The sequence below is a fragment of the Equus caballus genome, chromosome 8, assembly GCF_041296265.1.
Source record: "Equus caballus isolate H_3958 breed thoroughbred chromosome 8, TB-T2T, whole genome shotgun sequence".
Lineage (NCBI taxonomy): Eukaryota > Metazoa > Chordata > Mammalia > Perissodactyla > Equidae > Equus > Equus caballus.
In genome coordinates, this window is record NC_091691.1 from 39,389,211 (window position 1) to 39,965,926 (window position 576,716).

Below are 576,716 nucleotides of genomic sequence, written 5' to 3' on the forward strand. Positions count from 1 at the left end.
CTTTCCGCACCCAGCTGATGTTTTCCTCATTCTCAAGATTCTGGTGCAGGGTCCATATCCCAACTCTCTCGTGATACTTCCTTACATTGTGTTGAGATTACTGATTGTGTGCCTGTGTCAACAACAATGTGACTGCAAGGTGCTGTGGTCTGGAATCGTATCTTGTTCCTGGTTTAACCCCTTCTACCCAGCACACTGCCTACTTGACTCATGAGAGGCAGTTAAAAATACGTCTTGAACTGATCCAGAAAGGAATTAGGTATTTTACCAAGAGGACAGCAGCTTCAGCCAAAGCTGTTTACTCCCAGGTGAAAAATCACTTCTTTTAAGTTATGTCTATACAAAATGCAGTGATAAGGCAATTATCACATAAGACAAGAAATGGCCAAGGTCCTACACTGAGACATGGTAGCCTTTTGGCCATTGAAAAATATACAAATTAATGTGCAACGATGCATTTGCTGAAAGAATATTTTCTAAGGAATAAAAGTTACTGTAATATTTCACATTAAGACACTTGTCTAAATACAAATGATCTACAAATAAGAGTAACCCCGGCTCATTTGTGAAACCAAAGGCTTTCCTAGCAACTCTAGCCCAAGTGTATCTTTTTTCTCCTTCTGCGGGATTCTGTCTCTTCCCCCTCTGGGTCTGCCTCGTTTTCCTCCCTCGTGATTGACAGTCCACCTTCCTGCCCTTGGCGGGACTCAGACACAGCGCGGGGTCAGAGCACAGGTAAAGCAGCACAGTTACTGAAACAGGCACAGGCTTGACGTTACTCCAGGTGAATGTGCTTAAGCGTCTTTAGTCTTTTGACTGCAGCATCATGAGCAGGAAAAAAAAATGTGATCTCAGAAACTAATCAGCCAAACGTCCTGTTTGTCATGCAAGCCTAAATCATAGGCTACAGCTATTAATGGGGTGAGGGTTGGGAGCCAGTTTAAAGTTGAATAAATATATTTTCAGATCGTAGAAACCCTAAAGGGACCCTGGCTCAGGGGTGAAGCCTTAATTCCCGGCATGGCAGGCATTTCTAACTCCTACTGAGATTCACGCCCATAGACCCAACAGCCCAGTGCTTTTCTGACATTATAGAGAAATAGATGGCACACACATAACGAGTTGCTCATCAGGTCTTTAGAGAGTGGCGGGTAGCCGTTTGACTAAAGTTGTTAATGCAAAAGGACTCCTCAACTTGTGGTGACAATATAAAACATAGATAATTTTCACATCCATTTAAAGAAATGCATTTCTTTTTGAAGAAAAAATCCTCAAAGATGATTTTCCTAGAAAGAACAAAAAAGGTCTTAGAACGCTTTTCAGAGTTAGTCATTCAAAAACTTAGCCTAAATATTCACTCAATGATTTTTAGCCAATAAATAAATAAATAAATTGAGTCTATAGAAAACAAGCTCCAAAAATATCAATCCTATTCTTTATTTGGCTGTAAAATGTATTTTTATATCTTGGCAAAAACATTATTCTGATCAAAACGCAAAGTCATATACCTAGTTTGTTCTAATTTTACGTTGTTGGAGGATTATTTTTAAGTTCTCTTACAAAAAATTTTTCAAAACTGCCTATTTAAAAAGAACTGGAAATGGCTAAAGGGAAACTAGTATAGAAAAAACTTTTGTCAAGACAATTTAAATAAATCAACACTCCTCCTCACTAGAGCTCTTCACCGAGCCTCCCTTCCAGCCTGCTCCACTGCCAGAGAGGGGCTGAGCCCACAGGGCTGGCTTGGCCTTTCCGGTGTGACCAGCCTCCAGAAATGGAAATGGAGTCATCATGGCCAAACACAGGCACGTCAGCCAGTGTGAGTGTTCACACCTTGTTGTGAAATGTCATGACGGGGCCACAAGGAGCACAGGTCTTGCTCTCATTGGCTCTCTGCTCTATCGGGGCATTGAAGTGGCCTGAGCCCTCATTTTTTAAGGTCTACTTTTTCTTTCTAATATACCTAAATTATAAAGAATTTTCAATACAGTAAGGTTATGGTTGCCCTTAACAAGTGAATAGTAAATTTAGCCTAGCAATTACTTTTCTGTATTTTTGCCTTAATAATAGTAGTTAACATTTACTGAAGGTTTATTTGTGCCAGGAGTTGTTCTCAGTTCTTTAAGTATATTAGTTTATTTAGTTTAAATAACGAATTCCATGAGTCAGATGCTATTTATTATCTCTATTTAACAGACGTGGAAACACAGGTACACTGTTACGTAACCCCTCCAAGTCACACTCTGAGCCACTATGCTATGCTGCTTTATACTTTAAATTTTTAAACCTAACATTATGCTGCTAATAAAAAGGAAAACCATATGAAATGATTCTGTTTAGTAGTTGATTCTTTTAAATAAAACTAAAAAACCTTTTATAACACACTCTACGTGCCAGGCCTGTTGTAACCACCATACACATGTATTAATTCATTTAATCTTGGCTCCAGTCCTGTGAGGTAGGTACCATTATTTATTACCATTGTCGTTGTTGTTAGTGCCCTCGAGTCAATTCTTTTCTTTTTTTCGCTTTTTCTCCCCAAATCCCCCCAGTACATAGTTGTATATTTTAGTTGTAGGTCTTTCTAGTTGTGGCATGTGGGACACCACCTCAGCATGGCCTGATGAGCGGTGCCACGTCCGCACCCAGGATTTGAACCCGCGAAACCCTGGGCCACTGAAGGGGAGCACACGGACTTAACCACTCAGCCATGGGGCCGGCCCCTCAAGTCATCTCTGACTCCTAGTGACCCTGTGTCCAGCAGAGCAGAACCCTGCCCGGTATTTCTGTGCCATTCTCTCACCTTCTGGCGCCGAATCAGACAAAGCTCCGCTGCTGTTCACAGGGATTTCATGGCCAGTATTTTCAGAAGTGGGTGGCCAGCAACTTCTCCCTAGACTGTCCAGCTCCAATGAAACCTGTCCGCCATATGTGACCCTCCTGGTATTTGACATACCGGTGGCGTAGCTTCCAATATCACAGTAACACCCAGCTGCCAGGGTTGACAACCGAAAGACGGGTGGTACAGTTCCTTGAGGAGGAAAGGAACCAGGGCCTCGGCAGCAAGATCAAATCTTAACCACTAGACTACTAGGGCTGGCTACTCCCATTTTATGGGAAAGGAAATTGAGATGCAGAGAGGTTGAGTAGCTTGCCCATGGTCAGCCAGCTAGGATAGAAATTCCGGGCTGGTGAGCAATGTATATGCCAATTATTGTAATTATTTTAACACTCTAGTCCTGCCACTGCTGTCTGCCTTCAAACAAATAGTCCATCTTTCTAATTCTTAGCAACCTCATTTATAAATAAAGGGGGAGATTCTATGATCTCTAAGGCTGCTTTAAGTAGTCCTATTGATTTTGTATAGCAAACCCTGCAAAGTCACATAGAAAAAAAACCTCATTTATGCCAATCTGAAGACTAAAAGGCTGCTTTTAAACTGGCCACACATCTTAACACTTCTCTGCTGATCTCCAAGAATGGTTTCCAGAAAAGGATCTAGCAGGAAGCTAAAAATGTAGAAAATATTTCGATGGTCGCCAGAAATGCCAGTTTCAGCTCAGCATCTGCCAACAGGTCCAGATAATCCTTAACACTGTGTAAATCCTGGCTCCACCATTTATCGGCTGTGTAACCTGGGCAAGTACTCCACCATTCTGACCTCAGTGTCTTTCTCTGTAAAATGGGGATGATCATCCTCCTACTTTAGCAGAGTTGCTGGAGGAGGAATTGAGAGAATATGCATAAAGCATGTGGAACAGAACTCGGCCCACAGTAAGTAGTGAGAAAAATGCAGCATTATTATTGCAGAAGATCTCTGCTCCTAGGAAAGGGAAGACTGAATCACCATGGTCATAACTGCAGGGGATTCTTTCTGAGGTCTCATCCCAGCTCCTCCCATGATTTGGAAAATTGGGCTCATTCTTTTTTATCTTCAGGGGAAAATATCTGGTTAAATTCTTGATGGTTAAGACAGCCACAACTTGATACTGAGCTAAATGAGTTTGCTGAAGTTACTTAATTTCAGCGGGCCTGTGTCCACAAGATCAATATGAGCTAGAAGATTTTATTTAATCTGATTAATTACGAGGCAATCAGTATTGTTAAGCTTAGCCAATTGGTTGGACTGAACTTTCCACAGTTTGTAAGGGATAAATATGATTCTGCGCACCCCTCTTTAGTTAAATCAAGAGGCAGTGGCTTCATTATTTGCTAAATGTCTTTCAGTGCATTTTCTGAGGACTGGAAACAGCACTTTAGAGCACTAGAACCTATTTTTCTTTTTAAACAACTGCTCAAACTCTCAGTATATAAATTGCCAATATTTAAGATAATGCAGAAGAAAAACCAGGGAAATCTGAAGTTTTTCTGTAAGTGTGACAAAACAATCGAGACTGTTGAAATTCAACACTACCTGGAGTATGATTACAACTGCTCGTCACTCTTACTAGTGGAAACTCACGTTTGCTATACAGAAGAGCCAAATAAATTAGTCCACAGCTTCCAAGTGAGTTATTAGCTTATTGCAAGTTCAATCTGGGAATAAATTAGGTCCCTTTAAAAACTGATTACAGAATGTTACCCTAACTTGTAGTTTATGAAGTATATTCACTTTTCAAATTTGTATGTATAAATATGATATGACTATATCTGGGACAAAACAAACATCCTGAATTTAAGTGCAGCTTTCAGAGCTTAAGTCAACCAGAGAGAGTAGATCATCCACCAGAGGCCCAGACAGAGTCCGGGATCTGCCTCAGGCCACGCAGGCAGTAAGTGGCTATTCTAGCCTTCAGCCTAGGCTTTCCTGTGCTCAGGCAGAGTGCAGGCCAGTCTTCTGCAGCGCATGTTCAGACAACATATTAGAATGATAATAATTACAATAAGTACTGTTTACTGAGTACAACTCTGAGCCAAGTACTCTGCTTGGCTCTGTCAATATAAGCCCTCGTCTCACCCACTCATAGCTCTGCGAGGTCTGTCTGGTTACCCTCATTTTATAGATCTGATAACTGAGACTCCCTCAAGGCTACACAGCTGGCAAATGCTGAAAGCTTGGGTCCAGGCACACTTTCTGGGGGACACTGTTTCACCCATGGGGACCAATATGACCACATCTTTGACTAGATTTTCCTTTAAAATCGGTATTTTAACCTCCTGCAATGATAGCCTTGGCTGTGTGTAAATGGAGAGCTTGTACCCGAATGGTGGAAAGAAAGTAATAGCATTCCCAAGAGTGTCAGCTCACACTCAAAGGACGAGGGCATCAGAACGTTACATTAATTAGCTGTCTACTGTTCTTGAAAACTAACTAATTGACTCCTAATAAAATCAAGTGTAATCCATGCAGTAAATTGTTAAAACATTACCTTTTAGCCTATGTAGGACATAGATTCAAGATCATGAACTTAAAGTCAAAATTCAAATAGTCAGCTCCAAGAGGGCGATAACGGAATATTAAATCTGGAGCTCTGCAAGTTAAAACTGTGAGGTAAACTGGAAGTATTATAGAAAATAACTATTTAGTCAATGTTTCATTCTATGTGAAAGAGCAACTCTCAAGTGTTCAATACTACCCTGTATTTAAAAGTTAAAAATATACTGGAAATTGATTGAGGCCGATGCTGAGAGTTTGGGGGAAGAGAATTACAATCACAGCAGCAGTGTCATAGCAAAAATATTTTCAATTTACCAGCTGAACTGTTCAATGTTTTGAGTGTGTTAGCATTACTTCCAAGGCAAAATGAGGCAATATTATGTTTATCTGTTTGTTTGGAAAGTTCTTTTATTAAAAAAGATTTTTAATATTAATGCTATTTTCAATACAGGTGTGATAATACTCCATAAAGTGTCGTGTAGTTGGTATGGTGAATTTAGGAAGGAAATAGTCCATCTCGATGTTGGCCCCTCTTCTCCATTAGATGCCCTAGTAGCAAAATGTTAATACCCTTTTAAGAAATAAAGAGGCCTTTGGACAGCCGGACAGCGGAGTGGGGTGGGCGAGGGAAGTGCTCTCTCCTGACATACTCAGGCTTTTGGCTTTGACTTCACTTAGTAATAGCAGGTCTGAGAGAACTGAGACAAACCCTTCTATGTCCTGCAAAATCATAGGAGGAAAAAAGCTGGTCATTTACAAGCAGCTATGGACAAAACCAGCCGCAGAGTACAGGAGTTAGGGAAATTAGGGATCCAAGAAAAAAAAAGAAATTAGAGTAAACTGCACATTTACTGTCAAAAATATATTATTTTTGATCCTAAGAAAATTAAGATTTTATCTAATGAACTACATTGCTGACCTTTTAATACATTTGGTTTTCATGGAACATACAATCACCATCGGACATAAAAGACTAGTTTGCTCTTTAAAAAAAGTTGCCTGGAGTTATCTACAGGAATCTTGCGAACGCCGTTCAAGGATAACATTCTGCAGCTCTTTGGGTATGGGATGGTTTCCTCCACTGAGTCCGCGAGGAAAGAGGAAACTGCTAAATTCACTGATTCAAGAGGGCGTTTCTCCTATTTTCTCACTCCTTTCGCCTCTCGCTGCCTCTTTCCCTAAATGCCTGTACTTTCCAGTTCTCCGTCCTCTACCCCAAAGGCGTGAGACCGGGAAATCATGAAGAGCTTCTCCTTGTTTGTAAACTGCCTCTGCACCGGCTGGGGTGGCTCGGCCGTGGGCGGCTCTTGGCTGGGATGATCCTCCGGGAGTCCCCTCTCCGCACCCGGGGCGCTGGCGGCCTCACAGTCTTGACTTTCATTGGCTACTGCGTCTACAGCCTCCTCCAAGGTGGTGCCGGCCTCCGGCAGGGGCGTGTAGCCCTTATTGGGGCAGGATGGGTCGTCCGACTGGGAGCTCGGCGAGCGCAGCCTGGCGGGGGCCGAGTCCTCTAGCCGCAGCGGGGGCGAGGGGGAAGCAGCTTTGTCCAGAAGGCTCGAGTCCAGGTCCGCGCTGCCCGGAGACGGCGGGGGCTCGGGGGACGGAGGCGCCCGGTGGTCCGGGAGCCTGCTGGTGCTGCGGCGCCGCGGGGCCGCGCGCCTGCCGGTCCTGGGCAGGCGGCCGCCCTGGCCCCTGGCGGGGCTCGCCGCCGCCGCGCCCTCGGGCTCCTCCTGCTCGAGGGGCGCCCAGCGCGCGCCGTCCCGGGCGCCGCCGAGGTCGGACAAGGTCAGGTCGACCTCGCCCCCCGGGATCTCCCGGGAGCCGCGTTCCCCAAGCGGCCTCTGCCAACTGCAGCTCGCACCCTCCGCGTCCCCGTCGCGGTCCCCTTGCAAGGGCAGCAGCGCGAAGGCGCTCAGCGAGGAGCCCACGAGGGAGCTGGCGGTGCTCTGGCGCCCCCAGCTCTCGGGTGGGCTGCAGGGCGCCGGGCTGCTGCTGCTGCTGGCGGCCGCGGTGGCGGCGGCCACCGCGACGGCCCGGCGACGGCCGGCCACGCCCGAGCGCTCGCGGTAGATGCTGTACACGGCCTCCGCCATGCTCGGGGGGTCCCGCGGGCAGCGCGGGGACGAGGCCAGGTCAGGCGGGGACGCAGCGCCCCTGGCCGGGCCGCCGCCCACGCCCGCGCCCCGCGCCGTGGCTTGGGGCCACGAGCCCCTGGCCAGCATCGCCGCCGCCCCGAAGGCGTCCCCGGCGCCACAGACCCCGGGCTTCAGCTCCAGGCCCCGGGACTGCACGTAGCTGAGGAAGCCATTGAGCGGCGCCGCCCCGCGGGGCGCCGAGGCGGGGGCCGAGGTCGAAGCTGCGGCGGCGGCGGCGGCTGCAGCCGCGGCGGCAGCCAAGTCCTTGGCGCGGAGGCTGTGCACGTCGATGACGGTGGAGTACAGGTCCCGCAGGTTGATGATCTTGGTCTTCTTGTCTCGGTTCTCGTGGAGTACCGCGTTGGCGCAGATGAAGAGAAAGATGCCGATGCCCATGATGAGGGGCCCGAAGACTTTGAGCTTGTCAGAGTGCAGGTAGCCGGAGAAGATGCGAAAGAAGAAACCCACGGACGTGGAGGAGGACGAAGAAGGGGCAGGGGACCGTGCTGGAGGCGTGCTCCTGGGCGCGCCCATGAAGCTCGAGTTCACATCCCCCGGAGTCCCCGGGTGGCTCCTGGACCGGTTTTTGCTGCCATTGCTGCTGCTGTTGGCCGTGGTCGGGCCGCGGTGGCCGCTGCCCGCGGGGAGCAGCTGCTTACCCCCCTCCCTATTGGCCCCGTTGGCCTTGGGCCAGTAACCCACCACCGCCATGGCTATGCCCACCAGCAGCACCAGGATCCCGCAAAGAGCGATGAGCCCGGAGACGGAGCACAGTTTGAGCTTGCCTTTCACCACCACCACGTCGTTCTTGCGCCTCTTCTTGGCTTTCCGCTTGCGCTTGGGGACCTGGCTCGGGGGTCGGAGAGGATCCTGCTTTCTGGCAGAAATCCTCAGCAGGCCGCCTGTGGCGATCATGGCGAACCGGTGGAGTGCGGGGCTAGCCCCTGGGGCGGAGGCTTGTGCAGGGGGGCGCCAGCTGCCCACTAGCTGCTCCGCCACCTCCTCCGGCTGCAAAGCAGAGGAAGACAGTCAGAGGGTATACGCTTGGCTGCAGCAACATCTCACGCGCTGCAATGGTCCAGCTCCCAGATCCCACCACATGTGTGCCTCCCACCCCAGGACCTTGACCCACTAACCAGAGTGCCGAACATAGAGACCAGGGGATGGGGTAGATGGATTAGGGAAGGGAAGCGCTGTTGCAGTAACTGATAGGTGATAAAACAATTTGGGAGAACGCCGCCTTCTCCTGCTGCACCCCCCGCGCAATCCCATACACACTCTGTGGGTAACATTCCAACGTTGTTCATTTTAAACCCTCCTGGCTGGAAGCCAACGGAGTTCTGACCCCTAGAAACTAAATGTGGGGACTCAAAGTAATAGCTGAGGGCTTTCCTGGCAAGAGCTTTTCCCTTTGTCCTACCGGAATGAGAAGATTTCGCAAGGGAGCTGCCACAGGAGTTTCAAGTCTCTTAAGCCTAGGAATTTGTCTCTGTGGGGCCCAAAGTCACTAAAACAGTCATAAAAGTTCCTAGTCTATCATGACAAAATGAACTCATTTCACTGCATGAAAATTAAAAGTCATATACTGGTAGGCAGACTGGCTTATGGACCTCAGAAAATTAATAGAGTTCACTGCTGGGAGCACAGAGAGACGTCAATACTCTGACAATAAATCCCTTCAGAGTTGTCCCCCACCCACTACTGTTCCCACGGCTCAAGGCAAGCAGATCCGGCTCACAACAGCCTCTTCCTCATCTCTTTTCTGCAACATCTGGACAGCTTCTTGGGGTGGAATATTTAGTTTTAGGTAACTGGTTATGTAACTGAGCTCTTCCTTCTGGCCTCCTCTCCTCCCTCAGAGGAACTTCTGAGGTATCATGTGCTGGATCTCATCAGGGAATTTGAGAAGTCCCCTAGAATCTCCAAGAGAAAGATCTTTTTCTCCTATGGGAAAATTACAATCTTAAAAAATAAAACCTCATTCTGCTATAATAGCTTTCTGACCCCTTATTAATGTGCCAACAGCACTCTTCAGAATGCCAATATTCAAATGAGTAGGCAATTAACTAGGGACAGCAGTCTACATAATAATGATGATTTGTGGAATGACATTTCCCCAAGTGAGAGCTGTTTTCTCCGTCTTTTTCTCATGAGGTCATTTTCAGGAAGGGAGGGTGGCAGCAATCAGTGGACTCTAATATAGGAAGTTTAATTGTTCATAATACACCCTGAGGAGGTAAACGCACAGATGCGTCTTTGTGGATATGTTAGCGTCTAAAGATTTTAATCCTGCTGTATCCCCAGAGTAAAACATTTTCTGTTCCCTTGGTTGTGTTCCCTCCTATAATAGAGATGCTAAAATTAAGGGCATTGAATGAATTTGAAAGGCTTAGATATCACTTGCAAGCCTTTTGGTATTTTATCCTTTATAAAATAATTCAGGTTTTAGGATAATTACCCTTTGAAAATGTGGGATTACTTAGGTGGAATTTTGCTTTTAATTGGTGCCTGGGTAAAGGGCTGTGGCCCCTGACTCCCTCCATTCTATCAATAGAGGCAGGATCTTTTCTCCCCTGGTTGAAAAGCCAATGGTAATCAGCCCTTTACAATGTTTGCAAATCAATATCTCCTTGGAATTTAGTTGGTTTTCAGTAAGGAGAAGCATTAGGCAGGTTAGAGAGCGGTCAGTAGAGAGAATGCATCTACAAACCTTTTGTTTTAAGAAGGAGCTGCACCAGCAAGTACAAACAGATTGTCAAAACAAAACAGGAGCTTCACCATCCATCCGTCACCCCCAAAAGAAGCACATTTACTGTGTAGTTGTAACATAGAGACTGCTGCTTTAAGAGATCCGAGACTCCAGTGTCTTTAATGTAACAATCTGGAGATCTGTGGGGTTTTTTAAGAAGGATTTGGAGCCAGACGTTTTAGGGACAAACCTACTCAGCTGGAGGGTAGCTCTCCCAGAGGAGAGAAGGGCTAATGTTTTGTGGTGCGTGGACAAGGTGCGCCAGGCTGCTGGGCAGCTTGGGGGAGGGAGGTACCCACATGCATTTCTCCTCAGAAAGAAGCTTTGGCTCTGGGTAGAATGTAAGGAAGGTTGGAATGGATTTCAACAACTGTTTACAGAAGATCTTTAAAATTAGTTTAACAGCTAGCAATTAACTCCCTCGTTTATTATTCCTTCAGCTCTGTTGAAGGCTGAACTCCTTTCTAACGTATTACCATCTGAAGTGAAATACTGACAAAAGTCAGATGTCATGGAAGACCCACCTTTGAGGCTTTTCTTTATACAGAATGAAGGAAAACAAACTTAGCAGTCCAGGTTGGCTGCCCTCGCAATTTACTGCCTGGAGCTGGTCTTTCCGTGGCTAAGGAATGGAGGATGGGGGAAGCAAACGAGGGATGTCTAAAAATACAACTGCTTCCAAGAGAAACATTCAAGTTCTCGGCTCATGATCGATTAAGCCCCATTTGGTGACTGAGGCTCGCAGCCCACAGGCGGGGAGCGCCCTGCCTGCCTGGGACTCAACCCAGGTCCTCGACCCACCGCTCCCTCATTGGCAGGGCAGCGAACCCCTCGCCCTTCTTTTTGGTCTGATTATTTATTTTGGAGTCACATGAGTGCAGCAGCTGGGAGCCCGCCTCTGGAAAGAAGACAGGCAGGAGCGAAGTGAGGGCAATCCTGAACTCGCTTTTTCCGGGCAGCGCATCCCGTGTAGCCCGCCCAGGAAAATGACTCTCCCGAACACGAGCCCTGGGGACCGGGGCTCAGGGCAGGAGGGGCGGGGAGGGGCAGCTCGGGGCCTGAGGACTGACAGAATTGCTCAAAATGGCAGCACTGTGAGCAAACAATATCGTTCACTTACCCAGGAAGACTGGGGCAGCTCGGGGCCGGCGAACGGGCGCTCGGGCGACACAAAGGAACCATGGAGAAACTTTTTCAGCCCGAGCCGACGGCGGAGCGCAGGGACAGCGCCTCGCGGCCCTCCGTCCGAGCGCGGCTCAGCAGCCCCGCGGGGGCGAGCGCCCGCCCCGGGTTCGCAGCCCCCTCTGGTGCTGTGGCGGGAGCCATTTCCGAGAGTTTCCAAGAAGTGTCAGGTCTTCCGCATCCTGCATCCCCTTCGGAGCCTCCTCCCCGCCGCCGCTCCTCCGGCGCCCGCGGCGAGCCCCCGCGGCGCGCCCCGCCGGCCGCAGCGCCGCCTTTGTGTGGCTGCGGCGCGCCGGGCTCCGCCGGGTGGAGTGGAGCCCGCGGCGGCGGCGGCTCGCGCGCTCGGGGCGGCCGGACTCGCGGCCGTTGCTAAGAGACCGGAGCCATGACACAGGGAAATTGCCGCAGGATGGCAGTCGGTACCCAGCCGCCGCCGCCGCCGCCGCCCGGGCGCCCCCGCCCCGCCCCGCCCGCCGCTCCCCCCGCTGCCTCCGCCGCCGGCCGCGCGTCCCTTCGGAAGAGCCGCTGCCCCGAGGCCGCGGAGGCGCGAGGGCGGCGGAGGGGGCGCCCCGGGACCGCCGCCCGCCCTCGCAGGGCGCTTTGTTCTTTCTCTCCAACTACCTGTCTGAGCGGCGGGCCGGAGGGGGCCCGGAGGCAGGGCCGCCCCCGGAGGGGCTCCGCGTCCGCCTCGTGGGGGCGCTCTCGGCGCGAGGGCGAGGGCCCGTCCCCCTCCCCTCCTTCTCCTCTCTCCTCTTTTGTTGCTTCTACTCTTGGACTACGCGCCGCCCTTGCTGTTCCCCCTCCCGCTTGGGAGTGTGCAGGGTGGACGCACAGCGAGCACCGTGAGCTGGCCCCCGGCGACCCCGGGCCCCGCCGAGGGCGCCCCGCGGACCCGGGGGCCGTGCTCCCAGGTCCCCGCGCTTCGGCCTGCGCGGGACCGCGGCGCCTCCCGGACGCGCGGCTGGGACTCAGCGGAGATGGGAATCGGCGCCGGGCTTCTCCTTGGGCAGCCCCTCGTGCTCCTACGCTGTGCGGTAATCAGCAAGCATTAAAAGGAAAAGTATCATTCGCCTGGAATCGGGGCTAGAATCAACGAGGGGAGGTGGGGGTAGGGAGGATGTCCAACTCCCTACGTCATTTTTAAAAAGCGAGAGGGAGAGAGAGAGATGTGTTCCCTAGCTCGTCCCTGGGCTCTCAACTGTAAAGTAAAAATGACAGGGAAAAGAGAATCTCAAAGTGGAATTTCCCCAGGGAGCACTGAGAAAGTAAGAAAGATTTCAATTATCTATTAAAATGAGGCAGCCAGGATTCAGGAGGAAAGCAGCAGAAGAGCAGATGAAGCGTGTGCTGTCAGAACTTTGGGCTCCAGACAGAAATATTTTGTCGGGGGGTGGGGGAGCTGTTGTATACTCTGTTTTGCTGTTAAGGGTCCAAGATCCCGCACAGGAGGCCTTTGCTGCGCACGGTTCCAGTTACCAGACTGTTCCTCAAGGCACACAGCATTCACTTGTGTTTAAAGCTAGAGCATACACTTTTCAGAAAGAACAATAAAGACACAAACATTTACTGGTTCAAAGAGAGAAATGTGAGCAATGATAAATGAGGTGGGGATGGAGATGGTGGGCAGGCAGGAGGGGATGGAGGAGAAATGTTTCCTAAAAGGAAACCCTGCACCTGCCTGTTTGAAAGGTGGCCTCTGTCACCCTTTCCAAGCAAATAATAAATCTGGATTATGACCAGGGCGTTCAGAATCCACCTCCTGGCACCTCTCTATTCCTGCTCAGATGCAGAACTTTAGAAAACAAACCATAAGAAAGGGAGAGTTTTAAATCCCCCATTGGATTGTTTCCTTTTAGAGAAATCACTGCAAAGGTGAAATAACCAGGTCTAGTTGTCATTTTGAAAGGTTTTTCAGCTCCGAGCGTCCAGATTTCTTGACTGTCAATAATAATCGGTGTTTTGTACAAAGGTTGGCTCTGAGATCTCATTTCATTACACAACTGGCTGCCAGGGGCCATGGGTGGCAACTCGTATCCTTTGTGGGCCTATTTGCTGAGCTGTATTAATGGGAATAATATTACAGAACTTCATTAGGATTTTAGGTGGATTAAGCCGTTAATAGTTTCAAATTTCTGCACAAATTGTAGCCCTCATTTGCACATTTAAAACTCATCTGAGGGATTTGGAGAAGAAAAGAATCCTTTTCTACACAAACAGGCCATGGGACATAACTAGTTTTTTTCTTATGTTGACGACTGCAGTAAGATTTGATTTGTAATTCAAAGGCTTCCTTCCAAACGGAGCTCTTGGGAACTTTGAACTGTTCTACTTAACCTGAGTGTTATCACTTTCGGTCATTTTCTTTGTTTTCAGCTCACAGTATCAGAGGAAATCAGACAGATCCCAGCTGTTTCCAGTCGAGTCCTTTATCCCTCTGCAATAATATAGTATCAACACATTCCCAGGGGTTCCCAGAGTTATTTTTAAAGGAACAGTAATGCTCTCAGCCCTTCTGGAGTTATTTTCCTTCTCATTTCACTGGCCGTTTCGGTTTGGGTGATTTCGGGGATTGTAGGGCACCCCTTTCACCTGCTAAGGACTGAAGGGCCAAGGCTACCTCATCATCATCATTCACTGGCATCTGGAGACCGCGGGGCTCAGCACAGCGTTCGGAGCCTTTCCTAGCAGAAGAGGAATGAAGGCCTGGGGGAAAAGAAGAGGAGACAGATTAGCTCAGGTCAGTTGGATTAAACTCTGACCTGAAACCTTTCATTTGCTCACTCTTAAAAACAATCCTTATGTAATTTATTCTGTTTCATAATTTATTCACAACCCATTTGCTTCCCCTGATGTTTCATCACCTGGCCTGGCTCGCCCTGCCCTTCAGAGCTCCCAGGGCTGCTCCGGGGGAGACAGCGGCCTGCCGTGGGCTATCATGCTCCCCCCACCCCCACCCCCCCCCGCCAGTCTCCCCGAGTGCGCAGTGGGAAAGGGGGTGCTGTGTCAACAGCTCAGCAGCTGCACCTTCTCCATAGGCTGAGTTCTCACAGAGTGTTCAGGCTGCGGAAACAGGAGTAGGTTAGTGTAGTGGATTCTGGGACCGGTGTCTATCCTCCACTAACTACTTAATTTAATTAAGTAAGTAAATGACTGAATCTTGCCTGCCTCAGTGTTCCCATCTGTAATGGGGACAATGAGACTAATACCTCCCTCATAGCACTGTTGTCCTGATTAAACGAGTTTAGTTCGTGTAAACTGATGTTGAGCACATAGTAAGCGGTCACCAAATTTAGCTTTCATCATTACTAGTCCTAATGTCTTCTCCCAGCTTGTTACCCCCACTCTCCAGGTCTGTTCATGTTCACCAGGATTTGCATGGGACCGTATCTGCACTTAATCTTTCTGAAACAGGATTACAGGCTCAGTTGGGGTTGAACTATGCCTCTCCACATGCATAGCCTCACTGCTGCTCGGTATCGCTAGCCTGTCTCTGGGAGGGGGAAAGCACTTTCTCCATTGCTGCTTTGCTCATTTTCCAATAGCCAGGGCCCTTTCGGTTCAGTTTGCTCCAGAACCTAGATTTCAAACTCATGTCACTCTACGGTCAAATTAGAAGTTTGTAAAAACAAGAGGCCGTTCTTCACACTGGAAGTCTGAGGGTTTCACAGAAAGGACTCTCAAGCCATTTTAATTAATTCATTCATTGATTTTATTTATTTATTTTGCTGAGGAAGATTTGCTCTGAGTTAACGTCTGCTGCCAATCTTCCTTTTTTTTTTGCTTGAGGAAGGTTAGCCCTGAGACAACACCTGTGCCAGTCTTCTTCTATTTTTGTATGGGGGTCACCACCACAACATGGCTTGACGAGTGATGTAGGTCTGTGCCTGGGATCCAGACCTGCAAACCTGGGCTGCCAAAGTGGAGTGTGCCGGACTTAACCACTGTGCCATGGGGGCCGGCCCCTCAAGCCTTTTTATAGCATCTCTACAAAAGAATAAAGAAACCATTATCCCAAGGTCGAACACAGGACACAAAGATCTCACTCCTCTTTCCCGGTTCCTTCCTTCTTCATCCCTCTGCCAATAAAAAACACCACAACAAACAAAAGCATGACAAAAGAAAGCAATAAACTAAGCACTAGATTTAGCAAACAAAAATACTATGTGGTACGTACCCTAAAAACTATTTGTTGTCTATCTGACCTTCAGATTAACTGGACATCCTGTGGTTTATCTCCCTCCCGACTGCAGCAAACCTTGGTAGCCTCACAATTTCTTCGTGGCACACGTAAAGGATAAAAGAGCCTGACAGAACAGAAAATAGGAAATGCAATAGTGGATCGAAGCCTCATTGGATTTCTTTTGGAACAGAATAGGTAGGAAAAGAAAACGCTGAGCGGAGCCTGAACAGAGCAATAGAACTTAGAAAAGCCTAAGAATGGCATTTCCACAGCTGGGCCTCGCATGGCTTGGGGTTTCTCACACTTAGTGGCTCCACGGTTTGTGTTGGTGGCCCTTCCCCCCGAACGCTGTGGTGCCGGAGGGACAGGTGCTTGCCTCCGCGTGCACTCCCCAGAGTCCCGCACATGAACCCTGAGAGAGAACTGAGCACCACTTTCAGGAACTTCAGTTTGGAAACTAAGGGTAAACTCATGCTAGTGCCAAGTTCACGATCCAGCCCGATTCCTGTGTTTCTGAAAGGTGGGAAGAGTTCGGGCCCAACTGCTTCCTCTACAGAGGAAAGAAAAGATGAAAGGCCTGAAGGGCCTCTCTTAGACCACGTCAGACAGGGGCTTCTCCCTCCATTCTGGATCCCGGTGTGCGGCAGAGGCGGCCTTTGCTTCCCCAGCCCCGTTCTGTCCTGATGTTCCAAATCACCAGGCTCTCGATCACACACCTCCCAGGGGTTGTTTTCTCTAATAAGTAGGTTCATTTTTGTACATTGAATTTTCCCCTGTAGCCTGCATTTTCTACCATTTTCCGTGTACACCATCGAAGCTGGATTGTGAGCCTTATGAAATAATTGAGGTCTGAGATGAGAAATTAGGCCTGAAAGCAGATCAGGCTGAGTCTGGAAAGGACTTTGCAGGGAGGGCTTCATCAATGGAACAGCCAAGAAGAGACCCACAGCTCAGTTTGCCTCTGTTCCCAACACACCTCCTAGATGTCCACGCTAACGTCATTTCTGCTGTTTCTTACAATCCACAGGCACTACGGATAGGTGACTTGTCCTACTGAGAACTGGTAGGAACTCATATGTCTGATCTCCTTTGAAAATTAATTGTGATGCGAGCTCCTGTGAGCACCTGGCAGGGAAGAAAAAACGGAGACAAGGAACTAGTTTTCCAAAGTAAAGAAACATAAGATTCCAAGATTAGCGTTTGGTGACTGATCTCTGATTCATTCAAGAAGTCTTTTCATAAGCACCTCTTGTGTACCCAGCTCTTTGATTCTTGCATTTATGCACTCAAAAAAAATTTGTTTGGCTCCTACTAAGTTACAGTGAGACACTGGGGGGATAGAGTGGCGAACAGTGGAAACAAAGTCCCTCTCTCTGGGGTGGGGGGTGAAGGAGGCAGATAATAAACAGGGAAACAAACAAGTGAGAAAATTTCAAAACTTAATGAGTGTTACAAAGAAATTAAAAGAAGTTGCAGTGACTGGGCAGAGGGGCAGCAGGAGAGAACAGTTGGGCATTCAGGAAAGGCCTTACCAAGGAATGACATGTACACTGCGAGCTGAAGGCTGAAAAGGAGCTGACCATTTGAAAATGTTCCTGGGGAAAGAAAAGAATTAAGGCATGTGGCCTTATTAGCCTATAGTTTTGTTAGATTCATCAAAAAATAATTAGTTGCCAATGCAAGGGAAGAGAGTCAATCTCTAAGTGCTATGGGACTTTAGAAGAAAATGATCACTGATGAGAAAAAACTAGTTAAGGAATACGTCATGGATATGGATCTTGCCCTTGACCTGGAATATATTTGGATGAGTGGAGTGAAGGCATGGAATTGGGCATGTGAGCAGTAAGGATGTGGACATCACCTCTCTGTTAGATGTAAGGGGCCCAAGGAAGAAGGGCCAAGAATGCCACTGACAGAGGTGGGAAGATGCTTAGAATGGGAAGGGGCCTTCAGGTCAAGTAGCCCCTTGTTCCTCAACATATGGTCTCTGAACCAGTAACATCAGCATCACCTGGGAGCGTCTTAGAAACGCAGCATCTTGGGCTCCATCCCAGACCTGCTGAGTCAGAATGTGCGTTTCAGCAAGATGCCTGATCTGGGTGCACCTTCAACTTGGAGAACCACTGTTCCAGTCCAGTCCTCTCATTTTAGAGATGAGGGAACAGGATTGATCTGATCCCATCTTTGTGTGCCTGCATGTGTGACAGAGACAGAGAATTTTGCTTTCAACTTTTTGTTTCAAATAAAGAACCCAGAGGTAACATCTGTGGCCAAATATGTTTCTTATGTAGGGCAGAAGCATGGTTTTCAGCTCAAATAGAAGAGGAAAGTTAAAACTTGATGGCTTTTGCTGGTTTGTGCATCTGTCTAGGAAACAGTTTTGGTAGATTTGAGGCCTGAATCCAGCTTTCTAAAAGATCAGATTTACTCTACTGGATTACCCTTTGGATTCAGACCATTTATACTCAAGTAACTTGGCCCCTTCTAGCCATATGATGTTGAGCAAGTCACTTAAGTGTCTGAATGTCATTGTATTGTCTATAAAGAGTGATTTATATAACTCGTCTCTTTCAAGTTAATTATGAGGAAGGAATGAGATGGTCAGTGGCAACTTGGAGGAATATTATGGGGAAGAGACTCTCTGGTCCCCCGTTGTCTCCACCCCCCCAGAAAGTACCCTGAAATTAATATATGGAACTAAACACTTAGTACTTGCTATGTAAATGTTCCCCATCCCACCATATCACCCTCCCTAAACCTATTCTCTATAGAAATTTTGGAGCCGCCGCTGTAGGTATTGCTTGGGGTACAAGCGTGGAGACCTGTAGAGCCTTAGTCAGGTGTTAGTGGTGGTTGTGATGATGGTGGTGAGTATTTATAGACTGCTCCTGTGTCCAGCACTGCGCTGGGAGCTGGCGATGCAGCGGAGGGTAACAGCTGCCTGTGAAGTTTGGGTCAGATCCAAAAGACGAGGAAGGTACCTCAAGTTGCTGGTAGTTCCACAAGAGGCCCTGCCAGCAGCAGTGGCTTCCTGGTCCCTCTCTCACCCGCTCGTCTGCTGACCTTTGACACTCCCTGAGTAACTGTGTTTGAAGTAGGCTTAGTTTCCCTCAGTTTCCCCCCATGCTGCTAGGACCGCCACGTGAGCCCTACGATTGGCTCCACTGTTTAGGAATTCGGGTGGCAGGCCTCTCACAACCTTACAGTGTTTTGGAATCCGCTCTGCTGAATTACTGAACGATAACTATAGGATATTAATGTTTAAGGCTCAGGGTTCTTAGGGGCTAAAGGGCCCCAATGAGGGATAAAATTTCATATTTGAAGGGGTTACCACCCAATTATTTTTTTATTACACACACCTTTTTGATGACCCTGTAGTAACGTCTGTAATACATTTATATTCTTTGAGGGTATAAATAGAGTCATAGCAAAAGAGAAAACCTCCTCCCCTAAACTGCCATCAGAGAGCATTTATATATATATGTCTTACGGAAAACCAATCAATCAGCACAATAGCCCTTTCTTTTTAATACCTTTTGGGAAGGACAGTTGGCCCTGAGCTAACATCTGTTGCCAATCTTCCTCTTTTTTTGTGCTCCTCCCCAAAGCCCCAGTACGTAGTTGTATCTCCTAGTTGCAAGTCCTAGTTCCTCTCTGTGGGACGCCGCCACAGCATGGCTTGATGGGCGGTGTGTAGGTCCACACCCAGCATCTGAACCAGGGAACCCCATGCTGCAGAAGCAGAGTGCAAGAACTTAACCACACCAACCTGGGGCTGGCCCCTGATAGCATATTTTCACCCAAAGAAACTTTTCTGATCTTATCAGAACCACAAAAGATATGTTAAATGATTAAAATGGGCTCAAAGTAATACTAATATAATTTTTTTTTCTGAAGGGAAAAGCACACAAAATTTTTCACACTAAATTTAGTTTTGAATTTCTATGAAATCTTACTGACAACAATCTGAGCTGGCTTCTTTATACTGAGGAAGACTGAGGTATCATTACATCAGAAAAGCATCACAAATATTTCCTTTCTAGCAAGAAATATGCCAGCATCATTTCTTGACAGGCGAGCAAACTGACTCCACAGCTTCTGTGGGGAGGTCAGATACCGTATGGTGTACTGAAGAATGATACGCAGAAAGCAGAGGTAATATTTTAAAATATTTCTGGTTTTTATTATTCCCCAAAGCCACTTCCTTCAAGGATCAGGGATTAGCTGCAGAAAGGTCTGTGGAGCTCTGCGTATTTACAGCAAATTGTGGAAGAGCTTAATATATTCACCTCCCCAAAGTGAAGCTGTGTCACAGATTTCCTTCAGATTCCTCCTAGTCACTCATAACTTCTGGCTTTTGAGGACATTAATGACATGTTAGAAAAATACTTTCTGGAAACTTGATACCAATCAATGTTACAACTCCACTTTTTTTTTTTTTTTGCCAAGGAAATGATGTTTTTCCCATTTACAGAAAAAAATATGTTATGATCAAGACTGAGAATCCACAACCCCAGAGAGGAAAATTAGAAAAGGCGGTAATTTGCAGTGGTCACTTTAAGAGCTTACACATCGGGACCTGGATTTGACGGCTTACTTCAGAAGGGCTAGAACTCAGAGACTATCTGCAGTTTCCCGTTGTAGGCTTCAAAGGGATTTCTCCAGGAGTCTGCTAAAGCTGAGGGCACAGACGAGGGGTGATGGTCAGGGCGGGGCAAGGAGTCAGGCTTCTCAACTGGGAGGAAGTTATGCAGCCCCAGGACGCCGTCAATGGAACTAACTCTCCGATTATCTGTGCCTCTCGCTACTGGCGTGTAGAGAGGCATCAAAAAGTCAGCTAGTCTCTCCGTCTCTGAGTGAGATGGGTTCTAAACCACGTAGAAATGATAACATTGGTACTCTCTTCCTGGATGATCCTTCACCTCACAAGATGAAGTGGAGACCTGGAAATGTCTTATTTATTTAAAGGATGCAGAAAGTCAAACTAGATCATTTGACTCCCTCTTTGCGTTTGCAGCCATAAAATCTCAACGGCATACTGCATAACCTCTTGGACACAATTCATATTAACACACTATTTAAATGATGCTTAATGTTGAATAGTTGGTATTGAATGGTGTGATTTGAAGACAGTGAGTACTATGTGGCTTTCAAAGATTCCTTCCTGTCTGCTGAGCCTTCACATTCTCACTTAAAGCTGTGGAAACGGGACAGGTCTTTTATGTAATGTTCATTAGGCCACAATGTTTTCTACTTCTCTTGTGGAACACAACATTGGTTTATACAAAACACAGTAAAATTACAATGTCCCCAAACAGAGAAGCTCTTGGGTTTGTCTTCATACTGCTCTGGACTTGGCCCTCACTGGGGTTAGTGATTCTGAAACTTCTTCAGAAGGTGGGATGTTTGAAAATTTCGGAGTGCTTCTTGGAACATTTGGAGATACCCACTTAAAATAAATTCATATATGATTTTGGATTGAATCACAAACGATCTAACGTTAGATTCTTACATAGAAATATAGTAAGCATCAAATTTAGGGAATATTTATGGAAGAAAACCTGAAAAGTATAAACCTTTGTCTGATACATTTTTTCCCTAAAAATTGGAAAAGAACACAATCATCTATTTGAGCCATGGGACACTGCGACCTAGTTATGGAACACCAGTATTATTCAAGAACATAATTTTTAAAACATGATCTTAGCTATTATGATGGTTAGATAACTAAGAATCTCTGTCATCGGCCATTATTTTTGGCTTTGGCACTTAACATACTGACCTTCAGGATCACACTGCCAACACCCACCTGCTTTATTCTCTGCCCCTTCTGGCCTCTTCCAGCAACGCTGCTTTTCAGGCTTCTCTAGCTCGTTATTGTCTCTGGACAATACCCCAGAGGTATTAGCTGGCACTTTCCCCCAGCTGAATCTCATTTTTTTAGCTAGTGCAAAAATTTCTTTATCCAAGTAAATCCTTTGCAACATTTCTCTACCCTTCTGGGTGTCTATGACACCTCTTTCATTTTGTGTCGCCATTAGTTAGGATACTGTTTACTCCCTTCTGATCATTAGTGAACTCGCAGAAGGTTCCGGATCACCAGGGGAATTTCTCTTCTGCTTATTTGTAATCAAGACCTCACTATTCTCAGAGGGACAAGTACCTAGGGGCTTGTATTCTTTTAAGACAGAGAAAGGGACCGGCCTCGTGGCCTCGTGGTTAAGTTCACATGCTCCACTGCAGTGGCCCAGGGTTTCACTGGTTCGGATTCTGGGCGCGGACATGGCACCACTCATCAGGCCATGCTGAGGTGGCATCCCACATAGCACAACCAGAGGCACTCACAACTAGAATATACAACTATGTACTGGGGGGGCTTTGGTGAGAAGAAGAAAAGGAGAAAAAGATTGGCAACAGATGTTAGAGCAGGTGCCAATCTTTAAAAAAAAAAAAGAGAGAGAAAGAGTTGAGTCCATTTTTGAAAAAATATTTCTCTGCATAAATCAGGTGATAAGCTCATGCCTCCATGTATATCTATCTTTGGCATTGTATTCGGAGTTTTCTTTCCATAGATGATCTAACACTGTTTCGTCACAGTATCTCAGTTTGAGACTGATAACGATGGACTAGTTGTTTGCAGGATTCTCTGAGTCTTCCAAGCTTCTTCCAAGCAGCTTCTCAGGTAGAAGGATCATCAGCCCTGCGCCTCTGGAGGGAAGCTCTCCTGCTGCCTCTGCCAGAGGCCCTTCCTCATCGATACAGCTTCTCTGGACTTTCATTTTCACAGTCTCAGCAGGCCCCAGGAATGCCACCTGCCTTCTCCTCTTAGCCACCACTACCATCCACTCTCCTCCTTGGGATTTTTCTCCCTCCAGACTGATTCTCAGAGTGAGAGGTTTCTTCCTGGCTACCACCTTTCTCACACTCTCCAAACAAATGCACCAACATTTTTTAGAGTTTTGCTGTCAATCACATGGGCCAATAGCCCGCACGATATAAATAATATGCCTGCAGAATTTACAGGGATTACAGGCTTTGACAAGCTGATGAGGTTGTAAATGGAAGCCTCATTGGCTTTATCGCAGGTGATTACATTTCTGAGAGTGAGTCACCCATCCTCCCCTCCTGTCCTACAGTTATGAAAGACTGCACAGACCCGTTCACTGTCATCGTCCCTCTTCCCAGCGCTGTGGGCCTGAGGAATTGGGACAGAACCTTAGATGCATGCTAGTCTAAAAAGTGGGGGTCTTTTTCATCTCTGAGAACTTCTGGATTGGAAAGATGGCCCCGGCCCTACTAGGAACGCTAATTCGTCCATTTCTCATTCTCACTCACTCACTACTGTCACTGCTCTGCCACGCTATCAGCTGTTTTAAGCTTTCAGGCAGATTGTCCCTTCATTCAACCATAAAGTAGGCCCAAAGAGAGCAGCTACTCGGTCTTGTTTACTGCTGCATCTTTATAACCAAAGCAGGCGACTGGCAAGTATCTATCATATACCTTCTATGTACAAGACAGTGAACAGATTTGCGGGCAAAAAGGAAGTATATAGAAATGAATTGGAAATATTAGACAGCATCTCATTAACTGAGGAGCCTATGTAAGTAGAAGAGTTGGAAGGAGGTTCTAACCTTTGAATAAATGCAGGAATACACTATTTTTCTGGATGTGAAGACGTAATATTGTAAATATGCCAATGATTCCCTTAGCTTAATGCAATTCCAATAAAAATCTGACTGGGTTTTTCTTTATAATGTATCAACGTTATTCTAGGGATCCACTCAAGAGACATGAAAACATATTTCCACATAAAACTTGTACTTGAATGTTCATAGCAGCATTATTCATAATAGCTAAAAAGTGGAAAAAACTCAAAGGCCCATCAACTTGTGAATGGATAACCAAAATGTGGTGCATCCCTCCAGTGAAATAGCATTCAGTAATAAAAAGGAATGAAGGACTTACATGCCGCAACAGGATGATTTCAAAAACGTTACGCTCAGTAAAAGAAACCAGATGCAAAAGATCACACGTTGGAAGACATCACTTCATTTATATGAAAAATCTAGAAAAGACAAATCTATAGAGACAGAAAGTAGACTTGTGTCACCTAGGGCTGCGGTGGGATTGAGGACTGACTGCAAATGAGCACAAGGTTTCTTTCGGGGGTGATAGAAATGTTCTGAAATGAGACTGTGGTGATGGTTGCGCAGCTCTGCAAATATAATAAAATTCATTAAATTGTATACCTAAGATGGATGAATTTTATGCTGTGTAAATTATATCTCCATAAAGCAAAATAGAATATTCTAAAGTTTTTATGTAAGAATAGGGAGGGGTGAGGAGTGAAGGCATTTTTGAAAAAAATAGTAGCAACAAGACATTATTTCCTTTGGGAAAAGTCTTAGAAGGAGAATTTCTGGATGAAAGGGTATACATAAAATGAGTAATAACAGAAGTTGAATAAAATAAGAACCCATGAGTCCATATTGATAACTAACAAACAAACAAACAAACAAACAAACTTGGATCAAAATTTCATACCTTAAATAAGATGTAAAGTAAAGTATATTAGATTTTAACGTAAAATGTAAAATTATAAAATGTTTAGAAGAAAACATAGGAAAAAAATCTGTGGGACAGATTTGGGCTTGGTGAAGAGTTCTTAATATGCACAATGTATATAAGAAAAAGATCGATAAATTGGACATCATCAAAATTAAAATCTTTTGCTCAGTGAAAAGATAAGCTACAGGCTGGGAGAAAATATTTGTAAACCTCGTATCTGACAAAGGATTCACATCTATAATATAGAAAGAACTCTTATTATTCAACAGTTGAGAAAACCAAACAATCCAATTAGAAAATGGGTAACAGACACGAGCAGACATTTCAACAGGGAAGATGTATGGATAAAAATAAGCCACGACAAGATGTTCAACATCACTAGCCATTAGGAAGATGCAAGTTAAGACCATGATGAGCTATCACTGCATTTCTTCTAGAACAGCTGAAATTAAAAAAAAAGAAATGACAGTACTAAATGCTGGTGATGAGGAGAAACAGGGTGTCTTATACATTGCTGCTGGGAATGCAGAATGGTGTAGTCACTCTTAAAATAATTTAGGGGCTTTTAAAAAATTAGCATACTTTTACCATATAATCCAACATGTACACATCTGGGCATTTATCCCAGAGAAATAAAAACTTATATCAACACAAAATCCTGTACACAGTTGTTTATGGCAACTTTATAGGTAATAGCCAAAAATTGGAAACAACCAAAATGTCCCTCAATAGGTGAATGGTTACACCAATTGTGGTACATTCGTATCATGGAATATTACTCAATATTAAAAAGGAACAAACTATTGATAGGGCATTATGCCAAGTGAAAAAAGCCAATCTCAAAAGGTTCATATTGTATAATTCCATTTCTATAACACTCTATAAAGGCCAAAAATATAGAGATAGAGAGCAGATAAGTGGTTGTTAGGGGTTACAGACGGTGGTCAGAGGTGGGGTAGTGGGGACGGAGGGAGCTGGGTGTAGCTGCAAAGTGGTAGAACAAGGGAGATCTTTGTGCTGATGGAATAGTTTTGCAACTTGATTGCAGGGGCAGTTACAGAAATCTACATGTGAGAAAATAACAGAATTCTACAGACACATTGTACAAACTTCAGTTTCCTGGTTTTGATATTGTGTTATAGTTATGTAAGATGTAGCCACTGGGAAATACTCTGTGAAAGGTACATGGGACCTCTCTGTACTGTCTTTGCAACTTCCTGTGAATGTATAATTATTTAAAGGTAAAAAGTTTAGAAAACTGGTTAAGAAAAAAAAGATATGCAGATACAAATGTCTCATATAATTATAATAATTAGAGCAAATCATTCAAGTTCTAATAATTAAAAGAGTATAGATAATCAAAAAATATATAGATGGGTAAATCAATAAAAGAGACTTTAACATGTCAAAGGTGATACTTTTTCTCAGCAGGTCAAGATTTTTTAATAAATCTTGCTAGGTTAGCTATTCAGTTAAAAAAAATTAGTTCTCTCCTTTTCACTATACTCCAGAATGAATTCCAGATGGATTAAACATTTAAAAGTTTAAAAATTAGACCATTAAAAACTTAAAGAAAATGCAAGTGAATATATATTGGCTCATAGGATAGTGAGACTCTTTTCAACCAGGAATCAAAGACCAAAGTCATAAAGGAAAAAAATTGATAGTTTGCACTACATAAAATTTTTAGCTCTTTAGTTTGAAAAAGACAATTCAAAAACAAAGGGAGTCCAGCCCGGTGGCACAGCGGTTAAGTTCGCACGTTCCACTTCAGCAGCCCAGGGTTCGCCAGTTCAGATCCTGGGTGCAGACTTATGCATTGCTTGTCAAGCCATGCTGTGGCAGATGTCCCACATAAAATAGAGGAAGGTGGGCACGGATGTTAGCTCAGGGCCATTCTTCCTCAGCAAAACAAGGAGGATTGGCGACAGATGGGAGCTAAGGGCTAATCTTCCTCAAATAAATAAATAAATAAATAAATAGAATAAAAAACAAAGGGAAAAATTTTCAATATAGGCACCAGAGCTGATATCCTTAATATATAAAAATGTTTCCAACACCTGAGAAATGATCTTAACTAGAAATAATGGATAGAAGGGAAAAAACAGGCAATTCATAAAGTAAGAAACTCAAATATTAAGTAGACAATAAAATGATTGATTTCATTAATAATGAAAGAATAGGAAATTGGAGAACAATAATTCTATTTCAATACAGTGATTCACCTATCAAAATGGCAAAAAGCCCCACTTTTTTCTAAAAGATAATATTCACCATTGCTCAGAAATAAGCAAAACATATTTGCATACAATGTAATGTAATGTTTTGAAATCTGCATACTCTTTGAATAATTCCATTTTTAGAGATTTAACTTACTCCTCATGATAATAATGACCAAAAAACCTCAGTAACAACAGCCACACTTATAGCTAATACAAGTAGCACTTACTATGTGCCAGACCTTTTTCTAAGCACCATGCGTGTATTACCTCATATACTCCTCTTAACAGTTCTGAAGTAGGTTTTTAACTACCAAACTATACTCCTTCTCTTCCTGTGAAAATAGAGATACATGCAAAACATTATGTACATGGATACTCATCAATGTTTTTTTTTTACTGGTGAAAACTAGAACAATTTCAGTATTGAAAAGTAAAGAACTGGTTAGATAATTTAGGGGCTGTCTATTCACTGTATTGAAAATCATCATCCTTTAAACAGCATCCTTTAGAAAGCCCTGTGGACGTAGGGCTGGCAAACCTTTCCTGTCAAGGGCCAAATAGTAACTACTTTCGGCCTCGCCAGCCACGTGCTCTCTGTAGGGTGCTCAAGTCTGCCCTCGCAGCACGAAAGCAGCCATAGACAGTGTGTGCATGAATGCGTGTGGCCATGCGTCACTGAGATTTTCTTTGCAAAAACAGGCAGTGGGATGGCTATACCTTGCAGGTCATAGTTTGCTGACCCCTGCTGCAGAGTAACTTCATAACATTTTTAAATGAAATGTTCATCACACAGTGAGTAAAAAAAGCAGGTTAGAATTAAAAAAATACGTGTAAATATGTATTTAAAGTTCAAATATCAATGATTTTGGAAAGTGATAGAAGTGTGCGACAGATACTGCTGTTTGGCTCTCTAAAAGTTGCTGCTAAACCTCTCTCTTGCTATTTTCTCTGGGAGATGCTGGGAAACCAGCTGTTCATCTTGTCTGCTTTGCAACAGGGAGTGGCTATGTGACCGGGATGGTTTCTGAGGAAGCTTTTACGTTTTGGAAGAAAGGGTACCTGTAAGACTGGGGATGGTGTTCGACTTGCTCAGGATATTAGAGCACAGAAAAGAGCCTGCATCCCTGGGGTGTCCCTGGACCAGTGCCTGGTCCTGCCCTGCCGATTGCTTGTATGTGAGAAACAAAACCCCCAAGAGGATTAAGCCTTTATTAGTTGGATTTGGTAACATGCATCCAAAAGCATTCCTTAACTCATAGGAAATTCTACGTCCACAATTTTGCCTCAACAAGCCCTGATTTCTCAGAACTTCAGTTTTCTATTTGATGGATCCTAGAGTCAAGGAGACTGTACAGAAACAGATAAAAATTGCATGGCACTTATCTCTTCAGTGATGGGACTTCATAGGTAATGTTTTCTTCCTTTCTTTTCTTTGCGTATTTTTCTTTTTTACCCAACATTTCCAAAGTGGCCATAGATACTTTTTGTAATTACTATAGTGAAAAAAAACATTGCTGAGAACAACTCTTGTGAAGGAATTCTTGAACTAACTATGAAATGTGAAATGCCAGACCCATTTACAAATGGAGATTTGGACATAATTATGGAAATGGAGAACAGATTAGTGGTTTCCAGGGGTTAGAGGTGGTGGGGCTTGGGGACGGATGGCCATAAAGGAGGAGCATAGAGGAACCTTCTGGTGATGGTAGCGTCAAGTATCTTGATTGTGGTAGTGGATGCATGAAGCTACATGTGTAATAAAATGGCAACAGAAGAACTACACACACTCACAAGTAAGTACATAGACAGCTGGTGAGCTTGGAGTAAGCTCTGTGGATGGTATCAATCTTAGTTTCCTGGTTTTAATATCATAATACAGTGATGCAAGATGTTAACATTGGGGGGAAACTGGGTGAAGGATTCACAGGGTCTCTCTATATATTTCTTTGCAACTTCCTGTGATTTCTACTTATTTCAAAATAAAAAGGCTTTTAAAAATGTAAAAGAAAAAGGAAGAAATGGAAGCACATAAAACTTTGTAGTTTAGCTAAAGTCATTTAGGATTCTGAAGCTGGGAAAGAAGCAAAGCTCCCTTATCCTGTGCCCAGAACTTACTTTTGGAAAGGAAGTAAGTTTAGCAAAAGCATTTTTCTAGAAGTTCTAACCAGTGCTTCTAGCACCACTTGAAAGCAAGTGAAGAAGCAAATTAGGACAAAAGCATCGCTTACCTCTGGCTGGTCAGTGCTCAGGGCTGGGCAGCTCTCAGGACCGTTTAGCACCTGAGAGCGTGACCTCAACAAGCTACATCTAAAAGCCACCTGGATTCTTTCTGGGGATAGACTGAGGTACTTTTCCTTCTAAGATTCTTGGTTTCATAACAAAAGAAGATAAGAAAAATATATTCACTATCCAAACGACCTAAGTACCAAGCACAGCGTGAAGTAGGGATCATAAATAACAACCAACAGTGTCATCTATCAAGGTAAAAGTTTCTGAGACAGTTATGGATTCACCCCTATGTATATTTTATTTTCATTTTTTTAAAAGTATTTGATATAGCCCTCTTGACTCTATGGAGTTCCTTATAAAGTTTGCTTTCTTCCAACCACTAACGACTTTCCTGTTACTTCCTCCTGTGTTTCAGCGCTAGTTAAGTTGTCCTCTTGTGACACTGGTTTTTAAAGCAGATGCAGAGCTGAATATTTGCCTCGGGATACATTTCCAAACTCTCCCCCACCTCATCTGCTTCTGTCTCCTTTTAAAAGTGCCTTCAGTCAATCCAGCAGCGTTGCATGCTGCTGGGGTGTAGGTCTCACCTTTGTCCCCAGCGCACTGAAGCTTAAGCTCAAAGAGGATTCCTGATAAGGAACAGGATTCTGAGCTCCCTCAGAGGGCAAAACCCATTGAGGACTTTGCTTGCCTTAGGCAAAAATTTAAAAGTAGGAGAATACAGAGTTCCCTTCTAACATCTACAGCCTTCTTAGCTTTACAACTGATGAGGCTCAGGGCAGACCGTCCCAAAATATGCCATTTTGGCATATTGATTATTTTGAATTAAAGTTATGTAAAAAACAGCCAATGCAAGAAAAACACTGTGAGCCTCCTTCATGTCCCTGACCACAGGAGATAAATCTGCCATGCGACAGGTCCCCTGCCTGCACCAGGAGGCAGGGAGACATCGTATCTCCAGATGTAGGGAGTTCAGGGCCCAGAAGGCTATGCAAACAAACTCCGCTTAGTTCCTTCATTAATTAGTGCCCAAGCCTAAGTTTTTCTGTCTTGTCAGTTCTTCACAAATTTATTGTTTCTTTATCTAAAAGGTATATAAACAGCCTGCTTTGGTCACTTCTTGGTTCCCATATCTATGGGACCTCTGTAGGTATGAAATTAACTTTGAGTTTTTTTCTCCTGTTAATCTGTCTGTGTCAGTTTAATTATTAGAGCAGCCAAGAGAATGAAGAGTGGCAGGGGAAGTTTTCCCCTTTCGTGCATCCCCATAATTCTAAAACCGGGAGGTTAGAATCTCACTGCTTGTCCACGTGCGTCTGGCTCTTTATGACTTCCTAGGCTGGTAGAGAACCTACTTTAAATGTTTGCAGAGGCATCTTGACCAATGGCGCTAAAGAACTATTTGCAATTTTAGCAAAAAATTCAGTATACCTAAAGGGTGCCAGATGGACAATGAAGCAGTCATTTAGCCACAGGAGAGAGATTGCAGGAATAACAGGTTCTCTGTGCTCTTTTTGTCAGCATAAACATGATCTTGTCAGTTTGTTAGGACAATAATATCCAATAATAATTCTCAGCATTTGTCAACTGCAGAGACCTTCATAAACTAAGTTTATTTTTAAGACAACCCTGTCAGTGGGGTTTGATTATTTCCATTGTACACATGGAGAAATTGAGGCAGCATTTTAGAAAGAAAAAGAGTCAGAGTGAGAATTAACCCCAGGTGACAGTCTCTATATGTCTTCCCTCTGAGTTTGCTATAAAAATATTATTTACGAATTGTGTGAAATGATTATAGCGCCAAGACCACCAATTCAATCAAGAAACAGCACATATGCTGTAGCTGCACTTATTTTCCACTGGCCAGAGGCAGCTCTGAGGTCGCAGTTGAAGAGATCAGAACTCCCATTACCGATCTCCAGGGCTACCTGCTGAAAACAGAGTGTCTGGGAGTTTCTCCTTCCGGCATTGTCAAAAGTGCTTTCTGCTCACAGCCTCTGAGCCTCTTCCCAGAGGAGATCCTGCTTGTGTGCTTAGAAATCTCGGAGTAGACATGGGTGGGCCATATTTCTTAAATGAGATGCCTAAGACCCAAAAGCTTATTTTAAAACAAAAATATACACCCAAACATTAACATAATGGCAATGGGAAGGTAGGCTGAAGGATAGGATTGAAAAATGGCTGTTGGCATGGAGGTAACAGGGTGGATGGGGCTAATTCTGGTCCTTTAACAGTTACTTCAAAACAGTGGTTCTCAAATGTTAGGAGGCATCAGAATCTCCTGTAAGGCTTGTTAAAACACAGGTAGCTGGCCCCACCCCCAGAATTTCTGATTCAGTGGGCCTGGAGTGGAGCCTTCTCATTTGCATTACTGACAAGTCCCCAGGTCTAGCCTAGGGCCAGGTCTGTGTTGCCACCAGTTTTTGCCAGGCCTGCAGGCTAATGATGGTCTTGCTGAAGGGCCTTTGTAATCGAGTCCATGACATGAAACACTAACTGTGAACCCCAATTAAGTGAAATTTTGTCCCCTGCAAAAAGAATTGCATTCTTATCATTAGTAGATCTGTATTACAAAAAATTAAACTCGATATTATAGATTGAATTTCATCGATAAAATTGTAGAATTTGAATTTCCTCCCTTGTTATAGAAGTAGCTACCTAATACACTCAATTTTGCCTCTTGGCTCACAAAACTTAAAATATTTCCTCTCTGGCCTTTTACAGAAAACGTTTGCAGACCCTGGTCTGGTGCATGCAGCTGAGCTCAGATTGATTTTAAGACCCACTGCTTCAAACTGGTTTTGCTAAATACCCCTTCTGCTCCTTGGCACATGCGGTCCTGGCCTATCACACAATGTTGAGAGACACACTTCTCAACATGTATCATTCCACTCCAGGCAGGGAATCTGTGGCAGCCAACAGAAGGTGGCAAATGCCTTAGAATTTGTTTAGAAGTGTAGACAAAAAAGATTCAGAAACAAATGGTGATTAGCCTTCAGCAAAACTTTAAAGGAGGTGAAGTTTGTTTTGGATGTCGTCCGCCTCTCTTTGTAAGCTTTGTCTCCCTGACATGCCAAGGGCTTGGTACTCTGGGTTTCTCTGCCTGTTCAACGTCCCAACTTCTGCTCTCCACACAGACTTTGCCCAACTTGCTCGCAGCTGTCCCGTCACCTCCCAGGCTCAGGGGTAGGTAAGTAATCCGAAGAGTAAATCTTCCGAAGTTATGTCTGTGACCCATTTCAAATATTTGTGGTGCATATGCTTGCTTCCTTTTGTCAATTAACATAGAATTATATGTTGCAGTATTATTTGGAAATTATTGCATTGAAAAATATCACTTTTTAAAAAATCTTGACTTTTTTGCCCCACTCTCCAATTGCGCTGTCAATAGCAGATTCTCCAGATTAAGGTCTGATGTGGCTGAGGTTTGCTACTGCAGCTTGTCTTCAACAGTCCCACCTGACTGTTGCCTCCGAAGGAAAATGAGAGTCCTCTCCAAGGAAAGCTCTGTCATTTGACTCTTCTAAACAACAAATGAGTCAGCTAAGGTCTGCTTCCTGCTTCTTTCTGGGCTCAGACCGTATGAAAACCCCGAGGAAAATAGAGTGATCTCCCAACAAGATAAAGATGGTGTTTGCTGTTGAGTTTAGCATGTCCCATGGCAGAAAATTACTCCTCACTGTTTTTTTCCTTTTAAAATTTGGACCCACAATTTGCAGGCTCCCGGCTATTGTGAAAGTTGGGAGAGGGAGCAGTAGAGCGCAGTAGTTAAGAGGTCCAGAGTCAGCTGACTGAAACTTGCTTCCTGCAAACAGTGTGAGCTTACGCACGATGCGGGGCCTCTCCTTTGCCGTTCCTCACATGTGCGATGGAAATGATGCGGGGTCGGTGAGCCAAGGAGTCGAAAGAAAGACTTCTTGGACTCTCAAGATCTGGCAGTAGTGCTCTTTTTATTTAGAGAATAGTGTGGAATAGCATGGGGACAGGACCCATGGGCAGTCAGAGCTTCTGCTGCATGGGGACAGGACCCATGGGCAGTCAGAGCTCCTGCTGCTGCTGCATGGGGACAGGACCCATGGGCAGTCAGAGCTCCTGCTGCTGCATGGGGACAGGACCCGTGGGCAGTCAGAGCTCCTGCTGCTGCATGGGGACAGGACCCATGGGCAGTCAGAGCTCCTGCTGCTGCCCTGAGTTGAGGGTTAGGGCTAATTTTATAAGGCATGGGTACGTGACTTATTTTTACTGGAAAAAGAAAAGATGATGTAAAAAGTCATTAAATGATTTCAGTGCAGATGGGGTTAGGTTATTGTACGGTCATATAACTTTAGATATGAATCTGGCCATATAGATCAGCATGTAGGTGAGGATGCCCTGGGCTTCTCTCCCTGGGGCAGCCCTAATTCATACCATAAAAAAAATCCACTGGGTCATATAGTTTGGCATGTAGGCCAGGTCACCTTGGGCTTCTCTAGCTGAGGCAGCCTTAATCCACATCAATATGAGAAACACAGCTACTCAGAGGTGACTGCGAAGATTAATAGAGATAATGTGCAGAGTTTGTAGGACTGTGCCTGACACACGGCTAGTGAGGGCTCTGTAAATTGTAGCTTTGGTGTATAATTTTATATAAAGTACTCTCTTAACCAGAAGTTAATCATTTACGTATCTGTGCTCCCCACTGAAGTCGTCCGTCCATCCTTCAGTTAAGTAGCATTTTTTGAAAACCTGTTATAAACCAAGCACTCTCTCGGATTCAAGGATACAGCGTGAGCAAGCCAGATGATGCCCCAGTCCTCTCAGAGTTCCACTTGAATGGACTATGAGCTCTTAACAAGGGAGATTCTGTCCTTTATCTCTCTCTAAAGCCAAGCACAGCAGTTTACCCAGAATAGATGCTTAAAAAGTGTTTTTTAAAGAATGACTGACTGGGTAATTGACACTTCTGAAAAATGAAAAGAAAAGTCAGCTGTGGTTACACTTCCTCTTGGCTGCCACTGGGACCGAGCTGCCAGCTGGGGCGGCGTCTCTGAGCCTCGCTGCAGGACAGAGATCAGAGCTGGCCATCCTCGGAGTTCTGGAGCCGCCCTGCTCTGGCGGCCGTGACAGGAGCTTTGTTCCCAGAGAGCACAGAGGGGAAGTGCTGGCCCCTGGGAGACGGCGGTCATTCAGACAATGGTCTTCAGATTAATTGCAGTACGTAATTCAGTACTGAATACCAAATGGCAACCACACATAGGTTGTTTTCCTACATAACTAAGTGCTCTTTGCATTGTCGTGGTACACCTAACACCCTGTTCAGCTGGAAGTGAGTTCTGGGGAAGGAGGTAAAATATTACGCAGCCACTCAAACTGAGAGGTCAAGAAGCTTTCAGATTATGGAGCAATTAATTAAAGAGCAATCATGAAAATGATCCTAGTGCGGCCGGCCCCGTGGCACAGCAGTTAAGCTCGCACATTCCGCTTCAAAGCCTAGGGTTCACCAGTTCGGATCCTGGGTGCGGACATGGTACTGATGTGGGGTCGGTGAGCCGAGGAGTCGAAAAAGATTTCTTGGACTCTCAAGATCTGGCAGTAGTGCTCTTTTATTTAGAAAATAGTGTGGAATAGCATGGGAACAGGACCCACGGGCAAAGCTGCTGCTGCTGCCATGGGGACAGGACCCATGGGCAGGCAGAGCTGCTGCGTGAGGACAGCACCCACGGGCAGTCAGAGATGCTGCTGGCATGGGGAGCTGCTGCTGCCACCACTGGCATGGGGACAGGACCCATGGGCAGGCAGAGCTGCTGCCGGTATGTTGCGGCTGCCGCTTCTGCTGCAAACATGGGTGGAGAGTAAGCCTAAATTTAAGGCATAGGTATGTGAGTTATCTCTTTACAAGACAAAAAAAGTTAAAATGGTACCAGTGCCAGTAGGGTCCGGTCACTGGGCGGTCCCACAACTTTTAGATAAGAATCAAACAGGATTGAGTAAATGGCAGAAGTCACCGCTTAAATATTATCTTCAGCTAAAGACAAAGGAGGATTTTTGGGGGGGGGGGGGGCGGTCAGTTACATGAGGTTGCCAGACAGTAAACAACTTAAGTTCTTGCCTTCCCCATTAAGAATTTCCATAGATAAGGTCATCCCCCCTTCCTCCTGGGGCAGAGAGGGAGGCATGGAGATTTCCTTCACAAATGCAACTGTCTCTCATCAAAGGGCGAGCAAATTCCACTCCTCGGAGCCTGCTTCTCATCTGCAGTTTTAAAATTAACCAGCCTAAAATCCTCATCAGTACCATTTGGTCAGCCATGCTGTAGTAGGCGTCCCACATATAAGGAGAGGAAGATGGGCACGGATGTTAGCTCAGGGCCAGTCTTCCTCAGCAAAGAGAGGAGGATTGGCAGCGGATGTTAGCTCAGGGCTAATCTTCCTCAAATAAATAAATAAATAAAAATTTAAAAAAATGAAAATAATCCTGATAATTCGCTTCAAGCAGCTACTCACTGCTATGTTATTATTTCAGATAATGCTCATGATTACTGGTTAGTTTGTTTTTAATATGGATGTACAGTTTTATGTAATCCTTTCATAATTAAGAAGCAATTAAAGGTCCAGGTGCTCTGCAATACGTCTTTATTCAATTATCCAACTTTTCGAAGAACACTATTATGCAGTTAACCCAGATTATTAACAGAGATGTACACGTTGTCTCTTTAGTGCACTTAAATATAACTACAAATCTATCTAATTTCAATTTTAAGCTTCACGACAAAAGTCATATTGCCATCTCTGTGTAAGTCTGACTAATGCTAATGGGTTCGTTGTCCCTGGTAGGGAAATTCATTAGTCAGTCAACAAATATTTCTTGGGCACTTACCTTGTACAAGGTATAGAAATGGAGTTGGGGGCTAGTTATACAATAAAAAATTGTAGGGGCTGGCCCCGTGGCATACCGGTTAAGTTCGGCATGTTCCACTTCGGTGGCCTGGGTTTGCAGGTTCGGATCACAGGTGCAAACCTATACCACTCGTCAGCCGTGCTGTGGCAGGCGTCTCACATATAAAGGGGAGGAAGATTGGCACGAATGTTAGCTCAGGGCCAATCCTCCTCAACAAAAACAAAAATTGTAGACCTTTGTCCTTGATCTCCAGGCACATTTAGTTTTGTTTGAAAAATAAGACAGAATAGAATAGAATGATAACTAATAATATAAGCCAATAAATATCGAATGTCAAATGATAAAATAAAAAGTAAAAATTGCTGTAGAAGTCCCCTGGAGACAGCCATCTCTCCGGTCACGCTTGGCTGTAGAAGCCCTGCCCACTTAACCCTGTCTGTTCCATGAAAGGTTGCCTGATTAGACAGGAGGGCAGTAGGATGAGTATGCTACCCTACTACTTGAAGTGTCATCTGAGAGCCAGTGGCTTCGGAACAACTGGGAGCTTGTCAGACAGGCAGCGTCTCAAGCCCTGCTCCAGGTGACAGAATGACAATGTGTATTTTAACGAGGTCCCTAGTGACTTACAGAACACCAAAGTCTGAGAAGCGCCGGGTTAGCCTGCAGACCCACAAATAAGTTGTTTTTTCGTGAGGGAAAATTAGACTCACACTTGCTAATCCTATTCTCACCCCAATAAAAAATAAAGAAAGGAAAGGGAACCGTTCCTTCATGAAGCCCCACGCACTTCTGTGTGCTCGGCACTGGGTAGTCTGCCCTGGTTGCACTCTAAGCCTACACAAGCACTGAGGGGGCAGGATATGCCACCACATGATGTGCCACTTTGGCATATTGATTATTTTGAAGTAAAGTCACTTAAGAAACAGTCCTGGTGCCAGAAGGACACTCTGACCCTCCTTTGTGCCCCTGAAAGCAAGAATTGAATTCCCATGGGAAGGCACCCTCGCTGTACCTGGAGGGTAAAAACCCATCCTTATGGACAGACGTAGAGAAGTCAAGGCTGGGAAGGCTGTATAACCTTTATTATTTCTTCATTAATTTGCTACCTCAAGCGCAAACTCTTTTGTTTTGTCAAATCTTCACGAATAATTGTTTCTTTGTCTAAAAGGTATGAAAGCTGCCAGCATTGATCTCTTTTTGTCTCCTCTTTCTGTGAGCTCCCATATGTGTGAAATTAAGTTTGTTTTTCTCCTGTTAATCTGCCTTATGTCAGCCTCATTAGACCAGCCAAAGAACCTGCAAGGGAAAATGGAAAGCTTCCCTCCCCTAAAGTACCCAGTGACAGATTCGGGGATTCATTAATGCTGGTGACTGCTGCACATTCTGAGGTCTAAAATTCAGATAGATTCTTATCACTCAGGGATATTCCCTCATTAAGTAGCAAACCTGGGTCACCCAGAAGTGGGATAAGTTCATTAGCAACTCCCGTGGGCCGAGTGATGGCTGGGAAGGAGGCACTGACACAGGGGACCACACTGTGGCAGGTACAATTTATGTTTGGTTTCCTCCTGTGCTGAAGACTCCATGTCCAACACTCTCCTTGACATTTCAACTTGTGTGGCTAACAGGCTTCTTAATAATAAACATCCAAAAGAGAATATTAATTTTCTCTCACAAACCTGTTTTCCCTCTGATCTTCCTCTTCTTGGTAAATGGCACTAAGATCCATCCAGTTAATAAGCCAAAAAGGAGAAATCACCCTAAACTCTTCAGTTTCCCTACCCACCACATGAATCTTGGAGCACTTCCTGTCAATTCACCCTCAGAACACGACCTCGGCTGTGTGCCCTCAGTTCCTCTCTATGGGCACCACCGGCCACCTTATCTGGGGGGCTGTGCCAATTCTCTGAGTGGTCTTCCTGCTCCCACTCTTGCTCTTATCCAATCTAATCTCCACACGGGAGCCAGCATGATCTTAGAAAAACATCGGTCTCTCCCTACCGCTCACCTGCCTGAAGCTTTAGCGATACCCTGTGTGCCTTCCAATATGACTGAAACCCGCAGGCCCTGTTTGACCTGCGTCCCATTGCAGCTTTCCCTTTCCCCATCACCCGCTGTGCTCCAGCCAAACTGACCCTTTCTTGCAATGTGCTCAGCTCTTTTCTACCTCAGGATCTTTGCATTTGTTCCCTCTGTCTAGAACAGTCAGATCTTTCAGGGCTCAGAGGAACTGTCCTGCCTTAGAGAGGATCTCCCTGAAGTTCGACTAGTCAGCATGCCCAGCCCTGTCTTAGTCCCTGGTCCTAATGACGATCTCCAATCACATTTTTAACTTTTTTGTTTTGCTTATTTGAGTCTGCCTCTCCAAATGAGAATATATACCCAGGAAGGGCAGAGACTTCAGCTCTCTTGTTTATCTCTATTTCCCAACACACAAATGTGTGAATGAATGAAAGTGTAGCTCTAAATTTGTGTGACTGAATCATTGTCCCCTTTCAGAGTAAACTGAAATACTTCTTTATTTAATTAGCCAACTTTTAGAAGAATCTCATTATTCAATTAACACAGATTATTAACACAGGCATACGCATTCTCTCTCTGTACTGCATGTAGGAATGACAAGGAGCTAGATACATTTTGAACGTAGGAGACAGGTGCATCCAGCCAGCCCATCATCTGGGAGAAGGAGCCCGTGCCCAGCACCCAGTTCTCTCTGCGGTGACGTCAAGGGTGTGCCTCTGGGATCCATGCCAAGCAGCGCTGCGGCCACATGTGTGGACCTGCGCCTCCCTGATGGACCTGCAAGGCTGTGAGAGAGCTTTCTGAGCACCTACGCCTGACAGGAAGTGTAGGTAAATCCTAACCTCCTGACTTAAACACAAAGGAAATAAAGCCTTACGGTCTCCTTAAGTGGTTTAAATTGTCAGGTCCTTTTGAGCTTTAAGGAATTTGATAATTTAAGAAAAATTATAAACAGCTAACTGTTTCCATGTCCAACACAATACTAAAGAGACTCACGTTTGGCAAGTGTGGTGGGCAAAATAATGCACCCCCTGCAAAGAAGTCCACGTCCCAACCCCCTCCAGAACCTGTGATTATGTCACCTTACAAGGCGGATTTGACTAAGTTAAGGACATTGAGATGGGGAGACTATCCTGGATTATCTAAATAGGTCCAATGTCATCATAAGGCTCCTTAAAAGCATCAGAAAAGGAGAGTAGATGATGAAAGCAGAGTGTGAGAGTCAGAGAGAGATTTGCAGATGCTTCACCGCTAAATTAGAAGATGGAAGGAAGCTATGAGTCAAGGAAAGTGACATGTTCTAGAAGCTGGAAGAGGTCTGGCAACACATTCTTCCCTGGAGCCTCCAGAAGGAACAGCTCTGCTGACACCTTGACCTTAGTCAGTGAGAGCCGGACGAAGTTCTGGTCTCTGGAACTGTAGGCTGGTGAACTTGTGTTGTTCCAAGCCAATACGTTTATGGCAACTTGTTGCAGCAGCAACAGGAAACTAATACAGTGAGAGTGGGTTGTAAAGATAAACGCCTTCTTCATTTCCTTTTTCCATTATAAAGTGATGCTAGTGTTCCAAATTCTTCCACATGATCTTCGTAGAGATCATACAAGTCAAAGCACTTTAACTCAAAACAGAGCTGTCCCATCTCTCTTAGAACCCCCTCACTACTTCACACAGAATTCTCACAACTTTAGCTCTCCAGAGTACATCAGATTAAAAACAACAAATGGGGAATCATTGGAGCAAAGATAATGACAGTTACAATACGTGACAACGGATGGCTTGACTGTTGAAGAAAAGATAGAAAACCCAGAAGAAGGCTAGAGGAGACAGAGCGTTTAGTGGTAATCCATGCTCAGGGATGCCATCGCTCCGGGAGGCATCACTCATTTACGTCACAACGTATTACAGTCACGTGCTGCACAATGATTAACAATGGACCCCGTATGTGACAGTGGTCCCATAAGATTAGTACCATACAGCCTAGGTGTGTAGTAGGCTCTACAATCTGGGTTTGTGTAAGAGCTGTGGGGGAGGGAGAAATTCTCCTCTACCCTCTGGGCTCTTCTGGCTGGTCTAACAATTAAATTGACATGAGACAGATTAACAGAAGAAAAACAAACAAAAGTTTAATAACGTGAATACATGAGAGAAATCCAGGAAAACTGAGTAACTTGCCAAAATGGCTGAAGCCCTCCCGTTAACTACCATCCTCAGCTAAAGACAAAAGAAGATGTTGGGGGTTGGGGGAGTCAGGGCTTCAAAGGGAAGGAAGGCAACTCACAGGTAGGTGAAAAGGGGAAAATGTTCGGAAAACAAGTGTTTGTTTGGTCTCACAGAAACAGAAGAACACAGGGGCAGCCAGCAGACAGGCTTCTCTAGGTTCCTCCCTGTCTACCACCCAGTTCACGGGATGCAAAGGTGACAGCTCACTTCTGGAGGAGACAGGATTTTTTAATCCAGATTTTTTTAGGCGGTTAGGGGAAGAGGTAACAAAAAAACCTTCCTGAGTCTTTTGTTTCTTAAAAATAATCAGCCTAAAAGAATCCTCATGTTAAAGAGACACATTTTGGGGTGGCAAATTTTGTTCCCCTTCAGTACATTCTATGATGTTCGCACAAGGATGAAATTACGTAACAATGCATTTCTCAGGGCATATGCCTGTCGTTAAGTGACACATAACTGTACTCCTTCGAATCGTGACCCTGAATGTGGAAAAAAGGTTAAGTCATACCAGTATACCTCTCTATATGTAGGGAAATATGCCCTACATTTAAGAGACATATCCATCAAAGCTAGTTAAAATTATAGTGATTTGATGCTTCAAGGTAGATAGTTATGTAGAAGGGTTTATTCTCTAATGAAATCAAACAGTGTGGTATTACTGTGGGCATCCATTCTTCTCGTAAAAATGACCATCTTTTGTGGTTTTCTAAGAAGATAAGCAAAGACTTCTCTACGGGGACTTGATTCCAATCCTTTCTGGAAAATGATGTGCAGTGAGTGACAGATGGACTGTGATTGCAGTTAGAAGATGCCTCTCCTGCCTTCTTACCGTCCCTTGAGAATAGCTATTGGATGAAAGAGGAATGCTCAGCAAGCTTCGGAGCTAAGTGCTTACAGTACAATTAGACAGAGTCATCGTTGGCATTTTCACCACCCTGTAAGCATGAACTAATTAGGCCTCATCAGGCACTGATGTGAAGGAATTACCTCCAATATCCTGCAGACGAAAACAGTTCATGTGATGCTTCTAAAAGTTCACCTAACGATGTAAAGAGGAAGCGTGTCTCCTGCCACGCCGTCAGCATTTGAAAGCAGCGGCTCTCACGAGGCACCTGGTGTTACTGAAAGGAGCCTGTTTCCATCCATACAACCAAACATGTCAAATGGATCCTGCTTGTTGCCGTGCATGTGGTATGGGGACGGGGCACGCTTGGCGCCTGTGCGATGCGGCAGACACACGCATGGTCCATGTGCCCAGTCTGCCCTCCTCTCGCCTAGCTGCTCCTCCTCCAGGCCAAACCCCGTGGCACGTGGGCGAAGGCTCCTGAAAGCTGGCTTGCTTGCCCCCACAACCTTTCTCCTCAGAGCAGTCAGGGTGACCTAGTAACACTGAGGCCACATGCCTGCCGCTCCCCTACTCACACCTCTCCCTGAGTTCCTAATGTGCTTGTGATCAAGGCCAGTCTTCTTACCTTGACTTCCAAGTCCTGCGGCATCTGCCAGCCTCTGGAACAGACCTTTGCTCATCACAGCCAGCCACACTGGACTCCGACTCTCCTTGGAACATTGCAGGCCCTGTCTCACCTCAGGACCTTTACACCTGCTGCTCCTCTGACCTTCCCACAGTAGCTTCTTCAATCTCGGCTCAGATGCCGCCTTCCACCTTCTGTTCTCCAACAATCCAGCCTGCTGAGAAGGGCAGCTAACACAAGGAGCCCTTTGTGATTAGTAAAATGCACACTAATATGAAAATGTCACAAAAAGCATAATAGTTTTGGTCATTTGGGGTGTTTTCTCCCCATTAACAGTGGCCCATGAAAGTGTTTGACATTAAAATTTGGTCCTGGTACTTGAAAAGCTGCAAAAAGGATGAATTCCAGGATGAAAGAAAAAATAACCATTAAATGAGGGCACTAAATTTTTTTTAAAAAGCTACTTGATACTAAAAATGGTGCCACCAGTGTATACCGAGATAAGTTATTAAACATGTACATTTTGAATAATTCTCAAAACTACACTGACTTTAACGTTGTAATGAGTAAATATCTAGTACGGAGTCCGTCATTGATAGCAGTTCCTTGCCCCTCAAATATGGGAGAATCAGTGTGTCTAAGTTCTCACAGCCCCACGACACTGCATTTATTCATCAGGTCTTAAGAAAGCCTTATGGCAAGACAACCAGGGCCTATAAAGAAGGGAAAATCACTACCAGTCTCCCCGTAGGCAATTTAATTGTCAGTCGAATCGTGAAAGGCAGAATGTATCCTATAAAATTTCCATTTGAGAAGCAAATAAGTTTGTTATGTCAACAAAATGGGAGACTGAAACTTCATAAGCTGCAAAAATATTTGATGGTCTCTGACAAAAAGTGAAAAAGATGTAGAATGTTTCAAAAAAAGATTTTAAAAATCCCAAACTTAGGAAAAATGCATATCGTTTGATGGGAAAATGATGTGTCTTTCTAATGGAGCGGTTGCTGTAACGTGCTGTTGTCCGTGGAGCACGTCTGGGCATTTGAGAGCAGGGCCTGGACAAGGCGGGACCGCTCTGCGGGCCGCAGGAAGAGCTGGCCAGGGATTCAGAGGGCGGGCCAGGAACTGTAGGGGTGGGAATGAGGCCGAGAGGCTGGCTGAGGACGGTCAGCGTGACCCTCCTTGAGGGAGAGGGTGACAGGGCTGGCCTGGAGGAGGTCTGAGGACAGGACTGTGTCCTGTGGGATGCTGTATCATTTGAAATAAGTTGAACATGTGACCTTTTCTCGTGATCCTCCAACCTTCAATAAAGCCGGCTTTGTGTAATAGGGCATGTGTGTGTGTTTGCACACGTATGTGTTGGGGAAGAGGCTGGACTTCACTTCTGTTTAGCAAGAGGAGTGAAAAAGTGGACTTGAGAACATAAGCCTTTCAGGAATTCGCAGGTTTCCTGGCTTCACGCTTCCGCGGGGAGTGCACCTAATCTGAGGTCCAGGAAAGCCACGCCGACGCCTGGGCTGTGACTCTTTGGAAGTTCCCAGGGATTGTGGGTGGGAAAAAGGAGTGAAGGGCTTGCTTTCCGGCACTCTAATAGTGAAAGTTGTGCGTAGCTGAGGGTCATATTTAACTGAAAAGCCATAGCTTTTTTCTTATTGTCACACACATCTTTTTTTGGAGGACAGACTTTTCAATGCTGCACACCAATCCTGGAACACTTTTCATTACAGTTTTACAAAATTTCTACCTGTGCACATGGTTGGGAATAATAAAAACATAAATTTCGTTTCACTGAAGAAAGCCCGTAAGGTATGACGGGACAATGGTTTCACATCGCTGGAGAAGTAACAGCAAGTGCTGCGCAGAGCCGTTTGGGCTTTCAAGAAGCTATGGGAATTTTCGGTATTACGCCAAACTCAAAGTGGTATATAAGGGCAGCTACATCAGATGTGAAGTCATCAAATTTTAAGTTTGATGCTATTTATTCCACACAGCATGTTTTTATTTAAGTGGGACATCGTTTTGAAGTAGTCTGGTTGAAGCATCTTGGGGGGGGTGGGTGGCGCAGAAGCGAGGGGGCACGGGCCGCCGGAGTGACTGGTACGCCTGGGATCGTGGTTCTTTATTAAGCCGGTGTGTTAGCTCGAAGCTTGTAATACCTCCAGTTCTCAATGACTTTATTTCATACACATTTCATATATTTTGAATGTGCCCTTTGAACACATTATTCTGAAATGTTATAAGAGAACGTCAATCTCCTGATAAAAAGAAAAGAAGATTTCAGTTTTGAATCTGGGGAGATAGGACTCAGTGACTTGCAGAGAAATCTATGCAAATAAAATATAGTTATGACAGAACAGGCTGCAATTATATCTCCTTTTCTCTAGGAAGAAATTGTTCTGCTTCCTATAGTATTCAATGACAATAACATGAATCTGGCAACTTTCTGGAAATATGCGGTTAACAAGTTATCTTTAAAGGGAGCCACTGCCTATGTAGAAAATGAAGCTTGCCTGTGTGCTGGAGTTTGGCATCAGTCATCATTATCTATCGTCATTGAACCTGACAGTGCAACTTTCTGAAAAGATGCAGTTAGCAAGGTAGCACAGATGTGGTGGGGACGCAAACTTCTTTACGAGGAAGGTAAATGGAGACAGCCCTGACACCCCCTGATCACCCCTCCACGTTGCCCTCCCTCCCACATCTTGCCCTTCCTCTTAGTTACTTTCATTATCCCTGATTAATTGGGCACGCACACACACACGTAATTACACTTACTCAGCCTAGGAAACTTCAGGTCAGAGAGTTCCTAAAAGTTCTGTTCAGGTTGAAACTCTGTCCAGCACCCATGGAGCCATAGGTTATGCAACCTGATCGCAAATGAATGCAAAACTTGTTCCAAATGAATGCTGCTCTCAAATGCAGCAGGTCAGTGACTTCTCAGGGATATGTTTGCATTTCGCTGGACAGCACGTTGCAGCCACCAATGAGTCATGCAAAGAGCTTGTCTGTGGTTTGTAAAGGACAGCACTGAGGCCCCAGGGCTTGGAGCGGACGCTTCTGCAGGCTTCACCACACTCGCCTCCATTACTAGGAATCCTGCACATCTTTCCTTTCAGGCACTTCCGAGTCACTCTAGAAGGGGCCACTGCTGTGTGGAGAACGAAGCCTCCATGCTGGTTGGAGTTTGCAGTGACTCTTTATCTATCGACACGTAACAGTAAGGTATGCTGCTGCTTTTTTTTTTTTTTTTTTAAGATTTTATTTTATTTTTTCTCCCCAAAGCCCCCCAGTACACAGTTTTACATTCTTCGTTGTGGGTCCTTGCAGTTGTGGCATGTGGGATGCTGCCTCAGCGTGGCCTGACGAGCAGTGCCATGTCCGCGCCCAGGATTCGAACTGACGAAACACTGGGCCGCCTGCAGCGGAGTGCGCGAACTTAACCACTCGGCCACGGGGCCAGCCCCGGTATGCTGCTGCTTTATTGAACCTGACAGTGCAATAAAAACAAAAAAGAAGCAAGTTATTTGCATCGCTGGAGTGTGGTTAACGTAGTCAACATGTGCTTTTTTACAAGTTTGCTGCAAATAAATGCTTTCAGGCTTCAGAGACTGATAGGGATAATTTATGTTGATTGAAAACCTACTATGGTCAGTTATGCTACTTGGCATTTGGTACCCTTGGTCTCATAGAATCATTGCCTCCTTCCTTCAGGATTGGTATGTTACCTTCACTTTACGGATGAGAAAACTGGAGTTCAAGGATGCTAAATAACGGGACCTGGGTGGGCCACTAGCAGATGCCCAAGCAGGTGGATTTGCTTCTTATTCTGGTCTTCCCATTATAGGACGGCTCCCCCTTGAGAAGAGAAGGAATGACTAGGACTATGATAAGAGAAGGAATGCTGATGAAAAACGGTGGAACCGTCAACACAGTCGCCATCAGTCAGGGAGAGAAGCGGGGGTGGTATTTGCTTTGCTGTGGATAAAGAATTAGCTTAATAGGAAATAAAAGGTGGAAGAAAATAGTTGCTTCTCAAGATGGAAAAATGTTACGAGTTTATTTAATAGTTCTGTAAGTGATTTGGATCAGAGAGTACACAGTGAGCTCTCCAAAATTAAAGATGGAAGTGAAATGTCAAACTGACAAGGATAAACCTTACTAAGATCTCATGAGCTTTCATGAGTGGGTAGAGAAATAGCAAATAAGCTCGAGCGTGGGCAAGTGAAAGCAATATATTCAGGGAAAATGATATAAACTTTGCTTACAACACCTCTTGGTTTCAATACAAGAAAAGAAGCTTGAAATAAATATAAAATATTATAAAATACATATTTCTTTTTCTTTCTTTCTCTCTTTTTTTTGGTGAGGAAGCTTGGCCCTGAGATAACTTCTGTGCCAATCTGCCTCTATTTTGTATGGGGGATGCTGCCACAGCATGGCTTGATGAGCCATGTGTAGGTCCACACCCGGGATCCTAACCCACCAACCTGGCCCTACCAAAGCCAAGTGAGCCAGACTTAGCCACTGTGCCACGGGGCTGGCCCCCATATTGCATTTTTTAAAAAGACTTTTTTTTTTAAAGATTTTATGTTTTTCCCTTTTCTCCCCAAAGACCCCTGGTACATAGTTGTATATTCTTCGTTGTGGGTCCTTCTAGTTGTGGCATGTGGGACGCTGCCTCAGCCTGGTTTGATGAGCAGTGCCTTGTCCGCGCCCAGGATTCGAACCAACGAAACACTGGGTCACCTGCAGCGGAGCGAGCAAACTTAACCACTCGGCCACGGGGCCAGCCCCTAAAAAGACATTTTTGATCTGTTATTTTTTGACCTTCATGAGGAAAGAAGGAGAAAAATCAATCGTTAATAACCCCATTTTATAGAGAAAATAAAGAGGTAGGCTGCTTCAGTGACTTCCCAAAGTCACTCTGGTAATTAGTAAGAGAATTCTCACTAGAAACCAGGACCGCAGAACCCCAGGCCACGCCATTCCTCTTGCTGTGGGTTCTTCTCTGGGCTCGTAAAGCCAGTGATGTCAGATCATCACCAGGGGATATTTTTCATCCTTACCATATCACGTCGAGCGCTGCGGCTTTGGACTGAGACGTACCCGGACTCAAATCTCACTTTGCCACTCACAGAGTATGAGTCACAGGAGAGATTGTTTGCCTTTAGAGACTGTTGATTTCTTTTTGTGTAAAATGGACCTACAGAATAGCACCCGCCTCATAGAGGTATTTGAAGAATTAAATGAGGTAAGATATGAAAATACTTAGCACAATGCCTGGCACATAAGTATTTAATGAATGTTCATTTTTTTTTTTTTTGGTAAATGGACAGGAAGGTGCAATACATTCTTACTTTGAAGTAATAATGTGTTCCAAGCCTTTAGTGATGACTGATTTAAAAAAAAGAAAAAAGTGGATAACCACAGCTGGCTTAATATTCAATACAAACCTCCCCCTAGACTAGAAATGGAACAACATTGCAAAACTGAAATGTGGACCTCCCGCTCCCCGGGACTGGAGGCAGGCGGCAGCGGGGCGGTTCGGCTCCTGCAGGAGAAAGGAGACGGAAGCCTTGCACCTGAGGAGGGCCAGCAGCAGGTCCAGCACTTGCAGCCTGGGGCTGGGGCGGCACTAAGCCATCCCTTAAGAGAGGAAGCTGTGGAAAACTGCTGCCAACAGAAGCAGCTGTCCATCAAGGGAGAGCACAGACACAGTGCAGCAGGGAGGGGCCTCGTGAGCCCATCCACTGGCCGAGTGAGGCTGAGATCACCCACTGAACGGGAGGTCTGAACAATAACGTAAGCCCTAACCCTGGGCAGTGGGTGCAGGCAGGTGGGCGAGGCAGCCTCCGACTTATGGACAGGGAGTCTGGAGCACAGAGGAAGGGGGAAATAAAAACAGAACAAGCAACCAAATCAGACACCTCAAAATGATTCTGCAAATCTGTTGGCTTCAAAAAGCTTTTGGTTTATAAAACACGCAAAGACATTTGATGCTAAGAAAAAAATATTGATAATGTGAATTAAGTCCAGGAATTAAAATGGGGTATCTATCTGAGAGACACATTAACATAGGTATGTTTACAATGCTCAGAGATAAATACAGGAATCCATTCATAACAAAAACAAAAATTGTGAAACAAAACCAAGCAGAAATAAAACAAGGTAATATAGTTATGACTAAGAAGAATAAATTCAATACTTTGGAAATAAAAGATGTTGTTATTGAAATTAAAAACTTTAACAATTTAAACCGTAAACTGGACACAAAGAGAGAATCAATGGTCTGAAGCATAGTGCTGAAGAATCACCCTAGAATGTAGCATGGAGAGATGAGAGTGAAAGTATGAAAGAGAAGTTCAGATACGTGAGGGATAAACTGATAGATCTAAAGGCTAAAAGCTTTCCAGAATTGAAGAAAGATGTGTGTGCCTCAGATTCAAAGTACCTACCAAATGCCAATAAAGGTACACCAAACTAAATCTGTGACTTGAGAGCAGAGTGAAAATTGTGACGATCGCCAGGGAGAAAGGACAGATTATTGGCAAAGCCCTGGAAACGAGAGAGACTGCTCATCAGCAAGAGATGCCAGAAAACGGCGGACTTCCAGCACTGATGGAATCACTGTCAGTCTTGAACCTTATACCTGTCTAGACTGCTGTTCAAGGTTGGATGCAAAATACAGACATCTTCAGGCATACAAGACACAGAACTTCATCCTTCACAGACCTTGGTTGTTAAAGGTTATATCTCCTCAAGAAGAAAGGAAACCTGAAGGAAAGACAAGAGCTAGAAAAAAAACCAATGCTGAATACAGGAATTAATAAGATATGTTAGTAAATGTAATTAACAATAGATTATAAGATACAATAACTAAGTAGGGGGTACAATTTTAGTAAAGCAAAAGAATAAAAGAACCCTCTTAGTTAAATATGCTTAGTTTATAGTTTGCTGTGCATGTTATGTATTTAAAGGCAATTACAAAAATAATATAAATATAATCTTTAGTTTCCAAACTTTCCATGGAAGACAAAAATTGGCAATATAAAAAATTCTATCAGTTCAACAGAAGATAGAAAGAAGGAAACGAAGAAGTAGGTAAAAAGGAGGATAAAAGAAAACACAATGTGAGATGTACGTACTAGTTCAAACATGAGAATAGTAAGAATTGTGATCACATCTACCAATTAGCTGAAGATAGAGGTTAGTGGAATGAATAAAAGACAAAAGTCGACAATAGTCTGCTTTAAAGAGACACATATGAAATAAAATTATACAGATATGTATAGAACAAAGATAAGAAAAAAGATACAACAGGTAAATGCTTACTAACTAAATTTAAAAGGATAGATAGTATACTATAGTTACTATACTATGATAGCTAGTATAATATTAATATGAGACCAAATAGAATGTAATGGAAAAAGCATTAACAAAAACAAACTAGCAGCAAAATATATGATCAGAAAAGAAGTGATAACAATTGTGAACTTTTTGATATAGAGATTAGGGAAGAAAGAAAGACATGATTAGCATTTATAAAACTATGTCCCTGGACTTTATTTTTATTCACTTCAATAAATATTAGTAAATCCTAGCAGAATACTCCCTTGAAGTTTTAAAGGCTAGATTTACAAGGAAATTCCGTTTTTTATGGTGAGTGTTTAAATCTGGCTGAGATGGTCCATTTTGGCTGAAAAAAATATATATAGGCAAAAAAGTTTACTTAGACAAATGAAATACAGAGCCAAATTGGTTACTTATGAATTTTTGTGTCTGTGCATCCTTAACCCAAAATGTTAGAATTAAAGAAGGCAATGAAGCTCTTCTGTAAAAATATCTATTTGTTCCAGTGTCGGAGGCAGAAGGTTGCTCTGGATCACTTTTCTGACACAAGATTAACATTCCTTATGTCATTCAATAGGGTGTACAATGGAAGCATGTAAACTGTAGAAGTTCATTCAGTGCGACCCCTTGGTATTGTTATTAATGCTCATCAATAACTCATTCAGAGCTCCACAATCCTGGCTCCCTCTTCTGAGAGGCCAAATTCTGAAAATCCAACAAGTTCTGGGTCAAGGATGGACATTTTGGGGCAGAGGTAAGAGAGATCACTGGAAATGTGAGTTAGAACGAGCATGTGCAGTATGGTACTCTCCCCTCAGCCAGCTTAGTCCATGACCTCTTTGGCCTGAAAGGAAAGTAGTATTATGCACCTTGCCGAGTTTACACACTCAAACCTGGAAGCTTTTTTTGTAGCATTTATAGAAATTATTGTGCAGGAGTCCTAGCCATGAGGTCATTATGACCTTTGAGAGTAGGAACGTTAATGAATGAATGAATGAATTAGAAAAGGGTCAGTTGATCAGAATGGGTAAGAACCTTTAGCCAGCCCCCAGCCCTCTCTCTTCTCCCTGTGGTAGGCACAGGGATCAGGCTGGGAGTTGAGGGGCAACAGCCGGGGATGGATGACAGAGAGCAGGTGTGCAGGTGCGTGCCTGCTCACACACTTATATCGCTTGCAATACACATACCAGAAAGAGATTGCTTTCAAAGACAAACTAAATTGACTTGCGACAAGCTCTCAGTTGTTTTAAGCTTGTTCCCAGTTTTGTGGGTCACCAGACCCAGACATGTTGGCACATCTTAGTTAGGCCCTGGGGGAAACAAGGCACAGAAGGGCATTCTAATGGAGTGCCAGCTGTAAAAAGATTTGGGCTAAGCAGAGGAGAAATCTGGCATAGGACTGGTTCTGTGCTTATCAGAATAAAACCCCATGCATCGAGGGAGCTTGTTGAATGAACTCGAAGGTCTTAACAGTGTGTAATTGTGATGTTCTGGCTCTTCTGGTATACTCACATTAGCCTGGGAGGGTGATGAAATTTGAGAAGTCTTTGAAAATAAAATACTGTAAGAGTGTATATTTGATTAGCTGGTTGACTGGCCTTACATTTATATTCCATTTTTTTCCTTTCTGTACTGCTTTAAAAATAATTCTTGGTGCCTCATGTAACTTTTCTGAGGCTCATTTTTGTGAAAGAAAAAACCTACCAGACCCTGCCTTCCTCTGAAGTTTGCGGACTTGCTCCTTGCATGTCCAGAAGGAGACAGCTGCAGAGGCAGTGGTGTGCTGGAGCCGAATGGCACTGGCTGGCAAGCACTGATTGTGCATATCTCTTTCCAATCCCACATTCAATGATGCCATGTTGGTAGCTGAAATCAGCCATGATGAGAGTATTTACACCATGGAAATTGGCACACACTACAGACCGGGGCTTTTTTCCATGAAGCCAGTCATAAAGATTTATCAGCCTCCCACGACTCAGAATCCTTAGTCCACAGTTCATTTCCCTGAAAACAACCTTCCAAAGGCTAAGGCAGGGGCCTCTTGGAGACTGCTCTGCTTGGAAACTTGACTGGAAAGTAATGACACCAAATGCACACAGTGGCTTATAAGCATTTGTGTTTCTCTCAGCATAAGACTGAGTACTAAGCCTTTCCTTTCAGGGTTACCATGAACACAGCTACGCTGGCAGTAGAGTACTCTTAAAAGAAAATCTCAACAAAATTGTGTCATTTTGCTGAAGCTCTTGATTCTCTCATATTGTAAAATATTGGCTCCTCACAGTACCAAATTATAATAATTCTGCCTAAATATGCTTTTCCTGTCAATCAAGGAATAAGGTATTTAATAAATATTTATCATATGTAAGATACAGTGATAGGCAATATGCTAGATACAGATGAAAATTGTATATCCTCAAATTATCTTTAAGAAGTGTGTAATTTAGACAGAGAGGCAAGACACGCACACGTGAAAAGTTCTATAGGAGAATTTCTATAACACTGTATAATTTGAACATATCCAGACTTAAGGTCAGACTCAGTAACTGTTACATGAAAATCTATACACATACACACACACACACACGGAGGACACCATTAGAGATTCTTATTACAGGCTTCTGCAGGGCGGGCACCAGAAGACAAAGACAGCATTATGTCATAAGGCAAAACTTTCTAAAAATCCTCTTTGAATACCTTTTTCTTTTTCCAAATGATGACTCCCACAGCATCCACCTGTGTCTCTCCTTCTCCCTCTGCTTCTCTGCCTCTCTTTACCCTCCTCCCTGAGGCCACGTGCTGGTGGTCCCTGCCCATCTCTGCAGAGAGTCTTGAGAGTTTGGCAAAACAAGTACCTTTTGGGAGGCCCAACCTCCTTAGAAAGGAAAGGAGGGAAGGCTGTCGATTCATTGATTTGAAGCACTTCTGCCACAAACGAAAGACAGCAATTCAACAAGTGTCCTAAGGAATATTTGAAATCAGAGGCTAACAGTTGGGAGTTTTAAATTCAGAGGGAGATGAAAAGATCATTTTGGAGGAGGAAAAGCTTTAAGGAGAGAGTAGTCAGTGAGTAGAAGGTCTCAAAATAAAAAAGGCAAGTGGGTGCCCAGTGTAGCCCTGCTCTCCTCCATGTTGTCCCCTGGTGCCTCACTGAGGCAGGCGCGCCGTCTCCCAGTGGAGAGTAGAGGCTGCGTTTCAGGTGGATGCCGATCCCCCTCTCTTGCTTTTCGTCTATTGGGTACTTCCCCCCTCCAAAACGACCCTTAGTCCCTGACCCTTTTTCCCTCTCCCCAAAGAGGCGCAGTCATCTATATTCATGGACTGAGTAGAGGACAGACAGATTTTAAGGACATCTGCAGGTGAGGGTTGAAGTAGGGTCATCTCTCAGGCATTTGGATCCTAACCAGGGCTCTAACTGCTGGTGCATTTAGTGGGAGAGTTTTTCCAAATAAGTTTGGGATGACAATGCATTTGAAGAAGAGATAAGTGTGCTTGCACAGTTTTACACGCGGACCTCAGTAACCAATGACAGAGTGGCTCTGCCATGCTGTTCAGGTCACAAAACGTCGGCTACCACAGTCACTGGCATGTTTTTGTATTTTTGTTCCAGTCAACTAGAGAAATTTTTAGAACAGTTTTTCTTCTTCTTGTCAATGCAGATTCAAATGACTTTAGTGTAAAGAGGCAATTGGGCAGAAAAGCTTATGGTCAGCCACCTTGCAAAGTCCCTAACTTGAGAATTTTCAGCCTCATCCTCCAGCCTGGTTGATAAATTCAGAAATCTCACTCCACCATTATCAATTATTATCATAGATCCAACGTTACTCAGTGATTCTCACACCTGCCCATGTCTTTGTGATGATAGAGCTATCAGCACGCGACATGGGGAGGCCAAGTTATTACAGAATCGCTGTATGAAGCCATTAAATTAACAACAACCTGATTCGCTTCATGTTCAGGTCTGAACATCTATAATAATCTAAATGGCTTCTTTCATGCTAACAATCAACGAGTGAGTACTCCCACTCTGACAGTATCAAAGGCACTTGAGTCATTCAGCTGAATCTCGTCAGGGATTCCAGGATATCCAGCTCAGCTGGATTCTGGATGATTTTCCATCAGCGGCAGCAGCTCCTTCTGGCCGTGTGACCTTGAGTGAGTTCATCATCTCCGAATCTAGCTAAGGTTAGCCATGCTGTTCTAAACATCCAGATTAGCTATTAGGTAAGAAATCACTTGAAAGCTGGAAAGCTCTTATACAATACATTAATGACTTAGATCCTCTTGGCTGATGTGAAGGCAAGACCACAGTGAACCACGTGCTGGCCCTGAGAGCTGGCCCTGAAGGTCGCTTCTCAAATACACTCTGTAGCATTTTTAGGATGGTTAACATGAAAACCTGTGAGAGGTTTTCTTAAGAAGATTATTTATTTTATCCTTGTTTGTAATATGTTGCCCTGAAATAAAGTAATATTGTGGACATGGCATATTAATAATATGATATACTTTCTTTGACCTAGATAAATTTTGGGGGAAAAAACAGAGATAAACCATTCCCCATATTCACTAGTATTTTTCATAAAAATAACATGCAGACAGTGAAGCCGTTATCCACATGATCCACACATGATCCCATACAAGAGAGATTACCTGAAAAGAAACACAGCATGAGAAGAACAAATTTTAAAATAGCTCAAGTTGCCTGCAGCAACTCTTCCTAAATTCCTCTTTTTCTCAACTATCAGTAAGTTCTTCCTAGTTCCAACCTCATCTCTTTCGCCCCCTTTCTCCTTATTCTGCATCACACAAGGTTAAGGACAGAGCTGGCGACAGCAGAAATCACCCTAGAGGATGGGTTGGAGAGGTGAGCCTGGGTGGGAAGGCCAGAACCCTCGGTAAGGGGAAGGGGGAAGCCGGGTACACTCAGGAGTTTTGACTCATCACAGGCATAATGATGCAGCAAGAATTCTGCCTTGAGTTGCTTCAGGCTTCAGACATGTCTGGGACTGGCGTCCTGGAGCAGAGTAGAACTGCTGAGGCTCTCTGTATGAGGCACCGAGGAAACCCTGACAAAGAGGGCAGGCAGAGAGAGAGAGAGTAACTTGTGCAGGACACAGGCAGGCTTTGGAGAGGGGGATGATTCTGAATAGGGCAGGATAGCAGCCTCTGCACTGTCCCCCGTCCAGGTCCTGTGGACTCCTGCCGGAATCCTGAGGAGAGCAGACTGCAGTAAAAGAACAGATGAAAATGAAAGGACTGGGACATTGGAAGAGGAAGGCATCATGGGAGCTGGGGCCAGCAGCTGCTGCCGAGACAGGAGACCTACCTTCAGCATGGGAGACACGCTTTCCACAACAGACATCAGTGCACTCTGGGCAGACCTTGCAGGGTACCAGCTGGGGTCAGCATCCTGCACCTTTGGCAAGCATGCACTGAAAGCATAATTGATGGTTGTAGAGTCAGAGGTGATGGACGCTGGAGTTGGAGAGGAGGGAAAGGTCTGATTCCCCCAGAGCAGCCAACAGAACTCCCTGGGAATGTCCGGGGCACCTCTACAGGGAGAGGTTGAGAGCCCCAAGAAACTCACTGTGTCTTGTTTTCAGCCTTCCCATTCACATCTTTTTACGCGTATCTCTGAAGAGTGTAACATAAGTGTGAGCGCCCCCACATGCTCCATTTTTCTCTCAGGCTCACCCTGGGTTAATGACAGGTTAAAGTTTGCGATCTTAAAAGAATTAGATAATTTTTTAAAAGAAACATATGTTAGAGACCATTTTAAGCCATCACATAACATGTTGGCAGGTACAACCTGCAGATATATGATCTGGTTTAAGCTTTACTGTTTCTTGTTGTGTGTGGCCTTAGTTTCCCATTTGCAAAATAGGGGATTGACATGGATGATAGGAGATAGCTTTCAGCTCAGAGCCTACCTTCCCTCAGTCAGTCACCCAGCTATCTGCTTGTTAGGCTCAGACAGAAGCAATCCAAGAACTTGGGGAGACGTTGGCTTGGACGTTGGGTGAGGCTGACTGGTAAGAGGGAGAAAGGTTCCGTGATGAGGGCCCAAGGGCCCAAGTGTTCAGGTCCAGAGGGTAGATTAAGGTATTGATAGGGGCCTTGGAGCTTAATAAGGAAGACAGAGGAAGCACTTGCTAGAATTTTGGTGCGATGGGCACGTCCTATTGGAGCATCACAGCTTGTCCCTGGCAGAGTCAGTCCCAAAGTGGGACCCAAACTCTTATCCGCTGAGCTGGATCTTCAGACACTGGAGAGCCCAGGGGTGCATGCCTGCATGTGCCCAGGAGAGTGTACCTGTGTGGATTTCCAACCAGAAAAGTGTTGTTAGTTAACATTCAGTGAAGAAAATTTGGAAAATATAGAAAAGTACATAGAAAAAAGTGTCATTGACCTACAATCCCATTACTTATAGGCTAAAGTTATTAACATTTTGCTGAATTCCTTTCTTGTCTTTTCCTATACAGAGCTGAAGTATTACTAAATTGCAATACACAATTTTGTATCGTACTTTCTTCCCCTTAGTATTATATGACAGGAAATATAATATGGCTACTTAGTGTTTTTTTTATATATATTCATCATAATCTACTTGAGTATCCCAGATTTGAAGAGGAAATGCAAGTGGAAGCAAAGTGAGCTCTTCTATCTCGGGCTGGAGGCTCTGCAGGTGGAAGACAAGATTCGGGAGTGGTTGATCTGGGCTGAGATGGAGCGAAGCAATACTTAGGGAATATTTTGTTTGAAGGGGAGCCAGATGATCAGCCTTCCTGCAGCATGTGCCTCAGACACAGCCTGCCATCTGGGTTGACGAGATGCCCCGTGAGATTCCAGAGGGCCAGAGTGGTGGGGAGGCCAGCAGACAAGAGTAAGAGAAGCCCACAGGGGAAATACGTGCAAGGGAGGAGTGGCCAGACGAAGCAGAGCATGAAGGTTTAGAAGTGAGCGTTGGTTATCAGTGCACAACGCAGCTGGCAAGTCAGCCAAGATGATGGCGGGAGAGCTGTGCTGGGTCTAACCACCAGGAGCTTGCTGGCTATCTTTGTAGCACGGCTTCTGTGAAGTGTGCGGGGGACGCCATATTGCTGGGTGTCAACATGAGTCGTGGGGGCAGGGAAGAGAGACAAGCGGTTCAACAAATCCTTGGAGAGGTTTGGCCTTCTATGGGGGAGAGAACGGAGTGTGAACGTGCTCATTGCGCCCTCCACTGACCTCACGGCTGTGCACCATTTTACAAACATTTCTGGGTCAAAATATGGCGCTGCCTTATATGAGCTTTTGACATTTATCTGATTACTAGTAATATGGAATCTCTTCTCTCATGGTTATTTGTAATTTTACTTGTGTTATTTATGTCTTTTGCCCGATATTCTATGTTATATTAGTCATCATCTTATTCATTTTGAAGGTATATTTATATATCATAACCTCTTTGCAGTTATATTTGAAGCAAATACATTTTCCCGGGTTAATCTTAGAAACAGCCTTTAACAAGTAAAGTTGTTTTTTATTTTTATGTTATAAAATGTCTCAGTGGATTGTTGAGTTTTAACAGAAAGGTGAACAGCAGTGGTTTGAGCTACATGGTAAGGTGAGGATGGCTTGGGGCCAGTGTGAACGATGCTTGCATACTGCGTTTACAAGAACACCATTGGAAGGCGCCTATCCGGCTCAGAAAGCCAGCCTCCCCTGCAGGAAGAAATCCTTGCTGAGACCCCGTGGCTGAAAACCACCACAGGCTTTGGCTTTCAGACTGCCCGGGGCTGATGGACGTGGCCGAGAAGGGGAAGGAGCACGCCCTGTTGAAAAGGCAGGGGAGCCTCATAGATGAAGCACAGATGTGGCAGCCTTAGGGCTGCAGATGCAGCATAATTTCTAAAGTCGCAGGGCATGCATCTGTTGCTCTGGCGCACAGTGGACGGTGTGTTCAGCCCTTCAAAATGGACTTGGGTGCCTTTGGCTTCCTGTCTTTAATGTGGCAACAGGGGTGGCAGCCTGCAGACGAGAAGCTCTGCACGGCAGTTCTCAAAGCCAGGAGTTGGAGGCTCAGCCATAATAGCTTATTGCGGGAGGGAAACGGATGGTGTTGGACGCCAGTGCAGTTGCTCCCCAGACATCTTGGGACACCACTGTTTGTGATGGATGCATCTGAGACACTTCTGTTCACTTAGGCATTCAGTCATTTAGCAATTGTTATTTGAGCACCAACCCTGTACAATTCACTGTCACTGTTGCTGAGCTTGACATGGTTTAATCTGGGAAGGGGATTGGAAGAGACTGTGCCAGGAAGAACGTCAGTGGGGAGGCCCGTGGAGTAAATCCACGCAGGTGTGCAGGGCACTGAACCAAGGCCCACCACCGGCACCCAGTCACCAGAAAACAGACATCGTCACCCACAAAAGCCCAGCACCCTACCTGGGACATCCTGGCACTCAACCGATGTTGTGGCACCAAGGACTAGACCTGATGTCTTTTCTGAAACCAAACACTCAACTATTGATCTGCGTGCACTTCGTGATTCTCTAACAGCTGAAGGTTTCGACCACACCTGCCACACTCTGTGCCGCCTCAGGGACCTTGCTGGGTGAGCTGGGACTGCAGTGTGACGGAGGCGTCCTTATGAAGTCGCTCTGTGCAAGGCTGACTGGCCCCCGTGGCATTTGTTAGCAATTAGCTGGGCCAGATCATTCGAAAAATTTGAAATGCAGGATCGGGAGGTGTATGTGGCAAACTTGGCTATTTTTCTCGGGGTTTTTGTCCAGCACCACTTTGTTGCATGCTGTAAACATAGTGGTTAGCAGTGTGGCCTGTACGCCCAGAAAACCTGGGTTTAAATCCCACTTGCTATCTGTGTGACCTTGAGCAGCTGAAGTAAGCCTCTGGCAGGCATTGCTTTCCCCATCTGTTAGATGAGGATAGTGAAAGTACCTACCGTGCAGAATTGCTGTGAGAAGCAGGGAAGCTGATGAGAGAAAGCGCTGCTATATGATTATTACCATTGTGGTTGTTATTCTAGGCAGCAGTGGCAGCTTATGCTCTGCCAGCGCTCCTTCCTAGGAGAGCTCCGAGAGCAGGCAGGCGATCCTGCAAGGCTCTAGGACGTCACAGCTCTGATTTCCGGCTCTGTCCCTCAACAGAGCCAGGCCCCTCCCCACACTCCCTCTCCCGGCCCCAGGCCCAGGCAGACGGTGGCTCTGTTCCATGCATGGGCTTTGGAACAGAAGACTTTGCTATTTTTGTTTTCCTGAAGGGACAGCAGCTGCTGGGTTGCCCTCACTGCTGTGCAGCGATGACACTTGGGCTCCGGCTCCAAGAAGGAAGAACTGGCAGCTGAGCAAAGAAGTTGAGCCTTAGAGGAGGAGCTTTGCCAGCCCTCTGTTTGCATGAGAAGGGAACTGAGAGGAGAGTGGAGGGAAGGGCTGGGCTCCACTTCCACCGTCCACCTTCGCGGAGCTGGCTGCCGACCTGCGCGTGGTCTGGCCCAGCTGCATTTCAGCAATGCTCTGCTGTGGGTGGGCACTTGTTCCACGTAACTCTAAATGAGTATTTGCAAGAGAGAAGGCGACTTTGTCCTTTTTTCACCTCTTCTTCCCCTCCCATCCTAGAAGCTGGGAGGTGGGCTGGATGCAGAGAAAAGAGCATTGTTCTTAAATCTTCTCCATAGCTCAAGGACTGAGAAGGAAAAACTGGAAAGGCAAACTAGAATGATTGCCTCATTTATTTTCTCTTTAAAAACATAAAAGGTACCCTGAAACTATGGTTCAGGCAACACCATGTGATTTCTTCCTTTCCACATGGAAATATTTTGAGTAAGAGATCTGTTTTCTATGTTGACATCTGCAGGTTTTCCATCTCCAGTGGCAGTGAACTGTTGTCATTCCTGGAAATAAGAAGCACAGGGCCCTGGGGCTGGTCTGCCTGGTGTTGCGCTCCTAAGAGCGACTGTGTAAAGTTGCTGGCTCTATGTCCAAGGTGATCGCTTAGAGCAGTGGTGCCCCACAGAACTTTCTGCAGCAGTGGAGTACGTGCTGGACACAGCAGACGCTAGCCACGTGTGCTGTTGAGCACTGAAAGTGTGGCTCCTGTGACTGAGGAACTGACTTAGTTTACTTTAAATTTAACTAATTAAATTTAAACTAGTTTTTAAATTTTAACTAGCTAAGTTTGAATTGCCACTGTGCTGGAGGGTGCTGGAGAGCAATAACAAAACCAACTGCAGGTGGCACCCACAAATGTTGACTGAATATCCCTACCCACGGAAGAGGGAAAAAGGAAGAAGTGAAAGGTCTCCAATTCCTGAGCAGCAAGTTTCTCCTTCCACAGCAGCCATTCACGTGGAACCTGTGCGTTTTGGATATTTGGGATGATCATTTTTCGCTCCATCTTTCTGCTGTGGGAGTAGGGATCTATTTGCTTAAAGAGGAATGAAGTCAAGACTGCATTAAAACACAAAAGGATGTTATCTCCTAGGGTAGATAATATTCCCATCTAGAAGCTCTTCCTTCCTCTCAAATGACAGGGTACGGTCAAGAGCTTCTTCGAGGGTGCTAAAGTGACAACCCCGGGGCCCCTTCGCATCTCAGATGAGTAAGCGAGCGTGCCCTGGAGCTTCAAGAGGCGGAGCGTTGGAACGAACACTGGAGTGGCCATGAGGCGATGGTCAGTGCTCAGTGTCATCTGGAAGGTGACAACACGAGGCTGCCGCCTGGGGCTGTGTGGCAGGCTCCTGGTGGGGTCCCGTGGAGGAATGAGAGGCTCAGTAGCTGCCCTGAATCCAAAGACCACAGAAAAGGGGAAGCCTTGAGGAGAGAAGGAGGACAGCAGACCAATAGGAGCCCGAGGGAAACCAGGGTCTGAAGAGACATGAGTAGACGGCCAAGAGCAGGGCAGCGACTGCAGCGATGACATCTCTAACATTAAGGTGGCAGGTCTTATGACGTGACGATGGAGCATCAAGTAAATGCAGAGCCTGGACAGAGCACCCCTGAGACCAATAAGCAAGAACAGGTGAAGACAAGTGCCCAGGACTTGGGCTGGGACTTGGGCACCAGAAGAGCTCCTCCCCACTGGGAAGGGACCGGCTGTTAATAATCGAACTGCACACCTGCAGTGTGTTGGAGATTTCCCATGCGTTATTAAGACTACAGGCAGATCCTATTATCCACATTTTATGGATGAATATGCTGAGCCTGGGAGTGACTGGGAGTGAACATCCTCCCGGCTCTTGTCTGACTCCGCTGGCCTCCCCTTCTCAGGCTGCCTTTGGAATTAATTCTTCTCTTCCAGGTGTGGAAATGTTGCATTTCCTTAGGGATTGTTCCCGAGTGCCCTTTTCCTCTCATCCTCTACGCAGCGCAGTGTTAACTACTCTCTGGCAACCCCACAATTTCCTCTCCAGCCTGAATCTCTCCTAGTCGAGGAACAGCAAAATTGACCTAACGAATGGATGAGGAAGGATCCTTAGACATTAACACAAACATTCGTAATTTATTAATTAGAAATGCAGAAGGACAAATAATTCCAAGAGCTGCTTTTAATTTAACCAATAAAATAAACTACTAACTGGCCCAGTAAAGAAAATAAGAGAAAACATAAAATTAGAAATGAGGAAATATTTCAAGAGACCACTTTGCTTAATGCCATGCTGACCCTTTTGAAAATCTAAATGAAAAACAAAATTTTCTAGGAAAATATGTATTACCAACGTTCACATCACAAGAGCATCTGCAACTAGGGTTACCACATTTAGCAAATGGAAAACCAGGGCCTCCCCTGTTCAACCTGAATTTGAGACAAATAAGGATTTTTGTTTTTTTTTTTTGCATGGCCCATGCAATATTTGGGCTATACTTATACTAAAAAAAGTACTGATTGTTTTCCTGAAATTTATGCTTAACTGGATGTCCTGCATTTTACCTGGCAGCCCTACTAACACAGGTAAATTACCGTGGAGAAATATGAGGAGCTTGTCGCAGGCTAAAAGAGCATCAAGATACCATGTTTCAGATGAATTACAGGAGTCAATTCAAGGGATACTTCCAGCTCTACTTAAATGATTCCAAAGCATGAAAAGAAGAACAGCTCCCCAGTTATGTTTACAAAGTTGCAGCACACTGAAACCAGACCTGACAATTACGATAAAGAAAGCTGTGGGCAAATCTGTTATGAATGTCCGTGATGAAATCTTAACTGTGATATTAACAAATATGGGAGAATGATATTTTCCCTTAAAATTGACAGACTTTAAAGAAGAAAGTAACTTAAGAAAATTATTGAAAGTGATTTTACCAGGTTTTTTGTAAATATCTGTATCTATCTATATGATATACATAATTCTTAGCTATAATTCACTTATATAATAGATGTTATTTTCTAGAATCATCTCAAATTAAACTCATTGCTTTGACAGTACTAGTCAATGCCATCAGATAAAAGGAAAAGATAAGGCATTAATACTTCAACTGAGGAGACAAATTGTGACTATTTTTAGACAATGTGATTGTTTACATAAAATGCAAAAGAGTTGATTGAGGGAAATTCTATTAGCAATAGAAGATAATTCAGTTAGGTGGACAGGTTTCAAAATTAATATCACATTCGGTAGCATTTCAATAAACAAATAGTATTTACCTATAAAATATAATGTGGCAAACTATCTCATTTATAATAGCATAAAAAAAGAACACCTAGGTAGAAACTGAATAAGAAATGTGTAAGACCTATATATTAAAGAAAACTGTAATGCTTTCCTGAAGGACATAAAAAAATAAATTGAATGAATGAAAGACCTTATCCTATTCTTGAACAGGAGGATTCAATACGGTAAACATCAGTTTACCCTAAATTAATACATAAATCTAATGTAATTCTCATCAAAATACCACCAGTAACTTTTATAACTTGGCATCATATTTCTAAAGTTATCTGGAAACAAACTTGCAGAAAATATATAGATTCCTGTGTATACCCAACAATTTTGGAGAGGATACATAAGAAGCTGTTTATAATGTTTACCTCCAGATGGCTAAAATGAGGGGTACAGAGTTGAGCCAGAGACTTATTTTTTATTTTATGAGTATCTATACTATTTGATTTTTTCATGTTACTTATGTGATGAAAACAGTAGTTTTTATTTCAAAAGAGCCTTTCCCGTTATGTCGAGTAGTGATTGCTAACTCACTGTTCGGTAGAATCACAAAAGGGTGCAGGCATCAGGGTCTTTTCAAAGCTCCCAGTGATTCTCGGGGGCAGCTGAGCGTCATCGCTATGGAGTAGTTGCGGGAGTGCTTTTCAAACTTGTGGGCACAATCCATTCGTCATGAAATCGGCTTAATGGGTTGGGACCAGCATCAAAAAAATCCAGCTGAGGAGAAACTTGTGTGTGAGTGTGAACTGGGTTGTGATCTAAGATGTGTCTTTTTCCGTGGGATGCAATCTAAACGATCAGAAAACCACTGCGTTATGTGACTGAAACTTTGCAGGCCTTGTGAAACGCTTTATCAGAATTTGTGTGAACTATTAAAGGCTTTTCACAGTTTAAAAATTATATTGTAATTCTGTCTTTTGTTCATTTATTTAGGCATTCATTCATTCATTACTATTCAAAGATCAAAAATGCCATATGTAATTACTGGTGCTTACATGATGAGGACAGTGCTTGACTTAAGTCAATGCTCAATAAATGCATAATGAATGAAAGAATGAATGAGTGATTAAATTAATTATCAGGTAACACTTTGCCTAGTTTTCTCCAGAGTTCTTCTTATAAAGCAGGTTTTCTTCTCCCTTCCCACTCCCAAGCTTCTAATTAAATAATTACTCTGGGTAGACTAAACCAAGAATACTTGGATGGACATCCCAAATTCAACCTAACAACCAAGACAGGACTTCTGCCTTTGCTGACATACTCATCACAGTGAGTACTGTGCTCTGGGTTAGGCCATACTGATTCTGGTCACATCCACGTTATTGTAGATCGCATTGGTCTGGTCCTTTCCATGACATAAGATACTCATGAAAGATAGAACCGGAAAGAATTTGGCTGATGTGGGTGAGCTTTATTCAAAGAAACTTATGTCATTGATGGTTCTCAGGTTGAAAGTAAGGTCTTCAGGAAAACGTTTCAATTCTCTATACAACCAACTTTGTGTAACTGAGCAGTTTATTGAACTACCATGTTCTCAGCCCTGGGCAAGGTGCTGCAGGAAATATAAGAAAGTATCAGAGTTACTTAAACCATGTGGTACTAATTATAAGTGAGAAAGACATTCAGACTGGGCAGAAACAAAATGAAATGGGCCAAATGGAAAAGTCTTCAAATCAAAAAGCTAGAAACATGAGACATCAAACACAGGAAGTACAATAAAAGTACTCAGGTAACATCCTCAAGCCTGAAAACTGGATTCGTATTTGCCTAACGCTTCTTCATTAGGTCCTTGTTTTGCATAGCACTTGGCAAACCGTGAACAGAATGGTCCCTGGGAATTCTCTCCAAGGACCGCAGGCCTAGCATGTTCATTCTGGCGAGTCATCTCATTGCTGCATGACTCATTGGCTTTCTGGGCTCTTTCCTCCTCGTGTCCCCCAGATCACACTTTCTCCAGAGTTGAAACGGACAGAGAGAGAAAGAATATGTCTAAGGCTTTATTAAATTATAGCATAAACAAGCCAGAGGTCAGAGTGACAACAGTTGGCTTCTAAGGGCTTTCTTGTGAAGCAGACAGCTGTCACGAAGATTAGAAAAAAAGGAAACCTAACAGTAGAGGCAAAACTTGAAAATTTCAGAGTTAAAAAACCTATAGAAACAGACGAAAAGAAGAGAGATTTAGTCTAGAAAAGAGAAGATTAAGGGATGGATTTCATTAGGGTCAAAATGTATGAAGGAAGATTTCACAGGAACGGGAGACACCGTTCTTTTACATCTTGAGCTGAAGTTTGAATGATTGACGCTAGATCTGAAAAAGTACACGTTTATTTCTTCTTTATTTATTCAATAAATATTTATTGAGTGACTCTTATACACCATCCAGTTGTTAAATATTAAATTCTCTTTACCCCGCGGGTGTATGGCACTGACGGGGTGGGAAATTTTACGAGACATGATCTTTCTCTTCAAGCGCTTCTGTTGAATGAGGCCCTGAAGGAGACTGCATAACTGCTTCCACCAGGGGTGTTTTGGAAATGAGATAATGAGGCTGAGCATAATCACATGACCCAACTAGTCAAGCCATGAGAACACAGCTTCAATGTATCTATTACTTTCTTTTCTGAGGCTCAGCAAGGTCAAGAGAGCTGTGCAGTTGCTTCTGAGAATGGGTGTGTGCAATGATTTATTGTCTACTGAGAAACGGAAAATGAGGGCAGAATGGTTTTGTGGGAACAAATACCTTTTACCAGTTTAAGACTAGCAAAAAGTCGAGTACTTAACTTTGAGATTAAGTTTTTAAATGAGCAAGTGCTTTCCTTATTGTTTCCTCCTGAAGGCAGATATTCCCATTGTCTGCAGAGTATAGATGGAATTGTGAAATAGGATTCTGTTAGCTCACGTCTGCTAAGAGTGGTCACGGTTCCAGAGGACTCTCACCTTACCAACAGCTGCTCGGACACGCAGAAATGGTCTCTTCCCCCGGAGGGCATGAACAGCAGCCCCCTCCAAACTCAGGTCTTGACAAACCGGTACAGACTTTTCAGTTTATGAGAACTTGCCTAGAGCTAAATAAATAAATACTGCTTTTTCTACAACTGTGGATCCTCTAAGGCTAATCAATTTTCAAATTAACATGCTCCAAAATGACTAATTTGGAAACTTGGCCCTATGGGGGTGCAGGACATGCTCTAGGTACTTAGTGACTCATACGAAAGGCCAAATCTTTCCACCTTTTTATCAGACACATTTCATCAAGATGTTACCCTTTGTAGTTCAATATGGCACTCACAATCACATTATTACCCTTTAGCTACCCTACTGGAGGGCTGCAAGAATTATTACTTGGATAATTTTTTGGGGTGGCAGGATTACCAAGCATAGCCATGTGAAAATAAATTCATATTTAAAATTCTTATGTATGCATAATAATTATCCGAACACCACTGAGCTAAAATTAATGACTCTGTATTTAAAGCATGGAAGTATTTAAAATTACCTGCCTGATGACAATTTTACTTAATCACATTAGAAGTATCTCTGATTACTTCTTGTTAATTGCTACTTAGAATCTGGGAGGGAAAAATGTCTAGAAATTTCCAGGTAACAGGTTACTTAATTGCCAGCATCAAACTAGTACTCAAAATAATATTCACACCCTTGAGCCAGCCACTTAGCAATATGTACTGAGAGGTGTCTCTGGTACATGGTGTGGAGGATTGTTCTGGGTGGGGAGATTTGAGAACATCTCCACAGTCTAAAACAGCAGAGCAAGAATAAAGGCCTAGAAAGAATTGCAGCAACACCTGGGTCTGGGTAGGTATGTGTCGTGTGAATCACATACCTAAGTGCCGGGGCATCCACCCAATGCTACCACCTGACCGTGTTGTCTGTGAGATCTGGGGACCAGCAGGGTCATATTTCCATTACATGAGACCCTGGGCTTTTCTCCCTTTATCCCCTCCTATTCATCTTCAGGTTTTTATGCTTGTGTTTTGTCTGTCTCTACTCACTTGAATTTAAGCTCCATGAAAGGAGAGATTTTTCTTTATTTGTCCACGGATACGTTCCAAATGCCCATCGTACCTGGCACATAGTGCGATCTCAATAAATATTTGTTGAATGGATGAAATTAATAATTTCTACAATGGACAAAGACAAGGACATCTGTTCAGGCGAATTTACAGATTCTTTTGAAGAAAATTTCTGAATCAATATGGATGTGTGTCTGTGATATTTTTCCTTCTGCTCTTAGACTCAACTTTCCAAGCCTAAAAGGCACTGGGGTAAATCTCTTTGTAGGCACAAGAAGGACAATCTCAGGTTTCAAACTGATAGTAACAAGGGCTTGTGAAAAACAAATCTACCTTTAAAAATAAATAAAAAGGAATAAGACAAGTAAGCTGGCTGTTCTGGAGGATAACTTTGCAAATTGGTTGAAAAGTGAAAGAAAAAAAATGGAATCCCCAACACCAAGTAACCTGTCTGAGTGAGTTTTTCTTTAATAAACTAATTTTTGACTGGCTTGACTCTCTTCGTTGGAGAGGCCAGGCCAAATGAAATTCGAATTGCTTCTTCTTGGAAAAAGCAAAACAAAATCTTGGCTGCCTTCTGATGCAAACTGTCAGAGCAGATCCTAACTTCAAATCATGGAGCAATTTATAGAGAAACAACCGCCTCCCTGGAAGCACGTGCCACACGCACCTAGTCACACAACGAGCTGATGAAGCCACTCATGCATCTTTGGGAACAGACCTTGTAAACACATTTTTTCTTTCTTTCTTTTTTGTAAAGAAATTGAGCCAATATTAGCAGTAACTCTGCTAATATTGCTATTTTTTTTCCTACTGAAAGACCTTTGAGGCCTCTATTTCATAGTCGAGTACAGGTTCTCGTATTTCCAAACAGTCCCCATTCGTATTTAATACAATTGCTATCAGTTGCAGTGCAACGACTGAGAAAGATCCATTGTGTGAACATTCTAGGTTTAACGTGGGATTTCTCGGCACTTTCTATTCTTCGTGCATCAATCTGCCTTGACGCATAGATTCCTCAGTCAAAAGGAACACAATCTAATTTCAAAATGACATAAATGGGAAATTGATGGGTGTTGCCTTGCAGGCAAAACCTCACCCAACAACTAGTCTGATCCCATGAAATGGAACCATTTGCAGAAAAATTCTCAGAATTTTAAACTCAAAGTCTCATTTCTCCCATCTTTAGCTTTTCATTCCCTTTTTAACAGTGGGTCTTGCTTTTTTTACCCGACAACACTTTTCCCTGACTTTTCTCCATCTCTGCAGCATTCCTATGGCCACCGCCAGCAAATGGTGACTGGGACGCTGCAGCTTTGCCCTTAATGCTCTGAGGTCTCCAAGGGAGGGACAACACATGCTGTCAGCGTGTGTGTAGTCCTCCGCTCTCTTCACTCAAGAACTGAGTCTTCATGGCTGCCTTTAAGGCCCTCTGGACTTCCCTGTGCATCCCAGCCGGGCATTTGGGCATTGGGCATTCGACGGGGGCAGCTGCGCTGTGTTTTCTTGATCACTGGATTCAAAATCCATCATCTGCCTGAAAGGCAATGGTGTGGCAACTCGGAAGCAGGTGATCTCACTGAGGAAGCAGGTAGCAGCCAGCAATTCACCCAATGGCTCGGTCAGTGAGTTTCCTGGTTTAATTCTTGAGTTTTAGTTAATTAGCTTTCATTTTCTCTTCACAGCAGCGTTTTAAGGAGTTCGGCTGTCCCAGCTCCCTGCTGCAGCTGCAAACTGAAAGGCAGAGAGAGATGAGAGAGAAAGTGGAACAAGAATGTATTTTGAAGAAAGATTTCCTGTGAATATATTATTCACTAATATATTTAGTCATAGGAAGAATATATTTATAAGAATTCTGAATGTTTAAGCCTCTTAACAAATAGATTCTTCATGAATATATTTATAAGGAGAATAAGTTTTTAAAAAGAATTTATATGAAAAAAATATGAAGAATATATTCTCAAATATTAAGGACATATTCAAAGGAACACTTCATCTTCAAGAATATATTTGTCAGGCCTGGGAGTTGCAGAGATAAACTGAATATTCTTTAAAATGATATGAAGCAAAATGTAATGCAATCAAAACTCAGTGTTTCAAAAGAAATGAGTAAACGTGGCAAGTTGGTCATTTGCTAGGTTGTTCAGAGATGCTTCTGGATCAGGCACCTGGGTAGGCACCGGAGGAGGGTTCAGGCTAGGCCTCGCTGCAGACCCCAAGCTCTTCTCCCTTCCTCCCTGCCTCCAGCCCACTCCACAGAAGGAGACTCCACAGACAAAGCTAAGTCGACCAAGGACCAGGACGTCCAGGGGACGTTTGCAAGTCAGCCTTCAGCAAGGAAAGACGTCGCAGCTCAGAGCCCTAACCTGTTAATGAGTCAGTCTCCAGTGCTGTCGCTCTTGGAACCTGTTTAGGACGTGGGTTATACAAGGCCAGGATCTAATCCCAGACAGAGGGAGGAACAGGCCTTCAGAGCTGATTAAGGAGAGATTTTTCTTGGAATGTCTGTGGGTTGTTGGAAGTGACGGAAATTTATTTTTGCAAAAATTATCTGAAATTGTAGGCATTCAAAGACTAGGGTCTCAGAAGACCTCAGTTCCCTGAGGATTCTTGCTAAAGATCTAATTTCCAGCATCATCATGTACACTTAAGATGTGTTGTACAAATGCTCATTTGAGGAACTCTTTCTAAAACCCTAGAAGTTTGTATTTCTTAAAGGCCTATGGCAATTTTTTGCTTTGTCCCTCATTATTGCAAGTGGGAATCAGGAGCAGAGGAGAGGGAGGGGCTCAGGACGGTAGCCAGGGGCAGCCAAGGCCTTGATACCGTCTGGGGCATTTCTGGGGCTGCCTGACTCCTGAGGGTAGTGCAGTCGTCTTGGCAGAGTGAAAAGTTTCAACTCCTCCTGTTTCCAGCCTGCCTGGGCGCATGGGGCGAGGGGCAGAACCTGGCTGGAGTGACAGCTGGGGCGGGAGAGCTGAGCCCAGGCAACCAGGGCCCCTCCAGGGCGTCCCAGGGTCTGCCCCACATGCGCCTGGCCCCTAACATGTAGCCACATTAGGAACAGCGGCTCCTGGTGGGTCAGGCTTGATACAAACTTAAGGAGTTTGTATGTGGGAGATTCCTGGAAGAATGTTCAAGAAATAGATCGCTGTTGCTGTTATCTTCCTGAGACCTACTTAACGGCTACTATTAGGTGTCAGGCACCCTATGTGTTTTATGTAGGTTACATTCACATACATGCACACATCCTCAAAATCAAATTTAAAAACCCCTCGGGGCAGGTATTATTTTCTCATTTTATGCAGAAGTTAGACCTATTCAGGAAGCGACAGAGCTGGCATCTGGATTTGAGTCTGATGGGCTTGCCTCATTCATTGATGCAACGAGAACTCACTATGCGCCAAGTACGTGCCAGATGACATGCCAAGTGCTAGGACTAAGTGATGCAATAACCCTGGGTCTTTGTCCCTACAGACCCTCTAGACCGTGCGGGGAGACAAGAAAGAGTCAGGAGCAAGGTGATGGGCAGGTATGGCTGTTGTGGGAACCTAATGGATGGTGTCAAGAAAGACTACCGAGCACAGGAAGGGGCAGTGGGGGGAAATGCCTCGGGCAGAAGGATCAGCACGTGCAAAGACAGGAGTCTCAAGAGTTCAGTGTAGGTCCAGCACAGAATGTGAAGAGAGCTCTGCCTGAGAAGGTGAGGCAGGGGCGCCGTGTGAATGCCCATAGCCCAAGGGGGCCAGCCGGCTGACAGCGCACTGTGCACCTCTCCTCTCTCCATGCTCAGTGATGTCCCCTGGGTAGAATGCACACCACAGAAACTGACAACAAGGGAGACAATTTTAGTTTCCTGCCTTGGGCAACCGCTCTAATGATGGGACCGGTCACTCAGGTAAGGAACACTAGGGTGGGGCCATCTGAGCTCCCTTTTCAAGCTTGAGGTACTTGGGTGGCAAAATGGGGATGTCCAGCAGGTGGCTAGATACCTAGCTCAAGCTATTTCTATCTGATCACACTGTCTTCTAGGAACACAACAGTTCAACCCTAAAGTGGCTTGGTATTAGCTGTCCTGTTCGGGATCCTTCTGTTGAACTGACATGCATTACATATACGAACCACAAATCTCATGTGTTACGGAGCCTACACCATGAACAATTTTGAAGTCCTTCTTAATTAGAAAATCCTCCAATTTAATCTCTAATTATCAACACCTAAATTGACTGCCCTAAGGAAGCACGCCGCAAGTCCTCCCATTTGGTGGCCTTGGCCGGCTAACGCCTGCAGACCTGCCTTCATTCTTCCAGGCCGAGAAAACCCCCCGGGGCTGCGGCCCGGCACAGTTATTACAACAGGAGGGGCTGAGGCGGGGTTTTATTTTATCCGTTTATTATCATTTAAAATATGTTAAAATTTTAACATAGTGGAAGCAGGAAATTTAATCATGCACGGCAGTCTGCAAAAAAACCCAAAAAACAAACAGCAAATAAAACTCCACAGAAACAAAAATTGACATCAATAATATAATATATTAAAATTCCATTTAGGCAAGGATCTAAAGAAATGTAACATATGCACACCTCTTAGAGAAGAACTTTTCCTCTTCAGTGCCCTAAGGTTTGAGAAACTCTCCAAGCAGAATCCGCTTTCTTAAACCATAGATGCTTAACGGAACAAATGGGTACAGCCAGGTCTGAATCTCTTTCTTCTGTTCCTTTTCTCTCCCTCCAAAAAAAGATGGCACTCCGCTTCCATGGGGGCATTTGTGGCTCTTTCTGTGGGTGGAAGAGAAGAGGTGCTTGTGTTTCCAAACTGTGGGACTGACTCCACAGAAGCCGAGTCTCAGATCCGGTCACTTACACAAGACAATAAGGTCTGGCGACAAATCAGAATTGTTCAGACAAATGCTGGACACCAAGCTCCCTGTTCTAAGACCTTCCCTTTCAGTGGTGTGTCTCTGTCTGCAAGGATGGGCCCAAGGCCTGGTGTGACAGAGCTCCTGTCACATGTGCCCACAGCCCTGGGCAGGCCAGGGCGCCTGCAGGCTCTGCAGGTGGGCTCCTGGGAGCGTCTGCTCGCGGCGGCCAGTGCCCAGCTGACTGGTCTCACCCTGCTCCTGGGCACATCCCGGGAGAGCTGGAGCACTCCCGAGAAATGGTCAACAGAACAAAAAGAAGAATTAATGAGTGATGAAAAAATGTGCTTATTATTATTAGTTTTTAAAGATTCACGCTTTCCTGAGTAAAGTACACAAAAGTCTCACATGAAGTCTTCTTAAAGCACCAGGCCTCTATCGCTTAGACTCTCTGCTCCGAGGGCAAATCTGAGCCGAGCGAAAGGTGAGGCGAAAACAGGGACAATGTATTTATGACCACTTCTTCCCGAGATTCTATCACTCGAGAGTTTTATGCTTGCAGAATGAGAAGTGGCTTCTTTTAGGATGAGGGAGAAGAAGAAAGGGGTATGTGCGGGATTCTTCGGTCTGTTGGTTGCAAAGCTTCAGAGCTGAAAAGACCCCAGGGAAGATAACGATGTTCACAAACCGAACCCGCGCCTGGGCCTCCCAGTCGGCATCCCCGGATCAGTCCTCAAAATCCTTTAAACACGTAAAGCACAGACACTTTGAAAGGTCCAGATTAAATACAGATAAGACCATGGGGAGACTGAAAGTAAACCAACGCAGGCCAACTCCATTGCTGGGAGAAAGCGGTCCTGGTGCCACGGCAGCTCAGGAGGCACCCTGACCCGACTTCTTGGCCTGAGACAGCATCTTCCTCAGTGAGGCCCTGGGAGCTCCTGAACGTGAGGAGGAGGTATCAGTCCTCAGGGGGGGGCCCAGCTGGACCGTCATCACCTTGACGATGTCTGTCTGTGTCAGAAGCAGCAAGGCTTTGCCATCAGTCTGCTGCACGTAAATAAATGAACACAAACGAAAACATCCTGCCCCAAAAGCCTGTCTACTCGAGCAGCTCCCGGGCGCGGAGCCGAGGGGCACGCCCTGTGGGAGCTCCCGGGCGCAGAGCCGAGGGGCACGCCCTGGGCACCGTCCCAGGGCGGGGTGGCCTCCCTGCAGAGCTCAGGAACGACAAAGAATGACGGGCCAGCACAACTCCACTTCCCCCAGGACTCTGAAGCTCAGTTAAATTTAAAAAATGTTCACTCTGTTAAATATGAACTCAGTATACACTAACTATTCCCAGGCTAGATTTCTATTATTACATTTTAAAAATCTTGGTCTGAATTTGTATCAAGAGCCTTAAAAATAAGCTACTTTCATCCACTAAGTAAATCTCCAGGAATTTTTCCCAAGAGAACAATGTGCAACGAGTACACTCTAGTGTTATTTATAATAGTGAAATACTGAAAACAACCTATCATTTCAAAAACAGCAGAAGTCAATAATTTATATTATCACCTAGGATGGCTTATCAGGCCATCACCAACATTCACGACTCAGTGAAACACTTCACGATTTGGAAAATGTTTCATGAATCATTAAGCAACAAAACATGACACGATGATACAGAAAGATCTGTTTTGATTTGTGAAATTAGATGGATGTGACCACATGTATACATATACATAGTTAAAATATTTGATGCCTTTACACCAAATGTGAAGGGAAGTTATCTTTGGCTGGTGGAATAGCGGCTTGGTTTTTATTTTCTTTTAACTTTCCTGTACTTAAATTTTTTTCTATGATAAATACAAACTATTACAAACAAAAACGCATATGAAATAAATATTTATTTGTTAACTTTTAAAACACAATGTGGTCTGAAATGTAATGGCTTACCCAAGAGTCACGGGATGGCGAGTGGCCACCACGCAGGTCGCGTTTCCACAGTTTCTGGGGGCCCCAGCGTGATGCCCGGGGACTGTGGGCATGTCCTACCCACGTCACCTATCCACACAGACAAGATCAGAATGAGTCCTGGTTTCAGAACCAAGAAGACAGAATGAAGGGTTTTCTGTGGCAACGCCTTTCCACGAACCTAACACTGTGGTTCTGATCCTTTTAAATTAATGATACAAATCCCTTAGTGTCAATGTCCCACTGAGGAAGGAAGGATCAATGGGGATCCCAGGAGGGGGCTAAAGTTTTAAGAGTTTCAAAAAGCTTCCTGTGCATTTACGATAGATCGTCTGATGAAAAATTGTCTATTTAGAGAACAGAATATCTTCCCCATGGGGTAAAATGCATATTTCCCACAGCAGAGGAGACACTCTGCCTGCTCCCACACCCTAACCTGGGTTCAGCTCCAGCGTTTTCACGCAAAATTTGCTGGCCAAATAGCCAGTTGTCCTAAGAATAAGGTAACAATGGTGGCTCTGGTGACGATGACAACAGTTCACGTTTGTGGAGTTAGACTAACCTCTTCTATGTGTTTGATCTGCCAACGACCCTGTGAGGCGAGGAGGAACCTACAACTGTAAACCTAACGACTTCTGAGGCGACGCTGGGGCTGCCAGCAGGCCTTGCTGGCCTCCAGAGGAGACCCTCGGTCTGGATTCCCGCCATTTATTAAGCCCCTCCTTTGGGACAAGAACAGGGCTGGGCACTGTTAACACACTAATCCTGATCCTTAAAGGTCCCCTCACCTAAGTCTGTGTTTACGGAGGCGGGATAAGACAGGTTAGGCGATCTGCCCATGATGACACTCCTGGGCCTAAGTGCCAAGCTGGAGCAACTTGACCTAAAAGGGACTGTGGATAAGGGAGGTCATGGGGGTTCTAAATGCAGAGTGGCCTTATGTGTGAGGCTAGGCCGACTATGCCCAAGCTGTGCTGGGCTGAGGCGGAAGCAGGCTAACCTCACGTTTTCTTTGGCAGCTACCCAGACTGATGCCATAATGACCCTGATGCTGAGTTCCCTGGAGATACAGGGCTTGCCGGGCGCTGAGCGGTCCAGGGCCCCAAACTCAAAGAACACATCCCTGAACCATGCAGGCCCTGAACTCCCGAGAGGAAGAGTGTGTGCTGCATCCTGGAGTCTCTAGGGGTATAGTTTTCTTGGAGAGTTCTAGAGCAATGAGGGAGGCTCTGGAATCAGATGGATATGGGCCGGACTCTGACTGCCCTTTCCTTGCTATCCCCTAGTTTCTTCACGGTGAACTATCCCATAGAGTTGTTGCAAGGACTCAAGGACAACAATCGTGAAGTGCTTAGCACAGGGCCTGGCCCATGGAAAGGCCACGATAAACAAGAACCATCACTGATATCTGCACTATTATTCTGCAGCTGGTCTGGTCTCTTGTGGGCCCACTCTCCGTGGATGTTCCAGGGCAAATGTTGAGCATTTCGAGGGAGGTTGGAAGCAGAGGCTGCATGGAAGGGTTTGGTGGCTTCTCTGCTTTCCTCCTTTAGCAGGTAACGAGCAGGGAGAGTCAGGGTGGTCCAGCTTTCACTGTGGAGTAGACAACAACCCTCTCCTCCCTGGGCGCAGGCCCAGGGTGGGATTCCTCCCTGCCCCCAGTGGAGCCTGAAGTCACAGTGCCGAGGCTTCCTGACACCCATGGGTATTAATTAGCCCATGTGTCCCAGTAGTGCATTTCTTGAGCATGCTGTATGCACCAAGCCCCACAGCGTTCTGGGCCAAAGCACAGCTAAATACAAACAAGCTAAGCCAGAGGCCGGCCCTGCTGCACCCCAGCTGCACTGCGGGGCCCTTCTTGCCCGGACCCCTTTCTCTGGCCTCCACCAACCACTCGTATTTACACTTCAGTAAATGGAAACAAAGCACTTCTGGGTGTAAAAGTGTATGTAATTTCTACATTTCCTACCTCTTTGTTGAAGCTCCCGGCATGCTCTTCGCAGCCCAGAGAGACTGTACAACCTCAGCCACCCACACTAGAGACGAAAAGCCTGATTTAAAGCATGCACCTGAAATGATGTCTTGGTTTATAGTAATTCAACATTTGAGTAAAATATACTTCAAATCCCTCACACACTTGAGATTTACATAGTAACTATCAACTTACATTAGTATTTGCCAGCTCAGAAATTAGACCAGCCCCCAGTAACTTTTCTGGTCTCTTATTTCCAGGATGACCTATACAGGGTTACAGCCATCATGATGACAATGACGGTCTCTATCTGTGTGAAGCTCCGGTACTCTGGAACCTTCTCTCCTCTGATCCTCCTGTCCATCCTGTGGGGTCAGAGAGGGCTTGTGCAAAGCAGATATCACCATGATTGTCAGAGACGAGGACATGTCCACCTGGCCATGTGGCAGACCCTGGGGCCACACCGTGTCTTCCTCAGCAGCGTCTCCCGTACCTTGCCCGGTGCCTGGCCAGCAGCAGGCACTCGAGGAATCCATGCCAAGGGAATTCCCAGGGAAACAACGATGGAGCTGAAGTTCGAAGAGCTTTAATAACTCACCCAAGGTCATGCAGGGCCAGCAAGTGCCGGGGATGGTTTTGGAGATCAGGTTTTCTGACTCCAAACCCAGAGTTCCAGAAAATCAGTCTCTTCAACTCCATTTCTCATCTTTCCCTTTTCCCCCCTCTCCATCCGCGCTTGCCCCAAATTCCTTTTAATAAGAGAAATCAGACAAAGCCTTGGCTATAAGCACAGGAAGTGGCTGAGTGTTCCCCAGTGATACCTTTGGGGAGCTGACTGAACAAATGTGATGAAGGGTAGACTCCCAACGACCAAAATGACAACGGGGCTCTGACCACTCTGGCAAGGGCTGGCGCTGCTGAAACACGGGATGAAGGCAAGGTAAGAAGCAATTATAAGCGAATCCTGGAGGTGATGTTTATAGGAGGAACTGTCTTGTTGGTTTTTTGTGTTTTCTTTATGGCTTTCTGCTTCCTGTGTTGAGTGAATCCTGTGCGTTTGCCCTTCTCCTATCCCCTATCTCTCAGGAGAAGGCCAGGGAGCTCAGGGCCTTGCACCAAATGTTCTGCAACCCAGGAGCTCTGGGAGCAGCGGCTGCCTGCAGGCCCTCCAGGAGACGTGAGCAGACCTGTCCCTCCCTATGCTCTGCAGAAGAGAACATCACAGTGCTGGCTGATTTCCACCTTACAGAGAAGCCGGGGGCAGTACCCATAAGGTGCACCCTAGGGCCTGACTCTTGGGTGTCAGGACACTTGTGGGGACCCTGAGCTCTGTCCTCACATCCTCTGTCGTCTCACAGCTGCATTGCATGTGTCTAACATGAACATTTCAGAGTGTCTTTTCAAGGGCAATCAGGGTGTGGGCGTCAAGCGCCCCTCTGATGCTGCAAGTGTATTTTATCACGAGTCATTTACAATCATCCTTCCAGAGTGTGGGATGAGGAGAATTTTAAAAATCCTCCTAAACCAGTCATCACGCTGCCATGCAATGGCAGCTGCCAGCCTAGGGGCTGGGAGGCGTTAAGGCCAGCCGGCCTGAGCGCTCAGTTCCGAGCCGCTTCACCTGAGAGCAGGTGCTCTGGCGGTCCACGCGCCCAGGAAGCCGAGTCTGTTTGCTGAGTTAACACGATTTTCTCCTTCCGAGGTGGAGGGGAGAGTGGAGCAGGAGTTCGGCATCTGCAGGCAGCCGAGGGAAGCTTTGTAATACTGATGGTCGAGTTATGGGAACTGGGGCAGGTGCTGGCAAGGGCTTACGGCATGTTTCTGGGTCTTGGGACACTGTGAGGCTTGTGTGGCCCCATCATCGCCCAGGCTATACTTCTGGCCAAGTATGTCCCAACCATGACTACGTGCAAGGCCTCTGCTGGGCACCGGGAAGGCTGAACCTGTGAGCAGGTAGAGCCTGAATTTTCAATGAGTGGTGGGAGAATAGAGGGAAAATGGTGAGGAAAGGACAGCTTTTTAATCACCATCATACACGGTCCAGTGCGCTGAAATCCAGAGGAGAGGGATAACAGCTGGGACTTCCAGAAAGCACAGACGGTAACTCAGGTGGGAACTCAAGAAAGGCACCGCAATGGAGGTGGGCGCTGAGTTGGCACTGCTGGCTGTGTGGGATTTCTGCTGGGGTGATTCTGGGCTGGTGAATAGAGAAGACCTCGGCCCAGGGCCTCCCAGGAGCAAGGCCACAAGCAGGATGCACAGTGTGCGTGTGGATGTCATCCACAGCGAAGAGTCCAGCTTGGACAGAACTGTGGAGCAGAAGGCCAGAGGTGGAAAGGGCAGGAGAGGAGGGCTGTGGCCTACAGGTGTGGGTTTGCAGAATTCAGCAGGCCCCAGAGAGCGCTGGAGTGGTGGTTCTCCCATTAGAACCACTTGGAGAGGTTTAAAAACGACTTAAGGCCAGGCTCACACCACAGAGATTCCAGACTTATCCAGCCAGATGGGGCCCAAGTGTTGGCATACATTTTTAAGCTCCCTAGTTGATTTTAATGTGCAGTTAGGGCTGAGGCCACCCGCGTGCAAGAAAGCTGGAGAGAGGCTGGGCGGCGCGTGGATCTGCAGGTCTGCGTCCGTCACTGTGTGGGGAGCACGGTGGGCCTGGCCGCTCTGCACAGGGCAGAGCCAAGAGCTGGAGGCCGAGGGGCTGCAAGATAAAACCCTGGGCATCTGCCCACAGGCTGGGCGTGGGGCAAAAGGAATCCAAGCTGAGTCCAGGAGAGACGCCTGACAGCAGGCTTCTCAGCCGGGCACCACAGACACGCCGGCCTGCCCACTCCCTGGGGGCTGTGCTGTGTGCGCAGAGCAGTTTGCAGCATCCCCGGCCTCTGCCTGCTGGGCGCCCAGAGCACGCCCCACGCCCAGCTGTGGCAACCAACATGTGTCCAGATGTTGCCCAAATCGCCGTGGTTAAGAGGCCCCGCGCTAAAGGAAGGTTCTTCTGGGATGACTCTTTCACGGGAAAAGGGCGGAATATCATAGTAGGAAAAATAAAAATAGAAAAGCGGGGCAAGGCAGTAGCTGGAAGACACACGTTTTGCTGTGCGTGACCCGGAGCTGCAGAGGCGCAGCCGTACCCGCGCCGGCCCGGGCTCCCCGGAGACGCGCTCCCACACGCATGCGCTCTAGGCGCTTCGCTCCCAGCGCGAGGGTTGTGCGATGCTTTGACGGCCGGCATAGGCTAAAGGGTCCTTTTCTGAGCAAACAAGTGAAAACAGGATCACCGTCCCCCTTCCTAGTATTGTTAGCCAAGAAATCGCTGTCCGTGTCAAAAGGAGATTGGATTTTTTAAATGGGAATAAATGTGTTAAACCGAAGAGCGAAGAGACCAGGGCTGCCCGGCACGGGCCGGCCGGCGCCCCTCTCACAGCGGGTCTGCTCTTCCACGTGCCTGCAAGTCTCTGTCTTTTTGGAAAGAGATTCTGACGCTATTTGATCCTTCTTTTTCCAAAGCAAAAAACACGTTCCACGCAATCTATTGAGGCAGACTTTGCTGGCCAGAAGTAAAAATATCCAAAGGCCTTGATGATTATTTAGTATCACTCTTCAGTATCCTTAGTATTTCTTCTCCCTAAGAATAAATTCTATTTTGAACTTTAATGGAAAGCCCATTTGGCTCCCCGTTTTGTGAATGTGAAGTGGCAGCTTTAAAGTGCCATAAAGCAGTGTCAGAAAGTTCACGGCTCACTCTCCCCGTAAGAACTTCTCTTCTTCAGGTTTGTGGTACACGTGGCGAACTAGGAAACTGCCATCCCTTGGCCTCCCCCAGGGACAGCTGTGTGGACGCGGCTGCCTTCCTGAGGCGACGGCGGCCCTGGTGGCGGGGCCCGTGGACCTGGGCCTTGGCGTGGGGAAGCTCACCTGCTGCGGAGGCTGTGCGGGGGTTGGGGGGGGGGGTGGGGGGTGGTTCTGAGTTCTCTGCGCGCAGTGATCCCCCGCTAAAGCCCGGCTCTGTCTTGGAAGGACACTGAGTACCTTAATTTTAGGATGACACAGCAGCGTGGAAAGACTGAGAATGCTGACGTTGCGCGGCCTCTTAGAGCAGCCCGTTGCTTTGCCCGCCTGCCTCCCTGCGACCTGCTCCTCCGGGCATCCTTGCTTGCTTCCCTGAGGCTGTTGCTCCCTAGAATCTTTCCAGGTGGCGGTGTTCTTGATCTTGCTGAGCCCGTGGCTGTGTGCCTGACTGTGCCGGCTCCAAGTCCACTGGGGAGCATGTTTCCAGCCTGAGTCTCATTTTTTAACAGCGGCGTTTATTATTTGCCCTTCGTTTTAAGGGCTGCTATGCTTAGCTAGCAGTATCCTGAAGTTTTCAAAATACTCCCTCCTGTGTAAAGATTGCTTTTAAAGTGATTGCCATCTTTTAAAGTGAATGGACATTTAGGGACATTTGGTTGAGGCCAGGGTGACTTATATGTGCTGCTTTAAAGAGTAGTTTTGAATGTAAGAACTCCAAGTACCCATAAGAGCACCAAGCGCGCCTGAGTCACACCTGCGGCTGTATTGTGCCTGCCACATGTCATGTCCAGCCCTCAAGAGCCCACGGACACCGGGCAGGAGGGAACTGCACACAATTCACTTCCCCATTTAACTCACTCGTTCGCGAGACACACACTCTGCGCAAGATACTTTGCTATAAAGATGTAAAAAGATATAAAAATATTTCAGTCCCTATTCTTAAACACTTAGACTCTTCTATTTCAGAATATTTCATGACCCAGAGAAAAAAATACACTTCACACTGACCATAACTTCAGTGTGTGCCCACACCTACGCGTTTCTAACAAAGGTTTCACAGAACGATCACCTTTACTGCAGTGCAGCGCTTTCATCCAGTCTCGTCTCGTTCAAGAACCGCTAAACTGACCTTTGTAGCTGACCTGTGCTTTGAAAAACGCTTCTCGAGTAGAAACAGCCACAGGGACAAAGGAGTTAAAAGCCGGTTCCCACGCTCTGGGAAATGTCTCACAGGCCCCGTGCTGCTTCCCTTCACAGCATCCGGAGCAGAGCGGGGCCTCCCTCCCAGGCCAGGACGGCAGGCAAAGGGAACGTCTTTGCGCTTCATCTTCGGCTATAGACAGATGCCCACCTTACGTCTCGCTGAACCGCACTTAACACGGGGACGTACAAGTCCATTTTCAACACGGCCTGCCCTGTCCACTGAGATTCCCCTTCGATAAGCCCAGTGGGAACAAAGCACAAAAGAACAGCCACCCACCCCCTCCTGCTCACCCTGAACTGCCTTTTTAAATCCTCGCTGCTCTGCTCGCCATTCTTCCCGCGGCATCTGGAACAGTTGGAAACTCTGCTGTTGGTGCTCACTGGGAAGCCTCAACGGACCCCTTCTGAGAGCTGCCTTATTTTCAAAGATACAAACAGAACCATCACAAAGCCCACACTGTCAGCCCATCAGAGAGTCTTCGGGCGAACCTATTTTGGGGCTGGGAAATGTGCTACAGAGTGCGGGGACACTGAAAGAAATTTACAATACAGTCCTCGTCCTCAACAGCATCTAGTTAGGAAGACATCAGGACTAAGAGACATTAAACATCAGGGGATAACCAGAGCTGTTTTCTTTGGAGCGCACACTGGTTCTGGAAGCCTCGTGAAGCATCGTGAGCAGGGGCACTTGATGGAGACAGCCTCTCTGATGGTGCTTTTTGTAATCTAGAAAATTTCTAAGTCCTCTTCCAGCAACAGAAGGCTGAGACTTCATGTGCACCCATTACAGAGCTCAGGAACTGTGGCCTCACTTTCCTGATGCTCCCTGATGGCATCTTCAGTCTCCCTGTGGGCGGCTCTTCCTCAGGGGACCTGCCCCCTCCTCACGAGACTTGCGTGTGCACCAGCTACTTCCGCTGAATCACCCCCCAATCGCTCACTTTCGTCCAGTGCCAAACTTGACAATTGTCACATTGGAGCCCCCCCAGATTTCACATTCACTGATTAATGTTCCTACAATAGTGGTTCCTGTTCTTTCTGGATGACGGTCCCCCTTGAGAAGTTAATAAAAGCTCTGGCCCTCCTCTCAAGGAAAATGCAGACACATATTGTACACAATTTTTCCAAATCTCCTGAAGCCCAATTCCACAGCTGAGCCAGGAACCCTGCCCTCAGTCTGGCATCCGCCCTATTGCACAGAACTGTCACAGCTCGCCTCCTCTTGACACTTCTCTTTCAAGGAGCCCGGGCTTCTCCGCAGAGCGCCTCTTCCCAGTCCCTCCACCTGCACTGTCTCACTTGGTCCCCGTGCTCCATGGTCAGTGACTCTCTCTGGGCCATCACGTCCTTGGGAAGCGTTCATTCAGCACCCCCCACCCTACCCATTACTGGCACTCCCATCTCGTATTTCTGCCCTTGGGAAGAGTGCGTTCATCTTCGTGTAATCCACAGGGACCTGTCCCATAACAAATTCATCACCTTATCACTCGGCCCCACGATGGCTCCTTTCCCCAAAGTGTCGTCTCTTGTGATAGCACCACTATTTTCCGCTCTTTCAGGGGAACTCTTCATGCCTTGCAGCTCGTTATTATCATCCTAATCTAGTACTGAAGTGTGTTGTGATGAGACCATAAACAGAATCACACTGGCTCGTTCCGCTTCTCCCTCTCTGTACCCAATCTGTTTCTCTTGTGCTTTTGACTCGAAACACGCACTGAACTGGAGGGGTTCCCGCCGCCACGCCCAGTCCGGGCCCTGATTTCTCCACACAGGAGGGTGTGGGGACTTCTGGTCATCTCCCTCTCCTCACTCTTCCTCTTTTTGCAGACCTTGTTGCAGATCATTCTCGTCTTCCTGGAGCACCATCTTCAGCCAGTGACTTTCTCGTAAGAACCTAAGTTGGCTCGTGCTGCCGGCCACCTAACATGCAGGTCAGCCCTGGCCTCAGCCTGCCCAGCCTCCCATCCAGGCTGCCCCCCTGGCGCCCCAGGTCAGTGTGTGCTTGCTGAGTAAGAGATCAGCTCAGGACCTGGCTCTGACTGTGTGGCCTTCCTTGGTCTCTGGGTACCTAAATTTTCCTATCTGTAAAATTGGCAAAATAAGAGTACTTGCCTTACTATCATTATATTAGTATTGTTCACTGTCTTTATCAGTGTTAATAAAGGACACATCTTGGCTTATGTCCTACTCACTTCCACGAATCTCCTGTTTTTCCCTTCACCTAGAATGGCTTCCCTTCTTTTCTCTGCTTAGATATAGTCCACTTTTGTTTCAAAATCCAGCTCTTGATGCCCTGATCATTCAACATTCCTTCAACAAACGTTTACTGGGTTATCTCCTGAGTGCCAGGTATAGTGAGGGGTTCTCAGGGTACACACCGAGTGAGTGAAATAGGGCTCTCCTCATCTGGAGAGGGCCACACCACAAGTGCAGGCCTGGCGACAGCAGACTCAGATGAAGTGGGAACACAGAGAGGACATCTTGCCCAACCAGGAAGCTCCTGCAGGAGGCGAGCACTGGGCTGATGGTGGGGGGCTGGCGGCAGGCACAGTGGGAGGGTGTTTGAGGCAGCGGTAGCAACTGTGCAAGTATGACAAGAGCATGCAGGCCTGGGCAGCCACACTGGAAAGGCAGGTGAGGACAGCCCCGGCAGGTCTCTGCGGCGTCCGCCAGCGGAGGATGTCGTTTGGGAGAGCCAGGGATGGTTTACATCCGGCGGAAACACCCAGAGCACTTCCTTATCTATCACCTTCACTGGTTTTCAGGACGCAGTTGCTCTGCACACAGATGCAGGTGGCTGCCTTGCTTGAGACGTCTTTCTGAGCAGGACAGTGAAAATGTGAGGGGCCAGGAGCGCAGTGACAAGTGAGGGAAGAGGGGCCGCTCTGAGTCTTATTTTACAAAAGGTGGAACTTCAGATGGATGGCTTCAAAGTCAGGAGAGGAATTCTCAGTCGAGCTCTCCATCACACACAGTGAGTGTGGCTTCAAGGGCAAAACCACACATGGCAATGATAGAAAAACGGGTTTTAATTCTTTCGGCTCCTCATGAAGCAGATGCACGCTTCGAAAGCTGATAAAGATTCCTTAGCGGGAGGTGGGGCAGACTCTGCACATTCTTTAAGAAGCAGGATCACATTTAGTCATTCCCCAAACCCCCAGGACCTTGGGAAGAGTGGACGGCAAGGTGGGCGGGCAGGCTCTGCGGGGAGAGACGCCGGCCCCTCTGCTCAGAGCGGAGGAAGGCTGGGCAGGCGGAATCCACCAGGGAGATTCTGTGAGGTGCCTGGGAGGAGGCGGAGGGAGCAGGGTCGCTCAAACCTCCACCCTTGGAGGGGCTGCTGCTCCCTGTTCCTGGTCTGAGGCTGGAAAGGACGGCTTAGACCAACACCAAGTCCGGTTGTGCAGTCAGTGCTCCGTGAACATGTTGTGACTACTTTATCTGCTGGGTTGTTTTTGAGGAAGACTGGCCCTGAGCTGACATCCGTGCCCATCTTCCTCTACTTCATACGTGGGACGCCTACCACAGCATGGCGTGCCAAGCGGTGCCATGTCCGCACCCGGGATCCGAACCAGCGAACCCCGGGCCGCCGAGAAGCGGAACGTGTGCACTTAACCGCTGCGCCACCGGGCTGGCCCCCATGTTGTGACTAATTTAATAATTTAATGCAGCTCTAATCTTGTCCTGAGAGGGCCCAGGATCTCCCTTCCTTTAAAAAAGCACTAATTAAGGCCTGACTAGTGAAAACACAACCTTTATGAAAAAGATCGTCAGTCAAAAAGTGTATTCCTTAAAAGAAAATTGTTGTAAACGTGAAATGTTTCTACAGCAATACAGTAAGCAACGAGGCTTACCTGAGCCTTATTAAAAACCAATATTGTAAGGCATGCTTATATTAGCTTCGGATCCATTTTTCCCTCTGTACAGAATCTTGTGCAATGCTGTGATCTAATTTACTTTAAAATTAAACGTAAGATTGCCCAGATTATCTGTGACTTCGGATGGACGAGGGGCAGCAGACCTGCTCCTAGTGAGGTCACGTGATCCTCCTCCGCCCCTGTGGGCCACAGTGAAGGAAGCCCTGGGTGCACAGACTCTCCTGCGGGTGGGAACTCTCCCAGGGAAAATGCAGCTTAGCACAGGGGCTGCCAGGACCCAAAGCCTAGGCTAAATCTGTGGTGTGGGACCAGAGGCGTGGCACTCTGCCCAGGTGGCCCAGGGCCCATGCAGTGGAGCACAGAGATGGAGCTGGGATAAGGTTGGGAGAGGAGGACAAAACCAACCGGGCTTGCCTAATTTCCTCAAAATCATGCCTGCCTTCTCCCTCAGGTGTGGGTCTTAAATCTGATACAGTGGATTCATTGCCTAAGAGAAATTCTCAGCAGCAGGACACATTCTATCCCAGGACCTCACCTCATCCACTGTCCATCAGGCCATCTTGCCTGCCTGGATGCCAGCCACGCCTGGAAGCAGCTTGCAGGGCTGCTCCCTGCCCAGGGGAAGGTCCCGGAAAGGCTGAACTGACTGGACGACAGGAAGCCTGACTGGTGCAGTGCCTGCGGTGTGTGCTCTGCAGAGTATTCTGAGAGAGAGGCAGGGTGAGCGAAGCAGGGACCGTGTGAGTTAGTGAGCATCATCTCGGTCAGCCCCTCACTGGTCCAGAGTCAGGTTAGGAAAAGTGCAGACGCAGCGCAAACCCTGGTCTTCTGGTCACGCAGCATCGCAGCCAGGCACAGCTGATACCAGCGCTCGTTTTCAAAAAAATGGTCACAAAAAAGTTATATAAGGCCCTGAAGACTGTGGCTATTTGCTAAGCAAATAATCTCTATGGGCCTCTGTTTGATGCCAATGAAGAGCTAGCTTGGCACTACCACTGGCTTCTCTCTCCCTAAATCAGAAGTTGGAGAAAGCACAGAGCCTTGCAGAATGGCTATTAAGTGGATTGGCACACTGAGCCATCTGGGATGTGCACATACGCCATGAACGATTTCTTCCAGGCAGCTGCTTTGTATATCTCCAAAGACGCGAGGAGCCCAGGTCCACATCCAGTTTCATAGGTCCCTTGGGGGGCGCTGAACATGGGATGCAGCCCAGGGCCCCGTGAGAACCTCATGGCAGCTGCTGCTGTAGCACCCAGCAAGACACAACGACCTGGCCGGGACTTGCCAAAGCAGCCGCTGCTGTGATGGGATTGCCCTGGCGCATGCGCTCTGAAACAGGCGCTGTCTTTTGAGAGCAAAAGCTCTGACCCGGCTGGCTGTGGTTCTATGACGTGAGGGGCAGTGGTTGCTGGCTTGCCCAAGAGTGGCTGCTCTCCCCCAGGAGTGACCTCGCTTCTGCCTCCCGCTTCTCCTCAGCCTTTCTGAACTAGTTCCCACCTGCGGGGGTAGCTTCACTCTTGCATCTCATCCTGGCGTTTGGAGGGAGCCGTGGATCTAAACTCCATCATTATTTTCCTTTGAATGTACAAATGCATAAGGAGCAAAAACATTATAGAGGTTTCAGAAACAATTGATGCCTTTAAAATGACATTTAAGATTCTTTCTGTACAAGTTAGCAAAATAAAGCTGTTGATATTTCAAGAGACTTTGATAAGAAAGGCCATAAAAGGGAATGTTGGAAGCCTAAAGCAAATGGCAGGTTAAGTAAGCAGTGTCCACGTAATTTAAAGTTTATGATGATGATTTGTGTTTTACTAACAGAGTCTGAAAAGCTATTGTGCAAATATTTCCACCTCAAATTAATTACAGTTTTTGGTACAAGAGGCTGACCTGCACGTCGCACGGTCACATACCCGTCAGGAATCACATTCTAAACAATGAAGGAGTCCATGTGTCACTGCCCTGACTGCTGGGCACAGACACCTGCACATTTAACAATGCTTGCTGTCTACACAGATAGAGACAGCAAAATTGTGGCCTTCTCCCAAATTCTTATGCTCTAGTTGCAAGCAGCAGCAAATTTATCTCTAAATGCTCCCTGTCCAACACGGACCTTCTTAGTATGTAAATAGGTTCTCTCTCTCCATATAGTTCAGCCAACAGTATGTGTGCTCGTTCCGAAGCGTAACTTCACATCTCCTTTGAAAAGCAAGTATGTTTACAAATGCGAACGTTCTTTAATGAAGTTGTCAGGTTGGACCAGGAGCATGAAGAAAACAAGCCCTAGAAACCCAGGGTGGAAGCAACACAGGGCATGTGTGCAGACACAACCCTGCGGAAGCACCGAAGGTGTTCCTGGAAGCCAAGGGTTAAAGCTGTGTACTCTTAGGGATTAAGACCTGAGCCGAAGCTGGGCTTTATTCTGGAAAATAATCACTGCATGCATTCATCGGTTGTTTTGCTGATATAGCATGAACTTAAAAAAAAAATCCCATATGTATCTCAAACCCATGCCTTGGGTAAATCAATTATGTATAATTTGCAAAATGTATACGACTCTGAAGAAAAACAATTAATGAGTCTTATGTTTTGGAAGTACAAAGATGTCAAGTAATGGTCCTTGGATTCCTATGATTCACAAATAAAAGCTGAAGGCATTAAAAATAGGAATAAAACCCAACAACATTGTGCTCTCAAGCAAGAAAGTTTTCTGCACTGTAATTGTGGAAGCAAATTGCTGTGGGTGCTGAGGCATCCACTCTGGAAATGCACCTACGGGGGGCTTGCCAGCACTGGGGTTCCTCAGTCTACTGCTTGTCATGGTTCTGGGCTCTGGAAGACAGGGGACTTCAGTCAGTGCCAGCAGCAAGATGGCCTTAGGTTACAGCAAGAGGCGGGGAGCTCTAGCTTTGTGCTGCACCCTTGAAGCCTGGTGGGCTAATGCTGTCTATGGCTTCCGAGCACAGTTAACTGTGCCCCTGTTAAATCAAACTGCTTGTCTGAGGGAGGGGGAAGCTAGAGTTCCCGAAGGTTGGACAGGACTTGATGGGGAACAGGCTCTTCATGCCATGGGCAGTGGGGAAGGGTCTGAACCTCGCTGGGTCGCAGATCCCTCCCCCGGAGTCAAGTTCATGGGAGTATGGGGCTTGTGTCTGTCTACCAGCAATCTCAGGTTTTGGGGTGATGCTTGCCAGCACCAGTTACATGCTGAACACGAATCACATTTTTTCCTTTAAAGATTGGCACTTGAGCTGACAACTGTTGCCAATCTTCTTTTTTACTTCTTCTTCTTTTTCTCCCCAAATCCCCCCAATACATAGTTGCATATTTTAGCTGTGGGCCTTCTAGTTGAGCATGTGGGATGCCGCCTCAGCATGACAGGACGAGCGGTGCCATGTCCACACCCAGGATCCGAACCAGCAAAACCCCAAGCCGCCGGAGTGGAGCATGCGAACTTAACCACTCGGCCATGGGGCCGGCCCAACATTTTTACTGTTATCAACTTTGCATCATGAGATACAAAGCTTGAAAGTGGAGCTTTTCTGCTCAAAAAGACATGAGTTAGGTTAGGGAGGATGTTCCTGAGTAGGGAGTTTGGACAACTAGTCTGCCATCTCTAAGATGTGACTGGCGTTGACAGTACTCTCCACGGAGAGCGGGTGGGAGGGGTTGGGAGAAGCGTAAGGGCTTGGCGCCATCCCCAGCACATGCAGACTGTTCATCAAACGGGAGGTGCTACTCTACAGCGGGGTGTAAGCTGCTGGAGGTCAGGACTGACGTCCTGTCAAGGGAAGCTGCGTTATTCAAAGTTCACAAGATGCAAGACAAAGTTTCCAATAGCAACAAAAGAAAGTGTTTCCTGGTGGTGGTTTTGCCTTCTTTGTACCATTTACCAAGTCTGATTTCTTCCCAAGCTGATGCTTTGGCACTGGGATCTTCAGGTCCAGTAGAGAGGAGGCCAGGACGGGTTTGCCTCCGAGGACGGGGGCGTCGGGGAAACGCAGGGTCCGCACCAGTTGCCTGGTTGTAATCCTGGTCCCACATAGTTGCTGAATGTCCTCACAGGAGATCCTTAATTCCTGTGTATCAAGGTTTTTCATCTTTCAAATGGGGTAATCAAAGTGCTTATACCTCACTGAGCTGCTGGGATGAGAACAGCTCTGAGTACACAGGAAGTGCTCAGCACGTGTTAGACATTACATTACAGTTAGAAGACATAAAGATTTTAAGTTCTAACCCTAGTGAACATTGGGACATAGAAAATTTCCAAAGGCAGTGTGGCTAGATGTACCTAAAACCTACAAAAGATGAAATTCAAACTGAAACTCAGGATCTTCAGGAACATGTTAGAATTCCACTTCCACGCGGTCTTGGAATGTCAGGGCAGCGGTCACCAAAATCGTGTGCAGGGTCCTAGAGGAAGGAAAGGAGAGTTGGAATCCACTGGACGCTGCCAACACCGTATGGGGCATCTGTCGCCCAGGCAAACTGGTGCCGATGTGCGGCAATCACATAACACTGTGGAAACATGCTCGGCCTGCCAGCTTTGAAATTATTTGGCTCCTGACAGACTTTTAAAATGCGGGGTGATTTGCATTATTTTATATTCTGTTCATTAAATTAGACTTTTGAAAATATCCACGTAGAAATTTGCATCCATTTTTATCAAATGCGAACACACTGATTTTAACTTTTTACTAAGCCCAGCACAGCTCATGTCAATTAGATACTCACTAAATAGTTGTTGATAAATTAAAGATCACGAGCCTGTGATGAAAGTGTAGGCTGCCCTGAGAAACCATTCTCATTAAATCAAAGGATCAGATTATTCTATCTTGGAGCACTTTGAATAAACAGAGTCTTCTAGATTAGAAATGGATGTCTACCATTAGCAGAAGTCAGAAAGGCTCTTCTTAAATGGGTAACTGACATGCTTCATCCACTGGGCCCAGCACCGGTTCCCGCATCCACCTAACACAGCGGAGGGACGTGGCATGCTTCCCGCTTACGCTCCTCCCTGCAGCCATGCTTTCTGCCCAGCTCCCCTGAAAGTCAGCCAAGGACATTCAGTCTGCAAAAGAAGCCCTCCTACTGGAGGTCTTAACATTTTAATGCATCAAGATGCCTTTTTGCACCAGAAAATGAAATGCACTCCTGCCTTTGTCTCCAACGCCAATGTGTGAGTGACAACAACAGAAGCCAGCCCTACGCTTAAGATATCTTTACCTTTCCAGGAAACAGACAATACACGTATACTTGTCACCTCAGTGAGCTCCCATTTGTAGAATAGTTTGCTTGGAACAATTGGTTTGCTACTATTTTTCTCTTGTTGGCTATTTCTTTTTGGTTTTATGTCTTTTAAAAAAATAATGAAGTGTTTAATGATTTCGGTCACATGCTCCAAGATGTGGGGTGCTCTCCAGTTTCTGAGGCCAGCATGTTGAGCTGTGTCCAGCTCCAGGATCCCAGGAGGCCCTGGACTACAGGGCTGCGAGTCCATTCAGCAGCGCTCAGAGAGGAGGAAATAATTAGTTCCACCTCCAAAAACGTTGTCGTTACCTTTGTCGCAGAGGCAATACCTTGCTGGGATCCACCTGACTCCTGAAGAAGTCTAAGTCTAATGGTAAGTGCTATCTGCTCTTGAACGTGGGAAAACCCCAGCTGGGTACAGGCCGTCTTCCCCAAGTCCAGGGCCACGGCCAGACGGGGCCAGCTGTGGAGGGTGTGTGACAGGGGCTGCCTTTCAGGTGAAATGACCAAACAGACACGTGATGTGGTGTACGGCACCATCTGCTTCCAGGTTCCACAGACCTTAAAAAGGTATTCAGAGACTAAAGGATGCTATTCACCTGAAGGTAACCTGACAGGAGGTCCCTGATGTCTTCGCCACCCCTCTCACTCACTCCTTTCCACTCCTGCTCCACCCCGACAAGAGAAAAAAATCCTTTATGGAAATGTTCTTCAAAAATATGGCTGTTTCTTTACCAAAGCTCACACAACAAAACTGAAGTAAGTGAGTCATAACTGGTAACCAGAGGCTGCATGGCTGGGCCTACACTGAAAATGGAGACCCATTTCACAAGTAACTTTCTCTTCAATGAAAGGGGTAGCAGTTCTACTGTGTTCTCTCCTCCAAAAAGGAGGAAGGAAAAAAATAAAATGGCAATTGGTCCCAGTATCCCGTGATGTGATTTTTCTCGCCTGCTGTGTCCTCTGTGTCACTGATTGACCGTCGTCGGTTGAGCCGGCACTTGCTGAGAAGTCGGCCTGCGAGGCGCTGTGTTCCAGTGGTGAATTCTGCAGGAGAAGCAAGGAGATGCTCAGAACAGACTCTGCGAGTGGTAACGTCGTCTTCCTCCCACCGCCTTCCAGGTCTTGAACTTAACACGATCGGATCGCCATTTGTACGCTGTATCGCCCTCTCTTGGTTTTGATGAGGTTGGACTTACTCAGTCGCTCTTCATTTCCATTTCTTTACCTCCTACATTCCTCAAAACAAAAGTGAAAAACAAAACAAGAGGAACACAAGCAAGCTTGGGAGGCAACTTTCTATATTTGTGTGGCACACAGTTGATGCTCCGTAAACGTGTGATGAGTTGAATAAGTGACTAACTGAATGAATGCACGTTCAGGAAAGTAGGAACTGTCTGTTTACTGCAAAAGCCAGAATGACTTTCAAAATTACGTTAGGAACTATTCAGATTTATGGTCGCTTTCTCTAAGTGTCACTGCACACCCGCAAATCACTAAATCCTAAAGGAGTTGGTGGCAACCCAGCTGCTTCTGTTTCCTCAGCAGGGCTTGGGCACCACGAGAGCAGGAATTCAGGAACAAGAGCCCTCAAGTGTCTAGATGCCTAGTGCCATTTTCCAAGTAGCCCTCTTCAGTTATCATGGCAAAGCCCCCTCCTTTGAGCTCCCACCTTCTGGGCTTTACAATTCATTGCCTCTTTTCTGGTATGGGCCTGCCCCCTTCAGCCACGCTCCCTCACTCAGTGAGGTCCCTGTCCACTCCAGGCCCGCCTTCCCTCTGGACGACGTGTACACCCCTCCCCGCCTCCCCCTGGATGCCCCTCCTGCATGGCCCAAGGTCGCCTCTTTGAGGGCAGGGAGTATCCGGCAGCCGCAGCCCGCAGCTGGTCTTCCCTGGGGCTGAGCACCTCCTCACAGTTTTTACTCAGCGCGCCCCAAGGTGTATCCAACGCCCCGTCAGACCCGAGTCCTCCTTTTCTCCCCCTGCGCTTCTGTGTCTTCCCCGGCCCACCCCAGGAACGCAAGCCCGCCTCTCCCTCCGCCCCCCGCCCACTGGCCCCGGGGATGCAGCTTCCCGGCTTCTCTTCCCTCCTGCCTCCACAGAAGTGGGTTCTAAGGGGTTTACTGTCAAATGCAGCTGGATCCTGACGGAACAAGTCCTTTAACAAGCAGGGAAGTGGCAAATAGTACACACTCCCTGGAGTGGGACTCAGCCCCTACACCTGAAGGGGCTAGCCTCTAGCTTTCACTCCTGAGGACGGGGTTTTAGTTCCTTCTTTTGATCCTATTTCAGCAAACACCCTTTTGAAGGGGTCTCCAATCCCAGGAATCCATCCCTCAGAGTCCCAGGCCCAGAGGCTCAGGGATCCCAGACACAGAGGCCCTTAGGCCCCGTCACTGTCCACAGCCCTCTTCCAGCCCACGAGGCGGTGAGTCCTGTCTCCTCAGGGCGGCTCCCAGAGGACCTCCCCCATTTGCCACCCTACATGGAAACTGTCTGTTTACTTCTCAGTCTCTGTTAGTGGAGTATCAATTCAAGGCAGTCATTTCCAAGTCATCCTCTCATCCCATGGGGTGGCGCAGGCCTGACACACGGCACCGCTCAGTACAGGTGCCTAACACCTGACGTGGCGGAGAGTGCAGGGGCAGACGCTCCGCAGCCTGGGCCAGGGGGACAGTGAGCTTCCAACCCGTGGGTGCTCGTTTGCCAATATACTAATTACTGCAAGGCTGGGAATTGTTTGCGATGTGGAATCTAACTAATGCCTCAATTTGGTACTCGAGAAGCAGATGTCCCCTGGTTTTATTTTAACAAAAATGCAGAAAAATCCATATTAACGTTTGATATGTTAGTCATCCAATAAGAGACTTCGGTGCAGCATATTTTTTGATGGCTAAAAGGAGACCTTTAGTTTAATATCTGCTTCACACAGCTTGAGACATCTTTAATTAACTTCTTTTGGTTGAATACTACAACCCAATCACCAGCATGTCTTTCTTTACCCTCTGCAAGACTATTTTCCTTCACTTATAAAAGTAAGATCATGAATGAACACCAGCACCAACCTGACCAAGAACCAGAGTCGCTCTGCTCACAGTGGGCGCCCCCACCAGGTAACATGCTACCTGGCCTCTGCACCTGCACTTGGAGGAAGAGCCAGCCATGTCTGGGTTGGCATGCCCAGATTGAAAGGCCCTACCATCTTTATACGCATGTGAGTATGAAGCAAAAGAAAACTACCGTGCATGAAGAAATGGTTTAATTGTATTTGAATTCCAGAAGTGGATGGTGGTACTGGATGCAAAGGAGCAATACATTCTCGAGGCAAATGGATTTGGAAGCAAAATCCTTTGAGTTGAGGACAGCGTGTGGGCACCCACTCCTGGGGGACAGCACAGTGCAGCCAGTGCAAAACCCCAGCAGGTCCACGCCAGCCTCTCAACTGGTTGGGCCAGTTCTCAGCTCCAATAATGCAGAAGTTGAGAGGAACAGTGCACCAATACAAGTTATAAACCTTAAAATCTTACACAACCAGCTTCCATGAGGGTAGACACCATATGTCACACCCCTACTCCCACCTGGCGTAGCACCTGGTACACAGGAGGTGCTCAATAGCTGTTTGTTGGCAAGTAACAGGGCAGGTCTAAATCACGGGAAGGGGGCAGAAGAACATATATGCCTCCTGAAGGGTGGAAAGCCTGAAACTCCTCACTGTATGTGCACAGGTGAGCACCTCCCTTTCCTCTGTCCTGTCCCACTCCCACACAGGACAGACTGTGTGAGCAAGGAGTCTGTGTGCTCAGCCTATCAGAGAAACGCCAGGGTCCCGCGCACGCCAGGGTTTCCCAGGCTCGCTGTGAGAAAGGGCCAGCGCAGGGCCGGGCACTGTGCCCGCCAGGCAGGATCGCTCAGTCACAATGACAAGAACGGCGTCCAATGGAATGAACACAGGGCTGCAGCACCCCCGTGGGCTTCAGAGTTTCTGTCAGCACCAGGCTGGACTCGGAGCTAGCTGGGAACCGAGGGGACACATATGTGCCAAGTGTCTCCTACTGTTGATTTTATTACTCCAATGACTTCTCGAGGGCTGCTGCTAGCCCTGCTTCACAGAGAATGCAGTGCTCCGAGAGACAGGAACAGCCCGGCACCGGTGACTCAGCAGGCAAAGGCGCGGCCGGGGTGCTGAGCCCAGAGCCTTGGGGGCGTTCCTTTCCTCCAGTCCTTCAAGAGTGGGTTCTTTCCATTACCGCCTTTACATTTCTGTCTAAAGGGTTAGAGCCAGAAGTGACCCTCGTAGGGGGTGGGGGGGTGGGGTGCGTGGCCTGATCTTGCGCAGAAAAAAAGTTGCCTATTCTTTGATAAGGAAAGCCTCTAGGCTCCAATACTAAGACTGATCTGTCTCCAGACAGATCTTCGGAAGTATTGTCAGATTTATCTCAAAATAAACATGCTTCCAGGGATTCTATCCGGGACCCACGTAGGTCTGATCAAAGAGGCACTTGGAGCTATGGTAAGGGCAAGGATCCGGGGCTGAGCCTTGCAGGAGGTAAAAGGCAGCAGTCCCCAGGGAGCCAGTGAGGGGCCCCGCCCAGGGGACGCAGCGCTGTGGCTGGTCCCTTCTCGTCGCTGGCATGCCAAGCTGCCGCCTTCCTTGGCAAGGAGCTTGGCACAGACACTCGCTCCGAGGCAGGGCCCGGGCTCCCCTCATGGAGGTGCTGATGTCTCAGAGACAGAGTCAGGGAAATGAGCCTGTGGCCTGGGGCACTCTGCGGGCTGGGTGGCTGGCCTAGATGTCGGAGGAGCCAGGCTGCCTGCACAGCCCTGCGGACGAGCCGGCCCCATCTGCAAGTGGCCCAGAGGAAACTCTTCCAGCACTGACAGCCCTGAAGTCCATGTGGGTCCCGCTCTGGGAAAGGGGGGACCTAAGGAAGCCTGGCTGCCCCTCAGGAATGAAAACCCAGCACCCTCTCTTAGGTGTTTATCACATATTTTACTTGTGACCTTTTGTTGAAAACAGATAAATACATTAGTTGTGGACTTCTTTTAGCATATCACTTTTGGGCAAATTCAGTGAGAAAACATCTTACAGGATACTTTCTTTTAGTAGGAGTTATACATATTTGTAATGTTTTCCCTGCTCTCAGAGAAGCAAGACGCAGTGGTGCACCCAGGAGAGGCTGCTGCTGGCGCGGCCCTTGACCTCATTACCTCGCACACACCCAGAAAGACAGGGCCCAGAGGCAGAAGTCCCCCACAGCTACTGTTTGGTGGAGCCCGTCCCGGGGCCGGGCCCATGCCACGTTTCCCAACCAGTTGATTTTCTGGGGAGCCCCTCCCACCGGCATGCTGGGTTTCCCCCATCCACACAGACCAGACCTGTGCTCTCCTGAACTGGAGCACGGGCACACCTGCCCTCGGTGTCCTTGGGCTCCCGGGCCCGGCCCTCACAGACAGCACAGCGGGCTGTGAAGACTGGAAGAAATACAGGCAAAACAGAAAATAATGTTGTTTCTTGTTATAAGAAAAAAATGAGTAATTTTAGTATTCTGTAGACTTCAGCTTTTTCTCTAACAATTATTAGAATTATAAAAAGGAACACTCAATTATACCAACATTTAAGAAAATTGACTTGTTCTAGAGGTAGATAAAACATGCAATCACTCCACAATCCACCTCACAAGATTCAAGCTTTGTCCGAAACTCGGTCCTAAGCTATACAAAATCTATTCTAAGTCATCTATTTTCTCTCCCAAAACAAATATCACTTGATGCCAACAGGCACAGATAACATATAGGAGCTTTTCCAACTTGTTAACATTCCAGAAAACGAAAGCTTTTACTATTCTCAGGTTGTGTGTGTGTGTGTGTGTGTGTGTGTGTGTTTGTTTTGGAACAAAGGGAAAGGAAAAAATTCCAAATGTTTCAATGGCTGGAACAAGTACCTGGCACAAGGTAAAATTAAATTACGAAACAAAGAGGCAGTGAAGGAGTCGGATCAGCTGCTAGCCTCTGCACTTCAAGCTTCCTTTGAAAATCAAGAGCCCAGGCGATGGAGACGTCAACTCCCACCTGAGCGGCCCTCTTCCCACGCAGGCTGCCCGCTCTCCCACCACGTGGGCCTGCTCCCGCCACCCTGCCCTTTGCACACTTTTCCGACATGCCCCTTGATGGCCTGCCCTGAGCAATTTATTCTCCTCATTTAGCCGGGTGGGCTCTCCGCACTGCGCAGAACTGATTTCCTGGGTCTGCCAAGCTGCAGACATGGTCAGAGGTCGCTTCTTGCCGGCCTGTTAGCACAGAAGCCAAGAACACTTAACTGGTCTGAAGCAGGGTCTCCGTCACCGGAAATTCACATCCTTCCGTTAGAATTCCTTGTGGAAGCATGGAACCAGAGGGCCGCAACAGAACCATCCAGAAGCCTGCGCGGCAGCATCTAGCACACGTCATGGGAAACGCCCAGCACACAGCCCATCTGCATGCTTGTAGAAAATACAGATGGGAAAACACCTCTCTGCAGTTTTAAAAACCAACCAGGAAAAATGCAAGCTCAGGAATTACTTTATGATCCTATCGTACTCAGGGTGTACTCTTGATTCAGGTGCTGATTTTACACATTCACAATACTTTGCAAAAACGACAGGCTCATTCTCACTTTTCAAAAGTGCAACAGATTGGGTCAAAGCTGTGACATTTACCTCATGCATGCCTACGGGGTAGGAGTGTGGTGGGATAAGGGATGGTATGAGTTGTCCTGGAATTAATTAATTGATTATTGTTTCCTATTTACACGAATATATCAAAAGATGTAAAATCTGAAAATTATATTTTTATGAGTAATAGTAAATGTAACTACTAACTATTTCTAGGTAATTTCTAAGTCACTACTTCAAGGTCATCATATCAGAAATTCTAGGAACAACCAAGGGACTCAACTTGAGGAAACGGGCTGAAGGCTGACGTCTCAGCAGAAAGATGGCAATTTCCTTGGGTCCTGTGCTTCTGTCCACGTGTGGTAATAGGAACAGCTGGTGGGACTTTGCTCTGGGGCCTCCAGTTGTTCATACCGTCATGAACTGACGCCTTCATTCCAACAGAAGCGGGTGCCTTCCTTCTAACGGTGCAGGGAGGCTCTTTCTCAACCAGTGGCGCGCGTGGACAAAGCACGGCTCCGCCTCTGCGGAAAATAACTGCATTCGGAACGTAATTTCCTCTAAAAGGCTGCTTTCTACTTGAAGATATTGTGGGAGTGGTGGCACTGAAATGAGGTTATGTTTTAAGGATTGGATGCTTAAGGCTTGTTCAGTCACAAGATCAAGGATCACTGTTGAGGAAGCAGAGAAGTCAGGCGGGATCACCGACACTTGAAACTGTTCCGGATTGTCAACCGCAACAGGCAAGCTGCTAATATTCAGGTGTTGGTGTGGGTGGGTGAGGATTTAAAAACACAGCTTTGGAAAAGAAGAGACTTGTAATAAAGCCGGTGTTTGAAGAAGGCTGCCTCAGGTGAGCTGTCACCACACTCTTGAATTCCTGTTTGTTGTCATGGGCAATATTTAGAAACATTCTGCAGAGCGTCTAATAAACCATTTGAAAGAGAAAACGCTGAGGACAAGATTGAACGGTGCGGAATACAATGGCAGTGATGGAAAAGGTGCCTGAAGTAAATGAGAAGCAGCAAGTTTCTGAGGCCAGAGGACCCCTCGTGCTTCCCAAAACCTGCCCCTCATTTCCAGTCCTCTTGAGAGCTGACATCCTCGCACTGGATGTCCCTCAGTTACACGGCGAGGCTGCCCTGTGTCAAACTGTCTTCTAACCTGGGAATAGCAGACCATCTGAAACTCTTTTTGAAGGCCATGTGAATTCATTAGGACACACCAGTGTAATTCTTGGGGGGTGCAAGGTTAATAATCGTGGCTGCATTTCTGAAGTAGGACGGCACTGGTGAATCCTATGATTGAGCTGCTCCTTACTTTCGAATATTCCCTGCCTCAACTATTTACGACTTTTACAACAACAAAGTCACAACTTTCATATGCCACCTAAAAATGGTTTCTCCTCAGTCATTTTCATGGCTTCCTCTTTTCAGAGGTTTCTACTGTTATTCAAAATTGAAGAAGATGATGGATGAATATAACTCCAAAGAAAATGTGACACACAATCATGCAACTGGAACTATGCGGGAAACCCTTAATATAACTAAATATTTGGGAAAAAAGCCTTTCAAAACATTTCAGTGGCAATTCCATTTCAGATTTTGAACAGAAAGGGAGACTTCTGCTAGTCCCCTCCCCCTCATCTTAATTTATATTATTCTGTCAAAGGGAGCTACTGCTGGTTATGTTTCTATTTCTTTCTTGATGAGAAAATTAGTTGATATGCTGAAATAATTTGCATTCAGATTGAATCAGCTTTTTTTCTGAGTTATTTTTGGACTTTGGCTTTGCTGAATTACGGATAATGATTTAGGTGTCTTTAGGAAAATTTTTCTCAGGGGGAAAAAAAGGTATAGGTGTAAATTATTGGTCAAAATTGTGTTGGTGGATTCTAGGTAAGGAAGAGGAACACTGCTGCCTGGACCTCAAACTGTGCTCCTTGATGACCAGGACACATGGTTGTCAACTCCTCCTCTCTGGGAGCTCCAGATAACAGCACTACCGAAGGAGGAACAACGTAATGACAGCTGTTCCTCGCTGGCTGAAACTACGCAGCCTATTTATAAACTGGTCTGAAATGTAAGTAGAAAGCTCTTACCTACTCAAAGTTCAAATGAGAGAGCTAGGCCAATGAGTGAAGACACAAAGGAGAAACAAGCGGGAAAGGAAGGACCTAAGGGATCGAACCAAAGGCAATGATGTCAGAGATCATATCAGAGGAATCAGTGGGAAGCCAGAGGCCAGATCTTAGTGAAGGCTGACCTGTAGCAGCCCTGGAGGGAAGATAACATCGTAGGCAAAGAACACACTATTAAATAGTGAGTGAAATGCTCTGCTCCTTCTTGTCCCAGTTATTACAACCCAGTCCTCTTCCCTTTGCCTCCCCAAGCTGATCCCACCCTACGGGCCCACATTCATGCAGGACTTACGACGTGCCCGGCACTGTTTAAAGCATTTTTAAGTGAGGAAAATGAGGCACAGAGACGGAATGAAATTTGCCTAAGAAATCTTCTGGAAAGTGGCAGAGTTAGGATTCACAATTAGGCTGTCTGGCTTCCTGGTCTGTGCTCTTGACCACTACATTATGCAGCCTTTGTTAAGGAACTGATGGGTATTTAAGTTATAAACAATGTTGCCATCACACAGGCAAAAAGTGGTCTGGAGAGGTGGGTTTAGGAAAGCAACATGCTGAAGGAGTTATTTGCCTATCCAGGAGGTAGGAGTTAGATGTTGAAGTGTGACATCTATGGGGTAGAGCTTAAAGCACACGAGACTCAGGTAGAGGACACAGAATAGAGAGTGTGGATTATGGAGTAAATGGGTGGGCACTACGGTCGTACACAAGGAGACAGGCTGCTCCAACGGACAGATTTGTGGTTGGAGTCCAGGGGATGGGTGCTGCCGAGGGCCAGAGAGGGACATCGTGTAGGAGTGACTCTGAAATCTGTGTTTCTAGGACGAGCCAGCAACCAACGAGTGCCCTAATGTAGTCTTGGTTTAGGTCTGCAACTAAGAGTAACTGGGCAAAGAGAGCAACCAATTCACAAAAATTGCACTGGTGGAACAGCTGGTTCACCAGAGAATAAAATAAGAGGGTGATGAGAGAGGCCGAGAGAGAGATGCGTGCCTGTGATCTGCTCCACTCAGATTATGGACCAGCGACTACACAGGAACGCGAAGCCCTTCCACCTGCAAGGTCTTTCATAGGCTTAGAAGTGCAGCTCATGTACGACGGCATTTGAGCCCCACACGGTCTTGTGAGGTACCATGGTTCCTGATACGCAGGCTGCCTAGTAATTTGTCAGCAGTCAGCAAGCTAGCAAATGGCAGAGGTGGGGCCCAAACCCAGCACCTGACTTTCACCTCCCTGCTCTTTCTGTGAACTGAATGCCGTTTTCTTACTTCTACGAGGTTTACGTGTCAGCGTTCCACGCAGCATCATAAGATGAGGCCGCCTTTAATGAACGCTCCCTGGGAGCTCCAGAGGAAGGTTCATTTCCTTTCCTGGCCTCTGATGGCTGCTAAGTCTTTTTTTTCCTCTCCTAAATTTTAAAATGTACCCTTAAGCAAGGATTCCAAAATAGGCACTGTTAAATTCTGCTAAGCAAAACCAACAGTTCTGTGCCAGGGCGAGCCCGCCCCTCCCGGGAGCCGCCTCAGTGTGTGTCTGGCTGTCATGGCTTGCACTGGTGCAGTGGAGAGTACCACAGACGTGGGCAACAGATCTGGTCCAAATTTGGACTCTCTTGTGCATGCACATGCAAACTTCTTCTAGATATCTGACTTCCCAGAGCTTCGTTTTTTCAAGTTAGTGTCCCACGATTGTTAAGGGAATTAAATCACTTGTATGGGATCCCACGATGTAAGGGTTAAGAATTACCCTTTTTGTGTGTGTTTCCTACTTTTCCTTCTGGGCCAGGGAGTAGGTCACTCCCCGATGAAAGAGCAAGCCGGTGTCTCTGCCCAGCCGTGGGAAAGCTGGAAGTGCCTGGTTACAAGGCCTTTGCTGAGGCCAACAAGCCCAATGTCAGGCTCCAGGTGACCCCGCGGCAAGAGGGCCCTAGCTGAGTGGCTGTGTCAGTGCTTTTAAGGCTCAGGATGGGGAAGGGTCTGAGAGGCCCCACATTGCTCCCTTCCTTCAATCTTTCTTGACCTCCCTGAGGGAGAGAAGAGGTGGTATGAAGTAAGAATGAAGCAAGAAGAGGAATGAAAGGGGCAGAGAGAGTGGGCGGGCACTCTAAAACGGGCTTACTTACCAAAAGTAGAATACAATTTTGTGCTCTTAATGAATTTACATTCATCTTAACACTTCTCCACTGCCCTCCCTCACTCGAGCCCCCACGGACTGCCAGCAAACCCCAGGAGTGTGGACACGCAATCAGAAACGCGCATTTCCGCTTAGCTGCAAGTGGACATGCTAAACAGGAGTGAGCTCTATTTTATTTCCGGCTGTTTATGTCTGTCTTTAGCATCAACCCACAGTGGGCACCACAGATAAACGAAATCCCCACCCCTCATCCCAGGCGCTAGGTCCAGCTCCCTCTCCACCTTTAACAGGGGTCGTAATAAACAATGTGACCGGATGTGCGTCTCCCGAGTCTCCCTCACTCAGACTGCCTTTCGGTAAAAGCTCATCAGACAAAACAGAAATTACTAAAGTAGGTTAGTGCAAAGGTGAGAAACAGAACTTCTGAAATAATTCTAAAACAGTGTATGATTTTGGGATTAGGCAAGCAAACTGATAAACTAGGCCATTCACATACATTACACCAATATTTCCTCTGGGAAGACACTGCTTGTTGGATTTACATTCAGTTTCACTTTAGGACTTAATTCCTTGTTTTAAAAAAAACTGGAGGAAAATTTTCCATTAGCTATATTTTACTTAGACCCAGATCCAAAGCCTGGCCAGTGCATATTACAGTATATAATTAAGCATAATTACATTAGAATATTAAACCACTGTGAGCTATTAGAAATAATGAAATTTCTTGCATAGAGTCATTGCATACATGTCAGCCCCCTAATTGAGAGAATCTACCCGAAACGCGGAGATCTCCGTCGCCAGAGCCCTGAGCCCGTGGACTCTGCGCCCTCGGGAGGGAATGGCTCCCGTTAAAGCCACAGCATCAGAGGAAGCCGTCCTCTGATGACATCCTTGGATGAACACTTCTGTGGCATAAACAGCTGAATTCCAACCGTAATGGACATCGTTCGAAAGTAATTAAAGTTTGAACAGAATTTTAGCCTACATGACAACGACAATGCAGTAAAAGCCATTCTGCCACTGTCAGGGGAGGGAGGGCTCTGTGTGCTATATTCACAGCGCTTGCTGGTATCTTCCAAGTTTTCGTTTTTGTGATAAGGAATATAAATTATATTTAGCTCAAGTCAGTGTTTGAATTTAAATACTTAAAAAAAATCTAGTTTTTATAAAGCATTTTAAAGCAATCTAGCTTATGGTGCTCATTTGCTTAGCCAACCCTTTCTCTATAGATAAGGTAAGCGCTAGGCCACCAGACAAAACTTTCAGACTTCTTGACTCACCAGTGTCCGCAGCAATAAGGCCCCAGCGCCAGTTCTGCCAGGTTATGGATGGATGCACATACGGGAAGTATTTTTTCTTACTTTGGCATGTTTCATCTTTTTTTGCAAGTAATATAGATGGGCTACACCTGAGGTTCTCAAGTCAGATTAGAATCATCTGTGATTTTAAAATCTGGTGATGCCCAAACCAATCAAGTCAGAATTTCTGGGGGTGCAGATGGGGAGTGGGCACTGGCACTTTCACAAGTTCCTGTCACCAGTGTTGCCAATCACTAGCCTAGGGTCGTGTCTCTGTCCTCATGGCCGGTTCCTTCTCTTCTCTCCTCCATGCGGGGCTGCTTCTGTACAAAGACCCTCAGGTAAATGGAAAGGGAAAAACTCCACGAGGCAGGACCACCTCAATTTTCCATTCCTGCTTCTTCCGAATTCCCAAATCTTCTAAAACGGCAACTGCTTTATAACTCTGCTTTGCATAAATGCCTAGTTATAGATTCCTGAGAATCTCTTACCCAAAGAAATCTGTGTCTCCTTACAAGGAATAAACCTGAAGAGAACACTAGCCCAAGGAGCTGGCAATGTTGGGTTACCGTCACTTCACACGGGGACTGCAGGTGCTCGGCGCCCACCTGATGGGAAAGAACTCATCTTATCTTATCTTAAGTGAGACTGAACGACTCCACCTCCACACTGATGGAGCGGGGTCACAAACCCAGAACTATCTGCTTCCCTGTGAAACAGGGCTGCTATTAAGAAAATGAACGTGTTCTAGCCCCTAGATGCCATCAGTATTAATTTTGCTTATGTGCATGGATAGTAATCTACCCCATTTATTACATAAAAATGAACTAAAGTAGAGCTGTGAACAACACAAGCAGCTTCTGATACTTCAGGCTTTATTTTCAAATGCTTTCCGCCCCGCAGTTTAATGATGGGCAAACCTGGACAAGCTCTTTAAGAGCACATGGATGTTTGTTTGTTTGTCGGTTTTCCATTTTCTTGGGATTAGGCATAATCAGAGTTGTTAATTTACACCAAATGAACCTCACCATTTGTAGCTGACCAAAGAAAATAATTCCACAGAGAGATCCTTCAAAGAAAAATTTTATAAAATTATGCCTTATAGTAATAACTATAGAATTCCTTAGATTATTTCAACCTATGTAGTAAAAATAATTAACAAGTGGAACTGTGATCAAAGCCATTATTTTCTACAAGGATACAACACGCATAAGTACTGTTTTTAATCCCAATAGTTTTATTCAGATAGCACAAGAACAAAATCTGCAATAATTCAAAACGCTTACATGTGCTTCTAACTGAATAAGGTTCTTATCGAGTAATTAAAAAGTACATCTTTCCGCACTAAGAACTGCTGGCTTTTTACCTGTTAGTAAAGGGAAGGGAATGAACGGACGACTTAGCCAGCGGCCGTGAACACCCAGGACCTAAGTGAACCCAGCGGGCCCTCCAGGAGCGCGCAGAGCCGCGGAGAGAGGAGGGGACGCCCGGGGCCCCGCGCAGGCCTCTCTCTCGTCCGGGAGCGTTTCCCAGCCCCGCCCGTCCACAGCGGCCCTTCTCCCGGGTCCCAGGTCTCCCTGGGGCCCCTGCCCGGCTCCTCTGCCATAGAGGATGGAGGCCCCTCCCAGCCCCAGGCTGGCCCGTCTGCCCATCTTTCTCCAGCGCGAGCTGTGAGCTGCGAGGAGGCTGAGCCTGGGTCCCTCCGGTTCACTGCTTAGCACATGGGAGGTGCCCCAAAAATATCTTTGGCGTCTCTCAGACACCTTAGGAAACATTTTCCTTACATTTAACAGTAACATGGCACTTCCTATGTGCCTATTACTAATAGTTTTAAGTTAAAAAATTTTCCAATTATCAGCTCTTCAAAATTATCAATCCAATTACACGGGAGGAAAGTGAGGCCGAGAGGGGTAAAGTAAGCTGCCCAAGGTTACAGAAGAAAGACTCCCTGAGGTCCCCTGATGCCCGCGGAGCGCCGGCCGCGCCTCCAGCAGCAGCGCCCCAACGCCCGGCATGCCGCAGTCTCACCCGGGATTTTCTCGGCCTCCAGCAAAAGCGCCTCCGTGTGCTCATGGATCCATTCGCCCTCATTCTGCTGTCTGAAATTGCCTTGAAATAGTCCATTTTCTCTTCCCCATGTCAAATCATGATCTTCTTCAACATTTAGATGTCACACCTTTATCTGCCTTTACAAACAGTCTACAATTCAGGTTTTCCCCCCTAAACTGAGATAACCCTCCCTTTCATCGTTTTGATTTAGTGAGACTTTGTTATTGTTAGAAGAGGGTACATCCAGAAACGGGGTTTTTCAAAAATATATTTAAGGCTACTTTTCAAAATGATTGAGAAATAGTGACGTTCAGAACGTCAGCTAGAGGAAATGGTCGCATCTAGGAGTGCCCTGGGCTCGATGCGTGATTCTGCCGGCACCATCTGCGCTTCCTACAGGGCGACCACGCCGCGCAGAGAGACTGCCGTGGAGGCGCAGTCAAGGACTTAGAAAACAGAGCAGCGGCAGGCTCACGGGATGCGACTAAATCTCGACTCCTTGCCATCGTTTGCCCCACCGGGTTCCGGCATTGCTGTCCTGGAGAGTGAGTGCCGGAGGCCAAACCTGAAACTTGTTGTAGGTAAACAAGGGGGCCTCCTTGGGTCCTCTCTAAGTCTTGTGGTGAAGGGTGGTTCTTTGCAGTGGCTGTTTCCCAGAACACAAAGGAGGGTGGGTAGTTCTTAACCTTCTCTGTATTCCAGGACCACAGGGCTCAGGTGGAATTACCAGTCCCCGACATGGTCAGTCCCTGTCCCCCTTTCTGTCCTCACCGCCAGTGTCCTATGCAGCCGCTTCTTGCAGTGGCCTGTGATGACCTCTGCCTTTGGGCTCTTTGATTTCTAAATCTCCTCCAACCACTTTCAGAATTTTTCTCTGGCATAAATCTAACCATGTCACTCTCCCCAAAGCCAAGACAAAATAAAACAACAAACAAATAGACAATGCGCTGAATTAAAACAATTCCCAAACTCTCTCCCATTAAATCCAGGATGAAGTAGACACCCCTTAGCGTGGTGTTCAAGACCCTTGACTCCCGTGGCCTCACCATGGCTTTCTTTCTTCCTCCACTGTGTCCTGTACTTTAGTGCAGCCAGATTCCTGCCATATTGTGAAAATGCTTGCACTGTTCTACTGCTGTGTTTTTACTGATCGATTTTGCCCCCCAGGAATCTCTTTTCTCATATTTATATTTGTTGAAATTTTACCCACTATATTTAGGGCCCAGTTCAAATGCTATCTGTTTCTGAAAATCTCTTTGATTCCCACAGAGAATGAATTTTTTGGATCTTTTAGACTTTTTGGGTTGAACCTGTAAAGTAGCACTTATCCCATGTTACCTTGTATCTCTAATAGTTGTTTCCATCTCTAAGCACCTATTAAAGAAGGAAAACTTCTCCTCCTGTGTACTCCCTATGGGCCTAACAGAAGGTGCTGTACTTAATAAAGACGTTGAATGCAATGAAAGAAAAGAAAATGTGGTTTTACTATAGTCATTTAAAACATACTAATGAGTAAGGAACAGGGTTGTGAGCATTTTCTCTTATCCTCCTGGAATCATACAAAAACAACAAAGAAAACAAACACACACCATAAATTCCATTTTCAGTGAAACTAGGAGGTAAACACATTCCCCAGATTACAATATATCTGCAAGAGAGACCAGAAGCAACTGTGCCAAGGGAGGAAAGGAAGGGCCCAGATGTGGTAGATATTTGTAAGTGCCCAATTCCAGAATGCAAAGGCATGTCCCTTGCTTCCAAAAGGGGGTGCAGGCCCTGCGGTTAGCAGGGCTGGTGAAAGAAGCCTTCCTGGACTCAGTTTGGTTCTGAGAGAGATAAGTCAGGGCTACACAAAGGATAATTCAGATATGCCGTATCAGTAGGAAGCATCTTGTCTCAGTGTCAGGCAAGAGGGAGAAAACCTTTAGTATGAAGCCTGGACCTGATTCCTGACACTCTGGAGGTGTGTTCAAATAGATAGCCCATAAAAATTCAACCCATTCAATAATGAGTGATATAAAAAAAGAAAGAAAAAGAAAGAAAGAAAGAAAAATAATTGGCATGTTGTTGTGCAAAGATGCCAAGAGAAAAATATGGAAGAGACCCACAGAACTTATTATAGATTAAAAATGTACCCAGGAAAGATTTCACCAAGGAGATGAAAAGAGTGATCAGACTGTTGACATGCAGTTAGAAACACAAAGTGAAGCTTAGTGAAGCAATTATCTCTATGAATGAAGGACACAAAGTAGAATTGTAATTCAAAGAGGAGATGGAAGTCAACAGGAGGAGAGCCAGAACTCAAGAAAGAAGCAAAAGGAAAAAACAAAACCATCACAGGGATGAAGATGAAACTGGAAGGAGCAGAAAGGGAGAATAGACTTTGCATAATACAGAGCAAGGAACATAAAAGATAAAAAATGAGAAATGCAGAGAGTGATGTCAGCATCATGGCAGAGTGAGCTCTCCCTGTAAACTCTCCCCTCTAAGATACAGTGAAAAGGACATTCATATTTCAACAAGGACATCCACACAACAGAAAGGACATCTGAGAGACCCATGCAACCATACGTCAGAAGGTGGAGGTGCTGGAGCCCCCCTGCCCACTGAGGAAGAGGAATGAAGTGAGAGAAATCTTCTCCTCCTCCCTGAAGGGCAGCAACCCAGGGATTGTGTGTGGTTCTGAGAGGAAATGGGGGAGAGGGACAGCCACCTGCAGGAACACCAGCGCTCTCTGAGGTCACTCACAACCCAGGGGAAAGCCCCACACAGAGGGTACTAGCTATTGTGGAGGTGTCTTCGTCAAGCTAATACCCTAGAAAGAGCAGATAGTGAGGGCAGAGCGAGAAGCCCCAGAGATCACGCAGGAGAAAGAAAGCGCCGCTTCGGCCCACCTGGCGCCCCACTTCACTACCTGGGAGCTGTGCTGTAGATTGCAGCAGGCTAAGAATCCACAGCCCTTGATCTCCACCCAGTGGCAACAGGTGGAAGTGGTGATCAAATACTGCCACTATGCAGAAGCACAAATACACGCCGTCTAGCAGTATGTAAAAATATATTAAATCTCCTTACCAGAAGGAAAATGACAAGTACCCAGAATCCAATCTTGAAGGCAGGGAAGTCTACAGTCTAAATGACAGGGAATTCAAAATAGCTATCATAAAAAAACTCAATGAGTTACAAGAAAATGCAGATGGACTGTTCAATGAATTCAGGAGCTTCTTCACAGAAGAGATTGAAACTATAAATAAGAAGCAATCAGAAATATTGGAGATGAAAAACACGATGAGATAAAGAAGAATATGGATTCCCTGAACAATACAGCTGATATTATGGAGGAAAGAATCAGCAAAATTAAGAACAGAAATACAGAAATGTTTCAGATGGAGGAAGAGAGAGAAGCAAGAATAAAAAGAAATGAAGAAATTCTCCAAGAAATATCTGACTCATTAGGAAATTCAGCATAAGGATTATAAGGATTCAAGATGGAGAAGAGAAGGAGAATAGAGCAGAAAGCTTGTTCAAAAAATAATAGCAGAGAACTTCCCAAACCTGGGGAAAGAGATGGAAATCCACATGAAAGAAGCCCTCAGATCTCCTAACTATATCAATGTAAAAAGACCTACTGTAAGGCATATAGTAGTGAAACTGGCAAAAGTCAATGGCAGAGAAAAAATACTAAGGGCAGCAAGGCAGAAGAAAATAACTTACAAAGGAACCCCTATCAGGCTTTCAGTGGGTTTCTCAGTAGAAACCTTACAGGATAGGAGAGAGTGGAATGATATATTCAAATCTTTGAAACACAAAAACTTTCAGCCTAGAATACTCTATCCAGCAAAAATATCCTTCAGATATGATGGAGAAATAAAAACTTTCTCAGATAAACAAAAGCTAGGAGAGTTCATCACTACAAGATCCCCCCTACAAGAAATCCTCAAGAAGGTGCTGAAAAAAAAGGAGAGAGAAGAAAGGGGTTAAAAATCCCTGAGTAAGGAGATAAATAGGTAGGTAAAACCAGAAAATTTCAGCTTTCCATCAGAACAGGTTAGCCAACACTCAAATACAACATTAAAGATAAAGGGAAGGAAAACACCAAAAACAAAAATAATCTTGTCATTTTAACCACAAACTCACAACACAAGATGGAATAGGATGTGACAAAAACAACCTAGGAGGAGAAGGGGAAAGGGATTGAATTGGCTTAGTCTAAGGAAATAAGAGGTTATCAGAAAATGGACTATCTCATTTGAGAGATTTCTCATACAGATCTCATGGTAACCACTAAACAAATAAGTAGAACAGAGACACAAATAATAAATAAGAAAACCAGCATAGAAAACTACCTAACCAAATGGGTAGTCCAGAATACACAGGATGAGAAATGAAGGACATGCAGGAGAACCAGAAAATGAGTGATAAAATGGCAGCATTAAGCCCTCATATATCAATAATCACTCTAAATGTAAATAGATTGAATTCTCCAATAAAAAGACACAGAGTGGCAAGATGGATTAAAAAACAAAACCCAACAATATGCTGCCTCTCCAGGAAACACATCTCTGCTCTAACGACAAACACAGGCTCAGAGTGAAGGGATGGAAGATGATACTACAAGCTAATGGCAAACAAAAGAAAGCAGGTGTTGCCATACTTATTTCAGACAAAGTAGGCTTCAAGATAAAAACAGGTAAAGAGAGGCAAAGAGGTGCAGTATATAATGATAAAAGGGGAAACTCCACCAAGAAGGTGTAGCAGGGATAAATATCTGTGCATCCAACACAGGAGCACCAAACTACATGAAGCAACTATTAACAAACCTAAAAGGAGATGTTAACAACAACACAGTAATAGTAGGGGACCTCCACACTCCACTCGCATCAATGGATAGATCATCCAGACAGAAAATCAACAAGGAAACAGTGGAATTAAATGAAAAACTAGGCCAGATGGACTTAATAGATACATATAGAACACTCCATCCAAAAACAGCAGAATACAGATTCTTCTCAAGTGCACATGGAACATTCTCAAGGATAGACCATATGTTGAGAAACAAGGTAAGCCTCAATAAATTTAAGAAGATTAAAATAATAGCAAGCATCTTTTCTGATCACAATGCTAAGAAGCTAGAAATTAATTACAAGAAAAAAGCTAAGAAAGAGACAAAGACGTGGAGACTAAACAAGAGGCTGTTGAACAACCAATGGATCATTGAAGAAATTAAAGGAGAAATAAAAAATATCTAGAGACAAATGAAAATGAAAACATACCATACCAACTCATATGGGAGGCAGCAAAAGTGGCCCTACGAGGGAGATTCATCACAATACAGACTCACCTTAACAAACAAGAAAAATCCCAAATAGGAAACCTCAATCTACACCTAACAGAATTAGAAAAAGAAGAACAAAGCCCAAAGTCAGCAGAAGGAGGGAAATAATAAAAACTAGAGCAGAAATAAATGAAATTGAAACAAAAAAGGCAATAGAAAGGATCAATGAAGCAAAGAGCTGGTTCTTTGAGAAGATAAACAAAATTGACAAACCCTTAGCCAGACTCACAAAGGAAAAAAGAGAGAAAGCTCAAAGTAATAAAATTAGAAATGAAAAAGGAGAGATTACCTTGGATACCACAGATATACAAAAGATTATCAGAGAATACTATGAAAAACTATATGCCAACAAATTGGACAATCTAGAAAAAATGGATAAATTCTTAGACTCTTACAACCTCACAAAACTGAATCAAGAAGAAATAGAGAATCTGAATAGACCAATCACAAGTAAAGGGATTGAAACAGTAATAAAATATCTCCCCTAAAAAAAGTTGAGGACCAAATGTCTCCCCTGGAGAATTCTACCAAACATTCAAAGAAGATTTTTTTTGGAGGAAGATTAGCCCTGAGCTAACATCCACTGCCAATCCTCCTCTTTTTGCTGAGGAAGGCTGGCCCTGAGCTAACATCCATGCCTATTTTCCTCTACTTTATATGTGGGACACCTACCACAGCATGGCTTGCCAAGCAATGCCATGTCTGCACCCGGGATCCAAACTGGCAAATCCCGGGCCACCAAAGCGGAGTGTGCGCACTTAACCACTGTGCCACTGGGCCAGCCCCTCAAAGAAGATTTAATACCTATTATCCTCAAATTATTCCAAAAAATTAAGGAAGATGGAACTCTTCCTAACACATTCTACAAGGCCAACATCACTCTGATACCAAAGCCTGACAAGGACAACACAAAAAAGGAAAACTACAGGCCAATGTCACTGATGAACATAGATGCAAAAATCCTCAACAAAATATTGGCAACCCAAGTACAGCAATACATCAAAAAGATCATACATCAAGTATCAAGTGGGGTTTATAGCAGGAACACAGGGATGGTTCAATGTCCACAAATCAGTCAATGTGATACAGCACATCAACAAAATGAGGAATAAAAACCACACGATCATCTCAATAGGTTCAGAGAAAGCATTTGACAAGATGCAACAGCCATTTATGATAAAAACTACTAACAAAATGGAGATAGAAGGAAAGTACCTCAACATAGTAAAGACCATGTATGACAAACCCACAGCCAACATCATACTCAATGGGGAAAAACTGAATGCCATCCCAGAGAACAGGAACAAGACAAGGATGCCCACTCTCAGCACTCTTATTCACTATAGTACTGGAGGTTTTGGCCAGAGCAATTAGGCAAGAGAAAGGAATAAAAGGAACAGAAAATGAAGAAGTGAAATTATCACTGTTTGCAGACTACATGATTTTAACATAGAAAACCCTAAAGAGTCCCTCTTAGAAATAATTAATAACTAGAGTAAAGTTGCAGGGTACAAAATAACCTTACAAAAATCAGTTGCGTTTCTATAATAATGAACTAAAAGGAAGAGAACTCAAGAATACAATCCAATTTACAAGTGCAACAAAAAGAATAAAATATATAGGAATAAATTTAACTGAGGAGTTGAAAGACTTATACAATGAAAACTATAAGACGTTACTGAAAGAAATTGATGACGACATAAAGAAATGAAAAGCTATTTCATGCACATGGATTGGAAGAATAAGCATAGTTAAAATGTCTGTTCTACCCAACACAATCTACAGATTCAATGCAATCCCAATCAGAATCCCAATGACATTCTTCACAGAAACAGAACAAAGAGTCCTAAAATTCATGTGGGGCAACAAAAGACCCCAAACAGCTGAAGCAATCCTCAAAAAGAGGAACAAAGCTGGAAGCATCACAATCCCTGACTTCAAAATGTACTACAAAGCCATAGCGATCAAAACAGCATGGTACTGGTACAGAAACAAACACACAGATCAATGGAACAAAATTGAAAGCCCAGAAATAAAACCACACATCTATGGACAGCTAATCTTCAACAAAGGAGCTGAGAACATACAATGGATAAAGGAAAGTGTCTTCAATAAATGGTGATGGGAAAACTGGACAGCCACATGCAAAAGAAAGAAGTAGACCATTATCTCATGCCATACACAAAAATAAACTCAAAATGGATCAAAGACTTGAAGGTAAGAAGAAAATATAGGTAGTACACTCTTTGACATTGGTCTTAAGAGGAACTTTTCAAATATCATGTCTGTTTGGACAAGGGAAACAAAAGAAAAAATAAACAAGTGGGACTTCATCAGAATAAAGAGCTTCTGTAAGGCAAAGGAAACCAGAATCAAAACAAAAAGACAACTCACCAATTGGGAGAAAATATTTGCAAATCATATATCTGACAAGGGGTTAATCTCCATAATATATAAGGAACTCACACAACTGAACAATTAAAAAACCAAACAACCCGATCAAAAAATGGGCAGAGGAGATGAACAGACATTTCTCCAAAGAAGATATACAGATGACCAATAGGCACATGAAAAGATGTTCAACATCACTAATAATCAGGGAAAAGTAAATCAAAACTACAATGAGATATCACCTTACACCCGTTAAAATGGCTATAATCACCAAGACAAAAAATAACAAATGTTGGGTAGGATATGGAGAGAAGGGAACCCTCATACACTGCTAATGGGAATGCAAAGTAGTGCAGCCACTTTGGAAAACGGTATGGAGAGTCCTCAAAAAACTGAAAATAGAAATACCATGTGACCCAGCTATCCCACTACTGGATATTCACCCAAAGAACTTTAAATAGAAAATTCAAAGAGATTTATGCACCCCTACGTTCACTGCAGCGTTATTCACAATAGCCAAGACATGGAAGCAATCTAGGTGCCAAACAACTGATGACTGGGTAAAGAAGATGTGTTATATATATATATATATATACACACACACACACACACACACACACAATGGAATACTACTCAGCCATAAAAAAGACAAAACTGTCCCATTCACAAGAACATGGATGGACCTTGACGGTATTATGTTAAGTGGCATAAATCAGAGAAAGACAAACGCAAATGATTTCACTCATATGTGGAAGATAAACTAACACACAGACAAAGAGAACGGTTCAGTGGTTACCAGGAGGAAGGGGACTGGGGAGTGGACACAAAGGGTAAAGGAGAACACATATATGGTGATGGATAAGTAATACTGTACAACTGAAATTTCACAATGTTGTAAACTATTATGACCTGAAAAGAAAAAACCTAAAAAGTTAGAAAGTCTGGCTTGCAATATATTCCTATTTAAAAAAAAAACAGAAATGCAAGCAAAATGAAATTGAAATAAAAAAGGAATTTAGAAAAAAGAGTCGAAAAGGAGATCCAGCAAATGCATAACTAGCGTCCCTCAGAAAAAATCAAAACAATAAAACAGAACAAACATCTAAATATTAAAACAACCCTTTCCTGAACATTTTGAATCTATATGCTTGAATATATCTGACTCTCTACAGTGAAAGGGCACACCATGTACCATATTGAGTGAATTCAATAACAAGTCGTATCTTAGTAAAGTTAGTAGATTTTTAAAGATAAACACTCATTTGGGCAGCCAGGTCAGTCTCAGATATCTCCTCAAAACCTTCAAAAATAGAGCATGGGCATGACGTTAGGGACGAGGTTGGGTAGGAAGTGCCAGGAATCAATTTCCCCATCTAGAGAGCAATCGTACTGGCAGAATCTGTCTGATGTAACTATTTTGGAACCTGAGTCTATTTGAAGGCTTGCAGCTTCCAGGGGAAGGCTTGGAAAATTAAATCAAATCAAATTAAATCACAATTAATTTTGGCTAGTTTTGACTCTTACCACAGCTGTGGCTGTCCATTTCCTACCTTTTAGCCCCATGGCAGTCAGCTGTGCCCACATTCCAGGAGTGGCTTGCATGTGACTCACAGGACCCAATGGTAGAGAATAAGGACCTCGTCCTCCAAATATCAGGGAATCTTGATCTGATCACTGATTGCTGCTTCCGACTGTAGAGGTGCAGGCACAGATGCACCTCTGTTGTTGCAACCCTCACTGGCTGAAGTGGCTTTCAGGGTATTTAATGAGACTGCCTTTAACATTTTTTTCCCTTCATTTCCACCCCCCCCCCCCCCCGCCCTTTTCCCCTTTTGTGAGCCACGTATTTAAGGATTAGGACATTCAAAAGCAACTGCATAACAGGGAAAATTTAGAAAGTCCTTGCCCAGGGAAAGATGCAGGCTCAGAAAAGACCTGAGAAGACCTTAAGTTTAAGACCTTAAGACCTTAAGATCAGTACAGAAACCCCCTGCAACAATGAAAAACAAAAATGAAAACAAAGCAGAAAAATCTGGATAAGGGGAAAATCTGATTACTAGAGATAACATTTTATGAGATTCAATGTCCAATTTTCAACCAAAAAAACATCACAAGGGATACAAAGAAATAGTAAAGTATGACCCATTCAATGGAAAAAAACAGAAACTGTCCCTAAGAAAGTCCAGATGGCAGACTTACTAGAGAAAGTCTTTAAAAAAACTGTCTGAAAGATGCTCAAAGAGCTAAAGGAACATGTGGACAAAGTCAAGAAAATGATGTATGAGCACAATGAAAATGTCAAAAAAAAAAAAAGATAGAAATCATACAAAGGGACTCAAAAGAAATTCTAGACCTAAAAAGTGAAATGGAAAATTAGCTAGAGGGATTCAAAATTTGAGCAGGCAAAAGAAATAGTTAACTTGAAGATAGGACATTTGAAATTATCAAGTCTCAGGAAAAGAAAGGAAAAAGATTGACGTGAACAGAATCTAAAGGACCCATGGGGCAACATCAAGTGGACCAACATATGGATTGCGGGGATCCCAGAAGGAAGAGGAACACAGAGAGAGAGAAGGGCAGAAATATTATTTGGAGAAATAATGGCTGAAAGCCTCTCAAATTTTAGGAAAGATATGGATCTACAAATCCAAGAAGCTCAATGAACTCCAAGTGGGATAAACTCTAGAAACCACACTGAGATATATTATAACCAAACTGTTGAAAGCTAAAGACAAAGAGAGAATCTTGAAAGCACCAAGAGAAAAGTAACTTGTTATGCACAAGGGATCCTGAAGAAGATTCTCAGAGGTTTTCTCAGCAGAATCCTTGCAGGCCAGAAGGAAGTGGGATGATATTTTTAAAGTGCTGAAAGAAAAAAACTCAACTGAGAATTCTACATCCAGTGAAACCGTCTTTTAAAAATCAGTGAGAAATTAAGACATTCCCGGACAAACAAAAGCTGAGTGGATACATTGCCACTAGACCAGCCCTACAAGAGATGTAAAAGGGAGTCCTTCAAGTTGAAATGAAAAGACACTAGACAGTAACTCAAAGGCATGCAAACATATAAAGTTCTCTGGTAAAGATAAATACATAGACAAACATAAAAACAAGTATTATTGTAAATTTGGTTTGTAACTCGACTTATGTTCTCCATGACTTAGAAGACTAATGCATAACAATTATTGGTCCGTGTTTTTGGCCACAGAATACAGAAAGATGTAATTTGTGATATCAGTAACTGAAAGGTGGTGAGGATGGAGCCATATAGGAGCAGAGTTTTCGTATGCTATTGAAATCAAGCTTTTATGAATTCAAAGCACAGTGTTATAATATCAGAATGCTAAATGTAATCCCCATGGTAACTAACAAGAAAAGAGCTACAGAGTAATGAAAAGTGCATTTAAATGTTTCACTACAAAAAATCAACTAAACGCAAAAGAAGACAATAATGCAGGAAATGAGGGACAAAAATCCTATACGTTATATAGAAAACAAATGGCAAATGGCAAAAGTAAGTCCCTCATTATCAGTAATTACATTAAATGTAAGTGGACTAAAGTCTCTAATCTAAAGACAGAGATTGGCAGAATGGGTAAAAACGCATAATTCAACTAAATGCTGTCTACAAGAGACTCATTTTAGATCCAAAGACACAAATAGGTTGAAAGTGAAAAGACGGAAAAATATATTCCACACAAACAGTAACAAAAAGAGAATGGGATAGCTATACTATTACTCAGACAAAAGATTTTAAATCAACAAAGTTTACAGGAGAAAAAGAAGGACATTATATATTAATAAAAGGTTCACACAGCATGAAAATATAACAATAATAAATATTTATGCACCTAATAACAGACTCTCAAAATATATGAAGCAAAAATTGGCAGAATTGAAGGGATAAATAGACAGTTCTAACATAACAGTTGGAGACTTCAACACCAAACTTTCAATGATTGATAGAGCAACCAGACAAGAAGATAAGTAAGGAAACAGAGGACTTGAACAACACGATAAACCAAGTGGATCTAGCAGACACATGCAGAGCACTCTACCCAATGACAGAATACACGTTCTTCTGAAATGCACGTGTGAGACATTCTCCAAGATAGACCATATGTTAGGCCACAAATCAAGTTTCAATATACTTAAAAAGATAGATATCACACAAATTGTCTTTGCTGACTACAACAGGATGAAATTAGAATCAATAACAGCAGGAAAACTGGAAAATTAACAAACTTGTGGAAACTATAAAACACATTCTTAAACAATCAATGAATCCAAGAGGAAATCACAAACCAAATTAGAAAATACTTAGAACAAATTTAAATGAAAACATGACATACCAAAACTTATGGGATGCAGTGAAAGTAGTTCTAAGAGGAAAACTTACAGCTGTAAATGCTTACACTAAAAAAAGAAAGACCTCAAATCAACAATCTGACTTTACAACTTAAGGCATTAGGAAAAGAAGAACAAACTAAACTCAAAGCTAGCAGAAGGAAGGAAATAATAAAGATTACAGTGAAGATAAATAAAATAGATAAGAGAAAAACAATAGAGAAAATCAGTAAAACCAAAAGTTGGCTTTTCAAAAAGATTAGCAAAATTGACAAACCTTTAGATAGATTGACTAACAGAGACAAGACTCAAATTACTAAAATCAGAAATGAAAGTTGGGGGACCAGCCCTGTGGCCTAGTAGTTAAGTTCGGTGCACTCTGCTTTGGCAGCCCAGGTTTGCAGGTTCAGATCCTGGGCGCAGAGCTACACCACTCGTCAGACATGCTGTGGCAGCAACCCATATATGAAGTAGAGGAAGATTGGCATAGATGTTAGCCCAGGGCTAATCTTCCTCAAGAAAAAAAAGAGGAAGATTGGCAACAGATGTTAGCTCAGGGTGAATCTTCCTCAGCAAAAAAAAGCCTCCAAAACAGAAATGAAAGTGGTGACATTACTACTAACTGTAGAGGAATAAAAAGGATTATAAGAGAGAACTATGAATAATTGTATGCCCACAAATTGGATAAGACAGATGAAATGTAAAAATTCTTAGAAACACAAGAACTACCAAGACTGAATAATGAAGAAATAGGAAATATGAATAGATCTACATCTAGTAAGGAGACTGAATCGGTGATCAAAAACCCCTCAACAGAGGAAAACCCTAGGCCTGAGGGCTTCACTGGCGAATTCTACCAAACATTGAGAGGACTTACATCAATTCTCCTCAAACTTTTCCAAAACTCTGAAGAGGAGGTAACAATTTCTAACTTGTAGGAAGGTGTTTAAATTGGAAAGAAAGAAATTAAATTATCTCTGTTTGCAGACGACATGAATTTATATGTAGAAAATCCTAAAGAAATTCTAAAGTGTCCAATGATGGATGGATGGGTGAACAAAGTGTGATATATACATACAGTGGAGCATTATCTAGCCTTAAAAAGGAATGAAATTCTGATACGTACTATAACATGGATGAATCTTAAAGACATTATGCTAAGTGAAATAAGCCAGACAAAAAAGTTTAAATACTGTATGATTCCGTTTATATGAGATATCTGGAGCAGTCAGACACACAGAGACGAAGAGAGGACAGTGGCCCCTGGAGCCTGGGCAAGGGGCCATGAAATTGGCGTTTAGTGAGTGCCGAGTTTCAGTTTGGGATCCTGAAAATTCCTGGAGACAGAGGGTGGTGATGGTTGCACAGCAATGTGAATGTATTTAATGCCACTTAACTGTGTGCCTAAAAATGGTTAAAGTGGTAAATTCTGTTATGTATATTTTATCATAAGAAAAAAATTTGAAACTAGAAGACGGTAGAGTTATATCTGTAACATACTAAGGAAGGAAAGTGTGAAAAGGATTTTATGTCTGACTAAATAGTCCTTCAAAAAGACAGGCTATAGACAATTTTGAACATGAAAGGACTCAGGGACTATGATTCCCATTTGTCCTTCTTAAAGATGTCACCAGAGAGGCCAAGAACAATGAAAAGACTGGGGTGAGACGTGCGTATGTTGAACTTTAGATCTAAAACATCAAGAGGATGAGGGTGACGGAATGGCTTAGCGACACGTGCTACGACAGTGGAGGACACTGGAAAAGGCAGAGGGGAGTAAGGTAAGAGGTACAATATGTTCTTTGACTGCTGATACATAAGAGCTGTGAGTCAGGAGATATCACTTACAGCCAACAAATCGAGTAATAGAAGGACACGCATATTTAACAGTACAAATGTAAACATCAGTTAAGAGAATATTATTGACTAAAATCTGGTGTGAAGAGGAGAAGAAAATGTTAATTTTTTCATTGCTTGTGGTAGGAAGTAAGTAGATAATGTCCTTTCAAGAGAAGAAAGCTGTAAGTTTTATATAAATTTACAATTACAATGGCGACCATTTTAACAAAAGCAAACCTTGTTCAATTTCAGAAGAATCACACATGAAAATATTAGATCAAATATGAAAGACTTACAGTTCTTATTTTTGGTGTTCGCCTTCTCTATCCTCACATGCTTTCCGTGACTCTTAAAATTCTGGTTATGACTAGTTACTCAACAAAGTTTTTTTTGAAGATGGTAAATTGAAAGTGATATATGTCTGCTTAAGAAGCCTCTACTTTCTATTGCTTTATAAGACATGTATTAAAATTTAAAAGCCAGAACATGGACTAAGAAGTGCTAATGAAAATGTCACCAAGTGAGAGTTTAGATGTTGAACTGTTGCTGATCTAATCAGAAACACAGGATGAACTTGAAGTCGAGCAGCTCTGACAGGATCTGCTGTATGCCTTTGAAACATCCTCCAGATTTCACATAAGAAATTGTTCGTGATTCATTTTGATCAGTGATGGCTCAAATCGTTAAAAAATAAATCAAATCTGAACAAGTCCAGTTGGAAAGCACGGTCTCTGCAGCCAGTGTAGATGGGTTCTCGAGTCACAGTCACTTGCGCTTGGAGTCTTCACGCTGTGTTATTTCTCTTGTGAGACAGATCTGGTTTCAATCTGTGTTTCTTCAATTTTTATCAGTCTTGGCCTAGATTTCCAAAGCTGAGCTAAAATGGAAATATTCTTTTCCCCCTTTAACCCATCTGTCTCCTTTTATTTACATAACATAGTATTTTTTCCCTGAATAATTCTAAGTTTTTTTAAAAAGACAAAATGGAAGTAAACTAAATGGAAAATTTTCATCACAAAGGGAAACTTAGGATCTTCTCTTTGGGTTTGTACCTAGCCGGGCCTCACGACCGTCCAAATTCGAGGAAAATCCGTACGGGTGAGGCTGTGCAGCAGCAAGGCCCTTTCTCTAAGGCTCCACCAGTTCAGAACCTCATTTGTCAAGTGACTAGTGACTCCTCCCAAAAGACACAATGGAAAAATATTTCTGAAACCTGCTAGCGTTGGCCTCCTTGTTCTGAAGCGAGGAAATCAGGCTGGATAATTACCTTGCTAACTACCAGCCCAGGAAGGGTTTACAATTCTGCAGGCTCTGCTGTTGTTACTGCTGCCAACGGCATAATTTATCAAGTTATGGTGTCTCACTGCCAGTAAGAAACGATTTCTAAAGAAGACCTAATTACTACTATGTGTGTTTTTAATGTTGGCTGCAAATATTCAAGAAGACGACTAAAGCGGCGTGTGACAAGTCCTCATTTAGTCTGTCAGCCATCACAGCATATTTGGGAAGACAGAAAAAATAAAAAAGAGATCAAGAGGTAGAAGTAGATTGACTTGTCATCTCAAAATAATTGCAGTGTTTGCTGGCGAGGGCGCAGTTCCTGCAGACGGATACCTGACAAAGAGAGTTCCACAGAGTTCCAATAAAATCAGGAGAGGAGACAAGCGACACCTCAGTGTGTAAAGATGTTGATCTGGTTGTACTCTGACGGATCCACATCTGAATTGTTTTTTTAACCCTTTCCCATATTTCTGGTCACCAAGGCTTTTTCACTTCCTACCCAATCTATTCGAAACGAACCAGCACAGCATTCATTCACCATCATGAGATCGGCCACACACCCCTCCCCTTTGGGTGTCCCAGCCACACCCCCGTCTTCAGGGAGTTCTTAGGGTGTCGTGGGAGTGGCCAGCAGGTAAACAGGCAGCTTTATGATGCTGTGCTGAGTGACCTGCTGTCACTAGCTATCGGTAGACCAGCCCAATGTAAACACAGCGGGTTCTAGGAACGCAACTGATCTCTTAGACACAGAGGACAGAGGCCAAACTATTTCCCTATGTCCATAATTTCTTATGATAACGTGAATACATAGAACAAAAAGCAGAATTATTGACTTAAGGAGAATTGTTAAAGGGATATTTTTAAGTCAAGGGAAAACCATCACTCCCTGTTTAAACAATGGCCTGGGCTGCTTTTCCACTTCTCGGTAGTAGCAACTTTGCTTCTGGATAGAAGCCTTTTATTTTGTCCTTTGGCCTGAAGCACGTTAAAATCAAGTTTTCCTTAAAAACAATTTTCAGTCACTACCCAAATGTGCAGGCTGGCCCTGTCAGGTGCTAGCTCAGGTGCCTGCACTGCAGTGTGGCATAACTAACATCTATAAACTCAATACAGACTAGAGAGAAAGCGGAAACACGATGTCAAGATCACAAAAGAATGAAGATGAAGAGTGGAGGCACAGCCACCCTGAAGAGCTGTCTGGAAGGGACACAGCAAGTGTGCTGGGGAATTTAAAGTAATATCTATTTGCCTGTCAGTGAAATAAAGATCAGGGAGGAGAAAAAAAGCCCTCATGAAACAAGGCACATTGTCACAAAGGTAATAAAGAAGAACTGCAGGTTTCAAGCCTCTGGCATAGAAAATAAGTTTTGAAAATATACGCAAGGATCTGATTTTTGACGTCAATTTTGCAACAAATCAAGATTAGCTATTTTTATTTTTTGATAGTGCCAAGAACTTGAAAATATATATACATATTTTTTTTGCTGAAGAAGATTGGCCCTAGGCTAACATCTGTGCCAATCTTCCTCTATTTTATATGTGGGACGCCACCTCAGCACGGCTGGAGGAGTGGTATATAGGTCTGCACCTGGATTCCAACCTGCAAACCCCGGGTCACCAGAGCAGAGCGTGTGAACTTAACCACTGTGCCACGGGGCCAGCCCCACTATGAAAATGTTTTGCAAATGGGCAAACACTAACAACCATGGCATTTTCCCCTTGAACTCTCTGTAAAGATCTGTGAGAACAGCGCAGTTTCTGGCAGATCTGTGCGCTTTTACAGACACGCAGCACGTTTGCTCTCCCTGCAAGCATGACCTTCCGGTCCCATCTCTAGCCCACTCCCCCAGCTCTGCTCTCCTCTCTTCTCTCCTCCCCTCTTCCCGTTCCACGGGGCGGCCATAGATCCTCATTGCTGCACAGTTCCTCAAGTCTGATGGATCAGAGGGACCAAGCGGATCAGCCAAACGCATGTCCCCTCTTCCAAGGGGATCCAGATCGCCAAACCTTCCACAGTCAGCACCTGCGGGGCCCCTGCGGGTTCAATCCTTATGCCAGGAGGAATGTCCTAGTTCAGACGGATGCTCAGTGAGTACCTAGAGGCAGGCACCGGCAGGCAAACACCTACCCATCGGGAATGAGAGGCAGCTTCTTAAAGGCCGAACAGAACAGTGAAGGGAAAACTCACTTGCTCCTTTTCTGTGCCAGCCTTCTCTCCTCCCAGCTTCTGGCATTGTCTTGTTCTTCCCCTAACTCTCGGCTATAATTGGCTGGAACTCCAGTCTTGTGCTAATTCAGAATGGAATGTATAAAAATCTTCAAGGTAAATACTTTGTCTCCTTCACTATTCCGTGATGATGAAGATCTGTGCTCTTCTTCTGATCCCTAACTTGCCGAGGATCTTAACCCACTTGAGGTCTTGCACCATCTTTTCCCTCAGCTCGTGCCTCTCCCAGCCCCAGCCCCACCCTGGCCCCAGTAAACACCTGTTGTTTCTTGGTACATCCTAAAACCTCCCTGAGCTGGGTAAATGTCCCTGTCATTGCTCTTGAAATACCACATATGCGTGCCCTTCATGGCTCTGCTCACAATTGTAACTGCACATTATTTTCCATGTTTTTGATGAGACCGCCTCTTCCACTTGAAGTACACACAGCAGACACAGCCTGCATTTTTGCCATCACTCGATTCCTAGGACCTGGCGCCTGTTAGACACACGGCAGACACTCAACAAGATTTGCTGAATGACTGAACGAATGAAAAGCATTGATCTGACATTTGTTCTTTCCTCTTGAAGTGTTTTCTCAACCACTTTCTCTTTTTCCAAGACTTTCCTGGTAGAAAAAAGCAGCCAGCCTGAGGGCCGGCGGTCTGGGCAGGCAGGTGGCTGGTGTGACGAGGCTTCCTGGTGGTCACAGGCTGTAAATCCAGGGCGACCCAAAGCCACAGACTTCATTATTCTGGGCCTCGATATTCCCTTTTTAAATGAAGCTTAGTATTTTCTGCTCCTTCTGCCTTACATGGGGCTATTGACTCATATGGGGCTGCTGTGAGGGTGACAAAACTGATATTTAAAGGCACTGTATAAAGGTATGGTTACACAAATATAACACATTTTAAAAATAAAATACTTTGTGGCACTTCTCCTATTATCTCTTACAATTTCACGTGTCATTAATGAATTCCCTTGAATGTGCTCCTTCATCTTTAAAGAAGATTTATTTCCACAGAAGCTTCCTTTTCAGTAAACAGATCATCCATCCTCCGGGCAAATTATTAGTGAGCACAAAATGACACAAGCAATTACAGTGCAGCGCGATGAGACCCACGAGAGGAGAAGCAGAGGTTGCTACGGCAGCAGGAAAGTGCGCCCCAGCCAGACCATGAGGTCGGAGCAGGCTGCCAGGAAAGTGGAGTTGAAGCCCAGATCTAAATCTACATTGGTGGGAGTTCACAGATGAAGGGTGTGCATGCATGTGACAGCAGAGAGGGTGGTGAGTGGGGGCAGGCATCAGAGAAGGCCTAGAGGAGAGAGGAACTGAGAGAAATCTAACAGCAGAGGGGCCGCTGTGGCTGGAGTGTGCAGCAGGGGAAGGAGAGCCAAGGAGACGGCAAGAGGGGAGAAGGAGAGACTAGAAGGATGGATAATGAAGGGTTTTGTCGGGAAAACTTGACTTTCTCCTAACAGCAATGGCGAAACTTTGAAGAGCTTTGAGCAGAAACATTACATGGTGACATTTAACTTTCAAAAACATGACTTTAGCTTGCAGTGTGAAGAATGGCTTAGAGGGGGCAATGGCAGAAACAGGACAAGCAATAGGTGGCCCTTGCAGTAATCAGGTGAGAAATCACGGTGGCTTGGATTCAGGAAGTCACAGCAGGAAAGGACAGAAGTGGACGGATATGAAAATCAACGGGTAGAATCAACAGGATTCAAAAACAATGGGATGATGTTGATAAAGAAGCAAAAGTCATCACTATTACTCTGGTTTCTGGCTTCATTTGGTGGAAAGGGAGTGCCATCCACTGACACAGAGACCAGAAGAAGAGGGGCTTTGTGGGGAGAAAAGATGATGTGGAAGTGCTTGGAACCACACAAATGGAGTGTCCAGCAAGCAGCTGAATTTCTGGGTCTGGAGCTCAGGAGACAGATTTGGGTTGGAGATTTAGGTGGATTTCAAAGTCTTCAGCACATAGACTGCTGAGTGAAGTTATGGAGTAGATGCTATCCCCTAGAGAGAATGTGTAAAGAGAGGAGAGGTGAGGTCCTTTGAAAGGAGAGGCCCCTGAGTAACTCAGACTTTAATGGAGGACAGAAGAAGAAGAATCTGTAAGGAAGTCCAGAAGGAGGGGCCGGTGACGTGGGAGGGGAGCCAGGAAAACATGATGCTGGTGAAGCTCCTGGAAAACAGGGCTATCAGCACTTGCATTTAGCACTGTCAGAGGTAAAACCTAAAGCAAAATGTGCCAAAATGCAGAACTTGGATTTCCACCTCCCAGGAGCGCTGGGGGCAGGGCCACCGTCAGTGCTTTCCTTTACATGTGTCCTTTGGGAGTCTTGGTTGGCCTCTCCAGGAAGAAGTGATCACCATCTCCAAATATTTATTGAGATGCTACTGTCTGCACTGGGCACTGGGAAGTAGAAGACACATAAAGCATGGTCCTTGAGGAGAGAGAGTATTTACATAAAAATAAGTCACAGCTATGCAAAATGTAGGCTACACTGAGTATCCTATGAACGCTGCAGAAGATAAGAGCTCCTCCGGGGCAGTCAGCGCAGGCCCCACTGAGCAGAGGGCCTGACGCTGGGTCTTGAAGTTCATGGCTTAGAGGATCAGAGTAAGGCGAATGTTCTCAGTAGGGTTGTCACTAGATGCAAAGGTGTGGAAGTAGGATTAAGCATCGTTTATCTGGAGAACAAGGAACTGACCGTTCGGCTAGAGGACTCTCGTAGTGCAGCAGCAGGGGACACTGCTGGAGCATTTGGAAGGGGCCAGGTGGAGGCGGGTCTTGAATGACAGCTTGGATTTTGGGCTTCATCCTGCAGATAATGGGAAGCCGACTAGCAAGGTTACTCCTTGGACACCATTCAGGTCTTATCTGTGTGGTTAGGACCCTAATTTCTTTGAAAGCAAATTGCAGGTAGGGGCTATGTCTTTTTAATCTTAGACTATAGAGCAGGGACCAATTCAGTGCCTCTAACTCAAGGACATTTCGTATGGAAGAAATTGCAAAGATGACTTGGTGGCCTGTGAAGACCAGGAGTGGAAACACCCAGCTCAGCTGGAACCAGGAGCTGACGCCCATGTCCCCCTGGCAAAGAGCTGCAGCCTTTGGTTTTCCCCGGGTGATGGTGGCTGAGGGCTCTCCCCGTCTCGGGATTAGTCACCCTGGTTTACATGACTACTTTTAAATTGGGCTTCTTATAACCCATCAGCATCCAACAAATATTGATTGAACAGGATGAGGTAACAGGAAAAATGGTGGCTATGACACAGTTTCTGTCTGCAAGTTGCTGTGAGGGTATAGTGGGAGTCACCAGCAAGAGGACAGGCAGTTTCATGATGACGCACTAAGTCTCTAACACCTGTGGGAAGTGTGACAGGAGCCATCGGAGGCCCCAACTCAGTTGTGGGCAGATCAAGGCAGTTTTCCCGGTGAGGATGATAGCCAAGCTGAGAGGGAGGGCAGGCCACCGCAGGCTGCAGGAGCCCCAGTTGAGAGCCACGGGCCAAGCTGTGATCTGCCGGCCCCCATGTCCCCTGGGCAGAGCGAGGCCCAGGGTAGAGGCAGGCAAGTGGCCTCGCTGAGCTGGCCCATGGAGGGTGAAGCCCACCGGCTCCCTGACCTGGGTATCAGGGGCCCACACTCTCAGCAGGATCCTGGTCCTGCCGTTCTGAAACCTGGGCAAAAAGAAAGAAGACATCAACTGCCAGCGCTTGGCGTCCTCAACAGAAGACTGCGTTTTTTCCCTGGAAGAAATGTTTCAAAAGCTGATGTTGAGGGGCTGGCCCCGTGGCCGAGTGGTTAAGTTCGCGCGCTCCGCTGCAGGCGGCCCAGTGTTTCGTTGGTTCGAATCCTGGGCGTGGACATGACACTGCTCATCAAACCACGCTGAGGCAGCGTCCCACATGCCACAACTAGAAGGACCCACAACAAAGAATATACAACTATGTACCAGGGGGCTTTGGGGAGAAAAAGGAAAAAATAAAATCTTTAAAAAAAAAAAAATAGCTGATGTTGAAAGAAACATGTGAAATGGATTTAAACACAGTTCAAATTAATATGGACAGTTCTGGGCCTGCTGGTGATCAGAACACTTCTCCAGCGGTGACAATATGAGAGGCGCTGGCACCGTAGCAGCCCGAGGAAGAGGGGAGCCATCTACTCCTGATTCTGACACTGTCACGGAGTAGCAGCTGTGGAGCTTGATTGACTGTCTCTAGATTTTACACTAATTTAAAATGAAAATGCATGGCATGTCAAGAAACACTACTGTCTATTCAACACTCCTCCTCTGGACTGTGCTAGGCACTGAATTAACGGTAGGGCCGCGAAAGTGAAGACAGTCTGGTCCCCTCCTGATGTAGACCCTTGCACAGCAGCCCCTAATATTGTGCAGAGGGCACACGAGTGGGATGAGCAAAGCACTGTGGGACTGCAGGAGCAATCAGCGCTGGGTGCTGGGGCTGGGCTGTGCAGAGAGAGCTTAAAGCAGTGGTTTTCAGAGGGTCAGCTCGTTTGCCTCGGGGTTGACTGGAGAGCTTATAAAAAGCGCCTTCGCTTGGACTCCAGCCCAGCCCTACCGATGTGAATGTCTGGGATGGGGAATGTCGAGAGTAGGACTTTTTCAGATGTTCTAGGGTTTTTCTTATGCACACTTAGGTTTAAAAGGCATTATTTTAAGAGATGAGTAGGATTTCAGTAGATTGGGTAGAGGCGACACCATGAAGGTGGAGACATGGGAGGGACTGATATGATCGGAGTCCTGGACGCACAGAAGGAGAGGAAACTGGAAAGTTGGACTGAAGGCTGGCTGCGAACACCCTTGACTGCCATGCACAGGACGGTGAGTCCCAACGTGAGTTGATTTCCACATTGCTTGTGGTAGTGGAAAATATACAAATGCCTGGCTCTCTTTCTAGAATTTCCAAATTATAATCTCTTAGGCGGGGCTTGAAAATGTGCTTTAAAAAAAAGGTTGCACAGGTGATTCTGACATGTAGCAGGGTGAGGATCTCTGCATAGGCTCTGTGGAACAACGGGAGGTTCTGAAGTCAAGAATCACGCCCACAGCCTTCTGTTCCCAGGGACAGCCAAAGTGAAGTCTCGATGCAGAATTCTGGTAGACTCTAGAGTGGCAATTACCACTGACTATTTACTGAAGACTTCAGAAGCATCTAGTACATCTGAAAGTGAGACGTAGCTCATGTTGTAAGCACACAATGCGATTCTTAGAAAGTGCTCAAACAGGAAAAAGCTCCACCATTTCCTCCTCATCCTGAACTCGGAGGGCAAATTGGAATCTGTTCTTCTTGTAAACAAACCACTTCTAAGCATCTAACGAGGAACATTATTTCTTAGACAACTAGACAATTTAGGAAACTTCAAACCAATGGCATGGCCGTGCTTGAAAGAGTTAAGGTTTGGAAAAAATCTGAGGGCAAATATTCTGATTAGCAATGCTAAAGAGAGACAGCTGTGAGGACTCCAGCAAAGTTGCCTAAAGCTACACGAGTTAATTAATGATTTAATGTTATCTCAGGGACCCCGAACTAACTGAGATCAATTTGTTGGCATTCTGAAAGTGATGTGGAAGTGAGTGATAGAAATTTCATGATATTATCTCTTAGGATTAAAGTACTCAGATATTTTAGACCACCAACAACATGAAGAATACACTCATCGGACACAGCTCTTTTCACAAAGAAATAAAATGATACACGGATATTACCTATAGCTTTTGATCAGAATTATATTTCATAGTATTTCAAATGCTTTTCTGCTGTTGCATAAACAGGCGCAGATTACTTTTAAAGCATCCCTAAGCATACCGGCGAGGCTGAGGTCCAGGGAAGAGGAGTTTATTATATAATATTCTGCAGCATCAAAATCGTCGATGAATAAAGATGACCCGGTGCTAGCAAATTACTGAATTCACAAAGGCAACAGTGCAAATAACTCCCTTGGGTTGTATTAAAAGGAGTTTTCTAGGATAAAGGCTGCCAAAGATTGGTTCTTAATAGTTTTTTACTGTTTAATGGAGGCAAGTGACAAATTGTATATTAGGCTGTAGTTCAGAAACTTTCCTCATGCAGACCCAGGCTGAAGTTGTAATTTTAGTCACTTTCAAGAAAGAGATGCTTTTTCCCTCGTTTGTCTTCCAGTGCATTTATTCAAGAAGTATTAAATAAATACATTTTAAATTCATTCTAATGATAAAACGGCTCCTGTCTACTGAGCTCCTACTGGGTGCCATGCTTTGTATGCATCATTTAAATCTCTCCATTTAGTCTTCCCTACAGTTCTGTAATGTAAGGTATTATTATTTCCACTGTTCTAGAGAAGGAAATTAAGGTTCAGAGAAGATAGGTAATTCACCCAAGATAAAAAGGCTAATTAGTGGCAGAGCTAAATCCAAAGCGGGAGCACCTTGCGTTGTCTCCTTCCACTGTTTCAAGACCCACTCAAGCATGTCAGACAAAGTGAGCCATTCTCTTTTCTGTGCTAATTTGGCTGGTGTGTGTGTTTCTATTACTGGACCTATTATGTGATAATTATTTATAAGCTTTTCTTCTTTACAAGGTTATGAGTTCCTTGAAGGTAGGATGCATATCTTTTTGTCCATCTCTGCAATTTCAGGGAGCATTTATTCTCCGAAAGTTTCTTGAATGCCTACTGTGTGCTAAACACCAAGTTAGGACTGCAGATATAGGAACGGACAAGGTGGACATGGTCTCTGGCCCCATGGAGCTCACATTCTAGGGGAGAAACGGGCAGTTACACAAGCGATTAAAATAGGCTATAATCAATGCGGTGATGGGAGAGGTTCAGGGATTACAGGGTGTATGAGATTAAAGAGCAGGGCTCTCCGTCCCACTGCAGGGAAGGAGGGAGGAAAGGGAGCTAGCCGTCATAGGGACTGAAGAGGGCAGACGTCAGGCTGAGGTGAGAGGGCTGATTGTGACGTGACCAGGTACTGGGTGAAGGTGAGAAGGAGGAGGAGACAGTTCTGGGAAGAGGAAACAATGTGTGCAAAGTCAGGAGGTGAGAGGAAAATAAGAAGGAGGGCCGTGGAGAGAGCAGCCGGAGACATAAGCAAGGGCCAGACCATGAATGTCCTTGAAAGTTTACTATTCTGAGGTTAATTGGAGAGGCCACTATAGGGATTTAAGCACTGAGTGATAGGATTAGACTTAAAAGTCACTTTAACTACAAAGGGGAGAATGAAATACAGAGGCGTAAGCAGAGAGGCGGGAAGACCAGACAAGAAGACACTCTTGAAGTCAAGGTGAGAGACTCTGGTGGCTGGAACAGGGTAGTGGCGGCATAGATAGAGAGAAGACTTTAGATGCAGAATCAATAGGTTTCTAATTGGATATAGGTGATTAGTGAAAGAGGAGTCAAGGATGATCCCAGGTTTCCCGCTTGGGCAACTGAATAGACAGTGGAGCCATTTTCTGATTTAGGGCTTGGGAGATAAGATAATGAATTTAGTTGTGGACTAGTTTCATCCACCTGGAGTGGATGTGTTCACAAAACAGATGGAGGTCAAGAGTGGGATTTGAGTTGGAGCTCGAACTTGGGAAGTCAGCGTTATTCAGAAGTGAGGCTGGCCCCGTGGCCAAGTGGTTAAGTTCGCGCACTCCGCTGCGGCGGCCCAGGGTTTCGCTGATTCGGATCCTGGGCGTAGACATGGCACCACTCATCAGGCCATGTTGAGGTGGCATCCCACATGCCACAACCAGAAGGACCCACAACTGAAATATACAACTATGTACTGGGGAAATTTGGGGAGAAGCAGAAAGAAAAAGAAAAAGATTGGCAACAGTTGTAAGCTCAGGTGCCAATCTTTCAAAAACAAGAACATTGGCAACAGTTGTTAGCTCAGGTGCCAATCTTTAAAAAAAAAAAAGGAAGTGAGATTACTCAGAGACTGGTAGAGAAGAGAGCTCCATGGGATAACATTTAAAGTCAGATAGAGAAAAAGAAGGCAGCAAAGGACCCCGAGAAAGAAGGTGAGGCCAAAGAGAAGAAAATCCAGGAGAGGGCCATGTCTCGGAAGCCAGGGTAGAATTTTCAAGAAGGTGGGAGTGGTCTCCGAGGGCCAAATGCTTTCCCACAGTCAAGTAAGAGAAGTCCTGAAAGTATTCCCTGGAGGCTGCAGTGAGGCGGCCAGTGGTCACCCAGAGGAGAGCAGTGCCAGGGCCATGACCACAGTGGACGCCAGCCTGCTGGGGGCTGAGGGCTCAGTGGGAGGGGCTCGTTGGTGGCAAAGTCACATCCTGAACACGTCTCCTCACTGAAATCCAGAGCATGATGAAACTAGTTTTTTCCTTTTCAGTGTATTTTCACATAGCTGTGGGCGATGCCACCCACAGGTATATCTGCGGGGTAGCACTGCTTGGTAAGTGAATTCAGAAAGGGACAATGGAAAAATGGACTGAAGGAGACAAAGAGCGAGGACCATGAGTCCCTTATTTTCAAAGACACAATTGTTGGAAAGCCTAACACTTAAGATGGAGGCTCCCTCTGTTACCTGTAACGGGAGCTGCTCTCCAGTGGGGCGCACTGCCCCTCCTGGTACTCCTTGCACTGAAGTGACTGAAGAGCAGTATTCAGGCTATTTTTGAGGCATGAACAAAAGGGAAAACGTTGATCTTCAGAGTATCTGTAAAGTTTTATTTAATATAGATAAATGGAGATGAGTTGAGCAGCAAAGCCATGTGTGGCCCTGCCGTGCGCCTGGTTCTTTGTGAGTGTTGCTTCTCAGCCTCCTCTGCTGGCGCCTCCTTCCTGCCCTCTTCTTCTTGGCCCTTTCTCTTCTGCCTTACGTTCCCTCCAAGCCCTCCTGCCACAAAGATTTGCTGAGCACCTGCTAGGAGACCCACTGTGACGGTGATTTTGCTAATAACGAATCAAGACCAGCTGGCAGTCATTGACTCCCAGGTGCCCGTCTGCGGCTCTCTCTACAGATCCCAAATATGGATTCACATCTCAGACGTAGCTTCTGAACCCCTGAGCCAACTTTTGATAGATGTTTTCTCTCAGATTTTTTGTAGCAAATCTAAAATTCATCATGTCTCAAACTAGCCTTATTATTTTCACTATAAAATTTATTTCTCATCTAACATTTGCTGTTTTTGGTGAACAACCTCACCGTTAGGCTTGGTGCTAGAGCCCCCGGGGCACTGTGACTACTCCGGATCCCTCCCCCATGTTAAACTGGCAGCTCCATCCCTCGGGTCTGCACTCCCACTGCCGCCACCCTGTCCCACTGCGAACCTTTATTCCCTCTTGCCTGGACCATAGGAAAGGCTCTGACCATGCGTCCTTGTTTCTGGTCTTGCTCCCACCCGTTAATCCTCCACAAAGCTTTTAAACTCATTGTTCGCAAACACAATCTGATCATGTGCCTCCTGGACAAGTTCGTAAACTTTCAGTGATTCCCTATGGTCCATAGATCCTAGCTGAAACTCTGCAGCCTCACTCAGAAGGTCTTCAAAAATCTATCTTCACAACCTCATCACCCACCCATGTGCCAGGCACTGTGCTGCTTGCCTTGTATGGATTACCACATCTAGTCTCAACCACATCTCTGTAAGGTCTGTACTATAATTTTTTGTTGTTTTGCAGAAATCAAGGAACAAGAAGATTAGGTCATTTGGCTCAGGGTCACAGGGTTTCAGGGAGCCAGGAGTCAAACCCACAGTTTGTATATTTCACAATGTCTTCCTCTTCTTCACTTTTCTAAGTCAACAAGTATCACCAAGCACACACGTGTCATCTTTTGGGCGAGCTTGGCTATCCCTGACACGCAGCTGTGCACGGCAGGGACTCCCGAGACATGTCGCTCAGTTTGACTCTTGCCACCCTCACTGCTAGCCTGGTGACTGTGCCTGAATTTCTTAATCTTCTTAGGCCTCCAGTGACTCCTAGTAAAACTAGGGGTGGGGGGTGCTGTGAGGATTCGAGATGACACATGCAAAGCCTTAGGACGGCATGCCTCGGGGTGGTCAGGGCTCCACGCAGGTGAAGTCACTCCCTGGGCACCTGTCCTGCTCATTCCCAGGTTCTTGGCAAAGATGTGGCTGTACTGAGTTTAAAGGAGATCATTTATGTGGCCAGACATACTGACTTCTATGGGAGAGAATACACTGGAAGAATTGCTCTTATTAGCCTTGGGGATGACAATAAAAACCAGAAAAGATGAGAAAAGTGTAAAATGGCCTTTGCATCTGAGTGCGCTGATTCAAAATATGCAGAAAGATAAAAGAAAGCTCCATTTTTTCTAGTCCTTAAACATCAAGTGGAAAAGAAAGTAAAAATCTACACAAAGTGAGTCAGCTTCTCTTTCCTTTTGATAGAATGGAGAAGATTCCAGTGGAAAGTGGAGATATACATGGCTGATTTCCTGTGAAAGAACTTAGCTGTCTAAGAAATGAGAAAGGACATTAATTAGGATTAAATAAGTCAACATGCTATGAGCATTTATTAAGTACTGCTTTTTGCCAAGCATTATGCAGGACATCGTGGGAAATAGTTAAAAATAAGTGGGCGGGTTTGTAATCTATTACAGTTGCTTGGAAGAAGTATTTAAGTAATTTTAACTGAAAACCATTTTCATATAAAATGGTAACAACAAACTACGCACTGAGTTCTGGGCTGTATGTTTCTCACATCATCTCATCTGGTCGTCAGTCACACTGGGGAGAGTATGACTATCCCTTATTTACCAGAGGGAAACTGAGGCTCAGAGAAGTTAAGAAACTTACCCAAGTAGTGTGGTTTAAAAGTGGCAGATTTATGATTTGAACCCAAAGTGCTTTCCATGCCTATACAATACCAGTGCAAATACACAATTACTATACTTTTTACAAGTCTGCTATTCTCATTGAAAAAACTCACAGTGTGGCTTATTTGCACTGTATTTCTCACGTTGGAAAAAGTCACACTGAGCTTAAAAATAAATGTAGCTCCACTTTATGCAATGGCTGTATCCCTGAAAAGTTGCCCATAAATCGACATTTTCTTAACAGAGTGCAATCTTGTGTTGCTTCCCACTGTGGCTTTTCAGGGACGAGCCGTCCACTTCCCCTGGGCGGAGGGCAGATGCTGGGCCCCCCCGGCAGGAGCAAGTCCTCGTCGCTGACGTGACAGGGCTCTGGCAATGCTTACACTCCTGCACTTATTTATTTTGAGGTTTGGATGGTCATCTATTGAAATTCCTTAAAATGAGGGCCCATGCATGCCTTTTTTACAGAAAGTTAATGCTCACAACGCAGTCTTGCTTCTCCTACCATCATCTCCCAAACTGGCTGGCTGAGGAGCCAGCCATTCCATGTTTTTTTATATTACAAATATAGCACTTGCATTTACAAAAATGGCTTTTCAGGGCACAAAGGAGGAAATGAATCTGTCGTTGTTGTTTCCTAATCTATTGCAGCGTGTTGCCCTGCTAAATCGTAGCTGCTAAAGCCACAGACACAGAACAGCGCAAAAGGCCCGCCTTCCCCTGTGTGCCCTGAGCGAGCCGAAAGGTGCCCTCATGTAAACAGCCTCTGCTGAGCAATTGCTGCTGGCCATATTCACTTTTCTAAATGAAAATATAAAACCAAATAGAGTAATTTACATTTTTTTTGTCCTATTCCAGTTAAAATTTAAATGGCCAGGATAAACTCAGCTGAAGAATGTTACTTACAATTCTTGTTTTCTAATTACTCAAATCAATGTGTATTAAAAACCCCTCATATTCAGTTTGGTTGCTCGTTTTACACGATAGGGTGGCTAATTAAAGCTACTGCACATTCTGGCACATTCCAGTATGCTGTTTATGATTGTGAAAAGGTCACATACTTGACAATAAAGTTCAGTATGCCTCCCACATTTAGCTAAATAATCGCAGAGGGTGTTTAAAAATAATTTCTATTCTTCTCTTCCAAGCAGCTTCCTTTCTTTTGCCTGCTTACTCAAGATTTCCCATCAGCGCCTCAGGGGTTCATACTCATGGGGCCGTCCAAGGCCTCAGCAAGGTGACGATGTTGTGGGGGGTACTAGGAAACAAAGATTCTGGTTTGGTTCTGGTAAAAACAAAACAAAGCAAAATCCTGGAAAAATGACATTCCAGAACTGGCATACTTAGCTGGGCTTCCACTGGATAGCTGCAGCCTTGATCTCCCAGGTAAACGCGACAGACAAAAACAGTTTAACGCCTCTGCTCCTTGGTCAAGAAAAGAAGAGCGTAGCTTTGCCTCTCCTTGAGGGGTCTCTCAATTCAGACAGGCATACCCCGGCCCCCACCCCATCCCCACAACCCTCACCCACCTAATGAAACCCAAGCCTCATCTGGTCTTTTCAAATGAATCGTCACCTCAAGACAAGTCTAAATCTGTTCATGCTATTAACGTCTGATTAACTTATTTTTGTATGCATATATTCCAGTATTTTCCATTTCTAAAAGCATTGCCCGTTTTACTCTTCCAAGCCTCTACAGTGTGTAACTTTGCACTGCACGTTAGTTTCAGGACCTCTGCTCCATTCTTTGAAGTGTTAGGAGATATTTTGCCTCTCATCTACCTGAGGCCTAGTAGGACCACAACTGTTGGTTTCCCAGTGTCCCTTACACGCGTCAGCTGCAGAGGCACGAGAGCTCAGCAAGTCCTCAGGCTCATCACGGCCGTGCCGACCGCTTTCACTGGCTTTTCCTTCCATTGACCTTTTCTGCAATGGATTGTTTTCTAGTCTTAGAAAGGGATGTAAAAATAGGACGTCATTAAAACAATAGAGCCAGAACAAGAGACAAAGACTAGTGTGCCAGATTAGAGGCAAGGGGAAGACTTGGTATATATAATTTAAAGGAAATCTTGGTCAGTGCCCCCTTTGACTATTATTTCAAATTGAGTTTACTTTCCTTAATTACGATGTTTTATAAACCCTCACAATGCTTTTCAATGCCAGTGCCTTATCCCGAGAAGGTATACTTGTTTATATTATTGTAGTTATAACATTTCTAATTTGCAATGACTTTAGCAAAAGGTAAGAGTTCATCTTCATCAACTTTCCGAGAAGGTGGTAGACAATAAATTGCAGGGGAGCAGCCTGATGGATTCACGGTAAACTACAGGCAGCAGCTGGTTCAAGACTTATGGCTGTAGGTTCTTATCCCAGCTGCTCCTTCAATCTGCTGAAGGACCACCGGACAAGTCGTGAAACCTGCTCAGTGTCCTCATCTAAAATGCCACAGTGGGATCAGAATAACCAAAGTGAGTAATAACATCAAAGCAAAGAGCTGGTTAGTGAGGCCTTGTAAAAATGGCTGGAGAATATGATCACAAATATAAGGGGTTGAATAATAAGGTATTAATTAATATTTATTAATTACATGAATATTTAATAATATTCACAGTCAAAAATGGAAAATATCAAAGTAGAAAGGTTAAGTGATTTGCCAAGGGTTGCACAACAAACTGGATTCTGAGCTAAGATTAATTTTCCTCACCCTATGTTGAATTTAACTACAATAGAACTAAGATGATCAATACTCTCTCAACCAGGAATCCTAACTGCCTTGCATGCCCCCCCAGTAAATAGCTAAGGTTCACGCCGAAGAGACGCGGGAGAATTATGGTGCTGGAGACCTCCCTGGGCGAAGCGACAGGGGAAAGGAAACAGCTCTGCAACCTCAGAGAAACCCGTCCTGCCTGCCGGGGAGGATGCTTAAATACACTGTCCAAAAGTTGCTAAGCTATTTCAGTTAAGGGAAAATGAGGATAAAACAGCTTTTTAAAATTTTTATTTATTTTTATCTATTCATTTATTTTTGGTGAGGAAGATCATCACTGAGCTAACATCTGTGCCAATCTTCCTCTATTTTGTATGTGGGATGCCACCACAGCATGGCTTGATGAGTGGTGCTAGGTCTATGCCCAGGATCTGGACCCGTGAACCCTGGGCCACCAAAGTGGAGCACATGAACTTAACCACTACGCCACCAGGCCAGCCCCAAAACAGCTTTTAATAGTTAAAATAATAATTATTTGTAGGTGACATGTTTATTTACCTGGAAAACACTTACATGAAAAAAATTACACATAAGAAGAGAATTTGACACATTATCAGAGTCAAAATTAATGTACAGAGATTGACAGCCTTTACATACAAAGAACACCAGCTAGAGAATATCAAGAAAGAAATGGTTCCATTTATGATAGCAACAAAAATAATAAAATGCTTAGCAATAACCTTCCTAAGAAGGGTGCAATTTCTCCATGAAGAAAACTGAAAACCTTCTCAAGGGACAGGAAAGATTTGAGTAGGAGAAAGGCTTATTATGTTTAACTTCACAAAAGGGCAAATGCAAAGTCAAACTGTAAGTTTAATATAATCTCAATAAGATTACCAACAGGATTTAATTTTTGTACCAGAAAAACTGATGCTAAAGTTCATTTGCAAAAATGAGAGCAGCTGGGAGACTCTGAAGGCAGACTGTTAGGAGGATACCGGTTGCTGTTGAGATTTGAAGACCTGGTATAAAGCTAAAGGAATTAGGGGCCGGCCCCGTGGCCGAGTGGCTGAATTCGTGCGCTCCACTTCGGCGACACATGGGTTCGAATCCTGGGCGCTGACATGGCACTGCTCATCAGGCCACGCTGAGGCGGTGTCCCACATGCCATAGCTAGAGGGACCCACAACTAAAGATACTACAACGATATACCAGGGGGCTTTGGGAGAAAAAGGAAAAATAAAATCTTTAAAAAAAAAAGCTAAAGGAATTAAAGCAACGTGTTGCTAGCATGTGAAGAGACAGGCAGATCAACTCCAATGAACCAGAACACATGCCAGAATTTCATATACGGCAGAGGGGAGAAACCAGGGGACGATAGACTTGGACTGGTGAAGTAGGAGGGGCTGGAGAGGCAGCCAGGAGAAGGTGGGATACACCCCCACCTCGCTTTGTCCACAGAGGCCAAGTCCAAATGGAGCAACGCTTTCAACTGAAAACAATGAAGCAAGAAAAGAACAAGAAACCACGGTAGATTTCTTTTTTAAGGAAAGAAAAGCCCTTCTAAGTGTGACATACACTAGAAGCCACAAAGGAAAAGACTGATGTATTCAAATGCAAAAAACACATAAAAAGCCATAAAGAGTGGTATTAACAGGCCCAAATACAAATGATAAACTGAGAAAAAGTAGTTACAATTTGCAATACAGAAAAACAGCTGATTTCCCTATGTATACATACACACAGAGAGGCACGACTAAATAGAAAGATGGGAACAGGAGTTAGAGAAGTGTTCACAGAAAAAGGAATACAGATGACTCTTCAACGAGAAAAAGAGGGGCTAGCCTGGTGGCGCAGGGGTTAAGTTTGCAACGTTCTGCTTCGGTGGCCCAGGGTTTGCCGGTTCAGATCCTGGGTGCAGAGTTGGCACTGCTTGGCAAGCCATGCTGCGGCAGGCGTCCCACGTATAAACTAGAGGAAGATGGGCATGGATGTGAGCTCAGGGCCAGTCTTCCTCAGCATAAAGAGGAGGATTGGCAGCAGTTAGCTCAGGGCTAATCTCCCCCCCCCCCACAAAAAAAAAACTAAATAAAATAAAATAAATAGGAAAAGATGCTCACTATCACACTTGACACTATTTTTTGACCTACTTGGTTTAGACGAAAAGTTGCCCACTACAGTAAGTGGAAAGAGAGGCCCTCTCACGCATTGCTGGTGGGGGTGTGCTGTGCAAGTCTATGGAGAAAAGCTTGGCATTACACGCATATCTGAAAAGCACATACCCAGCAAACAGCAATTCCACTTCCAGAATCTATCGTACAGACTCACACAAGTGTGAAATGATGACTGTAGAACACTCTTTGAAGCGTTCTTTACATAGCAAACACTGAAAACCACCTAGATGGTCATCGACTAGGGGCCGGCAAAATAAATTACAGTAAACCCACACGGTAAAAAGGGGAGGCAGCTCCGTAGCTGCTGGTATGAACCGGATGCCAAGCTTTATGGCTAAATGAAAAGAGGGAAGTGTCTACAACATGTGTGTACGCCATCATTTGTGTAAACACACACACACACACACACTTCAATAAGGAGAGAATCTCTGGTTGCACAGGAAAAGGTTGGCGCGACACCCCGGGAGGGAGCCAGGCTGTGACACCACGGGGCAGGGAGGGCCTTAGCTTTCTCTGTGGACCTCTTTATACCTTTTGAATCTCGTACCAAGCACATGTATTACCTATTAAAAAGCAATAATATACTTTGTAGCCTCCAAAAAGTTTTGGGTTATACACCCAGTAGCTGGTAAAAAGCTAAATCTAGAAGAATTTGATCGTTAAATGAAAGAAAGCAAAAAACATATGTACGTTTTCTGACTGTATATCAAGTATTAATTTTTATTGTTTTACTAAGCAAGTGAAATATTCTGCTTGTCTTCATAAAGAAGAGGCTTTTATGTGGAAAGGGTCACATGAATTTACTTTTCGTTACGTGGTCCCTCTTTTCAGACGTGTGTTGCTCTTCAACAGCAGTTGGTAGCATTACAAGTTCATTGCAGAGAAGAGAGAGAAAAGAAGAAAAGACAAATTATCTTTTTTATTCCAAAGTGTCAAGGGTGATGAAACTTAGCAGTCTTATTCGAGCAGGCCCAATGCGTTTGCTTTTGCCCTCTACTTCAAATTTTGCTGAATAAAGAAAACTATCTGAAAAATTTCTTTTTATTTACCGCTGTCTCAATTTCTATTTCATTAATTTTCTATAAATTTTCTGGTTTGAAGCTTCACTGCATTTAAAAACTTCTTGTAATAATGACGTGCAACATTTTGGAACGAGCATACGAACACGGAACACACCGTAACTGCACCATATAAATCACCAACAGCCAGGCAGCGAGACTGAGCCCGCCGATGTTTCCCCTTTATAAACACAATGAACACGTTGCTGCGAAGTACTCGATGAGCTCACAAACGCATTATTTCTACCATCTCGTCTCTCCCTTTGCCTGGCTGGATCCACGCACTTCAATTTGATGGTTGCCCTTTGACTAGACTGCCCCATAAAATACTTAATAAATCCAGCATTATTGTTAGGAGGCTGGAGTTTGTGATCATTGAGAAAAACCTCATGTGACCCAGGTTCCAGGCCCAGCTGTCTCTCTGATTTATGTTTTTCCCCCCATGCGAGTATAACTATCATTAAGTATTATTTTAGTTTCTATTTCAAAGGGACTTGTGCGAGCTGATCCACCTGCCGTCCAAAAGCACACTGGAATGGTGAACACAGTGTTCTTGTGTTCTGGAGAAGACACATCCCTTCCTTCACCTCATTTCAGTTAGGCAGAGAATGTGCAGGAAATGCTTCTCTCTGCCTATCTAATTTTTGAGCCATTTACAGATTGCTGGAAGGGACCATCTCTTGCCTCTTGAGAAATTCACAGAGACCAGAAGCATCTCATTCTCAAAGTGGAGAAATTAATTGGGATGCAGTTACCAGGCTCCACAAGGAATGTGTGCAGGTGCTTCCCTCGGAGGTGTAAGGCAAGACTGGAAACTTGATTTCTGCAAATCCCAGGTTAAACTGGCTCGATATATAGTCACAGGGTAACTTATTTTGCTTGCAATCTGCAAGTGGATGACTGGTGGAACACAGGCCCCTGTGACTGCACAGCCGACTGCAGCCTCTGTTAGCACAGGCGCGAAGGGTAGCGGCTTATAAAACTGTTCTGTGCCCCTGCACCCCAATGTGAGATCATGGAGGGGAGGCTCAGTGACAAATGTGAGGGAGCGCAGGCACTCCGGAGATCCGTGTGGGGCTCACCTCTGCCCCACTGCACCTCTCTCCAGTCTCTGCACGAGGACAGCACAGATATTCAGTTAACGTATGAAAGTGCCCCTTTCAGGGGATGGCCTGGTGGCGTAGTTAAGTTCACTTGCTCCACTTCAGCTGCTTGGGGTTCACGGGTTCAGATCCTGGTTGCAGAGCTACACACCATCATCAAACCATGCTGTGGCAGCATCCCACATACGAAATAGAGGAAGATTGGTGCAGATGTTAGCTCAGGGAGAAGCTTCCCGACCAAAAGAAAAAGTGCCCACTTTATACAGAACAGGGCACTAAAAGTAAGACTAGGCTCCTGAGGAGTAGTTGGCACTGGTAAGAAGGAAGCTTGCAGGAGAACTTGGAAACAGCATAAGGGCTAAAATAACTCAGGCATCCACAGGCAGGACAAATGCATAAAGAGGAGCTGAAAGCATCTATGTAATGTTCTGGGTCAACGACTTAGAAAAAGGACAAGGACACAATCTATTTACTGGATCTGTCCCTTGGGCCCAGCTGGTAGGCTTCACTCTCCCTCGGTTGGGGACTGAGGTGAGCCACACCATACAAATGCAGTTCCTGGGGCATGGCCCTTGGAGCAGGCCTCCATGGCACTGGTGATCTACACAGAACACAGCCATGTGTGGGGTGAAGGGGTTACTACCAGGGAGAAAGTGCTGCCACTGGAGAAGACACGCACCCTTACTAGACAGATTACTCTGTCCATGTTTTCTACGCTTACATGTACTAGTATACACATATATATATAGTCAAATATATGTCAGTTTCAGCAGAATGGGCATCACCGGCAAAACAATTGCCCTCGTGCAGGTGACTCAATGTTAGCTCTTACTGGGTACAAAGAGGAAGCGTTTGTGACTCCACTCAGCTCAGGAGAGAGGAGGGGAACCGCCTCCAAAACTGGGGAGGCCGCCTCTCAGCTCTGCCCAAGACTGACTGCAAGTGTCCTCCTGGGTCTGGGGAAGAGGGAGAATCCAGGACAGAGGAAGAAACTCCATTGCTCGGTGATGTCTGAAAAATAAGATTCTATATAAAGAAAATGCAACGCACGTCATATCCACAGGTGGCTTCTCCAGGGGAAGAAACTTATCTGCATACCAAGAAAAAACAAGATTTTTCAGAGTAGAAAATGTATTTTTGAAATGATTCAAAATATCTCATTTTTGTTTTATCCTCACCTCCTCCCCATTTCTCAGTAGTGAACACAGACGATTTCACCTACATGCTGTCCGCAGGCTGGCTTTCCTCTCCTCACGAGGAGTGTTTGCTGAGTTATGTTTGTACTGTATTCTACATTTGCCTTATTAAATAAATGTATAGGAAGTGTGCCAAGGGTACATGGTATTATATAAAGCTACATGTGATACAAACACTACATAAATTCTTCAGCATTCACATACCGTTTTTCTAATCTCATTATAATGGAACCAGGAGGCTAGCAAATAGCCTTCATTGAATGAAATTCTGCTGTATTGAAGATTTAATTGGCAATGAGATTTAACCAATACAAGTGCAGACGAAAATAAGTTACTTAGTCATAATTTTAACAGACATACTGGAAATCTGTTTCTAGTATCAGTTTTTGACTGTTGACCTGACTTGGTGACCCACTAAGAGATGGCAACACAAAGCAGCAGTGGGCGCACTTGGTACGTGAAAGTGGGAGCCACGAGGCATCACTGTCCAAGGGGCATTGGACAGAAAGCAATCGGCAGCAACAGCAACAAATCTGCCTACATTCTATTGAACAAGCAAATATTATTCAAGAGAGAGCTTTTGGTCAAACAGTCATTGCCTCATAATAATGAACAATTCTAGGACCCATTTTTGAGTGTTAACATTGAGGAGGTGTTATGGACCGATATTGTGTCTCCCCAAATTCCCATGTCGAGGCCCTAACCCTCAGAGTGAAGCTGTTTTGAGGTGGGGACTCTGGGAGACAATTAGGGTTAAATGAAGTCATGAGGGTGGGCCCTCACGATGGGATTTGTGCCCTTGTGCTAAGAGACAGCACAGAGCCTGTTGGCGCTCTCTCCGTGCACACAGAGAGGTCCTGTGAGCACACAGCAAGAAAGCGGCCACTGACCAGCCAAGAGAAGAGTCCTCAGAATGAAATGTACCTGGCTGGCACTTTGACCTTAGACTTCCAGCCTCCAGAATTTCGAGAAGTAAACTTGTGCTGTTTAAGGCCCCCTGTCTGTGGCATTTTGTTATGGTAGCGCGAGTCGATTAATACAGTAAATATCTAAGATCACCCATGATGAAAACATCGATGGAAAAAAAAAATAAAGCCTTCTCTTGCTTTTAAAAATACTCTGCTCTACCTACATTTGAATGCCAGGGTCGGCTCTCTGTCGCCCACATATTGTCTAATGACAATTTTTCCCTTTCTGAATGTCTATACCAAAAGAGAGCCTTCATTTTTGGGGTTTTCTCGCTCATTTAAGCCTGTGCAAATGAAGGGGTAAGGAAAGGGTGCCCTACATCTGTTATTTTGGATCTTTCTTTGATTTAGAGTTTTGCAGAATCTCTTAATTGACTGATTTTTTAAAAATTAAGTTTGTGAGTTTATTAACACATCTCTCTCTCTCACACACACACACACACACACACAGGCCCTCTTCCTTCCTGTGTTCTGGGCCCTGGGACACTAAGAGTGACCCTTGACAAGCGTGGTTACCCAAAGTCACTTGATGCTGGATAAGCTCTGGCCTCACAGAAAAGGGTCAGGCATCTCCGAGGCTGTAGCCCAGGGCTGGCTGGCCATACGCTTGTGTCCACATCTAAAAGCTGAATTGGTAGTAGATTATGACACTGCTGATTGAAATACTCAAAGTAATGATAATTACTTGACAAATTAGTTAATCAAAATTCGCAATAATAGTAATACACTGTTCATTGACATAAGTCAATATGATTGTCAGAAATCTCAGGATATCAGGAAGAAGTTAATTATATGCTTTTGAAAGAACTATTTCATATATTACACTTTTTTTCAATCGCTCCCTTTTCACATGGTAAGAGTGACACATGTACAGTGGAGAAACACGAGAAGTTTCAGAAAAGCCAGAAGAATACAGAATGAAATTACAAACACTTAGAATCTCACTCAGAAATAAACCCTGAAAGATATTTTGGGTTACAGTTCAGACTTTTGCCTCTGCAAATAACACCATAAACTTTAAAAAGTTCAAGGCAATAGATCACATTAAAGATTTCCTCTAACTCAGTGATTGTCAACCAGAGGCGATCTTGTCCCCCTCCCCCCAGAGACATATGGAAATGTCCAGAGTCATTTTTGGCTGTTACAATGTGGTGGGGGGTGGGGCGATGCTACTGGCATTTAGCGAACAGAAGGCAGGGATGCTGTTAAGCATTCTGCAACGTGCAGAACAGACCCCAACAAAGAATTATCCGGCCCAAAATGTCAGTGGTTCCGAGGGGAGAAGAAACCCTGCTCTAATCCATTACAGCACTAAAAGCTTTGCTAGCTATGGACTGCTATATGCAACAAGCAATTATTGAGCTCCTGCCGTCAGTCTGTGTACGCACAGATAAAGAGGACCCAAGCTCACCTGTGTTGAGTGTGGGTGACAGCTAATCAAATAAACCTAAATGAGTGAACTTTTTACTCACTTTTTTTCTGAGGCAAGGAACTCTTTGAGTGGCTGAAGTCCCTCAGGGCCTGAACCTTGCATTTTATGGTTTGTAAATGGAAGCTGCGTTAGCCCTGGTCTGCGGAGGAGAGAGGCACTCAAGGCAGCAGGTACTGAAGAAAGCCTGTGTGAGGGTCGGCTCGACCCTCGTTCTGACACCCCCAGAATGTTTCAAACCTCCGCTTGCCTCAGCCCTCCCATCTAGGTTTCCCCAACCACGGCCTGTCCCTGAACCCTCCCAGCAGATGATCTGGTTGATTACAGAAGAATAGAAGCCACAAACTGGAATGCCTGAATCTTCCTAAAACTGAGCTTATAGAAGCTGTCTTTCCTCCCATCTGAGGCTATTTCCATCTTCTTGAGGCTTCTCAGAAACTGCGACCGCAACGATCTCTTCCGTCTTCAGTAAACTCAACCTGCGTCATCAGGATCCTTCCACTGGCTCCAGAACAGTCTCAAGTACCTCTCATTTCAAAAAGCAACGCACACAAAACAACCTCACCAATGCCTCATCTGCCTCCAGTCCTCATCCTAGTTCCCTCCTGCGCTTCTCAACCAACCTCTCTTGCTCCCTCCATTTCTATACCTCCCACTCACTCCTGTGTCACTTGAATCTGACCCTTGACTCACCCGCCGCTTTCTCTAGCGTCCTCCATGACCTCAACATCATCCAATCTAGCATAATTTATTTTCAGTCCCACATATGTTTCTCAGTCCTCATCTTCCTTGATCCCTCAGCACATTCAGTGCTGGGACCCCTCCTTCCTTCTTAACACACTCTTTTCTCTAGAGGTTCATGACACAACAGTCCTTGCCTCTCCTCCTACCTCTCTGAGCAGACTCTTCTCCCTCTATCTATTTAGGCTCAACCTTTATGAACCAGCCTTTAAGTGTTAGAGTCCCTCAGACGAGGGTCCGGGCCTTCCTGGGACCCCTTCCCCTGCATCCTCCCTCCCTAAGTGATTACAACCAGACCCAGGAGTTCAATTACCACCTCTATGCAAACTCCCCGCAAAGGTTAATCTCCAAACTTCCCCTCTGAGCTCTAGACCAGTACACTTGCTACTCGACATTTCTTCTTGCCTTTCTCAAAGGCCTCTTGAAAGTCTACATGTTAAAACTTAGCTCAGTATTCTCACTCCTGCCCGCACTGTCCTCAAATCCCAAATCTTGTCCTTTTCAAGTTTCCTTATTTTAGTGAAAGGCACCACTACCCCTTCAGTTGCTCAAGTCGTCCTTAACATCCCTTGTCTCTCATTCCCAATATGCAAAGCCTCTTGATGTTTATCTCTTGAATACATCTTGAATGTATTCTCTTCTCTTCATTTCTTCCATGGCACTGCGCAACTCTGAGCCATCACCATCTCCATCTGGAAACTTCAGTAGTGTTTCAACTAATCAACTTGTATCTACTCTGCCCAGTTCCCTATAGTCCACTGTCTCTGCTTTAAATTCATCAGTGCCTTGCCATTGTGTTCAGAACAAAGACCAGACTCTACTTCTCTGGGCTCATTCAGAATCGTGCTCTCCTTACAAACATTCACTCTCTCCACTCAAGCTGTCCTGACTTTCTTTTGATACTTTCTATTGTGCTGCCCTCCACAAGGCTTCTGTACACAGTACCCTCTGCTGCCACGTTTCTTCTTCCCTGCCCTTGCCTCATCACCTTCTGCTCGTCCCTTAAGTCTTAGCACAAATATCCCTTCCTCAGAAACTTCATCTTGTTTCTTCACTTACATAAAATCCTCTTATAATAAATAGGCTCTTAAAAGCCTCACATAAATTCTTCTTTATAGCCACAAGTACAGGTTGATATTTTTAAAATATGGTCATTTGATTAATCTGTCTTCCCAGCTAGAATGTCATATTCAATGAAGGTAGGGGCAGTTTCTGGTTTTGGTAAGCACTGTACCCCAATGTCTAACACAGCGCTTGTTAAGCAGTAAACTATCTATAAATATTTATTAAATAAAGGAATGAATGAGTGAACAACATGGTGCTTTTAACCATAGTGCAAGTAGAGATCTAAGTTTTTGAGTTACATTACGGAACAATGAATTCTTTTACCTCACTTCCAAAGACCAGGATTTTCCAGAGCTTGTTAACTAAGCACTGTTTCTTCTGTGTTTCTTTCCTTGGATCTAGCTACACTGTGGTTCACTGTTAGACACTGACAGTGCTGGACACACAGTAATTGCTCCATAAAATGTTTGTTGAATGGCTGATCTAGAGTAAAAGGAGTAATAATAGGTTTATTATTTTGTAATTTTCTTTCACTGAGTCAAAGTTAAATATGAATATTTTCTCCAGAGCACTAGTAAGGAATAACTGCTTTTGCTTTTAGGTGGCGCTTGCAGTGGCGAGATTTTGCATTGTGTTTGGAATGTAAGTGCCCAGAGCACTGCTTTAAGAAAAATCCCTGCAAGGATGCAGTGAAAGAGCATCAATATTGACATATGGCATTAGTTCTCTGAAGCAGAGGGAGAACACTGCTGATTCATCACCCTTTGATGAAAATACACACTTCTTTCATTTGAGTCTATGTTCATGCCATGACCACACATGAATGTGGGGGGCTGGCCAGTTCTTCTCTCATTTTGTCTCAAACTGGCACTCAGGAAGGCGTTTCTCATGCAGATTTAACACAGGTTGGAGACCCAGCCTCTGCTGCTTATCAGGACATGACCCCACCATGCTGTCTTCATGGTGAATGACGAAGTGTCGGTGTTGGGAGCAGTCAGCCGTCAGCTGTGCAGCCCTGCGATGGTTATTTATACTCTGTGCACTGCAGTTTCTCCAGAGTTAACAACAAGACAACACCACTTAGAGGGCTGTTGGGCACAAGTGAGAGAAGCACCCCCTGGAGCCTGGCACACAGGGAGCACTCCTCGCCTTTGCCCATCTTCTTCCCATCCCTAAGGGATTCATTGGAAGAGTAACTTTTGCCCCCAAAGATCACACAACTGGCTTTGCTTCCAATTACCTAATTTTTTCGGTTTAAGACTTGAAAACAGATTTGCCTGGGAGTTGAACTTACACCTCCCCAGAAGGCTTGTTAAAGGTCTTAATAAGCCCCCAGAGCACCTGCCGGCCCCCAGCAGATCTGGCTGACAGTCGCAACTGCCCCCCGGCAAGCTTTGCACCCTTACTTTATCCATTACTCTGATTGCGTCTTGGAAAAGGAGAAAGTGAAAACACCAATAGGAATTTTTCGACTTGTATTATTAAAGTGGTTTCAGAAAAGTAATTTTGCACAATAAGCCCAATGTGTAATTGCACAGAACACCTCTTCAATTCTACTGTGTTCTGTACTTAAGAAGATTTTTAACCAGGCAAGAAGTGAACTAGCAAAATGCCGTCAAAAACCATAAGCGTGAGTTCAGAAAGGCAGTATATACAGTATTTTGAGTACTAAAAATAACCATCCAAAGAACTCATGCTACTCATTTTGGTATAATAATTATGAAGAGACCAAACTTTAAAATAATCGTCACTAAGTGCCTGGACAGGACTTTCTTCAACAATGCTATAAAGTGACACAATATTTGAAGGTCAAAGGAAAGACTCAAAGTTAGTTCTTTGTATCCTTTTCCCCAGATAAAAACTTTGTATAATCTAACTTCTCACCAAATCCTATTTTCCCCACATACTTCCCCATAACATGTCAGAGAAATTCTTTAGGACCATATAAAATCTTGGCTAATCTCATCTTAGCCTTTTCCTTTAGGTAGAAACTGTGTAAAAACTAGTTATTCTCACCATTCTGAAAAGCAATTAACCTTGTAGTCTTCAAAATCATAAGAACATTATTGTCACTGTGAAATTTTTACAATTTAAGAGCAAAGTTCTTCAGTCTTTATAAATGGTGATACTCTCAGTTATTAATACCTGTGCGTAGTAATTTCTAAAGTGACTAAATTTAAGCAACTCAATAAAATCAATGCCTAATCTTTTCCAAAGTGCAAATATCATCTGACTCCAGCATGCACGACAGCTCTCAGACTTGCTATTTGAATAAGGTCCGCACGCCCCCAGGAGCTCCGCGGGCTGCAGCTGTGAAGCACACAAGTGCTGGTGTTTAATGGAGTTTCTTTTTTCTCTTAGAGCAATAACACGGGTCTGAGCTCCGGAGAGAGGGAGAGAAAGTGAAGGGAAGGAGTTTTTTTTCTCCCAGTAGGTGATCTGCTCGTAATGGGGAAAAAATTTTAAAAGCAAATTTTATTGCAGAATGTGCATTTATTTGTTCTTAAATTCTTAGAAGTTTTCTCAATATGCTACATATCAAAGAATCATGGACACGTGACGGCAACATGGTTGGTAACCAATTTAGTCTCCTTCGATGCTGTGATATTTGTTTTCCTTCTGCCTCAGGTTTCTGGGGGAAACAGATGTGGAGGGTGGTGGCAGCAGCTGCTTTGAGGGTCACGGTTTGGCTGTGACAGTCCCTGAGGTGGATCTGGAGGCTCTTTCTCAGCCTGCTACGGAGCAGAAGCGTCCTTTGTGGAACTCCTCTGCTTATTCCCGCCGCATCTTCAATATATACAAGTCAACAGAACACACAGCATCCATCTAATTTGGCTGCCAGTGCAGAAGGATTCTGCAGGCCCTGGAGCGAGACACCATGCAGACCATCACAGTCTGCATTTATATCTTCATTCAAGAATTGGGTAGAAATCCTGATGCCTTTACTCGGTAGGATAGATTCAGTGGATGAATTCAGCCATTACTTGAAAAGTCCAGTAGTGGATTAAATTTATTCTGAAACTTTAGTGGAGAGACTGGTCCTTGTCCTGGGAAGCAGCCTACTCTCTTGTATTTTGCTGGGAGTCTGAAGAATGGTGTCTGGAGTGCGCTGTGCCGTGTTAAGGGACTCTGGCATCACCAGTGCTCTATTTTTCAGCAATGACTTTCACTACAGTACATTAAACCCTCCTGGCTTTGCAGGATAAGTGTTGATAATAGGGACAATTGAAATTGGCAGTTGTGGCAGTGGGAGCAGACACCGCGGAAACACCAGAGGGGTCTTGCAATATTTCGAATCAGGTAGCTACTCTGTCTCATTAAACACAACGACACACATTTGGCCACTGCGCTCTGTGCTTGGTTACTGATGGGCTTCCCTTGTGGCTTGTCTGCTGCTGCATCGTTCAATTATAAAACGTCTATTTGGAGTTCTTTGAAAGGCAATTGGAGGTACTTCCAAAGGATTACTAAGAATTTACAGAAACACTTAGCAATGACTAAAAAATGCCCTTTAAGTCAATTTCATAAGCATTTTTTCTTTGATGTTTTGGTTTAAAAATAACGAATTCAGATAGATACTGACAGCACATGATCGATCAGAAATTCCTATTAACTGGCACTATCACATCCATCAATACAATTTAAAGTCATGTTAAAACCGTGGCTCAGCTATGGAAAACAGTATGGAGATTTCTCAAAAAGTTAAGACTAGAAATACCCTATGACCCAGCCATCCCATTACTGGGTATCTATCCTAAGAACCTGAAATCAGAAATCCCAAGAGTCCCTTGCACCCCTGTGTTCATCGCAGCATTATTTACAATAGCCAAGACGTGGAACCAACCTACATGCCCAGAAACTGATGATTGGATAAAGAAGATATGGTATATATACACAATGGAATACTACTCAGCCATAAAAAAAGACAAAATTGGCCCATTCGCAGCAACGTGGATGGACCTCGAGGGTATTATGTTAAGCGAAATAAGCCAGTCAGAGAAAGACGAACTCTCTATGACTCCACTCATAGGTGGAAGTTAATATATTGACAAGGAGATCTGATCGGTGGTTACCAGGGAAAAGGGGGGGGTGGGGGGAGGGCACAAAGGGGGAAGAGGTACACCCACAACATGACTAACAAAAATGTACAACTGAAATCTCACAAGGTTGTAATCTATCATAACATTAATAAAATAAAAAAAAAAAAAAACCTGTGGCTCAGAAGTTTCGGAAGTCCGTGCATTGCTTTCTGAACCACAAGGCAATAAAGTATGTGCAGCATATTTTCAGTATCAAATTAACTACAATTTTCAGGACATGGCAGTTGACATATAGCTAACTTTCAATTGATCAATATATTGGATTACAATAAATATGAATCAGTGCCTGCTTCCCGCCAGATGCTGGTCACGAGGAACAATAGGGCTTCCTGTACATTACAGCCCTTTTGTGGAATAATAAACACCACATCCCAGACCTTCAAGAAAGTGGCAAAAAAGGGCAAATATCCTTGTCTAACCTTTGCAGCTGAAAGGGCAGTGAGTTACGAAATTCATACGTACTTTTTCCCACGTAACCTTCTGAGGTCAACGAGAGGATCTCCATTTAAGTTACGCAAATAGCTGACTCTTTCTTACTCTGCCGATAGTGACGAATTTTCTGTTTCAAGATTCAGTGAGTAAGTAGGCTAATGGGTGTAAAGAATTCTGACATTGTTAGTTTTTAGAGAAAGAACAAGTTAACAAACCGGAAAATGTACCACCGAGGCCCAGAATCGGACCATACAAATTGAACGCCACCCATCCCTAAAGTGCAGTGCAGCCTGGGTGGCTGGCGGGGACCGTTCATGACTCAGAGAATCCCAATAGAAAGTTCTGTCAGCTTACAATCCCCACAACAAATTTAACATTTGGAAGAACGAGTCTAATGTTTGAACATGTGATTATCATCCTGTACTTATTAATTAGGTCTTCCTATTTTCAAATTGTAGAGGGAGATTTCTTATACGTTTCCAGCTAGTGTTAGCTCTTTAAAATATACTATGCTGAGATAGTTAAGCTAGTTTGTAATATGTTTATGTGCATCAGTAAAACAACTGCTTGCATAGCTGAAATATAAATTTGATAAAGCAACAAATACTCGGTAGAGAAAAGAGCAAGGGACTCGGTTCCAGAAACGCTACACAATCAATTCAGCACTGACGTCTGCTTCAGGACTGGCACAAGGCCAGCCTGGAGCATGCAAAAATAAGCGGATTCCTGGCCTACAAGAAGGTCTCAGTCTAGTGGGCACATAAAGGAGATGTCCGCTAAGGGCAGATAAACTCAATATTCTGTGAGAAGCGACTGACAGAGGAATCATGGCGTGCAAATACTATTGCAAGGTCTGACCAGTCGGGCCCAGTGAAGTGCTGTCCTTCACACATTTCTTGCCTGTTTGACCACCTCGCTTCTGACGTTGCTCTTGAAGTCCCCTACTTCTCTCCCTACCTTGGAGACAAAGGCTCTCAGTACCCTCGTGTACTTGCTCATTCTTAGCGACAACGTCTTTCCCGCTACCCTCGGAACTCCATCTTTCCATCACACATCTTAGTGTGAGAAGTAATGTGCTGAGACCCTGACTCAGCCTGCATCTTCACGTTGGGCTTTCTGGTAAACAGACTGTCTCACGTATCACTCTGTGCAGCCCCGATAAGTGCCTGCTTACATCGGGAGGCTGCGCAGGGTGGAGGCCCAGGGTGTCAACTCTGCAGTAAGACCTGGGTTCAAACCCTACCTCCATCATCTTCAGCTGTGGGACTAAAGGTACATGATTCAATTTCTGTACCTTAGTTTCTTCTCATCTATAAAACGGAGTACCCCCCCAACACAGGGTTAAAGCTCCTGGATCAGACAATCCCGGTAAATGATTTAGCACACGCAGCACTCATACTGTCAGCGAAGAGAAACACTCAGCAAACATCTGTCCTCCCTCCCTTTGCCCTCTGGCCTCTCCTTTCCCCAGATGTCCAATTCACTTCTCCTCACCGTTCAGATGTGGGCACCTGTGTCACTTCCTCAGAGATGCCCTGACTGGTTGTCTGGCATCCGGTTCTGCTCCTTCCTGGCACTTACCTCAGCAGCAAGCTTACACGGACTAATGTCAGGCACTGTCACTAGACCGTGAGCTCCATGGCAAGAAGACTACCTCTGCTCTTCTTCACTGTGGTCTCCCCCTGCCTAGAATAATGCTGGGCACGTAAAAAGAATGTGGCCAGTGACCAAATGAATAAATGAATGATTCTGGCCCCACAGAAGCGCTTCTGCGGAAACGCCTCCAGGCCCGCAGGCTTGGGAGCAGCACCCCCTGGGGGCTTCAGCTCTTTCCTCTCCCACGGGTTCAGCTTTTAACTGTTTACTTCCAGGTTACCCTTTGTGACTCCACTGGAAGACACTCAAATACAGTTTGAAAACTACTTCTTTTCAAAACTCTTTCCAAGGACTTACACCTTTTACCTCAGGAATCTGTGAGACAATATGACTAGACACTGCCATGTCTACTGTCGAAGAAGCAACTCAGATTGTACGTGTCTCCTATTTTCAGTGAATGATTATGTCACCCCAAGATGTGTATAAGAAAGAAACCATTTTGCCTACTGCAACTTCTCTAAGGAATTTTCTAGAGGTGTTTAAAGAGGTTCAAACCTTTGGTAGAATGGAGCTCCCAAAGAAAATTTATAACATTTTGGCATTCACTCCAAGATTAACTTCTGTTGATTAACGATGTCTGGTATCATGTTCACTTCGTCCATACCTAATCACTTTTCAAATCACTGGGCTTAAAAGTTGCTCAGCACTGGAGAGAGGCGTAGGGTCCTAAGCAGCCGGATCCAGATCACCATGGCCACCAAGACCACTGCTTGAACTGGTACGTTTGGAAGTAAGCTTTCTTTGATAGGGTGTTCAAGACACAGAAATTATTTTGAAGGGGGGTGATTTAGAAAGGTTTTTCAGAAAACGGTCTTTCTTTTTTTTTTTTTTTCATATTTTATCTTTTTCCTTTTTCTCCCCAAAGCCCCCAGGTACATAGTTGTGTATTTTTAGTTGTGGCTCCTTCTAGTTGTGGCATGTGGGACGCCCCTCAGTGTGGCCTGACGAGTGGTGCCATGGCCGCACCCTGGATCGTAACCGGCGAAACCCTGGGCTGTCCAAGCTGAGCGCACGAACTTAACCGCTCGGCCAAGGGGCCGGCCCCTCAGAAAACATTCTTAATTTTAAGGCTAAACTGTAGAACAATACTCAAACAAGGAAAACTTCTTATTCTCAAACCCCCATTTTAACAGAAGCGAAAAGAAAAATCTTCTGATATAAACATATTGAGCAAACAAACACCCACCCCCTGCAGTTTAGCCAAATGCAACTCATCAGCTGACAGATGTCCCAGGGGAGGGTTGCCTGATGCCCTAGAAATAGTTAGTGACCGAACCCAGATTCTCAGACCCTCAGGGAAGGAGCTTTCCGCTACACTCCCAGATATCGGTGTGCAACAAGATGGCTAACTCGTATTCTCAGCCTCTTCTCTGCATACAGCAGCTACATGTTTCCTTCTTAAACATACCAATATCACCTGTGCAAGTCACTGCTTCTGTAAGTGACCAGAAGGCAGCTGTCCCAAAGAGCGCTCACCAGCAAGGCCCAAACGTCTGGGTTTTTCAGGACAGCAGTGGTTCCTCTATTTTGTGTTAAAGCACAGCTTTGGGTAGATATGTCCATACAGCTTTAAAATAAAAAGGATTTGGGCTGTAAAATTCGTTTATGGTAAGACAGCTATTCTGTCATCTCCAAGGAGAAATTTCTGGCTAAGGAGAAAGGCTTTCTTCCTAAGAAAAGAAAGACTGTCGTCAAGCAGAATAAGAACGTCAGAGACTCTGAAATGGCTTTTGACTTCAGACTTCCATGTCAATCTACTCAACACAAAGCAAAATTCTCAAAGTTTCTGCAGAAGTTTGCATTTATGTTAAATGAGAACTCAGCAATGGTGAGAGAGGAAGCAGAAATCACACAGCGTCCAGAATACACACACTATTGGGGCGCAGGTGGGCTGAGGCGCCCCAGCCAGGAGGTTAAATCTAAGGTGTTCAATCCACCTCTGATGAATTTACAGAGAAATGTTTGAGTCCTGGGCACGCCTTCATGTACGTAGTGCTTTATTTTAACGCTCTTTCATATGAGCTCTCTTTCAATCCACTCAACCGCTACCCTGAGAGGTAGAGAGTCTCCATGTGACAGATGAGGAAGCTGAGGCTCGCAGTCTAAACGGCTCAGCCCCATCAGGTGGTGAGTCTGTGGCTGGGCTGAAAGTCAATTCTCCCCGCTCGCCTTCTAAGGGTACCTTCTCCTAAACCACACGGTCAGTCAGCTCCGTGAGCGTGTCATGAGGAAACTGCACTATAGGGAAAGGCACTTGCAAGGAAAATCTAAGCTGTAACTCTGTCATCCACCACCTGTGTGACCTTAGACAAGTCACCCATCCTGTGTTTCATTTGCTTCAATAGGAAAATGGTCACCACAATCCTTCAGAGAAAAAATGGACCAATAAACTTGAAACTACTTTATTTACGGGAAGTGCTAAATGAGTATGTTATTATCATTATCACCATCGCAGGAACGTATTAAGAAAACAGCTATTATTTGATGTCACTGCTAAGAAATGTTTTTAAAAAGGAGTGTCTTTTTCAAAGTTACAGAATAAAAACCAGGCAGAGTATGTTAATGAAAATCCATCACCACTGGGGAAAATTTTTTTAAAGCCTCATCTTTCTAAAGGCAAATTAAAGAAAAAAAAGCCATCAAAGTAGCTACATCTAGAATAACTTATGACCTTATCTTCTTTTCAGTTTAGTTTCTAGTTTTCTTAAATACATGTTATTTTATTATTTATATTTGTAGGATTATTTTACAATCTGATTTTTTGCACAGCAAAATCACTAAAGACTTGGCAGTCAAAATGTGAAGGAAAATGGCATCACCTAAAATTATTCAAAAAAGGAAAACAAGTCAATGAAGAAAAACATAAGAATTCTTAACAGTGAATGAGGAAGAACCATGTAAATAATAGAAAACACTGTCGTTTCTGCTGAAAAATATAGTCTATGACATAAATGATAGGCGATGTGCCCCCACTGGGCAACAGGAACTCTGGCGACAAGAAGAGATGCTATGTATCAGAGCGACTCAACCAAATACCTCATCAATACACTAAACATGTTTGAGGTATATTTTCATATGGTACTGAAGTACTTTATGCCCCTTATTTATATAAAATTACTCATTTTAACAGCTATTCCTTTAATTTATAAAGAGATGAAAATGTTTTGTGTCTTCCAACTTATGTAATAGATGGGCACGACGTTTAAAAAAACAACCCAACTGTGCTGGGCTCAGGAACTACTCTCATTTTCTGCCTCTCAGTAATGATTTTTAGGGCCAAGCAATTTCAGTTCAGAAATTTATCGTGATGACTATCTAATGATAGAGCTACTAATTTTTACACGTATTCAAGGCATCAAATCCTGATTTTCTATTTAGACATAAGGTGCTTGACATTCCTATTTAAAAGTCTTCTCTCTGTGCAATGATGGAATGTCAAAATAGCAGTGCTGGCTGGTGGGGAACCCCAGGATGATCTTTGGCTAAAGGCCTTTTAAGAAAAGGAATTCCACTGCCTCGTTCCCCCCATTCCTCCAGCACCTTGAACGTTCTCGCCTATCTAACCTTTCTGCTGCATCCTTTAGAACAAGCCCTGAGCTCTTCATTGACCATATCTTTCTGGGGTATAAATCCCATTTAAAGAACTTTTTCTCATAAAACAGGCATGTTCTCTCCAAGGACACTGTATCAGGGCAGTTTTTTCCCGAGTCCTCAGTACCTATCATCAAGGCAGAAAAGCATCTCACAACATCGACCTGTTGGAGAGATGTGGGGCTTTCTCTCTTTGATCCTGGATAGAGCTGAGAGGTAAGGGCTCCTCGGGGCAGTCTGAGGCTACTCCCCTTCAGTTCTGAAACTAAAGACAAGGAAGACAAGCCTGGAAACGCCCTGGGAGAAAGGATGAATAAAGAAGAGACATGCTTTGCTTTGTGGGTGTCCACTCCTCCCATGTAACTCTTACGTGTTCATACAGTCTAAGAAGGGAAATGTCCGCATCCCTCACATGTGACAGTGGGAAGAAAGTGAAGTTGTTAGAATTCCCTCTCACCTTGTCTGGGATGATGAGCCCTAAATCTAAGAATCCAGGAACCCCATTTTGGCCCTGGAGAAAGAATAGTGCGCTGTATTGGAGTGTAAAGCTGTAAACTCTATTCCAGAAAAAGATCTGTTTCTCTCTTGTCCTTGGATTGTCACTCTTCTACAGCTCTGAACAGTAAACAAGTCCAGGGCCCTCAGTTTGGCAGCTGGTGTCCGATCATATCTGCTAACAGTGTTTAAGGAACCACCTATGCCTGTGGGCCACAGCGATCGGGTAGGAAATCTGCATTCTAATATAACCGGAGACGCGTCAGCGTGGGGAAGAGGGTGTGTCAAGGCAGACGCCAGCTCCAGAGGGCTATTTGTGGAATCCTGAGGAAGCTTATGGCATGGCTGCCCACACTGCACCAGACTGGGAATTCAGTTTTCAGAGTTGTCAGTCCTTCAAGCCTTATAACTAAAAATAAGTTTCTACTTATTAAAGCAGATTTTTATTTTTACTCAGACATTTTTATTCTTGCACTATAACTTTTCTCCACGTTTGAATTTTCAAAATATTTTGTCAAAAACACTTATTATTCTTCAAAATCCATAAACTATAAACTATGTCTTGATTCCAGCAAGAAAAGCGGCTTTCTCATTTTCATGTTATTCTGGAACTTGACAGGAAAAGACTGTGCATGAAAAGAAGGGTGAAGGGAATTTTTGAAAAGATAATGTAAAATATATTAAAAATCAAGCTGAGAAAAAGCTCAAGATATTCTAGAAAGGAGGCTCGAGGCTTCCAGTCACCTCTGCTCACTTCCAGGAGCTCTCTTCTGCTCAGAACCTGGGTGCTGCGTGATGATAGCTCCCAGCAGGCCTGTGGCTGGAGCAGTTTCAGAGCATCGGGCAGCGAAGCAAGCTCATCATTCCAATCGCAGCACCTCCACAACCTCTGTCTCAACAGCCCTGACCTCAGCTGCTCTGGAACTCAGGACAGTTGTCTATTTACTTATTTATTTATTTATTTTTGCTGAGGAAGATTCACTCTGAGCTAACATCTCTTGCCAATCTTCCTCTTCTTCTTCTTTTTTTTTTTTTGCTTGAGGAATAGTGGTCCTGACTTACCATTGGTGCCAACCTTCCTCTATTTTATGTGGGTGCCACCACAGCATGGGTTGATGAGTGGTGTATGTCTGCGCCTGGGATCCAAACCTGCAAACCAGGGCTGCCAAAGCAAAGCATGCCAAACTTAAGCACTACGCTACAAGGACAGCCCCCATTATTTATTTTTGTAAGCAAAGTAAAGCTAATACTTCTTCTTTTTAATGAGAAACTTTTGTTACACTCTATTCTATCTTGAAAACTCTTATCATTAATATTTTAACTGACACCTAAAGAAAGTAGCAGAGTGCCTGCAGGAGGGTATTATCGAGAATAGATGCAGTATCTGTTCTTCATAAGAACCAGTACACCATTTATGTACTCTTACAGCACTATGGCTGTTATGATAGCTGTTGAGAGCTTTCCAGACTAAAAGTGAGACTGTTCATTACATACTCCTATTATGCTATTAGTCTCCTTTCACTTAAGTGTCAGAATATCCCCCTTGAGTTAAATGTGGGTACCAAGCTCCAGCCCTTAGAACCATCTCTTAGCCCAGTGCAATAGTCCCCTTCCTCTTCCCGAGAACTCCAGCTTGTCCCCTCCCCCATGTGGCCCACATTACCACACCAAGTATTACTGAGTCATTGCAAAGATACTAAGTACTCACAATCAGCTTTTTAAAAAAATTAATGCTTTATTTTTTAGGGCAGTTTTAGGTTCACAGAGAAATAGAGCCGATAGTACAGAAGGTTTCCATATACCCCCTCTACTTCCCAACCTCCTCAACAATTTTCCCTGTTATTACCTTGCATCAATGTGGTACATTTCTCACAACTGATAAGCCAGTATTGATATATTATTACTATGAACTAACGTCATCATTTACATTAGGATTCAGTTTTCATGTTATACGGTCCTAGGGGTTCTGACAAATGCATATTGCCATGTACCTATCATTATGGTGAACAGTTTCATACAGAATAGTTTCACCTCCCTAAAAATCCTGTGCTCCATTTATTCATCCCTCCTTGCTTTTCTCCACCCAAAGCTCCTAAAAACCCTTGATCTTTTTGCTGTTTCTATAGTTTTGCCTTTTACAGAATAGCATATACTTGGAATCGTACACTATGGAGCCATTTCCGATTGGCTTCTTTCACTTGACAGTATGCATTTAAGTTTCCTCCACGCCTTTTTGGAGGTTGTTTCTTTTTTATGGCTGAAAAATATTGCATTGTATGGATATACCACAGTTTGTTTATCCAGTCACTTATTAAAGGACATCTGGGTTGTTTCCAGCTTTTGGAAATTATGATATAAATATGAATAAAGCTTCTAAAAATCTTTGTCTACAGGATTTTGTGTGGACATGACTTTTTAAACTCATTTGGGTAAATACCTAGGAGCAGGATTGCTGGATCCTGTGGTAAGACTGTGTGGCTATGTAAGAACCTGCCCGACTCCTCCAAAGTGGCCGTACCATCTGCATTCCTACCAGCAGTGAGGGAGAGTTCCTGCTATTCCACATCCTCATCAGTTTGCAGGATTTTTGCCATTCTAAAAGGGGTATAATTGTAGAGCCATGTTGTTTTAATTTGCAGTTCCCTAGTAGATAAGATGTTGACCATCTTTTCGTATGCTTATTTGCCATCTATGTGTGCTGAGGTGCCTGTTCAGATCTTTGCCTTTTTAAAAATTGAGTTGTTTTCTTATTGTTGAGTTTTAATAATTCTTGGTACAGGCATACCTCAGAGATATTGTGGGTTCAGTTCCAGACCACCACAATAAAACGAGCATCACAATAAAGTGAGTCAGGTGAATTTTTTGGTTTTTCAGTGCATATAAAAGCTGAGGTTACACTATACTGTAGTTTTTTAAGTGTAGCATTATGTCTAAAAAAATGTACATACCTTAATTTTAAAATTCTTTATTGCTAAAAATGCTAGCCATTAGCTGAGCCTTCAGCAAGTCTTAGTCTTTTGGATGATGGAGCATCTTGTAAAAAACACAATTACATGCAAAGCACCATAAAAGGAAGCACAATAACATGAGGTATGCCTATATGTGTTTTGCAAATGTTTCTTTCTTGGCTTGTTTTTCATTTGCTTACCAGTGTCTTTCACAGAACAGAAGTTTTAGTTTTAATGAAGTCCAATCTATCAAGATTCTCTTTCATGGATTATGTTTTTGGTGTTGTATTTAAAAACTCATTGCCAAATACAAGGTCATCTAGATTTTCTCATATGTTATCTTCTAGAATTTTTATGGTTTTGTGTGTTACATTTAGGTCTGTGATCCATTTTGAGTTTGTTCCACTTTGAATTTCTTGTGCTTGTTCTGTCTTTCATTTTGGTCTTCTCAATTCTTTGATGTTAATCGAGGATTTCATATGATTTGACTTTCTCTCCTCTTGGAGAATATCAAGTATACTTCCTTTTAAAGTTTTACAGTGCTTGCCCTGGAGTTTGCCATACATATTTGCAACTTATCTAAGTTCTCTTTCAAATAACACTCTAATGCTTCATGGTGTAACACCGTATTCCCAAATCCTCCCTCCCATCCCTTATAATACTGCTGGCATTCATTTCACTTACCTATAACCTATAAACACCCAATACATTGTTGCTATTATTAATTTGAAAAGCACTTAAACAAACTGTTATTAGATCAATTAAGAATATGAAAATTAAGGAATTTTATCTTACCTCCACTTTATTCCTTATATAACACTCTTTATATAGGCCTGAGTTTCTGACCTATATCATCTTCTTTCTCTCTAAAGAGTTTCTTTTAACATTTCTTGCAAGACAGGTCTCCTAGTAACAAGTTCCCTCAGTTTTTGTTTGTATGAGAAAGTCTTTATTCCTCCTTAACTTTTTTAAAAAGATTTTATTTTTTTCCTTTTTCTCCCCAAAGCCCCCCAGTACATAGTTGTATATTTTTAGTTGTGGGTCCTTCTATTTGTGGCATGTGGGATGCCACCTCAGCATGGCTTGATGAGCAGTGCCATGTCCATGCCCAGGATCCGAACCAGCAAAACCCTGGGCTGCCACAGTGGAGCGTGTGAACTTAACCACTTGGCCATAGAGCCGGCCCCTCCTCCTTAACTTTTGAAGGACAATTTCACTGCATAAAGAACTGTTGGTTGTGGTGTTTTTCTTTCAATACTTTAAATATTCTACTCCACTCTCACCTTGCTTGGATAGTTTCTGAAGAAAGTTCAAGGTAATTCTTATAATTACTCCTCTATAGGTAAGATGTTTTATTCTTTGCCTTCTTTCAAGATTTCCTCTGTCTTGGATTTTGTGTAGATTGAATATGATATACCTAGGTGTGTAATATTAGGTATTTGTCCTGCTTAGTGTTTTTGTGCTTCTTCGATTCATGGTTTGGTGTCTGTTTTTAATTTTGGAAAATTCTCAGCCATTATTATTTGAAACATTTCTTCTGTTCCTTTTTATCTTTCTTCTGGTACTCCCATTACATGTATTTTACACCCTTTGTATTTCTTTTAGAGGTCTTGGATATTCGGTAGCATCTTTTCCATTCCTTTTTCTCTTTGCTTTTCAGTTTGGGAGGTTCTATTGACCTATCTTCAAGTTCACTAATTCTTTCTTTGGTTATATGCAGCCTACTGATGAACCTATCAAAAACGTTCTTCATTTGTCTTATACTGCTTTTGATTTCTAGCATTTCCTGTTGATTCTTTTTGAGAGTTCCCATCTCCCTGCTAATATTATCCATCTTTTAAAAAAATTGTTTTTTTAATTGAGGTAACATTGGTTTATAACATTAGATAAATTTCAGGTGTACATCATTGTATTTTGACTCCTGTATAGACTACATCATGTTCAACACCAAAAGTCTCGCCATCCATCGCCATACAAATGTGCCCTTTTACCCCTTTCACTCTCCCACTACTTCCCTTTCCCTCTGGTAACCACCAATCTGTTCTTATCTATGTTTGTTGGTATTTTTTAATCTTCCACATGAGTGAAATCATATGGTATTTGGCTTTCCCCATCACACATATTTAGCTTAGCATAATAGCCCCAAAGTTCATCCATGTTGTCTCAAATGGCAAGATCTCATCTTGTTTCTATGTCTGAGTAGTATTCCATTGTATGTATACACCACATCATCTTTATCCATCCATCTGTTGATGGGCACTTAAGTTACTTCCAGATCTTGGCTATTATAAATAATGAAGCATTGAACATAGGGGTGGATGTATCTTTTCAAATTAGTGTTTTCATGTACTTTGGATAAATACCCAGAAGTGGAATAACTGGATCATATGATAGATCTATTCTTAATTTTTTGAGGAATCTCCATACTGTTTTCCATAGTGGCTGCACCAGTTTGCATTCCCACCAGCAGTGGACAAGCGTTCCCTTCTCTCCACATCCTCTCTAACACTTGTTATTTCTTGACTTTTTAATAATAGTCATTCTCATGGGCATGAGGTGATGTCTCATTGTGGTTTTGACTTGCATTTCCCTAATAATTAATGATGTTGAACATCTGTACATCTTCTTTGGAAAAATGTCTGTTCAGATGCTCTGCTCATCTTTTAATCAGGTTGTTTTTATGTTGAGTTGTATGAGTTCTTTATATATTTTGGATATTAACCCCTTATCAAATATATAATTTGCAAATATCTTCTCCCAATTGGTAGGTTATCTTTTCATTTTGTTGATTGTTTCTTTTGCCATGCAGAAGCTTTTTATTATTTATTTTATTTATTTATTTTGAGGAACATCAGCCCTGAGCTAACATCTGCTGCCAATCCTCCTCTTTTTGCTAAGGAAGACTGGCCCTGAGCTAACATCTGTGTCCATCTTCCTCCACATTATATGTGGGATGCCTACTACAGCATGGCTTGCCAGGTGGTGCCATGTCCACACCCAGGATCCAAACCGGTGAACCCTGAGCTGCCGAAGTGGGATGTCATGCAGAAGCTTTTTAATTTGATGTAGTCCCATTTGTTTAATTTTTCTTTTGTTTTCCTTGCCTCAAGGAGACATATTCAAAAAGACACTGCTAAGACTGATGTCAAAGTGTGTACTGACTATGTTTTCTTCTAGGAGTTTTATGGTTTCAGGTCTTACCTTCAAGTCTTTAATCCATTTTGAGTTGATTTTATGTAGGGTGTAAGATAATGGTCTACTTTCATTCTTTTACATGTGGCTGTCTAGTTTTCCTAACACCATTTATCGAAGATACTTTCCTTTCTCCATTGCATGTTCTTGGCTCCTTTGTCAAAAATTACCTGTGCGTACATGTGTGGGTTTATTTCTGGGTTCTCAATTCTGTTCCATTGATCTGTGTGTCTGTTTTTCTGACAGTACCACACTGTTTCGATTACTACAGCTTTGCAGTATACTTTGAAATTAGGGACTGTGATGCTTCCAGCTTTGTTTTTTTTTTCCCCCTCAGGATTGCCTTGGCTATTTGGGGTCTTTTGTTGTTCCACATAAATCTTAGGATACTTTGTTCTATTTCCATGAAAAATATCATTGGGACTTTGATAGGGATTGCTCTGAATCTGTAGATTGCTTTAGGTAGTATGGACATTTTAACTATGTTAATTCTTCCAATCCGTGAAGGTAGAATATCTTCCCACTTCTTTGTGTCTTCAATTTCTTTCAACAATATTTTATAGTTTTCAATGTATAGGTCTTTCACCTCCTTGGTTAAATTTGCTCCCAGATATTTTCTTCTTTTTGTTGTGACTGTAAATGGGATTGTATTCTTGATTTCTCTTTCTGCTCTTTCACTGTTAGTGTATAGAAACACAATTGATTTTTTTCTTTTAAAGATTGGCACACCAGCTAACATCGTTTGCCAATCATTTTTTTCGCCTTCTTCTCGCTGAAGCCCCCCAGTACATAGTTGTATATTGTAGTTGTAGGTCCTTCTTGTTGTGCTAGGTGGAACGCTGCCTGAGCATGGCCTGATGAGTGGTGCCACATCTGCGCCCAGGAGCCCAACCAGTGAAACCCTGGGCTGCCAAAGCAGAGTGTGCAAACTTAACCACTCAGCCACAGGGCCAACCCCAACAACTGAATTTTGTATGTTGATTTTGTACCCTGCAACTGTACTGTATTTGTGGTTTCAAATAGTTTTTTGGTGGATTCTTTAGGGTTTCCTATATATAAAATCACATCATCTGCAAATACTGACAGTTTTAGGTCTTCCTTTCCAATCTGGATACCTTTTATTTATATTTTTACCTACTTGCTTTGGCTAGGACTTCCAATACTACGTTGAATCAGAGTGGTGAGAGTGGGCATCCTTGTCTTTTTCCTGTCCGTAGAGGAATATCTTTCAGTTTTTCACTGTTGAGTATGATGTTAGCTGTAGGTTTGTCATATGTGAGCTTTATTATGTTCAGGTACTTTCCTTCTATACCAATTTTATTCAGTTTTTACAATAAATGGATGCTGTACCTTGTCGAATGCTTTCTTTGCATCTATTGAAATGATAATGTAATTTTCATTCTTCATTTTGCTAATGTGGTGTATTGGGTTGATTGACTTGCAGATGTTGTGCCATCCCTGCATCCCTGGAATAAATCCCACTTGATCCCGGTGTATGGTCTTTTTAATGAATTGTATTCAATTTGCTGTTTTGTTGAGGATTTTTGCATCTGTTTTATCAGGGATATTGGCCTGTAACTTTGTGTGTGTGTGTGTTGTCCTTGTCTTGCTTTGGTATCATGGTAATGTTGGCCTTGTAAAAGCATCCCCTCCTCTTCAATTTTTTGGAAGAGTTGAGAAGGATAGGTATTAAATCTTCTTTGAATGTTTGATAGAATTTACTGGGGACACCATCTGGTCCTGGACTTTTGTTTTTTTTGGGGGGGAGGAGCTTATTACTGTCTTGATCTTTTTACTAGGGATCGATCCACTCAGATTCTCCATTTCTTCTTGATTTAGTTTTGGGAGGTTGTATAATTCTAAGAATTTATCCACTTCTTCTAGATTATCCAATTTGTTGGCATATAGCTTCTCGTAGTATTCTCTTACAATCTTTTGTACTTATGTGGTATCCATTTTAATTTCTCCCCTTTCAGTTCTGATTTTTTGTATTTTAGCCTTATCTTTTTCTTTCTGAGTGAGTGTAGCTAAAGGTTTGTCATTTTTGTTTATCTTTTCAAAGAAACAGCTCTTAGTTTCATCGATCTTTTCTACTGTGTTTTTAGTTTCAATTTTATTTATTTCCACTCTTATTTTTATTATTTCCTTTCTTCTACTGATTTGGGGCTTCATTTGTTCTTCTTTTTCCAGTACCTTTAGGTGCACTGTTAGATTGTTTCTTTGAGATTTTTCTTCTTTCTTGCAATAGGCTTGTATTGCTATAAACTTCCCTCTTAGTACGGTTTTTGCCCTATCCCATAAATTTTGGTATGTTTTATTTTCATATTCATTTGTCTCCAGGTATTTTTTAATTTCTCCTTTCATTTCTTCATTGACTCAATAGTTTTTCGGTAGCATTTTGCTTAATCTCCACATATCTGTGGCTTTTCCAGTCTTCTTCTTGTAGTTGACTTCTAGTTTTATATCATTGTAGTCAGAAAAGATGCTTGATATTATTTCAATCTTCTTGTATTCATTGAGATTTGTTTTGTGGCCTATGATGTGATCTATCCTGGAGAAAGTTCCATGTGCATTCAAAAAGAATGTTTATTCTGCAGTTTTTGGGTGGAAAGTCTTGTATATATCTATTAAGTCAATCTGGCCTAACGTGTTATTTAAGGCCAACCAATGTTTCTTTGTTGATCTCTCTGAATGCTCTGTCCATTGATGTAAGTGGGGTGTTAAGTCCCATACTATTATTGTGTTCTGTCAATTTCTCCTTTTACATCTGTTAATATTTGCTTTATGCATTTAGGTGCTTCTATGTTGGGCACATAGATATTTACAAATATTATATTCTCTTGTTGCATTGTTCATTATGTAGTGCCCTTTTTTAATCTCTTATTATAGTTTTTGCTTTAAAGTCTATTTTCTCTGATAGAAGTATTGCTACCCCACCTTTCTTTTTGTTTCCATTTGTATGGAATATCTTTTTCTATTTCTTCATTTTCGGTTTTTGAGTGTCTTTAGGTCTGAAGTATGTCTGTTGTATGCAGTATATATATGGGTCTTGTTTTCTTATCCATTTAGCCACCCTATGTCTTTTGATTGGAGCATTTAGTATACTTAAGTAAGTATACTTACTTATCATATACTATTGATAAGTATGTACTTATTGACATATTGTTACTTTTTTTGATGTTTTTGTAGTTCTTCTCTGTTCCTTTCTTCTTTTCTTGCTCTCTTCCCTTGTGATTTGATGACTTTCTTTAGTGTTATGCTACAGGTTTTTGGTTTGTGGTTACCATAAGGCTCATATATAAAAACCCAAGTAAATAGCAACCTATATTAAACTGATCACCTCTTAAGTTGACTTCATACTTCATTTTTACTCCCTTCCACTATGTTTTGTGTTTTTGACATCGTATTTTACCTCTTTTAATTTTGTGTATCCCTTAACCTCTTATTGTAGATATAGATGAATCTAGTACTTTTGTCTCTTGACCTTAATACTAGCTTGAGAGTAGTTTATCCACTAATTTTACTATATATTTGCCTTTACCAGTGATATTTTTCTTTGATAATTTTCTTATTCCTCTTTATAAACTTTTCTTTTCTACTTAAAGAAGTCCATTTAACATTTCTTGTAAGGATGGTTTACTGGTGATGAATTCCTTTAGTTTTTGCTTGTCTGGAAAACTCTTTATTTCTTTTCCCATCCCAAATGATAATCTTGCCAGATAGAGTATTCTCGGTTGTAGATTTTTTTTCTTTCAGCATTCTAAATATATTGTGACACTCCCTTCTAGCCTATAAGGCTTCTGCTGAAAAGTCAACTGATAGCCTTATGGGGTTTCCTTTGTATGTAATTTGTTACTCTTCTGTTGCAGCTTTTAGGATTCTCTTTTTATCTTTAACTCTTAACATTTTAATTATAGTCTGTCTTGGTGTAGGCCTCTTTGGGCTGATCTTTTTTGGTGCTCTCTGTGCTTCTTGCACCTGGATGTCTGTTTCCTTCCCCAGGTTGGGGAAGTTTTCAGCTATTATTTCTTCAAATAAGTTCTCTGCCCTTTGTCTTCTTCTTGTCCTTCTGGGACTCCTGAAATGTGAATATTAGTATGCTTGATGTTGTCCCAGGGGTCCCTTAGACTGTCCTCATTCTTTTTAATTTTTTCTTTTTCCTGTTCAGCTTGGATGATTTCCTGTACTCTATTGTGCAGATTGCTGATCTGTTCCTCTGTATCATCTACTCTGCTATTGATTCCCTCTAGTGAAGTTTTCATTTCCATCATTGTATTCTTATCTCTGATTGGTTCTTTTTTGTATTTTCTAATTCTTTCTTGAAGTGCTCACTGTATTCGTCTATTCTTCTCCCAATATCAATGAGCATCCTTATGACCATTAGTTTTTACTCTTTATCTGGTAGATTGTTTATCTGTGTTTTATTTAGTTCTTTTTCTGATGATTTGTCCTGTTCTTTTACTTGGAACACATTCCTTTGTCTCCTCATTTTGCCTACTTCTCTGTTCTTATTTCTATGTATTAGGTAGATCACCTATGTCTCCTGATCTTGGAAATGTGACCTTATGTAGGAGATGTCTTATGGGGCCTAGCACCATTCTCCCCTCTTGTCACCCATGCCAAAGGCTCCAAGGGAGTCCCCTGTGTGGGCTGCAAGTGCATTTCTGTTGTGGCAAGGCTGTTATCGCTGTGAGTGTGTTAGCAGGTTTGGCTGGCCCCTGGGCTGGCTGGTTCTGAGGCCCAGCAATGTGTGGCTACTATTGATGTGTGATTGGGTGGGGAAAGCCCCAAGTGTGTATGGCTGCAAGGTCTGGTAGCACACAATTACTGTGGGTTTGCTGGTGACTGAGTCAGGCCCCCAGTGTGTCTGGTTGCTAGTCCCAGGGATGCACAACTACTGCAGGCCCTCAGTGTGACTTGTTGCTAGTCCTGGGGATGCACAACTACTGCAGGCCCTCAGTGTGTCTGGTTGCTAGCCCCGGGGATGCACAACTACTGCAGGCCCTCAGTGTGTCTGGTCGCTAGCCCCGGGGATGCACAACTACTGCAGGCTCCCAGGGTGACTGGTTGCTAGCCCCGGGGATGCACAACTACTGCAGGCCCCCAGTGTGACTGGTTGATAGCCCTGGGGATGCACAACTGCTGCAGGCCCCCAGTGTGACTGGTTGCTAGCCCTGGGGATGCACAACTGCTGCAGGCCCCCAGTGTGACTTGTTGCTAGTCCCGGGGATGCACAACTACTGCAGGCCCTCAGTGTGTCTGGTTGCTAGCCCCGGGGATGCACAACTACTGTAGGCCCCCAGTGTGACTGGCTGCATGGCTTGGTGGTGCTTGGCTGCCTCAGGTGCACTGGTGGGTGGGGCAGGCCCCGAGTCAGGCTGGCTACATGGCCCAGGGGCATGCAACTGCCTCAGGTGCACTGATGAGCAGGACGGGACCCTGGTGTGTCAGCACACAACTGTTCCAGGTGCACTGGTGGGCAGCACAGATTCCTTGTATGGTTGTTTGCAAGGCTCAGTGATGCAGGTCTGCTGCAGGCTTGCTGGTGGGTGGGGCTGATCTCTGGGGTGAGCTGCTTGTGCTGCCTGGCTGCCTCGGGTGCTGACTGCCTCGGGGGCAGGACAGGCCTCTGTGCTAACAGGCTAGCGGAAGGACTGCAATGGTGCTTGCCAGCAACTGTGTCAGCATGTTGAACTAGGTCACAATATGATGGCTGCCTCTAGAGCCTCAGTCACTGGGGGGTGGGCCTAGCCACCTCATGCCTCTCTGGGATGTGCTCTGAGCTCAGTAAATGAGTCTTTTTCACCAATGGACCATGCCCTTTTCCAATCAGGTGTTTCTGTGCTGGATTCTGGGTTGAGTGAGTCTGTATGGTGGGCAGGTTTTCCTTTGCCTGAAGTTCTATGGTTATCCTGAGCGTATTCCCCATTGGTTTTCAAAACCTGGTCTTTTGGCATCTTGTCTCTGTTGTGCTGCATCTAAGGGCTGGGGTGCCTGATGTGTAGCTCAGATCCCTTGCTCCTCTGGGAAAAGCTCCATCGCTTTGAGATTGCCCTCAACCGTGAAGCACTGTGGCTGGGTGTGGCCCCCACTCAGCAGGGCAGCACTCTGCCACCCCCACCCCCGTGTCGTCCCTTGTCGTGGAGTTCTTTTCATCCAGTTTCCAGATCTCTCTGAGGAAACTGTTCCACAGGTAGTTTAAGTTTGTTGTGTCCACAGGAGGAGGTGAGTTCAGGACCCTCCTGTGCTGCCATCTTCCAAACTCCCCTGTTTGACCCATCTTTTCTTACATATTGTCTACTTTGTCCATTAGAGCTTTTATCATACCATAGATATATAATTATGTAAGTATGTCAGTTAAATTCCCAGTCTGATAATTCTAAAATGGTTACCATACCTGAAAGTGGTTCTCATTCTTGCTTTATCTCTTTGTCTGTGGTATTTGGGTTTTTTGGCGTTCTTTGGGTTTTTTTTTTTTTTTTTTTGCTTCAGCATGCTTTGTAACTTTTTTTGAAATTCAGACATGATGTGTCAGATAATAGAAACTTAGGTAAAAGTTCTTTAGTGTGAAGTTCTATATTAATGCACCTAGGAGTTAGGCTGTGTTCAGTGTTTGGTTTACCTGTAGGTGTCAGAGGCTTCAGTTTCCTTTAGTGTCCTTTTTCTTTCCCCTGTGGTGTTTGAGTTTCCCTACAAACTCTTCCTTAAGTAGAGGCTGTGTTTTACAGTTCTCTGCTGTAATATACTATTATTATATTGGAGTCAAGGTATTGGTGGGGTGGGAAGTGTTCTACAGTCTTATGATTAAAACCAGTTTTAGTAATGGGCCAGAGTCCCTGAGCTGTGACCTTCAGAAGAGTTTCTTGGCTTTTCCTTTTCTTCCCTTATATGAGATGTATGGTTAGAGGGGACTCAGGTGTCTAACTGCCTTTCCCCTAAGACATAGAAGCCACTGGTAAAGGAGTCTCCCTTGTGGGTAGGACCTTAATTCTATGATGGATCTAAGATGAGCTGTTTGTTCAGTTTGTTGAGCTTTTGTCCTGTTGTGAGGGTGGGAAGTGATAACTTACAAGCTCTTTACATGCCTTTCTAACTATAAACAAAACAATCTGCTTTTTAACTATAATGATTTCCATGGACAAACAATGTAAGTAAGAAGGCTGTAGAGAGTCATTTCTTTCCTCACTTCCCTGTGAAAGCAAGTACTTAGGGCATGAACCCCAAAAGACCCTTAAAATTCAGTATCCATATAACTCATGGCACAAGTTAGTCATTTTTCTAAATAATATAATACATATTGTGAGCATTGATAATTTTTTATGTTTATATTTATCCTTTATCACATAAACTGAAAATGGCAGAATATATTTTTGCTGGGTTTAAAGGACATGTTAGTGATGGTCTCTAACTTATTGAAGAAATTATGTAGTAAGCATGAGATTCATTGTTGGGGATCATGGGGCACTTCTGAAAGCTGGACAGTCATTGCCTTTGGAGCTGTGCACGGGGTGACTGCCTGTCTGAAGAGTCATGCCACACAGAATCAGATAGATGCCTTGAACAGACAAAACACTGATTTCAAACATGAGTCTCAACCTCCCCCCAACCAAAAATCCAAAGCAGAAGGTATTGATTTGCTATTAAGCTCCTTCTCTTATAGGCAAATTTATGTAGCATGCTCCATATTAATCCAGTGGTGACTAAAGATCTTTACACATGCACAGAAACAACAACTTTTGTGATCCACAACAAACTGAAAGCACTAACTCCAGCCCTTCATACAGACTGGCATCATAATTCCGTTAATTAAAAATTCCTGGCAAATAAATGCACAGAGTCTGCCCAGGGGGCTTTTATTGTGTGTAAAACTAGTGAGTTTTGTAACTCTGAGTCACCTTGCATAGAGAACTAGGTGAAATAAAATGACGTCCAAGAAGATTTGTGCCTTTTAAACCTATGGAGAAGTCTGACAAGTCGTGGCTTTCTGATGACTGCTTCCACTCATCCTTCTTGTCTTCATTCTTTGACTCCTTAGCTGTGCTTTTTCTTCTTTCTATTAGTTTAATGATATTCATCCCCTTGTTCTTATCCTCCCCAGTCCCTCCGGGCTCTTACCTTCTGATGATGCCTCAGCACTGACTTTCCTCCACTGAATTCAGATCTCCTTAGAACAAGGTGGCACCCACAGCTCCAGATATGAAAAGAGTCTTGGGTATACGCACATGAATCATTGATGGTAGAGCTTTTAAGTTTCAACCATATAACAGAACTTCCTATATGAAGACTGTATTCAAACTAGGATGAGAAAAGATAGATTATTTTTTAAATGGTATTGAAATAATTCAGAAAGCCAACAATAAGCTAGTATATTACCTTAATCCTCATCAAATTCAATTCCAGATAGAGTACAGATTTAAATGTTAAAAATATGAGGCCACAGATTTTCTAGCACAATACATGATTAAATAGTAGTATGACCTTGATGTTGACATAAGAATGAAATGATAACTAGAAACCATGAAAGAAAAACCAATAAAGTAGACTGCATGCAAACTTATTTTTAGTTTAAAAAGAAAATGAAAAGAAAAAGTATATAAAGTGGGAGCACCAGATGGGGGCACATCCACAGATTATTGGTAAGATATATAACAGACAAGGTATTAGTATCCATAATGCAGCAAGCCAGCTACAAGTCTAGAATAATAACATGAGCAATAATAAAATGGACAAAGGACAGGAACAAGCAATTTATAGAAAAAATGACTGACATGGAAAAACAAGAAACTTCATAATCAAAGAAAAATACTTAAAAGGATGACATATTTTTCTTCTATCAAATTGGCAAGAGGAAAGAGGTGAAATAGTCATTATCTGCAAGGGCAGAGGGAAGTGATGACATATGTTATTGTTAGGAGTGCAAACAGCTACAAACACTTTAAAGGCAGGTTGAAATAATGCTCATAATTTATAATGTACACACTTTATGATTCACCAAATTCACTCTCAGATATTAATCCTACAGAAATACTCCCACAAATGCTCACATATAATTGTACAAGTATTTACTGTGTCTTTGTTTTAAATTTAAAGGCTGAAAATAATAAAAATGTTCATGAGTGAGCATTTGATTAAATACACTATGGTAGAATCACTCAGTGAAATTCTTCGTGGCTCTTAAGCAAGATTACAGTGGGAGTTCCATTCCCAGTTATGATGCAGCAGCTTTAGTCAAACAGTCCTCTTACAAAGAATGACAAGAAAAGCAGGCCCACAGGAGACTCAGGCAGCGGTGTGCCGAGGCACAAAAGTAATAACTGTGACCAATGCATTTAAGAAATTGCATGGTGAAATAGAGAATTTGGCTCAAGAACTAAAATCGACTTTAAAAATCATGTATATGGAAATTCTAGAACTGAAAGGTGCACAGAGCTAATTACAAATTTATTGGATGGGGGTAACAGCAGTTTGGAAACAGTTGAAGCGAGTATTAGTGATATTGAAGAAAAAAATCCAAACTGAAGCATGTAGTTCAAAAAGGAAGGAAAATACAGAAAATAGCATAAAAGATATACAAACAAGAAAAAGCCTAATGTATTTGCAGATGGAGTCTCAGAAGAGGAGAAGGGGAAGAATGGCACATAAGCAATATTTGAAGAGATAATGGTCAAAAAATTTTTTAAAGCAATGAAAAATATATACCCATAGACTTAAGAAGCACTCTAAACCCCGAAAGACAAACACAGAGAGAACCACATTAGGCACTTTGTAATAAAACTGCTGAAAATCGAAGACAACAGGAGAATCCCATAGAGCCAGATAAAATAAGACACACTCCAAGACACACTCCCTTCAACGGAGACACAACAAAGCTACAGCTGACTTCTCGAGGGAAACCATGGAGGGCAGAAGACAGTGGATGCCATCTGTAAAACCTGAAAAAAATTAACTGCCAATCCAGAATTCCATAACCAGCAAAATATTCTTCAAATGCTAAGGCAAAAGAAAGACATTTCTGGACAAAGAAAAATTTACTTTTTAAAAAGACATAGCTAGAAGACACTCTAGAAGAAACACAAAAAGGAGTTTTTCAGAGGAAAAATGATCCTACACAAAGACATATATTATACTAGATGTAGTATCTTTAAAAGAATATTAAAAAGGCATAATAAACAGGCTAACATATTGAAAATGATAAAATAAATGCTTGATTAATAAAAAATAAAGAAATATAAAAGTGAACACAAACCTGCTGAGAAAAATGGAAAACTGCTGTTAGAGCGATAGCTATAAACCCAACTTAACCGCAACAGCATTGAATACAAATGCACTGAGTGCTGGAGTTAAAAGACGGCTGCATCAGATTGGATATCAAAGTTGATATCACATGCCACTTACTAAGGCAGGACAGTGATAGTCATTCGACTTACAATGAATGATAGGGGAAAGGAAGCTTTTTTAAATAAATGATGCTGGGTCTACTGAATATTCACACAAAAAGTGAATCTTGACCCCTAGGTTTTATCATGTATAAAACACAATTTCCAGGTGTGTTGTAGATCTAAATGAGAGACAAAAACAATAGAGACTCCAGAATAAAGAACAGAAGAATATCTTGATGAACATGCAAAATAGAAAAGATTGATGGACTATATTAAAACTTGAAATTTCTATTCATCACAGGCACCATTAAGAGAGCGAAAAGGCAAATCATAGAGTGGAGAAGGTATTTGCAATACATCTATCCAACAATGGACTCATTTACAGATATAAGGAACTCTTACATATCAATAAGAAAAAGACAATCTAAAAGACAAGTAGGAAAGATACTTCACAAAAGAGGATATTCAAATAACCAATAAACAGGTAAACGTATTCAAGCTCATTAGGCCTCTGGAAATGCAAAGTTAAAAGCATAATTAAATACTACGATAAACCCAAAAGAATGACTAAAATTAGAGACTGACGAAAACTAACTGCCGGCAAGGATGCAGAGCACCTGCCATCTCCAGACCGCTCTGGGAGGAGTGCACCAGCGCAAGCACTCTGTCAAACATTTGACTCCAGCTCCCGGAGTTATCTGCAAACGCAGTTACCCAGAAATTCTACTCTTAGGCGTATATGCTTTAGAAATGCATACACATATCCACTAAATGATGTGCTAGAATCTTCCTAGTGGCACCACTCATAAAAGGGCAAAACTGAAAACAACCAACAATAAAATGGGTAAATAAATAAAATGAATAAATAAATTGTGGCATTATCACAAAATTGAATAATATTCAGTACTGAGAATAAGTAAACCATGATTTGGATGGATCTCACAAACATAATGTTAGCAAAAGAAGTCAGACATACATACATACTGTGTGACTTCATTTGTAAAACTTTCAAAACAGGGACAAAGTGAAGGACAGTGGCAGAATCAGAAGAGTGATTGTCCCGGCAGGAGGGGCAACTGGATGGCATGCGATGGGCTTCCAGTCAGCTTCTATTTCTTGGTGATTAAATGGGTGTGATCTCTTGGGTACTTGGCTATAATTTTTACTAAAAAAGGGAAAAGAATCTAGCGGATGTATATGCACTGACTTAGAAAGACAGCCATGATAAACTAGCAACTGGAAAAAAAAAGTAAATTGCAGATCACCAAATATAATATGATTCTATACTGGTACAGAAAACAAAAAGATGAATTATTATATCCAAAATAAATCTATGAAGGATTTATTAACAATGTTTATCTCTAACGTTTTTTGCTTTATGAAATTTTTGGATTTTTAAAAAGTGAGCATTGGTTACACATTTGAGACCAAAAATAACCGACAGTAAAAAAGAAACAGTTTTCTAGCTGAACATTCCACAGGATCAAAGCTGTCCCCGGGGTGGTGCGATGTGGCAGTCTGACAGGGACGCCTCTCTGCAGTCCCGAGCAGCTGAGCTTTGGCTGCTCTGGTTCCAGAGTCCCTTTGGGGGCAGAAGGGCAGACCACTCAGAGGAGCAGGTCCTTCATGCTTAATGAAATGCGCCTTCTTAGCCTCACTCAACTTGTGTTCAAAGGAGTGGATTTTGCACAGTTCTCTGTGAACGCTCACTGAGCAAAGGTAACAACCTGAAAGGCCACCACAGAGACGCCCAGCCCAAGCCAGAGAAGGGGCATGGGTGTCGCCAAACACGTCAACTGTATGTTCACACATTGTTTACCTAACAAAAGTCCCAAAGGATTATTCCCGTTTGCCAAGTCTTGGGTGTAACACTCAGTAAGCTTACGTGTAAACCTTTAGATCAGTAAGACAGACTCCAACTTACTTCTGTCAGTTTTACCATCAACATCCTTTTAGATAATCTTGTTCTCCACAACCAATTTATACTGTTATAAACGAATTAAAAATTTCTGTCACCCCATCTTATTTTTATACATTATTATGGGAAAGGAAAAGATGTGCAATTTCTAAGAAGTATGCTTGAAAATAATGGGTAGCATTTAAAAGACTTTTTATTATACCTGCCAAGTATATCTCTGTGAATAAAACGATTTAGAAAATAAAGCTGTTTCCAAGTTAAACTTGAAAACAGACTCCAATTTGAAAAATAGAAACTGTGTGTGCATGCATATGCATGTGTACACAATCTCTAAAAATCAAAAGTATGTTATTTTCCCACATGGAGAAATGGAGAATAAATTTTAGCCTATTTTCCTAAAAAAAGAAAAAAAAAAACACCCCAACTCCTAATGAATTAAGGAGACATTTATTCAAACCTATGGCCAGACCAAAAAACAAAGGTAAGGATTTAGAAATTACGCTCAGATTTATAGATTCACAAAAAATAAAAGAGGGTCCTGCCCAGTGGCACAGTGGTTAAGTTCACATGTTCCACTTCAGTGGCCTAGGGGTCGCCGGTTCAGATCCCTGGTGTGGACATGGCACTGCTTGGCAAGCCATGCTGTGGGAGGGGTCCCACATATAGAGTAGAGGCAGATGGGCACAGACGTCAGCTCAGGGCCAGTCTTCCTCAGCAAAAAGAGGGGTATTGGCAGCACATGTTAGCTCAGGGCTAATCTTCCTCAAAACAAAACAAAATAAATAAAAGAGAAATAGGAAATAATCATTTAATGTCACAGTATTAGCATATTTATTCTCTCTGTTTTGTCTCATCCAGTTAGAACCAGACAACATGAGCTTAACTATAATAACAAGGATTAGTCCAATACGAGGAAGGACCACTTTGGGTGACAAAAGGCTGGAAGAGAAAGCAGGTACCACATAAATCCTGTGACTTTTCCTGGACTAGGATGGATCTCTGAAGGCATTTTCTCAGAAAGAAGTGCTCCGGGCCCCCAGGCAGCTGCGTGCTCTGCACCAGGCTGGGTGCTCCACACGCACTCAAAGGTCTTTATTGCCCTTATCTGTCAACACAGACCTTTGCTGTGAGAAAATCAAAATGTTTACATTAAAGAGCACAGTGAATATACAAACAAATAAACACATATGGTTATAAATTTTTCATAAATGATGCAAAAGAGAACAAGTGCATACTGAACAAGTTAGAAGAAATTTTATCTTTTGCATTATGCAAATGCATTTTTGCTAGAGATATTTTTTCCTATGTTTATAAGGATGATCCTCATTAATACTTTTACTATGTGAACCACAAAATTGACTGCGTATGTTTTAACAGGCACATACGCATAATTACTCTGTGGAGATACTTTCAGAAGTGTCAAAATATGAATTAAAACACTGACACTTTTTTAGAGCTCCTTACACAGTTCCAAAACATGTGGTTTACAGAATGAAGGCTTGGTAAAATGGATTAGAAAATTTGTATGCAGCAGTTTCCAAAGTATCCGTTATTTATTTTATTTAAAGCAATGTTCAGTGGGCCGGCCCCGTGGCCGAGTGGTTAAGTTCTCACGCTCTGCTTCAGCAGCTGGGGTTCACTGGTTTGGATCCCTGGCACCGACCTACACACCACTCATCAAGCCATGCTGTGGTGGCGTCCCACAAAGCAGAACTAGAAGGACTTACAACTAGGATATACAGCTAAGTACTGGCGATTTGGAGAGGAAGAAAAAGAGGAAGATTGGCAACAAATGTTAGCTCAGGGCCAATCTTCCTCACCAAAAGTAAATCAATAAATAAAGCAACGTTCAGATCCCATTATATTACGTAGAAATTCTTCTGATTAGGGAGACATGTGTAGATGCAGAACAAAACCAAAGTAACTTACCTGCTCTCCACTTTCTGAGGAAAGGATTCCTCCTCCCCTTGTGGCTGAGATGAGGCCAGAAGCTCTCTGGCCGGCGAGCAGAGCCTGGGCCTGCCTGGAAGAGCAGGCTCCCTGTGCTCCTAGAAGTTACAGCCTTTTGCTCGATGCCTCTTCTTCCTTAAGAAAGGTGAACGGGCAATCGTACTACAGAGGACGCGCAGTGCTGCCAAACTGTGCTAATTGGTTGCAGTTTTGGCCAAGTCAGCAGAATACTCACTAATTTTCTCCTCCTCCAGAAGATAAACAGGTATCCTACTGCGTTCTGGGGGGTGCGCACATACAGACCTACTAGGGCTGAAGACATCAAGGCACTAACTACACATCACCAGTGTTGTCATTGACCAAATAAAACTCATTGCACCAAATTCACACACCAGGGGGGAATTTATTCCTCAGCTTGCTACAATATAATCTCAAAACTATAGATGAAATTCTGTCTATATTGAGCCTTGGTTGGAAAGAAACACAATTAAATGAAAACGTGCAATTCTTATTCCTTTAAGCTAATAATCCCCCAGCTTTTTTTTTCTTTTGCTGATGAAGATTTGCCCTGCGCTAACATCTGCATCAATCTTCCTCTATTTTGTATGCGGGTTGCCACTACAGCATGGCCAATGAGTGGGGTAGGTCTGTGCCCAGGATCCAAACCCAAGAACCCAGGCTGCCAAAGTGGAGCACACTGAACTCAACCACCAGGCCATGGGCTGGCCCCAGTGATCCCTCATCTTGTAATGGTTGACTTTTTTCCAATAGTCTGTCTTAACATTTCTGGTCCCGCAACTTACAAAAATGCAAAGAGACGGTTCTGGTTCCCTCCACGCAGACGGCTGGGAGAGGTTCTACCACTTAAGCTTTCACTTTGACGGGTTTAGGTTTTTTCTGTCATGAGTGAGGATCACAGAGATTACAGAGTCTAGTCATTTCACTTGAAAAGTAAGGAAATTAAGGGTTAGAGCAGTGAAGCAACAGAACACTACTCGCAGGGTCGGGACAGAACACAAGCCTCTTGACGTCCAGGCAGGTTCCTTCCAACATCGCTACTGGAATGATCAACCAACCAACCAAACAAGCACGACATTCTTCACAGCAAAAAGTACGGTCTGTGTTTTTGCTAATGTGTGTTTTTACCTCTGAAGAGATTATCCAAGTCCGTAGCTTCTTCTCCTTTGATTGTCAAACACCTGATCTGCTGTACAAGTCGGGCAAACAGAAACAGAGCGCAGATTCAGCATGTTTCGAGGAGTACAGCGTGGTGGCAGCACAATTCAAACCAGAACCACAGGGCGGACAGGAGTGAATCAGCGGGTGTTTTGCTGCGTGGAGCCTTATTACAATTCTTCTTCAATTTAAGACTTAGAAAATAACACTTTTGTTTGGAAATTCTAACTTTAAAACCTGGAAAGTCCCCCCATCCCAACATTCTATTATAGCCAGAAGTTTCTAAAACTCCCTGGAGAATAGTGTCTTCAGATTCTGAGGAGGAGCCTGTGGGGTGGTAGCCACGGTGGGGTGGGGGGGTAAATAATAATCGCTCCTGATGATTTCAGCACTAATTTTAATCAGAAGATTACAGACATGTGCTCAAACAACTGAATAAAGTAATTTAGTTACACTGTTGAATGTCAGAGAGTTAATTAGCTTTCAAAATGCTCCAGTATGTAGTGAGGACTGAATTTGTAACTCTTTCATTGGGGAACTTTATTAAAACCTGAGGCTCACAGTTTGTAATGGATGTGGAGGTCTCTAAAATGAAACTTTCCCAGTGTTGCTAATTACCTGGCAATTAATTTTAGGCAGCTAGAACTTGAGATAGTTGATGAATTTATCCGTAATACTTATTTTAATGAAAATTATAATACCTTGCTTTGCAAATATAGTTTCTGATGGCACTTGGACGGGAGCGCTCTCATTTCACCCTCACTGGTGAGCCTGGAGGTTGGGCACGCAGTACTGTTTCAATCTCTGTTTTGGATGAGCAAACTGATTCAGTCCCCAAAACCTTACGTAGAAACCTAAGTGACTTGTACATAGCTTGTACATCATTTTATCTATAGGTTCTATAAATATGTATGTCATGGTAAAAATACAGTCTATTTATCAGATATTTTTTAACCATTGAGTGCTTTTTCATCAAAAAAGCAAGAAATTGGGAAAGAATTTCTATTGAGATCCCACCTCTGACCTTAAAAGGAGGTCCTCTGCAGCTACTGTGGAGCATCCTACTTCCGGATGTTTAGTCACCTGTGGCGCCAATATGCTCAGTGCCGGCAGACCTGGGTCCGAGTCTGAGTACCAGTGCCCTAGGTTTGTGAGCCAGAGTGCGTCTTCAAACTCTAGAGGTCTCCGCTTCCTAATCTGCAAAACGGAGATGTGCTTCCTTATAGGATTTGTCCTGAACAACAAGTGCAATGATGTATTATAAAGTAGTATACAAACTCTAAGGCACCGTGGCCATGCATGAAAATGTGTGGACACTTTAATTAATTCAATATGCTTAGTATTCATTATGTTCAATAACATATATGGCATCAGGATTCACTTACGTTCTTGTAGGAAAGAATATTAACAACAGAAAGAGGGCTCAAACTTCAGTAGTGAGCAGCTGGTGGACATGGAACGCCGGAGGCACAACGTGTGCGGTTTGTAGTCATTTTGCAAAGAATAAGATGGGAGAAAAAAGAACAATTTTAGCTCTGCTTACATATTTTTGGCAAATCCGTGGGTATTTTCCCCAAAACTTTACAAATTTTATGAAACCGAGTTGATTTCAAAGCATCTTAAAGCATCCTCTGTAATAAATGCTGATGGAGATCTTGATTCTCTCTTACAAAATTAAAAAATAGAAGCTAGTATGCCTTATACAACTTTGATGGGAATTTTAAAAAGCAATTTAAAAATAAATCCGATAAATTTACTGAGTGGCTTTTTAAAAACGTGCTAGGCACTGCAATTAATCATAGATATATTTCGATATAGTTCTTGCTTTCAAATTATTGCATCACGAGGGAGATACCCCAAGTCAAACTCTGTAAACAATTCAGATTCAGTTACGTTTCCTGAGTGAGGTAGGTACCTTCTAAGGACTCTCAGATCTTTGATTTCATTTAACCTCATTTCATTCTCACACAAATTCTATGAGGTAGGAAGAGGATCCCTGTTATAAAGAAAGAAATTGAGGCTCAGAGATGTTAAACCGCTAGCCCATCTTGGACACACAGGGAGAGGATGGAGGAGCTGGACTCCAAATCCAGATTTCCTTCTGCTCTACCCATCATCCTCCAGTAGCACAGGGTTTACTGAGCATCTACAGACAGCGTGGAGGAGGAGGTGTCACAGGTAGAGCGAAAGGAGGGGAGTTATTGTAGTAATAATGATGATCCTGGAGGCTGGAGGGAGGATACGGCTGGGTGCCAGGCTAGTCGGGGAGTTTTGCAGAGGATGCAGGCGGTCTGGTCTTGAAAGAATGGGGATGTGGATGACTGATGGGTTTGTAAAAGCCTAGGAAATTAGGATGAGAGAAAAGCAGGAACTGGAACACAGCGAGCCTAAGCAAAAGAAGTGTTTTAGGGACTTGAATAAGCTAATCAACTTTTTTGGCTGAAGCAGCTGCACTGTGCCAGGAAAGGAAGGATCGAAAGGGAGCCTAGGACTTCCATAGGGACTGCACTGAACCTGCAGATGGCTTTAGGAAATAGGGACATTTTAACCATGTTAACTTCGATAATGCTATAGACCAATGATACCTCAATAAAAATAAACAGATAGATAGATAGACAGATAGATAGGTAAATAATGAGGCTAAAAGAATAAGGCAGAGGCAAGCTGTGGAGTGCTTGCACACTGTGCTCAAGCATTTGGGCTTTATCTTGAGAGAAGTGGAAAAAGCCACTGAAATGTGGCATCTTGAAAGAATCTACTGCAAAGAGTCAGTTGAAATGTTTGGAGACAATTAGGCCAGTAATGTGCCAAAGACTAATATTCACTTGTATTTTAGCTAAAAAGATAATACCATTGAAATCCGCAGGTCTTACCAGTTCACCAATAATTCCTCTTGAAGCCTGACCCCTCCCTACCTTTCACAGTCACCACAGCTCCAGGTGCTCGACCCGTCCTCAGCATCTCTTATGAGCAGGCGTCAGCTCCCCCTCTGTCTGTCTGCCCTGACTCCTCCTCTGGAGGAGGGCACAGGACTGAGAGGGTCACTGCTTCTGCTGTGAGACCTGCCACCGTCACCCCGAGCCTCTGCCATCCGTTGTTCTTCTGCTTGCCTTTTCCTCAGGATTTTGCTACTCCCCCTTGAAAAGGGGCTGCGTGATTTCTGCCCCTCTCCCTATGCTCCCCTACTTTTGACAAGGCAAACGAGTGGCTGCCATCTCTGTGCTCAGGAAACCGTAGGCCCTAAACCAGGTGCCTAACGTGAAGGAGGTAATATTAATCTTCTGTTTTCGTGTTGAAAAAGACGGAGGGGGTAAGTAGCTTGCCCAGAGTCCTACAGTAAGCAGAAGAGCCAAAGGAGAAGGGCCAGAATTTGAATCTACATCAGGTTAGTCTAAATGTAGCTGGGCACCGTCTAGAACAGGAGTTGGCAATCTCCAGCCCACAAGGCCAGCCCTGCCCGTTGCCTGTCTTTGTAAAGGCAGTATTACTAGAGCTCAGCCACGCTCACTGGCTTACTCACCATCTATGGCTGCTTCACACTACCATGGTCTAGTTGAGTAATTATAACAGAGATCTTACGGCTGGCACAGCCTCAAATACTTACCAAATGGCCCTTTACGGAGAAAAAGTTTGCTGACCCCTGTTCTGGAAGTAAAGGAAAAGGTCCCTAACACCAAAAATGATACAGACCACATGTGATTATATTACGTTACTATCTTTTCTCAAAATTTCCTTAATAACTGTATTTCGTTATATCTTATAATAGGGCTTGAAAGGCAAATACTGGGCTCTGCCTTTTATTTTTAGACAAATTGTCCAAGTCCAGTCAAGGTTTCTTTGAGCTTCTTTTACACACAGGCGTTGCCTTCAGCTAGGATGGCATCTGCCGCCAAGAGACTCATAACCTAACAGCAGTGCAGATGTGTGCATGGCCGGCGCCCCCCCACAGTGGGCTGTAAGGCTCTGTCCATCAAACACGTTTGGTTTGTAAATAAAAAGTAATTGAACCTTTAAAAATACTGCATTATGAAGCATCATTAAACGATATACATATGAAAATGTTTATGTAGAATTATTTATAAGAGGAAAAATACTGGAAACAACCTGAATACCTGTCAACGGGGGAATGAGTCGAGTAAGTTAAGGGATGTCCACACTATGGAATATGATACAGTTATTAAAAATAATGCATTGAATCCATTTGTGTTGCTATGGCAAAGTATCCATGACATATCATTAAATAAATAAAACACATATATTTTAGCTAATATTTTTATTGTCAGACTTTCCTTGAGCCAACAATGATTTCACGTTTTTCTTTGTGAGTAGACTTAGTTATCTAAGTCTTTACAGCTTTTCCATATAAAAATAAAAGTCCAAGACCAGATTATTTTTCTTCTGGTCGTAAATGCTGATTTCTTTATAGGTGCCTTGCTCAGACCACCATTATAAACTTGGGATAAAATATGTGTGTACTTCATTAAAGAGCCTCAGCATTTAATGTCAGGGTCCATTAAAGTTTTGTCCACATGTTGCTCTTTCCGGAACACAGCATTCTCCCCCACAGTCAACACGGTTCTGGGTAATGATCCAGAGTGATGCGAGTTAACCTTCAAAGAAACATGGACACAGAACTAATGTAATTGTTTTTACAAAGAGTGAATGTGTATCTGCATAGCCACATGTATACATGACACAGAAGAGAACATGACATCCCCTCACACAAGCGTCAGACTGGAGGAGTGGCCAGTGAGGAACTGTTATCTTTACAAAGCTTCTATATTACCTGAATTATTGCAGTGGGAATTTTATCATATTTTTATAAGCCTATAACATATGCTGTTTGATAGGAAAAGGTCTCGGTATTATTGTGTTTAATTTTTTCTTTTTACTAATCTATATTTCTAATTTTCCTATAATACACAAGCATTGCTTTAGTTATGAGAAAAAAATCATGTTAATGTCCCAACTTTACTATTTACAATGACTAGGAGACGATTATTTCAAAGGCAGATTAAGTACATAGATGAGAAAAATACCCCCGGCGCTTGGGCAGCACAGTTTTGTTTTTCTGGGGCGCAGGAACACTGCTGTCTCCCTTGTGCGAGGACCCGTGCCCATGCCGGCACGCACTGTTCTGCAGCGTTTAATCACCAAGAGCCTGGCCAAGGCAGGGTTCCAGAAATCAGAGACTCACAATAAATTATAAAATGCCTTACGAGAAGCAGCTCAGAAAAGTATTTCTAAAGATCTTTTTAAGGCATGCATTGGTTACTTTATAACATTTCCGCAAAACTGTAACTTTGTTTAGGAAACAAGACTATAATGAAGGGGCGGAAGGAGCCAAGGCAAGCGGAATCCACCGGAGGCGGGGGGTGCCGAGCCCTTTGTCTCATTGCAGTTTCTACCCACACTCTTGAGCTCATCTCCACACGACTCATTTCATTTTCAATTTGCAAAATAAGCAACAGAACCCTTTTTGTTCTTACGGGCTTGGACGTGCTCATGGGCTGTAAGAGGGGTCATCGCTGAGAACACTGCACACCCTGGTACCCTCTGGCTGCTTCTCTCAGGGCGTTATCACAAGCCATGGTGTCTCGTCATTTAGGGTTTCCTTTTATTTCTCCTTCTCGGTCTCTACCTGAAAACCCGCTCCCTGCGGGGATGGGCTGCTCTGTTCGCCTCCACAGCCCAAGCACCTAACACACCACTTGGCAACAGCAGAAGCTCCACATGTATTTGCTGAATGAATGAAGGTTGATGCAATGAATGAATTAACATGCCCACTGCCCAGTCTGCGGGGCTAGAGCCATCCTGACTGAGTTCAGATCCTCATCCCACCACTTACTAGCTTGGGTGATTTTCTTATCACTGAGCGAATACTTCATAAGGACAAGACTTTAGTCTGTTTTGTTCACTGCTGCATCACTAGAGTTTGGAATGGTACCTTTCTAAGTACTTGTTTAAGGGATAAATGTGGAATGAATGAATGAATGAATGAATGAATATGTCCAATTTCAGGCCCTGGGTATGGTCAGGATCCTGAATTCAGCAAGATAAGCGTGATTCAGGTATTCCTATGCCATAAACCAATTCTGTTCTGACCGGGTCTTAATTCTGGGATAGGAAGAGTTGTGGAATACTGAGCAGAGGCTTGACTGAGGTGTCAGAGGGCTTGAGCTTGCCACCAATGACAGTGTCAATAAGAGAACTAAATGCTTTGGCTTTGATGTCCTTATTTCTATGTTGAAGAAGTTGGATTAGATCATCTTTTGAGTCCTTTCCCCTTGGAAAGCTCCAGGACTGTCACACCTGGTAGAAGTTCCTCAGAGTCCCACTGAAGGGTGGAGGGGGCAGGAGCCTGTCTGGATGGCCTGTGGGTCCCTGTCCAGCCACAACCCTCCATAAGCCAGAGAGGTCCTGGGTAGTCTTGATGTTTTGATTACTGTTCACTTGATTAGGTTTAATTTAGTTCCAGAGTAATATCTGGAGTAATATCTCAGACTCAGTAAATAAAGGTCTAAGTTACTGTTTGATGCAAACACCTGTGGTACGTGTGTGTAAGACACAACTAGAACTGGTTGAATCATAAGACTTTAAAATCAACAATTTTTAGGGGCCTGTCCAGTGGTGTAGCGGTTAAGTTGGCACGCTCCCCTTTGTGGCCTGGGGTTTGCAGGTTTGGATCCTGGGTGTGGACCTACACACTGCTCATCAAACCATGCTGCAGAGGCATCCCACGTACAAAATAGAGGAAGATTGGCACAGACGTTAGCTCAGGGACAATCTTCCTCACCCCTCCCCCACCCCCCCAAAAAGAAAAATCAACAGTTTCTATAAAAATGAAAAAAGATATGAAACCATTATTTCAATAGTTTCTTCCCTGTGCCAGGCCCAGTCATATATCTATATCTATATTTATCTACTTCTATAACCTATATTCAAAATCCAAGCCTCATGTTTTATATTCATTATAGAGGTGAAGAAATTGAGACTCTAAGAGGAAAACTAATGTACATCTCTGAATCAATCAACTTAGATTTACTAAGATCTATAACATGAATAGTAATGAAGACAAAAACAAAAGCATAATGAAAATTGGTTCTTAGCCTTTAGCAGACTCTAGACTTTTTGAGAATATAAGGCACACACGCAAATAAGTATTAAAAAGGCACATGCAGACACACGCATGCAAGCTCCTGATGTGTAGTATGGACCAAAAGCACAAAGGAGGCTAAGAACAAGGAATGGGACTCTCTCTTATTGGATCCATGTCCCAGGGCCTAGAAAAGTCCCTGGCACATAGTGGTTGCTCAAAATCTGTTTAATTTGTTGAGTGCCTACTAAGTGTCAGCCATTATACTAGTGTTAGAAATACAGAGACTTGTAGAACATGATCTCTAACCTCAAGAAGCTCATATGGATTGGAAGTGCTATAGAAAACTTCAGAACAGAGCCAAGCCCTGGAGAAGAGAGAGGATGCAGGCAGAGGTGAAGGAGGCAGGAAGAATGGGAATCAGGCACCAGAGAAGGAAGAGAAACAAAGTTCAGATGATGACAGGGAGTGAGGGGGACACTGACTAGACTTCACCTCCCAAAGCAAAGAATTTATGTGGGAGGGAGTGAAAGAAAAAGTGGATGGATTAAAGAAAACCTATTTAATGACTTGGAAGGTTAATATGTGGAACAACCAACTAACACTGTTTTAATTCTGAGAATGGACCTCATAGAGGGTATTTATGCTGGAGCCAGTTTTCCTAGTGGAAATAAACAAATTGGCTCATGGCAGTGCAATTTATTATGAGGATCATTAAGGAACTATTTCACTACATACCATGGAAGAGCATAAAATTTATAATATGGAAGGCATTAGGAAAAACAAAGTGAGCTTTACTGGGCATTTCCTTAGGTTTTCTAAACAGCAGTCATCAGATTTAACAAGTATTTTGACTAATGGTGGTTCTATCCACTATGTGAATTAGAATATACTAAACACTACTTTGGAGAGGCAAAACAAATTATTAAAAAATACTTAGCTGAGGGACTGGCCTGGTGGTGTAGTGGTTGGGTTCCCGTGCTCCGCTTCAGCGGCCCAGGGTTTGCTGGTTTGGATCCCGGGCAGGGACCTATGCACTGCTCATCAAGCCATGCCGTGGTGGCATCCCACATACAAAACAGAGGAAGATGGGCACAGATGTCAGCTCAGGAACGATCTTCCTCACCCAAAAAACCCACAAAAAACAAACCTTAGATGGGTGGGAAATGCCTGAAAAAAATGTCCTACTTAGGCTGGGGAGAAGCCAGCTAACACTTATAATGTGAGGGGGCACTGCATTTCAAAGTAATTTTCTTTATAATGAAACTGTTTCAATGAGTATAATTTTATTAACTTGTTGCAAATAGAAGCCTTCAGTATATTATAATGAAATGTTCAAGGTGGAAGATTTTGTATAGTATAAATAAGAATAAACAATTTGGGGATGCATGGTTATTCTTCCCCTTCCGTGGTTCCATTTTGTGAGAACACAAAATATACATACCTGTGCTGCAAAGAAAGCCTTGCTAACCTCTCTCAGAGGTTTTTTTCAAAGCAGTTCAAAGACCTGTTTAGTCTCGTTGACTTTTGACATTAATGGTGAATGTCTAAAATGTTTACAAGAAGGCTGACTGAGTTTTTATTTGAGAAAAAAATAAGGAAAAAGATAGGATAGAACAAAAAGAATAAGGGCAAATGGATGTACTCATGTCTATAATTCTAAAATAAATAAACACTGTCCCTTGGAAAACAGCTTAAAAAAAAGAAAAAGAAAAAATTCTCCCTCAACTACGAAATGGAAAGGATGCTCAAGCTCTCAACTACTTCAAGCTGTAAACAGTGTGGGTGTGAAAAGCAGTAAGAACAGCTAGACCCTGTGAAGTTTCAAGAAGAGGAGTGGCTGTCTAGCAAATAATAAAAATGCAAGATACAGATACAGAAATAGAGAGGCGCGCATACCCACAGGGAACAGACCATGCCACAGAGGAGAGCTAATCTGTACAGTCGCGTGCATAGCGATTAAAATCACAAGAAGCTATTTAACAGAAATGAGATGTCACCCAAATGCTCTATAACAACGTTTGCATGAAACAAGAACAAAATCCACAATCCAGGATATAAAATCCACGTGAAAAGTGCGTCCTCTGAGCCATGCCTCTCAGTGAACAGTCTCCCCTCGGGGCTGCAGGTGTAAAGGGGCAGAGAGTAGTTCCCAGGGAAACTGCTCCTCCCTGAGAGGCGTGCACGTCTTCCTGTTACACATGCTGAGTGGAAAGAGCACAGCTCTGGAGGCTTGGAAGAAACAGCAGCTTGAGAGCAGGAGTTTCTTCAAATCTCACTCAGAGAGGGTCCAGCATCCCACAAGGGCTGGAACACGAGGGCGCCTGCCTGCAGCAGCGTCTGAAACACACCCACTTCTCGCTTCTCTGTCTCGCCTTTTTGGCTCCATCTCTGTCTGGTCTCCAATTATTTACTTGGTGTTAGATTTTCCTATGTTTATAATTTCCAGCATGGAAAATGGGGCTCTTTTTTTCCCAAATATTTAGATTATTTCCTCAATTAGGTTAAAGAGAGCAAATAGGGTCACATCTGTAGCTCCTTAGAAAGTGATTACATGTAAATAAAAATTTAAAACTGATACTTAAAATATAAGTTTACATTTAGGAACAAAAGCCTGATGTGTTACCAATAAATCAAAATGGAACTATTCAGAGTAAGAAGAAATTGTATCTGAAATACATTTAGATTAAAGATAACAAAGACAAGTAACAGGCAAGAGAGGAAACTCCAACATGATTGACTGGATACATATGCGCAGCCATCCGTGAAAGGATTCCAGAGAATAAAGACGTTTTCAAGATAAAAGGGAATCTTATAGACTTTTACAGATGGGATATGCTTTCTATTGCTTATGAATAATATGCATATTTAGAAAGAGGTAAATTCAAATTTTTGAAAATGAAGTAATAAAAAATACTTTTTAAATGAAGATCAAAGCTTAAATGAATTCTATGAGCAAGTGAACATCATAATATCCAGAAAGAAAAAGAATTCTTTCGAGGACATATAAGGAACTATTCCTGTTAACAAATTTGTCCTGTCACTCTTCTACATGGCTTACTCTCTGGCTCACATTGTCAGAAACGTCCTTACCTGGACTGACTGTTCAGCTTTCCACGTTTTCCACTGAAGTTCAAAGCACAGAGGTCTTTGGAGTTTGAATGTGAAGACTAATTGCAGATTTGCCTGTGTTTGTTGTCTCAGATGATCACGAAGAGCTGCCTGCTTTTTCAAGTTCACGTCTGAATACGGGCAGCCAGAAGCACTGGTTTGTATAAAAACGAGAGCACAGTCATCAGTTTATAGTGATAAATCAGGAATCCACTGTCACTGGAACAGCCTATGTCTAATATTTAAAAGTGGAATAGAGCCATTCTTCTTTTGCTGAATACACTCAAATAAGTTTCTTTTCATTGTCCTTGGAGCAAATCTCAGGTTCTGGATCGTAGACTCTGGTTAGCAGAGTATGACAGGCAGAGTCAGCAACACATCTGGTTTTTACAATTTTGGAAACAAAAATCTAAGACTAACATAAAAATGTGCTTCCAACGGAGCAATGAAAATGTCCTATAAACACTGGACTCAAAATTTGTGTACTCCAATATTTATGCCCTGATTTGACTGCCTATATCACAAAATACTATGGGTAACTAAAAATATTTACCGGTATCAGAGAAAATTATGCCTTTATTTCTTAGTATTCATGTATCCAGAAATGCTGTATCTGGATTTTTGCTTAATCCTCTTCAAACTTGCTAAGGAGTTTTGTGTTTGAAGGTAAAGGGGCACTTGCACGCGGAAGAGTAGAGACACAGTCAAAGCTAAATCCTGAATCCTGGATGTTGTCAGACGGAACGGCACGCTTGGGCGGAGGGACCCGCTGGGACAAAGAATTGGTTCTTAGTTCTAGAGGCTGATCAGGTTTCTGGTAGATTTCTGTGCCTACATCCCTGTCTCCAAAGGGGCCTCAAAGGATTGCTGTTGCTAGGAATGAGGCACCACTGTCATGGAAAACACAGGCAAGACAGGAGGTCACCTGCAGACAAGACAACCCTGGGGGAGATATTTCATGCCCCAGCTTCGGTTTCTCTCCAGTGAAACTGAAAAATCAGATGCAACTCATAAGGGTTGTTGTGACCATGAGAACTCACACACACCCCCTCATTAAACGGTAGCTGTGATCTTTATCAGTGTTAACATCATCTACATCCAGGGGAGCATATAACCAAATGCATCAATATCTAAGCAGCTGGTTCTGTTTCAGGAATTCACTTCCTAATACTATAAATGTGCTGATGCATGGTGCGTAATAAATTCTTTCTGAATACACGAAAGTTTTCCTTTGTTATTTTAAAGGTCATAATAAATCAGGGACCAATGCAGTTTTCCCTCTATTTTAAAGTACATTGAGTTTTCAGGGAAGGCCTACAAGCAATCTAACCTCAGAGGGACTTTAGTACCAACCAATAGCCAGAGTGGATCTTCTGGAATTCAGGATGGAGTGGTTAGGGTAACACCAGCCTAGCCCAACATGCCAGGCTGAGTCTGCCCTGGCATCCTGGCCGATGAGCAGCCTGGCTGCAGACAGGAGTGCCACTTTACATGCATCTTCTGTAATTTATAATAATTGGCATTGACTTATTGGTTCATTCAGTTATTGATTCAATAACCCATTGACTGAGTATCTGCTACATGCTAGGCACTTTAGGGAATATAAACTTAATGAAGAAATTAAGACATATACACCAATAAATACAATTTACAATAAGAACAAAAATGCTACCTCTGAGTGTATATTATAGGTCCATTACAATACACTGTGTTTTACATATTTTATTACTTAAATTTATTACTAAATACCAGTAAAGATGGTATTAATGTATTTATTTTACAGGTAAGAAAATAGGCTCCTACAGGATAAGCAACTTTCCCAAAGTTGCGTGGCACTTTCTTGGGAGGCCCCAAACACATCATTTAATTATTAGCACCAATCGCGTGGGCAGAGTGGGACCAGGTTATTAACGCCATCAAAAAGAAAACAAATCAAGGAAACGGTGGCATAATTCTTGTGCACAGAGAAGCTGAGGCAAAGATTGAAAGCAGTACTTGGTTTGCCACGGTTATGTCTGGGGCAAATAAGTCTGCATATTCTAGAGTCCTGTGTGAGGAAGGAAGATGTGATAAAGTACTCTTTCCAATAACAATGGAGCAGGAGGGATCTGTTTAAGCTGCAGCACACGAGATCTCAGGGGAGATTTTAGAAAGAATTTTCTGCAGATGAAAGTTGAAAGGCGTTAGGCTAACCTAAGGGAGGGGAAATGTTTATTTCAAGCACAGCTGAGTCTCCATTAAGATACTGTTACTCAGCAGCTTTGCTCTCCGTGTAACGCATGCTCCCAATTTGAGCTTTTTAAATGATCGTTACGGTCATGAATTTTCTTCACTTCCTATCATCACCCTACATGATTCGTGCTGCTTGGAACCAATGCCCTCTCTTCCTCAGGCTTATCTGTCCAGCACTGTTGACAGCCCCCAAAGACTCTCTTGCTCAGTACTCGCTTAAGTTGAGAAAACTTTGTTTCCGTCAGTCCTCATTCATAAATCAGTCCCTTTAGTCATTTAATCATTCACCTATTTCCTAATTTCAGTCCAGCTCTTCTTTGTCCCTCTAGTACTAAGGTTGGCAAAACTAAATGGAATTCCTCAGAGCGTCACTAGAATGGATATTTCTAGATTCTGCGAGGCAAGACGTATGAGAATGTATCTCCAGATTATATAGATCAGAGTATAGTGTGAGGTTCATACATATTTTGCAGAAGATGCTGGTTAAGAACTAGACAATGATGGAGGACAGAAGAAAGTATCAAAGGAGTAGGGATGAGGGCCTTCGGATCTAACTGTCTGTACCATTTTCAGCCTGGGTTCTGCTGTGAACAAGTTTCTGTATTGTAACTCTGCTCACTTGTGTCCACTGCAGAGAAATATTTATGCTAAAGAGATGGTGTCCCAAACTTTGGCCTGCCTTCCTGAAACACATACCCTTACTCGTGTGTGTGTGTGTGTGTGTGTGTGTGAGTGTTTAAGAGCATGCATGGCTCTGCATAAATCTACATACATAGGAAAAAACTGATGGTCCTAGGTATGATAAAATCATTTGTCTTACTTTTGATTTAGCCAAATAGCAAGGAAAAATTGTTCTCAAGACATAGTCTTTTTAGAAAATTGCTGGCATAAGCTGAAATTTGTAAGCCTTAAAGCTCTGTTGGTCAAAGTCAAAGGTTAGTTTCTGACCCACGGGGAAGCAGTCTAATCAAATTTCAGCTCAGCGTGGACGGTGACAAGCTAGCACAGCACTGGGCTGAGGGGGGCTGAGCAGCAGCACAACACGTGCTTCAATGGCGGGGCACACCATTCCCCATCCCTCTTGACTTCAGTCTGTGTCTCTTGTTTGCCGGAAAAGAAGGAGGAGTCAGCGGGAACTGTTAGGTTGACCCATATGAAACTGCAGTTTTAACGAGTCAGAGACAGTTGAATATTGGGAATTGCATATGGTTCAACAGAAAAACTAATAAAATATGTCAGCAGCAGCAAGGCAGATGAATAGAACGTAAAGGCTAAGTAAGAAAAAGCTGCTGGACAGCTGCAGACAAACTTTTCAAAGAGATTTCTTGACAGATCTAAAACTGAGATCCTAGTAGTCTCCTTACTTCAGAAATAGAAGGAAACATAAAAATGACTGCAATTAAAATAATAGTCTTACTTTTCAGAACATTTGTTTAATGTTTAACACCTGTGGATAAACGGAAAAACAAAAGTAAACTGTATTCATATATATTTTTCGTCCATAAGAAAATGGTCCTGCGCTCCTTCTAACAGCAGCGTCCTCAACTCCACGTCAAGTGGTAACGAGCCAGGGGCTGGAGGCAGCAGTGCCGAGCGGCGGGTGCTGAGTCACTGCCTTTTTGTCAGGCCCAGGAGGTTCCCGGGACTCCGAGCTCTCTGTTCCTTCTTTTCATGGCAGGGTACCCGATTCCACGGGTTGGTGCAGTTTCCCCATCTTCCAGGACCAATCCTGATCTGAGGCCAGAGGGAAGTCACTAAACTCAGTCGTTCATTCTGAAGTCCTAGGGTCCAAACCCGAAGTAATACCCATTTCCAGTATCTGGGCCCCTGCTTTGTTCATGAGTCTGGGCCACCTCCTGGGCTCTGGGTCCTCTGACCGAGCCTCCGCCTTGGTCCTTATCCCTCACTGCCTCATCTGCTGCCATGACTAGAACTCAGGGCCCTCCTGGGATGGAAGCCCTACATTCCTACCTTGTTCTTGCTGGCCCCTTCTCATGACAAGACCTCTGCCTCCTAATCTCAACCTAGAAAGTGGTCCGTTTCCCAGATACCACCTGGCCAGTCTTCTTTGTACTTCTCCCCGTGAATTATTTCCTATTACTGTGCTTTGCTAAATGCTTGGGTTCCCTACCTTCATTTTGGATCCTTCCCATCCGGCTCCAACTCCAAGATTCTGGATGATGACTGCTGGTTTCCAAACCCTGGACACCAGGTTCTGCTCATCCAACCACATCATCGCCTTGTATCAGGAATTTGTTGGTTTTCTCATACCTGAGCAGTGAATTTGGTTCCTGCTTCTCTCTGACTACACTGTTCTGCTGAAAATAATGGGCCATGCTCTGTCAAATCCTGGGAGATGGACAGTTCGGACCGTGAGGTTACAACTAAGCTGTCACAACTCACCTACTGGTGGCTTCCTAACCAGTGTGCAGCCACACTCTCAGGGGAGCCAGGAGGGGCCTGGGCACCAGAGCCCCAGATCAGCACTTGCAGCCTTAAACAGCTTCTTCTAGTCTCTAAATGCCCTCTCATTCCCAAGTACTAATCATCATTTTCTCTCTGTCTCATGACATGAAAAATGTCGGGAAGCATTACAAATTTAAGCAAAACGGCTAAGATGAAATAGCTCCTGTGTGCCGTACTTAAAAACATACATTAAAAAAACAGAGGTCAGTACTATTTCAGAAAAAGTGTCAAGACACTGATGACCTTTCTCCTGATCCTGAGAAGCAAAGTCGCCCAAAATAGGCCACGAGCTGCAGCAAGGAGTCCTGATCTAGGAAAATGCTCTCCGGTCGCCCAGAAATCAGAGATATAGTTAGACTTTAAAGAGTTCTGCCTTAATGCAACCAACTCACCCTTCGATGAGGCCTATTGTATTTTATATTTTAGTGTCAATTATTTTACTAGCCTACTGTATTCTTTTCCTTCTAAGACCTGGATAAGACAACATAGAAGAATCCTATCTGAACTGGGAGGACAGATTCTAAGTCTTTCCATCTATCTTCAAAAGACAAAGAATTACTTGTTGGAGTGAGTGGAGGCATCTTATGTGGAAGCATTCATGGATCGGACCGTCTGAGGAGTCTGCCTCCCAGAACCACAGGCAGCGAGGCAGCGCGGCACAGCTGCCACTGTCAGAGCAGGAGAGGGGCTGAGACCTGGCAGGCAGGGCCAGCAAGGAGACAGGAGGAATGAGATACACAAACACTGCCAGCCTTGCAGGCTGGGCTCTGATGGCCACGAGGCCCCCCTCCTGGGGACGGATGCCGCATCATCCCTGTCGCTTAAGAAGAGCGCACCAGCCCTCCACGCTGTTGTTGAAAACTTGTAATACTTTCTAAAGAAACTTTTAAAAACTAACATATGACTGAAATTCTTGCTGATTTTACTTCTGTGAGGATTAAGAGCAAGTACAAATGATACATGCTGGAATGGAGACCAGGAAGGAAGTATCATAGTTTCTAAAATCTCTGAGGATATAACATAATTTTTATTATACTCTTCTCAAACGTAGTGATGGGTAAAACTCACCTGGCACATAGATTCTAGGGTCTCAGGGTCGATTTTCTTCAAATTCTGGTGGCTTTAAAATGAGTTTACCCAAGATACATTATGGGTAAATTTTGTCTGATTCTAACTTTTTTCCATAAAATAGCCGATACCTTCACTTAATTGTTATTAAAAATACTAGAAATTTAATGCATGCAGTAAGAGAAAAGTATAAATATTAAAAACAAAAGTTTTATAAGTAGAATTAAAGGAATTCAAAGAGTTGGATGAAATAAATTTGGGTCTAAAAATACATTTTTGCTGGAGTAATTCAGCCTATGATATCATCCCAGACATTATGAACTCCCTAAAATGGCCAATTAGGCAGTTGGAAGAGAATTACTACTCAAATTAAGCATTGTAGTCAGTTTCGTATAGTGGTGAAAAACATAGATTTAAGAATCATAGATTCATAGATAGTGGTGAAAAACATAGATTTAAGAAAATACTGCATTAAAGCTACTAGTACCATGACCTTGGGCAAGTTACTCAACCACTCTGTTTTTCATTTCTCATCTATAAAATGATGATAATATAGGGATTTTTGTGAAACTAAATGAGATAATCCATGCAAGGTGCTGGTACAGTGACCAGGACAAATTAAATGGTCATTAGTTTTTAATTTTTAAAAGCCCTATTCTGATACAAAATATAATACTAATGATTCCTTTTATTGTGGTTATTGTATTTTTCAGTTCTAAAATTCCTATTTGGTTCTTCTTTTTTAAAAAACGATTTTATTGAGGTATGACTGACATTAAAAAGCAGTACATATTTAATGTATACAACTTGATGAGTTTGGGGATAGGCATATACCTGTAAAACCATCTCTACCAGGGGCTGGCCCCGTGGCCGAGTGGTTAAGTTCGCGCGCTCCACTGCAGGCGGCCCAGTGTTTCGTCGGTTCGAATCCTGGGCGCGGACATGGCACTCATGGCTCGTCAGACCACGCTGAGGCAGCGTCCCACATGCCACAACTAGAGGAACCCACAACGAAGAATACACAACTATGTACCGGGGGGCTTTGGGGAGAAAAAGGAAAAAATAAAATCTTTAAAAAAAAAAAAAAAAACCATCACTACCATCAAGGCCATAAATATATCCATCACCTCTCAAAGTTTCCTCTCACCCCTTTTATTATTATTATTTATTTTTTAGTGGTAAGATCTACCCTCTTAGCAAATTTTAACTTTACAATACAATATTGTTAGCTATAGGCACTATGCTATATAATAGATCTCAAGAATTTACTTTGCCTAATTGAAACGTTGTACCTGTTAACCATCTCCTCCTCATTTTCACCATTCTACTCTCTGCTTTCATAAGTCTGACTATTTTAGATTCCATATATAAGAGATATTATTTGTCTTTCTGTATCTGGTTCATTTCACTTAGCATAATGACCTCCAGGTCTATCCACATGATCATAAACGGCTGGATTTCCTTTTATGGGTGAATAATATTCTATTGTCCATACATAATATATATGTGTATATGCACACACACACCCCCACATTTTCTCTCTCCATTCATCCATGGATAGACATTTAGGTTGTTTCCATATCTTGGTGATTGTGAATAATGCTGCAATGAACATGGGAGTGCAGATATCTCTTCAAGAGCCTGCTTTCAATTCCTTTGGATACATACCCAGAGTGGGATTGCTGGATCACCTGGTGGTTCCATTTTTAATTTTTTGAGGAACCTCTATACTATTGTCTATAGTGGCTCTACCATTTTGCATTTCCATCAACAGTGCACAAGGGTTCCTTTTTCTCCACACCCTTGCCAACATTTATTATCATTTGTTTTATTTTATAATAGTCATCCTAACAGATGTGATATCTCATTGTGGTTTTGATTTGCATTTCCCTGATGATTAGTGACATTGAACATGTTTTCTTTTATCTGTTGGCCATTTGTATGTCTTCTTCAGAAAAATGTCTATTCAGGTCCTTTGCCCGTTTTCTAACACAGTTATTTTTTTTTTTTGTAATTGAGTTGTATGAGCTCCTTATATATTTTGGATATTAACTCCTTATAAGATATATGGTTTGCAAGTGTTTCCTCCCATTCCATAGGTTACCCTTTCATTTTGTTGGTTGTTTCCTTTGCTGTGCGGAACCTTTTTAGTTTGATGTTATCTCACTTATTTATGTTTGCTATTGTTGCCTGTTTTAGGTATCATATTCAAAAACTCATTGCCAAGACCAATGTCAAGGAGATTTTTCCATATGTTTTCTTCTAGAAGTTTTATAGTTTCAGGTCTTAAGTTTAAGTCTTTAATTTATTTTGAATTGATTTTTGTGTACGGTGTAAGATAATAGTCCAGTTTCATTCCTCTGCATGTGGATATCCAGTTTTCCCAACACCATTTATTAAAGAGACTATCCCTTCCCCATTGTGTGTTCTTGGCTCTCTTGCCAAAGATAGTTGACCATAAACAAGTGGATTTATTTCTGGGCTCTATTCTGTTCCATTGGTCTATATTTCTGTTCTTTATGCCCATGCCATACTGTTTTGATTACTATAGTTTTGTAGTATAATTTGAAATCATGAAATGTGATACCTCCAGCTTTATCATTATTATTATTATCATTGTGTGTGTGTGTATGTGTGTAAGGAAGATTGTCGCTGAGCTAACATCTATGCCAATCTTCCTCTATTTTATGTGGGATGCCACCACAGCATGGCTTGATGAGTGGTGTTAGGTTTCAACCCAGGATCCGAACCTATGAACCCTGGGCTGCTGAAGCAGAGCACGTGAACTTAACCACTACCGCATGGGGCGGGCCCCTCCAGCTTTATTATTTTTCTTCAAGTCTGCTTTGGCTATTCAAAGTCTTTTTCAGTTCCATAGGAATTTTACGATTGTTTTTTCTATGTCTCGAAAAATGACATTGGAAGTTTGATAGGGACTGTTTTAAATTTGTAGATAGTTTAGGGTAGTATGAACATTTTAGCAATACTAATGCTTAATAGATGAACATGGGATAGCTTCCATTTATTTGTGTCTCCTTTAATTTCTTTAATCAGTGTTTTACAGTTTTCAGTGTACAGATCTTTTACCTCCTTGGTTAAATTTATTCCTAAGTATTTCATTCTTTTTGATGCTATTATAAATAACTTGTTTTTCTTAATTTCTTTTTCAGATAGTTCATCATTAGAAACACAAGTGATTTCTGCATATTAATTTCCTATCTATCTATTAATTTTCTATTTGAAAATTTGCTGAATTCTTTTATTAGTTCTAAGAGTTTTTTGGTGTCATCTTTAGGGTTTTCTCTATATAAGATCATGTCATCTGTAAACAGACATAATTTTACTTCTTCCTTTCTGATTTGGATGCCTTTTATTTCTTTTTTCTTGCCTAATTACTCTGGGTAAACTTAAGAGAAGTGGCAAGAGTGGCCACACTTGTCTTATTTCTCATCTTAGAGGAAAAGCTTTCAGCTTTTCACAATTGAGTATGATGTTAGCTGTGGCCTTGCCATGTATGGTTTTATTATGTTGAGGTACATTCCTTTTATACCTAACTTGTTGAGAGTTTGTTTATCATGAAAGGATGTTGAATTTTGCTAACTGCTTTCTCTGCATCTATTATGATCATATGATTTTATCCCTCGTTATGTTAATATGATGTATTACAATGATTGATTTGCATATGTTAAACCCTCTTAGCACCCCAAGGATAAATCTCACTTGATCACAGTATATGACCCTTCGATGAACTATTGAATTTGGTTTGCTAGTATTTTGTTGAGAATTTTTGCTTCTATCTTCATCAAAGAAATTGGCCTATAAATTTCTTTTCTTATGGTGTCCTTGTTTGGTTCTGGCATCAGGGTAATGCCGGCCTTGTAAAATGAGTCTGGAAGTATTCCCTCCTCTTTAATTTTTTGAAGAGTTTGAAAAGGATTGACCTTAATTCTTTAAATGTTCAGTAGAATTCACCAGTGATGCCGTGTGGTCCAGGGATTTTCTTGGTTGGGAGGTTTTTGATTACTGATTCAATCTCCTTATTCATTATTGGTCTATTTAGATTTTCTATTTCTTCATGATTCAGTCTTGGTAGGTTGTATGTTTCTAGGAATACATTCATATCTTCTAGGTTATATAGTTTTTTGGCATATAATTGTTCATACTTTGACATACTTTGGAGATATTGCAGGTTCAGTTCCAGACCACTGCAAGAAAGCAAATATTGTAACAAAGTGAGTCGCACAAATTTTTTGGTTTCCCAGTACATGTAAAAGTTATGTGTACACTATACTGTAGTCTAATAAGTGTGCAATAGCATTACGTCTAAAGATCAAAATATGCGAACCATCACCTGAGCTTTCAGTAGGTTGTTGCCTTTTCCCTGGTGGAGGATCTTAAAAAACGCAGTATTGGGAAAGTGCAGCAAAGTGAGGCACAGTAGAATGAAGTCTGCCCGTGGCCTCATAGCTCCTTTGTATTCCTGCCATTTCAGCTGTAATGTCTCCTCTTTCATTTACAATTTTTTATTTGAGTCTGCTTTTTCGTTAGTCTAGCTAAAGTTATGTCAATTTTATCTTTTCAAAAAGACATTCTTAATTTTATTGATCTTTTCTATTGTCTTTCTAGTCTACTTCATTTATTTCTACTCTAATCTTTATTACTTCGTTCCTTCTACTAATTTTGGTCTTATTATTGTTATTCTTTTCCTAGTTCTTTAAGGTACAATGTTAGGTTGTCTATTTGAGACCTTCATTTTTTTCTTATTGTAAGGGTTCATTGATAGAAAGTTTCTTCTTAGAACTCTGTTCACTGTATCCCAAAGTTTGATACGTTGTGTTCAATTTTGTTTTCTCAAGATTTTTTAAATATTCCTTTGATTTCTTCTTTGACCTACTGGGTGTTCTGGAATGTGTTAATTTCCAGGTATTTGTGAATTTTCCAATTTCCCTCTTGTTATTGATTTCTAGTTTCATACCATTGTGGTTGGAAAAGATACTTGATATGATTTCACTCTTATTAAATTTGTTAAGACTTGTTTTGTGATCTGACATGTGATCCATCCTAGACAATGTTCCAAGTATGCTTGAGAAGAGTTTGTCTTCTGCTCCTGTTGGATGCAAAGTTATTTATGGGTGTTAGGTCCGTTTGGTCTATGGTATAGTTCAATCCACTGTTTCCTTATTGATTTTCTGTCTGGATGATCCATCCATTTTGGAAGGTGGGGTATTAAAGTCCTCTGCTGTTATTGTATTGCTATCTATTGCACTCTTCAGTTTTGTTAATATTTGCTTTAGATATTTAGGTTCTCTGATTTGGCTACATATACACTTATAATTGCTATAGACTCTTAGTGACCTGGCTCCTTTATCATTGTACAATGCCCTTCTTTGTCCCTTGTGACAGTTTTTGACTTAAAATCTACTTCATCTGACATAAGTCTAGTCACTCCTGCTTTCTTTTGGTGACCGTTTGCATGCAATCTTTTTCTATCCATTTACTTTCAGCCTATGTATGTCCTTAAAGCTAAAGGGAGTCTCTTGTAGGCAGCATTTATTTGGATCTTGTCTTTTTTTAATTTATTCTGTCCAGTCACTCCATGTCTTTTTGACTGTGAACTTAAATTCATTTATATTTAAAGGAATTATCAGTAGGTAAGGACTTACTAATGCCATCTTGTTAACTGTTTTGTGAATGTTTTGTAGTTTCTTTGTTCCTTTCTTCCCCTTTGCAATTTGATGATTTTTCTGTGGTGGTATGCTTTTATTCCTTTATCTTTTGTGTATCTACTACACATTTTTTCTTTATGATTACCATGAAGGTTACATAAAAAATCTTATACCTATAACAGTCTATTTTAAACAGATAACAACTTCCATCGCATATAAAAATTCTAATATTTTACTTCTAGCCCCTACTTTTTACGTTACAATGTCACAGTTTATATCTTTTATACCATATGTCCATTAACAAGTTATTATAGCTATAGTTATTTTTAAACTTCTTCACCTTGTTTTTTTTAAAGATTGGCATCTGAGCTAACATCTATTGCCAATCTTCTTTTTTTTTTCTTCTCCTTCTCCCCAAAGACCCCCGGTACACGGTTATACATTCTAGTTGTGAGTGTCTCTGATTGTGCTATGCGGGATGCTGCCTCAGCATGGTTTGATGAGCAATGCCACATCTGTGCCCAGGATCCAAACTGGTGAAACCCTGGGCTGCCAAAGCAGAGTGCACCAACTTAACCACTCAGCCATGAGGCCGGCCCCTATTTTATCTTTTTAACTAGAGTTAAAAATGATTTACACACCATTATTACTGTATTACAGTATTCTGAATTTGAGTATAAGCTTATGTTTACCATGAGTTTTATACTTTCATGTTGCTGATTAGTGTTCTTTCATTTCAACTTGAAGAATTCCCTTTAGCACTTCAGGTAAGGCAGGTCTAGTGGTGATGAACTCCCACAGTTTTTGTTTGTCTGGGAAAATCTTAATCTCTCCTTTGTTTCCAGAGGACAGCTCTTCTGAGTATAGTATTCTTGGTTGGCATTTTTTTTTTCTTTCAGTGCTTTGAATATATCACCCATTCTCTCTCGTTCTGCAAGGTTTCTGCTGAGAAATTTGCAGATAGTCTTATGGTTGTTCCCTTGTATATGACAAGTTGCTTTTCTCTTGCTGCTTTTAAAATTCTTGTTATCTTTGACTTTTGACAATTTGATCATAGTGTGTCTTGGTGAAAATCTCTTTATGTTCAACCTATTTGAGATTCTTTGGGCTTCGTGGATCTGGATGTTCATTTCCCTCCCTAGATTTGGGAAGTATCCTGTCATTATTTCTTTAAATAAGCTTTTTGCCCCTTTCTCTCTCTCCATGCCTTCTAGGACTCCCACAATGATATACTGGTTCTTGTGATGGTGTCCCATAAGTCCTGTAGGTTTTCTTCACTATTTTTCACTCTGTCCTCCTTTTGTTCCTCTGACTGGATAATTTTAAATCGTCTGTCCTTGAGTTCACTGCTTCTTCTGTTTGTTTGAGTCTGTTGTTGAGATCTCTACTGAATTTTTCAGGTCAGGCATTATATTCTTTGGCTCTAGAATTTCTGTATGGTTCTTTTTATGGTTTTTTTGTTGACTTTATTTCTTCATGTACTGTTTTCCTGATTTTGTTTAGTTGTTTATCTGTGTTCTCTTGCAGCCCACTGAGCTATTTAAAGATGATTATTTTGAATTATTTGTCAGGAAATTTGTAAATCTCTATTTCTTTGAGGTCAACCACTGAAGCTTTATTTAGTACCTTTGGTGGTGTCATGTCTCCTTGATTCTTCATGTTCCTTGAAGCCTTGCATTGCTGTCTTTGCATTTAAAGAAGTGGTCACCATCTTCATTCTTTGCTGACTGGCCTCAGGAGAGAAGGACCTTCACCAGTCAGCCCAGCTAGAGATAATGGGGGTCTCTCAGATCTTTTCTATGAATGCACCCACTCCACTCCTATTATTCCCTTGTGAGGAGGAAGTCTTAGGATTCTGTGCCTTCTTTCAATCCTGCAAAGCCAAGACAGATGTGGACAACTTCCTGTTTATTTCCCCTAGCACAGTGCCCTGAAGTGTTCAAGGCTATACTCCTCCCAATCCAGCAGAGTTGAGCTGGCCTCTAAGATCTGCACTTACTACTGAGATTGTGTGCTGTCTGCAGGGCCTCTGCATGGGCACACTGGGTGCCAGCCATACAAGTCGTGGGGGTGCTGGGAACACACACTGGCTGGCTGGGAGAGTAGGCAGGCAAGCCATCCTGTGGGATTTGTGGTCAGGATTCTTGGTTGAGTCTGCATGCTGGTTAGAATACTCAGCCAGCTGATAAAATCTGTACACCAGCTACTGTGAGCACCTACCCTTTCTCCCTGCTTCCAGTGGCTCCTAGCTGAGCCCAGATGATTTAGTCATGCTGATCCCCTCAGTGTTCCAGGTGGGGTGAGACAGAAGTGGCCTCCTGGGCAGAGTTCTGCAAAGCTGGGGAAGGCCAGCACTCACTGTGCTCTCCCTTCCCCCCATGAGAGTAAAGTGAGTGCTAAGCTAAAGAAACTGCTGGCTGAGGGGGCCTGTCTTGTCCCTGAACTGTGCTGTCTTGGGGAAGGGGTGAGGCAGACAAAATGAAACTTTTCTTCCTCTCCTCTTCAATGAGTCCATTCTCATATTTTTTTCTTCAACAATGTGCTGGAACCCCTCAGCTGGACTCCAGGGCTCCCACAAATGTATTCTTATCCATGGGTGTTGCCAAAATTGGAGTTTCTGGGTGGAAATAAGGACTGGAACCTATCCCATCCTCTAGCTGACATCACTATCCTATTTGGTTCTTCTTTAATATCTTCTATTTCTTTGCTAAGACTTCCTATTTCTTTACTAAAACTTTTTATTTTTTCATTTGTTTCAAGTGTGTTATAATTGCTTGTTGAAGCATTTTTATTATGACTGCTTTACAATTCTTGTGTGATAATTCTAGCATCTATGTTACACTGCTGTTGGTATTTGTTGACTATTGATTGCCTTTTCTCATTCAAGGTGAGATTTACCAAGTTCTTGGCATAATGAATGATTTTCTACTGAAACTTGGACATTTGGGCTATTATGTTACAAGACTCTGGATCTTATTTAAATCTTTTGTTTTAGTAGGCCTCTTCTCACACTGCTCAGGGGAAGAGCAGTGCTTCCTTGTTATTGCCAAGTGGAAGTAGAAGTCTAGGTTCCCCACTAGGCACCCACTCATACCACAACAGCTGGGAGAACGGTTCTTCTCCATGTGGTCCCCCCTGCCATCAAAGGAGAAGGAGTGGCCTTGTTACTACTGGCCTGTGGTGAAAGTCCTAACTCTCCACTAGGCCTTCAGTGACACCACTCCAGGAGAGGGCGGGGAGTAACTCATCACTGCTGGATGGGGGCGTGAGCCCAGGGTCCTCACATGAGCTCCACCGACACTGGTGGGTAGGGGGAGACTTGTTGCCACCAAGCATGTATGGAAGCCCTAGCTCCCCACTCAGCCTTTTCTGACACCATTCCAGTGGGTGGGGGTCACGGGGGAGCTTGGGACCTCTTCTTACAGCTCCACACTCAGTCTTTACTGCTGGGACTGAGGCCACAGAGTTTTCTGTTGTGTTTACCTGAAGAAGGAGTTGTTGTCTAAGTTTTCACTTAGATGAAAACTAAGTTTGATGAAATTTGTTTGCTAGATTTTCCCTTTCCTGGTCCTTTGACTAGGGAGATCATGCTTTTCTTGAGGTTATTTTTGCCTCTTCCATTGGCTTTTCCAGGTTTCTAGCTTCTGCAACAACCAGTGTAGGATATATGAGGACAAAGAAAACACAGGGACCTCACCACAGTGTTGTTACTCGGGTCTTAAGGTCCCTAATTGCTCTGTCCCCTCCTCTCAAATTTGCAGAGCCTTCATATGTTTATTTTTAGACAATGTCCAGGTTTTAGTGGGAGTAATAGAGAAAAATATGTCTACTCCATCTTTCTGGAATCAGAAATCCATAGTGATCCTTTTAATGTTAAGAAACTTTATTGAAGGCTCCTCCTGGGCAGCAAACCTCTTTTTACTTCTCTTTTTAAATAAAGCATTTATTCTACTTAACTAAAGCACCCAGAGAATACTGCATTTGCAAAAGAGGCTTTCAAGACAGGCCAAACTGAGTTTCAATTCTCTTTCTACCACAATCCTCACCCTCTGTAGATCACAGTTTTTCCTCATATGTAACGTGAACAGCATTCCACGTGCTGTGTCAATTTAAGGGTTACACTGGATGTAGGGCACTTAGTGTAATACCTGGTCTATGTGCACTCAGTAAATGCTATTTCTTTCCAACCCTAATTTATCCCTCTATAATTCACATTACTTAGTTGTAAGAATTCAATTTTCACGTTGCAGATGCATTTCAGAAAAAATGAGCTATTCTTTCTTCCTTTCTCTCCTTCCACTTGTTATAAATGTATGCTCTTAGACCTAAATTGAAATTCTTTTGAATAGCGTTCAAAGACCATCTTGATCTGAACCCAGACCACCCTTCCAAGCCATTTCCATCTTCACTACCCATAAAATCTAAGCTCTGGTCACGTCAGAATAATCAATGCTCCCTAGATTTAACGCACACTTTCCAACTTTTATGAATATTTATCTCTTTATTCTTTTATTTGTATATATCCATCTTCTCTACTGTAAGTTTCTTAGAATCAGGGGCCATAATTGTTCCTATTAGTGTGAAGTGAGCAAAATTGGGCTATCTCATGCCTCAGCACCTCAGCAGCATATCAGTTTCTAAAGGAATTATATATACATATATATTATTTATGCATGCATGTCACCCGAATTGATGCCAAGCGGAATTTCAAGAATAAAAGCTAGAAAAAACATTTGAATATCTTAGTCATCACAGAACTTGCTCTCAATCTCTCACTTCACTCCCGTAATCAATATCCCCACACTCAGCCCACGTTGACTCTTTACTTTCCAGGCCCCTCTTAGCTATCCCGGATTGAGTCTTTCCTCCTAGGAGCTGCCTCTGTCTTTAGAGTAAAAGTTTATTTAACCTTTCTCACTTTCTAGCATCACAACCCACTGTCCAGATGAAACAACAAAGGTCCAACTGCAGAGTAAAGAACCAGGCCCCTCCTGGAGAAGACTTAGCCCCTATAACGACTTAGCCTACTGGGCTCTCAATGTTGTTTTCAAAATAGTCACAAATTTGAAACCAATAAAGACTAGAGTACATGCCAAGAATATGAACCCTGTTGGTGTACACAGAAATAGATAAAAATTAAATGCAATTTCCATTTATTTTTGTTTCATTAGAGATATTAAACTTAGTCATTTATTTAATGTCTGTTCTAATATCAAAAAGTCAAATCCAATATATGACGTTTGCTTGGTACGCATTAGGAGATATCCTTAATTGACTGTGTACAAAAGTGTTGTCTGAACTGTTCTGTAATAGGTGATATTTTCAGTAAACTAGACAGGGAAGGAAAAATGCATCAAGAGTGAAGGTTAAAGAGTGTGTGTGTATTCTCTCTTCCCTCTAAAGTACTTTAGTGTATGGTTACCAGAAACTTCCAAGGTATAAATTATTTTCAAGGAATGTGATAGTATATTAAGTAGCACACAAATGGCCTTTAAAATTTTATGTTGAAACCAGCTTACTGTACTAAGTAGGTAATTTGTATAATCTATGCATGGGGAAGATCTGAGGAATAGAATCTGCAGTTTAAAAATTTCTAACAGAATACTATCTACATAGTTTACATTAAGTGGTAAATTAAAGTGATTAACATGCCACATTATTAATTCAACCAAAATAATTACAGTGATAAATTTGTGTTTCTATTATTACAATGAACGTTTTTGTTACTATATTCCAGTTGTTTTCATATGTTTAATTTTAATATTTTGGTTAAGTGGAATAAACATGTCAAAGTTACTTTTGTAGTTTAAATTGTCAAGGGTATTTGCGTTTAGAATATTCTAGTTTGAAATGTATTTAATTTCTGCAAAGATCGTTAAAGTATATTTTTCCTCTTTTTTATAAATAAGCATTGTTTTAAAACAAAATTTCACTAGGAAGTGAAAGCATTTTTTAGGACAGGACAGTTGTCCAAAGGGCATCTGGAGAATAATTCAACTCAAAAAAGCTCCAAGCAGAATTTTAAAAAATTACCCATAAATTCGAGGTATACATTTTGGCTATAGATCATAATCAAATAATTCTATCATTCTGATAGCTTTAAATTCAACATACTTAATTTAAATGAAATTGTAAAAAGTTATTTGGATATGCATGAAGATATGTTTAGACATGTATATATTTATACATACCCACAAGCACCTGACCCTTGTGTTAAATTCTAATATCGACCCAAGGTCAACAGGGCATCAAATGTTGTTTTGAGATGTTCTTCCTCAAAATGATAAATTCACAGTCAACTTGACAAACGTATAAGATTAGGAGTGCAGTCTGTGAGATGGGAAAAGGAAAACCAAACTAGCCCATGTCAGAAAACAAAGCAGCCTTCGACTGCCCCAGCTAAGTAGTCCCAAACACCAACGGGGAGCAAAGAGGCCCCACGGAAGTCCTGCTGCCCCTCCTCCTCTGTAAGGGATGCGTCAAGCAGTCTCTGGGAGCACTGCGAAAGCATACATTCTGGATCTCTTAGAGGTGATCTTTTATCATTCCACAGCCTACCAATAAAAACTCATCTGTAGGCTCAAACGTGTATAGTCAGTCTCCATATTAAGGAAGTTGATTGCCAATTCTCTTGCCTCTAATGAGTTAATGCGCCAAGGGCAATGTGTGCTGTAATCTAGTGTGTGTAAAGCAAGATCATCCAAACTAGAAATAAGAACCAGCATTAAGAATCTTTCATTAAATCTTGAAGGGAGCTGTTTAAAAACAGGGTTTCTTTTTTTTTTTTTTAAATAAACAACCCGGAGAGATTAAAGATTGAGAGCATCAGTGGACTCATGGTTAAGAATAAACATCTACTTCCTTTAAGAAAATATGATCAGTACTATTTCTACCATAAACTATTCTAAAATATTGTTCAAGTAATTTGTTATTGAGAATCAACATGTAAAATATTTTATAAAAGATTACGAGGCTAATCTAAAATATAGACATGGATGGTTTTTTCCCTACGAAATTTAGGTAGTAAAATTATTTCAAAATTTAAAGAAAGATGCCATCAAAACACAATCTGATTAGTCTAATATTCATAATAATATCATTAACAGGTTATACTTCCATAGTTTTTACTCTGTACTATACCCTAATTTAAGCTCTCTTTATATGTTAACTCATTCAGTTCGTACAATACCCCTATGAAATAGGTCCTATTATTATCTGCATCTAGTGGATGAAGAAACTGAGGCACAGAGAGGTTAAGTCAGTCATTTAAGGCCACATAGCTAAGAAGTTGTAGAGATGGGACTGAAATCCAGGTAGGCAGACGCCAGAGTCTAGTCTTTTAACTACTATGCCAAACTCCCTCTGGGATTAGATTTTTCTCTGAATACATTAGAGAAAAATTAAAATGATGAAACACCTGGCATAACGCCCTGCACAAACTAGGTGTTTTGCCAAATAAATATTGATGAAATGAATATACTTATACAAGATCTTTGGCTTTGTTGATTATATAGAGAGAATGAATAGGGAATTTAAAATACTTTGAGAATTTAAGCTGTTTGGTGTTTTTTCGCTTTCATTCTGAAATCCACTGACTTGCTGCAAGAATAGAGCATGTGGGGAAGAAGGCATTCGTTAGAAACAAAGACACATTCTCTGCATGGAATGAAATGTAATGCGAAGAACCGGCCATCTGGATAGTTTTTTATTGGGACAAGCTGTAATTTATAAAACCGTGAGAAAGGAGAAGAAAATGGAGAAGAGATAGCCTTGACTTTCTGCCAGAAAAAGATTTTAAAGCATGAACGCGTTCTCCGAGTTTCAGCCCGAACACAGACCGGCTGCTGTTCATATTTTGTGCATCTGCACTCCTTCATGTTGCCTGGAAATCTCCAAAGGTTTTGCCTACACTGCCCACTTCACTTTGTTTACTTTGCCCAGGTGACAAATTACGCTGAGTCACCGGATTAACCACCTAGCCTCCCAAATAATCTTACAACGTGACGTTGGGAAGGACGCAGCGTGAACCGGCTCCCCCGACCCTCTACCTCACTCCTGGGCTTTAGTTCTCTGCTGCTTTGAGCGCGTCGACTCAGCCCTTGCAATGGCCACTTGCTGTGCTAAATACAACGGGAGGATCATTCATGGTCTCTGGTCTCCAGTTGTAACAGGCTGGAGGATAGATCTCATAGCAGCCTTTAAATCGTGCAAGCACATGGGCTTCACTGCTAAAGCGCGCTCTTCACACAAGAAAAACACGGCTGGAGGGGCCCGGGGGAGACTCCGGGGAGGAGGTGGGTCTCGAACTTGGCACTGAGGGTAAATTATATTAGAAAGGCAGAAAAAGGTTTCTTTTGTCAACTTCCATCTTTTTTTTAAAAAAAGATTTTATTTTTTTTCCCTTTTTCTCCCCAACACCCCCCAGTACATAGTTGTATATTCTTCGTTGTGGGTCCTTCTAGTTGTGGCATGTGGGACGCTGCCTCAGTGTGGCTTGATGAGCAGTGCCATGTCCGCGCCCAGGATTCGAACCAACGAAACACTGGGCCGCCTGCAGCGGAGCGCGCGAACTTAACCACTCGGCCACGGGGCCAGCCCCTCAACTTCCATCTTTTAAAAGCTCACTGTACAAAAATAGTTGCCATAGAAATGTTCTAGTTGTATGTTTTTGTTGGCAAATCTGTCTAGGTAAGCTGGCATTTTCAGTTCTCTAGATATGTAAGTTTCGCAATCTAAGAAAGCTGAAAGTAGATCCAGTTTGCAACAGCACAGACGATAGGGTCCACAAATTGCTCTCGGTGAGATCCGCCAGAACTGGATTTCACAGCCGGAGTCACTGACTGGGGGTCCGCCCTCGAGAGATGGCTGAAGCAGGTCAGTCTCAGTGCGCACGGGCCACACTGCTGTCTCCCCTCCCTTCCTCTGAGCCCTCTCAGGAACGCACCCTCCCTTTCCTTGTTTTTGGTATACTGAGGCTTTCAAGCGACTGTGAGTCTGTGCAGATGTATATGTTTGAAGAGAGCTGAAGGCGGGATATTGTGGAGGAAGGAAGAGTGGAGGTAAACCAGAATTTCTTTTTCGTGTAAAACATGAATGTCCTTCTCAGTGGTGTTGTGCACTGGCTTCTCTCTGGGAAGTGCTCGGTTTCTTTCTAGACCAGTGGTGGGCCACTTTCTAAAGCAAGACGACGTGCACACGAAGTTACCCCAGCTCACCCTTGCGGAAGCTGTTCTTCTAGCAGTTTCTTTGAGCATTCAGGAACTCTAAATGTTCACTTTACTGGATTTTTAAAAATTGTTTAAATTTCTATTGATTCATTCAGTTTTATCATTTTGACAGCGAAATCCCTACAAAAGTGTTCTGATTCTTTACAGACTTCGATTTCTGCTCCATGCTTTCTACTCACACCTCTGCGAGGTTTACGTGCTTGTTTAGCCCAGGAAAATTACTGGAAATTTCACCGCCTTAAACCTGAACATGGTTTTACTTGTCCTCATTTTAACTTGTTAGGTATATACTGAAGATTACAGTTTTACAAAAATTATAGTATATAACTTATAAATTATAAAATTTCTAGTACAGAATATTAGTAGAAGAAAAAATGACCCCCTACTCCCACTGCAAACCATGGACATTTTTCTCTATTTCTTTCTGGTCTTATTTTACTTTATTTATTTATTTATTTATTTGTTTGTTTTGGTGAGGAAGATCTGTGCCAGTCTCCCCCTATTTTGTGTATGGGATGCTTTCACAGCACGGCTGATGAGTGACGTAGGTCCCCGCCTGGGATCTGAACCGGAGAACCCGGCCCCGAAGCGGAGTGTGAGGAACTTTAACCCCTCGGCCCCGGGGCCGGCCCCTGATTTTATTTTTTATATCACATCTGCAGGCATTATGCAAGTGTGTCCATGTACGTAGATGGACTTAGTCGTTGTCACAATCATTGTAAGGACGCTTGCATTTCTCACTTCTAGCATGATGACCTCCAAATCTTATAGCACCCTGGGCAGCCCCGTGGGCACAGAACCCTCTGCCAGGCCACACTCCCTCAAGGTGCACTCTTCTCCCTGCAGGTCCTTTCTGAACGATTAATAAATATTACTCCAGGGCCTATTTGGAGCCAAAATCCTTTTGAGAATCTGTTAAACATCCTGGACTCCCTGGCTAACAAGTGCACACACACCAATACACCCAAAATGTGGCACACACTTTCACTGACTTCACAGCCCCCTGGAAGCCATCCGTGCACCTCAGAAGACGCTTGGGCCGGGAAGTCCCAGCATACAGAAGATGTCTAACAACTACTGCTTTCCTGGCCTTTTCATTTTCTATGAAAATGGGATTTTCATTACTTTCTCATACTTTCCTGTGGTCTCTTTCTAATATTTTCTTTTTCCATTAAAGAAAGAGAAGAAAAGCAGACAGCCAGCATTCTCCTGGTCCTGAGTCACCTGTCACCCCGCGGGCACCATCTCGGACAGAATCTGTATCCAGAACACGGGTGGGCCTCAGGGAGATTTGCAAAGTCAGCATGAGCCAAGGGGTCACCCTATTAGGCATCGGGCTGCAGAGCCAAGACATGTCTTGTCATGAACACTTACTGTAAGTGTGGAGAGGTGATTTGAAATGAATGTGGTGAAGTAAACTGCTCAGTGTTCACTAAGTCCTTTGCAGACTGGGAGGGTCTCTGTTTCCAGTGGGAAATCACTAATCCCATTTATGCCCGAGACCTCTATCGAGTTTCAAATTTAATCTTCTGGTGATAGAGTAAATGTGTTGCAGTTAAACGTTATTGATGAAATGTCATATCAGCACATTGATATGAGTCAGTTTTTACACACATACCATGGTCTGCTTTTGTATCTCTTGCTCTCTCCTGTATATGTGTGTGTGCGTGCACGCGCGCATATGTGTGGTAAATGTGTTTGTGTGTGAGAGAGAGAGAGAAAGAGAGAGAAAGGACACAGTCTATCACAGCAACATACCTGCATCACGAGTCTGTCTGTGGGTACCACTGTGGAGAATCATAAAAGGAAAGGAGTGGGATGAATGCGGTGTGAGCTCTGGCATAGAACTTCAGAGGAAGGGCACTGGAATGACGTGTCAGCAGGAGAAGACGACGGTGCTGGGAAGATGCATTCCCATTTTCTAATTTCCGTATTTGCTCATTTTCACCTCCAGGTGCTCTCAGACTTTCAGGTTAATGGCTCCTTCTTTCTTCCTTCCACTCCCCCTCCCACCACACACACACCCTCTTTCTTCCTCCTTCCTTTCCTTCCTTGGAAATTAACAATAGCCAGAGGAAGACTTGCATTCGCCCTTTGCAAGGGAAAGAAAGAGAAACAAAGAAGAAAAGCAAGCAGGGAGAGGAGGGTCAGGAAAAGAGAGTAAGACAAGATGGAGTCAGAGAAGTAAAAATGGAAAAGGAGTCAAGAGCACAGCAAAGGAGGAGGGGAAAATGCAAATGGGTAACGGTTTCCTTTGGGGCTGATGAAAATGTTCTGAAATTGATTGTGGTAATGGTTGCACAACTCTATGAACTCACTAAAAACCACTGAATTTTACACTCTTAAATGGGTGAATTGCTGGTATGTGAGTTATATCTCCATAGAGCTACTACATTTAAAAAAGTGAACTAGGTTTAAAAAAATAATAACATATTAATATTTCAAAGCACACTAGCTCCCGGGCCAACTTTATGCAGAGCAAAGCTGCTCTGCTCTGAGCCCACTTCAGGCCACAGCGTCATTTGCATATTCAGGTTCCACAGCAGGGCCTTTTGCACCACTAGAAATGGAGAATCTGTAAGATGAAGCTGAAAATGCAAAAGAGGGAGATACAGAAGACGAGAAGCAGCCTGCTCCAAGCTCACCTGATTTCCACTTCTCTAGTGTTTGAAATGGCGAGCGCCAGTCCTTCTCTCCCGAGTTCCTGAACACATTGTTCATTAGAGAAAGACTGACCGTTAACTGGTAGAGATGCCTGCTTGCTTAGCAATGTTAAAACCCAATTCCTGACTACTGCAAACACAGATACAGACACACAGTCACTATATGTAACCTCAAGTCACTGTAAAAATGGTCCTGTTCTGTCTCTAAAATAATCAAATAAACTTAGTAAACCCTTTTTAAAAGGGACTGATCCTAGTCTTGAGTTCTTTGATAACTGACCATCCTCCTTTTCTCTGTAGTTAGTGCCTTCCAATTAAATCACTCTCTGTTTGTCTGCTATGGCGCCTCACCTTTACTGGATTAGAAAAGTGAATGACCATGTCTTCAGAAGGCTTTAAACTGACTGTGTGACATTCTGGAGCCTGTAGGTCAAGGACACAGATGAAGTTGTAGGGAAGGAAGATATTTCCTCTACCTATTCTGGGTCCTTCTGGCCAGAAAATGAATTAAATTCACATGAGACAGAATAACAGGAGAAAATTAAACAAAGCTTTATAACATGTATACATGGGAAAGGCTGAGGCAAACCGAGCAACTCAGCCAAATGGCTGAGGCTGCCTGTTTAAGCATCTTCAACTACAGACAAGGAGGACATTTTGGGTAGTGGTTTGGGGCTTCAAAGGGGAGGAAGGCAACCCACATGGAAATGGACAAGCAAATGTTTGGTAAATAGACCTTTGATAAGGGTGAGCTTAGCAAGGATCCTCCCAGACTACCAGAACCCAGAGTTATCTATGATGATGGCCTGCCCTGGAGACAGGCCTTTATTTTAAATTTCTTTTATGCAGTTAAGGGGGAAAGGTCGAATGTCCTTGTTGAGTCTGAGCCTTTATTGTCTTCAGCTCAAAATAGTCTGAATACCAGAGTGGCGTATCTTGGGGCAGCCAGCCCTGAACCCCATCAGTTCTCTCCTCTGAAACTTCCCTGGAAGTTTCACACATAAAAAGCTGAGCTGGTGGCCAGTTTGATTCACATAAAAGCAACATTTCTCACCAGTGATTGCACAGGCTCCTCCTTGCTGGGCAGTCAGTGTATCCAGAGCACATCGATTTTGGAGTCCCACAGAGGCTCGGCTGTTATCTCTGACTGGAGTATTTTCAAAGTTTCTGTGGAGGTGTTGAACTCTTGTTCCGTTACCATGGAGAGATTTAAGATAGCCTTTTTCAACTCGTAGTCTCCAAAGCTGGGAAATAAGACTCTCAATGCTGAAAAGAACTTGGAGTTGTGATACACAAACAGATTCTCCACGATTTTCCGACTCGCACATTTATGTGGCACAATCTTATGAACAAAGGAACCCAGGTTTGTAATTTGTCCCGCCTTTGAAACTTTTAAGTTTCACAGTCCTTTGAAACTTTAAGAAGTTTCATAGTCCAGAAGCTGAGTTGTAGATTGTTTCATCTCACTGAACACATTTCTTAGTCCTGATAATAGATTAGTCCAGTTAAATTCATTTTGCAAGGCGGTGATGCAGGTGGGCTCCCAAAGTTGGGCCATGTGGAAGCAAGCAATCAGGTATTTACTAAGTATTTCTATGGAAATACAAAGAAAAACAAGGTTAATGTTTGGAGCAAATTATAAACCAGTTCCTGAGCCCAGGGGGCAGGCAGTCAAGAAGATTTCTAGATGTCAGAGCCAGAGCATCTCTTGCAGCTTGAAACGTCTCTGATGATGTCATCGGGCATTCAGGTATCTTTCTGAGTGGCTTATAGCTTACACAGCAAGAGACAGGAATCTCTCTTAAGTTTCTACCAAGTTGTTCAGCTTTAGTTTGCAAGGCTTCAGGAAAAAGAGCAGGTTCAATTCTCAATGACTCCAAATGAAAATGATGAAAAAATTGAAAACATTAGTTTGGAGATTTGTAACCAGATATTTCAGCAGAAGAATTCAAGATCCAGTCCAGTTCACAGGTAGAAAAAAAACCTCGAAGACAATTAACAGAACTAGGATCTAATATCCACAAATGTGTTACAGTTTTTTACTGAAACATAATTTTTCTCTCTAAAATAACCCTCATTTTTACCAAAGATAGCCAAATTAAGACTAACTGGTTTGCAAAATACTTGTGGTTTCAATAAATTGGCCCAATTATTTACATAAGTGCAGCAGGAATAGCAATTGCTCATATGGGCTCTTTTAAATCTCTTTGCTGGAACATTTTATGAGGAATCTCAGACTGAACTTTAAAGGCCTCTTGAGGCCAGAAAAGCCAAGCCAAGGATTTGCGCCATCAGGCCTCGCCTGCAATACCTTACATTTGGGTGATTTCCTCTCTTCTCTTGAGGTTCCCCAAAATATTTTAAGGTTCCAGGCACCTGCCAGATAAGTGACCTTCCTTACTTACCTGGCGTGCTGGAATCCTTGTAAACAAGGTACCAGGCCAATATTTCCAAGTGTCTTTATTCCATAAAGTCCAATCCTGGTTTTTCAAAAGCTGTCTGGTCATATCCGAGTCTACACCTGTTTCTCTCAAACATGACATTCCAGTCAAAGCTTTGATAAGGTAACCAGTGTTTCCTATTGTGTCCTGTTATAAGGAGAACAGATTCTTACTGAACTTATGCAAATAACTATATTGCCATGAAAATAACAATAGTCACTCACTCACTAAGTTTCCAAATTCTGGAGGGATCAGGTGGGGAGAAAAAGATTTCCTTAAATCTGAGAACACAAAATATCAAAAAAATCAATATTATTTCAAACAATAGTCATAAAACAGTTATAATTATCCTCATTAGTTTATGTAGTACTGTATAATTGATTCTTGATCTTAATCTTCTGTTAGTAGAAGGTCATCAGGTTCTCTGTTAGATTTCTGTAATTTCTTGTCCAGTTCAGTTTTGTGATCTGAAAGTTTATCAGAAACCTGCATTCCAGAGTAAGTGTCAGAGTCCTTTTCCTTGAATCTCTCTGAAGATGAGACATATTTACAAAAGCAAAAAACATCAGAGTAAAACAATAACTGTCTGTAAATGACAAAGACTCAAAAATGACGATAGACAAAGAAACGTGGTTATTCCTGTGATATACAACACATTAAAATAATAATTAGAATAATGGCTGACAACCAGGACTGATCAGACTTTTATGAATGTTATATAATTTCCAAACATTTATATCAATAACATTTACCCACATAATACCATAGGTCCCTTTGAAACAATGTTTATTTATCCATTTAACTATAGCAACAATTAAAGATTTTTAGGCAAATCGGAAGATTAAATAGCTCTAAGACCTTAGCACCTGTGAGTAAAGACTTAATCGACAATACAGGAAATTTATTTTGATAAAACATAGAATTCCTACCCTTCTGCTAGACTGCTTAAAGAAAAATTTTCCATAATCTCTTTACCAAGAGTGCACTAGAAGTTCAGGAAAATTATCCTTCAAGAGAAAGCCCAAATTTTAATTTCTGCATCAGCTTATTTTTAACATTAAAACTCTTGTACTTTAATGTTAGTCAACTTGACCAGCATAAAACTCCTTTCAGAATTTCTCCTTCACAAACTTCTACAACTTTCTCTTCACCTTCAGAATTTGTCCCATGCTTGCTTTCTTCCTTTCTAGCACTTTAGGACAAATTTATCTTTCTTAACCCAACAAACAAAAATATTTCCATTCTTTATACCTTCTTTACCAAAAACATACATTTTACTTTCCTTGAACACAGAGCTGTTTTCCTTCTTAATTTCCAGTAACTTTAATTACGTATATTAATTAGAACTTTTAACCCTTAACAGACACTAGTAAACACTAAAAAGGTAAGCAATTACGAATTCTTTTATATCAGCATTCTAAACACTTTTGATAATTTCTAGAAACACGCCACTTTACAGTAATAGACCCAAACACTTTTAGCCTCTCTGTAATAAGAAACCAAAGTAGTCAAACTTACACTTAATAATTAATGTCTAATATCTTATTTGGAAATAATCTAGGTACTCAATTAATTTTATCATTTAAATTAACCTAGCAAAACTTCAAAGTTTCAAGTTACCAAAAAGATTTTGGAAGTTATTTTAAATACACATGCCATAATCTATAATTATTGCTAAAAGTTTATCTATAGACTCTTATTTCATTTATATCTAAATCATTTGTTCCCAATAATGATGTTTAGATTACTCACAAAAATTTCACAAGATATTAGGCAAAATTAGCTATCATTCTAAGTATTAGCTTTTTTTTTCCCCCCTAACTAGTAAACCCAGGCTGCATGTCTGCATCATACCCAATGCTAACTCTTGAGGACATGTCTGTCTTAATCAAATCAACACACTTAAACGTTCATTAACCAAAGATTAATCTATATCGTCTTCACTTAAAAAGACATTGGGTTAATTTCTATTACATTTAGAATTTATGTAAGTGTTTACTTTAAGCCAATTAAACAGAGCTCTTAATTTTGGCCCCACGATCCGGAGGTAAAATATCACACATATATAACATACATATAGACACACAGACACAGAGTATTTACAGCTGTTGTTTTAAAAATTACTGCCATGAATTAGGTACAGTAATACAAAGCTCACCAGTTATGAGTCCAATTTTGTTTTGAGCCTTTGACTAATATTTGTGGAGAAGACACTCAAGATGTTAGATTTTTTTGGCAAGGGCAGGCTTATGGCCATTTGGTGTTTATGTTTTGGCCTTTTCACTTTTTTTTTCAGTCTTAGGAGTTAGTGATGGGCTAGATAGTCCCCAGAGGATTTGTAAGCTGTTTGAGGTAAGGGAAATGAGTGGAACCTGAACCGCCTTTAGAACTGCTTTTCCAGCCTTACAAGGATTTTTTAAGGACAGTTGCTCTTGATTTCCCAGAAATTGGGCTGTAACTCAAATGGCAGTATAGGTTGATCTACCTGTCCAATTGCATCATAAAGGCACAGAGAAATCCTCAAGTTTTCTCCAAGATGGAGTTTCTGGGCATAATCCCTCTAATTGAAAGTGTTTCCAATTGAAATGCACCCAAGGAGTAAGTCTCCTGGAATGCTCGGGGCATTACCCATGGCAGTAAAGCCAGTGCCTGACTGACTGCGGCCAGAGAAAGGGTGCAGAACCTGACTGCAGGCATCGATATAGTTATAAGATGTAGGCAAGTCCCACTCAGCCGGGCACTTAGTGCCTGAGCCAGCACGAGGTGAGGCAGGGAAGGAGGAAGCAAAGGCCTGGAGCTGGCTGGGGGCTGGGGCTCCTAGCACCAGGGTTGAGAGCTAAGACCCTGGCAAAAGGATTTCAAGCTTTCAATTTTACACAAGGTCCAGGTTCTGCTCAGGTCCAGCCTGACCTTAACCTTCACTTGGTGACAACAGAGGAAGTGACAAATGAAACAGACAAAGAAAGGAAAAGAGGAGACCAGGCCTCACCCTCATGGCCTCTTCCCGAGGGTTATCAAGATAAGACCCACACAACCGTTCCCATGCTGGGACTCACAACCCAGCAGGACAGTTCACAGAATAAACCACAGCACTCCTATCCTCATAACTGACTCAGTAGGTGCCTAAAATAATAAGTCAACCGCCAAGAGAGGGCACCCCACTTGGGGTCGCCGGGGTGATCAGGCCAGAAACCAGAGTTGGGGCTCCCAGGGGTGGAGACTTTGATACTTCAAAGATTTCTTTGTTTCTCTGTTGCAAAGCTCAAAAGGAGCCTAAAATGGCCACGGTAACTTTAAGAGAGAGGAAAGAAAATGGTCCATTACCTTGAAATCCCCCCTGAACCTAGCGCAGTGTCCTACCCATTGCTCTGCCTGTGGGGTTCCTCTAGCAAAGGGTGATGGGGAGGCGTCTCCCTGCACTGCATCCCTTGTATATCTTCCCTATTATGGCTGGCAGTAATAGGTACTTGGTGAATTGTCCCAGAGATAAAAGAATAGTGAAAAACAGTGAAGAATTTTCCGCCGGTCTAGGGACGTTCTACCCAATTGTGTCCTGGAGCTGTTCTCCAGAGAAGGGGATCCCATACTCAACCAAAGGTTAGAGTTTGGTACTTTCCTTGAACCAGAGTCCCGCTTGGGACTTTCCTGTGGTTCAGAGTGTGGTCAGGAGCCATAGGGAAGGATGCCAATCCAGCCTTAGGAAAAGAAACCTGCCATGAGAGTCTTGGAGATTGGCGACTGTCCTAACGACTTAAGTGGTTGACCCGTGCCCACGTAAAATTTATATATTAGAGATAGGATTAGGAAGGAATGGATTAATTCATTCTCCATCACCCTCAGGCTAAGGTACTGGTTCTCTTCAGGCTGAATGCCACGATTTGCCCCACAGAGTAGCCGTGGGCAGCAAACGTGGATTCATACAGCTGTCCAAGAAGGTTCCCTATGAAGAAATGAATTTAGATCCATCCTTGAGAAAAAGAAAGGCGTAAAGAAGAAAAGTGCACTTACTAGAACTTCAGCTCACCAGCCAGTGAAGCAAGATGCCTGTCCGGGCCACCAGAAGAAACGATGCAGGCCTAGCGAGCCGAGGAGTTGAGAGAAAGATTTCTTGGACTCTCAAGGTCTGGTAGTAGTGCTCCTTTATTCAGAGAATAGTGTGGGAACAGGGCCCATGGGCAGTGAAGAGCTGTAGCATGCAGACAGGACCCATGGGCAGGACTCTATTAATAGGTCTTAGTCTTATAATATTGGATAGGGAAGTTTTCCCAGCCAGACATTTGAAAACATACTCAGGCAAAGTTGATATAACCTCTTTATAAAAAGAAATCAGCTCAAGCATTCCAACCTTTATAATCTTATCAACACTTAGACTTCCACATTTCATTAATTCAACTGTAACCTGAGGCAGGGGCTTAAAGCTAGTCATTATTTTTGTGTGTGTGTTTCCTTTTTAATTTGGCCTTTTCATAGGTACCAGTAAGAATTGTGATAAGAGCTCTCACAATTTTTTTACCCCAATTTACAAGTTTTCCCAATTTCAATGATCCATCATCTGGCCACATTGACAAGTACAATCTCAACAGCGACTCATACCAATAAGCTTAACCATAGATGCAAGAGGCATCCCCAAGAGAGATCTAGAAAGTTCACTCCCAAAAATAGTCTAAGAAAGTAAAGGCCTTCATTGCACAGCAAGCAACAAAGGTTTAGACAACAAAGGCCCCTTATGAAAGCATTTGGAATCCCTTATAACAAACTCCCCTGAGAGCTGTCACAGCCAGACAAAGAAAGTGTGTCCCAGAACCCCAGTCTCCTCAACTGGCCACCAAGATGCCTGGCGGTACATGCATCCTCCAGATGGCGAGACCAGAAAGGTCACAAAGCCAAGCTCTCAAGACATAGAACAAGACAAAAGAACAAACCTCATCTAATACGCACATTAACAGCTTTAGCTAAGTCTTGGGTCTCTTGGAGCCAGAATAATACCCAGGAAGGAGGTGCCGCAGAGTTGGGGGTTGCGTGTGCTTTACAGAGTACCTCATCATTGCATAGACATTTTCTTGAAGTTGGCGGGGGACCTGTGTCATCTACCCCGTTCTGTGACCAACTCATCCTTCCACGGGAAACTTCTTGAAGTGGCGAGCACCCAAGTGGCTCTTAATTGCTCAACCTGCACCCATGAAATTTGCAGCGTTTTTTGCTTCCAAGATGCCCTTAGCAGCAGCTTCCACTTATGCTCATATTCCCAGTCAACAGGCTTATAGAGATGTCTGTCTTTTGACAAGCAACAAAAAAAGACAGAGACAAGGAAAAGTACTATCTCTGGGAGGAAAAGGATCTACAACCAATGAGTACTCAACCAAATCCCAGAGTCACTGAATCCAAGAAGCTAGCCTCACCAAATTTTTCTCCTGCTAATCTAAATTTAGAAAAGCAAAAAAAACCTCACCATTCTTGCTTCCATTGGACCCTGCAGGCAGAGATCCCAGAGACTGCCATGGTAAGAACTCTTACCTCTTGCCAGCTCTCGTCAGAGGTCCAGGATCTCTCAGCTACAGCAGTCCAGGAGTGAGCAGTGTCCAGCCAGTGAAATTTTATCCTGTCCAAGTCACCAAACTGTACAGGGGGAAGACATTTCCTCTACCCACTCTGGGTCCTTCTGGCCGGAAAATGAATTAAATTCATATGAGACAGAATAACAGGAGAAAATTAAACAAAGCTTTATAACATGTATGCCGGGGAGAGGCTCAGGTAAACCGAGCAACTCAGCCAAATGGCCGAGGCTGCCTGTTTAAGCATCTTCAGCTACAGACAAGGAGGACATTTGGGGTAGCGATTTGGGGCTTCAAAGGGGAGGAAGGCAACATACATGGAAATGGACAAGCAAATGTTTGGTAAATAGACCTTTGATAAGGGTGAGCTTAGCAAGGATCCTCCCAGACTACTGGAACCCAGAGTTATCCATGGTGATGACCTGTCCTGGGGACAGGCCTTTATTTTAAATTTCTTTTAGGCAGTTAGGGGGCAAAGGTTGCATGTTCTTGTTGAGTCTGAGCCTTTATTGTCTTCAGCTCAAAATATCTGAATACCAGAGTGGCGCATCTTGGGGCGGCCTGCCCGGAACTCCATCAAAGTGCACATAAGTCTTTCCCTGTTTACTTCCTCTTTCTCAGCTTTGTGCCACGTAGACAGAGCTATTGAATAACTCATTTCCACACATGTAAGGGATGTCCATATTTTGAAATCTCTACTCCGTATAGATTTCTGAAATGAATTGAGGAAGTATTTTTCTGAATCTTGAGCAGTACTTAAAATACAATAAAAATGTTAAGTTATATTTAAAATATATCAAGTATATACTCTCATTATTTGGAAACTTAAAGAAGAATATGGTGTCTAGGTTGTCATAGATGTATTTGTGGAAAAAAAATGGTTTTTGTAGAAGTCTCTTCTCAATGGAATTCAAATTTAAATTAATGAAAAGTAATCTTTAAGATACATGATTGATAAAATAGCTCCTTTTTGGATCTTAGTACGTTTAGAAGTAATCAAGTTATATAACAAATTAGGGGGAGAAATTGCCTCTACAATGTCTGGGAATGCACACGGTAAATGATGAATTTTTCCATTAGTGATAATGAACTGTGCCTGGTAACTCCCCAGCACATCATAAGAACAGAGCCCAAATCATCTGTCTTTCATATTTAATTCAATTTGCTTGTATATTGCATCTTTCACTCAATTTTTCCAAAAAGCAATTCCAGGAAAGATAGAATTATGAGAAAATACTTTACAGAATTGGATATATGATAACAAAGCAAAGGAGGTGGACAGGAGTCTTTGGAGGAATAAAAATTGCTCTGATGTTCAGTGCGTGTCTGAGTACCATCTGATTAGTATTAAAGACTAAGATACTCACACACTGAAGTAGGAATTGCTTCCTCTGTTTCCAGAAACTGTGGTAGAAGAGAACAAAGACAAAAAAGAAAGCATATTCAAAATAGTTCAAAAATGCTAAATTGTATCACCACAAAAACCCATACAGCTTTGCTGCATTGAAAGGAAAACTATGACATGTATGTTATTGGAGAGATGGGTGAAAAACAGCAAAAGAAAAACAAGGGGCAGCCACTTGTATTTATAGAATACCTCGCTTCTAAAATGCTGAAAGAATTATACATGACTATTGCTAGGGTCTTTCATAGGCTCCTTGGAGTCCTGTGTTATTTTTCCTTATTTGATAAATACAGACAGTAGGAATGGAAAAGGATTTCTCAGATTTTCACTGATCCACCCATTAGAAGAGCACTAGGCCGTTGCCTTCCTTTGCTCCACTCCTGGACCTGTTTCCTTTTCACATCCTTCTGGTAGCAAACAGCTCAAAGACAAACTTAGTTTACTGTCATAATTATTTTTTCAAAAACTGAATATTTAAAGCCCGGATAATAGTAAATGTGAAACAAGGTGTTCTAAATTGCTCCAATGTACACTTAAGCAAAGTAGGGCGCATCCTACCATTCGGAATAGAATTTCATTACTTCTGAATACCCACAGTCTACCTACGTGGAGATTAACACCAAACTCAAATTCGAACTCCTTCCCTCTTTTCATCTTTCCTTCTCCTTCCTTCCAAAAATATTAATTGAGCACCTACCATGTGCCAGGAACTGTTCTTGGCTTTGGAGATACCTCAGGGAACAATGTGCACATAACATAAGATAAATATTATTTCCCATGAAGGCAAATAAAGCAGGTGGGAGACAGACGATGGTGTGGCCTCTCTGAGGCCACTTGAAGGAGGTGAGCGGACAAGCCATGCCTCCCTCTGCCAAGAAACTGCCTGCCCTTGCCCCCTTCTCCACACAGTGCATTTGGCTGGCTCCTCACTGGACAGTGTGAGCACCGCTTCCTCTGGGAAGCTCTCTGTGACTGCTTCACCACAAATTCATCTCTCCCTCTACTGGAGCCATAAGTACTTACCTGCACTTCTAAGAGACTCATTTTCTTTTTTGTTTTAAATCTGTACTCATATATTTCATCTATTTTCAACCTTATAAGACAATAAGCTCCTTGAGAGTCTGTATACTCCCTTTACCAGTTCCTGCAGCTTCTGTCATACTGCCTTGGACACAGGAATATTTCAACCAATGTTTTGGAATAAATGGTATGTTAATGCTATGGCCTGAAAGTCTGTGCACCCCCACCATTTGTATGTAGAAATCCTAATGCCCAATGTGATGGTATTAGGAGGTGGGGCCCTTGGGAGCGGCTTATGTCTTGAGAATGGAACCTGCATGCATGGGACCAGTGCTCTTACAAAAGAGGCTCCACAGATCCCTCACCCCTTCCACCATGTGAGGACACAGTGAGAATACGCTGACTGTGAACCAGGAAGAAGGTTCTCACCAGAACACGACCATGCCAGCACCTTGATCTTGGGCTTCCAGCCTGCAGAACTGTGAGAAACTTCTGTTGCTTATAAGCACCTAGTCTGTGGTATTTTGTTACAGCATCCCGAATGGACTAAGACAGTCAAGAACGCAATTGAAACAAAACCGCATTTCCAGAATTGCTCAACAAATATTTGCTGTTTGATTTACTTGGAAAAAATTTCTTCCACTATTTACTTCTTTATAATTCTTAAATTTTAAAAAAACTTATGAAAGCTATCTTATTACTTTCCATCACATGTGTGCCAGGCTTTCGGCCGGGAAGCAGCTCCCAGTGATGATCAACACACAGAGCCAGCCTTCAGGGATGCTGCCCTGTGCTGGAGAAAGACAAGTCGATGGACCTGCAAGGGTGTCACAGGGACACTTGGGGGTGGGGACGCAATGCTGTGGGAGCACACAGATCACACAACACAGGGAGGAGCATCCATGGAAATCTTCCAGGAAGTGATGTCCAACTTGTGTTACGATGAGTGGGGGTTACCCAAGTGAAGTGTATTTGGGAGTAGGGGTTACGAGAGGATTTCTGGCAGTGGGAGAAGCATGTTCAGACACTGTGAGACTGGAATCTGTAGACAGTGGAGTGCAGATGGGCCTTAGAAGCCATTTTAATGTTTTTTCCGAGGAATGGGGAGCCATTGAGTGGTTCCTAAATCAGAGCAGTGAGGCGCTTAGCTTCACCTTGGGGAAAGACCGGTCTGACTGCAATGGGGGAACAGAGTGCTGGTCCAACTAGGGGGTGCTGAGTGGCTCACTGAGAAAGAATGGCATGAACTAGAGTAGCGGTGAAAATGGAGACACACACAGGTTTGAGACCATTTAGGAAGCAGACTCTATTGACAAGATTGGGCAAATGACTAAATATCAGGGGTAAGGGAGGAGAATGAGTTCTCACCTTGCAAGTGGGGTAACTGGATCAATGATCACACCACTCATGAAATCTCAGTCACGGGAATGAGTTCAGCTTTGAATGGGACAAGACTGAAGAGCCAAGTAAGCATGCAAAAGTTGATGCTCCCATGGCAGCTGGATATACAGGTCTATCCAAAACAGAGCAGTGTCAGTGGTTGTTGTGGGATCGCACGAGAAGGAAAAGCTACCCCTCATGCTTACTACATCAGACATGTCTCCAGCTCACGCCCCTGAGAAAAAGGATGACAAGCAAGCTGAACTGAAGGGGCTCAGACCTGAATGTAAGATGAAATGCTGAGAGGCTATGAAGGCCCACAGCCAGGAAAGGTTGAAAAGGTTTAGGACTACAATGGGAATTGCTCCAGTCACATCATCAGCCGCATGTGTCATCCCTCACCCCCATTATCACCACCCAACTCCAAGGTCCACATATTTGAAATTAAAATTAAGCGCACACACACACACACACACACACACACGCACTTGTTCTGTCTCTTAGTGACTCCCTCTTGCCGGAATATTCCTTCTTTTCCTCCTTTGCTTGGTTAAATCTTACTCATTCTTCAGGATTCAGGGAAGATACCCTTTCTGGGAAACTTGAAACTCATATGACCACTCACACGCAGCTCCCCAAACCTACCTTTCTCATACCATTTAACTAACCGTATACATTCATCTCCTCCCCTAGACGGTGAGCTTCTGGAAACAGGAATAGATCTTATACCTAGCACAACACTGGTCACGCAAAGAGCATTCAATATACGCCTGTTCACTGGAAGGATGAAAACTGTCTGAGAAAAGAAAGAAACATAAGCCATTCCAGGTGACATATTTTTGTTAAAGAACTTACTTTTATGGAAAAGTGTAAATGCAAATATTTGTTTTAACTATTTTTTTAAGTCATAAATTTCCACCATGTTTTTCTCTGAAGTACCTAGCTATTCCATTCAGAAGAAGCCCTTAAAACACAAAAATTTCATTGGCCACTATGTACCTTATTTTTAAATACTATTTAGAAATACCTGAAGTGACTGATTAAATGATTATCAAGTCTTCGTTCTTTTAGGGGCTTGCTGTTTGTTTGGACATGTTACAGAAGAGCAGTTTGGCACAAATGCTCACACCAAGGTCCAGGGACGTGGTTAAACTTACACTTCCTAAGGAATCTGGCACCGTCTGTTTTGTTACCAGAAGTGCATCCTTCCCGTCAGAAAGCCTCCTTTACAAGGCTGACTAGGCCTCTCCTGGAGTGGCCCTGCAGCCTGTCGCTGCATTTCCAGCAGTTACCAACAATATTAATTATATGAAGTCACAGGTAAGAGAGAGCACTGGTTTCTTTTGCCATCAGTTGCTAGCTTGGTTTGTTAGAAATATGATAGCTACAGATACTGTGCTCAAATCCTTAGCACTTAGATCTCTGAACGAACATTAGGACCTGTTTGGAGCTACTGTCAAAAGGAGTCATGGTCTGCTGGGAGGGCGGGGCCTGAAAAGGGCTGCCGGTGTGGAGAGGGCAGGCCAACGCCACGAGCCGCTCAGACGCTCCTCATGCTCCGGACAGAATATTAGTTTGCTGCTTAGCAGAGCACAGGTCTTAGTTGTTTGTTTTTAGTGTTTGTGAGTTACCAGCAAAGACTTCTTAGATGAACGTGGGTGGGTGGGATGAGAGAAAGAGGCAGCGCGTCAGGCTCGTGTGTGCGTGGACCACTGTTCAGGAAATACTGGAAACAGTGGTACGTGCTATTCTATTCTTCCTAAGATCGCGCCATCTATTTCACAGTCTAGTTTAAATAGCACAGAGGCCCAGCCGAATACCATTTGACAGAAAACTCCACGCCTCTTTCATGTGCATGGGAGCTGTACGTGTCCCAGGCTTAACTTCAGGACACGACCATGGTTTTTCACGAAATACAAATTTTACTACAAGGAATTTAGGTCAGCCTTCATTATCCCTACACAGCTCTCTACAAGACCTGTTGTCTCCTAGAAGGAAAAGTCAATTCTGTACCCCAGCCAAAGGTAAGTACAAAGGAAGCAGAAACAGGCCATCAGCTGGGTAATGCACTCCAGCACACAGGGCTAAAAAGCAATGTCTCCTAGTTCCTAACTCACAGAAATGTCAACATTTTACTCTGTTCTGTTTGTTCATTTTCAATCCCTGAGAGACACAGGCAAAGCAGGTTAAAACCTGAGATGAGAACCACGGACTGTGAAACTCCAGTGAGGGCTTCAAACAGCATAGACGCACTGTGAGCTCTCTGGGTGTGATCTCAGCCCTCGCGGAAAGCCTTGGAGGCGGGCCAGCTGCCTCCTGGGCTGGTCAGTGAGTTCAGTGGCCTGGGCGTGGTCACAGCAGCCTTCACACTGAGGTGGCTGTTCCACCTCATTGTCATGAGACTTCCCTCGAGAGGTCGGAAAGACCAGAAGGCTCCCTTGCAGCTTGGCGTTACCGACTGACTTGTCAGACTGTTGCTGGTCCACGAACGTGGAGGGTCAACTCGTAGACACTCGTGAGTAATGTCCGCTAGGAGGGTTACATCAATATTCTTAAGGTAACTTTTTGCAAACCTTTTTATTGAAGTAGATCTTACACACAGAATGCACAACTTATTAGTCATTTTCACAAACTGAACACACTCCTGTCACAAGCACCAGATCAAGAAATGAAACATTACCCCAGAAGCCCCTCCATTTACCCTCTGCCAGTCACTCCCCTCGAGGGTAACTACAGTCCTCAATTTTTATATAGTAGTAAATTTTGCCTGTTTTTGTACCTTATATTAATGAAATCATTCAGTATTTACTATTTGTGTTTGACTCAAACGTTTAAGTCAACGTTACAGTTGTGAGCTTCATCTATGTTGTTGTGTGTGGTCCGAGTCCGTGCCTCCTCCTTGTTGTATAGCATCCATTGTGTGAGTATGCCTCAATTTATCCATCCACTGTTGGGGGGCAGTCTACCAAATGGGGTTTGGGCTGTCATAAATGGTGCTGCTGTGAACATTCTGGTACATGTCTTTTAGTGAACTTACGTACACATTTCTATTGGGTATTTAACTAGGAATGGAATTCCTATATCTTTTGAAATTAGTTTTGGTATTTACTACGTAGTTGATGCTTACAAGATTCTATAGATGGGCTCTGAGATCCAACTCCACTTCTTACACGCAGAATTATTTGTTCTCCATTCACACTGGAGCTTTCTGCAGCACGTATTATTATAACTGAGGTTAATGCCATCGTGTCTATTTCAAGGATCAGCGTGATCATTTGTAGATGTATGGCACTACATTATTTAGTTCGGATTATTGGTCTAGCATTTCTAATGCAATCCTAAATCCTCCTCAACTGTACCCACTGTTATCAATGAAGGATTGTGGAAAATTCAGTTCTAACAGTGATCATAGGTGACACGGCTCTTCCATCCAGCTGCACTTAGACAGCCAGACGAATGTAAATCTGACATATGCAGGAACTGCAGTATCGTAGCAGAAATTGGAGTGCTAAGCTGTATTTATTAAATCACCAAAATGAGAACAACTGAGACAAAGGGATAATTAAAGTCATCATATTTAGCTTAATATTTTCATAACTAATGTTTTATCTCAGACTTCTGGCTTGTAAGTTTCTCACTGATGTTTCATGTTTTATAAGTACTTTCTCAGCTCTACATACCAAAGTGGAAGGAGACATCCAGGTAGTTTACATTCTTCTTTATTACCTATAACAAATTATGAGTAACAACTATAGTTGTCTTTAAGAGTCTCGTGTGTGTGTGTCTATTTTGGAGCTGGGAATCAAAAGTTTAGAGTTTGAAAGGAATCCCAGAGATCATTTTGTACTACATTGTTTCAAGTGAGAAAACTTCTTAACAGTCTGCTTGCAGTTGATTATCCAGATGTCGTAGGTTTGTGTGTAGTTTACTATCAATTTCCCTTTGTGATCTTAAACTTCCTAATCTACAAGTGAGAAACATAATTTCAATTACCACTTCAGTTCCACATGTGCATCTGGGAGCAGCAGAAGAGTACCAGACGAGTAGTCAGCAGACATTTAGTTTAAAATGCACTTACCAACTGTGCCATGATGAGAAGACACAATTTGGCAAGACTTACTTTTTTTCATTCACAAAATAGAGATAATAAAACTTACATAATAGGGCTGCTCTGTGTATTAAATAAGAGAATACATGTGAAACATTCTGTGTGTGGTTAAATGATATGCAAATATAACGTATTACTATGACTGTCATTATTATCTTGTACAATAGAGTCTTTCCAAAGGGAAAACGTCAACATTCTAATTTTGTGTCAAACTTAGTCCACCCTATTGTCTGCATTGCAAGTAACTTTCAAAAATCAGTTGTACTAGCAACATTATCCTCATTCACAAAAGGCAGACTGGCCCCAGCTACGTTTTCTCCTTGGATTTTAGCCATCATATTTTAATAAAGATATTTATCTAAAATTAAGAAAACAGAGTCTCCAAAATAATGATGTGTTTAAGCTTAATTTATCTATAGGAAAGAAACTATAGAGAGTGACAAACCTCTTAGCTTAGCAATGTTACCTCTTGGGGAAAAAATAATCCATTTTAATTCACATTACAGTGTTTCCCACGCATTCAGATTAGCTGGGACAAATTCTTCAACAATTTGAGTAACTCCAGGAAATCACAGCAAGTTAATTATGGAATTATGTATATTTTTTTCCTGTGCCTAGCAGATAATGGAAGGATTGTTAATTTTGATTCAGAGTATCTTTAGGAAAGGATTATTCCAGCCCAGTTCTTTTAGCTAGCAAAAGTTTTGCAGTTATGGGCCTTTCCTTTGGAATATAGGTCCTTGACAAGATATTTACATTTAATAAACAGTGAAATTCACATACGGGTAAGTTACTTGCAACTGGAATAAGTTCTATCCAGGCAGTATGCTATAGATCTTAAGAGAATTATATTGTTATGTACATTTTAGAGTACACAATACGTAGATATTGTAACTAAAAAGGAAATGAGAAATCACCTGGGCCAGTCATCTGGTTTTGCAGATGAAAAACCTGAGGCCCAGAGATGATGTGAACTTACCCTTTGGCCAATCACCTGAAATTATAAGGAATATTCTTGAACTATTTCTAGCTAAGGGCTTAGGCCACATGACACTGTTTTTGTTTTGAAAGAATCAGTACAGAAATGACGCTTTCCACTGCAGGGATGTTTGTGTGTCAGGATCAACTAAGAGCTTCGCATCTGAAACGTCTCCCATAGCCCCTGCTGAAAGCAGACGCCTGCAGAAGTCAATGGTTGTGGGATGGTAGGACACTGTTAACAGGCCAGGAGAGCTTGTAAGGAGGTGCAACGCAATCACACATGGAGAGACCTCACAGAGGCACAGAAGACCAGACCAGCCCCTGAGAACATACATTGCAGCATTTCCCCAGGCCTGAGGGAAGGAGGAACTGAAAATGAAAGGGAAAAGAGGAGAGACATGAGGGACACATGCAGAGGATCCAAGGTCATCCAGCAGAAGTTTTGGAGAGAGGAGACTGTTAGAGTACACACAAAACTTGAAAAGATGTGGAGAAAAGAGGATCTGATATGAAGGAGGACTTTGGCCTGAAAACTGAGAGAGAACATAGCATTACAGGTAAACCAAATGACAAGAAAACCACATCCAGACGCATGTAGGGGAATTGTAAAATTTCATATATATGTGTCAAGATATAAAGGTATTCTATAGGAAATCTTGGTAAAAGGAGGGCAGGCTACCTCAAAGGACCATCATGCAGGCTGGCATTAGATTTTGCCAACACTACAATAAAAACTGGAAGATGATATGAACCAAGATGGACAGAACTCTGACAAAGAAAAGATCTGGGCTCAAAACTTCTACCTCCTCTCAAATTGCTCGTGGGTGTGACGCATTCTCTGATATGTAAAGATTTTAAACATAATATGCAGACACCATAGACAAATTAAAACAAATCTTGAAAAAGACTGTGCTCGAACAAGTAAAAAAGGATGTTTAGTAAAGAAATCAGGAAATTGTGGCTGGAAAGGACTAAGGTTACCACTGGAACTAGTAAAATATATAGAAATAAACATACATCGTTGTTTTAAATGTGATTGCAAAATTCTTTGCCCTTTTATTTCTTTCCAAGAGTTGTTCTCTACTGCTTAAAAACTGGAAACAAAGAAAGAAAAGAGTAAGGTACATAATCTCAAATTCAATTAATACAAGTAGGTAAATTGGATTAGGGAAAAAAGAAGCATTTCGCATCTCAAGTTTCACAAAAGAAAGCTAAAGATTACAGTTCTAATGGCTTTGATAGGTAAATGTCGGTTTACAAATGCATCTGAAAAACTTTACAGTAACCATTAGAATAATTAAAAGCCTTCCTTCTAAGCTAGAAGTTACCAACAAACAAAATGTTCTAGAAAAGCAAGGAATGAAAGCCTCTCCTGCTCCACCATCAGCAAAAAAATAAAAATAAAAAAGAAACAAGCAAAACATTTAAGGCAAAAAGCAAGTTGGCTTATGTACAGTTTATATAATAATTATAACAATAACTGCGAATACGTCAAACTTTGTTACCAAGAGGAAAAGATGGTATGGGGGACTGGTTGGCCACCCCAAGGTACGTCTCTTTGGCATGAGGAATATTTTGGGCCAGTTACTTTTAAAAAATTGAAGACATGAGAGAAACTCTGAGAAGTAGAAGTTACCCTTTCTTAAGGGATATTTACATTTGTAAAGGCAATCTCCCTCTGTAAAGGTGTCTCCCTCTCTGTGCCAGGAGGAAGGGGGGCTGACATTATCTCTAGAAACTCTTATCAATGCAGAAGGCAAGGACTTAAATCTGAATAATAACCTTACTCTTATTTACTGTGCTTTTCTGGTAATCTGCCATAACTGACTTCCCCCACCCCCAACATCCTCCTTTGTCTTTAGCTGAGGGTGATATTTAAGATAAGAGCTTCCACCATTTTGACGAGTTGCTCAGTTTGCCTGAGCCTCTCCCATGTATACATGTTATAAAGCCTTGTTTGATTTTGTCCTGTTACTTGATCTCATGTGAATTTAATTTGTTGTCCAGTCAGAAGAACCAGGAGCAGGTAGAGGAAATGTCTTCATCCCCTACAATGGGATTTTATTTTTAACACTTTATATGCTTTTCACAAAAAGCATACCTAAATAAAATAACAGATTGTTGACTTCACAGAAATCCACTAGCCATCTCCTGCTTTTCACTTCTGTTAGATTGCACTTTATTTCCTACGTGTACATTGTCACCTATATTTATCAGCATGTCTTGTGTGTGATCAATTTCTTCTCGGATACTTGCATAAAACTTTCAACTTCATCTTCTTCAGCATCCATAGCTGGAGCACAGACTTGGATGATGGTCATGTTCATAGGTTTTCCCAGAAGTCTGACTGATTTATCAGCCAGACCTCACATCAGAGCCCCTCACCACCTGTGCAACCTCCTGCCCCCGCACTGGAGCCACTCTGTTCTTCCGAGTCTGTCATTTCCAGAGCAGGGCCCTTTGTAGTTGTCTGACTGAAGTGTCCCGTTCCAGTCCACTGTAGTTTGCTAAGCCAAGGACGGCAATATGCAAGTGTCCAGTTTCCTGCTCCACAGCCTCCTTTGCCTTGACGGTGCTCCTGGCGTTCCGTGCTCCAGTGCTGTGTGCCTTACTGCTTTGAACCTTCCTTGCACCCTTGTTCCCTGCAGCCCCTGGACGTCCTTTGGCTTTAGTCTGGCCGCGTCATTAGCAACTGGGCTATTTGTATTTGTTCTTTGCTCTTCCCCAGTAACCATTTGAGTGCCTTTGGGTCTCATCTTCAAGAACTATCAAATGCTTCATTTTTTACTGTCTTGCCATAGGGTTTTCCAGGTTAAAAAAAAAGTCTAAAAGAAAGAGAAAAAGAAAAAAATAAAGCAGAATCAAATGTCATGGAAAAATTTGGACTAGTGGTCAGAAAGGAAGCAGGAGACCATGTACAGGGTTTCCGCAAAGTCAGTAATCTGTCCATCACAAATCCATGCTTGAAGCAGCCAGACGGACAACCGTATACACGGACGTCACCAGACGGCCAATACAGAAATCAACTATATTATGTAATTAGAAGTAGGAGATGGAGAAGCTGCATTCTCTCTGCCAAAACGAGGCCAGAAGCAGATTTCAGTTCTGACCACGAGCTGCTACTATCACATATCAGAACAAAGCAGAAGAAGGGCACAAAAAGACTCTTAGGGCCAAATATAGAGTGCAAACAATAGTCCTGAAGAATTTACAGTCCACGTAAAAACAGATTTGCATTGTTAAACTTAGTTGACCCAGAATCAGAAGAACTATGGACTGAAACCAGAAATATTAAGGAAGAATGAGAAAAAACAATGCCTGAAGTAAAAAGAAAAGACAAATCAAAATGGAATACAGAAGAAAAACTAAAAATTGTTATGGACAGGAGAGAAGCGAAAGTAAAAGGTAACAAAAGTAGGGTTCAAATCTACACTGAGATATCGCCTCACGCCTGTCAGAATGGCTGTGATTAACAAGACAAGAAACAGCAAGTGTTGGAGAGGATGTGGAGAATAAGGGAACCCTCGTACAGTGCTGGTGGGAGTGCAAACTGGCACAGCCATTATGGAAACAATATGGAGATGTCTCAAAAAATTAAAAATAGAAATACCATATGACCCAGCTATCCCACTACTGGGTATTTATCCAAAGAACATGAAATCAATAATTTAAAAAGATACATGCACCCCTATGTTCATCTCAGCATTACTTACAATAGCCAAGACGTGGAAGCAACCCAAGAGCCCACCAATGGATGAATGGATAAAGAAGGTGTGTAACTCTATATACATAAGTATATAGAGTTAAAGCCTCTATATACTTTATAAAATACTACTCAGCCATAGAAAAGGAAATGTTTTCTTGAAGAGGAAAGGTCTGTAAGATCAGGAGCCCAGAGGAGTTCCACGGGCCTCAATTAAAAGGATGATCGTTTAAAACAAACCATTACATGTAAAGTCAGAGCGATGGAACAAGAAATCCAAGTGCTGTACTTGTCGCTCTTTGGATAAGGGGAGCCCCAGTTCTCAGAACACTGCGGGCACCGCCCAAGATAGCTCAACAATACTGCTCCTTTTGTTTTCACTGTTAGTGTTGTTTTGTTTCAAAAAATCAACTCTTGAATACTCTCACTCATTTACTATTTTTTTTTTTAAAGATTTTATTTTTTCCTTTTTCTCCCCAAAGCCCCCCGGTACATAGTTGTGTATTCTTCATTGTGGGTTCTTCTAGTTGTGGCATGTGGGACGCTGCCTCAGCGTGGTCTGATGAGCAGTGCCATGTCCGCGCCCAGGATTCGAACTAACGAAACACTGGGCCGCCTGCAGTGGAGCGTGCAAACTTAACCACTCGGCCACGGGGCCAGCCCCACTCATTTACTATTTTTATGTGTTTCTACTCATTCAACTTTTAGTTTGATCTTTCTTTCCTTTTTTACTCATTTTTAAAATGTTTATAACTTTTCTGGTTGAATACTTATTTTCATTCTTTCTTATTATGTCGGGTATAAATTTACCTCTGAACATACACACAGTGCCATCCCAAACGCTGATATCTTTAGTGTTCTCATTACCCTAAATGTAGATTTTCTGAGATTTAGGTTTGGGTTCCCCTTTGATCCTATGATTGCTTAAGTTATATTCATGAATGTTTTTGCATGTATTGTAGGTGATTGGGTTTTTTTCTCAACAATTTCTTGTTTTACTGTATTTGATCAGAAAATGGGTCTGAACTGTTTTGGTTTTCAGAATTCATTAAGTTGTTTGTGGCCTAATAGTCAAGTTCTGAAAAGTTCTTTTAAGTAGGTTTATTCTGTTTTCTGCTTGATATGTATCTTTCAGTCAATCTTCTTCCTTTTCTAAATCATGTTACTCACATTCTGCGTGTCTGTATTTCTGTTTGGCCTACTTAAGCTATCATAGTCTTGTGGGGGCCTGGAATTGGCCACCCCAAGATATGTCTCTTTGGCATGATGATTATTTAGGGCTGGTTACTTTGCAGACAGGAAAGTAACTGAAAAGTAGAATTTACTTAGCCTTTGTTAGGAGACGTTTACATTGTAAAGGAGATCTCCATCTGTAAAGCTGCCTCCCTCTCTGTACCAGGAAGAACGGGGATGACCTTATCTCTAGAAACTCCTATCAATACAGAATGCAAGGACTTAAATCTGCATAATAATCTTATTCCTGTTTCTGGTAACCTCCTGTAACTGACTCCTCCCACCCCCAACATCCTCCTTTGTCATTAGCTGAAGATGATATTTAAGGTGGGGGCTTCAGCCATTTTTGGCAAGTTGCTCAGCTTGCCTGACCTCTCCCATGTATACATGTTATAACGCTTTGTTTAATTTTCTCCTGCTATTCTGTCTCACGTGAATTTAATTTGTTCTCTGGCCAGACAAACCCAGAGAGGGTAGAGGAAATGTCTTCCTCCCCTACAGTCTGAAATGGATGAGTTAAAGTCTCCTCATATTATTCTGTTTCTCTTTCTATTTCCTGTGGCTATGCTTTCAGTAACATGATTCTACATCATATAATGAATAAAGACTTATGCCTGTTTTAATCTTATCGTGTAATTTAACTTTTCCTATTGCAAAGAACTCCCACTTACAGATGAGGAAACTGAGGCTAAGAAGAGTGCAGTAATTTGCCCCATATTTCATAGTAAGTGCTTGGGATGGATGTCCAACTCAGGCCAGTCTGAAGCCTTGAACCTTAACAGAGAAATTCACACACACACACACACACACACAGACATAGGGGAATAGATGTGAAAAGAAGAAAACACCTGAAATAATTTCCCTCATTTTTCTTGAGCTGGCAAAGTGATTCCAGATAAATCATGAATAGAGGCTGAGTTGTGCTAGAATTTTCCATGAAGAGCACTCAAAACGTCTTAGATTTTCTGGCACCCTCACTGCTGGGCAGCAGACGCTCCTTTTCTGCTGGTGTTCTTCATGGTGTGTCACCAGCTCTGCTGTCCTGCCGCCCACACAGAGGCACCAGGTAAGGACTTACAGGGCAACACCCCCGTCTCTCTGTGTGAAGAGCGCAATTGCTAGTTCCTAAGTAAACTACCTTTGTTTGTTTCACAGCACAGGGGTAGATCAAGTCTTCCAGAGTCTGTGTTCTACTCATTTGGAAAAACTGTGTCTAACCCTGCACACCGGCTTGAAAGTAAGTTTACATCTTGTAGTCTCAATACCGTCATCTTTAAATATTTCTATGTTAACAAATACCTCTACTTCGTTTCATTCACTATGTAAATTCATTCAAATAAAATGTAAATTGTGTGATAATTGTGGGCCAGAAGTCTTATTTTCATACAGATAAGAACTGAGGCAATTTCCTTGAAATAATGGTTTATGCAGATTTGACACGGACTCCAAACAGCTTTGACCAACACTGTTAACCACTTGACTACTTAAATGAAAACTAAAATAAACCTGTTGGAAATCCATCTAAAAAGGACACCGAGGGGTCTACCTGGTCTCTTAAAGTGATATGTTATTTTCAAGTGTCTCTAGCGATATCCTGATGTCACCATTCTCCTTGTCAGCTATCCAGAACAAGATGCTAACAATGTAAAGAGACTGTGTGCTGCCTTTCAAAACACCAAACCTTCAATATCAGAACCAGAAATTGTGACATGAATTTGTAAAAACAACATTCATTACTTGTAGCACCTTCCCTGCCTGGAACAGCGGCTGAACCAGCACAGCTCCAGGCTTCCTAGGCTTCCCCAGGGCTTTAGGAGCAGAAGTCAACTGAGCTGTTGTCTCAGGCCTTAATGAAACTGAAGAGAGGTTCTGGTTTTATTTGTTTCCTTCTTTTTTTTCTTAAATGTATGAATATTTGCCTAAGAATCTTTAGGACTAGAGACTGTAAAAAGCATCTTGTCGAATGATGACTCTTTGGTAAAGGTGCACATCTATGACAAGAGAAAAAATACTTCCATTCTGGAATATGCAAGTTTTATTAATTTAAATTCTTCAGGAAACTCAAGCCAGAGATGATTATAACAGCACACCTAGGAATCTGGGAGAGTGTAGCACCATTTTTAAATTCTCGTCTCTAACCAGCTCTTTGACACATAAGAAGAAAAATGTATAATGATAACCTTGGTGTGTTATGGTAAATTTCTAGCAGGTGTAAGGGTGTGTATGTGCATGTATGTGTGTGTGTATGTAGTATTTTCAATAGATACCACCAAAGATACATACTGAACAGCAATATTTTTCATCTTTAGAGCTATGTAAAATTTAGACTACAATAATAGAAATAACATGAAGACAAACCACAAAGATTATCAATGCTATCAAAACAATATTTGCCCAGTTAACTACAAGAGGATTTAAATAAATTCTTTAGTTAGACATGTAGTTACATAAGTAAATTGATTAACTTGGCAAATGACATTCAGAATGTGATGACCAAATTAAAAACAGAATTGGTAGTTTAAAAAGAAATCAATATATTAAGTGAAAATGTAAATTGTCAGTCAGTGAGTTACCTGAACTTGACAAAAACAGACGTGTCACTGAAAACGATTAAAGTGCACGAGAGAAATGTCCACCGCCTACTGGAGCTAATCCTGTGCCGCCCACAACCTGCACCCTCCAATCACCCTCCTGACACTCAGCAACAACTCCGCTAAGAAGTCTGTCCTCATCCTTTCAACATAAAACTGTGTTAAGTAAAATCAAAGCTTTCTATCAGAATTTCTCTTCACAGCTGTTAGAATTTGTTTACCTGATTGCTTAAATGCCGTATAAAGTTTTTATAAAAAGCACTTTCAAGAACCATTCATTTCTCTAATTTTTGTCTTTTCCATTCTTGAGAGAAGCTAACTATAGGTACTCATTGCTCTTATTTTTCTTTCTGAGACAACTGGAATCATCAAGCTTTTGAAGACTTTTCTCTCATTTGCATGAGCCCTGCTCTATCACAGAAACATCTAAGAGAGGAGAAGAGTCAGGACCCCGTCTCCCAGGAGGCCCCCTGAGCAGCCCTGTGAACGGGGAGGTCTGGAGACATAATGTCTTGTGCCCTCTAGCTCCCTAAAAACGTCTCATTCCTCTCCCTACCACACGTGTTCAGGATTTCGTTTTCTTCCCTAAGCTTCAGAGACTGCCTTTCTTTAACCTTCTCTCTGTTTTACATTCTTCTAGTCGCTTCAGAAGTTCTGAGGGCAACTTTCACAGGCTGCTGGTGGAGAAAAGCACGTCAGATATTCTCAATGGTATGTATAATCAGATTGTACAAATAAGAACAACAGTCAGACTTATTTACATCCTACTGGCTGAGGAAAGTTCAGAGGAGCTGCTGGAACAAAGTGGAGTGCACCCACTGTGACTTCGTTCACAAGGTTTTCGGAGTCCAAGGAGGGAAGGTGAATGAGCCTCACACAAGAACAGGGCGGTGGCAAGTCTGCTGTGAGGAAGTGGGAGGAGGGGCTTTGAGTGAGCTGCTTGGCAATCGTGAGGAGCTGTCCAGAGTGATATTTGTTATTTCAGCACCAGGGCCACAGAATGGTAAACTCCAGAGAGCACTGAGGAACAGATCAACCGCAATGTCATGATCCGGCTAACTTTGAGGATAATAACTCAAGTTTTGAAGAAGGCACTAAGATGGCCACTTGTTTCATCTGGAAATACTGCAACTCGAAAATCTACCATGAGCAAGTAGAACATAGTAAACTCTCTCAGGGCTCTCTTACAGAACTTTCTGTGTTATCCAATATGGCAGCCATTAGCCACGTGTGGCTATTGAGCATTTGAAATGTGGCTAAGTGTGACTGAGTAACTGAAGTTTTAATTTTATTAAATTTAATTTAAATAGACACACAAAACTAGGGACTACCGTATTGGACTCTCCAGCTCTAGATTTAAAAACAAACAGAAAACACACACAAGAAAAGTCTAAGGAAGGTTTTTCATAGCCATATACCCCTAGCGATGTCTGGAAATGAATGGCTCGATCAACTCCAAGAGGGTCCTACCTAATACAGACCACCCTCCCAATGATGTGATCGCTCCTCTCTCTGTCCCTCCCTCCATATGTCTTTTATTCACTTTCTCTTTCCCTCATACAACACTACAATGTGTCCACAAGGTCCAGCTCTACTCTCATAAGTCATGAGTCCTACACTTTGCCCAAGTAATGTCTTTATTTCTTTTTTATGGATACTATACTATATTCTTTTCTTCTAAGTGTTAATATTCGTGTATACTATTTGGGAGTGTTTACCATTATTTCTTACAGTAACATTTGCTTTGATTCATTTAGAGCTGTTTTTAGCACTGGTTTGCAGGACTGTAACCACATTATAAAGAAGGACTTTCATTTGTATCTCTCTTTTTTTTTTTAAAGATTTTATTTTTTCCTTTTTCTCCCCGAAGACCCCCAGCACATAGTTGCATATTCTTCACTGTGGGTCCTTCTAGTTGTGGCATGTGGGACGCTGCCTCAGCGTGGTCTGATGAGCAGTGCCATGTCCGCGCCCAGGATTCGAACCAATGAAACACTGGGCCGCCTGCAGCGGAGCGCGCGAACTTAACCCCTCATTTGTATCTCTTTTATTCAAACAAATGTTTTCTTGCTTCATATAATATATGACATTCTTTTCTCTTTATACTACCTATGTAGATATTTGTTTTATATATTTGTGTATTTGGACAAATTTTATGTCAATTCAGTTCAGGTTTTATTTATATATTCTTTAACTAGATTACCAATATGAATAATTCATTTATACATTATTTTACCAATTGATGGGGACAGAAAAAGCAATAAGGACTTACACATTGATTCAGACTTATTTTTTGTTACAAGAACTATCCTCCTCACACTATTATCAAACATTTAAAACAGGCATATTCTGCAGCATAATTTCACACATTATTTTCTGTTCTATCACAGAATTCTGTCATCTCCAAATGTATAAGAAATAAAGAAAAAGAAATAGGGACAAGGTGAAAACAAGATGCGAAAAAAGGTAAGAGGTTCTAGAATTTCTCTGGAAGAAACCAAGACACAGCACTTGTCTGGAGAGAATTCGGGACTAGGGCGGGACTCAGTGGTGAGTGTACCCGAGGGAGTGTGCGCTTGCGAAGAAAATGTTAGAGCACAGAGCCTGTGGGAAGCGTCCTGGGTCTGGGCAAGGCCTCAGCAGTCCAGGAAGGCTGTAGGATGGCAGAGGCAGGCAGACAGCCACAAATCGCAAGGAAGGGCCTTAGGAAAACAGGGAGGGGAGTTTGATGGGGAGGTGTCTGGCTCCAAGAGAGTCATTTTTGATGCTTCGTATAGCTGCTAATCTGCATGATGTTTTAATTCATCCCTGAAATAATTTAAATAGAAAAAGTTTTACCTGTGATGTCCTGAATTCCATGGGCCATGGGTATGGCCTAGTCCTCGGCACCCTGCAGTGGGACAAACAGCTTGACCTAGAAGGATTTGCACATCATTTGCTCTTTCAGGAACTAAAAGAACATACCTTGAAAACACTCTCAGTAACGAAGAACTGTAAAGACTAAAATATGTAAATGATATTCATTGAGACGTCACAGATTAAAAACAAACATCACCAAAAAACGCATATGGGTTAGTTATGATGTTTCGTAAAATTATTTAGCAGAAAATATCAGTGTTGTAATAGATAATGCTAACAACAACTAATACCAGGGGAAGATCAAAATAAATAGGCATTGAAGAAATTTTTTTAAGAACCAGATAAAAGAACATTCACTTATTTCTTTCAGAGAAAAATCCTAGTTAAGGCAGTACAGCCATGAGCTGGGAACCTGTGTGGGTGAGGTCTGGTTTGTGATTCCCCACGAGCTCCCACTGGACCACAGCAAGGCTCTCCCAAACGCCGGACAGACAGACACCAAGCTAGCAAATGGGGCCCGCCAAAGACAGCAAACATGGCCCGACCACACTCCTCCAGTAGCTGTCAAGCTGTCTCCAGAAAGAAGTGCCTGGCCCACACTCTATCCTGCTCTACCCACTGCAGGCCAGAGACAAATCTGTCAAGCCCAAGGGGCAATCTATCTCTAAGTAGGATCAGGATTGAAACCCCCTTACTCTGTACTGTGATTTTCCTCAGTCTGCTCTTTCCCTCCTTCCCCCCTCACATACACACGCACAGACATCAGCTCCCAGAATGCTCTATCCCACGCTGTCAGACTGTTCTGGGCCTTATTTCCCTGACAGTCTCACACTTTCCTTCTCCCTCCCCAGCTCTCAGACTTCCATTTCCTCTTCAAGCTCCCTATTTCTTGTCCCCTTCTCAACATTTTCTCCATCTCCCAGCGGTAACTTAATCTGGCAGTTGGCTGGAGACGTTGTGTCCTGTCACCTTCTTCAGGAGAAACGTTCATTTTCTCACACCCCAAGTGCCTCAGAAGTGGTAGAGAAGTGAGTGCCCTCTTTTCCTCCCTGTGGCTCTTCTAGACTCTATTTCTTTCATATTCTTTGAGGCTGACAACACAAGCTCTATCACACTGGCCCTCTCGTTGCTCTCACCCTTTGGTCTCTGTTACCCCAGCATCAGGGAAGACCCTGCCCCCGGCTCACTGAGTTCTCCTCTGTCCCAGCCCCAACAGTCACTGTAGGCAGCCTCAGTAGCCACACGGTCATACTGGTCATCCACACGATGCCCTCACAGATCATTAACCACCTCATCCCCACTGGCCTCTTCCCCAAACCCACCTGAGCCACATACACAAAGAAAACCCTCCGGATCTTGTCATCATTCAAAATAGCACTGCGTCCCAAATCACTGAGCAAACAGCCTCTCTGACTGCAAAGTCGCATTGCAGGCAGCCCGCTAGCTCAGGTATCCCAGTTGCCGATGATGTTTTCAACAGCATTGGAATTTCCAGATCGCTGACTTCCCTGCTTTCCCATCATCAGCTCCTCTCATCACAACTCCCTCCCCTCATCTTCGATCCCATCAACCAGTATTTGACCCTCCTCTGCAAGTAACTTAAACTCCCTTGCCTCTTTAACCTTTTGTCACATGGCTATGGAAAAAAAATAGTCAGCCATGGGTCAAGAGTACTATCCTGCCACTCTGTGTTTTGCATAAGTTCTCTTGGGAAAAAAATTACACAACAGTGCAGATAGGGTGTTAGCAAAACTCCTGTCTTCAGTGTCACCTGAGCCCCTCTCCACTGCCCAAACTCTCCCTGCACCTCCCCGCTTTGGCTCTTAGTAGCTGAGCCTGCCTGTTACTTCACTGAGGAAACAGGAGCCTGCTCCCTGTGCCGTCATTTCCCCTTCTTCCTGTCCATCACAAGGCAGGGAGCATTCTCCTCTCCCCAAAGCAAACCACCTTTTTATGTTTATGATTGGATCTCACCCACATTCCATTCTTCACAATCTCTAGGCTATCAGATATTCCACTTGCTCCTGGAATATTCAACCCTTTGCACCAACATTTAAACATACTCCTCAGATCGCACTTCTCAAGCTACATCTATGTACCTTCTGAGGTCACTAACGACCTGGATTCATCAAGCCCTACACGCACTGCTGAGCACACGCGCGCTCAACGTCCTGGCGCTGTTCATCACAGCTGGCTACCTCCTTCTCAAGTTGTGTTGGCTGCCGGCGTGGTGACATCACACACTTATGGTTTCCCTTCTGCAGAGAGGCATTCTCTTGATATCTCCTTTGCCAGCTTTTCCTCCTTTAGGCAGCCTTAAAATGTCAGAGAACCTCAAAGTTCGTTCCTGAGCCATTCATTTCCACAGTTTCGTTTACCAACCGTATGCTGTAGATGCTCATAGGGTACAGCCCAGACATTCTAAGTTCCAGATCAATACATACAACTCCATACATCTCCAGCGGGATCTCTTAAAGGCTTTTCAAATGCAACATGGTGCAAACTGAAGTAATTATCTTGTCCCCCTAACTTCCTTTTCCTCCAGAGCTGCTCATCACAATCAATGCCAGAAACCTGGAGGGAACCCTTAACATGTTTGCTCCCTCATTCCACTCCACCCCAACTTCCAATCAATTCTCAGTCTCCTAAATATTTCTTTAACCGGCCAATTTATCTTCATCTCTACTGTGACTGGCCCAATCCATGTTGCCATCATTTCCTCCTTGGAGAACTTCAGGAGCTGTTCTTAACTCATTCCAATCTATTCTCCACCTTGCAACCAGAGTGATATTTTCAAAACACAAAACATTTTGCATAGCATTAACCTCCACCACAAATTAAGTGATGATTGGTTTAATGTTTGTCTCTCTCATTAGACCATAAGCTACAAGCTTGAGTGTACTGCACCATTGTGTCACCAGCACCTCGTCTGACAACAGAGTTGGTGCTCAGGAAATGCTTACTGAATGAACAGAGGAGTATCCCACAGTTCTGCTCTCAAGATGCTCATAGTCAAGAAAAGAGGCTTACATAGAAATCAGAAATCTGCATTACAGTGTGATTATGCTGCATGAAAATACTGACTGAGGCTGGGTCCCAATGTGTGATGATATTAGAACAAATATTTATACCTCAAATAAATTTTCATTAAATTTATTGAACAGTAAGAAAGTATGTCTTAGACATTTATTATGCTCTCACAACTTTGCAAAACACCTTGAGGGATAAGTAGAGAGCAATAAGAGCTGTTCTATCCAAAGGCGGCTTTTAGCCACAGCTTTAAAAAAAGAAAACAACTTTTGGGGCCGGCCCCATGGCCTAATGGTTAAGTTTGCATGCTCCACTTCGGCAGCCCGGGTTTGGAGGTTGAGATCCCAGGCACGGACCTACACCACTTGTCAGCTATGCTGTGGCTATGACCACATATGAAATAGAGGAAGACCAGCACAGATGTTAGCTCAGGGCCAATCTTCCTCACCAAAAAAAGAAAAGTTTTAAAGAAATCTGAGGAATTGATGTTTAAAAATTGTAAACAAGTTCTTAATTAAGATGTATGTTTGTGTTAGTCAGTAAATAAAAGGATCTCTGAGAAAAGAAAGAAACACAGGGCATAAATAGACTTCTCCAAACTGCGCCTCAAAATCCAGCACCAAGGTGACAAACACGAAGGCCTGGAACGTGAAACCCACAAACCAACCAGCCAACCCACCAATATTCTCCAGCAGCTGGCCCGGTGCAGCTCTGTGTGGACAACATTCCAGGAAACTCTCAATGAACTCCACTTAGTATTTTTTTTCAGGACTATTTCAATGCACTTGATTAAATGAAGGTTTAAAGTGATATTTTACACGTTCTTCAATGCATATTTATTTGTGGAGCCCTGATGGGTGTCATAATCCCCTCCTTGTTATATGTGAAAGGAGAGGTATGACCTCAACTATGGGGAGAAGAGTTATTACACTAAGAGCAGTAGCAAGGAAAATAACAAAGAAGGGGTCAAAAAGAACATGCAATGAAAATGCAGAGAAGTTACTGCAGTAACTTCCTTGGCAAATTTTGTAAGATGAAGTTTAATGGGTTGACTCAATGGCGAATTAGACAGAGAGCCATCTGTTGGGTAAAAGAAATCTGTGAATTCTATAATAGTTCATATTATTGCCTTTAGGATAAAGGGAACTTGTGATAAAAATAGTGTTTTTTCCCAGAAAAAACCTGCACATTTTCACCCAGAATATCTTACTTGTAATGTGGATATTTAGAGAATTAGGTCTCAAGAAAAAATATTCTCAGCTTGAAATCACCTCTTCAGAGAGACTGTCCCTGACCTCATTACCCTTTCTTGCCTTCTTTTTATCACTTTACTTGAAATTATCTTCCTAGTTCATCTGCTTATCCCCTGTCAGATGAGTCACGTGAGTGAAGACTTTCACCTTATCTAACTTGTTTACCACTGTATCCCCCAGTAGATACTGAATAAGGATGATTTATGAATGAGGAAATCACCTTAAAGAAAATAACAATGAACACTGGTAAGCATTATTTTGATATATCCTGACCACAATGCTGTGAGACACTCATTATTTTATTCTCATTTCAGAACTTCGGTTGTCTAAAATCAATCTTCAGTCTCCCAAATACTGCGAGCCACTTGCTATATCTAGCAGCAGGAATAACTGCTAATTTATTCCACGTCTTCTATGAAAATCTTACTCAAGCAGGAGCAAAACTAATAGTAGAGTTCTTTTTGCAAGGACAGAAAAGAAATAGAAAGTATTCTTGGAAACTGGAAACTACCTGAGTAACGGACAATGCTTCAAACTACATGCACTAACGTGTCCTCGTGGATCCCCATTCACATGGAATTACACGGTTACCATACACAGCCAGGGCAGTCACTTTGGTTTGCACTCTATACCTACTTCCTCCTTTCTTGATAACCGAATCCTGACTGGGTTCAGAGCAGCAATGCGCCCCGCTGAGAATGCTGGCGTTCCCAGTCTCTCTCACATCCAGATGTGGCCACTCGACAATGTATCTCAGACAAGACCTAGGGAAAGTAACGCAGGCTGTCTATAGATGCTTTCCCTCCCGACTACAAGGGTACTGCTGGTGCTGCCGTACCCTCCTCCTTCTCTGATCTTCACAGAACACTCATAAGGTGACAAGCCCAAGACAAAAGCAAACCTGAGGAAGAGGGCAGAGAATAAAGGAAGACAGAGCCTGGACCCAGGATAGGCCAGGGTGGACCTACCATACCAGTGTCTGTCATGTAGGAAAAATAACCCTTGCTTTGATTAAGCCATTGAAAACAGATTTTTTTTGTGTTACCTGCAGCTGAAAAATCCCTAGGATAAAACAGCAATTTTATTTTATTTTTCCTTTTGTGAAATCAAGCATTGGTTCTAAAGCAAAAACTAGAGTTGAATGTGGGCATTAGACCTATTGCTATGTAAAGATAGCAAAATCAGGAAATAAAGAGATTGTACTCTTCTCTAGAAAACGAGACAGGAACTGTCCCTTATTTCAAAATGGCCCAAATTGGCCATCATGACTGATGTGGATGAAAAGGCTTATGATCCTACCCAGAATGAGGTAGAGGCTAAGATTATCTCCCTCCTTCTGAGTAGGAAGAAGTTTCCTCTCAGAAGTGTTATTTTATTTGGCATAAGGATGACCCAGAACAGAATGACGATGCTGACACTGATTGAAGAAAATTAAGATGATCTATTCATTTGAATACATGTGTGAACTCCAGATTGACACTGGCCAGCATCAGAAAATAAGGATCAAGCAGCAGCATTCTTATCCTCATTTCAGCACTGATTACCCGCTGCTGAAAAAAGTATTCAGTTCAACCTGATTCATTTAGCAAGTTTTTTTTACAGAGAAATGACATGAGCATTGGGTGGCAATATCCACTAGAGGATATAAAGAGAAGTGAAGCAGATTTAAATGTTGCTGATAACGGGCAAGTTAAGATTCTTTATTCCTTCTTATTTTTTAAATAAAAATAGCCACTGAGGGTTATTCATTCATTTAAAGAGATATTGAGTGCCTGTTGTGTGCCAGACAGTATTCTGGGGGCTAGAGATTTGGCAGCTAGTCAAGCAGGAAGCTCTGACCCCTTGAAGCTTACCTTCCAGTACCAAAGGCAGAATAATCAAATAAGCATGATAGGTTGCAAGACAGGGATGGTGCTGGGCAGATAGAGTGGCGTGAGGAAGAGAAAGTGACGACGGTGAGGATGCTTTCTAAGGCAGGGTAGTCAGGGAACAAGTCCTGACGTTTGAACAGGATCCTACGTGAAGTGAAGGCATGAGACGTCCTGGGACAGCAGCAGCAAGGCCAGTGTGGCTGGGGCTGCGTGGACGACGGAAAGAGCACAGAGATGAGAGCACATGGGCCACAGTGAAAGAGTCTTGTATTCTGGGTTTGATGGGAGACACTGGAAAGTATAGAGTAGGGAGCATTTCCTTCTCCCAGGAACCTGTAAAGGGCTTGAGGCAGGCTCTGCATGGTGGCATCAGAGGACAGATGGCGTCCACACCTGGTACGTGAAGCCATGAACTAGACGAGATCCCACAGGAGTTAGTGTTCATGGAGAAAAGAAGAGGCCTGAGGCCTGAGCTCTGGGAAACACAACATGTAGGGACTTAAAAAGAAGGTAGTGAGAAAGAAGGCCGAGAAGCGGCAGCCAGGGAAGTAAGAGGAAAGCCAGGAGGCATGTGTCTGTCAGCAAGCAGGCCCGTGAAAGCAGCGCGCCCAGAAGGCCTCAGCGCTGAGCACAGGGGTGCCGAGGCCCGAAGGCCTGCACACCGGCTGCCTGGGGCGGTGTGCAGGGCTGCGAGGAAGGGAACACGAATATTTTCAGTGAACAGATGCAAACCAGCCGGGCAGAAGTTCAAGGGAGAATGGAAGAGAAAAAAAAGGGGAAACCGTCGTTTTTAACAACTTTTTGAGGAGTGTTTATATAAAAGGTGGTATAAAAGTGGGTTTGTGGTCAAGAAAGTATTTTTGTTACTGTTTTTGTTTGAGTGATGATCGAATGTTTCAGGAGAGGGAACATCTGATCACGGAGAGAGAGCGTGTAACTGGAGAGAAGTTCCCTGAGCGGGTGTGAAGATGGGCCCAGCAGTGGGGGCTGACTGCCGGCAGGAGCAGGGCCCGCTCAGGGTCCCAGTGCCGGGAAGGCAAAGCCCCCCTGGACAGAGGAGGTGTGAGGGCTGGGCGGAGGACCAACTTCTCCACTGAGCGCTGTTATTTTCTCAGCAAAATAGGCAGTAAGATCATCAGCTAAGATTAAGAATGGAGCAAGGGAAGTAACTACTAAATCCAGGACTAAAAAACATATCAAGCAAACTGTTCAAGTATGCACATGTTCTCATTTGAAATAATTAAGCTTTCACTAACTTTATTTTGATTTGGAAACTTTTAGGTTAATATCCTGGTTTTCTCTCACCCCAGCCCCTAGGAAAGTGATATTATAGTTTGCTAAGAAGATTTAATGAAATAATTATCCTTGAATGTTGGAGAATGCAAGTAAGAGGCATGTCTTTCAAATTGAAATTATAAGTTAATCATACCTATTCTCCATCTCCTAATGAAATTAGGGACAATAAATACCCATTGTGCTATAATAATGAGTTTCTCAAATAGGAGAAGACAATGGTGTAACCAAACACCATGCTTGCTTGTACTAGGTTTCAGGCTGTCCAATTTCACGATCTATAAATAGAGTGGAACAATAATTTTATGAAGTGGAAATGCAATAAAAGAATTTTTAAAAAGGTTCCTATAAATGTGAATGTTATCCTCACTTGATGATCCAGAAAAATCTTTAAAGTATAGCAATGACAGTATTAGTAGAGGAAGGTATACCAACCATCTGCCCAGTGCAGGAGACTGTTTAGCAATGTGGTCGTGCCCTGAAGGATCAGGGACTGGAACCACGACAGCACTCCCTCTGCCACACAGAAACGGCCATCTGCTAAGAGGAGAGTGTGGCAGCAGTGGGCCGTTTCCTAAAAGTGCCTGCACACGTCTGACAGAGCTTCCGAGGAGTAAGGGCTAAAAGCAAAACAGGTTCTTTGGGGCTTTGCTCAGTATTTAAAAGTAGATACCTGAGCAGCTGGCAAACAGCTTCTTAGCAAATTATAATAAAATGCATTTATCACATGCTGAGCTTTAAATAAGAGACAGAATAGTATAGAGGGTAATTGGTTAATTACACAAGGATCCCAGAAAAAGTGGATCTTGTGTTGAAATCTGGGTACAGTATCAGTGAACCAGAGGTTTTCTGGAAAATGTGATGACTCGACATGACACACTTGGACAAAGCATCTTGCATCTGGTTAAGTATTGGCATGAGCTGTAAGGATGGTGGACAAGATAGTAAGGAAAGCGTGAAAGATGTTAACCGACACATGGCAATAAGGACATTAAAGGGGAAAGGGAGAGAAACAGATTTCGTTTGAGATATCCCACCTTCAAACTTGTCATGCTAGCATTTTAAAGTAAAGAATCTGTATCATCGATTTGTACCACAACTATTTAATTACACAAAACTAGGCTCTTTTTGTATTTCGACTAGCATAAATCTGCATGAAATTCCAACTGGTTTCGTAACCCAGTTTTTAATCTTTCAAAAAATCAGGGAAATGACACTCTTGATTGACAGAAGGGGAAAGCTGGGAGAGGTTCATATAGATCGTGCAGAAGCATGGAATTTTAAGAGTAGAAAAAAACCTTAGAGATTACTGGCACACAGAAAGATTGGATTAGGTGTCACTAAACTAAATTGAAGTAACCATATCTCTAACTGATAACCTTACTGTGAGGGACTGAAGGGTAATGTGGCGTCTACAGGTGTTTAATACGAATACCACTTCACTAGATCATCCTATTTCATTTTTTTCATTATTTTTAAGAAACAAAACAGATGCACTTGTCTTCTAAACCTTAACTTTTATACAAATTCTTTCTCAAAGATATTATAAAAAACTAAAACTACTTTCTTTTGCCCTGAACCTCCTTTAGCTTGCCTTTTATATGAAATCAACTTTCTTTTTTTTTAAAAAAATGACTAATTTGGCACTTGGTTTACGTAAATGGATTATTCCCACCCAATCTCAGTGAAAATGCTGTAAAACCACCCCTTCTCTCCTTCTCATTCATTCTCTCTCACTCTCTATCTCGCTTTCTCTCTCTCTCTCCTTGTGCCTCCCTCCCCCTACTTGGCCTCACACAACGTGACAATAAATAGAAGCCACAGGATTGTAACTTATGCCTTCCTTATTCCTAGGATCTTTCTTACTCATATGAGCAGAGGTAAGGAACAGACCTAAAATATTGGGTTTCACTTCGCAGTTGCTTATGAATTATTTTTGAGTTTCCCCAATCCTTGAACTGCTTTTTTCCCCTTTTACCAAAAGAGGAAATTAGTTAATAGGTTCCATTTTCACTGAAAGTGTCACGCATAATTTGCTGACTAAAAAAATCAAACTTAGTTGCTGATAGAAATATTATCTGTTTTCATAACCAGACATTTATAAATATAAAAATGATTTAGAAGAATTAAACACACTCTACAATGCAAGACTCCAAGGCGGGGTGACTATAACATCTTTCCAATACACTGCAAGTTGCATCTACAGCAGTACCTATGGCATCCATGCCCTCATCAGATCAGCTCTGACCAAACACAGCCACATTCAGGACCGCCATTCCCAAAAAGCTTTGGACCGTTCTTAACAGAAAATGTTTGGAGTCATTTGAGAAGCTCTTTTATCTATCTATCTACCTATCCATCTAACTTTTTTAAATATACATATATATAAAATATAATTGATAATTATATTTCTCCCCATGGCTCCTCCTCTAAACCCAACTCTACTATTAATGACATTCCCAATGGAATAACTTATCACTAGTCTTGGCAGAATAGCCATGTTTCTAATGGGAAGGGAATCCTCCACCCTGATGTCTATAATAGATGCTTGGATGAAACAGAAGGAGCAGCTCCCCTTCCCTCCAAGACCTGTATACTAGTTTATCCACTGGTGGCTTTGAGCTAGTCTGGATCACAGAACTGAGAGCAAAGGACAGGCCCTTACTGAGCGTGAGTGCCAGTGCTGCCCCCCAGGGAGCTCCACGCAACAAAATGCAATGAACCAGACCCCTACCTACTGCCTGAGCAAAAGAGCAAACAACAACGTTCACAGTCACTATAGATCTAAAGGCACTCCATTCGGAGAACGCTCCCGTCATAGGGTCTGACCTTCAAAGTCTAACCTGCCCGTGGCTGTTTGAGTGCCATTTCAGTCCAGTCTAGAGCAGCAAGACAGCGACACACTGTGCTCCACAAAGCCAAGGCCACGGGCACAGAGGGGTCCAGAGGGCCTGGGAGTCTACTAGAAGATGCAGAGACCCGGCCCGTAACTGGCACACAAAGCTGGAACGGACTCAAAGATGTTTAAATATATAAATTTCCAGGTCCTCAAAAATCAGAATTCCACAGGTTAGCTTGTGACTCTTATTTCTTGCATGTCCCCCAGCCAGGTTGGGAATCAGTGACCTAGTCCATCCACTTATTTTTGCAAATAAGGAAATAAACATTTAGAAAGCTAAAATAATTTGTGCTAGATCGTAAATCATATTATGGCAGTTAGGACAAGACTTCAAGGTTCCTAACTTGCAGATCTGTGCTCTTTTCACTCTGATACGCTGCCCAACAATTGTTATAATCAAACTTTTATACGTATATATACACAAACTTTCTTAATCAACTATTCCTAGCTTTAAAAGATAGCAAGGGTAGCCATGCGCATCGAGGTAGTCAGATATGTGAAAGGAAGAGAAGGAAGTCTCAGTGACGCCACCACATTACTCAGCGATGGATATGGGAAGGAGCATGCGCAGAGAGTCAGAGACCGCCTCTCCCCTCCTCAGCCCCCACGCGCTCCTCACAATGTGAGCAGATTCCTGAGCTCGCAATGATCCCGGTGTTTAAAAATGCAGTACAGTTTTCACACAGCATGACCCTCGACTCGCGCCAAACACTTCGCCAAGCGCCCAACACATGCCAACTGTCGAATTCAGTGATGGAGGGTTGACCCGCTGTGCTGGGCTTACTGAGACAGGCTTTTCAGTAACTGTGACTAAACACATGTTTTGCCTTACTTGCTAAGTTTAGAAGATAACCCTAGAATAAGATGTGACTCTGCTGTGTCGCTGAATTTTCCCCGGCTGCCTGGCATTGTATAAAATTTGGTCAGAGATATTACATAAAAAGATTCCTCTCCTGTTCTAATGACTTCCTTTACAAAACAGGTCCACTGATATGAAAAAGAGAATGATGACTTCAAAAAAAATGATGGAGGGTGTTCTTGTCAATCTAAAAACACAAACTGCACATTAAAAAATGAAAACTTGCAAAACCATTATTTTTTTTACCCTGCTTTACAATTCCTTAGGACATAAAAGCTTTTAATGTTCAGCAAAATAGTCAAGTAAAGCAGCAATAAGGAGAATGTAGGATTATTCTAGGGGAACCACGTCTTGATGAAAGGGTCAGTAATGCAGAAGGAAAAGCGGTATGCTATTAGAAGCCATGTCCTCACTCTTTATGGCTTTCAAGCATTTGGTGATTATATAAGCAACATTAAATATGAAAAATTTTTGTGAAGGAATGATGCAAGTAAAATTGGGAGCATTCTACTGAATGCTCTAGGGTGGGTGAGATGCCGCAGAAGACATCCAGGAGCCACTCAGACAGAGTAGAGAGAGGCTACTGGCTGGTCAAAGGAGCTCTAACTTTGCATCTGCAGCCCCTCGGATGAGCAGCTCCTCGGTATCAGTCCTGTGAGCAAGTCCTGGAAGGAAAGCTCTGGATGTACAGATGCAGTGAGCTGTCAACCCAAAGCCCCATGGAAGGTGTCCTGCCATTTCTTAATTACAGTAATTTTATGTGTTGAAGTGAAACATCACTTTGCTAAAGAGAAAATTCTAATTTTTAATTTTTGGTTTGAAATAAATATCAAACAATGTATGAAAAGTAACATATAAGCCAAAGGTTCCTAGTTCCCAAATATGCTATACCATTTTCAGTTCTATAAGTTTATCATTTGCAGTGTTCATTAAATTTTAGGTTTGTGTGTATTTTTAATTTCTAGATTCTTGGTTGCTTAAAATGCAGAGTAAAATGAAAAAAAAAAATCCCCCATAATCTCTATATGGCTTCTTTCATAATGCAAATATATAATGTTTATTTTACATTAGAAAATATTTGATTCTATTTTCATTCCAGGGAGTCATTTAAGGATATATCTAAGGGACAAGTATTTTTTAATCTTTCTAATACCATGAAAGACAACTGAGCAAAACATCTACCACTGGGCTTGTCTTAAAGCAACATCTCGTGTTGCACTCACCCCCTTCCCACCCGACTCTGCCCCCAAGTGTGACAGCAGACTTCGGTGTGAGTAGGAGAAAGCGTCTGGGGAAGAATTTCAGCCTCTTCACACCGAATCCGGGTGCCTGCGGAGCCAGAGCAGCCCTGCGGGACCGAACCAAGGCCGTGGTGGTGCCTGGTCACAGGGCCATCTCCCCTCCAGGCTTCATCATCGTGGTCGCCAGTGCGGACTACGTCCCACAGGACTTTCCAAGGCCTAGCACTGTGCTCAGAATGTTCGAGACACTAAGTAAATCTTTATTCAGTGGCAACAGCAACACTGCCCTCTATGACCCTTCCTCAAGTAATATTTTCAGGCAGTCAGTTAATCACTCAAGTTTCCGTTAATCAGGCCCTGTAGGGGGATGTAGGGGCAGGACTATAATAATTGCATCTCATCCCCTCTGTACAAGGTGAAAATTGTTTCAGAGAAATCCTGAAAGGTCTCCTGCCCCATCCCGGATCTCCACTGGATATCCATATGCTGACGTTCACAAATCGACGGCCAGATACGACTCATAAACCAGGCTAGGATGCGAATCTGTTTCAATTTACTGTCAGGCCACTGAGTTATTTCACGACTTTTAGAAGTTAGTGTGTGTTTGTTGTAAAGGTCGGTAATTTTGCACTTAGTTTAGATACACGCTATCAGCATCTGCAGTGGATGACTAGGACCGCTCTGTCCATGACATCCCAACCGTGAACGGTCGTGAGTGAAGCCATCCAGCTACAAGGAGAAAATAATCTGCAAAGTTGTTCTGAGTTAGCAGTAGGCACCAAAAGAGCAAGTTTCAGAGCAAAGTCTGTAGATAAATTCTGCCCTCACACCTCCCTCCCAGGAGGGAGAGCGCACAGGAGAAGCACTTCGACAAGGAACATTTAAAACAGACAATATCATTAGGATTGTAAGTACATTTTGAAATGTACTATTTTTCCTTGATAAGTCTACAAGTAAATCTGTAATTAGGGACTTCTAAAATAGCTAATTTTTTTAACGCAATACGCTATAATTGTCTATTAAGTCGATGAGTACTCAGAGACTCTTAAAATTGCTGATTACTTGCTCGCTGTATTTTGGAAGAATAAGTACTAAAGATTCTTGATGAAATTCTCTTTAAAATCGAATGAAATTGAAAATGTTACCTGGCTAAGTTAACAACCTTTACTTTATGCTCAGAACGACATCTATTCATCATCATATTTATCATTCCAGACCTGGACTATAATCGCATTAACTCTTATTTGATAGTCTTGTGAATTTCCATCTCCGATGGAATAAAACTTGTCTAATTCCACAGGGTTCCAAATGTTCATTAAAGAGAGCTTTATTAATCATTCATTTCTTAACGTAGACTTAAGTATTTTCTCTCACTTAACAGGATAAACAGTGTACCAGCCATATGGTATATTTACACATCATTCAGTTACAGTTATACGTCTGCTGTGTAACGAACCAAATGGGATAAAAATTTAGCTATAACTTTCATCAAGTTATGTTCTATTATGCTTGTTTATGTTTAACATTTAAATAGATTAGCAATGTTCTCAAGGTCTTTAACAGAAATTATAAGGGCCATAGATATTATTATAGTTTGTACTATTATTTTATTAACACACACTTTAACTTCATAACAATGCTTCATTTAATTTACTTTGTAATCGAGCATCACAATTATTTCCAAATATAAATCAAACAGAAGCTAAAGAAAGAACAATGACAAAATTATTTAGACATGGAAGCCAGCTAAGAAATCTCCTTTTTCTGCCTGTCAACTCCTTATTTATGACAGTTTCCTTCGTTAGCAGTGGGGGGTGTTTTGGCCCGTGTCTCTCCTCCTAGGCCTGACTAGACTAATTCCACAGCTACTACTCAAGAATTCACACCATAAGGCTGCAGGTGAGAGCCCAGGCGGCCTCTAGAGATGCATGCTGTTGTAGCATGAGTGAATAACCAACTCTCATATAGAGCAATGAACACGCAGGTCAACGTTTATTGGAAGCCAGATATTGGAGGAATGCTGACAGACAGAACACTCTTCGTCCCTCCACTCAGAAAGTTTACAGTCTCATGGGAGCTACTGATAAAAAGCAAGCAAACAAGTAAAATAATTACATATTGTGATGTGCAGTATGGAGAAGAGGAAGTGGTGCAATGGGAAATCGTAGTGGCGCTGTTCTTTAGATAATGTGGCCAGGGAAGGCCTTTCTCAGAAGGGAATATTTGAGATGAATTCTAAAGGGCGAGAAAGAATCATCTGTTAGAAGAGCAGAAAGACCATTCTAGACAGAGAAGATAGCATATGCAAAGGCCCTGGGAAAGAATTTGTGTTCAAGAAATTGAAATAAAGGAGTGACCGGAGCAGATGAGAGGCGAAAGGAAGACGAGGAGTTCAGAGCTGTGTGTACTCACATTCCTTCTCTCTTCTTGCATATTCCCCTCTGCTCCGTTTCCCCCTCTTTAGGCTGTCATTGGAATGGGCATTTCTTTATGAACAGGGAGCCCCAAAATGAGGCTGGGGCCATGGGCAGCTATTTGCTTCTTTGGTATACTAAAGGGTGGCTCTACATCTCTGGGGGAAAAAAATCCCACATAGCTGCTTCCAAATGGTAGGCGGTGATGAGGCAACAGTGTCCAGCGGCCAAGTTAATGAGCCCAAGAACAGCACAATATGTGTGGGACACGGAAGTTCTTTTATTCCTCAGTAAGGAGGCACAGGGTCTCTGAAAAGGCTGGTGGGTGAGCAGAAGCCTGAGGTCAAGATATAAATGCCACAGAAAGAGAGCTTGGGGGACTAAAGCAAACAGCTGGGACCACACAACTTGGGGGAAGCATCTTGAGATACAAAGCCAGGGGAATCCTCCTCTTTACGGAAAGGTAAGGTCAGCCTTTGCCTAGACGCAGCTGCACGTCCTGTGAGATGCTGATTATCGCGAATGATGGGCAGATATGAGGTTGGGCTGCAATGTCATCTATTTCTATTTTTTGCCACTCTCTTGCCAGCATACCTCATGCAACACTGCTGATGCTGCAAAACAGAGGGTGCCGTCTCTTTCTCTCAGCCCTTCCATGGGCCTCTCCAAGCCTGGAGTCTCACACCAGCTGGGTCCCCCACTTTCCCACCTACAGAGGGGGCGGTGTGGAGGAGAGCCTTACATGATCAGGAAAGGACACGCTGTAGGGTTCAGGCAAGTCAGGAAGTACATTCTGACCAGGGCTGGAAACCCCCCTCTGTAAACCACTGCGTCTGACACCCCTGAACGGCAGGTCGCGGTCTGATACGCTAGAGGACTCCGCCCGTTTTATGTTCCCGACCCGCATCTGTGGTGACCCCCAAGGAGAAAGCAGTGCCTCGGGCTGGCCCAGACTCTCTGAGACTAGGGTCAAAGGCTTCCTCCTCCATCCACTTGCTTTTACACTCACGCTGAGGGCGCAGCCTTGCTCCCCTCAAGTCTGTGATGCGCGGTGTTCACGGCAGGAATGGGGACGCTGGCCTCCCCCTACAGGACGGTCGCCTGCACAGGGGCGCCCTCCCTGGGGCTGAGCAGCCCTTTGTGTCACTCCACACCCCAGCAGCTCTTATCATGGCATGTCGGTTCTTTGTCATTTCAGAAAGCGCTGCAGAAGTGCCTGGTGAGAAGCCTGTCGGTCCCCAAGCAGCACATCCAAGTCCGCATCCAATTTAAAAAACGACTCTTTTGTCTCTAGCTACATACACCCTATTAGAGGCACTGCGATCTCTCATATTTTTATTTTATTATTTCTATTCCTACCTGAAAACATTAACAAAGCCTTTCCACGCAATTGAATATTTTTCTGTTTAACTCTGATTTCTAATAGTGTTTAAAACAAGGGCTGAAGGAGCAGGGAGGGTGAAATAAGTATAGACGAATTATAGTTGTAAAACGTAGGAAAACAACCAGCAAATGGGACAGATATTCACTGCGGGGCGCTGCGCAGAGGACACAGGCTGAGCCATCCCGGTCCACCGTGTGAAGGAGGTCGTCCGCGGCGGGAGTCGGGGGCGGTGGCTGCAGGGGATCTGTGGTGTAAAAGCGAAGCCCCCCGTTCATTTGCTCCTTCATTCGTTCAGTGACTCTCTCTTGATTCCGAGCCTGCGTTGCTCTGTGGAGGTGGCATCGCACGTGCAGTGGAGGACCAGTAGCATCACGTCCCTGCCACGGTGGGAGAGGTATTCCAGCACGGAAGGAGGGACGAGATCGAAACAAATAAGCATATCATATCACGTCAGCCTGTGGGAACTGCCGTGAAGAAACACAACGGTGGCTAAGAGGCTAGAGAATGGTGGGGGCATTGTCTGTGGGCTGCTTGGGCAGAGAAGGCAGCTCTGGGAGGGGACATCTGAACAAGCCTTGGGAGCAGGTGGTGGCACAAAGCTCCAAGTCGAGGGAACAGCAGAGGCAAAAGTAAGGATGGTGTGCTGAGGATGTCACAAAGGCCAGTGTGGCAGGCACTGAGTGAGTGAAGACGAGAGTAAAAACTCTCCGGGGAGCTGCCAGGGGCGGATGTGGGGGGCCTCCAGGTGTGAGGAAGCGCTTTGGAACGATGCCTGTGTGAGACCGAAAGCCATCGGAGGATTCCTAGTATGAAAGTGGCAAGAAAAATGTAACTAACACAGCAGAAGACAGGACAGAGTACTGGAGGATAACAAGGTGGAGGGACGATTCATGTCCCCGAGGACAACAGGCAAAGTTTGGGAGAGGAGGTGACCGTTGACTGCAAAGGACTTCATCTCCTGCCCAAATGCTAGCAGGACCAGCACGAGGCACAGGGAACACGGACTCCGCCCAGAGGCAGAGGAGCTGTCGGCACAGACTAAGAGAAGAAGGTGGAGACGTGAGGAAAGCCCCACTGCCTACACCAGGGACAAGGGAATGGCACACCGTGCTTAATAGACAAGGCACAGATGAGAACTGGCTCCGTCCGTTTGATTTGACAACTAGAAAGCTACTGAACAACTTAGTCAGAATAATTTTATTTCACCGCTGGCATATTTATGTCTGTGATATTGTGATTTATAACAAGAAATATATACTTAGTCTTAGTCCCTGTCCTCGCACAGAGCTCTTAAAATCCTCAGAACTTCCTGTGGAGAGAGCACTTACGGGGCCTTTTGTTATGTTAGTGAGGTGACTTTTGGAAGGCTCCTAAGGACACTGGTTGCCAGGGGTGCCAACCCTGTGATAACAGGGCTAGAACTTTCAGCCCTGCCCATTGACCTCTGGGGAAATTGAGTTCAATGGCCAATGATTTCATCAATCACGCCCAGGAAAAGAAGCCTCCATAAAAACTCAAAAGGATGGGCTTTGGAGAGCTTCCAGGTTAGTGAATCAGAACGCACCCGCGTGCTCCCGTGCCCGGCCGTGTACTCCAAGGAGCCAGAAGCTTCTTGGTTCAGGACCTCACCTTAGCTAGCTCTTTGTAACTGGTTCCCCGAGTTCTGTGACCTGCTCTAGCAAACTAACTGAACCCAAGGAGGGCATCGTGAACCAGTTGGTCAGAAGCACAGATAACAACTTGGACTTGCGGTGGGCATCTGAAGTGGGGGGCGGGCTTGAGGGACCGAGCCCTTCCCCTGTGCAATCTGATGCTAACTCCAGGCATACAGTGCCAGAATGGAGCTGAATTACAGGACACGCAGCTGGTGTCGGAGAATTGCTTGGTGGGAGGAAAAACCCTTATGTTGCACTTGAATGCAGAACTGCAATGAGGTATTCAGATTTTTTTTTAAGGAACAGCAAAGTGTTTTAGTTCTCAGTTTAATGGGGCTTCTAGGGGCTGCTTGTCTTAAGTCTAAGTCAATAATTCTAAACGTTTTGAACTGTCCTAAATGCTATTCATTATTCGCTCAGAGATCAGCAACCACTTTACGGATAGAGCAATTATAACAAGTACCTAGGGAAAAAACATACTGGCTGTGTAAGTTTTAGGAAATAAAGTCAACTCTCAATTTTCTGGATCAATGAAGAGAAATGGTAGCATGGGGAGAAAATGTGCCTGCGCTCTTCACCCCAGCTCTGCCGTTGCCGAAGGGCTTCTGTGCGCCAGACACCCGAAAGCAGCCCTTAAGGTATTCAAGCCTGCAGGACCTGGGAGAAGTAACTCGCCCAGAGGCACAGTCCGTCAGAGCAGGATGGAAATTTAAATCGAAGCTTTCTAACTCCAAAGTTTATCATCTTGCTTCTCAAGCTTGGTTAATTTCCAAAGCAAGAGATATCAAACATCCCATTTTCCAATGGAGTAGGTAATCTGCTGGTAAATAATTAACAATATAGAAAAAGAAATGAGCTCTATTTAAAAAAATTTAACATCAAATGTGACTGGAGTTACTGTCTCCAAATGATGTGATTAAAAAAATTGTCAAAAAGGACTCTGGTAGATGACCGAGGTAGGCATGGTGTTTTAGTTCTGATATTTTTCTATCATTTTAAGGACATTCATGGATTGCAAAGTGGTAAATAAATAGCAAGCAATAGGATATATTGGAGTATATGAGGAAGCCATTTGGTGTAACACTAATTTGGCCTGACCTTGGTTTTCCGAAAGGGCCTGACAGGGCGTTGAGCATGCATTGTACATCTGCTTTAAGTATTTGCTATGTCCCAAAGGCAAGAACAAATGCCCTTAAGATAAAGATGCAACTTCCCCCACATGGCATTTCCTTAAGGATAAGCATCACTCCCTAGGCTAGGAACTGATTGCTGCGCTCACCTGTGACCACCCAACTCTGGACCACAGACCTGCTTCCTGCTGTGTCCATGGAGACAGCAGACCTACCACCTGTTGTGTGAATAGTTGTGCCGTGCCGGCTAGGCAATCCCATGACTGTTGTAAAAGGGACATTCCTATCATATGTGATGTATGCTCTTCATTCCAGGTATACAACCACTATGTACACCCCACTTCTTTGGTGCCCTTCCTTCCTCAGAGAAGGAAGGCCCCGGGGTAGGCTAGTCCTCAGATCTGGCTCATAATAAACTCACCCCAATTTTGATTTATAGATTGGTTATGGATTATTTGCATCGACAAAAGCACAACACAAAAGATCTTGACAACTTAGTAATGCTACATTTTAAGTATTTAATTTTGATCCGAAGTGTAGAAAAAGTCCACCAAGAAGGACTATAGATCAGATAAAACAAACTGTGCTCTCCTGATATGAGAAAAGGAGTGTCTAACCTGAAAGTGGGATACAGAGTGAACCGCAGTGGAGCAGCCACGGTAGGGATGTGGCTAGGAGGAACTGTCATCAGCGGGCCATGCAAGAGGGCTCCTTTCCCAGTTGAGTGGGAGCATTCAAGTTCTCACTCTCAGGAGGCTTTTCACAGTTACCTTTTTAAGAACTTATATGAGGCCTTAGTGACTGAATGTTATGAATTATTGGATATCATGATCTTCACCAAAATATACTGCACCCACATTTCTGCAGAAGCTTGCATCTATAGCATGTCCTATGTATTGGCTCAATTTCTGCAACGAGTGTAAACATATTGACTAAATAGCATTAGATAAATAAAAACAAACTAAAGGGACTACCACTCATCTTGGAAAACATAACATTTTAATGACTTCTAATAAAATTTGTATGAGAACCAATCAATTCTAATTTTGTTTTCACTTGTGCCATTTCCATCTCCATAGAGGCCGTCACTCTCCCTCCACTGGTCCAGGTCCCCTGTGCTCTTCTGATCCCAGCTCAGCACCATTCCAAGAGGCCCAGCTGGACCAGCCCTGTGGTTTTCTGCTTACTCATTAAAACCATATTAGCATCAACATTTAGTTTTTACTCATTCATTTACTCAGGCAGCTGTGTCATTTTATTCTATTTCATACATTTGTAAACTGCAGCTCCCTCAAACATAAATTGGAAAGTCACTGAAGAAAGAAAAAACTCATATATTAAATATACACTTTTCCTTCTTTTGTTTCCAAGGCATTTATTATAATACTGAGTTACAAATATATTGAAAAAGGGTCAAGGAAAAAGTTTCATAAAGGAAAACAGATGAGAATAATAGATTAAAAAACAGTCAACCTCATATTTTCTTTTGATCACTTTTATTTTCACAGAATACCAATACTAGGCAACCTGCTCTGATAGCTTTTGTAAAAATTCGCTAGGGTAAATCAATAAAATAGATAAAGTTCAAGTCAAGTTCTGTCCCCATAAAATGACAGCGTCGATTAGATGATCTTCAAGATTTTTTTCCAAGCCGTAACCTTTGAGTAGTCTTTGCAATGTATGATCAATAAAGCTATTATATTCTATGTAAAAAGTACTGAAGGCAATCTGAGTCATACAAATACAACGAAAGTAAAGCAATAGTGTGAAAAATATATCTGAAAGTTAAAGTATATGAAAATACCTTAAAATATATGCAAATTAATGTTGATGAGATGACTTCATCTGTTCATATATGATAAAATACTGTGTGTGGGTTTTATAGATCTACTTACAAGATGTAATTCCTTTGCTCTGATTATCAAAGATAGTGGACATTAAAAGTTTAGTTTGAACCATACGAGTAAATAACATCAACCTCTGACTTAAAATAGCACTTAGCAATAAAAGATGATTTGACATGGTTGGCTGTACAAATATCATCCGTCAAAGACAGGACAGGAGTCCAGAAAGTGGACTCCATGTGACGACAGCGCAGAACGCGTGCTCCCAGCAGCTCTTCATCACACACGCGTCTGACACCAGCCAAGGGGTGTGAATTTTCTGAAAGGAAGCTAAGCTATAGAGGCAGCTATAGAAAGGTGACGTATTGTCTTCAAAATCTTAGAAGGCCAACATTCAAGGCACTATGAGTAACTCTGTTTGGTATAAATGAAGGGTCCCGGGTGAAAAGTGGTGAAAGGGTCAGGCATGGAGGTGAGCACAGTACAGACTCGGAAGGGCCTTGTGTACATCCAAAGGAGTCTCAAGTCTGTAAGATACTGGGTAACAGTGAAGAGTTCTAAAAATGGAAAAAATGAGGCAATATTTGGGTTTCACACAGACTATTACAGGCAAGAAATGAGAAAAGACAGTCTTGAAGCTGTTTCAAGAGTCACTGCCAGACTGTCAAACTTTGTTTCGTTGGAGGACCTAGACCAATCATTTCTTTCTTCTTTCCAGCAGAAAAAGAATTCGGTGACAAATAAATTAACAGATAAATACCACAACAAATTTTGGAGGGCTAGTCCAGCTGGGCATCTTGGATTATATATGTGTGAGCGTGTGTATTTTTGCTTTCACAATAGGGGCATGGATGATAAATACAGAACCATATCATAAGCATATCTTACAGTCTAGGTATTTAAAAATTAACAAGACTAATGATGCAGATATGAATAATTATAAACTATAAGGTTAAACAAGCAACCTATAATAAGCCATATTAGTAATGATTAATCCAAATGAGTTTATAATGAGCAAGCACACAGTAATAGAATATCACGACCAACTGAAGACAGGCAATTACAAATTATCTTTCCTCTCAAATGATAGGGATTCCAATTATCCAAGTGTGAGTACACAAAACACAAATCTTATAATATTGCCAACATATGGAAGTCAAACTGAAGAAAAATCGAATTAAAATATTTGGAAAACTCTAGTCATATAATAGTTTTAGCACAATTTCAAATTTTGTAATCCTTAATAATTCACATGGTTTTATGCAAACATGAAAATCTATAGAATGCTACATCATTTCCTGATAGCTAACATTAATTGAGCACATACTATGGGTCAGGCAGTTTTTGAGGTGTTATGCATACATTTATCTCATTTCATTATTATACATTTATGAAATAGACACTAATAATATCTCCACTTTATAGACGAGGAAACAGCCACAGAGTCACACAGCTAAGCAAGCAGTAAAACTGAGATTCAAATCAAAGTATTCTGACTACAGATTTCACCTGTTTAACCACTAGGCAATGTTCCTCTAGAACTTGAACTTTTTAGATCCATTGTAGGCTCATCAGGAGGCTCTGTGCAACTCACTAGCATACTGAAGACCATATCCTGTGAATCATTTGGAACTACAATGAGAGCTCAAATAGCACAATGACATTGGGAGGGGGAAAGGGGGTCAAAGGTGGATTCTGGAGAAATTAAGAAAGAGAAGCCACCAAGACTTGGTGACTGGTCCTATCTGTGGGGGAGGAAACAGTAAGGAGGGAGTGGAGCCTAGAATGATGCTGCATGAGAAGAAGGGGCTTTGGCAGCGAGTGGGAACTACAGTAGAGAAGCAAGCTTGGCTTGCGATGGGTGGAGTTCAGGTTTGGTTCACAGGCTCAGGGTACAAGTGAGGCATTCAGATCGGAAGGCAGGCAGTAGCTTGACAAAGGAGCAGGAAATGGAGGAGGTGGAGTGAAGAGCAGTGCTGTCCCTGTGCCTGAAATGCTGATCCATCGCCAGCTCCACTGAGGCCATTCCTGCCTGAGACAGTCCCTGGGATGAGGGGCCGATGTGTGTGCGGGGAGGGAGGAGGTGGTTAACATAGAGTGAGAACTACTTCCCCGGCATGCTGGGGTGTGAAATTGGGGAGAATAAAAGGCGGGATCAAAGAAAACCACAGAGCACAAACGCTCACGCTTTTCTCCTGCCGTGGGACTGACCATGGTCTCCCTGCTTTACATTCTCTGTGCACAGACCCTGTGCTTGCCAACGCACTGTAAGCTTCACAAGGACCTGCACGTTATTGATCTTGTAGTTCTGAAGAACTCAGCACAATGTAAAAATGTTCATCGAGTTATTAAGTCAGGGATTCTCCTCACTTCTACAAGAAGCGAAGGAATTCTTTCAAAGATGCAGCTAGTCCTTTCAGATCTAAGGTTCAAGCATCGTTGGGCTGGCTCAATGCAAGACATCCTCACTGACAGAATAACATGCTGGCGTCATCCCAAGAAGCCAAAGTGGGGGCAACAGAAGCAGTGAGGGAACAGAACACACACAGGAACGGACAGTGCTTGCACATGTATTTGGAACCAGTTATCAGTCATGCAGCCTAAACTGATCAGAGGAGCCCCTAAAAGGACATTTTGGTTTGAGGTTCATTAGAATTTAGAGTGGTTAATTTCCTCCTTAACTTAAAGTAGCTAGAAAGACAGAAATAATGAAGCTACCAATAAAATATAGGGTTTTAAAAATTTTTACAACTAAAAAGTTTTTTTTTCAATTGCTGAAATTTAAAATATTTGTTTTTTGAAAAACATTTTGCAATCTACTCTATAAAACAAAATTAAGATGGGATATTTAAAAGAAGAATATTTCAGCTAAACGCATGGCCAAATTAGATACAGATTTAGACCTGACTCTGTTTTCCAAACTAAAATGTAAAAAGTGAAGATTCTGTTAGACAACACTATCAAAATAACTTCTTAATGATAATAACTTTTCATTTATATGAAGCATGCCCTTTGAGGCTTAATTGTAAATAATTGGCTTTCACTGCAGCTGTAGGGGTGGTTAATCAATTCACCTATCTGATATTTAGCTTTCAAATACTTATAATGACATGAAAATGCAGCATAAAAAAAGTAGGAATTCAGGCTAAGTATTTAAAAAACAACAATAAAGTGTAAAATACTCACGACATGGCGCTGCCAGTGGGTACCCTGTGACGTCACACCATCCAACTGGGTGAATGTCAGGGCTTTCGGCATCCATTCAACAGTCACATCTGTGGTCCCAGCCATCAAAATGAACCTGTTGAATAATCAGCGGTTAGTAATTAGTATTTCACTATCCTTGTATCAAAATATTGGAAAACAGATTTCTAAAATTGAGATTGGAATTTTATTAATTGCACTTTATAGCTGAAACAATATTTAAAATGTGTTATCAAACAGCCTTCCAATCTAGCCACCAAAGGCTATTGTACTGATTTTTCCAAGAAATTAAAGAAGCTGGTAAATCAATCTGTCAGGGAACGATGGGACTTGGAAGGGATGAGACCAATCCACTTTTCCAACTAAGAAATACCGTGACATGGTTGACAGGGTATGTCCTGTCCTGGGAGCCAGTGTAGGAACCGTGTCAGCATCATAAGTCACCAATTTGATATTAGTACAAGCCTTATACTGATGCAAAATGCACGAGTTAGAGAAAAAGGAAGGAATAAATTTCAAAATCCTGAAAAACGTGGGGAAATGGAGCCATTGGGACAATGGAAGCAAAGAGAGCAGACAAACTGTGCTACAAGGTTAGCACAGATTACCAGATTACAGCTGTCTTAGTAGCTATCAGAGGACAAAGTGCGAGCTGTCAGGAAATCTGAGGAAGCCAGCAGGACTCCTGGTTCTCACTGTTCTGCATCTTAACTAACACACACACACATTGACACACACACGACACATGTATACATACAGGCCTGAGAAAAGTTAAAATAAAGCCCAAATTCTGAAACAAAAATCAAATACTTATTTCTGAAACTAATCAAATCTCTTAGAAGATTCATATCAGGATGAAAGAATCAAATTTATTTGTGCAGACAAAAAAATAAGAATGACAATATTTCATTATTATATAACCTACTTTCTACTTCTATCAATTAAAAGAAGAATCTTTCCTTTTCAATGTTGAACTCATAATTTTTTAAAATTCATACTTTGAATAAAAAGAGCAAAATGTCTAGCATTATAAAAAACCAAGTGAACTATAAGTTTATTATGCAGGGCATAATAAGCCAAAAAATGCTAAATTGTGTGTACTAAGTTCCAAATAAAGTCTCAATATTTTTTCTCAAGATCCATCTTTGTAAGCCAGTGTGGTTCTCAGACCTGCAGCATCAGTATCACCTGCACACATGTTAGAAATGCACGTTCTTGGGTCCCAACTCAATCCTACTGAATCAGAAATGCTAAAGGGCAGGGCCTAACAACCTGTGTGTGAACGAGTCCTCCAGATGAATAGGATACATGCTAAAGTTTGAGAACCAGTGATCATAGAAATAACTTTCCAAAGAATATTTCTACCAGATTTAGGCTTCTGGATACGACAGAGTGTCCTTTCACGATAATAACTATAAAACTAGACAAAATATATGAAGTGACTGTTTTTAGACACTGGACAAAAGGCAGAACAGAAATGTAATCCCTAAGTACACGCAGACGAGCCCTGAGTGTCAGCCTGGAGAGTTTCCTGACAGCAGCACAGGGAGGAGAAACGTGAAGCAAGCACGTCGTGTTGAGGGACACAGGCTGGGAACTGGAGGACAGAGTACTGGAGAAGAGCTACACAGGAGGGGCCCAGAAGTCTGTGGCAGTTATTCACAAGACCCTGGGCAAGGGCGAGATTGCATGTGTGTAAGATGAGACTTGGTGAAGCCAAGCGGAGAGCAGCTGATAGACAGCTGAGAGTAAAACAAAGATACTGGAGGTCACACGTTACTGGGAGAAGAGAGTGGAGAGATCTTAATAAGACCTTGAGAATTTGACTGCATTGCCAAAAAGGCCACAATTTTAGAGTAAGAACCAAGCCCCAGAGTAAGGGCTACTCTAGACCAGCCCTAAAAAAAGGCTAAAATCAAGCCATGACAAGGTTAAACAAAACTACCAGTAATTAATGGAAAGAATAAACTCCACCCTTTCTAAAGGAAGACAATTACTCTTGACTCTCTACACCAAATCACTCAACGTCAAACACAGAATAAAAACTTATTAGACATGAAAATAAGCAGGTGAATGTGAAAAACTGAGCCATACTCCATTTTTTAAAAAGCAGTCAATAGAATGAGACCCTGAGATGACTCAGATATTATAATTAGCAGACAAGGACTTTAAAGTAGCTATTAAGATGTGTCAAAGGACATAAAAAACGGTCTTGATGAGTGAACAGATAGGGAATCTCAGCGGTGAAATAGAAATAATAAAAGAGAAACAAATGGAAGTTCTAGGGCTGAGAAGCAAACTATCTGAAATTTGAAAAGTTTCTGAATGGGCTTCATAACAGATAGAACTGGCAGAAACACGGGCAAATGAGAATGAAAATGGATTCATTCAGATTATTGATCTAAAGTACATATAATAAAATTTAAATATATATAATATATATATATATAAAATATATAATAAGATTTAAAAAAATGACCAGAGCCTCAGGTACTTGTGAGATAATATCAACTAGCCTAATACACATGTATTTGGACTCCAGAAGGAGAAGAGAGAGAGAGTGGAGCAGGAATAGTGATCAAATGAAACAAAAGTTGAAGGAATGTCAAAAAAACTTTGCATTTTGGCCAAAGATGCCAATTTGTAAGCTTAAGAAAAACATCAAGACCCAAGTATAATTGATACAAAAAAAAGTCAAAACTAGGTAAATCGTAGTCAAACGACTGAAAGTGGAAGACAAAGGAAAAAATCTTGGAAGCAGGCGGAGAAATACAACAGATTACACATATAGGAACCGTGATAGTAATGTTGGCCAACTTCCCATCAGAAATAGTGGAGGCAAGAAGACAATAAAATGACATGTTTAAAGTACTTAGAGAAAAAAATTGTCAACTTAGAATTTTATATCTCCCAAACATATCCTTCAAAAAGGGGTAAAATAAAGGAATTTTCAGATAGACAAAAACCGAGAAAGTAATCACCCACAGATTTGCACTACAAGAAATACTACAGCGAGTATTTCAGGCTGAATGTTAAATATTACCTGATGGAACAACAATTTTGAAAATAAAAATGAGCAAAGTTGGAGAACCTATTCTATCTGATTTCTACAATTACTACAAAGCCACAGTTATTAAGGCAGTGTTGTATTGGCTTAACAATAAGCAAATATATTTTTGGAACAGGATAGTGTACATGAATTGACTCAGATATACATGGTCAAGTGATTGTCAACAAATAGGACAAGGACATCCAATGGAGAAAAGGCAGTCTTTTCAACAAATGGTGCTGGATCAGCTGGATATCCACATGTAAAACAATGAACCAGCTGACCTCCAGCTCACATCCCACATACAAATTAATTTGAAATGGACCATAGACCCAAACATAAAAGCTAAAACTATCAAACTCAAGAAGAAAACTTCAGAAAATATCTTCATGATATTGGGATATTCAAGGATTTCTTAACATACAGAGAGTGCTACTCATAGAAAATAAACTGATAAATTCAATTTTTATCATAATCAAAAACTTCTGTTCTTCAAAATCATCATTAATAAACAGGAAAAGCAAGCCACATTTATAATGCATTTATCTGACAGAAGACTTGACAATTCAATAAATAATGGGCAAAAGATTTGATAGACTCTTTGACAAAAGAAATTTCATGAATGGTCAACGTGAAAATGAAAAAATTCTCACCATCACCATTCATTAGATAAACCAGAATGAAACACTACTACACACCCGCTCACATGACCTAAATTAAGTGACAGGACAGCAGGAATTCTTGGTGAGGCTGTGGAACTTTCAGAACAGTCATACGATGTCACTGGCAACAATCACTTTAGAAAATGTTCTGCTCCTTTATTATAAATGTAAACATGTGCCTGGTCCGTGTAATTCCACCCATAGGAGATGCAAATACAAAGCTGTGTCAACAAGTGTTCCTTGCAGTTTTATTCAATAACAGCCAAAACCTGAAAACCCCAGTGTCCAAGAAGAGAATATCTACTCACAAACAAGTGTGGTACATGCACAAAAGGAATGCTAGTCACCAATAAAAAGTGATAAACTGTTTATACACACAGAACATGCATCAATCAAGCAGAAATCATGTTGAGCCAAAGAGGGCAGACACAAAAGAACTCATGTGGAATGCTTCCATTTCTATGAAGTTTGACAACAGGCAGAGAAACCAGACCTGGAACTGTCTGCGAGGGAGCAGGGGGCAGGCCTGACTACAAAGGTGGTGGTTATATAGAACACACAGTTTTCAAAACTCTTCAAAATGCACACATAAAATCTGTGCATTTTATCATTTGTAAATTATATCTCACTCAAGTTAACTTATTCAAAATAGTTCTACATTCAGCTGCTGTCCTATAGTGCTATTCTGATCTTTCACTATATTTTGTTTATTGTGACATGTCAGCACTCGAGACATAGCCAAACCTCATAATGCTGTCTGTACCAGATAACTAAAGATTCCAGGTGGGAAAAGGCAAGATCGGCATTCCTTTCCAGAATGAGGCCTGCTGCCCTGGATTTATCAACTGAAAGAAGTGTATGTAAATGTGTATCGTGGGGTGAAGAGGAAATGGAAAAATTTCTCAAGCTGGAGTATTTCAATCAATCTTATTTCAATGTCCTCCCCTTTGAAGTCTGCAGTGCAAACGTTTATGTTTCAAAAGCACAAAACAGACAAGGCAAACCCTCCAGCCAGATTCTGCCTCAAGCGGTATGGCCTTGCTATTTCGGTTATTCTACCCGGACCTGGGCATCCTACTGTGGAATTTAAGTCTAAAACTGAAAAAATAAAATGGTAATATCTTTAAAAAAATTGTTTTGAAAGCAGATATGTTTTTACATACTGTAGTCAATGTTCTCCCCTTATGTTCATTGAGCAACGTTAAATGATCCTTTCCCCAAGGCTGTATATAATCACTCCACAGCGCTCTGATGTGCTACGAAAGCATGAGAAGTGAACACAGCCCCTGCTGACCCAGCGCTCTGATGCCCATCTCTGCCGCGGCTGTCTCAGCTCAGAAGACACAACCAGAATCTGTACTACAGACATCCTCCTGACAGGTATTGTCATAGCTTTGGATCTTCATAACTCTGAGATGAAAATCCAATTTTAAGAATTCTAACTCGATGGTCAAGTTAAGAGAGGAGATTGCCATTTTAAGAATAATTACAAAGAGTCCTTTTGTCAAGCAAATACTCACTATGAAAACTACATCATCTCCAGCACTGTATTTCACACATTTATGATTCTTCACATATTTGGGTTTGCATAAAGCTGAGTAAACATATAGACCCTCTTGCTTATATTTTGATAAACTAGAAAACAAAGGTCAGATAATTGAATCCACCACTGACTCAAGTTCTTACTCTAATGGGCAGCGATGCCTCCTGACCGTATCAACATCATATGCATTAGTTATTAATGATCGGCAAAGCAAAGTGGACATTTAAGACCTAGATCGGCATATAAAAACCAAGGACAAACTCCTGAGTGTGAACCAAAGCTGCCAGTTCTCTGGACTGACAGCGCCTTGCGTCGCCTTATCACTCACTGCTCAGCGCCCACACCAGGGACTTTCCCTCAGGCCTGGAGCTTTGCCAGAGTGCCTCAGCCTTCTCCCCGCCTCCATGGTTCTCAGCACCTCGGCTCACACACTGCCAGCCCTCAGAAACCATCAGCTGAACAACATGCACGATGGCCATCCTCACTCCTTGCTGTTCCTTTGGGCAGCTGGAGAATAAGCAGTTATTGATCTGGGAGTGCTGGAGCTATGTTTAATGCTTAACCACGACAATTTTATTAGCCCAAGTGATTATTATACTTGTTTGCTCCTGCTATATGGTTTTTAAATTTTCAATTTCCATTTTAACAGGCTTATTGGATATGTGTATTTTATTGTCAGAGGCCTCAAATCTATTTTAAAGGCTTATGGTGAACAAATGATAAGCATACATATGATGTTAACTTTTTTAGAAAGAGGCTCTACTGTATCTGAAAATCTTTAATTGTGCACATTTTCAGTCCGCTAGTCTTAGTCTTAAAGTTCATTCTACAAAGAACCGAGTTGTCATATACTATCCTGATATCTATTAGTCATAACTATTGGTATCAATAATACGGTAAGTCTTACTCCTTTGATGCAGGGCTGTTGTGCGATGGCGTGAGGGATGCAGCAAGGTGCTGAGGCCAGACACCCGTGCCGCTGCAGGACGGGAAGGCCGTCTCACGCCTCCACAGAACACCACCAAACCCAGGGGCAGGAGTGCCGGGCACGGCAGAGGGCTCACTTGTATTGTGTGCTTACACATTCCAGGCATAGTTGTAAAATAGACATATTCTCACTTCGTGTCCTCAACATGTTGTGGTCGTAGACGATGAAAAAGAACCTCAGAGAGCTCATGAGGTTTTCCAAGATCTCACAGCCAGTAAGAGACGAAACCAGACTCAAGCTGAGAACAGTTTACTGAGAGAATCATACAAGAACTTAAGTTGTGAGGCTATTTGGGACTACCATGCCTAAGACTCTATTGTCACAGAGGCAAATTACATTTTTAAAATATAAACAAGCATTTTCAGAATGAAAATAAAATAACATGGAATCATAACAGGGCTGCAGCCTAGAACTACCTACACTCACACGCATTTATCATTAATTCCACGTTGAGCCACTCTGCTCACATGTCCATCCAGGCAAGAACACGGCGGGAGGGAAGATGAAGGAAAGGAATTATAACAGAAAAGCATATATACCTCCAAATTTTACTCTCACATATTATCTCCATTTTAAATAAGAGCCTACTAAGATACACAGGGGTTAAGAAATGTGCCCGAAATTTTTTTCAGGCACTGTGACTTGAAAACCCTCGCCCTCCCAGGCCACGAGCCTGGGCTACTGTTGGTAGTTTTGGAACCGGGCCCCTGCGTTCCTCCCCGCTCCCCCACCCACTCTCAGTGCAGTATCTCAATTCTCTTTCCCTGCTCATCGCTCCCTAAAACCATCGGCTGGTTCATAACACAATTACTTCCACCTTCCATCCAGTCCACACCTATAACAGGGATGGTAGAAAAAGATTAATCATTGCATGGGAAAATTAACAGTTTCACTATAGCTCTTCTAAACTGTTTTTCATTTTTCAAGGCCACTGCCCAAATTCATCCTATTTCTTGGCAGTGGTTTTCAACACTTATTAAGCAAAATACCAGTCACCCTGCCGCCACCAGGACTCTAATTCAGCTGGCAGCGGTCAGAAATGATTCCTAGAAATGACCTTCTGTTTTTCTTTTTTCGCTGAGGAAGAACTGGCCCTGAGCTAACATTTGTTACCAATCTTTCCTCTTTTCTTTGCTTGAGGAAGATTCGCTCTGAGCTAACATCTGTGGCAATCTTCCCCTGTCTTTTATGTGGGACGCAGCTACAGCATGCTGTAGGTCCGAGCCCAGGATCTGAACCTTTGAACCCCGAGCCACCAAAGTGGAGCATGCCGAACTTTAACCACTATGCCACACGGCTGGCCCTGAAATCACATTTTTTTAAACACAGTTCCTAGATCATTCTGCTGAAGGTGATTTTTGGACAAAGATTTTTGTAATGCCTCTTTAGGGTATCGCCACAGCAGTGAGGTGGTTAAGCAACTGAGCGTACCATCAAACTCACAGCTTTATCTAAAACAGTCAAGAAGAACTTAAGACAATGAGCCCAAGAGATGCAAAGGGCCTTCAACTCTAAATGTTTCCATTTGTGACAGATATGTCTACGTAAGTTTCCATTGTTCTATTTCTATGGTTACTGTTATAACAAATACAATTGGTTTTTCCCATGAGATACATTTTCCCCATAATACTTCCACAAGAAATATAAATGCCAAATTTCTCCTAGAATCCCCAGGGCTTTACTTCTTGTTGAGAAATTTTTAAATATTTCATCAGAGTTAGGCATAATAACAGCCGCATTCAGGGCTCCACGGTTCCACGTCTGTGGGTAATATCTTAGGAGGAAACACCTCCCTCATAAGCAGTGTGAGGACAAGCAACCTCAAAATCCATTTATGGTTGTAACTAGGGTGAACACCTTCATGAGCTCTGCCCTGGCTTCACGAAGCCTTCAGCTCTGCCGCGGCGCACCACACACCTTGCTAAGGGGAGGGCCACCTCCTTCCTGGTCTGCACCGGCCTGCTGCCCTCCTCTTCCGTTTAGGACACTGGCCCAGGTGGTGGACAGTGTCTCATCAAGTGCTCTCAATTTGTCCTGACATTCCGAATTTCCACTTTGGATCCTGTATCAAATCATCAAGGTTCTGCTACTAAATCACACATTATTTATGCTCATTATTTATAAACCATCAGCTCAAAAAGGACTTGAGCTGCTTACAGTAAAAGGAGATAGGATTTCTAAATAAAGAGAGTAGGACGTGAGGCATGTGAAAGAGAAGAAAAGTTGGTTATATCCCGAGGGACTACATAATTTATGGTCCAAATGGGACATTTTTGAGAGCAAGAGGGAGCACTATTAACATCTACAAAATTACAGCTGGCATAATTCAGGACTACCCCAGCTAAGCCAAGATATATAATTACTCTTAGTAGTCTAAGGATGATTGCTAAAAATAAATAATTCCCAGAAAACCAATGGCAAAGGGGAGCTATTACACAATTCTGATTATGATATGGGAAAACAACACCAGTTACTCTGAAGTTCCAAATTTTCCACTGATAGGAATTTATTGCACAGATATTTATATAAGGAACGTTGAATAACACAATGGGCAGCATGATGCTGTGCGTGAATAATGATTTACGTAGCTACGTAATAGCTACCCGGGTAGAATCAGCAAAATGGGAATGCATATACAAACACACACAGGAGTACTTACGAGCTGAATGGATCACAAGCAATATTTCTGAAAGTTTTGAAGCCATGGGTAGGTTACATATCTTTCCCAGCCATTCTTATAATTTACCTATTAGTACAACGTTAATTTTATTGGTAGCAAATTCTAAATTAGTCATATAAACGGTTTTTGCTCACTCAAGAATCTTTCAATCCTACCGATTCTGCTCTTACATCAGTTATAGTATTTTGACTATCGACAACAGAAGCTGTGTCTTCTGTTTTTGACAGATTTTATTTTTTTAGAGCACTGTTAGGTTCACAACAAAATCAGTGGAAGGTACAGAGAGTTCCCATGGACCCCCTGCCCCAGATGCCCAGCCTCCCCCACCAGAGCGGTGCATATGTTACAACTGACGAACCCACACTGACACATCGAAATAAGCCAGAGTCCATAGTTTACATTAGGCATCACTCTTGGTGTGGTACGTTCTATGGGTTTGGACAAATGTATAATGACATATATCTACCATCATAGTATCACACAGGGTATTTTCACTGCCCTAAAAACCCTCTGTGCTCTGCCTGTTCATCCCTCCCCACCTTCTTCCCCCCCAATCCTCGGCAACCACTAATCGTTTTACAGTCTCCATAGTTTTCCCTTTTCCAGAATGTCATATAGTTGGAGTCACACAGTATGCAGCATTTTCAGACTGGCTTTTTTACTTACTAATATGCATTTAAGGTTCCTCCAAGTCTTTTCATAAGCTTGACAGCTCATTACTTTTTAGCGTTGAACAATATTCCATTGTCTGGATATACCACAGTTTATCCATTCACCTACTGAAGCACATCTTAACAAGTATGTGCCTAACAATGGAGCATCAACTCTATGAGGCAAAAACTGACAGAAAGGCAAGGAGAGACAGATGAATCACTGCCACAACTGGAGACCACAACACCTCTCTCTAAGAAACAGACAGATCCAGCAGGCAGAAAATCAGTAAGGATAGCAGCTGGATTCCACAAGACCATCAGTCACCTGGATAGACTATTTCATCCAACAACGGCAGAATACACATTCTTCTCAAGCTCACATGGAACGTCCACCAAGACAGACCACGTTCTGGGATATAAAACACCCCTTAACAAATTTAAAAGAACAGAAATCATACAAACTCTCCTTTCATACCACAATGGAATTAAACTAGAATCAAAACCAGAAATGGTTCCTTTTGCCCTCCCCCTGCTGGATGTGAGGGGATTTTTCTCCGATACTCACTGTGGTTGAGCTCCTGGTCAAACCTGGTCCAGCGACTAGAGAGAAATCTCACAACATTGTGGGGCTCCCTATGATTGGATCCTCTGGAGTTTCTAACTCTGAATTGTCCACACCGAGCCTCCAGCAATTTGTCAATTACAGTGCGGGTTCTCCTGCCCCAGCCCTGTCCCCATGGTGGTTTCTGCTCGTGAATCTCTGATCCAGTGAGTTGTCATTCTCTGTATTTGCCTGTCCATCTCTCCAATCTTGGGGCAGCACTTTGCCTTGTGTCCTCCTCTCACTTTCAGACCCAAGAAGAGTTGTTGATTTTTCAGTCTTTTCAGTTTTTCACCTGTTGGTAGGATGAAATGGCGACTTCCAAGCTCCTGACACGCAGAACTGGAAACCGGAAGTTTCTTCTGGTTTTCTTGTCTCCAGGACCAGATAGCATCTGAAGCATATTTGTTGAGGCATTTTAACCCTCTATGTGTTGAACAAATGAACACACAAGCAAATGCATGAATTCAAATATGCCCGTTTAAATGATGTCACATTATCAGACATATCTAAAGGACCCATTTAAATTCAATAGAAACTTATCAATTTATCGTTTATTTTACAGACCTATCTTCTGAACCACCAACACTTTTTCTTTCAAGTAGCACAATATTCAAAAATGTGAAAGTGACTGGAATTCTTTTAAACGATTTATTCCTCTATAATACAAAAATTGACACACGTTCCTCTTGGTTATAATGACTAATGTCTTGCGGGTAAACAAAAACTTTGATCTAACTGAAACTGTGATCTCTCCATACGGAGAGGATGGATGGCGCCGATGGTGCGTGTATGGGGAGGTGGCGGGGAGGAAAGAGAGCTCCATCCACTGGGTGAGAATCCCGCAGAACAGTCAGGGAGGTGCAAAACAAGCCTAGGTTTAGAGTCAGGGGGATAAACACCGTAACAATTAGCTAAAATAAATGGAAGTGGCTGCCTCTGCAGAGGCAAAATGTGGGAGAAGGGGGTCTCAGGGCAAGAGTTCTACAACAAAATTCGTAGAATTTCCTTTGGAGGACAGGTGGAGGAGGCTGAGGCGCCTGTGCCTGGCCTCCTTCCCCCCTGGACGGCAGGGTGGCTGTTTGCTACCTTAGGCTGAGCTCCTGTCCTGGGGCCTTCTCCTGCAGCTCCCCTTGCGAATGCTGGTAAGAAGGGAAACAAACGTAAAGACACTTTTTGGTAATTCTGGTGTGGGGACGGGAGATACAGTGGAGCCTCCTCAGGCAGCGGGCGCGGTTAGGACCGCAGAAACCTGGGCGCACGTCACGGGGAAGCCCCTGCAGAGAGCGACTGAAGATGGCAGGAAAAAATAGAGTGGAAGCGGGATAGACAAGAGAAACAGTCTCGGAAAGAGAAGCGGCAATTGTCAATTATCAATCAATGCGGTAAAGCCCGAGGGATGAGATGTTGAGGGATGAAGACAAGATGGCCTCTCGTTTCTCAGGCAAATGGGAGGCAAATCATCTGTTGAGGCAGAGGGTCGCACGGATCAGAAAGGCATGTGGGATAGCGAATTATGACTTGATAAAAGCATTATTCTTTCAGTTCTTTTCTTCGGCGGTGGATACAGGTCTGAAGAAGGTCAGGGTGTGTCTAGACCTGTGCACCTACCTGTGCCCCCCTGTGCTCTGGACATGGGGGCCTGGGGGAGGCTGCAGACCTGAGAGCTGGGGAGGGCAGGGTGGGGCTGGGGGCTGGGAGAGACTGCAGAGCAAAAAGCAAGCGGCAGAGCTAAACAGATGGAAGGCTCTGCTCAGAAACTGTGATTCCAGAGTTTAAAACCTTAAAGATGGAGATGCGTGTGATGCCCAAGGCCAAAAATGTGGAGATGGGGGCCAGGGGCAGATGGCAGCACAGTGCTTGAGATCTCAGCATCAACAATCTTTGCCTTCTCTGCTCCAACCTGGGTTACAGATGGTGTGGGTAAAAGCAGGAGCCCATTTAGAAAACTGACATTACCATCTATTCATACTCAAGAGTAAAGGCTTAAAAGACCTAAATGCTTGTTTTTAGCAAATATATTTGAGGTGCCATTTTTTTTAATGGTTTGTTTAGTCGCTTTTTACAAAAAACAAGAAAATCTTGTATTTCACTCCAACATTACTCAATTCAAAAGTTTTCATCTAAAAAGTTAAATCATAATTAATAAAGATCTTGACTCTATTTCAACAATAGTATCTATGTTTAGTAGGTTTCATTTACATAATGATTATATTCATGCCCTATGAAGTACAGCGGGTCATTAAAATAAGTGTATACTGCTTCTAAGGAACAAGGGGATTGAGCTCAAAACTGTGTTATGAATTTAAAATTCTGTTTAAATTGCTCATATTTACATGTACCGCACCCTCTGAAACAGGTAATTCATCAGTTGACTGCAGTAGCCTTCTCTTCTTTTCATGCGTAAGTGAGTAATTATCTCAACCAGAACACTGCGTTTTGAAAATGGATTGAATTTCTAGAGAAAATAAATAATGTTCAAGCCAGTGAATAACTTTCAAGCAACAGAGGAGAATGAATGTTTGTAATTAACATGTTTGCTCATGTTTTCCTACATTTTGGTTGGTAACGCAATATTGGAAGTCTAGATTATTTCTGTTGAAAATGTATTTGTTGCCCACAGGGCTCTTGGTACAGACAAAATTTTAAAAACCCAACTATTCACAACCTGGCTTTTGCCCTCTAAAACTGTGCACGCCATGGCCGCTAAACATAATGTAAGTTAGCAGTATCATACAAAGATAAAGCTACTTTTCTACTTTATTTTAGACAGAAGGCAAAACAATCATTATTGTCTAGGCAGAAATTATTTCCAGTATTTCGATACACATGTTCCTGAATATTTATGCTCATCCATTTATTCCCCGCCTTCCTCTCACTATTCTACCTCAGAAGCCTAAGGCCTGGAATCTGAAATCAGCAACTATGGGCCTTTGCACAGATCAGACACCAGTCCCACTTCCCTCCACACAGATCATACACGAAGGGATTAAGAACTAATTCATTATATTTAATCACATGTATAATTATATACATATATATATATATATATATATATATATATATATATATATATATATATATTTGGGGTTTTTTTTGAGGAAGATTAGCCCTGAGCTAACATCTGTCACCAATCCTCATCTTTTTTGCTGAGGAAGACTGGTCCTGAGCTAACATCCGTGCCCATCTTCCTCTACTTTATATGTGGGATGCCCGCCACAGCATGGCTTGACAGGCAGTGCACAGGTCCACACCTGGGATCTGAATCAGCGAACCCTAGGCCACCAAAGCAGGATGTGTGAACTTAACTGCTGTGCCACTGGGCTGGCCCCAGCTGACTCGTTCTTTTTCATATTTTCCAATTCTTCGTTGACGTTCTCAGTGTGTTCATCCATTCTTCTCCCAAGATCAGTGAGCATCCTTATGACTCTTTGTTTGAACTCTTCGTCAGGTAGACTGCTTATTTCTGTTTCATTTAGTCCTTTTTCTGGGGTTTTGTCCTCTTCCCTTGCTCGGAACATATTCCTTTGCCTCCTCATTATGCCTCCTTCTCTGTGCTTCTTTCTTTGTACTAGGTGAGTCGGCTATGTCTCCTGATCTTGGAGAAGTGGCCTTATGTACGAGGTGCCTTTTGAGGCCCAGCAGTGTGCTTCCCTCTCGTCACCAGTCCAGAAGATCTAGGAGTGACCCCTTTGTGGGCTACCTGTGTCCTTCTGCTGTGGCAGGGTTGCTCCCACTGCAGGTACCCAGGGAGTCTAGTCTTTCCTTCCCCGGCCAGCTGTTTGTAAATCAGGTTTGGGAGCCCCTGCACCGTTGGCTACAAGGTCTAATAACACAGTCCTGTTGCAGTTTTCCTGATAACTGAGTTGGTACCCTGTGTGGCTGGTTGCTAGGCTCAGGGGCTTATGGTTTCTCTAGGCCCCAGGCCTGCAAGGCTGTTGTCAGCTCTCTTAGGATTGCAGCTGAGTGGGGCTGGCCCCAGGCACAGGAGCACCCAATTGTTTCAGGCTTTGGAAGACGGGGCCAACCCCCTTTGTGGCTGTTTGTGAAGCACAAGTCTTCTGCCACTGATCAGGCCCAACTCCCTGAGGTCCACACACACCATCAGCACAGTCCTGGTCCATGCACACTTCCCAACCTCCTAGAGTGTACCCAGTCGCCCCACTTCAGAGGTCCCCACACTCTCCACCAATGTCCCCCACAGTTCACCTGCTCCCCCTGCTCCACAGAGGTGGATACACTGCCTGCCTGCAGAGGATCCAGGCACGCAGTCTATGCAGGCCAACTAGGTGCCTGAGGGCTTGTTGTTGGATGGGGCCATTCCCTAGGGAAGGCTGCCTGCCCTGGCTGAACTGGATTAAATCTGCTCTCTAGTGGCTGTGGAGACCCCTGGGCCATCAGGCCAGGGGAAGAACTCCAATGGCATCTGCCAGTGTCTGGGTCAGCACACCTGTACTAGGTCACAGTAATGGCTGCTACCCATGTCTCAGTCCCCGCAGAGGTCTCACCTCTCACTGAGATGCACCCAGAGCCTATCAGGTGAGTTTCTTTTCACCAAAGCAGTGTGTGCCTTTCTTTCTGGTGATTTAGGTTGCTTTCTGAGATGAGTAAATTTGTGCATGGGTCCTTTAAGAGCTGGGTTTTTCCACTTATGTCAATAGCTTTTCTGAGGGTATTCCCCATTGTAGTCAATAGTCAGCAAAACCAGATCTTATGAGACTTATCTCAGTTGTGCTGACTCTGAACGATGCTTATAGCGGTAACATGCTCTCATTCGGGTCCCCCCTCCTCCAGGGAGGGCTGTGTACCTTAGGGTGGCTCCTGCCCTGCTGTGAAGGTCCACGGCTTGCGAAGGTGGCTTTTTTCTCTCCAGAGAGGAATTTCTGCCTCTTCCACCTGAGTCGGGACTGTCCCTTGTTGTGGGGGTTCTTCTTATCCAGTTTTCAGTTTTCTCTCCAGGGTAATTTTTCCAAGAATAGTTATAACCTGGCTGTGTTTGTGGGAGGAGGTGAGTTCAGAGTCCGCCTACACTGCCATCTTGACAAAATCTCCTGGAAAAGAAAATTTTTGAATGATAGAAATGTTCTCTATTTTGACCTGGATGGTAGTTACATATATAAAAATTTATTGAGCTGTATACTTAAGATGTGTGCATTTAACTTTATATAAATTATCTTTTAGTAAAAAAAAATGGGAATGAGTCCACAAATATCTACTCCATTGTGACATGCTTCCTGGTCTGATAAGGAGACAGACTCAGAATAGCTAGAGCTCTAAACAATCATTCATTTATACATTCAATACACCACTTCTAACAGAGCACTTCTACATGCTTGGGGCTATTTTAGGCAGCAGAAATATATCAGTGAACAAAACAAGGGGAAAAATACCTTCTCTTTTGAATTTTACATTGTAGTAGAGATGATCAGATACTATCAAATAAGTGAATTTTTCATCACATTAAAAAGTAGTAAAAGCTGAACACACCAGAGCAGGGTTAGGGGGGTTAGAAGTGCGGCAGTCGAGAGCACCCATTTTAAGTAAAATGGTAAAGGGAGGCTTAAAAGAGGGAAGGGAGTTAGTGGTTTGGATACACGGGGAGGAACGTGACAGACAAAGGGAAGAGCCAGTGCAGAGACATGGCCTGACACGTTTAGGAACAGGACCAAGGGTAGATAAGCTGCAACAGGGTGAGCAAGGGAGCAAGCAGTGAGGGTTGAAGTCAGAGCGGTGACATGGGCACCCTATCAGGTAGGGCCTGATGGACTCTGTCTTTTACTCTTGGGAGAACAGAGAGGCACTGAGGTGTTCCACGCAGAAGAGTGACAAGATCTGACCTGTGTTTTACAAGCATCAGTTTGGCCGCTGCACTAACACTCCTGGGGGCAGAGGGAGGTGGCTGGTTGGAAGCTGGAAGACCCATTAGGTGCTAATGTCACGATCCGGATGAGAGATGGTGGTGGCCTGGACTACACAGGGGCCAGCAGGAGTGGTGAAAAAATCCGGATTGTACATTTCAAAGCTGGAGCCAAACAGTTTGCTGCCAGATTTGAATATCAGTTGCGATAGAAGGAGAGGAGTCAAAGGTAATGCCCTGTCTTTGACTTCAGCAACGGGAAGGATGGAAGGGCCATTATCTGAGATGGAGAAGACAGTGGGTGAAAAAGGTTTAGAGAAGAAGATCAGGTATATGTGGGCCATACCAAGCATGAGCTATCTATTAGACATCAATGGACACGTCGAGCAGGGAATCTGACGTAGGAGTTTGGAGCTCATCAGCATAGACAGGATATTTAAAGCCATGACATTTGATGAAATTACAAAGGAAGTAAATACAGTTGAAGAAGAGAAGTCTGGAAATAACAGTGAGGAGCAGAGAGCACAATTCTCTCACCTCCAGACCCTGCAGCATCCCAGATGGAGAGGGCTACAGAGGAAGCAGTGTCTTGGGGGAGCCAGATTTTGTCTACGTAGAAAAGTTCAGAAAAGAGATTCTAGAGAACACGGGGCAAAGACTGGGTAGGTGACATGAGAGTCTGGGCTTCTTGATCAAACTGACATAAACAGGGATAAAGGGCACAGCTCCTGGTGGAGTCAAAGGAGTGGCAGTGGCAAGGCTGTGAGTTTGGGGGTTGATGAGGAGTGCGTGCCGGGTCTTCTGTGTGGCTTCTGTGGATGAAGGAGAGGCCGATGGGGAGACTGGCCACTCACCCCGCACATGGGCCATTCTTGAACACGCTGAAATACTCTGATCAGCACAAATTCGCTGTTTGGCTCCTAACTTCTGCTAGAATAGGCCAAGAGAACAGCAGGCGTAACAAGGACAAATGAGTCCTCCAGCTTCAGGAACATATCATGGACCGCGCCGGCGCCTGCAGCGCTTGCGGCAGTGTTGTGGGCTGAGGAGAGAAGACGTGCGCCCACTAAATGTCCTCCAGTCAAACCTTCCAAATTAAGTTAGGAGAGGAAAAAAGATTTGAGCCTATTTAAATCCCTCCTACTGGAAAAAACTCAAAGAAATTCTGCAGTTTTAATTTCTAAGAATTTTAGGCACCAGTGACTGTTAAATTCCCAAAATACAAGCTTCACTGAAATTCAGTAGCGCATGTGCCCACACTGCCACCAAAGTGAGTGAGTGTCTCGCAACTCAGGTAAGGAAAGTGACTCAGGAAGGAAGTCTGGAGGAGCCCGCTCTCCCGAAGGAGTGGCTGATGCTCACAGCAGCCCAGTCGCCTCTGGAAACTGCCCCAAATGCCGTATTTGGAGCGAATACCACATGTAGGCTGCTAAATGCCGCTGTGATACTCATCTTTGTCATTTCTCTTAAAAATATTTTTTCAGTAAAGTGACAGCTATGCATCGTAGTTATTACCAATTTAAAAACAAGCACAGTGGGAAGTGGCCCATTTAATTAATTATGGTCCCTGCGTTGTGGTACAGCCTAAACAAATACTTGACAATGATTTCAGCAAAACCAGAATATCTAACAGAAAGGTCTCCATTTCCCCACTCTGTGTGCTGTGGACCCGAACCTGGAGCTGCCAAGGAACCGTCATAACACAGAAGGAAGAGGGCAGTCAGGAAGGCAGAGGCCCCCGCACATCCTCCTTCCTGGAACGGACGAGAAATCAGCAACAAAGATGCAGCAGGACACAGGTGATTAGGAGAGCTACAGAGGGACCCCCGCTCTCCACCCACAGTCAAGAGCTTTGCCTAGGTCGGTGGGTCAGAGTCCTCAGTGCCGAAACAGAGAAGCCGCTCCTCCCAGTGCAGGACAGCAATAACACCTGGGTCCTTTTAAAACAGACCCACGTGGGGTCCAAGTCCGCCTCTTGCTAGCCCACTGACCTTGAGCATGACACTTATACAGCCCTCACCTACAGAATGGAAATAATGATGCCAAACTTGCCTAAACGCAAGGTTCCTAACTACTGGTTGTAACATATCAAAGTGCCTGGTGCGGACTAGGAACCTGTAAGTAGGGTTCATGGGTGATGATATTATCATGTAAAGATGAAAAGAGAAATAGTGGGAAGCAACAGTGACATTAGGTTGCAAACAATACACTTCATCAAGGGGCCATGGTCTGAGGTCCACGTCTGTTCCGACACTGACAGCAAACCTACCTGAGCTGTGCTGGGAGACCCAGGTCCTCGGAGGGCTGATCCAAGTAAGCGGGGCAGCTTCTCCCCCAGCCTCAGAATTCCTGTCACCTGGACGTGTGGAAGCCCCTGGAGACGGGGCGTCTACTCTCACGCCTTACGAGGTATTGGACTGCTTACATGTGTCGTTACTTGGTCAAGTCAGGGTCTCCTGCTCTGTGTTCCAGCCACGTGTGGCTGACAGCAGCTCAGTGCATCGCATGACACAGTGCCATCTGGGGCAGATACACTGGGATGGCTCAGTCTCTCACAGGTCTCTGACTGTCTGAAGAAAACACGCGCAAATGTACGCAAACAGCATACACAGAAAAGCCTCACCAAAATTTCTACAGTTGAAAAACGGCAGAAATGTATTTTTATTATGAAAACATTATTTTAGGGATAAAATATTTTGTTGCTGAGGAGAAAACATTCTTAAAATCCCATATGCAATCTCTGCTCCTGCTCAGTTTTAATTTCTGCAGATGCCTGTTGCTTATCTGATTGGCCCTATGAGCTGTTCCAGAAAGCCTGGTTTTCCTGTGCTGGAAAACACCACGGAATTTTAAAGAGCTCTTTGCAACGCACCCCAGGGCAAACAACATACTGAGACATTTTGGTGGACATGAGGGTCAGCAGACGAGAAGCCATGGTGACAGGCTCTGCTCCCCAGCAGGCCACTCCTCTCGGTCTTCTTACTCCATAGCCTGCTCGCCGTGCCACTGCGTCCCCCACTCTCTCCCTGGCTCACACAGCCCTCTTGTTTCTCCATCCCGTGGTCCCGCAGTAACTCGCTACAACGCCCCAAGCACACACAGGCGGATATCTAGAACACTGACAACTTTGTTGATGCCTGCTTCTCCCCCAGTGCAAGAAATCCCCTAATTAGTCCCTACCTTAGAATTCCTCTTAAAGAGAACCCTGGAATCTTCCTGAAGATGTGGAGGCTGACAGAGATGATTGCTGATGATTGCTAATGTTAGGGGTGAGTGATTCTGAAGTGATTGTACGATATTTTATCTGCCCAGTGAGCTGCCTTCATTTGTGAAGCAAGGCCTCTATGACTATAGGCGGCAAGACAGTCCCAATCCAGATTTCCACCAGAGGGAACAGCGGGCCAATCAGAGGACCCTACATCCTGGCCACAGTGACAGGTCTAGAGATTGGCTCTCGAGTCCATCAGAATCCTCCCTATGACCTTTCTGTTAGAAAGGAGGGAAGGGAAAGGAGGAAGGGAAGGGAAGACTGTTGCCTTTGGAGTCACTGGGCTGGGATGAAGTGAGGATGCAATTGCTGGTGGCCTTTCCACATCTAAATGGAGAAAGCCCATTTTCAGGAGAAAAGTTTAACACCCACAGCGGGCAGGAGAGCTTGGAGACAGACAAAGATCTGGAAAGAGAGAGACATACAGAGAAGGATGATCTGGAGCGAAAGGGAGCAAGGAAGCAGGAGAAAGACGGACAGTGTTGTCTGAAACCCTGGGTTCAGCGATGCTTGTCGCCAGGTCTAGACGTGTCCTCCCACTTCAGTGAACCAATGAACCCTGACCCTGTCTTTTTTTACTTATGCTAGCATAGCCCTGGATTCCTCCCACTTACAACAAGAACCCTGACAAATATTCCTTAAGGAATCCCTTCAAAATCAGAAGTTCCACCCCAAAGGCAAGGCCAAGCAGAGCCCTGAGCAACTTACAGATAAAGCTAGAGCCTGAAACTGAGCCTAACGTGGCTGTTGACAATTACGCTTGGTGCAGAAAGCCCTGGCGCTCCAGCCATTCCTGACGGGGTCACCCAGGCCTCTTTCTTTCTTGGTCCCAAGTGGCAGACACTGGTCTTTCTCAGGTGTCCTTTGCCTGTGCAGCTTCAGACTGCAGGTGCTTCTGTCATTCTTTCCTGTTGGGGACCTCTACTTCCCTTTAGGGTTACGCCACACCCAATTCCTACAGGTATCAATGCATCTGCTGTCACCGCCACCCCGTGAAGCACCTGACGGCAGTAAGGCCAAGCGCTGATGCTGACCAAGCCTCAGGAGCATCTCCTACCAAGCGCAGGTCAAGGGAGCACAGGCCACGGGTGACATGCCTTCTCTGCTCGCCTCCTTCCAGTGCCTCTTAATTCAGCCTGTTTCTTGATCCTCTCTTTTTCTTGACGCCATTGTGATCTCTCAAGCTAATCTAAACACTACTTTCCTATCTTTCTTCAGTCTCTCTTTGCAGGTATTTTATTGCTGATGAAAGACCATCTTACTCACAGTAGACACATCTTCACAGTGAAAATTTGAGGAATACAACTGGAATGTAACGCAGCCCCTGCAACAAGGCTTCCCTCAGGGCTGAACCCCTCACAGCGGACAGCAAGGAGGCCGTTACTGCAGCTCCACTTCCCCACCCACCAATACGACTTATTCCCTGTTTGTAATCAGATTTCTGATATTTATCAGGGAAAGAGAAAACCATTTGAAAATCCAGAAATTCTGCACTACTCTCAACATACTTCACTTATTCTAATCTTTATTGACATTTCAAGTCTAACACAGTCTCTTGCCTTATTTCTGCTTCTTGTGTCATACTCTGACCACTGGTTTTATAATAAATATTTTTAAAGGAATGAAAACCATGGATTTAAAACATTAGTTTCTGCTGTGTCTTTTTCTTATGTTCCTTTGTCTGTTTCCCTCTTGCAGCCCACCTGCTTTGAGCTTCAGCAAATTCATCACCACTCCAAAATTCTAAAATTCTACAAATCAGTTAAAACTAAAAAGAAATGACCATATATTGTAAGAAGTATTAAATGAGGTCCCTCAGCCTTTCCAAAATGGACAAGTTACCACTGTCTAACTGACAAGGAATTTAACTCCTGAGAATGACAGGCTGGTCAGACGTAGTCCTGGACCATTAGTATTAAATTGCTGGACTGTAGACTTATTCTTTTAGTCTGGTGAGGCAGCATCTACTTATTACAATATTCACAATCCTGAAAGCAAATGTTAGGGTAGAAATAGAAAGGTCAATTTAAGTATTTAGAAAATTTTTAAGCTTGAGAATTAATCACTGAGTAATTATTGATTTTGCCTGGTGTTTAACCAGTTTCTCTCCTCTCACCTGAACCATATTTTTGGTTTCCAAAAGGGAAAAAATCGTTTCAGCATTCTAAGCTTGTGATATTGACAGGTAACGTTAAAGAGACAGCAGAAACCTGACCTTCAGACGCAAGTTGACAGAGCAAATGAAGGGGTAAACTATGGAGGACCCCAAATCAATACAGCATCAGCTTCCTGGGGCAGCTAAGCGGCTCCCTCACGCTTGCCAGGGTCTTCTTCAGGTAGACATACACTGGCCACCACTTCTACTTGCCACTGAATGCCCCAGGGCCGCACTGTCCAATTCGATAGTCACTGCCCACATGTGGCTATCTCCATTGAAATTGATTAAACGTAACTCAAATTAAAAATTCACTGCGTCAGCCACACTTGCCACATTCCAAGTGCTCAACAGCCACATGTGGCAAGTGGCCACCATGCTGGAGGGTGCAGAGAGAAAGGTTTCCATCGTCACAGAAGCTTCTGCTGACAGCACCACCCTAGATGATCTGATTATTATACAGAGCCTATTGGTAGTCAGTATGGGTACAATTTACCACCTGGACAAGTGGCAATATGGTTTTGAAAAAGGGACATGAGATGGCAGGAAGGGCAGGATCGGGGGAGGTTTCAGCCATGCTATCCACAGCCCAAAGCAGAAGGGGGAATATGGCCGACCCGTGGGGTCACAGGGGGACCTCTATGACCTCAGTCTTGAATAAATGTAGTTTTGGAGGCAACTGAAATGGAAACATTAAAATGAGCTTCAACAGAAAGAAGCACTGTTCTGGCGCTGAATTGGCTCATGGGTGGAGACAGACGAATTATAATCAATGGTCAGAGCAAAACATGTGTCTCTGGGCTCTCACTGCAATACCTGGGGCTCAAGGCAGCTAAAGAGCCTCAGAGCATCTGGGAGGATAAGCACCAGGCAGGAGTGCCAGCAGAGGCATGGACAGCCCCCAGCAGGAGGAAGCTGCCTCAGAAGTCACGATGCAACCTTGAAGACAGCAGGGAGTGGTGAGCTGGGCACCAGGGAGCGTGCCACAGAGGTCAAGGCTGCAAGTTTCCTGAAGGCAGCACAAAGCACGTGGTGTAAAACTGTTCCTTCAGAGATCCTGGATGCGAACGAGAAATAATCAGTGTGGAGAACGGCGAATGAGAAGATGTAACAACATTTTGTATATTAAAGGATATATCAATTCGGGGGTTTGGGGTTTTCTATTTCCTAAGATATGCCATGGTAATTCACTGAGGGAGGTATACTTTGGATGCTCTGGGCACAGGCAGCAGGAGGAACTTGCCTCGTCAGCTAGGAAGCAGAGAGATTAACGTGGGTTTTCGTGGGCCATCCTTAAAAAGTCATGTGGCCCTTTCATGTGGCTGGAAGTTTTGACATTAAAGTTACATTTATTTTAAGAGAAGGAAGTTATTATTACTAGAAAATCACTAGCAACAATTACTGTTCAGAATTCCAACCGTTTATTATCCATTATGTATCCATTACTACTCCACAGCCCACCGTTTGTCACGTGTTATTAGTATAACGGCCCCCATAATGGGCTATGCCTCTTCAACACTGTTCTAACTGCCATGGCTCACTGTGTCAGTATTCAAGGAGAAAGCATCATATACAAGGAAATAATGCATGATTTCAATTATTCAAGTACCATATCATTCTTAGCCACGCTTATGGTAAGCATGTCGTTTATGAAAGGTACGTTAGTAATACAGAAGTACCAGTTAACCCAGTTTTCCATGTGGTGGTATAAGCAGCCACTCTTCTGCGAGGGCATATATAGAGCGTATCTAGTTAAAGCCAAGGGTTAATGCACATTTGGTTTGATAAGCAATAAGAAATAAGTAATCATTTACAAACAGATTGTTTACTAGTAGTGAATTACTATCAGTACATTTTTATTTACAGCTCACATTCATTCATTTAGCAAGTGTTTATTCGGCACCCACGAAATGTCAGGTACCGTTCTACAGGCACTGGGCAGATCAGAGGACTTGGGTAATCAAGAGAGAAAAGTGCTTTCTCCACCAGCCTATCCTCTAGAGGCAAAATAGACAATGAAGAAAAAACGAATATGTGATCTAAGGTTAGATCAGCATAAGTCCTGTGATGAAAACAGAGCTCCGGGAAGAGCCGAGTGACGGCTTTAGACAGCAGCAGGGACCATTCTGCTGCTGCAACAAGCAGAAACTCTGAGTGCGTGTTCAGACGTGGGACGAAAGGTAGATTGGGCCATGGGCATAGGAGCAATTTCACTTGGCATTTCTTCTACTTTCCCAGTGAACGAGAAGCAAGGCTGTGAGAGGGAAAGAGGAGAGGGGCGTGAGGAGACAGGATGTGTGAAACGGCGTTCCTGGAGAACGGGACCTCGGACCGACCCAGGAGGGCAGCAGGGTCACGGGGATGGACCTAGGGCGCGATCCCTCGGACACTTGTGGAGACGAATTTAAAGTCAGACCTCTCAGAACGGCTCTTCGTTTTTCTCCAGCCACAGGATTCAATTTGGCCTCACCCAGAAATTTGTAAACAGGCAATGATGTGAGAATGAAGAAAAATTACATTCCCAGTGCCATGAGGGATTACAGAGGGACCCACAGTAGGAGAGAGCCCATCCGGGAGGAGGAGAGCGGACGCCAGCATGGCACCTGTGGGAACGAGACAACAGCCGCTCACTGAAGGTTCTTCGTGCAAAACCTCTCAAGTCAGCCCACAGACCCAGTGACTGTGAATGCCCTGGAAGTTTCTGCGTGTAGCTCATATGTACAAACACTGTACATATTATCTTTAGATGTCACTTACCATTTATGACAGTACAGTCACATAAAATTGAGCCTACTTTCATGTATTAGAAAAAACATATCTGCTGACCTTACAAAGCAAAGCTTTGCTGAAAAAACATGAAAAAGGAATTCTTCTTCTATTTCCCTGATTCTATCATGCATATCCCTCACCCCCCCTTTACCTACAGTTCAGTGATTATCAAGAGGCACCTTACAATCAATTTTGAAGAACCTTGCCAGTTGCCAGTTATAGAAGTCAGTCATGAAACAATTGTCTTTGCTCACACAGGTTCTGAACGTCGCCAGTTCTTCAAGAAAGGACGGTGGTATTTTCAAAAGCAGAAGAGAAAGTAAGATGTGACCCATTCACGTAAAGTTAAGAGTGAAACGTCACTTTCTTTATTTTTTACTTTTTCTTCTTCTCCCCAAAGCCCCCCCAGTACATAGTTGTATATTCTAGTTGTGAGTTCCTCTGGCTCTGCTATGTGGGATGCTGTCTCAGCATGGCCTGATGAGCCATGCCATGTCCAAGCCCAGGCACCGAACCGGTGAAACCCCAGGCCACCAAAGCAGAGCGCACAAACTTAACCACTCGGCCACGAGCCAGCTCCCATCACTTTCAACTTAAGAGAATTCTTAAAAGTCAGTCAAAATTCACTAGCCAAATCCTGGTATTTTTCTGTTTTCTTCCAAACTTTACAGTTCTCTCTAACGGTGATAAAGTCTGGAGTAAGACATGTTATTAAGTTGAGGATGCCTAAAGGAAAAACAGGTTTGCGTCTTTGTGTTACAGAGTTCAGTCTGGGATGTATGAATACGAAACAAAAAAGATGTCAAGTAACACTTAAATATATGACTCCGGGACTCTGGGGAGAGGTCACAGCAGTAAATAAAATTTGAAAGTTACTAGCAAATATGAGGTACTGACGACCAAGGGAATGGAGAGCTCACCGAGGGAGAGAACCCGGCAGAGGTCCTCAGCCCAGGCAGTGCATTAAAATCACCCGGGGCTTACAACCCACAGGCCTGCAGGGCCACACAGCAGGCAGGCCTGAGAGCCGCCAGCGTGCGAGGAAAGACAAACGGCCAGGGCCTGGGGTGAAGGTGAAGGAGAGAAGTCAATGAGAAGAGTCCAAAGGAGCAAAGAGGCAGAGAAGCAGGTAAACGTGACTGCCAGGAGCCTACAGTGAGAACTCCCCCACAGCCCCAGACGCAAAGCCAGGCAGGAACCTGACCAGCACATCAGCGAGCAGAGACGGCGCTGGCCTCAGCCTCTGGCTCAGAGCCTCCCACTGGACACCAAACCACCGCGCAGCCGTTTCAAGGAGTCTATTAGGAGACTTAGTTTTCTTACAACAGCGTCACGGGGAAAGGGTAAACCCACGGGATCTTGTTGGTCTTGCCGTCTGCTGAACTCAGAGCCAAAAGCAGCCACTCCCGCCTGGCTCCCTGGGGAGGCGGCGCACCCTACCGCGTCCTCAGCCCCGCGGAGATGACCGTGCCACCAGGGCGCAGGGCAGGCGGACCGCCCTCCCTCCTCCCGAGGACTCCTTGTTCCCACTCGGATGGAGAACAAACCAGGTGGGGCCTGGTTACAATGCAGATTCTGAGGCAGCTGGTCTGGGAGGGGGCCAGGGCGTCTCCGTTTCTGAGATGCTCCTGGGGGCACCGAATCTGCGTCCTGTTGCTCTGGAAGCCTTCGCCTGTGCTCACCCCTGACGGGCCGCGCCCAGTGCCGCCCTCCCGACCAGGACGTCCACCCGCCCGAGCACCTTCAGCTTCGCCGTTTCCGGCGTGCGCCCGCCCGCCTCGCAGGCCGTCCACCCTCCCTGGGCCGCCGTCCTGCGCAGCCTGCACCTCGGGACCCCGTCTTCCATTCAACTTTCAAGTTTGATTCACCCCTGTTTGGGCCTACAAGCCCGAAACACGAATCTCTCCTCTGAGTTCACAGGATCTCCACGTCCCTTTTTTTCCTACCAACAGGCCCCACTGGGGTTGGGAGAAGACACTCCCAGTGAATGTGGCCTGGTGCACTTGTGTCCACGGCCCAGTGCTCACTCTACACCCTGGACGGAGGCCTGGGCTAGGACGTGCAGGGAATAAGCCTCTAAGAAACAGTCGGAGAATCATTCGCTTCTCGTGGAAGAATCTCTTTTCCGTGAGTCTATTGCCCTTTCTTACATCATAAGAAATGACACAGATTTTGGAGCAAGGGGGAAAAGGTATTCATCATCTTGCCTAGCCAGTTTTTTCTGGAGTGTTGCTGCTCACTTATTTATTTCTGATAGATTTTCTTCCAGTGTTAAGAACACAGTGCCTATAAAGCAGGATGTGAGAGAAAGAGATGCTGTTCAGCATAATTAGCTCAGCGCCAGCATTAGGATGGGCATTCGGAGTGTCAGCGCTGCGCTGCGTCAGAACAGCACACCTCTGTTCAGGAAAACCACAGAGAGGGCGTGAGCCTCCTCCGAAGCTAAGGCAAGTCCAAGAGACTCTCTCGTTTGCTCTGAAGGAAGACAGCAAGTCCACCGCGAGCATCCGAAGGAAGGTGTGGGAACAGGAGGCTTCCTTATCATAAGCAAAGGCTCTCACACTTTCTGAGTAAATATAACGCTTCGAATGAAGGGACACAGTACAGAGAATGGAGGCCCTTCCCTAACTTAAGGATCTTGAGTCTAAAGTAAGGCCCACTAACCCTTGAAACACAAACGTCATCTAGTATTTGTATACGCGTGTGTGTGCATTTTGCAGCCAAGCCATCTGTAATTCCTCAGACACTGAAAGCAGTGCATAACCCTAAGATAAGGGTCATCATCTTTTATTTAAGCAGTTTCTACACAGACAGTGTTCTGCATGGAAAACTGTGAAATGTGCTATTTCTATTCTCTCTAGCTCGTGACTAAGCTGATGCCTCTAGCCAAATGATCGAATGTCAGGATCGTTAGATCTCGAGGGTAGGCTGGTAGGCGGGGCTGGGTGAGCATCATGGAAGCAGCGCCAGCAGGGGTCCGGAGCGGGACATCCAATCGCCGTGGCGGTTCCTCATGGCTATGCTGTCCACCATGTTTTGGTTCTGGATATACTGACTTTAATAAAAACGTAAAAGGTAAGTCTCTACTTACAGTTCTTGGAGAATACAACTCCAGTGGCAGAGAAGCCGGCTCTGCGAAAGATCAAGCATCGCCTGGGGGGCCTGACTACATTCACACCGAAAATCAAATGAAGGGATGGTAATTAACTGATACTAGGAAAATACACTTAAGTCTATGTGGTTTGGTTCAAAAATTAAATATTCAAAAACTAAGGCAAGGATACAAAGCTACTCATACTGAAGGCAACAACTTAGTAAGTTCACCTCATAGTCCAATGGGTATAGTGTATCCATTAAGACAGGAGTTGGCAAATTATAGTCCACAGGTCAGATAGGGCCCTACCACCACTTTCTGTCCATCCCACAAGCTAAAAATGGTTTTTACATTTTTAAATGGCTGAAAAAAAATCAAAAGAAGACTATTTCATGACACATGGAATTCAAATTTCAGTGTCCACAAATAAAGTTCTCTATGAGCACAGCCACACTCAACTGTTTACATGTTATTTATGGCTGCTTTTGTGCTAAACCACAGAGCCCAGCAGTTGCGGCAGAAACCACATGGCCCACAAAGGCTGAAGTATTTTCTTTCTGGCCCTTTACAGAAAAAGATGCTGCCCGTGGGTTAAGAGCTCAGACTGTAGAACCAGGCCACCTGGTTCCCACCTGGCTCTACCATTTTCCAGCTGTGTGACCTTGGGCAAGTTGCTTGAGCTATCTGCGCCTGTTTCCTCATCGACTTCACCTTATACGGTTGCTGTGTGGATTAAGAGTAGGAAAATGTAACACACATAAGCAGCAGCATGTGGGTGACACATTCGAGTTAGCCATCACTGATATTATTATTACTGCTGCTTGTTGTTACTGTAATCACACTAATGTACCTTTGCCAGGAAAAGCACTCTGCCTGCTCCAACGTTTCTGGAAATCATGGTTGACACTAATTCATAGCTTTACCTACTCTAAAAATTACCTTTTCATTAATTGGTCATAATATTTTTGAAAGCTGCCCCGTCCCCTTCCTAGATGAAGACAGCCATCGATCACTGTGGCCCTGGGATGGCCATCAGTTAGAAGTTTAGCTCAAAGGACAGTCATTTTTAACATCAGTATCTTGTTCTGTCCTCACATTTCAAAACCATTTTCAAAAATGCATCCTAGTTAGAGACATTGGCAAGTGAGATGACACATTCCAGATTCTGCTCCCTTTTTGACAGATAATTAAACTAGGACTCACAGGGGTCAAGTGACTTTCCTGAAGCCCAGGCACCTTTAATAAAAGTGAACATTCGCTGACTTGTATCAGGACTTTTGCTTTGCACTAATCCAGCTGAAGTTTTTTTCAAACAAAAGCTTCGAACTTATTGTTCTGACCTAAAATTCAAAATAGTTTCTGCTCACACAAGTAGACGACTTGCCATGACAATTTCTTTTGTCATGATGTTCTTATTCATTTAGAAATGCCACAAATACATCCAGTTAATGCATTAAATATGAAAAGACTTGCTGAAGAGACTCCATTTATTAATGATTCAGTAGAACTTCCTACAGCATCTATTTGGGATTCATTTATAATTCATTTCACAGCTTAGCTGCAGGACCCACAGGGCAAATATTTATCAAGTATTACTCTGTTTTAAGGCTTCCCTTCACATTTATTTGTAGAAGAATATCTCTTTTTTTCCAAATAAAGGCTAAACTTCCTAAAAGCATCCATCCGTCTACTGTCATTTAATGTGCATTTCCTGATAAGATGACAGTAATGGGGTTGTAGATATAACAGAGCACACTGTGCAACCAAACGAAAGAATAATTATTAAACGTAATAGCTGGCTATAAGCTGCACGAGACACACACTGAGAACATCATAAATATTTATTATAGAGTCACCATGGTAATTAATCAACGCAGCAATCAACACAAGAGGAAGACAGCATCTTAAAACTCTGCCATGGCAAGAAAACTTCACAACTCACCTACCAGTGCACCATACATGACCAAATTCGTATTTTCCATTTGAAAATCAGAATATCAGGCCTGACTAGTGCCAGCGGACTTACGAGAGCAAGAGTGTGGACTAGCTTGAATCAGGCTTCCACTGCGCCACGCCCCCACCGCTGACAGTTCATAGTCTCTAACTGCAATGGCTCATCACAGCTACAGGGCAATTGCTAAAATGGGAGAGCACCGCCTTTGGAGTTAGAAACATCTAAGTTTCAACCCAGCGCTTTCACTACTAGCTGTGAAAACTTGGTCAGATTACTGAAATTCCCCACGCCAACTGTATTGTGGTGATCATTTTGCAGTTTATACACATATCAAATCATTATGTTGTACGTCTGAAACTAATAGAATGCTATATGTCAGTTATATCTCAATAAAAATTTTTTGAAGAGTTGTCATGAAGATAAAGATGGCATATACAACATGTTTAGCTAAATATCTGGAACAAAGCCCACATTCAGTAACTGACTTATTTCCCTACTTTTACTCCTGTGACATCTGAGACTTACATCACCACATCCGCCACGGTGACAACTTCTACGGCAAACACTAAGCAACAGTGACTGCAGCCCGCTCCTCTTGGCCAGGATGCTATTACCAGTCACGTGTAAACTATAGTAACTCCGATTGGATCTCCATCTTTGGGTCTAAGCACAGAAGGCCCACCAGGATGGCTAAAATTACAAATAAAGAAATAAAACAAACAATAACGTGGGTGAGGATGTGGAAAAACTGGAACCCTTATACACTGATGGTGGGAATGCAAAATTTCCACTTTGGAAAACATTTTGGTAGTTCCTCAAAATATTAAGCAGAGAGTTTATGACCCATATGACCCAGCAATTCTACTTCTAGATATATACCCTAGAGAAATGAAAACCCGTCTGCAGAAAAACATGCACAACTGTTCATAGCAGCATTATTCCAAACAGCCAGAAAGAGGAAACAACCCAAATGGCCCTCAACAATGGGACAAATAAACTGCTGTGCATCCGTACAATGAAGTGCTACTGAGAAATAAAAAGGAATGAAGTACTCACACACGCTACGTGAGTGAACCTTGAAAACACTGTGCTAAGTGAAAGAAGGCAGACATAAAAGGTCACTAATTCCATTTATATGAAATGTTCAGAATAGGCAAATCCATAGAGACAGAAAAATAGAGTAGTGATTGCCAGGGGCTGTGGGAGGTATAGATTGAAGACTGATTGCTAATGGGCACGAGCTTTCTTTTTGGGGCAATGAAAATGTTCTAAACTTAGATAGTGGTGATGGTTGCACAACTCTGGGAATGTGCTCAAAACCAATGTATTTTATGGTGTATGAATTATATCTCAAACAAGCTGTTAAAAAATAGAATTGGGGGAGCTGGCCCCATGGCTGAGTGGTTAAGTTCGCGCGCTCCACTGCAGGCGGCCCAGTGTTTCGTTGGTTCGAATCCTGGGCGCGGACATGGCACTGCTCATCAGACCACGCTGAGGCAGCGTCCCACATGCCACAACTAGAAGAACCCACAACGAAGAATACACAACTATGTACCGGGGGGGCTTTGGGGAGAAAAAGGAAAAAATAAAAAAAATCTTTAAAAGAAAAAAAAATAGAATTAGGGGCCAGCTCCGTGGCGAGTGGTTAAGTTCGCGCCCTCCACTGCGGCGGCCCAGGGTTCGGATCCTGGGCGTGGACATGGCACCACTCGTCGGGCCACGTTGAGGCGGCATCCCACATCCCACAACTGGAAGGACCTGCAACTAGGATATACAACTATGTACCAGGGGATGGTGGGGTGGGTTTGGGAAATAAAGCAGGAAAAAAAAAGGTTGGCAACAGTTGTTAGCCCAGGTGCCAATCCTTAAAAAAAAAAACAAAAAACGAAGATTGGTAACAGTTGTTAGCCTAGGTGCCAATCTTTAAAAAACAAAAAATAGAATTAATCAAACACATAAGAGAAACTACCTATTTGGGGAGTGGCAGAAAGGAACAAAGTCAGTCTTTACTGGGTCTGCCATGCTCTGTCAGGGGCGCCTGGCTCCTCACAGCCCTCCCGGTGGGACAGGCAGTGCAGCTCAGTGCAAGAGACAAAGTGGAGTGGGCGAGGAGCAGACACTGAGTCTGCCCTCCCACTACGAAGCAGGGTCTGCATGAGCCCGTCAGAACCCAACAGTGGGAGGAGTACAGAGTCTACAAGCCCCGGAGCGGAAAACCTCTGCTTGAAAGCCAGGGTTTAAATCTGGTTCCCCATATGCTAGCTTGTGACCTTGGACCAATTACTTCACCTCGCTGGGCTTCAGTTTCCTCATCTACAATAACAGTACCTCATGTCACACAGTTGCTGTGAGGATGCATTATGCATTTAAAGCCCTTTGAAGAGTGTCTGACAAAAACTAAGTGCTATCATCATCATTATCATCATTATTAATAATTGTTCTTGTGGTTCTAATAGGCTGACTCTACTCTCAACAGAGACAGGCATGCCGCACAGTCGCATACGCTCACATTAGCGTTCCTTAGGGGAATTCTAATCAAGCTCCTTGCTTTTTTCACCAAGGAGTGTGGGCTTGTCCCTTCTCCACCTACTGATGACAATTTCTTCCATAAGCCCTTCACTAACACAGAAAATAAAGGCACCCAGGGAGAGAGCACAGGGCATTTGCACTGACTAATAACAGCAGCTACCACTAGGCACCTGGAAAGAGTCGGCACAATTTTAGGAATTTTGCAAACATTACCTCACTGAATTTCACAACAAGCCTGTAAGGCTGGCATTGTCAGCCCATCACTTTACAGATAAAGAAACCTCAGGTAAGTTGAGTCACTTTATCCAGTTAGTAACAGTTAACTAAGAATCAGAGGTGGAATTCCAACCCAGATGAGTCCCCTCCTACGGCAGTTTCCAGCACAGTATGTGGAACTAGATTTCCAGTGGAAGAGTAATCAGGAAAGGAACTGAGAATGAGAGAAGAGTACTTCTTGACTAACATAATCATTTCATACACATTCAAATAACAGTCAGGATTGCAAAGTACATTCAATGCCATTCACTCCTTCACTCATGTATATATTAAGCATCTATTATGTGCCAGAGATAAAAACAGTCTTTGAAGGACACTGACTCTAAAAGAGAAAATTACAGAACAATGTGATCAACACATTAACAAAGGAATAGAGGAATGTACTGGGCAAAGAGGAAATCAAGGAAGTGTCAACTGCTTTCTCAATTGGTAAAGATAATCCCGTCCCCTGCCTCCAATCTCCTTAAACCAGAATTCAGAGAAAAAGCCTGATGCTCATTTTCAAGGCATTTTTTCCTTGGGAACACTGATGAGTGGAGTTTTAAGCCCTGCTGCTGAATCTTCTGTACAGTTTCTTTCTGGGCAGAAAACTGTGGGCCCACAGACCATGTTTCCCGCTGTATCTCAAAGGGCAGGATGAGCATTTCCCCAACTGTGCAGTGGACTGGGGGGGGGGGGGTGTGGAGTGGAGGGTCCAGGGCAGGATTTCCCAGGAGTGAGCTGCAAGAGGTCAGAGGCTGTTGGTGAGACCCCAAGTACTCAGCAAGTCCTAAGTCGTTTATGTCCATCCAAGATTAATATATTCTGACAGACTCAACTTTATGTGGAAGCAATTCATTTTACATTTTATAAAGCACCATTTCACAGAGTAGAAAGTGCCACTCGCATAAACACATCATAATTTAGCCCTAAAATTTTAAAGAGATTTTCATTATGCCCACAACCACAGAGGTTAACGTTTATGGTTCTAATCTTGTCGGAGGTACCAGACACTTTTCAACTCTTTTTCCTCTAATAAAGGAGAAAGAAATTACCATGAAAGAAAAAGAATAAGGAGAAGATTCCTGAAAGATTTCTTTGGAAGGATCAGCTAAATTCTTACAGATTTAAAAAGATCAATCCTGAGATGGTAAATAAAAGATATACTAAATTCACTTTAGGAGCAAAAGTTTTTCAAATACTATTTTAAGGTAGCAGGCTAATTCAGGATGATCGCATGCTAAGCAGGCAAACACACTCAGCTGGATGCCAGAGCCCGGACCTTATAAATTACAAGAAAATAGTCTGTCAACTTAAAGTCTAATTAAGATTTGATGTACTATTAAGACCGAGTTTTTCCTATAAATGCAATAATTTATAATGAGAGTTAAACAAGAATTCAGAGAAAAAAATCTGATGCTCATTTTCGATGACAAAATATTACTGAATTTATAAAGTAACGATGGCATCCAAAAGTTCTTCCCACAGTCAGTGCAGTAAGAATAAACAATAGACAGCCACAAATAAATGAGAATTTAAGTGATATGCTTAAAATTAACTTTAAAATACAACATAATAACAAGCTACATGGAAGAAAATACTTATATTTTTCCTGAATAGTGTTTAGCATAGTTATTATTTTCATTGTCAGAAGAATAAAGGCTATTGCCACTATCTGCTCTTGATAACCTATGGCCGAGACGAATACTCAGCTTCAAATTTTATTAGAACATACGTGCTGATTATTCTCTGAGATGAATTAGGAATTGTTTTCAAATTAGGCATACAGCAAATAAGATTTCTTTTAAGTTATATCAAACTGTATATTGTGGCAGATCAGAATTTGCCACCCCAAAATGTGTCTCTTTGGCTTATTTTTAAGAACAAAAGACTCTGAGAGAAGCTCTGGCCCTCCCCCTAACTGCCTAACAGAACTTAAGACAGAAGGCCCGTGCCAGGAAGGAGCTAACAGCACAGATGAGTGCAGTAGGACATAAACTAGGCGTGATAGACAGGGAGGGGCCTAACCAGGCCCATTGGATCCAAGTCCTCTCCATCCCTCACTGTCTTTGCAAAACAGGGTCAACGTTTGCTTATCAAACATTGGCTTTTCCATCTCCATGTAAACTGCCTTCCTCCCCTTTGAAGTCCCAACCACTACCCCCAATAGCGGGCCTCCTTTATGCTTGGCTGAAGATGGTATTTAAGGCAGCGGCTTCCGCCATTTTGGCGAGAGACTCAGATTTCCTGGGTTTCTCCCACATATACGTGTTATTAAACTTTGCTTGATTTTCTCCTGTTATTCTGTCTCATGTCAATTTAATTCCTAGACCAGCCAGAAGGACCTAGAGGGGAGAGGAACAGTCCTCCCACCTCTACAATATCAAATTAAATACGTGCATCTTTCTTGATAGTGCCAACGATTAGTTGACTTCAATCTTTTTTTATTATTATGAAAAGAACTGTGCTTGGGATAGTTTTTGAACTGTCATATGCTGCGGAAGATTTATGGAATCCCACAGATGCTTTCAGCTCTCTGTATAAAACAAAGGAAAAGATTTATTTTAGGAAAATTTCATTTTGAAGATGAGCGTATTTTTTAAAAAACAAATGTTACAAGGAGAGTATAGAAATCTGTTAATCAAGTCTTTACCTCAAAATCTAACATTTTTTTAGCTACAGTGACTAAAGTATTTTATTTTATTTTATTTATTTTTTGTGAGTAACCAGTTTTTATTTATTTTTTAATTGACTTCATAATAGTTTACATCATTGTGAAATTTCAGTTGTACATTATTTCTTGTCAGGCACCACACGAATGCTCCCCTTCACCGGGTGTGCTCCTCCCACCCCCCCTCCCCTGGTAACCACTGAACTGTTTTCTTTGTCCATGTGTTTGTTTATATTCCACATATGAGTGAAATCACCTGGTGTTTGTCTTTCTACGTCTGGCTTATTTCACTTAACATAATATCCTCCAGGTCCATCCATGTTGTTGCAAATGGGATGATTTTGTCTTTTTTTCTGGCTGAGTAGTATTCCACTGTATATATACCACACCTTCTTTATCCAGTCATCAGTTGATGGGCGCTTGGATAGTTTCCATGTCTTGCTATTGTGAATAGTGCAGCAATGAGCATAGGGGTGCAAGTGTTATTTTGGTTTGTTGATTTCAAGTTGTTTGGGTAGATACCCAGTAGTGGGATAGCTGTGTCCTATGGTATTTGTATTTTTAGTTTTTTGAGGAATCTCCACTGTTTTCCATAGTGGCTGCAGCAGTTTGCATTGCCACCAAGCAATGTATGCGGGTTTCCTTTTCTCCATACCCTCTCCAACATTTGTTATTTTTAGTCTTAGTGTTTATAGCCATTTTAACAGGCATAATGTAGTATGCTAGTGTAGTTTTTGATTTGCATTTCCCTGATGATTAGTGATATTGAACATCTTTTCATGTGTTTATACACATATGTGTATATGTGTTTCATGTATATATATTTATATAGCCATCTGTATATCTTCTTTGGAAAAATGTCTGTTTGTATCCTCTGCCCATTTTTCGGTCAGGCTGTTTGTTCTTTGTTGTTCAGTTGCATGAGTTCCTTGTATATTATGAAGATTAACCTCTTCTTGGATATATGATTTGCAAATATTTTCTCCCAATTGGTGGGTTGTCTTTTTGTTTTGATCCTACTTTCTTTTGCCTTGCAGAAGCTCTTTAGTCTGATGAAGTCCCATTTGTTTATTTTTTCTTTTATTTCCCATGTCTAAGAAGACATGCTATTTGAAAAGATCATATTAAGTTCAATGTCAGAGTGTACTGCCCATATTATCTTTCAGGAGTTTTATGGTTTCAGGACTTACCTTCAAGTCTTTGATCCATTTTGAGTTTATTTTTGTGTATGGCATGAGATAATGGTCTACTTGCATTCTTTTGCATGCGGCTGTCCAGTTTTCCCAACACCATTTATTGAAGAGACTATCTTTTCTCTTCTGTATGTTCTTGGCACCTTCATCAAAGATTGGCTGTCTATGGATGTGTGGTTTTATTTCTGTGCTTTCAGCTCTGTTCCATTGATCTGTGTGCCTGTTTTTGTACCAGTACCATGCTGTTTTGATTACTATGGCTTTGTAGTATATTTTGAAGTCAGGGATAGTGATGCTTCCAGCTTTGTTCTTTTTTCTCACTATTGCTTTAGAAATTCAGGGTCTTTGGTTGCCCCATATGAATTTTAGGGTTCCTTGTTCTATTTCTGTGAAGAATGTCATTGGGATTCTGATTCGGATTGCATTGAATCTGTAGGTTGCTTTGGGTCGTACAGACATTTGAACTATGTTTATTCTTCCAATCCATGTGCATGGTATCTCTTTCCATCTCTTTTTGTCATCGTCTATTTCTTTCAGTAATGTCTTATAGTTTTCATTGTATAAGTCCTTCACCTCCTTGGTTAAATTTATTCCTAGATACTTTATTCTTTTTATTGTGATTGTAAATGGAATTGTATTTTGAGTTCTCTTTCTGTAAGTTTGTTATTAGAGTACAGAAATGTGACTGATTTTTGTAAGGTGATTTTGTACCCTGCAGCTTTATAAATGGAGTTTATAAATGGAGTTTCTTCATTTTAATTAATTTAATTTAATTTAATTAATTTAATTAAGTTGTTAATTATTTCTAATAGTTTTCCGATGGATTCTTTAGGGTTTTCTCTATATAAGATCATGTCGTCTGCAAACAGGGAGAGGTTCACTTCTTCACTCCCTATTTGGATTCCTTTTATTCCTTTCTCTTGCCTCATTGATCTGGTCAAAACCTCCAGTACTATGCTGAATAAGAGAGGTGATAATGGGCATCCTTGTCTTGTTCCTGTTCTCAGAGGGATGGTGTTTAGTTTCTCCCCATTGAGTATGATGTTGGTTGTGGGTCTGTCATATATGGCCTTTATTATGTTGAGGTAATTTCCTTCTTCCCCATTTTATTAAGAGTTTTATCATAAATGGCTGTTGGATCTTGTCAAATGCTTTCTCTGCATCTATTGAAATGATCATGCGGTTTTTATTCCTCATTTTGTTGATGTGCTGTACCACATTGATCGATTTGTGGATATTGAACCATGCCTGTGTCCCTGGTACAAATCCCACTTGGTCATGACGTATGATCTTTTTGATGTATTGCTGTATTCAGGTTGCCAATATTTTGTTGAGGATTTTTGCATATATGTTCATCAGCGATATTGGCCTGTAGTTTTCCTTTTTTGTGTTGTCCTTGTCAGGCTTTTGTATCATAGTGATGTTGGCCTCATAGAACGTGTTAGGAAGCATTCCATCTTCCCTAATTTTTTAGAATAGCTCGAGAAGGATAGGTATTAAATCCTCTCTGAAAGTTTGGTAGAATTCCCCAGGGAAGCCATCTGGTCCTGGGATTTTATTCTTTGGGGATGCTTTTGATTACTGCTTCAATCTCTTTACTTGTGATCGGTCTATTCAGATTCTCTATTTCTTCTGGATTCAGCTTTGGGAGTTTGTAAGAGTCTAAGAATTTATCCATTTCCTCTAGATTGTCGATTTTGTTGGCATATAGCTTTTCATAATATTCTCTTATAATCTGCTGTATTTCTGTGGTATCTGTTGTTATTTCTCCTCTTTCATTTCTTTTTTTTTTTTTAAAGATTGGCACCTGAGCTAACAACTGTTGCCAACCTTTTTTTCTCTGCTTTTTCTCCCCAAATCCCCCTAGTACATAGTTGTATTTTTTAGTTGTGGGTCTCCTCTTTCATTTCTAATTTTATTTATTTGAGCTTTCTCTCTTTTTTTCTTTATAAGTCTGGCTAGGGGTTTGACAACTTTGTTTATCTTCTCAAAGAACCAGCTCTTTGTTTCATTGATCCTTTCTACTGCCTTTTTTGTTTCAATAGCATTTTTTTCTCCTCTGATTTTTATTATTTCTCTCCTTCTGCTGACTTAGGGTTTTGTTTGTTCTTCTTTTTCTAGTTCAGTTAGGTGTAGTTTAAGATTGCTTACTTGGGATTTTTCTTGTTTGTTAAGGTGAGCCTGTATTGTAATGAATTTACCTCTTAATGTGGCTTTTGCTGCCTCCCATATGAGTTGGTATGGTATGTTTTCATTTTCATTTGTTTCCAGATTTTTTTTATTTCTCCTTTAATTTCTTCAGTGATCCATTAGTTGTTCAATAGCTTGTTGTTTAGTCTCCACATCTTTGTCCCTTTCTCAGTTTTTTTCTTGTCAGTAATCTCTAGTTTCATAGCATTGTCATCAGAAAAGATGCTTGTTATTATTTCAGTCTTCTTAAATTTATTGAGGCTGGCCTTGTTTCCCAACATATGGTCTATCCTTCAGAATGTTCTATGCACACTTGAGAAGAATGTGTATTCTGCTGTTTTTGGATGGAGTGTTATCTATATGTCTGTTAAGTCCAACTGGTCTAGTTTTTCATTTAATTCCACTGTTTCCTTGTTGACTTTCTGTGTGGATGATCTATTCATTGATGTGAGTGGAGTGTTGAGGTCCCCTACTATTACTGTGCTATTATTAATATCTTCTTTTAGGTTTGTTAATAGTTGCTTTATGTACTTTGGTGCTCTGGTGTTGGGTGCACAGATATTTATGTGTTATTTCTCCCTTTGATCATTATATACTGCCCCTCTTTGTCTCTCTTTTCCTGCCTTATCTTGAAGTCTACTTTGTCCGATATAAGTATTGCAAAACCTGCTTTCCTTTGCTTGCCATTAGCTTGGAGTGTCATTTTCCATCCCTTCACTCTGAGCCCATGTTTGTCATTGGAGCTGAGATGTGTTTCCTGGAGGCAGCATATTGTTGGGTCTTGTTCTTTAATCCATTCTGTGTCTTCTTGTTGGAGAATTCAATCTGTTTACGTTTAGGGTGATTATTGATGTATGAGGACTTAATGCTGCCATCTATCACTTGTTTTCTGGTTCTCCTGCATTTCCTTTGTTTCTCGTCTCGTGTATCTTGCTCTACCGATTGAGTTATGTAGTTTTTTAGGTTGTGTTTCTTTGTTTTCTCCTTATTTATTATTTGTGTCTCTGTTCTGCTCTTTTGTTTAGTGGTTACCATGAGGTTTGTATTCAAAAATCTCGCAGATGAGATAGTCCATTTTCTGATGGCCTCTTATATCATTAGACTAAACCGACTCAGTCCCTTTCCTCTTCTCCTTCTAAGTTGTTTTTCTCACATCTTATTCCATCTTGTGTTATGAGTTTGTGATTAAAATGACAAGATTATCTTTGTTTCTGGTGTTTTCCTTCCCTTTATCTTTAATGGTATTCTTGAGTATTTGCTAACCTGTTCTGATGTATAGCTACAATTTTCTGATTCTGTTTACCTATTTATCTCCTTACTCTGTGATTTGTAACCCTTTTCTCCCCTTTTTTTCAGGTATGAGGCCCTTCTTGAGGATTTCTTATAGCTGGGGGGGAGGGGAGTCTCATGGCTACGAACTCCCTCAGCTTTTGTTTGTCTGAGAAAGTTTTTATTTCTCCCTCATATCTGAAGGAAATTTTCACTGGATAGAGTATTTCTTGGCTGAAAGTTTTTGTCCTTCAAAGATTTGAATATGTCATTCCAGTCTCTCCTAGGTTGTAAGGTTTCTGCAGAGAAATCCATGGAAAGCCTGATAGGAGTTCCTTTGTAGGTTATTTTCTTCTTCCTTGCTGTCCTTAGTATTCTTTCTTTGTCATTCATTTTTGCCAGTTTCACTACTATATGCCTTGCAGTAGGTCTTTTTACATTGACAAAATCTAGGAGATCTGGTAGCCTGTTCCACATGGATTTCCATCTCCTTCCCTAGTTTTGTGAAGTTCTCTACTATTATTTCTTTGAACAAGTTTTCTGCTCCATTCTCCTTCCCTTCTCCCTCTGGAATACCTATAATTCCTATGTTGCATTTCCTAATTGAGTCAGCTATTTCTTGGAGTTTCTTCATTTCTTTTTAGTCTTAGTTCTCTCTCCTCCTCTATCTGGAGCATTTCAACATGTCTATCCTTGATTACACTGATTCACTGTTCTATGACGTCCTCTTGAGCATTCAGGGAATCCATATTTTGTTTTGTTTCTTCCATTGTGTCTTTCATTTCCAATATTTCTGATTAGTTCTTCTTTATAGTTTCAACCTCTTTTGTGAAGTAACTCTTGGACTTGTTAAATTGTTTCTCTACATTCTCTTTTAACTTGACTTTTTTGGATAATAGCTATTTCGAATTCTCTGTCATTTAGATTACATATTTCTGTGTCCTCAGGACTGATTTATGGGTACTTGTCATTTTCTCGCTGGTCTGGAGATTTAGTATAATTTTTGATACTGCTACGGGGCGGGCTCTGTTTTTGCACATCATGGTATTATTCGGTTGCAGCTACCACCTATCGCCACTGGGTGGGGGTCAAGAGCCACACATTCTGAGCCCTATGCATTCCACAGAGATCCCAGGTGCTGGAGTCACACTGGGTAGGAGTAGGGGAGGGGTGCTTTCTTCTGTGTGCTCTCAGGGTTTTCTCACTCTTCCCTCCCTATCTGCTCTCCTGGAGTGTTGGCTTGATGAGGTCACCCCTGCATTAGCTTTTGCCTGGGTAGGGGGCATTCCCTTAGGACATGGAGGCCCTCAGGGACCTTTGATGTTCCCACAAACGTACATCCCCTCCCCCACCCCTTCCCTCCAGGAGGCTACCTGTGGTCCCAGATCCCAGTCTTTTGGGGAGGGAGTAAAATTTTCTCTTATCCTGGTCCAGCTCCTCTGAGGGGGGCTCTAGCCTCTCTGACTTCCATCGTATGGCTGTGTGGGCCTCTCAGATGTCCTTTGTATTGTGTTTGGATGTCCTCTGTTGGAGTATGAATGTCTTTTTTGTTGTATGGTGGCAGGAGAGATTACTGGGAAAGCTCACTCTGCCATCATGCTGACATCACTCTTATATTTTTTGATCCGACAAAGAAGAGTAGAAAACAAAGATTTAGTTTTTCTTGATAAAGTGTTTAATGACAAAAATTTCAAGAAAAATCTAATAATACCAATAAAAAGCTTTAAAAGAAAAGGAATAATATATAAAGTCTAAACAGCAAATCTAAACAGAAATGTATTAGAAACCCTCTTCAAGTCAGTCATGTCTAATCTATAGATTTCCCATTTCACAGGCACATCAGCTGGAATTCTCTGCCCAAAGACACATGACTGGAGATGCAGTCAGTCAAAGTTTCACTCCTGCACTCTGCCAGAAGTCAGAGCTCTGAAGCCAGTCTCACAGGAAAAGTGAGAAAAACTGCCAACACAATGACGTAATAAAACCGTACCTCTGTTCTTTGGTCATCAACATCTGCAATCGTAGCAACACGAAGTAACCTGGGGTTTCATTTACCCACAACTTCAAGTTTCATATTTGGCAGAAAACCATGAGGCAACCACTATAACATTACAAGGACAAAAATTCACACAAAATCCAGCAATTCAGATATGCCACTGAATTTTTTCTAAAATATTATTGTTCTAGTTTTACATTCAGATCTTTAATACAACTGAAATTTAGTTTTAAGACCACATAGGACTTCATGGATATTATTTTCTGCAGTTTCATAAAAACCTGTGAGAAGATAAAGAATTTTTTGGTCATTTTCAAGATAGCTAAAAAGACAAAGACAGACTAAATCATAAAATCATTACCAATCACAGCAAGGTTCAAAGAAAGATCTTATTACAGTTTACCCATTGGTTTAGACTTTTCCTTTTTTTCTGAAAGTAACCTTATAAATTAAGAATCCATTGACTATTCCCACTGCCCAGTTTTGGAGTGTATGTCTTAGATGGCAAAATTATTTAATAAGTAATTAGAAAGAATAAACAGGATCTTTTACACATCTCCATTTTAAAATATACTTAGATAAAAGCTATATAATTTCAACTGCTAAACTGCTTTCAGATCATACAACAAGGTAATTCAAAGCCATAACCTGTATTTTGTTACTTCATGTGTAATATAAGTACGTTAATAAACTGTGTTACTTTAAGGTTTCTTCCAAGTCTTAAAATGCTAGGAACCAGGAGTCCATAATGGTGGAAACTCAGGCAATAATAAAGAAAATGGAGTGGGAAAAAAATATATTGGGACTTACCAAATCATCGAAACTAAGGAAATTTAACAAAATCAAAGTCAAAAGACAACTCTGAGAGCGTTTACAGGCTGGCAAAAAATTTCACTTTGAAAGCTACTGTCCATAAAAGTGTTCAACTCACTTCACTGTAAATGAAAGTGTACTGAATTCCTAAGGTCTAGAAATGGTAACAGGAAAACAAAACCCTCATAATATGTCAGCAATCAACAGTTAAATCTTTCTCCAGTACCTGGTTTGTTTCTCTCCAATTTTTGTGGAGCATATTTTCCCTCTAAAATGCATTTTTACATCTACTGAATGGAGTATTCTGACTATAGTCAGGTCTCTGATCTCTGAAAACCTTTCTGTTCTCTCCAAGGTCACCATCCTGACACCAGTGGTAATTGTTTCGTATTGCGGATGCCAAAGATACATACCTTGAAGTGAGTCCATAAAAACCCAAGACAGAGTCTAGAAGTTGCCTTTTTAAGCTAAGTCTTTTCATTACCTTATTTTCTTGTAATTTTCCTCTGGGAAAAGTAGAAGGAAGTTTTGACAGAAAGCGAGAGAAAGAGAGACTACTAGCAGCTGGTGTTTTTGCTCATTGAATGTTCAGAATTCTTAAAACGTTTTCTAGCTCTCCAGAACTTCTAGCCTTCTTACTTTGATTTTTCTTCTTCCCCCTAATCCATCCTCTTATAATCAATTTTTGAAAAAATGAAACAGCGTTTTGTTTTAAATCCCTTTTGGTCCCTGGAACACTCTCAGTAGATGAAACAGTGTGTAGGCGCTCACAATATAACACTTTGATTGAGACGAGTCACGGCGCCCGGAGCACACCACAAGCTGCAAGGGGACAGAGTTTGAAACCCAAGCATTTCTATACTATCAACACACTTGCCTTACAAAATAATTTACGCTTGGTCCAAACCTGGAATAAGTATATAAGTACAAATTTGAACTTCAAAAATTGGTATTCTAACAAATGCTAAAAGCAATGTTTCCCTCAAAATGGATCAAACTATCATACACACAGGCTACGATTCACCTATTTTATTATGGCATCATTGACATTCGAACAGTCCCTGAGACTGTGAAGGCTCCAAGCCCCCACTCAGGGGCGAGGAGAGTGGGAAATGAAGGTCTCAGTCACGAGGGGCTCTCAACACCACCTCCATCTGGCGTAGGGCTCCCGCTTTTCAAGGAGGGAGACCATCTCCTTCATCTGGGATAGGAACAGCAGGAAATGAGTCACCTCCTTTGTATTTTTAAGTAAAAGTGAAGCAAACTGGTTATGAAAATAACACTTGAATTTAAAAAGAAAAAGTTAGAATAATTTAAAACTGCCACACGGAGGCACGACTCAACACAGATATCGTTTAAAGTTGAGGGTTTATACGGATACAAGCTTACCATTTTAAAAACTTTGGAAGGAACTGTATTAGTCTGAATAGCTTCCAGATATTCTGTCCAGGAAAAATTTCCTGGATCAGGATAACCTGAAAAAAAAAATCAAAAGATTACTCATTGATACTTTGAGTCTTATGCACTAAAGGACGTTTGATGTTCTTAGGTGTTATCAGGCATTATTATAACACCTACTGTTAATTGCATGCTCACTACTTAAAGCCCCTGTGCTAAGAACTTCACAGGTATCACCTCACAAGTCTCTGATAACCTCTGAGAAGGCTGTTTCACCCCTCTCAGGCATGCACGCACTCATTCATTGGTTCCTAGAGTCACTCAACAAGGTTAAGCAGGTTGACCAAGGTCAAATGGTGACTCGAGTGCTTGGCAGAGCCAAGCCACACCCAGAAGTCCTCTTTAGAAGTTAGAATAAAACAAGCACTGTCTGATCTTAAACCACGAATTGATCATCTTTCCAATCCCTCCAATAATTCTGCATTGATTAGGGTTCTTTGCTCATAATGAAATCTTTGTAATCATAATTTCCCAGGTTCGATATTTACGTTGCAATTGAAAATTATATACTGGTATAACATCACATAAAGCACTGTATGTTGAAAAACTTTCTGTCTAATTGGGTTTCTTTTTTCTCTTTTTGTTTGTGTTAAATTATTCCTAACTACATTTGCCAGAGATCTGTCTATATCATTGTGCTATTTTCTTTTTCCTTTCAAGGAGTGAGTACTTAGATTTGTTCATCAGCTCTATTGTTTTCTTTCGTAGTTTCTAATTACTCCATTTGTTACTTTTACTCTTATTACTTCATTCCTTATACTTCCCTTAGGTTTATTTTATACTTGTCTTGCCAAGTTGAATTGTAAACATAATTAATTTCTTTTCTTTTTTTAAATAATCAAAGCATTTAAAACTATGAACCTACCACTGTTGCCCCTGAATACAGCTTTAGACATCTGGACAAGCTTTTACCAAATATTTATTTTTCTCATTTTTACTTTCTAAAACACAATCTTAATTATAATCTGTAATTATCACTGGATTTAATCATTGGCCAAATATTTATTTAAGATACATCCGAAGTGGTTAATTTTTGTAGTTGTTTAAAATATTAATAATATTATCTAGTTTACCACATGGTAGTTTCAGAATGTCATATGGCCTATACAATTCCTATTGTGGGAACTTTAGGATTTCTTTTGGGTATAAGATAGTATCAACAATTTTTTTAAAATGTCTTTAAGTACATACATACACATAACTTATGTATTTTAAGGTATAATACCAATATGCATGAATTCAACCTAAATAGCTATATGATTCAAAAGTACTTTTACTTTTTACTTAACCAAAAAGCCTGAAGCAGTATGCTAAAATCTCTAAAATAATTTTTCTGTACAGTTCTCCAGTATTTGATAATTTTTCTTCATATTTAAACATTTTACTAAAAAAAAATTTTTTTTTAAGTGCTCCAGTCAAGTGGACGGCTTGAAAATTTTTCACAAAATTAGTATCCCTGTGTAACAAAAACCTAGGGCAGCCCCTGCCCACAGCGCTCCCTTCTAGTCACCACCCCACTATTCTCAAAGAGAAGCTCGGATCCAGCCTTCCAACCTCTGAGATCAGCTCTCTTTGTTCCACTTTTCCTTTTAATAAATAGAACCATGCAGCACGTGCTCGCGTGTGGTAGAAGGCTTTTGCTCAGCGTTCTGACCATGAGGTCCATGTAGACTGCTGCATGCAGAACATTACTCTTCACTGCTGTATAGCATTCCACTACTGAGTATTTCACATTTATTTATCCATTCTTCTGGTGAGTCTCACTTGCATAGTTTCAATTCGGGGGCAGTTATGGAAAGTGCTGCTATGAATGTTCTAGTACATTCTAGTACCAGAAAGGTGACTAGAAGTATACATTTCTGTTGAGATGCATCCAGGAGTAAAACTGTTGGGTCATGGGGTATTCTGCTTCACATTTTGATGTTAAATTATTTAGCCTCTAAAAGCACAAGTAGTGTTCATCTTCATTGCGTTTTTTATTTATCATAGCGAAAATTTCCCTTTTGGACTACTTATTGCATTTTGCCTCAGATTCATTTTACCAAAAATTAAATTTTATGCCATCCTATTACTTTGTGTTTGCCCAATAAAATTTTGCTCATCTTTTTCACTTTTATTTTTTTTGTTTCAGGTATAGCTCTTTTAAACACCTTGTAAATAACCATTTATTTTACTTTCACAACTGGTTTGCTTTATCTAACTTCTGTGAACATGTTTTAAGCTGGATTTTTTAACAGCTCTCTCTCATTTGCTTTTTGTCCTTTTCTATATGAATTGTATGATATACCTTATATAAATATACCTTATTCCTGCACTTACATTTACATTTATAGCTCATATTTTAAAGGATCGTCCAAATGCATTCCTTGCCTTTCCTCCACACTTCTGCGTGGAGGGTTCTGAATAGGCTCACTCACACCTTGCCCCTGCAGCATGGGGGTCCCCTCCTCCCTGCTCGAGCTTCCTCCCCTAACAGCCTCACCAGCAGATTGAGTGGATCTGTAACAGAAGAAGCCAGTGTGTGGTGGTCTGAGGAATGGATGCGCGATGAGGCAGAGAGGAAGCCGTGAGTCCTGCTCCAGCCGCTTAAAGAAACCTGGCATGCTGCTCTGAAAGGAACTATCCTTCCCCGCATTTTATGATCAATAAGTGAAAATAAAAGGCTGTGACTGTTTTAAACGGTTCTGAAGCAATAACTGCCTCTGTGCCACTCTCCAGGAATGAGCTATATACGTGCAAAATAGGGAGAACACGTATCATATATATTCTCTGTTCAGTGACTCCAAAGAAGAAAAAATGTCGTGCAGCTTTGGGAGGCTTGCAAAGCCGCCCACTCCACTGTCCTCCTCGCCCGGTCGTGAGTCCTGCGAGGCTCAGAGGCCAGAATTGGGGTAGCAGAGGAAGAGACAGGGTACAGACCCCTTCGCAGCTGTGCGGCAATACCATAACAGAAGCTTTTCAAAAGTTTAAAGATCTGCTTGAAACAAGAAGGAAATACACGAGACCACCCTGTGGAACAACAATAATAGCCTTTAACCTCTTTACTTGTCTCAAAGAAGAGCAGCCTCTGACTGGCTCCCACTTATTGGTAAGCACTATACTGAACACTCCACTTACATTTATACTGTCATTTATTGCTCACATATCCATCCCTGTGAGGTATACCTTTTTATTTTCATTTTATTGGCGAGGCTCAGAGACCTCGAGCAGCTTGCCCAGTGTTACACAGTTAGGAGGTGGAAGAAAAGGGACTTGAACAACTATGTCTGACTCTATTATCCACATGCTTAATCACGGCTTCCCCCCGGTACTGTAACCCAAAGCATCCATGATCCAAGGCGGTCCATCCTCGGGACTGGGAGTTTGAGCTCCCCCTGGAGGCCAACACGTAGTATTGCGAGGGTGAGAGGGCAGGAACACAGTTGGATTGGAGACTGGGCTACGTGTATAATTGCATTTATTCGTGTCCATCTCATTGCACACTAATTAGAGTTTAAAACTTTGGAGATGACAATACCTGGAGAAAAATGAGGTCCAAGCTGTGGCTGTGGACATAGGGGGCTGAACCAAACAAGGGCAAAGTGTCAGACACTGAGGTGAGTGAATCCGCAGCAGGACATGGGCCAGGCGGCCCCTGGCTTCCCCAGGGTGCTGGTAGTTCTCTGGGTGACAGTCATCTTCAATGAATGTTAGAGAACAACTAGACGACAGCAAGAGGAGGGACGAGGTGTGTGGAGAAGAAGAGCTTGAGCCCTCAGGGAGGAGAGCGTTCCACACGGCTGAGAACGGTTATGCGGAAGCCCTGAGACCGCGGGGGATGCGGGATGGGGCAAAGTGCATCACCTCCTCCATGGGATGGGGGCATGGAGGCGTCAAGGGGGCAACAGAAAGCGCGGTGTGAGAAAGATAGGGTAGGTGGAGGTCAGTTCCAGAGCTTTGAGTTGAAAGGATTTAGAGTCAAGAAAAAGTCCTTAAAGAGGATACAAATACATATGGGGATGGGAGCAAACATGGAGAAACTTAAGGTCAAACCAAGTGAATTGTAAGTGAAAACACCTAAACCGTGTCATTCCAATGGCTTCCTATACCACTCAGGGAAAAAGCAAGTCACCAGAGTGACATACAAGCCCTGACACAAGGTGGCGCGTTACTGCTGCGACCGCCTCTCCCTTTCACTACACTCCCATCCTAACGACAACACAGCAGACTTCCTCCCTCCTCAACTTCTTGCACTTGCTGTTCCTTTACAGGAAAGTTCTCCCCATGGACCTTCCAGACTCCCTGCCTCATGTCTGTTAAGGCTTTGCTCAAATGTCCCATTCTCCATAAGTCTTTCCTTGACCTCCTTGTATAATATAGAACCCCGCACCCCAACTGCCAAATCTATGTGCCCTTCCTAACCTCATTACCTGCCTTATTTTTCTCCATGGCACTTATCACCCCTAATGTATTCCATATTTTACATATTTATTGTTTCTCTTGCTCTATTAGAACATAAGCTGCCATATGATAGGAATTTTTCTGTTCACTTCGCTGTTATTTCCTCTGACCCTAGAACAGTGCCCAGCGTATAGTTGGCACTCAGTAAATATTTGGTAAATATTTGTTGAATGAAGGAAATGTACTTCTTGAGAAGTTTGCATTTAAAATTGTGGTGCCCAAGAATGACAGAGGTATGAGCTAAAATGATATTGGTCTAGCATCAAAATACTGAATGGAACCTTGATATAAAGCTGTTTGTCTGCTGGGGCTGGTGGTATCATAGGTACCGTTAGAACAAGATGCTGCTCCTGTATCCACACTGGCTAACATTCCAAACATCACTGTAGACTGGAGAGCGTCAAGGGAAGGCCATCTGATGTGTGCCATCTGTACCAGGCGAATGTAATATTCCTCAACTGTTTGTTCTATATAAGAAAGGCCAACTTAATTGTGAGATTGGTTACAGGCTCTTCTTACAAGAGCACCCTCCATTATTGTCCCTCCAGGAAAGGAGCCTAAGCAGAAACATAATTTTGCCACTGGAACATTCTTTCTAAAGAACTAGGATCATGAATACGTAGCACAAGTCTGTAAGTTCCTGACTTCCTGGTCTGGGTGACCTGTCCCATGGAAACTAGGGAAGCATGACAACCATAATTATACCAGCGGCCAATCCAAGAACCAAAAATCATAGGTGTCCTTGGACAGGCAATTTTTAAGTAATGGACAATAGTACCGTTAAATAATCAGTAATAAAAAGGGATCTGCTGAGAGTCTTACTGATGAGAAGGTTCAACTAGAACAGGCAGAATGTTGATCAGAGATACACAGGCCAGATGGACTTAAGAGGACACGCCACCTAACTCCTCATTTTATGGATGGGGAAAGTGAGACCCGGCATGATATCTGACCTGTCCAAGGAGAGACAACTAATGATGAAGTCCACGCTGGAGCGCAGGTCTCTTGACTTGCAATTTCTAGAAATCAAGACTTCTGAAGAGCTGCTCTGAGGTTCAGTGAGCGCTCTATATGCTGCCAGGCCCTAGGCCCAAGAGAAAGCAGCAACAGAAGGATGAGGGCCACACCATGAGTACCCGTGAAGCCCTGGATGGTTTTTGCCATCATTTCAAGAGCCTGGATCTTCTAAGAAAGCCCTGCAGACGTTTCTTATTTATTTCTCTGTTTTAGGCAGCTCTCGCAAGGTGGCGCGGTGGCTCAACCACATGTCCAGGCCTCCTGATGGCAGAGACTGAGGAAAGTCATCACTGACTGTGTGAGGCCACTCCTCGCGGGAGGTTCTGCACACACGGAGGGGCTCCTCATGAAAACAATCACAGCATCAAGTGATCGCTAATTATCCCATGTTAGATAGTGGGATACTGTTTAGTACACGACAAAAGAAAGACAAGATGGGAGGGTAATCAGTGAGCTCAATACTGTTAGGCCTAAGTCAGGTTCACTCAATTTTGTTTTCAAAAAACATGTTGACACTGACCTCACATTTATGTTGCCTTAGATGCCAGACGTCCTGGATTCATATTCAATCCATCACAATTAAAGTTAAAATATCCTTTCTCGCAAAAGAATACAAGTTAGACTCCCTAATATTTATTACAGGATGTCAGATTTGTTACTTGATCGTCAATCAGATCCTGCCACATATGGTGTGGAGAACTCTTCCACTCACAGTATGGACTATCAGTACCCCAGGCATGGGTCAAAGAGCTCACTTCGTAATTGATTGTTCTGCTCAAAGTATGGCTGACCTGGGGTATATCTGGAATAGACTATGTAAGGAAATCGAGTCTCTTCTGCGTCCAGTGAAATCACCGGTAAACAACCAATCTGTGCTACACTGGCTGACCTCCCAACAGAATTATCTTCAAAAAGGTCATGGTTCCCACACTACTTAATCTAACCCATGCTTGGTAAATGGCAGGCATTCAAGATGGGGTAATTACCTCTATTTTTCTCTCTGTCTCTTGCTCAGTAGCTAACATTATAGAAAAACACACTAGTTATTTGGCTTCTGTTTTTCCCTTAATTTCACTAACTACGTAATATTCCCGAGTAATGTTCTATGACTAACTTAACAATCCTCACGTTATGTCTTTACTGTTCTTTGCTATTTCCTCAGCTCCCAGCTGTGACTCAAATTTAGCAGGCATTCAATTAATATCTATTCAATTAATTAATTAATTATTTATATTTTTCTCTGAACTCTTACCTTCCTTATACCAACGGAATTGATCTGTAAGAAATAATACAGTGTCATATAAAATATAGAAATTTTTTGTGTGCCTAGAAAAGATAATGGTTAATGTTGCAATTAAATATTTATACTGTAAATTTTATTAATGTATTTTTAGGCTTGCAAGGAAATTATGAAGTACAGTTAAATAGTTATTGGGTATCAAAACATTAATTTGTTAAAACATTTCTTTGTGCTCATCAAACATCTAAAATATTTGCTAAGTATGGCCAGCCAATTGAGGATTCTGGAGACTCTAGAGAAACCAGTTACTATTATTTCTACAAATAATTGTAGAAAACAAAAAACTAAAAAATATTATATTTTATATTATTACCTCCAAAAATATCAATGATTAGAGCTTTATTCTCTGAAAATAAACTTTCACTTAGCTTTCATTCACAAGTTTGAATGCTAGACTTCTATTTTTAAAATGTAGAAATGAGCACATACATTTAGCTCTGTTCTCTTCTAAATGCCAACAAAATATCAATAAAGGCATCTTTTTTTTTAATAAATGCTTATCAACAGAGAAAATGCTGAATTAATTTTGATACAACACATCATGGAATATTATGTAACCTTTGTACAGAAAGAATTAGAACTATACCTAATGAGTTGGAAGAGATTTGCCAGGAGATGGAAAAATATGCACATAATACAATCCCATTTTTATAGGACAATCAATGATGACAAAAAGACATGGGTTCGTGAGTATATGGGTGTATGAACGTGTATGTGTGCATGTATATGCAGTTATATGGGAATTAGCAAAATATGTATAGCATAGAATGGCTAACAGGTCAAATGGTTCTCCTTTTTCTCTTGGGCAAATAGTTGAACTACATTTCCTGGACTCTTATGCCATTAAATGCAGTTATGTAACTGAGTTCTGGCCAATGCATATAGGTAGAAATTATGTAGTCACCCATTTTCAAGTTTGGCCCCTAAAGCCTTCTCACGTCAACCATCAGTTCTTTCCCCATTCTCAGGCTAAACGGAAAGATCCCCAAACACCTGGAGGAGCTCAGTCCCAGAACAACTGCATGGAGCAGAACTAACCCGTATCACCCATGACCGTACTACGACTGAAGCAAGGTACCAAGTCTTCATGTGTTAAGGCACTAAAATTTTGGAGTGGTTGGATACGCTAGTTAGCTCATGGTAATTAAATGGAGGGATTAGCACCAGTTGCTATTTCATTGGGAGGAGTAACCAATTTGGGTGGAAGGTGAAACAGAAGGTAAAAACTAGTATAAATAAAACATAGTTTACATTAAAAAATGAAAACAAAACTAATACGAGGACATAAAGCCACAGCAAGAATAGGTAAAAGCCAAAAGTAGGTGAGGAATGTCAACAAAAATTCCTGGATATGTGAAAAGGAGATAAATGAATGAAAACAGACTTAACAGTACTGAGAAAGCTAAAACATAAATCTGTGACAGGAGAACACAGGTAAGGAGGAACAGGCTGGCGTGTGTTAGACAGTCCCAGAAAGCTTCAGGAGCTGCAGGCACCAGACACCCCTGAAGGCAGCAGCATGGGGTTAACATAGAGGATTGCTTCAAAGTCCTAAGACAAACTGTTAGAGCCACCAGGTCACCTATGTTGCGCCACACAACGAGACAATTACCTTCCCATGTCAATGTAAACGGCCGCAGGTTTTGGCCTCTGAATAGACTGAAACAGAGAAGTTCAAGACTTTGAGGTCTTAGGCAACGATGAAGCCTACTCATAGAACAATGACCTCTCCACCTGCTCCTGGTACCTGGGTCTCAGCTGGTACAGCCCTCAACACCTTCCACAACACACACATAGACACACACACACACACGGCCCCCCTCAGTCAGAAGAAGGGAAGACCCTTTCCTGTGGAAAGTGGCCCAAGAGTCATATTTATACTGACATTTGGGGGTGTCCAAACAAAACACCCTGGTTTCCATCTGAGCACCCTACAGGGATGCTCACAATTTCACAAGCCCCAGCATGGTACCCAGACGTTTTACTCGCTTTTCAGGACCTCATTCTTAAAAATGAAAGGACAACTAAGATCCACCAGAGATTTGAAGACTCCAATAAATACACACTAAAATATGCAAATAAAAACACTAATAACAAAAAAGGAAATTTGAGAAAACAGAGATAATAGAGCAGATTTAAACCAGAAAGTTTAAAATATAAAAGACTCTTTGATGAATATGCTTAGAGAGATAAGAAAAGATCTGTGAAATAAGAATGCTATTGAAAATAGGGAAATGGCTCCATTTCTGTGAAGAACGTGGAAAGTCATAAAAAAATTCCGTTTGCTCCATAACAATGAGAAAAAGCCAAATAATCTAAAAAATCATGCATTTTCTTAAGCCCATCAGAGAACCGAAGTTCCAAAGCAACAAAGTAAAGAGAAATCCAAAGAGGGACAAGTTCCCCTAGGGACAGACAAGAAACCCAAAATATTCTGTCAGTGGCAAAGCACTGGAGAGAGAGGATATCTTATCCCAGTGGGTTACAAGAACTCAGCATTCTAGTCGATTCGCGAAGGCTAAGTGAGGGCTAGCAAGTCTGGAGCAGCTGTCCCCAGACATGAGGGGACTTCACCCCCGCTCACAAGCTCTTTGCACTGTGTCTCCCCAAGTGCTCACAGGAAAGATTGTGAGCAAGGCAGCAGAGTGGAGAGAGCTTCCCTCCAGAGCACTAAAGACAAAGAGAAAAATTTTAAGGCAGGCAGAAGGAAAATAAAAATTACATTTAGGCGACCATAGATAAGAGTCACAGGAGACTTCTGCTCAAAAACTATGCTAGCCAGAAAACATCACAGTCATGCCTTTAAAGAAATGAAGGTGGAAAAGATCTGTCAACCCCGAATTCTATATTCAGCACAAATGCCTAAAATATTAAGGTAACATAAAGGCTTTTTCAGGCAAACAATATCTGAGGTAATGCATTTCCAGCAAACTTGTGCTATAAGAAATTCTAAAGAAAGCTCTTCAGGGAGGAGCATGATACCAGATGGAAACATGCATCTATACCAAACAATGAAGAGCACTGGAAACGTGGAACATAAAGGTAAACAGAAGCTGTATTTCCTTACTTTTCATCACTTTAAAAGATAGTTTCATGATCTAAAAGAAACACAATAATACAGACAGAGGTAAAATTGTTTTCACTTCTTGTTTTCCTCGTTTCTTGTTTTTATAAGAACACAGAGTCAACTGGAAGTAAAGACAACAAGATCAAAGAGGATGGGAGAGAGAGAATGGAAGTAAACTACTGTACGGTGCTTACACGATAGCAAAAGGGGTATAATAAAGCAGACTGTGGTACGTTGAGTAGGTATATTGTAAATCCCCAAGTAGCTGATAAATATTTTTTAAAGAGGTAAATTAAAAGCCAATGTGAAGATAAAATAGGAGCATTAATAATACTCAATAAAAACTTTTTAAAGGCAGGAAAGGATGAAAAGAGACCAAAAACATATGGGATAAATAAAAAATTACTAGAAAGGTGGAGGATTTAAATCCAATCATACAAATAAATATATTAAATGTAAAAACAACCCGATTAAAATAGAGGAGGTCAAACTGAATTAAAAAACAAGGAAGAACCAACCATATGCTGTTCACGAGAGACCCACTTTAAATATAAAGACATAAACAGGTAAGATGTAAAAGCTTGAAAAAAGATATGCAATGTAAGCATTAATCAAAAGAAAGCTGAAAAGGCTATAAAATACGTGAAAAAGGAGACTTCAAAAAAAAATTACCAGGGGTAAAAAGAGGCATTACATAATGATAAAGGGATCAATTCTTTAAGAGGACAAAACAATTATAAAAGCATACGCACCTAACAATAGAGCTTCAAAACATACAAAGCAAAAACCTATAGAATGGAAAGAATATATAATTATAGTTGGAGACTTGATCCTCTCTCAGTAATCAAGAGAACAAGTAAATAGAAAAGCAGTGGATACAGCAGACATGAACAACACTCAACTAACTTGAACTAATTAACATTTATCGAACACGCTACCCAAAAGCAGCAAAAGACACATGCTTTTCAATGGATGTAGAAAATTCACAAGAAAGACTATATTCTAGGTCATTGAAAAAAAACCAAAACACTCGGTTCATCCTTCATAAACATGTGTGTTAAAATCAACAAACCTTAAGGAAATCAAATCTAACAATATGTAAAAAGGAACCTGCAATCCAGGAAAGTAAGGTTGGTTCAACATTCACAAATCTATCAATCTACTTCACCTCATGAACACTAAAGAAGAATAAAGCGTGCGGCCAGCTCACGGCTGCAGAGACAGCATTTGACAGAGCTCAGTGCCACCCCAGCACACCAGAAAGAAGAGAACCTCCTCAGCCAGAAAAGGACAGCTGACATCATACTCGACAGTGAAAGACTGAGTGCTTTCCCCATAAGATTGAAACAAAAGGCAAAAATGCACACTCTCACCATTCACATTCAGTATGAGAGGTCCTTGCCAGTGCAATAGGCAAGAAAAGTAAAGACAAGACATACAAGTTAGAAAAGAACAAATGTGTCTTTATTTTCAAATGACATGATCATCTATCTCTATATATTATCCCAAAGAAGCTACAAAGGAGCTACCTGATCTAAGGAGCGAGTTGAAGAAAGCTGCAATATATAAAAGCCAACTGCATTTCTACAGAGGCAATAAATCATTGAAAATTTAATATTTCAAAAAAAAGTAACATAAAAGAATCAAAAAACACTAAATACTTAAGGATAAATCTAAAAAATGTGCAAGACTTGTATCCTGAAAATGACACAATAATGATGAGAGGAATTAAAGCATATTGAAACAAATGAAGAAATGGAGCAGTTTTTCTGGACTGGGAGGCTCAGTAGTGTTAGAATGATCAATAGACTCAAGGCAATTCCAGCTAAAGCTCAGCAGGCCTTTTTGTTTTTCCGTTGTAGAAACTGAAGAACAATTATATGGAAATTCAAAATTGATATTCAAATTAAAGAAATAAACTCTAAAAATAAAACAGCTTTACACTACCTGATAAAGACTACCAGGAAGCTATATAAGCATGATGAGGTGGGTCAATGTAAAGATAGAGGCATAAATCAATGGAACTGTGAAGAGTCCAGAAACAGACCCACACACATATGGTCAATGTGTTTTCCACAAATGTGTCAAGATCATTCAAAGGAAAACAATCTTGTCAACAAATCTTGCTAGAATAATTAGAAATCCACGTGTCAAAACCAAACAATCTAACCTTGACCCCCACACTGCACCATCTATAAAATGCCTCAAGGTGAAGCCTAAACATACAAAACTTCTAGAAAGAAGAGAAAATCTTATGTCCTTAGGATACAAAAAGATTTCTCAGGACCTAAAAGAAATGAATAATAAAAGAAAAAAACTGATTAACTGGGCTTCATTAAAATTTTAAAAATCTGCTCTTCAAACAAAACTGTTTAGAAAATGACAATATGATTCACAGACTGAGAGAAAATACTTGCAAAACACATATCTGGCAAAGGAATTGTGTCTAGAATATATAAAGAACTCTCAACACTCAATAATAAGAAAAGAAACAACTAATTTTTAAAAAATGGACAAAGGACTTGAATAGACATTTCACACAAGAAGAGATATGAATAGCAAATAAGCACATAAAATGATACTTAAGATTATTAATCATTAGGGAAATGCAAATTAAAACCACAATGAAACACCACTACACGTGCATAGAAAGGCTAACACTTTAGAAACTAACAAGTGCTGGCATGGATGCAGAGTGACTAGAACTCTTATATATTCCCAGTGCATGTGCAAAATGGTACAGCCTGGAGAGAAAACAGTTTGGCAGACCCTTATAAATATAAGACCCAGCAATCCTACCCTTAGATGTTTACCCAAGAGATATTTACCTAAACACAAAGGTTTAGAGCAGCTTTATTAATAACAGCTAAAAATTGGAAACAACTCAAATATACATCAATGGAATGAATAAGCCAATTATGTTACGTCTGTAAAATGGAATACTGCTTAACAATAAAAAAGGAATAAACTACTGGTACATACAACTGTGATGCATCTCGAAAGCATTATGTCAAATGAAAGAAGCAAGGCACAAACATCTATGTGCCATATCAGTCCATTATATGACATTCTGGGTAAATTTATAGGGACAGAAAGAAGATAGCGCTCTGCAGAGCCTGGGAGTAGGAAGGGGGACTACAAAGGAGACTGATGGAACTTTGGGAGGAAATCAAAATACTCTGTTACTTGATTGTTAAAGCATTTACAGGTCTCTATGCAGTCATCAAAATTCATTGAAGTGGACACCTAAGAAGTCTGAATTTTGCTTTATGTAAATTATACCTCAACAAACCAGATTTCTAAAAAAGGGGTCAGGTATATTTAAAGAACCGAAAACAGCCCCCAGAAATTCTGGAACAATTTAAAAACCTAAAAGGAGTATCAGAGGATAAAGTTAAAGAGATCTCCCAGGAAATGTTATAGACAAAGAGAGATGGAAAATGGGACAGAAAAAATAAAGAATTAGAAGATCGGACCAGGACCTCTAGCTTCCAAATAATGGAAGCTACAGAAAGACAAACAGATGAAATGGAGAGGAGGAATCTATCAAAGAAACAAATCAAGACAACTTCCCAGAAATGAAGGGACAAGACTTTCCAGCTGTAAAAGTCCACAGAGTGTTAACACAATGAATGAAGAAAGACCATAAGGTGGAGCACCAAAATTTCTGATGACTGGAGAGAAAGAGAAGACCTTGAAGGCATCCGGGAACAGGGAGGAAGTGGGGTCACAGTCATGGACAAAGATTAGGTGATATCGAACCTGAAGTGAGTTCTTTCACCTGTTGAGCAGCAAGCCAATCTCTGACACCGGGTATAGTGGAAGAAAGTAGGAATTTTATTATTGCACAGCACTGAGCAAGGAGAAAGGGCAGCTAACGCTGAAATCCCAAACTCCCTGAAAAGCTAAAAGGAAGGGTTTTTATGTGGGGTTTTAGGTAGGGGCGGGGGAGCATATGGCCTTGCTAGTCAGAGCTTTCCCACCAGCCTGTATCTCTTTGCAGGGAGGAGATAATCCAGGTGCTTGTCCTTGGCGGTGTCTGTCTCCATGGAGGACAGTGGATTCTTGAGCCAGGAAGCCAGGGAGTAAGCAGGGAAAGAAATGTTTTGGTTTTAACCCCATATATGCTGGGTTTAATGTAGGGAAACTGATATCAGGGTCGGTATCATGTAGACTTTGTATCCTGCTACTTTGCTGAATTCATTTATTAGTTCCAACAGATTTTTTGTGGACTCTTTAGGGTTTTCTACATATAAGATCAAATCCTCTGTGAACAAAGATAATTTTACTACTTTGTCTCCAATTTGGATGCCTTTTATTTCTTTCTCTTGCCTAATTAGTCTGGCAAAGACTTTCAGTACTATGCTGAAAAGAAGTGGTGAAAGTGGGCATTCTTGCTTTTTTCTTGATCTTAGAGAAAAAGCTTTTAGTCTTTCACCACTGAGTGCGATGTTCCTGTGGGGCTTTTCATATATAGCGTTTATGTTGAGGTTGTTTCCTTCTGTTCCTAAGTTGAGTGTTTTTATCATGAATGGGTGTTGCATCTTATCATAGGCTTTTTCTGTATCAATTGAGATGATTATGTGGGGTTTTTTCCTTCATTCTGTTAATGTGGTATATCATATTGATCAATTTTCATATGTTGAGTCATCCTTGCATTCCAGGAATAAAACCCACTTGGCCCTGGTATGTAATCCTTTTTAATATGATGTTGAATTCAGTTTGTTAGTATTTTGTTAAGGATTTTTGCAACAATGTTCATAAGGATTATTGGTCTGTGGTTTTCTTTTCTTGTAGTGTCTTTTTCTGGCTGTGGTATCAGGGTAATACAGTCTTTATAGAATGAGTTAGGAAGTGTTCCCTACTCTTCAATATTTTGGAAAAGTTTGAGAAGGATTGGTGTTAGTTCTTCTTTAAATGTTTGGTAGAATTCACCAGTGAAGTCATTAGGTGCAAGGCTTTTCTTTGTTGGGGGACTTTTGATTACCGAGTCGATCTGTATGTTATTTTATTTAAAATATTTTTTAGAAAGAAATGCCATTTTTTGAATATTTTTACATACCAGAACTTGTGGATAAAATGTGAGCAAAAGAAACATACTCCTTGCTAACACAATGTTCACAGAAAATTTGTGCCTGTATTTTGAGAGATCTGGTCTTGTTCCATTTTTTGTTTTCATGTCCAAATTTTCTAACACTGTTATTAGAAGGAAAAAGCTTTACAAAGGGTAATCTGGAAGTATTTATCAAATGCTTCAAAATTGTTTCCATACTCTGTAATCCAATAATTCCATTTACAACAATTACAAAGTAATAACAAACATATATAAATATATTTTTTAAAGGATGTCTTCCATTGTTATTTAAGAACTAGAAAAAGTCAATGTCCAACACAAAGTAAAAACCTAAATAAACTGTAGTGTACTCATAATATAGATAATCATGCAGTCATTAACAGCCAGGTTCTCAAAGACTATTTAAACAAAAGGGAATATGTTCAAATTATATTTTCAAGTAAAGGGGGGAGAACGCTACAAAAGCAATGAGTGATAAAATCACAATTCTAATTTTTAAATTACATATATATATCATATATATATACATATATAGTGTCAAGTAAAAAGACAAGATGATTAAAAAATAAATAACAATAATAATGGCGAACTCTATCTAGTGGTGGGATTAATAATTTATTCCTTATAATGCTTCATATTTTACAAATTTCCTATGATCTATAACAAGAAAAAATATAAATTTTATTTTAAAGAAGTTTGACTTATAATAAGTCCACAGCTCGGCTTCATCGGTGATAGCATGTTAGGATCCAATGGTACAATAAACAGGTTCATAAAGAGGAGAATATAGCTGACTGAACACTCTTGACAGAGAAAGAGAAGACCATCCTGTTACAATGTCTCCAGAAAGCGTGGAGGGAATTCACGTTCCATGAAATGCCTCGGGGAAACTGTGATACGATTTGCAATCAAGTTAAAGAACAAGAGAAAGGATAAGGATATTTGTGTTGCAGTGGCAGGGTCATCTACTGATGGAATCACCGCAATGCCTCATCGGACCTCTGGTAGAGAATGTCTACCTGAGGCACAGACTCAATCACATAAAACAGTATTGCTCATCATATCAAATGGCCACAGAAAATTGTCCCACAGCAAAATATGCAAGTTCAATTTATTTTTCTGCATTGGATAGCTTTTTGCTGTCATATTAAAATGCATTTACCACAGAACATGATATTTACAAGAAAAGAGAGCCTTACAAGGCCAGGAACCAAACTTATTTCCCTGGCCCATCAATTCACAGAGCCCTTCAGACCACAAGAAAGTGAATAAACAGTTCATCCATGTCTTCTTACTCGGTCACTTGCCAAATCACGTAAGTAGCAATCGCAAAGTGTCTCATGTCTTCCCAGCCCCATTCCAACAGCACTAGGTAAAGCCCATACTCCTTATGTTCACAGACGATGCATCTCTCTAATGGTCTTCCCATTCCTCCTTTTTAATCTGGCCTACTACTGCCAAATAAATGCTTAAATATAGTTATATCACAAAGTTGTCTAGAAACTCCTCATTCTGGCTTTGAAAGATCTTTCATAAAATGGCCTCAATCCTTTAATCCTACTAATGCCTTACCAATATTCCAAAACTAAAATGAAACCCATTTCAAACTCCTGACCTCCAGAACCGTAAGATGGTAAGTTTGTGTTGTTTTAAGCCACTAAGTTTGTGGTAATTTGTTACAGAGCAGTGCACTGTCATATAATTTTCTCTGTGAAGCACTTCTTTCTCTTTCTGGCCAGGTGTTACCTCTTTGACTAATTTCCTTGCTATCATCTGTTGCAGTTATTGGAGAACTCACCAAACAGTCCCTAGTAAACTGTCAGCTCCCTGAGGTCAAGGATGGCTGCTGCCCAACCTCACTACCCCACCCTCCTCCACCAAGTTCCTATATAGTGGCAGAAACAGACGGCAGCACAATGATTAAAATAGGAATCCACGACTCCATACCCCTATAAGTAAAAAACTGAAAAATAAATAAATCACAGGGGAGCATAAGCCAACTGGTAAATATAGAAGGAATAATGGAATTAGAAAATTACCATTTGGCAAACATCATACTAATAACTAATTCACCAAATGAACATCAATAGATGCTAAAAACTAGTGGGTGAAAGTTTGATGAGGAATAGAATATTTACATAATCTCAAAGTCACTCTCCTGCAAGTATGTATTAATTACAAAAGGAAAAAGAGTAATTTTACAGTGGAGAAACTTGGCACATCCCTCTTTAATTAAGTGACCAAAGTTAACATTAACAGGAAAGAGACAGCCTGAACTCGTGCACCAGCTGAGATGATGCCCTGAGAACACAGCATCGCTCTGCGGTCCTCCTCCCAGGGGCACAACCCGCGTCTGCTCCTGAGGAGACATCAGAGAACCTAAAGTGAGAAGCATGCTACAAAATCCCTGTCCTGGACTCTTCAGAAGTGTCAAGTTGATAAAAGTCAAGGAAAGACTGAAGAATGGCTGCAGACCAAAGGGCGCTAAGGAGCCAGGGCTGTAAACACACGTGTGACCCTGGGCTGCACCTGTTTTCGGCTTGCTTACTTGTTTCCACAATGGCTATGACTGGGGGACTGGCAAAACTTCCAGTTCGGCAACTTAATCTCAAATGGTTTCGCAGAGAGGAGTTTTTTTCCGCTATTGTGACTCTTCCGAATCTTTAAAATTATTTCATATTTTAAATAAAGTAAAAACATTTACAAGGCCAATCACAAATCAGTCTGAGCCTAATGTTTTAAGTCACTTCTCCCCTCCTATTCTTCTGCCCCATCCCTACCCTGCAGCCCTGCATATTATTCCCAATGTCCGTAATTCTTAAGTTTGCCAGGAACTTGCTGCCATCTTGGTTTTGTGCATACTCTTCCTTCTACCTAATATTCTCTTCCATCCCATTTCTCCATTAAAATGTTGCGCATCCTTCAAAGATTAATGCAAACACTGCTCCCCATGTGAAGATGTCTACATACGAAACTGGAATTTATATCTCCTTCTCCTGTGTTCCCCATTTTAAGTTTTCCTTCCATTACAATCAGGAGTCCACGTGTAGGACCTTCAAGCAGCGTGGTCAAGAGGAAATGGCAAAGGAGTTCCTGAAGTTAACTAAAGGGGCCTGCTACCAAATCCTCCACACACCATGTAAGAGGCCTAGGGCCAGGTACCCAGTCTCTCTAGACCTCAGTTCTTCAACTATAAAACTGAAATAATGGACAAAAACTTCACGAAGTTGCCATGAAAATAGGTAGATGTGTGAAGTCATCCTGGGCATTCAAGAAAAAGGAGATCCAAAAATACGATTGCACTTCACATTCAGTATGGCTATAAACAAAACATAGACGACAAGGGTTAGCAAAGATACAGAGAAATTGGAACCCTCACACGCTACTGCTGGGAATGCAAAATGCTGAAGCTCCTGTGTAAAGAGTCTGGCAGTTACTCAGTAAGTTAAGCGCAGAATTATTATATGATCCAGCAATTCCACTCCTAACTATATACCCAAGAGAACTGAAAACATGTTTATGCAAAAACTTGTACATAAATGGTCATAGCAGCACTATTCAAAATAGCCAAAACGTGGAAACAATCCAAATGCCCATCAACGATGGATAAACACATTGTGGTTTACCTATACAATGAAATGGTATTTGGAACTAAAAAGAAGTGATGTGCTGATACATGCTGCAACATGGATTAACCCTACAACCACGTGAGTGAATGAAGGCAGACACAAAAAGCCAGATATTATATGATTTTGTTTACACGAAATATCCGGAATAGGCAAATCTATGAAGACAGAAAGTAGATTAACGATTGCCCAGGGCTAGGGGGAATGGAGCGTGAGGGAAAATAGCTACATTGTTCAGAGTTTCCTTTTGGGGTGATGGAAACATTCTAAAATTGATTGTGGTGATGGTTGCACAACTCTGTAAATAAATTACAAACCTCTGAATTGTACTCTATGAATAGATGAATTGTATAGTCTGTGAATTATATCTCAATAAAGGTTTTACAAAAGATAAATAGATCCCTTCCTCCAGGAACCATGTTTTATCCTTGCATGGGCCGCTCTACAAGCACAGACGTCACTGTGGAAATGTGTGCTGAAGTGAACTCGAGTACAGCTGCAGTCTGTGCTGCAAATGTGCACAGCAATATGCATCTGACTGTCGTCCTTCCAGGGGACCTGGTCCCGCTGTCACTCAGATGAGCCATCACGGTTTCACAGAGCTTCCTGTTCACCTGCCCAGATGAACGAGGAGGCCGGCTGGGGTGGAGGCTCCCGTCATCAGCTACAGAACAGATTTTCACACGTAGAAGCCTGTTGATAGAACAGCCTCCACAACACTGTTTTCACTGGTAAACAAGCCACTCCAAGCAACTAGAGTACTGGAAATTCATACACATACAAAGCAATCAGGATTACTTTCAAAATAGCAATACCATTCAAAAGAACTGAAAAAGCAAAAAATGTAACTTTCAGCTGACACTATTTAATATTCTTTAACAGACAGATCTAGTTTTAACTGTACAGAGTTGGCTCTATGATGTACCACCTAAAACTCTGCTGCCAGATTTTACTGCAACAAAAGGACTCAATTTGCCCCTATTTGTAAGGAGATGATTCCTAACTGGACATTGCCCGGCCATCACCAAATGAAGATCGAGATCTCACTGTGAGGCCCAACCACCTTCCTGGAAAGGAAATGCTAAGGTTTGTGTTATTAGGGTTTTCTATATGTCTGCCTAACACCTTTTTGTCATTTTGTAGCTTCAACGAAAATTCCAGCAGATTGCTTCTTCTGAAGGGATAGAGGGCCCTGCCATATTTTTTAGTCCTCTCTAGAAAGATACTGGATAGAATATGTAACACCTTGGATGAAATTTATATCAGTGAAAAGTACCTTTGCATGTTATAGTTTACGTGTTTTAAAAACTGGCCTTCTTTTCCTCTTTCTCTCTCTGAAGAGGCTCTTTTATCTGGAATCTATGAGAATCTGAGTGTACACCAGGGGCAACTATACAGATCAGCACGTGCTGTTCTACTTTCAAGCACCTTAATTGCTCTCAGAAGCACAATTATACACACACACACACACAAGCTATGACAAATGTGGCAAATACATTTTTTTCTGACAATAATGTAATTACAACCGTAACATAAAATTTAATGTAAAAATCTATAGGCATAAATGATGTTTAAAATATAAATTCACTTTAAGTAAAATAAATACAGCTAACAAATTGTGAAACCAAATTACTAACAGAAACAAATCATTCAAACAGACAATATTAGTTTCTTTGTATCTTTTACTATATTTAAACTCCAAAAATAGATATACATGAATATAAAGTATGTATAACAGAGTGTATAACACACAGACACAGACACACACACATTTCAAGCAGTCTAGCCCCAGCCCGGTCCCGGGGAAGAGAATATCTGAAGAGCGTGTGAATCGGTTGGTTCTTCTTTTACAATCTCATGTTGAAATTCCCATTTGTGAACCACCTAAGTACTCAGCCTTCTGCCATCCTGCCTCAGGGTCCTTCCACTGTCCAAGGCTCAAACACGTCCTCTCTTATGCAGTTAACAGGGACCTAACATCTGTGTGCGCTCATGTTTTCACACTAACTTACAGGCCAGCATAATCATAACTTATCATGAGCCTTAAGCAATTTTGTTTTCTGCTAAGCTGGAATGGCCTTCACCTTATTTTTGCTCACAGTCCCTTTGCATATATTTTCATTACACTCCACTCTCTTATTCATACCTTGATTAAATGGCTGATCTACTTGAATTTTCATTTTACATATCACCATCTCAAGTGGAAAGTTTCCCGGGGTTCAATGACGGCCACCAGGAAGGGCCAGCCCGCTGCACCACCAGACAGGAAGCTCTTTCATGACACTGGTGAATCCGTCTTAGAGACGGGTAATCATACTGTGGAGGAACATTCTAAATAACTAAACTTTTTGACTTATTTCCCATTTTTGTTTTTACTTAGCACTCAGAGCAGCCTCAGATACTGTATTAGGAATAAAAACATTTAAAAAGAGTGGATTAGATTATGAATATAGAAGCAAAATTCCTCTACATGATATGGGCAAACCAAGACCAGCAACATGTAAGAAGAAAAAGAAGAAGAAGAAGAAAAAAAAAATATATATATATATACACACACATATATATATATACCCACACACAGAGACTTGTGAGATTTATCACAGGAATACAAGATTTGTTCAGCATAAAAAAGCAATAATAGAATAACACCACATTAATAGAATAAAGAACCATCCTTTCATGATAAAACAAAGTAAGAATAGAAGGGAACTTCCTCAACCTCATAAAAGGCATCCACAAGAAACCCACAGCAAACGTTACACTTAATGTGGAAAGACTGAGCACCGCCCCCCAAGATGAGGAAAAACAAAAGGGTACCTGATCGTGGCACTGCTATTCAACAGGGTGAAGGGCTAGCCAGAGGCATGAGGGAAGACGTAGAGGCATCCAGAATGGAAAGGAAGAAGCAAAAGTGTCCCCACTTGCAGATGGCACAACTTTGCAGATAGGAAACACTAAGGAGTCCACACACAAAAAAACCGTTAGAGCTAAGAGACAAATTCAGCAAGGTTCAGGATATAAGATCCATGTACAAAAGTCAATTGTGTTTCTACATACTAGCAATGAACACTCCCAAGATGAAATTAAGAAAACAATTCAATTTATAATAGCATAAAAAATAATAGACTAGACAAAGACATGACAAGAAAACTACAGACCAATATCCCTTATGAATGTAGATACAAAACTCCTCAACGAAATAGCAGCAAACTAACCCAACAGCACATTAAAAGGATTATACACCACGAAACAAAGGGGAAAAAACCTCCACACAATCATCTCAATAGATGCAGAAAAAGCACCGGACAAAATTCAACACCTTTCATGATAAAAGTGCTCAGAAAACTAGGAATAGAGGGGAGTTTTCTTAACATGACACAGGGTATTTTTTTAAAACCCACAGCTAACATCATACTCAATGATGAGAGACTGAAATCTTTTCACCCTAAAATTAGGAAAAAGACAAGGAGACCCACTTTCACCACTACTATTCAACATTGCACTGGAAGTCAAAGCCAGAAGAATTAGACAAGAAACAAAACTAAAGGCATTCAATCTGGAAATTTGAATCTTTTGGAATTTTGCACTTTTGACAGATTGCACCATTCTATATAAGAAAACTCCATAGAATCCACACAAAAAAACCAACTAGAGCTAATAAATAAATTCAGCAAAGCTGCAGGATACAAAATCAGTTGTTTCTCTGTGCCAGAAATAAATGATTCCAAATGGAAATAAACAAAAACAATTCCATTTACAATAGCATCCAAAATAATAAAATATCTAGGAGTAAATTTAACCAAGGAGGTAAGAGACTTGCACACTGAAAACTAAAAAACACTGCTGACAGAAATTAAAGCAGACCTTAAAAAGCAGAAAGACATTCCATGTTCATGGACTAGAAAACTTAACATTGTAAGGGTGGCAATACTCCTTAAAGCAATCTACAGATTCAATGCAACCTTTATCAAAATCCCAATAGTCATTTCTCCAGAAATGGAAAAGTCATTCTTCAAATTCATAAGGAACTGCAAGGGGCCACAAATAGCCAAAACAATCTTGAAAAACAACAAAGTTGCAGGACTCACACTTCCAGATTTCAAAACTGACTACAAAGCTACAATAATTGAACAGTGAGCTTTTTGCAATAAGACAAAAAAAGAAATAAAATATATACCAATTGGAAAGGAAGAAATAAAACTTTGTTCACAGATGACATGATTGTCTGTGTAGAATATCCAAAAGAATCAACAAAAAAACTCCTGGAACTAATAAGCAATTCTAACAAGGTTGTAAGATACAAGGTTAACATATGAAATTCAATCTCTTTCTTATATACCAGTAATGCCAGTATATCTACACCTATATACCTACAGACCAGTATATAACAAGTGAACTTTGAAATTAAAAACACAATACCATTTACATTAGCACTCAAAATAATGAAATAGTAATAAAATCCAACAAAACATGTACAAGACCTATAGGAGGAAAACTACAAAACTCTGCTGAAATAAATCAAAGAGCTAAATAAACGGAGAGACATTCCATATTCATGGATAGGACAACTCAGTATTGTGAAGATGGCAGTTCTTCCCAACTTGACCTTTAGATTCAGTGCAAGCCCAGTGAAAATCCCAGCAAGTTATTTTGTAGATATTGACACAATGATTTGAATGTTTATAAGACTCAGAATAGCCAACACAATACTGAAGGAGAAGAACAAAGTTGGAGGACTGACACTACCCAAGTTTCAGACTCACTATACAGCTACAGTAATTAAGAGAGTGTAGTATTGGCAAAAAAAAAAACCCCAGACAAATAGATCAATGGAACAGAACAGAAAGCCCAGAAATAGACCCATATAAATACAGTCCACTGATCTTTGACAAAGGAGCAAAGCAATACAGTGGAGCAAAGACAATCGTTTCAACAAATGGTCCTGGAACAACTGGACATCCACATGCAAAAAAATGAATCTAGGCACACACTTTACACCGTTCACAAAAACTAGCTCAGTATGGATCACAGACCTAAAGGTAAAATGCAAAATTATAAATCTCCTAGAAGATAACACAGGAGAAAACAGATGACCTTGGCTTTGGAGATACTTTTTAATATGACACCAAAGGTACCATTCCTGAAAGAAATTAATGATGAGATGAACTTCATTAAAATAAAAAATTTCTGCTCTGCTAAAGACATTGTCAAGAGAATGAAAACACAAGCCATAAAATGGAATAAAATATTTGCAAAAGACACATCTGATAAAGGACTTATCCAAAATATATGAAAAACTCTTAAAACTCAACAACAAAACAATAGGATTTAAAAAAATGGCCAAAGACCTTAAAAGACACCTCACCAAAGAACATTTACAGATGGCAAATAAGCATATGAAAAGATGCTCCACATCATATGTCATCAGAAAAACGCAAAACAACAATAAGATACCATTACACACCTATTAGAATACCCCAAATCCAAGACATTGACAACAGGAAATGCTGGCGAGGATGTGGAGCAACCAGAACTCTCGTTCACGGCTGGTGGGAACGCAAAATGGTACAGCCGATTTGTAAGACATTTTGGCAGTTTCCGACAAAACTAAACATACTGTTACCATACAATCTGGCAATCATGCTCCTTGGTATTTACCCAAAGGAGTTGAAAATTTACATCTATACAAAAATCTGCACATGGATGTTTCTAGCAGCTTTATTCATAACTGCTGAAACTTGGGAACAACCAAGATGTCCCTCAGTAGGTGAATGGATAAATAATCTAAGATGCAGCCAGACAATGGAATATCATTCAGTGTAAAAAGAAATGAGCTATCAAGCCTCGAAAAGATATGGAGGAATCTTAAATGCATATTATTAACTAAAAGAAGCCCATCTGAAAAGGCTACCTATGTATGATTCTAACTATATGACATTCTGGAAAAGGCAAACAGTGGAGACAGTGAAAAGGTCAGAGGTTGCCAGGAGTTTGGTGTGTAGGAAAGATGACTAGGCAAAGCACAGGGGATTTTTAAAGTAGTGGCAATACTCTGTATGATACCATAATGATGAACACATGTCATTACACACTTGTCCAAACCCACAGAATGTACAGCACCAAAAATAAACCTTAAGGTAAACCATGGACTTCAGATGATTTTGATGTGTCAATGTGGCTTCATCAATTGTAACAAATGCACCACTTTGGTGGAGGATGTTACTAATGGGGGAGGATATGCATGTTTGGGGGCAGGGAACACAAGGGCTATCCCTGTACCTTCCTCTCCATTTTGCTGTGAACTTAAAACTTTCTAAAAAATAAAGTAAAAACAAACAAAAAAACCCACAATGGGGCTGGCCTGGTGGCACAGTGGTTAAGTTCATGTGCTCCACTTCAGCGGCCTGGGACTTGCGGATTCGGACCCTGGGCGCAGACCTACATACTGATCATCAAGCCATGCTGTGGTGGCATCCACGTACAATATAGAGGAAGACTGGCACAGATGTTAGTTAGCTCAGGGCCAATCTTCCTCACCAACAAAACAAAACAAAACAGTGTGATACTGGCATAAGGATAGGCATATACATCAAATGGAATAGAGAGTCTAGAAATGAACCTAAACATCTATGGCCAATTGATTTTCAGCAATGGTGTCAAGATCATGCAATGGGAAAGAACAGTTTCTTTAAGAACTGGTACTGGGAAAATTAGATAACCAGATGCAAAAGAATAAAGTTGACCCCTTCACTTCAAACACAAAAATTAAATCAAAATAGATCAAAAACTCAAATATATATTTATAACATATTTAGAAGTTATAATTATTGAATTATAAACTCAAATATAAAAGTATAAGATTCACAGATAAAAACATAGGGGTATGTGCTCATGACCTCAGATTTGGCAATAGATTCTCAGATTTAGCACCAAAATGCAAGCAACAAAAGAAAAAAATATATAAATTGGACTTCATCAAAATTAAAAACTAGTGTACATAAAAGACATTGTCAAGAATGAGAAAATACAATCTATAGAATGGGAGAAAACATTTGCAAATCATTTATGCAATATGAGTTTAATATCCAGAATACATAAAGAACTCTTACAATAATAACAAGCAAAGAATAAGAAATGGATATAATACTTAAATAATTTTTTTAAGATTTTTTAATTTTTTTCCTTTTTCTCCCCAAAGCTCCCCGGTACATAGTTGTATATTCTTAGTTGTGGCATGTGGGACTCTGCCTCAGCATGGCCTGATGAGTGGTGTCATGTCCGTGCCCAAGATTCAAACCGGCGAAACTCTGGGCCACTGCAGCGGAGCACGCGAACTTAACCACTCAGCCATGAGGCCGGCCCCTAAATAATAATTTTTAAATAATACATAAATAACAAAAAGACAACCCAATTTAAAAAATGGGCAAAGGATTTGAATAGATATTTCTTTGGGTTTTGGGGGGTTTTTTTTCGGTGAGGAAGATTGGCCCTGAGCTAACATCTGTTGCCCATCTTCCTCTTTTGCTTGAGGAAGATTGTTGCTGAGCTAACATCTGTGTCAATCCTCCTCCACTCTGCATGTGGGACACTGCCACAGCATGGCCTAATAAGTGGTGTGTAGGGATCTGAAGTGGCGAACCCCAGGCCGCCAAAGCGGAGCGTGTACGCTCAACCACTACACCACTGGGCCAGCCCCTAAATAGCTATTTCTTGAAAAAAGATACACAAATGGCCAATAACCACATGAAAAGATGTTCAACATCACTGATCATTAGAGAAATACAAATCAAAACCATAATGAGATACTGCTTCACACCCAGTAGGATGGTTTTAATTAAGAAAACAGAAAATAACAAGTGTTGGCAAGGACGTTGAAAAATAGCAACATTGCTAGTGGGAATGTAAAATGACACAGGTGCTTTGGAAAACAGTTTGCCAGTTCCTCAAAATGTTAAACATCGACTTGCCATGTGACCCAGCAATTCCCCTCTTAGGTAAACATCCAAGAGAAATGAAGACATCTGTCCATGCAGAAAATTGTACATGGATGCTTATAGTAGCGTTAGTCATAATCGCCGAAAGTACAGACAGACCAAATGCCCGTCAACAGATGAAAGGATAAACAAACTGTGGCGTCTATGTGCAATGAACAGTATTCTGCAGCAAAAAGGAAGGAACTGCTGACACACGGTAAATTCGCATGGACCTTGAAAGCATTATGCTAAGAAAAAGAAGCCAGCCACAAAAGGTCATGTATTGTATGATTCCCTTTGTATAATAGATCCAGGATAGGCAAATCCATAGAAAGCAGATTAGAGGTTACCAGAGGATGGGGGCAGGCAGGGAGTGGGGGGTGTACAGCGTAGTAAGTACAGGATGTTTTTATGGAGTGAGGAAAAAGTTTTGAAATTAGAGAGAACTGGTGGTTTGCATAACCTTATGAATACACCACCACTGAACTGTACACTTTAAAATGGTTAATTGTATATTATGTGAATTTCACCTCAATTGAAAAAGAATAGAATGCTCAGGAACAGATTCAATAAAGGAAGTGCAAGGTTGGAGACTGAAAACTACAAGATGTCACTGAAAGAAAGTTAAAGACCTAAATAAATGGAAAGATGTCCTGTGTTCATGGCCTAGAAAACTCAGTATTTTCAAGATGGTAGTGCTCCCCACATTGATCTACAGATTCAGTGCAATCTATATCAAAGTCCCACTTGGCTCTTTCTGAGAAGCTAATTCTAAAATTCACATGGAAATGCAAGGGACTCAGAAAAGTCAAAATCTCAAAGAGGAAGAACAGAGTTGGAGGACTCACACTCTTCATTTCCAATATTTACTACAAAACTACAATAATCAAGATAGTGTGGTACTGTCATAAGGACAGACATAACAGACTATGGAGCAGAACTGAGAATCCAAAAATAAGCTCATACATCTATGGTCAACTGATTTTTGATAAATTTGCCAAGACCAATCAATGGAGAAAGAATAGTCTTTTGTGACAGGTCTTCGTGACCTAAGATTAAGCAGTATTTTCTTAGACACCAAAAGCACAACAACAAAAGAAAAAATAGATAAATTGGACTTCATCAAAATTAAAAACTTTTGCCCTTTAAAAGAAACTATCAAGAAAATGAAAAGACAACAGGGTCCAATATCCAAACAAAGAACTCTTACAACTCAGTAATAATAAGACAGAGAACCCAATTAAAAAATAAGCAAAATATTTGAATTATTTGTTGAAAGAAGATACACAAAAGCCAATAACCACATGAAAAGATGCTCAAGATCATTCGTCATTATAGAAATGCAAATCAAAACCACAATGGGATAGCGTTTCACACCCAGTAGGATGTCTGTAATAAAAAAGATAGACAATAACATGTCGGTAAGGATGTAGAGAAATTGGAATTCTCATCCATAGCTAGTGGGAATGTAAAATATGCAGCCTCTTTGGGAAATAGTTTGCCAATTCCTCAAACACAGAGTTACCTTATGACCCAGCAATTCTAGCATTATACCCAAGAGAAATAAAAACATACATTCACTCAAAAACTTAAACATGAACGTTCATAGCAGCATTATTTGTAATAGTCAAAAGGTGAAAACAAACCAAGCATCCATCAACTAATGAATGCATAAACAAAACGCAGTATATCCATACACTGGAATAATATTTGTAAATCAAAAGGAATGAAGTACTGATACATGCCTCAACATGAACCCCGAAAACATTACACTAAGTGAAAGAAGCAGACACAAAAGGCGACATATTGTATGATTCCATTTACATGAAGGGTCCAGAACAGTTGAATCCACAGAGACAGAAGTAGATTATCGATTGCCTTGGCCTGAGGGGGAGGAGAAAATGAGGAGTGACTGCCGATGGGGACCGGCGATACTGTATTTGGGGAGATGGAAACCTCTGCAGTAGACAGTGGGGATGGTTGTACCTTTTGAATATACTGAAAAAACCCACTGAATTGTAAACTAAAAGGGTGAAATTTACAGTATGTGAATTATATCTCAACAGAAAAAAAGAGCAGATGAGGAATCTACTGCAGAGAAACCAAGTACTTATAGGAATTGAGGCTGGGGAGCCAGTATTTTAGTGTATAAAACACTCGCTAGTTTGCAAAAGGACTGCTAACAAGTGTGTGAGGTTTAGAGGCGGATTAACTGAAGATTCTAATGTAAACATTGTACATCGGGACGAAATCTCAGGATTTTAAACCTGTTAGAGAAGATAACTTGACCCTAAAGTAAAGAATTTCTGTCGCTAAATTAGTCTATGGTAAAACCATCACTCAGATTTCAGCTTGGTGACATTTATATAACCAATCAATTCTACGGTGAAAACTAGAAGTCTAGACTGAGTTCTGCTGTTACTTTGCTGACTTTATGAACTAAATAGCTTCCGATTCCTGTTGAGAGGCCCTTAAGCCTCAGCCTCAGCTGGGGTGTGGGAGGTTTGCTCCCCTCAGGCCTCAGCTCCTGTGAGTGATGTCAGGAATCGAGACGTCTACTTCTTAACATGCTGCACAGACTATTTCTGGACGCGCACGGCAGCAGGAGACGGGTGAAACGCCGAGCCCTCCAGGCAGTCTGGCAGGGCACCTGCAGCTGCCAAGAAGCGGCTTCCCAGAGGGCCCGGAACACGTGGGAGCTGCAGCTCCAGGCCGCCGGCCCAAACTGCGTGTCTGGAGACCCACAGACATCTCACCTTGCCTTAAAGAACTTTGTTCTAAAGTCAGCTTTACAGAAAAATAGGACAAACAACTCGAGATCTGTCTACATGGCAAAATCAGAATTACAGAAGATGTGATTTATTTTGTAAAACCTTTCTAGACTAATTGGATATTTTTGAATAGGTTATGGTTTTCTTATTTGTTTTGTTTTGTTTGGCTTCTTAATTGTTTTTTGGTTTTTTTTCCAAGATTGGTCCTGAGCTAACATCTGTTGCCAATCTTTTTTTTTCTTCTTCTTCTCCCCAAAGGCCCCCAGTACATAGTTGTATATTCTAGTTGTAGGTCCCCCTAGTTGTGGCATGTGGGACACCGCCTCAGCGTGGCCTGATGAGCGGTGCCATGTCTGCGCCCAGGATTCGAACCAGCGAAACCCTGGGGCATTGAAGAGGAGCGCATAAACTTAACCACTCAGCCACAGGGCCCGCCCCTCTTGCTGATTGTTTTTAATTCTTGATTTTTTTTTTCTTTTTTTTAAAGATTGGCACCTATGCTAACAACTGTTGCCAATCTTCCTTTTTTTTTTTTAAGGATTGGCACCTGGGCTAACAACTGTTGCCAACCTTTTTTTTTTTTTCTGCTTGATTTCCCAAACCACCCAGGTACATAGTTGTATATCTTAGCTGTATATCCTTCTAGTTGTGGGATGTGGGACGTCACCTCAACGTGGCCTGACGAGCAGTGCCATGTCTGTGCCCACGATCAGAACCCTGGGCCACCGCAGCGGAGCACGCGAACTTAACCACTTGGCCACGGAGCTGGCCCCTAATTCTTGAATTTTTTTTCACTGAATTCAATAATTTGATGAGAAATTCTAATATTTCTCTGTATTTAAGTGTAAAAAATTAAAAAGCAGCAAAATTCCAGAATCATTCAAATTAAAAGGTTAAACATCTGCTCCAATCTCGAATGACATATTCCTTAATCTGTATTTCTGCCTTTACACTTTTTAATGAAGGAAAATATATTTCTTCTAGCAACTTGTTTTAAAAATGCCAAGATCACGAAGTCACTATATTTAATTCATTCTTAAATTAAAAAACAGAGACTTGATAGAGCAAGTCTCTAAAAATTTAATATTTCTAATAATGAAGAAAAACAGGAAGAAGCCCTCCATGTGTGTCCAGTTGAGCCGTTAAGCTGGTTTGGTGAAGGAGCCTGGCAAGTCCAGAGATGCACTGTGGAATTAGTTCTCACCTCTTAGATTTCTACAGGACTACACTTAACTTCAATTTCTACATTTAATAATCTTATGGTTCAGTTAATTAATTAATGTAAGTTATAAGATAAATTAGCAACTGGAAATAGCTAGTTTTAAATGTCAACCTACAGCATTGGTACTCATTTCATTGGATAAAAAAACTTCCAGCAACTTTTTTTTAATGGCTGCCCAGTACATCTTTACCAACACAGTCCATTTTCATTATGGGGAAGAACGTGCAGATTTCAGACATTTGGGTCACTTGGTGGTCAAGAGAATATTGCATAGTATTTTTATCATACATCTTCTATTGAAATGTGGATTGCACAAACAAAAATAAGAATGGGCAATGCCAGTCATACAGGAATGACTTCAAAGAACACTGAGCCAGTCCACTCACCGCCGGGTGCTACCAGAGTTCTTCCGTTCTCCTGACACCAACCAACCAGCTGGACATAAGGATTTATGTCCATCACACCTGCAAAAACAGGATTCTGTTTTAGATCCCATATTCCTCCATGGCAGAGAAAGAATCCAAGAGTAATGACCATTCCGGATATTAAGAGACACTATGGAAAATATTACTTCATAGCTAAAATATAATTCTACAGCTAAGAAGAATTTGAAGTAATTTTTAATACTGTATTTTGTAAGCAGAGCAAGCAAACTTCTTTTTTATATAACCTTTTTGAACTTTAAAAGTACAAAAAACGTGTTTGACTATGACCGTTTGCCAGTGATGTCCTCAAAGACTGAACGTTTTAATAAACATCATCTACCGCTTCTCGCCAGCAGCAAGGGAAAATATTAACAGGCCAGTCCAAACTTCAACAGGACAGCCTCATCAGACTCCGTATGACTCCATATTTCCTCCCTCTTCTTTTCAAAGAACCCAGACTATCCTACCTCAGATGCATACAACAATTAATCCATGCTCTGCTTCTTAGTTCAAAGAAGAAAACAGGGCCCCTGCACGTCTACGCAGAACCACAACCCTCAGGTTGTCTCAACGACCTGTTGGTTATCCAGTACATACGGTGAAGAAATGCTACAGGAATTATTTTTGCCATGCCCTCTTCCATATTTCAGGTTTTCACCCAGAAAACCCTTTGAACTCATGCACTGTTAGTTTTTTAAATAATTAATTTTTAAAATTTTTTATTGGGGTAACATTGGTTTATAATATTGTACAGGTCTCAGGTGTACAACGTTATAATTCGGTATCTGTATATAAAAAACAAAACAAACAAACAAAACAAAAACACACTTGTGTGATGCTAGTTTAATGGCATCATAACACACATTTCCTCTGCCCCCACAGGCTGTTGAACAATTCACTCCCTTCTCCCTGAATCTTCCCTTTCAAAAACAGGACAGGCCAGGGTCAATATTTTTCAGGAAAAAAAGTACTGCAAGTTCTTAACTTCCCCTTCCCGGAAATGCTTTCCTTAGAGACTAAAAACAACACAGTGCAGTGCCCTGACCTGGGCACACGGTTTCAGAGGAGGCCCCGTTAGGTAACCTCTCACAGAAGGGAGAAGTTTTTCAAGCTCTTTAATTCAACAATTCCTGTGATGAGAAGGGAGCGATCAGTCAGCCACTCAATTCCCGATGCTCATTACCTTAAGAACAGTGACAGCAGTGGAATAACACCAGACATGAACACGTGAAAATAAAACGTACATTGGTGTCTCACCAGTAATCGTAACTATCACCCCAATCGTCCAAATGCACTAGCGGCGATCTTCAACAACGTTTGCTGGGGTTGCCACACACCAAGGAAGGGTTCTTCCTGTCGACAGCTTCCAGCTTCACTCCAGCCCCAAGTTCCTTAGGCCCTGGTCCATTCCAGCACAGCACCAGAGGGAGAAGGCACAAAAGCAACAGGACACCAACAGGACTGAGCCACTGTCAGAATCTGTATGTTTAGTATCAGCACTCACCCTCCGGAACCTATGCTCTTCAGCACCAAAATTATCATCTACTTTGATCTAAACTGGAATTAGTGGCTTTTTCAATATTTAAGGAATATTAATATTGAAATAATTGAATTGAAATATTTGAAATTGAATTCAAATAACTGAAATATTACTATTTCAACGTGTACTAATCCATGAATAAAATTACAGCTGGAAAAAAATCCAAATGCTTCTTTTAGTATCTGCATATTTTTTAGTATTAAAAAATACTACAGATTCTGATTTATAGTAAAATAATAATAGCAAAACCCCACTTTTTGTATAGCTATAATTAGCCAGCCCTGCGATTTAGAAAGTATATATACAATATCTGGGGACTAGGGTTTTTCTCTACTTCTTACTATGTATACTGAACCCTGATTTTTGTTTCGCTTTAGCACATTACATTTTTAAAAGAAATCTCATATTTCTATAACTGTCTTTCTTTGACACAATTCTATGGAAACACACAGCAGTTGTACAACATTTATTTCAAAATCAGAACACTGCGGTCTTGGGAAGTTGAGCAGGGACACAGCCCGCAGGTGGCAGGCCTGCCCCGGACCCCAGGCTTCCCTTCCCGTCCCTGGTGTGCGGCCTCACTGTTGGGCCAGAGACGGGCGCAGAGGAGGTGGGATGCACTTATTTCCATTCTCTCCTAGACTTTTAGGTCGCTGGGGATGCAGACGGCACAAGGAGTGTGCTCTGCCCAATCCTCACACTCTCCTTGAACCTGCGTGGAAGGTCACCCTCATCCTCGCTGCACTGAAATACAACGAGGCAGGGTACAGTTGAAGTCTACCTTGGGGGTCTACTGGTCTTCAAATGCCAAAACTAAGTTTAAATGACGAACTCATAGGAGGCAAAAAGAAAAAACATTTCTAAAAGGCATTTTAAATTTTAGCAGGCTTTAAATATAAAGTTTTCAATTCTCTCCATCTAATTGAAATATTTAATTGTACTTTTAAAGGGGAAAAAAAGAAATGCCCATAGGAAACTGACGAATTAAGTGAAAAGAGTGATAGGAAGCTAGGAATTCTTAAAAGACTAAAATTCAACAGACTATATAGGGAATTTTAAGAAATTTAAGCTCAAGGAAAAATCTGATTTATACTGAGGAAGAAAATACTCACAGAACTTGTTGCCTGAATGATTTCTTGGGAGCATTTTGCAATCTGCTAGGCCTTCAAGTAATCTATCCAAAAAACGTGATCTTTTCTATAACCTAAAAAAGGTACAGATCCCTCAAAATACCCACAAGATTAACCATGTGCATATTAACTACATTATTCTTACTCACTCGTCTGCCATAAATTCGATGTCCCTTAGCAGACCACAAAAGATTTAAATTAAAACCTCTAAATTATTTCAATGTTTTTTAATGTATGAAATTCAAAACTGTTGAGTGTGATTTCCCATCACGCATGTCACTCACTCCCTACAAAGTTTTAAAATTCATCGAGATATGGAATTGGTACCCTGGTGGCTGGATGGGAGTCTCGTCTCCCATTAAGGCTTTCCAAAATGGGCAAAGAGAGGAGACAAAAGTTCCTGAGTCCATCATCACTCCTGAAGAAGCCGTATCACCAAGACAGTCAGAGGACCTGATGGTGCAACCCTCCAGGGTGCCAGACACTGGGGTAAATTACAGAAACCCCTTCACGATCCAAAGACCACTGGCAGCTCCAGCTTTCTGCTCCATATCTTTACAGGTTACCCATTAACAGATGCCTTATCCTCCCATCCATGTACCCTAAAGAGGCTCACACAGTGCTGGCTCAAATAAGATGGGCTCAATAAATATTTTCTGATCGAGTATTAAACTTAGAATAAAAATCAAACTCCTTCACAGCCTTCAAGGCCATGGCTACATCTGTCACCTCCTCTCCGACCTCCTGGCCCTGTTTCTCAGCTCCAGCCACCTTCTTCTCCTGGGAGTCCTCTCCTGCACCCTGCACACTCTGCCCGGGCATTTACTCTTGCTTCCCTCTGCCGTGCGCTCCTACCCAGGTAGCCACGCCTCGCCCACACACCTGTCAGACGTGATGTTCTCAGGCCCTCTTCACCACGCTAAGTGAAACAGCACCCCTGTGACTGCTCTCCTCCTCCACCCCATCACTGCCTCACATGTCTCTTTATCTTTACTCTTCCTCTCTCCTCTCGAATGAAAACCCCGTGAAGACAGAGGCGGTTCATTTTGTCCACTGCTCCATCCCTAGTGCCTGCACATAGTTTGGGCTCCATAAATACTTACTGAATGAAAGAGCCGTCACCAGCTTCCCTGAAATCCTTCAATCTTAGAGGACTCTGTCATTAATCTCAGGGACAGATCCCAAAAGATGCCTTGAATCGGTTACTAAGAATGAAATGACGATATACTGACTGTAGAAGTTGCAAGAGTCCTCAAATAGTCTCACATGCCAGCAGGAGACCTTATACAGAAGTTGGCTGTGCAAGGAAACAGCCCATCGGCTTCTCAGCTGGTCAGAGGCTCACCTCACTGCGCACAGCAGAGAAAACAGGCACATTCAGGCACACTTGCCAGTCCCAGGTTCCTCCAGCACACAGCAAAAGACAAAGATGAGATTTTTATTTCTCATCAAAAGAAAATCCATAGTGAACTTGTTCTCTTCCATAGTTCCCTGTTCTCCATGATTTTTTCAAAACAAATGATATACAGTGAATCAAGTTTTCTCATGGAATAAGTGAAATATCATTGATTAAGTGAAATATTTCATTTCAACAATGACTTAAACATTAGCTTCTTAATTCCTTATAAGGTTTAATAAACTTATGTAAAATAAAATGCTCTCATCCGATTTTGTTTCTGCCCTAGGTACCTTATCAGAATATTTGACCTAAACAGTCATTGATGCTTTCCTTTTAAAGATGTGTATTTATTTCTAAGAAAGGTATCCTGTAGTCTTACTGCTTTTTGTGGATCAAATTTTCATTTTGAAAATCAATTCACACCAGGCTCTCCTGTTGGTATTTCATGAAATGTGTTAAAATAAAACTAACTCTCTTTCCATCCTGACCTACCCTTGGGGGACGTGCAATTCGCATTTGGTCTTTTCACACCATCCTATTGGACGAATGTCAGGGGAACCAGCATTGGTCCAAAAATCGTAGCAGCTTAAATAACCATCAAAATGAAGTCTTAGACAGTAGCCACACACCTGCAGAATGGAATGTTTGCAATCATTCATTAAGTGTCATGCATTTGAAGTGTACACAAAATTAACAAAATATTCATATTTTCTGTCAGTGCCATCAACATATGTGAACCAATCCTTCCATCGAAATGTGTTTGTATTAGAGAACAAGTTTACAGATGGCATCTGAATAAGACAAGTGCTGAGAAAGCAGACATTACCTTTCAAGTATCTAGAAATTTTTTTCTGCAAAAAAATTATCCTTTTACTCAGTCTAGAACTCTGAAGTCAATTTACATATCCATTAATCAACGGATTTATTTATTCATTCAATACCTATCAAATATCCCATATTCCTTTCAGAAACCCCATCTCCTGCTGTCTGGCTTGGAGTCACATCCCCAGACAGCGTAAGCTCAAGCACAGAGCAAAACCAAAATGGGTATGACCTCAGTTCATCTCTGAGCACACACACTCAGCAAAGGAAATAGCAAAACGGTCTGCGAAATACGTCCTCTAGACAGGCTGTGCAAGTTTAACAGCCGTAATTAGTCAGTAAATCAGGGGAACAGTATTTTCTAGGATTGATGTTATTAAAAACATAGAGGGCTTTTACCAACTTAATAATATAAAATGTCTAGTAAATATTACATCCTACAAACCATTTACTTTCATCAGTGGCTCTTCATTCTATATAATTTTCACAAAATGCATGTATTTACATAAAATATAATTCATATGCATGGATATTTTTCATATACATTTCTCATTAGTTCAGCTAAAAAATAATTATGTCTCTTTTAACAGACAAAAACAACATTGTGGGATTCACTGATTGTTATCAACCTCAGGTGAAAACTTATTTATCGATTAAATCAAGAGTAACTTCTAGTGATAAAGGACTTATTGGAAAATTAATCTTCAGAGAAGAAAAAGTTCATTAAGAAACATATTTTACCCATCACTGATTAAAATAAATCCATGACATACTGGAACTTGTTTATAACAGAAAGTACTCAAAATCATTCTTCTCTAGAAAATTCTCTTCTGTCACTGTCTAGTTAGCCAAAGTCAGTAACACCATCTCTTACCTCAGCTACAGAAAGCACACAAAATACAGATGGATGTCAGGCGTCAATGCCTTCTAATTTCATTCCAACCTGAATACCATTTTCATGCTTTGGAAAGGATTGGTCCTGTGAAAGTTCATAATATAACATTAGCCACCGAAATATCTTCACAATTTGAAATTAAAACACACGGTGTGGCGAGGCATACCATCAAGAACTGACTGCACCAGTTTGGAAACTCGGGACTGAAGCTAAAGATAGAAGGCTTTTCTTATATATTTGGCCCTCAAAGATGGTTTGATCACTTTAATGTCCTTTGAAATAGTTCATCTGAGAAACTGTATGTCCTGTGAACTCCTTACTTATTTTTTTTGCCCATTTTTCCTTAATGCTATGAAGGAGCTCTTTCTCTCCTGGAAGCAGTCCTTGGTTGATCACAATGATGACCTGTTCCCCGTCTGCGACTTGGCTCTTCACTTTGTTTACGATGACTTCGCTGTAGAGAAATGTTTTTATTTTAATGTAGTAAAATATATCAATTATTTCCTGTACAGTTGGCACATCTAGCCATGAAATCCCTCACAATCCTAAAGTTACACAGAAATTCTTCCAGTGTTCTTTTAAAATTTTGGTTCTTCATATTTAAACCTACAATGCAACTGTAATTCATGTTTTCTATGGTGTGAGGTCTACTTTTTCATATGGAGAAAAAGTTATTCAAAAAAAATGTTTGAATAGTCTCTATTTCCATTAATCCGCAAAGTTACCCGTGTCATATCAAGTTTCTACATATTTGTGGGTCTATTTCTGGCCTTTTAATTCTGTTTGTTGGCGTATTTGCCCATATCACGTTGTCTGATTTGTCTTAATGAGTCTTTCCGTGTGGAGAACAGTCTTTACTATGATGAGTTTCTATGTCGAGTTTCTAATTCAGAAACTCGTTCCCTCTCCATTCAATCTAATCATTTTTGTTGGTCCAAAATGCTTGTTACATTTTCAGACTTCAAAAATTCTTTGTTGTATTTATTTCTGTGTACCTTTTAATGTTTATTGGAATTGTAAATGGATTTTTTTTTTGCAACAGACTTTCTAATTTCTTCCCATTATTTTCTTTAATAGTGGTCTTGTTTCCCACAGCCTTGCTGAATTATTATTAGTTTCGAGCAGACAGTTCCAAGCAGATTCAGCATGACTAGGCAATTTATTCTTAATTGCAAATAAACTTGTAAGTGTACTAATGGAAAATGACGATTACAATCTAGTTTATTAGATCTAGAGCAGCTTTTTAATCACTAATTGTATTACTGTTTATTACTGCTTACCATATGAATGCCTATTTTTAGGGTGAAATTTATTCTTTTGAAAAAACTTTTCATTTAGAAATAATATCAAACTTAAGGAAAAGTTGCAAGAAGAAAATAGTACGGAGACATGCATAGTGTTTGCCTAGATTTATTTGTAAGCCCCCTGCCTCAGTCTGAGTGCGAACACAGACAGACAGAGACACACATATACAAATACATGCGCAGATCATTTTCTCTGAACCATTTGAGGTCCCTTCATCCCCAAATCCTAAATATTTCTCCCTAAGTGCAGTGTATTTTCCCTAAGAATAGGAAGATTCCCTTACAGAACTAAAGCTCAGTTATCAACTTGTGTGAATTTAATATTTATACAACGCTGTTCACTCATCTTCTATTCATATTCCAACTTTTCCAACTTATCCGACAATGTGCTGTATAACACTGTCTCCTTCCAGAACAGGATCCAGTCTAGGGTCAGATATTAAATTCAGTCCACATGTCTCTTTAGTCTCCCTTAATCTGGAACATTTTCCATAGCATTTCTCTGTCTTTCATAAAATTGACATTTTTTAAGAACATAGTCTTTCCCTTCTTCCATTTGTTTAAACAGAAGTTCCTGATTTTGGATTTGACTAGATTCAGGTTACACATTTTTTTGCCAGAATACACATGGGTGATGTTTGCATCCTTCTCAGGATATCCATCCCCACGGGCTCGTTCTGCCTGTTTCCATCCATATTTGTTCTCTCTCCTCTAACAAGGTCGACACATTTACTTATGTCCTAAACCCTACAGGGTATCTACTATACTCTCAGAACTGGTTCACCCACACCACTGTAATTAACAAACCTACAAAAGAGTTCAGAATTTGTTTGCAGTTTCCCCTCCCACCTCTGCCCTCCATGCATGGGTGTATACCTAAAACCTGTTCACAGAGGCTGGCCCAGCGGCATAGTGGTTAAGCTCAGCATACTCTGCTTTGGTGGCCCAGGGTTCACAGGTTTGTATCCTGGGATCTACACACTGCTCATCAAGCCATGCTGTGGCAGTGTCTGACATACAAAGTGGAGGAAGATTGGCACAGATGTTAGCTCAGGGCCAATCTTCCTCACCAAAAAAATAAATAAATAAAAATCCGAAAAAACTGTGTTCATAAACTACTTGGATTCATTTGTTCTCTCCAGTGTAGTTATTGTAGTCATCTGAAATACAGTTGAGTTTGTTTTGATTCTTAATTATTTATTTTTATTTTTTAATATGTAGAATATTAACATGCTTTCGAAAGCTAAAGCTGTACTAAAGGCCCTCAGAGAGGTGTGTCTGCCTCTCATCCCCTCCTCCTCCTCCCCACTTTTGGTAGGGGATAAACTTCACTGTTTTCTGCTTTATCCTTCCCAGCTGTCTTCCTGTAAAAATAAGTCATTATGTGCATGTTTTTTCTTGGTTTTCCCTTCTTTCTTACACAAAAGGCAACCTACTGTACACGCTGTTTCGCACTTGGCTTTCTTCAGTTCCTAATGTCTCCTGGAAACCACTGCCTGTCAGGTCACGGTGACTGTCCACACTCTGTGACCGCTGCCCTGTGCTCCACTGCGTGCAGGTACCACAGCTTCTCCAACCTCCATGGATAAGTGGGTGCATGCTTTCCTTACATGAACATGGAACTGTTTAAAGATCTTGCTGAATTGGCTTGTAAAATCTTGTTAAAAACATTCTTACATTCACAGATCAGTTTAGAGGCTTCCAAGGAAAAGCTTTAAAGACGACAAAACCCAAAAATGAAACAGCAAGAACCAATGATTTCTCAGGAATATTTTATTTCTATAAAAACAAATGCCATGTTTGTGTTTCACTCTCCCAGCCTCCTTCTCACATCCACTTCATCTTCCAGCACACCACCAAACCAATGCCTCCTCCTCACTGCTCCGGGACGCCCCAGACCACCGCAAAGGCACCACACACACAGACAGATGTGCACACAAAACTGACAAGAAAGAGGGGAAAGACAGACCAAGGCGGGAGTATATTAATAAAGCTGGGAGGAAACTTAAGAAGCTATCGAAATTGAGAGGAGGGGCCAGCCCTGTGGTGCAGCAGTTAAGTGTGCACGTTCTGCTTCGGCGGCCTGGGGTTCACCGGTTCAGATCCCGGGTGCGGACATGGCACCGCTTGGCAAGCCATGCTGTGGTAGGCGTCCCACATATAAAGTAGAGGAAGATGGGCATGGATGTTAGCTCAGGGCCAGTCTTCCTCAGCAAAAAGAGGAAGACTGGCGCTGGAGGTTAGCTCAGGGCTAATCTTCCTCAAAAAAAAAAGAAAGAAATTGAGAGGACATTTTTCATGTTTTAACAAAACTGAAAGATGCAAAATTGAGTATGGGGAGGAAACAGTATTATGTGGAGCAGCCTATATACCTTCTCCTCATACATGAAGGATAAATTCAAGACAGTGGCAATAATTCATAGCAGGAGTTAGGATGATCAATGTTACTCTTGTCAGTATTTCAAAATGATTCCTCACTTGAACATTTGGGAACTTCGCATAATGTTGCAAGGAACACTATATGGCTCAAACAGCCACAGCATTCTTTAGAGAGTTTCAAATAAAAAACAAAACACTCATTTTAACAACATGACAGGCAATACTTAGTGAGAAATATCACTGCCTTTCATCAACCTCTTTTCTGTTTAATAGTTTATTCATAGAAGATTTAGGGTTTTTTCCTTTCTAAAAATTTTATATTTTATAAACACAATTAATAAGTATGCTTATAAAATTATATTTTATGATGAAAAATGAGAACTAGAATCACACAAAGCAAACAATGAGCCCATTAAATTCAGTCATAAAAAATCATAAGGTTTGCAGACCTGAAAAAATACTTTTACAGATAAACGCAAGCCCAGAGAGGTTAAGAGACTCTCTCAAGGTCACACAACTAGTTTAGCAGTGAGACAGGAACCAGCCTAACAAGACAGGGCTATCTGCAAGGCCCCTGGCCTAACATCATAAGGCCCCTAACCAATCGCCAAGCTGGGAAATCAGCTAGAGACCACCAACACTCACACGCTGCAGCCTCGCCACTTTCCTGGGTTTACGCATGCGCCCTCGCACCCAAGGGTCCATGGAAGGTGACCCTAGCCCCATTAGCACAGTAAAATCACACCCGGGCGGAGAGCCAGCGTGCTGATGACCCACGCATCGCATGTAGTGGCTGCCGCACGACAGCGCAGACCAAAGCACAGCCCGCCCTCGGCCTGCCGGACGTCCCAGGCTTCGCCCCACAGAAGTCGCGCGGGCCGCTCCGGAGAGCTGGCCGCCTGCCCCTCCTTGCCGCACCGGCTACCTGGTGCCTCGCCTGTGACGAGCCAATAAGCTTGTCCTTCCCACTGCCGGTTGTCTCTCTTGATTTCCTCCTCGGGGACAACAAGACCCAAGGGGCCCGTAACAGTAGCATAGCTAAGAACCCCAGTCTCCCAAAAGCCTGCCAACTGCTTGCTCCACATCCGGGGCCAGAGACGGCCTCGAAGAAGCAAGACAGAACCTGGCTCTGAGACTCGTCCAAAGAAGCCTGTGTGCTCTTGGGGACCGCAGGGAGTTCTGTTTCGCCATTTTCTTTTCCCAGAACAGTTACAAAAGAATGTTTTCCAGTATGAAATCGATGAATTGTATCACTAATGATGAAGAGGAATTATTCAAAGTTCCATACCTCATAGCAAAAGCAGGTACAAAGTATATACTATTATTGAAAAGTAAAAAGAGTCAGAACATTAGGGAAAACATCAAAAACGAAAACAAAACACCAAGCCTAGAGAAAAGCAGACAGGCTACTCACAAAATTCCTTCATGAAACATAACAGGTAAGATTATCATGTGTGTGCCAGCAGATCTTGCTCTGCAGATGGACAAAGTCACACATGTGCAGTGTGAACAGCTCTTGGACACGTAGGAGATCCAAGTGAGAAATTCCGGACATTTTCCTCTGCTTATCACCGAGAACTCCATCAGAAGAGCAGAGAGATTATCCATGTAAGGATAATGTTGTGAGCCACTGTGCAGACAGCAGGTTAGCGGCCCTGAGCACCAGCAGAGCATGAGCTAAATGTGTGATACAGAAGAGTGTTGTTATTGTAGGGGAGGAAGACATTTCCTCTACCTGCTCCAAATCCTTCTGGCCAGATATTGAATTAAATTCACATGAGACAGAATACCAGGAGAAAATTAAACGAAGCTTTGTAACATGTATACATGGGAGAGGCTCAGGCAAACTGAGCAACTCGCCAAATGGCAGAAGCCACCACCTTAAATACCACCCTCAGCTAAAGACAAAGGAGGATGTTGGGGGTGGGAGGAGTCAGTTATGGGAGGTTTCCACAAAAGCACAGTAAACAAGAGTAAGGTTATTATGCAGATTTAAGTCCTTGCCTTCCACATTGATGAGAGTTTCTAGAGGTAAGGTCATCCCCCTTCTTGTACAGAGAGGGAGACGCCTTTACAGATGGAGATTTCCTTTACAATGTAAATGTCTCTTAACAAAGGGTAAGTAAATTCTACTTTTCAGAGTTTCTTTCCCATCTGCAGTTTTTAAAAGTAACCAGCCCAAAATAATCCTCATGCCAAAGAGACATATCTTGGGATGGTCAATACTGGTCCCCCACATTATACGAAATGGAAGATTCTATCTGAATGCCCATAGACATTCTATTTTATTCACAGTCAAGAGTTGGCAATCAACAATATTTTCCTGATCTTAATTCAATATTGAAAGAAATAGAGGAAATTCAATGTTGAAAGAAACTGGGCATGACATGGAATCATGGCCACCACAGCACAGACTTTCAGCATACTAGGCAAAGACTGGGCAAGGGTCACAGCACTCTGATTTCCAGACTTTCACATGATGGCTGTCACTGGGCAAGATGTTCAGAGGAATTTTATATGCAGTTGATAAAATCTCTTATAAAACCAATGACCATTGTCAGGAGTTCAGCAGCCTGCTTAAATGGTTTATCTCAGCAACATCTTCAAAATCTTAAATTGTCTCACTGTGTATCTTCAAGACTGAAATGTCACAATTTTAAATGTGAACAGTGAGATATCAGGAAGTCTTATATGGGCAAACTGTGATATAAACAGCTCGACCCCAGGGAACTTCACTCTTTGTCAACACGATGATTTGCTTTATTCAGTGGAAAAAAAATCAATCATGTTACTGGTAGTATAAAAGACCAATTCAAATACTGCAGAAGGGAACATAAAGAAACAGTTTCCTGAGACAAATACAACCAAAGAGAAAGTTATAAACACATTTGCAGCTTTCTCTAAATCAGAATAAACCTACCAGGTTTTGAGCGTGGCATTCTTGTCAATTTAGCATTTGATGAAACAAAGGAATCTGGGTTTTTCTTCGGTTTGAATATCCAGGGTGATCAAGATAGCCGAAGAACCAAACCCTTGATAGCACAGCTAACATCCTATGATGGCTAAATACAATTTTCTCATTAAACAGACATGCAGAATGAGGAGTGGGGAGGAATGGTTGGAGCCTGAGCCGTCCTTTATCTAGCCCTGTACAGATGCCTTTTACCAACAAGCACGTCTGCAGCACTGAACTCTGGGCCAGATACTGTTCTAAGCACTTTATAAATACAGACTCATTCAATCATCATAAAAACTCTATGAAATAGGTGTTATTATGCACATTTCACAGGTGAGGAAACTAGGGCACAAAAGGTTCTGTGACATGCCTGAGACCACAGTGTGTGTCTGCCTCCAGTGCACCGGCAGTTAGTCACTATGCTAGATCATCGTGAAAGGTGATAAGCAACACTAGCCTGCTCATTGACTAAACACTTCACAATTCTTAAAATTAGAACATACGAGTTTTTAAAATATCTAAAATTGGTGGTCTGAGTATGTGCTATACGGTCATTAAAGTACCCCCAGATGCCAAAAGTTTGGGAACAGTGCCATGGAGAGTGCCGTACTGTTACCGAAACCGAAGTTGGTTCCCCCCCGTGAGTTAAATCAGACTCTCCGCCAGAAGCAGTTGTCTCACAAAATAAAGTATATTTGCAACAAATAGGAGACCCTGAGGGATCACTTCCAGAGTCATGGTGATACCGGCTCAGCACAAGCTGCCCTAAGGGAAGACATGAAAAAAAAAGAAACCATATTGTAACTTTGAATGACCTCTGACTAGCCCAGACTTACTCTGTAGGTTTTGTGGCCCCTCGAAGCTACTTTAAGATGATAACTTCGTGCTTTTGAGTTCCTTAGGAACGTGATGACCCCCAGGCAGAGAGCCTATGCTGAATGCCATCATCGATGACAACGGAAAGATCAGGGTACAGGGCGTTGCTCCATTCCCTGATGCATATCCATATCAGGAACTGGGACCAGCTGCCTGCCCCACCTGGAGACCAGCCTCCTCTATAACTGGCCCGTAGTCTTTGTTCTGTGAGATGGTTCTTTCAGACCTGAGTCAGCCGTCCTCCCTCTTGCTAGAAAGCTGTAGTAAAGTCCTTTCTTTCCTACCACCTTGCCTCCTGACTATTGGCATGTCTTGCGGCAAGCGGAGGACCCCTCTTGGGTGGCAACAAAGGCGCCTCGGAACAAAGGGAAGCAGGGACCTTTATTCGGATGGGGAATGAATATTCAAAAGGGAGAGGAGGGTATTTGATGGCAATCGCGTGGGCTCACTTGGAAAACATGCTTCCACTACACTGCAGGTTATAAAGGATAAGGCCTCAGCTCCTCCTGGAGAGATCTGAGCACTAAAAATACGGCAAAGGTCATAGGCGTGGCTCTTGTGATGAGGCCTGGTCTGGTTCAGGGAGGCTGGTGATGGCATTTCCTTAACATAACAAAAGGAAAAAGAACAATTTGGAAAAAGTTAAAATATCCAAACCCACCCTTGAGTTCCTTGGGGTAACTAACCTGTGACAATGCCCCATCTATGGGATTTTGATACAGAATAAAGGTGGCATTTTAAATCAGGAGAGTAAAAAGAAGTGGCATTAGGACACAAGACTATCCGTTTGTGGAAAAAAACTGACAAATAAAAATGGCAAGCAATAGGATATATTGCAGAATATGAGGAAGCCATTTGGTATAAACCTAATTCAGCCTGACCTTGTCTTTCCAAAAGGGCCTGACCGTGGCTGTTGAGCATGCATTGTATATCTGCTTTAGATGTTCCCGATGGCAAGAACAAAGGCCCTTGAGATAAAGGTGCAACTTCCCTCCCCCTCCCAATGTTGGCATTCCCTTAAGGATTAAGCATCTTTCCTTAGGCTAGGAACTGATTGCAGTGCTCACCTGTGACCACCCAGCTCAAGACAACAGACTTGCCTCCTGCTAGGCCCGCTGAGACAGCAGACCCACTACCTGCTGTGTCCATCAAGCGCTGTGCTGACAGGGCCATCTTGTGACTATTGTGGGAGGGACATTTCAATCATATGTGAAACATCCTGTTTGGGGGTATATAACCACTCTGTGCACCCCACTTCTTCGGTGCCCTTTCTTCCTTTGGGAAGAAAGGCCTTGGGCCATGGTCCTCAGATTTCAGCTCAGAATAAACTCACCCAAATTTTCATTTATAGATTGGTTATGGATTATTTTCGTCGACAGTTCTTGGCATAGTCGAGGCAGGAGTTCAGAGAAACCCACCAGAGATCACCTGGAATCTACACTGAGCCAGCATTTGGTACCAATAAGGGCCCATTGAGCCCTCCCGGATCACTGCATTCTTCAGGTGACCCTGGTGAGTTCTCCTGAAACCTGGACCTCCTTATTTTAAGTTGACGGTCCAAGACTTTATATGAGCTGGGTAAAGTCTTAAGACTAGAGGTTTTTAAGGGGTACCGGTACATACCCTAGGTAAGAGGAACCTAGGAGGAATTTGCTAGGCCAGAGGAGTCTAGAGGGAAGTTCCTAGGTCAGAGGAGCCTAGAGGAACTTGGGAGTGAATGGGGAAGGGTGACGTTTTTAATTTGGCTTTAAATTGGAAAGAAGTGTGTTTATAAAGTCTGAAAGAACTGCTTGATAGAGAAATGAGAGACTGAACGTGTTCAGCTCCAGAGAAAAGGGACATTTGCTCCTCCTGGCCTTTACCAAAAGGCGTCCTTAGGTGACTAAGGACCTCAGCAGGAGTGTCAGAGGATCAATCCTCACCACGTGCAGCGGTCCCATAGGGAACTCCACTCTCACTCACAGTAATTAATTACAGGCTCGTCCAGGGACATGCACATAAGGGCTGGTCACCCCACTCTCCAAGCTCCCACAGTGGTATTAGGCAGCCGGAGGGAAAAACTGAGGCACGTAAGAGAGTGTTTACGACCTTTCTATAGGGAGTAACACTCACAAGCAGCACACTTTCTGACCCATTACACTGCCCTTAGAAGTTGTTTGGACCTTATAACAAAACAAAATTAAAAGAGAAGCGGGAAATCGAGCTTTTAAAACAGCCGGATCAGTTCCCGAATGGGCAGCCTCTCCTTCAGACTCCAGTTGGCTTCATGCTGTGACTGCAATTGCTTAACAAAGGGGGATCCCAAGCCAGATTGCTAAGGCCAAAAGAAAGAATAAGAAAGAGGAAAAAACTGGGAAATCAAGTTTTTCCACCAGGGTCTGCTATGAGAAAAATCTTTGTTCTATATGTGTCTGTCTGTGTGTGTCTATATATGTTACAAAAGTTTTTATATTTTACCTCCGGATGGTACAATTTCTAAAGAGCTCCATTCCATTCACTTAAAGTAAGCGCTTACAAAAAGTTTTTCTAAAAGTTTTAACCCAAATGTCTTTCGAGCTCCATTCCATTCACTTAAAGTAAGCGCTTACAAAAAGTTTTTCTAAAAGTTTTAACCCAAATGTCTTTCAAGTTAACATGATATAGGTTAATCTTTGGTTAATGAAAGTTTAAGTTGTTGGTTTGATTGAAAAGGCATGTCCTCAAAAGTTGTTGGCATTTGAATATGATGCAGATACGCAGCCTGGGTTTACTAGTCAAATAAGTTCACATCATCTGTTAGAAATTTGTCAGCAAATAATAGCTTTAAATGATAGCTCTTTGTCTAATGCCTCATGAAGTTTTCACAGGTAATCTGAACATAATTGTTGGAAACAAATTATTTAAATAGACAAAAGTGAGTAAAATAACTTTTATGGTCTGTATACTTGGGAAAAAACAGCTTCCAAATTCTTTTTGGTAACAATCTTGAGTTTTGCCAAATTAAGTTAAATGATAAAAATCTGAGTATCTGGGTCATTTTTGGATTGGATAGAACACTGAAACATTGCTAAGCGTATCTGAGTTATCTACTTTTGGCTTCTTATTGCAAAGAGGCTAAAAGCATTTGGGTCTATTAGAAAGTATGCCTTGTGTTTTATTGTGTAGTGGCATGTTTCTAGAAATTATGAAGTGTTTAGAATGCTGATATAAAAGACAATTCGTAATTGCTTACTAGGGTCTGTTAAGGGTTAAAAGTTCTAATTAACATATATAATTAAAGCTACTGGAAATGTAATAAGTAAAACAGCTCTGTATTCAAGGAAAATTAAAATGTATGTTTTCAGTAAAGAGGGTATAAAGAATGGAAGTATTTTTGATGGATTAAGAAAGACAAATTTGTCCTAAAGTACTAGGAGGGAAAAAAAGACATGGGACAAATTCTGAAGGCAAAAAGAAAGTTGTAGAAGGTTTGTGAAGGAGAAATTCTGAAAGGAGTTTTATGCCTGGTCAAGTTGGCTAAGATTAAAGTAAATCCAATTAAGTGAATGAGTTTTAATGTTAAAAATAAACTGGTACAAAAATTTAGAATTTGGCTTTCTCTCTTAAAAGGATAATTTTCTTAAACTCTTAGTCTGTTCTTGATAAAGAGATTATAAAAGGTTTTTTCCTTCTGAGTAAGTTTACAGAAGATCTATGTTTTGTTAAGATAATTTCCTAGGTGCAAAAAGACAGAGTTCTCTCTATTAAGGATTTTTTTTGCTGTTGTCACTTTGATTAAATACTATGAAGCATGATTTCAGTGACCCTTGTTTTACAATGACAAGGTCAGCAATCTCTTGATCTTGTTTAAGTAAGTTTTCAAAAATCTTTTGATATTTTTGACAAGTTTCTCCCTCAAACAAATAGTCAAGTCCTAAATAAAGGTTTTCCTTTGACCTGGATGAAGGAAGAGAATTTCTCTGAGGATTTTCAGAGGGCCCCTGGGACTTCTCAAACAAATTTTTTCTCTCTTCCCATAAAGGAGGCATACTAATTAGGCTTGTTTGGAATGCTAAATTGCATGAGAAGCATTGTCAAGTAAATGATAATAAACCTTAGGTTATATTGTGTAGTTAAATATTATTCACTATTTTAACCTTGCTACTGATGAGGATTATTTTAGGCTGGTTACTGTTGAAAATTGCAGATGAGAAGGAGGCTCTGAGACTGGAAATTGTTTGCCCTTTGATAAGAGACATTTGCATTTGTGAAGGAAGTCTCCATCTGTGGGTGTTTCCCTCTCTGCACCAGGAGGAAGGGAGGATGACCTTATCTCTAGAAACTCTTAATGGGAATGGCAAGGACTTAAAGCTTCTTTATTGTGCTTGTCTGGTGACCTCATGTAGCTGACTCCCCCCACCACCACCATCCTCCTTTGTCTTTAGTTAAAGATAGTATTTAGGGTGGTGGCTTCTGGCATTTATTTAATCCAATTGGATTCTTATCTAAAAGTTATAGGACCACTCAATAGCCAGACCCCACCTGCACTGATACCATTCTAACTTCTTTACATATTCTTTCCTTTGTCTTGTAAAGAGATAACTCACATGCCTATGCCTTAGATTTAGCCCTACTGTCAACCCATGCCTGCAGCTTTTCACTGCCCATGGGTCCTGTCCCCATGCTATTCTCTAGATAGGAGAGCACTACTGCCAGACCTTGAGAGTCCAAAAAGCTTTCTTTTGACTCCTCGGTTCACCGACCCTGCATCAGCTACGGTGCTTCCAACATCACAAGGGGAGAAGATCACTACTGCATTCTATTGTTTAATTTGGTTCACAAACGGGTCTTAAATAATATACATAGGTTGCAGCAAGACGGAAAATAATACTTTTGGCAACCTTCTCCCAGTGGCTCATATAGCCTCTACTTGTTGTGCTATATGGCCAAAGTATAATCCAGAGAAGCCACTTCATGAGTCACAAAGTCACTTTCCCTTCCTAAGGGACCCTTTGAGGTATGACAATTGGACTTTGTCCAAATGCCACCATCTCAAGGATAAATGTCTTGTAATGATCTGTATGTTCTCACATTGTTTTGAGGCCTTTCCTTGCAGAAGGGCAACGGCTTTAACAGCAGGTAAATTACTATTAGAGAGAAGAATTCCTGTTTGAGGAATTCCTCCCGAGTTACACAGTGACTGGGGAACTCAAATCTGTTTGTAATATTTGGCAAATATTGCAGGATTTCCACTGCGCTTACCATCCTCGATCCTCAGGATTGGTAGAAAGAACTAATGGCACAACCAGAACTTAATTGGTAAGCTGTCAGAAGCATTTACTCTCTCACGGCCAAAAGCTCTTGTGCTAGTGCTCCTTAATCTTAGATCTATACTTTTTGTAAACATAGGCTGTCTCCTTTTGAAATAATAATAAAACAGCCTATGCAATTAGATGAAGAAATATATGAACAAACTTTGCTTAAGGGGTATATTAAATTGTTGTCATGGTCTTATTGAGGTGCTTAAAAAAATGAAAGATTGGTAGGTTTCACAGAGCTCCCAGAACTTAAGGATCATGGACTATAACCTGGAGAATTTATTTGTTGAAAGAGACATCAAATAGGACTCTATACAGCCCAGTTGGAAAGGACCACACCAGGAGGAGAGGAAGACGACATCTGTTGTAGACAGCTGTCTCAAGACTCCGGACCAGGCCTATATTCCCAACGTTATATCTCCTCATTTAAACATTTGTTATGCCTAAACTGTATACCTATTTTATAATTTGTTTGGAATACTATCATACTTAAAGAAAGGGATTAATTTGGAACAGACTAGTCTTGAAGGCCAGGAATTTATCGAGCGACTCCTAACGAAACTCAATGGTTATGTGGAACAAATCTTTGGCCTTGGCTACTGCCTGGATGGCTAAGACACTGCACCCTGAGTTTCCTTTAAAAGCAGGGAAGGAGTCAGGCTGAGTTAAAACCTGTTGTCAATCTCCCTCTCTTAAGGCCAGATGGGCTTGTTCAGTGTTCCACTGGTATGGCCACCGGGTGGCTATGTGTGCTTCTTTCTTGGGACTAAAAGATGTCATTATTATGTATGGAAGCCCTGACTATTACTCAAGCCCTTAATGATAGTCAGGTGGGAATAGCCTTATTAAATACTGAAATGTCTTTAATGCAAAGGGCTGTCCTTCAAAATAGAATGGCCTTAGATATTCTTACAGCATCCCAGGGTGGCACGTGTGCAATCATTCAGACCGAATGCTGTGTTTTTATATCTGATGAGTCTTCCAATGTGTCATCTCTGCTAAAGCACATGAAGAAGCAAGTGGAGGCCTTAAGTGATCCTACACCCAGTTTGATTTGCTTGATTGGTTCCCTTTCAGTATCTGTTCCCTTTTTCTATCTGGATTGCAATTCCTATTTCTACTACTTATTGGAATCCTTGTACTGGTCATAATATTCAAACTAATTGTTGTTTTCTTTACTCAGTGTTGTAAGAGTAGAATACAAACTAAAGTAATGATTGCTCGACGGCTTAAAATGGTCAATCTATCTTATAATCCTGGACAAATTTCCTTTTCTGATAAAGACTTTACCTAAGAACTCATTTTAAACTAATGTCTTGAAAAATACTGAATTATTATTACTGTACTTGTTCTATAATCATATACAACGTAAATGCAAAGTGTCATAGAGAAGCACATATACAATGTTTGTGAAACATTCTAAAATTAATTGGAAATTACATGACATATGAAATGATTCCTCTGTTAATACATATATGTCCACGCTTGTCCACTATTTCCCCCCAACGTGGATGACTAGGCAAATAATGAGATAAAAGCCTAGCACCGAGGGACATGATGGACCCAGGGCAGGCAGCAACCACCCTGGTGCCGAGGGACAATATTTTGATCATCAATGCTTTCTATCGAAAGATTAGAGATCAAAAGGGGAAAATGACAAATAAAAATGGCAAGCAATAGGATATATTGCAGAATATGAGGAAGCCATTTGATATAAACCTAATTCGGCCTGACCTTGTCTTTCCAAAAGGGCCTGACCGTGGCCGTTGAGCATGCATTGTATATCTGCTTTAGATATTCCCGATGGCAAGAACAAAGGCCCTTGAGATAAAGGTGCAACTTCCCTCCCCCTCCCAACGTTGGCATTCCCTTAAGGATTAAGCATCTTTCCTTAGGCTAGGAACTGATTGCAGTGCTCACCTGTGACCACCCAGCTCAAGACAACAGACTTGCCTCCTGCTACGCCCACCAAGATAGCAGTACCCACTACCTGCTGTGTCCATCAAGCACTGTGCTGACAGGGCCATCTTGTGACTATTGTGGGAGGGGCATTTCAATCATATGTGAAACGTCCTGTATGGGGGTATATAACCACTCTGTATACCTCACTTCTTTGGTGCCCTTTCTTCCTTCGGGAAGAAAGGCCCTGGGCCATGTTCCTCAGATTTCAGCTCAGAATAAACTCACCCAAATTTTCATTTATAGATTGGTTATGGATTATTTTCGTCAACAAAACTGAATTATATTCCTACTCCAACAGCATATAAAAAAATAATTTTGGATAGAGAAAACAGACTCAGTACAATGGTACACAATGTAGCTGCTAACAAAGCACACAGAGCTGCCCCTGCGGAGGCCACCTGACGGCCACCAGGCGCTGCCGCAGGTGAGGGAAGTGCAGCCAAGGCAAACATGGCCATGCACACGGACAGCAGCCACACGCCCACCTGCCTACACACGCACACGTCTGCAAGTGTACACACCCAATGACTCCGAGAGGTGAGCTGGCAGAGAGAAAGGCTTTTATTTTTATATTCTTCTATTGTTAGAATTTTTAAGATTTTCTTTTTTTCCTTTTTCTCCCCAAAGCCCCCCGGTACATAGTTGTATATTCTTCATTGTGGGTCCTTCTAGTTGAGGCACAGGGGACGCCGCCTCAGCGTGCCCTGATGAGTAGTGCCATGCCCGCACCCAGGACCCGAACCAACGAAACACTGGGCCGCCTGCAGCAGAGCGTGGGAACCCAACCACTCAGCCACGGGGCCAGTCCCTTGTTAGAATTTTTAAATGGCATTGTAATGTTTTAAAACATCAACACACACACACACACACACACACACACACACACACACACACATGATCAAGTGATGATGATGCTGGGCCAGTAGGCTGGACACAGGTCGTGAGAAGCCTTGTATGTCTTGTCAAGGACCTTTTAGTTTATTCTTAGTCAATGAAGCACTAGCAAAAGCTTTTAAACAGTGGGGAGAAAAAAAATTACTGCATTTTTATAAGAGTCTTCTTAGTGGCAGTGAAGAGAATTAATTAGAAAAGTAGCCAGACTAGAAATAGGGGAGACAGCTAAGGAGGCTTTCAATGTCTATCCATACTTGAGATTTGCCATGAGCGTGTACAGAGTCTAACTCAGCTTATTTAAGCCTTATGCAGGTGAGCAGAATTTGCCACCTCAAGACGTGTCTCTTTGGCATGAGCATTATTATGATTTTTTTAAGGAAGATCAGACCTGACCTAACATCTGCTGCCAATCCTCCTCTTTTTGCTGAGGAAGACTGGCCCAGAGCTAACATCCATGCCCATCTTCCTCTACTTTATATGTGGGACACCTGCCATAGCATGGCATGACAAGTCGTGTGTAGGTCCACGCCAGGGATCCAAACCAGTGAGCCACAGGTGGCCCAAGGGGAGCATGCGAACTTAACCACTATGCTGCTAGGCCAGCCCCTGGCATGAGAATTATTTTTGGCTGGCTATTTTTTTAAAACCTGCAGACATGAGAAAGACTCTGAAAACCAAATAGAAGTTACCCTTTGTAAGAGACCTTTATATTTCTAAAGGAAATCTCCATCTGTAAAGATAGCTCCCTCTCTGTACCAGGAAGAGGGATGACGTTATCTCTAGACACTCTTGTCAATACTGAAGATAAGCACTTAAATCTGCATACTAACCTTACTCTTGTTTACTGTGCTTTTCTGGTAATCTCCTGTAACTGACTTCCTCCACTCCCAACGTCTTCCTTTGTCTTTGGCTGAAGATGGTATTTAAGGTGACAGCCTCTGCCATTTTGTTGAGTTACTCATATTTCCTAGGTCTCTCCCATGTATACATGATATAAAGCTCTGCCTGATTTCCTCCTGTTATTCTGTCTCATGTCAATTTAGTTCCCAGGCCAGCCAGAAGGACCTAGAGGGTAGAGGAATTGTCTTCCTCCTCTACACTTACTGTGGTGGAATTATTACAATCCCCACTTCAGATATGAGGAAACAGGCTCAGAGAGGTTCACAAATTGCTCCATTTGCACAGCTAGTCAGTAGGAAATCTGGAATTGGAACTCCACTCCTGGTCTGGGTGTATCTGCAAATTTACATTACATTCCAGAATGTGCACCAGCGTAGAAAGGTGATAACAAGGACCTCCACGAATGCAGAGCAAGAGCTGGGGATGGAGGGCAGGCCAGATGGCACAGCTACTCAGGAGGTGAGACAGACAGTGCCTGGTGATGGGCTGGATGCAGACAGGGAGGAAGGCAGGAACTGTAAACTGACCCCAGGTTTCAGGCTTAGGAGAAATTCCCAAATTTCCCAAAATGTGATAATTTTTACTTTTATAATGTTATCAGTATCTAATTACACCTTCAAGGACTTTATGGTCAGCTCACGAACAACCACATTTTGCGCCTACTTTTCAATTCCAAACTTCTTGTGCATTGTGACAGCTTCAGTGTTCTCCCACGTATCCTGCAATGAATTTTCATCACAAAAGACTATTCACTGCAAGATGCTGGCAGACCATGAGAGGCAATGAAACTCCTTCCTTATTTTTCCTTAAGATGCTTTATGATTTTCAGCTGAGCTAAGAATGGAAATTATCAAGAATATTAGAAGCTCTTCTGGTTCTCTCTTGTTTTAACCACAGAGAAAATGGAGAACTTGGAAAAAAAAATAGGTATATATACACACACACTCACACATGGCGACACTACTCATACATACACAAATTTTTATTTCCCTATGTTGTTTAAACTACACCTTAATGTAGCTGTTTTTATTGGCAGAGCACGGGTGGGGTTCATGATGTCGTCAGAGATTCTAGAAAGCTCAGGGATTACGTAAAATTTTGTGTGCAAATGGATATAAGCACTTGTCTAAAGAGTTAGCAATAGCTTTCACTAGGTGTTCAAAGGGGCCTAAGAACTAAGAAAAGATTAAAAGCCACATGATTGTCCTTTAAGGGAATCTGTCGTTAATCAATCCACTGACTCAATGACGTCTCTAGCAGACTTCAGTAAGCAGAGCCCAGCAGCTCACGGCAGCTGCTCATCACGGATGAGCAGGACAGGCAGCAAGGCAGCCTTCAGATTCTGCTTTTTCAAAGCGATGCCTATTTTTGCCATCTATTTGTTAGGCTAATGGAGAAAAATCCTCACCTACATAATTAAACATAACTCACTGCGAAGCTTCGGTTAGGATGGCAGTGAAGGATGGCTGATTGTGTATTTTTAAACACTCATTTTAGAGACTACTTCCTTCTTACTTTGAACATTTTTCATAGATTAATTCTGAATCCCAAACTGCTGCCAAGATTATATCAAGAGGTTTTCTACAAATAGAGAACACAGAATCCGTGGCACAACAAAAGCCTACTTTAACAAGTAAGTGCATGTGATTCCTACTGAGTTTTTGTGACTCTATCCTACTATAATGGCAGACCAAACACGTCCCCAGAACACCTGCTGACCTACCGTTAGGAAGAAGTTTCAAGTCCAGTCACCTAACCCAACCGCTGCTGAATTAGAGTCTCAGAAACAAGAAGAAAGCCCCGCCCAGAGCGGGTGAAACGCTGCTGTACTCAGGCAGCTTCAGACCAACGAAGACCTTCACGAACAAAGAAAAAGAAGCCCACAATATAAAATAAAGGAGTGCATGCAGAGAACTTTTTAAAACAACTTGCAAGGTGTCTGATAATCCAGTTCACATGGCTGTGCAGGTCCCACCAATCCTCTGAGTCTAGCATCTAAACCATAAACCCACATATTTTTCCCTGAATGACTAAACCCTCCCACGGGAAACAGACAAGGCTACCTCTAATATAAATTTCCTTCAGCTAAAGGAGAGGAGCTTTGGAAAGTCTGCCCTTGATTCTGAATGCCACTGCTTTCTTCTTTTCCTTTCTCTTCCTTCCAACAGCTCTGAACACCCTATTCAGTTTCCAGCTGGAACTGGGATAAGCAGCCTTCAGAGGGGCTTCAGGCCCCTCCCAAGAAGAGGAAGCCGCCCTGATCCGGCTGTCCGGCTCCACTCCTTCAGATCTGCTAAACTGTCTCTTAGCCCCTGGACTCTGAATCACACCATTTCAGAGAAGCGGATTCTGAGAAGAGGAAAAGTGGCTGAGCCACAAGAGCAGGGTGTATCTTCAGTTTTGCCCCAGAACTTAGAGCTTTAGGGAATATGAGAAATGACCATGAATGGGAATTTGCTCGGTTCTTCAGAGTCCCGGCAATTAATCACCTTAAACGACTCCACGTGGTGAGGCCACATTTTAGTTTTAAAACACACTTCCTTTCTCTGCCCTCAATGACTTGCAATTTAAAATTCAACCAAATATGTGAATATAATACACACAGCACTTTTTCAAAACATGCTTTTTTCTGGGAGAACTTTAGACACGGATGAAGTTATCTTAAAACAAAGGGCAACAAGATACAAACGGAAGACAAAAACAAATGGGTAAACAAATAAGCGAACACTTAAGGCAAATAAAAAGAGCGTGGGGACTGAGGCTGTGATTTGATTCCAAACATCTCAGAATTCATAATATCACGAGGTATTTCATCGCAGCTTATACAACGCCTGAGGAAGCCCCGTGCAGGCACAAGGCGGCTCACGATTAGTAACTTAAGTACTGTGTGAGAAGGATCGATATTAAAACTATGATAGTGTTCTCAGGGATTACCAAGTAATTTGAAAACATTTTCAAAGCACGAAAACTTGACATCCAACTGCACTGCTGACTCGGAAAGGTCCTGGGTGTGTCCAGAGTTTGCAACAAACACGCATTTTCAGAGAAGTATCTTTCTGCACCTGCGGAGCTAAACACAAACCCAGACTTCATCAAAAACAAAACAAAACACACACACAGGTTTTTCGAATTCTATTTAATGTACTGGCATATTTAGAAAAATAAGATTTTACAAAATATAATGCAGGTCTGGGCGAAGAAGCTCAACTGAGAGAGCGCCACTGAGCTACTCCTTTTGCTTGAACGCAAGTCAGGGAGGCTGAGGGCAGGAAGGTGTTCAGACAAGGCTGTCTTACGTCTACGACAACTAGGAAGTTAACCCAGGAGGTGTTTTCATCCTCAACCACACTCAGCCTCTTCCAAAAGAAATACTCCCCCGTCATGCTACAGATGGCTGCAATTTCCTTATCAGGGCACAAAATATTTCTTTCCAAAATCATAACAGATCACAACAGATTTTAAGGGGGCAGAGGGATAGAGTCCGATACAAGAACGTGGAGTAAGGCGGGTCTAAGATAACGACGTCGCTGAAGGAGCAGGGGAAAGGAGAAACATCAAAGTCTACGCCACAGTTCTGCCCTGTTTTAGGAGACAAAACAGATCAACTGAGGAAATATTTCTGTTTTCCTCACGAAGAAAGCCACTAAGTCATCAGCTGTGAAGGCAGGAGGAATGACATGGTAAGGAGAAAGTGAAAGGTCTGGAGCACCAACATCTGCCAACACTGAGATTTCGGATGAAGCTCCAGTGATGGGTGGTTTTCAGACCGGGCGCTCAGCCCGAAGAGCAGAAGATTAGGCAACGGCCAGCAGAACGCCCTCAGTTAGCGGGCCCGCCAGGACCATTCCTGTGGTCAAATCGAGGAAAGTCCTGACAAGGACAAAGTGTAGGGACACAGCCCTGGCTAGTGCTCTGAATGAATGGGGAGGTCTGAGCACACAGTGCTACCAACAAGGGCAGAGAGAAGGTTCTGGGGAAAGAAAAGGACGGTGATCCGAGAGCGAGTAATTTTAAGGATTGCTTATGTTCAATAAGGTGCACTCTATTTCAGACAGTGAAGTATGCCAACACTTTATCTACATTATATGTAATTCTCAACAGTCCCTGAGAGTGAGCAACATTATCTCCTCTTTTTGAGCTAAACAAAGAATCAGAAGTGCATACACCACAGAGTCGTTCTTCTACACAGCGAGGGGAAAGAAGCTCGAAGCACTGAACCGGCCGCCTGTGTAAAACCACCATGCACCTCTCCCAGAGAAGCAGAGAGCAGGGAGGAGCTCACAAAGGAAACAAGAAGCGGGCAGTCTTCAAGGAGGTCACAGTTCTACCAAGACACAAACACACCGGCACACCATCGCACGGAACGGCACAGGGCAGTCAGACGTGCTAAGGACACAAGTGATAAACAGAACTACATTTTACAAAGATCATTCTGGTAATGGTGTGCAGGGAAGGTCAGAGGTGGCGCCAGCCTGAATAGAGAGAGATCGTTTAAGAAACCTTTGCTACAATTCGTGTGGAAAAAAAGCCAGGGCTTATTCCTAAATTAAGGCAGTGGTGGTAGGACATGGAGTAGGAACTGACAAATTAAGAGGCAAAACTTGAACAGACCAGATGGCCAAACATTCACAGAGCAAAGACACAGGAAGGACTCCAGCTGGCTAACAGGAATGAGGACATACTGGGAATGGAACGAGGGCCTTTCTCAGGGACAAGGAGCCCAGGAGGCGACTCACAGAAGGAGGCTGAGAAGACAATGTACCGAGTGGAGCAGAGCTGTGTGCCATGCAGGTGAGGAGGCAGGAGACCAAGGGGCAGACTGGGAACAGGAGTTAGGAGCTCCGCTGCATTTGGTGGAGCAGAAGTTAAGAAGGCAGACAGGACGGCCCGGAGAGCCACGCAGAGCGGAGCCTAAGACTAAATCATGGGAGAAGAAAAGGACTTTCAGCAGTGCCTGGCAAGGAGTGGCTCGGAATCAGCAAAATCAGCAGCTGACAGTGCAGAGAGTTCTGGAGTAGAGAGTGGGTAAGATGAGGCCTAACACACATCCGGCTTTGAAATCTTGGAGGTCACTTCCGCGGGAGCAGTTTCAGGTAGCGGTGGGAGAAGGCCAGGCTGCAGAGGTTGGAGGAGGAAAAGATGATAAAAATCAACAAAAGAGAAAACACACCCTAGAATTTCAAGAAGTTGGACTGGACTAAGGGGATGGGTTAGAGAGGGAAATGCAGAATCAAGGAGCAGTATTTTTTCTTAAAGATGGAATAAACTTAAGCATATTTGTATTGTAAAGGGCAAGGCTCAGAAGAAAAGCAAAGTTAACTTAGAAGCAAGACATCAGATAACGGATGGAGCGCGATCTCTAGTGAAGCAGCAGTGGGAAGGATCCAGCCCAGGTGAAGGGGTGAGGGGCAGGAGGAGCAGAGCTCCTCCAGTGCAACAGGGGGAAGGGGCACGAGCAGGTGTGGGAAGTGAAGGTTCCCGGGAGGAAGCTGAAGGCAGCGTCACCACACCCCTTACAGGAGCGTCCTCCTTCTGCTGGGAGCGAGGGGAGAGGCTTGAGAGCTGCCCTCCTGGGAAGCAGGGACTGCTGAGACTGACGACCCCGGAGGCCGGCCAGGCACTGCCCAGCTCAGCGGGGACTCTGGCTGCAGGGCCACCAATCTGCCAGGCTTCGTGGTTCTTCTATAGCTGTGCTTGGCAGCTTCAGTGCAGAAGTTAGAAGGCAAACATGATTCATCCAGAGCTGAGATTTTGGCAGGCGTATATGGGGAAAAGATGACGGGGCACAAGGGAGCTGAAGATCTTGGCAAGAAAATAGCTAAAATGATGGAACCAGGGGGCCTAGTCTGGCTAGAAGGAAAGGAAGCCAGAGAGAGAAGACAGAATTCAACAACTCCAAGTCTTAATTAAAAGAAAACCTGTGAGAATAAGGGAGAGAAAGGCCTGGAAAGATAGTAGGCGAGATCAGATGGTGAGATTTTAAAGTTCAGCATTGAGGAGGTCCAACTCTGACTCACGCCAAGTGTGGCCATGGGAAGATGGACTGAACTGAAAAGGAAGTTCAAGTCCCTGGGTGGAGCCACACAAGGTACTAGCAAGTCGGGTGGACAATCACACGGGCAAAGCCACGTCCAAGCATGTGAACACAGCTGCGGCGGGAGTGGGGTCGGGGGAAGCGGCAGGGCACAGGGAGTGTAGTGGTACGAGCAGACACACACAATCTAATGAAGTAGCAAGTGTGGAAATAGTAGCGATGAGATCGCATAAACCTCAGAGGAGGGAGGGCTGAGTGTGGAAGTGGAAGGGCAATAACGAGTGGGTGGGGGGCTAGGACAATGCCAGACCTTCTCACCTTGAAGGATGGAGAAGTGGGTTGGGTAGAGGGGACAGGGTACTCTCCGGAAGCAGAGGCCACAAGGGGCAGAAGGTGGGCATTTGGGCCAGAGAAAGGAGGACGAACATGTTGAGTTACTAAGGGGGTTACAGCACTTGTTTCACCACTGGCAGAGGGGTTGCAGAGGATAATGGGAGGGAGCCGACCCACGAAGAGCCACACAGGCCAGAGGCCAGGACAGACCAGCACCAGCAATGAAGAGGGGACGGCACCTGTGGTTGGCACAATACTGGCCCCCAAAGATGTCCACCGCCTAACCCCTGAACCTGTGAATGTGGCATCTTACAGGCAAAAGGGACGCTGCAGATGTGATGACATGAAGGACCTCGAGATGGGGAGGTGATCCTGGGCTATCCAGGCGGGCCCAGTGTCATCACAAGGGTCCTTATAAGAGAGGCAGAAGGATCAGAGAAGGAGACGTGACAATGGAAACTGAGGTTGGAGTGATGAGGGCCCACAAGCCAAAGAATACAGGTGGCCCTAGAATCTAGAAAAGGCAAGAAAACAGATTCTCCCAACAGCCTGCAGATGGAACGCAGCCGCTGGCCCATTTCAGACTTCCGACTTTGTGAACTTTAAGATAATGAATTTGTGTTATTTTAAGTCATTAAGTTTGTGGCCATTTGTTACAGCAGTAAAAGGAAATTAATATAACACCTTAGCTACATGGAACGCAAACTAAAACTATATTACTAAACTATCAGAGATATATAAAGATATATAAAGAAGTCCAAGAGAGTTTTAACTTTTCTCATGATGACTTTCATTTTGTTCTGAAATACCAAAATTTCTGGAAAATGTAGAAGCGTGCCTGCTTTGCAGGGGCTTCAGCACATATTTAGCCTTTCTCCTTGGCAAGCCGACATTTGCTGGGGAGAGAGGAATACCAGCCTGGGATAAAAAGCCGAGCTTTGGGGGCCAGTGGCTAAAGACAACAGGCACGTGCACTTTTGTGGACTCACCATCACCAGGAAGGACGGCTTAGGGCCGGGGCGGGCTGTGCGTCCTCAGTCGGAGGCCTGACGATGCCGCAGATGCAGTTCCCCCCCGGAGTGCTGGGGCTGGTGCAGGCAGAGACCCTGGTCTGCTCACGGCCAGGTAATACGAGAAGCAGGCATCTGGTCTGCACGCTACTCTACTTTACTCGTTACTGTCCCCTGACCCTCGCTCCTACCAATGTGAGTTGGGCCGATGGCGGCTGCCTGGTAAGTCCATGTCGATGGGTCAGACGCGCAGGCTGGAACAGCTGCATGAAAGGGCGGGGTCTTAGGGGGGACATGGACCTATGAGGTTTAGGGGCAAGAAGAGACACAAAGGACTTCAAACTTGGATAAAGACTTTGAACAGTCAAGTGCAGGCAGTGACAAGCAGGAGCCAGCGCACGGACCAGCCCAACAGGCGCGGAAGAAGCCCTGCGCTGATGCACACCTGCAGACGGGGCTTCCATCCCAGGCTGACCTATCTGAACCCGACGCGATGCGCTACGGGTGAAAAGAAGGCTTTAGGAAGACACAGCCGAGAGTCAGACCACTGGCAGCGAGAGATAAGAGAGAAGTTTCTAATGCCAACCTCAAAACAAAAGAAAAAATATTTTAAAATTTAAATCAAGTCAAAATAGGCACATTTCACCAGTAATGAAGAGAAAATGTTTTTTTAAGTTTTCTATGTCAGCAGAAGGTGTTTATGTACTTGTATACTCATTACCCCAGATGGTAAATAAATTATAAAATATAAAACACGTCACCTTGTCTTGTACAAAAAGCAATTTAAAATAGACTTACAGGCGCTAGCCCCGTGGCCGAGTGGTTAAGTTCCAACGCTCTGCTGCGGCGGCCCAGGGTTTCACTGGTTCGGATCCTGAGCGCGGACATGGCACCGCTCATCAGGCCACGTTGAGGCGGCGTCCCACATGCCACAACTAGAAGGACCCACAACTGAAAATACACAACTGCATACCAGGGGGCTTTGGGAAGAAAAATGAAAAATAAAACCTTTAAAAAAGTAAATAAATAAAATAGACTTACAGATATGCAGAAACCTTATCTGCAAATAAAATAAGCATACTCTCCTTTAAAAATATACACACATTTTCTGGTAGAATGCATATCTGATTTGCATGATGGAATTGATCATTTGCGTGTGGCTATGTCCGTGTGTCATTGGTATATCTTCTAATACTTGAATATTAGGATGAAAATTATATTTTAAAAGTAAAGCCATACTTAACATCTTTTAAATAGTTTTCCATTCAGAATATGCAAACTATTTTAAGTCTTATTTTCAACCTTTCAGTGTCAAAGGCTGAAGAGTTCCATCTCAGCTGGCTGTTCTGAACACCATTATTGTAATGCAGGTGCCCCTCAGAGATACTGTGGGTGTGGTTCCAGACCACCGCAATAAAGCCAGTACTGCGACAAAGGGAGTCACACCAATTTTTTGGTTTCCCAGTGCATCTAAAAGTTATGTTTACACTATACTGTAGTTTATTAGTTGTGAAAGAGCATGATGTTTAAAAAAATGTACATACCTTAGTTAAAAAATACTTTATTGCTAAAAAATGCTAACCATCTTCCAAGCCTTTAGCGAGTCAGTATCTTTTCGCTGGTGGGGGCGGGTCTCGCCTTCAATTTGTAAAACATGCACTATCTGCACACTGCAGCACAGTGCAGGCTTGCCTGTATTCACACCATGAAAACGGACATTAACAGTCACGAGCGCAATGTCAGTACAAAACTGAGTTCAGTCCAATCCTCCTTGAAAGGCCAGCATGAAGCATCTTCCTTTTTTCTTCTATTGAAACTTATTTCGAAATATAAACCATGCTTACTGCATCTTAGAATGTAAGTGTCAAGTTAGAGTAACACTGTATCTTGAACACAAGCATCTTCTTCGGTCATCAGGACAAACCAGACATAATAATTGATAAGCTTCATTCTTGTCCTCGCTCAGGGTCGGATGAGGTCCCATCTCAGCACGGAATACCTAGTAAACTCATTTCTTGTACATTCCACTGACAATTAACATTCTACCTCACACCGTAATCATGTTTTATGGGCATGTCTTATATCCCAACTAGATGGCAAGAATTTAAGAAACCAGTCATAAACTCGTTAGTGTTTCCACCACCAGGTCTTACAAAGTGCTTTGCAAACACAGAGCCTTAAAAAAATGAGTAGCTTGACTGTTGAACTGTGAGTGAAGAGAAAGGCATGTCAACATGTCAGATAGGTCTGCTGTCCTGCACTAACACCTCGCTGTCACCTTCAGAGCTGACAAACACTAGAGTTCAAAAGCTTGAGAAAGTCATATTTTAAAGTCATATTATTAGCCAAGGACTCATCAAAGACTGCATCCCCGTTCCCCACTCATCTCAACAGACAGTCTCACAGTTCTCTCCACACCCCCACAGAGAGTCTGCTCCTGCCTTGACGTGCCACAAGAGCGTCCCCTCACTTCGTGCTTCCCAGCACCTCCTTTCTCAGGTCTCTGTAAAGTTAAGGGAGGAAAGCTCACGACCCATCCCCTATTGTTACCCAGTTCCTAATACTGCCAGAGGATTTATTTCAGAAATAAAAATCCCACTTTTGCCACTTGGTGGTTTTTTAGTTACCACTAGGTCTTGAGGGGAAATCTGGGGAAGAAATTCTCTATTCTGTAGGTGTTCTTGCAATACTTGATGGAACTTAAAGGCCCTTAAAGGAGAAACTCTGAGAAATAATATTAGTATTGACTGGCTGAGATGAGGGGAAGATGGCAGGAGCTGGACAGAGAAACTAACACTTTGCTGCCATCAGCCAGAACTTGTCTTGTTCTGGAAGTTAGAATACAATTCATCCCTAACACCCAAATATCTGATTCACTACTGAGTGGAGGTAAGAGGATCCTCGTCCTAGGATCCTGATCTGAGGACACACACAGGTCTGATTCCTAAGACAGTGTATCATCACAGCCAATTTTGGTACATGTAAGTTCTAACTTCGATCATTGACTGCTCCTCCATCTTTGTGGCTTCTGGCTGCCTTAAAACCCTGGAGGGGGATCCTGTCCAAGCCCAGCCATCAGGTCACAAGCCCGGCCTGTGTCCTCTGGTTGAAACTCCCACCCTGGCCCCTGGCTGGGCTACATCTGCTCCCCGGGGTCGTGGTACCTGACAGGCCTTAGCCAGCCCTTGGTCTAGCCCACTCTACCCCCTTGAGAGGCAGTCACAGGGAGAGGGGGAAAGGGCAACTGCAAGTTACACTGGACAGCCCCAGTCAAAGCCAACCCCCTTTAAAGAACTTCGACACTAGGAAGCAAGAAGAGGTTTGCCAGAAGCCTTTCAACATTGGTCAAATGAGCACATCAACTGAGCAGGCATGGTGAGGAGACGTGAGGGAAAGGACGAAGAGACCCCTTGCCTAGGGAACTTACACCCTTTTGGCGGAACACAGACCCTCAGCCTCATCAAGCGACAGCAATGTGGGGTAGCAGGGACCTGACTCCTAATTAGGAACCTGCCAGAGTGGACCTCACCCTGCGCACAGAAGCTCCGAGGAGGTCCTCGAGCTACAGGTTTCCAGGCACCGCCCTGGGGTTCTAGATTAGGGGGTCTCAGGAATGCCCAGGCCTCCGTGTTTTCCAAAACTACACAGAGTAGGTGATGTGACGCCTGGGCTGAGAACCAAGAGGATGCCGAGCATTTCTTACAGGGGAGGCGCCGCACTCGCCTTCTCTTCCTTTCCATTCGCTGCACCTCTTCTCCCCTGTTCCACGGCCACGTCCGGGCGGGTGACTGCAGCTCTTTCACATAATGAAAATTACTAGGTATAACTCAACAGATGTCCTGGAAAGCAGAGCAGATAAAGAGTTTTAGCTTCTCACTGCCGGTTAAAATGCAATATAATGATGCAAATCTGATGCCACTTTTTATACAAATTGCCCCTGAAGTACTGAAAACACAGAGCGAGGAGAATAGAAAGGGCAGCAGAAGGTCTGGCGCCTTGGGTACAGATGATCCCCTGCAGCCCTGGTCACTGTCAGGCTCACCCACCAAGCCCCCAGAGCCGCTCTGGGCACCTGTGGAGTCAGGCAGGACAGGATCGAGGAGCTTCACTGTCTCCTCTAAAATGCTGCCTGAGCCACCGCTTCCCTGCTACACATCAAAACAGATGCCTGGAACCTGACCCCTGGGAGGACACATGCAAGTGACTCAGCCCAAAAGGAAGACGAACACTCAGGGGGGCTTGTGCGCGTGTTGCATCCTATGCTCTTCACATGCACGACTGATTCGATCCCTCAACAACCCAAGGAGGTAGGCATGGTAATTTCCTTACTTCATGGATGAGGAAACTGAGGTACAGAGAGACTGAAGGACTTGCCTAAGGCCACGGAGCTGGCGGGCAGTGGCGATGGGCTGCAGCCCCAGGCACTGCGGCTCCAGAGCACACAACCGGAAACTGAAGGCTTTGATGGCTTTTGTTATGTCACTTTCCAGCAAAGCCTACAAATCAAATACGTTGGTATGCTACTGAAGCAAATTATTTTATTTAAATTAATTCTCTTTAGTGTTGATTTCTTGCAAAGACATAGGCCTTCAGTGGCTCACCTTGGCAAGCAGTTCAACAGGCGCGGCCACGGGCTTCCGTTCTGTCAAGCACTGCTCCAAGAGCACGCCTCCCGTGCAGCGGCTGAAGGGACCCGAAAGGAAAACACAGTGACTTTCCTTGAAACAATTGGTGACAGAAAAATAATAACATTTAACTGAAGATACACCCTATAAGCAGGCTAACTAATTAAATTGGTAATCAGAGCCTTACCTCTCACTTTCTGTGAGCATTTAGTGAAATCATCTAACCACTCCATATCCAGCTTTTCCCGTTTCAGCACAGGCTTATGAATACATCCCACTCTGAGGAGACGGCTCACGAGTACTTAAAACAGGCACCTCCCACTCCTCTCAAAGAAGAGTGAGCCGGTGCAGGTTTTCTAGATGATTTGGTTAATTTTTAGGTGAAAGACTTGAAAATTTTTTGTATAATCTCCTTTCACATTCATACCTCTTTCTGTTGTAAATGCCAGTTGGTACAACCCATCAGAAAGCAACGTGGAAAAATACGTCAAAAGCCTTCAAAATTATTCATAGACTGTGAACCAGCAATTCTCCTTTTAAGAATCTGTATTAATGCAATTACAGTGGATGCACCCAACGGGCAAACACAAGGGTTTTTATCCTAGAATTCTTCATAATAATGAGACATTGGAAACAAACTAAAGGTCCAACAAGAGGGGCTTAATTAAATGCATTGTACAGACGTGTCATTTTAATAATAGGCCATAAAATTACATTGTAGAAGATTGTTTAATGGCAGAGAAAGGCCATGTTAATGATACACTACTAAGTAGGAAAAAAAGCACAGTTTAGAAAACAAAAGGCTCCTTATTGGTAAAACATGAAATGGAAATAAAAAAGACTAAAAGTATACAAACCAAAATCCTAAATGAAGTCATCTTTACGTGCAGGGATTATAAAGAATTTCTTCACAATTTTCTTTGTACTTTATTTTTCTGCTTTCCAAATTTTCTAGATGAATAGCTATCCCTTGTAATTCAATAAAAATATCATTTCTAAATAATAAAAATCTGACCAAAAGGATGAGCAATTGTTTTAACTTTATATTCTATGACCCAGTAATTCCTCCTCTGGGATTAACATGCTAAGGAAGCAATTATGATAAAAGCTGATGATAAAAATGTACATCACAACATTATTACAGCAAAAATGCAAAATAGTATTAATATGGGAGAAAGGTTAAATTATATTTATATACGTATATGATATGAAGTTACCAAAGGCATATTTTTTAAGTAATAAAATACCTTGAGAATCTTCTGGGTTAAGCAAAAATTTTAGTGAGGACACACAACAGTATATACTATATGATCCTAAATTGTAAACTGTAAATTATTCTATACATTAAAATATCTATTTATTCAACATATTTATAAAGCACCTTCTTTGGGCAAGGCCCTACGCATGTTTGTCTGCACATAGAAACACACACATGGAAAAGCAATTGGAAAGAAACAGCAAAATATTAAGTGTCCATACATGGGTGGTAAGATCAGTGTAAATATTCTTTCCTTATTTGTGACTTTCCACAGTTTCAAAATTCTCTACAGGTATTATTGCTTAACCATACACACACATATACACACACTGGCACAAACACACACTCACACATACACACCCTTGGAGAAGACTGGTCAGACAGTGCTATGTGAGTGTTCACTTTAACATTTATCTTACTGTAAAATGTTCCTGAAGAATGTCCAGGTGGTCAAGGGTCAGAAGTCACGAGCACCAGCGGGGACAGGTGGGGAGACAAAGCTCTAAGCCAAACATCCGAAACCGGGACAGGTGGGGAGACAAAGCTCTAAGCCAAACATCCGAAACCTCTAGAGAAATCAAGCACCCTGATGGAAGGACAAACATAAAAATCCATTAAATTGTGTGCGAAGAATTCGTGTAGACTTTTAATCATTTAAAAAAATATTTTCTGGGTGTGCTGTCCACCGAAATAAAAATATAGCCCAGTCCCTGGACTAGTAGATGAAAAAATAAATAAATAATATATACTATTTTTCTTTTGATATTCATATATATAATTGACAAAAAAAGGGAGTAATTTATGCTCAGGTTATAAAGAAAAACATCATATCAATTTATAGTTAAAAACAGACACACAGAGCACATACGTTAAAACAGTGATTTCCAATCACACTTGTTCTTGGTAAGAAAGAAACTTACTAAAGTGTAAGAACTTTAAAAAGCATTTTTATCATCAAAGAAGGCTAACAGAATCGTCGTCAGTGCATGTTCTCGCTCTGTTTGAAGACAGTGAGACACCACAGCGTGACGTCCATCAGAGAGCTCACAGCTTCTTCCTTGACCCATTACAGCCCTTAAAGATTTGCTGCCATTTCTACCACAACATGAGCTATTTTATTTTTTTAAACAGGGAAAGCAATTTGACAAACTCTAAAGATTTTCTGGTAAGATTACTCAACGTCCTTAATTTCACATAAGCATTTTACTACATTACAATTATATGCTTTACAAAAACACATTACAGCAGTGTTGGCTCTAAAGCAAATATAGATATCTCATTTTCTACAACAGCTGTGTTCTTCAAAATACTGTAATTCCTCAATTTAATCATATTTCCAATTGTCATATATTATCATTTCACCAGAAGCAAATCATATCTAAGACCTTCTTTTATGATCACATAAGTATGCAATGAACCTTTTAAATTTTATCAGAAAAAGAAAACATAATACCAAACAGTAACAACTTTCAATGAATTAAATATTTCTGTAAAGCAGGAGGGCTTCTCAGCAGCACGTGCTGCACCAAGGTGAGGAGGTGAGGAGGTGAGGAGGTGAGGGACCAGCCGCCTGCACCTGAGAGCGCGACAGTCCTGCCCGCGCAGCCTCCAGGCCTCCAGCCCTCTGCCTCTCAGCACCGGTCCCATTCCCTTCCACAGGGGTCACATCAGACAAAACTAACATGGGCTGAAATAAACCAGTTTGCTTATTTAGACTCAGACTGCAGCCCCTAAAAACACGGGCTCCTGTTGCTCTCGCTCGTCACTGTACCCCTGGAGCCATCATCACGCCTGGCCGTAAATACTGCGGAGCGAGTCAAAGGGAAGGCAGGACAGTACTTTTGGCTTTAAAAATGAATAGGAAGTATCTATTCTGACCAACACATTTCTCAATTTCCTGGAGGAAAGGAATCAATTATGACATAACAATGCTCAGGCACCGAATTTACAAGATTTTTTATGCAGTTTTCTCAGCCATACTACAGACACAACACTCATTTTCTAAAATATTAGCTATTCAGTCAGGTTTGTAAAGCCTAAATTCCATTTCCTTTCACTGAACACACTAGCTACAGAAAGACGTCCCAGTTATTACCCTTGCTGGCGCCCAGGGCAGGTGATCCCAAAATATCCCACAATAGCATCTTGAATATTTTGAAATTAGTGACTTGAGAAGCAAAATGGGCTTTCAGAGCTTCCGGGCTCTGCTCCCCTGAAAGCAGGAAGTAAGTCTCCTGTGTGGGAGGTGCTCCCTGGCATCCTCAATCACCAGGGCTGGGGACTCAGGGCCGAGAGGCTGCTCAAACATAACTTGCTGATTTACTTTCTCAGCCTAAATTCTGCTTAAATTCCAGACTAATTATGTACCTTGAATCTAAGTTTCTTTGCCCTATCATTCCTCACAAATTTATGTTTCTTTGTGTAAAAGATAAATATACTGTTTTGTTCACTCTCTGAGCATCCTTTATGATCTCCAATACATACATATTAGACTGAGTTTTCCTCTCGTGAATCTGGTCTTGTGTCAATTTTGTTATTAGTCCAGCCATAAGAACACAATAAGGGAAGAAAGGAGACTTTCCCCCCTCCGATACACCTCTACCAAACATCACTAACAGACAAAATACATTTGACTATTAATATAGGATAAATGATATTATCTATCACTTAATATACACCTAATATTTGCCAGGTATCGAATTAGGTGGTTGGAGAGAGAGAGAGAGAAAGTGTAAGTGTGAGTGTGTGTGTGTGTGTTTGTGATGTGTATGTGTGAGCGTATATGCATGAACTCGTATGTTTCTGTTCATTCTTTCTAACACTGAATATTAGATTTATAATCTCCTTTTATAAATCTAAGAAACTGAGGCTTACAGAGGTCACACATCTGGAGAAGTCTGGATTTACACAAAATTTCTAGCCCACGCACTCCCACTGTACAATATTGCCTCACTTCAGCCTACACAGTCAAGATGTAGCAAAAGTGCCTACTAAATCAGTAACTTTTAAGTTGAAAAGCACCATCAAATTACCTCTGCGGGGTAATTAACACCTTCACCCACTCATGACGGCTTTGTAAATTTGACTAGAACTTTTGAAAGTCATATTGACAATACATATTTATAACCAAAAATTAAGGTGTTAACACTTGTTGATCTATTCATCCCAACTTTAACATTATATGCTAAAAAAATATGCAAAAGGAATAAATGCAGCCTTTACAACAAATTTGGAAAAAATCTAAATATCTAACAACAGAGGTCCAATAAATTATGTTTATGAAGATCACATAGTTTATATGCACGTTACCATGAGAATGTACATGTTTCCATATGAATAAAAACCGTAAGAAGGGGCCGGCCCCGTGGCCGAGTGCTCTGCTACAGCAGCCCAGGGTTTCTCTGGTTTGGATCCTGGGTGCGGACGTGGCACCGCTCATCAGGACACGTTGAGGCGGCAGCCCAGGGTTTCTCTGGTTCAGATCCTGGGTGCGGACGTGGCACCGCTCATCAGGACACGTTGAGGCGGCGTGCCACATGCCAGAACTAGAAGGACCCACAACTAAAATATACAGCTATGTACTGGGGGGATTTGGGGAGAAAAAGCAGAAAGAAAAAAAAAGGAAGATTGGCAACAGTTGTAAGCTCAGGTGCCAATCTTTAAATTAAAAAAAAAAAGAAAAAAGGAGATGCAGTCATACTAATGACACACTGCTATGGAAAAACCATAAGGGCAGGGAATGCAGCCGGGTGTGCTGGATTCAGTCCACTGAATAAAGCCAGATTCTTAAAAACAAAAAACAACCGTAAGAAAACAAAATGAGAACCATCGGGTTAAGGCAATGAGATCTGTCCAGCGGCCCAAGGCAAGTGCTGACAGAATTGACCAGTAAAGAACGAAGCCCTTCTTTATATTTAGACAGTTTTTTATTTACAATAGACAGCAAAAAGCAAAAGCAGCTAAGGGGGCCAGCTCCCCATGTCACTTGCACAGGGTGACACTGAGACAAAAGCGGCCCGACACTGCATCATAGATGCTCAGGCACCCTGCTCCTGGAGGAGCCGGACGCTGCAGCATACATGCTCAGGCGCCCTGCTCCTGGAGGAGCCGGACGCTGCAGCAATGCAGTTCTGCAGCCTGCAGCTGTGCCCAAGGAGGTGGAGTGACAAGACGCAACCTCAGCAGAACTCATGAGCCAGGAGAAGTCTCTCATGAGGAAGACAAGAAATGACCTCAGGCGGCTCCACACGAGCCCACCATGCGCTCCTGTTCTGGGAGGGTCATGGGGCGTCTGTCAAGACAGATTACCTGCAGGTAAGCCGTGGCTACCTGTCCTATTTGGACACATGTAAGGTTACCAGGACACCATTCCAGAGCTATTCCCCTGCAAAACTGGATGGATTTGGCTATTGAAAAACAGAAATGCAACACCTTCCCTTTTGTGGAAATAAGCAGGGCTATCTCTTTTTCTGAGCAGTATTATGTGGGACATGTGTGTGTGCGTGTTTTCTTTCTTCTAAAACCAAGAAAAATTCCCTCAACTTATCTGTAAACCATGGCCGCAGCCAAATTTGCAGATGAGCAAAAACCACGGCAACTTTTTTCACAAAAAACGTGGCAACTTGTGCCTGCTGAGATAACACATTTACACTTTACCACTCACTGAACTTTGCTTTGTTCTACACACACCTTGAGCTTTGTTGGCTTATTCATCAGATTAGCAAGAGCAAAGGCTAGAAATTGAAAGCAGAGGACACAGAAAAAAACTGTGGAAAAATATTCATAGGAGTCGAAGTCACTGTGTACATGTCACATTTCCACACCAAGTCTTTTTTTCTAAACTATGGCCACGAGCCAGTGACCATAATTATTTTTCTTGCCTGCAACCCCAGGTCCAGGCCTATAGAAACAAACAACAAAAGGGGTGGATGAGAAGCACCATATTGGACCAGCCAGAGCCGCCACCAGACCACTCGCAGTTGGGGTCGACTACAGAAATGATGGTCCAAGGAGGGAAGTGCTAGGAGAGAGAATTCAACTTTGGTCTGGGCAGTAGGGAAAGAGGCTCAGCTGCTGAGAAAAACAACCGTAACAGTGTGGCAAAATCAAGGAGCTCCGCAGAACACAAGCCAAGGAAAGGCAGGTCAGAGCCGGGCTTGCAGGCTGGCACACGGACTAATTTTCTTAGCGGTGTGCACATGTGGTATTGCCTTAGGAACAGACAGGTGCAGTCTCCTGAGCCAGGCCATGTCCTCACAGACAGCAGAATGCTGAGACACACAGAGTGTGGGCTCTCAGAAGTATTCCTTTTACAAAGTGCTCACAATGTCTAATAGGACTGGGCAGTGATATCACCCTTGTAAACGGGGCACACGCTGAGTATCATCCATTCCAGACCAGATACCCCTGAATCACGAGGGGCATTTTTAGACCCTAAAAATCACACTTGTGTCCTACTTTATCATTTCAGACCTGAAGTTCTGAATAACTGAGTTAACTTAAATTAATAAAAAACCTTTCCTACTTTGTATTTCGATTCTTTATATGAATACTCTTCCACATGTGTGTGCTAGCATTTTTGTTCTCAACTCTTTTTATAAAAATCCCCAACACAAAAAGCATAGCATGCTATTCAAATTTGGAAAGAATCCTAGTTGTCATCCAGCCCTGTGATTTTGTTCAAACATTGAATTTCTCTCTAGCATGACCCCACTTTTACTCACAAAGTTACCCTATCCAGAGCCCCAGTACTAGAAATCCCACAAGAGGACCCGCTCAGCCTCCCATGCACGCCCCTCAGAGAGCACAGATGGGAAATCACGGACGGCCGAACCCCCGACTCTGGCAATAAGAACATCCAGTTCTAGGAAACTGCACAATATTGATCAGTAATTTTCTGAAGCAAAATTTTAAAAGGCAAGGGGTAGAATGAACAAATGACCATTCTTAAGGCGAGAAGCTTATGAATCCTAAGACCCACATCTCAGAGCAATACCTGTCCGATTCCACTAGCCGTGCACACAACCCTTCACACCAACATATCAGCTTCATTTCAAAAGTTACGCTACATACAGCTCCACCAGGCAACATCTTAGAATACGTGAGAAAAACAAGTGTCAGTAGCAACCAACCAACACCATTGCACATTGACGTAAATAATGCCTTCTTTCGTGGTACCCATTGGAAATGACACACTTTTCCTAACGTTACCTACTTACCACTGCTGGGCAATAACCCCCGAAGCAGCAGCCCCTGAACATAACTGTGCTTCCCAAATTCTCACCTTTTAATAACTTTGCCATGTCACTGCAGCAAGAACTCTTCCACACTCTACCAAAAACATTTTTCATCTGCACATTCAGGGTACCTCTCTGTGCAATTGAAGTCAAAAATCAGTTACTGCTCATCTCCCGGGGCAAAGCAGGTGCCAAGCGCTGGGAGGGACGTGGGAGCTTGACTCGTCCTCCCATGGCTTTTACGCAGGTGAGGGAGACACACGTGCAGACAGACAGATGTCACCCCCAACCTGACATATGGTGGGATTCAGTGTTTTGGTGACTAAACAAGCAGACACAAGTGCTAACACGCACTAGTTAAGAAACCCAAACAGTGTGTCCAGGAAGAAAATAAAGGACTAATTCTGAACAGAGACCGTTGCTTTCTGACACAAACAGAAATTCAGCAGGCAATCCAGGGAGGAGCAGCAGCAAAGCAAGAGAGGCTGGAAAGAGAAAGCTCTCGCAGACACCAGAGCGTGTAAGTATTCACACAAAGCTTGCAGACATACCGACAGGGGCTGGACAGCTGGACTGGGAGGAGGCAAAAATAAGAGCGTGAACGTCCTTGAACGTCGGCCTGAGGAGTTCGATCTATTCTGGTGGTTTAGAGAACCACTGGACACTTGCGAGTGGTAAATGATTACTGTCAGAACTTACTCATCAGTGCCAGGTAAGGATGAAACAGAAGGGAGAGATGAAGACTGAAGGCTGAGAAGGATAAAACAATAGTCTTGGCAATAGATAACGTGGATGTTCCCTAAACGGTGGGAACCAAACTGAGCAGAAACACCACCGACAGACTATGGCAAACAACTGCTTGTGGGGAGGGGGTGATCCAGGCAGAGGTCCAGTCCTGGGTACCCAGGAAGAGATTAGCAAATTGAGGGGGCTAACACAGGATGATGTAGAAAAGACGTTTTTTTCAAAGATATTGAATTGTAGGTATCTGGAATAAGCTAGGTGTATATATCCAAGAAGAGGCAATTCCAAATTCTTCAGAAAGAGGCAATAATGGAGAAAACCCAAGAAAGAAGAACAAAGGACAGCATGTGAATGTCCATGTTAGAGGCAAGGAGCTGGGGAAGGAGCAGGAGGGGTAATCAGAGTTGGGAGGGGCTCCAAGGAAACACAGAGACCTGGAAGCCAAGGGAGCAGAGGGCCTCTCAAGGGCTGGAGGACAAGACTGTCAAATGTCGAAGAAAGGTCAAGGCCAAGATGGGGGGAGACACTGCGGGACTAGCAGGCAGGGCGTCACTGTCCCCGCATGGGGAGAGGCTTCACGGGAAGGATGAGGTCAGAAGTCAGACTGCAAGAAGCCGGACAGTGAAAAGGAGGCGTCGGGAGAGCCGCAGGTGCGGCCACACTCTGAGAGGTTTGCAACCAAGAGGACGAGTCAGGAGAGCTTGCGGGAAACAGTCAAGAGAAAGGGATGCTTTCTCTCCTGCTCTTCTTTTCTTTTTCTTAGGAACATGGGGAGAAGAGGGCATTTCAGTTCATCAGCTAAGGGAAATGAACTTACAGAAATGAGGCTCTTAGGAAAGAGGGGATAAGCGATGGGGGAGAGAAGCAGAACAGAGGGAAGGTTTGAAGAACACAGGTAGAGGAAGGACCCTGAGATGAAAAGGCAGGTGGTGAACAAGATGAAAACAGAGGACTTGGAGCGTGCTAGGGCAGAAGAGGCAAGGACGTCACACCGAGGAGCCCTGATCTCCTTCATGAGGTAGGAGGGTATCTGCTAAGAGTCAAGGTTATAGTGTTATACTGGGAGCACTGGGAAAGGGAGAGTTACCAAAATTCCACTAGGAATGAATCTAAGGACACAGAGCAGTCCAGAGAGCCCCTCTCGGTTACGCTGGAGATTCTGCAGAGGGCGATGGCACTGAGGGACTTTCTCCATCAGCTCATGGCAGTCTGGGAGCCAGAGCGGATGGTTAGGTTTACAGACAGCTGGGAGCTGACGAGGAGATGGGCATGTGGATGAAAGACTCTAAACCATGAGAACGTGAGATAAAATGTTTAAGGGGCCTCAAGTGGCCTGGTGGCACATGAGTCTGAAAACAAGTGACAGAGAACAAGGAATAGAAAGGCTAAAAAACAGGATATGATTTTTTTTTAAGGAAGATTGGCCCTGAGCTAACATCTGTTGCCAATCTTCCTCTTTTTTTTTGTTTTCTCCCCAAAGCCCCCTTACATAGTTGTATATCCTACTTGTAGGTCATTCTAGTTCTTCTATGTGGGATGCCTCCACAACACGGCTTGATGAGCAGTACATAGGTCCGAGCCCAGGATCCAAACCTGTGAACACAGGTTCCCAGAGGCAGAGCATGCGAACCTAACCACTTGGCCCCGGGGCCAGCCCCCAGGATATGATTTTTTTTTAAAAGCTTCCACAGAATTGAAGAAGCAAGAAGAACTTAGGGTTATGAGGGTGTGATCAAAGAGAGGATTTCAGAATTCATTGTCTGGGGAATTAGTCTATTCAGCATACATCCACAGCTGGCACCGTGCTCAGGCATTGCAACAAGTGGACAGAAGAACAATGTGAGGTCTCACATTGGAATCTGAGTTCAGCAGAGCAGAGAGGTATGTCAACAAGTTATTCCGGTATGGTGGTTTCCAAGTGTGGTCATCCCCTAGGAACTTGGTAGAAATCCAAATTTTGAGGCCACACCCCAAACTTAATGATTCAGAAACTCTGGGGATGGGACCAGCAATCGATGTCTTAATAATCCCTCTAAGTGATTCTGACACATGCTGAAGTTTGAGAAGGCTCTCCTAACATAACGTGAAGAAACCTACAAAGGAGAGAGAAAGTTAATTCTGACTGATAGCATCAAAGAAGGCTTCCCAAATGATGTGACCGGTGCCTTAAAGGATAATGGGTCTCAAAGTGTGGTAACCAGACCTACAGCATCAGTGTCTCTGAGAAATTATTAGAAATACAAATTTGAGGCATCAATTAAAATTTGGGGTATTTACTGAATCAGAAACCCTGGGGGTGGAGCCCAGCAATCCGCTTGCACAAGCCCTCCAGGCGACCCTGATGCAGCTCGTTTGAAAACCGCTGCCACAGAGTGAGGGGCCGAGCTCCGCTGCAGAGGCTCTACAGACAGAGGCAAGATGAGAGCTCTCTGATCACAGTCCTGTTCTGGAATTTCCACGAGTCAACATCCTCCCCCAACATGCATTTTTACAGCATAGCCCATTACTTGAGGAAATCTGAGTGATCGCTCTTCATTGCAAAAGAAAGAATCTAATTAAAACTCCATGAAAAGAATTCGATCTTTAACCTAAATGTGCTATGAAACTAGTGGATGTTTTTAAGCAAAGAAATGCCATGATAAATTGTGGTCTCGTTTCTCTTCCCCTGCCCATTGTTGGTTTTGTGACTGTTTTGAATTTTTTTTTAAAAAGATGCCATTGGTGGCAGTTTTAGAGATGGCGGAAAAAAATGAGGGGGGAAATATAACAGACTTCAGAGAGGAGGCTGTTTCAGCAAGCAGGCATGAGCTGAGGAGGTCTTGACTTGAGACAGCTGCTGTGAGGATGGAGAGGAGCAGAAAGAAGTCACAGGCATATCTGATGGGACTCGACAACACCGGACGGTAAGAGAATACTTTGACCTTGCTAGCCCCCGAGACTGACTCGATGCCTGTGCGAGCCACTGAGCAAGACGAAGCAGAGGAGCGGGCTTCGGAGCACAAGGAGTACATTCTCAGGGATGCTGAATCTCTGACATCTAAGGGAGTCTAAAGCATCTTTAGGACAAACTATCCAAGAGGTATTAAAAACAGATTTTTCAGGAGGAAGTTCAGGACTGGGAACTTGGGTTCACTTGCTGTCAGTGTTTCCGGGGGTCAAAGCAGAGGGGAGTCTCAGGGATGCGTGCAGAGCACGAAGCAGGCTGGCCAAGAACAGATCCTAGGGAACCGCAGTATTCAAGATGCACGCAGAAGAAAGACAAGCGTAAATAAGTTAGAAGGGGCAACCAGAGGAACAGGGTGAACGAGGGAGGAAATACTTTCCAGAAGTAGAAAACAGTTGCTATTGAATTTGATAAAAATGTAAAACAACTTCATGACTGAACAAAGCCCACTGAGCTTAATAACTGGAAGGACATTGGTGGCCTTTACCTGACACTTTGAGTGCAGAGATTGACTAAAGATGCAGGAAAAATCAAGATCTGAAGTTGGAGAAAGAGATGGGATCAAGGACAGGCCAGGGGATTAGCCTCAGTGCGGTGTCTATAAGAAAACAAGGAATGGGTGCTGGTCCAAGGAAGCTGGTGGTGAACAGGAGAAAGGCTGGAAGCAGAGTCTGTGATCAGGACAAGGTTCACGGGTTTGCACGTGGAAATCAGACTGGAAATAGTAATCTTTAGAAGTGGCAAGCTCAAAAAGATTACAGTGATGAAGGAGTCAAGTATGACAAGACAGAGAAAACCAATGCAAGCCAGGCATGCTCGCTGATTGAAAAAACAGGGTCTTCTACAACACAGACCTTGTGTTAGGTGCGCTAAGGACTCAAAGAAGATAAAGATATAGTTTTAGCCCTTAAGGAGTTTGCAGCTTGGTGCGAAACCAGATGACTATTATACCAGGAAAATCCAACTAAGAAACATGAGCTAAGGGCTATGAGAACACAGTGGACAGAACAGTAACACTGTTCTTGAGGACAATTCATTCTGTTCTCATTTTTCATTCAACAAATATTAATTGAATTTTTACTGTTGCTAGAAGCTTATGACAGCCTGAAACTAACAAAAATCCCTACTTTGATCCACCATAAATTCTAGTGTGTGAAGACAGACAATAAGATAAATAAGTAAAATATATGGTATGTCAGATGGCGATAAGTGTTAAGAAAATAAAGCAGAGAAAGGGGTTAGGCAACATTAGAAAGAGGGGCTTTGTAATTTGAAATATGGTGAGTTCTCATCAGAAACAATGGAGGCAAGACAATGAGATGACATCTTTAAAGCAATGAAAGCCATAAAGCTGTCAAGTAGGAATTGTACATCCAATGAAAACATCTTCCCAAATGAGTGAAATAACAAAATTTTCAGATTAAGTAAAAAATTATTTTCCTATGTCTATCATTTCTCTTACATAATACAGTTTCCACTCTTGACTGAGTTCTTCCTCACTCTTGAAAACTTACTGTCTCCTAAAAATATTCTTGTAAAACCTTTTTTTTAAAACATTTAAGTCTTTATTCTATGAATTCATTTTTATATCGATAGGTGGCCAATTTGGCAAGCATAATCTATTAAATTATCTATGTTTTGTCCTCCTGAATTGATTTCCCTACATGGACTGTGTATATTAGCCTATATGGAACATACTATGTTCTCACAGCTCTTTCTGGTTTCTCTATCCTGTTCCATAGATTCTTGGTCTATTACTATACCACCAGAATGTTGCAGATTTCAGGATAAAATACTTTTATCCGATTTAAATTAAAACCAATTGGGATTATTTTGGCCTTTCTTTTTTTTTTTTTTTTTTTTTTTTATTTTTTATTAATGTTATGATAGATTACAACCTTGTGAGATTTCAGTTGTACATTTTTGTTAGTCATGTTGTGGGTACACCACTTCCCCCTCCGTACCCTCCCCCCACCCCCCCTTTTCCCTGGTAACCACCGATCAGATCTCCTTATCAATATGCTAATTTCCACCTATGAGTGGAGTCATATAGAGTTCGTCTTTCTCTGACTGACTTATTTCACTTAACATAATGCCCTCGAGGTCCATCCACATTGTTGTGAATGGGCCAATTTCGTCTTTTTTTATGGCTGAGTAGTATTCCATTGTGTATATATACCACATCTTCTTTATCCAATCATCAGTTTCTGGGCATGTAGGCTGGTTCCACGTCTTGGCTATTGTAAATAATGCTGCGATGAACATAGGGGTGCAACGGACTCTTGAGATATCTGATATCAGGTTCTTAGGATAGATACCCAGTAATGGGATGGCTGGGTCATAGGGTATTTCTATTTTTAACTTTTTGAGAAATCTCCATACTGTTTTCCATAGTGGCTGTACCAGTTTGCATTCCCACCAACAGTGTATGAGGGTTCCTCTTTCTCCACAACCTCTCCAACATTTGTCGTTCTTGGTTTTGGATGTTTTTGCCAATCTAACGGGGGTAAGGTGATATCTTAGTGTAGTTTTGATTTGCATTTCCCTGATGATTAGCGATGATGAACATCTTTTCATGTGTCTATTGGCCATATTCATTTCTTCTTTTGAGAAATGTCTGTTCATGTCCTCTGCCCATTTTTTGATCGGGTTGTTTGTTTTTTTGTTGTTAAGCAGTGTGAGTTCTTTGTATATTATGGAGATTAACCCTTTGGCGGATAAGTGGCTTGTAAATATTTTTTCCCAATTAGTGAGCTGTTTTTTTGTTTCAATCCTGTTTTCCCTTGCCTTGAAGAAGCTCTTTAGTCTGATGAAGTCCCATTTGTTTATTCTTTCTATTGTTTCCCTCAACTGAGGAGTTACAGTGTCCGAAAAGATTCTTTTGAAACTGATGTCAAAGAGTGTACTGCCTATATTCTCTTCCAAAAGACTTATTGTCTCAGGCCTAATCTTTAGGTCTTTGATCCATTTTGAGTTTATTTTGGTGTGTGGTGAAAAAGAATGGTCAATTTTCAATCTTTTGCATGTGGCTGTCCAGTTTTCCCAGCACCATTTGTTGAAGAGACTTTCTTTTCTCCATTGTAGGCCCTCTGCTCCTTTGTCGAAGATTAGCTGTCCATAGATGTGTGGTTTTATCTCTGGGCTTTCAATTCTGTTCCATTGATCTGTGGACCTGTTTTTGTACCAGTACCATGCTGTTTTGATCACTGTAGCTTTGTAGTATGTTTTGAAATCGGGGATTGTGATTCCGCCGGCTTTGTTTTTCTTGCTCAGGATTGCTTTAGCAATTCGCGGTCTTTTGTTGCCCCATATGAATTTTAGGATTGTTTGTTCAATTTCTGTGAAGAATGTTCTTGGGATTCTGATTGGGATAGCATTGAACCTGTATATTGCTTTAGGTAGTATGGACATTTTAACTATGTTTATTCTTCCAATCCATGTGCAAGGAATGTTTTTCCATCTCTTTATGTCATCGCCTATTTCTTTCAAGAAAGTCTTGTAGTTTTCATTGTATAGATCCTTCACTTCCTTGGTTAAGTTTATCCCAAGGTATTTTATTCTTTTCGTTGCGATTGTGAATGGGATAGAGTTCTTGAGTTCTTTTTCTGTTAGTTTATTGTTAGTGTATAGAAATGCTACTGATTTATGCACGTTAATTTTATACCCTGCTACTTTGCTGTAGTTGTTGATTATTTCTAATAGTTTTTCTGTGGATTCTTTGGGGTTTTCTATGTATAAGATCATGTCGTCTGCAAACAACGAGAGTTTTACTTCTTCGTTACCTATTTGGATTCCTTTTATTTCTTTTTCCTGCCGAATTGCTCTGGCCAGCACCTCCAGAACTATGTTGAATAGGAGTGGTGAAAGTGGGCACCCTTGTCTTGTTCCTGTCCTCAGAGGGATGGCTTTCAGCTTTTGTCCATTGAGTATGATGTTGGCTGTGGGTCTATCATATATGGCCTTTATTATGTTGAGGTACTTTCCTTCTATACCCATTTTACTGAGGGTTTTTATCATAAATGGGTGTTGGATCTTGTCGAATGCTTTCTCTGCATCTATTGAGATGATCATGTGGTTTTTGTTTTTCATTTTGTTGATGTAGTGTATCACGTTGATTGACTTGCGGATGTTGAACCATCCCTGTGTCCCTGGTATAAATCCCACTTGATCATGGTGTATAATCTTTTTGATGTATTGCTGTAATCGGTTAGCCAAAATTTTGTTGAGGATTTTTGCATCTATGTTCATCAGTGATATCGGCCTGTAGTTCTCCTTCTTTGTGTTGTCCTTGTCAGGTTTGGGGATCAGAGTGATGTTGGCTTCATAGAATGTGTTAGGGAGTTCTCCATCTTTCTCAATTTTCTGGAACAGTTTGAGGAGAATAGGTATTAAGTCTTCTTTGAATGTTTGGTAGAATTCTCCAGAGAAGCCGTCTGGTCCTGGACTCTTATTTTTGGGGAGGTTTTTGATTACCGTTTCTATTTCCTTACTTGTGATTGGTCTATTCAGATTCTCCATTTCTTCCTGATTCAGTTTGGGGAGATTGTAGGAGTCTAGGAATTTGTCCATTTCTTCCAGGTTGTTCAATTTGTTGGCATATAGTTTTTCATAGTATTCTCTTATGATCTCTTGTATTTCATTGGTATCTGTTGTGATTTCTCCTCTGTCATTCCTGATTTTATTAATTTGCGATTTCTCTCTTCTTTTCTTGGTGAGTCTGGCTAGGGGTTTGTCAATTTTGTTAATTCTTTCGAAGAACCAACTCTTTGTTTCATTGATCCTTTCTATTGTCTTTTTTGTTTCAATATCGTTTATTTCTGCTCTTATTTTTATTATTTCCCTCCTTCTACTGACTCTGGGCCTTGTTTGTTCTTCTTTTTCTAGTTCTGTTAGGTGTCGTTTGAGGTTGCTTACGTGAGCTTTTTCTTGTTTAGTGAGGTGAGCCTGTATTGCGATGAATTTCCCTCTTAGGACTGCTTTTGCTGCATCCCAAATGATTTGGTATGTCGTGTTCTCATTTTCATTTGTCTCCAGATAATATTTGATTTCTTCTTTAATTTCTTCAATGATCCATTGTTTGTTGAGAAGCGTGTTGTTTAGTCTCCACATTTTTGCACCTTTCTCTGCTTTTTTCTTGTAGTTGATTTCTAGTTTAATAGCGTTATGATCAGAAAAGATGCTTGATATTATTTCAACTCTCTTGTATTTATTGATGTTTGCTTTGGTTCCCAAAATATGGTCAATCCTTGAGAATGTTCCATGTGCACTTGAGAAGAATGTGTAACCTGCTGTTTTTGGATGAAGTGTTCTATATATATCTATTAAGTCCATCTGGTCTAATTTTTCATTTAATTCTATTATTTCCTTGTTGATTTTCTGTCTGGATGTTCTGTCCATTGGTGTTAATGGTGTGTTGAGGTCCCCTACTATTATTGTATTGTTGTTGATGTCTTCTTTTAGTTCTATTAAGAGTTGCTTTACAAATTTTGGTGCTCCTGTGTTGGGTGCGTATATATTTATAAGTGTTATGTCTTCTTGGTGGAGAGTCCCTTTTATCATTATATACTGTCCCTCTTTGTCTTTCTTTATCTGTTTTGCTTTGAAATCTACCTTGTCTGATATTAGTATAGCGACACCTGCTTTCTTTTGTTCATTATTAGCTTGGAGTATTGTTCTCCATCCCTTCACTCTGAGTCTGTGTTTGTCTTTGGGGCTGAGGTGTGTTTCCTGGAGGCAGCATATTGTTGGATCTTGTTCTTTGATCCATCCTGCCACTCTGTGTCTTTTGATTGGGGAGTTCAATCCATTTACATTTAGAGTGATTATTGAGACGTGGGGACCTACCACTACCATTTTGTGTCTTGTTTTCCGGTTTTCTTCAGTTTCCTTTGTTTCTCGTCCCATGGTTTAATCTGTTCTGATGTAGAGCTGCTACTCTCTGTTGTTGTCCTTCTACTTATCTCCTCTGCTCTTGGTTTTGTAGCCCCTTTCCTTTTTTGGATTTTTCAGGAATGAGGGTTTTCCTGAGGATTTCCTGAAGAGGAGGTTTTGTGGCAATGAACTCCCTTAATTTTTGTTTATCTGGGAAAGTTTTTATTTCTCCATCGTATTTGAAGGATATTTTCGCTGGGTAGAGAATTCTCGGCTGTAGGTTTTTGTCCTTCAGATTTTTGAATATATCATTCCACTCTCTTCTAGCCTGTAAAGTTTCTGCTGAGAAATCTGCTGATAGCCTGATGGGGGTTCCTTTGTAGGTTAGTTTCTTTTGCCTGGCTGTCCTTAATATTTTCTCCTTGTCGTTGACTTTTGCTAGCTTCACTACTATATGCCGTGGAGTTGGTCTTCTTGCATTGATAAAGTTTGGAGATCTATTGGCTTCTGTCACCTGAAGATCCATCTCCCTCACCAGATTTGGGAAGTTCTCAGCCATTATTTCTTTGAATAGGTTTTCTGCCCCTTTCTCCTTCTCTTCTCCCTCTGGTATACCTATAATCCTTACGTTGCATCTCCTAATTGTGTCTGATAATTCTCGGAGAGTTTCTTCATTTCTTTTAAGTCTTGCTTCTCTCTCCTCCTCTGCCTGCAACAATTCTATATTGCCATCTTCCAAATTGCTAATTCTTTCCTCCATATTATCGGCCCTACTGTTCAGAGCATCTAGATTTTTCTTAATCTCCTCTATTGTGTTCTTCATTTCCAATATTTCTGTTTGGTTCTTCTTTATCGTATCAAACTCTTTTGTGACATAGCTCCTGAACTCGTTGAGTTGTCGGTCAGAATTCTCTCTTAACTCAGTGAGTATTTTAATGATGGCTGTTTTGAAGTCATCATCATTTAGGTTATATATCTCATTTTCTTTGGGATTGTTTTCTGTGTATTTGTTACTTTCTTTCTGTTCTGGAGATTTAATGTATTTTTTCATATTGCTTGATGATGTTGATTTGTGCCTCCGCATGGAGATAGAGTTTAGTTGCTCCTTTCACTTGTTTCAGCTGCTGCGGTGGGGGGAGCAGCTGTTTATACTTCACCAACCAGGAACCCTGTCCGTAGTTGCTATCTGGGCCTGGGCCCCTCTTCGTAGCCACAGTGGCCCTTTGGATTCCCTCCTCTGCCGTGGGGGCCGTCACGGGGGGCTTCAGGCTGCAGGGGCCTACTGTTGTTGCCCACCTAGATGCGCTCTCTCCTTGGGGTCTGCAACGGTGTTATGGGCTTTTCCAGCGGCCAGGGGTGGGATCACTTATATTTGTCGCTCCGTTGCTGTCGGCACCCACCAAATCTCACTTGTCCTCTATGGGTCGCAGGAGAGCTATTGGCATCTTCTACAGTCTGTGGTTAGTACACCTAGCTATGCTGCTTTTGCCCTGGGGTCTTCCAGCCTTGTGGCTGGCGGCTGGGTGCCTTCTACTGGTGCTGTGCAGAGGCTTTCCCTAAGGCTTCTGTGAGCCTGTAGGGTTTCCCCCTAGGCTACTAAGCTGGGTCTCTGGAACTCTCTCCAGCCCCAGTCCTCTCCGAGATCTCCGGCAATCCCTAGCCTCACCGGGTGGGCAACGGCAGCTGGGGGTCGCCCCGTCCTCTGGGCTTCTCTCCGGGCCTCTGCCGGGAGCTCTGAATGCTCAGCGTGGCCCCTCTGCTACCGGCAGACAGAGAGTTTTGTCTGCTGCCTGGCGGAGCTCCGGCGCTTCCCCTCCGGGTCGCCGGACCCGCCTTTGAAAGTTCCCCCGCCCCGGTCCTCTCCGAGATCTCCGGCAATCCCTAGTCCCACGGGGCGGGCAACAGCAGCTGGGGGACGCCCCGCCCACTGGGCTTCTGTCCGAGCCTCTGCCGGGAGCCCTGAATGCTGGGCGTGGCCCCTCTGCTAATGGCAGACAGAGAGTTTTGTCTGCTGCCTGGCGGAGCTCCGGCGCTTCCCCTCCGGGTCGCCGGACCCGCCTTTGAAAGTTCCCCCGCCCCGGTCTTCTCCGAGATCTCCGGTAATCCCTAGTCCCGCGGGGCGGGCAACGGCGGCTGGGGGTCGCCCCGCCCTCTGGGCTTCTCTCCGGGCCTCTGCCGGGAGCCCTGAGTGCTCAGCGTGGCCCCTCTGCTACCGGCAGACAGAGAGTTTTGTCTGCTGCCTGGCGGAGCTCCGGCGCTTCCCCACCGGGTCGCCGGATGCGCCTTTGAAAGTTCCCCCGCCCCGGTCCTCTCCGAGATCTCCGGCAATCCCTAGTCCCCCGGGGCGGGCAACGGCAGCTGGGGGTCGCCCCGCCCTCTGGGCTTCTCTCCGGGCCTCTGCCGGGAGCCCTGAGTGCTCAGCGTGGCCCCTCTGCTACTGGCAGACAGAGAGTTTTGTCTGCTGCCTGGCGGAGCTCCGGCGCTTCCCCACCGGGTCGCCGGATGCGCCTTTGAAAGTTCCCCCGCCCCGGTCCTCTCCGAGATCTCCGGCAATCCCTAGTCCCCCGGGGCGGGCGTCCCTCTGGGACCCTCCGGGCGCCCCGAGCACCAGGCTGGGTCTCCCCGCCAATGGCGGGGAGAGACTCTCCCCGCGGGCTCAGGTGTGCAACTCCAAAGTTTCCCTCTGCGTTTAGGAGTAATTGCAGGGGGTTTAAGTAGGGTTCTGGTCACCTGTTTCCACCGTCGCTCCTCTGTTGTGTTCTCGCTCCTGCCCTAGATGTGTGTGGATCCTCTGGGGGCGTCCGTTGGAAGAAAGCCGCTTGCGGGTACTAGGCTGCCCGTCGGGGTCGGAGAGTTTTCACCTATTTCCACATCCTCCCGGAGGAAAGTCCGTCCGCCTTCCGATGTATAGTCGCGTGGGTGTCTCAGACGTCCTGAGATGCTGTCTGGATATCCTTTGTCAAGCGATAAGTGTCCAAATAATTGTAGACTCGAAGGGCGAGAGACAAAGAGGACTACTCACGGCGCCATCTTGGAATCCACCTCCCAATTGGGATTATTTTGGAACTGAAGTAAATATTAATTTGGGAAGAACAGAAACTTTGGGGTATGTCTTTCCATTTGTTCAAACACTAATTTATATGCGTCAATAGAATTCTCTAGTTTTCCTCACAAAGGTCCTTCACATTTCTTGTTCAATTTATTCTAAATATTTTTATACTTTATTGCTTTTATGGGTGTAATATTTTTCCCTTTTCAGTTTTTTCTTTTTTTGAGGAAGATTAGCCCTGAGCTAACATCTGCTGACAATCCTCCTCTTTTTGCTGAGGAAGAATGGCCTTGAGCTAACATCCATGCCCATCTTCCTCTACTTTATATGTGGGATGCTTACCACGGCATGGCTTGCCAAGTGGTGCAGTGTCTGTACACGGGATCCAAACTGACGAACCCCGGGCCACTGAAGTGGAACATGCAAACTGAACTGCTGCGCCACCAGGCTGTCCCCTCCCTTTCCAATTTTTAGGGGCTGATGGCTGACATACAGAAAAGCTAATGACTTTTTATATTTATCCTCTAGCCAACCACTTCAACATTCTTGTATTAATTTTAAAAACTTATAATTAGATTCTCCTGGGTTTTCTAGGTAAAAAATATCATCTGCAAAAAAATATGTAGTTTTATCTCTTCTTCCCAAAGTTTACACAACTCATTAAATTTTGTTTTTATTCCATTCACTAAAATCTCCAAGACAATACTGAATACCAACCATCATATTAGGCATCTCTATTTCCTGATTTTAACTGAAATGGTTTTTATGTTTTGTAGTATATTTGCTATCACATTTTGGTAAACAATTTTTTACATTTAATCCTATTTTACATAAGAACTTTTGCTACGAATGGCAGTTAGGTCTTATCAAAAGGCTTTTCAGTGTTAAAAGTCACTATACGGCTTGTTCCTTTTTATTTGTTGATGTATGGATTATGGTGGCAGACTTTATAACATTGAACTCTTTCACTACTGAATTTTACATTACTGAATACTATACCCTCCTTGGTAATAAGATATCATTTGTCTAATATATTGTTGGGTTATATTTGCTCATATTTACTTAGAATTGCACATTTGTATTTATACTATGTGATATGCATTTATCTATTTATTTAGTCTAGAGCTCTGTCTTTTCGTAACACATCCATCGGGTTTCATATGCTGGCTTCATAAGGAAATTTTCATCTTTTTACATGGCCTAGAAGAGTTTGACTATCACCGGCATTATCTGTTCTTTGAAAGATGAGGAACAGTTCAGCTGTGATCCTGGCTAGACCTCATCTTCCAGTCTCTTCTGCTGTGTGGCCTATTCAAATGTTCGGTATTTTCTTGGGTACATTTTGATAGTCATTAGTTTGCTAGGAAGTCATCTAGTTCCCCCAGAGTTTCAAATGTGTTGTTATAGAGATACATGTATTATTCTCTCTTATTTTTACTTCTTTTTTTTAAATTGAGGTCACATTGGTTTATAACGTTATATAAATTTCAGGTGTACATCATTCTGACTTCAGTATGGACTGCATCGTGTTCACCACCAAAAGTCTAGCTGCCATCCATCACCATAAACATGTGCCCCTCGACCCCTTTACTCCTCTCCTCCACCCCCTTCCCCTCTGGTAACCACTAGTCTGTTCTCCGAATCTATGTGTTTGTTTATTTATCTTCTACACGTGAGTGAAGTCACACGGTAATTGTCTTTCTTCATCTGACTTATTTTGCTTAGCAAAATACCCTCAAGGTCCATCCATGTTGTCACAAATGGTGACAATTCATCTTTTTTACGGCTGAGTAGTATTCCATGGTACATATATACACCACATCTTCTGTATCCATTCATTCATCAGTGGGCACTTAGGCTGCTTCCAAGTCTTGGTCATTGTAAATAATGATGCAGTGAACATAGGGGTGCATATATCTTTTCAAATTAGTGTTTTCCTGTTGTTTATATAAATACCTAGAAGTGGAATAGCGGGATCATACAGTATTTCCATTTTTAATCTTTTGAGGACTCTCCATACTGTTTTCCATAGTGGCTGGACCAGTTTACATTCCCACAAGCAGTACAGGAGGGTTCCTCTTTCTCCAGATCCTCTCCAACACTTGTTATTTCTTGTCTTTTTAATAAAAGACATTCTAAGGGGTGTGAGGTGATATCTCATTGTAGTTTTGATTTACATTTCCCTAATAATTAGCGATGTTCAACATCTTTCCTGTGCCTGTTGGCCATCTCTATATCTTTTTTGGAAACTTTTACTTTTTTTAAAAACTTCTCCCACATCTTTAGGTTTCCTTTCTCATTTAGTAACTAAGGCTAACATGTACGTAGAATATGCCGGTTTCAGACTTAGGAGAATGCATAAATGGTGACAGCTTTGAAAGAGACCAAGAGCAAAGAGAAAAGAAGATTGGGGAGGGTGTGAATTGATCTGATGAAGGATAGCCCAGTGGAGTCCACTTCCAGCGTGAAGCTCTAAAATGAATCTGCAGCTAGGTAGAAATAACTAGAGTAGTGTCCAGATAACAGAAGTCACTCAGAGAAAAAGTACGAAAAGAGAAGAGAATCACAGTTGAAACACAGGGGAATCTCAATACTCACATGAAAGGTAGAGAGTGAAGAACTGATAAAAGAGAAAGCACTGAAACATACAAACCAGAACAGATTCATGTATCACGACACAGGGAAAGATTAAGTGAAGGAGGAGGAGAGAGAAGAAGGGGAGGAAGAGAAGATGGACAAGGAGGTGGAGAAGAGGAAGAAATAGTCAACACCCCACGTGAGAGATCAAGTCTGATGGGTGAATGGGGAACACGGGGATAAAGACGAGAAGAAACCGCCAGAGAGAGGAAGGGTCGTTTAACAACAAGGCTGGTGCAGGTCAGGATTCCTGAGTGGGCCCGATTCCAACACTAGAGGAGAATAAAAAACTAAGGAATCTGAAAGTTTTTATCAGAACATTCAGGTGATGGTGAAGTTTAGAGTTAAAGAGCACATCTGTGTGCAGACTTCCCAGAGTTAACTGACTTCCCGCTCGACATGTAATAGATATGGGGCAGGCAGGTCCACGAAAATAATGTTCATCCCTGAGACTACTTAAAGAAGACCCACACAATTAAGAATTCATATTAAAATACTCCCCTATGGATATCACCCTGTACATCATCAAATTAACATTCCTCTATATGAGATGGAAATACCCTCTGCATAAAGTGATTAACTACACATTTCCCTTGACCTTTTTCGTCTACATATCCTAGGGACATTTAATGTAACCTGTTGAATATAACATAGCTCCAGTTGTTATTGCTACTTTCATTAATTCGATTAATTCTGTTCATCAGAATTCAGATTTTCCTCAATTCAAGATATCCCCTACTGGGCTTCAATTAATGGACATACTTAAAATGTTATTCAAGATTGTATTTTCTCTTGACACTAAAAGTGTTTAAAACAAATTCTTTCCCAAATCATATCTTAACCTCACAGCTTGCTAAGCCTTCAAAACACTAATCATTCTCAGTGAAGGTAAATTTAAAATCCATGAAGGAACTCTGAATTTCAGCTCAACAGCAGACCATTGGGGAAAGGAGAGTACTTCTATTAGTTAAAAGATCAATTAGCACTGTTCAAAGGAAAATTTTAATGTAAAAACATCTGAAACAGTTTCATAAAATTAAATTCCTGGGAAGTGCGTTTAAAGCAGTATGAAGGTTCCATTAGTCCCCACCCGCCTCTTCTCCACCCAGCTCTTTGGGATCCTTTTGGAATAAGCGCCCCTTAGTCTTGGCTTGAATTATAATGCTGTATAAATGTAACAAGAAAGTGCAGTAACTGTAGACCTAATGTCTAAAAACCCGTAAACTATGTGTGAAAGGAACTAGGCAAGGGCGCCGTTCCCTTAGCAAAAGGTACAAAATGACTTCATTCCCCGCAAGGAGGCCCAAAGGAACTTCCACAACTGAGAACTTGTGGCAGGCAGGAAAACGGCCTTCCAAAGATGTCCACGTGGCCTTCCACAGGTGTCCATATCCTACTCTCTAGAAACTGTGACTATGTTACGTTGAAGGCGAGATTAGGGGGGCCGGCCCTGTGGCCAAGTGCTCGAGTTCACACACTCTGCTTCGGTGGCCCAGGGATTCCCCGGTTGGGATCCTGGGCACGGACATGGCACTGCTCATGGGGCCATGTTGAGGTGGCGTCCCACATGCCACAGCCCGAGGGACCCACAACTAAAATATACAACTATGCACTGGGGGGATTTGGGGGAAAAAATCAACTAAAAAAAAAAAAAGAAGATTGGCAACAGTTGTTAGTTAGCTCAGGTGTCAATCTTTAAAAACAAAGATGGCAAGAGTATCTTGAATTATCCAGGTGGGCCTAATATAATCACAGGGGTCCTTAAGACTGGAGAAGCTTTCTTGGCTGTGGTCACAGGAAGGTGTGACTACGGCAGAAGGGTCAGAGAGATGCTACCTTGCTGACTTTGAAGATGGAGGAAGAGGCCATGACCCCAAGAGTGCAGGTAGTTTCCAGAAGCTGGAAAAGGCAAAGCAGCACATCCTCCCCCAGAAACTCCAGAAGGAACAAAGTGCTGGCCACACCTTGACTTCAACCCAGCGAGAACCGTATCAAACTTCTAACCTGCAGAACCAGAAGGTACTAAATTTCTGCTGCTGGAGCTGGGTCATGGTGACAGGAAACTCACACAGAACTGATATTTCTAAACTGTTCAAACTCACCACCAAAAAGTTTCTAAATGCTCAATAACTGTGAAAATGGACCAAATAATCATATTTAATTTTCCTGAAAAATAAGAAGGAATCCACAAATAATAAATTAGCTTCGGACAATAGTTATCACAAAGCAGGTACTGTATTCTCTAATTTGAACTGAGGTTCACTGTATAAAATACAGAAATCGTAAAAGAAGAAAGTAAGAGAAAGCGTCCGCAGCTGGCACTTCCTGCCTCCGAGCTGAGGTCCGGGCACTGATTTCTAACAGCGCTCCCAGGCAGCACCGGATCCCTCGCCATCCAGCATCCCCACGTGGACAGCTTATGACGCTCATTCTCTAAAACAGCCTGAATAGTCAGAAAGCTTAAGGGTTGGGAGGGACCTAATCATTCTGAAGATGAAAGAAGTGATTTCCCCAAGGTTTAGTTGTGGCATAAATGTCTTATTTCCTGGCCCCATTACCCTGATATGCCACAAATGTGCACTAATTTAAATAATTGGTTTCAATTCCCAAGCATCCTTTCTGTTTCAAAAATCATCAATAAAATACAGCCTTCGTCAAATTAAATCCTGAACTATTGAATTCAGATTTGCTATTATAAAAAATTAATTATGATAGCTATCAGAGAAAAATAATTCCGAAGTTCCTAAGCACTGTGAAGACAACTACAGATAATAAAAGTACAAAGAAAATGGCAGACCATAGGATTATCTTTAGTAAAATACTTTCAACGTATAGCAAACTTAAAATAGCATTCATAAACTTTTAAAACCTGGCTTTATGTAACTTCCTGCTTAATTGGGAAAAAAAGGTTTCCACTTCAAAATCTCCATCACTCCAGATTCCAACCACACGTACACGCTGCTGTCCGGGTCCTGCACATGCTCGCTCCAACAGTGCTCGCCGCCCAGCGCTCCTTTCACAGTTCGGAGGGCTCCATCTTGGCTCCATGCCGGCCTCTCTTGCTCTCCCCACCTGGGGGGTTATCCTGGGCCTTCTGCTCAAGGCGCTCGCCTCGAGAGGTCTCCCTGGACTCACAGGGTCGCCTACTCCCTACACACTTGATGACCCTCTATCCAAGCCGCCCCCTGGACCGCCCACACCGGCTTCTGACCCAGACCCTGTGCGTGTTCCAAAGGCCGTCAATCACATGAGAATGCAGCATCATCCCTCAAATGGGACCCTCGTGTTCCCTGAGTCAGTGAAGGGTGTCTAACCTGGATCCCGCGATGCCTCCTCCAGCCCCTGCAGTCGCTCATCCACCAAATCCTGCAGCTCCTACCTCCCGGCATCTTCGAACCTCGCTCCCCACAGCGCCGGGCTCGGCAGCAGCACGGGGCCCCCCGCCAGCTCTCGCCAGGGCACCAGCCCCCACCTCACGCTCCTCTTCTGCCCACACTCCCCCACTCTCCTCCAGGGATTTCCCCGAGTTCTCTCTCCACAACAGAGGCCACCGCCCTCCAGCCCAAAGCGCCAACGTCTCTTTATTGTCTCTGGTACGATGCCCAGCCGGCCTAGCACAGCAGAGAAGGTGCCTCTCCATTGATCCAAACCAGCCTCCAGCCCCATCAATGCTTCCTCTAGTCACTCACTCCGCAGGCACTACGGAGGGTCTGTCAGGTGCTAGGCTCTCAGGAGACAACAGTGGGCAAAGACAGACAGGAGGCCTCACTCAAAAGCTGCAAAATCCAGTGAGGAGAATCAAATGAGCAAAAATATACTTATAAACTACACTTCGTGTTTTCATCGACTGCAGGGCCTTGAGAGCCTAGACAGAGATTAGGGAAAGCTTTCCTAACAAGCTGCGGGAAGCCAAAACCCGATGGTCTGTGGGCGTTAGCAGCACATGCACGTCATGATCAGGCAAAAGCAGGACCCGAAGAGAGGAAGGCGTTCCCGGCGGGAAGCGCAGCAGGCACAGGGGCCCTGCAGCACCTGCAGCAAGGCCAGCTCTGTCCAAGCACCGGCGCTGAGCGGCCAGGCGGCGGGAGATGAGGCTGCACAGGCAAGCAAAGGCCACGCTGCAGGCGCTCCAGGCCTGCGGAAGGATTCACCTCTGTCCCACCCCACAGGCAATGGGAAGCGTGGGAAAGGTTTCAAGCCAAGCAAAGGTAGGGACGCTGACAGGATCAGGCTTGCGTTTTGAAAAGAATGATGTGGCTGCGTTGTGGAGCCTGGATCAGGTCATCTCAAGAGGAGGTCCGGGGAGATCAGCTGGGACATCCAGGGCCGGGATGACAGCTTGGATTCCAGCGGATTTGCCCTGTTCTTCACAACTTTGGGCTTTATGTTGAAATGCAATGGAAGAAGGTCAGCACTTCAGCACTAAGGCTGGGGAGAAGAGCAAGGGCTCACAGTTGAGGAAAGGTGGAAAGAGTAGACACATTGGAGAAACACTCCACAAGCAGAAGCAGTGGCCCTTGATGACAGACTGTTCACGGGAAGTGAAAAAAACCAGACGATGAGATGGCTGCCCAGGTCTCCTGTTCGGTACCTGATGGCGGCCAGATGCCTGGACCCGGGCGTCCTCGTCTCCCCGGACCGTCAGGATGGGCTGTGTTAAGACAAGAGTGACTTTAAATCAAACAGAAGATCCCTGTTATCTCAAAATAACTGACACATTCATTGTTTTCCAAAAGTTTGTATATTTTTATAACACTATATACCTTTTAAATCTGCTCACCTTATAAAGACAAGACGCGTGCTGCTATCATTTTCCCACGCTCTTCATTTTCCTCAGAACAGTCAGAAAATATTGGCAATAATCTACTTTCACTGAAAGTGCCTTTCCAAAAAATTATTTTCTAGACAAAGCTACATTCCGAACAGGCTTTTTAGGAAAGGGTTGTGAAAAACATATTTAGTGCTTCCAGTTAAGCAAGGGAAGAAAATGCTTTAAAAAAATGCTCCACCTAATGTTAACTGCATAGAGTAAATAATGTTAAAGCAGTCCGTTAGGAATCTCCTAAGCAAAATAGGAGAGCATATACCAAAAAGAACCTAAAAATTATTCAAAACTAACACAAATCCCTTATTTGAGCTGTTCAAGAAAAATGTCATTTGTTGAGTATCTACCAAGAGCCAAACACATTATAAACATTTCTCATTTAATCCTGACGACGCTATGGGGTAAGAGAGATTACCTGCTGTTCCCATTCCACAAGCGAGAAAACTGAGGCTTAGAGAAGCTGAACAACTTGTTGGAAGTCACACATCCAGCTAAGTGGCAAAACCAAGATTCACACACGGTCTGTTTGATTCTAAGCACACACTCTATGCTTCCTTTCACAAATCAAATGAATAACTAAGAGTCTGGACTTCTAAAAGATGACATTTACCCTAGGCTCAAGACAAACCACGGCCGAATACCCGAGGCCCAGGCTGGCCGTCTGTATCCACCTGCCTGCACGCATCCGGCCTGAACGTTAGGGAAGCATCTGTATATTGCACTGTTATGTCTTCATTGTGAATCACACGCTGTCTTAGAGGAATTATGCATATGGAAATCCGTAGAAAAATAAGATTGCAGTCGTGAACATTCTGAGTGAATTTCTAAGGAATTCATCTGTTCTATAAAGTGAGCCTCCATCCAAACACACTTTGCACTTAAGCAGTGAAACAGCCAATGACTTGAGCAAAGCAGCAGGAATACATGCCAATCCCACCTCCTTCCAGCTCTTGAGGGAAATCCAGGGGCTTTCTCTGGAGGCCCCACTCTCAGACCCACATTGATCCTGGGCACCAAGACTCAAAACACAGCTGTCACAGTTAACTTCCCCCCAAGCTTCACAACTTTGGGACTTATGTCAAAATGCAACAGAGGGAGGTCAGTGCGAGGGCCTGGCAAGAGAACGAGGGTTCACACTCAGGTCTGAAGCAGCCAGTGAGATGAGAAAGCCCCACTGCGCAGAAAGGCGGAAGCTGTCAATGACTACTAACAACGTGATCACCCTGACGCACAGAGCCTCAGCCACTGCCCACTGACACGCACCCCTCACCTGATGGGGCAGCAGACAGCAGGCCACATCAGTGTGCCCCACGTGGAAACACCTCACCACCCGGCCTTTGTCCTTTTCTTCCACCTGAGGCACTCCTCAGTTTCTTCTGTTCTCCTCTTCAAGAATGTTCTTCCTCATCTTCCTGGCCTTCTCCTTTCCCTTCTCTTTCCTTCCTCTCTGTCCGTCCCTTCCCCTTCTGAACAATTCCATTCTAAAGCCATTCTGTGGGGCAGAACAAGGTAGGAATCCACATGGGAGGGCGGGGAGGAAAATAGCCACATGTGGGGGAATCCAGCACAGAGGACGGCAACCTTCCACCAGAGAGGGCTGGAACGGCAGGAAGGGGGGGGTGGATGAGTCCTAAGCAAGGAGATAAGAACATCCACTTGGTAGAGTGACCCAGAGTGGGGAGTCAGAACCCAAAAAGGGCAAAAGGAGTGCCTCCTGGATGGGCAGCCTGGTGCTGAGCATCAAAACTCAGTTAGGGTGAGGAAGGTGTCCTGCTGTGGGGTGTCAGAGAAAACAAGCATGAGGATGGCATCTGGGGGAGGCAGCCCAGGATGGTGGAGCCTGAGTGGGACCAAGTGGTCATACATACCGGGGAGGGGTCAGCAACAGCAGTGAGACGATGATTATGCAGAGGGGAACTGAGCAAATAAATATACTGAGGGCAACAGGAGTGACATTTCTCACTGTCAAAGATGGAGATTCAAATACATAAAGGGGGCAACTAGAGTGAATCCTGTGGGATCAGACTGGAATTGGAAGTATCACTGTGAATTCATGGATTTCAATATATAGACACAGACTCATATATATAAAAATAAATGGTGATATAAAGTGTGTGTGTGTGCATACACCCAGTGTATAAATTTGTAAGTATGTATATGTGTGTATAGTGTCAACAAAAGTAATCCATAACCAATCTATAAATGAAAATTTGGGTGAGTTTATTCTGAGCTAAAATGTGAGGACCATGGCCCGGGGACTTTCTTCTTGAAGGAAGAAAGGGCACTGAAGAAGTGGGGTGTACAGAGTGGTTATATACCCTCAAAGAGCATGTTTCACATATGACTGAAACGTCCCTTTCACAATAGTCACAAGACCGCTCTGTTGGCACAGCAATTGAGGACACAGCAGGTAGCAGGTCTGCTGTCTCAGTGGACATAGCATGCAGCCTGTCTGCTGTCTTGAGCTGGGTGGTCATAGGGTGAGCACAGCAATCAAATCCTAGCCTAGGGAGAGATGCTTATGCCAATGTGGGGGAAGTTGCACCTTTATCTTAAGGGCATTTGTTCTAGCCATAGGAAGTGCTTAAAGCAGATATACAATGCATGCTCAATGGCCACAATCAGGCCCTTTTGGAAAAACAAAGTCAGGCCGAATTAGGTTTACACCAAATGGCTTCCTCGGATACTCCAACATGTCCAATTGCTTGCCATTTCTATTTGTCAATAGAAACACACAAGAGGTACTCCTTAACTCTGTCCACTGAGAGGGCCTAGGAGCAACGACAACCTAATAGCATGAACACACTTAGCCCCACCGTGAAAATGCCAGAGCTCTTTGGATAAATTACTGGACCCAGGTCTGGGGCAGGGAGAGTATAAGATGAGCCTAAAACACCTTGTGCCAGAAAATACGGAAATGCTCAAAACACAATAGAGACACATCAAAAGGACACCAAAACCAACTTGAAGGGGCTCCTACTAACCAAACTAGGGTCAATTTGAGCACCAAAATAATGACAGAAATTGAATAAAATCCAATGAATAAAATGAGCCATAAGTTCATACTGAAGTAAATAAATAAATAAATAAATAAATAAATAAATAAATAAATAAATAAGTCTGGCAGAAAAATAGGATGTTTATAGCTTCTAATTACGTCACTATACAACACAATAGTTCCGAAGGAACAGCTATAACTCCACACTGGGTAACCGTGGCAGGCCCTGCCTCAAGAGATCAAAGTTATCATCAGAAACGGGATGTATGCCTGTTATGATGCATGACTGTGGCTTCAAATTTTAAAAAATGTATTTAAGAAAAGAAAAATACTTTCACTCTCCAGTGCTAAGAGAGCACAGGAAGATGAAGCAGTCACTAAAAACAGGTCTGTCAGCAAATAAGCCCACAGCCCAAATAAAATACTTCACATGAAACAGTTTAGGTTAAAACGAATATTAAAATGCCCCCAAAGTAGCAGCTTTCATCTCAGTAGCAAAAAGTAATGTAGGGGAGGAAGACATTTCCTCTACCCTCTCTGGGTTCTTCTGGCCAGAGAACAAATTAAATTCACATGAGACAGAATAACAGGAGAAAATTAAACACAGCTTTATAACATGTATACATGGGAGAGGTCAGGCAACCTGAGCAACTCACCAAAATGGCTGAAGCCACCACCTTAAATACCGTCCTCAGCTAAAGACAAAGGAGGATGTTGGCAGTGGGGGGAGTCAGTTATGGGAGGTTATCAGACAAGTACAGTAAAAAAGATGCAGATTTAAGTCCTTGCCTTTGGCATTGATTGAGAGTTTCTAGAGATAAGGTCATCCCCCTTCTTCCTGTACAGAGAGGGAGACACCTTTACAGATGGAGATTTCCTTTACAATGTAAATGTCTCTTACAAAGGGTAAGTAAACTATGCTTTTCAAAGTTGCTTTCCTGTCTCCAGTTTATTAAAAGTAACCAGCCCCAAACAATCCTCATGCCAAAGAGACATATCTTGGGGTGGCCAATTCCAGGCCCCCACAGTAACTACGCCGAACAGAAATAAAATATGCTTTAAAAGAGCAGAGCTCATTAGTGGAGACAATCCTTTGGTTCAACCTCAAAATGAAAGCAAAATCTCTGGTTGTGGGGACAGAAGGAGGCACAGCTGCAGGAGGAGAGGACGGGGTTGTGTGGGCAGGAGAGGGTGGCCGACCTCCTGGAACCCTGAGGGCCCACAGGCTCGGAGCCTCTACAGACGGCTCTACTGGAACGAAGTGCCACTCTGCGGCAGCTGCTTCTGCTGAATCCAGCTAACAGCCAGGGTGCTCAGTGCCCTTGCAGAGTCAACACTCTTACTGACCGGTTCAGCACAGGGTGACAGGGAAGCCACCTTGCAGAAAAGAAACCATATTGTAACTTCGAATGACCTCTGATTAACTAGCCCAGACATCCTCTGTAGGTTTTGCAGCCCCTCCCAGCTGCTTTAAGATGATAACTTTGTTCTTTTGAGTTCCTTAGGAGTGTGATGGCCCTACAGCAGAGAGTCTATGCTGATGGCCATCCTCAATGACAAGTGAGAGATCAGGGTATTGGGCATTGTTCCCATCTCTGATGCATATCCAGTAAAACAAAGGACTATCAGGAACTGGGACCAGAGACCAGCCACCTCCCCACCCGGAGACCAGCCCAGGATATAACTGGGCTGTAGTCTTTGTTCTGTGAGATGGTTCTTTCAGACATGAGTCGGCCATCTTCCCTCTTGCCAGCAAGCTGTAATAAGATCCTTTCTCTCCGACCACCTTGGCTACTGACTATTGGCATGTCTTGCTGTGAGCAGACGACCTCCTTGGGCAGTAATATTTTCATCCCCCAGGGACCTTAAGGACAGACGTAGCAGAGGCTCTTGTGCAAGGCCAGCTGAGAGCATCAACAATGTGCAGGCTTCTCAGGAGGGTCTTTAAGGAGGTAAACAGGTAATATGATGTCTGCTCTTAGATTAGAGAATTCAGCACGGCCTACAGAGACTGTCTTTACAAATGGGCTTGAGGAGAACAGGCCTCTGAACGTCTTTGTGCTCTATACAATGTTACTCAGTGATGTCACCCACTGACGGACTCCAGGAAGGAAACAAACGTGCTCCTCTCCTTTGTGAGAGCACATGTGCAGACCACCATGAGTTCACCCAGAAATGCCACCACCACAGGGGAGATGTGGCACCATAACCAGCTAAGGCCAAGATGAGCTCACTTAGAAACCAGTGTCAAGAACAAAGAAGTTACTTTAAATATATGCTGAAACTGCTCGTATAGAGCAGTATTCTTGTTAGAGTGCACACGGATGCTCAACTCACTGCAGTTCCCCCACAAACAGTCCACTGCTCTGCCTAACCTCTAGCGAGTCTCATGGCTCAATGAAAATATAAGTGTTTAGGTAAAAAGTATCCAAATGCATAAATATTTAACTGTGCATTTAATGATGGTAAACATTGACAAATAGACATGGCAAGCAATAGGATATATTGGAGTATATGAGGAAGACATTTGGTGTAAACCTAATTCGGCCTGACTTTGTTTTTCCAAAAGGGCCTGACTGTGGCTGTTGAGCATGCATTATATATCTTCTTTAAAACATTTCCTATGGCAAGAACAAACGGCCTTAAGATAAAGGTGCAACTTCCCCCCACATTGGCATTTCCTTAGGGATAAGCATCTTTCTTTAGGCTAGGAACTGATTGCTGTGTTCACCTTTGACCACCCAGCTCACCTGTGACCACCGAGCTTGAGACAACAGACCTGCCACCCTGCTGTGTTCACTGAGACAGCAGACCTACCTGCTGTTTCCATCAATGCTGTGCCGACAGAGCAGTCTCGCAACTATTGTAAAAGGGATATTTCAATCATGTGTGAAACATCCTCTTTTGGGGGTATATAACCACTCTGTACACCCTACTTTTTCGGTGCCCTTTCATCCTTTGGGAAGAAAGGCCCCAGGCCATGGTCCTCACATTTTAACTCTATTATAAACTCACCCAAATTTTCAGTTATAGATTGGTTATGGATTATTTTCATCAACAACACCATCTATAATAGTAAGAACTGACTAAAGTAAAATCAGTTTGGTTTTCCATTTTCTGATGTTGATATCCATTCCTAGGTAAGGAATTACCTTGGTGGGAATGAATGGATCTCTCATAAAAAAATGCAGACACCAATTCCACTAACAGAATCATTTTGGAAGAAAGTCCTTCTGTCACTATGCCCAGGAAGTAAACTAGTTACTCTAACAAAAGACTCCAGGGAAAATGCTCAAGGGGTCATCTTCGAATCTCCTGCACTTAACCAGCCACACCCCCAGCATGGCACTCTCGGCAGCCACGTTAATCCTTCTTCAGGCCACTGGGCTGATCGATACTTCAGAGTTTTAGTAAATTATTACTTCAGGATACTAAACAGTAGATCCTACTGGAAAGACTGGATCTGATTGTATGCCTTTTTAAGATTCCAAATTTAAGTGAGACATGTAGCATATTATATAACTGAATTTTTAAAAACTAAATGTCCTAGGACACGCTGAGAGGAAACAGAATAGGGAAAAAAACACGAAATAAGGAAAGTGGGGAAGAATGTGGTTTTGAAGGAGACAGCCATCTGGCTAAGGCCAGGAGAAGCACCCTCCAGGCAGAAGAAACAATTCTTCATACAGCAAGGTCTGGACTGCTTGCTCTGTTCGGCTGGAGCAAAACAGGGAGCCAGGACTGGTGGCAGGGGACAGGCAAATGCCAGCTGATGACCACCTCTAATGATATTCTAGAGAAAGGACACAAGGCACTCTACTACCAGAATTTCAGATAAATTTTAGTTGGGGAAGAGACAGTATAGAAAGACTTGAACAATACCTGAAAAGTGGCTAGGGCCAGCTCTAAGTTGGGAGATATCATCTGAGAGATATCAAGAAGGATGAGAAGAGAAAAGTTAACCATTGTTTGGCTAGGCTCAGGGGTAGGTGGGAGGGAGCAGTCAAGGATGTCTCCAGGATCCTAGATGGACTACAGGTCGATGATGGTGCCACAGATGAGGGACTGGGGAGAAGCAGACTGAACATCAGGGAAGGAAGAGTTCAATTAACGCCTAAGCGAATTCTGAAGAATAAGAAAAATAAGAGCATGAAAGCCCCCCCCCCCCCATTGATTTGGGAGGTCCCTGGTTCCGTTCAAACAACGAAATGTTAGTGACTATCCGTGAGGCGCTGGTGAGCTAAGCAAGAACAATTTCAGGGCAATGACTGAGTGTAGACAACAGCTGCTGGAGACAGGACGAGCTAATTGAAATGAGGAAATGGTGGAGCACTCAAGAAACTGGGATGCTATGGGCAATGTCTGGCCATGAAAGAGACAGGGCAAGATGAGGGACGATGTGGTAAGAGACGTCTGCATGCAACAATAAAGCAAAGTGGTACTCTGAACTGCATCTCGGACCAGAAAAAGGACATGACCAGAAAAACTGGGGAAATTTGAATGAAGTCTGCAGTTTCGTGAATAGTGATATACCAATGTTAATTTCTTAGTTCTGGCAAATGTCCTGGGGTCGTATAAGATACTAATGTTAGCAGAAACTGAGTGAAGTGTGTACAGGACTATCTCTGTCCTATGTTTGCAACTTTTCTCTAAATCTAAAATTATGCCAAAATAAAAAGTTTACTTACAAAATAAGAAAAAAATCTAAGAGCAGATATTCCAACAATACCCTCCATTCCACACACTTCAGTTTTTAATATTCAGGAGTTTCTGTATTTACTTTTTCATATTTTTCTGACTGTAACATGATTACGTAATAACTGCAAAAAATACTTGGAAAATATAGAAAATATACTTTTAGCTCACAACTTAGAGATAATTGTTTACATCTTTATTTCTATTTATACATGTGATTTTTTTCTACCATCATTAACACTAATCCCCTGAGGTTTTGTTCCTTAGTGTTTTATCATAAGTTTTCCCTTTTATTGAATTTAATTCTTCAAAAGCATGTAAATGACTACACAGTTGTCTACACATAATTGTACCATGATGTTTTATGTATTCCTAATTTGTTGGACATTTAGCTTATTTCCAAAAAATAAACATATATTCTTTAATTTCTAGTAAGACTAAATATACTTAATATATTTATTTTTTAGCCGCCTTTATTTTCTCCTCCATGAATTACTTGCTCATGCCCTTTCCCTGTTTTGCACTGAGATCTTGTTGTATCTGATTATTTTTCTAATTCCCTTACGTAGCATGGACCTTCTGCCAGTAGTAGTTGTGGCAAATATTTGCTAGTTTGTTATTTCCATTTTGTTCATTATGACGTTCTTTACTGTACAGAGTTTAATTTGGGTGTGTTTACATCTCACTTTCCTTTATAATTTCCTTTACTGTTTTATGTTTACAAAGACTCACTGCCCCAACAAATTATGTTGGAGACTTCAAACATGGAGGTCTGGGATTACAAATGATTGACAGTACTAATTCTGTAACTTCAATCATACGTAATTATTAATAAATAATACCTACAGAGACAAGTCTTCTCTTAGGGGTATCTAAGACAGTTGTTAATTTTTTTGAATCAGCAGGAATAATATAGCTCAGAGAGTTTCCAAAAGAGAGAAAAAAATTAATCTCAGGGCATGACTATGGCAGCAAAAATCCAGTTCAGCCAGTCCCCAAGGACACAGAGGGGTATATTAATCACCAGTAATACTTTAGTTATTAGCAGTTACTTTTCCCATCTCACTTCTAAGCAAGATGCCAGTTTTCTCTACCTTTGTCTTAACAGCCACAAAGAAGTGAGAATGTTATGGGGCTGGCCCCCACGGCCGAGTGGTTAAGTTCACACTCTCCGCTTCGGGGGCCCACGGTTTTCCTGGTTCGGATCCTGGGCATGGACATGGCACCACTGGTCAGGCCATGCTGAGGAGTTGTCCCACATGCCACAACTAGAAGGACCCACAACTAAATATACAACTATGTATTGGGGGGATTTGGGGAGAAAAGGCAGAAAAAAAAGAAGATTGGCAATAGTTGTTAGCTCAGGTGCCAATCTTTAAAAAAAAAACCAAGAAGGGAGAATGTTAAAGTAGAAGAAGCACAGGTAAAGTAGAAAGCACATAGGTTTTAGAACCTGCTAGATGTGGGTTCGAATCCTGGATCCAACACTAACTAGTTAAGTTTACCCTAAAAAAGTCAAATGGCCTCTCAAAGCTTCCTCCTCTGTAACACAGGGGTCAGTGTTAGTGGCAGAGACTGGGCATTCAGTAAATTGTTTTGTAATGATTTCCAAGGGAATATCTTGCTTATTGTAAAATTACTACTAAGAATTAAGTGTTTATCTTTCAATACCATTTTCTGTTCGCATACAAATATTATGTGTACACAGTTTTTGTTTTTCTTTTGTTATTATTTTTAAAACATAAGGTGAGTGACTAAATCTCTTTTGTTTTGCAAGCAGCCTACAGAAAAGATTAAACCATTCTGAGGCACGACAGGAGGAAAATCCCCGCTACAGCACTAGGACAATAGGCACTTTAGGGAATGGTTTCCCTTGTCTCACTAAAAGTGGTAAAAATACAAATTACCGCAAAAGCCCCTCAAATAATTCCATCTGTATTTCAACTAGCAGTTTGTAGCATCTGTACACACAAACCAAATCTCATCCTCTTCTAAACACTTCGCCAGGTTCAGGGCTGGGGAAAACAGCAACGACAGTAGAATCAGATTTGGAGAAGAATAAACCACAGGGTGAAACTTCTGAGAATGGACCACTAACTAAAAACAAGTCTGATCACAAGAGAACAACAGCAAAATGTTAAATTCCTATTAAAACTGAAAAACTATTTAAGATAAACAAATACTTGGCTATAACAAAACTGTAAATACTAAATCACTAAAAAAATCTTAGTTTTGGGACTTTCCATTTTAAATTGTTGGCCTAACTCTGCTTTTCTTTTTCTAGAATAAATGCTTCAACCATGGAATTAAAGAATCTAAACCAATTTACATTAGTGTGAAAATATAGCTGCAGGGGAGAAACACCACAAAATAAATCCCCACGTCTCTCCGAGAAGACAAAAACATTGTTTGAAAACACGCCTGCTGTGAGGGCCAGGTACAGTCCAAATTCATTTCTAGAATTTCAGCATTGCGTAACTCAAGTGTGTTTCAGTGGAGCTAAGCATCAAGTTACATAATTATCAAATTACTGAATTTTATTTTGCTTCTTCAGCAAAGAACATGATGGGACTAGAGTGACAGCAAGAGAAGAGAAGAAATTTAAAGCAGTATATTTTGCTTATAATAAAAAACAACTTTTATTTTAAAAATCATTTAGGTGGAAGATCACAAATTTTCCACATTGTGTCCCAAGACTAAGCATTATACAATGGTCTTTAAAAACTTCAACTCTTGTTTGTCATGTTTTCAAGGTATTTTCAGTTGTTCCATTATTGAAAAAAAAGTTAATCAACAAATACTTTAGGCACTTTAACAGTTCATTAGGGAAGAATTCTGAATTCCTCTTTCTCATGGAGAATAGCACAGGTATTACTGGACATTCAAATACATTTTATAGAAAATTTAATAATAGCTACCTGCTCCTACAGCAATAATCACAAAATATATGGGATACATATTCCAGGGGAATGGCATGTGCATGGTTGATTTGAATTTAAAGCATCAGAGAATCAGTTGAATATAAAAAAATTGTTACCTAAAACCTCTTAATGTATTAATAACCATAATGAGGGATATTCATCTTAGAGAAAATGTACAATCTCCTCTAAAACATGACTTCAACAGAAGAGCACAAATGCAATCATTACAGGATTAACCCAACCTGGGAAGTGCTTAAGCAAAGAACTATAAATAAACTAAGTAGCATATCTTAGTTTCTTGTTCATGGGGAAAGTCTACAAATCAGAACTTGTTTTACTTAAAGCATTTTTAAAACGCAAACAAATGAGATGAGTGTCAGATTTTTTTCTTGATGCATACATTTGAAAATCTCAGATGACATGGATAAAATCTACAGAAGAGTACTCAATACACTATCACTAAATGATACTATTATTATAGACTTGAATTAACAAACCTAAAATAACTAAAGATATCTAATAAAAGTTTCATTTAAAAGTTGTTCACTGTGAACTGGAGGATAAAGGGTGGTGGTAGTCACTATGACTCAAATGAGGTACACCATCCCTGGGCTTCTCTTCCTCTTCAGCTTGCTCCTACAACACAGAAAATGTGCTTAGATGACATTTGTAAATAATCATTTGAAACACTAAAAACTAACTTTTCTGTGTGCAGGAAGCCAAGCCATGAAAAGCATTGTAAATGAAGCAGCCAGTGCCCTCTGGCTGGGTGTGCAAACCCCAAGATGAGCACAGCATAATTCATTTGGATGTGGGAGGAATCCTTTATTACTGTCTTAATTCTTCATTGGCTAAAATACAAAAATAAGTAACGTTCAATAACAGTCACTATTGAAGTTGACAAGGGCCCCTCCCTAACAGGATCCTTGGGTCTGTCAGTCATGCAAGGGGCTGGCTGATGGAGGAGGCACATCCCACACCACAGCCAAGCCCTCCATCCTACCCCTGCTCTTGGCCTACTGGGATCTACTACAGTTTATAAGGCTCAGATAAGATCACATGAGCTAATTTTAGCCAAACTGACCTCCAGAGAATGGACAAATGACTTCAAAGGTTCCTGCAAAGAAACCACAGACTGAAGATGAGGAACAACACAAGCAAGCAAGAGAAGATGGCAGAGCTTCTCTCCACGGAGCATGCAACGACCAGGCATGCGCTGGCAGCAGCTCCTGATGGAAAGCTGGCCACTGAACAAAGACTAAGGGAATAACTCCTTTTGTGAAAGAGTCTCACAGTAGCAAAGAGCTTTTGTTAATGGGTATCCAGAAACGTGTTTCATTTACATAATTTTGTGGCCATAAACAATGTATGCCCCCTATAAAAACTCTTAATAATTATACACTTAAAAATTGCAGAACAGAATTTGTCAGTTTTAAAATCTTCCAAACGAATGGTTCCAGTCAGCTCAGAACTCAGTTTTGGAAATATAAACATGCAATACTTTTGACTAGTTCCCAAGAAAAACTGTCATCAGAGAAGATGAAAATACAGCAGCTGAAACAAAAGCCTTCACACAATTGATGGGTGATGCCAAAAGATGAGTATCATGATTTAGTAAGTCTGAACAACAATCACTTTTTCAGTTTATTTCTATATATTTTGGGGTCGTATCTTTTTAAACCAAGACTAGAGAGACTGACCATCCCAGTTTGCCCATGACTGACCTGATCACAGCACTGAAGTCCACACCTGGGGGATCCCTCAGTTTCAGACAAACCAGGATGGTCAGTCAGCCTAGCCAAGACAACCATTAAAACCACACCTAAAAAACAGACTTCAGACATCAGCATCACGGCAGAGTGAGCACTTCCCTTAGTCTCTCCCCGTTAAGATACAACACAAAGAACATTCATAAACCAACAGAGGACATTCAAACAACACACTAGATGTCCAAGAGATCCACACAGCCATACGTCTGAAGGTGGGGCTGCTGGATCCCCCAGGAAGCAGTAGAAGGAGGTAAGGGGATCTCCTCTCCCTCCCCTAGCTGCAGCAATCTAGGGTGCGGGACCTCGCCAGCAGCCAGGGTGTAACACTGACAGAAGGGGAGAAAGTCAGCCCTCTGCAGGAGTCCTTGTACTCTCAGAGTTCACTCCCAGCCCTTGCGAATGTTCCACACTGAGGCAGCTAAGCAATCATGGGGGCATCCACACCAAGCTGAGCAACCCATGCTGGCAGACAGTGAGTGCAGAGCAGGATCACACATGCAAAAGAAAGTGCGCCTCTCCCTCCCACCTAGCACACCAGCTCAGCTGGTGGGCCCAAGCAGGGGATCCGCACCAGAGCACCTGCAAATACATGTGTAGATCAGCAGCGGCCAGTGGGCAAACACAGACAGGCCCTATCAGCACAGCTTCCAACAGACAGGCACATCTGCCAGGGATTGTGGTGGGCCCAGAAAACACAGCTCCTGCCACCACCAGTGGCAGCAGATGGAAGCTGCAACCAGATACTACCACTATGCAAAGGCACAAATCCACCCCATCAGACAGCATGAAGAGGTAGATTAACACTCCAGACCAGAAGGAAGATGACAAGTACCCAGAAACCAATCTTGGATGCATGGAAATCTACAGTCTAAATGACAGACAATTTAAAATAGCTATCATAAAAAAAACTCAATGAGTTATAGGAAAACTCAAAAAGACACTTCAACGATCTCGGGAATAAAATTAAGGAACAGAGGGAATTCTTCACAAAAGAGATTGAAACTATTTAAAAAAACAAACAAAAATGTTGGAGATGAAAAACACAAGGAACAAAATAAAAACCAATCTGGAGTCCTTAAAAAATAGAGCTGATATTATGGAGGACAGAATGAGTAATTTAGAGGACAGAAATACAGAAATCCTGCAGATGGAGGAGGAGATAGAACTAAGACTAAAAAGAAATGAAGATTCTCAGACAAATATCTGACTCAATTAGGAAATGCAACATAAGGATTATAGGGACTCAGGAGGGAGAAGAGCATGAGGGAGAAAGGAGCAGAGAGATTGTTCAAAGAAATAATAGCTGAAAACTTCCCAAAACTGAGGAAGGAGCTGGAATTACATGTAAACGAAGCTAACAGAACTCTTAATTACATCAACATAAAAAGATCTTCTCCAAGGCATATATTAGTAAAACTAGCAAAAGCCAATGACAGAAAAAATGCTAAGGGCAGCAAGACAGAAAGAAGAAAATAACCTACAAAGGAATGCCCATCAGGCTCAGCAGATTTCTCAGCAGAAATTTCACAGGCTAGTAGAGAGTGGAATGACATATTCAAAATCCTGAAAGACAAAAACTTTGAGCCAACAATACTCTATCCAGTGAAACCATCCTTCAGATATGATAGAGAAATAAAAACTTTCCCAGATAAACAAAAGCTAAGGGAGTTCAACCAAAGATGCGCTCCCTTACAAGAAATAATCAAGAAGACCCTCATACCTGAAAAAAAAAAAAAGGTTTACAAACTGTTGAGCAAGGAGATAAGTAGACAGACAAAAATCAGAAAATTGAAGCTCTCTATCAGGACAGGGCAGCAAACAATTAATTATAACATTAGAGATAAAGGGAAGGAAACCATCACTTCATTTTAATCACAAACTCACAACACAAAATGGAATAAGTTGTGACAACAATAACTTAGACAGGAAAGAGGAAATGGATGGAACCTGCTTAGACTAAGGGAATAAGAGACTATCAGAAAAAAGACTATCTCTTCTATGAGATCTTTTATACAAAACTCATGGTAACCACTAAAGAAAAAATCAGAACAAAGACACAAATGATAAATAAAGAGAAAACCGTCATAAAGAAGCATGAAACTGAACAGGCAGTTGGATATGCAAGGACAAGAAACAAGGGAAATATACAACAATTGGAAAACAAGTGAGAAAATGGCAGCATTAAGCCCTCATGTATCATTAATTACTCTAAATGTAAATGGATTGAATTCTCCAATAAAAAAATAGAGTGGTTGGATGGATTAAAAAACAAAACCCAACAATATGCTGCCTCCAGGAAACACATCTCAGCTATAAAGACAAACACAGGCTCAGAGTGAAGGGATGGAAGACAATACTCCAAGATAATGGCAAACAAATGACAGCATACGTTGCCATACTTATACCAGACAAAATAGACTTCTAGATAAAAAAGACAATGAGAGACAAAGAGGGGCAGTATATAATGATAAAAGGGACACTCCATCAAGAGGACATACCACTTATAAATATATATGCACCTAACACAGGAGCATGAAAGTACATAAAGCAACTATTAACAAACCTAAAAGAAGATATTAACAACAACACAATAATAGCAGGGGACCTTAACACCTCAATTTCATCAATGGATAGATCATCCAGACAGAAAGTCAACAGGAAACAGTGGAACTAAATGAAAAACTAGACAAAATGGACTTAATAGATGTATATAGAACACTCCATCCAAAATCAGCAGAATACACATTCTTCCCAAGCGCACATGGAACATTTTCTAAGACAGACCATATGTCAGGAAACAAGGTAAGCCTCAACAGATTTAAGAAGACTGAAATCATATCAGGCATCTTTTCTAACCACAATGCTATGAAACTAGAAATCAACCACAAGAAAATAGCTGAGAAAGTGACAAATACGTGGAGACTGAACAAGATGCTACTGAAAAACCAATAGATCAATGAGGAAATTAAGGAAGAAATCAAAATATATCTGAAGACACATAACAGTGAAAATATATCATACCAATTCATTTGGGATGCAGCAAAAGCAGTCCTAAGAGGGAAATTCATAGTAATCAGGCCCACCTTAACAAATAAGAAAAATCTCAAATAAGTAATCTTAAAGTACATCTAACAGAACTAGAAAGAGAAGAACAAATAAAGCCCAAAGTCAGTAGCAGGAAGGAAATAATAAAAGAGCAGAAATAAAACCAAAAAACCAGCAGAAAGAATCAAAGAACTAAGAGCTGATTCTTTAAGAAGATAAACAATATTGACAAACTCTTAGCCAGACTCACTAGGAAAAAAAGAGAGAAGCCTCAAATAAATAAAATTAGAACTGAAAGAGGAGAAATTACAACAGATACCACAGAAATGTGAAGGATTATAAGAGAATACTATGAAAAACTATATGCCAATAAATTGGACAATCTAGAAGAAATGGATAAATTCTTACACTCATACAACCTCTCAAAACTGAATCAAGAAGAAATAAAGAATCTGAATAGAATAATCACAAGTAAAGAGATTGAAACCACAATCAAAAACCTCCCCCAAAATAAAATTCCAGGATCAGATGGCTTCTCCGGAGAATTCTACCAAGCATTCTAGGATTTAACACCTATCCTTCTCAAACTATTCCAAAAAATTGAAGAAGATGGAACATTTCCTAACACATTCTATGAGGCCAACATCACCCTGATCCCAAAGCCAGATGAGGACAACACAAAGAAGGAAAATTACAGAACAATATCGCTGATGAAAATAGATGAAAAAATCCTCAACAAAATATTGGCAAATCAAATACAGCAATATACTAAAAGGATCATACACCATGATCAAGTGGGATTTGTAGGGATGCAGGGATGGTTCAACATCCGCAAATCAATCAATGTGATAACCACATTAAGAAAATGAGGAATAAAAAACACATGATCATCTCAATATATGCAGAGAAAGCATTCAATAAGATCCAACATCCACTTGTGATAAAAACCTCAATAAAATGGGTATAGAAGAAAAGTATCTCAACATAATGAAGGCCATAGATGACAAATCCACAGCCAACATCATACTCAATGGGAAAAAACTGAAAGCCATCACTCTGAGAACAGGAACAAGACAAGGGTGCCCACTCTTGCCACTCTCATTCAACATAGTACTAGAGGTTTTGACCAGAGCAATTCAGCAGGAAAAAGAAATAAAAGGTATCCAAATTGGCAAGGAAGAAGTTAAACTCTCAGTGTTTGCAGACAACATGATTTTATACTACAAAACCCTAAAGAATCCATCAGAAAACTATTAGAAATAATCAACAACTACAGCAAAGTTGCAGGGTACAAAATCAACTTACAAAAATCAGTTGCATTTCTATACTCTAACGAGGAGCTAACGGAAGGAGAACTCAAGAATACAATCCCATTTACAATCGCAATGAAAAGAATAAAATATCTAGGAATAAATTTAACCAAGGAGGTGAAAGACCAATACAATGAAAACTATAAGACATTACTGAAATAAATCAATGATGACATAAAGAAATGGAAAGATATTCCATGCACATGGATTGGAAGAATAAACATAGGTAGAATGTCCATACTACCTAAAGCAATCTACAGATTCAATGCAATCCCAAACAAAATCCCAATGAGATTCTTCATGGAAATTGAACAAAGAATCCTAAAATTCACATGGGGAAACAGAAGACCTCAAATAGCTAAAGCAATCCTGAGAAAAAAGAACAAAGCTGGAGGCATCATAATCCCTGACTTCAAAATGTACCACAAAGCTATAGTAATCAAAACAGCATGGTACTGGTACAAAAACAGACACATAGATCAATGGAACAGAATTGAAAGCCCCAGAAATAAAACCACACATCTACGGACAGCTAATCTTCGACAAAGGAGCAAAGAACATACAACAGAGAAAAGGAAATCTCTTCAATAAATGGTGTTGGGGAAACTGGACAGCCACATACAAAAGAATGAAAGTAGACCATTATCTTTCGCCATAAACGAAAATTAACTCACAATGGATTAAAGACTTGAAGGTAAGACGTGAAATCATAAAACTCTAGAAGAATATATAGGCAATACACTCTTTGACATCAGACTTAGGAACATCTTTTTGAATATAACGTCTACTTGGGCAAGGGAAACAAAAGAAAAAATAAACAAGTGGGACTTCATCAGACTAAAGAGCTTCTGCAAGGGAAAGGAAACTAGGAACAAAATGAAAAGACAACCCAACAACTGGGAGAAAATATTTGCAAATCATATATTCCACAAGGGGTTAATCTCCAAAATATATTAAAAAACTCACACAACTTAACAACAAAAACCAAACAATCGATCAAAAACTGGGCAGAGGATATGAACATTTTCCCAAAGAAGATATACAGATGGCCAATAAACACATGAAAAGATATTCAACATCACTAATCATCAGGGAAATGCAAATCAAAACTACACTAAAATATCACCTTACATCTGCTAAAATAGCTATAATCACCAAGACAAAAAATAACAAATGTTGGAGAGGTTGTGGAGAATAGGGGAACCCTCATCCACTTCTGGTGGGAGTGCAAACTGGTCCAGCCACTATGGAAAACAGTATGGAGATTTCTCAAAAAGCGAAAAATAGAAATACCATACGACTCAGTTATCCCTCTACTGGGTATTTATCTAAAGAACTGGAATCAATAATTCAAAGAGACCCAAGCACCCCTATGTTCATTACAGCATCATTCACAGTTGCCAAGATGTGGAAGCAACGCAAGTTCCCACTGACTGACAACTGGATAAAGAAGATGTGGTGTATATACACAATGGAATACTACTCTTCCATAAAAGAGACAAAATTGTCCCATTCACAACAACATGGATGGACCTTGAGGGTGTTATGTTAAGCAAAATAAGCCAGACAGAGAAAGACAAACACCCTATGAGTTCACTCATAAGCGGAAAATAAACACACACATGGACAAAGAGAACAGATTAGTGGTAATCAGAGGGGAAGTGAGTTTGGGGGTGGGCAAAAGGGGTAAAGGGGCACATACATATAGTGACTAATAATAATGTACAACTGTAATTTCACAATGTTATAAACTATTATGACCTCACTAAAATAAAATAAATAGACTTCAGATAATGGCAACACAAAGCTCTGAATCGAGTTTCCAAAAAAGAATCATTCATATTAATATTTTAATGAGAGCAAACTCATTTTTAACTGTTAAAATAAATACTATTAATTTCATTTTTATGTACACTTTTTTAGTTTCTTTTTTAGTCTACGGCTTTAAGGTACAAAATACAATTTGTATAGTAGTAAGTCATATAATTTTCAAATAAACAAATAATCCACATATATGGAGATATGTGATCAACTTTCTTTACTGACAGGGTAAGCAAACTAACAAGTTTGAAGATGGCTGCGCCAGGCTGCCACCTGCCCATAGAGCCATAGAGAATTGATCTTGACAGATTCCTTGAGATGCCTTAGCTTGGTATCTTTCTATAGATATAATTCCTTTTATCTTTTGAGTTCATATGGTTCAAGGAAAAAAATATACATACAAACAAATAATCCAGTGACAACTTTCCCACCTACCCTCCCCCATCGGCCAATTCATAGTACCCCCATCCGGTGATCCCTGTTATCAGTCTAACTCACCCATGCAAAGTGGTTGTTATAAGAATACAAAGAAATGTGAATATATATTCTTATGTTTGTTCTCATGCACAAAAGGTAGCACATGATAATTCTGTTTTCTGACTCTCTTTTCACTTAGCAAAATACCTTGGAGATCTTCATCAGGTTATAAAGAGCATTGTTGTTCTTGTTTTCACAGCTGCACAGTATTACCCTGAATGGATATTTCATAATTTATTTAACTGGTTCCATATTTTTGGATGTTTAGGTTGTTTCCAATCTTTTTTCCAATCATATAATGCTGCAGTGAAAAAGGAGCACACATTTCATCTTGCATGTGTGCAAGGCGATCACAGAATGACTTTTCAGAAGTGGAAGTGCGGGCCCAAGCAGACATGTTTTCCTGCAGATAAATACCACCACAGCGGGCCCCACACAAGGTGCCCGTCAACAGTGCCAAATGCCTCGGGCCAGGGCCTGTTTCCGCATAGCCTTGTCAACAAATTTTTGGAGTCTTGCCAAGATGACTGAAAAATGGTCTCTCACTATAGTTTTAATTTACATCTGTTTCATTATGAGGAAGTTAAAGATCATTTTGCATATTTAAAAGCCATTTGTATTTCCTTCTCTGTGAAATGTCTCTTTATATCCTTGGTCCACTTTTCTGTTGGAATGATTATTCATCTTTTGGTCTTGATAAATTAGGAAGATTAGTCCTTTGTCTACAATATGAGATGAACTATTTTCTCCAAGTTTGTGATTTCTCTTTTTTACTTTTCTTACGATCTTTTTTAATATGCAGAAATTTTTGTTGTTTGTTTATTTAAAAAAAATGAAATTATCAAACTTTTCTTTTATGGCTTTTAGATTTGAGTAATAGTTGGAAAATGCTTCTCCACTCCCAGATCATAAAGCCTTCTCCTTTGTTTATGTCTATTACACTTACGGTTTCTTTCTTACATTTAAATCTTTGATAAATCTGAATCTGTCCCAGGACATGGTATGAAGTAAAGACACAATATCTTTGCCCAGGTGGCTATTCACCTGTCCCAAGACCACCTACTGAATGGCCCTCATCCTCCCCACCAGTCTAAGACGTGTGAACCACATACTAAACTGCCATGTGCATTTGCTCCTACTTATGGCTTTTCTCTTCTGTTTCTTTAGTTTGTCTCTCTATTCAAGTACCAGTACCACACTGTTTTACTTATTACAGCCTTATGTTTTAATATGATTCCTAGGCTATTTAGTGTTTTATATACAATAAGAGAGTTCTGTCTCTGTACAGGTTTTAAAACCAGACAGCTGAGGGCTCAAACCCCCGCTCCCCCTATAGCTGTGTGACGTTGGGCAAGTGATTTAACCTCTCTGAACCTTAGTTTCCTAACCTGTGACTTGGAGATAATCATAACTTCTTTCCTGGATCATTTTAAGGATTAGAGATCCTCGGGTGAAGCCTTATTACACACACGTGGTAGACTCTCCGTGGTAGCTATCACAGGTATGTTGCCAGGTTTCAAATTGTTAAGACTGTATCCAGATTCAATAGAAACTGTTAGCTTGCCTACTTGTGTTTACCAAGTGAAAAATCATCTCAAATGAACAAATCTCTGATCAAAGAAGAATTCTGAGGAGAGAGTAAAGAAGAACCTTAAAACCCTAACTGAATTAATTACCTATTTAAAAAACATTTATTGAGCAATTATTATACGCCAGGAACTCTGCTGAGTTTTAAGGATGCAAATAAAATACAACATCCAATGTTTGGGTGCTGACTACCCATCATTTGCTAGGCGTTGACTCTCTGCTGAGTGGCTGATTAGAGGGCGTCCTCTGCCGTTCCCTCCTCCTCATCGCATTCTCACGGCCTGACTGTGATGACACTGCCCTCGCCCTTCCCCTGCGTCGCAGCCTTGGGCTCACCTTTGCCTTCCCTGCCCAGGCCTCTTCCCGTGCTCGACCATCACTGCTGCTCTTCCAGGGCTTCCATCTGGCCACGGCCTACCCACGCACCCTACGCCATTCAGTCCACTTTCAGTCTCACAGCACGATGACTGATGGATCTTCATCTCCCTCCGTCAAGTTTCAAACAAGCGGATCCAAAGTCCCACTGCACAGCTTCATCCGGACCCTCTACAAGCTCCCAAAACTCAGAAACTACCAAAAGGAGTTCATCGTTTTATATTCTAAAGCTCTTTTTACCTCCCACCCAAAGTTCCCTGAACTCGCTCTGTAGTTTCTTTCATCCACACTCCCTCCTCCACCAGCTAATTTCCTTGCTGTGGGCAGGATTCTCAGACGACCCCTGATAGAATCCCCTCCCCTGAGTGGGGTGGAACCTGTCACTGCCGTCTAGATCACCAAATACGGCAAAAGTGATGGGACAGTCGCCCCCTTGATTGTATCACAATATGACACCAACTCAACTGATTGGAGCCAGAATCTCTGCTGGCCTTGAAAATGGGACAGCATGCTGTAAGAGGGCCACGTGGCAAACAAGTGCAGAGCCTCTTGGAGCCAAGAGTGGCCCCTGTTTGACAGCCAGAGAAAACGGGAACCTCAGTCCTACAACCACAACAAACTGAATTCTGCTGAAAATCAGATGAGCTTGGAAGAGACCACTGAGCTCCAAAAGGAACTCAGCCAGGCCAACACTCTGATTTTACCTTTTGAGACCCTGAGCAGAGAATCCCTTTAAGCCTGGACACCTGACCTACAGAAAATCTGAGGTAACAGAAAAGGGGGGTTTTAATCCACTAAGTTTGTGGTAATGTGTTATGCAGCAATAGAAAACAAATACACATCTACTCATCCTTTAGGAGTTAACTCAGGAAGCTTTCTTTGATCCTACTTCCTTCTCCCCACTCCACCCACACTAGGTTGGGTAACCCTCTGAAGCCTGGAAATATCCTGTGCTAATCTCTGTTATTGGGCCTCTGGCACTGGACTGCCATCATCCATCCTATTGGTCTCACCTGCTTGATGAGCTTGCTGAGACAATGTCTTAACCACCCTTCATCCCCAGAACATAGTCTGGCACCTAGTCTAGCTCAACAAACATTTGCTGAATGAAGGCATGAATGCAAGGTTCAAGAATAGTATTTTTGGGCCTGGTAAATGACACACTGAAAGTTACCATGGATATCTTCGTGCAACTAATAAAGTAGCATCCTGATAACAGGTACTATAACCCAGTGCTTCTCAACCTGTAACATGCATACAAATCACCTGGGCCTCTTGTTAAAATGCAGATCTTGAGTCAGTAGGTCTGGGGTGGGGCCTGAGATTATGAGTTTCCAACAAGCCAGCTGACGCCACTCAAGGTCTGGGGGCCACAGGCGGGGCCGCATGGCCGCTGCTCCATAGAGCGGGTGGGGGTGGGAGAGCAGGAACCCATCCTATCTGCCTCTCTTGTGCTGCATGTGAAACAATGAACTGAATCGGGTCTAATTTTCTAGGGTAGCTCTTTACCCCAATTTCATCCCCCTTTACCCACTCGACACGTGAAATTTACATAATTCAAAACAACATGAGTCCTGTCTCATACAGGTTCTACTGCAAAAACTGAAATAGTAACAAGAAATAGTATTTAAAGAGTTGATTACGTGAGCACAACAGCTCCTGAAGCATTTTTATAATCACTGTATCATTCAAATATAGAAAGGAATACAGAACATGCTGCCTGTCACTCAGTTGGTGGATTAGGGTGTTTGGTTCACCCTTCTTTATTTGCTATTGAAATTCTGCCTAGATAGAAGAAACATATTCCTCACAAAAATGACATTACCTCTTCCTTAAGAGTTAAATTACTCAAGCTCCTTATGTGCATATGTCTTTTGGATGGATCAAGATTATAGATGTGTAGACATACACAGGAAAGATGATAATTTTGCACGTCAAAATAAATTTACATTTCTCTTATGCTATGCTGCCCTCATTCTTTGAACAATTTTGCAAATAAAAAAGGATTTACTACTATATGATAGAGCAGGAAGAATTCTGAATTTGGGGTCTGGTGACCTAAGACCAAACGCCAACCCTGCCATAAAGAGCTGCAAAACTGGAACAAACGACAGCGAGCCTCCGGCCCCGACTGCGCCGGTCTGTGAAATGAAGCACTTGGACTCCACGTTCCCCAGAGCTCCTGCGGCTCTAACATCCTCTGCCTCTGTCTGGGCTAACGCTTTCATAAAGCACATAAATCCACACCACTATTAATGAATAGAGAATTAATTTTTTAAAAAAAGGAAAAATGAGCCCTTTTATCCTCCCAGACAGAACTCTTAAGGAAATAGACATGAATGGAGAAAAATAAAACCATTACTGTGATTTCTCAGGTTTCAAACTTTAGCTCTGAAAACTGAAAATAAAGCTTTAGGAATAAAACCCAGTGCTCCGAAAGGGGGAGATAATGGTTTAAGGAACATAAAGTAAGTCTTTGCTATGGTACCTCTCCATCTGCCAATTTAAAATCCATCATTTCGGAAGAGAGGATTATGAGGTGGGAAAATAACCAAAAAGGCCTGATTTCTGTTCCCTCCTGATGGCCTTGGATGCATCATATACTTATACTACAAGTTACAATGATGTTTTCTAATTAATCGGTGTCTTCATTTCCCTGTCTATGAATTCCAATCAAGGAAGCAAAACAAAGGATTTTCACCCACCAACTTGTGTTTGGTGATTTCAAGCCATGACCTTGGAACTGTCGGGCAACGCCTCCACCCTTCCCTTCACCGTCAGACCGCACTCCAGGAGCACTCCAGGGCTTTCGGGCACCTGCTGGTCCTCTGCCATCAGAACAGAGGGTGACACCCACTGGCTGCATGAACTGTAGGAAACACTGAAAGCCTGTTTAACAACTCCAGTGATAAACCACTATCTGAATTTCACCTGCTGTTTCAAGTCCACTTTTCAAATTCTTTTTTGCTCTGATTCAATGTGGGATACAAACTAAAGACAAATGAAATTAACCTTCTAGATAAAAGTACAGGAAAAGATTACTTGCCATTGCTCTCATGGAATTCAGATGCAGACAGAGAGGAAATGCTCTCAATTTTGTTCAAGTAATAATATAGCTACAGTCTCTGAGTGACATCTCTATAGTATTTGTATTACTCACGTTTTTTATGTTCTGTATTTTATGATGCTTTGACATTTAGCGGCTTGCGGACAGAGGAGGGACTGGCCCTTTCAGAGTGAGCTCATTCCTAGAGGCAGCAAACAACTTGTCTGTGATCACGCCCTTGATGTGCAAACCAATGAAGCCTGAGTCCACACCCCTCTCACGTCTTTCTATCAGGCGCCTGCACTTTGGGACACTATTCTCCTGCCCTGAAGCATCCCGGGGCAGGCAGACCATTAAGACGGCCCTTAGAGCCGGACCACCGAAATTATCCAAACCAGCGATGCTAAGTCTGCTCCCCCTGCCTCGCCCACTCCTTCCCACAGAACACGATGAGGCTTGTGCCCACATTCTCCCTTGCTCCTGCTGCCTCCTGGCCAACTCTGGTGCATCCCTGGGCACAGCGTGATGTCCCTGGCCTCCTGGAAAAGAGAGTAACAAACGATCTTCAGTGGCAGTGGTCTCTTGATCAGTGAGCCTCAATACACCTGGATAAAAACAAAATTCCAGGTATGTTTTAAAACAGTATTTGCTGAGAGACTTATATGAAAAATAAAGGGACCAAAATCTAAAACAGCTTTATAACATCTTCTTACTATGCTTCCTCTATATATAAATGAATTCTGTTGGCTGATGCAAACTGTCATCAGACGTGTGGGGCAATAAGACGATAAATGAAGTACTACTGAAAGACAAGGAACTAAAATAATCCTACCCTCAACATTTTCTCAATATCTACTTAAAGATAGTACTAAAAAGACTTCATCGAAGCCAACACGGCCCCCTCCTGTCGGAGTGCCACATCCAGCAGCCACAACGTCAAGTACACCACGCTCTGCTCTGCCGGCAAGACCCTCTCCGCCTGGCCAGGCTGACCTCCCAGTCATCTTACTGTCTCATTATGTACCAAATTCCAGACTTACTGAAATGGAAAGACCCTTAAAGATCTTCTAACCTAAGACCCTGGTTCTATAGACAAAGAAGCTGAGCCCCAGGCTGGGGAAGGACTCGTCCCTGGTCACAGAGCTAATTATCACGAGAGCCAAAGACTAACGTCCAAATATTCTGGCCCCCAGTCCAGGGCTCATTCTACAAAACTTACCAGGTCATTATAATCTGGTCACATATCACATATGATAAAATGTGCTTCCAACCCCGTCCCTTTGCTCATGCTGCCTCCTCAGCCCGGACGATCCCTCTGGGACCCTTCAACTTCCTTCTCTCTCAAGGTCAGCTGCCCAGAGAGAGTACCCAGATGTGACAATGCAGTTAAGTTGTATTCCCTCATATTGCATTTTACCAGGCTGGATTTAAGAGCCGTTTGTTAAAACAGCATTAAATAAATATTTTTAGTTACTAAATAAATTAAATAAAGCATTAAACATGGACATCTTAGATGCTCTTCATCCTTCAAGGCCAAATGCAAGCTCCGCGCAATGATCCCACCTTCTCCGAAGGCTGAGCGGCCCGAGAGCACTGGCCGGAGAGCACCGGCTGCCTCCGCTCCTCCACGGGAGTCAGTTCTCTTCCACGCGGCCACATTCTAAGATCCTGTAGAGAATGAATAATGTCTCATATTTCTATTTCTCAAAGTTCATGATTCACTAATTAGATGTAGATTCACAGATTTTAAGAGGTTCAGGGGGAGAAGACTGGAACCTAACGTTTATTCAGTATCAGATATTTTATATACACAGAGACCACATAGTTTATTCTCATATAGTCAAATAAAATTTCTTTTTTTATTTGGGAAACTTGCATTTTTATGTAGGAAATTTGAAATTTTACAGCCTACATATAGTTTGGGGTTTTGTGCCTAGAACACCAACATACACACCAAATATCTATGAATCACCAAATATCTATGACTATATTTAAAAAAATGCTTAGTTTCCCCAATTATCATGTGCCTACACTTTGCCAGTCAATTCTAAAGGTGGTGGGTGGAAAAGGCTAGCAAATGGCACCCAAAATGACACCTGCCTGTGTGCTGGACGCTGTGGGAAGCATGGTGCATCAGGGAGACCACCGGGGCGGGGCGGGGCAGGGCCCAGCCCGGCTGCAAGGCTGCAGCAGCACTGGGAGCCCAGCGCGGTGACCAGAAGCTCATCCACCGGCAGAGTTTAGTACACAAAGACATAAGATGTGTAATAAAACCTAACGAAAAGAGTCACTCTCACAGCCGCTGTCAGAGAAGCCTGAACTGGGCTGCCCTCTTTGGAGGATGATACAAACAGCTCATCAAAATGTCAAACACACACACTCTTTAGTATAATTCTACTGATAAGATTTTGTCTATTAATCAACTGCAAAAGCATACAAGATATGTGAATAAGACCATTGGTTGTAACATGGCGTGTCATGTCAAAAAGTAAAAATCATCTAAATGTATACAGAAGAGCACTGTTCAAATAAATCATAGTTCAGCACAGAATGGAATACCATGCACCACTGAAACTAATGACAACATCTGCATCTCCAAGATACACACGCTTAAGAGCAAAAAAAGCAAGATATAGAACAAGAAAGAGAGTGCGGGCCCATTTGAGATACGCGTGTGCATGTATGTGTGTATCATGTATGTCTATGTGCATATAGAGTTTGAGTTTTTCAGCTTTCTCTTTTTGTTTTTGATTCGTATATAAATATGAATAAAAACAAGAAAACGTAAACAGTGGTCACACCTTTAGGAAAAGATTTGGGAGTTTAGTGTGTGGGTGAGTGACTACGGCAGAGAATTTACTTCTTATTTTCATACCTATCAATATTATTTGATTTTTTTAACTATGTGATTGCATATTGAAAAATATTAATAAGTATTTTTTAAATTCTATGAAGAAACATAAAAGTATTAGTCTAGGAAGACATACATTGACATATTATCAGCCTCTAAAAATTATTAGATATTCAAGATATGAAATCACTGTCTCAAAAGCAGATGTTCAGAAAGCACCAAACTCTCCATTAGTCTGGCGTTTCCCGTGCTTAACCTGCCAGCGCTAGTTTGCTGGGCTGACGGGAAATGTCACTGTATCATCCTAAGGGTAACATGCAAAGTAAAGGATGCTATTGATATTTCACACAAAATTCAAACACGATTTTAATCACTGAACTCAAACGCGCCTGAACCCCTTTCTCTCCACAGTGCGTGCAGATGTATTAAATTGATTACTGTACTAAACCATTAAATTCAACTAATGAAGACGGACACTGTCATTGGCAACAAGCCCCAAACTGACAGTGCCATGTGGAACTCATCCCGAATGCACATCTTTCTAGTTATCCTATGTGAGCATCCTTTAAAACAATTACATGTCCCAAACACCTCGAAACTTAAATTAGTAATATGGATTTGAAATATTTTCTTACTCTTGATCAAAAAAATCCATTTGCATGGAGATGCCATTAGACACCAGGAACAACACTGAACAGACACTTGTGGTAATCCAGTGGCGAGGGCCCCACATGAAAACAGCACCTATGTAGGCAGTGAGCGCTTCTGGAGTTCAGAAAAGGGAAAATCCCAACGAGGGGTGCAAATCATGGTAAAAACATTAGCATTAAATTAGAAACCAAGTGGGCTTTAAGAGAGAATTGAAATTTGTGCCAATACAGAAAGACAGAAGGTTAAACATTCAGGGTTTAGGGCAAGGTAAGCGAAGTGAAGAGGTGCAGTAATGATTTTAGCAGCGGGAAGTGAAATGATACTGAAGAAAGGCAGAAAACATGTTTGGAGAGGAACAGTGATGTTAAATATTAAACTAAAATATTTAAGAAATCTGCAGCAGCCACTATCAATTAACTACAGCACTGTTAATAGGTCAGACTCGTGCAGCTATTTCCCGAGGATCGTGGTTCTCAGGCATGAGGGTATACGGGACCCTCCTGGAGGGCTGGGTAATCTATAGCTTGCTGAGCCCCACCCCCAGAATGTCTGATTCAGCCGGTCTGGGGTGGGGCACAAGAATCTGCATTTCTAACAAACTCCCAGGTGATGCTGATGCTGCTGGTCCAGAGACCAGCAGAAGAACCACTAAGAATAACTTTGAACACATCATATACCCTCTCCACAGGAGGCATGCCACCGCAACCCAAAAACGCTGAGAACGGCATCCATACATAACTTGAGATAGGTGCAGGCCTTCCCAAGTCTGGTCCAAGCAACCTCTGCGACAGCATGTGCTCTGGGGACAGTTAGAGCACACAGCTCTCAAGGAACTACCAGCCTGGACCCAGGAAGCCGGGCCTCAGCCCCATGTTAACCACCCACCTCCCAGTGAGGCTCATCCTGAGGAAACAGCTCTGTAGCTTGACACAGACTTATATTTAACATCTTAAAACCAACCAGGGACCAGACTGTCACTTGACACATTTCACTGAAGGCCTGGAGTTCATCAACCCACACCTAACCTGGCATCAAACCAAAGCACATATCACATTGTGTCACTTCATTAACAGTGTAATGTGGAAATGCATAACCACACCCACACGAAGACCTCAAAACTCACATCCAAATAAATGATGAGAGCCCATGAGATCACTAATGAGAACACAAACAATGGCCCACTAACCCCAATACAGACACCAAGCAGGTCTCCTGGTCACTTCTGCCCACATTTAAATTTGCAGGAATAAAAAAAGTTATTATAAGGAAACAGCACATGTAACTAGAGGCGTGATGCATGATTATGCCCTCCAGCTGCTGAGATGTACCGTAAGGTATTTTTCAGATGTGATTAATATTTAAACAGTAGACTTTGAATAAAGCAGATTACCCTCCATAATGTGGCTGGGCCTCATCCAATCAGTTGAAGGCCTTATGAGAAAAAAGACTGACCTCTTCCCAGGAAGAGAGAATTCTGCTCCAGAATGCCTTTGGACTCGAGACTGCAACAAGTCTCTTCGGGGTCTCCAGCCTGCCAATCTGCCTGTCCATTTCAGACTTGTCAGCCCAAACAACTGCATGAGTCAACTCCTTCAAATCAATCTCTCTCTCCTTGTATACAAAATATACATAATATATATGTATATGTTAATTGATCATTATCAAGCAGGAACAGATTGTGAATAGACAGTGTCACAGAACTGTCAACGACTCCTATTGGTTCTGCTTCTCTGGAGAACCCTGACAAATAACACCCCTCACAGGCCATAATCTCCATTCCTTACTGGATAATAATCAATTACCTCCATCCCGTGAACCCCAGGCCACCGAAGCAGAACGTGCACACTTAATGGCTGCGCCACTGGGCGGGCCACTGAAATTTCCTGAATTCATCTTCTGCCTGTACTCCTGTTGACTCTGACCGCCTCCGATCTTATGCTCCAGTCAGTCCACAGGCCTTGCAGTCCTCCGGAACACCACGTGCCTGCTGCTTCTCAGCCCACACTGCCGCTGGCCCCTCAAGCTGGGAACACCCTCCCACCACCCACCTCTCCTTCTTTCAGCCTCTCTAGTTCTTACCCATCCTTCATGACTCAACTAAAAGGGACTTCCTCCCCTTGAGAAAAGCCTTCCTTGCTTACCTCCTGCTCCCAGTGGGTGGGTGTGTCTTACCTAAAACTCACCGTACCTGTGTTTGTCTTTGCCACAGCATTCAGCACTCTGTACTCTATTTTTTATTTGCAGATATGTCTTCCCTTAGGAGGCTGCAGGCTTCCTGACTCCGGCACGTGTGAGTTACTGACCCTTGTCTACAGGGACCAGCTCACAGTGGACTCTCAGTGAGTGTCCATTGCTGGGAACTGCAAAAGCATGTTTCTGAATTACAAAGAAGCCTCAAACCCCGTAAGTTCAACAGCTATTAGTCTCGATCTACACATTACTCCTTCTAGAATGCTGCACGACTAGAGTGAGCGTACTTCTCGAACTCAACAACTCCTTCTTTTTCTTTCATATACCAAAATACCCAAAACAAACAAAAACACTTCCTCCTTATCTGTCTGCTTCCAGTCAGATGGTATTTATGTCCTTAAGACAGGGACTTACACTAAATTCGCTAACGTTCCATTCATTTTGTAGGGCGTGAATACAATTTATCATTCCTAGCTCCCAGTAATACCCTGAACATTACGCAAACAAACAGTTTCGACTGGTCCTTTAGCAAAGTCTTCCTGCACGAGACCTCAGCACTGCGAGGCTGGCTTGCATTTCACAACTAACAACGCCCCATAGCTTGTCAGACTAAAATCATCTGGCTGCTGAAGCTTTTCTCCTGGCCATCAAAGTGATCTGCATTGCTAGTCCCTGGTAATTATCTCAATAACTCTGATTGTTTAAAAAAAAAGACAAAACAAGAAAGCCTGAATTTATATTATTATGTATTGGAAAAAAGATGAAAATTTTTTACACTGAAGAGAAGTTTCAAAGTACAGTTTAGCAACAAGTGGATTCCCTTTAGATTTAGAAATAATAAAGCAAAAATATAAAAGGTACTTAACAGGCCGTATAAGATATTGCCACTAGACAAAAAGGAATCAGATACAATACTCCATCAAATACAATACAAAGGAGATGGATGATACGTAGACAAATGATAGATAGACAGACAGATACATAGACAGTCAGATACATAGATAGATACATAGACAGACAGATACATAGACAGATAGGTGGTAGACAGGCTGACACTCAGAAAAACAGACACACAGGGAGGTTTTACGTAATCCTTTCACATGTCAATTCGCAGGACATATTCTAACCAAACAAATAGGATGCTTGTTTTGATATAAATTTCACCAGATATCCTTGGCATAGTACGAAATACATGGATTATTCCGATTGTCCCTGATATGTGAGGGCTCCAAATGTTACATCAGCCACACGCCTCCTTGCTGAGTTTTGAAGAAATAAAACAATTTTCGAGCCAAGGAAGAATAGCATCAGATGACACACAAGTTATTTCAAGCAGTTTTAATTAAAGAACTTTCGAAATAGTATTTTACATTTAAAAAAACAAGACAGGTAAGTATATGCAAATGATTTGTATTTCTGCAGAAAATTTGGAAATAGTACACTGTTATGTCAAGTTAATCCTCTTAGTCAGTTTGACTTTCCTCCATGGTTAGTAGAATTTCGTGTCTGCACATTGCCAGATACTTGTCTTACTGACCTCCTAATTAAACAGATGAATTAGAGTGTTATTTGGAAAGCAAATGAACAGTTTCAATACTTCAAATTAAAGGACTTTATAAACAGCAAAAATAATTCACTGTTTGCCTATGTCCAGTTGCTATTTGGTATTTCTTTCAAAAAATATTTATTGATCACCTTTTATCATCAAGTTACTTTCAGAATATAAGGATGACTCATCAGACATTCTAGCAAGGGAGACAACTAAAGTAGCCACGTGCCCTATCTAACCAAGGGTAGTGCTGTCTTACGCCTCCCATCCTGGCATAATTATTTATAGCACTGCCTTTCACTCCTAAAATTGTTCCAGTTTAAACAATAAATCTTATGGCCACTGTACGGCTAAGAAACGTACGTAAATTAACAAGAAACATGATGATGCCATTAAAGAATTACAAATGGCCATTCACATAGTGTTCGTGGAAGGAAGTGCACGCCCCACAGAGCTGAGTTCTAGCCGCTTCTAGGATGTTGCAGAGGATTTAAAGTGAATTTAGCACCAAAATATCAAATACAAATATCTGACCATTGCATTGATTTCCCACTACTTCACAAGTGTCACCAGGCTAGAATGTAGTCACCCAGTTGCTACTCGATGTTAATCATACCTAGTAGTGGGTGTTTGAACAAATTAATAAATAATTACAAATGAATGCATTTTGATAACTTCTGCACAAATTATTGCTCCTGCTTAGTTATATTAATAATAATAGCTAATGTTACCTGGGTATTCATATGCACCTGGCATAGCCATAATCCCTTTACATACAGACTTTCAACTGATATTTATTAATGCTTATGATAAAAAACGCTTTCTTACCATTATCACCCCCATGTCACAGACGAGGAAACACCGAGGGGATAAGTAACCTGCCCAAGATTACAGAACAAACGAGCACAGGCGGCCGCGCTCCCCACCCTCCTCCAAGTCCCCGCCGCCAGCTTTAGTCGAGTCGGGAGCCACCCACGCCCCTCGGTTTTTCATCTTACCCTTATTATTTATTGTAAAATCTTAACAAATTACAGTTAAAACTGTACTTACTGTGCCCTCATGTGTCTTACATAATGCCTTATGAGCACAGCACAGGAAGTCCCAATATTCAGGGTCCAAAGGGTATCACACAGGGTTGTCTGAAACTGGAAGTGTTATCAACAGGCACCTCCCTAGATATATCTTCAATTTGAGTCCTTTCCGTCACCAGTCCAGCTATAATAAAAATCAGACAATCAGAAGCATATTCCTTTTCCTTCTCTCCCTCTCTCCCTCCCTCCCTCTCTCTCTCACACACACAGTCACAGCAGCAGTCCAGAGAGACAAGCCTCAGGGAATATCAGCACTGTAATAAGTCTGGTTAGTTTATCTTAGGGCTTACCTATCTGAATTCTTTCTAGAACAATATTTGACACTTTACACTCCATTCAAAAATGGGTAACATAGATAAATATTTTCTATCTCCTTAGAACACAGTATCTCTTAAGAGGTTTGTTCCATACTGAGGTCTCCAAACTTGAGCAAGCTAAGTTTCCAAAAGTTCACTCTAGAGAACTTCCTGCCAAGATGGCGCGGAATAGCCTTGCTTTGTGATACCCCTTTGCTGTAAACAAAGAACAAAGCCTTTAAAATATACACTGAATAACCCTTGTAAACCTGCAGCAAATCAGAAAGAAAGTGACAAGCGAGGCTAAAACCTTCAGTCCACTGGGCTCCAGAGGAAGAAAAAGGCAGAGGAAGCCCAGAGCCCAGGGGTCGACATGAGATGGGCGCTGCAGCCAGTTGTACCCCTTTAAGTCAGGAGATGGCGAGAGGCTCCACCAGCCACAAATGGGAGCTGAGTGCAACTTCCACCACAAATGCATAGAGCTCCGGGTGACAGTAGTGAGTCTAAGAAGGCAGGAAGGGCAATACGCACTCCTGCCCAGGACGTGGGCCCCAGGGAACCAGGCAGGGGTGACCACAAAATCAAAAAGCCAGGAGAAAGTGGGCACACACAGAATGAGAAAACAAGGTCCTCCCACTCAGTGTGCCTGAAAATCAAAATTCAAAACCACATACAGAAACCAAAGGCTAAGAAAGACAGCAAGTAAAATAAGCCGCTGGAGGAAGAAGTCACCCTGATGAAATTTAAACTACAAAGAATACTGACAAATATTCCTAAGTAAATAAGTTCAAGATGCTCAAAACGACAAATGAAAAAAGATCGCAAATGAACAAGAAATTATGAACAATAATACAAGGAAGTAAAGCAAAAAGTGTTGGAAATGAAATAAGTTTAAACATTAGCAATTTAAAGTGTGGTCAATAAGATATACGAACCTGACACACTTTTAGCTAGACACACCATGAAAAAGAGAAGATTCAGTTACTAAAACTGGAATGAGAGAGGGTACATCAGCACTGATCTTAGAGGAATCAAAAAGATTCTAAGGGAATACTATGAAAATTGTATGTGGATAAAGTAGATAGCTTGCATGAAATCCCTAAAAAGACACAAATTACTGAAAATTAATCAAGAAGAAATAAAAAATCTGAATATTCTCATAACAAGTAAAGAGATAAAAATAGCAATTTTCAGACTTCCCAAGAAGAAAAGCCCAGGCCCAGACGACTTACACCAAATATTCAAAGAATTAATACCTATCCTTCACAGACTCTTCCAAAAAAGAGAAAAGAAGAAGGGATACTTCCAGTTCATTCTATGAGACCAGTATTGCCAATTCCAAAACAGACAGAGATATCACATGGAAAAAAACTACAGACCAGGATCCCTTACGAATATAGATTCAAAATACCTCAACAAACTGAATCCAGCAACATATAATAGGATTATACAACATAACTAGGAATGCAGGGTTAGTTTAACATTAGAAAATCAATTAATGTATTACACCATATTAAGAGATTTAAGGACAAAAACCACATAATCATATCAATAAAAACAGAAAAGTCTTTTAACAAAAGTTATACCCTTTAAAAGTTAAGAAACCTCTCAATAAAATAGAAACAGAAGCAACTTCCCAAAGCTGATAAAGAGCATTTATGAAACACCTACAACTAACATCATTCTCAGTGATCAAAGACTGAAACCTTCTCCCTAAGATCACAAACAAGGCAAGGAATTCTGCTGTCACAGCAGAATTTAATTTAATAACGTGCAGAAGTTTCTAGTGGGGGCAGTTAGGCAAGAAAAAGAAATAAAAAGGCATCTAAATGGGAAAGGAAGAAGTAAAACTCTCTCTGTTAAGGATGACATGATCTAGTATGTAAAAAATCCTAAGGAATCAATTAATAAAACTATTAGAACTAATAAATGAATTTACAAGGTTGCAGGATAGAAGGTCAATATAAAAAAATCAGTTGTATTTCTATACACAAGCAAATAACAAACCAAGAATAAATTAAAACAATCCTGTTCATAATAGAATCAAAAGATAAAATACATACAAATTTAACAAAAGAAGTCTAAGACGTGTAAAATGGAAACTGCAAAACACTGTTAAAAGAAATTAATGAACGATATTTTTTGTTAATGGGTTGGAAGACATTAATTTTAAGATGGCAATATTCCCCAAATTAACGAACAGATTAAATGCAATATCTATCAAAATCCCAAGTGACTTTTTTGCAGAAATTGATAAATCAATCCTAAAACGCTTATGGCAATGCAAAGAACCCAGAATAGCCAAAACAATCATGAAAAAGAAGAAAGTTAGAGAACTCACACTTCCTAATTTCAAAGCTTACTACAGAGCTACAGTAATTGTGACAGTGTGGTACTGGCATAAAGCCAGACATACAGACCAGCTGAACAGAATGATGTTCCAGAAATAAACCCATACATCTATCGTTAATTAATTTTCAACAAGGGCGCCCACTGGGGAAAGAACAGTCTTTTTCAATAAAAACGGTGCTGGGACAACTGGAAAAGCACATGCAAAAGAATGAAGCTGGATCCTTACCTTACACCATATACAAATATTAATTCAAAATGGACCATAGACTTAAATGTAAGAGCTAAAACTATGAAATTCTTAAAGAAAATAAAGGAGTAAATCTTCATAACCTTTGGTTAGGTAATGGCTTCTTGGATATGACACCAAAAGGACAAGTGACAAAAGAAAAATAGGTAAAGTAGACTAAATCAAAATTAAAACCTTTTCTGCTGTAAATGATAACTGTCAAGAAAGTTAAAGGACAACCTACAGAATGGGAGAAAATATTTGAAAATCACATATCTAAAGGAAGATAATTTGAACATTTTCTATAGAAAAAGACATTGAACAGCAAAGAATTTGAACAGGTATTTCGCTAGAAAAAGACGTACAAATGGCCAACACGCACATGAAAAGATACTCAACATCATTAATCATTAGGGAAATGGAAATAAAAAACACAAGATATCACTTCACATCCACTAAGACAGCTATAATCAAAAAAACAGACAGTAATAAGGATGTGGAGAAAATAGACTTCATACATTGCTAGTAGAATGTAAAATGGTGTAGCCACTTTGGAAAATAATTTGGCAGTGCCTCAAAATGTTAAAGTGAACCAGCGATTCCATTCCTAGGCATATATCCAAGAGAAATGAAAACATATGTCTAAACATATGTTTATATGAAATTAATTTATAAGTCTATGCAATTCCAGTCAAAATTCTAATATTTTCTGTTGGAATTTGTCAAGCTTTTCCTAAAATGAAGAAACAAAAGACAAAAAAACAAACCTAAGAAGAGCTATGTGAAAATGTTTACCTTATCATCTTATTATGAAGCAATAGTTATTAAGTCAGTGTGATACTTGTACAGAGATAGGCTAACAGAGCAAGGAGACAGATGAGAGAGCCCTAAAAAAGAAAGGTATGCATGAAAACTTGATTATCAGAGGAGGTATAACGTCAGCTGTGAACTTTTCATATACGGCCTTTACTAAATTGATAAAAGTAAATCTTTTTATAACTGATTTGTTGATAGATTTATCATAAAAGTGTTTTGAATTCCGTCAAATGCTTTTTGTGCGTCCATTGAGATGATCATGTGATTTTTATCTTTCATTCTGTTAAAGTGCTGTCTCACATTAACTGATGTTAGCATGTTGCACCATCCTTTTATGTCAGGCATAAATCCCACTTGTTCATAGTGTATGACCCTTTTAACGTGCTGTTTCATTCAGATTGCTTATATTTTGTTGAGGATTTTTCCTTCTATATACATCCAGGATATTGGCCTATAAGTTTCTTTTCATGTCTTGTCTTTGGCTTTGGTATCAAGGAAGTGGTGGCCTCATAAAATGAGTTTGGAAGTATTCTCTTCTGTTCCATTCTTTGCAAAAGTTTGATAAGGAATGGCATTAATTCTTACTTAAATGTTTGGACGAATTCACCAATGAAGCCATCTGGTCCCGGGCTTTTCTTCACTGGGAGTTTTTTGATTACTGATTCAGTCTCCCTAGTAGTTATAGATCTGTTCTGTTTATTCATGAGTTAGTCTTGGAAGGTTGCATGTCTCTAGGGATTTATCCAATTCTTATAGGTTATTCAGTTTGTTGTTGCAATCATGGTAATCTCCTGTGATCCTTTTTATCTCTGTGGCATCAGATGTAATGTCCCCTCTCTCATTTCTGATTTCATTTGGTCTTCTCCCTGTTTCATAATTAGTTTAACAGCTAAGGATTTGTCAATTTTATTTATTTATTTTGTGGGGAGGTGGTCGTGGAGACTACTGACTTTAATTTTTTCCCCTTTATTTTTTTTTATTGCAGTAATATAACATTATACAACTTTCAGGGTACATCATAACATATGTTGCATTCTGTGTAGATTACATCATGTTCACCATCCAAAGGCTAATTATAATCCATCCCCATACACATGTGCCTCATCACCCCTTTCAACCTCCCCCCTCCCCCTCTGGTAACCACCAATCCAATCTGTGTTGCTATGTGTTTCTTTGTCATGGTTTTAATCTTAAACTTGTGAGTGAGATCATACAGTATGTGACTTTCTCCCTCTAACTTATTTCACGTAGCATAATACCCTCAAGGTCCATCCATTTTGTCACAAATGACTGGATTTCATAATTTTTCATGACTGAGTCGTAGTCCATTGTGTATATATACCACGTGTTCCTTATCCATGAATCCCTTGATGGGCACCCCAATTGCTTCCAAGTCTTGGCTATTGTGAACAAGGCTGCAATAAAGATAGGGGTGCATGTATCTTTATGCATTAGTGTTTTCAAGTTCTTTGGATAAATACCCAGCAGTGGGATAGCTGGATCATATGGTAGATCTATTCTTAATTTTCTGAGGAAACTCCATACTGTTTTACACAGTGGCTCCACCAGTTTACACTCCCACCAGCAGTGTACAATTCCCTTCTCTGCACATTCTCTCCAACACTTGTTTCCTGTCTTCTTGATTATAACTATTCAGACCAGAATGAGGTGATAACTCACTGAAGTTTTGATTTGCATTTCCCTGATAGTTAATGATGTTGAATATGTTTTCATGTGCCTATTGGCCATCCATATATCGTGTTGGAGAAATCTCTGTTCAGATCTTTTGTCCATTTTTTAATGGGGCTGTTGTCTTTTTTATTGTTGAGACATATGAATTCTTTGTATATTTTGGATATTAACCCTTTATCTGATATATGGTTTGCAAAAATCTTCTCCCAATTATTAGATTGTCTTTTCATTTTGTTGATGGTTTTCTTTGCTGTGCAGCTTTATAGTTTGATGTAGTCCCATTTGTTTATTTTTTCTTTTGTTTCCCTTGCCCGGTCAGACATGGTACTTGAAAATATGCTGCTAAGATGGATGTAAAAGAGTGTACTGCCTATGTTTTCTTCCAGAAGTTTCATGGTTTCAGGTCTTACATTCAAGTCTTTAATCCATTTTGAGTTGATTTTTGTGTATGGTGTAAGAAAATGGTCTACTTTCATTCTTTTGCACGTGGCTGTCCAGTTTTCCCAACACCATTTATTGAAGAGACTCTCCTTTCTCCATCGTATGCTCTTGGCTCCCTTGTCGAATATTAGCTGCCCATAAACATGTGGGTTTACTTCTGGGCTCTCAATTCTGTTCCATTGATCCGTGTGTCTGTTTTTGTGCCAGGGCCAGGCTGTTTTCATGACTATGACTTTGTAGTATATTTTGAAATCAGGGAGTGTGATTCCTCCAGCTTTGTTCTTTTTTCTCAGGAATCCTTTGGCTATTCAGGATCTTTTGTTGTTCCATATAAATTTTAGGATTCTTTGTTCTATTTCTGTGAAAAATGTTGTTGGAACTTTGATCAGGATTGCAATCAATCTACAGATTGTTTTAGGAAGTAAGGACATATTAACTATGTTAATTCTTCCAATCCAAGAGCATGGAATATCTTTCCATATCTTTGTGTCTTCTTCAATTTCTTTCAACAATGTTTTATAAGTTTCAGTGTACAGATCTGTCTCCTCTGTGGTTAAGTTAATTCCTAGGTATTTTATTCTTTTTGTTGCAATTATAAATGGGATTGTATTCTTTATGTCTCTTCTGCTGCTTCATTGTTACTGTATAGAAATGCAACTGATTTTTGTACGTTGACTTTGTATCCTGTGACTTGGCTGTATTCATTATTTCTAAAAGTTTTCTAGTGGATTCTTTAGGGTTTTATATATATAAAATCATGTCATCTGTAAATAGTGACAGTTTCACTTCTTCTTTTCCAATTTGGATCCTTTTTGTTTCTTTTCCTTGCCTGATTGCTCTAGATAGAACTTCCAATTCCAGTCTATGTTAAATAAGAGTGGTGACAGTGGGCATCCTCATCTGGTTCCGGTTCTTAGAGAGATAGCTTTCAGTTTTTCTCTATTGAGGATGATATTAGCTGTGGGTTTGTCATGTATGGCCTTTATCATGTTGAGGTATTTTCCTTCTACATCCATTTTATTTAGAGTTTTTATCATAAATGTATGCTATATCTTGTCAAATGCTTTCTCTGCATCTATTGAGATGATCATGTGATTTTTATTCTTCATTTTGTTAATGTGCTGTATCACATTGATTGATTTGTGGATGTTGAACCAACCCTGCATCCCCGGAATAAAACCCACTTGATCATGATGTATGATCTTTTTAATGTATTGTTGTATTTGATTTGCTAGTATTTTGTTGAGGATTTTTGCATCAATCTTCTTCAGTGATATTGGTCTGTAATTTTCTTTTTTTGTGTTGTCCTTCTCTAGTTTTGGTATCAGGATAATGCTGGCTGCATAGAATGAGTTAGGAAGGCTCCCCTACTCGTCAATGTTTTGGAAGAGTTTAAGAAGGATAGGTATTAAGTCTTCCTTGAATGTTTGGTAGAATTCACCAGGGAAGCCGTCTGGTCCTGGAGTTTTATTTTTTGGGAGGTTTTTGATTACTGTTTCGATCTCCTTACTGGTGATTCGTCTATTCAAATTCTTTACTTCTTCTTGATCCAGTTTTGGAAGGTTGGATGATTCTAAGTATTTATCCATTTCTTCTAGATTACCCAATTTGTTGGCATATAGCGTTTCATAGTATTCTCTTATAATCTTTTGTATTTCTGAGGTTTCCATTGTAATGTCTCCTCTTTCATTTCTGATTTTATTTATTTGAGCCTTCTTTTTTTTCTTGCTTAGTCCAGCTAACCATTTGTCAATTTTGTTTATCTTTTCAACGAACCAGCTCCTGGTTCCATTAATTTTTTTCTATTTTTTTTTTAGTCTCTATTTCATTTATTTCTACTCTGATTTTTATTATTTTCTCCCTTCTGCTGATTTTGGTCTTTGTTTGTTCTTCTTTGTCCAGTTTCTTTAGGTTCACTGTTAGATTGTTTCTTTCAGATTTTTCTTGTTTGTTGAGGTAGGCCTGAATTGTTATCAGCTTCCCTCTTGGAACTGTTTTTGCTGTATTCCATGGATTTTGGCATGTCATATTTTCATTTGTCTCCAGGTACTTTTTTATTTCTCCTTTGATTTCTTCATTTACCCAATCATTGTTCAGTAGCATTTTGTGTAATCTCCACATTTTTTGTGGCTTTTCTGATTTTCTTCCTGTAGTTCATTTCTAGTTTCGTACCCTGGTGGTCAGAAAAGATGCTAGGTATTATTTCAGTCTTCTTTATTTATTGAGACTTGTTTTGTGGTCTCATGTGATCAATCCTGGAGGATCTTCCATGTGCATTTGAAAAGAATGTGTATTCTGTGGGTTTTGGATGGAATGTTCTATATAGATCAACTAAGTCCCTGTGACCTAATGTGTCATTTAAGGCCAATGTTTCCATATCCATCTTCTGTTTGGATGATCTATCTATTGGTGTAAGTGGAGAGTTAAAGTCTCCTGTTATTAGACCCTCATCTTTCCCATGCACAAAAATAGACTCAAAATGGACCAAAGACTTGAAGGTAAGACCTGAAACCATACAGCTTCTGGAAGAGAATATAGGCAGTGCACTCTTTGACATCAGACTTAAAAGGATCTTTTCAAATACCATGTCCACTCAGACAAGGGTAACAAAAGAAAAAATAAACAAGTGGGACTTCATCAGACTAAAGAGCTTTTGGAAGGCAAAGGAAACCAAGATCAAAATGATACAACAACCCACCAACTGGGAGAATATCTGTGCAAATCATATACCAAATAAGTGATTAACCTCCGTAATATATAAAGGGTTCCCACAAATGAACTACAAAAAAATAAACAACTCAATCAAAAAGTGGGCAGGAGATATGAACAGACATTTTTCCAAAGAAGATATACAGACAGGCAATAGACACATGAAAAGATGCTCAACATCATTAATCATCAGGGAAATGCAAAACAAAACTACACTTAGATAGCATCTTACATCCAGTAGAATGGCTATAATCACCAAGACAAAAAACAAAAAATTTTGGAGAGGGTGTTGAGAAAAGGGAACCCTCATCCACTGCTGGTGGGAATGAAAACTGGTGTAGCCATTGTAGAAAACGGTATGGAAATTTCTCAAAAAATTAAAAATAGAAATACCATATGACCCAGCTATTTCACTATTGGGTATTTACCCAAAGAATTTGAAATCAACAGTTAAAGGAGACTTATGCACCCCTATGTTCATTGCAGCACTATTCACAATAGCCAAGACGTGGAAGCAACCCAAGTGTCCATCGACTGATGATTGGATAAAGAAATTGTGGTATATACATACAATGGAATACTACTCAGCCATAAAAAAGATGAATCATCCCATTCACAACCACATGGATGCCCCTTGAGAGCATCATGTTAGGCAAAATAAGCCAGACAGAGAAAGACAAACACCATCTGATTTCACTCATATGTGGAATGTAAACAAACTTACAGGCAAAGAGAATAAATTAGTGGTTACCAGGGGAAGGATGATGGAGGGTGGGCACAAGGGGTGAAGGGACACACTTATATGATGTATGACAAATAACAATATACAACTGAAATCTCACTATGTTATAAGCTATTATGACTACAATACAAAAATAAATAAGAAAGGTAAAAAGTCTCCTACTATTATTGTGTTACTGTCTATTTCTCCTTTTCTGTTTGTTAATAATTGCTTTCTATATTTAGGTGCTCCTCCGTTGGGTGCGTAGATAGTTACAAGAGTTATATCCTCTTGTTGGATTGTTCCCTTCATCATTGTGTAGTGCCCTTCCTTGTCTCTTGTTACAGTTTTTGTTTTAAAGTCTATTTTGTCTGATATAAATATTGCTACCCGAGCTTTGTTTTCTTTGCCATTTGCATGGAGTATCGTTTTCCAACCCTTCACTTTCAGATTGTGAGTGTCTTTAGGTCTGAAGTGTGTCTCTTATATGCGGCATATGTATGGGTCTCATTTTTTATCCAATCGGCCACCCTATGTCTTTTGATTGCAGCAGTTAGTCCATTGATACTTAAAGTAGCTATTGATAAAAATGTATTTATTGCCATTTTCTTACTTTTTTATGGGTGTTTTAGTAGTTCTTCTCTGTTCCTTCTCCTTCCTTTCCTCTCTTCCTTGTGGTTTGATGGATTTCTTTAGTAATATGTTTGATTTCTTTTCTCTTACTTATTTGTTTACTTATTATAGGTTTCTGGTTTTTGATTACCATGAGGTTCATATGTAATAGTCTATGTATATAGAAATCTATATTGATTTGATAGTCTCTTTAGCTTGACCTCCTTCTAAAAGTTCTACTTTTACTCCCCTCCTCCCACATTTTATGTTTTTGGTATCATATCGTATCTTATTTTTGAGTGTCTATCCATTATGCTCTTATCATTAAAATAGGTAATATTGCTTTTGTCTTTTAACCTACATATTATCTTCATAGGTGGTTAATCTGCTACCTTTACTATATTTTTGCCTTTACCAGTGATTTTATTGCCTGTTTTGGGGGGGTTTTCCTTGATAATTTTCTTATATCTATTTGTGGTCTTCTCTTTCCCAATTAAATAAGTCCCTTCAGCATTTCTTGTAGAACTGGTTCCTTGGTGATAATAAACTCCTTTAATTTTTGCTTGTCTGGGAAGGTCTTTATCTCTTCTTCCATTCTGAATGATAACCTTGCTGGATAGAGTATTCATGGCTGGAAGTTTTTTCCTTTCTGCATTTTAAATAAGTCATGCCACTCTCTTCTAGCCTGTCGGGTTTCAGCTGAGAAGTCCGCTGATAGCCTTATGGGCTTTCCTTTGTATGTCACTTGTTGCCTTTCTCTTGCAGCTTTTTGGATTCTCTCTTTATCTTTAATTTTGGATATTTCAATTATAATGTGTCTTGGTGTGGGCCTCTTTGGGTTTATCTTGTTTGGTGTTTTTTGTGCTTCCTGTCCTTGGATGTCTGTTTCCTTCCTTAGATTAGGAAAGTTTTCAGCTGTTATTTTTTCAAATGGATTCTCTGCCCATTTGTCTCTCTCTTTTCCTTCTGGGGCATCTATAATATGAATGTTAGTGCACTTGATGTTGGCCCAGACTTAGACTGCCCTCATTCTTTTTAATTCTTTTTTCGTTGATCTGTTCAGCTTGGGTGATTTCCTCTAGTCTTTCGTCCAGCTTGCTGATCCATTCCTCTGTATCATCTACTCTGCTATTGAGTCCCTCTAGGGAATTTTTTCATTTCCAGTATTGTATTCTTTATTTCTGATTCGTTCTTTTTTATATTTTCCAATTCTTTGCTGACATTCTCAATGTGTTCCTCCAGTCTTCTCCCAAGATCAGTGAGCATCCTTATGAGTTTTTGTTTGAACTCTTTGTCAGGTAGATGGCTTATTTCTGTTTCATTTAGTTCTTTTTCTTGGGTTTTGTCCTATTTCCTTGCTTGGAATGTATCCCTTTGCCTCCTCATTATGCCTCTTTCTCTGTGCTTATCTCTGTGCATTAGATGAGTCAGCTGTGTCTCCTGAACTTGGAGAAGTGGGCTTATGTAAGAGATGCCTTTTGAGGCCTAGCAGTGTGGCTCCCTCTCATCACCAGTCCAAATGTTCCAGGAGAGACCCCTGTGTGGGCTGCCTGTTGCCTTCTGGTGTGGCAGGGTTGCTCTTACTGCAGGTATCCAGGGAGTCTAGTCTTTCCCTCCCTGGTAGGCTCTTTGTAAATTGGGTTTCGGGAGCCCCAGCACCATTGGCTACAAGGTTTAATATCACACTTCTGTTGCAGTTTTTTCTGATAATTGAGTAGGTACCCAGTATAGCTTGTTGCTTGGTTCAGGGGCTTACAGTTGCTGTACACCCCAGGCCTGCAAGGCTGTTGTCAGCTCTCTCAGGATTGCAGCTGAGTGGGGCTGGCCCCAGGCATGGGAGCACCTAACTGTTTCAGGCTTTGGAAGGTGGGGCTGACCCCCTTTGTGGCTGTTGGTGAAGCACAGGTTTCCTGCCACTGATGAGGCCCAGCCCCTGTAGGTCCACACACACCCTCAACACAGCCATGGTCCATGCACACTTCTCAACCCCCTGGAGCGTACCCAGTCACCCTACTGCAGAGGCCTCCACCTAACGCCCCCCACAGTTCACCTGGTCCTCACACAGGTCCTGCCCCCCGGAGGCAGACACACTTACCCACTTGTAGAGGACCAAGACACCCAATCAATGCAAGCCCACAAGTAGCCTAAGGGCTTGCTGCTGGGTGGAGCCGGTCCCTAGGGTGGGCTGCCTGCCCTGGCTGAACTGGATTAAATCTGTGCTCTAGTGGGTGTGGCAGACTCCTGGGTTATCAGGCCAGGGGAAGAACCTCAATGGTGCCTCTCAGTGTCTGTGTCAGCACGCCTGTTACTAGGGCACAACAATGGCCCCCACCAGTGTCTCAGTCTCTGGAGAGGTCTCACCTCTTGCCTAGATGCACCCAGAGCCCACCAGGTGAGTCTCTTTTCACCAAAGGACTGTGTAGCTTTCTTTTTGGAGATTTTAGGTTCCTCTCTGAGATGAATGAATTTGTGTGTGCAGCCTTTAAGAGCCGGGTTTTTTCTGCTTCCATTCAATAGCTTCTCTGGGGGTGTCCCTGTTGCAGTTAACAGCCAGCGAAGCCAGATACTAGGACACTGGTCTCAGTTGTGCTGAGTCTGAAGGATGCTTATAGCTGTAACACACCCCCGCTAAGGTCCCCACTTCTCCAGGAGGGCTGTGTACCTTAGGGTGGCTCCCCCCACCCCGGCTGGCTGTAAAGCTCTGCCACACCAAGGTGGCTTTTTTCTCTTCAGAAGGAATTTCTGCCTCTTGTGCCTCAGTCAGGACTGTCCCTTGCTGTGGGGGTTCTTATCCAGTTTTCAGTTTTCTCTCTAGGTTAATTTTTCCAAGAACAGTGGGAACCTGGTTGTGTTTGTGGGAGAAGATGAGTTCAGAGTCTGCCTACACTGCCATCTTGATGAGATCTTTATCTTTTAAAAAAATCAACTCAGTTTCATTGATTTTCTATTGTTCTTTCTATTTTCTATCTTGTTTATTTCTGCCCTACTCTTCATTATTTTCTCCCTTGTACTAACTTTGAGCTTAGTTTATTCGTCTTTTCCTGGGTCCTTGGGGTGTAACAGTTAGCTTGTTTATTCGAGATCTTTCTTCTTTTTTAATATCGGCATTTATCACAGTAAAATTCCATCTTAGTACTGCTTTTGCTGTGTCCCATAACTTCCAGCATATTGTGTTTTCATTTTCACTTGTCTCGAGGTATTTTCTAATTTCCTTTTTGATTTCTTCTCAGCCCCAACGATTGTTCAAGAGCGTTATTTAATTTCCACATATTTGTGAATATTCCTGTTATTTCTGCTACCAATTTCTACCTTCACGCCACTGTGATCAGTAAAGATACTGGGTATGATTTCAATAATTTTAAATTTGTTAAGGCTTGTTTTGTGACCTAACCTATGATTTATCCTGGAGAAAGTTCCATGGGCACTTGAGAAGAATGTGCATTCTGCTGCTGTTGGGTAGAATGTTCTGAATTTGTCTGTTAGGTCCATTTGGTCTATAGTGTTGTCTATGTCCTCTGATTCCTTATTGATCTTGTTTGGAAATTCTATCCATTATTTAAAGAGGGATTTTGAAGTCTCCTATTACTACTGTTATTGTTGTCTGTTTCACTCTTCAGTTCTGTCAATGTTTGCTTCACAGGTTTATGTGCTCTGATGTTAGGTACATAAATATTTATAACTGTTATAGCTTCCTGGTGGGTTGACCCTTTCATCACTAAATAATACTCTTCTTTGTCTCTTGTGACAGTTTTGAATCTAAAGTCTATTTTGTCTGATATTAGTATAGCCAGCTTTACTTATGATTAAGTATTATAAGCATTATTAACTGTTGCTCTCTCTTGGTTACGTTTTACTGGCACACTTCATTTAACTGTGCTACACTATAGTGCCCTTCACAGGTATTGGCATTTTTTGCAAGATCCTTTGCCAGGAAAAAGATGGCAACTTGCTGGATGCTCAGATGGTGGTGAGCATTTTTTAGCAACAAAGTATTTTTTAATTAAGATATGTACATCATTTTCTATGCTTTTTTTTTGCTGAGGAAGATTGGCCCTGAGCTAACATCTGCTGCCAGTCTTCCTCTTTTTTTAACTTTTTTTCTCCCCAAGGCCCCAGCACACAGTTGTATATCCTAGCTGTATGTCCTTCTAGTTCTTCTATGTGGGACGCCTCCTCAGCGTGGCTTCATGAGTGGTGCTGGGTCTGCACCCAGGATCCGAACTGGTGAAGCCTGGGCTGCCAAAGCAGAGCAGACGAACTTAACCACTATGCCACTAGGTCGGCCTTTGTACATTGTTTTTTGAGACATCATGCTATTGCACACTTAACAGAATATAGTGTAGTATAAACATAACTTTTACATGTACTGGGAAACCAAAAAATTCATGTGACTCACTTTATTCAATATTTGCTTTACTGCAGGGGTCTGGAATCAAACCCACAATATCTCCCAGGTATGCCTGCCCATGAGGTACCTTTTTCCATCCATTCCCTTTTCTCAGAGTGAATTCTCGACTCTCCTATCATATAATGAGACAGCTTCACTCTTGCCATGGCTCCAGTTGGGCTGAATGCACTGGACTTGGGCTTGGCCTACGACTTGCTTTGGCCAATGGCAGATGCCAAGTGAGCTGAGGCTTAAATGTGCTTCTGCAGTCTGTCTGCACCTCACTGCACTGCAACTGTCCTCCACTACAAGAGCATGCCTCAGTCAGCCTTTGCTCCTTCAGAGCAGGCCCTGGAATGAACACAGGCAGGCGCACTGGAGCCCAGCTCACAGCCCACAGGCCAGTTCAGCACACCGGGGCCCTAAGCCTTTCATAAACCACCCAGTCAAGCCCATTCTAAATCAGCCCCATCATAAATCACCTGAAGATCTATTCATGTGCAAATGAATGTGTTGTTTTAGGACACTGAGGTCTGGGGAGGCTTGTGATGCAGTGTTTTTGACAGCAATAGCAGACAGATATAACAATCCATACAGGGGCAAAACTATGAATAAGTATTCCACACAGAAATTTATAAAAAAGTTGCTCAACCTTGTTAGTAATTAGGGAAATAAAGAATGAAACCACAATGAGATACCAATTCATAGCCATTAGAGTAACGAATTTAGAACGCTGACAACAGTAGATATTGGCAAGGAGGTGGAGGAATGGGATCTGGTTCAGCCACAGAAAAACAATTAGGTACAAACTTTAAAGTTGAAGATGTTCCAGCAAATCCTATGACCCCAGGACTCCCGCAATTATACTCTGTTAGGAGACAAGTTCATATTAATGAGGGTAAAAAAAATGAAATAATGCAAGTATCTACCAAGAGGAATACGACAAAATAACCTGTGTTATATTCACACAGTATAGCATTGCACCGTGAAAATGAATCAGTTGCAACTGCATATGCAAGAACGTAAATATTAGAAGTAATGTTCCACAAACAAAGCGAGCCAGAAGACTACACTGCATTGTGAAAACACAAAACCAAGCAAAAGCACTCAATATGTGCCTTAGAGATACATTCTTACGTGGCGAATTATTTTGAAGAAGCAAGTAAATGATAAACCTAAAACTCAGCATAGCGGTTGGAGAGGAAAATCAATAGCATCATAATGTTTTCATCCTTAAGCTCGATGTTACTTTATAGGTGCACCTTTTTTCTATTATGCTTCATGGCTGACATATTTTATGTTGTTTCGTATATATAAAATATAGGACTTTTTTACTCATTTGAAATGACGCAGCTTAGTCATCCAATATAAGAAGAGAAAAGCTGACAGAGGTAAAAGAAGAGATGCAGTACTTTCTCTTTTTAACAGAACAGTCCATTTTCCATTTCTAAATCCCTTTTCTCAGCAAGACTCCCTGCTTTTTTCCATTATATTTGGAAAAAAACATCTCACTACACCCCTCTGAGCATGTACTGCATGCAGTCGGTAAGAGGCAGATAATCCAGGGGCACGCACTGCTCCTGCCACCCTCGAGACACCACATGCTCCACGCTCATGGAAGGAGTCCAGGCTGCCGACCGGCCAGGGCAGAGGCTGAAGCCCAGCATTTTTAGCTCCACTGAGTGAAATCTGAGCAGGAACGAAAGACGGGGACACAAATCACAAGTAAGAGAAACTGACTCTGGTTCTCTTAAGCTAAAAAGTATTTGCTGAAAGAATATCCAGGGCTCAGAGACTTAGCATCTACAGTAAGATCAGACGGAAACAAAGAAATGCATACTAAAAATAAATACCCTCTTACACACATGAGCATGGCTGGCAGGTAAGTGTTATCAAGTGTTAGAGAACGCAAAGCATCGGGAACTCTTGCAAATGGCTGAGGTGTAAATTGGTACAATACCAAGTGGCTCCAGGTGCTTCCAAATAGACAGAAAAACTCTAGCACATGTGCAAAAGGGACAGGTCTATTGTGGCATTGTTTGTAATAAGAAAAATTTGGTAATACCCCAAATACCTGTCAATAGGAAAATGGATAAACAAATTGTAATACGTTCCAAAGTGGAATATTATACAGCATTTAGAATAAATGAACTAGAGTAATATATACTCCATCACAGATAAATCTCTAAAATACATTTGAACAAAAAGATCAAGTTGCAGAATGATGTGTATACCACAGACCATTTATGCAATGCTTGCTTACAAATATAGAAACATCTACTCAAAATATAAAAACATGACTGAGAATGATACAAAGCTACAGCAAAGTAGTCATATCTCAGGAGGATGAAGATAAACAGCTCTGGGGACAGGAGACTTCAACTGTAATTTCAATGCTTTCTTTTAAAAAATGGAGCAAACATGGCAAAATATTGAGATTATTAAATGTGAATGGCCAGTATAGAGTTGTTCATTTTCTTATTCTCTCTTCTTCACTACATATTTGAAATATTTATAATAAAAATTCAACATTCAGGCGTAGTTTTATAGGAGTAATCTTCTATGTCGTCATATTTACTTTTATAAAGGTTTCATTTGCCCAAGAATATTATCACCAAGAAACTAAGTTCTATCTTCCCTCAACATCAGCCATTTGCTCAGAACCTTAAACGGGTGAGCTGGGACACTGAACAAATCATAAACACCCTCCTCTGCCTGCACCTGCTCCTCCTGTGCGCCAAGCACGTGGTGGCAGCCCGTCAACGGCGCTTTTAGAGTCATCAAACCCCAGGTGACACGGCCACTCAGAACAAAGCGAGGATTTGTCTCACTCCAAAATTTTACACCTTAACTAATGGCTCCATTTCTAAAAACATATCATTGCTGTCCCTGGCTACAAACAGAGGCAAAGCGTGTGTTTAATGCATAGAAGTAATAGTAACATATATTTTTGGTGGTCAGATAGTGGGAAAATGTGTAAGTAAACTGCTCGCCTAAGTTCATGTGGCTAGCTGATAACAGAGCTGGAGCTAGAATTGAAGATTTAGACGACAGAACCCTTCCTATTTTATTGAAGAGGACAGACTACACTCATTACAACAGATTTTCCAGCAAAAGTCACTCTGAAATCTCGCCCAAATTAAATTTTCCTAACATCACACCACTGAGCACGTTCAAATCAATCTCCTTCCAGGAGTATCTGGAATACCTTGGTGCTTGAATCACGACAACTGGTACTGCTGCCTAAAAGGAAACGCCACATTAAGTGACATGAAAATACATTATTTGCAGAAATAAATCAAACTGTTTTGTTACTGGAGCACGTCTCTATTATGAGCATTTCAAGACTCCATTAGAAATTTGTGGAATGTACTAATCAGGATTTTCATCAGGCAAATCAAAAGCCAGTACTAGAGTAACTTTCTCCAATGTGATATGACGAAGGGAAGAAGTCAGACCAGAGCAGACGACAAGAATCCAATCACCGGTTCTGGCTCTGAGCCCCCAGTGTCCTGGCAAGGAGACCGCACCTCATCCACACCCCCTAGACTGCAGAGCTCTTGTCGAAGAGGTTTGGGGCATGTGCTGTTTTTAACTGAAGTATAACACAGACCCAGAAAAGTGCGCAAGAGTAAGTGTAGAGATCAATAAATTTTCACACACTCAACACCTGTAACTAGCACCAAACCAAGAAACAGAATATTCCAAACATGTTATCCCTTTCACTCACGACCTCCCCATCAGGGGTAATCGTGATGGTTAGGCCAACTTCTAACACCAGGTTACTCTTGTCTCTCATACTCTACAGAAACAGACGCACACGTGTGCACTGACTCTGTGACTGGTTCCTTTTGCTGACATGATGTTTGTGATAGACATCTATATTGTTGCACGCGGACGCAGACAGGTCACTCTTGTATTGCGGGGTGTGCCACACATACTTGCCTGTCTCGTTTCTGATGGACATTTGGGTAATTTCCAGGAATGGGGTATTACAAATAGTGCTACTGGAACTTTCTCCTGCCTCTCTCCTGCTGAAACGTACATTCAGCACATTTCCACTTGGAGTGGAAGCGCTGGGGCGCACAGATGCACATTGCTCTCCTACGGCTACTGTAACAAAGCACCACAAACTTGGTTGCTTAAAACAACACAAACTTGTTACCTTACAGTTTTGGAGGTCAAAGTCCTAAATGGGTCCCAGTAGGCTAAAATCAAGGTGTCAAGAGGGCTATGTTCCTTTCAGGAGCTCTAGAGAAGAACCTATTTTCTTGCGTTTTCCAGCTTCTAGGAAGGCTGCCCACATTCCTTGGCTCCAAGCCCCTTCCTCCAACTTCAAAGCAAGCAAGTCTTTCCCACAACACACCATCCTGACACTGATTCTTCTGCCTCCTTCTCCCACAATTCAAGCACCCATGTGATCACATGCGTCCATCTGAGTAATCCAGGATAAATTCCTGATTTTAAGGTGAACTGATTAGCAACCTTAATTCCACCTGCAACTGTAATTCCCCCTTGCCTTGTAACATCTATTTCACAGGCGTTAGGGACTAGGATGTGGACGTCTTTGAGGGTCATTCTTCTGCCTCCCATGGTATGCATATATTTTGAAAGTGTTTTTAAAACTTGTAAGTATTACAAACGTTTTATTATGACAATGCAGCAAATTCAAGTTTCTTCCTTTCTATGCAGCAGATCTAGTTTCTTCTGTCAGCCTTGTAATTATTCTTTCCAGGTAGAAAAATCTTTTTTTAGTTTCTAAGCATAAAAAAATTTTTTTAATTGTATTTTTATATATATGCATGTCTATACATATGTGTGCACATGCAATACAGATAAAATTTCATATATACATGTATTTCATATTTTTATATATATATATAATTTCCACCATGTGAAAGACAACACACTAGGGGCTACAGAAATACAGAAAATAAGTGACTTCTGGTCAAGATAGTCAATTGAGTAGATGCAGGGGAAAAAAAGAAATATTGGAAAAATATAACAAAAATATCTGTATTACACAGCTGACCTCTGGATTATTAAAAAAGGGACATCCTGGGGCCAGACCAGTGACGTACTGGTTAAGTTCCTGTGCTCCGCTTCGGCAGTCCAGGGTTCGCAGGTTCAGATCCCAGGTGCAGACCTAGCACTGCTCATCAGCCATGCTGTGGAGGTGCCCCACATACAAAATAGAGCAAGGTTGGCACAGATGCCAGCCTAGGGCCAATCTTCCTCACAAGAAAAAGGGAAATCTTCAGATGCCAGAAACAAAGATAATGCTGAGGAAATTAAATGCGATATACATGTTAGGTGCTTTGCTTTTTATTCCCCCCTTGGATAGGAGCTGACACCATAAGCTGCAAACATGATTTTGAGCTAGAAATTGTCTCTGTCTACACAGCCAAGAACCAAGAAAATGTTGTCCTGTCTTTGATTAAGGACTATCACACCTTTACTCACTGCTTGGGCTATAGCACAGAAGAGATCCACCTTCACTGAGACGTTAGTGGAAAGACAATCACCAAGAAATCAGAAACCCAAACCTGTGCTGCACTTGGGGATGGGGTGCCACTGGCCCCCCAGCAATGCAGAAAGCTCAAGTCAGTGACAGCCAATCACCCCACAGCATCTCCACCACCAGGGACACTCAGAACTCATGACACTCCATGATGATGAGGAGCTCCCAGACCAGAGCTACAGAGGAAACCCTTAAGAGTCAACAAAAGCAAAAAGAAACAAGCAAGCACTCCAGGAGTCTTCACTGCAGAAAAAGCCTAGGAGGACTTAAGAATGTAGAAACTCTTGAAGAAATAAATGAAAATACAGACTCCTTCAGACAAGAATAAAACATTGTTCAAATAAAGAAAAAGCAGATTTGAAAAGTAAATAGAAAATCTAGAAATGAAATACACAAAGTTTGAAAACCTCTGTAGATAAGTTAAATAAGTATACTTTTTAGAAAACTGGTAAACTGGAATCCAGAGCTGAAACAATCACCCAGAATAGAACACAGGAAGAGCAAGTGCTAAAAATTACGAAAGAAGAGACACAGAGCATAACTTAAGAGGCCTCAGCATCTATCTAGCAGGAGACGTAGAAGGAGAAACTAAGGAAGAAAAATTAAAGAGACAAAGTGTTTAAAAAGCAAGATCAAACACAATCTTAGCCCTCCAGGAGCTCACAAGCCAGCAGAAAAATAACTGGCCTGTGTCCTCAGAGCTGAAAGTACCATCTGGGGCTCCTGCTCCCGAGGACGGGCTCTTCCAACCGCAAACTCTGCCCTCCTGGCGTGGCAGCAGCTTCTTGCCCTTCAGACCAACGGACATAATTCTGAAGTTGGGGAGTAACGTTACCCTTCAGACCTGAGAGAGCCAGGACTGAGGTTAGGGATCTATTTCCTTGGATCCAGTTCCAGATTCACTGATGTAAGTTTTTACTTTCCCCTTTTGTTCAGATAAACCAAATAACTTCTATGTGCTGCAGACCACTGGACTTGTGCTTGTAGTGCCAGCAAGGAGAATCCAGCCCCACATCCTCCTGCTCTGTGCGGCTACTTTTTTTACTTTGGGGAGCTTCGTTCTGAGTCTGCATGCGTAGTTTCACGGTAGGCAGGTAATCCAGAAAGGGCCAGCATAGTAAAATTCACCCTCTTGGCCACAGTAATTGCTTCACCTATATATAACCTAAGAAAAACCAAACAGATTTATTTGATTCTAGGACTCTGGAAACATTGGGCAAAAGAACCTTTCCTTCTGAGATTGTTAAATTAGTAAAAGTAAGTCAGGACCTGCAGAGGCCACCAGTACAAGAGAGCTTCACTAAGACCAAAGCCAGCACAGAAGACAGCAGACTGAGTGTTGAGAGTAACAAGCCTGGATGCAGCCATACCTGATCCAACCACACCAGGAGTTCTTAGTTTTATGAGCTAATAATATCTCTTTTCTGCTTAAGCCAGTTTGAGGTGGATTTCTGTCACTTACAACTAAGAGTCAAGGCTAATAAAAATCTTAGAAGCAAGGAAGCAGCAGTGGTAAAAGCGACAGCAAGAAGACAGCCACTCTCTAAAGAGTCCGCATTTTAAAACACTACGAAAGATTTGGACTGTCATCCTAGCATTGCTCTAACTCAGGAACCACATCGTACTCTGTGAGCCCAGCCTGGACTCAAGAATGTCTCAGAGCTCTTCCAACCACCTCAAAGACCTCACAAAATTATAAACGACAACTTCAAAACAAAATGATTTTTAGTTATTTGAAATTTAAGAAGATCTGACATTTAGAGTTTTAGAGAAATTAAGAGATGGCACAAAATAAAGCATCAATTAAAGTTTTTAAAGAGGAGGAATCAATGATAAGGATAATGGATGGGTTTTGGAAGATGTAGAGGCAAGAGCAGGTGAGATTTTGGCGAAAACAAAGCACCTACCTGTTTATGAATGAGAGATTTGTGTGTAGGGAGAGGACACAGGTGGGGAGGGGAGTGATGCTCATATATGTGTTTATGTAACTTGGGGCATAACTCCAGCTATATAGGAAGAGACTACAACAATCTCCTGGGCAAATCAATGGAAACAAGGTATCTGTTTCTGTTATCCACTTTCAGAGTCTCTTGTGCCTCTTTCTGTTCCTAGTCACTCAATAATGTGAAAATGATCTTTCCCATAATCCCTGAATATCAAATATTAATGTCAAGCAGTGCACTAAACTCATTCTTTCTCTCCATTCTGTCTGCCAGAAGACACGTATGTCTGTGGCCAGAAATACAGTACACATCATGTACAGAGTAGCCAGATATTACGTAGTGGCAATATATGCCAATGTATGCCATATCTGATTGATAACAAAACACATTTTGTACGTTTTAACACATCTGCAATCAAGACGGTCTTGCGGTGCTGCCGGCCAGGCAGCAGTTCTTAGTAGTCATCACCGCCCGCCCGCGCAGAGATGTGGCTGTGCCTCCTGACGGCTGGACAGAACAACTGGAACGCTTCGATGCTTTCGTCACAAACCATTTGCAGATCATTTGAAGAAGGAATAGATGTCCTAGTTCTTTTCAGATAAGTCATCTGATGACACCATCAAAATGTGCAGAACATATGCCAACAGCTTGGAGGAAGATCCTGGAGACAATACTGAAACACTCTTTTTAAGACATGATTCAACATCAACCCTCCTGAGGGCACAAAGGCTGAAACCATGTGAAAACACAGACAACTCATCACTGAGCCAAAAGCCACTCAGGAGAGTTGGACCCTGAAGGTGATCAAGTTTTAGAAAAGCCCAATCCAACTGACTAAGCTATTTTCCTTTTTTAAAATGTCTAAGAGTAATAAATAATAAAAACATATGCTTAAGTACGTACAGCACAGTTCTTTCAATACAATATAAATTCTTAGTGATAAGAAAGTATCATATAATTGTTTAATTGGCACTGCGTTTTCTTACTACTGGCCCTTAACAGAGCAGCTTACAATCAATAGCATCTTATGATGGATGAAATGCAGTGGTTCCTGTGGATAGGTCATATACAGCAAATCTACCTTCTAGTTTGTGGGAAGTATGCTTTGTTCTTGGATAAGGAGATTTATTTGTGATTTCCAAAAAGACATGAACTGATGTCCTTACAAAATTGCTCATATAATTTTAACTCTCTATTGACACATATCTTTGTATCTTTGCTCTGCCAAATCTATGCTTGGGGTTAAATAAGATCATTTCATTTATTTCTGAAATGTCCCCTTTGTATATGGCCAAAATCACTGAAAGGAAAATATAATCCCAACAACACTAAAAAAGCATTCCCTAATACTTCTCCTGAACCATTAAGGTTTTACCTTTGTCTCTCCAAAATCTGTCTTTCTAAGGTATCCAGGCTCTCAGAAATAAACTGCTGTCTTGGAGAAAAAAATAAGATGCTCTCACAGCACACTAATTATATGAATATTAAGAGTTTTGTGACTGCTTTAAAATCAATAGAAGCTAAAAAACTAAAAATAATGCATGTTTCTTTACTCTAATGAAATACCTTAAAGATCCTCTATCAAATTTGAGTTATTCCTCCAAAGGGCATATGTAGCCATTCTTTAATTCCTAATACTTTGCATTCACTTATTAAATCAAATTTAGTAGTTAAAGGGTTGAATTACAGTCATAGGTCACACCTGCAACACCCTGTACTTCTAAAAGCCGTTCAACTTTGCAAATAAACATTTATTGAGGACATCCAAGTGGAAGGAAATAGTTTATGGCAGACCAATACTTCCTTGAATAACATCAAGAAAAGCTAAATAAAATACTAACCTGATAAAAGCATCAGAGACATATGAAAGTAATGAGAACTAGAAAGGTTAAGATCACAAAAAGAAACGAAAAACAGAGAGGTGAGTTGTTAATCTGCATCAACACTTTCCTGGTTATATTTGCACACGTGAAGGTCCATGATGGAGCTTATGTGACCTTGTGAGGCTACAGGGTCAAAATTGGAGAGTCAAAGGCTCTCAACCACATGACTCACTTCATCCTGGAATGTAGTAAGGTGAAAAGGGAAAAAGCCAAGTGATAAGTATCTGTAAGCAACGTAGAGTTTTCTAAAGTCTCACAGAACTGTGAAGGCAACGACCAGAATGAAAGACTCAACAAGGAGAAGAGGTGAACACAACAGACTCTCAGTAAACACCTGGAGGGGTAGACCTAAGGAACAGGAACCAACTGGAGACAGATTGAGATCTACAGAATCTATAACCCAACTTCAACACAGCTATATTAAGGAGACCAATCTCCAAGTTTTTCTGCCTCGCAAAGGAAACAGTAAATCTTCTCCAGAGGAACATAATATCAACTTGGAACATTTAGAGCCTCTAAAACTTTTCACACACAATATCTGGCATTCAATCAAAAATTATTATGCTTGATAAGAGAGAAGATAACTTGGCCAAAAACCACAATAGACCCATAGGTGATACAGAGATTGGAGCTAATAGCCAAGGATTTTAAAATAACTATGATAAATACAGTCAAGAAAATTAAGGAGAGGATGTGAAAATCAAAATGAGAATAGCATCAGATACTTAGCATATATAAAAAGAACCAAATGGAAATTCAAAACCTGAACAACACAATATAAGAAGCCCTCTGAGAGATGGGTTTAACAGCAGACTGATGCTGCAGTAATCGGGATGACAAGACTAAGAAAATAAAATATCCAAACTGAAGCAACAGAGAGGAAGGATGGGAAACACAGAAAAAGGGCATAAAAGATATGCAGTACACAATGAAAAGATGCAAAATGTAAATGGGGTCCCAAAAAGAAAAAGAGTGAGAGAAATAGTAAAAAACAATGTTTGAAGAGAAAATTGTCAAAAATTTCCCCAAACTGATCAAAGACATCAAACTACAGATTCTCAAAGCTCTGTGAATATTTACTAAAGCTGAACAGATGCATATCCTAATAGCTAACAACAACATTCCTAGAACAGAAATGCACACAAATATTAAATAGAGGACATATATGAGAATTTTCATAGTACATTTCTAATAACAAAATGTTCATCAAAAGTAGAATGGATAAATTATGGTACAGTCATCCAATAGAATGAAAAAGCAGCATGCAGCAATGAGAATGACCCAACTGTAAATATGCGCGTTGATGTGGGTGAATCCCACACACATGTTGATCGAATAGAGACAGAAACAGGAACACAGACCAAACAACCAAGAATAGGCAAACTAACCTACAGCGCTGGAAGTCAACATAGTTGTTACTTTTGGAAGATAATGTCTAGAAGGAGATATAAGAAAGAGCTTCTGAGGTGTGTTTCTGTTTCTTAATAGCATTGCTAGATACACAGCTGTGTTTACTTTGTGAAAACTCATTAAACTGAACACTTACATTGTATGCACTTTTATGTATATATGCTGAAATTTGGTAAAAAGTTTATTTAAATAAAACAAGCTCTCTGAGCTCTAAATAAGATGAATATTAATCAATCCACATCTAGGCACATCATAATAAGAGCGCTAATATAATAAAGAGAAAGAGAAAAATCTTAAAAGTAGCCAAGGGAAAGGGAGAGAAATTACTGGCAAAGAGCCACAATAAGACAGAAAGCTGACTTCCAACAAGAACAATGAAAGCCAGAAGACAATGGAATGACAACATTAAAATGCTAAAAGAGGAGCCAGCCCCATGTTCCATGGTTCGAATCCTGGGTGCAGACCTAGCACTGCTTGTCAAGTCAAGCTGTGGTGGCGTCCCACATAAAACAGAGGAAGATTGGCACAGATGTTAGCTCAGCAACAATCTTCCTCACCAAACATACAAAAAATGCTAGAAGAAAGTAAGTGTCAACCAAAAATTCTATACAAGTGGAAATATTCTTCAAAAGCAAAGACAAAACAAAGATGTTTTTGGACCCATAAACAATGAGAGACTACACTGACAGCAGAACCATACTAAAAGAATTGGGAGGAGAAGGAGAGGAGGAAAAGGAGGAAGAGAATTCTTCAGGTTGAAGAAAAACGATCCCTAACAGAACACAGACATGAAAAATAAAGGTAAAGGTAAAAATGTGGGTAAATATAAATGAATACTGATTAATAATAACATTAAGGTCTTCTGAGTCTTATACATGTCTAGAATTAACATGTATATCAACAGTAACATAAAAGGTGGGAGGGGCAAGTGGAATTAACGTTTTCTAAGAAAGAGGAAGGAAAGTGAACTAAGTAATAAATTGTTTTACACTGTAATAAAGTAAGGATACAGATTTGTAATCCCTAAGGTAACCACTAAAAGTTTGCTAATAAAAGTAGAGATAAGTGTCAGGTCAAAAGAGTGTGTAAAATAGAATACAAATAGTAGGTGATAGATATGAATGCCGGTCATTAATTACATTACATGAAAATGGGCCAAATACTCCAGTTGAAAACTAAGGTTATCAGAGTGCATTTTAGAAACCTAAACACTGAACCCATTTATATGCTGCATACAAAAGAAACACTTTAAATACAAGGCCAAAAAATAGTTTTTTTAAAAAAAGTTGTTTTAACATAAAAAGACATACCGTGCAAACACTTATGAAAAAAAAGAAAAACTGGGGCCGGCCCGGTGGTGCAGCAGTTAAGTGCACACCTTCCGCTTCAGCAGCCTGGGGTCTGCTGGTTCAGATCCCGGGTGCAGACATGGCACTCTTTGACAAGCCATGCTGTGGTAGGCATCCCACACAGAAAGCAGAGGAAGATGGGCATGGATGCTAGCTCAGGACCAGTCTTCCTCAGCAAAAAAAAAAAAAAGGACAATTGGCAGCTCAGGGCTAATCTTCCTCAAAAAAAACTGATGAAGCTATACTAATATAAGACAAAGTAGACTTTAAGGCAAGAAGTATTACCAGAGATTAAAAAAAGGACATTCATAATTATAAAGGCATCAATCCATTAGCAAGAAATAACTGTAAATTGGTGCGTACTCAATAACAGAGCTTCAAAATATGTAAAGCAAAAATTGAGAACTAAAAGAAGAAACAGACAAATTCAAAACCATGTTGGAGCCTTAACTACACCACACTCGACAGTTATAGAACAATCAGAAACCCCAATCCTCCCCAAAGAATCAAATCATTAGGGCTACAGAAGATCTGAACACAATTAACAAATTTGACGACATATAGAACACTGCACCAACAAAGACAACAGACAACTTCATTGTAAATGCACACGGAACATTCACCACAGCTGACCACATGCTGAGTCATAAAGCAAACTTCAAGTAATCATAACCATTCAGAATATATTCTCTGAACACAAGGGAATTAAGCAATAAATCAATAAGAAATATTTAACTAGAGGATCTTCGACTGCCCGGAAATTGAACAATACACTTCAGATAATCCACTGAATAAAGAATAAATCACATCAGAAATTTGAAAATATGTCTAACTGAATGATAATTAAGATACGACCTCTGAGAATTTGTGAGATGCACCTATAACAGGAGTTTACAATGAAATTATAGCCTCAAGTGAGTTATGAAGAAGCTAGAAAAAGAATAGAAAATCAAATCCAAAGAAAGCAGAAGGAAGGAAAATTTTTAAAAAGAACAAAATCAGTGAAATAGAAATCAAATGTACAATACAGAAATTCAACAAAGGCAAAAGTTTGATCTTTGAAAAGATTAATAAGATTGATAAACTCGCAGCAAGACTGATAAAGAGAAAAAAATTAGAAAATACAAATTGACAATATCAAGTGGGGATAAGGAGAAAATGGCTATAGATCTTACGGATGTTAACAAGAAAATAAAAACATCTCACAAATAACTTTTCACTAATAAATTTGATGATTTAAATGAAAAGTACAAATTTCTTAAGAACAAAACATATTCAGCTAAATCAAGAAAAAATTAAAAATCTGAATCCTACTTTGTCTATGAAAGAAAATGAATCCCTTATTGAAACCTTCCTTCAAAGGAAACTCCAAGCCCAGACAGTCTCACTGGTGAATTCTTCCAAACATTTAAGGGGGAAACAACAGAAAGCTCACATTAAACTCTGCCAGGGAAAAGAAAAGAATTAACCTTCTCAATCTATTTTCCGAGATCAAGATAACAATAGCATCAAAACTTGACAAAGACATTATAAGAAACGAAAATTACAGACCAATCTTTCATGAACATGAATGCAAAAGTCCTTTTTAAAAGGGAGAGGAAATCATATGATTTCAACAGAAAGAAAAAAAAAAGCAACTGACATCATTCAACACCAATCCGTGATTTAAAAAGGAAAACTTACCAAACTAGGAATCGAAGGGACCTGTCTAATTCTGATAGAGGTCATCTCCAATGAGTCTTGAGCAAACAGCATACTTGACGGTGAATTACTGAAAGCTTTTCTCCTGAGATGGCAAAGAAGACAAAGATGCCCACTATCATTTCTATCAAGGTTATACTAGATGTCCTAACCAGTGCGATGATGCAAGAAAACAAAATAAAAAGCATAAGGGCTGAACAGAAAGAAGCTCTCATTATTTCCAGGCAATATACTTCTGAACACAAAAAATCCAAGAGAAGCAATTAACTACTAGAAAGAAGTGAATTTACCAAGATTGCTGCGCACAGGTCAATGTAAAAAATAATTTTATTTCTATAAATTAGTAATAAAAATTCTTAAATAAAATTTTAAAAAGTCATTTACAGTGGCATTAATTAATATTAAAGATTTAATACCAAATCTGACAAAAGATGAATGAGACCCCTACGCTGAAAACCATAAAACATTATTGAGAAAAATTTTAAAGCATGCAATTAAATGAAAAAATATACCACATACATGGTTTGGAAAGTTCAATTATTTCAAAGATGACAATTCTTCCCAAAGTGATCTATGGATTCAATACAATCTAATAAAAATCCTAACGTGTATGGTTTCTTTTTACAAAATTGATAAACTGATTCTAACATTTATATGGAAATGCAAAGGGCTCAGAATAAGAACAAATCTAGATGGTTTGCACTATCAGATATCAAGACATTATAAAGCTACAGGGGACAATATGACAGCCAACACCAACAGCAAGATAAACAGGCACCCCAGAACAGATAAGAGAATTCAGAAACAGACATGATTTATGACAAAGGGGACATAATTTGAAGTAAGGTACTGCAATAGAGTGTGCAACAGGAAAACCATGGTCTCGATCACCAGATATCTACATGGTATAAAAAAGAATCTTGCTCTCTACCAGACCTATACACCAAAAGGAACTCCAAAGTATTGTAGATCTTAAAATAATTAAGATTTTAGAGAAAAAAAAAAACTGGCAAATACCCTCATGACTTTAGGTAAAGATTTTTTTTTTTAAAGATTTTACTTTTCCTTTTTCTCCCCAAAGCCCCCCAGTACATAGTTGTAGATTTTTAGTTGTGGGTCCTTCTAGTTGTGCCATGTGGGATGCCGCCTCCGTATGGCCTGACCAGCAGTGCCATGTCCACACCCAGGATCCCAATCAGCGGAACCCTGGGCTGCCGAGGCCGAGCGCTCAGAATTAACCACTCAGCCACGGGGCTGGCCCCTAGGTAAAGATTTTTTAAAAGCTCACAAAAAGGTACCAACCGTAAAGGAAAAAAGGACATACACTCGATTTCATTAAAATTAAGAACACGTGTTCATTAAAAGGCCCCATTACGAAGGCAATCCAAAGAACAGGAGAAGATATCTGCACTACACATGTCAAACTGAGGCCTCATTGAGAAAATCTCAAGAATTCCCACAAATCAGTGAGATGATGGCAGACAATCAGCAGAAAAATGGCCTAATACACTGAATGAGCGTTTCACAAAAGAAGATGCGCAAGTGGCCAGTAAACATTTGAAAAGATGCTTAACCTCAGTAGTGTCAGGGAAATTCAAATTAAAATCAGAGTGCTACCACTATACAGCCACCAAAATGGTTAAAATGAACAAGAAAGGAACAGCAATGCTAGACAAGACGTGCAGCAACTAGAACTCTCACCTCCCACCAGCAGGCACGCAAATTAGTATCACCACCTTAGAAAACCAGCTGCAAGTAACAACTAAGACTGAACGTAGACATTTCCTGGGACCTAGCAATTCTACGCCTAGGTATATACATCCAAAGAAAATGAAGATATTCACCCAAGGACAAGTACAAGAACGTCCACAGCAGCACTATTCCTGATATCTCCAATGGGAAATAATCAAAATGCCCATATATAGGAGAACAAATAAATTGTAGTATATTCATACAATAGAATATTACATAATTTTTAAAAAACTACCGCTATATAGAATAACATGGATAAATCTCACAGACAATATGCTAAGCAAAAGAATCCAGACATGAAATAATACATAGTCTGATTTGACAGATATAAACTCAATAACCGGCAAAACTAACCTATGGAAAGCAATCATCATCAGTGAGGTGGGGCACTGGGGGAGTGACCAGGAGGGCAAGCCGGGGGCTTCCAGGGTCCCGGTAAGGTTATTTCTTGATCTGGGTGCTGGTGTTCATAATGTGTTCAACTTTATAAAAATCTATGGAGCTGTATTCTTATGATACACATACTTTTTTGTGCATTTTATAGTTCAATAAAAACACTTAAAGTGTATTCATTCAAAAAACGGTCCTGGGAAAACCAGATATCCACACCCAAAAGAATAAAGTTAGCCCCTTACCTTATGCTATATACAAAAATTAGCTCAAAATGGATCAAAGACCTTTATATAACAACTAAAACTATAAAACTCTATAGGTGAAAAGACTCATGACACTGGATTGGCAACAACGAATAGAAAAAGTAGATAAACTGGACCTCATCAAAGGTGAAAATTTTTGTGCATCAAAAGATACTATCAAGAGAATGAAAAGACAACCTGTGGAATGGGAGAAATATTTACAGATCATATCAAATAAGCGATTAATATCCAGAATATATACAGAATTCACAAAACTCATCAATAAAAAATTTTTAATGGGCAAAGGACCTGAATAGATATTTCTCCAAAGAATATATACTAATGGCCAATAAGCATATCAGAAGATGTCCAATATCACTCATCATTAGGAAAATACAATCAGAACCACAATAAGATACCACTTCATATCCTGTAGCATGGCTATTATTAAAAAAATACAGAACAGAGTGAGTGTTGGCAAGGATGTGGAGAAATTGGAACCCTTGTGCATCGCTGGTGGGAATGTAACTGTGGAAAACAGTATGATGGCTCCTCAGACACCTAAATGTAGAATGACCTGATGACCTAGCAATTCCACTTCTAGGTATATACCCAAAAGAAACGAAAACAGAGACTCAAACAGAAATTTGTGCACCAGTGTTCACAGCAATACTATTATTCACAATAGCTGTAAGATGGAAACAACTCAAAGGTCCACTGACAAACAAACATAAACAAATTCAGTGTTAAAAAAGGAATGAAATTCTGGCACATGCTACAACACGGATGAACCTTGAAAACATTATGGTAAGTGAAATAAACCAGATACCCAAGGACAAATACCATACGATACCACTTACATGAGGTATCTAGAACTGCCAAATTTATAGAAACCGAAAGTGAAATGGTGGTTGCCAGGGGCTGGAGGAGGAAGTACCGAGGAGCTGCTAATGGGTGCAGTGCTTCAGACTGAGATGATGAGAAAGTTCTGGAGTGCTGCTGGTTGCACAACAAAGTAAATGCACTTAATGCCACTGAATTATACACTTAAAACTACTTAAATGGTTAATTTTATGTTATGTACATTTTACCACAATTTTCAAAAGTTGTTTTTTTAAAAAACAAAAGTTTGTTGAGCATTTATTATTTTCCAGTCACTGTATTAACTGCTAGCACTATAAGTGAATTTTTAAGTGGGCCTATAATATCCTACCTCTCTCCCCTCCCATTCCTCATAATTACTCAAAAGTGGTCATTCTAAGCATTCTCTTCCAAATCTCTTAAAATCTGGAGCACCTACCCACTTACAGCTCAGAACCGAAGACCCCAACACATCATGACCCTTCCCCTTCTAAGTAGTTCTGTCGTCTTATCTAAATCAAATGTGCACAACCTTCTAAGTCAAGTCTTTTGGCTCAGTTTCTATCGATTACTTAACGTATTCACTTGGAACAGCCCATTCCACAAGGAGCACTCAATAAATTTTAAGTATTATTATTCATTCAAAATTTGTTGAGAATCTATTATGATAAAAAGAAGAAGGTAAATATTCTCACACTAGCTAAGAAAAAATTCATATTACATGCTCTTCTTATATGGAAAAATATTTAAAAAGTGGTTAATAAAATTAATATGAATTCTATTGCAACCATTTGTCACATGTAGCTGTCTAGCGTCTAGGTAATTTCCCACATTGTGAGTCTTGCCTTCTCCAAAGCAGAGGCCAGAAAACCTTGAAATACAGACTCCCTTGAAAGGAGAATACAGGCAGTGACCTTGCTTCTGCCGGTGAAATGCACCAGGAAGCTATATTATGGACGACAAAATTTCTCCATCTGTTTACTTCCCTTCCTATGTGCTTAAGACTTAAAGAAAAGGAGATATCGTTGCTAGCCTTAAACCTGGAAGCCTTAAAACAGACTTCTTTCAGGTACTTTAAACTGTCAAAAATATTTTCCTTCTTAGGTTTCATTTTCTCCTAAATTGTTCCTCATATCTTCCTAAAGGGTAGTCAAGTATCATACAGAGTTTATAAATTCGTTTTTTTTCCCCTGAGGAAGACTTTTTTTGCTTGGTCCCTCTTTTTTTTGCTTTTCACCCTGAGCTAGCATCTGTGCCAGTCGTCCTCTACGTTGTATGTGGGTCACCATCACAGCTTGGCTGATTAGTGGAGTCGGTCCCCGCCTGGGATCTCAGCCCGTGAACCCAGGCCACTGAAGGGGAGCTCGCCGAACTTTAACCACTATGCCATGGGGCCAGCCCTATGAATTCTTATTTTAAAAGCTAAAATCCTCTTGTGACCTTCTAGAATAAACTGAATGAACAAAATCACAGTTTATCAATAACCTGAACTAAAACATACATAAATTATAACCTGCTACAAATACAACTTAATGCAGTATCTTTTTAAATGGGCACATTCTGTTTCATAAGCTTTCCATGTATTTCACCTCTAATAGACACATACTTGAAAAATTAGGATGGAAAATATACTGGCTTGCCAGTGACATAACTCACATTATTATACAAATCTATACAACTGGGGTCGGCCCGGTGGCACAGCAGTTAAGTTCCCACGTTCCACTTCAGCAGCTCCGGGTTCAGCAGTTCGGATCCCAGGTGTGGACATGGCACCACTTGTCAAGCCATGCTGTGGCAGGTGCCCCACATATAGAGCAGAGGAAGATAGGCACGGATGTTAGCTCAGGGCCAGTGTTCCTCAGCAAAAAGAGAAGGATGGGTGGCAGATGTTAGCTCAGGGCTAATCTTCCTAAAAGAAAAAAAAAAGATTAAAAAGAAATCTACAGAACTGACTGCTCATGAGGTAGCTCTAAAACCGCAGCTTTCAAAAGACCACAATTAAAGCAAAAAAGCTATGCATATTTGTTTGTGTAATCACATATGTATTCTACTCACTACTTTCAATAAGCAATCTGACTACAGAATTTTGATATGCACGATAAGGCAAGAATTTATGGACTTCAGTTAAGCAGATGTGATGAAATAAAAGGTACAAAAATGAGTGACATGGTTTTTGAAATGAATTCTCTCAAGAACACACTAAGCAAATTTCTCAAAAGGTTTTTAATAAATTAACTCTTTATTCACTAAAATGTTTTCAATAGCATGAGGAGAGGGCAAGGATATTTGTGGGGGGTTTTCTTTAAGCCTGGATGCCAAAGTGCAGGATAGTACCTGATCTCTTCCCATTCTGTCTACAGAGTCCCTGAGGGCCCCAAGGGAAACACGCGGTGCTGTGAAGAAGCTCGCCTGCGGGAAGGAACCACCGGCCAGAAACACCATCTGAACATAAACGGGAAATGGCATAGTTCTAAAGAATTAGGATTTGATTACATCCAAGAACATAGGGCTGGCTTCAATAAATCAACCTCAATGACTTAAAAATCTATCAACTGTATGCACGTCAACCTCCTGCGATATTGAAACTCCATTAACTTACATCATTTACAACTAAACAGTGAGCTAGGTAAAGATAAACCTTATCATCCCCATCTTATCCTAATTTAAATTATTTTCCTTGATTCAAATTTACGAAGGTCACAGTAGTGAGAGCTCACTCTGGTACTCTGCATATGCAAAATGATAATTCACCAGCGTTTGTCTGATTCACACACCTCCCCCCCAACCCCCGCCCCCAGGGCTGGCAGCTCCCATTTCTGTGGGCCCACAATCAAAGGCGGCAGGAGGTAGCAGCGGCCCGGGATCTCCAGGCTCCTCCATTGCTCACAGCCTTCAAAGGCCTGAACCTCCATTCTTTCCACCCTCCTGCCTTCTACCCCAACCTCTCCTTCTAGTTACTAATGAAACCCACGAAAATCATCTGGACTTTCTCTCTCTACACATTTTAAATCCAAATTAGCTCTGTGTTTGCACATGGCCTGGTGCAAGATGACATTAACACTCCAGACAAGGCCTTGGGGAAGCAGAGGTCACTGCTCCCGCTCACGAGGAAGCCTGGGGCCAACCTCAGAGAGGAGATGGGAATCAGCATAATACAGACCAGCATTCTTCCAAACCCTACAGGCACTACAACTTAAATATCCGTGTGCACATCCTCATCTACGGCTATCTTTTCTGATTTTCTAGATCCAGCTAAACATATCTGACTTTGCTGTACTTCATTCAAAGCACTGATACCTTAGCAAATTAGTTCCCACTTTGAAACTTCATTTTAGCTTGCTTAAGTCTATCCCCCAAAAAATGTAATTAAAAATCCCATTTATCTTAAGTAGAAAGACTGCAGTATGTAACACTACCTTATATTTTGTTACTTTCTTATCAAACCTTGGAACACTATGTGAAATTCCTAAGTCTGTACTGAGTGGAACTTTATAAAAGAAAATTTCACAATATGTAAAAGCACTAAACAAAAACTACTGAACAGTGAGATAATTAGTACCTTCTTTCCATTCTGCAGCTCCTTTAACTGTGGTATCTCTTCCCCCACCACCCTCAACCAACGAACTATTCTAATTCCAGGTAGTGAAGATTTGAGGAGAGAAAGAGCTTGCTCTTCCTCTTAATATGGATGCAGGAGTCCCTGCACCTGCCGGCTGCCTGATGTTAAACCGCCCGTATCAAAATGCTCCATACACAGACGCAATTGTGACAACTCCCTTCAACTCCTGGGCTCCAATTATCACAGTCAGATCTTCTGAAAAATCATTAGAGAAAGTCAAACCACACACCTAAAGGACAGAGACCAGCAGGATTTCCTGGTCACCTGATGGATAAATCGTTGCCCAAGCATTAGGGATTACGTAAGATGCATAAATTACGATCCAACCATCAAAATGGACTCGCTAGCACATGCGTCCATTACCACGCTGCCTTTGTCTAGTGCCTGCGAGATCAGAACACAATAGCTCACTGTTCTCTTGCAGCTCACACGGACACAAAACCATAGCCACTAAAAGATCTCCTCGAGTGAACCGTGGACAGATAAAGACAGAGCAGCGCACGCTTCACGCAAGGCGTTTGCCCTCTTCCACAGTCTCAGCCCCATCGAGGGAGAGAACTAACCTCACTAAAATTATGCAGCTTTACGCCAGGTATTTCCCTGCTCTGGAGTTTATGGCCCCATTTGTAAAATAAACGCGGCAGACTACCCTAGAAGATGATCTTTAAGACCTTTTCTAGGTCTAATGGACACTTCTGTGACCCTGTTTTGAACTGTCTTTAACCTTCCGCCCCGGTCACTTGTGGGAAACCAGGTCCGCAGCTGCGGATGCTCTGAGGCGTGCGCGCCCTGAGGCCGTGGGACCGTGGGACCGACAAGCGCGCGGCCGCCGAGGGGCCAGCGCCGCACCTGCCGCGCCGCTCCGCCCGCGCCCAGTGCTCCCCAGCTGCTCAACGCTGTCCTCTCCACATGACGCTCAACTCTGTTTTCTTCTTGTTTTCTACAAAATGGAAATGATTCTTTATCTACCACTGTCAGAGAAAAATGGAAGAATCAAGTGAGATATAAATCGACCATAATCTGTTATCTCTAAGACTTACTAACATTTATTGAGCGCTTACTAATTGTAAAGAATTTTACAAAATGTTTTAGAGACATTATAGAATCTTCAGGATCCCTCTTTTATACAGACGGGGAAACTGAGTGTAAGTAACTTGCCCAAGGTTATCTAACCAGTATGGAAAGTGAAGTCCCCAAAGGCCCCCAGTTAGCCCGCCTACCTCATGACCACACCAGGCTGAGAAACGCCGAATACTAAAGTGCTCCTCTCGATGAGTGTTAACACAGTAAAAGTAGGGAGGGCTGCAATTGAAAGAAACGTTTTAATTTTCATCCGAATTTATTTCTAACCTTAGTTGAAAATAGATTTTTTTCCCCAGAGCGCCTATTAAATAAATTTGTGTTTGATGGAAACACAGTTTATGAAGTACGGATCCAAATCAATCCAACGTTCTCACTTTACAGAAAGAGAAACTGAAGCCCAAACAAATCAGAGACAAGGTCACATAGCTTGCTGCCGGCAGGCTCTGGGCAAGAACACTCCACACCCCCGCCACTCCACTGGTTCCTGCACCCCACCCCACTGCCAAGGTAAGAATCCCCTTTAAAAAGGTAAGACATTAAAATACTACCATATTTCCAAAGCAGATTCCTCGAAAACCAGCAAAGTTCTAGAGCATGGTATCAAAAGATTTACCCAAACAGGAAGAAAGCTATAGCAAAAGTCAAGGTCTCATGGATAAGACGGTGACCACAGGTTCCATCAGGCAGCGACTTCGTTTCCCCACCCATCTGCCTGCGGTCTTCAAGGCAAATCCAAGATCTCAGAAGGGCTTACCTGCTTGAGCTCCAAAAAGCCTTGCGTAGTTTAAACTCAGTTTCTATACCCACCAAACTCACTTTTCAAATCCTCCGACTGACCCTTCTCCACAGAAAGCAGATCAGAGGACAGTCCTTAGGGAAGTCAGGCGGCCGGAGGAGAGAGGGGCACACTGCAGTGCGCTCCTGGTGATTTCTGCTAGGAGAGCCTTTGTACAAAAGCACAAGAGGCAGAATGATATTGAACTGAATGAGCTAAATAGCAACTTTCATTTCTAGGCTGTTAAATATTCAAGTTGACAGTCCTGGCAGCATTTCAGGTTATGAAAATGCCTTGCAAAGTAAAGCATTTTGGTGTTTCTGTATTTACTGATTAAAATCTAACATTTCCATTTTCTGCCAGCTGGCTTCACAGCCCAGTCCTACAACATAAGAAGCTTCTTTAATCAGTTATTTAAGACATTCTGAAATTGTTTTAAAATATAAACCTGTAGTTTCTGTAATTCTCAGGTCAACATTTAATGATACATCATAACCTCAAGCAACTCCTTATATTCCTGAGCAAATAATTTTCTAAATACAATACTTTTTCGCTAAACATTTTTTTTCATTTGTACATAAATAACCCTTCAAAAGGAGAGGGTTACACCATGACATAGATTTCTTTAAATTGTATTTACAAAGCATTCTAAATAAATTGTTTGTCCTAGGGAATTCTGAGGGGAATCTTAGAATGAATCAATTTTAATCTCAGAGAACATTCCAGAGAGTAGGAGAGAATGAGCCTCCCACACTGTGTGGAGGCACCGGATGACCAAGGCAGATGCTTCTAAGGAAGACAGCTTGAGGGTGCTGGACACATTTAGTGTCCGGTCACAGACTGGCCTTCTCGCATCCCGCTCTCCATGCGCGTCCACGTGTGTGGCAAACAGAAGGCAGCGACACAACAACTTAAAGGGGAGTAGGAACTGGGAATCATGGACTTTCCTTTTCTCCTCTTTGCGTTTCGTAATTACTTAAGTATGAGTTGATAATTCAGAGCTACCACGTGACATACCAATAACAAGTTGGCAAGCAAAAGGTAATTCTATGTCTCATAAATATAATACTTCATATAGAAAGAGAACTCTCTAGGGAGAATGTTAAGAAAGCCAGAGGAGACAGGAGATTAACTCAGTCACTCCTCCAGAGATTGTCATTTTTCTAGGATCTTATATATCAAAATTCAAAAACTTTACAGAAGCTAATAAATTCTGAAAGATTTATGACTGTAATGTTATAAAGAAGTAAACTGAGAAACCCAAGACTGAGTAAAAAGAATCACATTAGACTACAAGATAGTGATTAAATAATAATACCTTAATGTGTATATGTGTGTGTGGTTAATCTGCTTTCATATACATTAGCTGATTTGATGCTCTCCAAAGTGACACTGGGTGGGTCGACGGGATAATGAAGATGATGATAACAACACCAGTAGTCATAAAAACAGCAGCAGCAGCAATAGCAACAACCCTTATTGATCTTTTAACCATGTCCTGCAATATGTTAATAAGCATATGACATCAATGAGGACACTGAGATTCACATCGCTATTAAGAGAAATGCTCAGGGCCACTGTAACTCAAAACAGCAGAGCCAAGACTCAAACACAGATCTCACACTAAATGCAGTCCTCTTTCCAGCATAAATTGTAACGACAGTCTGCCAGACTCTCCTCCCAGCATTCCCTTTTGAGGAACTGCCCCATCTTCCCTACCCTCACCATCCATATTTCTACACCTGGAGCTGCTCGGGTGTGACCACATGATCTTAGCCCCTGGCAACAACTGTTAGGTCCAGGGGTGGCTTCCAGACCCAAGCTAGACAAGTCAGATTCCTTCCCAAAAATCTCTAACTGGAACTAAGGCAGATCAGATTAATCTTTCTGGGTAGCAGGAATGCAACATGCAGACTGGGCCTTGTTGGCAAGACCTATTTTCATCTGTGGAAATGGAGCACAGCAGGCTGCAGTGAGAAAGGAGAAGGAGGGAGCTATGCAACAAGACTCGGAAGCAGAGTCCTCCTCTGCGTGCCAGTCCCGGGTCCTGTTCCCGGATTCCGCGGACACCGCGGGAGCCTCTCAGCACAGAGCCCCTGGCCGCTTCGGCTACTCTAGTTGGGTCTGTTTCAAGCAGCCAAAGGGCCTAAGTACTAGAAAATAAACCGTGTGACGGGTGCCAAGCCTGCGCTGCGAGGCCTCCCAGAGACTGCTCCCTCCCGCCCGCTAGGCACCTTTCTCTCCTCCTGTACCAGCGCCCTCTCTGCTGCAAGATCTGCCGCTGATGCGGTTCTGGTGGGGGACTCTCGCCCAAGCCCGGCGGCGCTTCGTCAATATGATCTACAGACTCCGCAGCACCCCTGGGAAGTATCATTGGAACTATTTTAAAAAGGAGGATCAGAGAAATTCAGTCTCTTTCGCCAGATCACACCACCAATAAACAATACCGCCAGGATTTGAACCCAAGTATCTCTGACTTTAAAATATGTGCTTTTTCAATACACCACTTTCCCCACCTTGTGTCAACCTATAAAGCAAATTCGCCAGTTATTTCACCCTCAAAACAAGCTTGAGAACAGCCAAAAGAACTGCAATTTGGAACGTCCATGCTACGGGAACCAGAAGCAAATCCAGAGAGCAAAGCAGGGAGCTGCTTTGGCAGAGACAGGGGAGCGGGAGGGGCTGGCGGCAGGAGGCCCTGGAGGAGCAGGTCGCCCCGATGCGCCTCCCTGGCTGGGCCGCCGCAGGTGGGAGGAACCTTCCTTCAGCAGTAAAGCCGCGGTGCTTCCGCGGAGCAGCGTCCTCGGCTCCGTGGGCAGCACCTGGCCACGTGTGACGGGGGTGAGAGCGCCCCTACAGGCCTTCCCGCTCCAATTTAGCTGAGATTGCTCTCATTCATTTCACAATTGCGACCTCTAACACCTTAGTCTCAATTTCTGAACAAAATTTACTGACAAACTGTCTGTGCATGGTCTTGGAAAGTAATGGGAAAGGAAAAGCAATATACTATCCAGGGAAACAAATGCAATTTTTTATTAAAAATGTTAAATCACAATTGCCAAGTTAGTCTGCTTTTTGGGACAGGAGGCAGGTGGGGAAAGTGGGTGTGTGTGTTTTATACACTGAAGCCCAATGAAAGCGTTTGTCTACTGTGAACCACAGCAGAATAACCTCTGTTCTAAAACACTTTTCCATGATTCCTGTGAAAATGAAGACGCTGTCTTCTTACAGAGATAATAGAACAAATACCAGGGACATAGCCAAATGCTACACACAGCTATTTTACCCCTAGTGGAAAAAATAAATCAGAGAAAAATCACCAAATACATTCAACTCTCTGCTTTTCAGTTGGTAAACTGTGGCAGTTAACAGCTAGTGAACTTAATACTGTGTTTAACCCTCCAAACCTTTCCTTAAACAGTCTCACAGGGAAAACCAGGAACATAAGGTCCAAAGCAGGCCCTGCGCACTCAGTCCCTGCACCCACACTCACACCCAGGCCGCGCAGCAGCACTCCGTGTACCTCCAGGAACCCCCCATCTTCTCAGACTACCTCCACACTGCAATTGTAAGAAAGTCAACATCAGGACAAGTACACTCAATTGAGTACATCATTCCAAAGAAACTGAAAGTCTCATGTGAACTTACAAAAATAAAGAAAATGGTGGTTACTACCTAGCATAACCATTCAGCCACTTTTAAAAACCCAGATGTAACAATAAAAATAGTAACATCTTGGGCCAGCCCAGTGGTGTGGTGGTGAAGTTCCTGCCCTCCGCTTTGGCAGCCTGAGGTTTGTGGGTTTGGATCCTGGGCACAGACCTACACACTGCTCATCAAGCCATGCTGTGGTGGTATCCCACATATAAAATAGAGGAAAATTGGCACAGATGTTAGCTCAGGGACAATCTTCCTCACCAAAAAAAAAAAAAAATAGAAACGAAAAATAGTAACAGCTAACTTGCTGGATGCTTCCTCTATGCCAGGCCATCAAATACTTTACATAAATTATCTCACTAAGGCCTCACCATAATTCTAGGAAGCAGTGCCCTTACTATTCCCATACTACAGATGAACACATTGAGACTTAGAGAGATTAAGAAACTTGCCCAAGGTCACAAAGCCAGTGAGTGGAGAAGCCTAGTTGTGAATGCAGGCCGTCTCAATCTGGCGTTCCCACATTCACCTAACCGCTATGCTGCACTGAGTCATACCGCAAAATACAGACACCGAGTTTCAAAAGCTGGACGTGTTTAATCCCGTGACTACTAACAGCAGTAAAGCTCACTCCAGGAAGTTTAGACGACTTCTCACTGTCGCCACACTCCCTGAGCCTCTAACGTCTGAAGAAAGAAGGAAGAAAAAAAGGAAACCTTTGAAACGTTACAGCAACATCTTAAAGCAGGGGTTCTCAAAGTGTAGTCTGAGGGTGCTTGGGGGTCTCCGTGACACTTTCGGGGGCTCCTCTTTTCCACCCTTGTCATCTGTGCACAGGTGTATTTTCTTCATATACTTCAACCAGCGCAACATGTCACAACGGACTGAAGGCGGAAGCAGATGTGCGAATTCAGCTATCTTCTATCAAGCCAGACACTCAAAGATATTTGCAAAACGTAAAACAATGCCGCTAAATGTTTTTGTTTTAGAAAATAGTTATTTTTCATAAAAATATTATTTGTTAACAAGTTTGTTATTTTTAAATAACAAGTTTTAATTTTTTTCATTCTAATGCAATAAATATTGATACATAAAACACACATAATAATAAAAGCACTTTTGGGGTCTTCAGGAATTTTTGAGTGTATAATAGGGTCCTGAGACCAGAAAGTTTAAGAACTTCCGTCTTAAAATACACTAATTAAATCTTTATTTTTACAGGGGGCAGAGAGGCCCGATTCAAACGTAAAAGCTTCAGCACCGCTTCCTAAGTGGAAGACAAGAGTCACTGGAAACGTTTCTTTTTACCAAACTCTTCATGATTCAGTGAGCTGCTAAACTTCAAAACTGAAAAACTAAATTACCCCATAAATTTACACAGAAGTGTAATCAAAAGAATATATTTTCAAATATAATCAAAAGAATATATTTCTGGTCAGCCAATGATATTTAAATTAATTAGGATTAATTATAACACTAAAAATTTTATCTATCACATACACTTCCTATACCTCACCTAATAACTTCATAACCGCAATCTCAGACTTCAGTAGCTAAGTCTTTAACATTTCAGCAGTACAGGTTGATGGCTTATAGTTATAAACAAAATTTAAGGCATGTTTCAAAAGAGCTACATGACAGGCACTAGTGACTTCCACACTAATAAAAAAGACCAGGAACCAAGTGTGCGGACGGCTGTTGCTTTTTTAAAGTAAGCTATGGCGAGAAAAATCATAAGTATAATGTAAGTTCTCTAAATATAACGTTAATTCACGCTGCTGTTCTGTTTATATATCCTTTAAAACTGAAGCTTGAAGATTTATACTTACAATCAATGCAATTACAGTCAGCATCGCCAAAAACATCTACCAAAGTTTGAGATGATTACATCATGACAAAGTACATAGCAATATGTATTATGCAATAGACAGGCTTCCTTACAGACAAAAAGTTTATAAAGATTACAAAATGTATAAACATGATGTTTTATACAGGCAAAAAAATAGAGACAGAGAGAAAAAGGCAGACAGACAGAGATTTCAAAGAAGTTCCCTGTCCAATGGAATGTCTAAGGAGCTGTAATTTTCCTTTTAGCTCTGTGAAATAAAGATCTAAGTCATAAAGTCAAAAACAAAGATAAGTAGGTTAATCATAAATGCACACGGTGACAACTGCTTAGGCTAACTCAGACTGGCTCTAAATTAATCTGTCTGCTTCCTCAGGAGAAGAAAGGAAATGGAGGATTTCTCCTACTCTCACCTTCCTATTTGAAAACAGACATTTTAGCCATCTAAACAAAAACATTGTTCGGACTTCTCTTACAAAGATAAGGCAGCAACAATGGTTTGAATTATCAGATCTCACATTTCAGATAATGAAAACAATGCCCACAGACCAAGAAAAACTTGTAAAGTCCGGGGCCAGCCCGGTGGCGCAGCAGTTAAAGTGTGCATGTTCTGCTTTGGTGGCCCAGGGTTGGCTGGTTGAGATCCCGGGTGCGGACATGGCACCGCTTGGCACGCCATGCTGTCGTAGGCGTCCCATGTATAAAATAGAGGAAGATGGGCACGGATGTTAGCTCAGGGCCAGGCTTCCTCAGCCAAAAAAGGAGGATTGGTAGCACATGTTAGCTCAGGGCTAATCTTCCTCAAAAAATAATAACAACAACAATAGCTAAATAGCTGTTTATTGTGTGATTGCTACCCACCAAGAACCCTTCTAAGCCCTGACTTTAGGAACTTATAACACAATTATGGAAACAGGATTAATCCACTTAAAACAACTGGCAAACAAAAGTGTCTAATTAAAAGTCCACTGCATGGTATGGACAAGCCAAGGAAAATAAGGGGAGTGAGAGCTGGAGTCAACGTGGAGGAGTAAAGCTACAGCCTGGCAAGGGCAGAAGTAGTCAACAGGGACAATTCTGCCCTCCAGGGGACTTGGCAGGGGGGTGCTACTGGCATCTAGTGGGTCGAGGCCAGGAATTCCGCTAAATGTCTTACAAAGCATGGGGCAACCCCCCACAACAAAGAATTATCTAACACAAAAATGTCAAAAGTGAGCCAGCCCTGATGCCTAGTGGTTAAAGTTCGGCACTCACCGCGTCGGCGGCCCGGGTTCGCTTCCTGGTGGTGGAATCACACCACCTGTCTGTCAACAGCCAGGCTGTGGCAGCAGCTCATGTAGAACTAGAAGGACCCACAACTAGAACACATAACTATGTCCTGGGGCTTTGAGGGGGAAAGAAAGAGAGAGGAAGACTGGCAACAGTTGTCAGCGCAGGGTCAATCTTTCCCAGGAAAAAAGAAAGTCAAAAGTGCTGAGGTTAAGACACCCTAAAGTAGAGGAATGAAGGGTATTTAGACAGACTCATCCCAGACAAGGGAAATCACACAAGCAGTGGCTCAAATGCAAAAAAAGGCTCCGACACACAGGAGGCAATGTATTATGGGAAATAACGTTGTCTAGGAAGGCTTCATGGGGCTTTGAAAGCCAAGCAGAGGAACTATGGCTGGATTAGGCTGGAAATGGGAATACATGATAGATTTGGGGTGATACTCACAGGGCGAGACCGAGAGTCAGAGTCTCCCAGAGCTGGGCTGGATTTGCCACCAGAGCCCAGGTGTCCAGTGACAAGAGGTGAGGCTGGAGAGGAGAGAAAGTAGCCAAGCCCGTTCCAGAGAAAAAAAGGGCCTGGCTCACGACTGGACGCAGGGAGAAGGAAAGCACTAAGGTCAGGTCTTTATGCTGTCCCACTTTCTTACTCTGCAGCCAACTGTGGTGCTCAGGACGGTGCCTGGTGGAGAGCACACGTGAACAAACGCCGGCTTCGAGAGTCATCAACTCAGTGGGTTCACACGCTACAGGAAAGTTAGGGTCAACGTCCTCACGCAGAGGAAACCTGCATACAGTCAAAAGCAGACTTGGGCAATGAGAAGCTGCCTCCAAATGAGCCAACACATCCAGTCTTTCTTCCAGCAAAGGGGGACGCCGCTGCTTCTTTGGTTGAAGGCCAGATGAAACAGTGGGCCTGTGTTTAGGGGCTGCTGCAGGAAAACCACACGAGGCGTTCGGCACGGTGTGGGAGGCTGGGAGGCCCAAGAGAAGCACGTGGAGAGCAGAGATTTCTGTCTCCCACCTCAGGCTCCCTAAGGGCAGAATCACACCCACTATTGCCCAAACGAGATGAAGTCACGTAAGTTAAATTTCCAAATGACGCAAAGGGGCTGTGGTACTGGAAAGAAGAGACGGGGGAGTGAGAAAGGGAGGTAGATGATGGTTTCTCTGATGAAACCTCCCCCACAGGCCTAGCACTGCCCCAAAAAAATGCACCCTTAAGATATGTGACTGTGGACCCTGCCTCTTTGCTTAACATCTCATCAGCACAAAAATGTTTATCATTCTTTATTTATCCAATATAAATAAAGCACTTTCTATACACACAGCATTATGGGGGGCACACAAGAGCAAGACCCAGACACATGAAGGACTGCAGCCTCTAGTAGATTTATTAACTTGGACCAGGTGTTGGCAAACTGTGTCGTTAAGAGGCCGGACGGCAAATATTCAGCCTCTGAGGGCCTTACAGTCTTGGTTGCAGCTACTTAACTCTGCTGTGGTAGTGTGAAAGGAGCCCGAGACAACACATAAACAAATGGGCAGGGGGTGTTCCAACAAAAAGAGGGACAAACACAGGCAGTGAGGTGGATGTGGCCACTAAGCCACAGAGTGCCAACCCCTGGCTCGCACCATCCGGTCAGCTGTCGAACTACAGCATAGACTATCCCAGCACTTACCAGAAGATCCGACCAGGGTCTGGAAACGTACGTGGAGGTACATCTTGATGAGCGAGGAAGAGAAGCACGCTGGCTGCCTTGTGAGTCAGACCGTGAGGAGAGAACCACAAGAAGATGTGAGGGGGCTCAGACTGCAGGGCACGGGGCCCTCAGTTGGCAAAGAGGGGCCCATCCAGAAAATGCATGCCTACAACACTCCGCAATGCTAAGGAGAGGAACCCTGCCTGGCAAGTAATCCTCTGAAATTGCACAAAAACCCCTACTGCAACAGATTCTCTCTTCCCAAACTGGTCGAGTCCACGATCACTGCACTGACACACTGTGCTGAGCGACAGTGAGGGCCAGACTGGCCCCTCCACAAGCTACTGGACTGACAGACTGTGCTGAGTGACAGCGAGGGCCAGACTGGCCCAGTCCCCGAGTCACTGCACTGATAGCCTGTGCTGAGTGACGGCGAGGGCCAGACTGGGCCAGTCCCCGAGTCACTGCACTGATAGCCTGTGCTGAGTGACAGCGAGGGCCAGACTGGGCCAGTCCCCGAGTCACTGCACTGATAGCCTGTGCTGAGTGACAGCGAGGGCCAGACTGGGCCAGTCCCCGAGTCACTGCACTGACAGAGTGTGCTGAGTGACAGCAAGGGCCAGACTGGGCCAGTCCCCGAGTCACTGCATTGATAGCCTGTGCTGAGTGACAGCGAGGGCCAGACTGGGCCAGTCCCCGAGTCACTGCACTGATAGCCTGTGCTGAGTGACAGCGAGGGCCAGACTGGCCCAGTCCCCGAGTCACTGCACTGATAGCCTGTGCTGAGTGACAGAGAGGGCCAGACCGGCCCAGTCCCTGAGTCACTGCACTGATAGAGTGTACTGAGTGACAGCGAGGGCCAGACTGGGCCAGTCCCCGAGTCACTGCACTGATACACTGTGCTGAGTGACAGCGAGGGCCAGACTGGCACCTCCAGAAGCCACTGCACTGATAGCCTGTGCTGAGTGACAGCGAGGGCCAGAATGGGCCAGCCCACGAGTCACTGGGCTGATAGACTGTGCTTAGTAACAGTTAGGGTACTTAGGTCACTTTCGTAATTTAGCTACAATGAATACATCACTTAAATGATGTTAAGAAAATAGATGCCAACCTACCCTGAAAGAGAAAGCCTCACAAGTTCATCTCTAAATCTTATGTTTGTTTTTAGAATACTATAAGGAAATCTCTTTTAAAAATGCCTGTCTCCGTTTCCCTGAAACTTATCAATATGTCCATAAAGAAATCCTTCTGGGCCAGCCCCGGTGGCCTAGTGGTTAAGTGTGGTGCACTCCGGTTTGCCAGCCCAGGGTTCACAGGTTCAGCTCCTGGGCGAGGACCTACACCATGCATCAGTGCCCCTGTTGTGGAGGCATCCCACATCCAAAATAGAGGAGGATTGGCACACATCTCAGCTCAGGGCCAAGCTTCCTCAGCAAAAAAAAAGAAAAAAGAAGAAGCCCTTCTGAATTCCATGAGCCTCTCCTCAGTAGTGTTTCTTCACTTCTACTTTGATGCAATAAACAGAAGCCTAAAACCACAAGACAATACATTTTATAACAGAACTGTTGGGGGAGACAGTTCTCCGGGGCCTTGTTGCACTCCTGCACATCTTACCACCTGTGCAAAGACTGCAAGGCCCTGACTGCCCTTGCACTGAGGCCAGTTCTTAGGGTTGTTTATGCAGCTGGTAACCCCGACAGATGAGTTAACCTCTCTGCCCCTTTCTCCACCTCCTTCCCCTGCCAACCTCCAGCAAAGACTAGGTTTACTTACTGCTTGCTGTAAACATGGTGGCTGCCCCTCAGTGCGTGATTCAGCAGCAATGTAAACACACTCTGTACACAGCCTCCATCTGGGCCGAACCACGTTGCCCCTGTGGGGTTTGAGGAGCAACGGAAACCAACATAAACATGCTGATGCGCATGCTGCTTGCTGGGTCAAAATGATAAAGTCCTTTGACTCTGAGCCAGAAGTCTCATGTCTTCTGTCCACATCCGCAAAACAGTAACAGGCTGACTTATTAGTCTGTAAGTAGGGTAAAATCAAATCCCAGAACCAACAATAATCCTCTTCAATATTAAATAAATACTTGCAATTCTCTATTTTGTTTTCCTTTTTTTTTTTTGAGGAAGAGCTAACCACTGCCAATCCTCTTTTTGCTGAGGAAGGCTGGCCCTGAGCTAACATCCATGCCCATCTTCCTCTATCCTACATGTGAGACGCCTACCACAGCATGGGATGCCATGCGGTGCCATGTCCGCACCCAGGATCCAAACCCTCGAACCCCGGGCCATCGAGAAGCAGAACATGTGAACCCAACCGCTGCACCATCTGGCAAGCCCCTTATTTTCCTTCAATAGTCATTCTTTAGAAAGGATTCTCACATTAAGGGTGATCAAAGCCCCTGGTTTGCACAGGATAGTCCAGTTTATACCTGCTGACCCACTATTTCTCCTCCAGTCAGCTCCTCTTTCACCTTCCAGTGCTCTGCTTGTGTATTAAATTATATGATCACCCTAGTTCTAATCCAATGGACGGATATATACTTTCTGGAAATAGATAAGTTGCTTCAATCTTTTGTTTGTGATCATTTTTCTTAAAAAAAAAAAAAAGGAACAAAACTGACTTCAATTCTTTCACTTAAAACACCTTTTCCCCCAAGAATTTAATTTAACCCACTATAATTACATTTTGCAGATAATGAGAAGAAAGTTCTAAATTCATTATCCCCCTTACATAAGATGACAACGAACGCTCGTTAAGTGCTTTAATGCTGCAAAACACATTTAGATATGCACTAGTTTTCCTTTTAGGAAATCATCTAAAATTGAGAATGACGGAAAAATCATATACATTTGATTACATTTTATGCTAATATTTTAACATGGGGCCCTCCACCCACAATATTCTGGGGGAAAAAAGTCTCCAAGGGGCCCGCCTGTGGCTGAGTTGTTAACTTTGCAGCCATTGGCTTTGGCCCCCTGTTCCCCTGGGCGCCCACCTATGCACCCCTCATCAAGCCATGCTGAGGCGGTGTCCCCCATAGAAGAACTAGAATGACTTACAACTAGGATATATAACTACGTACTGGGGCTTAGGGAGAAAAAAAAAAGGAAGGGAGGAGGATTGGCAACAGACGTCAGCTCAGGGCCAATCTTCCTCAAAAAAAAAAAAAAATCTCCAAGAAAAATACTGAGGCTGCACGTGTAGATGTGACTGCAGATTCTGAGAAGCTATCCAGTTCCCACATTCTCGTCTCTGCACTTCATCCACGCTAGGAATTGCAGAGCTTGCCTCCTGCACAGCAAGAAACAACGCGAGCAGAGCAGTCCTTCGTCAAACCTTCCCAAAGGGCGGCCAAATGCTCCGGCTTGACCCAGCTCCTGCACGCCCTCCACCGGGTCCAAGGAGGGAGGCAGGCGCTCCGCTCAGCGGCCGGCTGGGGCTCCCGCCCGTTCACGCTGCAGGGTCGCAGCCAGCACAGCTCTGCACCAGCCCCTCCCCACCTGCTCTGCACATCGCTACACGCAAACAAGATCTGGGAGATTTGACAAAACAAAAAAGGTCCTCTGCCCCAAATTATGGCGATCCCTGCCATACACGAGAAAGCCAGCCCGGTGTGAGGAGGGCCAGCTCTCGATGAGGCAGGGGGCGCTGTGCGCAGTGTCTTCAAGCGAGTCCCGGGATAGGCCCGGAGAAAGTGAGCCATTCCGGCGCAGGCCGTGGGTTAGGGACTGCTTCCCGGCTGCCCACACGTGCCCAGAACTCACAAGAGGAAATATACCCCACGCTACCACTTCTAAAGACTAAAATGTTTTTCAAAAAATAAACTTCGAAGTAAGATTAATCAAGATTAAAACTGGTTTCTTCTAGGAGACAAAGCGAAACTATTGTTTTCGTTAAAGGAAGGTCTTCAAAATTCATCGCAGACGCAAAGCGATGTGATTAGAAAGAGGATTTTTAAAAAATTGCTCTACTCTTTCGTTTTCCGTGCGCACCGGTGGTCTCGTAAAGAGTGAGAGCAGAATAAAAGCCCTACCCTGGATCCCACATTTCCCCAGGAACACGGCAGCAATCAGCTGCGCGGCCCTCCGCTCAGCCTCCTGCCTCAGTGTCCCCGACGGCCGCCCTGCCACGACAGCCTCTGGGCCAGATCCAGCCGGACGAGCCACGCACCCCCAAGCCGAGCTCCCTGGGTGTGCCATGCTAACAGTAACAGCACCCACCACATAGGTCACGGGTTGAGCTGTCACGAGGATTAAACGGCTTAAACAACCCCTGGCACACAGGTGTTCATTAAAAAGTTTTATCAAGAGAACTACAAAATAAATCCCTCATCATACCTCTCCTTCAGATACCAGGAGAGTTGACGCTTACCTCATTTGCAAAATCCACATTTTTTGTAGGGCAGTAACACACAATGTCAAGGGACATGTGTGGGAGAGACGAATGCATAAGCCATATAAATGAAGAGACCAATCAGCTCTTCCATGATTATGTCTAAAATTCCAAAGAACTCACTAAATTCAAACAACCAAGGAGGTAAACTGCAGGTTGAGTGCCGTCCTCACCACTAAGTGGTACCCCCTCCCCTTCCACAGCCCATCCTGGACCCAATGGAAGCACCATTAATCCACGGGTCTCCTGTCTCTACCACGCCATCCCTTCCCATAAGAAAGCAGACAGTTTCCCACCTAGGCCATCACCCACACCTCCCACTGTCAGTGCCCTCAGCACTGCCTCTTCTGTTATCAGTATTTATTGCCAATGCTAAAACACAAGGCAAAATGAAATTTCTTCATAAGGAGCATGAAATCTATGGAAAAATATTCAGAAGCAAGGCTTTCAATTAATTCAGTATTTAAATGAAATTCATTTCAGACCCAATTCAATAAAGCTTTCATATTCTAAAGACATTCCCAATAGTAAAAAAAGTTAGTTTCCAAAAAGATTCTGCTTTAGTGTATTTGGGAAATCTGGGCTGCTACCGTATCGTAACTCAAATTTGATCTGATGAATTAATTTAGACATAAAATACAGGAAATTCAAATACTGGACTCACTGGTGCTTTTTTTTTTTTTAAAGAAGATTGACCCTGAGCTAAAATCCGTGCCCATCTTCCTCTACTTTATATGTGGGACGCCTGCCACAGCATGGCCTGATGAGCCGTGCATAAGTCCGTGCTCGGGATCCGAACCGGCGAACCCCGGACCATCAACGTGGAGTGCGTGAACTTAACCGTTTTGCCACCAGGCCAGCCCCTCACTGGTGCTTTCTACAGGTAGCCGCCTAGATTACTGCATGAGCCCCAATCATGGCTGTAACTCTAATCTTCCTGCCTTCTAAATCCACTGTCCACATATGGCCAGGAAATGCCCTTAGGACCTCATCTCTGCCCTGCTTATCACCCTTCAGTGGTTCCCACTGTCCTAAAGAACAGTCCAGACTCACGTGGCTCATAAGGTGCTTCCTGACCTAACTCCCTACCCAGCGCGCCAACCTCGAACCGTCGCCAGACCATGCTGCAAACTTACCTAGCTCTCTTCTCACCTCCCGCCCGGAGTGTCCTTCCCACCTCCTGTTTGCCATTAGGGTCTCAGCTGAAATGTCCTTTCCTAGGGTGCCTCCCAAGTGACGGGCACTTGCCACAGGCTTCCACAGACAGCACTTTCTGTAGCACGGCACTTAGCACATTTCATCACTTTTCTTTTGTTTACCTGTCTCTCTTCACAGACTATAAGCTCCAAGAGGGCTCTGTATTATTGCGTCTCCAGCATCTGGAATAACGCCTGGCCCATAGACGGCAGTCAGCAAACACTGGTTCAATGAATGAGACGATGACGGCTTAACCACAAGAGTGAAGATGGAGAAACAGAGAAGAACGCAAACAGAACATGCAGATTCAAGTAGGACCTGGCGACAGAACAGAACATGGGCAATAACAAAGGGTCTGCGATGTCAAATTTCCACCTTGGGTAACATGGACAGTGTCTTTCACCAAGCAACAGGCGGAGGTGCACCTCAGGGGACGAGGAACGAGTTTAGTTGTAGACATGTTGAATTGGAGGTGTTCCCAGACGTCTGTCTAAGAGGCCTTGGCTAAGAACACGTCACTCCCCTGCTCAGGACACGGCGGCTTCCCAGTGCTCTTACATGAACCCCAACTTGTTGCTGTGCCCTACCAGCCCCTGCACTGTCTGCCCTCTCCAACTCTCTGACCTCATCTTCTCCCATCTTGTTCCCCCTTGCCCACCTCACTCTGGCCACAGTGGATCTGCTGTCCCCAGGAAGCGCTAAGCGACGCACTCCTCAGCATCTCCACGCTCGCTGTGCCCTCTGCCTGGAACACTTTGCCCGGATTCACCTAGCTTCCTGCTTCTCACCACACAGCCCTCATTTCAGATATCACCTCCTGGGCAGGGGGGGCCCTCCCTGTCGACCATAACAACCATCCAAAGCAGTCCATCACTAAACGTTTACTTCTTTTGCATCTTGATTGTCAGCTGGCCCATCTAGTTGTAAACTTCACAGTCAGGCCTCTCAGGCTGGCTTTTCACCAGCATAACCCCCAGCACTTAGGACAGTGTCTGGCCTTTGCTAATAGTTCAACAAGTTCGATGAACAAATAACTGAATGAATGAAGGCAGGCATGCAGACAGGCTTTGCCTCCTCCTGCCTTCCCACTGGAATGGTTGTGAAAATACAAAGTGATACAAAGTGTCACCTACACAAAGAAACTAGAAATGCTGACCAGTTATCTCACAAATTCCAGAAAGAAGTTCTACAACAAAAGGCAAATAAAGCTCTCAAGGGCAGCAAGAACTGGGGAAGGGAAGAGAGAGGCGATGGATTTCTACCACCTCCACAGCCTTCCTGTCCCAAGGGTCAAAAACCTGGCAACGACCAGGAGCACTGCACTGCATTTCGTTTTGTTCATTCATTTAGCTATGTGTTCATTCACTGAATAAGTGACATATTCATCTAGTTCAAAGATCAAAACAATATAGGGGCCGGCCTGTGACCAAGTGATTAATTTCCCATGCTCTGCTTCAGCGGCCCAGGGTTTCACTGGTTTGGATCCTGGGCAGGGACCTAGCACCTCTCATCAGGCCATGCTGAGGCAGCATCCCACATGCCACAACTAGAAGGACCCACAACTAGAATATACAACAATGTACTGGGGGGCTTTGGGGAGAAGAAGCAGGAAAAAAAAAAGAGAGAAGAAGATTGGCAACAGATGTTAGCTCAGGTGCCAAGCTTTAAAAAAAAAACACTATAAGCAGGTTCACATGGTGAGATCTCCCTTCCTGTCCCCGTCCTCTCCATTCTCCAGATCACTAACACTCTCCTCGCTGGGAAGGCTCGAAGGTTTTCACTTTGATAAGTATCTTGTGCCATCTGTATACATAGCACTTCATACACTGGCTGCTATAACTGTGGGATAAGAAGCTTATCAGGTATATTATTATTATATGTAATATATATATTATTAGGATCAGGTATAATTTTTCAAGATATTACCCAAGTGCTTCCATAGAGTGTCCATTTTATCCTTCGAAAATATTTAAAATAAAAACCCCCAGACCCTACTCCAACCCAGCCAGCTCACAGCCTAAGGGCAGAGGCCACAGAACAGGCTTTTTCAAAACAGCTCCCCTTGTCATCGTCATGATCAGCCACATGCGGGAACTGCCATCCTCCTCAGAGAGCAGGCATCTTCACCGATCGGAGGGAGGAAGCGCTGCTGCCCTCCTGTGCAGGGCCTGTTTACGCTTTCCCTGTGATCTCCTCATCACGCTTTCTCCTCCTAAATATGCAACCATTCTTCAGGTGATTGTATACACATACACACACAAACATGTATATACGTGTTTATGTATACATACGTGCACATATTCCTGTATTCACACAGTACTGGAACCTCTCTGAAACAAAACATACACAGTGGTTATAACAGCTGTCTTCAGGGAGCGCAAGTGAGTAGCCAGAGTATGGGGGAAGGGAGACTTACTTCCCCTTTGAATGGTGTCCCATGTGCCTGTATTACCTATTGAAAAATCAGTAAAGTTACAGAACTCTTTCTTCATGCACCGAATGTGGGACACCATTCCAAACAATGCTGTGGCGATTTTGAAACATGCCTGAAGGTGTTTTCACAACTACTCACCACAAGACGTGGAATCGAATTCCACACCCCTCGAAGGTAGGCCAGTGACTCACATCTATCAAAGAGAATGTGGCCGACGTGATGCTGTGTGCCTTCCAAGCCTGGAGAACTTCCACCTGGCTTGCTCCCTCTCTTCGAGTGCCCACTCTGGGGGAATCCAGCCACCGTGCTGTGAGGACACTCAAGCAGTCGGTGCAGTCTGCGGAGAGGCACGTGTGGACAGAGGAAAAGGGATTCAATGCCTGAAGGAGCGGGAAGGACTGGGAGAGCCGTATCTGAAGACAGGGAGCATGAGGGGTTAAGAACTGACAGAGCTTCAGCCTTGGGAAGAAGGCAGGACAGGTCTTCCTCTTGAGGCAAGATAGAGAAAGAGGTAAGAAGAGCTGTAGACACACAGAGATATGGATGCAGACGGGAGGGAGGTTGATAACTTCAAGCAAAAGATCTCTGTATTTCCATGGAGGCAGAGAATGATCAAGAGCTGAAGAGGTGAAGATTCCCTGCAGGCACAAGAACACAGAGAAGAGAGATGCTAGGTCACCGTGCAGAATCACCATGTTCAACAAGATTCCAGAGCTCATCCCTTTAAACCTAACACCTGTGTTCAAAGCACAAGTGGTTTAACCACTCCTCAAGGTCTCCAAGAAAATATTTCAGAGCTTTAAAATTGTTACTTCAAAGTTCTACCACATGTTAAGGCTTGACTATTGGTTATTATATAAATTAATTCTTTATCCTTTTGAAGGCAAAAATGATCATCCAACGTTACTTTCAGAAAACCCTGAGGATATCTTGTCAAGGTGGCGGTGTAGGTGGACTCTGAACTCACCTCCTTGACAAACACAACCAGGATACAACTATTCTTGGAAAAATTACCCTGGAGAGAGAACTGAAAACTGGATAAGAAGAACCCCTACAACAAGGGACAGTCCTGACTGAGGCACAAGAGGCAGAAATTCCTTCTGGAGAGAGAAAAGCCACCTTTGTGAGCCTCAGAACTTCATTGCTGGCTGGGCAGGAGCCACCCTAAGGTACGCAGCCTTCCCAGGAGAAGTGGGGACCTTAGTAGGGGTGTGTTACCGCTATAAGCATCCTTCAGACTGAGCACAACTGAGATGAGTATGCTACTGTCTGGCTTCGCTGGCTATTAACTGCAATGGGAACACCCCCAGGAAAGCTATTGACATAAGGAGAATAAAGCCAGTTCTTAAAAGGGCAAATGCACAAATTCACTTGTCTCAGCGGGCAACCTAAAATCACCAGAAAGAAAGCTACACAGTCCTTTGGTGAAAAGAGACTCACCTGATAGGATCTGGGTGCATCTCGGTGGGAGGTGAGACCTCTCCAGAGACGGAGACATTGGTGGTACCCATTACTGTAACCTAGTACAGGCATGCTGGCACAGGTGTTGGCAGGTGCCATTGGAGTTCTTCCCCTGGCCTGATAGCCCAGGGGTCTGCCCCACCACTAGAGAGCAGATTTAATCCAGTTCAGCCAGGGCAGACAGCCAGCCCTAGTGAGTGGCCACTCCCAACATCAAACCCTCAGGTAACTTGTGGGCCTGCATAGACTGGGTGCTTTGGTCCTCTAGAGGCAGGTGAGCATGTCCACCTCTCTGAGGTAAGGCTTGTGTGAGGAGCAGATGAACTGTGGGCAGTGATGGTGGAGAGTGTGGGGGCCTCTGCAGTGGGGCAACTGGGTCCACTCCAGGGGGTCAGGATGTGTGCAGGGGCCAGGACTGTGTTGACAGTGTGCGTGAACCTGTGGGAGTTGGGGCTTATCAGTGGCAGAAGACTTGTGCTTCACAAACAGCCACAAAGGGAGTCGGCCCCACCTTCCAAAGCCTGAAACAACTGGGTGCTCCTGTGCCTCAGGCCAGCCCCACTCAGCTGCAATCCTGAGAGAGGCTAACAACAGCCTTGCAGGCCTGGGGCCTACAGCAACCATAAGCCTCTGAGCCTAGCAACCAGCAACACAGGGTACCGACTCAGTTATCAGGAAAACTGCAACAGGACTGTGCTATTAGACCTTGTAGCCAAGACTGCTGGGGCTCCCCAAACCTGATTTACAAAGAGCAAAGACTGGACTCCCTGGGCACCTGCAGTTACAGCAACCCTGCCACACCAGAAGGACACAGGTAGCCCAAGCAGGGGTCACTCTTGGATCATTGGGACTGGTGATGAGAGGGAAGCACACTGCTGGGCCACAAAAGGCATCTCTTACATAAGCTCACTTCTCCAAGATCAAGAGACATAGCTGACTCACCTATTACATAGGTATAAGCCCACAGAAAGAGGCATAATGAGGAGGCAAAGGGATACATTCCAAGCAAGGGAACAGGAAAAAAAAAATGCAGAAAAAGAACTAAATGAAACAGAAATAAGCAGTCTACCCAACAAAAAATTCAAAGAAAACTCATAAGGATGCTCACTGATATTGGGAGAAGACTGGATGAACACAGTGAGAATGTCAGCAGAGAATCGGAAAATATAAAACAGAACCAATCAGAAATGAAGAATACAATACTGGAAATGAAAAATTCACTACAGGGACTCAATAGCAGAGTAGATGATACAGAAGAATGGATCAGTGAGCTAGACAAAAGACTAGAGGAAATCACCCAAGCTGAACAGATCAAAGAAAAAAGAATTAAAAAGAATGAGGACAGTCTAAGGGAACTCTGGGACAACATCAAGTGCACTAACATTCATACTATAGGTGTCCCAGAAGGAGAAGAGAAAGACAAAGGGACAGAGAATCTATTTGAAGAAGTAATAGTGGAAAACTTTCCTAATCTAAGGAAAGAAACAGACATCCAAGCAGAGGAAGCACAGAGATCACCAAACAAGATAAACCCAAAGAGGCCCACACCAAGACACATTACAATTGAAATGTCCAAAATTAAAGATAAAGAGAGAATCCTAAAAGCAACAAGAGAAGGGAACAAGTGACATAACAAAGGAAAGCCCATAAGGCTGTCAGCAGACTTCTCAACCAAAACCCTACAGGCTAGAAGAGAGCGGCAGGACTTATTTAAAGTGCAGAAAGGAAAAAACCTACAGCCAAGAATACGCTATCCAGCAAAGTTGTCATTCAAAATGGAAGGAGAGATAAAGAGCTTCCCAGACAAGCAAAAATCAAAGGAGTTTATCACCAAGAAACCAGTTCTACAAGAAATGCGGAAAGAACTTATTTAACTGGGAAAGAGAAGACCAGAAATAGGAATAAGAAAATTATTTTTAAAAAAAAAAAGCAATAAAATCACCAGTAAAGGCAAAAATACAGTAAAGGTGGCAGATGAACCACCTATGAAGATAATATGAAGGGTAAAAGACGAGAGTACTAAAATTACCTATTTCAATGATAAGAGAGTAATGGATAGACACACACAAAATAAGATTAGATATGATTTGAAAAACATAACGTGGGAGGAGGTGAGTAAAAGAGTAGAGCTTTTAGAATGAGGTCAAGCTAAAGAGACTATGAACTCAATATAGATTGCTCTATACGTAGAACATTACATAGGAACCTCATGGTAATCACAAACCAGAAACCTGTAATAAGTAAACAAATAAGTAAAAGAAAACAAATCAAATATATTACTAAAGAAAGCTATCAAACCACAAGGGAAGAGAGCAAGAGAAGAAGAAGGAACCAAAAAGAACTACTAAAACACCCATAAAGAAATTAAGAAAATGGCAATAAGTACATACTTATCAATAGCTAGTTTAAATGTAAATGGACAAAATGCTCCAATCAAAGGCATAGGGTGGCTGACTGGATAAAAAAACAAGACCCATATATATGCTGCATACAAAAGACACACTTCAGACCCAAAGACACTCACAAACTGAAAGCGAAGGGATGGACAAAGATACTCTATGCAAACGGCAAAGAAAAGAAAATGGGGGTAGCAATACATCTATCGACAAAATAGACTTTAAAATAAAAACTGTAACAAGAGACAAAGAAGGGGACTACATAATGATAAACAGAACAATCCAACAAGAGAATATTACACTTGTAAATATGTATGCACCCAACATAGGAGCACCTATATATATAAAACAATTATTTACAGAAGTAAAAGGAGAAATAGACAATAACACAATAATAGTAGGGGACTTTAATACTCCACTTACAACAATGGATAGATCATCCAAACAGAAGATCAATAAGGAAACAATGGTATTAAATGACCCATTAGACCAGATGGATGCAGTAGATATAGAAAGAGAACATTCCATCCAAAAACCACAGAATACACACTCTTTTCAAATGCACATGGAACATTCTCCAAAATGGATCACATATTAGGCCACAAAACAAGTCTCAATAAATTTAAGAAGATCAAAATAATACAAAGCATCTTTTCTGACCACATGGGTATGAAACTAGAAATCAACTACGTGATGAAAATCAGAAAAGCCACAGTAATGTGGAGTTTAAACAAAATGCTACTGAACAATGATTGGGTCAATCAATAAATCAAAGGAGAAATAAAAAAATACCTGGAGACAAAGGAAAAGGAAAAGACGACATGGCAAAATCTATGGAATACAGCAAAAGCAGTTCTAAGAGGGACGTGTATAGCAATTCAGGCCTGCCTCAACAAACAAGAAAAATCCCAAATGAACAATCTAACAGTGCATCTAAAGGTACTGGAAAAAGAAGAACAAACAAAGCCCAAAATCAACAAAAGGAAGGAAACAATAAAAATCAGAGCAGAAATAAATGAAATAGAAACTTTAAAAAAGTAGGAAAAAAAATCGATGAAACCAAGAGCTGGTTCTTTGAAAAGATAAACAAAATTGACAAACCTTTAGCTAGACTCACAAGAAAATAAGAGAGAAGGCTCAAAAAGATAAAATCAGAAATGAAAGAGGAGAAACTACAACAGACACCTCAGAAATAAAAAAGATTATAAAAGAATACTATGAAAAGAATACTATATGCCAACAAACTGGATAATCTAGAAGAAATTGACAAATTCTTAGAATCATCTAACCTTCCAAAACTGGATCAAGAAGAAGTAGAGAATTTGAATAGACCAATCACCAGTAAAGAGATTGAAACAGCAATCAAGAACCTCTCAAAAAAGAAAAGTCCAGAACCAGACAGCTTCCGTGGTGAATTCTACCAAGCATTCAAAGAAGACTTAATATCCATCCTTCTCAAACTCTTCCAAAAAATTGAAGAGGAGGGGAGGCTTCCTAACTCATTCTATGAAGCCAACATTATCCTGATACCATAACCAGACAGGGACAACACAAAAAAAGAAAATTACAGCCCAGTATCATCAAAGAATATCGATGTAAAAATCCTCAACAAAATACTAGCAAATTGAATACAACAATACATTAAAAAGATCATACACAATGATCAAGTGTGATTTATTCCAGGGATGCAGGAATGATTCAACATCCACAAATCAATCAACATTAACAAAATCAACACCACATTGACAAAATGAAGAATAAAAATCACATGATCATCTCAATAGATGCAGAGAAAGCATTTGACAAGATATAGCATACATTTATGATAAAAACTCTAAATAAAATGGATGTAGAAGGAAAATACTTCAACATAATAAAGGCCATATATGACAAACCCACAGCTAATATCATCCTCAATAGAGAAAAACTGAAAGCTATCTCTCTAAGAACAGGAAGCAGACAAGGACACCCAGTGTCACCACTCTTACTTAACACAGTATTGGAAGTCCTAGCCAGAGCAATCAAGAAAAAGAAATAAAAGGGATCCAAATTGGAAAGGAAGAAGTGAAACTGTCACTATTTGCAGATGACATGATTTTATATACAGAAAACCCTAAAGAATCCACTAAAGAAATATTAGAAATAATAAATGACTACAGTCAAGTTGCAGGATATAAAATCAACATACAAAAATCAGTTGTGTTTCTCTACACTAACAACCAAATAGCAGAAAGAGAAATTAAGAATACAATCCCATTTACAATTGCAACAAAAAGAATAAAATACCTAGGAATAAACTTAACCAAAGAGGTGAAAGATCTGTACACCGAAAACTATAAAACATTGTTGAAAGAAATTGAAGAAGACACAAAGAAATGGAAAGATATTCTGTGCTCTTGGATTAGAAGTAACATAGTTTACATATCCATACTTCCTAAAGCAATCTATAGATTCAATGCAATCCCTATCAAAGTTCCAACAACATTTTTCACAGAAAAAGAACAAAGAATCCTAAAATTCATATAGAACAACAAAAGACCCCGAATAGCCAAAGGATTCCTGAGAAAAAAGAACAAAGCTGGAGGTATCAGACTCCCTGATTTCAAAATATATCACAAAGCCATAGTAATCAAAACAGCATGGTACTGGCACAAAAACAGACACACAGATCAATGGAACAGAATCGAGAGCCTAGAAACAAACCCACACATATATGGACAGCTAATTTTCAACAGGGGAGCCAAGAGCATACAATGGAGAAAGGAGAGTCTCTTCAATAAATGGTGTTGGGAAAACTGGACAGCCACATGCAAAAGAATGAAAGTAGATCATTATCTTACACCATCCACAAAAATTAACTCAAAATGGATTAACAACTTGAATGTAAGACCTGAAACCATGAAAATTTTAGGCAGTACACTCTGACATCAGTGTTAGCAGCATTCTTTCAACTACCATGTCTGACCGGGCAAGGGAAACAACAGAAAAAATAAATAAATGGGACTACATCAAACTAAAAAGCTTCTGCACAGCAAAGGAAACCATCAACAAAATGAAAAAACAACCTAACAACTGGGAGAGGATATTTGCAAACGATATATCAGATAAGGGGTAAATATCCAAAATATACAAAGAAGACATACATTTCAACAATTAAAAAAAAAATTAAAAAATGGGCAAGAGATGTGAACAGATATTTCTCCAAAGACAATATATGGTTGGCCAACAGGTACCTGAAAAGATGTTCAACATCATTAACTATCAGCAAAATGTAAATCAAAACCACAATGAGGTATCACTTCACTCCCGTCAGAATGGCTATAATTAACAAGACAGGAAAAAACAAATGTTGGAGAGGATGTGGAGAGAAGGGAACCCTTGTACACTGCGAACTGCAAACTGGTGCAGCCACTATGGAAAATAGTGTGTCATTTCCTCAGAAAATTAAGAATAGATCTACCATATGATCCCGCTATCCCACTGCTGGGTATTTATCCAAAGTACATGAAAACACAAATGCATAAAGATACTTGCACCCCTATGTTCATTGCAGCGTTATACACAATAGCCAAGATTTGGAAGCAACCTAAGTGCCCATCAAGGGACGAATGGATAAAGAAGATGTGGTATTTATACACAATGGATACTACTCAGCCAAACGAAATGATGAAATCCAGCCATTTGTGACAACATGGATGGACCTTGAGGGTATTATGCTAAGTGAAATAGGTCAGAGGGAGAAAGTCAAATACCATATGATCTCACTCATAAGTAGAAGATAAAAACAATAATAAACAATCACATAGCAACAGAGATTAGATTAGTGGTTATCAGAGGGGAAGGGGGGAGGGAAGAAGGCGAAAGGGGTGGAGAGGCACATGTGTGTTGGGATGCATTTTTTTTTTACTTTTTATTACGATTATGATAGTTTACAACCTTGTGAAATTTCAGTTGTACATTATTGTCTGTCAGTCATGTTGTAGGTGCACCCCTTCACCTTTGTGCCCACCCCTCACCCCTCCCTTTCCCCTGGTAACCACTAATCTGTTATCTTTGTCTACACGTTTAACTTCCATCTATGAGTGGAGTCATACAGAGATTGTCTTTCTCTATCTGGCTTATTTCACTTAACATAAAACCATCAAGATCCATCCATGTTGCAGTGAATGGGACGATTTTATCCTTTTTTATGGCTGAGTAGTATTCCATGGCATATAGATACCATATCTTCTTTATCCAATCATCAGTTGATGGGCACTTAGGTTGCTTCCACATCTTGGCTATTGTGAATAATGCTGCAGTGAATGTAGGGGTGCATAAGTCTCTTTGAATTGTTGACTTCAAGTTCTTTGGATGAATACCCAGTAGTGGGATGGCTGGGTCATACAGTATTTCTATTTTTAATTTGTTGAGAAATCTCCATACTGTTTTCCATAGTGGTTGCACCAGTTTGCATTCCCACCAGCAGTGTATGAGGGTTCCTTTTTCTCCACAACCTCTCCAACATTTGTCACTTTTTGTTTTGGTTATTTTTGCCATTCTAATGGGTGTAAGGTGATATCTTAGTGTAGTTTTGATTTGCATTTCCCTGATGCTCAGTGATGATGAGCATCTTTTCATGTGCCTCTTGGCCAACCGTATATCTTCTTTGGAGAAATATCTGTTCATGTCCCCTGCCCATTTTTTGATCGGGTTGTTTGATTTTTTGTTGTTGAGTTGTGTGAGTTCTTTATATATTATGGAGATTAACCCTTTGTCAGATGTGGGGATGCATTTTAATTAGTCTTTGGGTGGTAAACATGATGTAATCCACACAGAACTAGAAATATGTTACAATGTATACCTGAAATTTATATAATGTTATAATCTCATGTTACCGCAATGAAAAAAAAAGCTTAAAAAAACAAAAACCCTTTCCTATTCCTAAATCTCTGTCCAAAAGGCCAGACAAACTCAAATCCCTTATGGTCCATCTGCCAGACCTTTAATTTCTAATATTATCTTTAGGAAATCACCAACATCTCCAGTCATCCTTACACCAAGTAGCATTTGAAGCTGTCTCTAAATTTGAGTCAATACGATGAGTAATGGCTTACATATCACATATAATTCATTTCGATGATCATTTCACAAGTGCCTGGCAGGCCCAACACCAGAATAAGCACTAAGGGGACACAAGGACTTCCTAAAGGCTCTTTTCATCCAGGAGGAGAGAGAAGTCATCTATATAAATAACTATAGTACAAGACAGAAGGTAATAAATAGCACCACAAATACCACATGGGGCACAGAGTCCAAGTTAACTGCAACTTGGGGATCAAAGGTTTCATTGAAGAAATTGCATCTGAGTTGTGCTTAAGAATGGGGAAGATTTGAACACATAGAAAAAAGCAAAAAACATTTGAGAAATCGTCAACATTGTAAGCAAAGGCATGACAAAGAGGAGAGCTTCATGCCTTGGCCCAGATGGCATGTAATAAATGTCTGAGGTTTAATAACTGACCAAAACCAGTCCTGTCTGACCAGTCAAGCTCTTACTATGTGCCAGGCACTGTTCAGGGCACTATGGATATAGCACTGAACAGAAGGGTCCCTGTTTTCATGTAGCTCACATGCTAATCAGGGAGCAGATCGTAAACAAGTAAATATGCAATATATGTGTCAGGCCACGATGAGTGCTATGGTCAGAGACATCTCTCTGATAAGGTAAAACGTGAACACAAATGTGAAAGAATGAGGGAGCAAACAATGGACATATCTGCATGAGGAGCATTACCTGCAAAGGGAAGCACAAACGTCCTGTGGTAGCTGCTTACTAAGCTGCTCAAGGAGTAAGAAGGAAGCCACCGCAGCCAAGCAGAGTAAGCCAAGAGGAGAAGGTAGATGAGGTCAGGGAGGAAGGGAAGAGCCAGATCATGACAGACACTGTAGATCCTGCAAAGGTCCTTCATTTTATTTAGTGAAATGCAAGCGGGATGAAAGGGTTCTGAACAGAGAAAAGACCTTAATGGACCCTAGAGAAGGCAAAGGTCGAAACAGGGAGGCCAATTAAGCATCTGCAGCAGAGGTGCGGGCGAGGGCGATGGCTCGGGTAGAGATGGTAGCATCAGAGGGCATAAGAAAGGGCCAGATTCTGGCGATATTTTGAAGGTAGAGCTGCTGGGATCTGGTGACAGACTGGATTACGTAGAAAGAAAAATGACTCCAGGGTTTTTGGCCTGCACATACTCAAGAGAAAATAAGGCTGGAAACAGGTTGGGCCTGACTAGAGATCATCTACCAAATTGAAGTCTTGGGAGAACAGGACAGTGAAACATGAGGTCTTCACACAAAAGAACTTGGGCAAATCACGTCATCTCTGTGCCACCAGTCCCTCACCTATAAAATGGAGCCAAGGGTGAGATGTGTGCTTCTCAGCTGGGACACCCATACGAGCACTCACGCCACAAGACAACCTTACAAATCTTCCCAGAAAGCTAACTGCATCAACAGATTCAGGGAGTAACTGGTTTTTACAAGTTATATTTATTAAAACAGAAAACTGGAATACAATAGAGAAAACACTGCCTGAAAATCTACATAATAACCTGAGTGTTTGGGAAAAGAAGTCTATTTCTTCTCAGCCAGCGTTTGGCACACTTTGATGGAAGAGTTTGAGAAGTCCTTGTTTAAATGGTATCTCTGGGCCCTTCTGCTTTAATATTCTGTGTTTTAAACACATTTTACTGGCTTTCAACCTTTTAAGTCTTCTAGTGGGCAAAACAGTAGACAAGGCTGCAGCCAGAGAATAAAATATAATTCTTAACATCTTCCACAATGTTCAGGTGTAACTGACAGAAGGTGGAATGTAGAAATGGGGGAAGACGGAAGAAAAAGGAAGGGTGCAAATATTCTAATCTGGAAAAGGGGAGCCAGGAGATACTGTCAAAAGTTGATGAAACAAGAAACAATTATACTGAAAGAAAGAGGAGAGAAAGCAGTATAAGAATAATTCTCATCCTTCCATCTGAACATCAAGAGACAGTCTATGAAAATCAATGAAACAAGATATAGAGGCTTAGACACATTATCCAGAGTTATGGACACACAGAACAGTAAATCAAATAGCCAAGAAATAGATGAAAAGACGTTCATGTGGCTGGCCCGGGGCGTAGTGGTTAAGTTTGCATGCTCCATTTCGGCTGCCCAGGGTTTGCTGGTTCGGATCCTGGGCTGGGAGCTACGCACCACTTACCAAGCCATGCTGTGGCTGCATCCCACATAAGTAGAGGGAGATGGGCACAGATGTTAGCTCAGGGCCAGTCTTCCTCAGCAAAAAGAGGAGGATTGGCGGCAGATGTTAGCTCAGGGCTGATCTTCCTCAAAAAAAAAAACACAAAAAAACCAAAAAACAAAAATCTATTTGGGACTGGCCTGGTGGTATAGTGGTTAAGTTCCCAAGCTCTGCTTCAGTGGCCCAGGGTTCGAGGACTCAGAGCCTGGGTGTGGACTTACACATCATTCATTAAGCCATGCTGTGGTGGCATCCCACATACAAAATAGAGGAAGACTGGCACAGATGTTATTAGCTCAGGGCCCATCTTCCTCACCAAAAAAAAAAGAAAAGAAAAATCATCTAGGCTGTTGCATGTATCAATAATTCATCCTTTTGCACCCTAGCACACAGGAGTGCACTGAAGGTAACCCTACCCCCGTTAGCATAATAGAAATCACACCTGGGGGCAGAGAGCTAGCATGCTAATGACCCATGCGTCACATGAGGCAACCTGTTGAACAACAGCACAGGCACAAGGAAAGGCCCACCTCAACCTGCCACGAGGAAGCACTCCTCTCAGCCTTTGCCTCACAAAAGCCCCACAGTCCCGCTCCCTAAGGAGCTGGCCACCTGCCCCTTTCCTTTCTGCACCAGCTCCCTTGTGCCTCTCCTGTGCATAAACTAATAAACTTATTTTCTTTTTGTTGTTTTGGGGGTTTTTTGAGGAAGATTAGCTAATATCTGCCACCAATCCTCCTCTTTTTGCTGAGGAAGACTGGCCTTGAGCTAACAGCTGTGCCCATCTTCCTCTACTTTATATGTGGGGCACCTGCCACAGCATGGCTTGTCAAGTGGTGTATAGGTCCGCACCCGGGATCTGAACTGGAAACCCTGGGCCACCAAGGGCAAACATGCGAACTTAAGTCCTGCGCCACTGGGGTTGGTGCCATAAACTTTTATTTTCTACGTCCCCCCCAAAATACCAAAAGATGTTCAAATTCACTAGACTCTGGGTAATGCACATTAAAATAATAACCAGGTATCCTTTTATACCTTTCTGACTGACAAGAAATTAAAAAGAGCTCTGACTAGAGATGTGGAAAAAAGGTACCTTCTTACTTGCTGCTGGATATAAGACGCTATTTTAGAAAGCAAGCTGAGACTTCTGACGTCATCAAGATGGTGGAGTAGAAGACCCCTGCCTCCATGCACCAACAAACAACGACTAGACAGCTATCCACCGACAAAAACAGCTCTGGGAGAGCTCAGGAGTCCACCTAAGAAGCTCCAACAACACTGGGGAGCAAAACGCTGAGACTAACTGCACCAAAAGGGGAAGAAAACAGTCTAATTTGCCGTAGCATCCCACCCCCGGGCAGCTGCTCGGCCCCAGGAGAGAGCTCCAGACCAGCGGAGCTCCCCCCCGGGAAGAGTGGTGGGGCACGCGCCGGGCTCGCCTGCCTGTGGGGCCCCGACCAGGAGCGCTGCAGTCTCACCCGCCCAGGGACCCGCAGAGCTGAGGCGGAGAAACCGGCTGGGACCAGGAGAAAGGGCAGCGGCTCCAGCATCAGAGAAAGAGGCAGGAAGCTCACATGGACAGATAACGGCTGAAAACTTCCCCAGCCTGAGGAAGGAGAGGGACATCCAACACACGAAGTTCACAGGTTCCCAGTCAGTTCAGCCCAAAGACAACTGCACCAAAACACATATAATGGAAATCAAAAATCAAAGACAGAGACTCTTGAAAGCAGCAAGGGCAAAGCGCAGCACACGCAAGAGAACCCCCCCCCAACCACCACAAGGCCATGAGCAGGTGTCTCAGGACAGCCCGTGGGCCAGGAGAGGGGGTGATGAGTCAGAAGCTCTGAAAGAAGAAAGCTGCCCGCCAGGAATACTGCACCCGGCAAAGCCGTCCTTCAGAACTGAAGGAGAAAGAGAGCGCTTTCCAGACAGACGAAGCTGAAGGAGTTCCTCACCACTAGAACTGCCTTACAAAGAATGCTAAAAGGAGCTCTTCAAGTTGGAAAAAAAAGGACACTAACTAGTAAAATGAAAATGTAAAACTCACTGGTAAGGTAAGCATATAGTCAAATTCAGAATACACTGATATTGTAAAGCCGGTGTGTAAATTGCTTATCTCTAGTATAAAGATTAAAAGACAAAAGAATTAAAAATAACTATATCCACAATAATTTCTTAATGGATACACAATATAAAAAGATGCAAATAGTGATACCAAAAACATAAAATATGGGAGAGAGGGAGGTCAAAGTGTTGAGTTTTTGTATGTGAACAAAGTTATCAGCTTAAAACAGACTATTAGAAATGATGTAATATTTTCTGTAAGCCTTTCTTAGGCAAAGAAAGGCAAAACCCTATAGTAGGTAACAAAAGACAAAGAGAAAGGAATGAAAGCGTACAACTATAGAAAAGCATCACATCACAAAAGAAGACAACAGGAGAGCAAGGAACAAAGGATCTACAAAACAACCAGAAAATAATTAACAAAATGGCAATAGTAAGTACTTATCTATTAATAATTACTTTAAGTAGAAATGGACTAAATTCTCTAATCAAAAGACACTGAGTGGCTGAGTGGATAAAATAACAAGACCCAACTATATGCTGCCTCCAAGAGACTCACTTCAGCTTTAAGGACACATGGGCTGAAAGTGAAGGATGGACACATACATACCATGCAGAGGGAAACAAAGGGGAGCAGGAGGAGTATACTTACATCAGACAAAACAGACTTTAAGTCAAAAACTGCAATAAGAGACAAAGAGGGTCACTACGAAAGGATAAAGGGGTCAATTCATCACGAGGAAATAATAATAGTTATATATATTACTTTTATCATCACTATTATATATATATATACACATATCTGATGCACACATATCTGACATATATGTGTGTGTATACATGCATCTGATATATACATATCTGAAAGAAGAAATAGACATCAATACAATAATAGCAGGGGACTTCAATACCCCACCTTCAAAAAAAGATAGATCATCCAGACAGAATATCAATAAGGAAACACTGGACCTGAACTACTCTTTAGATCAAATGGGCCTAACAGACCTATCTAGAACATTCCACCCAACAGCAGCCAAACACACATTCTTCCCAAGGGCTCACAGATCATTCTCCAGGAGAGATCATATGTTGGGCCACAAAACAAGTCTTAACAAACTTAAGAAGACTGAAATCATATCAAGTATCTTTTCGGACCACGATGGAATGAAGTAGAAATGAGTAAAGGAGAAAATATGGAAAATTCACAGACAGGTGGAGACTGAACACACTCCTCAACAAACAATAGTCAAAGAATAAATCAAAAGGGAAATTAAAAAATATCTTGAGACAAACGAAAATGGAAATACAACATACCAAAACTAGGTTGAAAGTTAGTATAAAAAAAGAAATAACAAAGAGCAGACTAGAAATAAATGAAACAAAGAATAGAAGGATAATAGAAAAGATCAATAAAACTAAGAGTTGGTCTTTGGAAAAGATAAACTGACAAAACTTTACCTAAACTAACCAAAGAACAAAGAGAGAAGATTCAAATAAATAAAATCAGTAATGAAAGAGGAGACATTACAAGTGACACCACAGAAATACAAATGGTCGTAAGAAACTACTATGAACAATTATATGTCAACAAATTCAATAACCTAGAACAAATGGAATAAATTGCTAGAAATGTACAACCTACCAGGACTGAATCATGAAGAAATGGAAAATTTGAACATACCAATAACAAGCAAGGAGACTCGATCGGTAATCAAAAGTCCAACAAAGAAAAGTCCAGGAACAGCTGGCTTCACTGGTGAGCTCTACAAAACATTTAAAGAATTAACACCAATCCTTCTCAAATTCTTCCAAAAACTGAAGAGGCAGGAGCACTTTCAAACTCGTTTTACCAGACCAGTATTACCCCGATACCAAAGCCAGACAAGAACACTACAAGAAAAGGAAATTAAGGGCCGATATTCCTGATGAACCGATGTAAACATCCTAGCAAGACAAATCCAGGAGCACTTGAGAAAGATCATGCACCATGATCAAGTGGGGTTTATCCCTGCGATGCAGGAAAGTTTCAACACACACAAATCAATCCATGTGATACAGCACATTAACAGAATGAAAGATAAAGATCAGATGATCATCTCAACAGATGCAGATAAAGCATTTGACCAGTTTCAACATCCTTTCATGATAAAAACTCTCGATAAATTAAGTGTAGAAGGAATGTACCTCAACATAATAAAAGCCACATATGACAAACCTACAGCTAACATCATACTCAGTGGTGAAAAGCTGAAAGCTGTTCCTCTAAGATTAGAAACAAGACAAGGGTACCCACTCTTGCCAATTTTATTCAACATAGTACTGGAAGTACCACCCAGAGCAATTAGGCAAGAAAAAAAATAAAAGGCATCCAAATCAGAAAAGAAGTAAAATTAACTCTTTGCAGATGATGTGATTTTACACAGAGAGTCTTTGCTAAAACTCTACCAAAAGATTGTTAAACAAATAAATGAATTCAGTAAAGTTGCAGGATACAAAATCAACACACAAAACTCAGTTGCATTTTTATATACTAACAATAAGCTATCAGAAAAAGACATTAAGAAAACAATCCCATTTACAATAGCAGCAAAAAGAAAAAATTCTTAGGAATAATTTAGCCAAGGAGGTGAAAAATCTACACACTGAAAACTGTATATATTGATGAAAGAAGTGGATGAAGGCACAAATAAATGGAAAGATATCCCATGTTCATGGATTGGAAGAATTAATACTGTTAAAATGTCCATTCTAGGAGTCAGCCTCGTGGCACAGTGGTTAAGTTTGGCATTCTCTGGTTAGGCGGCACGGGTTCACATCCGTGCAGACCTACACCACTCGTCAGCCATACTGTGGCAGCAACCCACACACAAAAAATAGGAATTGGCACAGATGTTAGCTCAGGACTAATCTTCCTCAGCAAAAATAAATAAATTAATTAATTAATTAAAATGCGGATTCAATCCAAAGTGATCTACAGATTTAATGCAATCTATCAAAATTCCAATGGCATTTTTCACAGAAATAGAAAAAAAATCGTAAAATTTGTATGGAACCACAAAAGACTCTGAACAGCTGAAGCAATCAAGCAGGAAGAACAAAGCTGGAGGCATCACACTTCCTGATTTCAAACTATTTTACAAAGCTATAGAAAACAAAACAGCATAGAAATGGCACAAAACATACAGGAAGACATGTGGAACAGAAGAGAGATGCCAGAAATAAACCCACAAATAGACAGGTAACTGATTTTCAAAGAAGATGACTACAATAGACAATGGGAAAGGATACTCTCTTCAACAAAGGGACGGAGAAAACTGGATATCCACATGAAAAAGAATAAAACTGGACCCTTATCTTACACCATACACGAAAATCAACTCAGAATGGATTAAAGACTTAAATTTTAAGACCTGAAACCATAAATCTCCTAGAAGAAAACACAGGAGAAAAGCTCCTTGACATTCGTCTTGGCATTGATTTTTTTAATACGACACCAAACACAAAGGCAACAAAAGCAAAAATCAACAAGAAGGACTACACTAAATAAACAGTTTTTACACAGCAAAGGGAATAATCAACAAAACGAAAAGGCAACCCATGGAAGGGGAGAAAATATTGGCAAACTGTCTATCTGGCAAGGGGTTAATATCAAATCAACACAATCCACACCTTAAATTTACACAATGTTATATCTCAATTATATCTCAGTAAAGTTGGAGGGGAAAAAGAAAATCAAAATGTAAGAAACACAAACAACTCAAGCAAAAAGATAAATAATCCAATTAAAAAATGGACAAAGGATCTGAATAGACAATTTTTCAAACAGAAATACAAATGGCCAACACATCTATGACAAGATGCTCAACATCATTAATCCTCAGGGAAATGTAAAACAAAACCATGAACTATCACCTCTCACCCATTAGGATGGTTATTAGCAAAAAGTCAAAAGGTAACAAAGGTTGGCGAGAATGTGGAGAAAAGGGAACCCTTGCGCACTGCTGGTGGGAAGGTAAATTGGTACAGCCATTATGGAAAACAGTATGAGGTTCCTCAAAAACTTAAAAAGTTGAACTACCATATGATCCAGCAATCACACTTCTGGGAATATGTCTAAAGAAAATGAAATCACTATCTCAAAGAGCTATCTGCACTCCCATGTTCACTACAGCATTATTCACAGTAGCCAAGATACGGAACCTAAGTGTCCATCGACAGATGAATGGCGCAATATTGTGTCTTATATTTGGTCATCTGAATGACCAAATATATTTCTCATATATATTTGGTCTTCTTTCACATTTCCAAAGTACTGAGAGTGATTAAGCCATCTCTTGTTATGTTAATAAGGTGACTTTGGGACAGCACCTAAGGGTGGGAGCTGGTTGCCAGGAGAAATCAGCCATGCGATTAGAGGATCAGAACTTTCCGCCCCACTCCCTGATTTCCAGGGAGGGAAGAGGGGAGCTTAAGGTTGAATCCATTGCCGATGGCCAATGACTTAGTCAATCATGACTACATAATGAGGCTTCCATAAAAACCCCCAAAGGACACCTCATCCCCCTTCTTTTTCTCAGAGATCTTCCAAGTTAGAGAACCAGAGCACTTCCAGGTGCCACTGTACCAGGCCCCAAGCTCCACAAGAACAGAGCTCCTTTGTTGGGGACCTCGCCCTATGTATCTCTTCATCTGGCTGTTGATTCATATCCTTTAATATCCTTTGCAATAAATTAGTAATCTAGTGAGAAAACAGGTTTTCTTGAGTTCTAGGAGTCATTCTAGCAAAGTAATCAAACCTGAGGAGGGGATCGTGGGAACCTATAGTTCCTAGCCCTTCAGGCAGAAGCACAGGTGACAACCTGAGCTTGCCACCAGCGTCTCAAGAGGAGGGCAGTGTTGTAGGACTGAGCCCTTTATCTGTGGAATCTGATTCTATCTCCAGGTAGAGAGTGTCAGAACTGAGTGGGATTCTCAGACACCTGCTGGCATCTGAGGACTGCTTGCAGGGGTGGGGAAGCTGCCACACACACATGTTGGAAATCGGGCCAGGGACCCTTTGAAAATGGATAAAGAAAATGTGGGATATATACATATAAATACATATTTTACATCATAAAATATATAAATTTCTATCAATTACATTACAAAATATATAAATAAATTTTTATTTTATATGTTTATATGTGTATATATATGTACTGCATTTTCTTTGTGTAGATATATAATGGAATACTATTCAGTCTTAAAAAAGAAGGAAATCGTGCTATTTGAGAGAACATGGATGACCCTGGAGGGCATTATGCTAAGTGAAATAAGCTGGACACAGGAACACAAATATAGCATGATCTCACTTATATGTAAAATCTAAAAAAAAAGTCAAATTTATAGTAACAGAGAGTAGAATGGTAGTCACCAGGGGCTGGAAAGTGGGGCAAAGGGGAGATGTTGATCAAAGGGTAGAGGCTTTCAGTTATAAAATGAGTAAGATCTGGAAACCTAATGCACAGCATGGTCACTGTAGTTCATAACGTATTATTATATACTTCAGATTTGCTAAGAGAGTAAATCTCAAGTGTTCTCGCCACACACAAAAAATGGTAACTATGGGAGGTGACGGTCATGATGTACCATAATTTATTAATTTGTTTGTGGTAATCATTTCACGATGTGTATATATATCAAAACATAACACTGTACATCTTAAATATAACAATTTCAATTTGTCAAAAATAAACTTTTTTAAAAAAAGAAAGCAATCTGAAAAGATCCATTAAGATAAAAAATGCACATACGTGTCAACCTCAGAATCCACTCGTGGGAATCTATGTCATAAAAATAAAAGCGCCAGTGTGTAGAACAAGTGTGTTAAGGATGGTTATTGTGGCATTATTTGAGAAGAAAAAACTGAAAAAGGTTAATGCTCAACAATACGGGAATGGCTGAATAAAATATGTTCATGAATGTTTACTCAGAATCATCTGAAGCATTATTTGAAGACAAATTTGGGGAGAAAAAAAGTTGGTCCCTAACAATATGGAAATTTCAGAATAAATTATGGCACATCATGACCGTGGAATATTAGACGGCCTTTACAAAGAATGAATTAGACTTGTCCCAGCTGACTTGTGAGGACTGTTGGGTGAGAAAAGCAAGAAGCAGGAAGCACAATCCCGTGGAGGCAGAAGAGGTGTGGGTTGAAAGCAAGGAGGGGAGGAGCGAGGAAACAGGCTGAAATGGCGGAGAGAGTAAAAGGCAGGCATACAACTACGCCGGCTACGCAAAATCGTCCATATGGGCTTATCTGTGTAATCAATAGAGAGTTTGGAGATTTTTGTTGGTTTTTTTAGAACCAGATAATCTGTTCAGAGGTGGAATTGAGGGGCCAGGCCCAGGACAGCTGGCCATGCCCCTGCGGTTCGGAGACATCCCGGGTAATCCCAAACAGACCGCTGAGCCCAGAGGGGCAGCCAGCAGGGAGGCCCAGGTGTCAGCTGTCCTTACAAGGGAGGGGTGGGGGGAAAGACAGGACATGGGCGGAAAGGGAGAACTGGGCACGACACTACTGTTACCACAAACGTTTTTAGATTCATTTGTTATACAGTGTATCACTTTGATATAAAATAAAAATGTTAGAAGTAAATAGAACCCCTATGGAGCCTGCCATATATATTTATTTTTGCTGAATCAGTGGCTCAAATGTAATCATCCATGTCTAAGTGGTTTTTTAGATATGCACCTGTTTTTCTGTCAGCCATCACACGTGAGCTTTCCGTGATACCGGTGGGGTAAACGACTCGCCCTGACCTGGAAATTAGCGAGAGGCAAAGATAAGCCCAACTCACCTGGCAGCCGCGGAGCCCAGGCTCACTGCCTCTGCCCCACACCACCTGACCCTCACAGGGAGCGCCAAGAGGCGACACTGGGAGCTGACCAGGAAAAACCTGAAAAAAGTAGCAGCTCTCAGTTACTACTAATGCTAATGAGAGACGCCAGCATTTTTGAGTACCTACCACGAGCAGACCCTGTTCTAAGATCTTGACACATGCTAACTCGAGCTATTCTCACAACAATCACTAGCCCCACCTAAGACCTTCTCCATCCCAGGTGGCAACTCTCTCCTGCCAAAAGCCTTGGAGTTATGATGGACACCTGTCATCCACACCCAGTCAGGAATTTCCCTTGGCGCTACCTTCACTATACACACAGAATCCAGCCACTCCTCACCACTTATACTGCTGTGGTCAGAGCTACGTCATCTTCCGCCCAATTTATGACAACCACCTCCCTAGCGGGTATCCCCAAGGTCCGGTTCTCCACTCTGCAGCCAGAGTGATCACCTCAAAGCCTAAGTCCCTCCCCGTCAAGCCTCCACCCGAGCCCGGCAGGCTCCCCCCTGTCAACGTCGGCGTGACCACAGTCCTCACAACGCCCTCCCCCACCCGCCCCGTACCCACTCTCTGCTCTCTCACCTCACTGTCCACAGCGGTCTCAGCGATGTCCCTCAGCATGCCTGGCCACCTCAGGCCTCAGGGCCCCTCTCTCCGGAACGCCTCCCCAGATAGCTCCACTGATGATATCTTTACTGATGCTCGCGGAGGCCTGGAGCTGACCAGCCAGCACTCCCAGTGCTTCTTACCCGAATCAGTTCTCCTCTTCTCCATAACATTCACCACCTTTCAAAAGACTACAGAATTTACCTATTCAGTATTTTTATCAGTTATTGACAGCCTCTCCCAAGTTAGGACGTAAGCTCCACAAAGGGCTCTGGGCTATTTTGTTTCCTGATGAAGCCACAACCCCACAGCAGTGCCTGACACACACTGGCCCCAACAAACATCTGTGGAATAAAGCAACTCGGTGTTACACACCAGGTACTGGATGATTCCAGGTGAAATAACGCCCCACCAACTTTGTAAATCTACTAAAAGCAGAAAACAACATCCCCCAAAAGAGAAAGTGAAAGAGCCCACTTTACCACCAAGAGTAAAGTAGCCCCATTCTCTCATATTTACACTATTCGTAAGACTGTTGGGTGCATACCCACGGAACTCTAAGAAATACAGGGAAGACTACTTGCTTACACATTCCACAAATGTAATTTCATGAAAATAAATTCATACTCTCTCAATATACAAAAAAAGAGGCTCATTTTTTACAAAATTGATTGTTCTCAATATCTTGACATACATGTAGATTTCCTTCCCTAATGTCTATTCCATTATTTTATAAAATATTACATGAGACTGTTATTTCCAGGATCACCTTCGATACTGAAAAATGATCATTATTCATGAACCAACAGCCTCATTTCTTCCATCATATGACACCAAGTTAGCTGACAATCTGTCTTATTCCTATTCATCATATTCTACTTTCCACATAGTTCACCAAATATTTTTCTGGATTCTTTGGCAAAGATGACCAAAATAGTTGTCCTACCGTCACTGACACATACTGGGGACAAAGTGGGAAATGTGTGAGCCGTGTGAAGATATACATAAAGCAAAAAGGACGATTCAGTCCAAGGTCAGGGAAATTTCTTTCCTTTTAAAAAGTGCATTATTAATAAAGTGATATGCGTGACACAAAACTTATGACGTGTGTGCCTAAATTCCCAATTCCCTGTTCTCGGCGCTGAACATACACACCGCCACATGTTTGCTGTGTTAACTTTAACCGCGAATCTCAAAACGTATGACCAGCAGTAGCAGCATTGGAAAAGCTGAGGTGACTTTCACTTTGGGAGGAGGTAAAACCACAATTAAACACCGTAAAAAGCATTCTTCCTCCACAACAGCAAATACATTACCACATCACACGGGTACTCTATTTTCAGTTTTCCTTTCGATAATTTTTATAATTTAACCCCCAGAGATATTAACTGCAATAAAGTAGCAGAAAAGAACACAGCATTGTAAAATTATTTCTTTCCCAAAGTCTTTAAGTATCAAGCAGACCAAGAGTTGAACCCAAGTACTTCTGGTACTGAAACTGCATATTCACGATACATATTAATGTTTTTTTCTCTGTCTGGGTCAAAAAAAAATCCAATCCACGTGAATTAAGAAACAAGAATACAATTTTCAATCTTATTATAGTAAATGAAGATGGCTGCATTCTGAAACTGAATTTTTGGTATTTAAGCATTCAGTAACAACAAAGCATCTCCCAAAAGAAGATTCAAACAGGGCCCCTTTTTTTTTTTTAAGATTACACAAGTCTTTTCACAATAATGAAAAGAATTCCCACAATTTGTAAAAGATTACAGTGCACTGCGTGGGCAGTAAGACAAAGCCTTGGGCAGCCCCTTGCGCAGACGGTGTGGCCTGCCGAGATCCCCGGGAGGATCCTTGGCTGCAGGATGCTGGAGGATGCCTCGGCGGGAGCTACGCTGCACACCCGGCCAGCCCTGAGTGCAAGGTGCCACGCACCGGGGGACTGGAGCAGCCCCTTCTGCAGCCGGACACCCAGGTACCTCATCTGCCACCACCCACCTGGTCGGCCCCTACTGGTGCCTCTTGTCCCACTCAGAAGAGTCTACGTTGTTCTCTAAAACAAAGTTCAGGAGGGTGTGGATTTGTGCACATGCTGCAGCAACTAACAAGGCAGCCTCCTGTGATCAAGGGTGGGACCACCGCTGCGGCTGAAAGGCAAAGGCCAACAGCGAGCCTCCCCAGGAAAAGAAAGTGTTTCTCAGCAGATATTTACTTATTCTTTGAGGGAATAAGCACATAATCCTGTAGTGTGTAACTAAACATACCGCCCATTGGGGGCAACATTAAAGTACACAAGTGTTTACAGCAGCTGACAGTTTCAGACAGTACTGAACAAAGTGACCTACAACTACTTCTAAATGTTTTATGCTTAGAAAATCATTTCATCTTCACAACTACCCTGTTGTCATCGCCATTTTCAGCAGAGGAAGCTGCAGCACATTAAATAAGTTCGCACAGCGGTAGGAGGCTGAGCAAGGAGCCAGAACCAGGGGCAGTGGCGAACATTTGTTTACTTGATCAGAGATGTAAACATTTGAAGCGTACAAATGGACGTTTAGGAATCCTGAGAAACTAAGCCAAAAATGCTTATAAAGCATGAGCAGAAAAACCAACTCAACTAAGAGGAAACTCAGATGAGCCAAGACACCAAGACCTGACATGAAACAATGATATCACGGTGTGGGATCACAAAAATCTTTTAAAAATTCTATCAAAACTTTTCCCATCTGAGAAGTTTCATAGTAACTGCCTCCCTTCTGCTGTGCCTGTTTCCTAAAGACTGTCACCTGTCCTTTCTTGGAATGAAAATCCATTGTCCTGAGATGAATTCCCACTACATTTTTGTTGTTAAGGCGATTTTCTTAAGAAGAGGTTACATATGGTAGCTGGTTTGGGTTTTGTCTGGTTCGTGGAAAATAAAAAGTTGGCAACTGTCTGTAAGCTCACATGTAGTTTTATTGGCATATACTGCCCCAAATCTGGGAACCTCTTCTTGTTCAGAGTTCAGAGGACAGAGACGGGAGAGAAGACTCTGCTGTGGGCGGACAGAGAAAGGGTAAGACCAGAGCGCACAGTAGGGTGCTGGGCACCTTCCCCTCAACCCCGGCAGGGGCCAGTCTTCATATCCTGCAAGCAGGGCTGAAGGGAGCGCCATTGCCTTTGAGAATGCCGACAATGAAGACCAGGACTACCTGGGCGTCACGTCACATTTAGGGCTTCTTCGTGGAAGTGAGCCCTCTATCAATTTGTCATACATCGCACAGGGAAGAAAACAGAAGGTGCTCTGAACTCGCTGAAACAGCCCTTTCTCTCCCCTACATCCCTGCCTCCCTGCTCTTGGTGCTTATGCCAGAAGTCTCAGACTGGCAATCTGGACCCAGTTCAGCCTGCAGATGTTTTGTTTCTGCCTCACATTATCTAAAACCCAGGAAATTAGACACACATTTTAAATAATTGGATTTCTGACTTCGACTGGGAGGAAAAAGACATTAGGCCCGGCAACAAAGGACTCAGACTCCCGATGGATGAAGGCACCCATCCATCACACAGGCCCTGCAGATGGGTGCTGGTGCACCACAAGTCATGGCTCCCTCCATCTTAAACCCAGGCTGCTTCACCTCCTCACATTTCCCGCCCAGCACTGCAGACACTGGTGCTCCTGACCCTGGGAGCCTTCCTTGAGGAACCCTAAAGAACATTCCGGTGTGTTCAGAAGCCCTAAAAACTTCCTTGTAGGTTGGAAGATATATTTCAGCACAGATAGGGGCTAGATCTTCACTTCAAACTGGTTTCTAACTTACTTTTCCTATTTGTTTTTAATCTGGCTAGATCTAAATAAGGTCACATGAAACCTCTTTATATTTTAATTACACTTAGTCAAATGTTTGAAAAGAAAAAGGCAACAGTCCCACCTAACCGTGTAAGTGGCTTTGTTCTTAAGGTGTTTTTGTTTTTTGGGGTTTTTTTTTTAGATTTTATTTTTCCTTTTTCTCCCAAAGCCCCCCAATACATAATTGTGTATTTTCAGTTGTGGGTCCTTCTAGTTGTAGCATGTGGGATGCCGCCTCAGCATGGCTTGATGAGTGATGCCATGTCCGCGCCCAGGATTCGAACCAGGGAAACCCTGGGCCGCCAAAGCAGAGCGCACAAACTTAACCACTGGGCCATGGGGCCGGCCCCTTAAGGTGCTTTTTACTGCATGTTAATTGTCAGCCATAACCATTTATTTCCAATTCATTTTCATCTCAAATGACTGGACATAATTTAGCAAAGAAAACTCAGCAGTTACCATCTTCTCAAAAGCCAGCAAAATGTCAAGTTTCACTACACAGTTGTCCCTCAGTATCCTGGGGGATTGGTTCCAGGACCCCCCTCCATAATAAAATCCACAGATGCTCAAGACCCTTACATAAAATGGTGTAGTATCTGCACATAATCTACACACATCCTCCCGTACACTTGAAATCATCTCTAGGTTACTTATAATACCTAATACAAGGTAAATGCTATGTGAAGACTTGTCATACTGTACTGTTTAGGGAATAATGACAAGAAATACAGTCTGTACACATTCAGGACAGAGGCAGCCATCACCAGCCTTTCAGTTCTCAGACCACTGGACCCACGGATGCGGATGGCCCACTGTTCTGATGCCTAAGAAAACAACAGACTCCAACTCTTTTGGGTAATATAGCTAGTGCAGAAGTAACACAGTAAATTTTATTCAGCTGAACTTAAGAAGACCTTTCAAAGAAATTTTCTTTATATGATACATGAAATATTCAGAATACTAATCATTTTAGTTCCCTTGCAAAACCATTTCTTCTATTACAGAAATTCTGAGTAGTTGATGACCTGAAAAACACGATGTTTTTGTTCAATTGAAAATTTTTAAATAAAAACAAAGACAGGTATCTTAAACACTCTGGCTAAGAGATAACTACCACTAATAACTCTGACCTTCAGAAATCACTGTGTAGCAATGTCAGCACATGTTTAGAAAAAGTAGTAACTGAAATCCATATGCATGTGTTCTAAAAGTATAAAGTACCATAGAAATACCAAATGAACTTGAAAACTCACCTCATAGAGTGCTAAATGGAAATGTGGGCGAAACCCCCCTAAGTTAGGATGCTCTGCATCACGACCTTGAAAAGTTCCTCCATTAATTGAGTCTACCTAAAATTCGACTGTCAATGAGCCTTCCAAAACTCCAAGAGCGAGCCTTAAACAATTTAACGCGCCAGTCCTCTCTGCTTCCTTTACATCTGCTTTAGGTGCAAATCCCTATTAGTCGGTAAATCATTGACTGCATTTTGCCCAGGGGTCTCTACACTTAGCCCACAGACACAGAGTGAAACAAGACAAGAAACAACAAAGTGACAGAAAGGCCAGAGATGACATCAAAGAAGAATGACTAAAAATCTGTGGGTCTGATTTTTGTAAACTACTTGGGAAGCTTACCAAAAGCTCTGCACATACAGGCAATAATCAAGAAAATGGCTTAATGCTCACCCCCAAAACCAACATACAGTTCTCTCCTAAGGACCGTAATCCACAGCAGGCTCCGAGAGGCACAGGGCTCTTGGCTCATCCTCAGCGCAGACAGGGCCAACGGCCAAACCCACCAAGCCACCCCCCTTAGACTCCCAGGTTTTCCCCATCCTCAGGGTTGAGTGTCAAAAGCTAAGACTCACAACGTGCCCTCCACCTGCACCTTTGGACCAGGACACAATTTTAAGTTACCCACATTAGGCTACTCCCACCTCGTCTGCATCATCAGAAAAAGACCTCCTAAGGCCACATGCCCCACCTTTAAACACAATCTTGCATTGTATCTGATTCTCCATGTGCGGTGGCAAGCACCTGAGCTGCAGTGGAAGATGCCTTTATGTCTCTCATGGACAGTCACGGTCACCCAATCAGCAATAAACCCAAAATTGTCATATGCAAGTGCGACTGTGGAGGGGTTTGGGTGTAAGATATCAGTACATGGCATGTATTACCTTTGAGTCCTTACAAGCACCATTTATAGACATCACTACCTATTTGTTTTATGTATTATATTTCATTCTCTGAACTTTGACTAGTTGTCAAACACCATTAAAATATTCCTTCGTGGAAATTTGAGTCCCTCTTGCTTCTTACATCATATTCAAGCTGTAAAAATGTACTGGAATCCAATCCCACTCCTACTCTCACCCCAAACCTCTACCTGCACCCAGGGCAACGCCTGGGCTGAGCAAGAGGCCAGCTTCTAATGCAGATAAAGCACAGATGAGGAGGAGAAAGAGTTTGCATACAAGGACTCTTACATTACAGCCAAACCACACAGGAGTAAGCCCCACATACTAAACTAATTTTCTTGATCAATTCCTTTTTTATTTTTAAGGGTATAGGGTACTGCAACAGCTCTCACTTTTTAAAGGCAAGAGTTAGCCTCGGTTGATAGCCATGTGAAAAACCTATTTATGCTTCTCTAAACTTTGAGCATAACTTCATTTTACGTATAATTGAGACTTTTTTTTAAACATTGGCACCTGAGCTAACAACTGTTGCCAATCTTCTTTTTTTTTTTTATTCTTCTCCCCAAAGCCCCCCGGTACATAGTTGTATATTCTAGTTGTGAGCACCTCTGGTTGTGCTGTGTGGAACGCCACCTCAGCATGGCTTGATGAGTGCTGCTAGGTCAGTGCCCAGGATGCAAACTGGGGAAACCGAGAGCACGGACTCAACCACTCGGCCGCAGGCCAGCCCTATGGGACATATTTTTACATGGTTTTAATATTTCCTGTCTTTCCCAAGAATGCAACTCTGTAAATTGAGGAAAAGTTTTACTTTGTTTCATGTGGAATTTTAGCAAATACTGCTCACCATTTCAGAAGATCTCATTGAGTGCAGGCTGCTCAGAGACTCCGCTCCCCTGACAGGATCCTGCCAGCACGGCGTCAGTGACTGTCACAGAGAACCTACACAGAGGTACAGCATCCAACTACTTCATTTCTATTCAGGCTTAATGAAGTCCAAACATTTTGAAACACATACCATTTTATATAAATTATTTGCCATTTATTTCTCCCCTTTTATTATATATGGACATTATACTAACTTTTTAAAAGTAAGTATAGGTAAGTTATTTACCTATTAATTTCATTTCAGGAAACTAAGGAGGATGTTACAAATTTATGTTATCAAAGGGTTGATAAAGTTGAAACCCCTGATCCATAAACATTATTCCACTTTGGTACAACAAACAAGCGAAAAATGTATGTGAGTGACAGGTTATTCACTTAAGCTTTTTTAAGAAATTATTTTATTGAGGTCATACTAGCTTATAGCACTGCGCAAGTTTCAGGTGTACATCATTACATGTCAGTTCTTGTACAGCCTGCGTTATATTCACCATCAACAGTCTAGTTTGATCCATCACCATACATACGTGCCTTTCACCCCTGTAGTCCTTTCCCAAGGCCCTTCCCCTCTCTTAAAGTCAAGCTTTTATTTTATGCCTGGCAGGGGGTGGGAGGAAGTTCAAACTGTGAGAACAAAACAAAAATAAAAGTTTCAATTTCCCATCCCCTCTTTAAAACTAGGTTTTCTCATTGTTAGTTCCAAAAGAAAGATTCTCATTGCCCGTGAGAAAGGGTAATCTTAAGGAGGGATAAAAAGGGACCTGTGCATTTATTTAACCATAGGAATCTTCATTATAGAAACTTCCAAGTGGGTTAAGTAAAAATCAGAATAATTTAAAGAAGGTGAGTGAATTAAATCATCTCTCAAAATAATTTATAAACTATTTCTTTTTTTAAAGACTATTTTTTTATTGAGTTCATATTAGTTTACATCAATGTGAGATTTCAGTTGTACATTATTTCTTGACTGTCACCACATAAGTGCTCCCCTTCACCTCCTGTGCCCCACCCCCCCTCCCCTGGTAACCACTGAACTGTTTTCTTCGTCCATGTGTTTGTTTATATTCCACATAGGAGTGAAATCATCTGGTGTTTGTAGAAAGACCATTCTTGACCACCTTATATAAAACAGGAACCCAGCCCTCAATCACCCCTGTCCTCCTCAGCCTGCGCATTGCTGTCCATTGTTCTTATCACTACGTGACAGGTTACATATTTACTTATTTGTTTATTCTCTTTCCCTCTGCCTCCCACAGCCCCAAACTAGAGCATATGCAAGCACCAGGAAAGAGTCTCTGATTATTTCAGTCATTACTATATTCCCAATGCCTGGACATAGTAGGCAGTCAATAAATGTTTGTGGAATGAATAAATGAAGTATTCCCTTTCTGCTAATGCAGTAGCACACAAAGGCTCCCTGACACGTTCCATCCCTAACTTCTTCCTCTCCTTGGGAACAATAGGTACACTATTATTTAATTTAGACTTAATCTTTTAGGTAGAATGAAATAAAGGGGCTGGTGCTCATGTGGTCAGGACCAACAAGGACCAGCCCGATCACGGTAACATCCACAGCTGCCAGCATGGGTGCTTCTGTCCCAGATGAACAGAGACCACCATACAACTTCTCCTTATTAGGCTTCTCTAATTTCCAATTCTATAGTGTCCCCACCAGGTGTTAAATTATGTTAAAGAATGAGAATGGACTGTTACATTTGATGTTTTGTATTTAGAAGCAATCTCAAACTTCCAGAAAAGTTGGAAGTGAAGTTAAAAAAAATATTTTGTGTTCTGAGTCACTTGAGAGTAAATTGTGAAGTAGATGCCCCATCTCCTCCAAATCCGGTCATGTGGATCCCTGACAACCGAGGACGTCCTTCATAACCACAGTCTGCACATCGGGGAACTGACAGTGACACAATACTACCCCCAGTCCTCGGTTCCCTTTCAAGTTTCACTAATTGTTCCAACAGTGAATTCTGAAACAAAAGGATCCTATTCAGAATCGTGTGTTGCATTTAGTCGGCACATCTCTTTGGTCTCTGGAACAGTCTTTCCGTTTTTCTTTGGCTTTTATGGCCTTGTGAAGTGAAAAAGCCAGTTATCTTGTAGAATGTCCCTCGATTTTGGTTTGTCTGATGTTTCCTCATTGTTACACTGGGGCTATGCGTCTTTGGCAGAGATTTCACAGAAACGATGCTGTTCTTCTCACTGAAGGCTATCAGATTTTGATTTTCCACATGACTGATTTTGTTTACTTCATTAATTTGATTAAGGTGATATCTGCTAGGCTCCTCCACTCTAAAGTATTCTTTCAGACTTTAATAAGTATTTGGGAGGAGGTACTTTAAAGTTATATAAAGGTCACATTCCTCATCAACTTTCTACTCATTTATCTGTTTGTCTCAGTATGGATTTATAGATTCTTATTTTACTATATGACTAATAATTCATTACTGTCATTATACATTTTTTTGCTTAAACTTTCCTAGGTTTGGCCAATGGGAGCCCTTGCATGCTAGCTCTTCTCTCCTTTTGACATGCTGTCATATTTCTTAGAGTTGTTCCTTTGTTTGTTTGCTCGTTTGTTTAATTTTTATTGAGTTAATGATAGGTTACAATCTTGTGAAATTTCAGTTGTACATTATTGCTTGTCAGTCGTGTTGTAGGTGCACCCCTCACCCTTTGTGCCCACCCCCTACCCCACCTTTCCCCTGGTAGCCACTAATCTGTCCTGTTTGTCTACATTTTTAAATTCCTCATACGAGTGGAGTCATACAGAGATTGTCTTTCTCTATCTGGCATATTTCACTTAACGTAGTTCCATCAAGGTCCATCCATGTTGTTGCAAATGAGACAATTTTGTTCTTTTTTATGGCTGAGTAGTATTCCATTGTGTGTGTGTGTGTGTGTATGTATATATATGCACCACATATTCTTTATCCAATCATCTGTTGATGGGCACTTAGGCTGCTTCCACATCTTGGCTATTGTAAATAATGCTGCAATGAACATTGGGGTGCATGGGACTTCTGGAATTGCTGACTTCAAGCTCTCTGGATAGATACCCAGTAGTGGGATAGCTGGGTAGTATGGTAGTTCTATGTTTAATTTTTTGAGGAATCTCCATATTGTTTTCCATAGCGGCTGCACAAGTTTGCATTCCCACCAACAGTGTATGAGGGTTCCTTTATCTCTACAACCTCTCCAACATTTGTTACTATTAGTTTTAGATATTTTTGTCATTCTAATGGGTGTAAGGTGATATATTAGTGTAGTTTTGATTTGCATTTCCCTGATGATCAGCGATGATGAGCATCTTTTCATGTGCCTATTGGACATCCGTTTATCTTCTTTGGAGGAATGTCTGTTCATGCCTCCAGCCCATTTTTCCATTGGGTTGTTTGATATTTTGTTGTTGAGTTCTTTATATATTACGGATATTAAGCCTTTGTCAGATGTATGACTTGCAAATATTTTTTCCCAGTTAGTGCATTGTGTTTTTGTTTCAATCCTGTTTTCATTTGCCTTGAAGAAGCTCTTTAGTCTGATGAAGTCCCATTTGTTTATTCTTTCTATTGTTTCCCTTGTCTGAGAAGACATGGTGTCTGAAAAGATCCTTTAAATACTGATGTCAAAGAGTGCATTGCCTACATTGTCTTCTAGAAGCCTTATGGTTTTAGGTCTCACCTTTAGGTCTTTGATCCATTTTGAGTTTATTTTGGTGAATGTGAGAAAGAATGGTCAATTTTCATTCTTTTACATGTGGCTTTCCAGTTTTCCCAGCACCATTTGTTGAAAAGACTTTCTTTTCTCCATTGTATGCCCTCAGCTCCTTTGTTGAGAATAAGCTGTCCATAGATGTGTGGTTTTATTTCTGGGCTTTCAATTCTGTTCCATTGATCTGTGCACCTGTTTTTGTACCAGTACCATGCTGTTTTGATTACTGTAGCTTTGTGGTATGTTTTGAAGTCAGGGATTGTGATGCCTCCAGCTTTGTTCTTCTTTCTCAGGATTGCTTTAGCAATTCGGGGTCTTTTGCTGCCCCATATGGATTTTAGGATTCTTTGTTCTAATTCTGTAAAGAATGTCATTGGGATTCTGATTGGGATGGCACCAAATCTGTAGACTGCTTTAGGTAGAATGAACATTTTAACCATGTTTATTCTTCCAATCCATGTACATGGGATGTCTTTCCATCTCTTATGTCGTCATCCATTTCTTTCAGAAAAGTCTTGTAATTTCCTTGTATAGGTCTTTCACTTCCTTAGTTAAATTCATGGTGAGGTATTTTATTCTTTTTGTTGCAATTGTGAATGGTATTGTGTTCTTGAGTTCTTTTTCTGTTAGTTCGTTATTAGAATATAGAAATGCTACTGATTTATGTAAATTGACTTTATACCCTGCAACTTCGCTGTAGTTGTTGATTACTTCCAAAAGTATTCCAATGGATTCCTTGGGGTTTTCTATATATAAGATCATGTTGTCTGCAAACAGTGAGAGTTTCACTTCTTCCCTCCCTATTTGGATTCCTTTTATTCCTTTTTCTTGCCTGATTGCTCTGGCCAAGACCTACAGTACTATGTTAAATAAAAGTGGTGATAAAGGGCATCCTTGTCTCGTTCCTGTTTTCAGGGGGATGGCATTCAGTTTTTCCTCATTGAGTATGATGTTAGCTGTGGGTTTGTCATATATGGCCTTTATTATGTTGAGGTAGTTCCCTTCTATCCCCATTTTGTTCAGAGTTTTTATCATAAATGGCTGTTGGAGCTTGTCAAATGCTTTCTCTGCATCCATTGAGATGATCACGTGGTTTTTATTCCTCAGTTTGTTGATGTGGTGTATCACGTTGATTGATTTGTGGATGTTGAACCATCCCTGTGTCCCTGGTATGAATCCCACCTGATCATGATGTATGATCCTTCTGATGAATTGCTGAATTCGGGTTGCTAAAATTTTGTTTAGAATTTTTGGATCTATGTTCATCAGTGATATTGGCCTGTAGTTCTCTTTTTTCATGCTGTCCTTGTCAGGCTTTGGTATCAGCATGATGTTGGCCTCACTGAATGTGTTAGGAAGTGTTCCATCCTCCCTAATTTTTTTGGAATAGCTTGAAAAGGATAGGTATTAAGTCCTCTCTGAAAGTTTGGTAGAATTCCCAAGGACAGCCATCTGGCCCTGGAGTTTTATTCTTTGGGATGCTTTTGATGGCTGCTTTAATCTTTCTACTTGTGATTGGTCTGTTCAAATTGTCTGCTTCTTCTTGACTGAGCTTTGGGAGACTGTAGGAGTCCAAGAACTTATCCATTTACTCTAGGTTATCCATTTTGTTCACATACAGTTTTTTGTAGTATTCTCTTATAATCCGTTGTATTTCTGCAGGATCTGTTGTTATTTCTTCTCTTTCATTTCCGATTTTGCTTATTTGAGCTTTCTCCCTTTTTTTCTTTGTAAGTCTGACTAGGGGTTTGTCAATTTTATTTATCTTCTCAAAGAACCAGCTCTTTGTTTCATTGATCCTTTCTACTGCCTTTTTTGTTTCAATAGCATTTATTTCTGCTCTGGTTTTTATTATTTCTCTCCTTCTGCTGACTTTGGGCTTTGTTTTTTCTTCTTTCTCAAATTCAGTTACGTGTAGTTTAAGATTGCTTATTTGGGATTTTTCTTGTTTGTTAAGATGTGTCTGTATTGCAATGAATTTTCCTCTTAATACAGCTTTTGCTGTATCCCACGAGTTGATATGGCATGTTATCATTTTCATTTGTCTCCAGGTATTTTTTGATTTCTTCTTTAATTTTTTCAATGATCCATTGCTTGTTCAATAGCATATTGTTTAGTCTCCACATCTTTGTGCCTTTCTCAGCTTTCTTCTTGTAATTAATTTCTACCTTTATAGCATTATGATCGGAGGTGATGCTTATTAATATTTCAATTTTTTAAAATTTGTAGAGGCTTGCCTTGTTTCCGAACATACAGTCTATCCTTGAGAATGTTCCATGCGCACTTGAGAAGAACATGTCTTCTGCTGTTTTTGGATGACGTGTTCTATATATGTCTATTAAGTCCAATTGTTTTAGCTTTTCATTAGGTCCACTGTTTCCTTGTTGATTTTCTGTCTCGATCTGTCCATTGATGTGAGTGGGGTGCTGAGGTCCCCTACTGTTATTGTGTTATTTTTTATATCTTCTTTTAGGTTTGTTAATAGTTGCTTTATGAACTTTGGTGCTCCTGTGTTGGGTGCATAGATATTTATAAACGTTACTTCTTCTTGATGAAGTGTCCCTTTGATCATTGTATATTGGCCCTCTATGTCTCTCTTTATCTGCCTTATCTTGAAGTCTGTTTTATCTGATATAAGTATTTTGACACCTGCTTTCTTTTGTTTGCTATTAGCTTGGAGTATTGTCTTCCACCACTTCACCCTGAGCCTGTGTTTGTCCTTGGGGCTGAGGTGTGTTTCCTGGAGGCAACAAATTGTTGGATCTTGTTCTTTAATCCATTTTTACACTCTGTGTCTTTATATTGGAGAGTTCAATCCATTCACATTGAGGGTGATTATTGATGCATGAGGGCTTAATGCTGTTATTCTGTCGCTCATTTTCTGGTTTTCCTGCGTTACCTTTGTTTCTCATCCTGTGTGTTTTAGCCTTCCCATTGACTTCTGCAATTTCTTATGCTGGGTTTCTTAGATTTTTCCTTATTCATGTTTTGTGTCTCTGTTCTGTTTTTTAGTTTAGTGGCTACCCTGAAGTTTGTATTCATAATCTCGTGTGTAATACAGTCCATTTTCTGGTGGCCTCTTACTTCCTTAGCCTAGACTGATTCGGTCCCTTTCCTCTTCCTCTCCTAAATTATTATTTTCATGTCTTATTCCAACTCGTGTTGTGAATTTGTGGTTAGAGTGATAAGATCATCTTTGCTTTGGTGGTTTCCTTTCCTTTATCCTAATGCTATACTTGAATATTTGCTATCCTATTCAGATTCTATTTATTTGTCTCCCTGCTCTGTGTTTTGTGACCCCTTTCTCCCTTTTTTTCTTTTTTCAGGTATGAGAGCCTTCTTGAGGATTTCTTGCAGTGGAGGTCTTTTGGCTACAAAGACCCTTAGCTTTTGTTTGTCTGGAAAAGATTTAATTTCTCACTCCTATCTGAAGGATATTTTTGCTGCACAGAGTATTCTTGGCTGAAGATTATTATCCTTTAAAGTTTTGAATATGTCACTCCAATCTCTCCTAGCTTGTAAAGTTTCTGCAGAGAAATCCACTGAAAGTCTGATAGAGGTTCCTTTGTAGGTTATCTTCTTGTCCTGCTGCCCTGAGTATTCTTTCTTTGTCTTTCATTTTTGCCATTTGTACTACTATATGCCTTGCGGTAGGTCTTTTTACATTGACAAATCTAGGAGATCTGAAAGCTTCCTCCACACACATTTCTCCCTCAATCCCTAGATTTGGGAAATTTTCTTCTATTATTTCTTTGAGCACACTTTCTGCTCCATTTTCCTTTTCCATGCCCTCAGGGATTTCGATAATTCTTAAATTGCATTTCCTCATTGAGTTTGCTATTTCTCCGAGATTTTCTTCATTTTTTTAATTCTTGTTTCTCTTTCTCCCTCTGTCTGGAGCCATTCAGCCTGTCTATCTTCAATTATGCTAATTTCCTCCTCTATCGTGTCTACACGTGCATTCAGGGAATCCATATTCTGTGTTATCTGATCCATTGTACTTTTCATCTCTAGTATTTCTGATTGAATCTTCTTTATAGTTGCAATCTCTTTTGTGAAGTAACTCCAGAACTCGTCGACTTGTTTCTCTATATTTCCCTTTATCTCATTGAGTTTTTTGATGATAGCTACTCTGAACTCATTTTCACTTAGTTTACCTATTTCCAAGTCCTCGGGACTTAATTCTGTGTTTTTATTCTTTTCCTTTTGGTCTGGAGCTTTTATAAATTGCTGGATGGTAGAGGAGCAGTTTTTGCACATGCTGGCATTATTCATTTGGAGTAACAGCCTGTTGCCACTAGGTGGGGGTAGAGAGCCGCGCATTCTGAGCCCTCCACCCTCAGCCACGATGGCGGTGTGCAGCACCAGTTTGGAGGAGGAGGGGCACTTTCTCGAGTGCACAGACCTGGATTCTGATCAGCTCTCGCTTTCTGGTTTCCCAGGGCCCTGGCTTGATGGGGTCCCCCCATGTGAAAGCTTTCCCCGGTTAGAGGGTTTCTGCTGCACGGGTGGTGGGAGTCCCGGACAATCCAGCAGATGCGCAGCCCCTCCCCCACTCCTTCCCTCACCGGCGGCAGCCATCCCAGTCTCTAGGGGAGGAAGCAAAGATCTCTCTTACCCTGTTCCAGCTCCTCCAAGGGCGGCTCCAGCCTCTCCGCCCTCCACTGTTTGGCTGCTGTGGGTCTCTGACAATCTCTTTGTTATTATAATTTTTGGTTGAAATTCAGTTGTTCCTTTTGGTTGTAGTTTGGAGGGGAGAGAGTCCCAGGTGAGCTCACCCCGCCATGTCGCAGGCGTCCTATAAACCATTTCTTTTTATTTTTGGTTTTGACTGACATTTTTACTGACTTAGCCTGGGGAAAATTTTTTTACACTCATACAGAAGGGCATACATATTGGCGAATTTATTGTCTTCATTTGTGATATAACACTCAGTGAGAACATTCAAAGATGAGGACAGAGATTTTTCCATTTCCAAAAAGTGAACGCTTTCTTCTTTTGTGCCATATGCCAACAGTGACCACATAAACAATACAGAAATACGACAACCCTGAAGACATCACCCACCCCTCCAAGGGGCTGATTAAAACCTTGGACTTTTTCTTCCACCTGTGACACATGGTCCCTGAAGGGAGTGCTCTATGATCTGGCTGCCGGCAACTAGGACTGGTGTGAAGGGAACTCAGCCCTGCCACAGTGTGACCTTCCATAATCAGCTTCTACGTACCATCTGTGGAGCACCATAACGATGCTTGTCAATTATGGACTTGACAAAGATATTCTCACTCTCACTAACTTTGAGACAGCACGGTCACTCCCTCGTCAGCACAGGCACTGATACTTTTCACACCTCTCTTGTACAGTCTGAGGGTCCACTCACTAGCATGCACCATCTCCTCCTAGCTTTATTCTGGGGTTTTCCTAGGCAAAAAGGAGAGAGTGCCCAGTGCCACTGCATGCAACAGGTACTCAAAAATGCTGTTAAATGAACAAATACAGGAATAAACCAGTGCATCTTTTCTAATGTAATACAGAGAGGCCTGAAATTTGAATTTGTGTCCCTGGTTGTGAGTTTTCTGGGGGCAAGACCAATGCCTCAGTGTCTGTTTGGCTCCTTCTCATGTCTCTTACAGCCCACAGCTTAGCACATCTTGGCCAAAGTAGCACTAAATAAACACTTATGGGATAAATGAATATACTCTTACTCAGCAAATATTTATATTACTGGCTTCACAATTCCCAACTGTGCAAGTACACAAAGATTAATTATTATTCTACAAAATTCACCAAGCTATTGAACACAACTCTACTGCAAAACTTAGCTATGAAAACAAAGATTAACAGGCTGCAATTGAAAGCCACCTGGCCCAGGGTCAGCTCTGCCATTACTCAGGTCTTCTCCGGGCTTTCGTTTTGGCATCTCTGCAATATGGGATTTGGATTAGGAATATATGTGACAAGATTTTTTTATCCTCATTATCAGTAGAAATTTATGAGTTGGGTAAAGAGCATAGAGCTCAAAACCAAGTAATTTTATAAATTTGCCTTACTTATCAATGTGGTAAAATTTCAACTGCTTTACAACTTATTTTAGCTTTCAAAGTACTGTTAATAATCTATGTCTTTGCCAAAGTTTGATTAACATTACTGGCAGTTGTATTTGGCTGGTCATGGCAAGAAAGAATCAACAGAGATCATTTACAAGCATAAAACTACCATAAGAACTATGTTTTTTACAACAAGAGGAAAATGAGTTTTGAATTGATAAGAATTTCCTTCACGTTAGATCATTTGTTTTGGTTTTTGATGAGAAACACTGGCCCTGAGCTAACATCTGAGCCAATCTTCCTCTATTTTGTATGTGAGATGCCACCACAGCAAGGCTTGATGAGCGGTGTATAGGTCCACACCCAGGATCTGAACCCACAAATCCTGGGCCACCAAAGCGGAGCGCACAAACTTAACCACCAGGCGGGCCCCAAGATCGCTTGTTTTTTAATTCATATTCTGACATAATGACTTTTGCCCTTGGGCAGTTTGCATAATACAAGTGGACCTCTGATTTGTCATCTACAAACAGGCTGAATTAGATCAGTGGTTCTCACCCAGGGGCGATTCTGCGCTCTCTGCCCCCTCTCAGGGGATGTTTGGAAACGTCTGAAGACATTTGTGTTGTCACAACTGAGTGGGGGGAAGTACCACAGAGATCTAGTGGGTGGAGGCCAGGGATGCTTCTGCTAAACATCCTACAGTGCACAGAACGGCCCTTAGAACAAAAAATTCTCTGCTAATAGTAGAGATTGAGGCAAATCTGAATTAGATTACTTCCAAAATCCCTAAAATTCAAAAAAATGTTAAGTCTAAGTTGCTAAATGTGAAACAGCAGAAGCTTCTTCATAAGCTATAGCTGGCCTCTGACAGAAGAGCTACTCTGAGCTGAAAGGTGCAGAAATTTAAAAGACAATTTATTTGGATATAAATCCAATTTAAAACCATGCCTACTAACCTTACACTTTGTGAATCATATTGGTGGTTAATGTATAACTGTACCTTCACAGCTTCCTTTCTTTTTCCTCTCGCCATTTACTGCATGGCAATGGGCACCATTCGTTTTGGACACAGATGCAAGCTGATTCTGAAAAGACTGAAATGATATTCTCCTTGTCCTCACAGTAGAAGAATAAAGTGGCCATAAAGATTACTAATGATCAACTGCAGTGAAATGGATGGACGTCGCCATTCATGCAAAACACAAAGATGCCAACAGCTGGAAGTGGGGACGCTTCCATTCTATGTTCACGGTACATCCACAGGACGGGTGCCAATTGCCAGCTGCTAATTCACATGGGATGCCGAATCCAACAGTGTGACTTTCCCTATTATCCTTCTAAAAAGTACCAAATATCTGTGGCATTCAGTTAACAAAACAAATGAAATATACTCACGGCCCTGCACTGAATTCTACCCACTTGGACACCATCTACAAGCACAAGTCTTTTCCAAGCACACTTAGCAAAAGGACGATCTCCTGTGCTGGTCAAGACTTCTTAAATTCCTGGTCTGCGAGCCTTAACAGTTCCTAATCTAAGTTCAATGTATGTGTTAAGCTGCCCAAAAAACATCCAGATATCTTCTGGGAATAAACTCACAGCAAGCTCACAGTTTTGGAAAAGAAAGGGGGAAAAAATCTTTGCTCTAACCATCCTCAGAAATTGAGTGCATAAAATATAGATTTGGAAGTGCTATGCTGGCATCTCTCATAATTCATCTTGCTGATGTCTAGGACCAGGAATAAAGGTGTAATGATAGGGAATTAAAGGAGATTCTTTGCTATAAAGCAAAGAGAAGAACCTTTGACATGTAACCATAATGATAATAAAATGAGTGGCTGAAAGGTCGGGGCTGATGTTTTCAATCAAACCCAGAGCCTCAGCTGATTACTCACAGAATCATGAAATGCTAGGGTTTTGATGGAACTTCTTTCCTGTATTAGCCTGTCAGTAACTAACCCCAAATCATTCAACCTTTATTCACTGTCTCTAACATGTGTCAGGAAACTGCTAGGCTTTGGAAAGACGTGGTGAACTTAATCCCGACAGTCCCCTGAGGAGCAGAGGACAGCGAGGGTGCACTCTTCAGAGCGAAATGCCAGACGCCAGCCCACGGTGGCAGGAAACCACACGCGGGGCCCAGTTTTAGGGAGACCTGGAGGCCTCTGGGAGGAGGAGAAGTCACAACAAGAAAGGCAGGTACGAATGTGCAAAAGCCCACAAACGAGAGAGGACACCATCCCCTCGAATCATACAAAAGTCACATGTCCATCAGTTACCAAACTCTCAGAGAACTGGTGAAAAAATATATATTTTAACAATGGGAATATGTTTAAAAATTCCACAGAAACATGAATGAAAACTTTAAAAAGTGTAGGTTCTACCCAAATTTTGATAACTCTACCTCCCTACACAAGCACGTCCCTCACAGAGTCACAGGGCCTGGCCCAGCAGCCCACTCCTCACCCCCAGATTGAACCAGGTCAGACTTAAACAGGCAGAAATCGGTGTACACTCTCCATCATGATAAACAAGGAAGGTGCTGCTGAGTCAGAAAAACAATCTGATTAAAAGGAAGGTACATTCAGCTAATCACAGAGCTGATCCCACAAGTTACAGGCTGTAAAATGGCAGCCCACAAACTCATCTAGTCAGCAAACATATTCTGTTTACCTTCACAGGATCCAAAAGGTGTGAGCTAGTATCTTTAAACAGGGAGGTTTCACATTTTTAAAAAGGTGGACATCTAATTTGAGTTTTTGGATTTTTTAAAAACAGTAACAATCCCCTTTAGACAATATGAGACCCCCTCGTTTGCCACAGTCTCCACCACTCCCTACTGCTTCCACAGCACTAGGGATTTTTCTCCCTCTTACTATTCCTGTACTTTAAGAACTTCCTATAGTAGAAAGTAACTATGTTCAGTTTTCACAGGTGAGAAAACAAAAACAAAATCAAGAAAACTCTAAGTTTTCTCCTCTCTGCCCACTTCCCAGGCCCCTTTGCCCAGCCCGTTTAGACATCCAAATTGCTGACCCTGGATTTAGGTCATAATTCCATTTCCCAAACAGCACCAAGTCAGTGTACCACGCACAACCAGACCTAGAAAACCAAAGGCAAGGGCGGAACATCTGCTCATCTATGAACTGGGCCTTGGACTGACATCAGTGCCCACCAGGATCCATTTATACAGGCCTGGAATCACGTCTATAACCTGCTCCTTTGTTCTATCTAGAAATAAATTAAAACAATAATAATAGTGACCAAAAGCAATCTTTTAAATGCTGCCACTCAAAAGGTCCCATTTTTAAGTCTGATATACTCATAAAAGAAGAAACCATAAGGAATAAGCAACAGCTCATAATCGCAGGACCAGACTCTTGAGCAGCTTGAAGAGTCTCCCGGTGTTAGGATCGGCGTTGGGCCAACATGTTGTAGGGAAACTGAATAAATGGTCCATTTGGTGCATCCAGCAATTTTAGACCTTCCTAGACAGGACTGAAAATGCCACACGAAGGCAGCTTGACGGCAGGTGCTAAGATTGCATGTACTCACACACACTGTCCATTTGCAGGCAGACTGGCGGTTCAAATTCAGGACAGCCATTAGGTCCTGTGTGAGCTAAGCAGAATACAAAACACCCACTGCCACAGCAAAGGGAAAGACAGCCCACATTTGCTAAACTCCAGAACCATGTGCCTAGCACACTGCTGGGTGCCTGACACATAGCACAGCCACACTGAGTTGCCTCCCTGAAAATGATCTCCCTCCAGCGGCCTGACACTGGAGAAATGGTCCAAGCAGAGCAAGCAGGTCTGGAGTCCTCCCCAGTCTTCCCTAGCTAGGAAAATGCACCCAGTTTCTCTTGCTAAAGATCAAGAGAGTAATCTTAGATTCCTTCCTTTCCCATACCCTCTAATCCATCAGCAATTTAGTAAATTCTCCCTCCAAAACACTCCTTAAGTCCTCCCATTTCTATCCATCTCCACACACACCTGTCTGGTTCAAGCACCAGGACTCCCACCTGGACACCTGCAACAGCGTCCTACCTGGTCTTGCCGCCTGCCCAATATTCTGCAGATGGCAGTCAGAGTGGGCCTCTCCCAATACAGAGCAGATCATATCGCACCCATGCTCAGACTCTGCAAAGCCTCCCCATGGCAGGAAAACAGAATGTACAAACCCCAACATGGCCTTCATGGGGCTTCTCACTCTGGCCCTGCTACCAGTCCAGCCACTGCCCCACCCAGTCCGTGCCCTCCGGCCTAGTGGCCTTCTCTCCCTCCCTCCAGTGCACTGAGCTCTTTTGCACCCTGTGGGCTTCACACAAGCACCGCCCTCTGTCTGCACTTCTGTCCGCCCTGCTCCATGCGTGGCTGGCGGCTGTTCATCCTCACAGAGGCCTTTCTGATCCCTAAAGCCAGAGGGCACGCCTGTCGGTCTGACGCATAGTATACTTAATTTATTTGGGAGATTAAGACCTGTCCCCTCACTAGGCCACATGCTCCACGAAGGCATGTTATGTCTGTATCAGTCATCCCCATACACACTGCACACAAGTGACACAAAGCAGACACCCAGCAAAAAAGTCTCGCCCCAATTCAGGGCCCTTAATTCACTCTCCCTCAAAAAAACAGGCAACAATGATTTAATCTAAAAAGCTATTGTCATCATCTTAAAAGTTATCATACTTGCTAATGTGCCAAAACACTGTAGAAAAGCACTGCACGTGCGCCAGTCCCTCTGGCCACACGCGCTCTCTCCGGCCAGGCCCAGCGGCCAGGCCCAGCGGCCAGGCGGCAGCACCACCGCGCTCGTCTCCTGCGCCCGCCTGCCGCTTTCCAAACAACTTACTCCTCAGTCACTCATTGTGGCGCAGCCAACCCTCATCACGGACGGCCCATCCTCAGAGGGGGCGCACAAGCATTCCCCACAGCAGCGAGCTTCACTAAGAGAACGCTGCGTATGGGAGCTGACGCCCACAGCAAATGAGGAGGGGCCCAGCGGGTGACACCACGGCCCACCGTGGGGAGGTCCTCCCCAAGAGGCGTCCACGGGCTGGGAAGCAGTGACCACTCGGATGGGCTCGGAGCAAAGGTCTCATTTTTCCACCGCTACTGTGGAAAATCATTTGCATTTGCAAAATAAAATAGGGATAAATTCTTCTAAGGCACTATTCTAAAAAAAAGCACTAGTATAAATGTTTAAATAAAAGATTATTTTACGTGTGAATGAACTGAAGTTTCATTTCTCCCAAGTATTTCTGAATTCATTGTCTTTGTTTTATTTAACTCAACCATAAGATCTGAATCTATGCTACTTGGGGTAAGGGCTTTTTTGAAGTATGTGAACAGTTCATTGGTTTCTTAATGGCCCTAAATAGTTTTCTCCATTTGGAGGTATATTTCTATAACAAACTATCCTCAAAATATGTTTTAGCAATGCTAAAGTGGACATGCTTTGTAAATGACAAAACACTGTAGGGGAGGAAGACATTTCCTCTACCCTCTCTGGGTTCTTCTGGCCAGAGAACAAATTAAATTCACATGAGACCAAGTAACAGGAGAAAATTAAACAAAGCTTTATAACATGTATACATGGGAGAGGCTCAGGCAACCTGAGCAACTCGCCAAAAACGGCTGAAGCCACCACCTTAAATATCATCTTCAGCTAAAGACAAAGGAGGATCTTGGGGGTGGGGAGTCAGTTAAGGGAGATTACCAGACAAGTGCAGTGAACAAGGGTCAGGTTACTATGCAGATTTAAGTCCTTGCCTTCCACATTGATGAGAGTTTCTAGAGATAAGGTCATCCCTCTTCTTTCTGTACAGAGAGGGAGACACCTTTACAAACGGAGGTTTCCTTTACAACGTAAATGTCTCTTAGAAAGGGTAAGTAAATTCTACTTTTCAGAGTTTCTTTCCTGTCCGCAGTTTTTAAAAGTAACCAGCCCCAAATAATCCTCATGCCAGACAAATCGTGGGGTGGCCAATTCCAGTCCCCCACAACACTCTTCACGTGAAAGGGGGACATACCTACACCTAAAACAAAAAGCAGAGCCCTACTCACAACTCACACTGACATGGCCTCTTTCTAGCCAAGTTCAACTACATCTTCGCAGTTGGCACTTTTCATCAGCAACTGAGGAGACTCAACAGTGAGCTCCTTCTATGGTCCCCCACGGGCTCCCGTTACTGTGCTGGTTTTCCGCCCCGGGTCAATCACTTCTCGGTTTCTCTCCCTGACTCCTTCATTGGGTGTAGCCCACAGCCATAGAACTGCCTTTTCCTCTCTGCACTAATTTATTCACCCTATCTCATGCTTTTTATTGTCACCCCAACAGCTGAATATTTCCTAGCTGGCTTTCTCCTGGCCCCACACTGGAGTTCTCCAAACTCGCCACTTCAATGCATCTTTCAATTCAGTATTTATTTTATTGTATTTTTTCGAGGAAGATTAGCCTTGAGCTAACATCTGCCAGTCCTCCTTTTTTTTTTTTCCTGAGGAAGACTAGCCCTGAGCTAACATCCGTGCCCATCTTCCTCTACTTTATATGTGAGATGCCTACCACAGCACGGCTTGCCACATGGTGCCATGTCCGCACCCAGGATCCGAAGTGGGGAACCCCGGGCTGCCAATGCGGAACGTGAGCACTTAACTGCTGCACCACCGGGCCGGCCCCTCAATTCAGTATTTTAAAAGCTGAACTCATCTGCTCCATCCTGCTCCCAAGTCCCCACTCTGGCTCCCCTGCTAACTGCTCCACTGCAATAGCAGCAGCACTCCTTCTCGGTTAAAATAACTGATCGGAACAATCAACGGTTATCTACTGGTGACTGGCAAACTCCCCTTCTGCTCCAGAGAAGGGGAACCTGAGACACACCTGAAGGAATGCGGGCGGGCGCGAGGGGGCTGCTTCCGCTTCCTGGGTCAGGCTGCGAGCTGCCTGGTGCCTCCTGCTCAGCCTTTCCCCCGCTCTCAGGCCTCCCTTTTCTTCACAGTAAGAGCTCCAGGACCTCCCATCTGCAATCTCCTTCAGAATCAGAATGGTCTTCCCGACTGCTGCTTTCATCACCCCACGCCTCTGCTCAGCAGCCAGCTCAGGCAAGCATGTGTTGAGTATGCACTTAACCATGTGTCAAGTACCAGGCCAGGCATGGGTTGGGGGGGGCGGGGGGGGGCGGTGGTTATCATCATTTAAGTTAAAAAGCCATGACCACAGTGCAAAACATTCTGAATAAAAAGAGAACCAAGGACCCGTTCCTGCCCTTAAAGAACATAAATGTTCCTTACAGATGGAAACTAGTTGTTAAAAATATATAAAACTGTTTTTACGACTATAGTTAACGGTCTATTACATCTATGGTCTGTACGTCTGAAACTAATATAATGTTATATGTCAATTGTATCTCAATTTAAATAAATAAACAGGAAATGGCAAAATCTAAGGTCTGGGCAATCAAAAAACAAAAAGAAAACCCTGTTGTTATATAGGCACTTAGAGGTGAACCAGGAAAAGCGGAAGTCAAAGGAAGGACTCTGGTTGTGAGAATCAGGGAAGTTTCCACAGAGGAGGAATAACACCGCATTACGAAGAATAAACTGCAATTTTCTGGAGTGGTAAGCTGGGGCTGCTGAGGGGAGTACCATGACCGCAGTGCCCAACCCGGATGCTGCAAACAGTCTTTCTTGCTTCTAAACAAACCATAATTATTCCTTTTGAGGCATGAAACCCTCCTCTCCCTTCTAGGCCCCGAAACTCTTCTGTCTTCTCTGTCAGTCTACACAAATCCATTCCACAAAAGACTCAGCCCAAGGCCCAACGCTCTCTGCGTCCATCTCTGATCACTCCGGCCCCCAAGGCCCCTGTCCTTGCCAAACCCCCTGACCACGGCTGTTCCACACCACTAGCATTCTATTTTAGACTCTTTTAGTCTCAAATTCTTTTTATTAGTTCCTTGTCAGACTGTTTTGTTCACAAGCAGTTTGGTTTGCATGTGTTATCTTCCCAAAGCACTAAAAGCTCAAGCTTTTAGTGGCTTCCCATACACACGTACAAACACAGACAGATGGTTTATTGTACAAACGACAATTGAAACTTTTTTAAGTAAAGATGAATTAGAAGTGTAATTTAAGATACAAATCACACAGGTATTACAATGAAATATACCGAAGGTAGAGCTCATCTGAGATTCTTATGATGAACTTAAACTACACTTATTTCTCCTTATAGTGAATGTTCAGACAGTTCCTTAACTCTCCTTAATTCTGTCTTTACCAGATCACCTTCCCACCAATATCCTTTCCTAGAAAACAGACAGAGCTGACTGGAGAGGCAGAGCAAGCTTAATACTTCTTTCGACTCCAGTATTGTCCAGTAAGGTGCTAAGTAAACGCCCCCACGGTCAAGGGCTACCTGCAATACAACTCCTGCATGCCCTCACAGTCTGAGAGCGTCACTACCAGTAGTTCTAAGCTCACCTTCTTTCCCACTCAAGGATTACACACCAAGTGAGTGTAGCAGAATCCAATTCATGGGGATGGTCCAAAAACCTCTCCTCTTTCAAACCTTTCTCAGGATTCTAAGGAACCTAGAGAAGTAACTGAGGCCTTTTTAACATCTTGCTGAAGAGCTAAATGCATTCAAAGTCTTTATATTATCAAATCTGAAGGACAAAAGCCACGCACCACCACCCGTTTGCCACATTAACCATTTTTGAGTTAAGAGGACCAGAAATCAGCAGGAGATCCATTACACTTATTTCGGCTAAGGACTGAAACTGGAGCCTGCCCCGAACATCTTCCAGAACAGCTCCAACAGCGGGATCCAGGAGACCGCGCCACGGGCAATACATAGTGGAGACCAAAGAACCCCGAAGTGAGCGGGCCACCGGCGTGGAAACGGCGCAGCGGGCAGGGCGACCTGGCTGACCATCCGGCCATCGCACGCGGACTCTCAGCAGTAGCAATGACCAGACTGTCCTTTTACTTCGTTTCCACCGCGGGGCATGGACGGATAACGAGTATCCCTCCAAGCAGATAAAGGTATATATAAAATAAAGCACATCCTGTGGACTGTAATCAGTGACGACAGGATATAAACGCAGAGGACAAAACCCACCAGACTTCTCCGACCTCGCGAAATGCGCACACCGTCCCGCCCGGAGCGCCCGCGCCGCCGCCCGGAGGACACGGGGCCCGGCGCACACGACCCTGGTCGGCGGAAGGGACAAGCGGGGACGGGGGCCGCCGACCCGAGGGCACCAAGGCCAGCGCCCCCGACGCCCGGGGCCAGACGCCGGGGGCACCCCGGCTGCCCCGCTCCCCGCCCAGGTGGCGCGCCAGGCACCGCGGCAGGGCGGTGGGCTGTGCGACGACCGCGCCGCGCCGTCCGACGAGGGCGACCAGCGGGGCAGCGCGCGGGGCCCAAGGGCCAGGGAGGAGCCGGCCGGCCGAGCGCCCCGCCCCGTCCCCACCCGGCCGGCCGGCCCGCGGAGGCCTCCTTACCGAGCACAGCCGCCGCCGACTCGGAGCCGGGCCGGGCGGGCCACGAGGCGAGCGGCCAGGCTGCCGCGCCGCGGGCGGGGGGTCGCGAGGAGGGGCGGCAGGGGGCCGGGCGGGGGAGAGCGGGGAGGGGCGGCAGGGGAGGAGCTCTAGGAGGTGTGGCGAGGGGCCGGGGGACCGTGGAAGGAGCGGCCGGGGGCGGGGAGGGGCGGAGCGGGGCCGGGGTGGGGGGGGGGTAGGGGGAGGGGGCGTAGGGGGGAGGGTGTGGGGGGGCGGGACCGCGGAGGGGCGGGGCCGGCTCTGCCGCCGGCGCGCATGCTCCCGCCGCACCTGCCGCGCCCCGCTCCCCAGGAGTGAGAGGACGGCCGGCGCTATGCGGTCGCGCTCCACGTGGAAGGGAGGTGGCTGCGGCTCTCCTTCCCAGTGCCTCTTCCTCCTCGTCTGTTCCCGGGGAAAGAGTCCCCCGGATCTTGGCTACTTCCTGCCGGACCCCTGCCCCTGTCGCGCGCTGTCCCAGGGCGCTCGGCCTGCTGCACCGCAGCTCTTAGGGTTAACCTTCCAAATGTTGTTCCCTGACCTCTGGATTCCTCTCTGTCCTGCTGGTTCCGATTCTGCAGCCTCCTCTCCGAGGCCCTTTTCCTGCTCTTGTCTTTGGTACAGCGCGCCCGCGGATACCATTTTAAAATAAAAGAATACTCTTCAAGCTGCAAGAAGCAATGTTTACTGACCCTGTTCCAGCTGCTTGAGGTTGGGTAGGAGCTGCTGGGTTCCCGCCCTCACGGAACTGAACACTCTTACTGGTTAATGTCAGGCTTTCACGAAGCGTTCTCACCGGTTTGGAGAGAAACTTACTACATCCTTTATTTTGGTTTATAATTAAAAGTAGCTGATAATTAAAGACTATTTTGTGACTTTTGAATGAAATTTTCTTTCATGGCAGTGTCTTGTGTATAAATTCTAGTACGCAAATAATAACCCGTAGGTACAAAATAAGTATTAGTTGTTGCTTCCAGCAAGAAATTCAGTGATTTAACATGATTAACAATAATAATTTCCAAAACAATCTTTTTTGGTTTGTTGACTACAATAAACGAAGAACTAAAACTGTTTTCTTTTTCAAATGAGACTGGTCCTTTGGCAGAAACATAATTTAGTGGTGTTATTGAAGAGAGAAATATAAAACCCTTTGCTAATGCAGGTTTAAAATTAGGAACCATGATGATTAGGAATGTATAAATACAAACACACTCCTATACACAAACTGCGTTCTGTACTCTAATAAGTCAATAAAAAGATTTGGAGGAAAGAGAAAAAGCAAGGGAGGCAGAAGGAGTCAGGATAGAGCGAACACTTGAGGCAGACGTAGTGAAGAAGTGTACTTACTTTCATCCGGTTTTAACAGGCTTATGCTGAAGGCCTTAGAGCGCTATGGCTTATTTCTGTGATAACAGGCGTGCTGCAGGATGCCACCTCTGCATACTTGCCCCCCTGACTGCATGAAATTAGAGTGGCACTCAGTGGGCGGATGACAGGCGCCCTCCCTGCCGCTTACACAGCACAGATGGGCGTCTTCCTGGTGAAGGACAAGTGCTCCAGTCACTGCGGAGCAACCCCAGGCCTTCCCAGTGGTGTTTGTTTCTCATTAGAGACTCTAAGTCTTAGTGATAGAAATATTAAAATGTTTCCGGCACAGAAAAAGTTAAGGGCACTTCTGGTTCCGCCTGTCCCATAGAAAAATCAATATTAATATTATACAAAATCAAAGGAAGCTGGATTGAAATCCAAATAAAGTGAATTTACATCACCTTGTCTGCACTCTTTTGGGGAAACAATTATTGTTATAACCTGTTTATTGAATATATTTGGCTTACATTTATGAAAACAGAAACACTATTTTCATGGGCTAGGCTTAAATATGGGAGAGGATGCACCAATGAAACAGGTGGCACAGGCAGAGAACCTCATCCTGGGTTACTTAAACGTAAATCCAAGAGTGTGGAGCATTGATGACATATGATTATACTCAAAGAAGCTGACATCTGTTTTCAACGATACTGTTATCCAAATTATGTGGAAATATAAGCAAGAATGCGTTGGTACACTTGTTACAGAATTTTTGAAAAGCTGTTTTAGTAAATCCCTTTTATTTGAACAGCTGCAGATTAAAATGAAATAGCCATAGTTGATTGTTGTAACATTACCAATGGTCCATTGTGAACAGTGGGGTTTAGAACACTGATGGTTACTAGACTTTTTATTTTTATAATTCACTTGAATCTGACAAACTCTAAGTAGCAAAATTGATGATGACCAGATGGATAAGGATGGATTATTGTTGGGATAGGCACCCCTGGGGGCACAGTAAACACAGCAGAATCCCTTTCTGCAGGTCATCAAAACAGAACAGTGACACAGCAGTTCTGTAATGTGTCTGGGCCTGTCTATGGTGGGTGAAAATGAAACCTTCCCATTTGCTAAAATACTGATTGCCTTTATCCAAGGGACACTTCATTTTGAAATTTGCTTAATTTATTTACCTTTTTCTGGTTTGATATTTTTATGTTATTTTTTTCCAAGTAGAATTAAATTGCATTGCCTTGCTATTTAATCAATAGCAAGATTGGCCATTGATATATGTGGGGTTTTTTTCTCTTTTTTTGGTGAGGAAGATTGGCCCTGAGTTAACATCTGTGCCAATCTTCCTCCATTTTTGGTATGTTGGACGCCACCGCAGCGTGGCTTAATGAGCAGTGTGTAGGTCTGTATTTGTTTTCCAAACCTGTGAACCCCAGGCCACAGCGTGAGAATTCAACCACTACACCACGAGGCTGGCCCCAACACATGTGTTTTTAAAACTCACGATTGTTTATTAGCATGTATGTGGGACCATTTGCGAGAGTTAAGCACAAAGTGAATCCTTTACACACTTCAGTGTAATTGAAGAAAGTTATCTTAACAGTATTCTATGCTTGCTCCACAAGCAAATTGTCCATTGCAGCTAAAATCATTTCAATGGTCATAATTTACCTACAATAATTATTATCCTCAAGTTTATTTTCATATTAATGCCACTATTAATAATTTTACCCACACCACACTATGTTTTTTGTTCCGTTTTCTCTGTTACAGCAATATTTTCCTGAGTGCACTATCCAGTATTAAACTTCCTTTAATGGGGTGAGATATCAATGATTGCATAGAGTTCTATTTAAATGCAAATATTGAAAATTTTGCAATTTTACAAAATGTTAAAAAATGTCTGCTCAGAAAGAAGTCACATAGGGGGCCGGCCCTGTGGCTGAGTGGTTCAAGTTCCACATGCTCCACTTCAGTGGCCCGGGTTCACAGGTTCAGATCCTGGGTGCAGACCTACCCCACTCATCAGCCACGCTGTGGAGGCGTCCCACAGACAAAGTAGAGGAGAATTGGCCCAGATGTTAGCTCTGGGTGAATCTTCCTCACACAAAAAAAAGAAGTCGTGTAAATAATATTGAAGAATTAAAACTAATTTTAAATAAATGATACCCAAAAGCCTCATAAGCAAGATAATATGCATATTATGTTATTTTTATTTATTTGTTTATTTTTGAGCTTGAAGAAGACTCCCCTTGAGCTAACATCCGTGCCAGGCTTCCTCTATTTTGTGTGTGGGTCACCATCACATTATGGCCATTGACAAGTGGTGTGTGTCCATGCCTGGGATCCAAACCCAAGAACCGGGGCAGCCAAAGGAGAACACACCCAACTTCGCCACTATGCCAGAGGGCTGAGCCTGCTATTTTTAATTAATGACAAAATCTGTTTAGGAACCTATTTATTTTTACACTTGTACTTTTTTTGGTAGAACAAAGCTATCTTAAAGTGGCATAAAACCTGGGAACCAGCCCCGTGGCCCAGTGGTTAAGTTTGCACGCTCTACTTCGGCGGCCCAGGGTTTCACCAGTTCGGATCCTGGGCATGGACATGGCACCGCTCATCAGGCCACGCTGAGGCGGCGTCCCTCATGCCACAACTAGAAGAACCCACAACTGAAAAATATATACAACTATGTACTGGGGGTATTTGGGGAGAAAAAGCAGAAAAAAAAAAGATTGGCAACTGTTGTTAGCTCAGGTTCCAATCTTTAAACATAAATAAATAAATAAAAATAAACTGACATAAAAACACTGTTTCCAGGTGTGCTCCCTTGAGTTTCTGAACACCCAACTTCTATGCAGTATTTCTGATGATGCTTAGAGTCTGTCCAAGAATGAGATAAGGCTTCTCACACAAACTTCACTTCCTGCTGCAGCTCCTACTCAGTAGACTGACTGGATTTAGAGAAAGCCATGAAAACTGCGGAGGAAAGCTATCAATCCCACCAGTCTCATTTTCATAGATATATACAATACACCCATTCCATCTCCAAGGTGAGAGATATAGAAAAAGGAAAATGGAAAATTCAGAGGCAATTCATATTTTCTTGAACAGCACTATGCCCAAAATTACTGTAGCTGGACATGCATTATCTAAAAAAGTAGCAGGTGGTATAATATGTAAAACACGCACTGGGTGTCAGGAAAGGTGGCTGTTCTTCCTGCCTGTGCGTTGACCCAGCGTGGGAGAGACCAGCTGGCTCCACGGGACGTGTCTCACGTCATAGCACTTACTTTAGAGATCCCCAAGTTCAGGGGCTAGGCCTAGTTCTCAGCATCGTGGTCCAGAAACTTGAGTTCGTGAATGCTCCAGGAAGTGATCAGGCTAAGGGATCCAGCCAAAAGCAAGAATGCCAGTCATAGTGACTGACAGAAATGCCAAAAAGATCGATGTTTTCAGATCAGCACATTCCCACCACCATAGCCCGTAAAGGAGGGCAAATTAAATTAAAAGACTGCCAAGTGGCCATGCAATCAGGACAGGGAGAGCTGGCTCCTCTAAACGGGTCATGTGACGAGAGACAACTGTCTGACAGAGCCCTTCTCATTGAGGGATGCCTCAGCCAACAGGCCTAAAGGCTTTGCCAGCTGCATGTGATGCTGTCGGTGGAGTTCCAGTTTCCCTTTGCTTTCCAACCTTGGGATGCTCCCTGGCCACCTGGACTGGATTTGGATGCTTTAAAAATCTCCATTGGCAGCATACGCTTGCAGACCATCTCTTGAAAAGGGCTGCTTCTGCAGAATGATAAGCTCGTTCATCTTTTCCTTTCGGCTTTCTCAGAGGATGGCTTTTTCTTAGCTGTTTTTTGACCCAGTCTCAAAAATCCAAAAGTACCGTACCATCGTCCTTTATGTACTAACCACCGAAATCCAGGCCTGTTTGAATTATTTCCACTTCAATTTCCCTATTCTATTAAACCTTTAACCAAAATGAAAAGATCAGTTTTTTGTTTAGCACATTATCTTAATATCTAATATTCCATTAAAAAATACAGAGTCCACTTTTTCAGGATTGAACATGCACTTGTTCTTTCTCATTTTAATGCCCCCAATTCAAGTTCTTACAAAGTCCATTTCTAACCTTAGAAATGTGAATTGATCTAAGACTACTAAAGTGACATTTATGTGAAAAAGTAAAAAAGCTTTATCCACCCTCATAGGAAAGGAAGTTACCCGTTTCTTAGACTTTTAGATTACCAGGTGCACAGTGAGTACCTTGAACTTAAGTATTGTATATTCCTCTATTTCTGGACTCAAAACAGTTAATGACTTTATATTACTGAGCTGTGAATATTACTCTGAAAGTAATATATATATTTGAATGGAATAAAGCTCACCAACTTAGTCTAGCTGAGCCAGCAACATAAAATATAAGAGAAAGAAGCAGTCCTAAGTAGATTTGAAGCCTTCTGTTTTAGTGTTAAATTTCTGAGAGCCTAGTGACCTCCTTGGAAAACCACTTGTTGACACTTCTGACGCTTTCCTCCTCCATCTAAACAGGAAAAACCCCTGCCTTTGTAAGTGTGGTGGATCAAATTAATGGCCTCAATTAGTAGCCTGCCTTTATTCATCCCCTTACAAGGTGACATTGCACCTGTTCCCGTCATGAGGTAGAGCCCATTTCCTTGCTCCTTGAATCAAGGATGCCCTTGTGACTTCCTTTGGCCAATAGAAGGGGGAGAAGTGATGGTGTGCCAGTTCCAAGCTTAGACCTCAAAGGCCTTGTGTGCTCCTGCTTCTGTCTTGTTTCCATGTGATAGCCCTGAGAATAAGCTCATCTGCTGGAGAACAGGACACAGCCCAGTGTTCATCTGAGACCCTAGATGTATGAAGAGCACACAGTGGCCAGTCAAGCCCTGGCTGACCACAGAGGCATGACTAAATGAGCCAGCAGATCAGCTGAGCCAAGATCAGCAGAATCATCCAGCCAACCTATACACTCGTGAGAAATGAGAAACGATTGCGGTGTTAATCTCCAAGTGTTGGGGTGTTTTTTATGCAGCAATAGCTATGTGATGCAAAAAAGGTTTACTTATTACAACGTTAAAGTAATATAATTTTTTTTCTCTTGGAGTAGAATCAGTAATTGCTGGGTGCTCTGTTCCCCGAAAACTTGAATGTTGCGTAAGTGCAGCATTGCTGATTTCAGGCACAAAGTCATAGGAAGCAAATGCAGCTGTTTATGTTTGGCACAGCTGTTGGGTGGGTATATGGTATCATTGCTCTCCATTAACGTCCTGCCTACCAATTCTCCCTCTTCTGTTTACACAGACGCTTGAACGTTCCAACCTGAATGGTAGCAACAGAAGCCTCCCCTTGACTTTGCTCCCTCGTAGGCAGCCCTATCTCTCCTCTTCTCTTAATTCACAAAGTTCTATAAAAATCTCTCTATAATTTATACTTACACTTTGGTTCCTTGAAGTCTGACGTCTGCCCCAGGGCTCTCCTGAAACAGCTCTCTGAAGCAGTTCTCACAGTGGCCCTAGAATTGTCCAAATTCATTTCCTCATCTGGTTGTGCACTTACTGGCCTCCTCCGTAACTCCTGAGGACACTGAGCCTGAGCTCCTTCAAATCCTGTCCTTGGGCCTTGGTCAGAGACAAAACCCCTTTGAGGTCGCTTAGAAAAAAGACAACTTTGTCAGACAGAAGCAGGGTTCTTTCTGCAACTCCAAGTCCAGAAGCATAGCCTGCCCTTGCAAGGCAGTGGGGTCTATCACTCAGGCGCTCCAGGCTCTCAAGTCCTGTCTGCTTTCTTTTGTGCACGGTCTTTCTCTGCCTCAGCAGATATACATGGCTGAACCTAGCCACCCCAGGCCAATTTCATATCACTTCCAGATCAAGCACCTAACAGACTGATTCGCTTTGCTGAATTCCAGTTTCTCATTCCTGGGAGAGAAACATTAGTTGACTCTTGTGTATACTCTTAACCTATTAGTGGGCAGGGGCACAGATTCAAAATGTTATAGATGCCCACACCTGGCACAGGTGTAGCATAGGATGACAGAGACCCCAAAAGGTGTCTTCCTCAAAAACCTTCCATGGCTCTTCTTGGCCTACAGTTCCACGTTTAGATGTTACCCTAAACCCTTCAAAGCCACCATGCTCAACCCCACACAACCCAACCGGCTCCGTCTCCCACTCCATTGCTGTGGACAGGTTACTCCCTATTCTCAGAATGGCTGCAAGTTTTGTCAGTTTGCCTGTGAAGCCTTATCCAGGAACACTCTTCTAGAAAGGCCTTTTCTGAATATTGGAACATCATGTATCTTTGAGGATTCAGTACTAATGAAATCTCTTCCACGAAGCATTTATATTAATTTTGTTGCTTTGCTTTTTTCTTCTGCATACCCATAACATTGTGTTTATACATCTATATTGTATTCATATTCTTCTTGTTTTTACTATAATTATTTATTAGGTCACATGTAACTCTGATAACTATAGTTTTCTGAAGAAGAGCATCCACGTCTTTTAAGGTAGTGTTTAAGTTCTGGGATTTTGCTTTCAGTTTTTGTTCATTTTTAAAAAAAAAGTTTTTTCAGAAAAACGCAAGAGGTAATGCAATTAACACCCACGTATCCACCAATCAGAAGGAGCGTTTGTTAACACTTTACACTTGACATTTTTCAAGAAACAAAACATTATATATAAAGTCGAAGTCCTTACCATCCCTTCGTTCGTCTCTGTCTGCTTCCTTTCCCAGAGGCAACCACTATTATGAATTTGGTGCATATCCTTTTACTACAAGCCATTATCCTCATGATTTCTGAGTTTTGTGTCTTTTAGGGAAATTCTTCTTTTACTCAAGGTTATAAGAGATATTTCTAAAATATGTTTTAATCTTAGTGTATTGGTTAGCCTCAAGTCCATATTTGAAGAGTAGGGGACTGGGGGCAGCCTTATTTTGCCCCTGACTCTAGTGGGGGTGCTTCCAAAGTTACTATGTTTCCTGTAGGTCATTGCAGACACCCTCTTCCAGGTTATAAAAGTTCCATTATCTTTTGTTCCTAAGTGTTTTTTGCTCGTCTGTTTTCACATGAACAAGTTTGGATATTATCAGATGCCCATTCAACTTCTATTGAGATAGGCACTTTTTTTCCTCTTTCATAATGACTTATTTCATAGATTGTATTCCTTTCTTTCCAGGAGGATCTTAAATATATTTATTTTAAAATGATTTTGATGTTGTTCTCCTATTTGTACTTTGTTACTGGTAAGTTCATCTTCCACTTCTGGTTTGTTGACTGTTTTTCTCAGTGTTAATTATCCTCGGAGGCTTAAATAGAGATCTGCTTTCTCCTCACCCTCCCCCTCTTTCACCTCCGCCTGGTCCTCACCTTCTTGTCCAGATTCAGGTCTTTCCTTGGCAGCCGTGGCTTTCCACTCTACCGCGATATGGAGGGTACTATAGACAGAGTCGCCAACACAGTGAGGACCTCCCTCTTTCTGGCTGCACTGCAAGGATGCGGGAAAAATAGCTGTTTTTAGGCTCCTTTAAGATAAGAGAGAGCACCCAAACTCCAGTTTTAAATATTGTGTCTGGCTCCCGTCCTCCATCGTGCATGAACCACTGTTCATCTCTGATATTTTGGGACCCAGAAACTCCTAGTTTTAGCCCCTGTGTTCCTCTGTGTGTTTGTGTGGGTGTTTGTTTCTGGAACATAGAAATGACTGCCTTATCATTTTAATTTGTTGTAGTTGCTTTGTTTGGATCAGGATGAGTACTTCAAAGATCACCTCAGTGACTTTCCCGAGTTTCCATTTCTAATTTGACTTTATTTCCTTCTCGGCACCTTTCCGGTTCTTTGCACATGTGAAGGTGCTCCAAAAAAGTTTCTGGAATTGAAACCACTTCATCGTGTTCAAGAGGAAGCTGAGCGAATGCTCATCAGAAACATACTGCGGAGGAAATTCACTCATCGATGCAAGCTTGACCTGGATGAATTTGAAGCTTTTCTGTGTTGAGGATTCCATATTTAATGAATAAAGTGGCTCTGAAGAAGGTAGGCACAGTCAAACACTGGCAGAACAGACAGTTATCAAGTGCTCAGTAAGTACTTGAAGATGACAGAGGTGATATAAGAAGAGTTGCCATGTCTACAAGTCAACCTTCAGGAACCTATGTAGTATTTCTTATGTACGCTTTCATTATTATGTCTTCAGATTATCCTTTCTCTGTCTTCTCCACTAATCATTGTTATGGTGAAATGTATGCAAGTAACTAGCCTATTTGTCTGGGGTTATAGTCTACTCTTTGATCATCACTTTATTTCTCAAGCTAAATTAACTTCACCTCCCTTCCACCTTTTATCTCCTTTCCCTTTAGTTTTTGTCTCTGTTCAGTGCCAGCTCTTTAGTCTCTGGCATATGGAGCGACCCAGATGCTATGAAACAGAGCTCTAGAAATGCACCTTGAGAAGCTCCATCTTCAGAAAAGCCCTGCTTGCCCTTTTTGAATCTTACTTTGCCTTACCTTGGGTTCCAGCTCAACACATAAATCTTGATACTCACACTGGTTTCTATGATAGAGTTCCAATCCATAGGCTAGTCCTCTGCTCTCATCTTTCTTCAACAGGCTCTAATTTAATCCTGGAAATGAACCACCACCAAAATAAATGAACAGCAAATATGAATCAAAAGCTGGGACTCCTACTTTATCACTAACAGTCTTAATAATCAAAATGAATTTTTCTCGTGTACAAGACCAATAAGCCAGAGTACCATGCATTGATTTGTGCTCAATGAATTTCTCCACTGTATACTCAGCGTGTAGATAAGGTCTTACACTCTACTTATATTTTACTATACTTTTATACTATATTCCAATAGTATTGGCAACACTTTGTGCAATAATCTTCTTCATAGAGGCTTTGGTCAACATTTATCCAGGTGTTTCTTCTTTATCATCACTATATTCCATTTTAAGCTCTGAGGGAAAATTTAGAGTAGCAAATTATGCAAATTACAGATGTACAATATTGGCCTTTTGTCATATTGTCAATGCCCCTTTAGTGCTTTCTTTCTAAGTATTTCACTCAGTCTTAATATCATCTCTCACCACATTGAGTTATTAGCATTATTTTTTTAATTTTATAAATGGAAAAATAATTATTTCTATAGTTTTCCATTTTTTTCTACAATGTTGTTTATTTTTCACTGATTTCTGACAATCCAATTTGAGAACATTCTATCTTAAATAACCAGATTTAGCAAAACATTCAGTGGCATTTTTTTTGTAGGTTAACAAAGAAAGATATTATGAAGCAAAAGTTAATACTGTATATTATTTTTCACCAAGAAGTCTAATGTTTGGAAACACTGTATTAAACTATATATAAACTATTTTCTAATAATAAGTATAAACATGCTTTCCTTTTTTTTAAGATTGGCACCTGAGCTAACATCTGTTGCCAATCTTCTCTTTTTTTTTTTCTTCTTCTTCTTCCCCAAAGCCCCCAGTACATAGTTGTATATTCTAGTTGTGAGTGCCTCTGTTTGTGCTATGTGGGACACTGCCTCAGCATGGCCTGATGAGCCGTGTCATGTCCACGCCCGGGATCTGAACCAGCGAAACCCCGGACCACGGAAGCAGAGTGCCCGAACTTAACCACTAGGCCACAGGGCCGGCCCTGAACATCTTTTACCTTGAAAGAGATTGACTGATTTCATTTTCTTTTTGGAAAAAATTTAAGTTCAAAGACAATCTTATGAGCAAAGCAAACATCAGCCCTTCGCCCTCCTTTCGCGGCTCCACTGCTGTCATTCAAATCGTCCCGCTCAGGGTGTGCTCTTGAGCTGGCGTCACAGACAGGTGCTTGTTTTCTCCCCGGGGGTGGGCAACCATGTTCTGAATGTCTGCAAAATCATGGACACCTTCCTGGAACATCAGTTTTTCTCTAGCTTTGTTAGAAGGTAGAATTAAATTATTTAACTGATGTCTTAAAACATTGTTTTTATATTATAATAAACATGGATATATTATGGAGTAGAGGCAAAATGTGCCTGGATTTTTAAGATAAAACAAGAGACTTTAAAAATAATTTTGCTCTTCTGGAAAAAGTATTCATACCTTCTCTATCCCAGAGAGCTAATTTTATTTTTCTAATATTGCCTTTTTGTTAGAATTTTACCTTCTGCGTAATTTCCTTCATGCATTCATTCATAACAAAAGATTTTCAGCAGGGGAGGTAAGCTAGATATTTTATGCATTATTTGTTCCTTTGATTTGTATGCATTCGGATCCGGGTGGAAGATTATCCTCTGCTATGGCACACAATGACCTATGGAATTGTAATGAGACACAGGTTTGGAGCTCATGGTGCCATGAGTGGTATAAACTATTCTAGTTGGTGTTCTAGGAATGGATTTAACATTTGATTGTGCAGCAACTATATTCTTTACAAAACAAAAAACTAATCCACAACTGTTCCCATTGTAAAATTTTAACATGGTTCAGACTGGGCGTTTCTCTTAGGGAAAAGTGTTGTTCCCCAGTACAGCATGGCGTCACCTGCCTAGAGGACGAACGGTGTCAGAAGACAAAAGGCAGCTGCTTCTGATTACACCACGTGAGCAGAGACGCGTTGGTTCATTGAGTAAAACATTACCCTACTGATAACATCCCTGTAGTTGTTTTATTAAGAAATAAAGGTCAACTTAGGCAACTTTAAAGGAAAGAATAAGAAGCCAATAAACCCAACTCTATTTATTTATTTTCCTCCAAATTCTCTTCTTATCTTTACCAAATATTGTTGTTTTTTCTTAGTGGAAATCATGAAATCAGGAAATGGCGTGTTCCGCTCTTTCAAATTAATTTAACTTTCTATTTCCATATGGCTTTCATAGTTGGCATTTTTATAACTCTGCTTTATAGAATTAAATGTTATTCCTATTTCCATGCAGCAGCACGAGCACACAGCTGACGCTTTCACAGCTCTGCAGTGATCGTCTGTTGTAACACGACTTTTTTTGCTTAGCCATCTCCTATTCTTAGACAATTGGGTTTTCCTTGTTGCGTTTTTGTGTTTGCAATCATAAATAGCATGACTATAAATATTTCTAAGGAAGTAACTTTTTAATCTGTTTATTTCGTTGAGAATGTTCCATAGACTAGGATTACTGTGAAAATCACATCCAATAGTTTCGTAGCTCATCATGTTTTTTATTCAGAAAAACCAAAACAATTGACAATGTAACCAAAACGTTTAAAATGTATGTCGTTCTGAGATCCAACACCAGTGGCATTTTCTAATTTCTATTTATTTAGCAAATGGGTATCTAATGGCATCTTAATGTTGCTAAAATTTATATTTATTGAATAATCATAAAGATATGGATTAATCAGTGTGATGACTTCTTGTTTGAGTTCTCTATTATTGAATACTCGGTTCATTTCCTTTAACCACTGATCAAACAGAATTGGAGTGTTAGCAGTTATAAATTTGTCTGTTATTTGCATATTTTAGAAAGCAAGCTTTTAAAAAGGAGTATCAAATATAACAAGCACACAGAAATGTATAGAAAAAAATATAAAACATACCCTGAAAACACCACACAGGTCTATATAAACTTAGCATTTTGCCATATTTGCTAGCTTTCTGTTTGTTTTGATTTTTACGAAGGGATGCAGTTGAAGCCCCTTGGTGACCCTTCTCAGTTCAGGCGCTCCCTCCGCCTCTAGAGCTAAAGCACCGCTGCAGACGTGGTGTTCGCTACAACCATGCACAGCTGTACCCTATTCCTATAGGTGTGTGAGCATGAAACGTATATGATACGGTCTACACGTTCTAAAACTTCAGTTAAATGGAAGTTTCTGTACATATCATGCTTTAATTTCGCTTTTTTATGCTAATATATGCTATTTACATTTCACTCACTTTGAAATGTAGATCTAGTGTTATTTACTTTAGTGTTTGTATATTACTCCTAGTTATCTTTTCCTGATGTAAAACCAGGTCAGTTTCTAATATTTTTGAGATTACAAACCATAATGCAATGAACATTCTCCTGCATTTCTTTTTCTACTCATTTCTCTTGCATCTTTTTTTCTGCTCATATATGTACACATGTAAATATGCATATATGCATGTGTGTGCATGAATGCATGTACATACATGTATACATTCATACCATGTATAGACCTAGAAGTGACATGGTTGAGTTCTATTACTCAGTTGCTCTGCAAAATCGTTACATTTTTTCACTAATCTGTGAATTTCCCTCATTACAAGTAAGGTTGAAGATCTTTCTTGTTTCTTCCTCTGTCATTTGTGCACTTAGTTTGATCATTCTTCTGTTGAAAGGTTTTGCCATTTTTCGTAATGTCTGTGGATCGTTACATTTTGGAGGCAAATCCTTCGCAGCTTGTGAGCATCACATGTATTTTATTCTAATCTATAGCTTTCATTTTCAGTGTATAGAGTTTTTTGATGCAAGGAAGTTTTTCATCTTAAAGTAGTTACATTTGTCCATCTTTTTTTAAGTATATTTTGTGTTTTTGATATCTTCTCTAGGAATCTCGAAGTCACATAGATATTTTCCTACGTTTTAATTTTCACACTTAGGTGTTGAATTCACCTGAGGATTGATTTGTGTTCTTGCTGTATGTGGTAGAAAGCTACTTTTTTTCTGTAATGGATGATCAGTTGTCCTCAAAACCGTTTACTGAGCCCTTCATTTCCCCACTAGTTTGTTGTTTCTGTCATCTACCTGACTGCAACATATATGATTGTGCTTCAGGGCTCTTTCTTCTGGTTCGTTGGTGTATTAGTCTTATACCAAATTTTACCTTTATTGTATTTGATAGGAACATCCCCCCACTTTGTTCTTCTTCAAAAATATTTTTTTTTTTAGTGAGGAAGATTCACTCTGAGCTAACATGTGTTGCCAGTCTTCCTCTTTTTGTGCTTGAGGAAGATTAGCCCTGAGCTAACATCTGTGGCAATCTTTCTCAGTTTTGTATGTGGGTCACCGCTACAGCATGGCCACTGATGAGTGGTGTAGGTCCATGCCCAGGATCCAAACCCATGAACCTGAGCCACTGAAGCAGAGTGTGCCAAACTTAACCACTATACCACAGGGCCAGCCCCAGTTCTTCAAAATTTTAATGCCAATTCTTAGCTCTTTGCTCCTCCATGTATATCTCTTATATTAAGTTCAAGGGGGAAAAAATGAATTTATTTTATGCATCAATTTTAGGAGCATGGCCAGCCGTAGAATTCTGAGTTCTTACAATGTCTCAGGAATATCGAGAATAGCATCCATCCACTCCTGAAGCTGGTGGTTGGCATGCTTCAGTTCCTGGATGCCTCCTGTTTCTCCAGTTTCTGTCCTCCCGCCTGTCGAGGCCCACAGTTTGCTAAAGTTCACAGATGAAGGCAGTGGGCAGCCACCCACTTCTTCAGCCTCCTGTCAGAGTGAGGGAGCCCTCCCCAGCCTGCTCTGCTCCCTGCCTGTGAAAGTTCTTCCGCCACTCTGCATCTCTCAGAAACTGGACTCCTTGGCCACCACCTCCTTCTTCCAAAACCGGAATAAATTTAGTGATTGTCTTCATCACTATTCACTGCTCTGACTTGCTCTTACAGTTTTCCACTGAAATGTTTCACTTATTTATGAACATGGATTTTCTTTTGGTTTTATATTTTTATTCTTTATCCATTTCTTCCTAAGTGTTTGAAGCTAAGGGAATATTTCAAAGCATGAACTCAGTGTGCCATGGCGGTGAAGGATAAAATTTTTATCGTAATTGTGATATAAACATATCAATTTCCTTCTTATTTTGTTACATTTTACTTTATAATTGAATTTATCCAACAGGATTATTCATCTTTAAATGTTAAACTCTATTTTTCAATAGTCACATATTTATATCCATCTCAGAACCAGAATAAACAAATAAGAATAAACAAATATCTGGTTTATTGGAGATTTAGTTGTATTTTTTAGTGTGTGTGTGTGTGCGCATTTTAGTAAAGAGAAAGTTCTAGTGTCCATGTGACCTTGGGGAAGTTACTTTATTTCTCTATACTTCAGTTTCCTTTTCCATAAAAGACACATTAACGCCTACTTCCTAGGATTATTGAGCTGATGTATATAAACAAGTTAACGCATAACAAGCACTGAGACCAGTGCTAGACCCCTTGTAAGCTCTCTACATGTTTATTGTTGTTGTTAAAACTCGCTGCTAGTTCTCTTAATTTAGTCTTTTTAGTCAGGAGTATAGTATTTGTCGTTTTTTGTTGTTCTTATTCTCCTTTCTTTCCCCAAGGGGATTTTAATTTTTTTTTAATAAAATCTTATGTTCAAGTTGAAATAATTTCCAAGAGGCAAATGTTTTGCAGTTGCTCTGAGTGGAATCTCTCTTGTTTTCTAGCTTTGTGTTGCTTGTATAGAGGTGTGCACTAAATTTGTTTGTATTTGTATCTCTGCAACTTTGCTAAATATGTTTATTCTAAAGATTTTTTTACTAAATGTTTTAGAGCTTATAAGTCTATATTCATATCATAATAATGATAGCTACAATTTATTGAATTCTATGTACAGATACTGTACCAGCATTATATAGTAAACTCTTTATTATTCAGAATATAAAACTTCTTTGTCAGTTGGGATTAGATTCAACTGTGAATGCCCAAAATCCAAGAGAATAGTGCCCTCAACAAGACAGAAATAGATAGATTTTTTCACATGTAACTGAAGGCCAGCGTTGGGCTGTAAAAGGCTGTGCGACAGCTCCAGAATTATCCGGAACCAGGCTTCCTCTGTCACGTTACTCTGCCATCCTCAATACACCGTTTTCACCTCAAGGTTCAGGAGGGTTGCTTGGGTGCCAGTCATCACTTCCAAGCCAAATATATCCCTGTTGGGAAGTTGTCTTATAACTGATGTCTTTGCGACTGATGGCCTAAACAATTAATAGTATCCCCTGCCTGAGCACCAAGTTCATGATTAAACACCAACAGACTGCGTCCAAATTTGGCTGTGTGTGCTCACACAAAGAGAACATGCCTTGAGTTCCTGCTAGCCTGCCTCATGTACTACGCCTCGTCTCATCTCCATGGCGGCCCTTCGAGGCAGAAACGATTATCCCCGTTTCACAGACAAAGAAGCAGAATCTAAGAACCGCAGAGATGGCAGGCCATCAGGGGTCGACCAGGACTCAAGCAGGCCTCCTGAGTCAGGCAGAGAGCACTCAGTTTTTAAGGTTTGTTATACACAGGAGTCGCCTCACAACAACAGAGCAGCGGTCTTTAATAAGGACTTGGAAACAACGGAACTCATTTAAAATAATTTTTTAAAAACACCACAGGAGATTATTTATATACACTTACTAAACTGTTGACATGGGCGAGTGTGTTTACTCATCACAGGCTGAACTGTGTCCCACAGTGCTCATGTGCTGAAGCCCTGACCCCAGCGCCTCAGGACGCGACTGGACTTGAAGACAGAACCTTTAAAGAGCTGACTGCGGTAAAAGGGTGTCGATGAAAATAATCCATAACCAATCTATAAATGAAAATTTGGGAGAGTTTATTCTGAGCTAAAATCAGAGGACCATGGCCCGGAGCCTTTCTTCCCGAAGGAAGAAAGGGCACCAAAGAAGTGGGATGCACAGAGTGGCTATATACCCCCAAACAGGATGTTTCACATAGGATTGAAATGTACCTTTTGTTGGCACAGCGATTGATGGAAACAGCAGGTAGTTCTGCTGTCTCGGTGGACACAGCAGGGTGGCAGTCTGCTGTCTCGAGCTGGGTGGTCACAGGTGAGCTGGGTGGTCAAAGGTGAGCGCAATCAGTTCCTAGCCTAAGGAAAGATGCTTATCCCTAAGGAAATGCCAATGTGGGGGGAAGTTGCACCTTTATCTTAAGGCCATTTGTTCTTGCCATAGAAAATGTTTAAAGCAGATATACAATGCGTGCTCAATGGCCATGGTCAGGCCCTTTTTGGAAAAAACAAAGTCAGGCCGAATTAGGTTTACACCAAATGTCTTCCTCATATACTCCAATATATCCTATTGCTTGCCATTTTTATTTGTCAAGGGGTTAATCCAGGTGGGCCTTAATCCAATACCACTGGTGCCCTTAAACGAAGAGGAGATGAGGACACGGCGACACGCACACCGAGGGCCAACCCCGTGCGGCACAGCGAGCCGGTGGTCTGGGAGGAAACACCCGCGGACGCCTGGCTGGCGAGCACCAGCCTCCACCCTGGGAGGACGCCACTCCTGCTTTTGGAATGCGCACTCAGCGCCGTTTCGTCGCAGCAGCCCCGGCAAACTGCTCGTCACTCTCCGTTAGCCTCGGTCCCTCCGCCCGAGATGCCTGGGCTCGCTTCTCCTGGACCCCAGCTCCCGCCTTCCTGGGCCTCCAGGCCTTCTCCTGGGTGGCATCCAGAAAAGCCCCCTGGAGAAGGTTGAGACTGAGTAAACATTCATAAAATGTCTGTTCCGTGCTATCTACTAGTGAGTGAACATTTATTGAGGGCTTACTGCATTCCATACACCCAGCTGAGCGCTCTACATAGATTATTTCATTAACTCTTCCTCATAAACCAGCAAGTAAAGCAATTTGCCAAAACTCCTGCAGCTAGAAAGTGACGGAGCCAGACCCTGGAGCCAGCCAGTCTGCACAGCCCCTGTGCTGTGCGGCCCTCTCTACCTCCACGCTTTCTCGGAGGGCCGGTGAGCCTGACGGTGAGCGCAGGGCTTTGCCACCTTTGCCCCCTCCCCTGCGCAGAGTCGCCCTGCCTGTACCCTGCGTCCTTTCACTGCAGCTGCCCGCCAGGCTCCGCCCCTCTTCCTTCCTTCGCGAAAGTTCTCCTTCTCCTGCTGGGCAAGGGGAGAGGACTTTGCTGTTTAGAAAAGATGCATTTGCCGTTCAAACTATTGTTTCCTTGGTAGGACACATCCTTTATAGCATTCGAAATCCTCGAACCCTTTCTTTTCCGGGTATATATGGGTTACTGTTACTCAAAATTAACAATCTTTTGTAACTACCAGTTCAGAAAACTTACTATCCAACACCATCCTTGGCTCCTTATAACAGCTCCTCTTTCCACACGTTTAAATGTAACACCCCTCCCCCACTTTTATTTTGCAAGTCGATTCATGCTCCCTGGGTTATGTTATTTGATATGCTAACAATTCTTCTGGAAATAATGATACCATAATACATGGTCCACTCCTCAGTCTTCAGAGCTGCATCACTGATTATTTTTGAAAGTGGATGAAAACACCAAATAGCTCAATCTAGTTTACTTTATGTGTGGGGAAAATGACTCAATTTCATTTTACTATCAGCTGTGTTTTAAAAAATATCATTGAATGCTGATCATATATTTTATAAATTACACGGACCTGCAATACGTCTCAGAATGGCTGTGAACTACATTTCTGGGGTTTTATGTCCGTGGAACAATATGTGGTTGGCAAAGCCTGCTGACAAATTGGATTCTGGCCCTGTCTTCAGTTTTCTCCCCTCACAACTATTTTGGCAGATATATTCAGGCATACCTTAAACAAAATTTCCTCATAAACAGCGTTCTAAATCTGGTATAAGAGGCAGCACAGTATAGTCAAAAGAAGTTTAACCCAGGGAAACAGAAGATCTTGAATTCTGAATGACCTTGGGCAAGTCATTTAAATTCTCTGAAACTGAATTTATCCTATATAATTAGAAAATTAGAATTAAAAAATTTAAAGGCCCTTCTAACTCTAAAGTTGATTCAGTGTGAACAAAACCAAATTTCTAAAAGAAACACTAATAAATTACATCAATTTTTGAAGAACAAAATAAACCTTAGTACAGGAAGAACTTGAAGATTACTTGGTAATCATTTTTACTGGTTGCTCCAGTACATTTTGACTCATACACTATAAGAGAGTTGAAATGGTACCTTTTCTGTTGTGAGAATGTTCAACTTAATATGCACATTTAATAACTAATCCTTAATTGTATGCCTTCTTTCCTAAATGTATCCTTCAAAAATATGAAAGCAGGAACATTCTAACGACTGATTTTTCTAAAGATGCAAATGAACATGCTTTCTCCAGCACCCAGCTAACTAAGAGGGTATGATGTGGACACAGGGACAACAAAGCCTCTTATCAACAATAGAAATATTATGAAAGAAGTAAATGCCTTAGAAAAGAGCACCGGGAATAGACCATATCCAAAGGAAAACATATGTGCAGGATAATATTTGACATATTACCTCCCGTTGGAGCGTCACTGTATTTCTGTTCTTGCATTCCTAGGACCTCCCCTCTTTGACTGCTGGATGTAGGTCTTTTGTGCTCCAGAGAATAGAGACTTCAAAGTTCTTAGTGTTTGTTTTAGGAGGTAGAAGACAAACAAAATCCTTGGTCCAGGCATAAGCTGACAGCTCACTTGTCTGCGCATGGCAGAGAGAAGCACGCCCTGGGAGGGCCCCCATGGTGACTCTGAGAAGGAGCCCTGTGCTTCGCTGGCCCCAGCCAAGGCCAGGTTAGCTGCAGAAGGTGTGTGCATTGTGTGGGTTCAGTGAGAAAGCCCCCAGAACATTTGGCGAGCCCAAGATAGAGGTGGCCTGGGAGGCTCAGGAGACTAGCTAGAGCAAGCCCGATGTGAGGTTCTCCCTCCATTACGCGGCACATGTAGAGAAGTGGTGGCAGCTCCAGGCTCAGACAGGCCTAGGACAGTCCCTCTGAAGGGCGTGAGAGAGATCCTAAGGCTTCCCACTACCCCCAAAAAGGGGCATGAATGACGTGAGCAAAGGCTGATGCACCCAAGGAACATTGGGGTCAGGTGGGAGGAGACTGCATCCATGGAACACTGGCTCCCACAGTGGGGCTGCCGGTCACTAAGCAGCTCTCAATACTGGTAGGTGCCGATGGGAGGAGTGGCCCCAGCCAGGCCCAGGTGGAATGGGCTGTGGCTCAGTAGATGCCAGCAGATGAAAGGCTAGGCTGAGCACAGCAGAGGCCTTGTGACACTCCCTCCCTGTCATCCTTCCGCCGTCGTCCCCCGACCCCAGCCAGGCAATTACTCCATAGCTGACCTCAGAATGGAATGCCCCTCCGGAAGAAGGCAAATCGTGAGCTAACTGAAGTTTAAACCTGCAATATCAGGAAATACCAGAGAAATGACCACAGTTTCTGTCACTAGGCAGAATAATACCTGCAAATGTAGGTTAAGCCTTGTTACTAGAAAAATAATGAAACTTATACGTGTGTACATACCTGCAAACGTGGAAGGCAAACATTGTTCACAACACGCAGGGACACTGTGTGTTGTCTACTCAGCTCTGGAGCCAAAATTCTAGAACTTGCGTGACTATCTTAGGAACAAATTTTGTCCAATGCTGACAACATCCATGACATAAGGGCCATCCTTTTTTGAAATTTTTGGAGCTTTTAAACACTAAATGTTAATTTCTCTTTAATTATAAATCAGTAGGTTATAGTTTTCAGAATATGATTGTATTCGTTTCTAGTGCTGCTATAACTGAGCACCACAAACTAGGTAGTTTAAATAACAGAAATGTATTGTCTCACAGTTCTGGAAGCTAGAAGTCCAAGATCAAGGTGTTGGCAGGGATGGTTCCTTCCGAGGGCCGTGAGGGAGAAATCTCTTCCAGAATTCTCTCCTTGCCTTGTGGATGGCCATCTTCTCCCCATGTCTCTTCACATTGTCTTTCCTCTGTGCATATCTGTCTCTTTGTCCAAATTTCTGCTTTTTCTAAAGACACCGGTCAGATTGAATTATGGCCCACCTAATGACCTCATCCTAACTTAAGTACGTCTGCAATGACCCGATTTCCAAATAAGGTCACATTCTGAGATACTAGAGTTCAGGACTTCAACATAAGAATTTTGAGAGAACACAATTCAATTCATAACAAGGATGATCTAGTTGGTGATAATTAGGTGATCAGACAAAAGGTTTAAGGGGTTTCCATGATTTCTGTTACTGTATATTTTCCACAAGGATGCACCAAAATCAGAGAAGAAAATAGAAGTGGTATTGATTTCTGGCTTAATTCAATTTAAGTGAGAAGCATATTATTTTTAATTTAATTTGCATTGAAAATAAAAATAGTCATCAGTATAAAAGTATCTGTGTGTATTTTGGTGACTCTAAGACACTATCATTTTTGGTGACACCATTATATTGTGTACTGGCAAGAAAGAAAGAGCTGTGACTTGCTGGGCAGTCTCACTTCCTGGGAGAGTCTTCCCTGGCACCTGCTGGACATAATCCACTCCAGTCGCCTCCTGTGGAAGGCAGCACCTTTCCCCCTATTCCCACGGGACGTGCTGAGCGTCAGTTTGCTCATTGGTTCATTCGCCGTCTTTCTCTCCTCACTAGAATGTAGGATCCGCAAGAGCAAGGAGCTGGCCTATTTTGTTCACTGCTCACTCACCAGCCCTAGAAAAAGGCCTGACACATAACGGGCAGTTAATGATTATTTTCTGAATTTTTGAATAAATTTTATATCTCAAAGAGAAGTGTATATATGTGCATGTGTGTACATATGTTTATGTATATGTACGTTTTTATTACATACAATATTATATACATAAATAAGTAGTTTTTTGTATGGTTTTCCACTTAGATATAATTAATACTTCTCTTTGGGAAATTCAAATTGAGTAAAATCATCAAAATGATCCTACTTCCATGCTCACTTGCTCTCAGTGCTGTCCGTAGAGGAGAGTGAGTTTCGGTGACTAAACCTGGTCAGAGGGCTCCTTCTCCCCACTCCTTTGCCCTTGAGATGCGCCACCGTCCCAGGGGAGAGTTGGAGACCAGATATCGAGTGTACATCAAGCCACAGGCCTGCCCCCTAATCACCAGCGACCAGCCTTTGGTTGATCCTCAGAACATGTTTTTGAGAGCTGGTTTCTCCCTCAAGGTCTGAACCAGTCTTAACCAGACTCCATCTCTGCAGAAATGGATGGGAGGAGGGCACAAGTCATGCGATTTGCCCCATCTTCCTCTCTCGTGGGGATGTTACAGTTGGCATCACTGCTAGAGAAACCGGTAAATAGTCATTGATGATTAAGTAGCTAGGAACTAAAGTGTTTTCCTTTTTGCAATTACTGATTACAGCTTTCAGCTGTTTAACCCACCCATCGTTAACTGTGCTGCTTAGGCAATATGCTATCTGACTCCCACTTGGTTCCTATAGATAACTTCTCCCTGGAGCCTGGGTCACCATGGTAATGGGTGTGTGAGCTGTCTTTCAGGAATTAGAACTCCTTGTCCACTTCAGGCTGTTTGAGACCAACTCACCAACTGGGCCCACACAGATGTCAGATAGGCGACCTTTTGACATCAAGAGGGTAACGACTCCACCCTCAGATCATGCTAATGTGCCATTTTGTGAACATGGGTCCTGTGAAGAGGCATGAAGTCTGACCACGCTTGCGCAGATCAACACTTACCTCACCTCTCCTCACCTCCAATCACCTCTCTCCACATTTCAGACCACCTTGCCCCCACCCCATAAATACCCCTGAGTCCCTATTTTCAGGGAAGCGAATTTGAGGCTCATGCTCTCGCTTCCTCACGTGGCTGCCTTGTGATTAAATCCTCTCTCTGCTACAATCTCATCATCTCGCTGCTTGGCTTTCTGGGTGGCGGGAAAAAATGAACCTGGTTCGGTGACACTAGTTTTGAGAAAAATTTGAAAGAAATGTAAAGAGCGCCATTAGTGATTTCAAGGGGAGTTTGACGTGACCGTTACTAAATACACAATAATAATAACACGCACACTCATGACATGTTTACCACGGCACGGGCACTGTGCTAGGTGTTGACTTAGACCCGTCTCATGACTCCTCAGAACGGTCCTCCGCTAGCAGCCTGGATAACCGTCACCTAAAGATAGCAGGTCTTAATGCCTGGAACCTGTAAATGTTACCTTATTTGGAAAAGTTACCTCTGCAGGTGTGATTACGTTAAAGAACTTGAGACAGGGAGATTATCCTGGATTATCAGGGTGGGCCCTAAACGCCTCACTTGTGTCCCAAGGAGAAGGCAGCAGAGGGAGATTTGACGCAGCAGAAAAGGGGAGGCAATCTGACCAAGGGAGCAGAGATTGGAATGCCAGCAGCCACCACAGCTGGATGAAGCAAGGAGTGGGTTCTTCCCTACAACCTCTGGAGGGAGCATGGTCCACCAATACCTTGATTTCAAACTAGTGATGCCAATTTTGAATTTCTGGCATCCAGAACTGTGAGAAAATTAATTTCTGTTATTTAAGCCATCAAGGTTGTGGTAATTTGTTACAACAGCCATGGAAACTAACGTACCCATAAAGTGAGGACAAACGGAATCTTCATTTAAAAAAGGATACGTGGCCCATGGTATAGGAGAAAATGTTTGCAAATCATGTATCTAATAAATGATTAATATCCAGAATATATAAGCAACTCCTACAACTCAACAACCACAAAACAAACAACCCAATTAAAAAATGGACAAAGGACTTGGGTAAACATTTCTCCAAAGAAAACATACAAATGGTCAAAAAGCACAAGAAAAGACGTCCAATATCACTAACCATATGGGGAAATGCAAATCAAAACCACAATGAAAGATCACTTCATACCTATCAGGAGGCTATCCTCACAAAAACCCAGAAAATACCAAATGTTGGTGAGGATGCGGAGAAATTGGAACACTTGTGTGTTGCTGTGGGAGTGTAAAATGGTACAGCCACTCTGGAAAACAGTATGACAGTTCCTCAAAAAACTAAAAATAGAATTACTATATGATCCAGCAATTTCACTCCTGGGTCTATACACACAAGAATTCAAAGCAGAGTCTTGAACAGACATTTGCACATCCGTGTTCATACAAGCATTATTCACAAAGGCTAAAAATTGGAAGCAGCCCATTTGTCCATTGATGGATGAATGGATAAACAAAATGTGGTATATCCACAATGAAAAATGAAATATTATTCAGCCTTGAAAAGGAAGGAAATTCTGACACGTGCTACAACATGGATGAACCTTGAAGACATCATGCTAAGTGAAATAAGCCAGTCATGAAAGGACAAATACTATATGATTTACTATATGAAGTACATAGTATACAAATACTATATGAAGGGACCCAGAGTAGTCAAATGTGTAACAGACAGAAAGTAGAATGGAGGTTGCCAGGGGCTAGAGGCGAGTGGGGAATGGGGAGCTCTTATTTAATGGGTGCAGAGTTTCAGTTTGGGAAGATGAAAAAAGTTCTGGAGATGGATGGAGGTGATGGTTACACAACAGTGTGAATGCACTTCATGTCACTGAGCTGTACACTTAAGGATGGTGCACTTTATGTTAGGGATATTTACCACAGGAGGAAAAGGGATACCTGGGCATACAGAGATTTAGTAAATCTTTACACAGTTAATAAATTCTAGTGCCAAATTAGAATCCAAGTTTTCTGGCTTTAGAATCTGTGCTCTTAATTTTAGGTTGTGGTTTTGAGTGAGATTGCTAGGAAAATTTTTATTCTTTAAATCTCACTTTTGAGCAAAACTGAGTAGGAGAATTTCAGAATTGAGGGCGAGATTCTCCTCCTTTAAAAATTGGTGAGAATCAAAACGCAATTCCCCAGCCAACTAACGAGGCAGGAAACAGAGCGATGAGGCTGAGGCCACGTGGTTTTATACGTTTATTAAGAGGTTATTATTTTCAAGACATAACCACATCATACTTCCCCCTTAATTACGAAGCACATCACTAAATTAGAAAAGCAGTGACTGAATTGGGAATACCTAACTCCACGGTCTTATCCTTTGGGGGCAGAGGTCCACAGATTTAAGAACGTTTTGAAAACCACTAGCTATTTCCTCAAATAAATGCTCGCCTGCACATGCACAGTACAATTTGCATCTGATGTTAAGAGGGCTGCAGAGCCCTAAGGCTGTCCCTGCGTGGATCCCTGCAGTTCCATGACCCCGCAGTAGGAGCCTTTGTTCTTACAATGCAGCAGATGAAGGGGCATTTTTAATAAAAAGTGAATCTACAAAACAAAATATTTTTTTGAAAGCTGTGGCTCAACACTGAGTGGCTACATTATATTGGAAAGAACACTGGATTTAGAGGACCGAAACGAGTTTAAAATGAGGCTCAGCTCTACGGCTCTTGTGCTAACTAACGACTAAGCCTGGCTGTATGCATTAGCGAAATTGCGCATGTCAAAGGTTGTGTGATTTGTAAGGTACAATACAATCTCGGCACCATATTTAACTGTGTTCTAGCTTCATTACTAAGAAGAGACATAAGTTGTACTTCTAAAAGCAATGGAAGGTGACGTGAAAATGCACGTGTCATATGCATGTATCATATATTTCCAGAAAAATTTTATTTTTTCTGAATTAGGCACATATTTGGTATGAAATGGATTTGAATTAAATAGGCAATTGAACAAGTTTTCCACTTTATTTTGTATCTGTTGCTTCAGTGGTAGTCTCACACGTTAGAAATGTATTAAAAACTATGGGTGACTCTGATGGACCCTGATTCTTCTTTTGATATACATAGAGTTTTGTTTTCCTGTATACACACTTTCATACATATATATCAACCCACAAACATTTACCAGCTTATAAAATATTACTAACGCTAAGATACACCAAATGTCAAAAGTAGGCCCCAGTTTCAATGATTCTCAAAGGGAAGTGAAAGGAAGAAAAGAATGCAAATAAGCCAATAACACCAAAAATATAATCATATTTACATATTCTGTTTATTAATGGTTGTAAATTATTACACTAAATAATTAGCCTATAGAACCTGGGGCTAAAAAAGTATAAAGTATATATTTTGTATATTTTTAGCCTATTGTATATAGATTATCGTATTATATATAATATAAACTTACATATCTGGACAATTTAAATTCTCCAAGGTCACTTTTCATTCTTAGGAAAGAAGTGTAATGGGCATCTATTACCTTATTTGTATTTTTTAGAAATTGCAAGGATTTACTAGCAAATCCAATTTATAGAAAGATAACAATGGGTGTCGGCCCAAGGCCCAGTGGTTAAGTTCTTGAGCTCTGCTTTGGCTGCCCGGGATTTGCTGGTTTGGCTCCTGGGTGCGGACATGGCACCACTCATCAAGCAATGCTGTAGCCGCATCCCACACAGAAGAACGAGAGTGACTTACAACTGGGACACACAACTATGGACTGGGGCTTTGGGGAGCGAAAAAAAAAAAAGAGGAAGATTGACAACAGATGTCAACACAGGACCAATCTTCCTCACCACATCCCCCTCCCCGAAAAAAGATAACAATGATTATGACGGGGATCAAGGCTGCCCCAGGTAGAAAAGCCCAAGGCGTCCTGCCCTACGGACCAATCTATATCATTCTCTGGACGCATAGCATGTCCTGATCTGATCAGATCTGATTCGTATCCAAAGTTCTAGGACCACCCTATAACCAGACGCTCCCTGCACTAACACCATTTTCGCAACTTTTTTTACATGATCTTTCCTTTGACCTGGAAAGAGAGAACTCACATACCTGCGCCTTATAAATTTAGCGGTACCCTCAACCCGTGTTTGCAGCTCTTCACTGCCCACGGGTCCTGTCCCCATGCTATTCTCTGAATAAAGGAGCACTACTACCAGACCTTGAAAGTCCGAGAAATCTTTCTCTCAACTCCGCGGCTCGCCGAGCCCGCATCCATTATGCCATGTTGGTATGACCATGTGCACAACAGTGCTGTACGGCAGTAAAGAAGTCAATAAGTACAGTTGAATAAGTGAATGAGCTCTATTTGCTTGGAGGCAGGATAGCAAATGGTTGAGAATTTGGATTGTGGAGTCAAAATGCTGGGGTTAAAATTCCCCCTCTGCCAATGTTATTAGCTGTGAGATCTGGAGCCAATGCTCTAACATCTCTGCACCTTAATTTTCCTCTCTGTGGAGGGTCTAATAACAGTGCCTGCCCCTGTGGAAAGCGGAGCTGTTCTGCCTGAAGCTGTTTGCCCACAGTGGTCTCACCCCCCGCAGCAGGCCGCCAAGTGGGGTGGTGATCAGAGACCCTGTCTGCTCTTGGCCGCACACACTCCGGCGACCTCGCCGCCTCTAGCAGGGTTCTCTCCAGGAACCACAGATCTCACTCTCTCTCTCTTTCCTCCCCTCAAGCCTAGGGAAATCATTTTGTAGTCTCAGGACTGTCTGCTCCAACTATGTCCTCTCCCCTAGGGAATCTTCATCCCTTGAGACTTTGCATTTTGTTTTACAAAAGCAGCCAGCCTTGGAGCCATCTAGATTTTTCTGCCCCGCCCTGCCTCCCCTGAGGCCACGAGCCAGCTGGACTCCCTGCTGGTGGAGCGAGAATGGGAGGGTGACCTGGGGACGGGAAGGAGGACATCTAGTCGAGCAGTTTTCTATTTATTAGGAGGGGATTTGATTCTTTCATCCGTGTGCCCCATGGAACTGTAAATTCCATGAAGGCTCAGCCGGCATCATCCCCCTTGCCATTGTAACCAAGCAGCTCGCACAGTAACTGGCAAATGGTAGATAATAAAGACTGAGGGAATAAATTAACTGCTAGAGCTCCACAGAGAACACTGTGCACACCACTCATTTGTCCAAATCTTTGACAGAATGACACTTTAACCATCTGGACTTCGTGCCCTCTTCTCTAAATCTCACAAACTCCCGTGTCCCTTTGCAGATTTTCCAGCGGTTCTCTCTCAACCAGCAGGGAGTGTTACCTTACATCTTAAGAAGTCTCTTTCTTTTAAACACCTTCTGTAGAAATAGCTGATCTCTAGTCAAAAGCCTTTCTTATAGCTCTTTCTATTCTTGAAAACACACAGACTTCATCTCTCTGACAGCTTTTCCATGGATCGAGTAATTCAAACTCCTAAAAATATTTTTTGTCACAAATCTAATTTTTCATTACTTTATAATTTTGGCTGTTATCTCTTTTTTCTGATTTCAGCCAAATTTGTTAATGTTACTTCCTAAATATAGAGGCCGGAAGTGAAAACAGCTCCTTTGTTGTCCGGCTGCATTAGCCTTTGCTCAGCTTTCCTTCCCTAAAGCGTCCTGGCAGGTGCTCACAGCACACAGATCGCGGGTGCCTGGCTCAGGGACCACTTGCCAGAAAATCTGAGGTCAGGTTCGAAGCCTGACTCCCATCCTGCCATCCGAGTGAACGTGAGCAACTGACAATGTTGTGCAGTAATCACAGCACTGGCCTCACTGGGTTGTTGAGGTAAACGAGTTAACGCATTTAGAACAGTGGCTGGCACAAAACACGGGTTCAGTAAACATTAGGGATTATTTCTGTTGTTGTTGTCATTATTACTACTATTACCTTTCAATCACAGTGTACTCAAAAGAACTTTAAAACATAGAGTCAGAAGGAGGCTGCACTGGGGGAGAGAGGAAAGCGATTGGTAGGAAAAGGACACAAAGGCAGGGGAGACCTTAAGGATTCCTGCCCACTTCATCAACTGAGTTTAGACTTTCATCACCGAAATGTTGACGAAAATAATCCATAACTAATCTATAAATGAAAATTTGGGTGAGTTTATTCTGAGCTAAAATGTGAGGACCATGGCCCGGGGCCTTTCTTCCCAAAGGAAGAAAGGGCACCAAAGAAGTGGGGTGCACAGAGTGGTTATATACGCCCAAACAGGATGTTTCACATACGATTGAAATGTCCCTTTTACAATAGTCGCGAGACTGCTCTGTCAGCACGGCGATTGATGGAAACAGCAGGTAGATCGCTGTCTCAGTGAACACAGCAGGGTGGCAGTTCTGTTGTCTCGAGCTGGGTGGTCACAGAAAGTAAGCGCAGCAATCAGTTCCTAGCCTAAGGAAAGATTCTTATCCTCAAGGAAATGCCAATGTGGAGGGGGAAGTTGCACCTTTATCTTAAGGCCATTTGTTCTTGCCACAGTAAATGTTTAAAGGGATATACAGTGCATGCTTGATGGCCATGTCAGGCCTTTTAGGAGAAACAAAGTCAGGCCAAACTAGGTTTACACCAAATGGCTTCCTCATATACGCCAATATCTCCTATTGTTTGCCATTTCTATTTGTCAAAGTCTAGTTTGTTAGATGTTCAATGTACATTCGTTGGACTGGATTAATCCAATTTACCCTCTTCCCATCTATATAGCCTCTCTCTCAGCAGGCAAGTTTTTTATGTAAGTGTTCCCACCGCCTAACCACCCTCCACCCCCGCCTAAGGGAAATGCAGCTGGCAGCTGAGTTTCTGAGTGGTCCTTTGTCAGTTGGTCTTGATGATAGGAATCACAGGTTGAAATGAAAATTAAACAAGATAATGTTCTTAGAATTTCGTATGTGTTCAGTAACATTCTGTGACATTATCATTGTTACACAAAGCGTGACATGCTGGTGTCCCCAGGAAGTGGGTGACTGGCCTGGGAAGGTAGGAAGAGTTACGAGGCCCCTAGGTGCTTCAGTGTTTGAGGACGACTGCAGGAGGCGCTGTGGAAGCCCGATTGGGGAAAATTGTTTTTTTTAAGTGAGCAACTTCTTTTAACCTACTGTATTAAATGACCACAGGACAAACTGTCCCCCTGGAGGGACTTCTTTGGAAAAAGCTTTCCGTCCCCTCTCCCCAGGGCAGCATTTTACAAGCAATTTGGAGGAAGTCTAGAACAGTGCTGGAAGGGTCGTAACTCGCAGCCCAGCGTCCATCTGCGGGGCTCAGGGGACAGGTCCTGCCGAGACGACAGATCTCCGCGCCCGCTGTCCGGCGGATTCCTCGCCCAGCGCCCGGGGCCGGCGCACGGGCTCGGGCCGACCCTCAGCCGCTCCTGGCGCTGCGCCCCCGTGCTCCGGGCTGCGGGGCGGGCAGGGCACCCGCCTGAGACCCGCCGGCCCCAGACCTGGCTCCGGAGAGCGCCACCCGGCCCCGGGGCCGCTCTGAATCGGAGGGCTCCTGCTGCGGCACAATGATGTGTCCTTCACTTGTGCTGTTTCTGTCTGACGTTGACTAGTTTGGGGTTCTATAAATAGGCTTCTTGCTTAATACACTGCTCAGTTTCCTGCTTCCCAAAGGAAACTAGGGCATCGAGACAAACGTGAACGGCTTACGTCTGGTAATACCAGTGACCGTAATCCAACACATCAAACCATACGCCCCCTCATGACCACAATCATCCCAAGAATGTAAGGGTAGTTCAGTTTTACACGATGCTTAAATGTTGGTACATCACATCAATAGATTGAATTTTTAAAAATAATGATCTAAATAGATACTAAAAAAGGAATTTGATCAACATCGGCACCTAGTCTTAATAAAATCACCAATGGGAATGGGACTGTAGGGACGCTTTCTCGCAGTGATGGGGAATACGTAGTTTAAATCCGAGGTGAGCATCGTGCTTACAGGGTAACTACTGGAAACATCTCAGGAAAATGCAGAATAAAATAAGAGAGCCCAATATTCTGATTATTATTGAATATTTTTGACAATTACAAGAGGGCATGAAACAAAAATTAGATGCGTAAGTATAGAAAAGGAAAAGATAAAATTATTACACCTTGTAGGTGGCATAATTTTCAGCCTAGAAGTGGAGAAAGAATCAACTGAAAAATTGTAAGCATTTAAAAATTCAATGAAGTGAGCATACAGTAGATATACTAAAAGTAATAGTGTTCATATATATCAGCAATGACCATTTTTTAAAAAACGGTAATTAACAGGCCAGTCGGTGGCTTAGCAGTGAAGTTTGTGCACTCAATTCCGGGGCCCAGGGCTTGCAGGCCTGGAAGAGGGCGAGGTGGGGGGGCATGGACCTACACACCGCTCAAGCCGTGATGTGGTGAGGACTGTCACACAAAATAGAGGAAGATTGGCACAGATGTCAGCCTAGCAACAATCTCCTTCACCAAAATTAAAAAGTATGCCTTAGGAAAAAAATTGTGATTATGAAAAAGTTTCCATTCATTATAGTAACTAGCTAGACAGTATGCCTGGATTCACGGTCTTAACAAAATTTTGGGAGGCTAGATGAAAAAAAGTCAAAACATGGGGTCTTGGAGAGATGAGAATAAATGAAGCAATCTCAGTGAAGATGGGCCTTGGGGTCTCTGTGGCCGCCTGTCCCACTGACGCCCACCCGGAGGACCCCAGAAGACCTAAGCCAGCCCAGGTGGTGCTTTGGCTCCTCTGACTTTCCAGGCCAGCTTCCCCGCAGGACTTTGGCAGTCTCTGCTTCCTCTGCCGTCTCTGCTTCCTCTGCCGGGTCCCTGATCCCCAGATATCCTCCTGGCTCACTCCCCACTTGCTTCCTGCTTTGGCTCAAAAGTCACCTTCTTGCTAAGCCTCACTCCGACCATTGCATTTCTCGGTGGCCCAGGGTTTGCCGGTTCGGATGCCGGGTACAGACATGGCACCGCTTGACAAAAGCCATGCTGTGGTAGGCGTCCCACATATAAATTAGAGGAAGATGGACATGGATGTTAGCTCAGGGCTGGTATTCCTCAGCAAAAAGAGGAGGATTGGCAGTAGTTAGCTCAGGGCTAATCTTGCTCAAAATAAATAAATAAATAAATAAAAATAAAAAAAATTCTGCAGTGCCTGCTGGCCTCATCCCGCTTACTGCGTGGCACTTTCCCCACTGCGCTCATCACTTTCAGACATACGGTATAATGTACTCTCGAGCTTGTGGTCTCTCCCAACGAAGGTGCGCTCCCTGAGGGAGGGATTTTTCCAGTCCATATTGTTCACTGTTGTGTGAATTAATGATTGAATGAAACGAAATATGCAAACATTTTAAAGATGGAAAGAAAACACCAGCAATAAAACAGTAAATATCCTATGGTCGTGATATTATAAGTGATTATTTTTCCTTTCCCAACTTTTCGTAGCTTGGGTTATTACCTTTATTTATTAAAATAGTTTCTATTTTAAAAGGATTATTTTCTGCTAGCTAGCTTATTTCCCAAGTTGTTTGCTAGGAAAAAGGACTATGCAGGGAACAGACAGACTCATTATACAAGTTAACAACAAAAGCAGGCACACAATCTATTTTCATCAGGCCTCCTTTTGATTTCCTTGTTTTAAACCTTTAGTTGTTCTTAACTATAGTGTTACCTGTGTCTTGAGACCGCTTTTTTATCTTCACCCTTTAATTATCATCTTTTTTCTTTAAAATGGATCAATCTTTTCCTATCCCAAATTGAATACCTCCAGCTAATCCCAAACTCAAATTAGTTAGCAAGAGTAATTGCATTTCATCAAAATGTTTTTAAATGGATACGCCTTTCTTTCACGTTGATTCCTTCTTGCGTTATTAATGCTCAGCAAATTTTCTGTTTTAGTGTCATCCCAGCTGGTGGATCTATTGTTTTTAGAAAGCAGACTCACTCTTACCACTTACGCCCATTTTTTGACTACTATATTTTAAATTGAACTACTAAAAATTAAAGTTATTTATTAGGTGGTTGCCTTAAGAAGACCAGGTGGAGAGTCCATGATGGTTACCGGCAACTCCTGAAGAGAAAGACTCCCAGTCTTTGTGCGTGTGAGGGTTGGTTTGCAATCCAGCCAGCTAGTTGCCTCGAGGAATTCTTAGCATGCATGGCATAATCTGGAGCCCTTTTTTTATGTAAGAACCCTTAGGCTTATGGATAGTGCTATGAAAAAGGTTTTCAGGCCTATTTCCAGACATCCTCCTTCCTCAAAATTCATCTAGGCATCCCTAAGAAGAAAAATATTGGCCGCACTGAGGTTCCCAAGAAAGACCCTAGAGAGTCTAAGTTTTAATTTTAACCTGACAATTATGGCCTGGGAATAAAAGTTTATACGATAGCTATGTTTAATTTTATTAAAAGGTCCATGGCTTATCATTCCTACATTTTCTGGAGCTGTTCAGGATTTAACCCTAGGCAAAGCCCACGCACTTTTGGAATTCAGTGATCTCATAGCCTTTGTGAAAGGACTTCCTAACCTTTCAGAAACACCAATGTTCCTACTCAACCAAAAGTTAACCTTGCAGCTGTTCTCCTGCTCCAAGCACAGTCCAGATGGCACAAAGACCCTGAAGCAGTCAGCTCCTGGACAACGGTTTATACATTTTCTTTTAGTGACCCAGACAAGCCCCATCTAGGCCACTTTGTGTGGTCCTTTCTCTTTTTTCTGTTCTCTTGGCCCCAAAGAGCTCATGATATAATTCTCTGGCAAAGCAAGCTTGCCAAAAGATATTTGCTTGGCTGCGTTCCCGTTGGCAAAGCTATCACACATTTATCCTAAAGCAACGTCTAAATGTCCAAGATGGAAATGTCAGAGCATATGTTAAAATTTGCTGCCTGAAAGACCATGCCCTCCCATCAGTGATCCCCCACTGAATTCTGTGTCCAGACTGTACCTGTTGGCCCTGGTCACACCTGTTACAGGCTATAGGTGGGGGCGGTACACGGGTAGAGGAAATCCCCACAGCTAGGCCCCACAGTGAGCTTAAACTGAACTATCCATCCATAGAGAAACCACTCCTAAGGGGTAGTTATTAGTGAAACCAGGAAATGGAACCTGTGGCTGAGACTGCTGGCATCTCCTGTTGTCCATTCTCTGCTTCCTTTAGCTCCAATTTAAGCTGCTGGACCTGTGGCTACCCACGCAAAGACTACATTTCCTAGCTCCCTTGCGGCTGTATGTGGCCATGCAACTAAATTCTAGCCAATGAAACGTGAGTTGAGAGGATGCATGCGACCCATGCGTTGTGCACCTGGGGGAAAGGGAGATGTTTTCCACTTTCTGTTGCCCTCCCCCCTGGCTGGACAGCAAACAGAAGTAGAAGCAAGGAGCACTGTCATAGACCACAAGCTGCCAGCCGTGTGTTGAGGAGAGCAGAACAGAAAGAAGGAATCCAGCTCTCAAACACCATGGGCGCCACATCAGCCCTGAGCTGTTTGCACTCACACCATTAAGATGGGGTAGACACACAATCCTACCTTGTTGAAGCCACTGCTGTTTTGGCTTTTGTTCCGACGTGAGACTTGTATTCCAACTGAAACAAAGAAAAGGTCGAGGCCTGGAAAAGTAGACAATTAGTTTATCAAGCTGTTTTAGTTATATGGACATGAGAATAGAAGATAAACTAAGGTCAAAAACGAGAATTAAAAAAAAGTGAGGGAAGATCTGTTCATTCAGGCTGCTATAGCAAAATACCACAGACTAGGTGGCTTATTTATTTCTCAAAGTTCTGGAGGCTGGAAGTCTGAGAGCAAGGGGCCAGTTGGTTTGGTGTCTGGTGAGAGCCCGCTTCCTGCCTTTTTGCTGTGTCTTCATGTGATGGTGAAAGAGAGTTAGCTCTCTGGCCCCTTCTTATAAGGGCACTAATCCAATTCATGGGGGCTCCACCCTCATCACCTAATTACCTCTCAAAGGCCCCATCCTACTACCTCCACACTGGGGGTTAGAGGTCAACATATGAATTTAGGGGAGAGGGACATTCAGTTCACAGCAGATAATCAATTTAAAAGGAAATGTTTCAGAGCCAATTTTGTGAACACTGAAGATTCATCAGGATGCTCCTTTTATGCCCATCGAGGGACGTCCACTTAATTGGATTGAAATCAGCTCAGTGACACCTGGTGTACCTTAGCGCTTGCCTCATGAAGTAGGCCTTTGGCTTTCTTCGTTTGGAATAAATTTAGATTCTTTTGTGTGTCATATGAGAACACAGGAGAACAAAGCGGGGCTATTCAGCCTATGGCTAAACAGAACATACAACCCTTTAATCTTAATATTTAATATTAAATGTGGATGATCCCAGATCACTAAGCTGTTGACTCACAGTTGTACATGTCCTAGAAACAATATCCTCTTAGAATATTGTGCTAACACTCAATTTCTGCATTTATTTTTGGTTTATCAATCAAATCAGAAAAACTGAACAGAAACAGAATCAGAATCAGAAAACAAATCAGTGGATAGGGTACCCTAGGCTTTAGTCACAGTAGAAAGTGAGAGTTATTTTCAGGTGTCTTTTATGTGGGTCTAATAACTGTTAATTAGTTTTCTGGTTAGTTTTATGATTAAATCTTATATGGGATCTCCAGTGTGAAATAAGAACTGATCTCTGTACTCATGGAGTTTTCTTGTGAGCCACGTAAAGACTAGGAAAAATTTTTTTGTATCGCAAGTAAAATGTTAATGATAAAATTAAGTAGAATAAAATGATTACCAGATTCTTGTTAGAATCAAGTCACTAAACTTAACTTTGTTAAAATTAGGAACATAAGGTATTTTTCTTGAAATAGCTTTCATACAATAAAAAAGATTGAATTCTGAGCATACACTGTATTATTAAAGTAGATATCTGGTTTTAGCTCTTTCTCTATACAAAGATTTTCTCCTCCCACCATTAAAATATATTTGGTGTGTTAGTTCTATTGCTGTGTAGTCAACCTGTATGATGGAGACGAAAACGGATAGTACTTTTGGTTTCAAATGGGTATCATGACAATAAGCAGTTTAAACTCATTAGACTCTGATCGAATTCCAAAGCCTCTAACATATAAGGGCAGTAGCTAAGCACGCTTTTGGATCCTCAGGAGACAGTGTGCCCAGAACTGTTCCTAGGAAATGACCAAGTGTAGTATCTGCTCAGGACAAGCTCTTCAGGAATCCATGGGTAAAACCTACTGTGCAAAGGCTTAAACCCAGCAAATCCTCATGAAACTGTAAACAGAGAATTCTAAAAATGAATTTCTAGTGACAAGAGGTCTGTGTTAGACAGATGCAAGAAACAGACATGGGGAAAGAGCATCTGAGAAATTGAAGGCAGGGGGAATCTTTAAGATGGCACAGAAACTAGAGGGTGTCACCCTCTTTACTCGAGAGAGATCTGACCCCCGACTCCCCGATCTGGCTGAAAAAGGCATTTTGTAGAAATAATTCAGTGACAGCAGGCGTTTCACAGAAGGCATCTGCAGAGGGCGTTCATATTTAGATAAAGTCACATCTCTTGAGCTGTATGTATTGCATGACGTGTAAAATGCCACGCGAACTGAAAAACTATAGTAATAGAAATTCTGTGATAAAATCTGTATGGCTGGGAACAAAAGTCTCTGAACTTTGTGGGCTTAAATTGAAATAATTCAAGTCAGAGAGCGAACACAGTTCGTACTAAGAGGTGGGAGCTATTCAGCGTGGACTAGGTTGAGATGGATGTCAACCAGGACGAGACACAGAAGGAGGCCAGTAAACTCTGCAGACCCAGGAAAGGGGAAAAGAGATCCCACACGTGTTCGCCAGCCCGTGTCAGGATGAGGGTTTGGCAGTGCTCTAGTTAGGAGGAACGACACTGCCACGATCACACATTTTATATACTTCATGGTATTTTTCTTTCTTTCTTTTGTTTTTTTGAGGAGGATTAGCCCTGAGCTAACTGCTGCCAATCTTCCTCTTTTTGCTGAGGAAGAGTGGCCCTGAGCTAACATCCATGCCCATCTTCCTCTACTTTATATGTGGGATGCCTACTACAGCATGGCTTGCCAAGCGGTGCCATGTCCACACCTGGGATCCAAACCGGTGAACCTGGCACCGCCAAAGGGGAACGTGTGCACTTAACCGCTGCGCCACCGGGCTGGCCCCTATGGTATTTTTCTCTTCGTGTTTACTGTACCATGCAGGTTAAGTTCAGTTAATCCTTTTGTTTGTCCAAGGCTGCCTCACTTTAGGGGATGTCCTTGCAGATATCCCTAAGGGTAAGTCTCTGTAGGAGGTAAAGCCATCGCTTTCATTTACTCAAGGATAGCTTTCCAGCAATTCTTACCTCTGTTCTGTCATCAGCTCTCTGATCGACAGTTCTCATCAGCAAAGAAACACACTTTTCAAAACTTTTTCTCCCATCTTAAAACAAAAGAAAACAAAGCCTAGTGACTCCCCTTCTCCCACCAGCCAGAGTTCCACTTCTCCACTGCCACCTACAGCAAAACTCCCTAAAAGTTGTCTAAATTCACTGCCTCCAGTTTCTTTCCATCCTTCTCTCTGTTTTTATGGAAGTGAAATTCACATAACATAAAATTAGCCATTTTAAAGTGAACAATTCAGCAGCATTTAACACATTCGCCACACTGTGCAAACACCACCAAAACAGTTTCATCACCGAAAAAGAAAACCCTATTCCCTTTAAGGATTTCCTCCCCATTCTCTCCACCCCCAGCCCCTGGCAATCACTAATTGGCTTTCTGTCTCAATGGATTTACCTATTCTGGATATTAATATAAATGAATCATACAACATATGGCCTGTTGTGTCTGGCTTCTTTCATTTAGCATAGTGTTTTGAAGATTTATCCACATTGTAGCATGTATTAATATTTTATTCTTTTTTATGGTCGAATTATATTCCATTATATGGATATACTGTGTGTAATTTGTACATTCATCCACTCATGGACACTGGTGTCATTTCTCTCTTTTGGCTATTGTGAATAGTGCTGCTGTGAACATTCATGTACAAGTTTTTGTTTAAACACTCGATTTCTATTCGGCTATATATCTCGGAGTAGAATTGCTGAATCATATGGTGATTCTATGTGCAACTTTTTAAGGATCTGACAAACTGTTTTCCACAGCTGCTGAACCATTTTACCTTCCCACCAGCAATGTTTGAGGGTTGCAATTTCTCCACATCCTGGTCAACACCTGCTATTTTCTACTTTTCGTTGTTGTTGTAACCATCCTGGTGGGTGTGCAGTGGTATCTCAGTGTGGTGTGGATTTGCATTTCCCTGGTGACTAATGATGCTGAGAATCTCTTTGTGTGATGGTTGACCATTTATCATTTATAGATCTTCTTTGGAGAAATGTCTATGAAGTCCTTTGCCCATTTTTTAATTGGGTTTTTTGGGTCTTTGTTGTTAATGGGTTGTAAGGGTTCTTTATATGTTCTAGATAATAATAATGTGGTAATCCTTTTCAGATCTATGAGTTGCAGATATTTTCTCCCATTCTGTAGATTGTCTTTTCACTTTCTTGGTAACATCCTTTGATGTGCAAAGTTTTTTTTAATTTTGATGGTCAATTCAACTTTATCTACTTTTTTTTGGTTACCCACGCTTTTGTTTTTCATACTCAGAAATTGTTCCCATATCCAATGTAATAAAGATTTTCCCCCATATTTTCTTCTATGAGTTTTATGACTTTAGCTCTTACATTTAGGTCAGTAACCCATTTCGAGTTAGTGTTTGTATATTGTGTGAGATAGGGGTCCAGCTTCATTCTCCTGCATGCGGATATCCAGTCCTCCCGGCACCATCTGTCAAGTAATCCATTCCGTCCCCATGGAATGGTCTCATCACTCTTGTTGAAAATCAGTTGACCATATATGTGAAGGTTTATTTCTGGACTCTCAATTCTATTCCATGTCTGTAATTACGCCAGTACCACACTGTTTTAATTACTGTAGATTTGTAGTAAAGTTTGAAGTCAGGAAGTGTGAGTCCTCCAAATTTGTTTTTCTTTTTCAAGATTGCTTTGGCTATTCAGGACTCCTTTTAACTTCATATGAATTTGAAAATTGGATTTGTCTTTCTGTAAAAACCAATGTCATTAGAGTTTTTATAGAGATTGCATTGAATTTTTAGGTTGCTGTGGGTAGTATTATCTTGTTTAGAATATTAAGTCATTATCCATGAACAGACACATTTTTCCATTTAAATATTTGGATGTTTAATTTCTTTCAGCAATTTTTTTTTAGTTTTTAGCATATAGATTTTTCACCTCCTTGGTTAAATTTATTCCTGAGCATTTTATTCTTTTAGATGCTATTGCAAATAGAAATGTTTTCTTAATTTGCTTTTTTAGATTGTTCATTGCTGCTGAATAGAAGCAATTGATTTTTGTGTGTTGATTTCATTCCCTCCAACTTTGCTGAATACATTTAATAGCTCCAGTAGCGTTTCTGTGTGTCTGTGTGTATTCTTTCAAATTTTCTACATATAGGATCATGTCATCTGCAAATAGGGAGAGTTTTACTTTTTCCTTTCTAATTTAGGCAAATTTTATTTTTTTTTATATTGCCTAGTTGCCTGGCTAGAACATCCAGCACAATGTTGAATACAGTGGTGAACGTCGACATCCTTTTCTTGTTCCTGATCTTAGGGGAAAGGTTTTCAACCTTTCACCTTTGAGTATTATGTTAGCTGTGGGTTTTCCATAAATACCCTTGATCATTTTGAGGAAGCTCATTTCTATTCCTATTTCTGAGTGTTTCTATCATGAAAGGATGATGGGTTTTTTCAAAGGCCTTTTCTGCATCTGTTGAGATGATCATGTGTTTCTGTTTTTCCTTCTTTCCATTAAAGTGGTATGTTACATTGATTGATTTTCTTATGTTGAATCACACTTGAATTCTGGCTATAAATCCCACTTGATAACGGGATTTTCATATACTATTAAATTCAGTTCCCTAGTATTTTGTTGATGGTTTTTTTGCATCTATATTGATAATGAGCATTTGTCTGTAGTTTTCTTTTCTTATAATGCCTTTGGTATCAAGGTAATATTGGCTTCCTAGAATGAGTTAGGAAGTATTCCCTTCTATTCCATATTCTGGAAGAGTTTGAAAAGGGTTGGCACTAATTCTTCTTTAAATATTTGGTAAAATTCGCTAGTGAAGCCATCTGGTCCTGAGCTCATTTTTTGGGAGGGTTTTGATTACTGATTCAATCTCCTTACCAGGTATGGACCTTTTCAGATTTTCTACTTCTTCCTGACTTAGTTTTAGTAGTTTTTGTGTTTCCAGGAATTTATTTATATTATGTAGGTTATCAGATTTGTTGAGGTATAATTGTTCACAATAATCTTTTATGATCATTTGTGTTTCTGTAAGAGTGGTATAAGGTTTCAACCTTCAATTCTAATTTTAGTTTAGATATTTTTTCCCCTTAGTCTAGCTAAATGTTTGTCAATTTTGTTGATATACTTTTGTTTTTCTTGATTTTCTCCATCGACTTTCTATTCTCTATTTCTTTTAGCCAATCTAATCCTTATTATTCTTTCTTCTACTAGCTTTGGGTTTAATTTGCTTTTTTTTTCTTAGCTCCTCATGGTATAAGCTAAGTTACTGATTTGAGTTGAGATCATTCTTCTTTTTTAATATATGCATTTACACCTACAAACTTCCCTCTTAGCACTGCTCTCACTTTATCTCATAAGTGTTGGTATGTTGTGTTTCATTCTCATTTGTCTCAAGATATTTTGTAATTTCCCTTGTGACTTCTCTGACCCATTGGTTAAGAGTGTGCTATGTAATTGTGTTTAGTTATGCATTTTCCAGTTTGCTTTATGTTATTTATTTCTGGCTCATTCCATTGTATTCCTAGAAGACATTTGTATGATTTCAATCTTTTGAAATTTATTGAGACTCATTTTGTGACCTCATATATTGTCTGTCCTGAGGAATGTTCCATGACACTTGAGAAGAATGTGGATTGTGCTGTTTTTGGTAGACTGTTGAGTACATGTTTCTTTAGGTCTAACTGGTTTAGAGTGTTGTTCAAATCCTCTGCTTCCTCATTAAACTTCTGTCTAGTTGTCCCATCCATTATTCAAAGTCAGGTATGGGGCCAGCCGGGTGGTGCAGCGGTTAAGTTTCACTTCAGCGGCCCGGGGTTCACAGGTTTGGATCCTGGGTGCGGACATGGCACTGCTTTGCGAGCCATGCTGTGGCAGGGGTCCCACATATAAAGTAGAGGAATATGGGCACAGATGTTAGCGCAGGGTCAGTCTTCCTCAGCAAAAAGAGGAGGATTGGCAGCAGTTAGCTCAGGGCTAATCTTCCTCAAAAAAAAAAAAAAAAAGTGGGGTAAGAAGTCTCTAAATATTATTTTACAACTATCTATTTCTTTCTTTAATCCTTCAATTTTGGCTTCATATATTTGGGGGCTCTATGGTTAAATGTGTATATGTATACAATTTTTTTTTTTTTCAGATTTTTTAAATTTTTTCCTTTTTCTCCCCAAAGCCCCCCGGTACATAGTTGTGTATTCTTTGTTGTGGGTTCTTCTAGTTGTGGCATGTGGGACGCTGACCCAGCGTGGTCCGACGAGCAGTGCCATGTCCGCGCCCAGGATCCGAACCAACGAAACACTGGGCCGCCTGCAGCAAAGCGCGCGAACCCAACCACTCGGCCACGGGGCCAGCCGCTGTATATAATTTTTATATCTACTCACTGGATTGAAACTTTTATCAAAATGTAATGTCCTTATTTGTCTTCTGTAAGCTTTTTTGACTTTGAGTCTACTTTGTATGATATTGATCTATTCCTTCAGCTTTCTTTTGTTTTCCATTTGCAGGGAATACCTTTCCCCATTCTACTTTCAACCTTTTGTGTTTTTGTATCTGAAGTGAGTCTCTTGTAAACATCATATAAATGGGTCGTGTTTTCTTCATCCAATCTGCCCATCTCTGACGTTTGACTGGAGAGTTTAATCTATTTACATGTAAGTAATTACTGATAAAGAATAATTTATTTCTCCCATTTAGCTCTTTCTTTTCTGTATGTCTATATTTTCTTTGTTCCCCAGTTCCCACACTACTGACTTTTTAAAATTTAGTTTAATTTTGCTAGCATATCCTTTTGACTCCCTTCTTCTTTCCCTTTCTGTATACTTTTTATTTATTTATTTTTTAATGCTGACCGTAGGACTAAAATTAACGTCTTACACTTATGACAACCGAGTTGGAATAACACCGACTTAGTTTCAATAGTCTACAAAGCACCCCCACTCTACATCTCCCCCTCCCCCTTACATGCTTATTGCCAGAGAGTGCATCTTTATATCTTTATATTTTATATTTTATTTATTTATATTTATATAAATAAATTATATTTATATTGTTGTGTGCCCATTAACATAAATTTATAATTTTTGTTTTTTGCCTTTTAAATCACAAAATTAAAAGAAAGATGAGTTACAAACCAAAAGTACGTTAATACTGGCTTTTCTGTTTACATATGCGGTTATCTTTGCCAGCGAGCTAGAGGAAACAAAGGCAAGGGCCGTGCATCAGTCCTTCGGGTAGCCTGCAGACAAGTTAGGACAGGCAAGCACAGTTCTTTGAGGATAAGGTCTGGTCTGTTCCCTCCAGAACCAGAGACGAGGGTCCCACACTTGGAATGTGGGCCGTGGTCTTCAAGAGAGCTGCCATGTTGGGGAAGGAGGGTAGGCAAAGGCAATCAGAAACACACAAAATTTTCCTACCATTTTTAAATTGCCTTTTTCTTGATTCAGCATTCTCTTGGTTGCTGTAAACCTTTGTCTATTTCCCAAAGTTCCGGCAAAGTTGATTCTGACAGTTTTTGCTTGATTTTTTGATGTTTCTGTGGCAAGACGGGGTTTGGAGCTACCTACTCTGCCATTTTTGCTCTCTCCTCTTCTCTTTCAAAGTATGTACAAAGCCCATTCCAATCGGGTTTCACCTACACCACTCCACCACGACTGCTCCTTTCTAGGTCACCTGTGACCTCCTATAAGGTTTCTGATCACCGTTTCCAAAGTGTCTGGGTGTTTTTCCCCACACGTCCAACAGTTCTCCAACACCAGCTGGGTGTCCTACAATTCACTCAATTCTGACACCATCTATCAGAGATCACATCAGATTCCACAGCTTAAGGGCTCAGTCCCACAAGACTTGACAGATGCCAACTGTAAACCCAGGTTGTCACCCGTGCTTCTGACCCACTGGCTACAGATTGGAGGTTCCCACAATCCCCTTCCTAGGTCTGATAAATTTGCTAGGGTGGACTTCAGATACCAGTCGCAAGTCCGGGTCATGCCTGTACTTCTGACTGACTAGGTATAAATCAGTCGTTCCCACAACCCCCTCCTTACATTTATCAATTTCCTAGAGCGGCTCACAGAACTCAGGAAACGGGCTTACTCACTAGATTACTGGTTTATTACAAAGGATATTAAAGGAGGCAAATCAACAACCAGATGAAGAGATACATGGGGCAAGGTCATGAACAAAGGAGCTTCCGTCCTCGTTGAATTTGGGCCCTGGCACAGTGGCACATGGAAGCATTCTGGTTTCTCAAACTGGAAACTTTCTGAACCCCCTCCTTGTGGGTTTTATGGAGGCTTCATTACATAGGCATGATTGATCCCATCATTGGCCACTGGTGATTGATTCAACTCCAGCCCCAGTAGACACTCATGGTTGGATTCCCCGGCGACCAGCCCCATCCTTACTGTATGGCTCTGAAGCATTTTCAGGAACTGAAAACAAAAGACCAAATGTTATAACAAAAGATGTTCCCATTGCTCTTAGGGTTCAGGAAATTCCAAGAGTTTTGGGAGCTGTGTGCCAGGATCCATGGAGAAGATGGCCAAATACATATTTTTTATAAATCACAATGTTGCACCTCCTTACTTGTAAATCCAATGTTAAATTCTCACCCTGCTTGACCTATCAGCATCATTTGATATTTTTCTTGTTTTAGATTCCAGAACCCACACTCTCTTGTTTCTCCTATCTTTCTTGTTGGTCCTTTTTGGTCTCTTTGCTCACTTCTCTCCCCTTTAATCGGTTGGAGTACTCCAGAACTAGGAGAATGACTTGTCCTTATTTGCCCAGGACTTTCCAGTTTTAAAACTAAAAGTCTCATTTTCTGGAAATCTCTCCATCTCACGCAAAGTGGAATGGTTGGCCACCCTATCCAGAGCTCATTACTTGAGCCCTTCTCTTCTCTACCTGCATTCATCCTTTGGGAATCTCATTTATTCATATGGCCTTAAGTACCATCCATATGCTATTAACTCCCAAATATATATCTCCAACTTAGAACTCTCTCTTGACTTCTTCTGACATTTGAAAGGTCTTCTTGACTTCTCACACTTACCTGTCCTACACTGAACTCCTGATCTCCCTCCAAACCTGCTGATCTAGCAGGCTTCCCCATCTCTGTTGACGGCTGCCCACCCTTCCAGTTGCTCAGGCGAAATATCCCAAAGTCACAATCTGTTGTGAAATCCAGTTATCTGTATCTACAAAATATCTCCAAATCCTAACACTTATTACCACTTTCACTGCTACTAGCCTGGTCAAAGCCAATCGTCTTTTTAAAAATCTTGCAATGGACTCCTAAATGGTCTCTTTGCTCCTCCATCTCCTTTGTTCTCAATACAGCACTAGAAGGATCCTCTTCAAAAATTTTAAAAATTTCATTGTGGTAAGAACATGTAACATAGGATCTACTCTCAATAAGGTTTTAAGTGTACATTACAGTATTGTTAATTATAAGGAAAAGATCTCTTTATGGGAATGCGGAGGCATTGGAACTCTTGTACACTGTTGGTGGGAATGAAAATGGTGCAGCTGCTGTGCAAAATGGTATGGAGACTCCTCAAAATATTACAAATAGAACTACCATATGATCCGGCAACCTCACTTCTGGGTACTTACTGAAAAGAATGGAAATCAGAATCTCAAAGAGGTCTTCCCACTCCCCTGTTCATTGCAGCACTGTTCACAACAGCTAAGAGGTAGAAATGACCTAAATTTTCATCAACAGATGAACAGAGAAAGACAATTTGGTATATACACACAATGGAATATTGTTCAGCCTTAAAAAGAAGGAAGTCCTACAAAATGCGACAACATGGATGAACTGTAAAGAGGTTATGCTAAGTGAAATAAGCCAGTCACAGAAGGACAAATACGATATGATTCCACTTATATGAGGTACCTAAAGTGGTCAAACTCAAAAATTCAGAGAGTGGCGTGGTGGTTGCCAGGGGCTGAGGGGAGGGGAAAACAGGGATTTGCCAATCAATGGGCGTAGAATGATCCTTTTAAAATAGATCCTTTCACATCAGTCACTGAGTAAGAACCAAAGAACTTGTAGTGGCCTAAAATGGCCTGTGTCATCTGGACCTCCCAGTACCTCTTGATCTTTTGTGGTCATCTGTATATCACCAGGTTCTGCCTGGCTTCCAGGTCCTTATCCACCATTCTATGCCTGCTGGAGCATGCTGACTACATGCCACCCGACTCCTACCCCCATCCATAGAGCAAAGCAACATGAGGTCACAGAGAAGCCTACTCCAAATACAAGGTGGAGTGTTGACCCAGCAGAGACCGAATGGACTTGCATGGGTCGCACCCCTCCGTACACCCCCGCGAGAAGCAGCAGCTTCACGCTTGTTTGCTCATTGCTATCCAGAGCAGCCACAGGCTTACTCTAGGTGACAGCATTGTACACAGGATCCTCTCTCCTAATCTTGGGCCTCATTTCTGGGCTCTCCTCCAAGTACCTGCCAAAATCAAATACCCCCCCTCAAAAAAAATACCCTCCCAGTCAGATTATTTTAGTTACTTCCCAAAGCACAAGCCTTGTAGGTTATCTACTCTCCCCAACATTCTCATCCGTATACTACTCTGCATATCCTTTCTGCTGAGCGAATGCTTCACTGCAGCCCATCTCCTCCAAGCATGTTCCTTGCGCTTTCTGGAACTCCCACCCAAGGATCAGCAAATTCCTCCAGCTCTTCTCTAAATGTCCCCTCTACCACTTTGCCTTAATTGAAACCTGTCTGTCCTCCAGAGGCAGTTATCCCCTTCAGCCCCTAAAGCAGAGGCTGCTTATGCTCTCAAACTGTTTAAAGTTTGTCAGTCAGAATAAATGCCCCTCCACATTCCCCCACTGTCACTCTCTGATCACAGTCGTCCATCCTTCTTTTTCTTCAGGTTTATAAAATTTAACTTTTTTTTTTAAAAGATTTTATTTTTTTCCTTTTTCTCCCCAAAGCCCCTCAGTACATTGTTGTATATTCTTCGTTGTGGGTCCTTCTAGTTGTGGCATGTGGGACGCTGCCTCAGCGTGGTTTGATGAGCAGTGCCATGTCCACGCCCGGGATTCGAACCAACGAAACACTGGGCCACCTGCAGCGGAGCACGCGAACTTAACCACTCGGCCACGGAGCCAGCCCCATATGAAATTTAGCTTTTAAATGGAAAAGGAATAGTAGTGCTTGGCCAAAAATTCAAATCAGATATACATTTGAAAGTAAATATTTTTTCACCCCAGAACCCAGCCCCCAACCATCCACCTGCATATGTGTATGTGTACCCGGCACAAGCACATGTACACCTGGGCACATGTATGCACACACACAGTGGACTCAAGCCTGCATCTTTACACAAGCATGTACACATGTAGAACACGCAAGAACGTACATCGCATGTGAGCATGTAATTATAATCACACATGTATATGCACGCTCATATACATGTTTGTTTTTATAAAATGAGATAATGCTAGTCATAATTTCAGTTTATCAATATACTTTTTCAGAAGTAAAATATAATACAGAAAAAGTGTACCAGTCAGCTTGACGAATTATCTCAAAGTGAATTAGCACATTAACACTCTTCCGCTACTTACTGTTTTCACTTGACACTACATTGTGGAGACCGTCCCAGTCAACACATAAAGTTCAGATTCACTCTATTTAATGGGTCCATTCTAGGGTGAATGTATAATCATTAACTAGTCCTGGATGTTTAGGCCTTCTGCATTATTATACCGTCAGAAAAATGCTGCAGTGACTGTCCTTGTGATGTCACTTTGACCTCATCTATGAGCCAATCTGAAAGCGCAAATTTGGTGTTCTCTCCATCGTATGTCGACATCTCCACAAGTCCCCTCGGCAGTCTCTCCTTGGTTGACAGGGGGCCCGTGCAGCCTGCAGAGGAGCTGCCACAGAACTTCCTGGTGCTGCTGCCCTCTCATCAGGTGCTCCCGCTGGCCTGAATGGCTGGGGTGTCCTCAGGGTCCTCCTGTGGAACATAACCCTCTGCGGGGCCTTCTGGCCTCATCATGCATGCCCACTTCCCGCAGCCTCTTTATTTCCTCTGCCTCTGCCAGACTCCTCAGGCATTTCCACTTCACTTGGTGCTGGCCATCACTTTCTCCAGGTTTCCAAGAACACCCCCAGAAGCAAGCTTGCCCATCTCTTGGGGTTAGGGTTGCCAGATTTAGTGAATAAAAATACAGGGTGTCCAGTTAAATTTGGCTTTCAGATAAAGAACAAATACTTTTTGGCATAAGTATGTCCCAAATATTGTATGAGACATGCTTTTATTTTATCTGGCAACCCTCCTTGAGGTCCTTGCCAGGGGTTAAATCCTGTGCCCCCAAAAGTGTCCCCAAATCAATACATTCTTGCTTACCCAGACTCGTATTCTGTTCCCCTAGATCAAGCATCCTCAAAATCCAACACCAGGGGTGCTCCCTGGCTCCGGTAGGGCATTCTTGGTAATTCCTGCAACTCCTTCCATGTATATTCTCTTTCTTCTTTTATCAGGTCCAGTACATTTACGGCCAGATTATTCTGGGATTTAACCCTAATTATCGGCCTGGAGGCTGGGAGAGGAGGCGGAAGCAATGCCTCTTGCTTTGCAGAGGAGAGGCCCCCGCAGCATCTTGGAGCATGGGGGAGCACCGGCTCTTCCCAGGGAGAGTGGGCCCGCTGCAGG

The 576,716-nt window shown here is 42.3% G+C and overlaps 3 protein-coding genes and 1 long non-coding RNA gene across 8 annotated transcripts; 1 reads left to right on the forward strand and 3 right to left on the reverse strand.

Moving 5' to 3' along the window:
- Nucleotides 1-5,767: 5,767 nt before the first annotated feature.
- On the reverse strand, nucleotides 5,768-11,597 carry TMEM200C (transmembrane protein 200C). Its single transcript, XM_023647419.2, has 2 exons — nucleotides 11,382-11,597; nucleotides 5,768-8,520 (listed from the first exon to the last, which is right to left on the reverse strand). Exon 2 carries the CDS (start codon nucleotides 8,425-8,427, stop codon nucleotides 6,556-6,558), a length of 1,872 nt encoding a protein of 623 aa, XP_023503187.1. The 5' UTR covers nucleotides 8,428-8,520; nucleotides 11,382-11,597; the 3' UTR covers nucleotides 5,768-6,555.
- A 131-nt stretch (nucleotides 11,598-11,728) lies between these two features.
- LOC106780946 (translation initiation factor IF-2) lies at nucleotides 11,729-17,884 on the forward strand. 2 transcript variants are annotated; one of them, XM_023647421.2, is made up of 4 exons: nucleotides 11,729-12,477; nucleotides 13,817-14,180; nucleotides 15,652-15,818; nucleotides 16,651-17,884. In XM_023647421.2, the coding sequence occupies exons 1-2, from the start codon at nucleotides 11,829-11,831 to the stop codon at nucleotides 13,939-13,941; spliced, it is 774 nt and encodes a 257-aa protein (XP_023503189.2). In that variant the 5' UTR covers nucleotides 11,729-11,828; the 3' UTR covers nucleotides 13,942-14,180; nucleotides 15,652-15,818; nucleotides 16,651-17,884. The 2 variants fall into 2 exon arrangements, with proteins under 2 accessions (XP_023503189.2, XP_023503188.2); XM_023647420.2 differs by having other exon boundaries at nucleotides 15,652-17,884.
- A 15,808-nt stretch (nucleotides 17,885-33,692) lies between these two features.
- L3MBTL4 (L3MBTL histone methyl-lysine binding protein 4) lies at nucleotides 33,693-340,273 on the reverse strand. Its single transcript, XM_070221201.1, is given in 28 exon segments — nucleotides 33,693-33,789; nucleotides 34,268-34,479; nucleotides 53,906-54,054; nucleotides 58,848-59,007; nucleotides 59,119-59,362; nucleotides 71,020-71,083; nucleotides 71,086-71,179; nucleotides 72,071-72,178; nucleotides 74,341-74,425; nucleotides 77,152-77,313; nucleotides 78,995-79,185; nucleotides 83,469-83,581; nucleotides 83,584-83,637; nucleotides 174,909-174,984; nucleotides 185,133-185,205; nucleotides 185,207-185,299; nucleotides 235,720-235,845; nucleotides 259,823-259,914; nucleotides 301,188-301,298; nucleotides 303,396-303,481; nucleotides 334,341-334,418; nucleotides 335,620-335,679; nucleotides 335,682-335,716; nucleotides 335,718-335,793; nucleotides 337,036-337,078; nucleotides 337,080-337,142; nucleotides 338,937-339,077; nucleotides 340,145-340,273. Coding segments are annotated over 28 exon segments (3,015 nt in total).
- A 2,951-nt stretch (nucleotides 340,274-343,224) lies between these two features.
- LOC111772388 (uncharacterized) lies at nucleotides 343,225-482,807 on the reverse strand. Of its 4 annotated transcripts, none has more exons than XR_011420915.1 (15): nucleotides 464,801-482,807; nucleotides 462,296-464,520; nucleotides 461,618-461,870; nucleotides 456,696-456,798; nucleotides 428,614-428,778; nucleotides 421,886-421,990; nucleotides 420,437-420,861; nucleotides 419,982-420,104; nucleotides 370,392-370,558; nucleotides 368,691-368,772; nucleotides 368,464-368,585; nucleotides 367,793-367,928; nucleotides 364,888-365,069; nucleotides 364,069-364,352; nucleotides 343,225-359,782 (listed from the first exon to the last, which is right to left on the reverse strand). It is a non-coding gene; the product is annotated as an uncharacterized lncRNA (long non-coding RNA). The 4 variants fall into 4 exon arrangements; XR_011420913.1 differs by adding an exon at nucleotides 364,535-364,675 and having other exon boundaries at nucleotides 364,069-364,389; nucleotides 365,634-367,928; nucleotides 419,982-420,861; nucleotides 464,801-482,804; XR_011420912.1 differs by having other exon boundaries at nucleotides 365,634-367,928; nucleotides 419,982-420,861; nucleotides 464,801-482,801.
- Between the last annotated feature and the right edge of the window lie 93,909 nt (nucleotides 482,808-576,716).

What these genes read in the sequence shown, in the direction of transcription:
- TMEM200C (XM_023647419.2), bottom strand. Translation starts at nt 8,427, where the DNA reads ATGATCGCCACAGGCGGCCTGCTGAGGATTTCTGCCAGAAAGCAGGAT.
- LOC106780946 (XM_023647420.2), top strand. Translation starts at nt 11,829, where the DNA reads ATGACACAGGGAAATTGCCGCAGGATGGCAGTCGGTACCCAGCCGCCG. An exon ending in TCGTGCTCCTACGCTGTGCG is followed by an intron (nt 12,478 to 13,816) that starts GTAATCAGCAAG and finishes CTTTGTTTTCAG; the next exon opens with CTCACAGTATCAGAGGAAAT.